Genomic DNA, 576,716 nt, shown 5'->3' on the forward strand with positions numbered 1-576,716 from the left:
GCAGTGAATGACAAATGTGAATGCCATACAAATATCTCGGACCGACAAGAAAATGTTATCCGATAAAATGTTATATGAAAGACACAGCTGTTCTAAAAGAAATTATTTATATCTTTGTAGATGATACTACATATGCACAAAATTTAAATAAATATGATTTGTACACCGCGACTCCAAAGGGAATAAGCAGTTAGGAAATGGATGGATGGATGATTTGTACAATTCTACAATGTGCTTGTTCTATTTCTAAACAAAGAAACCAATCTGAACTTGTCTTTATTTTGAAGTTATCGTGCTGCGATTTTACCATTAAGGCCCACTCGGGAGTAGATTTTTCTCCATGTGGCCCCTGATCTAAAATTGGTTTGACACCCCTGGCATCCTCCCACTGCCAAAAACAGGCACCTGGGGAAAAGTTGATTGGCAACACTAAATTGGCCCTAATATGTGAATGTGAGTGTGAATGTTGTCTGTCTATCTGTGTTGGCCCTGCGATGAGGTGGCGACTTGTCAAGGGTGTACTCCGCCTTCCGCCCGAATGTGACCCCGAATGGGACAAGCGGTTGAAAATGGATGGATGCTCCGTCATGGGTCACGTCTTTTTTTTTTTTTTGGTAATGTTTTGATATCGTTTTAGAATAGAATAGAATAGAATGCCTTTTATTGTCACTATTCACAGGTAAATGAGATTGAAAGCAACTCCAGTATCAGTGCGAGAGTCTACAAATATGCAAAACGTAAGAAGAAAAGAAAGAAAAATAGTGCAACAGGAGGTAAGATGCGCAGCCCAGTCCTGAGAACGAATGTTCAGAATGTGTTGTTTACAGGAATAAAAGTATACTTTATACATATGTAGAGAAGGATTCAGATTGTGGGTGGAAAGTAAAAAATTGCACACAGAGATGTTTGAGATTGTTTTTTTTTTGTCATTTTTGCCAAACACAAAACATTGTATGCAATAAAATGAAACACCGGCCTCGTTTAATTTTATATATATATATATGAATATATTAGGGGTGTGGGAAAAAATCTATTCGAATACGAATCGCGATTCTCACATTGTGCGATTCAGAATCGTTTCTCATTTTTTTTAAAAGCGATTAAAAAAAAAAGGTTTTACATTTTAGTTTTCATCAATCCAACAAAACAATACACTGCAATATCTTAACAATGCAATCCAATTCCAGAACCAAACCAGACCCAGCAACACTCAGAACTGCAATAAACAGGGCAACTGAGAGGAGACACAAACACGACACAGAACAAATCAAAAGTAGTGAAACAAAAATGAATATTATCAACAACAGTAACAATATTAGTTATAATTTCAGCATAGCAGTGATTAAAATTCCTTAATTGACATTATCATTAAACATTTATAAAAATAAAAAAGAAGAACAATAGTGTCACAGTGGCTTACACTTGCATCGCATCTCATAAGCTTGACAACACACTGTGTCCAATGTTTTCACAAAAATAAAATAAGTCATATGTTTGGTTCGTTTAATAGTTAAAACAAATTTACATTATTGCAATCAGTTGATGAAACATTGTCCTTTACTTATAAAAGTTTTTAAAAAAAAATCTACTACTCTGCATGTCAACAGACTGAAGTAGATCCTGCTGAAATCCTATGTATTGAATCATGGGTGTCAAACTCTGGCCCGCGGGCCAAATTTGGCCCGCCGTGTAATTTCTCTTGGCCCTTGAGGCAATATCAAATTAACATTAGAGCTGGCCTGCCGATGTAACACCGTATTCACCGCTAATACTCTTTCTTGCCAACCCTCCCGATTTTCCCGGGAGACTCCTGAAGTTCAGTGTCCCTCCCGAATTTCATTCCGGGCAACAATATTGGGGGTGGGCCTTAAAGGCACTGCCTTTGGCGTTCTCTAATACCTGTCGCCATGTCCGCTTTTCCTCCATACAAACAGCCTGCCGGCCCAGTCACATAATATATGCGGCTTATACACACACACAAGTGAATGCAATGCCTACTTGGTCAACAGCCATACAGGTCACACTGAGGGTGGCCGTATAAACAACTTTAACACTGTTACAAATATGCGCCACACTGTGAACCCACACCAAACAAGAATGACACATTTTGGGAGAACATCCGCACCGTAACACAACATAAACACAACAGAACAAATACCGACACTCCCTTGCAGCACTAACTCTTCCGGGACGCTACAATATACACCCCCCGCTATCACCAAACCCCGTCCACCTCAACCCCGCCGCCAAAAAGAGGCATTCCATTTTTATTTAAATTTTATTTGATATGCCATTGATATTTTTTAAATGATTATTATAATTTGAAACTCGATTTTGCGTGTCACTATAAAGTTTTATACTGTAAGCCTTGCTTGTTCAAGATTCAATGCAAAACCTGTTTTGGTCCCTACTAAAAGGTTAATTTGTTCAACCTCGGCCCGCTGCTTTGTTCGGTTAAAAATTTTGGCCCACTCTGTATTTGAGTTTGACACCCCTGTATTAAATGAATACAGAATCGTTTTGGAATCGGAAAAATATGGTTTTTGAATTGAGAATCGCGTTGAATCGAAAAAAAAATATCGATATATAATCGAATCGCGACCCCAAGAATTGATATTGAATCGATTTGTGGGACACCCAAAGATTCGCAGCCCTATTATATATATATATATATATATATATATATATATATATATATATATATATATATATATATATATATATATATATATATATATATACATATATATATATATATATACATCCATCCATTTTCTACCGCTTATTCCCTTTTTTGGGGTCGCGGGGGGCGCTGGCGCCTATCTCAGCTACAATCGGGCGGAAGGCGGCGTACACCCTGGACAAGTCGCCAATATATATATATAGATATATATATCCATCCATCCATTTCCTACCGCTTATTCCCTTTGGGGTTGCGGGGGGCGCTGGTGCCTATCTCAGCTATAATCGGGCGGAAGGCAGCGTGCATCCTGGACAAGTTGCCACCTCATCGCAGGATAGATAGATAGATGGATAGATATCAGTATTGGTAGCGGCAAAACTGGCACTGTATCGACTTGTTACTAGACCGATACCAAAACCGGCAGTATCGTCCAAGCCTCTCTGGCAGCCAGACAGCCGCAGTGAGCAGCTTTAATACTATGCTGGTTCCGGGGCGGCACTACAGTCGGCTCCGGTACGCTCTCTGTCGCCGCGACGAGAGAGACACTTTGAGCCCGCCTGCCAGCACCACCCCGCACCCTTCTCGAAGGAACCGCTCCTTTCTCCCAGGTAAGACTTTTGAGCTTTTAATTCCACGTTATAACAGTGGAGTCATTCGTCCGTAAAAACGTCGACCGTGGGGGGCGTCAGTGCAGCGTAACCTCCTCATCCCGGGGAGCAATGGATGCTGATCCGCTCACTCAGTCAACGCTAACAATGGAGCGCGAACAGATGTGTGTCTGTTATCATAACACGCTGCCAGAGCTACCATGCCAACCACAATCACCTTCTTTAGGTCCATAGTGGCTCTTAAGATTCATTTTCATATTGATGACTCCTTTATTTATTCTTAATCAATGCATCAGTGCTTGGGCTCCAGAGCTCATTGACTTATCCAGCACGCCCCCACACACACTTGTGAGATGGATGGATGCATAGTTGTCAGTGTCACATAGTGTCAGACTCCACACACTAAGTCAGTCTTGTATCAAAAGGTGCTTATAATGTCCTGCAGCAGACCTGGGTAAATTAAGGCTCGGGGGCCACATGCAGCCCGTTGAGCTTTTCAATCTGGCCAGCCGGACATTCCCAAATCATTATTTTTGTATCTTTAAAGGCCTACTGAAATGAGATTTTCTTATTAAAACGGGGATAGCAGGTCCATTTTATGTGTCATACTTGATCATTTCGCGATATTGCCGTATTTTTGCTGAAAGGATTTAGTAGAGAACATCCACGATAAAGTTCGCAACTTTCGGTGCTAAGAGAAATGCCCTGCCTCTACCGGAAGTCGCAGACGACGACGTCACATGTTCGATGGCTCCTCAAATATTCACATTGTTTTTAATGGAAGCCTCCAACAAAAACACCTATTCAGACCGAGAAAACGACAATTTCCCCGTTAATTTGAGCGAGGATGAAAGATTCGTGTTTTAGGATATTAATAGCGACGGACCAGAAAACAAACAAAAAAAAAAACGCGATTGCATTGGGACGGATTCAGATGTTTTTAGACACATTTACTGGGATAATTATGGGAAATTCCTTATATTTCTATTGTGTTACTAGTTTTTTAGTGAGTTTATCAGTACCTGATAGTCTGAGGTGTGTGTCCACGGGTGTCTTGACGCCAATGTCTCAGGTAAGTCGACGGCAGCTTTATGGACGGGGCAAGCTCAGCTGATTTCCTGTAAGAAGCGACTTTTTATCACGATTTTCTCACCGAAACCTGCTGGTTGACATTCGGTCGGGATCCAGGTTCGCTTGACCGCTGTGATCCATACTAAAGTTTCACCTCCAGGAATTTTAAACAAGGAATCATTGTGTGTTTGTGTGTCTAAAGGCTAAAGCTTCCCAACTCCATCTTTCTACTTTGACTTCTCCAATATTAATTGAACAAATTGCAAAAGATTCAGCAACACAGATCTCCAAAATACTGTATAATTATGCCGTTAAAGCAGACGACTTTTAGCTGTGTGTGTGTGCAGCGCTCATATTTCCTTAAAACCCGTGACGTCACGCGTACACGTCATCATTACGTGACGTTTTCAAGAAAAAACTCACGGGATATTTAAAATTGCAATTTAGTAAACTAAAAAGGCCGTATTGGCATGTGTTGCAATGTTAATATTTCATCATTGATATATAAACTATCAGACTGCGTGGTGGGTAGTAGTGGGTTTCAGTAGGCCTTTAAATGAAAGAACAAATTAATAGTGTTGCTACCTTTTTGTAGTAACACTTGTGCTGCATACTTCGCATATTGCTGTTGTCTGCTGAATATCTTCCCACTTGAAGCCTAACCACCAGATGATGGATCCCCTGCTCTTTATTTGGGGCATTTATTGTTCTTCCTCCATTTGTGATCCGTTTCACAGATTTTCTCTCTTGTATTGTCACAAGCTCCGCTCCGCTTGTACGACCTCTCAGCTAACGTTAGCCATGCTGCTACCTCTCTGGTCGGCGAGAGCGTATGACGCTAGACGCGCAACAGTATGTGACGTATGTAAGAAGTCGGGCTTGTTTTCCGTCTCTGTGAGAAGGAGACACGAGAAGGAGTGAGAAACGCCTGTAGTGTAAAGCCCGCAGCTAAAAGCAACTGCGTGAGAACATATAATCGAATATTATGATATAGTAATTTTCTATATCGCACAGAGACAAACCTGCGATATATCGTTTATATCGATATATCGCCCAGCCCTAGACTATATCTTGATATCCGAGTATACGATCTCACGCAGTTGCTTTTAGCTGCGGGCATTACATTACAGGCTCTTCTCGCGCTTTCCTGTCTCTCCTTCTCACGGACAAGTGCACCTTCTTACACGTGTCACATACTTTCACGTCATACAACACAGTATAGAATGGAATAGAATAGAATAGACATTATTGTCATTATATTTGCATATGACTCCAATTTAAGGTGCGGTTGTGGGAACAAATATGAGGTAAAATAAATAATACAAGAGGTAATAAAGTAAACTAACAATTGAAATAAACAGACTACTATCCAATAAAAAACAACAAGCAATCCTGTACAATATACAAAACACTATAGAAATACAAAATACTGTACAATATACAGAACAAGACAAGAGTACCGAAGTAATAATAATCAGTGTCGGACATATTGCACTCCAAGAGTAGTATTGCACAGTAGGGTATTAGGGCAGGATATTGTATAGGAGTGAATTATTATTATTATTATTATAAGTTAGAGTTCAACATGGTGACAGCTCTGGGAAAAAAGCTGTCTCTGAGCCTGTTTGTTCTTGCTTTGATGCATCTGTAGCGCCTGCCTGATGGTAGCAGGTGGAAGCCAGGGTGTGTATGACGTGACAGAGAGGTAGCGGCATGGGTAACGTTAGCTGTGATGCTAGCAGAGCTGTGCGAGTGGTAATACGAGAGAAAGAAGGTGCGAATGTGGTAACAAATGAAGGAAGAATTAATTCCCCAAAAAAACAGCAGGGGGTCCATCGTCTGGCGGCGGTTTGCTGACCTGTCTCAGCGCAGAGATGTCCCCAATCGATGCACAGGCGAGCGGTCCACCCCGGGTCCCGATTTTGGACAGCCAGCACTTCATCCGTGGCCATCGAACCTGTGCCCCCCCCCCCCCCCCTCCACGAGGGAGAGGGGGGCAGAGCAGAAAAGAAAAGAAACGGCAGATCAACAGGTCTAAAAGGGGGGTCTATTTACAGGCTAGAGTATACAAATGAGTTTTAAGATTGGACTTAAATGCTTTTACTGAGGAAGCATCTCTAATTGTTGCCGGGAGGGGATTCCAGAGTACTGGAGCCCGAATAGAAAACACTCTATAGCCTGCAGACTTTTTTTGGGCTCTGGGAATCACTAATACGCCGCAGTTCTTTGAACGCAGATTTCTTGCCGGGACATATGGGACAATACAATCAGCAAGATAGGATGGAGCTAAACCGTGTTGTATTTTATACGTAAGTAGTAAAACCTTAAAGTCACATCTTAAGTGCACAGGAAGCCAGTGCAGGTGAGCCAGTATAGGCGTAATATGATCAAACTTTCTTGTTCTTATCAAAAGTCTAGCAGCTGCATTTTGTAACAACTGTAATCTTTTAATGCTAGACATAGTGAGACCCGAAAATAATACGTACAGTAATCAAGACAAGATGTAACGAACGCATGAATGATGATCGCAAAATGGAACAAATTTTAGCCATATTACAGAGATGAAAATAATAATAAATACAAATATATCAGTATATAAACTTTATATATAATATGTAAATATGACATTTATGTTATATTTCATATTGCTACTACGGTACATTTTTAGTCTACTTTATACCTGCATTATCCTTTTCATGCTTTTTCTTCCCATCCTTTGAAACTGAGCTACTGTGTGGAACAATTTCCCTTGTGGATCAATAAAGTTTGTCTAAGTCTAAGTAAATTTATGGCCTGATTTACTAAGAGCCAAATACCACCCACTAAACAGCGTGTGTAAACTACAAAATTGTGTGTACTATTAGTGGGAGTGTTGCATGTGCTCTACTAACACTGCAGGTGCAATTGAAAAGTGGAGCAGTCTGCCCTATTTAACTGAGGGTTTTGCTTGTACTATACGGGGGCATCACCACGGAGACACTCATTTACTGCACATTATTGTTGTTCTGATACCAATATTTTAGTACCAGTATCAAAATTATTTTGATACTTTTCGGTACTTTTCTAAATAAAGGGGTCCATTAAAAATTGCATTATTGGCTCTATTTTAACCACAAATCTTATGGTACGTTAAACATGTTTCTTATTGCAAGTTGTTTGTTCCAAAATAAAATAGTGAACATACTAGACAACCTGTCTTTTAATATTAAGTAAGCAAACAAAGGCACCTAATTTAACTGCTGACATATCCAGTAACATATTGTGTCATTTTCCATTCTATTATTTTGTCATAATTATTAAGGACAAGTGGTAGAAAATGGATTTTTAATCTACTTGTTCATTTACTGTTGATATCTGCTTACTTTCTCTTTGAACATGTTCTATCTACACGTCGGTTAAAAAGTAATAATCACTTATTATTCTGTTGTTTGATACTTTACATTAGTTTGGATGATACCACAAATTTGTGTATCAATCCGATACCAAGTCGTTACAGGATCATACATTGGTCATATTCAAAGTCCTCATGAGTCCAGGAACATATTTCCTGAGTTTATACACATAATATGAATTTTTTAAAAATGAAAGAAGATGCTGTGATGCCAAAAAATATGGACATAAACAAAGTAGTATCGACTAGATACGCCACTGTACTTGGTATCAATACAGTGGATGTGAGGTGTGGATCCACCAATGACGTTTGTTTACATTTCAAGTACTTTTTAGAGGTGGTATAGTACCGGACATGATTCATTAGTATCGCAGTACTATACTAATACCGGTGCACCGTACAACCCTACTGCATATTAATATTATCATGCTCCTACCTTTCAAACATGCAGGAGACATCCACCACTTTTATGGGCATTTTAGAAGTAGCCGTTTAGTGCACAATTAAACCACTTTTAATCAATCTCTTTTTACCACAGAGGGTGCGCTCATTGGAAAGAGGCTGCACTTGCTCGACTCACGACGCAAAAAAATCTATTTTTAAAGAAGTTTTTTTTTATTTAAGAAATATTCTAAAAATATATATTCTATGTGAAATAAACGAACGTCATTAAATACTAAGGGAAGCCCAAAACCTATCAATTAAATATGTTTTAATCAGCCCCTTAGGTCCTCTAGCAGCTATGAAATCATAAAATGATTTTGCTGTATGGACCAAGTTTATAATATTTTTTTATTTCTGATTTCCGTCTGTCCACTGTTCCGATCTTGCAGCTGTGTGTGGAACTGTCACTTTGCATGTCCTTCTGACACCTGCAAAACAAAAGGCAAACTAGTGCTCGCAAAACAGTGATGAGTGTTGATAAATCAAACTGTGCATGCTAATTAATTACGTTTGCATCCTCTCCTTCCAGAATTGTGGGCATTTTGATGAACAATATTCTGCAGATTGACTAAAACAGAGACGCAAGATGGATTGCACAATTCTGCTCTCTTAACAGACGCAATCCACTTTGCACACTAGAGTTGGGGGAAATAATTGATTTTTAGACGCATCGCAATTCCGGACATTGACCAGTATAAAATCGATTAATAAACATCAACAATCGATAATCAATATAAATCAATGTAAATAAAGTAATGCAGAGAGTTCTGAAATTTGGCTGACGACAGCAAACCACCTCACCGAGTGATCCGACCAGCTCCTTTATTATAGAGCACTTATGTTCCAGTTTTGCACATATTTACATTATTTTTCAAATGTGATAGAAATTAATTTAATTGTTTCTTATTACAAATGCACTGTTTCTAAGAGTTGCAAAAAAAAACCCCGCTTACTTAGTAAAATGAAAAACAAGGTAAAACTGCATCAATATTCTGTACATTAAAGGCCTACTGAAATGAGATTTTCTTATTTAAACCGGGATAGCAGGTCTATTCTATGTGTCATAGTTGATCATTTCGCGATATTGCCCTATTTTTGCTGAAATGATTTAATAGAGAACATTGACGATAAAGTTTGCAACTTTTGGTCGCTAATAAAAAAGCCTTGCCTGTACCGGAAGTAGCAGACGATGTGCACGTGACGTCACGGGTTGTAGGGCTCCTCACATCCTCACATTGTTTATAATCATAGCCACCAGCAGCAAATGCAATTCGGACCGACAAAGCGACGAGTTCCCCATTAATATGAGCGAGGATGAAAGATTTGTGGATGAGGAAAGTTAGAGTGAAGCACAAAAAAAAAAAAAATGCGACGGCTCCAGGCGACCACAATGTGAGCGATACAGATGTTATTAGATACATTTAACAAGGATAATTCTGGAAAATCCCTTATCTGCTTATTGTGTTAATAGTATTTTAGTGAGATTATAAAGTCATACCTGAAAGTCGGAGGGCTGCAGTGAACGCCAGTGTCTCTGAGAGAAGCCAATGGAGGAGCCAAGATCACAGCTGCCTTTTTTGACAGCTACAGGAGGAGGTCGCATAATCCACTCAAGTCTTCAGTAAGAGCCGACCTAATATCACAATTTTCCCATCCAAAAACTTGCTGGTTGATGTAGAGAAACATGTTCGACTGACCGCTCTGTGTTAAAGCTTCACAACAAACAAAGAAACACTGGCTGTGTTTCGGTTGCTAAAGGCAGCTGCAATCCACCACTTTCCACCAACAGCATTCTTCTTTATAGTCTCCATTATTAATTGAACAAATTGCAAAAGATTCAGCAACACAGATGTCCAAAATACTGTGTAATTATGCGATGAAAAGAGACACCTTTTAGCCATAAGTGGTGCTGGGCTAATATGTCCGCTACAACCCGAGACGTCACAAACACGCGTCATCATACGCGTCATCATTCTGCGACGTTTTCAACAAGAAACTCGGCGGGAAATTTAAAAAGTAATTTGGTAAACTAAACCGGCCGTATTGGCATGTGTTGCAATGTTAATATTTCATCATTGATATATAAACTATCAGACTGCGTGGTCGGTAGTAGTGGGTTTCAGTAGGCCTTTAATTAAATGTGCCTCAATAATCGATTTTTGATCGAATCGTAGCTCTTGAATCGTAATTGTAATCGAGTCATGAGGTGTCCTAAGATTCCCACATCTACAATGCATGTGTTGAGTAGATCAGCTTTGCATGTGCTATTAGATGTGCACGTGTTTTAGTATGTGCAAACCTTTAGTAAATCAGGTCATTTAACTTACAGTTGTGTAAATGTCACAATGACTAGCATCACATCTCCCGTCCAAAGGCAAAACCCAGTAACTCAAGCAGCTTACTTACGGAACACATTACAATATCGCATATACTTATGTAAAGCATATCACCTAGTAACTCCAAAATTATTATCAGCTCAGTTTTGACCAAAATTGAGTTACTGGGTTTTGCCTTTGGACAGGAGACATAGCGTTGGGGGGGGAAAAAAAAAAAAAAGAGTCCTCTTCACTTTCTCCCAGCTTGTGAAACACTTTAAATACAGTTTTGTTTTGGCGGTAAGAAATCCAACTTCCTTATCTCACAAAAAAGCATCTTCATTACTAACTTCTGGCCTCTCTTTCAAATGTACGCTGTTAAAGAGATGCATGATTGGATATATTTCTTACTTGTCCCCCTTATCTATAAGACACAATTAAATATGATTGGATTACTCATTTTTATTTCAAAATGTCAGCTAATTTTGTTGTCTTAGTCAATGTGCATTTGTTTCGATTCGCTATCGTCTTATTTTCATGAGGGGAAAATTGATAACCACGATGAAAATTATTAGTCAACAAAATTGACGCTGGTGTCGGCAAACAATCAGTTTTTAGATGCTTTAGTTTTGGCCCCTTTACAAAAAACAGTAAAATACAAATATCAAAAATGTACACTGCCCATGAAAAAAAAATGTGGTTAAAAAAAAGTTATTCATTGATGGCAGAAAAATTGCCTGATGCTTTTAATCAAAGTTTTAGTAGTTTAATGTGGATGAAAAATTTTACTTCGAAACAACATACTGTCTTTAGTAAGATGATGAAATGGCTAAATATTTCGAGTAAAGTTTGTGATTTTATGAATCATTCTTGTATGTTGTCTTTAGTCATTAGGGATGTAACGATATGAATATTTCATATCATGTTTATTGTCACCAAAATTATCCCTGTTATCATAATTATCATGGTATTGTTAAATCAAGCTCAAAAAGTAATTATACACACACACATTTTGATAGATTTTATTAAATAACAAAAATAAATAGTACCACTGTTAGAAAGCCCACAATTTTGCATGTATTGTGTTTTTATGCCTCACTGATAAAAGTGTTCTGGCGAGCTCTGTCGTATCCTATTCTGCTCAGCAGTCCTTCAACGCACCGTTAAACCACCTTTGTCTCTTTCCCGTAGTAGTAGTAGAATAGTAACGGTAAACGGTATAATAATAAACCGCGATAAATTTACAGACGGTTAGTAATACCGTTTAAATGTTTAATTACCGAAAAAACGTCATTTATTAATGCATTTTAGGCAACACTGTTTACTTCCTGAAAACTGAAGCGCAGCAGCGCTTGCGCATGCAGACTTGCGTCGTTAGGCCCTAGAAAACATGGCGGCGGAGATTACACAGACTTTGCATTGAAAATGTTCCCGAGTTAACGGAGCCGATCGCTTTGTTTCACTTCATTTCAAGCGCTTCTACTTCCTTGGAGTCTCAGTGTGCGTTTAAGAGTGCACTGCTGTTAGAGGAGACACATTTGGTGTTGCGGTTTCATTTTTAAAGTGTTACGTTAAAGCGAGCGCCAGTCTGTCTGTGAGTTTGTCAAAATGCTGTTATTAATCATGGTTTTTTGATACATTTAATTGAAAACGATAATACTAACAGTCAGGAATTTTACAGCTGTTATCATTTATATTGTTTATCGTTACAACCCTATTTGGCATTAAGGTTGCACCTATCGTTTATTTTAGTAAATGAGTAATCAATTAGTTTGTTTGATTAACCGGATAAAAACTAACTTTATAGCCTTAATTTTATTTTAAGGAAAATAGTTTTTGTTCTTTTTTTAAATTATTATTATTATTATTAGTAGTAGTAGTAGTAGTAGTAGTATTATTATTTCCTATTATATTAATTGATGTAATTGAATAATTGTTGAAGACGTAGTTGTGTTTTAAAATAGAAAACATACCGGTAGCTTTAATTTTGCTTTTTGAGTTGAATGACTAATGTATTTATGCAAATAGTGGGCAGATATCAAAAGCTTATACTTTTAGTTGATCATTTACAATCATGATTTATTAAAATGTTTTATTTTTTTACAGGGAACTTAGACAGCCATATTACAATATGTTTGTGAGTAAAGCCTTTTTAGTGGATGTATTAATATAAACAATGATTGCTTGTAGTGCATTTCAAGACGATATTTAGTATAACAGTGAAGAGCGGGGGGGTAAAGTGAGGAAGAAATTGATAGCCAAGACCAATAGAAAGTGAGGGGCCCACACTTATATATGTCAAAACCAACAAGGCTGCAGGGAACGTACACAACATGCTGTCATGCTGAGAGTGGGTTGCCAGGTTGTATTCTCCACATTGTTCCCATTGGGACCCCTATACATCGTCACACCTTTTCACTGCCATCTCTTCCTCTTCATCATCTTTTTGTGAATGTCTCGCTCTCCTACTAACTGGATGGTATACGGCACCTGCACTCAAGGACAAACACCTTCTCTTTATCCTACAGCCGCAGCATGAATACAATTCATTCATGCTGCGGCTGTAGGATACGAAATTGGACTCCAGGCCAGAAGGCAAAATAGTCTAACAACCTCCAAACTCTGCCGTGCAATTTAGACATTGTGGACTATTTGTAAACACAATCAATAACCTTAACAGAAGCTGCTTAAACTGTACTCATTACCGGTGTGATAATGCAAATGTCTGCCACAGCCACAGGGAACCTATTTAGTCATTATGTAATAGGATGCGTGATGCATTCTTATAAGCTTAAGTGCTGAATTTTATATGGCTCTGAGTTTTTCACTCTGCTTATAATGTTTTGTGGGTGTTGTATACTTACCTTCACTTTTTGCTGAATAGTCAGAAAACATTCCAGTGTGGAAATCATTGTACCGTAAATTCTGGACGAGAAGGCGATACTTTTTTTCCTATGCCTTGCACCCTGTGGCTTATGAACCGGTCCGGCTATTTTATGGATTTTGTTTCGCTTATTGCCATAAAGTTTTGAGTTCAAAAGTTTATTTTAAATCCAAGCAGAGGACTGAAATGGTTTGTTATTGTTGGTGCTTTGGCGCTATCTTTTGCCTCAAACCGAATGTAAAATGGTCCATAGCGCTTCTGCTCGAAATGATTCATCATTCATTTAATCCAAGCATAGTTTGTAAGTCTAAAACAATCCTACCTACTAATTTGTTCAATGTGTGATATCCGTAGGAGTGTTTTCATGTATATTTGTCCGTGCTATTTTAATGTAATGTAGCTAGCGTCGTTGGCATTAGCTAATTTGCCAACACATCTATGAGTGTCTGTGTTATAGTATTATTAATTTACAACGCCATTCTTTTTGTATTGTTTCAGTTTCGCAAATTCGTCAGTTAATTCACCAAAATGTCACCGTGGAGTTATTGAGTCTGTTTAGCTGATTAAAAAGCTAGCTTACGCAGCTGGTGGGTCCATGATGATGACTTCTATTTTGTTTGATCAGCCGTTTCACTGCTGTGTTGGAAAACACATAGTTTGGAAACAATTAAGGCATGCAAATAAACATTTACGAAATATTTCTGCATAAATAACATATTTCACAGCGTATATGTCTGCGGCTTGTATCTGCAACTCGATGAGGCTAATTTATATACAATTCTTTTTTCTTCTAAAATGTATATTGTAATTCCTCTCGATGCATTCTATAATCCGTAAAATACAGTATATTGAAATACTGCCATATATAAAAAATCCTTCTTTTGTATTGATTATTTGGGTTTGTCTATAGAGCAGACAAAATATAGAGCACAGGTGTCAACGCATCATTTTACACATTCCTGCCTAAATATTTTACATTGCTCGCCGCATCCTTTAACCTCTTAAAGCCCAAACTGTTTGTTTTCATGTTTCGTTTTTTTTATTTCTCTTTGCTATTTGGGCTTATTGGACCCTAATGAGAATAAAAACAAAAAGTTATCTTTTGATATGATGTACTTAGTCCATAAGTACACAAACGTGTACTTCATGTGGAGTGACATGCTAATTTTTATTTTTACACTTTTTTTCCCCAAATTCCATTGTATGTTATACTCTTCTGACACCACCAGACAGCAGTATATGTGTCCATATGTCGACATAAGACCCCAATTCAGTAGTGTACACAATTTTGGGAATGAAGTGAGTGAAGTGAATTATATTTATATAGCGTTTTTCTCTTGTGACTCAAAGCGCTTTACATAGTGAAACCAAATATCTAAGTTACATTTAAACCAGTGTGGGTGGCACTGGGAGCAGGTGGGTAAAGTGTCTTGCCCAAGAACACAACGGCAGTGACTAGGATGGTGGAAGCGGGAATCAAACTTGCAACCCTCAAGTTGCTGGAAAGGCCACCAAATAAGAGCTAAAAAGGTGCTGTCCACGCATGTGGCCACTAAGGCCTTTTTAAGGTTGCCACATCATTTTATGTGGCCAGCTGATAGGTCACCTTTATTTATGTGGCCCCCGCCACATCATTTTATGCAATATGCCACATTATTTTGTGTCCCGTCATGTCATTTGTGACCTGCAAAAAAAGGTGGGACATAATAAAGTACTTTCTGACAAAATGTTCAATTTTGATGAAAAAATTAACTGCCTCCAATGATATACCTTTATATATTATATAATCTGATCCTGCAACAAGCAAGGCTAGTTATCCATCCATCTGTTATTAAAAATATAAGTAATCAAAAAGTGTTCCAATGCAAATTGTGTAATGAGGCTATTATTCACTTACCGTAATTTCCGGACCATTGGGTGCACCGGATTATAAGGGTTTACTGCTGATGAATGGTCTATTTTACATCTTTTTTCCCATATAAGGCTTATGTTTTACAGATCATCTTCAAGCCGCTCTCTGACAGTCGCTTCCGGATGCGCCGTTTTGTGGGCAGTCTTATTTATGTGGCTCACCTTCGACAGCATCTTCTCCCCGTCATCTTTGTTGTAGCGGTGTAGCGTGCAATGACGGGTGTGGAAGAATGGTCAAAAGATGGAGCTAACTGTGTTAATTTAAAGTTAAAGTTAAATGACATTCAGACTTTACTTAAATTAATAACGAAGCAGCATCTCCCTATCCCGAAACAACAACAACGCCTGAAATGTGTTGCATGAAATACCTCCCTAATGACTAAAGTTCCTTGGGTGAATAATGTAAACTCACCACACCGGTATGTTTTAGCGCTTTCATGTCGAGTTTACTGACAGATATAAGTAAGAACTTTTCTCTACTTTATATTACAAATGGCAACAGCAGAGGATGAATGTCCCATAACAAGAAGATAGAGAAAAATAATTTATGATTTAAGATTTATGAAAATCCCAAATACAGATCAGTAGGTACCAGAAAGTAAGAACATTTGCTAATGTATAAACAAAACGCAAGATGTCTTTCCTTATACACACACCATAATAATACACCTATGTTGAATCACTGTAAAAATCCATCAAGCGGTGCGGCTTCATAGCTTACCAAAGTTGTACTAAATAATTTTGATAGCTTTCTGAGTAATGTCTGCCATGATCTATGTTTACAATGGAACATATAAAATGTTGGTGTTGTTTACTTGAGTCATACTGGCATCATATTGCAGTCTACACATATCTCTTATGTTTAACTGCTATCTACTGGTCACACTTATCATTGCACAATGTACAAATAAATTTGCTCCGGGGTCAGCAAGCAAAACCAGAATTATTCCGTACATTAGGCACACCGGGTTATAAGCTGTCAAGTTTTGAGAAAAATAATTTTAAGGGTTCCTTAAAGTCCAGAAAATATGGTATATATTTCACTGTTGCATGTGGCCCTTTGAGGGCAGCCCTAATTATAATGTAGCCCTCAAAAAAACTAGACACACCTTATCTAGAGTTTCAATCATTATTTCTGCCTTGATTATGTTTCTGTGTGGTCAGGGACGAAATTTGGATTTTACAATCGGGGGGACACAATTGGCTTACGTACAGGGGTTTGGGGTATAGTTTGAAGAAAATTGCAAACACTTCAGCTGTAATTTGCCTTCTTATTCTTTGTGCAAGCCTTAGTCAGCAACATAACTACCAACTCCTCTTGTTTAAAGGCCTACTGAAACCCACTACTACCGACCACGCAGTCTGATAGTTTATATATCAATGATGAAATATTAACTTTGCAACACATGCCAATACAGCCTTTTTAGTTAACTAAATTGCAATTTAAATTTTCCCGAGAGTTTCTTGTTGAAAACGTCGCGGAATGATGACCTGTACGCGTGACGTCACGGACTGTAAGGAAATATTAGCGCTGCGCACACACACAGCTAAAAGTCGTCTGCTTTAACGGCATAATTACACAGTATCTTGGAGATCTGTGTTGCTGAATCTTTTGCAATTTGTTCAATTAATAATGGAGAAGTCAAAGTAGAAAGATGGATTTGGGAAACTTTAGCCTTTAACCACACAAACACACGGTGATAACTTGTTTAAAATTCCCGGAGGTGAGCTTTCCTATGGATCAGAGCGGTCAAGCGAACATGGATCCCGACCAAATGTCAACCGGCAGTTTTCGGTGAGAAAATTGTGGTAAATAGTCGCTTCTTACCGGAGATCAGCTGAGTTTGTGCCGTCTATACAGCTGCCGTCGACTTCCATCAGACACTGGCCTCAAGACACCCGTGGACACACACCTCAGACTATCAGGTACTGATAAAATCACTGAAACACTAGCAACACAATAAAAAGACAAGGGATTTCACATAATTATCCTAGTAAATGTGTCTAAAAACATCTGAATCCGTCCCAACGCAATCGCGTTTAGTTTTTTTTAACTTGATTTTTTTTTTCTAGTCCGTCGCTATCAATATCCTCAAATATGAATCTTTCTTCCTCGCTCAAATTAATGGGGAAATTGTCGTTTTCTCGGTCCGAATAGCTCTTTTTGTTGGAGGCTCCCATTAGAAACAATGTGAGGACGTGAGGAGCCCTGAAGGGATGACGTCACCGTCTGCGACTTCCGGTAAAGGCAGGGCTTTTCTATTAGCGACCAAAAGTTGCAAACTTTATCGTCCATGTTCTCTACTAAATCCTTTCAGCAAAAATATGGCAATATCTTGAATTGATAAAGTATGACACATAGAATGGACCTGCTATCCCCATTTAAATAAGAAAATCTCATTTCAGTAGTTCTTTAAATGTTTTATTTAATCGTATTTGTGATTCATATTGCCGTGTGGAGTTCAACGGGCTTCTATATAGCATCTGACCACTGCGTGCTGTCAAACACTATCGCCTTGGCAAGAAGGCAGCACCCTCAGAAAGCCAATGAATGAGTTCTGAGGCGGTCTAAACGACAAGCTTCAGCCTGAGCAGCTGTTGTCCGTCTGACGCTAATGTTTGATTTTTCCTCACTCGATATATCATTATTTAAAAGTGCAGGGGACATGTCGCCAATGTCTGCCCTATTTCATCCATAAGTGGGGGAACTTGGGTCTCCTTTGTCGTTGGTAACCAACGTAGTCGACAGTGACAATCAAAGGTTGGCGGAGAGTGGAACTATCTGGAATGTTCTGCAACTCACAACAGTCACTTTTATTGCAAAGTTGAGCCACAATCTGACTTTGTGAACAAGTCTATGCTTTGGACACACACCTATTTGAATATTGGTGCCTGTCTTATGTTCTGAGTAGACCACTAATAAAAAATATGCTAAAGATTAATTCCAGACTGTATTAATCAGTCAGGTACAAGGAAGCATTTCTCTACCACTCTGTACCAACTAACCTTTGTGGGCTCCAAACAGCGAAGCTGTTGTTTTTTTTCTTGAAATGTCTGTGATGGATAAGATACTGAAGCTATTGTTGTGCAAGTCAAAAAGACACCAAGCCAAAGTGCACATCCTGCATTATATGCCCAAATGCAATGTATTGGGAACAATAAGATACTTGTCCACATTAAACAAAAGCAAACAGAGTTCTGTAATGTGACTCAGAAAGAGCCCTGGGCTGTTGCTGAAAGTATGCGTTGAAAACGTACAGCTGTGAATTTGCATTTTTCAACTGAACTAAAAAATGCAGTCAATATTTGCACTTCATTAATAATAACATTTTCCAGTGTTGCCCTAGTCGTGCAGAAAATAAATGACAGTCAGAAAAGTCTCTCTAAAATGCTTCTATTGTATGTTAACAATGTTACATTCCTGTTAATTAATAGCAGAGCTTTGCAGAGGTGTGTAGCATGCTGCAGGATAACATCTACCGTATTTTGCCGGACTATAAGGCGCACTTAAAATCCAATTAAAAATCTGTCAATATGTTTTAGTGCTACTTTGGTAAGCTACGAAGCTACACCGCTTGATTGAACTTGAAACATTATGGCTACCATAGTCAGACCTGCTGTGCTTTATCAATCCATCCATTTTTCCTCTGCTTGTCCATCTTGGGTTCGCGGGTGGTACTGAAGCCTATCCCAGCTGCACTCGGTCAAAAGGCGGGGTACACTCTGGAGAAAACATAGTTATTATAGTGTGTGTGTATAAGGACTCCAAAATGGTACCTATTAGGAGACATGTTACCTGCATTTAGTTTCACACTATTATGCTAAACAAACTTTTTTTGTCTGGCGTTTTTATTTGCAATATTGTGAAAAACCAACTTTTATCTATTGATACCTGCTCATGTGTTTTTGGGATCTGCATAAGTCCCGAAAATCTGCGCGTGTGCCCTATTTTGTACAGTAATCCGCGCCAATGCCGTAGTCATTGACATCTTTGTGTTTCTCTACCCTCTTGTTGTGGGGGCATTCATTCTCAATGCAAAATAGCGTACAGTTGTAACTTATATCTGTCAGTAGACTTGCTATGGACGCACAAACAACTACCGGTACAACAAATATGATGGAGAAAAGACGCTGTCGAAGTGGAGGCACGTAACTTGGACTGCCCAGAAAATGGCGCATCATGAAGAGACGGTCAAAAAGCAGCTTGAAGATGGTCTGTAAAACATAATACGTGCAACATTTGTGCAAATAAGCACCATTGCATGTTATGCAGACCACAAGGATTTGTTTTAAATGTGGAAAAAAATCATAATATGAGCCCTGTGGAGGAGGGCGTGGCCTGCGGCCCTGCATCAGAGCGGGGTGTGCCAGGACCGGCTTCGAAGACCGCGACAGGTGTGTAGATGGCCCAAGTAGGCCTTGTTATCTAATCACCTTTCGCCTTTATTAGCAGCAGCCATGATGAGACGATTAGTTGGAGTTGGAAGTGCTGCTGAGCGACACGGACTGAGAGAAAGACACTTTGCTGAAAAGCAGAAGTCTTTGCACCATTTTAGGAATATAAAACAGTGTCATACCCAGAATTCCGGGCTCTCCTTGCAGTGTGTGGTGGTCTGAAGAACCCAATGGAGTGCAACCTCTACAAGCCCGTTAATGCGGTGCACCTTTTGTATAAAAATAGATCTGAATTAACCCTCTCATCGGCAGTGCGTCAAATAATCCTGTGCGCCCTATGGTCAGAAAAATAATTCATTGCTGCCAACCAAACGATGTGAGCTAATCTCGAGTGCCTGTGTAAATTAAGATGCCTGTTTTTGCACTAAAGTAACCCAAGTTTCACTTTGACCAGATGCTTTTTGGCTGTATTTTTGACCACTCTTCTTTGCAATATTGGTTCATTAAATAGTTCGCTTTTCTGGCACGGACATGGTCTACACCTGTTCTGTTGGGTTTGGAGCTTTGGGGAAAAATATTCAAGCATATGAAATTTCTGTGAAATTTCTGTATCTTTAAACACGTAAAAATATCACTTTTTTTTTTCTTCTTTTTTAATGAAATATCCATAAAAATGTGACCTTAGAATAATTTGTTGAATCCTGGCCTCAACCGCAGGTACTCGCTGTTCCTCTTGCCTAAACGCCACACTGAGTTAGAGTACGAGGAGACGATCAGGAGCACTGAAACAAGCTCACTCAATTCTAGCTAACTACATCTATTAGTTTTCAGAACCACAGCGTGGATGGCTGGCCACGTTGCTGCTAATCATGTTTGGATGATTACAATCCAAACACTGTTAGTTCCGAACCAGTTGTAGTTCTAGAGGGTTTATTAGTAGCCAGGTAGAAGATATGTTTTTGACTTGAGTGATTGTATTTTACCTAAGTTGCTACAAGATAGAGTTGCCAAATGGAAAACATTTTCTAAGTTCTTTGCTTGCACGTCATAGAACTTTATATTACATTTTCAATTATAATATTGTTAGTAAATTATCTACTAAAAAAGTATATGGTAAATTACATTGGGCAGGTAACCGTCAAAAACCCAAAATAAGTTGGTAGATGAGAATAAATGTCAGGGTAAAATATAGTGTGGAAATGAACACAATTGCAGGAAATGTAGTATTGATTTTCAACATTTTCTTTTCGGGTTTGCATGGTAGCACTTTGTGCTGATAGAAATGTTCCTTTTTTCCTCTCAATTTTCCCCCTTTTTTTCTCAAAGAATGCTCGCATCCCTGGACATTTCAGAAGCTTAATTATTGCCTGCATTATCTATTCCAAACCCAGTTTTTGATGTGTCTTTAGTAGAGCTGGGCGATATGGCTCAAAATTAGTTTTTAATAGTTAAAATAATATTTTTTTATAATATATCAAAAGTAAGGACCAGAAGAAAAGTATATTAGATTTAAGTATTTTCATTTGAACTGTAACCTTCCTCTGATTATAATCCCCTCAGCGATCATGGCAGATAGCAAAGGAAATGTCAACACAACCATGGAAAACACTTAATCAATGTAAACAAAATTCTAAAATCACATTGAACACTTAATATAAATCTCTTTTAAAAAGATGCAAAAATAAGAAACATGTAAGAAATGCTTAATAAAATGTAAAAAAATAGTGCAAAGTAGGGCTTTTAAGTATCGTGATATTTTTAGGCCATATCGCGATGCACATATATATGTATGTTGCCTGAGCCTTGAATTAACAATTAATACATATAATCACAGCAGTATGATGATTCTATGTGTATACATTAAAACATTCTTCTTCATACTGCATTAATAGATGCTCATTTTAAACTTTCATGCAGAGAAGAAAATCACAACTTTAAAAAATCACTATTTCATACGGTGTTGATCTGGAAATGTTTGCCTCGGCATTTTGATGGTGTGGAGAAGTTGACATGCGGTGTAAGCACTCTTCATTCTCTAGCGGGTGACTTTTCAAATGATGCTACATATTAGCAGTTATGCTACTTTTTATAGCAACGCTTTTGCCCCACACTTGACAAAATACGGTTATCTGTTCGACATATTACACTTGAAACCAAACCACCGCCCGACGATGGACCCACTGCTGTTTTTCTTGGGAATTAATTCTTCCTTTATTTGTTACCAGATTCGCACCTTCTCTCTCTCTCGTATTACCACTCCGCTAGCATCACAGCTAACGTTAACCATGCTGCTACCTCTTTGCTCCGCGAGGGCATATACAGTGGGGCAAAAAAGTATTTAGTCAGCCACCGATTGTGCAAGTTCTCCCACTTAAAATTATGACAGAGGTCTGTATTTTTCATCATTGGTACACCTCAACTGTGAGAGACAGAATGTGAAAAAAAAATCAGGAATTCACATTGTAGGAATTTTTAAGAATTTATTTGTAAATTATGGTGGAAAATAAGTATTTGGTCAACCATTCAAAGCTCTCACTGATGTAACGAGGTTTTGGCTCAGAATCTCACAATACATGGTCCCATTCATTCTTTCCTTAACACGGATCAATCGTCCTGTCCCCTTAGCAGAAAAACAGCCCCAAAGCATGATGTTTCCACCACCATGCTTCACAGTAGGTTTGGTGTTCTTGGGATGCAACTCAGTATTCTTCTTCCTCCAAACAAGACAAGTTGAGTTTATACCGAAAAGTTCTATTTTGGTTTCATCTGACCACATGAGATGCTCCCAATCCTCAGCTGTATCACCCATGTATCCATTTTGGTATGTGACGTATGTAAGTTTGTGTGCTTGCTGTCCGTGAGAAAGAGAGACAAGAAAGAGTGAGAAGAGCCTGTAGTTTAATGCCAGCAGCTAAAAGCAACTGCGTGAGAACGTTTACTCGAATATCACAATAGTCATTTTCTATATCACACAGAGACAAACTTGCGATATATCGAGTATTTCGATATATCGCCCAGCCCCAGTGCAAAGTGTAAAAATGTAAACAAAAAGAAACTTCAGAAGAACCATTTCTGGCATTAATGATCTTGATGGGGACAAGAGCTTTGCATAATTAACAGACCACATTGGTCTGACTACGGTCCACTTTCAAAAAAAATCCCAAAAAACTGACACTTTCAAGGTGGATTTTCCTGTTTGACAATTTTTCACTCTCTGCAGCACTCATTTTTAGTTTCTCTTCTCACTTCTATGCAAAGAATAAACAACGAGGCAACAAGATGGCGCAAGCAAACATGATAGTTGATACTGTTACCTGACTGGCTGTTAGAGTATCAATCCCATCCATCTTCCGTCCGCTTATCCGAAGTCGGGTCGCGGGGGCAACAGCCTAAGCAGGGAAACCCAGACTTCCCTTTCCCCAGCCACTTCGTCTAGCTCTTCCCGGGGGATCCCGAGGCGTTCCCAGGCCAGCCGGGAGACATAGTCTTCCCAACATGTCCTGTGTCTTCCCCGTGGCCTCCTACCGGTTAGACGTGCCCTAAACACTTCCCTAGGGAAGCGTTCGGGTGGCATCCTGACCAGATGCCCGAACCACCTCATCTGGCTCCTCTCGATGTGGAGGAGCAGCGGCTTTACTTTGAGTTCCTCCCGGATGGCAGAGCTTCTCACCCTAAGGGAGAGCCCCGCCACACGGCGGAGGAAACTCATTTCGGCCGCTTGTACCCGTGATCTTATCCTTTCAGTCATGACCCAAAGCTCATGACCATAGGTGAGGATGGGAATGGAGATCGACCGGTAAATTGAGAGCTTTGCCTTCCGGCTCAGCTCCTTCTTCACCACAACGGATCGGTACAACGTCCGCATTACTGAAGACACCGCATCGATCCGCCTGTCGATCTCACGATCCACTCTTCCCCCACTCGTGAACAAGACTCCTAGGTACTTGAACTCCTCCACTTGGGGCAGGGTCTCCTCCCCAACCCGGAGATGGCACTCCACCCTTTTCCGGGTGAGAACCATGGACTCGGACTTGGAGGTGCTGATTCTCATTCCGGTCGCTTCACACTCGGCTGCAAACCGATCCAGTGAGAGCTGAAGATCCCGGTCAGATGAAGCCATCAGGACCACATCATCTGCAAAAAGCAGAGACCTAATCCTGCGGTCACCAAACCGGAACCCCTCAACGCCTTGACTGCGCCTAGAAATTCTGTCCATAAAAGTTATGAATAGAATCGGTGACAAAGGACAGCCTTGGCGGAGTCCAACCCTCACTGGAAATGTGTTCGACTTACTGCCGGCAATGCGGACCAAGCTCTGGCACTGATCGTACAGGGAGCGGACCGCCACAATAACACAGTCCGATACCCCATACTCTCTGAGCACTCCCTACAGGACTTCCCGAGGGACACGGTTGAATGCCTTCTCCAAGTCCACAAAGCACATGTAGACTGGTTGGGCAAACTCCCATGCACCCTCAAGAACCCTGCTGAGAGTATAGAGCTGGTCCACAGTTCCACGACCAGGACAAAAACCACACTGTTCCTCCTGAATCTGAGGTTCGACTATCCGGCGTAGCCTCCTCTCCAGTACACCTGAATAAACCTTACCGGGAAGGCTGAGGAGTGTGATCCCACGATAGTTGGAACACATCCTCCGGTCCCCCTTCTTAAAGAGAGGAACCACCACCCCGGTCTGCCAATCCAGAGGTACCGCCTCCGATGTCCACGTGATGCTGCAGAGTCTTGTCAACCAATACAGCCCCACAGCATCCAGAGCCTTAAGGAACTCCGGGCGGATCTCGTCCACCCCCGGGGCCTTGCCACCGAGGAGCTTTTTAACTACCTCAGCGACCTCATCCCCAGAAATAGGAGAGTCCACCACAGATTCCCCAGGCACTGCTTCCTCATAGGAAGACGTGTTGGTGGGATTGAGGAGGTCTTCGAAGTATTCCTTCCACCTATCCACAACATTCGCAGTTGAGGTCAGCAGAACACCATCCGCACCATACACGGTGTTGATAGTGCACTGCTTCCCCTTCCTGAGGCGGCGGACGGTGGTCCAGAATCGCTTCGAAGCCATCCGAAAGTCGTTTTCCATGGCTTCCCCGAACTCCTCCCATGTCCGAGTTTTTGCCTCAGCGACCGCTGAAGCCGCACACCGCTTGGCCTGTGGGTACCTGTCCACTGCCTCCGGAGTCCTATGAGCCAAAAGGACCCGATAGGACTCCTTCTTCAGCTTGACGGCATCCCTCACCGCTGGTGTCCACCAAGGGGTTTTAAGATTGCCGCCCCGACAGGCACCAACTACCTTGCGGCCACAGCTCCGATCAGCCGCTTCGACAATAGAGGTGCGGAACATGGTCCACTCGGACTCAATGTCCAGAACCTCCCTCGTGACATGTTCGAAGTTCTACCGGAGGTGGGAATTGAAACTTTCTCTGACAGGAGACTCTGCCAGACGTTCCCAGCAGACCCTCACAATGCGTTTGGGCCTGCCAGGTCGGTCCGGCATCCTCCCCCACCATCGCAGCCAACTCACCACCAGGTGGTGATCGGTAGAAAGCTGCGCCCCTCTCTTCACTCGAGTGTCCAAAACATAAGGCCGCAAATCCGATGACACAACTACAAAGTTGATCATAGAACTGCGGCCTAGGGTGTCCTGGTACCAAGTGCACATATGGACACCCTTATGTTTGAACATGGTGTTTGTAATGGACAAATTGTGACGAGCACAAAAGTCCAATAACAAAACACCACTCTGGTTCAGATCCGGGTGGCCATTCTTCCCAATCACGCCTCTCCAGGTTTCACTGTCGTTGCCAACATGAGCGTTGAAGTCCCCCAGTAGGACAAGGGAATCACCCGGGGGAGCACTTTCCAGTACTCCCTCGAGTGTACCCAAAAAGGGTGGGTACTCTGAACTGCCGTTTGGTGCGTAAGCACAAACAACAGTCAGGACCCGTCCCCCCACCTGAAGGCGGAGGGAGGCTACCCTTTCGTCCACTGGGTTGAACTCCAACGTGCAGGCTTTAAGCCGGGGGGCAACCAGAATTGCCACCCCAGCCTGTCGCCTCTCACTGTCGGCAACGCCAGACTGGAAGAGGGTCCAGTCCCTCTCGAGAGAAGTGGTTCCAGAGCCCTTGCTGTGCGTCGAAGTGAGTCCGACTATATCCAGCTGGAACTTCTCCACTTCACGCACTAGCTCAGGCTCTTTCCCCCCCAGTGAGGTGACGTTCCACGTCCCAAGAGCTAGCTTCTGTAGCCGAGGATCGGACCGCCAAGTGCCCTGCTTTTGGCTGCCGCCCAGCTCACATTGCACCCGACCTCTATGGCCCCTGCTATGGGTGGTGAGCCCATTGGAGGGGTGACCCACGTTGCCTCTTTGGGCTGTGCCCGGCCGGGCCCCATGGGAACAGGCCCGGCCACCAGGCGTTCGCCATCGTGCCCCACCTCCAGGATGGCTCCAGAGGGGGGCCCCGGTGACCCGCGTCCGGGCGAGGGAACTCTGGGTCCATGTTTTATCTTCTTCATAGAGGTCTTCGAGCTGCTCTTTGTCTGATCCCTCACCTAGAACCTGTTTGCCTTGGGAGACCCTACCAGGGGGCATAAAGCCCCCGGACAACATAGCTCCTAGGATCATTGGGACACGCAAACTCCTCTACCACGATAAGGTGGCAGCTCAGAGAGGAGGAGTATCACTCCCACCGGTCAGAAATCCCCTTCTGCATTGTTAAGTTACCAGAGAGCGAGTGCTTTTGTTCATGCAACCAACCTTGCTTCACAAACTACGTTTTTTTCCGACAAAGAAAAAAATATATATAAAGCATTATTGAACACATTTTTCATTGATATCAATTATGTGTCTATTGTTATGATTCGAGGTGAAATTGGAGAATTTGGAGGTAATCCTTTGTCTGCCACCATGCTTAATAATTGGTACAATGTTTTTAGATTTTAAATGTTTACCTCAAGAGTTTTTAGATTTTAAATGTTTACCTCAAGAGTACATAGAAGGGGTGTTTTACATTTCACTCCATGACAGGTAAAACTGGCTTCAGTGTTGACAGTAACACGGGTGATCCAGTAGTTTCCAGTTTATGGCAGGCTTATGGTTCCTTGGTTGTTCTAGAACACTCGAACCAATGTCCTTTCATCTAAAGGGTGACAGTATGGGTCTTCTTGGCAGTTGAAGTGGAACACATCCACATAGGTTGGACTTAGTTATTTGAAGTGATGTTCTTAGAAACTGCAGTTGTTAATAGATGGGTCCAATCGGAAACTGTAACATTCACATTGATTTTAAAATCCCCTTGGGTAGTGGTATTCCTTAGTAATGTAATATGTGCACATCCTTTTCGTTGCTTTAATTGCATTTTCATGTAAATGAGTGAGTCTAAATCAGCTTCACGCTGACAAATCACATTGGGAGTAAAGCGAACATAAATGAAAGAAAGACCAAAGAGTTCACTTGTGCAACAGAGCCTCGAGGAACACATTCATACCTGCATTAATTATGGACAACATTCAAGAAGAGAAGCATTGAAAAATAACCCTGTTTCAAATTCATCAATTTGTTTGATAATAATTGCACAATAATCATAACATCGGACAGATAAGTCCAAATAATAATAATTCAAAAAACGCCGCGATGAGGAAAGACAACCTTTTTTGCATGCTATTTGCACCGAATGTTCTGCAAACATTCCGCAAGGAGGGAAAAACATTGAGCTTCAGCATATCAAACCTTCACATAAACTTGAAACATCAGCAGGGATACTACAGGGTTTTTAAAGCCTGGGTATATGCCTGCGCTGCTAAAAAAATCTGCCCCAAAGCCGGCTACAAAAAAAAGTTCCCAATACTGCAGCTGTCAAGAAATAATACAGTGTATCTGATTTTTTAAGCATTGTCAAAAAATCTTTTGCAATATTGAGTATTTATAAACTGCACTTCCATGCATTCCAGTACAGTTAATCTATAGCTATGTGCACATGGACACATTTAATTGGATTGAAAGCCTAACCTTTATAAAAATGCTTCATGTAAACACGCCATTTAGAATGGTCCGACCCGATCAAAATCGGATCAACATTTTTGTCAAGATGGGGGGGTCACAGCTTGCTGCGAGGTCGTTCTCCCAGGAAGGCAGACGGACTACTCGGGTAAAAACATGATTTAATCTTGAATCTCAAAAAGGTGAAAACAAAACGGCGCACAAGGCGAAAGCACAATTTGACGCATAAAACAAAACTAACAGACTGAACTATGGACATGAAACAAAAGTAGCTAACTTTGGCATGAATAAACAAAAACTTACTTGGCATTGCATGAAACAAGCAAGACTTACTGTGGCAAGAACAGAGCATGAAACGATCAATGACGCCAGGACGACTGACAGGCAAAGACGAGCTTAAATACTGCCTCTGATTAGTGCTCTGGAAGCAGGTGAGCAGGCGAGCACAAATCAGAGACAGGTGAACACAAGAGTAACCAAGGTGACAAAACAAACAAGGAAGTGCAAACAGGAACTAATGGAGTCGTCATGAAAACTAAAACAAACGAGGGTGCACAAAAACAGGAACTAATGGAGTCCAAAATTATCAGAAAAATAACAAAACATAATCCAAACCACCCGATCGAGATTGTTGGTTTATGCCGAAAGTCCTTCGGATTGTAGAGCATGAAAACACATCTTCTAAAATTCGGGTTAGAAGTATCCTTAATGCGCATGTCTTTGATGTTAGCTTTGTAGGAGGGGGGACTACATTTGATAGTGTTGGAACTTCCGCCCGATTATAGCCTGGATAGGCACCAGCGCCCCCCGCAACCCAAAGGGAATAAGCGGTAAAAATGGATGGATGGATGGATGGATGGTATAAAGAGGTTGGCTTGCTGCTGTCTCCCACATTCAACATTGACAGACGTAGCGTTATATTCTATTAATTATGTTGCTTTAAAACGAGAGAGGCAAAAACAAAAGGTATGGTATGGAGTGTCATGTGTCGATGTAACAATAAAAGAAGGTAGCCAGTTGTTGTCTTAACGAGATGTTTTATTCGCAACATTACAGGTACTCCAAGTGGTAATTGCTAGCCTCACACAGAATATTGAAACATGAAGACAGGCCTCAACCCGCACATAATCACAACATAAAAAGCACAGAACAGCTACATTTCAAAAAGAGAGGTAAGACAAAAGTAGTGAACAGAAGGAAAATATTAGAAATTAATACTGTGATGTCGAACAAGCTGAATTGCACAAAGCCATGTTTGATAACAGTGCAAGTCACTGCTTCTTCAGCACCTGCAGTGAGCAAACTTGTCCAAAAGATGGCGCTATAGCACAAATAATAGCACACCTTTCTGTTTATCTTAGGTTCTGTGCATGTCAAAATAAAAATTTCCAATCCTAGGCGTGATGCATGAAAATGCACGTCCTAATCAGATAACTTGCAGGGTCCATGCACACACTAACGTTCTAATCTGATAGATGATCAGAGTAAATAAATGTTGTTCACGTAAACGTGGCTTCGGACTGGTATGTGTCTGAAGTTTTCTGACGTTTGTCCAGAGTCATTTGCGGCGCACAGCTAATGTGTTTGACGGCCCCCGCACATTCTAAAAATACTATTAATATGGAGAGAAAAAAAAAACTAACAGCAAAACAGGTGAAATGTAACAAGAAAAAGTTGCAATTTTAACCTTTGTAACTCAAAGCTACCTTGCAGACTGTTTTTTTTAAAGTCGTCATTCGTTAAAAAATAATAATGAATCAAAATCGATGTTTACAATAATTGACTTATTCAAGTGTCCAATTACTTCATGTCTAAAATTTCACTTTGAAATATTTTTTGGAGAACATGTTTCATATTTTGTGTGTTTGCAGAATAAAAAACAATGTTTTCTTTAACAAAAAGGGCATAAAACAAACAAACAAACAAACCAAAAAACATGAAACGTATAATTGACAGGATGGATCTGAAATTGACTTTGACACTTAAGCGTTGAAAGAAAAAAAAAATAAAAAAGAAAAATGTATGTATAAATGTATATATATATATATATATGACTTATTTATGACACTTTTATGAGTAGGCTCCTTTTGTATCCCCAAGAATTTTAGTGGGATGTTTTAAAAAAATTAACATTGTCATTGCTCACAAAAAATAAAAAATCAACGTTATGAATTATTGACCTATTTAATCATGGTTTTGATTACTTCTCATCAAATATTTTACTTTGACATTTTTTGGGTGGAAAATATTGCATATTTTGGGTTTTTACCATACAAAACGGATTTAACAAAAATTGCTTAAAACACGAAATAAAAAAATAATTAAAATGATATGTCTACAGATAGACCTGAAGTTGATCTAGAGATTTAGGCATATATATATATATATATATATGCCTAAATATATATATATATATATATATATATATATATATATATATATATGTCTATCTGTGTTGGCCCTGCGATGAGGTGGGGACTGGTCCAGGGTGTACGCCGCCTTCCACCCGATTGTAGCTGACCCCCGCGACCCCAAAAAGCAGTAGTAAATGGATGGATGGATATATACATATACATGTGTGTATATATACATACACACACACACATATATATATATATATACACACATATATACACATATATATACACACACACACACAAACACACACACACACACAAACAATATATATATATATATATATATATATATATATATATACACATATATATATATATATGCATATATATATACACATATCCCCGGGACCAAACTTGAGGAGAGCCTTAAATGTTTAAAAAAAAAAAAAATCTGTATTGTTTTGGTTTTGAAAGTATCAGAATGGCCCCCATATACTTTGATTTTTTTAGTGTGCGGCCCTCTGTTGAAAAAGTTTGAACATCCCTGGCTTACAGTAGGAATTTATGCCTCTTCCATTTGCATTTGACATTAGTTTGAAACGTCGTTTCGCTGGGAAAAAACAGACAAAATGGACAACAGCTGTGACAATACAATGATACCTCTGTGGTGATTCCTTCCTCTCTTGGTACTGTAAGTCATGCTTGTTGTTGGTATTCAGCAATGCGGTCGATTAGTGTCTGCAGTTGTTTTGAGAGCAGGAAACATTAGCATTTAGATGTGCAGAGAAACTCACCTGCTGCTTTCATTGGTAGGTTGTGCAGGGAAATTGCCATTAAGTAAATGTCCCCTTTGGGGTGACACATTGTACTATACAGTATTGTCAATAGATGCATTAAGTAAATGTTTTTCCATTGATGGTTATTGTTCAAGCATGTCAAATGAGAAGAGGGCGGAATGCACAAGTGCTTTGCAGTACCTGTCTCTCAATCTATTGTATGCACAGCAAAGCATGTTTGTTGACTAACAACATAGATTATGAGTCATTATTTGTGTGATGTCAGGCGAGCATAATACAAGACTTGCTCAGTTACTGTGTAGAATATAAGATCAAGATGCTTTTTTGGCTGTAAAAGTCAGGACAGATTTGGTTTAATTAAAATAAGCAATGATGATGTTATGTTTATTTTGTTATCTCATGTTTTCACATTACATATTGGGGCTGCACGGTGGTTTAGTGGTGAGCATATCAACCTTACTGTTAGGAGATTATGTGTTAAAAACTCATTTGGAGAATCTCTGTGTCACGTTTACATGCTCGGGGTTTTTTCTCCAGATACTCCGGGCTCAACTTTGCCAGTACACTCTAATATTAACACTGAATTTGTAACCTTATACTTTTGTGGTTTATCGTATTCAATAATTATATTTAACTTGATCACGGTTTAACAGGTGTAAACCATGTCAAATGATATAAAACCATGATTATTATTTATTGAACACATAAACCTGTACATACAACAACATTTGTAGACCTGAATAAACGTCTTGTCATGCATCATTCATTCAGTGCTTTTCATATACGTATAAGGCGCATTAAAGGAGTTATATTATTTTTTATTCTCTACTTTTAAAATACTTCCTTGCGATCTACATAACATGTAATGGTGGTTCTTTGGTCAACATTTTGCATAAATTAGGTTTTACAGACCGTTTTCAAGCTACTTTCTAACCGTCTCTTCAGCATGCGCCTTTTGGTGGGCGGTTTTGTTTATATGTCTTCTCCCCGCCAGCCATGTTGCGATTTTTAGCGCTTCCATAGCGAGACTGCTGACAGATTAAGTAAGTTTGAACCATAAACTACTTTGTATTACTGGAGAAATGTCAATAGAGAAGAACGAATGCCCCACAACAAGACGATAGAATAAAAATGAGCTTATTGAATACGTCGTGGACTACACTGGCGGATGGGCGCAAATTCTTTGGACTTATACAAATCCCAAATACACAACAACCGGTTCCAAAAGGTAAGAAAAATTGGTTTTGCATCATAGGGCGAAACTAAACGCCAGATGATGTGTCTCCTAATTTTGGGATAGGCATTTTGGGGTTCTTATACACACCATAATAATACCCATATGTTGAAGCATAGTACGTCTGACTACGGTAGCCGTAATACTTGTGAAGCTGTGCGGCTTCGTACCTTACCAAAGTCATACTAAAACATTTGGACAGATTTTTGTGCGCTGTGTGTAATGTTCTATATTGTCAAGAAAACATCAATGCTTTTCTCTTGCTTGCTAATATAATTTATTGAACAAGCGTCAACATGCAGTCCACAAGTATCTCTTGTGTGACTGCCTTCTACTGGTCACACTTATCATTACACTATGTACAACATAAAATTAATTCGAAGTCAGTAAACACAACCAGATTTAATACAAACATAAGGCGCACCAGCTTTTAAGGCACACTGTTGAATTTTGACAAAATGAAATAATTTTAAGGTTAATACAGTATATGTTTAGTTTCTCCAATTTGGCCATGTTTTGGAAAAAAGAATAGAGTTTTTAACCCCATTGAAAAACTCCATATACTGAAATTTCTAGACTTTAAGCCACTACTATTTTCCCAGGCTTTGAACCCTGCGCTTAAACAATGTTACTCCTAATTTTTGGATTTTTCCTGATCCCAAGCTTCCCATGCAGCCAATACATTAATCTCGTCACGTTCAACCAATGAAATTTCGGAACGGGTCACAGCTGGTGGTGTCTTATTGACTGCATGAAAAGATTAGTTTGACAGCATTTGTTGGATTGACCAACTTTTCAAAGCATTAGAAAAGTCACAAAGAACTCAAGGAATCTCTAAGAAAGAGCACTGTAGACTTGCATAAATTGGTCAATTGTAAAGAACTGTTGATTTCAAGCAAACAATAGCGCCTTAGTATCCATTAATTATTTAAATATGCCAGGGTCATGAAGAAAATTCAAGAGCGACGGTATGGATTCACATATAGCAGAGTCATAGAATGGGTTTAATGCATCTGCTCCTTGCTAGATATATATCCATCCATCCATCCATTTCTACTGCTTATTCCCTTTGGGGTCGCGGGGGGCGCTGGTGCCTATCTCAGCTACAATCGGGCGGAAGGCGGGTACACCCTGGACAAGTCGCCACCTCATCGCAGGGGCTAGATATATATGATTACCTTTATCTTTTATATAAAAAAATTTATCAATTAAGGTTCCAAACGGATTCACTAAGACCAAGCCCCCTTCCAGTATAATGGTAAAGGTTAAGGTGAAAGAAGACCCTGTCCCGAAATTGACTCACTAAAACGTGACAGAAATTTGCTGTTGGACATGCCAGATGCCTTCTGAAAAACCTTTTATGTTCAGACGAAACACAAATTGAGTTGTTTGGCCACAATAACAAGAAGTATCTTCTTAATTTAGTTTTTTTGATTTAGTGATCCAAAAACTCTGAGGTACGCTGAAGCATTTTCTAAAGACCTAAAAGCATGAAAGGATAAATCCTCTAATTTAGGTTTATATTTGATGACCTAAAAAAGGAACATAGGATACAAATGTATTCTTTGTTCTGTAGTGATTGTCTTTTTTTGTTTGATGCTCACCTTAATTCTCTCTGGTTGTCTGTTTTAGGTCATTGTCTGGAGTGAAAAGTACAGCAGTTCCTCCCAGCCAACCTGCAGATATACAGTACGTGAGTTCAGTACTCTCAGCTGACTGACTTTCACAGTGTTATTTTCAAGAATGTGATGTCTACTGCAGCGAGGTTGTCTAAGGTGTGATATCGAGGACCAGCGTCCTCTGCAGTGGACGTTTGTGTTTTTCTGAAATGTGTAACTCCAACAAAACAGAACAAAAAGGGAAAGGATATGATACAGTGGAACCAATTTAGGTCGACCTTGTTAATGTTGACAACACAGTTAAGTCAATACCTGCTGTGCCCTAAAGCAGTGTTTCTTAACCATTGGGCTGCGGCCCATTGTGGACCTTATGGACCACAGCTGTACTCAGTTGTAATAAACATTTTCACCACTTGTGGCAATAATGACAATGTCAAACAAGCAAAAAAAGTCTCCTTAGCGCAAAAATTATGACTAAAGTGGTGAAGATGTATTTATATCCGCTCTTAAATTTTAATGACAGTTTAAGAAACATATATTATTTATTATTCATTTAGTTTGAATTTATTTATTTTAGTTTTTATGAGTCCCTTCTTGTGTAATATATTTGATTAGTAATTATTTTGTAATCAATCTGACCAAAGTCTTGATGATAATCTTGGGGATTAACACGTTTCCATATCATTTGACAAGGTTTATCCTGTTAAACTGTAAGTAGGTTACATATAATTATTGAATATGATTCAAATCAAGAGTAAGATTACAGTTGGCCCCACATCGTGGAAAAGTTGAGTCCCGAGATCAAAAAGGTTAAAAACCGCTGCCCTAAAGTGCCTGCTTAAAGGGGCCCTAGTATGCAAAACCAACTTATTTTACCTATTGGTACCTGCTGTTGTGTATTTGGTTGAAATAGGCGGACATTGTTTCTGTACGGCTACACCAATAGAGTGCATATGAGAGCAGTAAGTTGTGGGTGCTGTGATCTGCGTGGCGGCGAAGACAAGGTTTTTTTTATTAATGCACTTGGGATGTAACAATATGAAAATTTTATATCATGGTTATTGTGATCAAAATGATAGACTTAGACTAGACTTCCTTTTTATTGTCATTCAATTTTGAACTTTACAGTACAAATAAGAACAACATTTTGTCGCATTAGCTCTTGGTAGGGCAGGATAAACAAAGAAATAAGGTGCAGATATATAAATAAATAGATTACTGTACAGATACATATATTGCACTTTTGCATATGCATCCAGGTTTATGGATGTATGTTATATTGTCTTTTTTTCAATGGGTTCCAATGTACTATGTGAGGTAGTCCAGAAATGGTACTGGAATCACAGTCAAAATTCTGTAGTCCCCTCCCACTCTCAATGACTGAGGTTGCCAGATAGATAGATAGATAGATAGATAGATAGATAGTACTTTATTGATTCCTTCAGGAGAGTTCCTTCAGGACAATTAAAATTCCAGCAGCAGTGTACAGAGTTGAGATCAATTTAAATAAAAGTAAAAAGTAAATAATGGGGGTTTAAATGGAAACAAAAAAGAGAAATATTACAATGAGAATAAAAACTAAAAAGCAACAATGGGAATAAAAATATAACAGTAAAATAAGAATATAACACGACAAAGTAGGCAGTAGTGACCATGTTATGAAAACGTATTGCACTGTTTTAATGTTTTGCATCCCCTGTCATCCTAGTACCCCTCGCCTCCCGCCCCAGCGAGGAGTTGTACAGTCTAATGGCGTGTGGGACAAATGAGTTTTTGAGTCTATTAGTCCTGCACTTGGGATGAAGCAGTCTAGAACTGAACAGGCTCCTCTGGCTGCTGATAACGCTATGCAGAGGGTGACTGGCATCATCCAGGATGCTCACTAGTTTGTCAACAGTCCTCTTCTCTGCCACCGTCACCAGTGAGTCCAGTTTCATTCCGATTGTAGAACCGGCCCGCCTGATCAGTTTCTCAAGTCTGGAGCTGTCTTTCTTAGATGTACTGCCCCCCTAGCACACTACCATGTAGAACAGAACACTGGCAACCACAGACTGGTAGTACATCCACAGGAGTTTTTTGCAGATGTTGAAGGAGTGCAGTCTCCTGAGGAAGTACAGCCTGCTCTGTCCTTTCTTGTACTGGTGGTCCGTGTTAACAGTCCAGTCCAGCTTATTGTCCACCCAAACCCCGAGGTACTTGAATGAGTCCACGGTCTGTACCTCAACTCCCTCGATCACAATAGGTTGTGACCGTGGACTCGACCTCCCAAAGTCAATGACCAGCTCCTTGGTCTTTGATGGATTGAGCTGCAAGAGGTTCGTGTGGCACCAGACAACAAAGTCCCTCACCAGATTCCGAAACTCCTCCTCTCTGCTGTCCCTGATGCACCCGACGATGGCTGTGTCATCCGCGTACTTCTGGATGTGACACATCTCTGAGTTGTAGCAGAAGTCAGCGGTGTACAGGGTAAAGAGAAGAGAAGATACGCAGCTGAATCAAAATCCTTCTCAAAGGAACTACAAATGGTAATAGACGAGTCCTACGCTGTAGGTTTCTCTTGTTTGTGCTTCTTGCAAGATAGTTTACTATATTATTATGCTGTTATAGTCCGGACAGATTGTTGGCATTACCCTGCTAAAATGTATAGTTTGACCGCACGGACCACCATCGAAATAATTATATGTATAATAATATATTATATATCGTAAAGGCCTACTTTGATGACAAGCCAAGGCCAACAGTAATACAACCGCCACGTTTTGCTCAGCATATCTCCATTTTGCATCCAACCTGACACTAGGGGTGTAACGGTACACAAAAATTTCGGTTTGGTATGTACCTCGGTTTGGAGGTCACGGTTTGGTTCATTTTCGGTACAGTAAAAAAACAACAAAATATAAATGTTTTATTTATTTACCAAATTTGTAAACAATGGCATAACATACATATACACACAGAGTCCATTGCCAAGGTTAATGTGTTTAACATATATAAAATAGAAAACTAAATAAGATAAAGCTCAGAATGGTTTCTTAACAAAACCTTCCTAAATATAAAGTGCTTTTTTTGATTGATTGATTGAGGCTTTTATAAGTTGATTGCACAGTACAGTACATATTCCGTACAATTTACCACTAAATTGTAACACCGCAATAAGTTTTTTTAACTTGTTTAAGTCGGGGTCCACGTCGGGGTCCCCCCCCAGCCTGGCTAACTTGGCAGTAAGAGGATATATGTGCTTATTGTTTTTCCACGATAGAAGTGGGTCAAAATCTAGTTTTTAATGCAATACAGCAACCCCCCGCGACCCCGAACGGGACAAGCGGTAGAAAATGGATGGATGGATGGCTTTAAATCTGCTGCTATAAAAACATTTGTTATTGCTTCAGCCCTGCTTGACTCGCCGAGGAGAGGCTGCTTGAATGCGGTGGTGACACTTCAAAGGGGTAAGCATGTTTGACATGTTGGCAGAAGCGTACCCCACTGCTGCTGAACAACGTCGGCAAACCTCCGTCCTCCATTATTGTATCGCACCGCGCAGCCAAAGTGTTCCTAAACGGGAGATATTAACAAGGCAGGAGAGTCTTCCAGCTCTGGCTTTTGCATGTTGTGCTAGCCTGCCGTGTGCTGTGCCTCGCTCTGCATTGTTTACACAACCTGCGGTGCGCTACCTAATATGTCCGTGTGGAAACTTGTTCGGTACACCTCCGAACCGAACCGAAACCCCCGTACTGAAACGGTTCAATACAAATACACGTACCGTTACACCCCTACCTGACACACTGCATTCTCGTCCATGTACGCACATCACCATCTTTCAGTGCAGAGTGCAATTCTATGAGCCAACCCACGTTACGCATAAACCACGTTACGCATAAATCATAAAGCTTAGTCCCATGTCAATACACAAATTAGAACATCATTACATGTAATGCAATATATTGTCCCAAGCAAATACCAGCCCATATGTGTCTGATGCACATACAGTACCAGAAACTGCAATTAGCCGTGCTAATGTTGGAATGCATTTCCTCAGCGTATCAGCATATTGAGAACGAAATAGGCACTGACACTAGGTTTTGCCCTTTCAGTTGGGTGACACACCGACATACAGGCTAACGGGCATATTTTTTTTCCCCTGTTAACCTTTATGTTAATGTTTCATTGACCGGGCTAGGATGCTAAGCTACACTAGTGTGATAGTGCTTCGCCCCTAAGCATTCGTTGCACGAACATACTATCTTTGTTAGACAAGGTCAGAGACTGTATCGGACAATATAGTTTACATACGAAATGTCTATTTCCATGCATTACAGGTAATAAGAAAAAGTAAATGCCTTACTTATCTATCAAGGAGGAAATGAGCAAGTTTGGCGTCAGATGATAAAATCTTCTCCGCCTTCAATAGTCTCCATCTTTCAAAGGCATCCCCGATACAAATCCTCGTTTTGTTCCTGGCTCTGTAATGAATAAGTTGAGAATCGTAACGACGCCTCTTAGATATACTAAGGTCTGACATGTTTGGTAACTTTACCAGTGGCAGTAGCTCGACGAAGGTGGCGGTGCGTAACTGGCAACTTGGATGTGACACACTCACAGACATTCTAATTGGTCAAACAGTGGAAGGCAGGGCATTGAAATTAAAACAATAACTATTATTTGGGGCTGTAAATCTAATTTTGAAATGAGCATATCCCGGCTGAACTACTGTTATGTTATAAAGGTAATCGAAACGAACATTATTTATTAATGTATTTTGACATAACAGGGCCATTTAACGATGGCTTGACATGACATTATAACATTTGGCACCTTTAATTATATACAGTATGCCTGAATAAACAAGGGTCATTATTTATTTGCAAATTATGTGAAAGAAAATTGTTAAGACTTTATGCATTATCATAGCCTATTGTGGCTCTTACGTCTGAGAGAAAGCTAGCTGTCAGCCTTTTTGTTGCTCCTTAAATTGAGTCCTGAGATCCTGAGGCAATAGAGGTGAGATAGGCAGTCTTTATTGCAAACCTTTTCAGTCGTACAAAGCTTGTGGTAAACTAAAGTAGCGGTGCAGCAAAAGGACAACAAAGAAAGCACAGAGTAAAAACAGTCCAAACTAAAATGTAAAGGTAAAAGCGGATAAACAGTCAAAATTAGCTCGGCGGAGTTACGGTTTGTGCAGGCAGACAAAAAAGCAGAGAAAATGGCCAGAGTTGGAGAAGCAAACATACAAATGGGATACAGGCTAACAAAGGGCAGCATATCGTGAAGTATTCCAGGAGAATCAATAACCCGATGCAGGCCAGTAGGAACTGGGGAGGCTAAATTGACAAAGACTGATGAGGGGCAGCTGCAACATGCTAAATTACTCCTCCCACCACAGGAAGGCTTGTATCTCGGTAACACAAAATGGATGTAATAAACAAAATCAGAGGGACTAACAAGACCAAAGTAAAATAACCGAAGTTAAAATCGACAGTAACACAGTGAGGCACTAGCATTTGCATCTGTATACAATTTCCCTTATTTACTTAGGTACTAAATATATATGCTATACAAAGTTAATCCTATTGTTATTGGGTAGATTAGAAAACAAGGGTGGGTAGATGAAGTCAGGAAATAAAATTTCAGTATGTAGATTAGAGCGTGTGGAAAGAAACATTTTGGGTCAGACTCTGGATTGACAAGAAGTACATCCAGGGATGAGGCAAAACAACAGTACAGCTATCCAGAAGCACTAGGGAGCGTCTCAACACTTCCTGCGCTCATCTTTTATTAATTCACAGGAACATTCTTCCTTCTTCTGGGGGAGAAATTAATACAGCTCTCTATCATCCTGACAATACATAGCAGCCTTTGTTATTTTTTTTAACCATCTATCATCAACCGGCTTCTTTTGTCCAAGAAAAAGAAAGTGATGTATAATCGTGTTTTATTTGATCATTCATTAGAATACTTCACAATTCTGTCTTGCTTGTCTTGTTTAATTTTTTTTAGACCAGTGGTTCTAAACCTTTTAGCAGAGGGGTTGGCAAACCAAAAGGTTGAAAGAGCCATAAAAATAAAATCCGTCTGGAGCCGCCAAAAATTGAAAGCCTTATATAAGTGTTATAATGAAGTCAACACATGATGTAAGTATCTATATTAGCTTTATTTCCCTACTATCAAAAGAAATGCACTACAATCTGATTGACTATTGGCATTAACCACCCATAGTAAGGAAATTTTGATCTGAATGTATGTGATTGGATCAGAATATTTTGATTGGCGTGTTTGCATGACACATTTATATTCCGGTTGGGCTTTTATTCTAATTGATTGTGTCCATGTGCACAGAGCTACTGACTGCTGCAGTTCACTATTAATTATGCTGCTATGCAGAATCGCAGGCGGGCACAGAATGTATTTGTGACTGAACTACTTTATAGATTTTTATATCTGAATATTTTTTAATTAGATATTTTGTTTGTTTTCTCTGATTCAACTCCTCAGATATAGTATGTACTAAAAAACCCTGCAGACACTTTTTGTTCAAATAATTTTTGTGTTTGTGGATAAAAAACATTTTGCTCCTGAAATAATCATTAAACATTTATTATTTGTTGGTACACATTATTTTACAGTACTTTCATTAAATATAAGATATACAGTGTTAAGAGTTTTTGAAAAAGTCCACAATCTGGGTCGCCACTTGCTGTTTGCCAAACCACTGGTGAAGAGTACTAATGTATACAAGTAATCAAAGAATACAAATATCAATTTATCATTTGAAATGGTTGTTTAGTAAAGTTACTTAACTTGAAAGAAGTCTTAAAGTATTCAGTACACCATCGATACTTTGTTTACTGCAGAATGAAGTTTGTGTTGACAAGCAAAAAAGCAAAAGCATTTTGAGAGGAAAAACAGTTGTTCTCCTTACCCCCAAAACGTTTCAAAAAAAGAAGCCAAACCATCGCCCTAAAACCGAGGTATGGACCACAGCGTGGCTTATTTGTACCTTTGCAACTCGAGTAAACACAACCTTAGATATGAACAAAATGACAATTGTCTACTTTGAGATTGTCAGTCAAACACGGTGGAATTGTATGTTACTACATACTGCAGTCGTAAATAATACTGCACGCGACAATTAATAAAAACATTTAAATTGTGATATTACGTGCAGAAGGCGGCGTACACCCTGGACAAGTCGCCAATGTTTAGTTTTTTTAATTACTGTATTTTTTGGACTATAATTTGCAGTTTTTTTCATAATTTGGCCGGGGGTGCGACTTGTACTCAGGAGCGACTTATGTGTGAAATTATTAACAGGTTACCGTAAAATAACAAATAATAATATTTAGCTCATTCACGTAAGAGACTAGACGTATAAGATTTCACGGGATTTAGCAATTAAGAGTGACAGATTGTTTGGTAAACGTACAGCATGTTCTATAAGTTATAGTTATTTGAATCACTCTTACCATAATATGTTACGTTAACATACCAGGCACCTTCTCAGTTGATTATTTATGCATCATATAACGTACACTTATTCAGCCTGTTGTTCACTATTCTTTATTTATTTTAAATTGCCTTTATAATGTCTATTCTCCTCCCCAAGTGGAGGAGTTCAAGTACCTAGGAGTCTTGTTCACGAGTGGGGGAAGAGTGGATCGTGAGATCGACAGGCGGATCGATGCGGTGTCTTCAGTAATGCGGACGTTGTACCGATCCGTTGTGGTGAAGAAGGAGCTGAGCCGGAAGGCAAAGCTCTCAATTTACCGGTCGATCTCCATTCCCATCCTCACCTATGGTCATGAGCTTTGGGTCATGACTGAAAGGATAAGATCACGGGTACAAGCGGCCGAAATGAGTTTCCTCTGCCGTGTGGCGGGGCTCTCCCTTAGAGATAGGGTGAGAAGCTCTGCCATCCGGGAGGAACTCAAAGTAAAGCTAAAGCTCCTCCACATCGAGAGGAGCCAGATGAGGTGGTTCAGGCATCGGGTCAGGATGCCACCCGAATGCCTCCCGAGGGAGGTGTTTAGGGCACGTCCAACCGGTAGGAGGCCACGGGGAAGACCCAGGACACGTTGGGAAGACTATGTCTCCCGGCTGGCCTGGGAACGCCTCGGGATCTCCCGGGAAGAGCGAGACTGGGGAGAGTGGCTGGGGAGAGGGAAGTCTGGGCTTCCCTGCTAAGGCTCCTGCCCCAGCGACCCGACCTCGGATAGGCGGAAGAAGATGGATGGGTGGATGTCTATTCTTGGTGTTGGGTTTTATCAAATAAATTTCCACCCAAAATGCAACTTATACTCCAGTGCGACTTATGTATGTTTTTTTCCTTCTTTATTATGCATTTTCAGCAGGTGCGATTTATACTCCGGAGCGATTTATACGGTATTCAAAATTGGATGATATGGAAAAATGGATCATGATAATTTTTTGGCCATATCGCCCAGCCCTACTTTCAACCTATTCATCTTATACGTTTGTATGTATCCTCTGTACTTAAAAACACATCTCCATTTACAATTTTTCACACTGGCCTGGCAACACCCAGAAATAGTTTTGCCATGGGGAGGATCCATACCGTCAGAGGCTGTTTTAGACAAACTAATGTGGTTATTAATGTGCTTTACTCCACTTCAATTGTTCATTATTGCCATTATGGATTCTCTCTGGTCTAAGATCCTTAATTTATTTGGGGTTTTATGCAATTTAACAACCAAATAGTGCACACCAAGCTGAGCCGTTACTACAAGAGATGAATTATGCAAAGGTCCATGGCGTGGATTTAGAGCAGAGAGACAGGGATGTGATGTAAGGGGATTCCAATGACAGATGCAATAATCCAGATTTCTGTCATCATGGGATTGGTGCTGTTGTTGGCTCAGTTTGGTGTGACAGACCTCATGAGGCCTTTCATACCCTTATCCTCTGTCCTTTCTATCCGTCACGACCTCTAGCTCCATCCTTGGGGATTTTAAAATCAGTACTCAGCACACCATGATGGCTTCGTATCTGCCAGCTCACATCTTTGTCATTGATTTCATTATTTTCACATCTGACCTTTGACAAAACAAATAAGGCACAACATGTTTCTCGGTGGGCAATTTATTGGTAATTTACTGATGGAAGATGCGACACGTTACTGAAAAATATATGTCTACTTTTGGAACAAAAACTAACTTGATATGTACACTGCAAACAATTTGGGACTGTTTTATGTACATTTAAAGTAGGGATGGAACTAAGGATGAGTACCTTTCACATTTGAACCGATAAGGTACTGAGAATTGGTACCTGGGAATCGATACTAGTACTCAGCTGTACCAATGTTAGGTACAGTACTTTTCTGTGTGTTCATGTGTTATGTGTAAAATCTCCTTCTTTTAATTTAACACTTACCACTGAACTGATAATGATAACTGTAATTTCATGTTGTTATAATGAAGTCCAATTAGAAAGTGTTATGTAGTAGACTTTGCATGCAGTTAGATGGCAATAGTGTAAAGGCAACGTTGTGTTACCCAGTCAGGAAATAGTATTTTCCGTTAAGCCAGTCTAATCTTTTGCTGAGCCTACAAAGTGTTTATACTATAAGTATTGTACACACCTGCTGTGTGTTTTTAAAGTGAACTTTACTTGTAGTTTTCATTTCCAAATTTGAAGGAAATTGCCATGTAACATTTCTAATGCTAGTCAGTAGCTCGTAGCTATTGAACTACATAACGAAGAGGGCTGCCGTTTAAGGGGCCGGACATCAAAATGATGACGATTCATCAAAAAGGGCCTACTGAGGTTATATTTTTTGAGACTGCGTTTACTTACATTGGCTTTCACACTGCACTGTCAAAAAATAATTGCTCTGCCCTCGCTAATCATTTCCAGTGTGTACAACTAGTTAAAAGCATGAGAACACCGAAGCTCCAGTTTTTGTTGAGGATTGCTGTTCCTTCTTTTGAGTAATTTTCCTTCCTTAGTTTTATTTCTTCACACTTCTTCCTTCGTTTAGTTTTGTAAGGCATTGCTGTGTTGGGTTGGAGTGGTTGGGGGACTGTGATTGGTGTCTGCGCGCCTGTGGGGTTGTGGGTGATGGCTGGCGTTCGGTTGCCGGCTGGTTTGAATGCTGACGTGCGGACGGGATGCATTGGCTTCTTCCCCCATTGGGGGGCTCCGTCCCCTGGCCGGGACTCGTATGGGCACGTTGCTGTGTGGATGGCCGGGATGCAGTGTTTGCATTGGGCATGGGGGCTGTGCGGTTTTTCTGCATTCGGTTGCCGGTATGGGCTCTGGAGGGCCGGGTTGGGGTGGGCGGGTGCTGGCTTTGTTTGGCAGGGGGTGGACTCTCATGGCGTCTTCTTAAAGAGGTCTGGTGTAGGTCTCGGGCCGTGGGGGAGGGCGGTGGCCTCCTGGCCGTAGTTCCTGGTTGTCGCCTGCATGGACTGGGGGAGGGGGGGGGGGGGTATGTCCGGGCCCTCTACTCCTCCTACTTATAGCACACACACTCACACATATATAAGATTTGGGGGATTGTCCTGAAGGGAGGCATAGTAGGGGGGATAAGGACGCCTCCTATGCGACTCCAGTCCTCCTGGCTTGTCCCCTGCTCGTCCATCAATCTTAGCTGCATTATAGACACTTAGGATTTGGGGGGCTCGGCTTGGTTGGGACCCACCATGACCTTGATGTCCCCCAATTTTAATCGCATTATTAGTTTCCACAAACATACACATTTCACTCACGCTATTGTACACACACCAACAGGGACTGGAGGTCGGCTGTAACGGCTGGCCTCCTAATTTTAACTACACAGTAGACACTCTTGGGGCCCTGTACACATGCATGAGTGGGTTGGGGTTTAGGAGTACGGCGCACCCCTCATTGCCTCCTCGGCCAGCGCGGGTTGCGGGGACTGCGGTCTGGTGGCCTGCCACTCCCGGGCAAGACCTCGCTGAAGGTGTTATTATTATGTATGTATATGTGTATATATGTTTATGTATGTATGTGCATGTATATGTATGTATGTGTGTGTGTGTGTGTATATATATATATATATATATATATATATATTTGTTTTGTATTTATTTTTATTTGAAAGAAAAAATAATGGTACAATATATTATTTATTTGTGTGGGGCGTCGTGCGGGTCTTGCTTCCTGTTGGGTGGGCTCCGTGCCCATGTGACCCGTCCTTGCGCTGTGGAGTCTGTGTTGGTGACTTGATGCGGTGGCGGCGCGGCCCCTTTGTCTGGTCTGGATGCTGTATCTCGGTTGTTTGGGCGGTGGTGTGTTTGTGCGGGTTTGGGTTGGGGTGGTGGGGTCTATTGGGGGTGGGGGGCGGGGGGGGGGGGGGGGTGATATCTGTTGTTTGCGTGTTGGCGTTTGGGCTGACTGGCGGGCTGGCGTGTGCTGGTCTCCATGATCCTGTTGGCGTGTGGTTGCCGGTCGCAGTTTATTTCTTTCTTTCTTTATTTATTTATTTATTTATTTTTTCCCCCCCGATCACTTTGATTTGATGGGGTGGTGCTGGCTGTCTGGGGCTATTGCAGCTGCTGTTTCTGATGCCGTTTGTTTGTGGTTAGGGCGCCCGTGGCGGCTGGGTCCGGTGCAGGGGGTGGCTGATGTTGTGACTGGTGGTAGCGGGCACTCGTGGTGGTTGTCGGGGCTGACGGACCTGCTGGCTTCATACTTGTTTATTGTCGTGTTGGTTGGATTGTCGGGTGTGGGCCTGGGGTGCCCTTGTGCCCTGTCGCACCGCCCTTGCGCGCCCGGTTTCGCACCGTTGTCTGGGACTTGTAGGGGATTGTCCCTGGGTGGCGTGGGTACACGGACGGACCTGTGGGGCTTGGGGGTTCGGGTAGTTCTCAGTGGACAGTGGATGCCTGGACTTCATTGCTGTCCCTCCGACATGTGTATGGATTTGTTGTCGTATAGATATTTGTGCGTGCGTGCGTGTGCGTGTGTATGTGTGTATGGATGGATGCAAATGTGTGTATGAACGTATATTGGTGTGCATGTGTGGTTACAAGTATGTGTGTGTTCATAGATGTGTATATGTAGGTGCGTATGTGCATGTGTGGGTATGTATGCATATGTATGTATGTGTATGCGTGTATATGTATGTATATATTTATGTATGTTAATATTTATGTGCGTATGTATGTATACATGTGTATGTACAGTATATGTATATGTGTGTATCTGTATGTATATGTATGTATGTATATGAATGTGTATGTGTGTCTGTATGTATGTATGTGTATATGTATGTATATATATGTATATATGTGTATGTATATTTCTGGGGATACGCTCTGGGCATGCTGGTCAATCGGGTCGGCGCTTCAGGCTACTGCATTCGGGTTGCATGTCTGGGGCACCTAGGTCCCGCCGTCCATCCCTTCCGGGTGTCCTTCTTGGTTGGGGCCGGCTGGGTCTAGTCCCCTCATCCATTTTGGTAGCTTGGTGCTGCAGGGTATTCCGAGTTGCTGCGAGTCGGCCAGCTGCTGGGGTAGTGATGTTGTGTGTCAGCCTGTTTGTGATCTTATTAAAAAAAAAAATGTGTGTATATATGTATGCGGAGGTATGTGTGTATATGTATGTATGTATATATGTGTATGTGTGCATGTATGTATATATATCTGTGTTTGTATGTGTGTATGTATATATATCTGTGTATGTATGTGTGTATGTATGTGTACGTGTGTATGTATGTGTATGTATACATATATGTATGTAGGTGTGTATGTGTATTTATGTATATGTATGTATGTGTGTATATACATATATATATATATATATATATAAAATGTATTTATTTGTTTGTTTGTTTTGTTTTATTGTTATTTTTTTTTCCTTTTCTCCCCCTCCCTCAGGGGTGGACTTCGGCAGGGCAGTTGCTGGTTGTTTCCATTTCCATCGTTGGGGTCCCTGCGGGTGGGGTGGGTAGTCCCCGCGGCCCTGCGCTGGGTGGTCCTGTGGCGGCCGGCTCGGGTGGGGTGGCCTGGTGTGGGCCGCGCCGTGCTCCCCGGGGGTGGGGGTGGGGTCGGGGGGGCCCGGGTGCTGGTGGGGCGGGGGCGGGGGAGGTCTCCCCGTCCGGCTGCGGGGAGTCTCTGGGTTACCCCGGGTGGGGCGTCCCGTCTTTCTGCCCGTGTGGGGGGTTCTCTCTCGCTGGCTTGGGGTCTGGCCGTCCGCTGCTTCTCTCGTGCCCTGTCCTCTGCCGGGCGCGTCTGTCTGCAGCCTGCTGCCGGCTCTTTAGGGCGGCGCGGTTGGGCGGGATCTGGGGTTCCCGCTGCTGGCCGGCCTGGCTGCGTGGGGCGGGTGGTCCCTGGTTCCCTGGGCGCCACACCTGCTGTTTGGGTTGGGCTCTCTGGGCGGCTGGGTCCGTACTCTGGCTCCCACGCACACTGGGGGTCAAATATATTGTACATACAAACACACATATACTCACACACACACACACACACACACACACACACACACACACACACACACACACCGTTATTCATACATTGGTATCTACGCTCCCACATACATACACAAATACTTTACATACCTACATACTCCAAGTCCGTCCATCCACGCGCACATTCACGGTACAAACATACATATACTGTACATATACATTCACTGTACAAACAAACATACATATACTGTACATATACATTTACTGTACAAACATTCATATACACATTTTGTACATATACAAGTACATATACATACATACACTCATGCACATAATCATGTTTCATCACACATATCAACGTTGTTGCCCTAGGGTAAACTGGGTAACACAAGGCATATTGACAGAGCTTAAACCATTGTTACTATAACAATCTACAAGATTAATATAGGTTGCCTCTCTCTCTTCACTTTCATCTTTCGGTATTGCTTCTTTTCTTGTTTTTCATTTATTTTTATTTTTTTTATTATCTTCCTAACTATCATTATGTATACGTATTGTTGCATTTGAACAACTTTATTGTTGATAATAGAAGTAAACTATTGGTTTTGTTCATGATCAATAGCGCTTTTTCTATTGGTATTTGTATTGCTCCAGTTTTAGTGTAGAAATGCGAATTTTCATTACAATATTTATTTCACTAACTGCTTCTTTGTTATCACTTTTACGATCATATTTGTACATATTGTATGTGCTGGTGATGTTCTATTGTTGTTGTTGTTGTTATTGTTGTATTTGCTGTTGTCGTTTTTGTCTCTCTGTCTAATCCCCCTCTTATCCCCACAATTTCCCCCTCTGTCTTCCTTTTTTCTCTTTCTATCCCCTCCTGCTCCGGCCCAGCTGCACCAAATGATAATATATATACATTTGATAAAGTCAAATTCAAATAAGGCAACGGAAGAAGTATCCTACACTTCTCTTATGTAAAGTAAATCTAAACAGCCGATATGGGCATCTACATCAACTATATGATTTGCCTGATAAGCTGGACAGGACAAAAAAAAAAAAAAAAAAAAAAGTTTTGTAAGACTGAAAATAGAAACAAAAAATAAACACAACATAAGTATAACATACATTGTGTATCTTAAATAAATTATTTCCATTGTGTATTTTACATGAATAAAATAGAAGGTTTAGTGTTAATACATTTAAATAATAAACTACAAATGTTTACACGACATTCACACATCAAACATTGCACACACTGTATGTGGCTTGTCACAATTAAACCTAAGGTGTAGTGTTGTTGCCCTCTACTGGTCAAATTTTGTGCTACATGTAGTAAATGAGCTCTGATCGCCCAGAGTTATTCTTACACAAAAAAAAACACAGCTATGAATACAAAAAACAACACAAAATCAGGTAATTCAATACTAAACAAAGTAAATATCTTTATGCACGTTATCGACTTACAAATGTTTGACCAAGTTTTATGATGAAGCCTACGCGCTGGAATTTTTACCATTGTTGTTGCCTGTCTGGATAAATGTGTCCGTCGCTTAAAAGATCCGTGAGAAAACAATGACTCTAGCACTTTCTCGAGGCAGAACATTCAATCTTTGGCGTTCAATCTTTAAAAGTGTGATTTTTGCAATTTATTTCGATTTTTTTTCCAGGGTTGAATGAGTAGTCTTCTACTCACTCCACTGCTGCTTCCCCTTGACACATATGCCTTGCTAGCGGGAGTACTGCATACACAAGCAACCCAAGTTTTAATGGTTTCATCAAGCCTATTTGGGCAATGTTCGGCGGGCCAAATGGAAAGCTTTGGCGGGCCGTATGTGGCCCTCGGGGTGCCAATTTATTAGGCCTGCAGTAGCGTGTATATGGGGCAGCCAATATAAATTAGCATTAAAGGCTTACTGAAATGAGATTTTTCTTATTTAAACGGGGATAGCGGGTCCATTACAGTATATGTGTCGTACTTGATCATTTCGCGATATTGCCATATTTTTACTGAAAGGATTTAGTAGAGAACATCGACGATAAAGTTTGCAACTTTTAGTCGCTAATAAAAAAGCCTTGCCTTTACCGGAAGTAGCAGACGATGACGTCACCGGTGTGAAGGCTCCTCGTGTCCTCACATATTTTATAATGTGAGCCTCCAGCAGCAAGATCTATTCGGACCGAGAAAGCGACAATTTCCCCATTAATTTGAGCGAGGATGAAAGATTTGTGGATGAGGAAATTTAGAGTGAAGGACTAGAAAAAAAAATTAAAAATAATGTTTAAAAAAAAAGGCGATTGCATTGGGAGCGATTCAGATGTTTTTAGACACGTTTACTAGGATAAATCTGGGAAATCCCTTATCTTTCTATTGTGTTGCTAGTGTTTTAGTGAGTTAAATAGTACCTGGTAGTCGGAGGGGTGTGTCCACAGGTGTGTTGACGCCAGTCTCTGAGAGAAGTAACAAAGCTGCAGCAGGACAGAAGCTCCGCTGATCTCCGGTAAGAGGCGACTTTTTACAACAATTTTCTCACCAAAACCTGCCGGTTGACAAGTGGTCGGGAATCATGTTTGCTTGACCGCTCTGATCCATAGTAAAGATTCACCTCCGGGAATTTTAAACAAGGAAACATCGTGTGTCTGTGTGGCTAAAGGCTAAAGTTTCCTACCTCCATCTTTCTATTTTGACTTCTCCATTATTAATTGAACAAATTGCAAAAGATTCAGCAACACAGATGTCCAAAATACTGTGTAATTATGCGATGAAAAGAGACGACTTTTAGCCGCAAGTGGTGCTGGGCTAATATGTCCGCTCCAACCAATAACGTCACAAACGCGTCATCATTCCGCAAGGTTTTCAACAGGAAACTCCGCGGGAAATTTAAAATTGTAATTTACTAAACAAAAAAGGCCGTATTGGCATGTGTTGCAATGTTAATATTTCATCATTGATATATAAACTATCAGACTGCGTGGTCGGTAGTAGTGGGTTTCAGTAGGCCTTTAAGCTCGCTCATTTTTAAGAGTGGAGCCTTATTGTGTATTTGAGCATTTTCTGTCAGGGATATTTTCTTTTCTGGCATGGAAAATTGCAATTATACCGAGAGGCAGTCTAATTGTTTGAGCAGAATCTGCACGCGGATGTGACGTCACATACAACAAAGGTATCGAAATATGATACCGTATGATTTTATGTAAATCGATACACAGTACGACCGATGAAATTCAGTACAGATCCCTAGATGAAATGGTTTGTGAAAGAAATCTGAAACGTTTGGTTGACCTGACACAGTTTGTGTTGTTCGGATTATGTTTTTTCTTTTATATTTGTGTTCCTGATAATTTTGGAAGGCCTTTTGACTCCCGCGTTAACGGATTGGCTGATAGAATCACGAAATTGGCCGATGAAAATGGAAAATCTATTAAACGCCAAAATTCGTGGAAATGTATGTAGCGTGACTGAAATGCTGTCATTGAGAGGAAATTGTGTTGACGGCGACGCACGCACACACAACCATACTCAACTTTTCCCTCACTTCACCAGCCTTTTGACTTGCCGCCTTGCCTGCTTTTCAGGCGAGCTCCCTGTCTGCCTCCGGGACTCACTCAGACCTTGGAGCAGCCATCTCGATCACAAATGTGCAAAAAAGTTACCAAACTCTCTCTTACTCCGAGGAGCCGAACAGTTTCCAGTGTAGGGATGTACAAAATAAAACATTTAACATCACCGTTATTGTGACCAAATTTACGACCATTATCATTATTATCACAGTACTGTTTCCCATCCATCAATTTCTAACCGCTTGTCCCCTTTTGGGGTCGCCGGGGCATTGCTGGAGCCTATCTCAGCTGCATTCGGGCGGAAGGCGGCGTACACCCTGGACAAGTCGCCGATGTTTTGTTTTTTTAATTACCGTATTTTTCAGACTATAATTTGCAGTTTTTTTTCATAGTTTGGCCGGGGGTGCGACTTATACCCAGGAGCGACTTATGTGTGAAATTATTAACACGTTACCGTAAAATATCAAAAAGATATTATTTAGCTTGTTTACATAAGAGACGAGACGTATAAGATTTCATGTGATTTAGCGATTAGGAGTGACAGATTGTTTGGTAAACGTATAGCATGTTCTATATGTTATAGTTATTTGAATGACTCTTACCATAATATGTTACGTTAACATACCAGACTCATTCTCAGTTGGTTATTTATGCATCATATAACGTACACTTATTCAGGCTGCTGTTCACTATTCTTTATTTATTTTAAATTGCCTTTCAAATGTCTATTCTTGGTTTTGGGTTTTATCAAATTAATTTCCCCCAAAAATGCGACTTATGCCCTAGTGCAGGGGTCGGCAACCCGCGGCTCTGGAGCCGCAAGCAGCTCTTTGGCAACTCTGATGCGGCTCAGCTGCACAATCGCCGAACCCCCAGATTGTTGCGGGGAGATTCCGGAATTCAATGCCTCTCCCGGACATCACCCAAAGTCAAAGATCTCCAATTTTCACTCGGACTACAATATGAAGGGCGTGCCGCGATGATATTACTCTTAACGTCCTATTGAGCGTCATCGCGCCCGCCATTCACGGAATGCTATTTGCATCCTCTTGAACGTCATCACGCCCGCCATTCACGGAATGATATTTGCGTGCCGACCGGACACATGCATTTCGCTGCTTCTATCGGCACAGGTATGAGATTGCAATGCATACTGGGTGACACAGAGTACACTGACTGTTGTGATATTAACAACTTTAACACTCCTACTAATATGGGCCACATTGTGAACCCACACAAAAGAAGAATGACGAACACATTAACACAACATAAACAGGACATAACAAATACCCAGAATCCTTTGCAGACATGATACCCCTATGTTGTACACCCCGCAAGTTGTGTATAACGTAGTCTGTGTGGTTGAGGTGGGCGGGGTTTGGTGCTCGCGGGGTGTATAACATAGTCAAGGTGTGTCATGGATGCAAAGGATTCTGGGTATTTGTGGTGTTGCGTTTATGTTGTGTTACTGTGAGGATTTTCTCCCGAAATTTGTTTGTCATTCTTCTTTTGTGTGGGTTCACAATGAGGCGCATATTAGTAGGAGTGTTAAAGTTGTTTATATCACAGCCGTCAGTGTACTCTGTGTCACCCAGTATACTTTCCAGTCGTGTGCGTGCATCTGCGGAAGCCTCTCACAACATGTTGCTGGACTGGCAAGCAGTTTGTACATGTTGTAGAAGGTGTTTAAGGCAATGGCTTCATAGCATGCCTTTATTCTTGTCATCTGGGTGACCACCAGCAGATATTGGCGAGAATAGTTGCGGCTCCCATTGTCTTCCTCATTTTGTGAAACGGGTCGAAATGGCTCTTTGAGTGGTAAAGGTTGCCGACCTCTGCTCCAGTGCGACTTGTTTATTTTTTTCCCTTCTTTAATATACATTTTCGGCAGGTGCGACCTATACTCCGGAGCGACTTATACTCTGAAAAAAATGTCAAGCGTTTGCCATGCTATTTGAGCCGGGGCAAATTCATGCAGATAGATTCACTGTGTTGTTGCTGATGTGCAAATGTGTGTTTTTCTAACACAAAAATGGAACCATCATGAAATCAACGCACTTGGCGCCTACATGGTTTCTGCTTTGCACAACTTCCACAGAGCATTGTGGAAGATATCCCCAAAGAACTCTTAAAATAGCTTTGAATCATGCATTATTACATTGCAGACCTGCCTCCTCTGTCAAAATGCACTTGCTGCAATGATTATTGTCTCCTTGTTTTCTCCAAGCGCACATCAGAGAGAAAAAAATCCCCAACCTTCTTAACATAACTTTTGTAGTTGAAATCATGTGGTTACCATCTGGATTTTCTGTCTTTCAAAAGTAAACACATTTGGGGAAATCTTGGCAGATTACAAAACACGACACAAGACTTGAATCGTTGGTATGATGGGACGAGGATTGCACTGTAATAGGCAGAAGTTAAATAGAATAATAGACAGTGTTTCACAGCTCTACAGAGGTACTTCCACATTGGAGTGCCCAAAATTAAGTGTGTTTTGAGATAAGAATTGTCTCTTGCCTAACTATTATGCTTCACATTGCAAGCAGAATTCAAGTTACAAGCATCAATCAATCGATCAAAGATTATTCATATAGTCCTACATCACAAGTGTCTCAAAGGGCTGCACAAGCCACAAAGACAAAAAACTAAACTCAATGGGATTACAAAGAGAAACCTTGGAGGGGACCGCAGACCCCCCCCCCCCCCCCCCCCCTCCACCCCCCGGGCGATTGGTGCAATGGACGTTAAGTGGATCTAGATTAGACCTGGGCAAATTAAGGCCCGAGGGCCACATGCAGCCCGTTAAGCTTTTCAATATGGCCCGCCGGACATTCCCAAAGATTTTTTTTTTTAGAAACTGTAGATCTTTAAGATGGAAAGTGTATCTGCCATTATGATGTGCAGTGATGTTTTCTAATGACCGTAAGTCTTCAACTATACAAAGCATTTCAATGGTTGGAATCTGTGCTTATTGATGATATACCAGTTACTATGGTCATCTAATTAGTTACTATGGTCATCTATGTCACAGCAACTTTGACGGGGCACCGAGCAGTGTGGGCGGGAAGCGTTTCCACAGACGTGGAAGGAGATTTTCACAACAAAGTTCTAAAGCTTAGTGATACTGTACTTCACTGTTTGTTGAATTTTTGTCGCCTTTCACTTGATTGTAAAATATGTCAATCGAAAGGGGGTTTGACATTCACATTTTGTCAATATTCAATGTTTTATCGTTTATAGAAAAAAATAAAATTCCATTACGTTTTTAAGGCGATTTGTCTCAACGTTTTTAGCATTCAATCAGACATTATTGAGATGTTTTGTGATAGTGTCCCTAAAAATAGATATACCGGCCCCCCAGACACATTTTTTTCTCAAATCTAGACTCCAAACATCCCAGAACAAGCTTGTCAGGTTACTTTTAGACTTCCACCCCAGATCCTACCTCACTCCTACCCACTTCTCCAAAGTGGGCTGGCTCAGGGTGGAGGACGGAGTAAATCAACTTGCACTGAGCCTAGTCTCTAAAATCCGCTACACCTCCCTGATACCGAAGTACATGTCAAACTACTTCCAGAACGTAAATGACCGCCATAACCACAACACCAAGGGGAGCTCCACAAACCACGTTAAACCCAGATTCCGATCTAACAAAGCTCTTAACTCATTCTCTTTCTATGCCACATCAATATGGAATGCACTTCCAACGGGTGTAAACCCTAAACTAACACCCTCCCTCCTTCACATCCTACCTCCCCGGATTGTAAATAATCAAATGTAAATAATCAAATGTACAAACCCCGTTTCCATATGAGTTGGGAAATTGTGTTAGATGTAAATATAAACGGAATACAATGATTTGCAAATCATTTTCAACCCATATTCAGTTGAATATGCTACAGAGACAACATTTTTGATGTTCAAACTGATAAATATTTTTTTTTTTGCAAATAATCATTAACTTTAGAGTTTGATACCAGCAACACGTGAAAAAGAAGTCGGGAAAGGTGGCAATAAATACTGATAAAGTTGAGGAATGCTCATCAAACACTTATTTGGAACATCCCACAGGTGTGCGGGCTAATTGGGAACAGGTGGGTGCCATGATTGGGTATAAAAGCAGCTTACATGAAATACTAAGTAATTCACAAACAAGGATGGGGTGAGGGTCACCACTTTTTAAGCAAATTGTTGAACAGTTTTAGAACAACATGCCTCAACGAGCTATTGCAAGGAATTTAGGGATTTTACCATCTACGGTCCGTAAAATCATCAAAAAGTTCAGAGAATCTGGAGAAATCACTGCACGTTAGCGAATAAGCTGTTAAACTTATTCGGGTGTTACCATTTAGTGGTCAATTGTACGGAATATGTACTGTATTGTGCAATCTACTCATAAAAGTTTCAATCAATCAATCAATCAATCACAAAATGTGCAGGTTAGCTATTGTAGCTAATTCGTTTAGCAATCAAATGCTATTTACTACTTAAACACAGCAGTCTTTCTGACTGTAATGATATCAGATTATCAATAAAACACCTCGGATAAGCCATTAGTCCCTCAAATATATCTCTCAAACCGTCGAAAAATGGCGATCTTAAGGTTTTCAAAAAGGAGTCACTGTAAAAAAGTTAATAAATATGGATTATTTTTTAACAGGGTGTGGCAAATATATTTGTGATGGTGCAGATTTATCTGTGGCGTGCATCGTCTGCAATGTGATTTGTGATTGTGCAAGCAGTGGTACGCGGATTTCAATCTACACTTTGTTTCCACAGAGTTCAATAAAGCATGAACGATGCTGGGAGGTGTTGCTTAACCCGCCGCTGCTGCAGGAGGATTGATGTGACACATTCACACATAACCGCTGACACATTCGCTCGCGTTCAATCGGATGCCACAGCTAGTGAGGCTGCTACATATTAGCACACTGTCGAGCTGGTCTGAACCTCAAAGAGACGTGCAGGCATGCACACACAGATAAGGACACGTCCGCAAAACACTGGACAGGACTGATAAACAAAACCAAGCCTTTGTGTCTGTCTGCCTGTCTTTTGTTCTTGTCGAGGGTGGTGCTGCCCTGTGCTGGAGCAATCGTTGCTGTCTGCACAATTAATCCTCCAGCACGTCAGCTGGATGGTGGCGATAGAGACGGTAACAAAAACAACACTTGCGTCTTGTATGCGCAGTTTTGCATGTCTGGTCACATTGTTGTGATTCAAAGAGGACTAAAAGATTTAGCCTAATAAGAGGCAAACGTAAAAAGATGTTTTGAATTCCCAGATAGCCGTTTTTGTTTATTTGTTATCAAGACATTCCTCCAACTCAAGCTGGTGATTGTGGCACTTGTTTAGTAGACAGTTGCTAAAGTTGTTACAGCATGTGTTGAGAGTTAATGTACCATATTTTGCCACGCTCACTAATAAATTCCATAAGAATTTTTTTTTTTCATATATTAGCCGAACCAGGCTATAAGCTGCAGCTATGTATGTTGTGGAATGAAATATTTACACAGAAAGATTTTGTAAGTGTCTATTTACATACCTTATTTTTATTTCATTTTTTTTTTAGAAATGGTGCCTGTAACACGGCAGTAAAATGGCAAATCATACAAAACATTTACCTCATAGTAAGAGTAATTAGTTACTCAGCAATGTAACAGTGACGTTATTTTTAATTGTGTTATTTTATACGATATTACGTTCAATAACATTAAATTTAAAATATGCTTATATTAACTAATTGAAGATTAAAAACACTATATACAGTATTTTAGAAGATTTGATATACATCTGAACTCAATAGATTGCAATGCGCCATATAATATGCATAGAAATAAAATTGTATAGAAAATAAATATTCCATAAATTCCATTCATCCATCCATTTCTACCGCTTATTCTCTTTGGGGTCGCTGGTGCCTATCTCAGCTACAATTGGGCGGAAGGCGGCGTACACCCTGGACAAGTCGCCACCTCATCGCAGGGCCAACACGGATAGACAACATTCACACTCACATTCACACATTAAGGCCAATTTTGTGTTGCCATTCAACCTATCCCCAGGTGCATGTCTTTGGAAGTGGGAGGAAGCCGGAGTACCCGGAGGGAACCCACGCATTCACGGGGAGGTCATGCAAACTCCATTACCAACATTAAATATTGAAAGTACAAAACGCATTATGTTAACAAAAATGTAAACTTAAGTTAAAAGACACAAAGGGATATTTGGCCTCTGCACCTGTATAGTAAAATACAGCCTGAAAGAACTTTAGATAAAACTGTTAGCAAGTTTTGGGCAAATACCTAACATGTGTTCAAGTAAAACGTTTAAAAACGTTCCTGAATGAAATTTGGACAATACAAATTGTATTTGTGTATAAGGCAAAGGGTTCAAAGCATAGGAAAAAAAGTAGTGGCCTATTGTCCAGAAGTTATGGTAGTTATACCCCACAATAGTAATCGTTGTCTTGTGTGTATTTACTTAATTGTTCTGTTTGTGCTATCATGTTTGTGTTTGCTCTACAATCCTAGTTAGTATTATGTTTAATAACCACAACATCTCACCACTAGATTAAAAAAAAGAAAACAATTTTGATATAGAGCGCATTTTCACAATTGTCTCAAAGTGCATTACATTGGGAAACCCATACACCCAAGCTGGGTGGTGGTAAGCTTCATTTATACCAGTGTGCAAATGCTGGAATCAAACAAGGAACCCTCACATTTTTGGAGGGCCGCAGTGCTGGCTGTGGCTTGGCCGAAAAATGAGCAACTTCTATTAAAGAAAGCTGAAGCGCCTCTGAATGTCTCTTAGCAATTAAGGATGAGTATGGCTGCCATTTCCTAAATAAATTAAAAGCCATTCAATAAATAATGAAAATGTCTCAACCAGGGTTGTACAGTATACCGGTACTAATAAAGTACCGCAATACTAATTAATTACCTTTGAAAAGTACCGTTCATTTTCTTTCTTTGTTTTCTTAGTTTATTTCGAACCTGACATACCTACAACATTATACATCAGGCAATTTCATCATTTCACAATACAGAATGCATCATGTCCGATTTCATCTCTTTCATCCGCATGCTGCTGTGCGGCGGTGACTGCAGAGCCGAGGCGCGTGATGTTGAGTGTATTAAAAGGCACACACTAAGTGCATACAAGCAATAACATCTTGGAGAGGAAGAATGGCAAAAAACGGCAATTCTACTGTTTAATAAAGAGGGTGCGTGAAGCGCAATATGGAGGTATTTGGGCTTTAAATCTAACAATAAAGGTGACGCTTTAAACAGGGAGGAACCACGCTGCAAGTGTAGTGTTGTGTCATTCGCGAACGATTCGTTCGAATGAACAAATCTTTTGAGTGAACGTACTGAACCGAATCACTTCATGAACTGATTCGTTCCTTTCTCAGTTCAGTTGAACTCCGCCGCAACCATGCCGGTGTGAGTGGAACTGGCGCATTCTGTGATTCACTGAACCCTCGACGTCAGCGAACAACGCAGCCAGCTACTCATCATAGGGGGGGGAGTGACTGAGCGAACGATTCGTTCACAGCAGATGAACATGAATCACTCAGTGAACGACAATGCTCTCGCTCTCTGCTCGCCCCAATGCTGCGAGTGATTTTAGTAGGCTATTACAATTTTTTTTTCCCCCCACTTTCATTAATTATTTTCGTTTCAGTGCAATGAAACATATTTAACAACCAAGACATTTGTTCTGTTGTTTGCGAACGATTCGTTCAAACAAACAAATCTTCTGTGTGAACGTACTGAACCGAATCACTTCATGAACTGATTCGTTCCTTTCTCAGTTCAGTTGAACTCCACCGCGACCATGCCGGTATGAGTGAAACAGGCGCATTTTGTGACTCACTGAACCCTTGACGTCGGTGAACGACGCAGCCAGCTACTCATCATGGGGGCGGAGGGAGGGACTGAGCGAACAATTCGTTCACCGCAGATAAACGACATGAATCACTCAGTGAACGACAATGCTCTCGCTCTCTGATCTGCTTGCCCCAATGCTGCGAGTGATTTTAGTAGGCTATTACTATTTTTTTTATTTCCCACTTGTATTTATTTATTATTTTAATTTCAGTGCAATAAAACATATTTAACAACCAAGACATTTAGTTACACTTTGTTTATCGGACAGGCCGGAAACGCACACACAGTGTTTTTAAAAGTAACAGAATCTCTACTACAGCTGCAATGTCTGTTTGCGAACGTCAAGGGGAGTCTGTCAGGGCAGAGAGCGATTCACGTCTGTCGCCCTCTGGCCCACAGAACTGTAGCTGAGTGATTCAGGTTCGCTTCACGAACCTACAAGAACTGACTGGTTGTCGCTGAGGACGTGATTCAGATTCGCGCTGCACTCGCTCACTCATTCAGAATCAGGACTCCCGAACCTACTGACACAGAGAACTGACTGTGTCGCGGAGTAGGACGTCACGTTGAGGCTCTCGTTCAGTCACTGTGCGCGTCGTGCATTGGGTGCTGATGGCTTGTGTCGTTCGCGAACTGACACACTGAGATCTGCCGCTAGGGAAGCTGTTACTGACTGACTCATGATTTGCCGACCTGCACACAGAACTGCTGCTGCAGAAGTGATTCAGGTTCACATACTGAACTGTGCTGACTGTGGCGCTGTGTCAGTCACTCACTGCCTGGTATACTGCATGCACAGAGCTGTGTAGGGACTCGCATTCATCCTATTTGCTGCTTCTCCCGCAAATGTCTGCACTGTACTGTACTACGCACGCCCCCCCCCCCCCCCTATTTTTTTTGGGGGGGTGGGGGGGTTTCGGTGAACAAATTTGTTGAACGACTCAATTCAAGGAACTGATTCTAGTGATTCAGTACAGTCAAAAGAACTGCCGATCCCATCACTATGCAAGTGTTGCTTTAAAACACGCCTCGCCAAACTTTGCTTCAAACTTAGGCGAACATTTAAATAATGAGCATTCAAATTGGCACAATGAGTTCTAAAGAGTGACAGGTAATGTAGTTATTACACCTGTCCAGCTGTTCGGCTCCCATGCAGACTGTAGTCGAGGAACACAGGGCTGACGTTCCTTCCAGGACGGAAGTTTTCGTCGGGGGTAACACCCTTCACTTTACCCGACAATGGGTCTCTTAAGCTCCGCTTTCGGGTCCGAATGACGAGGTCGCCAATTTGTGAATATCTGGTTGCTTTATTATTAGTTTTGCATCACACAACCCGACCCATTCATTACTCTACTGCGCAGTGCAGCGCTACCTCTCTCTCTCTCCTTTGACTCGCCCACTCACTCACTGACGTCACTTAGCCAACAAATTGCCATTCTCACAAACACACACACTACGCTCATGAGTTAATCATCTCCTCTACGTAGACACGCACACGGCTGCTTGGCTTGATGCCAAATATTAGCGAAGACAAGACCGCCCGTCTAGCGTCAACTATGACTGAATTTTGTAACAAATTGCTACAATTTGTGTTATGTCTTTAACAAATGTGTGTTTTACCTGCTACATGGCTTATCTGTGTACATGTATCCATATATTTTGTGTTTAGTACTTACAAATAATTGTATTTTTCTTAGACTAGGAGTGGCAACTCATGCAAGTCATGAAGCGTTTAATATAATGTCAATACAGCTTTTTATTATATTGTAACTTAATACTTAATTATGGCAGACTATATGTAATATGGAAAATTGTAAATTGTTCTTTGAGTACAATAAGAAAAGCTTAATGTGTTAAGTGCCCTTTAATTTATATTTTTGAACTTGTAAAATTGTTCTTTGAGTGCAATAACAAACATTTGTTTATTGTATTGTAATATTTTCTGTTGAAACAAAGCCAATGTTGACATTTATCGAAGTTCCCTTTAATCGGAAAAGTATCTTAAAGTATCTATATACATTTTGATACCGGTACCAAATTATTGGTATCTGTTTCTCAATATAATGTTGTACTTTTTAGGTGAAAACTAAACATTTACAGTATTATAAACAAGACAGTCTTAAGTACAAATTCCGTTTTCATATGAGTTGGGAAATTGTGTTAGATGTAAATATAAATAGAATACAATGATTTGCAAGTTCTTTTCAACCAATATTCAATTGAATGCACTACAAAGACAATATATTTGGTGTTCCAACTCATAAATTAATTCTTTTTTGAAAATAAAAATTAACTTAGAATTTCATGGCTGCAACATGTGCCAAAGTAGTTGGGAAAGGGCATGTTCACCACTGTATTACATCACTTTTTCTTCTAAAAACACTCAATAAACGTTTGGGAACTGAGGAAACTAATTGTTGAAGCTTTGAAAGTGGAACTTTTTCCCATTCTTGTTTTATGTAGAGCTTCAGTCGCTCAACAGTCCGGGGTCTCTGCTGTCGTATTTTACGCTTCATAATGCGCCACACAATTTAAATGGGAGACAGGTCTGGACTGCAGGCGGGCCAAGAAAGTACCCGCACTCTTTTTTTTATGAAGCCACGCTGTTGTAACGCGTGCTGAATGTGGCTTGGCATTGTTTTGCTGAAATAAGCAGGGGCATCCATGCAACAGACTGTGCTTGGATGGCAGCATATGCTGTTCCAAAACCTGTATGTACCTTTCAGCATTAATGGTGCCTTCACAGATGTGTAAGTTACCCATGCCTTGGGCACTAATACACCCCCATACCATCACAGATGCTGGCTTTTGAACTTTGCGTCGATAACAGTCTGGATGGTTCGCTTCCCCTTTGTTCCGAATGACACGATGTCGAATATTTCCAAAAACAATTTGAAATGTGGACTCGTCAGACCACAGAAAACTTTTCCACTTTGCATCAGTCCATCTTAGATGATCTCGGGCTCAGAGAAGCCGGCGGCGTTTCTGGATGTTGTTGATAAATTGCTTTCGCTTTGCATAGTAGAGCTTTAACTTGCACTTACATATGTACCGACAAACTGTATTTAGTGACAGTGGCTTTTCTGAAATGTTCCTGAGTGTTGATATCCTTTAGAGATTGATGTCGGTTTTTGATACACTACTGTCTGAGGGATCGAAGGTTACGGTCATTCAATGTTGGTTTCCGGCCATGCCGCTTACAAAATCTGGGGGGATTTCTCCAGATTTTCCTGAACTTTTTGACGATGTTATGGACCGTAGATGTTGAAATCCCTAAATTTCTTGCAATTGCACTTTGAGAAACGTTGTTCTTAAACTGGTTGACTAATTGCTCACGCAGGTGTGGACAAAGGGGTGTACCTCGCCTTATCCTTTCTTGTGAAAAACTGAGAATTTTTTGGGAGCTGTTTTTATACCCAGTCATGTCAACCACCTGTTCCCAATTAACATGCACACCTCTGGGATGTTCCAAATAAGTGTTTGATGAGCATTCCTTAACATTATCTTTATTTATTGCCACCTTCCCCAACTTCTTTGTCACAGGTTGGTGGTATCAAATTCTAAAGTTAATCATTATTTGCAAAATAAAAAAACATGTTTATAAGTTTAAACATCAAATATGTTGTCTTTGCAGCATATTCAACTGAATATGGGTTGAAAAGGATTTGCAAATCATTGTATTCCATTTATATTTACATCTAACACAATTTCCCAACTCATATGGAAGCGGGGTTTTTAGCAAACATGCAATTTTGAATCATAAATGTACGTATACTTGTACTTTAACATTCCATCATTCCAAATTTGATTCAGGTATTGTTTCTTCAAGTACTAAATAATAATAACAGCAAATATGTCAGCTATTTTTTGAAACCCTTTTTTTTGATGATTTTTTTCAGCACACTCAGGCAAGATGTAACACACGGAAATTGTATTATGAAAGCCTCAAAGTGTGTTATTGCTTTTTTGGAACACTCGACAACAGCGCTGTGTGCGGCGGGATTTGCATATAAAAGTAATTTCCGAGTTACGGCTGTCGACCTTTCTTCATAGTGCGCCTGCACCACATCAGTACTCATCTTCCAAGATTAAGTATGATCAATACAACATTTAGTCAGATGTTGACGTTGGATTATCATAACCTTCAAGCACCTTAAGGAGTCGCTGGAAGCCTGCAAGTGCGGGCGTACATTTTTGCCAATCAATGTTTTTTTGCCAATCAATGTTGCGACAGCTTCTACAAACCCCGTTTCCATATGAGTTGGGAAATGCGTTAAATGTAAATACAAATGGAGTACAATGATTTGCAAATCATTTTCAACGCATATTCAGTTGAATATGCTAAAAAGACAAAATATTTGATGTTAAAACTGATAAACATTTATTTTTTTGCAAATAATCATTAACTTTAGAATTTGATGCCAGCAATACGTGACAAAGAAGTTGGGAACGGTGGCAATACATACTGATAAATTTGAGGAATGCTCATCAAACGCTTATTTGTAACATCCCACAGGTGTGCAGGCAAATTGAGAACAGGTGGGTGCCATGATTGGGTATAAAAACACAAGAAAGGATGGGGCGAGGTATATCCCTTTGTACCGATAGTCCAACAGTTAAAGAACAACGTTTCTCAAAGTGTAATTGCAAGAAATTTAGGGATTTCAAAATCTACAGTCCATATTATCATCAAAAGGTTCAGAGAATCTGGAGAAATCACTCCACGTAATGGCCGGAAATCAACATTGAATGACCGTGACCTTCGATCCCTCAGACGGCACTGTATCAAAAACCGACATCAATCTCTAAAGGTTATCACCACATGGGCTCAGGAACACTTCAGAAACCACTCTTACTAAATAAAGTTGGTTGCTACATCTGTAAGTGCAAGTTAAAGCTCTACTATGCAAAGCGAAAGCCATTTATCAACAACATTCAAAAACGCCGTCGGCTTCTCTGGGCCCGAGTTCATCTAAGATGGACTGATGCAAAGTGGAAAAGTTTTCTGTGGTCTGACGAGTCCACATTTCAAATTGTTTTTGGAAATATTCGACATTGTGTCATCCGGATCAAAGGGAAAGCGAACCATCCAGACTGTTATCGACGCAATGTTCAAAAGCCAGCATCTGTGATGGTATGGGGGTGTATTAGTGCCCAAGGCATGGGTAACTTACACATCTGTGAAGGCACCATTGATGCTGAAAGGTAGATACAGGTTTTGGAACAACATATGTTGCCATCTAAGCGCCGTCTTTTTCATGGACGCCCCTGCTTATTTCAGCAAAACAATGCCAAGCCACATTCAGCACGTGTTACAACAGCGTGGCTTCGTTAAAAAAAAAAGATTGCGCGTACTTTCCTGGCCCGCCTGCAGTCCAGACTTGTCTCCCATCAAAAATACGACAGCGGAGACTCCGGACTGTTGAACGAATGAAGCTCTACATAAAACAAGAATGGGAAAGAATTCCACTTTCAAAGCTTTAACAATTAGTTTCCTCAGATCCCAAACGTTTATTGAGTGTTGTTAAAAGAAAAGGTGATATAACACAGTGGTGAACATGCCCTTTCCCAACTACTTTGGCATGTGTTGCAGCCATGAAATTTTAAATTATTTGAAAAAAAAAAAAAAGTTTATGAGTTTGAACATCACATATCTTGTCTTTGTTGTGCATTCAACTGAATATATGTTGAAAAGGATTTGCAAATCATTGTATTCCATTCATATTTGAACTGAACTCTCGCGGCTGTGTTGGAGCCACTATGGATTGAACTTTCACAGTATCATGTTAGACCCGCTCGACATCCATTGCTTTCGGTCCCCTAGAGAGGGGGGGTTGCCCACATCTGAGGTCCTCTCCAAGGTTTCTCATAGTCACCATTGTCACTGGCGTCCCACTGGATGTGAATTCTCTCTGCCCACTGGGTGTGAGTTTTCCTTGCCCTTTTGTGGGTTCTTCCGAGGATGTTGTAGTCGTAATGATTTGTGCAGTCCTTTGAGACATTTGTGATTTGGGGCTATATAAATAAACATTGATTGATTGATTGATATTTACATCCAACACAATTTCCAAACTCATATGGAAACGGGGTTTGTACATGCTGGATTCGCTGTGGTCAGATATTTGAAATGACACTTGGGAGATAAAGATGATACTAAAAATAAATCTTCCAGTCAATAACCAGAGGTCACCTGGCACTGCAGTTTCAAGCTGCTGCTATTATTTTGGTTTGAAAAATCCAGAGAGTGGTGGAATGGAGTGAAGGCAGTGCAGAATCATTTGGGCTGGATGAAAAGATGACACTGGTTGTGGATTACAGTCCAGGAGAGAGATGTTTTTAAAGGGTCAATCAATCAATCAATATCAAATCATTTTTAATCACATTTATTTTATATTGTTTTACATTGGTTTTATATGTATTTATTTTTTGTTTTGTTTTTATTCAGTCATTGGTGGAGCTCAGGATAGTACTTAAATGTTTTTAATATTGGAGTGCAGCACTTTGGAAACATTTTGTTGTTCTATACAAATAAAGTGGATTGGATTGGATCAATCAATATATATTTATATAGCCCTAAATCACAAGTATTTTAAAAGGGCTGCACAAAAGTCCACAAAAGGGCAAGGAAAAACTTCCAATCCAAGGGGACGTCAATGTGAATGACTATGAGAAACCTTGGAGAGGACCGCAGATGTGGGTGACACCCCCCTTTAGAGGAGACCGGATGCGATGGACGTCGAGTGGGTCCAACATACAATTGTGAAAGCCCAGTCCATAGTGGATCTAACATAATAGTGAGAGTCAAGTCCATGGTGGGGGGTGGTGGTGGTGGGTGTGTGTGTGTGTGTGTGTGGGGGGGGGTGGGGGGTGGGGGGGGGGGGTTATCCATGCATAGTGCGAGTCACTTAGGAATTATTTTATGTATATTTTGAGTTTAGAATCAGACATACATCACTGTCCAGGAACGAAACCCAAAGACCACCTGTATTTGCCTGTCCCTCCGACAAAGAGATAATGTACAAGTGAATATGTATATCTCTGTAAATACAGTGCATCCGTATAGTATTCACCATGCTTTACTTTTTCCACATTTTGTTATGTTACAGCCTTTTTCCAAAATGGAATAAATACATCTTTGTTCTCAACATTCTATAGACAATACAATCATAATAAAAATGTGATTTTTTTTAACAATGTATTAAAATAAAATAAAAATTAATCACATGTACATATGTATTCACCTCCTTTGCGCAATACTTTGTCGATGCACCTCTGGCAGCAATTAGAGCTTCAAGTCTTTTTGAAAACGATGCAAAAATCTTAGCATATCTTTGGGACTGTTTCGCCCATTCCTCTTTGCAGGCCCTTTAAAGCTCCATTAGGTTGGATGAGAAGCATTGGTTTTTATCCAGGATGTCTCTATATATTGCTGCATTCATATTTCCCTCAATCTTGACCAGTCTCCCAATTCCTGCTGATTAAAAATATTCCCACAGCATTATACTGCCACCACCATGCTTCACTGTAGGAATGGAGGAAGTGTCTCCAGAAGGAGCAACTTTCCTCCCATGAAGTTACGACATCGACATCTGTGTCTACACTGGAACTAATCATTCACAATCATCAGATTAGTTTTAATTGGCATTCTACTTGTAAACCGGAAGAAAATACCTTGGTGAAAATAGGCTTCTGACCAAGTTGCGGCAGAGGACGCTACTACAATGCTATTTGGCTGTTCGGGACATAGGACTAGAGAGCTAATAAGTTAAAAAAAAATTAAAAATGTTCATAACTATTTTAAGTATACAACATTCTGGTGGTAATGTGCATGGCCCTGCTAAGCGTTCACGTTTTTCGAAATTGTGGAAGTCTATTGCTTCCGGGTTCTCTGGACCACGGACATGACAGCTGCATTCAGGGTTTTGAACAGTGTTTAATTTTTCAATAAAATGTCCTTTTTGTCCATTTCAGCAATATCCATTTCTTCCCTCGCTCACGCTCGCTCTTTCCCCACCTGTGCACAGGAATGGTTTTTCTGATGCTCTTTCCCCACCTGAGCACACGAATGGTTTTTCTGTTGCTTTTTTTCAGCACGTCTTTTGGATCAGTCCGTCAATTTCGCTCTCTCTCTCGGCATGCTTTGCCATCCACCAACGACAACCCCTCTCCTTCCCCACTGCTGCCTTTTAACAGAGCAGCTGGTGAGCAGACAAACACTCACAGCTGTGTCATTTACGCACCTGCCGCTTATCTCGAGGCTGGTTCTGACACGCCCCGCTTCTCCGCAGGCCACGCCCCCCACACAGAAATTTACCGTGCCTGAAGTGCAGGACAATGACTGTTGATGAAGAATGAGAAGTGTCGTGTGTGAGATTAAAATACCTGTATGCATGAGAGAGAAAATGTGTTGGAATTGAAACTGATATTGACAATAAAAGTTAAAAGTGCCGTACTTTGTGAGGCCCACCATGCTTACCAGAGTGAACATCGGGTTCTTGGTCACCTCCCTAAATAGACTAAGATGAATGCAGCAATGACAGAGACATTCCTGAATGAAAACTAACGCTTTACATCCAATCTAATGGAGCTCAAGAGGTGCTGCAAAAAAGAATGGGTGAAACTGCCCCAAAATATGTGTCCCAAGCTTGTAACATTGATTTAAAAAAGACTTGTGGCTGTGATTGATGCCAAAGGGGCATCAACCAATTATTGAGCAACAAGTGATTTATTTTTGTTTTTAATTATAATAATTTAGCACATTTTAAATTATGAGATATTGTCTGTAGAATTTTGAGGACACAAATGAATATACTCCATTTTGGAATGTAATGTGGAAAAAAAGAAAAGCACTGGGAATGCTGTCCGAAGGCACTGTGATTAGTAGTTAATATACAATGCCAAGAAAACATTAATAATAGTTAATCTACAAACCCCATTTCCATATGAGTTGGGAAATTGTGTTCGATATACAGTAAATATAAACGGAATACATGATGCACTACAAAGACAAGATATTTGATGTTCAAACTCATAAACTTTTTTTTTTTTTTGCAAATAATCAACTTAGAATTTCATGGCTGCAACACGTGCCAAAGTAGTTGGGAAAGGGCATGTTCACCACTGTGTCACATCACCTTTTCTTTTAACAACACTCAATAAACGTTTGGGAACTGAGGAAACTAATCTTTGAAGCTCTTAAAGTGGAATTATTTTCCATTCTTGTTTTATGTATAGATTCGGTCATTCAACAGTCCAGGGTCTCCGCTGTCGTATTTTACGCTTCATAATGTGCCACACATTTTCAACGGGAGACAGGTCTGGACTGCAGGCGGGCCAGGAAAGTACCCGCAATCTTTTTTTACGAAGCCACGCTGTAGTAACACGTGCCTAATGTGGTTTGGCATTGTCTTGCTGAAATAAGCAGGAGCGTCCATGAAAGAGACGGGCTTAGATGGCAGCATATGTTGTTCCAAAACCTGTATGTACCTTTCAGCATTAATGGTGCCTTCACAAATGTGTAAGTTATCCATGCCTTGGGCTCTAATGCACCCCCATACCATCACAGATGCTGGCTTTTGAATTTTGTGTCGATAAAAGTCTGGATGGTTCGCTTCCCCTTTGGTCCGGATGACACAATGTCGGATATTTCCAAAAACAATTTGTAATTTGGACTTATCAGACCACAGAACACTTTTCCACTTTGCATCAGTCCATCTTAGATGATCTCGGGCCCAGAGAATCCGGCGGCGTTTCTGGATGTTGTTGATAAATGGCTTTCGCTTTGCATAGTAGAGCTTTAACTTGCACTTACAGATAAAGTGACGAACTGTATTAAGTGACAGTGGTTTTCTGAAGTGTTCCTGAGCCCATGTGGATATATCCTTTAGAGATTGATATCGTTTTTTATACAGTGCCATCTGAGGGATCGAAGGTCACAGTCATTCAATGTTAGTTTCCGGCCATGCCGCTTACGTGGAGGGATTTTTCCAGATTCTCTGAAGCTTTTGATGATATTATGGACCGTAGATGTTTAAATCCCTGAATTTCTTGCAATTGCACTTTGAGAAACGTTGTTCTTAAACTGTTTGACTATTTGCTCACGCAGTTGTGGACAAAGGGGTGTACCTCGCCCCATCCTTTCTTGTGAAGGACTGAGCATTTTTTGGGAAGCTGTTTTTATACCCAATCATGGCACCCACCTGTTCCCAATTAGCCTGCACACGTGTGGGATGTTCCAAATATGTGTTTGATGAGCAATCTTCAACTTTATCAGTATTTATTCCCACCTTTCCCAACTTCTTTGTCACATGTTGCTGGCATCAAATTCTAAAGTTAATGATTATTTGCAAAAAAAAAAAATGTTAATCAGTTTGAACATCAAATATGTTGTCTTTATAGCATATTCTACCCGATTGTAGCTGAGATAGGCGCCAGCGCCCCCCGCAACCCCGAAAGGGAATAAGCGGTAGGAAATGGATGGATGGATGTATTCCGTTTATATTTACATCTAACACAATTTCCCAACTCATATGGAAACGGGGTTTGTAAACACAGTTATTTGACGTCATTGTAAATACCATTTAAATGTAGTTTCTGGGAAAAAAATTCTGTATATTGTCAGCGAAATTGGTCAAACAGCTGTCTTCAAAGTAGTTTGCACACACACAGAGACTTCCCCACAGTTACATTGCCACGGAACACAACAATTACTTCGTCAGATGAGGCTGACGGTAGGCGTAGTGACAGGTTAATAAAACACATAACAGAGCATTTTAGGTGGTCGCTTCTCATTGTGGACATATTTTTGTTTGGACTGCTAACACACAATGAAAACAGTGAAGTCCCGCAAGCGTCACCCGCACAACATTTACCATGTGTGGCGATATCCACCGACGTTAACAGCAACGTAAGTTAGCAAATCTAAAACAATTCATTTGAACAAGAAAAAATGGTTTTATACAAATCTTCTTAATGCATCTGCTCGGATCACATTTTAATTTTGGTTTCTGAGTCCTTTTTGTGTGTTCTGTTTGTCTTGGACTCCTTCGGTTCCTGGTTGCACTTCCTTATTTTGTTCTGTTACCATAGTTTCTGATTTTCTCCACCTGCTACTTGTTTTTGACGCGCACCTGTGTTTATTGATTACTTCCGTATTTAAGCCTGCCTTCTCCCTCTGTTCGACCTTGATCCTTTGTTTGCGGTAAGCAACACTCACATGGATGTTTTATTTGTTTCTGTGCTAAGTATCCCCTTAGCTTCCCATGCGCTCAGCACGTACCTTTGGACTCTCGACTCAGTGCTAAGTTTTAGCTTAGCTTACCGTGCGTTCGGCATGCATTTTCTTTTGTTTATTTCTGTCTATTTTGTACCAGTGTGGCTATATTTTTATATTAAACCAAGCCCTTACCTGCAAGTCTCGTCCGACTGGTACATTGCATCCTGGGGTGGACAAAACGCGCATCATTATGCGTTTCCCTCCTGACACCATCCATGGTTTGAATTAAAATTTTTGGGGCTTACACGGTACACAACAACAGGTAAAAACAGTGGGTTTAGCATGATGTTTTGTAGATGTTATCTCAAATCATTATGATAATCTATTTTGATAAACAGGTAATTATGCTCAAAGCAAATTACAGTGTTTTATTTTTTCAGACAAATACTTAATAAATATTACCAGTTTGTCAAAATATTTAAATTCAGGGGGTTTATTAGATGTCCCCAATTTAGTCCTGTTGCTAAGCAAACATTAGACCAGGGGTCACCAACACGGTTTCCGCGGGCACCAGGTAGCCCGTAAGGACCAGATGAGTAGCCCGCTGGCCTGTTCTAAAAATAGCTCAAATAGCAGCACTTACCAGTGAGCTGCCTCTATTTTTTACATTTTACCTGTTTACTAGCAACCTGGTCTCGCTTTGCTCGACATTTTTAATTTTATGAGAGACAAAACTGAAATAGAATTTGAAAATCCAAGAAAATATTTTAAAGACTTGGTCTTCACTTGTTTAAATAAATGCATTTTTTTACTTTGCTTCTTATAACTTTCAGAAAGACAAATTTAGAGAAAGAAATACCTTAAAAGTGATTTTAGTATTTTTAAACGCCTATACCTTTTTACCTTTTAAATTCCTTCCTTTTCTTTCCTGACAATTTAAATCAATGTTCAAGTATTTTTTTCTTTTATTATTGTAAAGAATAATAAATACATTTTAATATAATTTTTCATTTTAGCTTCTGTTTTTTCGACGAAGAATATTTGTGAAATATTTCTTCAAACTTATGATTAAAATTCAAAAAATGTATTCTGGCAAATCTAGAAAATCTGTAAAATCAAATCTAAAACTTTTTTCAAAGTCTTTTGAATTTCTTTTAAAACTTTTGTTCTGAAAAATATAGAAGAAATAGTGATTTGTCTTTGTTAGAAATATAGCTTGGTTCCAATTTGTTATATATTATAACAAAGTGCAGATTGGATTTTAACCTATTTAAAACGTCATCAAAATTCTAAAATTAATATTAATCAGGAAAAATTACTAATGATGTTCCATAAATTATTATTATTTTTTTTTCAAAAAGATTCGAATTAGCTAGTTTTTATATTCATTTTTTTCATATGAATTTTGAATTTTAAAGAGTTGAAATTGAAGATAAACTATGTTTCAAAATCTTATTTTCATTTTTTTTTTCCTGTTTTCTCCAATCTTAAATCGTCTAAATAAGTGTTTTTTTCATCATTCATTCGCTACAAAAAACCTTCCGTAAAAGAAAAAAAAATGTACGATAGAATGACGGACAGAAATACACATTTTTTTATATATACATGTATAGATTTATTTATTAAAGTTAAATTGGCTATTTCCCGCAATGTATTTAAGTGTGTATCAAACTGGTAGCTCTTCGCATTATTCAGTACCCAATAAGTAGCTCTTGGTTTCAAAAAGGTTGGTGACCCCTGCATTAGACAGTGTTGTTGTTGCTGTTGCTATTAAATGTGCATGCTATGTCAATGTACTACTATTGAGTATACAAGCATTACAGTTTAAGATTAGCTTTGCTTGGATCTGTATGTCAGTGTGCATGTAGGCACCTTTTATTTAAGACAAAAATTAAATGCTTCAATGATGATGGGGTATTTTACCAAAACAAAGGGAGTAGTTTACTCTCTTGAGTAGATAAATCAAATGCCGAAACTTGCTAATGGCGTGTATTTGCAACGTGACGCTATTATTTGAATCCTTTATGTTTGTTCTCCTGAAGGGTCTATTTGATTGGCTTGGATCAGTCAGTCTGGCACGAAAACCTGAAGTTGCTGTGGAAACAGTCAAGGGTTTTAGTTGTGTTTGTGGTGCCAAGCTGGACATTGGCTAGCAGAAGGACTGTGGAGTGAAGGCTAAGCATTGGTTTGTGGTACTCTCCTGTCTCACACAATCCTCCCTTGTTGCCATCTTGAAGTGAGTGGGAGGCTTTAATGAGTACAAATGCTGAATCTCAATGAGAGAGCTGAAGATAAAACCCTTCGGGCCGAATCTAATAAAGGTTTGTGTGTACTAAAACACGTACTAACTTAAATAGCATGCGCAAAGTTGATCTACTAAACTTGTGCAAAGTGGATTGCGTCTATTAAGTGAGCAGAATAAAGAGCGCAATTCATTTAGTGTCTTTGTTTTAATGAATATGCATAATATAAGCTGATCATCAGAACACCCACAATACTCGGAGAAGATGTGAAAATATTTTACAGCACATGCAATGTTATTTAGCAACAGTGATCACTGTTTTTGCAAGCACTATTTTGCAGTTACCCTCCGTAGGGCTGTTCCAATGAGGGATTTATGATGCCGATTTCAGATACCGATCATCCAACCATCAGTAGTGTTGTCCCGATACCAATGTTTTGGTGCCAGTACCAGTACCAAAATTATTTCGATACTTTTCGGTACTTTTCTAAATAAAGGGGATCACAAAAAATGCATTACTGGCTATGTTTTAACAAAAAATCTTAAGGTAAATTAAACATATGTTTCTTATTGCAGGTTTGTCATTAAATAAAATAGTGAACATACCAGTAAATACCTTTTTAATATTTTTCTGAAGGCTGGTTAAACTTTTATTCGACGAATATTGAGTGGTATATTATTCCAAAAATCAATGCCTCTATAGGTTGTGTCAAAGTTATTTGGTGTCGAACCCCAAGATGCAGAGATGGAGGCATGCATTGATTGAGAAAACATGATGTAATATAAAATATTAGAATAAGAACATACAAAGGGTATAAACAAAAAGCACGCACGTGGGTGGAATAACAAACTAAGGGAGCTAGCACTGGGAGCTAGAAAAATGAAAAGGAACTTTAGCATGGAAGCTAGTGGGTAGCAAACAGAAAAACTGAAAACAGCTAATGGCTAACAAAAACAGCTTACCGCTACGACGACCAGGACAAAATGTAGCACGACAGGTAGTAGCTGTAACAATGCCAGACAAGACAGGTAGCAAAGACACAAGAACGACATGTGGCAACGACAAGACAATACAATGATCCAGCCACTGACACAAGACAAAGCAGGTACACATAGGAGCGAGCTGATTGGTGACAGGTGTGGCCAGGTGCCAATCAGCCGCAGCTGAGTGGGAACACAGCACCCAGGAAACAAGACAGGAAGCTGACAAAATAAGAGCACTTGACAGGAACAAAGGACAGGAAATACTAAACACACAGAGGAGAAACTAAAACACAAACAAACTTTCAGTGGCTAGCCTGACAGGTTGTGCTTTTTGTGTCATTCTTGCCAGATCCAGGTGCAAAATTCTGTGCCCTTATATTCACACTTTTGTGAACAATAATACAGTGGTACCTAGGGATTGATGCAGAGTACCTTTTTTTTTTTTAGTACCGGTTCCTACTTGGGTCCAAGACCACCAAAATTCTGGACTATTGTTGTCCATATACCAATATTATGGTACCAGTACCAAAATTATTTTGATACTTTTCAGTACTTTTCTAAATAAAGGGGGCCACAAAAAATTGCATTATTGGCTTTATTTTAACAAAAAATGTTCCAGTATATTAAACATATGTTTCTTATTGCATGTTTGTCCTTAAATAAAATAGTGAACATACAAAACAACTTAGCATTTATTAGTAAGTAAGCAAACAAAGGCTCCAGTTTAGCTACTGATGTATGCAGTAACATATGTCAATTTCCATTCTATTATTTTGCCAAAATTATTAAAGACAAGTGGTAGAAAATGTATTATTAATTTACTTGTTCATTTACTGTTAATATTTGCTTACTTTCTCTTTCAACATGTTCTATCTACACTTATGTTAACAAGTAATAATCACTTATTCTTCGGTTGTTTGATAATTTACATAAGTTTTGGATGATACCACACATTAAGGTATCAATCCGAGACCAAGTCATTACAGCAGGGGTAGGGAACCTGTGGCTCTTTTGATGACTGCATCTGGCTCTCAGATAAATCTTAGCTGACATTGCTTAACACGATAATTAATGAATAATTACGCTAGTAATCAATGTGTTAAAAATAATGTTCAAAACATAAAACATTCTCAAGCATTTTAATCCATCCATCCGTTTCCTACCGCACCTGTTCAACATGTCGCATTAATGGTAAAAAGTATTTTATTTTTTATTGGTTAGTTTCAGACTAACAATGCTATTAAAAAGAATAAGAGACTTATTATACTCTAAAAATGGTGGTCTTAATTTAAAAAATGCAAGAATTTAGTTGTATTCGGTGTTAAAAAATATTATGTGGATCTCACGGAAATACATTTTAAAATATTTGGCTTTCATGGCTCTCTCAGCCAAAAAGGTTCCCGACTCCTGCGTTAGGATCATACTTTGGTCATATTCAAAGTCATGTGTCCAGGGACATATTTCCTGAGTTTATAAACATAATAAACATTTTAAAAACAATGAAAGAAGATGTTGTGATGCCAAAAAATAGACATAATCATGGTAGTATCGACGAGATACGCTACTGTACATGGTATCATTATAGTGGATGTCAGGTGTAGATCCACCAATGACGTTTTGTTTACATTTTGACGCCAGTGAGCTACGGTGTATAGTGAAACATGTTTAGCTATTCATCGTCCCGAGGGGCACACCAGTACTTTTCAGAGGCGGTAAAGTACCGAAAATGATTCATTAGTACTATACCAATACCAGTATACCGTACAACCCTATCCATGAGTGATATTGACCAATACAATAATATGTAATAAAGCTGGGCAATAGGGCCAAAAAAATGATCACTATTAATTTTTTTAAATCATCCGACTTAATATCCCACTGTCCTTTTTTTTAATGAAGGCGGATTGTCCCGTGCAGGATTATACCTAGTACCACTGCATCCCTACTATTTACTACCGCAGTATCTTGGAACAGACATTTTGCGCCATGTTTGATCGAGGTAATATATGCTAACAGCTGACAACTGTCATTTTGTTTCTATTTATGATTGTGTTTATGAGAGATACAACCTTACAGAAAACCAACGCTACAGACAATGCCTCGGTTTTACGGCCACACGTTCGCTTATTTAAACTTTCTACACATTACTGAATTATTTGTTTTACAGTTGAAAACTTCAGGCATCTTCGTTCCTACTCAACAAATATTAAGTGTCACATTGATCCTGATGGTTTAAACTAGCTCAGAAACTTCTGTCCCGCATGAAAAATCTGAGCAGTGGCCGCGGGCTCAGCTGAGTAGATTTTATAGACATTGATTCTTTGATAAAATGCCTGACAAGACTGGCCTTGAACTGTGCATGAAATAACCATTTTCTTCCACTATTTATGTCCGTCGTCTCCAACCTGCAGAGGTAAATTTACGGTCTGGAAGCCAAAGCCCCTATACTAGAAATGGGACATCACACTGGTACATAATACTGAATCCTTACAGACTCTGCACATGAGGATACGACTAGTATTTTGTGGTATTTGTGCTGATGTCTCCTATGCTAAGGGAGGTCTCTTGGTTATTTTGACTGATTCATTGTGATCCCCAGGCTACAGCAAAACTAGTGGACTGGGAAACCCCAGTAAATACACACCCACAAACAAATTGAGTTCCTGTTGACACCACAGTCTTTTATGCTTTACTGATTGAGGTCAGGAGTTTTAAAAGTCTATATGTCGTCCCCCCGCCACATCGTACTTTGAAGTTTGCGGCTTCACTCGAGCACAGATTTTTGGGGGTCAAAAATATACATTTTTAAGCATTTTCTAGAGTAGGGGAGCGATTCCTGAGTGGATCTTGCGTGAGAGAAATTGGGTGGGGGTGGGGGTTTAATAATTTTGCAATGCATATCAAGCATTGTCAATCATAAACAATGGCTAAGTCCTCTGAAAATATCACTCCTATGGTAGTATTGGCCACTCGATGAGGCCAAAGCAATCCAAGTGCGCTGTCCAGTAACGTGGCCACTGATTGGTTCAGCCTCAGTGAGCATTACTTTGAGTGTAAAGGTGACTATGTGTGCATTATTTAATGTCTAAAGGGCTCTCGTAATATAAAAATATTTATACAGTATATATGTATATACATATATATATATATATATATATACATACACTGTGTATATATATACATACATACATACATACATACATACATACATACATATATATATATATATATATATATATATAAAATGGTTCTTAAACATGGCCAGCATGGGGGTACAGGGGTTGGTGCACGTGCCTCACAATATGAAGGTCCTGAGTAGTCCTGGGTTCAATTCCGGGCTCGGGATCTTTCTATGGGAAGTTTGCATGTTCTCCCCTAGTGTCTGCATTTTGTCTGTCTGTGTTGGCCTGTGATGAGGTGGCGACTTGCCCAGAGTAAATTTTCCCTCCATTTTTTCATATATGTGAGCAAACGCCAAAACTCCTTGCGCATTCAGTAGCGCACTTGTGAACTACGGCAGACGTGCACACTGTTATGCGCTTATCTTTTTATTCGATTTTGTGCGCACCCTAAATTTGCCGTGCGCAGAGGACGCTTGAGAAGTGTATAATTGCACAGGCGCGTACCTTAGTGGGAACGTTGTCCACCCGAATGCAGCTGACATAGGCTCAGCATCCCCCGCGAACCCAAAAGAGACAAGCGGTAGAAAAGGATGGATGGATGGATGGGTCTTAAACATTTTTTTTATGCTCTACCTATAAGAATTTTCAATTTATAATGAATAGTTCCTACTTTGAGAAAAAAAAATACCAGTCAGACACAGAACCAATTAAGTGCGATATACGAGGGATTCTGCATCACAATGAGTGCGCCGCAGACGTTTGATGATTATCTTGATTGATATTTAAATCACAATTAATAACACAAATATTTGTCAATTTGAACAAATAAGTATTTAGTGAAGTGAATTTATATTTATATAGCGCTTTTCTCTCGTGACTCAAAGCGTTTTACATAGTGAAAGCCAATATCTAAGTTACATTTAAAACAGTGTGGGTGGCACTGGGAGCAGGTGGGTGAAGTGTCTTGCCCAAAGACACGACGGCAGTGACTAGGATGGCGAAGGCGGGAATGGAACCTGGAACCCTCAAGTTGCTGGCACGGCTGCTCTACCAACCGAGCTATGATCGCCCCAAAAATCTATTTTAAATAGAATTTAAAAGAAAAATGGATATACATTAGTAATGAATAAACGACAAAATGCAAAATATTGATAATAGCAACAATACATTTGAGTATGAATAATAATATAAAAAAAACAATTACATTGTATTTTTCTGTGAAAAATTTTTTTGAATTACAATTTTTTTACTTTTTAGATATTTTGCCACCAAAAAGTCTGTGCTTTTTTTGTAATGGAAAAAATTAAAACTAAAATGTTTGTTGAATAAATGCAATAATTCTCTCATTTATTGGTGCAATACATCTTTAGAAAATGTTGACCAGTATTTTAGGTCAAAGCATAATAATTGTGTAAATGTATCAATAAGTGCATTAAGTATACTACACTTGTGTAAGGTACTTTTTTGAAACTTTTATTTTGTTAACGCAGTCAGACCGGATGTTGTGCACAGCGCTGTTATTTTGAAGTGGGGGAAGTGTGCTGCTGTTCTGAGCTGGACGTGTACAAACGATTTAAGGCTGTTAAAAAAAAAAAAAAAAAAGAGTGAGCCTCTCTAGTTGTGACTGCTGTCCTGTTTGTACATTGATCTTACATCGATGATGTCGTTCACAACAACACAAGCAGATGAGATGTGTTGTGGGTGTATTGCTTGTTCTTGTTAGCTTTAGCTTAGTAGTTTAGTAACTGTTTCAAGTGGCCGTCTTGAAATTGTTTAGTTCAGCGAGGGGAAGTTGAATGTTTCGAGGATGAATGAGCAGTCCAGGACACATTATTTCCCCACCAAATATTCCTTCTCCTCACAAAGACAGCATTTCACTCACATTTAAAGGCCTACTGAAATGAGATTTTCTGATTTTAACGGGGATAGCAGGTCCATTCTATGTGTCATACTTGATCATTTCGCGATATTGCCATATTTTTGCTGAAAGGATTTAGTAGAGAAAGTCCACGATAAAGTTCGCAACTTTTGGTGCTAATAAAAAAGCCTTGCCTGTACCGGAAGTATTAGACGATGTGCCCGTGACGTCACGGGTTGTGTAGCTCCTCACATCGTTTACAATCATGGGCACCAGCAACGAGAGCGTTTCGGACAGAGAAAACAACGATTTCCCCATTAATTTGAGCGAGGATGAAAGATTTGTGGATGAGGAAAGTGAGAGTGAAGGACTAGAAAAAGAGAAAAAAAAAAGACTATACAGTGGGAGCGATTCTGATGTTATTAGACAAATTTACGAGGATAATTCTGGAAAATCCCTTATCTGCGTTTTGTGTTATTAGTGTTTTAGTGAGAATTTATGGTTGTACCTGTACAACCTGAAGGTCGGCCCCGCACCTTTCTTCAGCACCAGTCGACCAATGGTGGCGATACCCATCTCTGCCCTTCGCAAGGGACCCTCTTCAAAACACGATCTTTTGAAATGATCGCTGCATAATACACAGGACTTTGTGTGTGTGGTCTAATACAACCGTGTTCGCATGGCCGCTCTGTTCCATTGTAAAGCTGCACCGTCATCTTTCGGGAATGTAAACAATGAAACACTGGCTGTGTTTATGTTGCTAAAGGCGGCTGCAATACACTACTTCCCACCTACAGCTTTCTTCTTTGACGTCTCTATTATTCATTGAACAAATTGCAAAAGATTCAGCAACAAAGAGTCCAGAATACTGTGGAATTATGTGATGAAAGCAGACGACTTATAGCTGGAATCGGTGTGGTAACTAAATGTCCTCTACAATGCGTGACATCACGCGCACACGTCATCATACCGCGACATTTTATCAGGATAGTTCGGCGCGAAATTTAAAATTGCAATTAGGTAAACTATATTGGCATGTGTTGCAATGTTAAGATTTCATTATTGATATATAAACTATCAGACTGCGTGGTCGGTAGTAGTGGGTTTCAGTAAGCCTTTAAGTACATTTCCCTGATATCCTGCGTTCAACATCGGGTTCTGATTTATTGACCAATTATGTGTTCCCGTTCGCAGTTACATTACCGCGGCAATCCTATACCTTACTTTTATTGTTGAGTTGAGTGATTATTGAATCGGCATATCAGCGCTGCGCCAAATAAAAAGTAGAAACCATGGTGAGGGTCTATTTTTTTTCAATCAATCGTTCCCCATCCTTCTCATCGTTACAAGCTCAGAAATGTGGATGATGTTGCCCATTGATCATTTTTTTAAAATAACATTTTTTTGATTTTAGGAAGCCATATTTGAAATCAGAATTTGATGATCTTGGAAGCCGTTTCCCTGCAATAATGTATGATTGCCAGATGTTGTCTCCTTTTTCTGTGATGGTACTGATGGTACTGCTTCGATTGTGATCTAACAAAGTGGTCCCCAACCTTTTTGTAGCTGCGGACCAGTCAACGCTTGATAATTTGTCCCGTGGCCCGGCTGGGGGAGGGATTCTAACACATTCACGGTGCATGCCTGCTCAGTGGCCTAGTGGTTAGAGTGTCCGCCCTGAGATCGGTTGGTCGTGAGTTCAAACCCCGGTCGAGTCAAACCAAATACTATAAAAATGGGACCCATTGCCTCCCTGCTTGGCACTTAGCACAGAGTTTAATTGGGGGTTAAATCACCAAAATGATTCCCGGGCGTGGCCACCGATGCTGCTCACTGCTCCCCTCACCTCTCAGGGGTTGAGGGTGATGGGTCAAATACAGAAGATAATCTCACCACACTTTGTGTGTGTGTGTCTGTGTGTGTGTGTGACAATCATTGGTACCTCTGACTTTTTTTTCTCTCTGTCTTTAACATGTTAAGCCTCTTCCTCCGGTGATTATATTACATTATTATACTAAAAATGCAGTTTATATGACGTAATGGATGTGATTATTATTAATTTATTGTGACTGGCATTAAAAGACATTAATCGGCAAATGCCATCCGATATCGGTTGGTGGTCCGATTGATTGAAACATCCCTAGGCAGTTAAAAAGTAAAGAAACTAATTTTTTGAGACATTGTTGGCAGATAAAGACTCATACCAATTTACAACAATAGATGACCCCATTCCAAAGACCAAAATTGGTGATTGTTTCCACATCTTACCTCCTCTGTCCTAATACTTTCTTGTTGTTCTCGTCCAAACCAAATGAATGAATGAATGAAATACGTTTATTTCGGTCATATAATCAATCAACCTTTTTGTGTGATCAGTTTTACAGTACATGTTATATGTATAAAATCATACACAAAAGAAAAGAAAAATAATGACCAAAAAAGGAATAGGCTGAAGTCAAAGCTTATATTTGCCTATCCTATACCTTCAATGAAGATAAGATTGCCTGGAACATCGTTTAAAGAGAATAAAAAAATAAATAAAAAAAATCAATGGGATGAAAGTAATTGTTACTATATTTTATAATTTTCAATTATTTCACCATTCAATGTTTTCTTAAACCTTACCAAAGAAGTGCATGTCTTCAGCTCATCACTGAGCTTGTTCCACCATTTAACTCTTAAAACTGTAATACATTTTGTATTTTATATTTGTTCTCGCTTTACCTATTTCAAAAATCAATTTCCCCCGTAAATTATAGTTTTCTCCTCTTAAATTAAATAGCCTGAGAATACAAGCTGGAAGGCTGTTGTTCTTTACCTGAAACATAATTTCCATTGTTTTAAAAAACACAATGTCTGAAAATTTTAATACATTTGAACTCATAAATAATGGATTGGTATGTTCATAGTAACACGCTTTGTGCATTATTCTAATGGCCCTTTTTTGAAGTTTTATTATTGGGTCTATGTTTGTTTTATAAACATTTCCCCAAATTTCAACATAATACGTTAACTATGGAAAAATAAAAGAATAATACAACATATGCAGGCATTTCTTATTCAGCATGTGTCTTACTTTATAAAGAATAGCAATAGATTTGTATATTTTTCCCTTCATATATTCAATATGCAGTTTCCAACACAGTTTATGATCAATTATTATTCCCAAGAATTTAGTTTCATATACTCTATCAATTCCCACTTGATTTAATTTTAATTTTGCTTCACAATTTGTCCTTGCACCACTAATCACCATAAATTTAGTTTTCTTATCATTTAATAACTTATTAATATCAAACCATTTTTTTTAGCTGAATTAACCACCTCACTCACTGGCTTGAACAGAGGTCATGCCTTCAATTTCAAGGCCAATACATGAGCATTCTCATGGTCCACAATCCAACTAAGCCATCTGCCGCTCTTGCACGGTTTCTCAGCATCTCCTACTTCTTCAGCCTTGCACACACGTATCTGCAAAACAAGGGGAGTGTCTGAGGATAATTTAAACCTTCATCTCACTCTAGCTGAAGCATTTTGTGGCAGACACAAATAGGTTTGTCCGAGATGATAGCTTGGCTCAAGTGTTCCCCAGCTGCTGCTCAAAGAAGACAATTGGGATTCTGCTGGCAGGCAGGCTGGTGTCGGGCTATTAGTAATGACCAAGTATGTAAGTGACATCCATTTATTTATTTTTTTTACTGATTAAAAAAAGCATTGTGTTTCACTGTCGATATTTTAGGACTCTTCTGTTGGTAAGAAGTAGAAACAAATGTTTATCTTTCTCACTTACAGCTTGACATATACTTAAAAAATAAGGATTAAAAAATGATTATTATTAAACTACCTTGAACACTGCCCGTATTTCCTAAAATGTTACTTTACCATGAAATAGGATCATTGAAATCTTTCAGAAATGTTATATTTTTTACATATTTGTGGAACTCCTTATGCTAACAATACTTTTAGTTTAAAGGCCTACTGACACCCACTCATACCCACCACGCAATCTGATAGTTTATATATCAATGATGAAGTATTAACACTGCAACACATGCCAATACGGCCTTTTTAGTTTACTAAATTGCAATTTTAAATTTCCCAGGACTTTTTTTCTTGAAAACGTCGCGTAATGATGACATGTACGCTTGACGTCACGGGCTGTTCGGAAATATGAGCGGTGCACACACACACAGCTAAAAGTCGTCTGCTTTAACCGCATAAATACACAGTATTTTGGAGATCTGTGTTACTGAATCCTTTGCAATTTGTTCAATTAATGTTGGAGAAGTCAAAGTAGAAAGATGGAGTTGGGAAGCTTTAGCCTTTAGCCACACAAACACACGGTGATTCCTTGTTTAAAATTCACAGAGGTGAAACTTTACTATGGATCAAAGCGGTCAAGCGAACATGTATCCCAACCGAATGTCAACCAGCAGGTTTCGGTGAGATAATTGTGGTAAAAAGTCGCTTCTTACCGGATATCAGCTGAGCTTGTGCGGCCCATACAGTTGCCGTCGACTTACCTGAGACACTGCGCGTCAACACACCCGTGGACGTACACTTCCGACTATCAGGTACTTTTAAACTCACTAAAACACTAGCAACACAATAGAAAGATAAAGGGATTTCCCAAAATTATCCTAGTAAATGTCTCTAAAAACATCTGAATCCGTCCCAATGCAATCGTTTTTTGTTTTTTTTTCTAGTCAGTCGCTATCAATATCCTCAAACACAAATCTTTCATCCTCGCTCAAATTAATGGGGAAATTGTCCTTTTCTCGGTCCGAATAGTACTTTTTGTTGGAGGCTCCCCTTAAAAACAATGTGAATATGTGAGGAGCCATCAACATGTGACGTCATCTCCTGCGACTTCCGGTAGAGGCAGGGCTTTTCTCTTAGCACCGAAAGTTGCGAACTTTATCGTGGATGTTCTCTACTAAATGCTTTCAGCAAAAATATGGCAATATTGCGAAATGATCAAGTACGACACATAGAATGGACCTGCTACCCCCGTTTAAATAAGAAAATCTCATTTCAGTATGCTTTTAAATTTCCTGAAAAAACAATAGTTACTTACATGAAATTCACACTTAAGTTGTGTCCGTATTAGTGTTGTGGTACCGGCACCAATATTTTGGTACTAGTACCAAAATAATTCGATACTTTTCGGTACTTTTCTAAATAAAGGAGACCACAAAAAACCGCAGTATTGGCTTTATTTTAAGAAAATATCTTACAGTACATTAAACATATGTTTCCTTTTGCAATTTTTGTCATTAACTAAATTATGAACGTACAAGACGACTTGTCTATTAGTAGTAAGTAAGCAAACAAAGACTCCTAATTTAGCTGCTGACATATGCAGTAGCATATTGTCATTTATCATTCTATTATTTAGTTTTGGATGAAACCACAAATGTAGGTATCAATCCGATACCAATTGGTTAAAGTATCATACATTGGTCTTATTCAAAGTCCTCATGTGTCCAGGGACATATATCCTGAGTTTATAAACATCCATCCATCCATTTTCTACCGCTTGTTCCCTTTTGGGGTGGCGGGGGGCGCTGGCGTCTATCTCAGCTACAATCGGGCGGAAGGCGGGGTACACCCTGGACAAGTCGCCACCTCATCACAGGGCCAACACTGATAGACAGACAATATTCACACTCACACACTAGGGCCAATTTAGTGTTGCCAATCAACCTATCCCCAAAAACGAAAGATGTGATGCCAAAAAATATTGACGTTATCATAGTAGTATCTACTATATACGCTACTGTACTTGGTATCATTACAGTGAATGGCGGGGTCTGCAGTGTTTTTCCTGAAGTCAAAGATGACTTCCTTGGTTTTAGTGGTGTTCAGGGTCAGGTTATTCACTGAACACCACGCTGAAAGTTTCAGGACCTCATCTCTGTATGCAGACTCATCCCCCCCCTGCAATGGGTCCAACCACCGTTGTGTCATTGGCGAATTTCATGATGGTGTTTTCCGGGTGGGCTGGACTATAGTCATGGGTTTAGAGCAGACCTGGGCAAATTAAGGCCCGTCGAGCTTTTCAGCCCTGAGGCCACATGCGGCCAATTGAGCTTTTCAATCTGACCCCTCGGACATTCCCAAATAATTTTTTTTTTAGATCTTTAAGATGGAAAGTGTAGCTGCCATTATGATGTGTATTAATCTGCGCTTATGGATGATATACCAGTTACTATGGTAATCTAATTAGTTACTATGGTCATTTAATTAGTTACTATGGTAATGTAAGTCACAGCAGCTCAGACGAGGCACCAAGCAGTGTGGACGGGAAGCGTTTCTACAGACACGGAAGGAGATTTTCACAACAGTTCTAAAGCTTAGTGATGTATAGAATATAATAGAAAGTACTTTATTGATCCCTGGGGGAAATTCAGCAAATATCTGATATATCAGATTGTAGGTGGGTTTATTGTGTATTATTCGTGTTCATATTTCACTGTTTGTTGCATTTTTGTTGCGTTTCACTTGATTGTAAAATATGTCAATCGAAAGGAGGTGTGACATTTATATGTTGTCAATATTCAGTGTTTTATCGTTCATATAAAAATATAAAAGTTACATTTTCGTTCTGTGGTGAGGTGGCGACTTGTCCAGGGTGTACCGTGCCTTCCGCCCGATTGTAGCTGAGATAGGCACCAGCGCCCCCTGCGACCCCAAAGGGAATAAGCAATAGAAAATGGATGGATAGATACATTTTTGTATTTTAAGGCGGTCTGTCATAACGTTTTTGGCATTCAATCAGACATTGTGAGGTTTTGTAATAGTGTTCCTAAAAATAGATATACCAGCCCCCAGACACATTTTTTATTCTCCAAATGTGGCCCCGAGTCAAAATAATTGCCTAGGCCTGGTTTAGAGGGAATACAGCAAAGGGGCTCAGCACACAGCCCTGTGGAGAGCCGATGCTGAGCGTGCGGGAGGAGGAGAGATGGCGACTGAGTTCCATTGTCTGGGGTCGGTTTGGTGTGTCCGGTGGCACTGGCAAAAGTTAAGTAGGAGAAAATGTGGTCAGTTATAAATTATTTAATGGCCCCGCGCGACCGGGTAGAAAATTTGTCACGAACTGGTACCGGAACCGTGGAACGGTGGTTTGGGAAATTGCAGCAACATATTGTGTCATTTCCCATTCTATTGTTTCGTCAAAACTACGAGGGACTAGCTGTAGAACATGGATCTACTTGTTCATCTACTGTTAATATCTGCTTATGTGTTCTATCTACACTTCTGTGAAAATATAATACGCACCTATTCTTTTTTCTGGATACGTTACATTAGTTTTAGGTGATACTACACATTTTAGTATCAATCCAATACCAAGTAGTTACAGGGTCATACATTGGTCATAATTAAAGTTTTCTTATGTCGAGAGACACTTTTCCAGACTTTATAAACCACAAAATAAATAACTAAAGATTTAAGAGTAAAAATATCGATGTAATCATTCTATAGTATATATACTGTATAACATGCCTCATTATTTGTACATATGTAGATTTGATGTATATTCAAACATGCAGCAGTTCTCTTTGCACCTGATTGAATACAAGTACGTCAAAACACATTGAATTAAAACATCAAATCTTGCATCAGCGACGGAAAACCAAAAGCAATATTGGAGTCCAATAAAGAGGAAGTCTAAGGAGATACTGTACACACCCTGAGATGCAGTTACCCGTAGTTACCGATTATTACGCTCTGCTCAGGGAGGTCCGATGAGGAGGGGTTTCAACAAGCTGGAATATAATATGGAGAAATAGGGCGGGTGGAGTCAGAGAGGTGCATGCTGTGTAGCAGCTGGTGGGGGAAGGGAGGAGCAAAGAGAGACTGGAGGGAGAGAACACTGGGACCTTGTTAAGGATAGTGCCATTGAACGCCACATCAGATTTCAGGACCTCAGGTAAGAGGTTCACTCAATTCTCGTTTGCTTGATTTTAACACGCTGTGGGCATTCAGAATTATTTGATAATTAGAAAAAGATTTCTGGTTTATTCAGGTATTTGGTCATGCTCGGGAATTACAGTTCTTGTTCTTACTCTTAGCACTTTTGACCTATCGGTCTTTTTCTGTATTCGTCTATTACTGGGTAGTGTTTGAGTTGATGTATTTATCCCTAATAACTGTAATCTTCAATAATGATTCATATTATAATGATGTATGTATTGAAAGCTCACGGACAAAACAAAATGACAGGGTTCATAAGGGTGCGCCTGACAGAAAATAAAACTACAAAATGATTGCTGGCAGTGCGAGCGCTTGCTTGTGTGGACCCATGCCGGTTTACACGCATGGATTTCTTTTTAATATGAATAATGTATTGTATCCTCTTGACAACTTCTACGGTCGACTTGTTTTGATTGGATCTATTAGTATGAGATCTGGGTCCTCTTCTGAATGATACAGAGACATGTGACTGTATATTTACGATGATGACATTAACACTGTTATGCAGACTAATCCAACATTATTATCAATCGGATTATTTATTTTTTTTTTAGACTGCAGAATGACCCAAACTATCTGGAACATTCCTGGCGATGAATTTCAGTCAGTTTGTCCAAGTAGTGTTAGCGTCTTGTATCGTCACAATACAAATATTTTAGAACCGGTACCAAAATTATTTCGGTACTTTTTTAAATAAAGGGGACTACAAAAAAATTGCATTATTGGCTTTATTTTAACAAAAAATCTTACGGTGCATTTAACATATGTTTCTTATTCCAAGTTTGTCTTTAAATACAATATTGACCATACAAGACAACTTATCTTTTATTAGTGAGTAAGCAAACAAAGGCTCCTAATGTAGCTGCTGACTTATGCAGTAACATATTGTGTTATTTTCCATTCCATTATTTTGTCAACATTATTAAGGACAAGTGGTAGAAAATGAATTATTAATCTACTTGTTCATTTACTGTTAATATCTGCTTACTTTCTCTTTTTACATGTTCTATCTACATTTCTGTTAAAATGTAATAATCACTTATTCTTCTGTTGTTAAATACTTTACATTAGTTTAGGATGATACCCCAAATTTAGGTATCAATCTGATACCAAGTCGTTACAGGATCATACATTGGTCATATTCAAAGTCCTCGTGTGCAGGGACATATTGCCTGACTTTTATAAACTTCATATAAATAAAAACAAAATCAAAAAACAAAAGAAGTAGTGATGCCAAAAAATATTGATTTAATAAGAGTAGTAGCCACTAGATGCACTACTGTACTTGGTATCATTACATTGGATGTTAGGTGTAAGACCTAACCTCTGTAAGACCTGTTATTCTTTTTCCCTGCACAACTTTTTAAGGTCTTCTGTAGCACTGGTTCCCAAAGTTATTCTGACAACCCACTTTATAAAAGTAGGAAACCACTGAAAAATAATAAAAGTGAGTAGAGTAAATCCCAGAAGACTACATTTTTGGTTCAACCACACAGACATTTTACTAACACGGACACAGTGTTGGTATAACCGGAACTAAAACGAGCATTTGCTTTGGTTAGAGAAATACAAATAGGTGATAATATAGGATTTTTGAACAATTCGATGACCCTGTTTTCCTCCTTTTTTGCATATTTTTTATTTAAATTAAATGTTCTCATATACTATTTTAATTATTATATTGTGTACTCTTATCTACCAAAGCTGCTGTGGTGATTTTGTTGTATGTCTTCGCTAAAATATACATGCACAAATCGTTCTTTCGGTGACTAACAATTTAAAAAGAACTATTAAAAAATAATGGATGCATTTTGTTATTTGCTGTGGTAGAATCCAGGTTAATACATTCAGACATTTGCACTGAACAGGAAGTCAATATGTGCAGTTTTAATGCTGTAGTTACAGTTTGTTGCTTTGCGATAATGATGAAGTTAAGAACACTAGTTGACATTAACAGACCTACGAAATTAACAATAGAGCGCACCATAAGTTGCACCCACTACATTTTAAATTAAAAATACATCGTTACATATTCTGCCACTTAAGTCGCAGATACTGTACATGAGTTGTGAAATGAGATATTTACACTGAAAGATTTTAAATTGTTTCCAGCCGGTGCCTGTTACACGGCAGTAAAACAAAACAGAAAAGTCATTATCGTGGACCCAATAACTACAGAAGCTAGCGCTCCCATCAGCCAAAAAGACTCAAAAACTCCACAGTGACGTTTTGGTAAATTTAGTAAGGAATTAGTAAAACTGAAATAATACGAAAAATGCCATTGTAAGTTCAAAATATTAACACAGACACTTGTAAATATGTTCGTATATTAGCTAATGCTAATGACGCTAGCTTGATTAAAACAATTCTTATTAACTAATCTAACACGTGACAGTTTAGTTAATAAGAATTGTTTTAGTTATATTTAAAAACTTGCAAACGTTGCCTGGAATGATACACTAAAGGGAGAAACCATACAAGTAGAACGCTATGGACGACTAGTACACGGAACGCAACTTATGCGAACAGAAGAAAATACTGTAGACTTTCAAGCTGCAGTGAGCGAACTCGTACAAATAAATGGCGCCATGGCACAAAATAACACATCTTTATTGGTGTTACTACTATGTAAGTTTGTTATATACAAAACATTATGGTCATTAGCGAAGAAAAAGGCATATATTAGACGCACCATTATGTAAGCCGCAGTGTGCAAAGCTTGGGAAAAAAGTAGCAATTTGTAGTCTGGAAAAGACGGTATTTATCATAGAGAATACCTTATTGCAGAGGTAGGGAACCTATGTCTATAGAGCCAGTTGTGGCTCTTTTGATGACTGCATCTGGATCTCAGATAAATCTTAGCTGACACTATTTAACAGGATAAGTAATTAATAATTCTGCTGGTAATCGCAGTGTTAAAAATAACGTTCAAAATATAAAACATTCTCAAGCATTTTAATACATTTGTCCGTTTTTTACCGCACCAGTTCAATAAGTCGCATTAATGGTAAGATGTAGTTTATCTATTATTGGTCAACTTCCGAATCACAATGTTATTAAAAACAATGAGATCATTATTATACTCTAAAAATGTTGGTCTTACTTAAAAATGCATGCTTTTAGTTGTATTCGGTGTTCAAAAATATTAAATGTCTCCCACGGAAATACATTTTAAAATATTTGGCTTTCATGGCTCTGTCAGCCAAAAAGATTCCTGACCCCTGCCCTATTGGAACCATACATACATTGACGTTTATTTATTTCAGTCCTTTTCCAACACAAATCTGTTCCAAGAAATATTCTTGACGTGGACTCTGCTCATTCATTGTGTGTTTCTTTGTTGCTTAGGAACCAACAATAACAATGCATGGCTTGTAAACCACTGAACATGGCTCAAAGGAAGAGGCCAGGGACCAGCGGAGCACACACTATGGCTCCTCCGGTCCCCACTCCCTGCCCCACACCTCATCATACGGAGTCATGTGATGTGAAAGCCCTCTCTGGTCGGCAGCGCCCGACCCGCTACCCGAAGGAATCACATGTTCCAAAGCCCCTTCCCCGCACCTGTAAGGCACAATATTCCTCTCCCAAGTGTGAGGACGTGGTTCCGAGCTGTCCAGTAGAAGACACAATTGCAAATGTTGAACTGAAGCGATACGACAGTCAAACAGATGCAGAATTAGAGAACCAGCGACCACCAACCCCACAGGCGCCTGAACTTGATCCTAAGCACAACCAAGTGGACGTCCATGATGGAGCTGACAGCCTGGATGATGACTCCAGCTCGGACTATATTAACAACACTTCAGAGGATGAAGAAGACTATGATGACGGTGAGTAAATAAACCGAAATAGCGACTCGCGTTATTTTAACCCCACTTAAGAGGTTGTGTTTTTGTTCACATCTCTTGTTGGTCATCAGGATTATTGGTTTAATTTCTCTGAGAGGTTTCGCATAATTTGTAGGGAGGGATGTTTCAGCACGATGAAATAAAAAAAGGTTTTACCCTTCAAGACAGAAAACTCAGAAGATTGGGTGCGGGCAAAACTACAGACCATAAAGCAGACCTCTGGGCAAATTAAGGCCCGTTAAACTTTTCAATCTGGCCCGTCGGACATTCCCCAAAAAACTTTTTTAGATCTTTAAGATGGAATGTGTAACTGCCATTATGATGTGAAGTGATGTTTGCAAATTACCGTAAGTCTTGAACTATACAGCATATTTCAATAGTTGGAATCTGCGCTTTCGCATGATATTTTAGTGACTAGTGTTGTCCTGATACCAATATTATATTGATACTTTTTGGTACTTTTCTATACCTTTCTAAATAAAGGGGACCAGAAAAAATGGCATTATTGGCTTTATTTTAATAAAAAATATTAGGGTTTTTGCAGACCGGTACTTTTCAGAGGCGGCATGGTACGGAATATGATTCATAAGTATCGCGGTACTATACTAATACCCGTATACCGTACAACCCTACTAGTTACTATGGTAATCTACGTCACAGTAGGTCAGACAAGGCACCAAGCAATGTGGGTGGGGAGCGTTTCCACAGAGTGTTTCCAGAGCGGCCAGCCTCAAATGTGGAAGGAAATTAAAAAAAAAAAAAAGTTCTAAAGCTTTTTGATATTTCAGATATATCAGACTGTAGATGTTTTTTGTTTTTTTTACCCTTCGAGTTCATATTTTGCTGTGTTTGTTGCATTTTTGGTGCATTTGGCTTGATTGTAAAATATGTCGATTGAGAAGGGGTGTGACGTTCATATGTTCTCAATATTCAGGGTTTTATCGTTCATAGAAAAAAAAAATCCCATTCTGTTTTTAAGGCGGTCTGCCATAACATTTTTAGCATTCAATCAGACTTTATTGTGAGGTTTGGTATTGTTTTTTCTAAAAATAGATATACCGGCCCAAATTTGGCCCCCGAGTCAAAATAATTGCCCAGGCCTGCCGTAAAGTATGCAGATGTGTTTAATGTGTCCAGGAAGAACTGGAACCTTTTGAACAATCATGAATCCAGACGATGTTCGACTTAGACTTCCTTTTTATTGTCATTCAAATTTGAACTTTACAGTACAGATAAGAACATTTTGTTGCATTTGCTCATGGTAGTGCAGGATAAAATAACAATATGGTGCAGATATAAATGAATAGATAACTGTACAGGTAAATATATTGCATGTTTGCATATGCATCCACATTTATGGATGTATGTTTTATTGTCTTTATATTCCAGCGAGTTAATCCATTTTTGGGGAAATTGAAGGGATTATTATGATGCGTTCAAGAGTCTTATGGCCTGAGGGAAGAAGCAGTTACAGAACCTGGAGGTTCTGCCACAGAGGCTTTGGAACCTCTTTACGGATTACTGATCACCCCCAATATCTAATCACGTGTTACTAACTTTAGGGAAGGGGATTTATATAGCCCCAGTCCTGTGTGGATCTTGCATGAAAAGAAAGTGCAGGTTAATAATTTCGCAATGCAGTCTGCTAAAAAGAAGTAAAACGCCATTTATTGCAACTGACGCTGTGGTCAAACTGGGAATTGCCACAAAACACATTTTAAGATATTCAACACTCTACTGGGGTTTGGCGGCTTAAAGGCCAACTGAAACCCACTACTACCGACCACGCAGTCTGATAGTTTATATATCAATGATGAAATATTAACATTGCAACACATGCCAATACGGCCTTTTTAGTTGACTAAATTGCAATTTTGATTTTCTCGGGACTTTTTTCTTGAAAACGTCGCGTAATGATGACCTGTACGCGTGACGTCACGGGCTGTTATGAATATGAGTGCTGCATACACACACAGCTAAAAGTTTCCACAATTATCCTATTAAATGTCTCTAAAAACATATAAATCCGTCTCAATGCTATGTGATTGCAATCACTTTATTTTTTTTTTACTTTTTTTTTTTTTTTCCTAGTCCGTCGCTATCAATATCCTCAAACACAAATCTTTCATCCTCGCTCAAATTAATGGGGAAATTGTCGTTTTCTCGGTCTGAATAGCTGTTTTTGTTGGAGGCTCACATTAAAATCAATGGGAATATGAGGAGTCATCAACATGTGACGTCATCGTCTGCGACTTCCGGTAGAGGCAGGGCTTTTCTCGAGTTGCGAACTATATCGTGGATGTTCTCTACTAAATACGTTCAGCAAAAATATGGCAATATCGCGAAATGATCAAGTATGACACATAGAATGGACCTGCTATCCCCGTTTAAATAAGATATTCTAATTTCAGTAGGCCTTTAAGTGGATAGTGCACCACCCGATTTGTCACGTTTCATGTGTCAGGTGGACGGCGATGAATGGGGATGTTTGAATCCTCTTCCTACTGTGTCCCATTTCAAAAATGTTCCGAAAGTTTCACAAAAAAATCTGCCTGTAGCTTTTTGATTAATGTTGGGGAACTTAAGTTAAAGTTAAACTACCAATGATTGTCACTAACACACTAGGTGTGGCGAAATTTGTCCTCTGCATTTGACCCATCCCCTCGATCACCCCCTGGGAGGTGAGGGGAGCAGTGGGCAGCAGCGCTGCCGCGCCCGGGAATCATTTGTGGCGATTTAACCCCCAATTCCAACCCTTGATGCTGAGTGCCAAGTATGGAGGTAATGGGTCCCATTTTTATAGTCTTTGGTATGACTAACTAACAAACAAACTCCAAAGATTGCATATATATTGTGCGATCATTTTCTGGGAGTCACTTTGTCCTTTATGTCTATGATGTACAAAGGTGGGTACCACGATAATCAAATGAGGTCCTTGGTCTATGAACAAGTTCCGTTCCTATGGCTGTGATGTAAATAAAGTTTTAGTGTAAGTCGGAACTTAAACCTAAGTTACACATAATGAACACTTTGGTCACCCGCACTGTACACAAAACACATGGAAAACTTGAAAAATATAGTAAAATAGATATAAATGACACAAATTACATGAAAGAGTAATCAAAATGAGAATGAACAAGTCTGTATTTGTCTTCCTGTGGTTGTCAATTGAAGGAATAGACTGGCTTATTGGGAGGATGAAGTCTCAATAATGAGACCACTTCACTGTTTATTTATTTATCACTTTCCCTTTTACAGTAGTAGATCATGGCACATGTTCAAAGATACCATATTTTAACCTTGATAATAGTTCACTGAGAGTCCCACGACGTCCCCTTGACTTTCACATTGGCTTTCTTTATCTTTGACGCAAAATGAAAGTTAAATAGTTAACTACAAAAAATGAAATTGATAATTTTTCTCATGACTTGTTTTTCTTATTCGTTTTGTACAGTACTGATAATTAATGGGGGTGTAACACAAAACGTTGTCACACAGGGACCCCCTAGGTACTGTTTAAGAAGTTCTGCAATGTAACAACCAACTGCAGTATTTGTCCTCTTCTCTGGTTGTCCTGAGAATGCAGGCCACAAAGAATCTCACAGAGGTTTGGTCTGAACAGAACTGAACACAACCGTTGGTCTGATCACATCGTTAAAAACAACATTCTAGTTATAAGGTGTACATATGACTCAAAGGAGTACCTCTGAAACAATAACGATATGGGAGCCTTGATTTTGGCCAATATCAATATTTATCCAAAATAACGTCAGCACAGGTCATACATATTTTATTTTAGTTTAGTGTGGGATGTTAGAAAGGCTTGATCAGGTGAAATTATTTAAACAGAGAACATATAGGTATTAGAGATACTAACCTAGGGCTGGGCGATATATCGATATACGCGGGTTTGTCTCCGTGCGATATAGAAAATGACTATCGTAATATTCGAATATACGTTCTCACGCAGTTGCTTTTAACTTGTGTCTCCTGCTCACAGACAGTAAGCACACCTTCTTACACACGTCACATACTATCACGTCATACGTCACATACGTATACGCTAGGGGTGTGACGATACACAAAAATTTCGGTTTGGTATGTACCTCGGTTTAGAGGTCACGGTTCGGTTCATTTTCGGTACAGTAAGAAATCAACAAAATATAAATGTTTTGGTTATTTACCAAATTTGTAAACAATGGCTTTATCCTTTTAACATTGGGAATACTATAATAATTCTGGCCACGTTAATCCACATTAAACTGCCTCAAGTTGTTGCTTTGATTAAATAAAATGAAAAAACCTTTCTTCTCCATATAAAAAGTTTAACATTAAACAGTCTCCATTGAAACTGTTTAATGTCAACTCATCATGCTTGATTTATTACAGCATTTGGGAAGCCTGTAGTTGAATTTTATTATGTAAATGTTGTATTTTTTTCAACATGTGATAGCAGGGACCCTGTTATTCAAAACTAAGCTGCTACATTACTAATGATTCATGTAACTATAGCTGAAAAATAGTACAATTGCAATAGGAGAGACTATTCATCCCTAAACACAATGGAGTTCAATGAAATAACAGACAGACAGGGCTTTGCTGCCCCTAAAACACGCACACGCACACACACACACAGAAAAATGAGCTAACGTTACGCTAAAAGCTAATTAGCCTTCATCTCAAGCCTATACTGTGAGCGAGCTGAGCTGCAGTTTAAGTTTCTAGAAGGTCAACGGGCTCATAGTGATGTTTGTAATAGTTGTGACTTGGAAGTGTTTAGTATAATTTGGGTAGAGTCCGCTCCTCCCCTGCTAGACGAATATCTGCTCGACGCTAAAGCATTGACTACATCGTTCTGAAGTCTGAATACGCACTGCTGATTGGCTGTTGCATCGCTCTGAATACGCACTGCTGATTGGCTTTGTATGTAACCAATCAGATGGTTGTGTAGGCAGGACAATGAGGCAGAGACAGAGGCAGAAAGCAGAGCAGCTTGTGAAGACTTCTGCTTCTGAACTTGTCCGGTACGCCCGCGTGCCGAACCGAAACCCCCGTACCGAAACGGTTCGATACAAATACACATACCGTTACACCCCTAGTATACGCCGTCGATATGTTTAGTAACCTTACCAGTGGCAGTAGCTAGACGAAGATGGCCGTGCGTAACTGGCAACCTGAATGTAACACTCCTGGACTTTCTAATTGGTCGAAAAGGTGAAGGGCATATTGCAATTCTTACAATGGCTCCTTTAATTCGGTCCAAAAATCTTTCAATGCTTGACCTAGGTGTTCTATATATACAGGTGATTAAAACAGTTTTGCTTTTTTTTTTATTACATAATTCATTAGTTATACATTCTACAATGTTATCAATAGCAAATTACATTTTGTTCACCACTTTGTAATTAAAGTACGTCTTCCCATAAATTGCTACCATTCTTGTTGATTCTGTTTATGTAATGTAGTTCATATCCTTCCAGTTCAAAAGATATGCATTTTTAATTACTGATCCGTGGTTCTCATTCTCACTTTGACAGGTTTGTTGAATTGTTCCAAAAGAGTCCTCATATCATTGTAATTGGCATACATACTTCTGCAATTCAGATGAATGATTGACAGTTTGGTATCGGGTGGTATGTTGATGTTATACTGATAGTCTGTATAATATTTGGCAGTTAGTGTTCATGTGGGAGTATTTCTTTCGTTATCTAATTTCAGACTTATGATCTATGCAGCAAAAGGTTTTTAGTTCTTTGTTTGATTGAATGTTTCTTCTGTGTGTCGTAGTTGGGGGCATTTTTGTTTGTTATTATTGATATTAAATCTGTTTTAATCTTTAATTTTCCCTGCTAAATATCACTTTTGGTGTCACTGGTGTTCCGTTTGATTTAATGAATATCTTCCAGTTTTTTGTCCATGTTTGTTGAATTTTGCCTTGTTTTTTGTTTTTTTTAAGTTGTTTGCCTTCCAGGCTATGTCAGCATTTGTTTTTGTCATATGTTCATTTATACACACGTCCTTTTCAACATGTCCTTTTTATTGGTTAGCAGGCCTTAAAGTCATTAATATAGTAAACACACAGGCAGGCAGTAGTTTGTGTGAATCTATCGAATATCTCCGAAATCCTGTGTATTTTAGTATTCAAAGTTTTACCAGTGGTTAGGAAATGTTTTATTTAACTTGAAAAGTATGACTTATAGACTAACTGGATTTTAGGACTGAAAGTGGAGTAAACTCAAGATCATGCAAGCTGGACTTAGCCTGGGCTCCAGCATTAGCCTGCCACCACCACCTGTTAACATATAGGTTCACCAGTTGATAGCATATGTACTTACAACAACTGAGCCCACAATTCCAGACAGCAGCAAGCAGCTAGCAGCCACCAGGCTAGCCAGGTACAACCAGGCCAAAGAGCAATCAAACCACAATGCCTCATGGCCAGTGCAACATTACACCAACAGGGACATGGTCTCTATACAGCAGGTTGATTGAACAGCAAATAATGCACCACACAGAATTAATGCAACAACACGAAACCAGTTATAAAAACTTCACAAAAATCATCTTCAATAATGTAAACCAGTAAGTGGATGAACTCAAGAAGTACATGAATTAATCCAGTTCCCTAAAAAGGGGGTGGATGAAATTGAATTGTCCTGCAAAAAGCTCTCCTCTGACTTGTGAGTCTACCGAAACAGGCTGAAGTTTTATTGACGACAGAGTCTAAATCCGACTATCTTAAGAGCTTATTCAGACAAAACAACATTGTGATGGATGGCATTCCAGAGTCTCCCAATGAAAAATGGTCAGACTCTGAAGAAAAAGTGAGACAGATGATTCAAGAGAAGCTGTATCTTGACCTGAGTAGCATCTGTCTGGAGCGGGTGTATCCAACTGGGAAACCCAAGGACACTAACACCACAGACCACGCCCAATTGTGGTCAAATTCCTTAGGTTTAAAGGCCTACTGAAACCCACTACTACCAACCACGCAGTCTGATAGTTTATATATCAATGATGAAATATTAGCATTGCAACACATGCCAATACGGCCTTTTTAGTTTACTAAATTACAATTTTAAATTTCCCGCAGAGTTTCCTATTGAAAACGTCGCAGATTGATGACGCGTGTTTTTGACGTTATTGGTTAGAGGGGACATATTAGCCCAGCACCACTTACGGCTAAAAGTCGTCTCTTTTCATCGCCCAATTACACAGTATTTTGGACATCTGTGTTGCTGAATCTTTTGCAATTTGTTCAATTAATAATGGAGAAGTCAAAGTAGAAAGATGTAGGTGGGAAGCTTTTAGCCACACAAACACACAGTGTTTCCTTGTTTAAAGAATTCCCGGAGGTCAAGCTTTACTATGGATCAGAGCGGTCAAGCGAACATGGATCACGACTACATGTCAACCTGCAGTTTTCAGTGAGAAAATTGTGGAAATAAGTCGCCTCTTACCAGAGATCAGCGGAGCCAGCGTCCTCCTGCAGCTGCCGTGACTTCTCTCAGAGACGCGGGCGTCAAAACACCCGTGGCCATACCACTCCGACTTTAAGATACTCTTTAACTCACTAAAACACTAGCAACACAATAGGCAGATAAGGAATTTCCCAGAATTATCCTAGTAAATGTGTCTACAAACATCTGAATTGCTCTCACTTTCCTTCGCCTTTTTTTTCTTCTAGGCCTTCACTATAAATTTCCTCATCCACAAATCTTTCATCCTCGCTCAAATTAATGGGGAAATTGTCGCTTTCTCGGTCCGAACAGCTCTTGCTGCTGGAGGCTCACATTATAAAAAATGTGAGGATGTGAGGAGCCCTACAACCAGTGACATCACGCGCACTTCGTCTGCTACTTCCGGTAAAGGCAAGGCTTTATCAGCGACCTGAAGTTGCAAACTTTATCGTCGATGTTCTCTACTAAATCCTTTCAGCAAAAAATATGGCAATATCGCGAAATGATCAAGTATGACACATAGAATGGACCTGCTATCCCCGTTTAAATAAGAAAATCTCATTTCAGTAGGCCTTTAAGGACAGGGAGGCTGTACTGCAGGTGGCTAAACACCTGAAAGGCACCAACATCTATCTGAATGAGAACTTTCCAGATGCTGTGTGGCAGAAATGGAAGGAACTGCTGCCGGGAGGATATAGCCTTACTTCGCTAGGACAAATTTATCTCTCACCCACTACCTCAGCCACAAAGAAATGGAGGTAACAGTTCAAAAATAGGAAATACTTTCATACATAGTTTTCTTAGTCTATGGTAACTTCAAAACATGCACTGATTCACAAATTATTTGTTAATGACATCGAGCCACTTCAAAGGCCTACTGAAATGAGATTTTATTATTTAAACAGGGGTAGCAGGTCCGTTCTGTGTGTCATACTTGATCATTTCGCGATATTGCCATATTTTTGCTGAAAGGATTTAGTAGAGAAAATCGACGATAAAGTTCGCCACTTTTGGTACTTCTTGAAAAAGCCTTGCCTTTACCGGAAGTCGCAGACGATGACGTCACAAGTGTGGGGGCTCCTCACATATTCACATTGATTTTAACGAGAGTCTCCAACAAAAACAGTTATTCGGACCAAGAAAACGACAATTTCCCCATTAATTTGAGCGAGGATGAAAGATTCGTGTTTGAGGATATTGATAGCGACGGACTAGAAAAAAAAATAAATAAAAAGTTAAAAAAAAAAAAAAAACGTGATTGCATTGGGACGTATTCCGATGTTTTTAAACTTTTTACTAGGATAATTCTGGGAAATCCCTTAACCTTTCTATTGTGTTGCTAGTGTTTTAGTGAGTTCAATATTACCTGATAGTCGGAAGGGTTTGTCCACAGGTGTCTTGACGCCATGTCTCACGGGTGTCGACGGCAGCTGTACGGACGACACAATCTCAGCTGATATCCGGTAAGTGGCGACTTTTTAACCACAATTTTCTCACCGAAACCTGCTGGTTGACATTCGGTTGGGATCTATGTCTGCTTGACCGCGCTCTGATCCATAGTAAAGTTTCAGCTGCGGGAATTTTAAACAAGGAATCATCGTGTGTTTGTGTGGCTAAAGGCTAAAGCTTCCCAACTCCATCTTTCTACTGTGACTTCTTCAATATTCATTGAACAAATTGCAAAAGACTCAGCAACACAGATCTCCAAAATACTGTGTAATTATGCCGTTAAAGCAGACAACGTTTACCTGTGTGTGTGCGTAGCGCTCATACTTCCTAAAAATGCGTGACGTCCTGCGTACACGTCATCATTACACGACGTTTCCAAGACGAAACTCACGGAAAATTTAAAATTGTAATTTAGTAAACTAAAAAAGCCGTATTGGCATGTGTTGCAATGTTAATATTTCATCATTGATATATAAACTATCAGACTGCGTGGTGGGTAGTAGTGGGTTTCAGTAGGCCTTTAATTTTCCATCAAAAGGCCTAGTAATTGCTCATGTGAACATCTGTCGTATAAGGTACAAGTTACATGAACTGAAAAGCATTCATATATTGGCTGTGTCTGAAACACATTTAGACTCATCTGTTCAGAACTCTAAGTTACGGCTTAATAGTTTCTCCAGGAATTTGCATGGTGGGGGTGTTGCCATTTTTGTACAAAGTCACCTTCCTGCTAAATTACGTTCAGATTTCATGTTGAATTATGTAGGTTCAGGTATACTTACCCCACCTGAAACCTACACTGATGCTACAGACCTTGTGATGCTCATGCTGGTTATCTCACTCAACCGTGTGAGATGATGGACGGAGCACCTGACTTGAACATTAAAATCCATCTGCCAGTAACTGTCCTAGTAAAAAAATATCACTCTGGTACAGGGGTCACCAACGCGGTGCCCGCAGGCACCAGATAGCCCGTAAGGACCAGATGAGTAGCCCGCTGGCCTGTTCTAAAAATAGCTCAAATAGCAGCACTTACCAGTGAGCTGCCTCTATTTTTAAAATGTATTTATTTACTAGCAAGCTGGTCTCGCTTTGCTCAATATTTTTTTTCTAAGAGAGACAAAACTCAAATAGAATTTGAAAATCCAACAAAATATTTTAAAGACTTGGTCTTCATTTGTTTAAATAAATTAATTTATTTTTTTACTTTGTTTCCTATAACTTTCAGAAAGACAATTTTAGAGAAAAAGTACAACCTTAAAAATGATTTTAGGATTTTAAAACACATATACCTTTTTACCTTTTAAATTCTTTCCTCTTCTTTCCTGACAATTTAAGTCAATGTTCAAGTAAATTTATTTTTTTTATTCTAAAGAATAATAAATACATTTTCATTTAATTCTTCATATTAGTTTCTGTTTTTTCGACGAATAAAATTTGTGAAATTTATGATTATATGATTAAAATAAAATAAAAATATCCCGGCAAATCTAGAAAATCTATAGAATCAAATTTAAATCTTATTTCAAAGTCTTTTGAATTTATTTTTAAATTTTTGTACTGGAAACTCTAGAAGGAATAATGATTTGTCTTTTTTGGAAATTTAGCTTGGTCCAATTTGTTATATATTCTAACAAAATGCAGATTGGATTTTAACCTATTTAAAGCATGTCATCAAAATTCTAAAATTAATCTCAATCAGGAAAAATTACTAACAATTTTTCGTAAATTCTTTTAATTTTTTCAAAAAGATTCAAATTAAATAGGTTTGCTCTTCTTTTTTTCGGTTGAATTTTGAATTTTAAAGAGTCAAAATTGAAGATAAACTATGTTTCAAAATTTTATTTTCATTTTTTTCCCTGTTTTCTCCTCTTTTAAACCGTTCAATTAAGTGTTTTTTCTCATCGTTTATTCTCTACAAAAAACCTTCCGTAAAAGGAAAAAAAATGTACGACGGAATGACAGACAGAAATACCCATTTTATAAGCGGTAGAAAATGGATGGATGGATGGATACACACACACATACATACATACATACATACATACATACATATATATATATATATATATATATATATATACATACATATATATACATATATATATATATATATATATATATATATATATAGATTTATTTATTAAAAAGGTAAATTGAGCAAAATGGCTATTTCTGACAATTTATTTAAGTGTGTATCAAACTGGTAGCCCTTCGCATTAATCAGTACCCAAGAAGTAGCTCTTGGTTTCAAAAAGGTTAGTGACCCCTGCTCTAGTGCATGTAATGTTTCTCAAATTGTGTTCGTACCCACCAGGGTCTTCACTAATCAAGCTGTTCACACTTCCTCTACATGTATTGACCACAAATATACCAATGTTCCCTGAGCTGTGTTCTAATTCATTATCAGCATCAATAGGTTTCAGTGACCACAATATAGTTGTTTATAGAAGGTTGTATAATAGATTTGATAATTATTATTTTTCGGGGTGGCAGAGGGGTTAGTGCGTCTGCCTCACAATACGAAGTTCCTGCAGTCCTGGGATCTTTCTGTGTGGAGTTTGCATTTTCTCCCCGTGAATGCGTGGGTTCCCTCCGGGTACTACGGCTTCCTCCCACTTCCAAAGACATGCACCTGGGGATAGGTTGATTGGCCCTGTGTTGGCCCTATCTGTGTTGGCCCTGCGATGAGGTGGCGACTTGTCCAGGGTGTACCCTGCCTTCCGCCCGATTGTAGCTGAGATAGGCGCCAGCGCCCCCCGCGATCCCGAAAGGGAATAAGCGGTAGAAAATGGATGGATATTTTTCGGGGGATGTTAAAAATATTCACTGGATTGTGTACAGTAGTGATGATCCAGAGGTCTCGCTCGATACTTTTATGAATATTTTTTATGGAAATTGTTAATAGTCACGCACCTGTGAAAAGGTTCACAGCTAAAACTAAAAGAGCTTTATGGATTGATTTACCTCTAAATAATTTAATGAGACAGAGAGATGATGCCAGATTGGCTGCAGTAAAATCAGGCTTATTGGAAGACAAATTCAAATGCTGTAAGATAAGAAATAAAGTAACCGAATTAAATGCAAGGATGAAGAAACTATGTTATTAGCAGAGAATAAATATTGTTGAACACAATAGTAAAAAAAACTGAAATGCATTGAATGAAATCACGGGAGGAAAGAAAAAATATTTTCTTACAAAGCCCCAGGACATTGCTTACTATTTGAACATTTTTTCTTTTATCAATAAAGTGAACCATTTAATACATCATCTAAGTGGCACAGATTACATTGATTGTGACCTGGTACACATATTAAATATTAATGCGCCTGTACACACAATCTTGATATCATCGCTGCTGATTACATTTCTTCATTATGTCACATAGTTGTCTGCTGCGTGAGGTATTTCCTACATTGAGGAAAGAGGGGAAAATCATTCCACTTCTTTAAGACAAAAGTTAACTTTCTGTGGTCCAAATAGTCAACCTATAAGTATTTTTCCCGTACTCCGCAAAGTTATAGACATATTTGCCAACCCTGCCGGATTTTCCGGTAGACTCCCGAAATTGAGCGCCTCTCCCGAAAACCTCCCGGGACAAATTTTCTCCCGAAAATCTCCCGAAATTCAGGCGGAGCTGGAGGCCACGTCCCCTCCAGCTCCATGCAGACCTCAGTGAGGATAGCCTGTTTTCATGTCCTCTTTCCCACAATATAAACAGCGTGTATGCCCAATGACGTTCTAACTGTAGAATGATCGAGGGCGAGTTCTTGGTTTCTTATGTGGGTTTATTGTTAGGCAGTTTCATTAACATCCTCCCAGTGCGGTAACAAAACACAACAACAGCAGTCAGGTTTTCGTCTACCGTAAAGCAGTTCGTCTGCCGTATACGGCAACGTTGTGACACTCTTAAACAGGACAATACTGTTATTTACTGTACATGCACCACAACACCTCCAGGCAACTTCAACCCTTTACTAATACCCTCCTCCATTCACCTCCCATCTTCCCGGATTGTAAATAACTTCCATCCATCCATCCATTTTCTACCGCTTATTCCCTTTCGGGGTCGTTAATGTAAATAATCAAATGTATTTCTAATGTATATACTTGTTCTTATGCTATCTGAACTGACAATGTTCTCTGCTGGCTGTACTTATCCTACACTAAGTAAGACCTACACTGTTTCATTGTCCATTTCTCTGTTGATGCAATTGTTGATGACTGAAGTACTGATGTCAACCAAAGCTACTCATTCCACCCCCTCGGATTGTAAATAACGTAAATAATTCAATTTATATACTCTGATGATTAACTTGTGTGATGACTGTATTATGCTGATAGTATGTATTTTTTACCATGAGTTGATTAACGTGGAAGCAGACTTAAACAAGTTGAACAACTTATCCGGGTGTTACCATTTAGTGATCAATTGTACGGAATATGTACTGTACTGTGCAATCTACTAATTAAAGTTTCAATCAATCAATCATGCATATGTGACAATAACATCTACGGCTTTTAGAGAGTGCAGTGCACAACTGCACACAACAGCTGTAAATATACTCCTCCCCTCTTAACCACACCCTTCCCCCCAACCACGCCCCACCCCCCGAAATCAGAGGTCTCAAGGTTGGCAAGTAAGGTTATAGAAAGCATTATTCATGTGCAGGCCCAGTATTATTTTAGTCATAATAGTCTGACTAGTGGATAGCACGGTGGAACAGGGGTTAGTGTATGTGCCTCACAATACGAAGGTCCTAAATTGTCTTAGGTTCAATCCCGGGCTCGGAATCTTTGTGTGGGGAGTTTGCATGTTCTCCATGTGACTGCGTGGGTTCCCTCCGGCTTCCTCCCACCGCCAAAGACATGCACCTGGGGATAGGTTGATTGACAACACTAAATTGGCCCTAGTGTGTGAATGTTGTCTGTCTATCTGTGTTGGCCCTGTGATGAGGTGGCGACTTGTCCAGGGTGTACCCAGCCTTCCGCCCGAATGCAGCTGAGATAGGCTCCAGCAACCCCGAACGGGACAAGCGGTAGGAAATGGATGGATGGATGGAGTGAGTTGGGGACGACTGACACCTCCAAAATTGCCGGAGCAGTCATGTTTGATTTCAGCGCCACATTTGACGTAATTGATCACGATATTGTACTTGATAAGCTTAAATGTTATGCATTCAGCCAACCAGCGACTACAGTACTCTGATGAGGACCTATCTTTCTTCTAACAAATAAATGGTCTTCTATATTGGTAGTTTATCTCATCATAGTATGTTCGCGTGTGCGATTTTTCAAGGAAGTTGTAGAAGATCTCTGATATTTTCAATTTTTACTAATGACTTACTTGTTGTGAAGATTATGCGTATTTTTTTTTTACTGTACACCATACTGGGGGTTGAAAATGTTTTACGATTGGATAAAAACAAACAAATGAGTCTCATCCATCCATTTTCTACCGCTTATTCCCTTTTGGGGTTGCGGGGGGTGCTGGCGCCTATCTCAGCTACAATCGGGCGGAAGGCGGAGTACACCCTGGACAAGTCGCCATCTCATCGCAGCAAATGAGTCTCAAATATTTGCAAAACTAAGATATTTGTTTTTGGAACACAATATAAATTGGTTTCTACACCTAAAATTAAAGGGGAACTGCACTCTTTTTGGAATTTTGCCTATTCACAATCAGTATGAAAAACATGACGATAGATGGATTTTTTTAATGCATATTTCACCAATAAAATCGAATATATACCCATTCAAGAAGTGCCAACAATACTCCATTTACATTTCGTTACTTGAATATCAAGCAAGTATTCAGTGTTGGCCCTGCGATGAGGTGGTGAGTTCTTCAGGGTGTACCCTGCCTTCCGTCCGAATGCAGCTAAGATAGGCTCCAGCAGCCCCCGGGACCCCGAAAGGGACGAGCGGGTAAAAGTGATTGGATGGATAGTGATATTTTTATTACGACTGCTATCGGAGACAAACTATTTATAGCGGCGACGTGATCACTTCCGTGTGTGCCTATGTTTACATCATCGAGTGGTCTGCTGCTTCCTCGCTTCCTTGCTCCCTGTAATGTTATTGTAGATCATAAATCATGACTCTCACCTGAAAAGTAGATGGCTAAGAATATAATCTGACAAGTTGGAACACTTTTGACAGCTTTTTAGGACTTTGAACTGGCAAGAATGACACAAAAAGTGCAACCTATAGAGTCACTGATTTTTGGAATTATATACCAATCAATATTCGTCGAATAAAAGTTTAACCAGCCTTTAGAAAAATAATATTCAAAAGGTATTTACTGGAATGGAAAGGACCATAGCTGAGGCAATGACATTAAACTAAATTACAATGTTATTTCATGTGTTATTTTGTACTAGTTTAAATTTTTATGTTTAACGTTGCAATTCAATCTTTTTTTTAAAAACATTTTATACAAACCCCGTTTCCATATGAGTTGGGAAATTGTGTTAGATGTAAATATAAACGGAATACAATGATTTGCAAACCCTTTTCAACCCATATTCTGTTGAATGCACTACAAAGACAAGATATTTGATGTTCAAACTCATAAACTTTATTTTTTTTGCAAATAGTAACTTAGAATTTCATGGCTGCAACACGTGCCAAAGAAGTTGGGAAAGGGCATGTTCACCACTGTGTTACATCACCTTTTCTTTTAACAACACTCAATAAACATTTGCGAACTGATGAAACTAATTGTTGAAGGTTTGAAAGTAGAATTCTTTCCCATTCTTGTTTTATGTACAGCTTCAGACGTTCAACAGTCCGGGGTCTACGCTGTCGTATTTTACGCTTCATAATGCGCCACACATTTTTGATGGGAGACAGGTCTTGACTGCAGGCGGACCAGGAAAGTACCCGCACTTGTTTTTTACGAAACTACGCGGTTGTAACACTTGTCTTGCTGAAATAAGCAGGGGCGTCCATGATAAAGTTGCTTGGATGACAACATATGTTGCTCCAAAACCTGTATGAACCTTTCAGCATTAATGGTGCCTTCACAGATGTGTAAGTTACCCATGCCTTGGGCACTAATACACCACCATACCATCACAGATGCTGGCTTCTGAACTTTGCACTTATAACAATCCGAATGGTTATTTTCCTCTTTGTTCTGGAGGACACCACATCCTCTGTTTCCAAATATAATTTAAAATGTGTACTCGTCAGACCACAGAACACTTTTCCACTTTGCATCAGTCCATCTTAGGTGAGCTCGGGCTCAGGATGTTGTTGATAAATGGGTTTGTCTTTGGATAGTAGAGTTTTAACTTGCACTTACAGATGGAGCGACCAACTGTAGTTACTGCCAGTGGTTTTATGAATTTTTCCTGAGCCCATGTGGTGATATCTTTTCGGTTTTTGATGCAGTACCGCCTGACGGATCAAAAGTCCATAATATCATCGCTTAAGTGCAGTGATTTCTCCAGATTCTCTGAACCATTTGATGATTTTACGGACCGTAGATGGTAAAATCCCTAAATTCCTTGCAATAGCTGTTGAGAAAAATTGTTCTAAAACTGTTTGACAATTTGCTTACAAAGTGGTGACCCTCACCTCATCCTTGATTGTGAATTACTTAGCATTTCATGGAAGCTGCTTTTATACCCAATTGTGGCACCCAACTGTTCCCAATTAGCCTGCACACCTGTATGATGTTCCAAAAAAGTGTTTGATGAGCATTCCTCAACATTATCAGTATTTATTGCCACCTTTCCCAACTTCTTTGTCACGTGTTGCTGGCGTCAAATTCTAAAGTTGATTATTTGCAAAAAAAAAAAAAAAAAAAGCTTATGAGTTGAACATCAAATGTCTTTGTAGTGCATTCAATTGAATATGGGTTGAAAAGGATTTGCAAATCATTGTATTCCGTTTATATTTACATCTAACACAATTTCCCAACTCATATGGAAACGGGGTTTGTACATATATTGATGAAATTATATTGTAAACTAATTTCCGCTCCTTTTGACTGGAACAGTGCAGCTACTTGACGCTCCATGGAACTGACATCTTGTTCCCCGGGCTTAACCCCAATCAGTGATGGCCACCGTTCGAGCGTGCGGTCGGGGTTTGACATTGATCCTGGTCACAATAACTTTTTGGCTTCAGAATATTGTTCCAGTTCAGCTACCCTGTCTGTTAGTGCCCAAATTCTTTTTTGTCATTTTGGAGGCATAGAAGCTTCACCTCCTCCACCAATTGGATGGTTTGTTGTTGTTGTTTTGGTGTCAGAAACTCTTGTGTGCGCTTGTTATGTCCTCGTTCTCCTTGGTTATAAGGCCCATATGTTGGTTCTGGTGACGTTTCTGTTAGTCTGGGTTCGTTCAGTGTCGTCAGTCCAGATGGTGGGTGTTGTCCGATACCGTTCGAGGTCGTCGTCGATCTGGGGTAGATGTCGACTGCTTCCGAGGATGTTGTCAGGTGTCGATTGTTCCTCGCCGTGTCACTCTTCTACTCGCTCGCGGGGGGTGCTGTTGATGATCTGCTAGGTTGTGCTAGCGGGTTTTTTTAATGTTAGCTAGCTGTATAGCTTTGCACAAGTAAACGCTGTGACCGTGACCTCCGATCCCTCAGGCGGAACAGTATCAAAAACAGACAACAATCTCTCAAGGATATCACTACATGGGCTCAGGAACACTTCAGAAAACCACTGTCACTAAATACAGTTTGTTGCTACATCTGTAAGTGCAACTTAAAGCTCTACTATGCAAAGCGAAAGACATTTATCAACAACATCCAGAAACACCACCGGCTTCTCTGGGCCCGAGATCATCTAAGATGGACTGATGCAAAGTGGAAAAGTGTTCTGTGGTCTGACGAGTCCACATTTCAAATGGTTTTTGGAAATATTCGACATCGTGTCATCTGGAACAAAGGGGAAGCAAGCCCCCATCCATGATGGTATGGGGGTGCATTTGTGCCCAAGGCATGGGCAACTTGCACATCTGTGAAAGCACCATTAATGCTGAAAGGTACATACAGTTTTTGGAACAACTTATGCTGCCATCTAAGCACCGTCTTTTTCATGGACGCCCCTGCATATTTCATCAAGACAATGCCAAGCCACATTCAGCAAGTGTTACAACAGCGTGGCTTTGTAAAAAAAGAGTGTGGGTACTTTCCTGCCCTACCTGCAGTCCAGACCTGTCTCCCATCGAAAATGTGTGGCGCATTATGAAGGGAAAAATACAACAGTGGAGACCCCGGACTGTTGAGCGATCGAAGCTCTACATAAAACAAGAATGGGAAAGAATTCCACTTTCAAAGCTTCAACAATTAGTTTCCTCAGTTCCCAAACGTTTATTGAGTGTTGTTTAAGGAAAAGGTGATGTAACACAGTGGTGAACATGCCCTTTCGCAACTACTTCGGCACGTGTTGCAGCCATGAAATTCTAAGTTAATTATTATTTGCAAAAAAAAAAAAAAAAGCTTATGAGTTTGAACATCAAATATCTTGTCTTTGTAGTGCAGTCAACTGAATATGGGTTGAAAATGATTTGCAAATCATTGTATTCCGTTTGTATTTACATCTAACACAATTTCCCAACTCATATGGAAACGGTGTTTGTACATACTTTGATGAAATGTTGCTCTACAGCCACATTTATTATTTTGAGTCGCTCAGCTTTCCCAGATAGTGAATGGAACCCCGCCCCACCCTCTCCAAATCTATCATAATGTATCTGTTGAAAATGTACACTGTTAAATATATTTCGAAACAGTCACCGCTATTTTTTCCCAGACACATTTCAGCATCCTGGTGGCCATGGTCTGATGATATCCTGGTGCAGATGGCTCCTGTGATAGTGTTTACTCACATGTCTCCTCTTTACTCAGCCATGCAATCATGTGATTATATGGTTGCATGTGTGTATTTTGTATGTGTGTGTGTGTTTGTGTTTGGTATCTGTGTCGTTTGTACGTAGTAATGATAATGGGAGATTTGGGTCACCGGTAGAGATGCGCGGTTTGCGGTCTCATCCGCGGAGTCCGCGGATAAACCGCGGGTCGGGCGGGTGACATGACGAAAAAATAGATTTTAATTAGATTCGGGTGAGTGGCGGTTGAACCATCCAGAAATATTTGATATACATGGTTCTGGGATCGGTATCCTTTGCCATTCAAAGAGCCATTTAAGACCCGTGTCATAAAGCGAAGAAGACAATAGGAGACGCTATTATTCTCTAGAATGACTGCCGACAGTCACCCAAATAATAAGTATTAGGGCGTGCTATGAAGCCATTGGCTTTGTCGCCTTCTACAACATGTACGATCTGCTTGTCAGTCCAGCATCATGTGTGTGGCTTCCGCGGCAACACGCACACGACTGCAAGGCATACTGGGTGACACAGAATACACTAATGGTTGTGATATAAACAATTTTAACACTCCCAGTAATATGCGCCACGCTGTGAACCCACACAATACAAGATTGACAAACACATTTCGGGAGAACATCGTCACAGTAACATAACATAAACGCAACACACCAAATACCCAGAATCCTTTGTATCTGTGACACTGCCTGACTATTTTATACTCCACGCTAGCAGCAAACCCAGCCACCCCCCACCCCCACCCCCATGCGTCGGTAAAGTGGGCGGGGCTGGGGGCGCTGGGGTGTAAAATATATTCAGGAAGTGTCACGGATACAAAGGATTCTGGGTATTTGTTGTGTTGCCTTTTATGTTGTGTTACTGTGAGGATGTTCTCCCGAAATGAGTTTGTCAATCTTGTTTGGTGTGGCTTCACAGCGTGGCGCATATTAGTAAGTGTTAAAGTTGTTTATATCACAACCATCAGTGTACTCTGTATCACCCAGTATGCCTTTCAATCTTGTAAGTGTGATTGCGGAAGCTGCACACAACATGTTGCCGGACTAACAACCGGTCCGTACATGTTGTGCAAGGTGTCAAAGGCAATGGCTTCACAGCACGCCCATATTCTTGTCATCAGGATGAACGCTATTGGATAGTTGCGAGAACGTTAGCGGCTCCAATTTTCTTCATTACTCTGTGAAACAGGTTGAAATAGCTCTGGTAGTGGTAAAGGCGGCCGACCTCTGATGTATTTGTATTTTAGGGCGGTTGGCGGGCGGGTACAGTTCTGATAAAACGTAGGTTCGGATTTGCAACTGGTGGAAGACGACTTTGGTTATGCGGATGCGTATGATATAATTGCCTATCCGCGCATTGCTAGTCACCGGGGTATTTTTTTTTAACTTTGCATTTCTTTTATGATTGATTGATTGAAAATAAACTTCTTAAACATATGAGATTCACCTGCTCACAACATTAGGCACATGTGCACACTCACTGATCCATTCAGAGATGCATAAAAAAGCCGCATTTTTTTACTGCATGTTACATGTCGATGTTATTGGGCGCATGCCAAGATTAGATGAAAATATTACTTGATCTTTTTCGTGCTTTTGAAGCAGAGTGGGAGTAGCTCCTCTTTGGCATTGTTCAACATGTGTATCCAACATTGGAACACTATTTATAAGTCAGAAAAGATAGAATTCAACATAGTACCCCTTTAAGGTATAGCAAAAAAATAGTGTGTTCAGGTCACTAAGGTTTTCGTTTAGAGAATAGGGTAACCTCCGCCAAGGACGTTATGCCGTAATCTCATCGTTATTATTGATTCCACTTTCTATTTGGCACAACAGATAACAAAACATCCCTGTTTGTGCTTATTACCACTCCCAGGACTGGCAGAGGAGGATGAAGGTGTTACTTACTACATCCGGTACTGCCCCGAGGATGACAGCTACATGGAAGGGATGGACTGCAGCAGCCAAGGAGATTGTAACCACGGTCATAGCCAAGAAGAACGTGTGGGTGGTGTGCAACAGAATGAAAGCCACGCCGAGTGCCAGGAAGCTGTCGAAGGATGGGCTGAGGATGGTGAGGCAGAGGGACATGTGAGAGAAGAGGAGTGGGTGAAAGATAAGGAAGAAAGTGCAGCCAGGGAAGAATGGAGGGGAGAAGAGGGAGGGGAGAGAGGGGAGTGGAGGGAAGGAGATGAGGATGGTGTAGAGGAGTGGACAGAGGAGGATCCAGGCCGGCAAGAGCAGTGGGCTAGTAGTGATAGGCACAGAGTTGAGGAGTGGGCTGAAGGTGAGGGCGAGGTACGCTGTGAGGTCGTGGAGCAAGACCCTGATGAACACATATACAATGGCCGACCAGAGCCAATATTGGAGTACAACCATCACAATCACCACCATCACCAACCTCCCATGCAAGATGTCACCCAGCAGGGTGACGAAGAGGACGCAGAGAGTGAGGAGTACTGCCCAAACGAAGAGGCGTACGAGGAAGAAGATGACGACAAGAGTCATGGGAGGGCCTACACTGGGGACTATTACGCGCCAGAGGACAACGGCAACTCGGTATGTGCGTCTCCATTCCGAGGACGTAAGGTGTTGGTGGTGGAGGGGGAAACAGGTGAAGAGGCGGAAGAGGACATTGACCAAATCGTCGCTGAGATCAAGATGAGTATGAGCATGGGGAGTCTTAGCAGTGGTACTGACCAAAGCCCGGAGGAGCTGGCACAGGACCCGCCCACAGGTGAATACACTAACGCCAAGCCGGACGCAGCCCCTTACCCGCCAGCTCACCACCGCCATGACAGCAGACCCAAGTCTCTCAACCTACCTTCCGTGCATCATAACAACCCAGACCTCCAGAGGGGCCTCAAGGTCCAACCCCATTCCCATGAAGATCGACAGAGATGGCAACAGGAGCAGGTGAGCTTCCAGCCCTTTTACCTCATAAAAGTTACTTTGCTGTGGGTTTGTCAGGGTTATGCAATGAAACATGCAATAAAAGCTATAGATTGAACTATTACCGGGTCAATTCAACAACATTTCTGCATGTAGAGATATCGAAGTGGAGGGGTATGTACAGTGGGGCTAAAAAAGTATTTAGTCAGCCACCGATTGTGCAAGTTCTCCCACTTAAAATGATGGCAGAAGTCTTTAATTTTCATCATAGGTACACTTCAACTGTGAAAGACAGAATGTGAAAAAAATAATCCAGGAATTCACATTGTAGGAATTTTAAATAATTTATTTGTAAATTATGGTGGAAAATAAGTATTTGGTCAGCGATTCAAAGCTCTCACTGATGGAAGGAAGTTTTGGCTCAAAATCTCACGATACATGGCCCCATTCATTCTTTCCTTAACACGGATCAATCGTCCTGTCCCCTTAGCAGAAAAACAGCCCCGAAGCATGATGTTTCCACCCCCATGCTTCACAGTAGGTGTGGTGTTCTTGGGTTGCAACTCAGTATTCTTCTTCCTCCAAACACGACGAGTTGAGTTTATAACAAAAAGTTCTAGTTTGGTTTCATCTGACCACATGACAAACTGGAATTTTTTGTTATAAACTCAACTCGTCGTGTTTGGAGGAAGAAGAATACTGAGTCGCATCCCAAGAACACCCTACCTAATGTGAAGCATGGGGGTGGAAACATCATGCTTTGGGGCTGTTTTTCTGCTAAGAGGACAGGACGATTGATCCGTGTTAAGGAAAGAATGAATGGGGCCATGTATCGAGAGATTTTGAGCCAAAACCTTCCATCAGTGAGAGCTTTAATGGTTGACCAAATACTTATTTTCCAACATCATTTTCAAATAAATTATTTAAAATTCCTACAGTGTTAATTTTTTTTTCACATTCTGTCTCTCACAGTTGAAGTGTACCTATGATAAAAATTACAGACCTCTGTCATCATTTTAAGTGGGAGAACCTGCACAATCGGTGGCTGACTAAATACTTTTTTGCCCCACTGTATATGGGGCTGTTGTACCGGGGCCCCAAGCACAAGGGGGTCCCCCGGCTTTTGGAAAGTTTACCTGACATATGAAACATGACGAATTGGTGGGTGTACTATCCGGTTTATCCGCAAGATGGCAGTAGAGTGTTGAATACCTTGACAACAAGAGTCATAGAAAGACTTGTGTTGGTCCTTGGAGTCTTGTTCTAAGGACCAACACTGGTCCTTGGAACGACAATCTTGATTGCAACTTTGACCATAGTGTCAGTTGCTATGTAGAGAGGCACTTTCCATCATTTTTAGCAGACTTCATTGTGAAATTATGAACCTCCAGCCTTCCTCTCATGTGAGATAGACCCACGGATGGTGTCAAATGAATCCATTCAGTCATAAATGTTCAGATAAAATAATTATCGCTGTAAAAGTTTGATAATAAGGTTGCTTGAATAAAATTACGAATGTCTAAGACCTACGCCTGGATAGCAGCAAACCTAACTTGGGGCGGCGTTGCTCGAGTGGCCGTGCCAGCAACTTAAAGGTTCCAGGTTTGATCCCCACTTTCGCCATCCTAGTGACTGCCATGGGGGCCTTAAGAAAAATAATTTACCCACCTGCTCCCAATGCCACCCTCACTGGTTTAAAGGCCTACTGAAACCCACTACTACCGACCACGCAGTCTGATAGTTTATAAATCAATGATGAAATATTAACATTGCAACACATGCAAATACAGCCTTTTTAGTTTACTAAGTTGCAATTTTAAATTTACCGCAAAGTGACCTGTTGAAAACGTCGCGGAATGCTGACGTGTACGCGTGACGTCACGGACTGTTAGGAAATATTAGCGCTGCGCACACACACAGCTAAAAGTCGTCTGCTTTAACTGCATAATTATACAGTATTTTGGACATCTGTCTTGCTGAATATTTTGCAATTTGTTCAATTAATAATGGAGAAGTCAAAGTAGAAAGATGGAGTTGGGAAGCTTTAGCCATAGGACACACAATCACACGATATTCCTTGTTTAAAATTCCCAGAGGTGAAACTTTACTATGGATCAGAGCGGTCAACTGAACATGGATCCCGACCAAATGTCAACCAGCAGTTTTCGGTGACAAAATTGTGGTAAAAAGTCGCCACTTACCGGAGCTCAGCTTAGCTTGTGCCGTCCGTACAGCTGCCGTTGACTTCCATCAGACACTGGCGTCAACACACCCGTGGATACACCCTTCCGACTATCAGGTACTGTTAACGCACTAAAACACTAGCAACACAATAGAAAGATAAGGGATTTCCTAGTATTATCCTAGTAAATGTGTCTAAAAACATCTGAATCCGTCACAATGCAATTGCGTTTTTTTTTTTTTTTCTAGTCCATTGCTTTCAATATCTTTAAACACAAATCTTTCATCCTCGCTCAAATTAATGGGGAAATTGTCGTTTTCTCGGTCCGAGTAGCTCTTTTTGTTAGAGGCTCCCATTAAAAACAATGTGAAGATGTGAGGAGCCATCAGCAGGTGATGTCATCGTCTGCGACTTCCGGTAAAGGCAGAGCTTTTCTGTTAGCGACCAAAAGTTGCGAACTTTATCATCGATGTTCTCTACTAAATTATTTCAGCAAAAATATGGCAATATCGCGAAATGATCAAGTATGACACATAGAATGGACCTGCTATCCCCGTTTGAATAAGGAAATCTCATTTCAGTAGGCCTTTAAATGTAGTTTAAAAATAAGATCTAGATGAATAGTTATAGTGCTTTGAGTCCATCCAAAAAGCCCTATATACTGTGAATATAATTGACTTAAATTTGAAAACTTCAATCAACACAGATAATGTTATCTAAGATCACCTTTAAGCATTCACACTGAGTAGCAGCATTTTGGAACAAGAAAGGTAGATAGAAGAATGGTAAAAACATAACATCTTTCTGTGGCAACCTACGAGAAAGTTATGCATATGTTTCAATTTTGCATCTAATTGCACATAACTGTGGTGCGTTCAAGGAACAGAGTCATATGATGTGAAAGCCCTCTCTAGTCGACCCGCTACCTGAATCAATCACATGTTCCAAAGCCCCTTCCCCGCACCTGTATGGCACAAAGTAAGAAACAGAGGCATCACTATGTTTTAAAAACACGGAGGCTTTACACCTATAGGAGATGCACCAATAATGATATATTTATTATTATTGTATTATCCACTGATCATAAGTAATCCTATACTGTACGGGACTCATCTAATATTTTCTTTACACTCTGAAGTAAAGGGAAACTAAAAAAAAAATACAATATATATGTATATATATATATATATATATATGTGTTCTAGATATGCTAATCCTTTCCTTAAAAAACTAAACAACTTAAAAGGGTTTTAGACAGCTGGTTTGAACCAAATTCGTTGGGTTTAGGTTGGGGTGCGGCAGCCTTCGGGAGTCTTGTGTATGGGGGCTCAGGAATTGGTGCTACGCCCTTGACTGGAGGATGAGTATTGAAATAAATCACCTTCTTGCCCATGACAGCAGGGAAATTGATATTCTAGGACAAGGGCTAGTAGTTATACTGACATATTTTCCTGAGAATTAGTCAGGGACATTGGTTCCTTTTGTCAGAGTTACAAATAAATGAATAATAACCCTGGTACACAAAACACTGGTCCTTGGGACGACAATCTTCATTACTTAAAAATGATTACTTAAGTACACATTGAAAACAAGTACTAATGGAGGATCCCGTGTACAAACCCCGTTTCCATATGTGTTGGGAAATGGTGTTAGATGTAAATATAAACAGATTACAATGATTTGCAAATCATTTTCTACCCATATTCAGTTGAATATGCTACAAAGACAACATATTTAATTTTCAAACTGATAAACTTTTTTTTTTTTTTTTGCAAATAAACAACTTTAGAATTTGATGCCAGCAACACGTGACAAAGAAGTTGGGAAAGGTGGCAATAAATACTGATAAAGTTGAGGAATGCTCATTAAAACACTTATTTGGAACATCCCACAGGTGTGCAGGCTAATTGGGAACAGGTGGGTGCCATGATTGGGTATAAAAACAACTTCCCAAAAAATGCTCAGTCTTTCAAAAGAAAAGGATGGGGCAAGGTACACCCCTTTGTCCACAACTGCGTGAGCAAATAGTCAACAGTTTAAGAACAACGCTTCTCAAGGTGCTTTTGCAAGAAATTTAGGGATTTCAACATCTACGGTCCATAATATCATCAGAGAATCTGGAAACCAACATTGAATGACCACGACCTTGGATCCCTCAGTGTCACAAACTGACATCAATCTCTAAGGGATATCACCACATGGGCTCAGGAACACTTCAGAAAACCACTATCACTAAATACAGTTTGTCGCTACATCTGTAAGTGCAAGTTAAAGCTCTACTTAACAAAGCGAAAGTCCTTTATCAACTACATCCAGAAACGCCGCCGGCTTCTCTGGGCCCGAGATCATCTAAGATGGACTGATGCAAAGTGGAAAAGTGTTCTGCCTTCTGAAGAGTCCACATTTCACATTTTTGGGGGAAATCTTCGACATTGTGTCATCCGGTAAAAGGGGAAGCGAACCATCCACGCATTTATCGACGCAAAGTTCAAAAGCCAGCAACTGTGATGGTGAGGGGATGCATTAGTGCCCAAGACATGAGTAACTTACACATCTGTGAAGGCACCATTAATGCTGAAATGTACATACAGGTTCTGGAACAACATTTGCTGCCATCTAAGCGCCGTCTTTTTCATGGACGCCCCTGCTTATTTCAGCAAGACAATGCCAAGCCACATTCAGCATGTGTTACAACAGCGTGGCTTCGTAAAAAAAGTGCGGGTACTTTCCTGGCCCGCCTGCAGTCCAGACCTGTCTCCCATCGAAAATCTGTGGCGCATTATGAAGCTTAAAATACGACAGCGGAGACCCCGGACTGTTGAACGACTGAAGCGCTACATAAAACAAGAATGGGAAAGAATTCCACTTTCAAAGCTTCAACAATTAGTTTTTCTCAGTTCCCAAACATTTATTGAGTGTTGTTAAAAGAAAAGGTGATGTAACACAGTGGTGAACATGCCCTTTCCTAACTACTTTGGCACGTGTTGCAGCCATAAAATGCTAAGTTAATTATTATTTGCACAAAAAAAATTAAGTTTATGAGTTTGAACATCAAATATCTTGTCTTTGTAGTGTATTCAAGTGAATATGGGTTGAAAAGGATTTGCAAATCATTGTATTCCGTTTATATTTATATCTAACACAATTTCCCAACTCATATGGAAACAGGGTTTAAAATTTCCAAGCTTTTACAACCAGTTGAAAAAAAAAATTGGTATGAGTTTACCTTGGCGTACTACATGCTTTTAATACATTGCGTAGTAATACTTCTAAGTGGGTAAATGGTCTGACCCACTTCTGGGATACAAATGAGCTCCACAAAGCTTGGCAATGCCAGCATGCATGAATACACGCAGTACAGCAGGTGTGTATTAGTATGCATTGCTGACTTTATCCATCTGTGACTTACGTCTGTGTGGTATTGTGAGTATGAATATTATCAGAGCATTTATATCCATCTGTGTGTGTACAAGTCAATACACAAGGACAGGGACAGCTCAAGGTAACAAGAGCGCAGGAAAAGGATTACAGCAATTTTCCAGAGAAAGATGGAAAACATTTCCTCAGTAACTCATCCCTCGCTCCTTGTCACAAATGTCTTCCGTTCTACTATGAGACAAACATCTCTACCAGAGAGCCATCAAAAAGATGGATTATGCATATATTTACCACATTTTTCCTTCCAGCATATTTTCATTGTTATATTGCCCTTGTCTGTATATTGTGTTCTTCATTCTGCGGGTCTCGCACAATACAAGTACTGTTCAATAATATAACCGGAATGCGGGACAGTAGGGTTTTTCGATTACTCCATATTCTGTTTCACTGAGCCTACTAAAGCAATCTACTCTCTACTGTCTTTTTTCTGGCTCTCATCGAAGGCGGACGCTTTCCTTCTCTCTCCTTTATCTGTCCTACTTTTGCTTCTTTTGTTTTGTCTTAACTTTCTGGGAGCCTCTTTTTGACCTGCTCTGTAAAATTTAAGCAATGGAAGTGATCAACTTTCCTCTCAACAAAATTACCGTATTTCCTTGAATTGCCGCCGGGCATATAGTATGCGCCTGCCGGGTCAAACTCACTACGCAAAATAATTAGCGCATGCTTAGTGTTACCGCCTGGACAAACTCGTGACGTCACGAGTGACACTTCCCCTGTCATCATTTTCAAAATGGAGGAGGCTGATTTCAATACCGGTAATTTGAAATCGCATAAAGTGAAGAAGATTAAGAGCCATTCAGTAGGATTAAAGATCCAAGCTATTGGATACCGGTATGCTAAAAACAACAGTAAGCAGCTATCTTTTATTAATATACCGGTACCTGTGGAGAGGTGGAGCTGACGGTCCAACAGACAGGCAGGGCAGGCTGGAGCCCGGCTCAAGATGGCAGCGAGCGAGCGGAGAGGAGGAGCGGAAGAGCGGCCTGGAGTGAGGTTTTAATGAAAAATAAACAAAGTCAAACTGCTCAAGCCATGTCCTTATTGGTGGTCCTGGCAACCCGCAAGACGACGGCTTGAGAGCGTCACCATACCGTAGCTGCGTGTGTCAAATAAGAGTCATTAAATGACTCCCGCCTCCTGGTTGTAGAGGGCGCTAGTGATCCTTCTTGCGACTACTCGGCTGCCGAAGAAGTGAAATGAGTGACGTGCTATGTGCTGGGACGGATATGACGGAGCTTTTAGGATGTAACACTCCTATGCTGGGTATGTAAACAACCGGCCTGAAATATTAAATCAATCAATGATTATTTATATAGCCCTAAATCACTAGTGTCTCAAAGGGCTGCACAAACCACAACACAAACCATAACGACATCGTCGGTAGAGCCCACATAAGGGCAAGGAAAACTCACACCCAGTGAGACGTCGGTGACAACGATGACTATGAGAACCTTGGAGGACTGCATATGTAGGCAACCCCCCCCCCCACCCGGGGAACCGAAAGCAATGGATGTCGAGCGGGTCTAACATGATACTGTGAAAGTTTAATCCATAGTGGATCCAACACAACCGTGAGAGTCCAGTCCAAAGTGGATCCAATAAAGCATGTTCCAGTCCTAAATACCCAGTGTATTATTTATAGAATATCACTTCATGGTGGCAGCGGTGGGATAAAGAGATCACCCACGGAGCAGAAGGCGAGGGGGAGTTGTCCGAGGATAATTCTGTTGTCGCCTGTGAGGAGCCGAGCTAACTGACAACAGCGGTCTGCACATCGGGAGCAACCTAAACAAGAGCACGCCATGGCTACACACCGACCGACCATGAACTGGACCAGCAAGAGTGAGCAGCGTGTGTTTATTAAAATAAAACAGTTTTCTAAACTGGAATTTCAATCGAAGCTGGTGGTAATAAAAGGAAGATCTCCATCAAGACAGAAAGACTTTTAAAACTGAAGAAAGATAAGGAAGACTTCTATAAACAAGTTATCAATGTTTTTGAACAGAAAGAGCGGGCATGGACTATATTTATAAGTAAAGGTAAGACCATAATGATGGTATCCTTACATCACACTCACATTTTTACTGCATGCCTTTGGTAAGTGCCGGAGGGAGAAGAGGTTTTAAAATTAGCGCATGATTACTTTTACCGCATGCCTTTGGTAAGCGCAGGAGTGAGAAGAGGTTTTAAATTAATTAGCGCCCCGGCGGCAATTCAAGAAAATACGGTATCTTTCTATAAATGGCGCTTTTCGACGAGAAACTTGGGTTTGAGGGAACTTGCCTGTCCTGATGGAACATTGTTGCTTGACACACGGTGGACTCTTGGAAGCAGTGAAGTAGTGCGAGGACATTGAAGACATCTAGCTATTTGGAATCGTGATAACAGGACAACTGCTAATTGAAATAAGTGTTGCCCTGGTGTATCGACATATTGAAAGATGCCAGCAGTTATTCAAGGTACCCTGAATCCGTCACAAATGATTGAAGATTGGCCAGAGCTGTGGGCGTTCAGACTTTTGTGATTTTGGACTAAATCGCAAACCGGATAACATCAGCAGAAGCTGTCTACTTTGCGCAGTAAGATACATTTGAGGACCAGAACTATACAATTTGAGGGAAATAATTCCATTTGTTGTAGCTCTCTCAAGCACAAACATTCTAATCTGGATTGTTTTTCCTGACTGAAGCCACCTGACAAGTTAATTTCTTCAGGATTCTCCCGATTGACAATGCAGCGAAGATGCTACAAATTAATTCCCTGTCTTTCAAGGACACGCACCTGTTTGTTGACTTTTGATTTGGACTGACGAACAGCAAGGTCGAGAAACAAAGCGACTCGTCAGGCTTAAACAAACACGCAGAATACATCCATGGAAAATACACGTACCCCATATCTAACGCCTTCGTTCGTGTTTGGATGGATAGCAGAGCAGCACTCCTGGTGGCCACATTTTCAGGCCGAATGCTTGGCCCTTTTACCCCTGTTGCCAGTATTAGGTTTGGTGTCGTAATATGTACATGACCTTTGCTTAAGGTTTTTTCCTGGTTTCAAACAGAGCCCCTCACAGGAGTTTAAGTTTGGAACTTGCTTTTTTTGTCCTCCTCACCTCATGTTTTTACCTTTTTCCCCACCTTTACGGGGCTGCGCCCTTGTCACCGATGCATCAATATTCCTGTTTTGTCTACCCTCTATAACAGGGGTCTTTTTTTTTTTTTCCCCCACACAAATACTGCATACATATATATATAGATATATATATTTGGGACGGCGTGGCGCAGATGGGAAGGTGGCTTTGCCAGCAACTCGAGGGTCCCTGGTTCAATCCCCACCTAGTACCAACATCGTCACGTCCATTGTGTCCTTGAGCAAGACACTTCACCCTTGCTCCTGATGCACCTTACATGGCAGCTCCCTCCATCTGTGTGTGAATGTGGAAGTAGTGTCAAAGCGCTTTGAGTACCTTGAAGGTAGAAAAGCGCTATACAAGTACAACTCCTTCATATATACACACACACACATATATATATATATATATATATATATATATATATATATATATATATATATATACATACATATATATATATATATATATATATATATATATATATATATATATACACACACACACACACACACATACATATATATATATATACACACACACACACACACACACATATACACACACATATATATACATATATACACATATATGTACATATATATGTGTGTTTATATGTGTATATATATTAGGGCTGGGCGATATGGCCTTTTTTTAATATCTCGATATTTTTAGGCCATATCACGATATACGATATATATTACGATATTTTGCCTTGGCCTTGAATGAACACTTGATGCATATAATCACAGCAGTATGATGATTCTATGTGTATACATTAAAACATTCTTCTTCATACTGTATTCATATATGCTACTTTTAAACTTTCATGCAGAGAGGGAAATCACAACTAAGTCAATTGACCAAAAGTGTATTTATTAAAGTTATTAAGCAATGGCACAAACATTCATGTCATTTCCAAAACAGAAAGTGCAAGATTGTCAGAGACATTTTAAGTGTCAAATAAAAATGAGCTGCAAAATAGGAAATCAAATAGTATTCGTCCTTCACCATGTGGTAAGTTACTACGGACGTTATGAAATTCTCTTCATTCTCTAGCGAGTGACTTTCCAAATGATGCTAAATATTAACAGTAATGATATTTTTTATAGCAACACTTTTGTCCCACACTTGACAAATTGCGGTTGTCTGTTCAACATATTCCCACTTGAAGCCGAACCAGCGCCAAACGATGGACCCCCTGCTGCTTTTATTGGGAATTAAGTCTTCCTTCATTTGTTACCAGGTCCGCACCTTCTTTCTCTCGATTTACCACCCGTAACACTCCGCTATCATCATAGCTATCGTTAGCCACGCTGCTACCTCTCTGCTCCGTGAGGGCGATACGTATGTGAAGTGTGTAAGTTTGTGCGCCTGCTTGTCAGTGAGAAGGAGAGACAGGAAAGAGTGAGAAGAGCCTGAAGTGTAATGCCCGCAGCTAAAAGCAAGTGCGTGAGAACGTATACTTGAATATTACGATATAGTCATTTTCTATATCGCACAGAGACAAACCCGCGATATATCGTGTATATCTATATATCGCTCAGCCCTAGTTTATATGTATATGTGTGTTTATATGTATATGTGTATATATGTATTTATATACATTTATATACACACAGATCCATACATCTACATACACACACACATATGTATATATATATATATATATATATATATATATATATATATATATATATGTATATATATATATATATATATATATATATATATATATATATATATATATATATATATATATATATATATATACCTCACGCACTAATTGACTTTAAGAGTGCACATGTCACGTTATCAATGGTAAAATGTATTTTTAGACAATATGATTTGCCTGAGTGGCTAGGAGACGGTGAAAATGGACTAGAAAGGACAGATTTGAAAAATAATAATTTTTTTTTTAAAAACTTTTTTTTTTTTTTTTTTTAACTTGGGACTTCCCGCGGGACGGATTTTGAACGCGCGTGGGCCTTATCCGTCCCGCAGGCTGTAGTTTGGGGACCCCTGCTCTATAATGTTTGTCTGATCTGGAATGGATTTTTAATGAAAATGTAATTTTGTTGAACTTTATAAGTGCAATGACAATAAAGTCATTCCATTTAACTCCACATACAACACACTTTCATGTTAGAAAACCAGAGAATGACATCAAAATAACCCCCAAAGTAAACATTTAAAAATAGAGGCATGTTCTTCTGTGGACGTGATTACTTCTCCCCACCCGATACAGACAGCACAGGAGAAAAGGCTAAATGAAACTGAATGGACAAAAAATGGCTCGCTAGTAGAAGTTAACAATTGTCAGTAATCTGTCCCAAAAATTCAGAAAAAGATTGAACAGTACGAAAAGCAAAGTGATTTTTCCCCTAAGAAATCATGTAAACCAATGGATCTATTCCAGACATCCAAGTATTTTAACACAAAACATATTTTATTGTGAATGATCACACTTTCAAATAGAGATAATGTGAAATACATAAAAATTATAAATAAAATGGTTGAATTAACTTTTAAGGAATATTCTTTACTGAAGACGCTTGTTGGCCTAGATGCCAATGAGCGAAGACGGAGACGAGGGGAGAGCCACCAAGATGCCACCTACATACTTTGCTACTAATTCCCTCTTGAATTCAATACATTTTCTCATTTTCTTTATTAAAGTGCTGGTACTTACAACTTTATTTGACCCCGTGTTAGGGTACTTTTTAGTTGTACTCATTAAAAAAAAAAAAAAGTACAGACTGAGTCACCAATGTAATTACCCGAATGATACGTAAGTAAACCGGGTCAAAATTGGAATCGTACGAAAAGAGAGGTACTCTTATATGTAGTTTGTTAAAAGAAAATAGATAAAGAACTATTGTATATCTTCTTAATGACCAGTGTCCTTTGCAGTGGACATATGTTTTTTTTTTGGTGTATTTAAAAAACAGGAATTGCATGAATTCCAGAAGGGGGCGAGTCATGCCGGAACACTGGCTTAAATACGAAAGCAAGCTGCAGCTAATTATCTAGCAAAAGTGCAAAATCGCCTCTAGGATACTAATCTTCACCACCATGGCGGAAAATAAATTTAAAAAAAATACAAGTTTTTTCCCATATCACTGGAGGATAAGAGAAAAAAGAATTAGTTAAGCACGCTAAATACAATGCGATGAGATGGCTACTTGTCCAGGGTGTACGCCGCCTTCCGCCCGATTGTAGCTGACATAGGCTCCAGCGCCCCCAAAGGGAATAAGCGGTAGAAAATGGATGGATGGATGAATACAATAACCTAGCAGGACGACAGGAGAAAATCACTCAAGCTGCAATGTAATTAGGGGCGTTCGATCCAGATCAATACATAGTATAGTATCAGTGTAGAATCAATACTTAAGTGATTAGGTTGATATTTTTCTTTTTCTTGTTCTTTTTAAAATATCATTTGTTTTTGATATTGTTTACAAACTCGTGTAATAAATCTTTGGATAGAGGAAAGCTGAGCGGGCAAAAGTCAAATTATTTCGATTGGAACCAACAGTAGTTTTTGTTTTTCTTTAGTTAATATGCACTAGTCACTTCATTTTGTTAAAACTATTATATGAAGCATTCAATACCACAAATGTAATACATCATCTGATTTACAATCATACTAGCTAATTCTAAATGTATTGAGATAAGATTTGTAAAACTGTTTTGTGTTTACTTTAGTTACTTGTTTTAGAACATATTCCGTTCTTTAGTGCAGTGGCTCTCAACCTTTTTTCAGTGATGTACCCCCTGTGAACATTTTTTTAATTCAAGTACCCCCTAACATTTTTGGTCGAAAAAAAGAGATAAAGAAGTAAAATACAGCACTATGTCATCAGTTTCTGATTTATTAAATTGTATAACAGTGCAAAATATTGCTCATTTGTAGTGGTCTTTCTTGAACTATTTGGAAAAAAAGATATAAAAATACCTAAAAACTTATTGAAAAATAAACAAGTGATTCAATTATAAATAAAGATTTCTACACATAGAAGTAATCATCAACTTAAAGTGCCCTCTTTGGGGATTGTAATAGAGATCCATCTGGATTCATGAACTTAATTCTAAACATTTCTTCACAAAAAAAAAAAAATATTTAACATCAATATTTATGGAACATGACCACAAAAAATCTAGCTGTCAACACTGAATATTGCATTGTTGCATTTCTTTTCACAGTTTATGAACTTACATTAATATTTATAAAGGATTTTTGAATTGTTGCTATTTTTAAAACATTTAAAAAAAATCTCACGTACCCCTTGGCATACCTTCAGATCGGATCTGAAGTGAAAAATGTAGATCTTGACATCACGGAAATGTTTATGTTTTTTATATTGTTTAATTGAGGGTTAGCAAGAATTTGTACACAAAACAAAATAGACACAAAACGTATACAATAGGCCAGTGGTTCTCAAATGGGGGTACGTGTACCCCTGGGGGTACTTGAAGGTATGTCAAGGGGTACGTGAGATTTTTCAAAAATATTCTAAAAATAGCAACAATTCAAACATCCTTTATAAATATATTTATTGAATAATAATACCAACAAAATATGAATGTTAGTTCATAAACTGTGAAAAGAAATGCAACAATGCAATATTCAGTGTTGACAGCTAGATTTTTTGCAGACATGTTCCATAAATATTGATGTTAAAGATGTATTTTTTTGTGAAGAATTAAGTTCATGAATCGAGATGGATCTATATGACAATCCCCAAAGAGGGCACTTTTAGTTGATGAATACTTCTATGTGTAGAAATCTTTAATTATAATTGAATCACTTGTTTATTTTTCAACAAGTTTTTAGTTATTTTTAGATCTTTTTTTTCCCCAAACAGTTCAAGAAAGACCACTACAAATGAGCAATATTTTGCACTTTTATATATTTTAATAAATCAGAAACTGATGACATAGTGCTGTATTTTACATCTTTATCTCTTTTTTTCAAAAGAAAATGCTTTGCTCTGATTAGGGGGTACTTGAATTAAATACATTTTCACAGGGGGTACATCACTGAAAAAAGGTTGAGAACCACTGCAATAGGGCATATATATGAATGTTGTTTTGTAAGCACATTTCTTGCGCCCTGCAAAGACAAAACAACCACTTGGCACTGATGTGGAGCATTAGCAGTTTAAACTAAAAACTAAACTAAAAAAAAGAATGCTATTATCTTTCCTATGGAAATGTTTCTTCGTTATGCAAGATTGTGTAAAAATGACTGATGAAAGTATGTGTTTTGTTTTGGGTATATACGCAGTTTTCTACCACATCCCACAGAACCAAATGACTCTCATTAATGCCACAACTGAGTTACAGAACACAGTGAATACTGATCAGGTCCTTAGCTCTCATTTTGCAAAAGAGGCCAACAATGTCCTATCGGTGGTGATTAATTTCAGCTCTATTTGCTCAACAACGTGGATTGTTCCTCTGAATGTCACATTTCCACTTTTCATTTAAACCACCATTGAAGAGCAGGTTTTTATTGGCAGTTGTGCCGGTAATGGTTGAATGTTAATAAGAGGTGTGCACAGCCAGTAGGGATTATTCCCCTGTGTGATGGTGTGTTGGCTGCCAGTTGCCATGTTCTTGCTGGGAGAGTAATCATCAGTTCTTCTTCTAACCCAGGTATTTGGCATCTGTCCATCTCTATTTGTTTTTCGGTCATGTAAATTAAAAAAGTAAATACCGTACAGTAAATACTTGTGTGTGTATGTCCAAAAATGTTAATTAATGTTAGTTTAAAAAAAACGTAATTACTATTATTTTAACATTTTACACTGAACTTTTCTTACACTTTTAAATCTCATTTGCAAGTACTGCACTGTACTGTATTATATGCAGTTGCAATTCTAAGACATTAGATGGCAGTACTATAGAAATGATGTGGTTTCTTGCCGTAGCCAGGAAGTAGATGTGCCAGTCTTTTCTTTAGTTGAGTCTTACAAAGTTAAAGTTAAAGGCCTACTGAAATCCACTACTACCCACCACGCAGTCTGATAGTTTATATATCAATGATGAAATATTAACATTGCAACACATGCCAATACGACCTTTTTAGTTTACTAAATTGCAATTTTAAATTTCCCGGGAGTTTTTTCTTGAAAACATCGCTTAATGATGACGTGTACGCTTGACGTCACGGGCTGTTAGGAAATATGAGGGCTGCACACACACAGCTAAAAGTCGTCTGATTTAACAGCATAATTAAACAGTATTTTGGAGATCTGTGTTGCTGAATCTTTTGCAATTTGTTCATTTAATATTGGAAAAGTCAAAGTACAAAGATGGAGTTGGGAAGTTTTAGCCTTTAGCCACACAAACACGGTGATTCTTTGTTTAAAATTCACGGAGGTGAAACTTTACTATGGATCACAGCGAACATGGATCCCAACCGAATGTCAATCAGCCGGTTTCGGTGAGAAAATTGTGGTAAAAAGTCGCTTCTTACGGGAGATCAGCTGAGCTTTTGCTGTCCATAGCTGTCGTCGACTTCCCTGAGACACTGCGCATCAACACACCCGTGGACACACCCCTCCGACTATCAGGTACTATTTAACTCACTAAAACACTAGCAACACAATAGAAAGATAGGGGATTTCCCAGAATTATCCTAGTAAATGTGTCTAAAAACATCTGGATCCGTCCCAATGCAATCGCGGTTTTTTTTGTAGTCCGTCGCTATCAATATCCTCAAACACGAATCTTTCATCCATGCTCAAATTAATGGGGAAATTGACGTTTTCTCGGTCCGAATAGCACTTTTTGTTGGAGGCTCCCATTAGAAACAATGTGAAGATGTGAGGAGCCATCAACATGTGACGTCATCGTCTGCGACTTCCGGTAGAGGCAGGGCTTTTCTCCAGTTGCGAACTTTATCGTGGATGTTCTCTACTAAATCCATTCAGCAAAAATATGTCAATATGGCGAAATGATCAAGTATGACACATAGAATAGACCTGCTATCCCCGTTTAAATAAGAAAATCTCATTTTAGTAGGCCTTTAAAGTTAAAGTTAAAGTACCAATGATTGTCACACACACACACTAGGTGTGGTGAAATGTGTCCTCTGCATTTCACCCTTGATCACCCCCTGGGAGGTGAGGGAAGCAGTGGGCAGCAGCTCTGCCGCGCCCGGGAATTATTTATGGTGATTTAACTCCCAATTCCAACCCTTGTTGCTGAGTGCCAAGCAGGGAGGCAATGGGTCCCATTTTTATAGTCTTTGGTATGACTCGGCCGGGGTTTGAACTCAACCTACCGATCTCTGGGCGGACACTTTAACCACTAGGCAACTGAGTAGTGGTAGTAACAATACAATACTTACACAAAGTGTAAGTATTGTCTTATTACATACCAGCTGTTTGATTGTAACGTGCATCTTAATTGTAGTTTTGATTACCAAATGTGGAGGTGTTGAAATCCCCATGTAAAATCGCTAATGCTAATCGGTGCCATATCTATAGGAAAATCGAATGTAAGTCAGCATTGAGCTAGCACATTTTGAAAAGTGCAGCATTACTGCGCTTTTAAGCGCCTTCTTCTTGCTATACTTGCATGGATAGTTGTAACACTACCTAGAGGTGGTCTGGCTGAGTCCGCTCTCAGTGCTTGACTGGTTGTTTCCTGGCCAAGTGCTTAACCCAGAGCTGAATCTGCAACTGGAAGTGACATGTGCAACAAAGGTGTCGAAATATGGCTCTGTTTAATTTTATGTTAATCGGAACCCAGTAGTTATATATATATATATATATATATACCGTATATATAGAGTGTGAATGTTGTCTGTCTATATGTGTTGGCCCTGCGATGAGTTGGCGACTTGTCCAGGGTGTATACCGCCTTCCGCACAATTGTAGCTGAGATAGGCACCAGCGCCCCCCGCGACCCCAAAGGGATTAAGCGGTAGAAAATGGATGGATGGGATAATAAATAACTCACCCCTATACAATATCCTACCCTAATACCTTATACTGTGCAATATTACCCTTCGAGTGCAATCCATCCAACACTGATTGTTATCACTCCGGTACTTTTGTCTTGTTCTGTATATTGTACATGATTTTGTACAGTGTTTTGTATTATGTACAGCATTGCTTATTTTTTTTATTGGATAGTAGTTTATTTCAATTGTTAGTTTTATCTTTATTACCTCGTGTAATTTATTTTTATCCCATATTTGTTCCCACTACCGCACCTTAAGTTGGAGTCCTCAATCTCGTTATATGCAAATATGACAATAAACTCCATTCTAGTTGGGAACGACTTCGGTCTGTACCTATAAAAGTACAGTGGTACCTCAATATAAGAATGTAATCCTTTCTTGAACATGCCTCGTAAATCGAACAATTTGTACAGTGAAGCAGAGTTCCCCATAAGATGTCAAGACTAGGACTATGAGGTGGTTGTTTTACCGAGAAGCAAGTGAACTTGGACCGGAGATGGCGTGAAGGTAGAGACATCTTTTTATTTTGACACTATAACTAAAAACAGGAACCCACAAAAAGCGCGCACAATGGCGGTACAAAAAACTGGGCTATGAAACAAAAGACTAGCACAAAGGCAATTAACTATAAACATGAAACAAAAACTTGTACTGTGGCATAAATAACGGGAAAACTTACTGTGACAAGGGTATGAGAAAAAGCAGCATGGATATCATGGGTGCGAGGTGTGATGTTGCCAGCCTGACTACCTGGTAACTGTGGCTTAAATAATACTATGGTGGTTGAAAACGGGTGCATGACATGGGGACAGGTGAAAGCTAATGGGTTGGCATGAAAACAAAGCAAACAAGAAAGTGCAAGAGCAGGAAACAATGTCCAAAAAACAAAACCGAACATGACTAAAACGAAACATGAACACACAGACATGACATAAGCAACAACATAAACATGAATAATTGTTCCTGGCCTCGACAAACGTTATTTTAGTACAAGTTTTTACACTTTGAACACAAAATAAAGTCTTATAAAAAAACTGTACATCAAACAAACATGACAAGAGGGCGATTGATCAACTCTTTTTTAACAAGCCAAAACAACATCATGTATGCAGCTGCTCTGCTAAAATCCACACACACAGAAATCCCTTTGGTGCCCTCACAAACGATCAGAAATCACAAAAATAATTTTAACAACCATATTGTTACGATAATAAAAATTACAAAAAGTAAACGCCACTTTACTTTATCATCTGCGAATGATCAGCTGACTGGAGCAGGCAGACACGAAGGGCACAAGAGAGGGTGCCGTGTGTGTGCGGAAAGAGACAATGAGGAAGCAATCTTTTATTGGAATTATGCATCTGTGTGCAAACCACACGAAGGCGTCAAGGTTCCACTGAATTCGGTACCCATCCCTTCTTTCAACCTAATAAAAACAGGTCTACCACCCATTTCCATTCAGAAACTACAGTATTGTACTTAGTTACACAACATATCGTCTTGTCTTCTCTTGGGGTGGCGGGGGGTGCTGGAGCCTATCCCAGCTGCACACGGCCGGAAGGCAGAGTACACCCTGGACAAGTCGCCACCTCATCACAGGGCACACACAGATAGCCAGACAAATATTAGGCAAATTGACTTGACAGACAGCGCCCTCTGCTGGCGTTCTTTTACTCCTGCAGATAGTGCCATCAAACCTCTTATTCGTCTAATCGGAAAACTTACTTTCTAAAGAAACAATTTACAGCATAGAAAAAAGATAAAAACATATCTGTCAGCACAAATGATTAGGCAGCAAGGATCTACTGTGATCCATCCATCCATTTTCTACCGCTTGTCCCTTTTGGGTCGCGGGTGGTTGCTGGAGCCTATCTCAGCTGCATTTGGGCGGAAGGCGGGGTACACAGATAGACAACATTCACACACTAGGGCCAATTTAGTGTTGCCAATCAACCTATCCCCAGGTGCATGTCTTTGGAAGTGGGAGGAAGCCATGCAGTCACGGGGAGAACATGCAAACTCCACACAGCAAGATCCTGCCCGCAAGATCGAACCCTTTGTATTGTGAGGCAGACGCACTAACCCATCCTCCACCGTGCTGTCGGATCTACTGTAATACCAGGCTAAAGTGTATCATATCACTTGTTTTATGCAGTGGTTCTCAAATGGGGGTACGCATACCCCTGGGGGTACTTGAAGGTATGCCAAGGGGTACGTGAGATTTTTTAAAAACATTCTAAAAATAGCAACAATTCAAAAATCTGTTATAAATATATTTATTGAATAATACTTCAACAAAATATGAATGTAAGTTCATAAATTGTGAAAAGAAATGCAACAATGCAATATTCAGTGTTGACAGCTAGACTTTTTTGTGGACATGTTCCATAAATATTGATGTTAAAGATTTCTTTTTTTGTGAAGAAATGTTTAGAATTTAGTTCATGAATCCAGATGGATCTCTATTACAATCCCCCATTTTAAGTTGATGATTATTTCTATGTGTAGAAATATTTATTTATAAATGAATCCCTTGTTAATTTTTCAACAAGTTTTTAGTTAATTTTATATCTTTTTTTCCAAATAGTCCAAGAAAGACCACTACAAATGAGCAATATTTTGCACTGTTATACAATTTAATCAATCAGAAACTGATGACATAGTGCTGTATTTTACTTCTTTATGATCTGATTAGGGGGTACTTGAATTAAAAAAAATGTTCACAGGGGGTACATCACTGAAAAAAGGTTGAGAACCACTGCGTTAAAGTACCACTGATAGTCACACCCGCACTAGTTGTGGTGAAATTACCCTCTGCATTTGACCCATCCCCTTGTGTCACCCCCTGGGAAGTGAGGGGAGCAGTGAGCACCAGCCGCGCTCAGGAATTATTTTGGTGATTTAACCCCCAAGCATTGAGGTAATAGGTCCCATTTTTATAGTCTTTGCCATGACTCGGCCCGGGTTCTAACTCACGACCTACCGATCTTATCCCCAAAAGCTCACAGGATGTTTTTCTTGTTGTCTCTGTTACCTGACAGGTGAGCAACAGCGCAGAGCAGCCAAGAAAACAGCAGCGCTCCGATCTGAATATTCCACTGGAGAACAACAACGTACCAGACGTAAGCACATCACTACTGTACAAATATTGCTGTTAAGAAGTACCTAAGAATGTTTGCGTGTGAGACAATATCCTTTTCTTGCGGCCTGACGGCTGCCTTGTGTTGGGTTTTTGTGAAAGTCCTATTTCAGTGAGGCGTGTGATGGTTGTTCTGTGAACACGCACCACCCAGCTGCTGCTGTCCCTGATTGATGTAAATATTTTAAAGAGAGGAGGCAGGAAAAATGAGTTATTCTCCATCAATATGCAGTGATACCTCTGTTTTGTTATTCATCCTTATTCATTGGGTCCGTTGAAAACAGAACTGCATGAAAACCGAAACAAGATTTCCCATTATAATTAATGTAAGACCATGTCACATACATTAGAGTTACCTCAATACACTTTTTATACACAATAGTTCTGTTTTTACACGCATCCATCCATTTTTTACCGCTCGTCCCGTTTGGGGTCGCGGGGGGTTGCTGGAGCTTATCTCAGCTGCAATCAGACGGAAGGCAGCGTACACCCTGGACAAGTCGCCCCCTCATCACAGGGCCAACACAGATAGACAGACAACATTCACACACTAGGGCCAATTTAGTGTTGCCAATCAACCTATCCCCAGGTGCATGTCTTTGGAGGTGGGAGGAAGCCGGAGTACTCGGAGGCAACCCACGCGTCACAGAGAGGAAATGCAAACTCCACACAGAAATATCCCGAGCCCGGGATCGAACCCAGCACAACTCAGGACCTTCATATTGTGAGGCACATGCACTAACCCCTGTTTCACCGTGCTGCCCTGCAATATAAATGCCAAATGAAATGCATAAATTAACATTTCACATCACTTTTACAGTTTTAACTGTGCTAAAAGTATGGATGGCCCTGCGATGAGGTGGCGACTTGTCCAGGGTGTACCCCGCCTTCCGCCCGATTGTAGCTGAGATAGGCGCCAGCGCGCCCCGCGACCCCGAACGGGAATAAGCGGCAGAAAATGGATGGATAAAAGTATGGATAACAAGGGAAGCAGCTGTGTGCACATCTACAGATCAGTATGTGCACAGCAGGGGTGCTAGTTAACTACATTATCTCTTCCTCTTTAAACTGAGCATGTTTTAAAGCAGCTGCTTTTAAAGCGTGACCTTTATCTGTAGTTTTGAAGCCAAAATACCTCCATATTGCACAGCACGCAACCTCTCTATTAACCAGTGGAATTGTTGCCATTTTCCTCTCCATAATGTTTTTGCTTGTATGCACTTTGTGTGTACATTTTGACACACTCAACATCATGCACGGCACTATGCGGATGAAAAAAAACATTTACCCAAATGTTTAAAGGCAGTATAGTATTGTTTTAAATTCATTAGTACTGCTGTATTTGATTATTACCGGCATACCGTACAACCCTAGAATGAATGTGACAGGGCGCACGACTCATAGTTACAAACCTCGTTTCCATATGAGTTGGGAAATTGTGTTAGATGTAATTATAAACGGAATACAATGATTTGCAAATCCTTTTCAACCCATATTCAGTTGAATGCGCTACAAAGACAAGATATTTGATGTTCAAACTCAAACTTTATTTTTTTTTTTGCAAATAATATTCAACTTTGAATTTCATGGCTGCAACACGTGCCAAAGTAGTTGGGAAAGGGCATGTTCACCACTGTGTTACATCACCTTTTCTTTTAACAACACAAACGTTTGGGAACTGAGGAAACTAATTGTTGAAGCTTTGAAAGTGGAATTCTTTCCCATTCTTGTTTTATGTAGAACTCCAGTTGTTCAACAGTCCCGGGTCTCCGTTGTCGTATTTTATGCTTCATATTGCGCCACACATTTTTGATGGGAGACAGGTCTGGACTGCAGGTGGGCCCGGAAAGTACCCGCACTCTTTTTTTACGAAGCAACGCTGTTGTAACACGTGCTGAATGTGGCTTGGCATTGTTTTGCTGAAATAAGCAGGAGCGTCCATGATAACATTGCTTGGATGACAACATATGTTACTCCAAAACCCGTATGGACCATTCAGCATTAATGGTGCCTTCACAGATGTGTAAGTTACCCATGCCTTGGGCACTAATGCACCCCCATACCATCACAGATGCTGGCTTTTGAACATTGCGTCGATAACAGTCTGGATGGTTCGCTTCCCCTTTGGTTCGGATGACACGATGTCGAATATTTCCAAAAACAATTTGAAATGTGGACTCGTCAGACCACAGAATACTTTCCCACTTTGCATCAATTCATCTTAGATGATTTTGGGCCCAGAGAAGCCGGCGGCGTTTCTGAATGTTGTTGATAAATGGCTTTCGCTTTGCATAGTAGAGCTTTAACTACAGCGAAAAGTATCAAAATAGTTTTGGTACTGGTACCATTATATTGGTACAGTATATGGACACTAATAGTCTAAAATTTTGGCGGCCTTGGACCCAAGTAGGAACTGGTACTAAAAAAAAAATGGTACTCGGTATCCATCCTTATGTACAACTGTAATATTGTTCACAAAAATGTGAATACAAGGGCACAGATATTTGCACCTGAATCCGGTAAGAATGACACAAAAAGCGCAACCTACGGAGGCACTGATTTTTTGGAATAATATACAACTCAGTATTCGTCTAATAAAAGTTTAACCAGCCTTTAGAAAATAAAATTAAAAAGGTATTTACTGGAATAGACAGGACCATAGCTGAGGCAATAACATTAAACTAAATCACAATTTGCTGTTTCATGTGTTATTTTGTACTAGTGTTAATTTTTATGTTTAACGTTGTAATTGAACCATCGCATACCGGTGTAGTTCTTACTATACCGGTATGCGCTAAAACATACCGGTGTTGTAGGTTAAGTAGGTAACTCTTCTTACCTTCTTAACATTCTCTTTACATCAGTCAATCGCAGGACGGACAACCACTCACTTTGTATAAAGGTTTACTTTTTACTGACATAAGTGAATATCTACAGTTTGCGTATATCTATCAGTCTTGTACAAATTAAATACTAATGTTCTGTTTTGTTTTCTAGACTACCAAAAAGGTGACATCCTTCCCCAGCTTTGTTGATGGTAAGTTCTTCTGTTTGTACACCTATTGAGTATTGGTCATGGTACCGTGTTTGGGCCCACTTAGCAAACGTGTATGCATTTTTAGTACTTGGCACGTATTTTGAACCTTGTGTGTTACAGCATGCGGCTTTCCAGGTACAAAGATACAATGGAAATAACAGAAATCTTCCCGATTTATAAGACTGGAGACAAACACCAGTTTACAAACTACAGACATGTTTCTTTACTTTCACGACTTTCTAAAATCATTGAAAACCTGTTTAACAACAGATTACACAAATTCCTGAATAAAAACGAAACACTCACAGAAAACCAATGCGATACAGAGCCAACATCTCAACATCAATGGCATTAATCGAAATAACAAGGAAATTGGATAAAATATCTATGGTATGAAAAGGAGTAGGATTAAATAAGATCTTCTTCCTACTCCTTTTCGGACGTGCTGTAATGAAACAACTAGAAATGTGTGATGCATTACATTGTGAAGTGAAGTGAAATATATTTATATAGCGCTTTTTCTCAAGTGACTAAAAGCGCTTTACATAGTGAAACTCGATATCTGAGTTACATTTAAACCACTGTGGGTGGCACTGGGAGCAGGTGCGTAAAGTGTCTTGCCCAAGGACACAACGGCAGTGACTAGGATGGCGGAAGCAGGGATCGAACCTGGAACCCTCAAGATGCTGGCACGGTCGCTCTACCAACCAAACTATACTGCCCCCAGATTGTATCGTATGCATGTTCGAAATAAACTGAAACTGAACTGAACAGTTTATTGAATTATGAGTTCAGTCTTTACAACAGACCTGGGCAATTATTTTGACTAGGTGGGCCAAATTTTGGGAAAACAAATGTGTCTGGGGGCCGGTATATCTATTTTTAGGAAAACTAATACAAAACCTCACAATAAAGTCTGATTGAATGCTAAAATTGTTATTAAAAAACCGCCTTAAAAAGGGAATGTTTTTTTTTTCTTTCTATGAACGATAAATCCCTGAATATTGAGAGCATATGAACATCACACCCGCTCTCAATCGACATTTTACAATCAAGCCAAATTTAAAACAAACGGCGAAATATGAACACGAAGGGTAAAAAATACAAAAAACATCTACAATCGGATATATCATGAACTTTGTTAAAAATTATTTTGCGTCTATCCCTGACACACATATTTCAGGCTGGCCGCTGTGAAAAAACTCTGTGGAAACGCTCCCCACCCACACTGCTTGGTGCCTTGTCTGACCTGCTGTGACGTAGATTACCATAGTAACGAGTAGGGTTGTACGGTATACTGGTATTAGTATAGTACCGCTGTACTAATAAATCATATTCGGTACCATACCGGTCCACCACACCCTAGATTTTTTGTTAAAATAAAGCCAATAATGCCATTTTTCTGGTCCCCTTTATTTATAAAGGTATAGAAAAGTACCAAAACGTATCAAATAATATTGGTATCAGGACAACACTAGTCACTAAATACCATTCGAAAGCGCAGATTCCAACCATTGAAATATGTTGTATAGTTGAAGACTTACAGTAATTTGAAAACATCACTTCACATCATAATGACAGCTACACTTTCCATCTTAAAGATCTAAAAAAAGTTATTTGGGAATGTCCGGCGGGAGAGATTGAAAAGCTTAACGGGCCGCATGTGGCCCCAGGGCCTTACCGTATTTTTCGGATTATAAATCGTAGTTTTTTTTCATAGTTTGGCCGGGGGTGCGATTTATGCTCCGGAGCGACTTATGTGTGAAATTGTAAACACATTACCGTAAAATATCCATCCATTCATCCATTTTCTACCGTTTTTTCCCTTTGGGGTCGCGTAGGGCGCTGGTGCCTATCTCAGCTACAATCGGGCGGAAGGCGGCGTACACCCTAGACAACCCGTAAAATATTAAATATTTACGTCATTCGCGGAAACGACAAAAAAATTGTCAGCAATCGACACACACACTTCAATCAATAAGAATTCGGTGGGGGAGGGTCATGGCAGAAGTGCATTGTGGGTCATGGGATGCTAACTGCTATATGCTACTGCCGTAGCTATTAAAATGGATCATTTCCTCGTTGGCGGTAACTTATAAAAACTGAGAAGGGCTGAACAAAAATTGGTCGAAAAGGAAATCATGTACTGCAGATTACAAGCTGGACGTAGTGAAATATGCAGCAGAAAACGACAAGAGGAAGCGGCGCATACCTTTGGAGTTGGCAGAGTTGTTTAGAAGAGACATCGAGGTAGAAGATTTTACGGATTTATCGATCAGGAGTGACAGATTGTTTGGTAAACGTATAGCATGTTCTATATGTTATAGTTATTTGAATGACTCTTACCATAATATGTTATGTTAACATACCAGGCACCTTCTCAGTTGGTTATTTATGCGTCATATAACGTACACTTATTCAGCCTGTTCACTATTCTTTATTTATTTTAAATTGCCTTTCAAATGTCTATTCTCGGTGTTGGATTTTATCAAATAAATTTCCCCCCAAAATGCGACTTATACTGCAGTGCGACGTTTATGTTTTTTTCCTTCTTTATTATGCATTTTCGGCCGGTGCGATGTATACTCCGGAGCTATTTATAATCCGAAAAATACGGTAATTTGCCCAAATCTGCTATACAACTTGGATTAATAACATCTGTGGTTTGCTCCTTCCCCTGCAAACCCTCTTGCGTGTTAAAGTGCACCTCCAAAACAAATTTCAGGCTGTGGTGATTACCTGGTGCATGGAGTATTGTTTCCTGTCTGCATAAGACTTGTTCAGAGGGTGCAGCCCACCTCTGCTAACACCTTCTCTGAAGAATCTGGGTCAACATAACAGTAACAGCAGTTTGCCATCCACGGTACAGGGAATCAGGCCAAAGAGAGAGAAGGGGGTTTTAACTGGCCTTTGGTGAGTACAGACTAGGAAAAGTGCATGGAGTAGCACGAAGGCGGGTTTCCAGTCTATCCCACCACCGTCCTGGTTGAGCTACGTTTGTGTAATTATCCCGCCTTGGGGTAGATGGCAGGCCAAACAATGAGATTGAGAAGTGAGGGTTCCAATTTGCATATCACAGACATAATAATCTCAGGTCCTCACACATCACGCCTCCATCAGCTCGCAGCCAGTCATTGCTCACACAGTCTGTTATCTATCTCCATGGCGCTTGGCTGTGTTTCATCACACACCTACACCAGACCCTGTCAGTCGGCTTCCTTGCTCCTCACCGTCCTCTCTCCCTGGCCTAGTCCCAGGACCCTGCGAGCCAGAAGACCTGATTGATGGAATCATCTTTGCCGCTAACTACCTGGGCTCGACTCAGCTGCTGTCTGAGAGGAACCCTTCCAAGAACATACGCATGATGCAGGCCCAGGAGGCAGTCAGCAGGGTTAAGGTACGCACAGATTCACTTTGAAAACAACATAGAAAATAACACTCGTTGCAATTTTGCTCGCTGTTTATATTAGCTTTGTAATTTTTTTTTTGTTCACAGTGACCGTACTTACAGTAGTGCAGTGTTTCTTACCGATTGACAATTTATAGTGGTGGTAGGTGTGTGACTGGGGTGTTTTCAATATGATGTCATCATATGATTTGCATAATTGGCTATTATTTTGTAAGGCCAAAAATGTTTTATACATATAGTATGTTCAAAAACAAAATTTTGGTATTATTTATTAGTATCAACTAGTGCAGTGGTTCTCAACCTTTTTTCAGTGCTGTACCCCCGTGAACATTTTTTTAAATTCAAGTACCCCCTAATCAGAGCAAAGCATTTTTGGTTGAAAAAAGAAATAAAGAAAAAAATACAGCACTATGACATCAGTTTCTGATTTATTAAATTGTATAACAGTGCAAAATATTGCTCATTTGTAAATGTATTTTTTGAACTACTTTGGAAAAAAAAGATATAAAAATAACTTAAAACTTTTTGAAAAATAAACAAGTGATTCAATTCTAAATAAAGATTTCTACACATAGAAGTAATCATCAACTTAAAGAGCCCTCTTTGGGGATTGTAATAGAGATCCATCTAGATTCATTAACTTCATTCTAAACATTTCTTCAAAAAAAAATACATCTTTAACATCAATATTTATGGAACATGTCCACAAAAAAATCTAGCGGTCAACACTGAATATTGCATTGTTGCATTTATTTTCAGTTTATGAACTGACATATTTTGTTGAAGTATTATTCAATAAATATATTTATAAAGGATTTTTTTTTAAATCTCACGTACCCCTTGGCATACCTTCATGTACCCACAGGAGTACCTGTACCCCCATTTGAGAACCACTGAACTAGGGTACTACCGGTACTAGTATAGTATCGCAGTACTAAATCAAAAACGGTACTACACTCTGTTTGAAAAGTACCGGAGCATGTTCGGCAGCGCACAATCACGGAGTACTTACAAGCAGACACGGTGTGTAGACAGAAAAGGGAGAACAGACGCATTTTGGCCAAAAAACTGACAAAAGGTGAAGCTATAACACTAAATCGCCCACACAAAGAGGTGTTTTAAAACATGACTAGCTAGCGAGCAGCTAACGTCCATTCGCAGTCAGCAGTGTTTTAGCTTCTTCTAAATAACTAATCCTCGCCTCAGTGGCGACAAGTAAAGTAAGTTTCTTACGAGTATCATCCCTGCAGGACCAGGAATAGCTGAACATGCTTCACTACACACCATAGGAGGATACAATGGCTAACCGCTAACAGCAAGCTAGCAGCCAAATGTAAACAAAGGCCATAGGTTGATCTACACCTAACATCACCTGTAATGATATCAAGTACAATAGCGTAACTAGTTGATGCTACTATGATTACATCTTTATTTTTTATCGTCACAATATTTTTTTTTTGTTTTAGTAATTTTATGTTTATAAACTCAGGAAATATGTCCCTGGACACATGAGGACTTTGAATATGACCAATGTATGATCCTGTAACTACTTGGTATCTGATCGATACCTAAATTTGTAGTGTAACACAAAACTAATGTAAAGTATCACACAACAGAAGAATAAATGATTATTACATTTCAACAGAAGTGTAGATAGAACATGTTAAAAGAGAAAGTAAGCATAAATTAACAGTAAACAAACAAGTGGATTAATAATGTTGACAAAATAAATGATAAATGACACAATATGTTACTGCATACATCAGCAGACAAATTAGGAGCTTTTCAAATTAGGAGCTTTTGTTTGCTTACTTACTAATAAAAGACAAGTTGTCTTGTATGTTCACTATTTTATCTAAGAACAAAATTGTTCTTTGATTGCAATAAGAAACAAATATTTGATGTACCCTAAGATTTTTTTTTTTTAAATAAAGCCAGTAATGCCATTTGTTGTGGTCCCCTTTTTTAGAAAAGTACAGAAAAATATCAAAATACATTTTTGGTACCTGTACCAGTACCAAAATATTGGTATCGAGACAACCCTAGTATCAACATTACATTACAACTTTACTGTGTTACATTATATCGTTTTGCTCAATTTTTTTACTGTTTTGCTTATTTTATTACTACAATGTAACACAAGCTGCACTTTGTACACCCCTGGTTATATGACATTTTACGCTGCCCTCCTTAAATATTGGAATTTACTTTGGCAGATAGGTAAGCAGTCTTTTAAATTAGGGATTAAAAACTTCCAGCTTGAGTTTGTTAATTGATTGTCTACACAATGAAGTTATTAAGTTATAGGAAGTGCACATACCCGTAAGAAACATGTTAAATCAACAATGTAGTTTGGTTTAAAAATGAAACAAGCAATGCAACCATACATGTTGGCTCTTTTCCCGCGAGCTTATTGCTAACATACAATGGACAAGCCAATTGACAGGCTAATGAAAATAATCATTGCAATCGTTGTAAACTTGTACAAATAGTTGTATGTATGTATGTAAAACAGCAAATGCATTTCTACATGTAGTCACCAAACTCTGCGGAAAACGAATAGTAATTGCTGAAAGTGTATTACTAGGCCAGTGGCCTGCTCTGACACACATGACATACATAATTTGTGTAGGTGCCATATAGGTTACGTAAACGCATGAAAATTTTGTTAACCGTGTACGGGTGTTTTGTGTGTATCGTGTGGGGCAATTTTTGGGTAAATGAAGCGTACAAGTGGAATATTTTCTGCAGGAGAGCTTGCCACTGCTGAAGGAACAGATTGTTGTGTATTTTTGTGGAATTGTTGTAAAGCACTGCAACTCACAACTTAATTGGAACACGCCTCAGCCAAATTAGATTGTTTTTGTTTATTCTAAAAGCAATTGGTGTTTTGGTAAGGGGGTTTGTGCAGAGACAGAAATCATTGGTACATGCTGCTATGGTCTTCCCTGTCTACTGGCTTCATGGAGTTTTTTTTTTTTTTTTTTTATAAGTCCAAGCTTATGTGGCAGGACTGCTACTGCAGAGATTGGAATTCTAAGGACAACTCTGTAGTGCAAATAAATGAAGAATGAACGTTTATATACACTGTTTAACATCAACATCTTGTGTGCAAATAGTCAGTTTACATTTTAATGCATTGTCCTTTATAATGGACAGCATAATCGGCCGATAACTCTTTTATGCATCTTCGTCTTTGATATCATATACTTATAAGAAAACCATAAATTAGTTTAGTCTTTATTTGGAGGGACAATGCACAGAGAAATTAAGCTCAAATACAGATATGGTCTGCACCAAATTATAGCTAAATAGCTCATTTCTATCTGCAGTGCCTGGTTACCTAAATTAAAAATATACAGAAAACATTCAAAAGAACTACCGTATTTTTCGGACTATAAGTCGCAGTTTTTTTTCATAGTTTGGCCGGGGGTGCGACTTATACTCAGGAGCGACTTATGTGTGAAATTATTAACAATACCGTAATATATCAAATAATATTAATTAGCTCATTTGCGTAAGAGACTAGACGTATAAGATTTCATGGGATTTATCGATCAGGAGTGACAGATTGTTTGGTAAACGTATAGCATGTTCTATATGTTATAGTTATTTGAATGACTCTTACCATATTATGTTACGTTAACATACCAGGCACCTTCTCAGTTGGTTATTTATGTGTCATATAACGTACACTTATTCAGCCTGTTGTTCACTATTCTTTATTTTAAATTGCCTTTCAAATGTCTATTCTTGGTGTTGGGTTTTATTAAATACATTTCCCCCAAAAATGCGACTTCTAATCCAGTGCGACATATTTGTTTTTTCCCTTCTTTATTATGCACTTTCGGCAGGTGCGACTTATACTCCGGAGCGACGTATACTCCGAAAAATACGGTATAACAATAAAATTATACTATAGCATTTAATTAATTTAAGAAAAGTCATAAAATGCCCTTTCATTGACACATACTTATACTGTATTTTCCAGTCTATAAGGCGCACTTAAAATCTTTTTTTTTTCTCAAAACTCGACAGTGCACTTTATAACCCGGTGCGCCTAATGTTTGGAATAATTCTGGTTTTGCTTACCGACCTCGAAGCAATTTTGTTTGGTACATAGTGTAATGTTAAGTGTGACCAGTAGATGGCAGTCAAACAGAAGAGATATGTGTAGACTGCACCATGATGGCAATGTGACTCAAGTAAGCAACCTCAACATTTTATATGTTCCATTGAAAATATAGAACATTACACACAGCACTCAAAAATCAATCAAAATGTTTTCATACGACTTTGGTAAGCTATGAAATTGCACTACTTAATGGATTGTACTGTGCTTCAACATAGGAGTATTATTATGTTGTGTGTATAAGGTACGACATATCTGGCTTTTTTTTTTGCAATATTATGCAAAATAACTTTTTTTTAACTTCTGGTACTGGCAGATCTGTATTTAGGATCTGCATGAATCCTGAAAAATGTCACGCTTCCGCCTTTGTAGTCTATGGCTGACACCATAGTCAATAAGCTTCTTTTTCTCTGCGTGTTATGGGACATTCATCCTTTGCTTATGCCATTTGTAATATAAATTAGTGGAAAGTTCTTACTTATATCGGTCAGTAAACTCACAACGAATGCACTAAAACATACCGGTATAGTGAGTTTACATTATTCACCCAAGGAACTTTAGTTATTAGAGAGTTCTGGTCGGACGGTTTTTCACGGGACACATTTCTGGCCTTGTTGTTTCCGGATGAGGAGATGCTGCTCCGTTATTGATTCAGGTAGTCTGAATGTCATTAAAACAGATAGCTCCATCTTTTGCACTTCTTCCACTCTCGTCCTTGCACGCTACACCGTTACAACAAAGATGACAGGGAGAAAACGCTGCCAAAAGTGAGCAACGTAAATAAGACCACCCACAAAACTTTGCATCCGGAAGCAACTGTCAGAAAACGGATTGAAGATGTTCTGTAAAACAATCTCTGCAACATTTTGACCAAAGAACCACCACAAGGACCACAAAAAAGTGTTTCAATTGAGAAAAAAAAAAATAATAATAATAATAATAATGACTCTTAATGCGCCCTATAATCCAGTGCGCCTTATATATGAAAACAGAACAAAAATAGACCATCAATCGGCAGTGTGCTTTTTAATCCCGGTCCGGAAAATACGGTACATTACAGCCACACCTCATTTACATCATCACACAGACAATACATGCTCTTGTTCACATCTGTCATTTGTAAAAACAACCATGATTTTAACAGACACACCTCACAACTTACAACAAAATGCTCTCATGCATAAATATAATACACATAAGTTGACATGTGGGTCAAACATAGTGCACAATTAAAGAAGGAACATTTTTTCTTATTGGTCACACATAATTTTTTGCCTGCCATCCACGGTCTTCATCCTTTTGTATGAATAAGTACTGTGGGTCCTCATGTTTACCACAGAGGATATTGGGAAAAGTTGTATATTACGATGGACCAACCAGCAGATTACCAGAAAACCCAGGATGTTGTCAGGGATTTTTTTTTCTTTTTTTATAGTTTTTGTGTATGAACTATTTGAAGTAAGGCTGTGAACAACCTAACCCATTCATTGCTGGGTCCGCGGAAAGAAACAAGTGTGTTAGCCTAAAACAAAACAAACAAAAATTTAATATTGCAGTTTCAAACTGAGTTAATCTTTTCATAACAAAATGTAGCATGCTCTCTGGACATTGATCAAAGGAGTCTGTTTCCGCAAACATTACTTAGGATTTAGAGAGTATAAAGTGTTTGAAAAACGAACAGTGGGGCAAAAAAGTATTTAGTCAGCCACGGATTGTGCAAGTTCTCCCACTTAAAATGATGACAGAGGTCTGTAATTTTCATCATAGGTACACTTCAACTGTGAGAGACAGAATGTGAAAAAAAAATCCAGGAATTCACATTGTAGGAATTTTAAATAATTTATTTGTAAATTATGGTGGAATATAAGTATTTGGGCAACCATTCAAAGCTCTCACTGATGGAAAGAGGTTTTGGCTCAAAATCTCACGATACATGGCCCCATTCATTCTTTCCTTAACACGGATCAATCGTCCTGTCCCCTAAGCAGAAAAACAGCCCCAAAGCATGACGTTTCCTCCCCCATGCTTCACAGTAGGTATGGTGTTCTTGGGATGCAACTCAGTATTCTTCTTCCTCCAAACACGACGAGTTAATACCAAAAAGTTCAATTTTGGTTTCATCTGACCACATGACATTCTCCCAATCCTGTGCAGTATCATCCATGTATCCATTTTGGTATAAACTCAACTCGTCGTGTTTGGAGGAAGAAGAATACTGAGTTGCATTCCAAGAACACCATACCTACTGTGAAGCATGGGGGAGGAAACATCATGCTTTGGGGCTGTTTTTCTGTTAAGGGGACAGGACGATTGATCCGTGTTAAGGAAAGAATGAATGGGGCCATGTATCGTGAGATTTTGAGCCAAAACCTCTTTCCATCAGTGAGAGCTTTGAATGGTTGCCCAAATACTTATATTCCACCATAATTTACAAATAAATTATTTAAAATTCCTACAATGTGAATTCCTGGATTTTTTTTTCACATTCTGTCTCTCACAGTTGAAGTGTACCTATGATGAAAATTACAGACCTCTGTCATCATTTTAAGTGGGAGAACTTGCACAATCGGTGGCTGACTAAATACTTTTTTGCCCCACTGTATAAAGATGTCAAAGTGTGTGTGAGAAGCTGTATGGAGAGCTTATGAAGACTTTAAATGCATATAATATTCATGAAATAAATAGCGTTCTTACTTAGCGGAAATTCACCGACCACGGCAATCGAGGGATTACAATATTACATGAACATGGATGCAATTTATATGAAAAAGTGTGTGAAAACCAACCCCAACCCGGCAGCATAAAACCCTGATCCCTAACTCGGATCCGATGCTTTTTGTGTCAAATTTATACCAAACTCAGAGTGTGTTCACAGCACGCAGGAAGCTAAAAATAAAGGGTTTTTGGCACCATGGCGCATTCTGCATGCCAGCAGCTTTTTATCTGTCTCTTATAATGAGCCATAACTACTGTGTAGTCTCTACGGAAATATAAAAACAAAGTCATTTGAATTGTGACATTTAGCTCCATGTTAGAGAAGAGCAAATTGTGCAAAACGTAGTGAAACAGACTTTCAAAAGTTTAGAAAATGTCAAAATAAGTCTACATGTCAAGTACAATTTAGCTTCATCCGGAAATTTTTCAAATCTGAATATTCTCAGGTTTTTGTATGTAGTAAATTTCTCATATTACTTCATTGCTATAGATTTTGTAAGGAAACAATTTGGGATAAGAGTAGAGTAATGTGTAGCATAAATAAGTATAAAAAAAGGTATCAAGTAAATAATTATTACAATACAGAACATTTGAATTATATTACTTTATTATTTTGGAGTGTGGAGATTGTCAAGTATGGCATACTGTCTCCAATGTGACCATATTATACATATATCTTCTTTTCTACAATACTTAAAGGCCTACTGAAACCCACTACTACCGACCACACAGTCTGATAGTTTATATATCAATGATGAAATATTAACATTGCAACACATGCCAATACGGCCTTTTTAGTTTACTAAATTACAATTTTAAATTTTGTGCGAAGTATCCTGTTGAAAACGTCGCGGTATGACGCGTGCGTGTGACGTCAATGATTGTAGCGGACATTTTGTTCCAGCATAGTTGCAAGCTACAGTATAAGTCGTCTGTTTTGATCACATAATTACACAGTAATCTGGACTTCTGTGTTGCTGAATCTTTTGCAATTTATTCAATTAATAATGGAGACGTCAAAGAAGAAAGATGTAGGTAGGAAGCGGTGTATTGCGGCTGCCTTTAGCAACACAAACACAGCCGGTGTTTCCTTGTTTACAGTCCCGAAGGTGAAGCTTTACTATGGAACAGAGCGGTCAAGCAAACACGGATCGCTACCACGTGTCAACCGTCAGGTTTCGGTGAGAAAATTGTGGTAATAAGTCGGCTCTTACTAAAGACATGAGTGGAGCTTGCGTCGTTCCTCGTGCACCTGTCAAAGAGGCAGCTGCGACTCTCTTGCCACATCCGACCGGCCGCCCCCGAACGTGGGATGCTTCCACCATCGGAGGGGGAAAAAAAGCTCTGCCCGGCCCCAACAGCTGCCTTCGCTTTGCCTCGTCAAGAAACGTGGCTTCCCTCAGAGACACTGGTGGTCACCACACCTGTGGCCACACCCCTCCGTATTTCAGGTACGACTATATAATCTCACTAAAACACTAGTAACACAATAAGCAGATAAGGATGATTACTAGAATAATTCTAGTAAATATGTCTAATAACATCTGAATTGCTCCCACTGCCCTCACCTTTTTTTTTTCTAGTCCTTCACTCTCACTATCTTCATCCACAAATCTTTCAACCTCGCTCGAATTAATGGGGAAATCGTCGCTTTCTCGGCCCGAATCGCTCTCGCTGCTGGTGGCCATGATTATAAACAATGTGAGGATATGAGGAGCTCCACAACCCATGACGTCACGCCCACATTGTCTGCTACTTCCGGTACAGGCAAGGCTTTTTTATTAGCGACCAACAGTTGCGAATTTTATCGTGGATGTTCTCTACTAAATCCTTTCAGCAAAAATATGGCAATATCGCAAAATGATCAAGTATGACACATAGAATGGACCTGCTATCCCCGTTTAAATAAGAAAATCTCATTTCAGTAGGCCTTTAATGGCCTTCTGTAACGTCTTCCACCTACAGAATGAAAGGGAACGTGTAATAGACATTCCTTTCCATGCGTTTTTTTTTAAACACGGTAATAGTAAACGTCAAACTGAGTAGAAAGTAGGGCAAAGGAGTGTAACCATGGTTACAGGGCATCGCCTTATACAAGTAAATTGTTGCAGGCACAGGAAGTTACTTCTTGTTTAAATAACTTTGATGCGGCATCATATTTTTTTCTCACTCACTTGTCAGTGTCAAAGTCGTTCAGATGTATTAACGACATAGTAGCAACCAGCACGTTATGTTTAACATTGCAACTGACAAAAATGAATGCATCCAAACAACTGGTGTTTTAGACTTAGTCAAAAAAAGAAGACAGGTTTAGATTATAGCAAACCTTTGCAAGTTATTTATGCGGATCATTTTGGCATAGTGCTTTACTCTTTGATGTAATATTTATGCGGCTTCATCTCGACTCAATCTCTCCCGCTGTCTGTCTGCTCCCTGCTCAGCTTTCCCAAAGCAGAGAAATAGTGGAAAAAAAAACAACAGCGGAAGAAACTTGGAGTGAAAGCGAAGTCATGTGCTTTTTTGCTTATTATACTGATGCAATGGATGCAAAGGTCTAATTATCGCATTTTAGTCTACACCATGGGTGTCAAACTCTGGCCCGCAGGCCAAATTTGGTCCGCCGTGTAATTTAATTTGGCCCTTGAGGCAATATCAAATTAACATCAGAGCTGGCCCGTCGCTGTAACACCGCATTCACCGCTTATACCTCACTTGCCAACACTCCCGATTTTCCCGGAAGACTCCCAAAGTACAGTGCCCCTCCCAAATTTCATCCCAGACAACAATATTGGGGGTGGCCCTTAAAGGCATTGCCTTTGGTGTTCTCTACAACCTGTCGCCACGTCCACTTTTCCTCCATACAAACAGCGTGCCGTCCCTGTCACCTAATATATGCGGCTTACACACTCACTCAAGTGAATGCAAGGCATACTTGGTCAACAGCCATACAGGTCACACTGCGGGTGGCCATATAAACAACTTTAACACTGTTACAAATATGCGCCACACTGTGAACCCACACCAAACAAGAATGACAAACATTTCGGGAGAACATCCGCACCGTAACACTACATAAACACAACAGAATAAATATCCAGGATCCCTTGCAGCACTAACTCTTCCGGGACACTACAATATACAACCCCCGCTATCACCAAACCCCGTCCACCTCAACCCCGCCGCCGAAAAGAGACATTCAATTTTTATTTAAATTTTGATATGCCATTGATATTTTTTGATTATTATTATTTGAAACTCGATTGTGCATGTCACTATAAAGTTATATAAGCCTTGCTTGTTCAATATTCAATGCAAAACTTGTTTGGGTCCCTATTAGAAGGTTCATTTGTTCAACTTCAGCCCGTGGCTTTGTTACGTTTTAAATTTTGGCCCAATCTGTATTTGAGTTTGACACCCCTGGTCTACACTAAGGGCCTGATATACTAAAGGTTTGCGTGTGCTAAAACATGTGCAAACCTGATAGCACACGCAAAACCGATCTACTGAGTTTGTGCAATCCATTTTGCGTCCCCTGTCTTTATTGATATGCAAAATAGAGTATATGCTGATCAGCACACCCACAATACACGGAGCAGAAAATGCAATTAGGATTATACAGCACGTGCAATGTGCTCTATCAACACTCATCACCGTTTTGCGAGCATTATTAAACGTTTTATTTAGCACACTTCAGAAGTGCAGACTGGGAAGTGGAGTGGATTAGATTTATATAGCGCTTTTTCTCTAGTGACTCAAAGCGCTTTACATAGTGAAACCCAATATATAATTTTTTTACATTTAAACCAGTGTGGGTGTATCTGGGAGCAGGTGGGTAAAGTGTCTTGCCCAAGGACACAACGGCAGGGGATAGGATGGCGGAAGCGGGGATCGAACCTGCCACCCTCAAGTTGCTGGCACGGCCGCTCTACCAACCGAGCTATACCGCCCAAAAAAACTGACAGTTTCACACACGATCAGACAGACGATAGGCAGACGAGAATTCTCCGTCTTACGTGTGTGTCGACATTTAGAGCTGTCAAAACATAAACAAATATTAGACATATCTTCTATTCAGCAACATCATTGTATAATTTTATAGCTGCCAGATTTATCGACTTAATTAAATTAAATTAATGCATTTAGGTGTCATTTATTATAATTCCAATGACATTTGTTTTATTCACAAAGAATATAGATAAATAAAATATTTTTACATTAAAACAACTTTTTAAGTATGCATGTTTTGTGTAAAAGTGAAGCCTCCCTCCAATAAGGACATCTTTGGTGGGGAAAAAAAAAATAGTGTCAACATAAGTGCTCTGCAGGACAGCTTCTAAAATGCCCATTAAAAGATGAGTGTCTCGTGCATGTTTTCAAACATAGCAAAACGAGCATGATAACATCATTGACGGTGCCTCCATGGTGATGCCCCGTATCGTACACGAAAAATCCTTATTTAAATAGGGCGGTCAGCACCTTTTTTCCATTGCACACGTAAATTTCACCCATAACGCACACTATTAGTACATGCTATTTTATAGATCAGGGGTCACCAACGCGCCCGTAAGGACCAGATGAGTCGCCCGCTGGCCTGTTCTAAAAATAGCTCAAATAGCAGCACTTACCAGTGAGCTACCTCTATTTTTTAAATTTTATTTATTTACTAGCAAGCTGGTCTCGCTTTGCTCAACATTTTTAATTCTAAAAGAGACAAAAATCAGAATTTGAAAATCCAAGAAAATATTTCAAAGACTTGGTCTTCACTTTAAATAAATTCATTTATTTTTTTACTTTGCTTTCAGAAAGACAATTTTAGAGAAAAAATACAAACTTAAAAATGATTTTGGGATTTTCAAACACATTTTCCTTTTTACCTTTTGAATTCCTTCCTCTTCTTTCCTGGCAATTTAAATCAATGTTCAAGTATCTTTTTTTTCTTTTTGTAAAGAATAATAAATAAATTTTAATATAATTCTTCATTTTAGCTTCTTTTTTTTCAACGAAGAACATTTGTGAAATATTTCTTCAAACTTATTATGATTAAAATTCAAAAAAATTATTCTGGCAAATCTAGAAAATCTGTAGAATCAAATTTAAATATTTCAAAGTCTTTTGAATTTCTTTTAAAATTTTTGTTCTGGAAAATCTAGAAGAAATAATGATTGGTCTTTGTGAGAAATATGGCTTGGTCCAATTTGTTATATATTCTAACAAAGTGCAGATTGGATTTTAACCTATTTAAAACATGTCATCAAAATTCAAAAATTAATCTTAATCAGGAAAAAGTACTAATTATCCATCCATCCATCAATCCATTTTCTACCGCTTGTTCCCTTTGGGGTCGCGGGGGGGTGCTGGAGCCTATCTCAGCTACAATCGGGCGGAAGGCGGTGTACACCCCGGACAAGTCGCCACCTCATCACAGGGCCAACATAGACAGACAACTTTCACACTCACATTCACACACGAGGGACCATTTAGTGTTGCCAATCAACCTATCCCTAGGTGCATGTTGTTCCATAAATTCTTGTTTTAATTTTTTCAAAAAGATTCGAATTAGCTAGTTTCTTCATTTTTTTCGGTTGAATTTTGAATTTTAAAAGAGTCGAAATATAAGATAAACTATTTTTCAAAATTTCTTTTTTCGTGTTTTCTCCTCTTTTAAACCGTTCAATTAAGTGTTTTTTCATCATTTATTCTCTACAAAAAAACCTTCCGTAAAAGGAAAAAAAATGTAAGACGGAATGACAGACAGAAATACCCATTTTTTATACATATGGATTTATATATTAAAGGTAAATTGAGCAAATTGGCTGTTTCTGGCAATTTAAGTGTGTATCAAACTGGTAACCCTTCGCATTAATCAGTACCCAGGAAGTAGCTTTTGGTTTCAACAAGGTTGGTGACCCCTGATGTAGATTGTACACGTTGTTTAGCACATGGTTTTAGTTCTTTGTAAATCAGGCCCCTCGTCCAAATGTTCTCTCAGATCATTTTTAAAAACATTAATACTTTTCTCTCTGAGTTATATTTTCTGTAGTTTTTGTCATAAACTGTGAAAAATGGAAGATGATAACTGATGTTGGTAATTGGCAGAACCTTTGTATAAATAATTGGGACAGGTGTGGCACAGAGAACTTGTTTCTTATTGTATCCCATTGGGTTGAGTTTTTTCTTGCCCTGATGTGGGATCTGAGCTAAGGATGTCGTGGCTTGTGCAGCCCTCTGAAACACTTGTGATTAAGATCATATAAACTTTGATTGATTGATTAATTGAACTGTTACACCAGTCTTGTAATTTTAGAACATGAACTCATTCTATACATTATAATACATCTATCAAATCATCAATTGGATTTTGCTTGTTAGGGTTCAAAAGGTCAACTTTGAAGTCCCCACATAAGAAAGTTACTTTTTTAGTGATTTATTTTTTCATTGCAAACGTTACTTACTTAATCCTCTTTGTCCCTGACGGGACATAAGGCTTCGACGATCTGCCTCCATCTGGACCTCCATCTCGCCCCAGGTTAGGTTCATCTCCTACAGTTCAACTCTCACCGTACGCCGCCACGTGTTCTTGGGCCGGCCTTGCTTCCTTTTCCCAGGTGGAGTCCAACGTAGTGCGATCTTGGGGATGTGGTCTCGGTCCATCCTGAAAACATGCCCAAGCCATTGGAATCAGCAGCATTTGATCTCTGGCACCACACTGTTGCACTTGGTCTTCTTGTATACAATAGATGGGCTGTGACAGTTTGACCCCACACTGTCACTGTTTGACCTTTGGCTTCCTCTCAAACATGCACATTTGTTAGGAAGCTCAAGATGGACAAACTACAAACATTCAATCTTGTTAGTGAAACGCATCTGTTTTTAGTCAGTGGAAAGCATGCTCAACAAACAAATTGTAACCTCTCACTCACCATGGCTCTGAATATGTGGCTAAAAGAGTCAGGGAGGGGCTTAGGGCTTCATGTAGGTGAGCACACCTGCCTTGACTCATTAGGCCTAATTTGGGCCGAACCATGATTGTCAGGAGCTGGGTGTTGCAGAAGGACACTGGACATTTGAAATTTGTGTTGTCTAAGCCTGAATACACTGTGTACAAAAAAGACTGTTTTAAAAATACAAAACAAATATGTAAATACTTTTTAGACATCCATCCATCCATCCATTTTCTACCGCTTATTCCCTTTCGGGGTCGCGGGGGGCGCTGGCGCCTATCTCAGCTACAATCGGGCGGAAGGCGGGGTACACCCTGGACAAGTCGCCACCTCATCACAGGGCCAACACAGATAGACAGACAACATTCACACTCACATTCACACACTAAGGCCAATTTAGTGTTGCCAATCAACCTATCCCCAGGTGCATGTCTTTGGAGGTGGGAGGAAGCCGGAGTACCCGGAGGGAACCCACGCATTCACGGGGAGAACATGCAAACTCCACACAGAAAGATCCTCAGCCTGGAATTGAACCCAGGACTGCAGGACCTTCGTATTGTGAGGCAGACGCACTAACCCCTCTTCCACCGTGAAGCCCACTTTTTAGACATGTGATGGTTATTTATGGTGTAATTTACAAAAGAACAGTTTTATTAAAGGCCTACTGAAACCCACTACTACCCACCACGCAGTCTGATAGTTTATATATCAATGATGAAATATTAACATTGCAACACATGCCAATACAGCCGGTTTAGTTTACTAAATTGCAATTTTAAATTTCCCTGGAGTTTTTTCTTGAAAACGTCGCGTAATGATGACGTGTACGCTTGACGTCACGGGCTGTTAGGAAATATGAGCGCTGCGCTCACACACAGCTAAAAAACGTCTGCTTTATCGTAATAATTACACAGTATTTTGGAGATCTGTGTTGCTGAATCTTTTGCAATTTGTTAAATTAATATTGGAGAAATCAAAGTAGAAAGATGGAGTCGGGAAGCTTTATCCTTTAGCCACACAAACACACGGTGATTCCTTGTTTAAAATTCATGGAGGTGAAACTTTACTATGATCACAGCGAACAAACAGCAGTTTTCGCTGAGAAAATTGTGGTAAAAAGTCGCTTCTTACCGGAGATCAGCTGAGCTTGTGCCGCCCATAAAGCTGCCGTTGACTTCCCTGAGACACTGCGTGTAAACACACCCGTGGACACACACCTCTGACTATCAGGTACTGCTAAACTCACTAAAACACTAGCAACACAATAGAAAGATAAGGGATTTCCCAGAATTATCTTAGTAAATGTGCCTAAAAACATATGAATCCGTCCCAATGCAATCGTTTTTTTTTTTTTTTTTAACTTTGTTTTTTTGTTTTTCTAGTCCGTCGCTATCAATATCCTCTAACACGAATCTTTCATCCTCGCTCAAATTAATGGGGAAATTGTCTTTTTCTCGGTCCGAATAGCTGTTTTTGTTGGAGGCTCCCATTAAAAACAATGTGACTATGTGAGGAGCCATCAACATGTGACGTCATCATCTGCGACTTCCGGTTAAGGCAGGGTTTTTCTTTAGCAAGCAAAAGTTGCGAACTTTATGGTGGATGTTCTCTACTAAATCCTTTCAGCAATAAGATGGCAATATCGCGAAATGATCAAGTATGACACATAGAATGGACCTGCTATCCCCGTTTAAATAAGAACATCTCATTTCAGTAGGCCTTTAATTCCCCCTGTCAAACTGGTCCCCGCTAGTAGGCGGGCCTATGGACTATTTAAGTGGGAAAATGCCATTTTTCTGCCTGTCTGATGTCTGTCACTGCCAGAGGAGGTTCTCTGCCCTGCGCAAGAGTTTTGGTCTCCATTAATGATGGGTTGCTGAGGCGTCATGTAGCGTTTCGACACATTGCAAAACTGTATTGATACTGTCAATAGTGTCACTAAATACTGACATCTGCCGGACATTAAAAATCCCTACAGGCAACCTATGGACCGACTCAACTGACACTGATTTTATGACCTACTACAGGGGTCGGGAACCTTTTTGGCTGAGAGAGCCATGGAAGCCAAATATTTTAAAAAGTATTTCTGTGAGAGCCATATAATATTTTTTTTAACACTGAATACAACTAAATGTGTGCATTTTTATGTAAAACCAACATTGGGGTAGAACACGTCTGTTATTCTTTTTAATAACATTTTTATTCTGAAGCTAACTAATAATGAATAAAATACTTCTTACCATTCTTGACTTCTTGAACAGGTGCGGTAGAAAAACGGATGGATGGATAAAAATGCATTAGAATTTTTTATATTTTGAACGTTATTTTTAACACTGATTACCAGGGGAATTATTCATTATTTATTGTGTTAAGCAATGTCATCTAAGATTAATCTGAGAGCCAGATGCAGTCATCAAAAGAGCCACATCTGGCTCTAGAGCCATAGGTTCCCTACCTCTGACCTAGTATATACAATAATATAAACCAAGTCATTGTATTTCATTTAGGACTATTTCATATTTTCATTTAAATAAAAATTTTTTTTAATCTTTTTTAGACACTGTCAATAAATAATGTGAACATGTATCATAACATGGAAATATAAGAGATCGTGTTATGAATGAGGATACTTGTGGACTGGGATTTTTTTTATTTTTTTTTTTGATTGATTGATTGATTTAAATTTTTATTAGTAGATTGCACAGTTCAGTACATATTCCGTAAAATTGACCACTAAATGGTAACACCCGCATAAGTTTTTCAACCTGTTTAAGTCGGGGTCCACGTTAATCAATTCATGGTAAAAACGCAATGAGTGATCCATCAAGCTGGATTTGAACCAGTGCCCTCAGGAACTCAGCATAAGCAACTACAGCCCTCCACTATACCAACTGAGCTACCGAAGAGATTAACTGTGACTGCTTTTTAATATAACCAGATGGTCGTGTGGGTGGGACAATGCTGGGTGATGAGGCAGAATAAGCAAAGCAGCTTGTAAAGACTTTAGCTTAGAAAAATCCCCGTACCGAAACGGTTCAATACAAATACACGTACCGTTACAGCCCTACCAGCAGATCGAGTAGAAACTTTGAGAGAACAGGATGAAACGACAAGGAAATGAACACTAATACCTAAATCTTTTTTTTTTTACCTGAGGGTGCTCCATGATCTTCGACGACGATAAATGACAAATAAACAACGACAGAAGTGCGGGGATTCTGTAGGCAGCAGCATCTCGTTGACAAATGCACTTTTTTATAAACACAGTTTGGCGCGCAGGTGCCAGTAGTTCGCGTATCGGTCACGTGACCAAAACAGCTCATTATCGGTCACGTGACTTTCTAAAAGCGGACAGACACAGGGTTTCGCTCTATGATGCATCGGTGTTGCCGGATCCATCACTAGTCTCCATATATCAAACATCTACTGAGGTGATTATTTTGATGATGAGATTATGTTGTGTTGTAACAGGTTAAATAAGTTGTTGATTGGTAAATAATTTTGCTAAATCCGTGTTGATTATTTAATTCTATACTTTGACATATTTGAATTTTGAGCTTTGATTGTGAATACATGTATTTTGATACAATGGATGACGGTGGAAGAGGGGTTAGTGCGTCTGTCTCACAATACGAAGGTCCTGCAGTCCTGGGTTCAATCCCAGGCTTGGGATCTTTCTGTGTGGAGTTTGCATGTCCTCCCCGTGACTGCGTGGGTTCCCTCTGAGTACTCCGGCTTCCTCCCACTTCCAAAGACATGCACCTGGGGATAGATTGATTGGCAACTCTAAAATTGGCCCTAGTGTGTGAATGTTGTCTGTCTATCTTGTGTTGGCCCTGCGATGAGGTGGCGACTTGTCCAGGGTGTACCCCGCCTTCCGCCCGATTGTAGCTGGGATAGGCGCCAGCGCCGCCCCTAACCCTAAAAGGGAATAAGCGGTAGAAAATGGATGGATGGATCATTTACATTTTGCTTATTTTTAATATGCTTATTTTGATTAATTATGTATAGGCCCATTTAACGCATGTGACTTTGAAATATATTTAGAATATAAATGAACTATATATAATATACGATACTAATATTGCCTTTATTTATGACTGTTGCAGATTGTGGGTGCTTGATGTCTTCCTGTTGTTAACCTCTTGAGACTTTTGGGATTTCAATAAATGTTTGTTAACTGTTACCAACTGCGTGCCTTGCCATCCTTGGTTTGAAAGTCTGCTTTGCAAAGGTTACATTAACTTCACCCAAGGCAGGATGTGACATGTGCATTGGATATTTTCTCGGGCCTGAAGATTCGACAGTTTTCTGAGGCATCCATTAAGGAAGGCTCGACTACTTGTTACATTTTATCGATAGCAAAGGACATGTTTTTCACCAATTTGTAGTTGAGATGATGTTGAATCACATTTAGTTTGCTACTTGTGTCCTTCATTATCCTTGTTGTCAAGACAGGGTCTGTAATATTAATGCAGATCCCTGATGTGGTCCTCCATTCAGCTTAATGTAGTTTTTTTTTTTAAATTTGGCCCTCCAAGTGCATTGGATGGTCATCTTTTTCCTGTAGTCAGGTGCTTCTTTTGGCGACGACAACATTGTGTTTTGTAAGATGTTCGTTCATGTTCACGTGTACCTTTTAGCTCATTTCCTACCAATTTCTTGTTGGTGAACTCAACGATGACGGCTGGTGTGGTATTGTTGTTTCTGCCATTGAGTGGAAGGCATATGTCGATGATGTTAATATCGACATCGACTTCCTTTATTTGCAGAGAGATGGCAGCCTGATGCTCCATTGATGAATTCCCCTCTGTAGATGTCATTTGGAACTCTGTCACAATAAAATTCTTAATTTATGTGTTCTGATTCATCTCATCCATGGTATTTTTCATTTCTTCAAGGTTTTTTATTTCCTTTGCATCATTATCTTCTATAAATGCTGTAAGCAGAGCGGTGTTATCTTCTTGCAGGGCTTTAATATCTTGGTGCAGTGCTGTGTTTTCTTCCCTCAGAGTCTTGATCATCACAAATCTCATTTTTCATGTTGGAATTCTGTTACTATAAACTTTCAACCTTTGTGTTTGTAGGCTTCCAATATCATGCCTTATTTTCCAGCACTATCTTCCTCAGGAGGCCACTTAAATGCAATGCTTCCGGAATCAGTCTCTCCCTACCTCCTGTGTCTCCAGAGGCTTATTCAGTGTCTGGATTTTCTGGCTAGAAGTTTGTTTTTTTGCTAGACGTGTCATTAACGGCCTACTGAAAAGAGATTTTCTTATTTAAACGGCGATAGCAGGTCCATTCTATGTGTCATACTTGATCATTTCACGATATTGCCATACTTTTGCTGAAAGGATTTAGTAGAGAACATCCACGATAAAGTTCGCAACTTTCGGTGTTAAGAGAAAAGCCCTGCCTCTACCGGAAGTCGCAGACGATGACGTCACACGTGTGAGGGCTCCTCACGTCCTCACATTGTTTATAATGGGAGCCTCCAGCAGCAAGAGCTATTCGGACCGAGAAAACGACAATTTCCCCATTAATTTGTGCGAGGATGAAAGATTTGTGTTTGAGGATATTGATAGCTACGGACTAGAAAAAAAAAAAGATTCAAAAATTAAGTTAAAAAAAAACGCGATTGCATTGGGACGGATTCCGATGTTTTTAGAGACATTTACTGGGATAATTCTGGGAAATCCCTTATCTTTCTATTGTGTTGCTAGTGTTTCAGTGAGTTTAGTAGTACCTGATAGTCGGAGGTGTACGTCCACGGGTGTGTTGACGCCAATGTCTCAGGGGAGTCAACGGCAGCCTTATGGACGGTACAAGCTCAGCTTTTCTCTGGTAAGAAGCGACTTTTTACCACAATTTTCTCACCAAAAACAGCTGTTTGTTCGCTGTGATCATAGTAAAGTTTCACCTCCATGAATTTTAAACAAGGAATCACCGTGTGTTTGTGTGGCTAAAGGATAAAGCTTCCCAACTCCATCTTTCTACTTTGACTTCTCCAATATTAATTGAACAAATTGCAAAAGATTCAGCAACACAGATCTCCAAAATACTGTGTAATTATTCCGTTAAAGCAGACGGCTTTTAGCTGTGTGTGTGCGCAGCGCTCATATTTCCTAACAGCCCGTGACGTCAAGCGTACACGTCATCATTACGCAACATTTTCAAGAAAAAACGCCAGGGAAATTCCATCCATCATCTTCCGCTTATCCGAGGTCGGGTCGCGGGGGCAACAGCCTAAGCAGGGAAACCCAGACTTCCCTCTCCCCAGCCACTTCGTCTAGCTCTTCCCGGGGGATCCCGAGGCGTTCCCAGGCCAGCCGGGAGACATAGTCTTCCCAACGTGTCCTAGGTCTTCCCCGTGGCCTCCTACCGGTTGGACGTGCCCTAAACACCTCCCTAGGGAGGCGTTCGGGTGGCATCCTGACCAGATGCTCGAACCACCTCATCTGGCTCCTCTCGATGTGAAGGAGCAGCGGCTTTACTTTGAGTTCCTCCCGGATGGCAGAGCTTCTCACCCTATCTCTAAGGGAGAGCCCCGCCACACGGTGGAGGAAACTCATTTCTGCCGCTTGTACCCGTGATCTTATCCTTTCGGTCATGACCCAAAGCTCATGACCATAGGTGAGGATGGGAACGTAGATCGACCGGTAAATTGAGAGCTTTGCCTTCCGGCTCAGCTCCTTCTTCACCACAACGGGTCGCAGGGGCAACAGCCTAAGCAGGGAAACCCAGACTTCCCTCTCCCCAGCCACTTCGTCTAGCTCTTCCCGGGGGATCCCGAGGCGTTCCCAGGCCAGCCGGGAGACATAGTCTTCCCAACGTGTCCTAGGTCTTCCCCGTGGCCTCCTACCGGTTGGACGTGCCCTAAACACCTCCCTAGGTGTCCGCATTACTGAAGACGCCGCACCGATCCGCCTGTCGATCTCACGATCCACTCTTCCCTCACTCGTGAACAAGACTCCTAGGTACTTGAACTCCTCCACTTGGGGCAGGGTCTCCTCCCCAACCCGGAGATGGCACTCCACCCTTTTCCGGGCGAGAACCATGGACTCGGACTTGGAGGTGCTGATTCTCATTCCGGTCGCTTCACACTCGGCTGCGAACCGGTCCAGCGAGAGCTGAAGATCCCGGTCAGATGAAACCATCAGGACCACATCATCTGCAAAAAGCAGAGACCTAATCCTGCGGTTACCAAACCGGAACCCCTCAACGCCTTGACTGCGCCTAGAAATTCTGTCCATAAAAGTTATGAACAGAATCGGTGACAAAGGACAGCCTTGGCGGAGTCCAACCCTCACTGGAAATGTGTTCAACTTACTGCCAGCAATGCGGACCAAGCTCTGGCACTGATCGTACAGGGAACGGACCGCCACAATAAGACAGTCCGATACCCCATACTCTCTGAGCACTCCCCACAGGACTTCCCGAGGAACACGGTCGAATGCCTTCTCCAAGTCCACAAAGCACATGTAGACTGGTTGGGCAAACTCCCATGCACCCTCAAGGACCCTGCCGAGAGTATAGAGCTGGTCCACAGTTCCACGACCAGGACGAAAACCACACTGTTCCTCCTGAATCCGAGGTTCGACTATCCGACGTAGCCTCCTCTCCAGTACACCTGAATAAACCTTACCGGGAAGGCTGAGGAGTGTGATCCCACGATAGTTGGAACACACCCTCCGGTCCCCCTTCTTAAAGAGAGGAACCACCACCCCGGTCTGCCAATCCAGAGGTACCGCCCCCGATGTCCACGCGATGCTGCAAAGTCTTGTCAACCAAGACAGCCCCACAGCATCCACAGCCTTAAGGAACTCCGGGCGGATCTCGTCCACCCCTGGGGCCTTGCCACCGAGGAGCTGTTTAACTACCTCAGTGACCTCAGCCCCAGAAATAGGAGAGTCCACCACAGATTCCCCAGGCACTGCTTCCTCATAGGAAGACGTGTTGGTGGGATTGAGGAGGTCTTCGAAGTATTCCTTCCACCTATCCACAACATCCGCAGTCGAGGTCAGCAGAACACCATCCGCACCATACACGGTGTTGATAGTGCATTGCTTCCCTTTCCTGAGGCGGCGGACGGTGGTCCAGAATCGCTTCGAAGCCGTCCGGAAGTCGTTTTCCATGGCTTCCCCGAACTCTTCCCATGTCCGAGTTTTTGCCTCCGCGACCGCTGAAGCTACACACCGCTTGGCCTGTCGGTACCTGTCCACTGCCTCCGGAGTCCTATGAGCCAAAAGGACCCGATAGGACTCCTTCTTCAGCTTGACGGCATCCCTCACCGCTGGTGTCCACCAAGGGGTTTTAGGATTGCCGTCCCGACAGGCACCAACTACCTTGCGGCCACAGCTCCGATCTGCCGCCTCGACAATAGAGGTGCGGAACATGGTCCACTCGGACTCAATGTCCTGCACCTCCCTCGTGACATGTTCAAAGTTCTTCCGGAGGTGGGAATTGAAATTGCAATTTAGTAAACTAAACCGGCTGTAGGGCTTCACAGTGGCAGAGGGGTTAGTGCGTCTGCCTCACAATACGAAGGTCCTGCAGTCCTGGGTTCAAATCTAGGCTCGGGATCTTTCTGTGTGGAGTTTGCATGTCCTCCCCGTGAATGCGTGGGTTCCCTCCGGGTACTCCGGCTTCCTCCCACTTCCAAAGACATGCACCTGGGGATAGGTTGATTGGCAACACTAAATTGGCCCTAGTGTGTGAATGTGAGGTACAAGCTCAGCTTTTCTCTGGTAAGAAGCGACTTTTTACCACAATTTTCTCACCGAAAACTGCTGGTTGACATTCCGTCGTGATTCATGTTTGCTTGACCGCGCTCTGATTCATAGTAAAGTTTCACCTCCAGGAATTTTAAACAAGGAATCACCGTGTGTTTGTGTGGCTAAAGGCTAAAGCTTTCCAACTCCATCTTTCTACTGTGACTTCTCCAATATTAATTGAACAAATTGCAAAAGATTCAGCAACACAGATGTCCAAAATACTGTGTAATTATGCCGTTAAAGCAGACGAATTTTAGCTATGTGTGCGTGCAGCGCTCATATTTCCTTAAAACCTGTGACGTCTTGCGTACACGTCATCATTATACGACGTTTTCAAGACGAAACTCCCGGGAAATTTAAAATTGTAATTCAATGTTTACTTATATAGTTTACTTATATAGTAAACTAAAAAGGCCGTATTGGCATGTGTTTCAATGTTAATACTTCATCATTGATATATAAACTATCAGACTGCGTGGTCGGTAATAGTGGATTTCAGTAGGCCTTTAAAGCTAGGCAATCGTTTTAAACTAGTGATTGACGCTGGTTAGCTTTGGTGGCACGTATAAATCGTTTTTTTTCCTAGGGATCCATACCTCACGCCAGACTGAGTTCAAGTTAGAGGTGTCATCAATCTTTCATGATGTTGTTATCCTGATGCGTGTTTGGAAAGTTTCAAGACTACTCAAGTTCGGTGGTAGCAATCAGAATCAGAATCAGAATAGTTTTTATTGCCATTGTTTGAGAACGGGTTCACAAACTAGGAATTTTTCTTGGTGCAATCGTACAACATAGAAGACATATAAGACAGAATAGGTAATAAGATGAGCTGTAAGTGAGCGATCAGATTCTGTTCTTGTTCATGTGTCTGATGGTCGAGGGGAAAAACTGTTCAGGTGGCGGGAGGTGTGGGTCTGGATGGACCATAGTCTCCTGACTGAGGGGAGAATAGTTTGAGTTTTTGCTGTTTGCATCCTTTCCGTTTGACCAGTGACAAATGATGCGTGCTAAGGGTTCTTTGTACTGTAATCTTAACCCCAAAAAGGATGTATAAATGTATATATAAAAAAAAATGATATATTTTTTTTCATGACTATTTACATTGTAGATTGTCACTGAAGGCATCAAAACTATGAATGAAGTTTGAGCACACGTAGACTTATGTACTTAACAAAAAAAGGTGAAATAACTGAACATTTGTTCTTCAAAATAACCACCCTTTGCTCCAATTACTTTTTTGCACACTATTGGCATTCTCAAATTGGGCTTCAAAAGGTAGTCAACTGAAATGGTTTACACTTCGCAGGTGTGCTTGAAGCTCATCGAGAGAATGCCAAGTGTGCAAATCAGTAATCAGAGCAAAGAGTGGCTATTTTGAAGAAACTAGAATATAAAACATGTTTTCAGTTATTTCACCTTTTTTTTGTTAAGACCATAACTCCACGTGTTCAGTCATAGTTGTGATGCCTTCAGTGACAATCTACAATGAAAACAGTCATAAAAATAAAGAAAACGCATTGAATGAGGTTTGTCCAAACGTTTGGCCTGTACAGTATGTGTGTGTGTGTATATATATATATATATATATATATATATATATATATTATTGTTACTTCACATGCAGTTGGCCTTGTTTCAGGCATTATGTGATCCTTGTCTCTCTGCGAGTGTGGTTGATTTTTCTTTGTCGTGTTGTGGATAGTTAGTGTGTTGACATGGGAAGTGAAACTAGCGGCCAAAATGCATTAAGAGCCTGCTGTGGTTATTGCAACTGAATCAAATCCTTGATTCATACAGTAGAACACATGACTGTTGACGCCCCTCGGACGGGCTGGCATACATCAATATGAACGTTTGCATATCGCCAGATATATTCGAGAGCAGACGATAATGAAGGGAGTTTGTTGACAAATTTTCCTTTATTTGTGTATAGTTTAATCATGTGTTGTTTTGATTTGTTTATATGTGTCATCACATACACTCTGGTATATGTAAACATCACATGGACAAAGATAAGACCTTCTGGAGGAAAGTTCTGTGGTTAGAGGAAACAAAAATTGAGCTGTTTGGCCACAATACCCAGCAATATGTTTGGAGGCGAAACTTTCAGGCCTTTATTCCCAAGAACACCATTCCTACCGTCAAGCATGGTGGAAGTAGTATTATGCTCTTGGCCTGTTTTGCTGCTAATGGAACCTACAATCATCAGCCTGGAGGTTGGGTCTAGGACGCAGTTGGGTGTTCCAACAGGACAATGACCACAAACACATGTCAAAAGTGGTAAAGGAATGGCTCAATCAGGCCAGGATAAAGGTTTTAAAATGACCTTACCAAAGTCCTGACTTAAATGTGTGGACAATGCTCAAGAAACAAGTCCATGTCAGAAAACCCACAAATTCAGCTGAAGTACACCAAATTTTGTCAAGAGGAGTGGTCAACAATCCAACCAGAAGCTTGCCAGAAGCTTGTGGATGGCTACCAAAAGCACCTTATTGCAGTAAAACTTGCCAAGGGACAGCAAATATTAACATTGCTGTATGTATACTTTTGACCCAGCAGATTTGGTCACATTTTCAGTAGACCCATTATGAAATTCATAAAAGAACCAAACTTCATGAATGTTTTTTTGTGACCAACAAGTATGTGCACCAATCACTCTATCACAGAAAAATAAGAGTTGTAGAAAATATTGGAAACTCAAGACAGCCATGACATTATGTTCTTTACAAGTGTATGTAAACGTTTGACCACGACTTTATGTCTCGACTACAATTACAATAACATTTATTTCTTTGGCTAACAATCTAAATAAAAAATGGGAACATTTTATTAACTGTTGTCATAGAAACCTTGTTAATATTGCCATGCTTTTATTTTGAAGCTTTGCGTTTGAATGCTTTTAGACAGTAATTATGTTGCTGTTGTTTCAGTCATAATGATGAATGTTGACGTGAAGGGATCTATTTTTAGCAATGAGCCTTTTAGGTCTCAAATTGTGTAATGACAAAAGCGTACGTACTGAATGTCGACGTGGACTTAATTAGTGTTTGCATATTTTAGGAAATTCTGTGTCGAAATGCCCAAGAATCGCTCTTTTAATTTATATCCCATAACCAACATGGCTGTGCTCACACGACACACAAACACACACATACACACACACTTTTACAAAGAATTCTAATAACACAGCTGTGTTTGGTTGCGGGGCTTTGTTGTCTTACTCTTTATTTACCTCCGTTATTTCCTTTTCCTCTTCCTCCTGTTTTTGGTCCCCCATATCTGCTGACCTTGTCTCGTCCAAACATCGCCTGGCCGCCCGCCTGCCAGAGGGTGCAGAAGGCTGCCAAAATCAAGAAAAAGGCGGTGTGTAATAAACACAGCAACAACAAAAAAAACAACCCTTGGCTACTTCCATCCTTCTCACCTTTCCTTTTATCTTGGGTCCGATGCTTCCTTCCATCAAGTTCCGTGCATGTTTTATGTCCTCTTTTTTGGTTGTACCATCATTTCTACAAGTCCAACACAGAATGCATGCATTAGAAACAAATAATATTCACTCAATGTATTTAAAAACAAAAACTACAATTTTGTGGTTGTATTTCTACATTGAACTAGCAAATACATTCAAATGTCTTTATTGTCAGAAGAAATTATGAACATTTAGACACATTAATATTTCAAAGTGGTTAGGGTAGGTGAGTAAAGCCCTGTAAAAAAAGACACTTGTGTCAACAACAGTAACAGGCTTGAATGGTGAATAATTAATGGTATAATTAATGATAGATTTTGTGGTAGTATAAGACCTAAAATATGTTGCATTTAAAGGCCTACTGAAACCCACGACTACCGACCACGCAGTCTGATAGTTTATATATCAATGATGAAATATTAACATTGCAACACATGCCAATACGCCCTTTTCAGTTAACTAAATTGCAATTTTGAATTTCGCAGCAAGTATCCTGTTGAAAACGTCGCCGTATGATGACGCGTGACGTCATGGATTGTAGCGGACATTTTGTTCCAGCCTCGATCCCAGCTATAAATTGTCTGCTTTAATCACATAATTACACAGTATTCTGGACATCTGTGTTGCTAAATCTTTTGCAATGTTTTCAATTAATAATGGAGACGTCAAAGAAGAAAGATGTAGGTGGGAAGCGGTGTATTGCGGCTGCCTTTAGCAACACAAACAGTGCCGGTGTTTCCTTGTTTACATTCCCAAAAGATGAGGGTGAAGCTTTACTATGGAACAGAGCCGTCAAGCGAACATGGTTCCCTACCACATGTCAACCGGCAGGTTTCGGTGAGAAAATTGTGGTAATAAGTCGGCTCTTACCGTAGACATGAGCGGAGAGCTTGCGTCGTTCCTCGTACACCTCTCAAAGAGGCAGCTGCAGACTCTCTTGCCTCCTCCGACCGGCCGCCCCCAAACGTGGGATGCTTCCACCGTGGAGGAAGGGGGAGGAAAAAATTCAGCCCGGCCCCAACGGCTGTCATCATTTCGCGACATTTTCAACAAGAAACTCCCGGGAAATTTAAAATTGCAATTTAGTAACCTAAAAAGGCCGTATCGACATGTGTTGCAATGTTAATATTTCATAATTTATATATATAAACTATCAGACTGCGTGGTGGGTAGTAATGGGTTTCAGTAGGCCTTTAAATGATTGTCACAAACACACCAGGTGTGGCAAAATTATTGCATTTGACCTATCACCCTTGATCACCCCCTGGGAGGTGAGGGGAGCAGTGAAAAGCAGCGGTGGCCGGGCCCGGTAATCATTTTGGTGATTACAAACTACAGAGATGATGTTCAAGTTGACTTAAGTCTTTGCATTTTACTGTTATTTTATTTAATCCACTCTTCCATTGAGTGGATATTTTACAATAAAAGAAGGTGTGTCACCATCTGCTGCCAGCCACAACGGAAGCAGCAGATTGCTTGCACCTGTGCTGATTAGAGTAGCGGCACCCAATCCAGAGGGCACTTAAAGTCAGCTGACACGTCATTTTTAAACGTTGTCATGTGTGACAGTATGAACTATTTGCTTGCCTGTCAGAATTGGTGTTGCGACATCCAGTAGACACATTTGGAAAATAATTTTTTTTCATCAAAAAAATGCGGCTCATTTTTACATGTTGCAAACTGATCTTGTGGGCCGGATTAAACCTGTTCATGGGCCGTACGTTTGACAGCCCTGACCTAGAACCTTCTGCAGACTTTAAAACATATCGCAGTAGTATGTAGTTTTCACAGCTCAAAGTGTTGTTTTTTTTAACCAAACGATGAGTGTTTATGTCTTAAGCTCTTTGTTATTTCTGTAAGGTTACGTATCGCTTGGATATTATCTGAAATCATTAGTTTTGAAATGGTAGCGATGATTAAAAGGTGCCCGAACTGGTACTTAAGAGAAGGAAAACATACACATCTTGTGCCAAAACAATACCTATTTTTTGTTTTGGGAGTTTGTAAAACATGCAAAAGAATTATTGAAATACTTCAATCGTGAAAATCATAATTGTGTCTTAAATACCAGTACGAAAACCAACGGTCATAATTATTACAGGAAACGCCAGCAGCAATGCACAACACAAGTCCATCCATCCATATTTCTACCGCTTATTCCCTTTGGGGTCGCGGGGGGCGCTGGTGCCTAGAAGAACACAGAATGTGCTAAAATATATATTTCACAGTAAATTTATACAGTACAATTGGAGTTGAAATTTATTAAGATACACAATTTAGGCGACGCTAGTAAAATGCAGTTACTTACACAACATTACTTGCACAATATCATCTTCATACACTCGTTGCAGGTGGCTGAGTGTGTGTCTTTTGAGGAGGAATACAAAAAAACTTTAGAGTGTTTCGATTTCAGCATTTTTGGCTCGATGCACCAAATTAACAAATAATGAGGTGATGGAGACCATGCCTTATTTTGGCTCTTTTCATTCATATTTACTAGGGGTGCAGGAAAAAATTGTTTCGAATTTGAATCACGATTCTCACGTAGTGCGATTCAGAATAGATTCTCATTTTTAAAAAATCGATTTAAAAAAAAAAAAAGATGTAATCAATCCAACAAAACAATACACAGCAATATCATAACAATGCAATCCAATTCCAAAACCAAACCAGACCCAGCAACACTCAGAACTGCAATAAACAAAGCAATTGAGAGGAGACACAAACACGACACAGAACAAACCACAAGCAGTGAAACAAAAACGAATATTATCAACAACAGTATCAAAATTAGTTATAATTTCAGCATAGCAGTGATTAAAAATCCCTCATTGACAATATCAGACATTTATAAAAATTAAAAAAAACAACAATAGTGTCACAGTGGCTTACACTTGCATCGCATCTCATAAGCTTGACAACACACTGTGTCAAATATTTTTACAAAGATAAAATAAGTCATATTTTCGGTTCGTTTAATAGTTAAAAAAAAAATTTACATAATTGCAATCAGTTTATAAAACATTTTCCTTTACAATTATAAAAGATTTTTTACAAAAATCTACTACTCTGCTTGCATGTCAGCAGACTGGGGTAGATCCTGCTGAAATCCTATGTATTGAATGAATATAGAATCATTTTAAATTAGTAAAAAAATCATTTTTGAATCACGAATTGTGTTGAATTGAAGAAAAAAATAATCGATTTTGAATCAAATCGTGACCCCAAGAATCGATATTGAATCGAATAGTGGGACACCCAAAGATTCGCAGCCCTCATAGTTACTATTAATCAACAACTTTGAAACGATACTGATATTAACTTCATTTTTTGGCCTGGGTATTACCGTTAATGTTATGGTACCCAGTATTTATACGCGAGCCTACATTATTTTTAAAGTAGTTTATTTATACTAAAAACCTTTTTTTTTTTTTTTTTTTGCATTTCCACCCCACTTTTAACCATTTGACCAGCATTTTCCTCACCGGCTAGACCACATGCATGGGGGTTTTTAATTAGGTTTTCTAAAATGTAAAGCAGGCAGGTTGTCTAAAACCTTTAGTGTACTATAAGATGTTTGCTTGTGTCGTCTACAGAGTCCAGAGGGAGACGCTCAAACTCTGACTGAAGTCGATCTGTTCATCTCCACTCAGAGGATCAAAGTCCTCAATGCAGACTCACAGGTGAGCATATGTGTCCTATTATTTCTATTGGGAGAAGGACTGTGGATGTAGGCGGAGCACAAAGGGTTGTGTCATAGCTTCCGCTGCAAATCTCATGGCGTGACCGAGGATTAGGGCAGACTTGGTAATACCCAAAATGCTTGGCTAACATTTGTACTGCAGGGTGACTCAAACAGATGCTGCAGCAGCTTTAGTTTTAGCCCACGAATACAACCTCAGGCAAAAAATGGAATCAGGATATTCTATCAGTTGTTAAATTTTGTACAAAAGAAAAAAGGTAAGCAGACCCGTAACACCAAACTATCGTAATTTCAAAAGACTTTAAAGGCCTACTGAAACGAGATTTTCTTATTTAAATTGGGATAGCAGGTCCATTCTATGTGTCATACTTGATCATTTGGCGATATTGCCATATTTTTGCTGAAAGGATTTAGTAGAGAACATCCATGACAAAGTTTGCAACTTTTGGTCGTTAATAAAAAAGCCTTGCCTGTACCGGAAGTAGCAGACTGTGTGCGCGTGACGTAATCGGTTGTAGGGCTCCTCACATCCTCACATTGATTACAATCATGGCCACCAGCAGCGAGAGCGATTCAGATTGAGAAAGCAATGATTTCCCCATTAATTTTGAGCGAGGATGAAAGATTCGTGGAAGAGGAAAGTTAGAGTGAAGCACTAAAAAAAAAAAGGCGTGGGCAGTGAGAGCGATTCAGATGTTAGTAGACACATTTACTAGGATAATCCTGGAAAATCCCTTATCTAATTATTGTGTTACTAAATTAGATTAGATAGTACTTTATTTATTCCGTCAGTAGAGTTCCTTCAGGAAAATCTAAATTTTCAGCACAATCCCATTCAAGATCAGACAAACTTTACAGGGAGACAGAACAGGATGGCTGACGGGTCTGCCGGCTTCCAGCGCCCCTTACAAAAAAAGTGAGATACAGGTAAACAAGTGGGGGGGGAATGGGAGAAAAAAAATAGAAGATTAAAATAAAATAAAAAAAACGGTCTAAGCCTGGGCCCTGGAGAGGAGGTCCAGACTGAGGCCAAGGCAAAAAAATAACTCATAGCAATAGTACACATCCCTCTTACATGTGTGTAAGAGGGAAACATCAAAGACCACAAAGAACATTAAAGACGGAGCTGATGCAACCAGCAACTTCTACATACAGCTATGAATAAAAAGTAAAAGAAACATATACACTGTGGTGGCCTCCGCGGTGTTCCACGCCATCGTCCGCTGGGGTGGAGGGAGCATGGCCAGAGACAGGAGCAGACCCAACAAAGCAACCAAGAGAGCCGACTCCACTCTCAGCCAGTGTCCAGTCCGCATGGAAGAGGGATGATACGTCCAAGAAAACTGAGGTGTCCAACACCTTCTCACCCAGCCAAGACACCGCGAAGCCTCTCCGTCCCAGTGTTCAGTGCTAGCTCCGCAGACCTGTCCCCTCATCCGCATCTCCTCCAGTCCCTCCAAACCGACTCCGGTGTGGCAGATCCAGAAGTCCACAAAAAAGCACCGCAGAGGTCACGAAAGTGCCACCCCTTGTCACACAGTCCCAAAGGGTCCCGGACCAAAAGGCAAAAAAATATAATAACACATGAAAACAAGAAGGAAACACAAAAGGATGACAAGAGCACAGAGCTCCTGCCAACAGCAGCCACTACAGCAGCGCCATCTTGGAAAAACTAGTGTTTTAGTGAGATTATAAAGTTATACCTGAAAGTCGGAGGGCTGTGTTGACCGCCAGTGTCTCTAATGGAAGCCATGGAGGAGCCAAGAAAGTTGCAGCTGCCTTTTTTGACGCAAGCTCCACTGATGTCTCCGGTAAGAGCCGACTTATTACCACAATTTTCTCACCGAAACCTGCCGGTTGACATGTGGTCGGGAAAAATGTTCGCTTGACCGCTCTGATCCATATTAAAGCTTCACAACAAACAAAAAACACCGGCTGTGTTTATGTTGCTAAATGCAGCTGCAATCCACCACTTTCCACCAGCATTCTTCTTTATAGTCTCCATTATTAATTGAACAAATTGCAAAAGATTCAGCAACACAGATGTCCAAAATGCTGTGTAATTATGCAATTAAATCGGACGACTTTTAGCCGTGAGTGGTGCTGGGATAAAATATCCACTCCAAACAATAACGTCACAAGCACGCGTCAACATAAGCGTCATCATCCCGCGACGTTTTCAACCGGAAACTTCACCGGAAATTTAAAATTGCAATTTAGTAAACTAAAAAGGCCGTATTGGCATGTGTTGCAATGTTGATATTTCATCATTGATGTATCAACTATCAGACTGCGTGGTCGATAGTAGTGGGTTTCAGTAGGCCTTTAAGAAACACTAAAATGAATTAAGAATTTAAATTGTGGGTGGCCAGTAACAATTTCGGTTTTTGATTAAGTGAAGTGAAAATACAGAATCATTCAATCCTGGGGAAGTATAAAATCGCCCTGTAAATGTTCATTTCCAAAGTGAACACCTGCTTTAAAGCAGGGGTGTCAAAGTCAAGGCCCGCGGGCCAGATATGGACCACAAATGAATTATTGTCAGGACTGTGACATGGCTTTATTTCGCTTCTTCTACGCAAAAGATGATTCGAACGGGCGAGACGTGAACGTAAGTACATGGTCTTTATTTATACACTATAATACAAAAAGGCAAAACAAAAAGCACGCTCGATGGCGGATAATAATTTATGCTAAAACTTAGAACAAAAACAGCACAATGGCAATACTATATACAAAACATACAGAAGATACTATAAAAGGCACATGGCAAACCAAAAACTAGCACTGAGGCATATAAACAAAGAAGTCTTACGTGGCGTGGTCAAACAAACAGCGTGGCAAAGCATGAGGGTCCGGCAAGGAAAGGTAGGTGCGTGGTCATGAAGATTCAACACAGTCCAATAGGTAAAGAAGCCAGGCCGAGGAAAGGAAAAAAAATGACTTAAATACTGCTGTGGTAATTAGAACCAGGTGTGAGAGGCTGAGGATCGGGGCGTGACTAAGGGGACCAGGTGGAAACTAATGGGTTGGCATGGAAACAAACAAAACCAGGCAGTGCAAAATGTGAAGCAAGAGTCCAAAAACAAAACAGAACATGACCAAACATAAACCTGATTTACAGACATGACAATTATCTTTTGATTAGTATTAGAATCAGCCCGCAGGCAACAGCCGCCTACTGCTGTTTTGCATGCACCAATACTCCATCAGTGTTGACGCTAGGAATTTTGTAAAATTGCGGTCCCAGGGACCCCATCAGGTCTTAAAAAAGGGGTTTAACAGTACATTTTTTTAAATTGAAAATAAATGATAAATGCATGCATTATCCTGTTATATCTCACATTCAATATTGTGTTTTGGAAAAAAGTTGTCATTGTATTTTTGTACACAGCTTTTTTATCTTTTGTCACAGTCCTCTTTTTATGCCACGTTGATAGGAAACGATGATGGACAATGCACTACGCACCATATCCTACATCGCTGACATCGGAAACATTGTGGTACTAATGGCGAGGCGTCGCATGCCCCGCACGGCCTCCCAGGACTGCATCGAAACCACACCTGGGGCGCCTGAAGCGAAGAAGCAGTACAAGATGATTTGCCATGTCTTTGAGTCGGAGGACGTAAGTGTAGTGTTTATTTCATTATCTTGTAGCGTTGTACGGTATGCCGGTACTAATAAAGTATCGCGGTACTAATCAATTGAAATCGGTGCTATACCACTTTTGAAAAGTACCAGTTCCGCTCTTTCATCTAATTGCCGCTCTGCGGCGGTGACTAAAGAGCGCATGATGTTGATTGTGTCAAAACGCACACACAAAGTGCAAACAAGTAATAACATCTTGGAGAGGAAAAATCGCAAAAAAAACTACAATTCTACTGGTTAATAAAGAGGGTGCGTGAAGCGCAATATAGAGGTATTTGGGCTTCAAAACTAAAAGGTGACGCTTTAAACAAGTACTGTTTTACACCTTTCCTGCTTGTCGGCTCCTAGACTGTGGTTGAGGAGAACTGGGGAGACCTTTCACTTCACAACGGGTCCATAAAGCTCCGCTCTTTGGTCGGAATGATGAGGTCGTCGATTAGTTACAACTTGGTCACTTTGTTTATAATTCCCCCCACCATGTTATTGACATTCCTGCACGTGCTAGCTCTACCTCTCCTAACTCACCCACTCACTTACTCGCGTCACTCGCCCCACTTTCTGCCATTTTTAAAGGAACACACACACACATGCGCTACTCCCATAACAGCTGCTTTAAAACACGCCTCGCCAAATGTAGCGATTAGTATTAGCACCTTTGCTTCAAACTTAGGTAAACGTTTAAATAATGAGTGGGTTTATTTTGAGCCATGCAAACAAAACAAGAGAATGACATAAAATACAAAAGAAATATATAGATACATTATTTTTACACCTACATTGAAAACATTGCATGTGCCTAATCTTTTGTAGATGTCAAGATTGGCTCAAAAGGGAGTGGGAAGAAGTAAACTTATTAGGTCCCACCCCTATACATATACAATATATATATACAATATATAATACAATAATATATATAATATAATTCAATTCAGTGGTTGCTGCTATATATTGTCTCTATAAAATACATTTAAATTCACACACACTTACATATATACATATGTACACACACATATACACACACACATATATACAATTTATAGATATATATATATATATACATATACATATATATATATATATATACATATATACACATACACACACAATCACATACATACACACATGCATATACCCAAAATACACACATATCCATCACACACACACACACACACACACACACACACACACACACACCTATATAAATACAATATATATAATAGTATATATAATATACACTTTTGTCTAAACATTATTAACAGTTTATGGTGCCTATGGGAACAAGCTTTCATTTTGACTGTGATATTAGTGGTTAATAGTGGATGTTAATGAACATTAAGATCTGCACCAGGAGTTATAAAGAGTGACAGGTAATAATGTAATTGTTACACCTGTCCTGCTGTCCGGTCTGGTGCAGACTGTAGTCAAGGAGCACAGGGAAGACGTTCCCTTCAGTTCCCTTCAATTATTTGACATTTTAAATTATAATTAATGCAGGGTGATATAAATTTAAGTGACAGTTCTTATTACTCTTGCTTCAACTCGATAGTTAAAGTTAATGTACGGACGTGAGAGTAGTTACACACAAGACGACATGTCCTCACTCGGACTCATTTTCTTGTCCGGCTGCAAGTAGGGTTGCATAGATGCGTGGGCAATTTCCGACACATATAGAAAACATAATTACATTAGAAACCGCCCCCAGAAGAATGGCCTGCAACTGCGAATGAGTTCTCATCGTTCCCCTAAAACAGTGGTTCTCAAATGGGGGTACGCGTACCCCTGGGGGTACTTGAAGGTATGCCAAGGGGTACGTGATATTTTTTTTAAATATTCTAAAAATAGCAACAATTCAAAAATCCTTCATAAATATATTTATTGAATAATACTACAACAAAATATGAATGTAAGTTCAGTAACTGTGAAAATAAATGCAACAATGCAATATTCAGTGTTGACAGATAGATTTTTTTGTGGACATGTTCCATAAATATTGATGTTAAAGATTTCTTTTTTTAGAATTAAGTTCATGAATCCAGATGGATCTCTATTACAATCCCCAAAGAGGGCACTTTAAGTTGATGATTACTTCTATGTGTAGAAATCTTTATTTATAATTGAATCACTTGTTTATTTTTCAATAAGTTTTTAGGTATTTATATATATTTTTTTCCAAATAGTTCAAGAAAGACCACTACAAATGAGCAATATTTTGCACTGTTATACAATTTAATAAATCAGAAACTGATTAAATAATACTGTATTTTCCTTCTTTATCTATTTTTTTCAAACAAAAATGCTTTGCTCTGATTAGGGGGTACTTGAATTTTAAAAAATGTTGACGGGGGTACATTACTGAAAAAAGTTTGAGAACCACTGCCCTAAAAGATCCATTCGAAAGACTTGATTTGTTCGTCCATTTTTTACCGCTTGTCCCTTTTTTGGGATGGGTAAAATGCAGAGAGTAATTTCAATACACATTAGTGGTACTTGAACTTGAACTTTAACTTCAGAATAATGAACCAGAAAAGTGAATACAAATAAAAACAAAAAATAACAGAAAAAATGTATAATGTGAAAACTGCATTTGCATTAAAAAAAAAAAAAGGCTCCCAAACTAACAGCTCGAATCAGTTCTCCTTGTTCACTTAAAATAACTAATTAAAAGACTTGATTCGTTTTTCGATTATTACTATGAAGTTTAGTTTGAAGTCTCATTGCAAGTCTTTGATAATTTTGTCAAGTCGAGTCTAAAGTCATTACAATTGCGACTTGAATCTGACTTGGAGTGGATTGGAGTCGCATGCCATGCGCACTACATCTCATTTTTATTATTTAGCATCACTATTTGAGATTCAGTTTATTACTCGCTCTACATCAACACTCAACAAAAATGAATAACGTTTAACGAGTAGGCATGCAATTGAAATTATGCAAATCAGACAGGCAGTGTTTTGTTTTTGAAACCCCAAAGCAAAAACTCTCCTGGCAGTAGCAGATTGAGGAGGATTTGCCAACCTGAGTTCCATAGTACAGCCTGCAGCTCGGCGTCTGTGCCAGTTAGTAGGAAGGCAGGGCCTCTCATTTCGCTGATGGGTTTTAAAAGGTCAGCCAGAAACATTTACATTGATAACAACATTGTGTTATCCAGCAACTCACACATTTCTCTCTGCTGTGTGCAGCTTTGTTTTAATTTTTACTTTTATATGCAAGTGAAAACTTTGAGAGAGAATTGTGAAGGTTGGCTTTATGAGATATAATAGTTTAAATTATGTTGTCTATTGTTGCTTGGTAGTTTCCGGTCTATTTTTAATGCATCACCGCAGGGGCATGTTTGATTTCTTTGTATGTTTAATTTGTGAAATCAGACACAAAATGTTTTAGCAATGACAATGTCAATTTTTACATGCACAAAAGACGTACAGTTGAAACTCAATTCACGAACTTTTGAAACTTTTGTACTTAAACAAGGTGTGTAAATATAAAAGTTTGCATGTTGAAGCTAATTTCTCTATAAGAAATGGTAAATGGGTTATACTTGTATAGCGCTTTTCTACCTTCAATTGACTCAAAACACTTTGACACTATTTCCACATTCACACACAAACTCACACACTGATGGCAAGAGCTGCCATGCAAGGCCCTAACCATGACCCATCAGGAGCAAGGGTGAACTGTCTTAATCAAGGTACACAACGGACGTGACGAGGTTGGTAGAATGTGGGGATCGAACCAGGAACCCTCAGGCTGCTGGCACGGCCACTCTTCCAACTGCGCCACGCCGTCCCCAGACAAAAAAAATGTAAAAATAAAAAATTTGTTGCAGCCTCAACAAAAGTCCACATTTTAGTAACTAAAGTGTTGAAAGTACACTTTGAACACAGTATAAAGTGCTGTACAGTACCATACCATGCCAACTTTATTTATAATGTACTGTATATTAAACAAGCATAACAATGCGTTGAAGGATCAACTTTATATTTGAGAACAAGGCCAAAAAAAAAAACCCGACAACCTGAACTGTTCTTTTTTCAAGCCGCCCTGCTGACACTCACACACACTGTTACTAACCCTGCGATGCGCTCATAGTTGGAAATCACAAAACTTCTTACATTAACAGCCAGGTTGTGACAGTAATTAGGAATAAAATATTAAAACCACTTTAAGTAAAAAAATGTTGGCATGCAGCGGAAGAGAGAGGGATCGGGGAGGTGACAGTGTTGACAACGCTGTGGATACTTCCTGAATGTGTTGCTTGTTGTGATATTTCAGTTCCTTAGTGCAGAGCTTGCAGTTCATTGAAATTGATGCTTACAATTAGGGCTGGGAATCTTTGGGTGTCCCACGATTCGATTCAATATCGATTCTTGGGGTCGCGATTCGATAATCTATCGGGGGGGGTTTTTTCGATTTAACGCGATTCTCAATTCAAAAACGATATTTTTTCGATTCAAAACGATTCTGTATTTATTCAATACATAGGATTTCAGCAGGATCTACCCCAGTCTGCTGACATGCTAGCCGAGTATTAGATTTTAAAAAAAAAAATTATAATTATAAAGGACAATGTTTTATCAACTGATTGCAATAATGTAATTTTTTTAAATATCAAACGAACCAAAAATATGACCTTTTTTTATCTTTGTGAAAATATTGGACACAGTATGTTGTCAAGCTTATGAGATGCGATGCAAGTGTAAGCCACTGTGACACTATTGTTCTTTTTTTTTATTTTTATAAATGTCTAATGATAATGTCAATGAGGGATTTTTAATCACTGCTATGCTGAAATTATAACTAATATTGATACTGTTGTTGATAATATTCATTTTTGTTTCACTACTTTTGGTTTGTTCTGTGTCGTGTTTGTGTCTCCTCTCAATTGCTCTCTTTATTGGAGTTCTGAGTGTTGCCGGGTCAGGTTTGGTTTTGGAATTGGATTGCATGGTTATGGTATTACTGTGTAGTGGTTTGTTGGATTGATAAAAAAAAATGTTTAAATAAAAAATAAATAAATAAATTAAAAAAAATACATTTTTAAAAAAATTAGAATCGATTCGGAATTGAAAGTAGTTACACACAAGACTGTCCTCACTCGGACTCATTTTCTTGTTCGGCTGCAAGTAGGGTTGCATAGATGCGTGGGCAATTTCCGACGCATATAGAAAACATAATTACATTAAAAACAGCTCCCAGAAGACTGGCCTGCAACTGCGAATGAGTTCTCATCGTTCACTTAAAAGATCCATTTGAAAGACTTGATTTGTTCGTCCATTTTTTACCGCTTGTCCCTTTTTTGGGATTGGGTCAAATGCAGAGGGTAATTTCAATACACATCCAGTGGTACTTGAACTTGAACTTTAACTTCAGGATAATGAACCAAAAAAGTGAATACAAATAAAAACAAAAAATAACAGAAAAAAAGTACAATTTGAAAACTGCATTTGCATTAAAAAAAAAAAAAAAAGGCTCCCAAACTGACAGCTTGAATCAGTTCTCCTCGTTGACTAAAAAATAAATAAATAAATTCAAAAAAATAGATTTTTAAAAATGAGAATCGATTCAGGATTGCACAACGTATTCGAATCGATTTTTTCCCACACCCTTACTTACAATGATTAAAATACTTAAATATTACATGTTATAATAAGTGTGCCTGTTACTACATTACATGTATGATTGTATACTTACAGCATGTAGATAAAACCTTAATGGAAGTGTATAAGCAGAATAGAGCGACTCCCATAGGCTCCATTCTACACGGCCCTCTGATCACCTTTATGTACTATTTAGAATGCATAAAAAAAGGAAAATATGTGTTTTTGTCTTACATAAGGATTGTCAATGATAGGTAAAACTCCCAAAAAAGTGCAGTTCCTCTTTAAGTACGGTGTTTTATTTTTACTATATTATAAAACTGTGCTACTGTTCTGTGTGTAATGTTACAAGGGCCAACAATTTTAAATATACTTGCTAAATAAAACCCCTGCCTTGATTTTAATGAATACTTTGGCCTACTAGGCGGTTGTATTTTAATGTTGGTCTTTATGGTAGTACTTGGAGAGCCAAGTCTTTTCTAAGGTGGTTTGAGAAACCACCGTGCTACAATATTGTCATTTATATGTATTTATTTCATTATGTTTTTGTACACAGGCCCAGCTCATCGCTCAGTCCATCGGCCAGGCTTTCAGTGTCGCGTATCAGGAGTTCTTGAGAGCCAACGGCATTAACCCAGAAGATCTGAGCCAAAAGGAGTACAGTGACATCATCAACACCCAGGAGATGTACAATGATGACCTCATTCACTTCTCCAACTCTGAAAACTGCAAAGAGGTTTGTAAGAACTGGAATCCTGAAGGTGTTTCTCACATGGCAAAGCTGGGCCCGTCAACCCCGACTTGATTAATCATTGGAGAATGAGCCTTAAACAATAGTAGACGTTGTCCCATGAGCACATGTTTACAGTGACTCTTGGTTTATTAGACACAGATTATGCAGTAAAATCTGCTAAAACCGTTTTTTCCTCTTTGGCCCTTGATGTTCCTATAAATATTATGAGAGGATTTGGGAGGATTAGAAGCAGAGAACCACTTTCTGCTTTCTGCAGAGAGGCCGCCATGGCGCTTACTTACATACAGGTCCTGTGTACGTACAGTAAGATAGGGGAGGGACCAAACTAGGCCGCAATAGAAAAAAATATATTTATTTTACATTTTACTCTACTTAACAATTTTTTTGTAAATAACCGCATTGGCGGTTCCTCCAGAATTCTATAATGTTGCAATCCGTCAATCAAAAAGGTATCATATCATCCAGTCAACATGAAGCTATACGTCCAGGCCAGCAGAGGTTAGCCCACTGCCCAACGGACCCTGAGAGACTTTGAGTGTCCGATGGGCTTTACAAAACGGAGCGTTTATTAATGTTAAAATAAAATACCATTGATAGTCACACACACACACCAGGTGTGGTGAAATTACTCTCTGCATTTGGCCCATCCCCTTGTTCCACCCCCTGGGAGATGAGGGGAGCAGTGAGCAGCAGCGATTTAACCCCCAATTTCAAGCCTTGATGCTGTGTGCCAAGCAGGGAGGTAATGTGTCCCATTTTAATAGTCTTTGGTAAGACTCGGCTGGGGTTTGAACTCACGACCTACCAATATCCAGAGTTGGGTAGTAACACGCTACATTTACTCCGTTACATCTACTTGAGTAACTTTTGGGATAAATTGTACTTCTAAGAGTAGTTTTATTGCAACATACTTTTACTGGAGTATATTTATAGAGAAGAAACGCTACTTTTACTCCGCTCCATTTATCTACATTCAGCTCGCTACTCGCTACTGATTTTTATCGATCTGTTAATGCACGCTTTGTGTTTTTGGTTTGTCAGACAGACCTTCAAAGTAGGATCTATCACATGCCTGCGTTTCACCAATCAAATGCAGTCACTGGTGACGTTTGACTCTGTTTCACCAATCAAACAGAGACAGACGGTCACATTATTTTTTTTTGTGATTTTTTTTTAATAAACCTTTATTTGTAAATTTCAAAATTTACAAACAGTTGAAAATAATAATCAAAGTACCGGTAAGTACAAAAACAGTACAAAACCGGGCCAGGGGGTTGTAAATTCAAAGTAACTAAAATAGAATGCAAAATATATAAAATAAACAAAGTGCAAAGCCAGGGGCTCACTCAATCTCAGTAAATAACTTAAATTTGGAACACAGCATCTTCGTTTTCACAGCTTTTTGGTTGTTAGAGTTAGAGTGTTTTAATGTAGAGTTATAAATATTTTTAAAAGGCACAAAAAAAGGTAGGGTATTGAGAAACTTACATTTATGAATATAAAACTTAGCCAATAGTATAATGAGGTTGCAAAAGTAAAATTAATTTTCAAGTTTTTTTTCCAATACAGTGTAAAACCAAATATATATAATTTAATAGATATTATTGTTTTAGTTGCTTAAGAGATACTCCTGGCTCTGAATTTGTTCATTGCTATTTTTATGTTTTTGTGCATTACTTGTTGCCGTCATCATTAAATGAACAGGTTACTCATCAGTTACTCAGTACTTGAATATTTTTTTCACAACATACTTTTTACTTCTACTCAAGTAAATATTTGGGTGACTACTCCTTACTTTTACTTGAGTAATAAATCTCTAAAGTAATAGTACTCTTACTTGAGTACAATTTCTGGCTACTCTACCCACGTCTGCCAATCTCAGGGCAGACACTCTAACAACAAGGCCACTGAGGCCGGCTCAGGTACAATGACCATCAATTTTTTCTGCGTTGATGTCAAGCTCTGACACTGTTTAATGCAGTATGACATTAAGGCGTTAAATGAGAATAAAGTTGCGTTGTTGACCCAGTAGCTAGTAGCTAATTGTGAAAAAAAGTTTAATGCATTCGGGCACATATTTAGTCAATGAAATGTAAACCAAACGGTACATATTCAACCACTTATTCTTTTACATTTTAGGGGAAGCCGAGCTTTCCTTGCAGTCTTCACTAAGCCGGATAACCCCTTAAACAAATATTTATTTAGCCTAAGCCGTGTTTCAACCACACTAAAAAATCGTTTAAGATCTCCCTCCACAAACAATTTTTTACACGGGTAAGTGCGGTGTGTATTTCTTGAATATCATGCTCTTATATTTGTATGGACTCATTGATCATTTACAAACTGAGTTCGGAGAGGAAGTGACACTAGAAAGACTGAGCCACACACAGGAAGTGACGTCAGAAAGAACTCGGCGGCAACCACTAGAAAGATGGAGGCGAGTTATCCAGACATATTTCTCCTTATTCTACATGTACAGGTGCTTTATATTCAAGTTTCTTCAAAATAGCCACCCTTTGCTCAGAATACTGCTTTGCACACTCTTGGCATTCTCTCGATAAGCTTTAAGCACACCTGTATAGTGAAAACCATTTCAGGTGACCTCTTGAGGCTCATCGAGAGAATGCCAAGAGTGTGCAAAAAAGTAATCAGAGCAAAGGGTGGATATTTTGAAGAAACTAGATAATAAAACATGTTTTCAGTTATTTCACCTTTTTATGTTAAATACATAACTCCACATGTATTCATTCACAGTTGTGATGCCTTCAGTGACAATCTACAATGTATATATTTATATACCGTATATCAGTGGCGGGCGGTGCATTTCCCACCTAGGCCTTCAGTGATGACCGACTTCAATAAGTAACTCTCAAAATACCATGATTTGTGTCCCCACATGACCATTACTGGAGAAATACAATACAGAAACACATTTACACACTACTGGCCATTGTACGAAACGGGTTATTTTCTAACGCATTTAAAAATTTACAAACCCACATCAGCAATCAAAACATATCTTATATGGTACTGTCAAAACTAAAATTGCAAAAAACATTTTAAACGTGCAAAAATAAAGACAATGAATATCTGAACTCAGATTTTATCGACAGCTGAGCTAGCTTCCGGGGTTGGCTGACATCGTCTCACAAGATGTAGTTTCTCTTTAAATATCCTTCTTGAAAATAGCCTTGCAAATATATGTGTTGTCTTGTCTAATCATAAAAGATGCAGACGAGGCCTGTTGGCTGAGTTCTTAAAGTTTACTCCACAGCGTTCTCATCAAAAACATCCAGCTTCTGGCATGAGTACGTTCAGCTAATCTTCAATACTGTGGCATGCTGGTTAATGGGGTTCTTCTGTAGCTGGCTCATAACATCACTATATTACTATACTGTATATCTGCCTTCGGCCATCTAGAAGGCCTTACTGACGACAACATGTGATCTGATTGGCTATATTATGTATGTGTGTGTGTATATATATATATATATATATATATATATATATATATATATATATATATATATATATATATATATATATATATATATACACACACACATATATATATATATATATACATACAGAACCTCCCTCAACATGTTGTATACATGCTGTAAGTATATATTTAATGTAGTAACATGTAATATTTAGGTATTTTGGTCATTTTAAGAATTGCAATGTATTTTTGGCGCAATAATTTCACTGAGCACAAGACAACATTCACTATTTCCTTCAACAACAACAACTAAAAATAATATTGGAGGACTTTATGAGAGCCAACAACTACATTGGCACAAATTATGATCTAGAACCTTATATTGTTTTGCCTGAATGTAAGGAGAATGAGCTACAAGTTGTAGAAGCTGGGTGACAAGCATATCTAGCTCAGACGAAACACTAAGCATCATAAAATCATCACTTACTGTACATAGTCTGCTCTCAGTGCCGACTACTAGGATGTTCATATCTTCCAGCACAAGACTTGTGTTTTCCATTTAGTTGATAAATTCATCATAATACTCAATGTTGGGAGCAAACTAGCATATTGTAGCGTCTTTCTCGCGATGTCTTACAAAAAATTTTGGGGAAGTTGCAAAGTTTCCAAATTTCTTGGCTTATGGAAGCAAGATTTTTACTATACGAGCGAGGGACATGATTTACAACCAGCACAAACTTTCACCAACTCACAGGTGATGCAGCAGCTCAGTTTGTCAATAGCTGCAATAGATACCTCAGTAACCGAGGTAGCGTGTTACTAAAAGTGTCATGATCCGCGGCTCGGATCATGTCATATTTTTGGTTTTGGTTCTGTTTTGTATCTCGTCTTGTTAGTATTTGACTCCCTTAGTTCCTGGTGGCACTTTCTGTTTGTTCCATTTCCATAGCTACACGTTAGTGTCACCTGGTGTTATGTTTTTGACGCGCACCTGCCTCGTAATTATTCTCCTTATTCAAGCCTGCCTTTTCTGTTGATTCGATTTCGCAGTCTAATTTGCTATTTGATGCAACAGGCGACGTCGCTATCCCCACTTGTGGTAAAGACTTTGTGTACTTTAGCTTCCACGCTATTCTGTTGCTTGTCCCTAGCTCACATGCTAGCGCTTTCTGTTCGTTTTGTCTTTAGTGCCTTTGTGCAAGTGTTTTCTGTTCCTAGTCCGTTTTTGTAGTGATAATAAATCCTCAGTTCTTACTTTCACGCTGTGTCCATTCAGACTGCCTCTATTGAGAGAACAAAACCACACTACGATGCCAGCTAAGCATCACAAAAAGTAGGTAATACTTGGTTAATATACAGGTCACAAAACGTAGCTAATACTTGGTTAATATACAGGTCACACAAAACATGTAAATGGAGATGTTTTTTTTCTAGGCTTTATAAGTTGAATTGATGACTCGCATTAGCTGCATTGTCAGTTCGTTTTTTAAAAGCCTTTTTTTTACTGCCCAGTGTTTATGTTTATGGCGACAACCACTTACTTAAAGCCAATCCAAGAGGCGTTAACATACTGTAAATGCGTTCAACAGTATATTATACACTACTACTAATTATAGTTGCTGATGTCTAGTCTGAATGGGGCTTAGGGCTCATCAGGAGACTAATTAGTCTACCAAAAGACTAATTAGGTGTGTTGTTATAGGCAATAAGACCTGACCTCTCCTCTGCTGTCGTCCACAGCTGCAGCTGGAGAAGAGTAAAGGCGAGATCCTGGGCGTCGTGATCGTGGAGTCAGGTTGGGGTTCCATCCTCCCCACGGTCATCTTAGCCAACATGATGAACGGCGCCCCGGCGGCACGCTCAGGCAAGTTGAGCATCGGCGATCAGATCATGTCCATCAACAACACCAGCCTCGTAGGGCTGCCGCTCGCCACCTGTCAGGGAATCATCAAGGTACAGAGAGACAATACATGAATTAAACCTGGCTTATTGCTGTTTTTGAAATGCATGTCTTGTGTACAGGGTTTAAAGAACCAGGTGCAGGTGAAAATGAACATTGTCAGCTGCCCTCCTGTTACGACCGTCCTCATTAAGAGACCTGACCTCAAGTATCAGCTGGGCTTCAGTGTGCAGAATGGAATAGTAAGTTTGTTTTAACTTACCATTTTACCCACACACTGCAAAAACTGAAATCTAAGTAATATTAAATATCTCAAATAAGGGTGATATTTGCCTATTTTCTGTCTGATGAGATAATTTTTCTCAGTAAACACATTTTATGTTAGAGTGTTTTACTTGTTTTAAGGGTTTTGGTCCTGAATGATCTCAGTAAGATATTACAGCTTGTTGCTGAGATTTTATGACCTATATTGAGTGAAACATGCTTGAAAGTAGAATATCAACTGATGCAAAGCTGTGTCATTAACGCTCACAAGTTTAAAACTACTTTTTTAAAATAATAATTTCTTACTTCAAGCATGAAAAAAAAAATGATGATGCCGAGCGCATATCATCATGTCAAGATAACGGCACTAGCATTTACTTAATTTAAGAATCTTTTTCAACATATTAAGCAAAATGGTCCTTTTTTTTCTACCAAGAAAAGTGCACTTGTTATTAGTGAGAATATACTTATTTTAAGGTATTTTGGGGTTCATTGAAGTTAGCTAATTTGACTTGTTTCGGAAAGTCTTGACAAGCCGAATTTTCTTGTTCTATTGGCAGATAATTTGGCTTTGTTCAAATAAAATACCCTTACATTTTTTTATTGTTTTTGAACACTGACTTTTTGCAGTGCAGGACTGTGACAAGATAACACCTAATAGGCCATGATGCATGTGCATGTCGTTTTTATAGACACTGTGGGAAATAAAAAGAGAAAAATAAACAAGTATGTTTAGAAACTAAAAAAAAAAAACTTCCTTTTTTGTGTTATTTTTTACAATTTTGCCTGTGAGTGTGTAGGCAACAAATGTTGCCAAAACGTAGGCCAGAGTGGAGAATAAATTGGAAACGCTGCTCACTGCTTCTACGTCTTTTTATTCTCTGGCAGACCAGGTGCGTATAAACTGTTAAAGCTATCACAACAAACTACATTTACAGATACTGTAGTTCCTTTATAATGTGTTTATGAGCGAGCTGCAAACAGGTGGCGCTAAATCTATTTGTAGTAGACCTAATGTATTCCTATCGGACTGTCACAAATAATTGACTGAACGGCAGGGCTTCCAATTATAAAATGAAGAGGGCCACAGTTTCAAGAGCCCAAGGGCTCAGGGGCCAGCCATCGAGATGTGGATGTTTCGTCAGAAAGTGCCTCCGCAGATTATATTCCTTAGAGACTGTTTTATTTCTTTACACTTATTCCTTCATTTAAGTTTGTAAGACTGCAAATATAAAGATAACTATAACAAAAGTAAAAAGTCTATTGTGTATTTTAGATAATTAATGTCCATCAAAGACATGCATCTGGGTTGATTGGCAACACTAAACTGTTGATAAATGGTTTTGGCTTTGCATAGTATATTTTTAACTCGCACTTACAGATGGAGCGATAAACTGTAGTTACTGACAGCGGTTTTCTGTAGTGTTCCTGAGCCCATGTGGTGATATCCTTTACACGCTGATGTTTTTTGATGCAGTGCAGCCTGAGGGATGGAAGATTACGGGCATTCACAATGTTGGTTTTTGGCCTTGCTGCTTATGTGCCGTGATTTATCCAGATTCTCTGAACCTTTCGATGATATTCCGGACCGTACATAGTGAAATCCCTAAATTCCTTGCAATAGCTCATTGAGAAATGTTGTTCTTAAACTGTTCAACAATTTGATCACACATTTGTTCACAAAGTGGTGACCCCCGTTCCATCCTTGTTTGTGAATGACTGAGCATTTCATGGAAGCTGCTTTTATACCCAATTATGGCACCCACCTTTTCGCAATTAGCCTGTTCACCTGTGGGATGTTCCAATAAGTTTTTGATGAGTATTCCTCAACTTTCTCAGTCTTTTTTGCCACTTGTGCCAGCTTTTTTTTAAACATGTTGCAGGCATCAAATTCCAAATTAGCTAATATTTGCAAAAAATAACCAAGTTTACCAGTGCGAACGTTAAGTATCTTGTCTTTGCAGTCTATTCAATTAGTTTGAAAAGGATTTGCAAATTGTTATATTCAGTTTTTATTTACGATCTACACAACGTTCCAACTTCTTTGGTTTTGGGTTTTGTATTTGTGTCCAAATATTGGGCTCTTTTTTCAAGTTCATTTAAATTATGCAAGGAATTAATAACCTGTGATTATTCATGAATAATTTAAAAAAAATTGACAGCCTGACTAATAATATACCTTATTAATAATGAAATTATTGTATTTGTACAATACTGTGTTGCTTTGATTAAAGCTGGGGTTACATTTTTATGGTTGGTGAATTTACGTGAAGCATGGACACTATTTTATGATTGATATAAATACTACCGGTATATGCATATATCATCTTCATAACCCCTCCACGCAGCTTCATACACACTTATAAACACTTCCAATGCTCCGAAAACACTCCATACACACTAAAACATACATAATTTTAACATGAAACATTAAAGCGCACTCAAATCTCAATGGTACTTGAAAATCCACGATGTACTGAGACTGTCGTAAGTGAACACTGTGTGCCAAAAAATGCCCCCAAGGGTCGCATTTTGATCCCCTCTGCTTTAAACAACACAGTTTGCCCTTATGCATGCACACATTTAATATGCCAGCTGACCTTTTTTGTGTTCTTTCCAGATATGTAGTCTTATGCGGGGGGGCATCGCTGAGCGAGGAGGGGTCCGGGTTGGCCACCGGATCATCGAGATCAACGGGCAGAGTGTGGTGGCCACAGCACATGAGAAGATTGTCCAGGCTCTCTCAAACTCTGTTGGCGAGGTGACGCACTGAACATAAACACACACACACAAGACAAGACAAAGCTTCTTGCTCAACATGTTTTGCTGCCTTATAAACAACTACAGAACCGTTTTTTTTATTATTTTAAAGCTGAAGTTATACACCATATTTTCTACAACACAGGGCACACTGGATTGTAAGACTCATTAAATGGGTCATATTAGATTTTTTTTTCTGAATTGAAAACACTTCCTTGTAGTCTACATAACATGTAATGGAGGTTCTTCGGACAATCGACAATGTAAATAGTCATGAAAATAAAGAAAACGCATTGAATGAGAAGGTGTGTCCAAACTTTTGGCCTGTACTGTACCCACTGTTAGAATACCCACTAATTTGCATGTTTTGTGTTTCTTATGATTCACTTATAAGTGTCAGAGTTTGTTGGTGACGAACCCCAAGATGCAGAGAAGGAAGCAGGCGTTGAATGAGAAAACATGATTTAATATAAATATTAGAACAAGAACAAACCAAAGGGGTACAACCAAAAGCGCGCACAAGGCGGATAACAAACTAAGGGAGCTAGCATGGGAGTTAGAAAATAAAAGGAGCTAGCATAAACAAAAAGGGTCTTAGCGTGGAAGCTAGGAGGTAGTAAATAGGAAAACAGAAGTCGTTACTTGTAGAGTGAAAACAAAACGGAAGCAGGGAACAAAAAACAGTGAGCTACAAACAGATACCGAAAAATAGCTTACTGCTCCGCTGCGAAGACTCCACACGACAGGGGCGACAATACGGAAGTCATCGACAAGACAATAATCCGGCACTGACTGAAGGACAAAAACTGGTACAAATAGGAGCGGGCTGATTGACACCAGGTGTGGCCAGGTGCCAATCAGCCACAGCCGAGGTGAAACAGCGCTCAGGGAGAAAGATAGGAAACTAACAAAATAAGAGCGCTGACAGGAACTAAAAAGAGGAAATACTAAACACACAGAGGAAAAACTAAAACACAAACAAACTGTCAGTGGCAAGCCTGACAATAAGAGTGTTATGGCGTTTGTCGTGGCATGCTACCCTATTCACTGGTCCATGAACAAACTGTAAAAGCACCTACGGGTCATATTCCTTAGAGGATAGAACGATCACTCTGTTCTAGGAGAGCACAGTTTGTAGGGTCAATGTGCAACATTGAAAATTTTAGTGGCTCAGACAGCAATGTGTTTGTATTATGGTTGCACGGTATATCTGTATTAGTATAGTACCATGATACTAATGAATTATATTCGCTACTATACCACCTCTAAAAATGTTTTTTAGCATTGCAAAATCTTGTTTCCATCCATCCATCCATCCATCCATCCATCATGTTCCGCTTATCCGAGGTCGGGTCGCGGGGGCAACAGCTTAAGCAGGGAAACCCAGACTTCCCTCTCCCCAGCCACTTCGTCTAGCTCTTCCCGGGGGATCCCGAGGCGTTCCCAGGCCAGCCGGGAGACATAGTCTTCCCAACGTGTCCTGGGTCTTCCCCGTGGCCTCCTACCGGATGGACGTGCCCTAAACACCTCCCTAGGGAGGCGTTCGGGTGGCATCCTGACCAGATGCCCGAGCCACCTCATCTGGTTCCTCTCGATGTGGAGGAGCAGCGGTTTTACTTTGAGTTCCTCCCGGATGACAGAGCTTCTCACCCTATCTCTAAGGGAGAGCCCCGCCACACGGCGGAGGAAACTCATTTCGGCCGCTTGTACCCGTGATCTTATCCTTTCGGTCATGACCCAAAGCTCATGACCATAGGTGAGGATGGGAACGTAGATCAGCCGGTAAATTGAGAGCTTTGCCTTCCGGCTCAGCTCCTTCTTTACCACAACGGATCGAAAAAAAACGTCTGCATTACTGAACACGCCGCACCGATCCGCCTGTCGATCTCACGATCCACTCTTCCCTCACTCGTGAACAAGACTCCTAGGTACTTGAACTCCTCCACTTGGGGCAGGGTCTCCTCCCCAACCCGGAGATGGCATTCCACCCTTTTCCGGGCGAGAACCATGTACTCGGACTTGGAGGTGCTGATTCTCATTCCGGAAATCTTGTTTCGTTTTTTTCAAATTTATAAAATCAGGAAATATGTCCCTGGACACATGAGGACTTTGAATATGACCAATGTATGATCCTGTAACTACTTGGTATCGGATCGATACCCAAATTTGTGGTATCATCCAAAACTAATGTAATGTAAAAAAAAAATCATAATTGTGATTAACATCCGATTGTTGTGCGGCACGAATGCAGATACCATAACATTGGGCAAATCAACCAAAGCTGTAAGAAATGGACGCCTTTCATTAACTCCCACTCTTAATGTTGTTTGACTTTCCAGATCCACATGAAGACGATGCCTGCAGCCATGTTCCGACTCCTCACGGGCCAAGAGACACCGATGTACATATAAAAGCCATGAACAGATTGTCGTCTAATTGTAAAAAAAAGAAGCAACCTCTTATTGTACAAACTCAAAAGGTTAATTCATTCCTCGACGTCTCTACACTTTTTTGTTTTTTTCCTTATCTGTTTGTCTCGTTTGTGTTAAATCAATAACATAAAAGGACTCACAGCTATTTTTTTATACCCACGCACGTAATTCAATACACTTCTGCTATGCTTCTTGTATAGTTGCATTATTTATTTCCTGTGTGAATACTTCTATGTGGGACATTTTTACTGAAATCCTTTGCTCAGTGCAAAGCAGACGACTTTGCAAGACGTCCCACATATTGCCGGTGCAATATGGACGGGTTTTATGGTTCGAAATAATGAATTTAAAGATGGTTTGTTGATAAAATGTACGCTATATTGCCAAAAGTATTTGGCCAAAAACCAAGCACACTAGAGAAGTTCTCTGGAGTGATGCATCACACTTTCCAATCTGGCAATCTGATGGACCAGTCTGGGTTTGGACATTGCCAGGAGAACGGTACATTTTGAACTGCATTGTGCCGAGTTTGAAATTTGGTGGAGGAGGAATTATGGTGTGGGGTTGTTTTTCCAATTGTCCGTTTTGGACAATTCCATGCTCAGAACCTTGTGGGAACAGTTTGGAGCGGGGCCCTTTCTCTTCCAACATGACTAGGCACCACTGCAGAAAACAAATACCATAAAGACGTGGATGAACTTGACTGGCCTGCACAGAGTCCTGACCTGAACCCGATAGAACACCTTTGGGATGAATTAGAACAGAGACTGAGAGCCAGGCCTTCTCGACCAACATCAGTGTGTGACCTCACTAATGCGCTTTTGGAAGAATGGTCAAAAATTCCTATAAACACACTCCGCAACCTTGTGGACAGCCTTCCCAGAAGAGTTGAAGCTGTAATAGCTGCAAAAGGTGGACCGACATCATATTGAACTCTGTGGGTTAGGAATGGGATGTCACTTCGGGTTCATATGTGAGTCAAGACAGGTGGCCAAATACTTTTGGCTATATAGTGTAAATAATAATGAAACTGGTGTGTGCAGCAGGGGCTCAAAGGAGAAATGCCATATTATTGTATGTTTGGTTGACTTTATTTACAAACCCCGTTTCCATATGAGTTGGGAAATTGTGTTAGATATAAATATAAACAGAATACAATGATTTGCAAATCATTTTCAACCCATATTCAGTTGAATATGCTACAAAGACAACATATTTGATGTTCAAACTGATAAACATTTTTTTTGCAAATAATCATTAACTTTAAAATTTGATGCCAGCAACACGTGACAAAGAAGTTGGGAATGGTGGCAATAAATACTGATAAAGTTGAGGAATGCTCATCAAACACTTATTTGGAACATCCCACAGGTGTGCAGGCTAATTGGGAACAGGTGGGTGCCATAATTGGGTATAAAAGCAGCTTCAATGAAATGCTAAATAATTCACAAACAAGGATGGGGCGAGGGTCACCAATATGTAAGCAAATTGCCGAACAGTTTTAGAACATTTCTCAACGAGCTATTGCAAAGAATTTAGGGATTTTACCATCTACGGTCTGTAAAATCATCAAAAAGTTTAGAGAATCTGGAGAAATCGCTGCACATAAGCGATGATATTACAGATTTTTGATCCTTCAGGCGGTACTGCATCAAAAACCGACATCAGTGTGTAAAGGATATCACCACATGGGCTTCGAAACACTTCATAAAACCACTGTCAGTGACTACAGTTGGTCGCTACATCTGTAAGTGCAAGTTAAAACTCTACTATGCAAAGCAAATCCCATTTATCAACATTACCTGAAACGCCGCCGGCTTGGCTGGGCCCAAGCTCATCTAAGATGGACTGATGCAAAGTGGAAAAGTGTTCTGTGGTCTAAAGAGGCCACATTTCAAATTATATTTGGAAACAGAGGACGTGGTGTCCTCCAGAACAAAGAGGAAAATAACCACTCAGATTGTTATAGGAGCAAAGTTGAAAAGCCAGCATCTGTGATGGTATGGGGGTGTATTAGTGCCCAAGGCATGGGTAACTTACACATCTGTGAAGGCACCATTAATGCTGAAAGGTCCATACAGGTTTTGGAGCAACATATGTTGTCATCCAAGCAACGTTATCATGGACGCCCCTGCTTATTTCAGCAAGACAGCGTGGCTTTGTAAAAAAAGAGTGCGGGTACTTTCCTGGCCCGCCTGCAGTCCAGACCTGTCTCCCATGGAAAATGTGTGGCGCAATATAAAACGTAAAATACGACAGCGGAGACCCAGACTGTTGAACGACTGAAGCTCTACATAAAACAAGAATGGGAAAGAATTCCACTTTCAAAGCTTCAACAATTAGTTTCCTCAGTTCCCAAACGTTTATTGAGTGTTGTTAAAAGAAAAGGTGATGTAACACAGTGGTGAACATGCCCTTTCCCAACTACTTTGGCACGTGTTGCAGCCATGGAGTTCTAAGTTAATTATTATTTCCCCAAAAAAAATAAAGTTTGTGTTTGAACATCAAATATGTTGTCTTTGTAGCATATTCAACGGAATATGGGTTGAAAAGGATTTGCAAATCCTTGTATTCCGTTTATATTTACTCTAACACAATTTCCCCAACTCATATGGAAACGGGGTTTGTACATGGCAATACACACTAAAAGACCGAGGACTTTTATAAACATCTTGTACAAATTTAAATGACAATAACGAGTAAGATGCGTCAATTATGCTTTTTGATATCAGTTACCTGTATGGACAAAAATGTGTGTCCGTCTGCTTTTTGCTGTGTGTGTTGGTCGTTGCTGTTCCGGACTGAAGTGAATGTAACCTTGTAGTGTGAGCCGTCCTATTGCCATGCCAAGTATTTGAATGTCTGTACATAATGAGAAAAAAAAACAAAAAACGTGTCAAGTATTGTGCTAATCATGTCAAGAGAAAAGAGTGACTCACGATGGTTTAGTCACTGCAAACATCCTCCCACTTGTGCGTTTAGTGTTGGAGTCCTGGTAGGGAAGAACGGAACGAAGACTCACACTGTGACCGAGAAAAAGAGACAAAAAAAAGCCTTAGCACACAGAGTAAAGGCTTTTAACGATGCACTGTATTCCATTTAATGACGGTAACATGACCTGTGTGCATGCCTCGTGATGTAGTATCATGTCATCCTGGGAAGGTAATAAAATTGGAGCTGAACCTGGCTGATTGTGTTGGACTGGATCACACTATGACACGTTTCATGCAAGGCAGTGAAAGCCTAACCTTAAAATTGTGGCATAAAAAAGTTTCGAGTTGATGAATACTTCGGTGCATTGGTTATTAATACACTCAGGAGGAAGCCAAACCGAAGCAATTGGTCTCGTAGAAAATAGTGTAAATCCTAGTGATGGGTAAATGAGGCCCCGACGATTGTGTGGCACGCTCAACAGCTGTACTGACACTGTTACTGTAAATCAGGGGTGTGAAACTAATTTTAGATTGGGTACCAAATGGAGCAAAATCAACTCCCGAATGTGCCGGACTGGTAAAATCATAGGATAGGATAGATCTGTGGGCTTCACGGTGGCAGAGGGGTTAGTGCGTCTGCCTCACAATACGAAGGTCCTGCAGTCCTGGGTTCAAATCCAGGCTCGGGATCTTTCTGTGTGGAGTTTGCATGTTCTCCCCGTGACTGCGTGGGTTCCCTCCGGGTACTCCGGCTTCCTCCCACTTCCAAAGACATGCACCTGGGGATCGGTTAATAAGCAACACTAAATTGGCCCTAGTGTGTGAATGTGAGTGTGAATGTTGTCTGTCTATCTGTGTTGGCCCTGCGATGAGGTGGCGACTTGTCCAGGGTGTACCCCGCCTTCCGCCCGATTGTAGCTGAGATAGGCGCCAGCGCCCCCCGCGACCCCAAAAGGGAATAAGCAGTAGAAAATGGATGGATGGAGGATAGATCTTTATTGTCGTTGCACAAGTACAACGAAATTTGCACAGTCCCGCTAAGAGCAGACATACGTTTCAGGGGGTGACAAGACGAGACCGCCAACGGATCAGCCACTTACGGCGCTCCTTAAAAAGGTGAGAAAAAGGGTGACATTGGGAGGGGTCCAAGGAAAAAAACCTCACATAGCATGGCACACATTAAACATGGTACGTATATCACACCAACTTGCAACAGAGGGAGGGGTGGGTTTGAGGAGACACCGCTGCCGATATATAGCACTGCTCAGCCATCCACAGCCCCAGAGGAATTAAGCGGTGGTGAAGGCGTTGATTCGAGGGTGGGGGTCGTGTGTACATATACACCCAATTAACTGGCGTGGCGTAGTGGAAGAGTGGCCGTGCGCAAACCAAGGGTCCCTGGTTCAATCCCCACCTGGTACCAACCCCGTCACGTGCGTTGTGTCCTGAGCAAGACACTTCACCCTTGCTCCTGATGGGTGCTGGTTAGCGCCTTGCATGGCAGCTCCCTCCATCAGTGTGTGAATGTGTGTGTGAATGGGTAAATGTGGAAGTAGTGTCAAAAGTGCTTCAAGTACCTTGAAAGTAGAAAAGTGCAATACAAGTACAACCCATTTATTTTATCATTAACCTTGGGAGAGATGATGCCACGATAACTTAAAAATAAAAACAACTTCATATTGTTTCCTTTGTTTAAAAATAGAAGAAGCTCATACTGAAAATGTACAAATTATAATGTTGGATTTTTTTTTTACACTTACATGTTGCGGTTATAGTATTCTACCTTTATTTGTCGTTATTTATATTTTCTAAATAAATGATGTGATAATGTTCATCATCTGGTCATTTTCAATCTATGAATATTAAAAAAAATATATACATTAAAATTACAGGATGTTATTTATGTAGTTTGATCATTTTTCTTGACTGATGTGCTAACATCATGTGGTGTATTTTGTATACATGTAGCATTATCTGGTGGTACTTTAACTTCAACATTAAAAGAAACATGACAACTATCCATCCATCCATTTCCTACCGCTTATTCCCTTTTTGGGGTCGCGGGGGGCGCTGGCGCCTATCTCAGCTACAATCGGGCGGAAGGCGGGGTACACCCTGGACAAGTCGAACAAAAACCAATAAAATGGCGTTTTATAAAACAACATACTCAGATGGAAGACAGTATTAAGTGAGGCATCTCAAAACCAAGGTGCAAATGTATGTTTCCCTGATCTACATAAACTTAAAACATGGAAGACTTCCCCAAAAACTTTTGTAATTTTATTATGTCTTTGACGCTCCACTTTAGGAACTTTCAGTTTTGGTTGATTTTGGCGAGAGATTAAATAGTACCTGAAAGTCGGAGGGGGTGCGGCCACGGGTGTGTTGACGCCAGAGTCTCTGAGGGAAGTCACGGCAGCTGCAGCAGGAGGGAAGCTCCGCTGATGTCTACGGTAAGAGGCGACTTATTAGCACAATTTTCTCACCGAAACCTGCTGGTTGACATTCGGTCGGGATCCATGTTCGCTTGACCGCTCTGATCCATAGCAAAGCTTCATCTTCGGGAATTTCAAACAAGGAAACACTGGCTGTGTTTGTGTGGCTAAAAGCTAAAGCTTCCCACCTCCATCTTTCTACTTTGACTTCTCCATTATTAATTGAAAAAATTGCAAAAGATTCAGCAACACAGATGGCAGAAATACTGTGTAATAATACGATTAAAGCACACTACTTATAGCTTGGATCAGGCTGGAAAATAATGTCTGCTACAACTGGTGACGTCAAACGAACGCGTCATTTCAACACAACACTTCGCGGGAAATTCAAAATTGTAATTTAGTAAACTAAAAAGGCCGTATTGGCATGTGTTACAATGTTAATATTTCATCATTGATATATAAACTATCAGACTGCGTGGTCGGTAGTAGTGGGTTTCAGTAGGCCTTTAAAGGAGTCGTATTATTAAAAAATGTTTCTACATTGAAAACACTTCCTTGTGGTCTACATAACATGTAATGGTGGTTCTTTGGTCAAAATGTTGCATAGTTTATGTTTTACAGATAATCTTCAAGCCGCTTTCTGACCGTCACTTCTGGAAGCGCCCTTTTGTGGGCGGTCTTATTTACGTGGCAGTGTAGCGTGCAAGGACGGAGTTGAAGAAGTGTCAAAAGATGGAGCTAACTGTTTTAATGACATTCAGACTTGACTTCAATCAATAACTGAGCAGCAGCTCCTCATCAGGAAACAACAAACAGGAAATGCGTCCCGTGAAAAATCGTCCGACCGGAAGTTTCGAATAACTAAAGTTCCTTGGGTGATTAATTTAAACTCACAACACCAGTATGTTTTAGCGCTTTCATGGCGAGTTTACTGACAGATATAAGTTTGAGTTTTAGTTTATTTCAAACATGCAAGCATACAGCATGATACATCACAATTTCCTAAGAACGTCCAATCATTCATTTGTCCCTTTTTGGGGTCGCTGGAGCCTATCTCAGCTGCATTCAGTCGGAAGGGGGCGTACACCCTGGACAAGTCGCCACCTAATCGCAGGGCCAACACAGATAGACAGACAACATTCACACTCACATTCACACACTAGGGCCAATTTAGTGTTGTCAATCAACCTATCCCCAGGTGCATGTCTTTGGAGGTGGGAGGAAGCCGGAGTACCCGGAGGGAAACCGCGCAGTCACGGGGAGAACATGCAAACTCCACACAGAAAGATCCCAGGCCCGGGATTGAACCCTGACTACTCAGGACCTTGGTATTGTGAGGTAGATGCACCTCTTCCATTGTGCTGCCCAAACAAGAACTTTACGCGACTTTATATTAGAAATGGCAACAGTGGAGGATGAATGTCCCACAACAAGTAGAGAAAAAGAAGAATCTTATAGACTATGGCTTCTCCACAGACTACAAAGGCGGATACGCACAATTTATGGAAAAATTGCTTTTGCCTAATATTGCGAAACAAAACACCAGATAATATGTCTTACCTTATACACACACCATGATAATATTCCTATGTTGAAGCACATCAAACGGTGCAGCCTACACTTATCTCTTATGTTTGACTGCCATCTACTGGTCACATTTATCATTGCATCATGTACTAAATAAAATTGCTTCACGATGGGTAAGCTCAACCAAACTTATTCCTTACGTTAGGCGCACCGGGTCATAAGGCGCACTGTCAAGTTTCGAGGAAGAGAAAGGATTTTAAGTGAGTCTTAAGTACTAGTTTAGCAGGAACAGAGTCAAGGCAGGATTGCCCGAAAATCCCTCATCTTTGAGATTATGCCAGCGAGTGAAAGCCAAGCCAATGTTGATCTTGACTGTCCGGGTAACCTCCCTTTATCTTTTTTTGTCTCCTCCACCAAAACTTTTCGTTTCTTTTGGTTGTTTTGAAGTGTCGGCCATGATAGCAGTAATTGCACGAATGCGTCTTTCTTCTTCTTCCCTTAGTTTTTTGATGGCACGAAGGCATTCACATTGACTTCTGTCTTTTTAACGAACGTAGAAAGAGGCAAGGGTGACCTTTGCCATTAATCAAGTCAGCACATGTCTTTTTTTGTGTTCCTGCCACCTGCCTCAAAGTTGTTGAGTGCCAGTGAAAGCGATACAGACCCCTCAGTTGTAAATACATGTATCATCCCACAAGTCATAGAAAATATTTTATGAAGGTTGAAAAGTTACTTAGTGCTGCTTTAAATGGTTGTTGAATTATTTGAACATGTGCAAAACATATTAAATGATACAATAGGGTTTAGAAACTTGACTATGAAGCAGTGAGTGTTTCATCACTGTGATGATGATGATCTGTTTGCTCTGACGTCGAAACCCACAAAAGAGTTGGTGCTCTTTCCCAGCGTCTTGCATCGCCTTTTTGTACAATTTACAGAGTGAGTGGGCCACTTGCTGGCTAAACATTAGCACATTAGCGTTAGGTGTGTGCCAACATGAAAAGGACAAATGTCTTTGAAGAGGTGCTTGATTAAAAACACGGCACAACAGCACACAGCTCATTTGCATGGATTTGCAAAGCAGGGCGGAAACAAACAGCTGATTCTGGTAGAACATAGTAAACATAACACTATTTTTTATTAAAAATTAAATGACAAAATCAATCTAAAATAGTTGTTCTTTGAATTACAAATATTTTGAAATACAAGCTGTCTTTCAGCTTTAAGTTGCGAGCATAATTTGAGCTAGTTGGCGTAGTGATTGTTTGAATGAACCCTGTCAGAGCCACTCCTAAACAACCGCTCTTACTCGCTTGCAACATATGTATGTATGTGTGTTTATATATATATATATATATATATATACATACAAAACCAGTGAAGTTGGCAAGTTATGTAAATGGTAAATAAAATCAGAATACAATGATTTGCAAATCCTTTTCAACTTATATTCAATTGAATATACTGCAAAGACAACATATTTATTGTTCTAACTGAATAATTTAATTTTGATTTTCAAATAATCATTAACTTAGAATTTAATGGCAGCAACACATTGCAAAAAAGTTGGCACAGGAACATTTTTACCACTGTGTTACATGGCCTTTCCTTTTAAAAACACTCAGTAAACGTTTGGGAACTTAGGAGACCAATTTTTGAAGATTTTCAGGAGGAATTCTTTAAGTTGTTCAACAGTCTGGGGGTCTCTGTTGTGGTATTTTATGCATCATAATGTGCCACACATTTTCAATGGGAGACAGGTCTGGACTACAGGCAGGCCAGTCTAGTAACGCACTCTTTTACTATGAAGCCACACTATTGTAAGACGTGCAGAATGTGACTTGGCATTGTCTTGCTGAAATAAGCAGGGGCGTCCATGAAAAAGACATTGCTTGGATGGCAACACGTGTTGCTTTGAAACCTGTATATACCTCAGCATTAATGGTGCCTGTACATATGTGTAAGTTACCCAGGCCTTAGGCACTAATACACCCCCATACCATCACAGATGCTGGCTTTTGAACTTTGCGCCTATTACAGTCCAGATGGTTGTTTTTCTCTGTTGTCCGGAGGACACAACGTCTACAGTTTCCAAAAACAATTTGAAATGTGGATTCGTCGGACCTCAGAACATTTTTCCACTTTGGATCAGTCCATCTTAGATGAGCTCAGGCTCATTGGAGCCGGTAGCGTTTCTGGGTGTTGTGGATAAATGGCTTTCGCTTTGCATAGTAGAGTTTTAACTTGCACTTACAGATGTAGCGACAAATTTCAGCTAATGACAGTGGTTTTCAAAAGTGTTCCTGAGCCCATGTGGTGATATCCTTTACACACTGATGTCGGTTTTTGATGCATTACCGCCTGAGGGATCGAAGGTCACGGGCATTCAATGTTTGTTTTCAGCCTAACCGCTTACGTGCAGTGATTTCTTCAGATTCTCTGAACTTTTTGATAATATTACAGACCGTAGATGGTGAAATCCCTAAATGCCTTGCGATAGCTCGTTAAGAAATGTTGTTCTTAAACTGTTGGGACAATTTGCTCACATATTTGTTCACAAAGTGGTGACCCTCACCCCATCCTTGTCTGTGAATGACTGAGCATTTCATGGAAGGTGCTTTTACACCCAATCATGGCACCCACCTTTTCACAATTAGTCTGTTCACCTGTGGGATGTTCCAAATAAGTGTTTCAAGAGCATTCCTCAACGTTCTCAGTCTTTTTTTGCCACTTATGCAAGCTTTTTTGAAACATGTTGCTGGCATCAAATTCCAAATGAGCTAATATTTGCAAAAAATAAGAATGTTTACCACTTCGAACGTGAAGTATTTTGTCATTGAGTGGCATCCCCGCTCTGCCTGCGTGGGTTGTGGTCTCTCGCTGGCTTTTCCCCCGCTTCTACCGTGCCTTGTCCTCTACAGCCTGCTGCTGGCCAGGCGGGCGAGGATCCTGTTGATGGGCGGCCTGACTGCGTGGGGCCGGTGGTCCCTTGTTCCAGGGGCGCCGCGCCTGCTGTTATGGGTTGGGCTCTCTGGGTGGCTGGGGGCGTACTTCAGCTCCTGCACATACTTGGAAACAAAAATATTGTACATACAAACACACATGCATGCTCACATACACACAATTATTCATACATACATTACATACATATGTACATTCATCCATACATACATACATTGATGCATACACTCCCACACACATACACAAATACAGTACAAGCACATATGCATATAATCATCAAACATATATTAACGTTGTTCCCCGAGGGTAATCTGGGTTAACACACGACACACTGATAAAGCTTAACTTTATGTGACTATGACAATCTACAAGGTTAATATAGTTAGCTTCTCTTTCTTTCTCTCCATTTATCTGCTTTCTTTTGTCATTCAAGTTATCATTACATATATGTATTGTTGCATTTGAAACAATTGTATTGTTGATTGTAGAGGTAATTATTATCGTTATTCATTATTAATAGTGTTATTTGTATTGGTATTTTTATTGCTCCATTTGTAGTGCAATTGTCATTCTAGTGTTATTAATATTTACTTTACAAACTGCTTCAAAGCCATTACTTTTTGTATCATATCGTATTTGCTGAGGTAGTTCTGTTGTTGTTGCTGTCGTAATGTTGTTGTTGTTGTCTCTCAGTCGAATCCCTCTTTGTCCCCCACAAGTCATCCTTTTTTCATTCTTTCTTTCCCCTTCTGCTCTGGTCAGGCTGTGCCAAACATTAATACAAATCCGCTTAATGAAGTCAAATACAAATAAAGCAACAAGAGAAGTATCCCACACAAAACAGAAGGGCATCGCATCTATGTCAACAATATGATTTGCCTGAGTGGCTGGACAGGACAAAAAGATGTAGTAAATATGATGGTGGCATAAAGGTTAATGCAGCAACCTGCTTTTTAAATTATTGTATAGAATATTCTAGAATGTGTTCGTCTGGATCATTTATTCCAATAACCACCACACAGTTATCTGCTCCTGCATTATTGGAATGTGGAAAAATATCTCTTTGAGGTATGCAGAACATAAATATTCACATGATGAAACATGAGCTAACCATGAAAATAATGCAATTAATCGTGATTAAGATCAATGTCAGCCCTCCTATTTGTATACACTTGTATAATGTATCAGTGGAAAACTAAGAATTCAGCAAAACCTGAGATTATCACAAAAAAATAACAACAACTCTAAGGTTACCGCTGATATAGATTCTCCTAAGCTTCACATATATATCAATTTGGAGCAATCAAACTATTCTTAAACCTACCAACAATTATTTCATTGAGATATTATTTTGCTTCTAAAAATTCATAGCTGATGGGATACATGAGTGGGGTTTATGATTTATATAGAAGATAAAGTTTACTTAAATGCTACACACAAAAGAGTTCAAATACATTGTTACCATGTCAAGGTTGCAGGAAAATGTGTGTGTTTGTTGTTAAGGGGCCATTGTGCTCATGGCATCATAAAGGCTCCATTAATGCTTACAGGAATGAAACATTTAAGAAATATGCCACTACAGTAGTCTATTCAGCTCTTTAACATACAAACCTGAATTGCATTGGAATAAAAGTGATTAAGAACATTTCATGTATACATTTTAGGTACATTTCATGCTGTATTCTACTTCACACAGTCAAAATTCAATATGAATAATATTCCAATCAATTACCCCACCCTTGAGTGTGACAGCATTCAAGGCAAAAAATATTGACAGGTGAAAGCAATGTCTAACATAATAATGTTGATGGTATTATTGGGAAGAAGGGGTGTTTATATGGTTTATTGCTGCAGGATGCTTTCATTTTGTCACCTTCACAAAGTCTATGGCAGGGGTGTTCAATCCATCCGTCTTTTGAACACATTGAACTGCTTTAACCTTTTTTACAAAATGATAAAAATGTAAATGGTTCACTGAATTGTTTGTTTTTTTCAGCAAAGTAGTTGGAAAGAGTCTTGACAGTCTGTGGAGATTGTAATTTGATGCTCTGGTTCTCCCTTCTGGTAACAACTAAGCAATGCATGTGGTGTCGAAGTAAAATATTTTAAAAAGTGCAAAATCAGTGTTTCAAGACAAAAATTAAAAAAAAAAGTCAATCTCACTATTTTTTTTTCATGATGTAAAATTACATTCAAGGTGATTATTGGTCACATAAAATCCCCCATTAACTCTTACGAGTATTTCAGTAAACCAAAAGTTGTGTTTCTTCCTCAATTTAGGATTAAAAACAAAATGTGACTCAACTGTCCCCCACAGTTTGGTCACTTTAAGGGTTCTGGTCATTCTGGTCGCACTTCAACATGACCTTTATCCCCAGGCCCTGGCGTGTGGTCTCAAACGCCTGGGCCGCCTGCTCCAGGGGGAAGCGGTGAGTGACCAGAGGCTTCACGTTCACTTTTCCTGACGCCAACATGGCGATTGCCATAGGCCAGCTACAACACAGGAAGCAAGGCATGTGATGGATTATTAGACACAACCTCTTTGCCTATTAGTATTGTGGGATTATTGGAGGTGGTAAAAAAGTTAGAGAATTTACACGAGCTGTTTCATCCGACATAATCAGTTTAGGCATAGAAAAGTAAACGTACGTGTTGCAGTAACGGAAGACGCCTCTGATATCAACTTCTCTGGTGGCCGCGTTGACGAGAGGAACATTAGTCATTTCGGATCCAAGGCCCACCAGCACCACCACGCCTCCTGAGCGTGTCGCCTGGTACAGCACAGAAAAACAGTTTACTTTGAAGCCTGCAGCTTGTTTATTAGCCTTTGGCACATTCTTAAAATAAAACTTAACACAAATCCAAAAAGCGCTAAAGGGCGTTACAAAAAAGGTGAAATGTTGATAATAATAATGATAAACTTTATGCACCTCACTTTGTCACTTACAACCACAGGTGGGTAGTAACGCGCTACATTTACTCCGTTACATCTACTTGAGTAACTTTTAGGATAAATTGTACTTCTAAGAGTAGTTTTTATGCAACATACTTTTACTTGAGTATATTTAGAGAAGAAACGCTACTTTCACTCCGCTCCATTTATCTGCAATCAGGTCGCTACTCGCTACTTTTTTACGGTATAGCTCGGTTGGTAGAGTGGCCGTGCCAGCAACTTGAGGGTTGCAGGTTCGATTCCCGCTTCCGCCATCCTAGTCACTGCCGTTGTGTCCTTGGGCAAGACACTTTACCCACGTGCTCCCAGTGCCACCCACACTGGTTTAAATGTAACTTAAATATTGGGTTTCACTGTGTAAAGCGCTTTGAGTCACTAAGAGAAAAGCGCTGTATAAATATAATTCACTTCACTTCACTTCACTATTTTTTATCGATCTGTTAATGCACGCTTTGTTTGTTTTGTTTTTGTCAGACACGCATTCAAAGTAGGAACTACGCATGCTTGCGTTTCACCAATCACATGCAGTCACTGGTGATGTTGGACCAATCAAACAGAGCCAGGTGGTCACGTGACCGTCACACGTTGAACCCGACATGTTGAAAAACTTATTGGGGTGTTACCATTTAGTGGTCAACTGTACGGAAAATGTACTGTACTGTGCAATTTACTAATAAAAGTTTCAATCAATCAACCAATCAATCAAAAGTGTAAAGGAAAAAAGACACTTTTTATTTCAACCGTACTTCCCGTCAAAAGCCTAAAGACCGATCGCACAGTTCCTGTCTTCACAATAAAAGTGCCGCTCCATCGCGCCTGCGCCAACAAAATAAGGGTCTCCGAAAGCCAGCGCAAACCAGCAAGCTACGGAGTTTGCTGCAAATGTATTTCTTGTAAAGTGTGTAAAAACGAATATGGAAGCTGGACAAATAAGATGCCAAAAACCAACGACTTTCATGATGTATTATACAGGAAGGAGGAACTTTTTTTCTCCTCCATTTGAAAACCGGGACGTTATCAGCACTACTGTCTGATTCCAATCAATGCAAGTCATCAGAATCAGGTAATACACACACTTATATTCTTGTCTTCATTAAAGATATGAATCTAAATGTTAAACATGCATGTATATTCATTAAAACACCTTTAACATGTGAACAAAAACGGCAAAGTAAATAAATATAAATTATATACTGTATATATAAAGGTATATATATATATATATATATCCATCCATCCATCCATTTTCTACCGCTTATTCCCTTTTGGGGTCGCGGGGGGCGCTGGCGCCTATCTCAGCTACAATCGGGCGGAAGGCGGGGTACACCCTGGACAAGTCGCCACCTCATCGCAGGGCCAACACAGATGGACAGACAACATTCACACTCACATTCACACACTAGGGACCATTTAGTGTTGCCAATCAACCTATCCCCAGGTGCATGTCTTTGGAGGTGGGAGGAAGCCGGAGTACCCGGAGGGAACCCACGCATTCACGGGGAGAACATGCAAACTCCACACAGAAAGATCCCGAGCCTGGATTTGAACCCAGGACTGCAGGACCTTCGTATTGTGAGGCAGACGCACTAACCCCTCTGCCACCGTGAAGCCATATATATATATATATATATATATATATATATATATATATATATATATATATATATATATATATATATATATATATATATATATGATATGTGTGTATGTATATGTACATATGAGGTAGATCACCTCGACTTGGTCATTTATTAAGTAATTGATTAACGTTGAAAAACTTATTGGGGTGTTACCATTTAGTGGTCAATTGTACGGAATATGTACTGTACTGTGCAATCTACTAATACAAGTTTCAATCAATCAATCAATCAATCAATGCCTACTGAGCCTATTGTGCTGTTAAGGTATTGTGGCTCAATTTGCCTTATTTTTTATTTTATTTTAATGTATTATTATTTAATATATAATGTTGTTTTAATTGCTTAAGAGATATTCCTGGCTCTGAATTTGCTCATTGCTATTTTTATGTTTTTGTGCATTATTTGTTGCCGTCATCATTAAACGAACAGGTTACTCATCAGTTACTCAGTACTTGAGTAGTTTTTTCACAACATACTTTTTACTTTTACTCAAGTAAATATTTGGGTGACTACTCCTTTCTTTTACTTGAGTAATAAATCTCTGAAGTAAAAGTACTCTTACTTGAGTACAATTTCTGGCTACTCTACCCACCTCTGCTTACAACACAAAGCTGACATACTGGTGGTATTTATTTACAATATATACTGTATAACTTCTTACCCCGGATTTACACTGGATGCACAAATCAATGTGTTTCCCCCCCTGTGTAGCGATGCCATTCCACATCCCTGTGCTAAATATACGCAAAGCTGCTATTTTTGCCGGTAGTCCGCAACATGGCGGATCAATTTAGATAAAATCTGCTTGTGCTGGACAGTAAGTCACGCACAAACACAAAATTATTTTATTTTAAAATACTCCGTTTTCAAAGGGGATCATATTCTACACTTGTCAAATGTACACAGACGTAAATCCACCTCCTTCACACATTGATTCCGAAGGTCTAAAATTTAAGAATCATATTAAAGGCATATCCCTGGCAGCTATATAGGGGCCTATGTAAAATACCAGCTGATATGGAGCCCGGGGAAGCAGGGGAGTGGTTAGCAAGAGTGGAATGAGATGTGTGTGTGTGTGTGTGTGTGTGTGTGTGTGTGTGTGTGTGTGTGTGTGTGTGTGTGTGTGTGTGTGTGTGTGTGTGTGTGTGTGTGTGTGTATACAACGCTCGCCAGGGACGATGTTACTGTTTTTTTTTTTTTGCTACTAAAAAATTAATTTGTCGTCGTGCAAGGCAAAATTGTCGACGTCTTTTCCATGAGTCTAGTCAATTGAGTGCCGTCATAGATGCCCACCTGGGAGTATTGATGGACGGCAAAGCTTGAGACGTTCTGCGGGGTAGCTGTTCAGCAGCAACAGAACAGCCGTGGGGATTGCCAGACGGCGTAAAGGCAGCCACGGAACAGCGCTTTTCCACTGCTGTTACACATCCAGTGGAGATCCTGGGTCAGCCTCCTACTTTGAATTGTTTTAGAATATTACAAATTGTCGAAATGGTGGCTCTCGGCTGGACAAGTTTGGACACCCCTGCCTTACCTCTAATCATGGTGATGGATGCTTTATCACTATAAAATAATTTGAATGTAGTCCTGCATCAAAGGTGTTGAAGTTGGCATGATAATAAGTGTGTCCACTATAGCAATTGTATCAAATAGATGAAGTGTGAAACTGGTAGACTAAATAATAATACAGTGGATTGAGTGGAAGCCGTTTGAGTCAACGCCCCTTGGATTGACTGTCGACATAAGCTGTTTTAGATATGACCAAATACAGATATTGATTGCAGATTTACTTGTAATGTTTTGCCAGAGATATAAAGAGAATGGGCGATAAGAAATTATTTTGTACACGCAGAAATCTCTATTTTGGTCGCTAACAATCTCAGAAATGTTGTTAGAGACTTTGTAGCGGAAAAGGGGATAAAAACAACTGCTGACAAATGACTTCTGGTCCTGTGCTGAAGCTTTAAAAATAAACTTCACTTCTATTTTGACATAACCACTAATCGACTTTTGAAAAAACCCAAGCAATAATGACGACGTTGATAATACTATAATGCACGTCAATGGATCCACAAATTTTATGTCGACCACTTTTATGTCGACAAAAGTGGTCGACCATATGGGTCATTAATGTCTCCTTAAGTAATAGGAACAGAGTAGACCGAAACCTTAAGAGTTGGCCAATTTAGACATGTTGTTGACATAAACTCCGGTAGTAATCTACACAAGAAGCAGTACTTTGTGTACTTACATAGATGGCAGTTTGAATACTGCTCTCAACACCACTACATTCAATGGTAATGTGCGACTGAGCTCCCAGCATGTCCTCAACGCTCTTGGCCAACTGCTGAGGTCCATCCCCTCTCTTCACCACCAACTGGAAGTCAGCACCCAACTCTTTGGCCATGGCCAGACGCTCGGGGAATAGATCTGAGTGTGATAAAGTGGCGGTTGGAGAGAAAAAAATAGCTTTGTGTGTTGTTGTTTTTTGTTACAAGGATGATGGTGTTCACCTGTAATGACAACCTGGGCAGCTCCCATTGCTTTGGCCACAAGCAGACAGACTAAGCCAATTGGTCCTGTTGAATAAGAAAAAAACTAATTAGCACACGAGCACAAGCTTTCTTTCTTTAGTAGTGATGTGCTAATCGATCAGCCACCGATCAGCATCGGTTGAAAAAGTATGTGATCACCATTGCCGATAAATGTCTTTTACTGTTGATCATAAGGACTGTATTCATTTGTATTTTTTAGTCACCCAGCTGCAATCGGCTAGCAGCTAATAGTGCGTCCCCATACACCGTGTGGCGCAACTTCCAAAAAACTGCATCAGAGTATCATTATAATGTAACATTATCACTGGAGCACGAGATTAGACATGTTCAGGGTTCCTTTCGTGAAACTGATCGCCATGGCAAGGTAAAATCCGCCACACCTTTAAAAATGAGGGTATTTTACATGGAAATAAATTCAAGTAATACGTTGTATGAATGGATATGTAGCCCGTTATTTACACACTATTGACTAACGCCGCATCAAAAAAATTGGGCCACCGAAAAACGTTCTACCTTTAGGAAGACCCATGCAATTCTCTGGAGCAGGGTTGTCAAATTCACATTAGCTTCAATGTATTCCTATGTAGGCGGGTAAAATCATTGCATAATAACTTAAAAATAAAACTATGACAACTTAAGATTGTTTTCTTTGTTTTACTTCTGCCCAAAATAGAACAAGCACATTCTGAAAATCCACACATCACAAATAATCCTTTTGACAAAACACTTCAAGTAAGTTGAAAATTCTGAGGAAAAATTGGTGCGGTTTCAAAAACACCATGAAAAACACAATGAATTTAGATTTAATCTCAGTGTATCTACAAAGCATTTAAACTTTAAAGGCCTACTGAAATGAGATTTTCTTATTCAAACGGGGATAACAGGTCCATTTTATGTGTCATACTTGATCATTTCGCGATATTGCCATATTTTTGCTGAAAGGATTTAGTAGATAATATCCACGATAAGGTTTGCAACTTTCGGTGTTAAGAGAAAAGCCCTGCCTCTACCGGAAGTCGCAGACGATGACGTCACACGTGTGGGGGCGCTATATAAATATAATTCACTTCACTTCACTCCTCACATATTCACATTGATTTTAATGGGACCCTCCAACAAAAAGTGCTATTCGGACCGAGAAAACGACAATTTCCCCATTAATTTGAGCGAAGATGAAAGATTAGTGTTTGAGGATATTGATAGCGATGGACTAGAAAAAAAAAAAAAAAAAAAAAATTAAAAAAAAAAAAAAAGTTAGAAAAAAAAAACGCGATTGCATTGGGACGGATTCCAATGTTTTTAGAGACATTTACTAGGATAATTCTGGGAAATCTCTTATCTTTCTATTGTGTTGCTAGTGTTTTAGTGAGTTAAATAGTACCTTAGTCAGGGGTATCACCGTTTCCAAAGTTACGATACTCCCGTATACTAAAGTATTGTCCGATCATTACCTCATAAAATTCGAGGTTTAGACGCATGTTCGTCAAACTAATAATAATAATAACTGCTATAGCAGCCGCAACATTAATATGGCCACAACGACAACTCTTGCTGACCTACTGCCCTCGGTAATGGCACCATTCCCAAAGTATGTGGGCTCTATTGATAACCTCACTAACAACTTTAACGACGCCCTGCGCGAAACCATTGATAACATAGCACCGCTAAAGTTAAAAAAGGCTCCAAAAAAGCGCACCCCTTGGTTTACAGAAGAAACTAGAGCTCAGAAATTATTATGCAGAAAGCTGGAACGCAAATGGCGCACGACTAAACTTGAGGTGCACCATCAAGCATGGAGTGATGGTTTAATAACTTATAAACGCATGCTTACCTTAGCTAAAGCTAAATATTACTCAAATCTCATCCACCGTAATAAAAACGATCCTAAATTTTTATTTAGCACAGTAGCATCGCTAACCCAACATGGAACTCCTTCCAGTAGCTCCACCCACTCAGCTGATGACTTTATGCAATTCTTTAGTAAGAAAATTGAAGTCATTAGAAAGGAGATTAAAGATAATGCGTCCCAGCTACAACTGGGTTCTATTAACACTGACACGATTGTATATACGGCGGATACTGCCCTCCAAAATAGTTTCTCTCGTTTTGAGGAAATAACATTAGAGGAATTGTTACAACGTGTAAATGGAATAAAACAAACAACATGTTTACTTGACCCTCTTCCTGGGAAACTGATCAAGGAGCTCTTTGTATTATTAGGTCCATCAGTGCTAAATATTATAAACTTATCACTTTCCTCGGGCACTGTTCCCCTAGCATTCAAAAAAGCGGTTATTCATCCTCTTCTTAAAAGACCTAACCTCGATCCTGACCTCATGGTAAACTACCGACCGGTGTCTCACCTTCCCTTTATTTCAAAAATCTTCGAAAAAATTGTTGCGGAGCAGTTAAATGAACACTTAGCGTCTAACAATCTATGTGAAACCTTTCAATCCGGTTTCAGGGCAAATCACTCCACGGAGACAGCCCTCGCAAAAATGACTAATGATCTATTGCTAACGATGGATTCTGATGCGTCATCTATGTTGCTGCTCCTCGATCTTAGCGCTGCTTTTGATACTGTCGATCATAATATTTTATTAGAACGTATCAAAACACGAATTGGTATGTCAGACTTAGCCCTGTCTTGGTTTAACTCTTATCTTACTGATAGGATGCAGTGTGTCTCCCATAACAATGTGACCTCGGACTACGTTAAGGTAACGTGTGGAGTTCCCCAGGGTTCGGTCCTTGGCCCTGCACTCTTCAGCATCTACATGCTGCCGCTAGGTGACATCATACGCAAATACGGTGTTAGCTTTCACTGTTATGCTGATGACACCCAACTCTACATGCCCCTAAAGCTGACCAACATGCCGGATTGTAGTCAGCTGAAGGCGTGTCTTAATGAAATTAAACAATGGATGTCCGCTAACTTTTTGCAACTCAACGCCAAAAAAACGGAAATGCTGATTATCGGTCCTGCTAGACACCGAACTCTATTTAATAATACAACTCTAACATTTGACAACCAAACAATTAAACAAGGCGACACGGTAAAGAATCTGGGTATTATCTTCGACCCAACTCTCTCCTTTGAGGCACACATTAAAAGCGTTACTAAAACGGCCTTCTTTCATCGCCGCAATATCGCTAAAATTCGCTCCATTCTGTCCACTAAAGACGCTGAGATCATTATCCATGCGTTTGTTACGTCTCGTCTCGATTACTGTAACGTATTATTTTCGGGTCTCCCCATGTCTAGCATTAAAAGATTACAGCTGGTACAAAATGCGGCTGCTAGACTTTTGACAAGAACAAGAAAGTTTGATCACATTACACCTGTACTGGCTCACCTGCACTGGCTTCCTGTGCACTTAAGATGTGACTTTAAGGTTTTACTACTTACGTATAAAATACTATACGGTCTAGCTCCATCCTATCTTGCCGATTGTATTGTACCATATGTCCCGGCAAGAAATCTGCGTTCAAAGGACTCCGGCTTATTAGTGATTCCCAAAGCCCAAAAAAAGTCTGCGGGCTGTAGAGGTTTTTCAATTCGGGCTCCAGTACTCTGGAATGCCCTCCCGGTAACAGTTTGAGATGCCACCTCAGTAGAAGCATTTAAGTCTCACCTTAAAACTCATTTGTATACTCTAGCCTTTAAATAGACTCCCTTTTTAGACCAGTTGATCTGCCGTTTCTTTTCTTTTTTTTCTATGTCCCACTGTCCTTTGTGGAGGGAGTCCGGTCCGATCCGGTGGCCATGTACTGCTCGCCTGTGTATCGGCTGGGGACATCTCTGCGCTGCTGATCCGCCTCCGCTTGGGATGGTTTCCTGCTGGCTCCGCTGTGAACGGGACTCTCGCTGCTGTGTTGGATCCGCTTTGGACTGGACTCTCGCGACTGTGTTGGATCCATTATGGATTGAACTTTCACAGTATCATGTTAGACCCGCTCGACATCCATTGCTTTCCACCTCTCCAAGGTTCTCATAGTCATCATTGTCACCGACGTCCCACTCGGTCATTATTGTCACCGACGTCCCACTGGGTGTGAGTTTTCCTTGCCCTTATGTGGGCCTACCGAGGATGTCTAGTGGTTTGTGCAGCCCTTTGAGACACTAGTGATTTAGGGCTATATAAGTAAACATTGATTGATTGATTGATTATAGTCAGAGGTGTACGTCCACGAGTGTTTTGACGCCAATGTCTCAGGGGAGTTGATGGCAGCTTTATGGACGGCACAAGCTCAGCTTTTCTCCGGTAAGAAGCTACTTTTTACCACAATTTTCTCACCGAAAACTGCTGGTTGACATTCCGTCGTGATTCATGGTTGCTTGACCGCGCTCTGATCCATAGGAAAGCTTCACCTCCAGGAATTTCAAACAAGGAATCACTGTGTGTTTGTGTGGCTAAAGGCTAAAGTTTCCCGACTCCATCTTTCTACTGGGACTTCTCCAATATTAATTGAAAAAATTGCAAAAGATTCAGAAACACAGATCTCCAAAATACTGTCTAATTATGCCGTTAAAGCAGACGACTTTTAGCTGTGTGTGTGTGCAGCGCTCATACTTCCTAAAAGCCCGTGACGTCACGCGTACACGTCATCATTACACGACGTTTTCGAGACGAAACTCCCGGGAAATTTAAAATTGTAATTTAGTAAACTAAAAAGGCCGTATTGGCATGTGTTGCAATGTTAATATTTCATCATTGATATATAAACTATCAGACTGTGTGGTGGGTAGTAGTGGGTTTCAGTAGGCCTTTAAGTCATAGAGCATCATTATTTATTTTAAATTGCCAAAAACCAAATAAAGCATAAATAAAAACTATTTTATATATCAACTCCCCCATGTGTCATTTCCATACATCAACAAACCATACAAACTGAGTATTTATAGAACAATAAAAACTGTGCACTGGGTGAACAATTAAAAAAAAAAACTTAAAAGACTGACAGTATTGCAGTAAATAACACACTGTTCCCTTTCTTTAAATTTGCACAGAAGACAATCATTTTCACAGAACTCTATCAATGTGCAGTACCTCATGCAGCATTTTAAGTGGGGTTACTAATTGTTTGTTTAACATTGGGTCAAGGTGGAGGAGTTACAGCCCCGCTTTACCCTGTAACTCTTGCTTGGTAAACTTGCTCACCCTGGTAAAAACTTGTTTGCCTATCAGGATTACTATTGCGACATCCAGTGGACTCATTTAGAACAGCAGTTTCTTTAATTTGAAAATGCAGCTGTATTTTACACTTGGCAAACTCATCTTGCGGGCCGGATTGAATCTGTAGCATCAGACCCGCGGGCCGCATGTTTGACATTCCTGGTCTGGAGCCTTAGCAATAAAAGCAAATCACTGCCCGCACGTCTGCTTCACCCAAAACTTTGGCTCTAGCGGCTGGCAGCTTGGGGATAAGGCGGTGGCTTCTCCAACCAAGGCACGCATACAAGCCCTGCTTTGCACTCATGCCTGACTCGCCCTGCTCTTAGAGCCAATCATTGTCCTGAAGTTATGGATCTGACTTGCCGACCTCCCTTACCAGGCTTGTTCTAACACACCAGAGGCTGTTTACCAACGTAACCTGCTGTGAATTGGAGATTGTACTCATGTTTCGACACTAGCTAAATATTACCTTCCTTTACTTGAAAGAACAGCAGCCACCATGGTATACAGCCTGTGTTACAACCTACAATAATAATAGTTTGAAAAATAGAGCAAAACAACATAATATTTTTTTTTAAATGTTAATACGCATTACTAATAACACAGATTTGTTTTTAAATGTAAATACATTAATCTAGCCTTCTTCCACCCATCCATTTTCTACTGCTTATTCCCTTTGGAGTCATGGGAGGCGCTGGTGCCTATCTCAGCTACAATCGGGCGGAAGGCGGGGTATACCCTGGACCTCATCGCAGGGCCAACACAGATAGACAGACAACATTCACACTCACATTCACACACTAGGGCCAATTTAGTGTTGCCAATCAACCTATCCCCAGGTGCATGTCTTTGGAGGTGGGAGGAAGCCGGAGTACCCGGAGGGAACCCACATGCAAAATCCACACAGAAAGATCCCAGGCCCGGGATTGAACCCTGACTACTCAGGACCTTCGTATTGTGAGGCAGACGCACTAATCCCTGTTCCACCGTGCTGCCCCGGTTTAGCCTTCTTAATAAAACTTTTTGCATCATTGAAGGTTATGCAAATTAAATGATGACATCATTCTGACCATGCTGCTAGCCCTGCCCCCAGCGCTACAGGTAATTGGCAAGTTGGGGGAAACCCTGATGTTACACACCGAGGGCAAACTAGGAGCAGACATGTTTATAGCTAAGCTAATAGTTAAACTAGTTTAAAAAAACCCACCAAGAAATAAGTAATTAATAAACTTAAGGAAGCGTAGATGGAACCACGGAGTAGCAGAAAGCAAGCAGATATTAACAGGAACTTTAGAAGTAAATTAACGCGTCTAGGGAGGATAATATAACAAATTTTAGTGTGTCAGCATTGTCACAGTCAGTACACAACACGTAAAGGGGAGAGCGGATCTATCCATAAATTGTATCAGTATATGATTAATACGGGAGTGGTTATTTCAATATTTTTTATTTTCTCAAAATTATCTTTTTTAATGTTTACAAACTCAGTGAATAATTATCTGGAAATAGAAGACTTTGAAAGCAAAAACCAAAGGATTTTAAAATGTAATTGGTAGTATCTTTGGCTTTTGTTTGGTTATCGTGTACTATTGATTATGTTTTGATCCAACAATTGTATGTAACACAAGGAATTGAAGAACTAGTTTAAATATTGTGTTGACATTGCTAACCTGGCAATAGCATATCACACAAGTATTTTAAAAATATACAGTTAAAACATGCGATCGTATCGACCAATCTCAAACATGGATGATTGTTATCGGAATCGGCAGCATAAAACTTGGCACATTCAATATTTAGAGCGGCTTAGCTCATGTGAGAGCACTGATGCGTGCCAAAGCAGGGCCCACTCATCGTCTTTTGGTACAACAGGCAGAGGTGGTCTGGGTCCCAGCATAATTCCATGCACATAAACGCATGCATGTAGCGGAGTCCTAGAATTACCGCTCGAAATAGAAAGACCCAAAATAATAAAAAAATCAAGCAGTAAAACAACAGAACAAAAATAATAGGACATGCAAATGGGAGGGGGCACGAATGCGCAAAAGTAGCAATGGCCAGGAGATGGAAGGGGAATGTCGCAAAAGTTACTCACAGCACAAATAGCCTAGTGTAGGTGTTTCAAAATACAGTTTAAATGTGTGCCCACCTCGTACCCTACATAGTGGCAATCTTGAATCCCATGAGACAGAACACATAAACATGTACCAGGTAGGTAAACACACACAAAGGTCAACTACTACTTCTAATGGAGGATGATTAACAACTAAGTTAACTCTAACCATGCACTTTAAACAGCTACAGTAGACATACCTTGTGCAGCTGCAGTGTTGACATAGCTGACTTTCATTCACGTTTACTTACGAGTTAGACTGCATAAAAAAAGAAAAACATACTCTATGTGTGCTTGCAAGGCCGGCTGTACGCAAGGGCAAGCATGGCCGCCTCAAATCATCATTTTTAGTTGAGAACATACTTTTTAACATACTCACAAAATTAACAGTTGACAAAATTATCAACAGTAGCGCAGAAATGCACTGAAAAAGGGACACGGTACACTAATATCTTCCCTCATCTCTGCCACAGCTGTTTCAGGCTACACGAGTCCGCAGAAACACAAACCCCTCCGTCCTGAGGAATAAAAACGAGACGAAAATGTAGTCAGAAATGAAATCCAACCATATTTAATTTCGTCTTGTAGATGGGTGGGACAAGTTCGAAATGTATCCTGTTACAGTTCTTTAATAATGTACATCTATGAAAGAGGATGTTAGTTAGCTAATCAGATGCTTTTCCTTGTGAGACGAGGAAGTTGAAATTCTCACAGGTGACGCCAAAACAAAAATGTGTGTGTTGAATGTGTTCTACGCCGAAATATATGTACACCTGGGAGCAAGTGAAGAGGACACATTTTATTTTTGACGCTCTCTTACAGCGGAGCCAATGGGAGCTCCAATATTCTGCCCATAAAATCAGATAGATAACCAATCAAAAAGCGCCGACAATACTCAACTTACATTTTGTGACCTGAATATTAACCAAGTATTAGTGGTATTATTATTATAAACGTTAACGCAGACAAACTATTTAAAGCGGCGCCATGATCACTTCCAGGTGTACCTATCCTTACATCATCGAGTGATCTGCTGCTTCTTCACTTCCTTGCTCCCTCAACATTTATTCTAGATCATAAATAAAACATCTCACCTGCACAGAAGAAGTGTGACTATGTATTCCAACAAGTTGGGACGCTTTGACAGCCATATCGGACCTGGGACTGGCTAGAACGAAAACAAAAAGCACTTGTGCAGTTCCCCTTTAAAAGGAATGTTGTTGAATACCGTATTTTTCGGACTGTAGGTCGCAGTTTTTTTCATAGTTTGGCCGGGGGTGCGACTAATACTCCGGAGAGACTTATGTGTGAAATTTTTGACACATTACCGTAAAATATCATATAATATTAATCTCATTCGCGGAAAAGACGAAGAAAATGTCAGCAATCGTCACATACACGTCAACCAATAAGAATTCGGCGGGGGAGGGTCATGGCAGAAGTGCATTGTGGGTCATGAAATGCTAACTGATATATACGATATGCTACTGCCGTAGCTATTAAAATTAATAATTTCATCGTTGGCAGTAACTTATAAAAACTGAAAAGGGCTGAACAAAAATTGGACTGAAAAGGAAATCATGTACTGCAGATTACAAGCTGGACGTAGTGAAATATGCAGCAGAAAAGGACAAGAGGAAGCGGCGCACACCTTTGGAGTTGGCAGAATTGTTTAAGAAGCGACATCGAGGAAGAAGATTTCATCGGATTTATCGAATAGGAGTGACAGATTGTTTGGTAAACGTATAGCATATTCTATATCAGGGGTCACCAACCTTTTTGAAAGCAAGAGCTACTCCTTGGGTACTGATTAATGCGAATGGCAACCAGTTTGATACACCCTTAAATAAATTGCCAGAAATAGCCAATATGCTCAATTTACTTTCGATAAATAAATCTATATATATATAAAAATGGGTATTTCTGTCTTTCATTCCGTCGTACATTTTTTTTCCTTTTACGGAAGGTTTTTTTTAGATAATAAATGATGAAAAAAACACTTAATTGAACGGTTTAAAAGAGGAAAAACACGAAAAAAATTCAAATTAGATTTTGAAACATAGTTTATCTTCAATTTCGACTCTTTAAAATTCAAAATTCAACCGCAAAAAATTAAGCAAAAAACTAGCTAATTCGAATCTTTTTGAAAAATAAAAAAACATAATTAGTAATTTTTCCTGATTAAGATTAATTTGAGATTTTTGATGACATGTTTTAAATAGGTTAAAATCCAATCTGCACTTTGTTGAAACAATTTGACCAAGCTATATTTCTAACAAAGACAAATCATTATTTCTGGACCACTGTTCCATATGTTATAGTTATCTGAATGACTCTTACCATAATATGTTACGTTAACATACCAGGCACGTTCTCAGTTGGTTATTTATGCGTCATATAACGTACACTTATTCAGCCTGATGGTCACTATTCTTTATTTATTTTAAATTGCCTTTCAAATGTCTATTCTTGGTGTAGGATTCTATCAAATAAATTTCCCCCGAAAATGCGACTTATACTCCAGTGCGACGTGTATATATTTTTTTCTTTATTTATTATGCATTTTCGGCCGGTGCGTCATATACTCCGGAGCAATTTATAATTCGAAAAATACGGTACTTTATTTTACTTTTATTTTGTTAGTTTACCCCCTGAATGATTTCCACCTTATTGTCGTCAAGGGGCTGCCTACCTCAGTGACTTCAGGAGCTATACCACCTGTACACCCAAGTTGTACAAGTGTGAAGGTAGGGGCCTGACAAAGTGCAATTCACCTTTTTAAAGTTGGAGTTGGACACATAGCTAACAACCAAATCCAATGAAAAAGGCAATGTTTCTACACTGAATTAGCAAAGACAAAAGTGGTAAAAGCATTAGTAGTAGTGCACTTCATTCACGAACCATTGTAAAAAAAAGATAAGTTAGAATAATACATAATGCTGGATATAGAGAACATAAAAAACCCTTTATTTATTGATTCAAAAATACGGAAGTTCAACGATTTGGTTAATTTGCAAACCGCTAAAATTATGCACAAAGCAAACTAAAACCTGCTACCCAAGAATGTACAACAATTATTCTCAACAAAAAAGGAGAAATATAACCTATGAGGAAAAACTAACTTAAAGTATTTGTATGCACGAACAACACTTAAGACTTTTAGCATATCAGTATGTGGAAGTACATTATGGAATGGATTTAAGCAAAGAAGTTAAGCAATGTAGTGTTATGATCCAGTTTAAGAGGCTGTTCAAAAAAAAAGTGCTTTCAAAGTACAAGGAAGAAAAATTGTGAGAAATAGCTTCAAACTTATTGAAAACTAGTTATTCTTCATCTCAGTATGTTAATCATGACTGACTTAATTATATATTGCAGGAACTGCAGTACTAATCGTTCACTGATGTAATTGTGTTACAAAAAGAAGACCGTGAATGAGCATAAGTATTTGTAAACAATGTGCTGTGGGAAATGGGTAGAATTAATTCAGCCTTGCTTCTTCCTACTCCTTTTCGGACAGGATGTAAAGAAAAATGATATGAGATTACGTTTGATTTATTATTTAATAAGTGTTGCCATGTTTGAAATAAACTAAACTCAATAAAAAAATATAAAAAGTAGCCCTGTGGGTGTGTTAAAATGCTGCGTGATGGTTATAGCGCCATCTATTTTATGATGAGTCAGACTGTTTCTGATAACAAGTTAATTGCGAGTCCCCTTTGGCTAATGCCTGCCCAAAGAAACAGCTACTTCCTTTACACAGCTATTTTTTAATAACCCCCACTAAATGTCAATCTGGATTCCTTACAAGTGCTGACATGATCCAGTCAAACGATTTAATATGATTACCCCATGCTACAGGGGTGGACTATTGCCAGAAAAACTAGTGAGTGACTTGTTTTGATGATAGTTGTACCTGCGCCACAGACGAGTACGGTGCTGCCGAGGGTCACGCCGGCCCTGCGACATGCGTGGATGCCCACAGACAACGGTTCGATCAGAGCACCCTCCTCAAATGTCACATTATCAGGCAACCTGAAGAGGAGAAAAAAAAGGAGGATGTGTGGAAAAGATTAAGTAAGAGCGTTGCATTTAGACCACAAGAGCATTGTTAGGCCATTTTAGCGGTTACTTGTAACAGAAGTTGGCATTGTGTGTGTAGTATCTGCACAGGTTGCCATCATCCGGCGGGGTGGCACAGAAAAAGATGGTGGGAGACAAATTGTAGCGTCCGTTTTTGAAAAACTCATCCGTCTCTCGGGGCACACCTGGTTCGATGGCAACTCGGTCGCCTGAAAAATAATGAGGATGACCAAATGTGTGGCGTTACACAAAATTTGCAGGAATATTTCAGCTCACTCACCCACTTGAAGGTGTTTGACCGCCGAGCCGACTTTTATCACCCGACCCGCTGCTTCGTGTCCCAACACCATTGGCTTTGTGAGCACAAAGTCTCCGATGCTGCCGTGCTGCCAGTAGTGGACATCTGAGCCGCAGATGCCAACAGAGTGCATCTGAAGCAAAACCTCTGAAGGCAAAGCACAAAACCGCCATTGTTAGAATCGCTACAGTATACAGTATGGTCCAAGTGCAACCTCTAAATGTGAACCAATAGATATTCAGCCTAAGCTTTTTGGGAAAAAATATGACTTAAATGTTGTACAATGCGTGATGTCATGTGTGGAAAGGTCCACAATCCGGTTAGCATCACTAGATTAACTATGTTTTTGTGTGGCTCTTTCTTCAAAGAGAAATACAGTCATCCTTCATTTCCATCCATCAATTTTCTACCGCTTGTTCTGTTCGGGGTAGCGGGGTGCTGGAGCCTCTCTCAGCTGCATTCGGGCAGAAGGCGGGGTACACCCAAACTTGCCAACCTTGAAACCTCCAAATTCGGGAGATTGGGGAGGCTAGGGGGTAGAGAGGGTGGGTTCAGCGGTGTTGAGGTGGGCGGAGTTGGAGGGCGGAATTGGTAGTAGCCAGGGTATATATTGTAGCGTTCCGGAAGAGTTAGTGCTGCAAGGGGTTGTGGGTATTTGCTCTGTTGTGTTTATGTTGTGTTACTGTGCGGATGTTCTACCGAAATGTGTAAGTTATTCATTTTTGGTGTGGGTTCACAGTGTGGCGCATATTTGTAACAGTTGTTTATACAGCCACCCTCAGTGTGACCTGTATGGCTGTTGATCAAGAATGTCTTGCATTCACTAATGTGTGTCGCATATATTATGTGTTTGGTCCGGCACGCTGTTTGTACAGAGGAAAAGCGGACGTGACGACAGGTTGTAGAGGACCCTAAAGGTAGTGTTTTTAAGGCACGCCCCCAATATTGTTGTCCTTGTGGAAATCGGGAGAATGTTTACCCCAGGAGATTTTTGGGACGGGCAATGAAATTCGGGAGTCTCCCGGGAAAATCGGGAGGGTTGGCAAGTATGGGTACACCCTGGAAAAGTCGCCACCTTATCGCAGAGCCAACACAGATAGACAACATTCCCAGTCACATTCATCAATTAGGGCCAATTTAGAGCTGCCAATTAACCTATCATTTATTGTTGTTTATTGGATCCAGGCATGACCACGATACATTAATTTCATCAAAGTAAAAAAATTGTCACAGCTTTTTGATTGATTGATTAATACTTGTATTAGTACATTGCACAGTTCAGTACATATTCCGTACAATAGACCACTAAATGGTAACACCCGAATAAGTTTTTCAACTTGTTTAAGTCGGGGTCCACGTTAATCAATTCGTGGTAGCTAAAGAATAAAAAACTGTTTACGGTCTTTTAAATAAGGTTTTCACCATTATGAAACCCCTCTACAAATTAAATTGCATCCTTTATTCACCTTCAGTCTTTTAATTCAATACAGTAATGCTGCTTGAGGCTGAGCCAATCAGTGGTGATGATATAGAACCGCATGCTCTGATTGGTTTGGTCTCCCCTCGTGGCTATAGTACTGTTGTATTTATGTATTATTAGATTATTTAGCCTTTTGTATGTTTGAAATTACTTAATTTAGACTTTAAACACCCCCCCAAAAAATATGTGCTGTAATGAAGCTGCACAATTTGAAGTATGATGTGGCAAGAAACAACCATATACAGAATCAAGAAGCAACAGTTTGGCCCTGGAACATATTATTTAAATTCCCAGTAACTGTCAGTAATAGACTGCGGTGAGATGGCGACTTGTCCAGGGTGTACCCTGCCTACCGCCCGAATGCAGCTGAGATAGGCGCCAGCGACCCCAAAAGGGACAAGTGGTAGAAATGGATGGATGGATGTCAGTAATAGATGGAAAAGTGCATGCAGCTGCTTCTCCCTACTAGTGCACTCCTTTTTGGACAGGTTGACTTGTATAAATGCTACATTAATGACTGACATTATTAAGTACGTCTAAAACAGGGGTGTCCTAACTTTTACCACTGAGGGCCACACATGGAAAAATTAAACCATGCGGGGGCCGTTTTGATATTTTTAATTTTTAAACCATAACAAAATATATGGATTCTTTTTTTTTTACCTTTAGGACTCACAGGGACCATAGAGCATGGGTTCTTAACCTGGGTTCGATCGAACCCTAGGGGTTCAGTGAGTCGGCATCAGGGGTTCGGCGGAGGTCAAAACACACCCGACTCATCGTGTCAATAAAAACTTCTACCTATCGGCGGGTTACGGATGAGGCAACAGCAGAAGTCACACTGATTTGCAGGTGTGTTTATGCACTGTGTCGGTTTTGTTCTCTGAACAAGGTGATGTTCATACACGGTTCATTTTGTGCAACATGGTAACACTTTAGTATGGGAACATATTCACCATTGATTAGTGGCTTATTAACATGCAACTTTGTAACATATTGGCTCTTAAGTAGTCATCATTAAGTACTAATTATTGCTTTATTCGGCACGGCCTCATTATAACCCTAACCTTAACCAAATAACTCCAAATTAAGTCCTTGTTTCTTAGAATATGTTCCCCTAGTGTCAAAAAATCTTTAAATTAAGTCTTTGTTACTAAGAATATGTTCTCCATAATAAAGTGTTACCAAAAACACATACATTTGTCTTTAATTATAAAAACAAAACATTGTATTTTCCACCAAGAAGTGTTCAGTGAATGTGCATCTGAAACTATTGGGGTTCGGTACCTCCAATAATGTTAAGAACCACTGCCATAGAGGGTCTCCGTCATTAACATGTTAAAAATAAATCAAAATTATTATTTCAATGTTTTATGTAACGCTTACAATAAATCTCTATATCAACATCAGGTTGATATAAAGTTAGAGAAAAGGTTGTATGCCTTTTCAGTCAAAGACAACTTTGTTTTTTAGAGCAAAACTGAAATATGCAGTATTTCCCCCATTCAGAAAGCAATGTTTGATCTGAAGTAATTGGAGCCCTAAAAAGATCAATAATGCAGGACACCATTGATTCAAATGTATTATTATTTTTGTGTAATCACAGTAAAAAAATAAATAAAATCCCACTAAATATCTTTGGGATCCAAAAGGTCCCCCACTCATAAAGTGATACATTTTTATTATTATTTGTTTTACTTACAACACTTAAGTTACGAGATCAACTTCAGATATATCTGTCGATTTTACGTTTAAACTATTATTTTGTTGGTTTTATGCTCTTTTGTCAAAGAAAACACTGTTTTTATGTGGCAACCACACAGTATATGCACATATTTTCCACATAAAACATTATAAAGTGACATATTTGAAGTAATTGGAGCCCTAAAGGCCTACTGAAATGAGATTTTCTTATTTAAACGTGGATAGCAGGTCCATTCTATGTGTCATACTTGATCATTTCGCGATATTGCCATATTTTTGCTGAAAGGATTTAGTAGAGAACATCGACGATAAAGTTCGCAACTTTTGGTCGCTAGTAAAAAAAGCCTTGACTTTACCGGAAGTAGCAGACGATGACGCCACCGGTTTGAGGGCTCCTCACATTGTTTATAATGTGAACCTCCAGCAGCAAGAGCTATTCGGACCGAGGAAGCGACAATTTTCCCATTAATTTGAGCGAGGATGAACGATATGTGGATTAGGAATTTAGAGTGACGGACTAGAAAAAAAAAAGAAAAAAAAGGCGATTGCATTGGGAGCGATTCAGATATTTTTATACACATTTACTAGGATAATTCTGGGAAATCCCTTATCTTTCTATTGTGTTGCTAGTGTTTTAGTGAGATTAAATAGTACCTGATAGTCGGAGGGGTGTGTCCACGGGTGTGTTGACGCCAGTTTCTGAGGGAAGTCACGATCAGCTGCAGCACGACAGAAGCTCCGCTGATCTCCGGTAAGAGGCGACTTATTTCCACAATTTTCTCACCGAAAACTGCCGGTCGACATGTAGTCGAGATCCATGTTCGCTTGACCGCTCTGATCCATAGTAAAGCTTCACCTCCGGGAATTTTAAACAAGGAAACACTGTGTGTTTGTGTGGCTAAAGGCTAAAGCTTCCCACCTCCATCTTTCTGCATTGACTTGTCCATTATTAATTGAACAAATTGCAAAAGAAGCAGCAACACAGATGTCCAGAATACTGTGTAATTGCGCGATGAAAAGAGACGACTTTTAGCCGCAAGTGGTGCTGCGCTAATATGTCCGCTCCCACTCGAGATGTCACGCGCACGCGTCATCATACACGTCATCATTCAGCGACGTTTTCAACAAGAAACTTAGCGGGAAATTTCAATTTGTAATTTAGTAAACTAAACCGGCTGTATTGGCATGTGTTGCAATGTTAATATTTCATCATTGATATATAAACTATCAGACTGCGTGGCCGGTAGTAGTGGGTTTCAGTAGGCCTTTAAGTTACGAGATCAACTTCAGATACATTTGTCGATTTTAGGTTTAAACTATTATTTTGTTGGTTTTATGCTCTTTTGTCAAATAACTTAAAGAGGAGGAATATAACATTAGAGGAAAATCTAACTTAAAACATTTGTATGCCCGTACAACACTTAAAACTTTTAGCATATCAGTATGTGGAATTAAATTATGGAATGGATTGAGTAAAGAAGTTAAACGTTGTACGGATATGATCCAGTTTAAGAGGATGTTCAAATTAATAGTGCTTACAAAGTACAAAAAAGAAGTATTATGAGAAACACTTTCAAACTGATTGAAAATAAGATATTCTTCATCTTAGTAAGTTAAAAATGACTGAAATAATTAAGTACATGTTAGAAAACTGCTGTGTTACTCACTCACAGATGTCATTTTGCTATTTTGCTGTAAAGAAGGTCAGTGAATGAATGTATATATTTGTGGGCGCTCTGAAGTGGAAAAGGGGTAGGATTAAATAACATTTGCTTCTTCCTACTCCTTTTCAGACATGATGTATTGTGTATTGCGAAATGATGAAATTACCTGATGTATAATGTTGTATGTATGTCATGTTCGAAATAAACTAAGAAAAGAAAGAAAACACTGTTTTTATATGGCAACCACACAGTACATAAACATATTTTCCACATAAAACATTATAAAGTGACATATTTGAAGTAATTGGAGCCTTAAATCGGTCAATAATTCATTATTGACCGATTAGGGACGGCGTGGCGCAGTGGTAGAGTGGATGTGCGCAACCCGAGGGTCCCTGGTTCAAATCCCACCTGGTCACGCCCGTTGTGTCCTGAGCAAGACACTTCACCCTTGCTCCTGATGGGTGCTGGTTAGCGCCTTGGATGCCAGCTCCCTCCATCAGTGTGTGAATGTGTGTGTGAATGGGTAAATGTGGAAGTAGTGTCAAAGCGCATTGAGTACCCTAAAGGTAGAAAAGCGCTATACAAGTACAACCCAGTATTATAATAAAAATTGATTTAAGTTTTTTTTTTTTATCAGTGGCATTAAGAGCAAAATAAAGAAAGACAAAACAAAAACAGACAGCCTGCACGGCAGTTTTGTTTCAACATTGCAATGTTTCCCCTTTAGATTTCACCTCATTCTACTTTTTTTAGTGTTTCTATTTTTTTTTTTTTTGCAATAGCATTTACAGTAAGTGTGGTGGGCCACTAAACTATTAGCTGCGGGCCGCAAATGGCCCCCGGGCCGCACTTTGGACACCCCTGGTCTAAAACAACTATAACGTTGACCGTGAATATGTATTTCCTAATAAACATGTTGAAAGTCAGAACTTTGGTGACGAGTAAGTGGTAAACTACCGTCTGAAATACGGTTAATGAAAAAAATGGGTAATTCCTACCATTTGGCCCCGGCTTGGGGACAGGTCGCGTCTCCTGGGGACAAAAACAAATATTTATCAATCCCGTGACTGAGTTCACATACACACCTAAATTACAATATTCGTCATTTTTAATGAGGGAGTGTACCAGTCTGAGGTCTCCCTTAGAATGTAGCACCACGGAGAGATTCTTCAACTCCATGACAGTCGTCAAAAGCGTGGAAAGAAGCGAAGTTGCAGAAAGTGGATGAGCTACTGGGTTATAAAGTCATGCTGCTGAGTGTCAAAGTACATCCAGGACTGTTTGGTGGGTTGGTGCCATAACAAATACGCCATTGGCGAAACGTACTCGGCATAGTCCACTCATTAGGGGTGGACGACTTTATGTGTTAAAGAAAATGCGCTTTCAAAATCACATAGACTTGATCAACGTCACTATACACTCATAAGTTAATAACAAATTGAACATGGTCTTATATATCATGAAATCAGTACTAGTTTTATTTCGATGCTGTTCGATATACTAGCTAGTACTCCCCCGTAAAAATGAGGTCGGATTATCACGTCCAGTCGGACCAAACCAAAGATTTTCAACGAGGGAGATAAACAACTATATACATATATATAAAAAAAAAAATATATATATATATATATATATATATATATATATATATATATATTTACACTTTATCAATTAACTAACAAATATTTTGTCAACTGCATGAAATATTATAGAACCCAATAACGCATTACATCAGTGGTTCTCAAATGGGGGTAAGCGTACCCTGGGGGTACATGAAGGTATGCCAAGGGGTACGTGAGCTTTTTTTAAAAATATTCTAAAAAAATAGCTACAATTCAAAAATCCTTAATAAATATATTTATTGAATAATACTTTAACAAAATATGGATGTAAGTTCATAAACTGTGAAAAAAAAATACCACAATGCAATATTCAGTGTTGACAGCTGGATTTTTTGTGGACATGTTCCATAAATATTGATGTTAAAGATTTATTTTTTTGTGAAGAAATGTTTAGAATTAAGTTCATGAATCCAGATGGATCTCTATTACAATCCCCAAAGAGGGCACTTTAAGTTGATGATTACTTCTATGTGTAGAAATCTTTATTTATAATTGAATCACTTGTTTATTTTTCAACAAGTTTTTAGTTTTTTTAATATCTTTTTTTCCAGATAGTTCAAGAAAGACCACTACAAATGAGCAATATTTAATAAATCAGAAACTGATGACATAGTGCTATATTTTACTTCTTTACCTCTTTTTTTCAAACAAAAATGCTTTGCTCTGATTAGGGGGTACTTGAATCAAAAAAAATTTCACAGGGGGTACATCTCTGAAAAAAGGTTGATAGCCACTGCATTACATGAATAGCAGTCCAAATGTTGTCTACGCTTAGGTGTTCTGATTGGCTGAAATTAGTACACGTGACGCAACTACCACTTCCGCATGACCCATGCAATCTCTCTTGAATAAACATCCCTAACTAAAACGACAAATATTCTCATTCATTCGGGTCAATGGAGTCTCATTATGACAGGCGTGTCCAAAGTGCGGCCCGAGGGCCATTTGTGGCCCCCAGCTAATTTGTTAATGGCCCCCGCCCCATTCTAAAAAAATACTATAATAAAAATGTACAACATAAAAGAGTGTAATAAAAGAGTAAACAGTGACATGTAACAAGTAAAAGTTGCAGTATTGACACTAATAACACAAAGCTGCTATGCGGACTATTATTGACCTGCTGAAGGCTCCAATTACTTCACTGGAACAATTTTACTTTCAAAAATTTTGGGGGGATAATATGGTTTATTTTGTGCGAAACAAAGTTTTCTTTCACAAAAAGGGCACCAAACAAACAAAAAACTATGAAAAAAATTATAAAATCTTATAATCAAGAGTTCTACAGACTTAAGCGTTAAAAGTAAAAAAATATATAAATATACATTTGGCTTATTTTAACACATATTCTTTTTTTATTGTTATGAATTATTGACCTATTTAGGGTTCCAATTACTTCACGTGAAATATTCCACTTTGAAATGTTTTGGGGGAAAATGTCGCATAGTTTGTGTGTTTGCCATATAAATAAGGGTTTTGACATAAAGGCCATAAACATAAAAAACAAAATAAATAAAAAATGTTATAATGACAGACAGACCTGAAGTTGATCTCGAGATTCAAGCGTTAAATAAAAAATAATAATTTATGACTTATTTCTAACATTTTTATGACTGAGACCCTTCTGGAGACTGGGGACCAAACTTGAGGAAAGCCATAAAGGTAAAAAAAAAAAAACAAGTATTGTATTGCTTTTAAAAAAGAAAAATATCAAAATGGCCCCAGCATACTTAGATTTTTCAGTCTGCAGCACTCAGTGGAAAAAGTTTGGACACCCTTGCATTATGAGAGAGATCGCAACTGGACTTTAGTTCAGCTTGTCGAAAAAAACTTTTTCCTCTCATCTGTGACAAGTTTTTGCGATTATCTTATGTGTATATATGGTCAACAAACATTTTCTACTGCTTGTCCCTCTTGAGGTTTTATATAAATATTTTTTAAGGTTATTATTTTAAAAAATAGACATACAATACACAAAAAGTATAATTTCATATAGTGAAATGAAATGTGTTTTAACCCTAGGGGACTAAGGTTGAATTGGTTGTCCTTTCAGTACATTTATGGCCATATTATATGTTAAAAATGTATATTACAAAGGGTTTTTTACTTAGGCTATTGAACAATACAGCAAACCCAAACAAGAAAGGCTTATTTTTTTTTAGATTTGAATAGTTGTTATCTTAAATCTCTCAATTAACTTGAGCTCCACATAAAAATAACAAACATGCAATGTTTTTTTTTATTATACTTTTTATTTTGACCCTTTCAAGGCCTTTTGATCAAATTCCGCCCATGCATCCATTCATTTAGTTTACATTTGCAAAACACAAGTAATTTTACTAATCTGTAAAATTACTTGTGTTTAAATTAATTTAAACCTGTGCCATTATCTGATCTAAATAGAATTAAAATGCATTACATGTTTGATATTTTTCTTTAGGACTAAAGTTTTAAAAAGATTTGACAAAAAAAAGTTTAAAAAAAATAATAAATACATTTTTTTAAACATTGTATGCCCTTCAAAAAACTTTTGGACTTGAAAATACTGTTTGGCTTTGAATGTAATTAAAATTGAATGTCCAGAGAACTAAATGTTGGTTTTGTCTGCATGCGCATCCCACACGTAAATGAGTAAAATAAATATGGCCAAGTTACAGTGACAGAAAAAAAATACTATTTGTGTCATACAATGAATCAATAAATGAAAAACACAAAACAAGAAAAGTAGAGTTATCCTTGTCACATTTATGTACATCAAATATGTACCCACTCTGTATAACACAATGCAGTCTGATGACACCTTCATAAACAAAGAAAAAATTTGTTAATGAATCAATTACTTAAAAAATACTTTACTTAACTACTACTAAGTACTTAACTAGTAATAATAAATGATTAAATCAAAGTGGCTAAAGTAATAATATGGATTTACTAGTACATTATGATAAATATAAATAATAGATTACAAATAGTGTCTTGTCAGTGCGTTACACTGAGTGCAACGGAAATCAGTGGGGTGATAGTAACGTAGCTCACGTGAACATTTTTGCTGGTTGTCCATGCTGATGAATTCTTAAGTGAAAATAAAGGACACATTATTAGATAAATATAGACTTTGCCAGTCCAAAAAGAGTGAAAAAAAGTGTGAATGATAAATGTTTTACCTGGGAGAATGTTACTAAGAGGATCCTCACAACACAGTGCTGATGCAATTAATGGTTCAGTCCTGCTGGAAGGAAAGGAACTACGGTATATATATTTGTTTTAATGCAGGGTGTTTTGTTTTAAAGTCATACGCAAACATACCTGTCAATGCCACACTTTGCTTCTGCCCGGTCGGTAAAACTTTCCTGACAACACAGTGAGGCAGACAGCAAGAACAAGTGATTGACTGTTAATACGTTAAAAATAGGAATGTGCTGATCAATCGGCTACCGATCGTTATTGGCCAATTTTTGTGAAAAAGTATGTGATTGGCCACAGCCCATTAATGCCTTTTAATGCCAATCATAGGCGTCGATCCTCTCTGGCTGACAAGTGGCTAGAAGCTAATTAGGGATCTCCACACACAGTGTGAAGCAGCTACCCTTAAAGGCCTACTGAAACCCGCTACTACCCACCACGCAGTATGATAGTTTATATATCAATGATGAAATATTAACATTGCAACACATGCCAATACCGCATTTTTAGTTTACTAAATTTTGAAAACGTTGCGGACTATCAGGAAATATTAGCGTAGCATCAAACACGGCTAAAAGTCGTCTCTGTTCATGGGGTAATTACACAGTATTTTGGACATCTGCGTTGCTGAATCTTTTGCAATTTGTTCATTTAATAATGGAGACTATAAAGAAGAATGCTGTTGGTGGAAAGCGGTGGATTGCAGCTGTCTTTAGCATCGAGACACAGCCGGTGTTTCTTTATTTGTTGTGAAGCTTTAACACAGAGCGGTCAAGCAAACATGTTTTCTCTACGTCAACCAGCATGTCTTTGGATGGGAAAATTTTTATATTAAGACTTACCGGAGAAATCAGTGGATTATGGGACTTCCTCCTATAGCTCAAAAAGGCGGCTGTGATCTTGGCTCCTCCATTGGCTTCTCTGAGAGCCATCCGACTTTGAGGTATGTCTTTAGAATCTCACTAAAACTGTATTAAAACAATAAGCAGGTAAGGGATCTTCCAGAATTATCCTAGTAAATGTGTCTAATTACATCTGAAACGCTCACACTGCCGCAGCCCGGAGCCGTCGCTTTTTTTAAAAATTCACAAATCTTTCGTCCTCGCTCAAATTAATGGGGAAATTGTTGCTTTCTCGGTCCGAATTGCTCTTACTTCTTGGTGGCTCCCATTATAAACAATGTGAATATGTGTGGAGCCCTGCAACTCGTGACGTCAAGCGCACATACTTCCGGTAAAGGCAGGGCTTTTCTATTAGCGACCAAAAGTTGCAAACTTTATCGTCGGTGTTCTCTACTATAAATTATTTCAGCAAAAATATGGCAATATCGCGAAATGATCAAGTATGACACATAGAATGGACCTGCTATTCCCGTTTGAATAAGAAAATCTCATTTCAGTAGGCCTTTAACTAATAATAATCACCTCCATTGTGGAAAATAACTGAATTACTTAGTATCTTAATTATCATCCATCCATCCCATCCATCCATTTTCTACCGCTTATACAATATTATTCTAACTGGAGGTCGAGGCTAAACATGTTTAAAACACTGAAAGAAAGCCAGGAGAGAGGCATGCTCATAGCTAAACTCGCTTTAAGTACTTAATAAACACTGAAAAGTGTAGACGGAACCACATTGCAACATAAACTAAGCATTTATTAACAGGAAAATAATTAGTAGATCAATAAGAGTATATAAGAGAATATTATAACAACAGTTTTTGGTGTGTCAGCATTGTCACAGTTAGTACAAGACATATAATAGGAGGATCTGATCGACCCATACATATGTGGTGTCGATATTAAGGGCAGTGTCAGAGGTATATGATCCATACTGAATCATCAGATCAATATACATAGAAATTAATTCTCTGGACACAGGATGGCCAAACCAAAGGATTTAGCAGATAGTAGTTGTTGCTTTTGTTTAGTTGTTGCGTGCTGTTGAATTGGTTTTGCTCAAGCAATTGTATGTAATGAAAGCAAAAATAAGGAACTTGTTTAAATATTGTGTTGACATTGCTAAATGTGCAATAGCACTCACCATAAATAAATAGAAAAATGTACAGGTATCAGTATCAGAACTGGCTGCATAAAACCTAATCAGAACATACCTAGTTAAAACACACTGTCTTCATTATGTGTCATCAGTCATACCCGTGCGCCTGGCTGGTCCTCTTCACACTCCCAAATAAACCTCCCAATCACGTTTCTCACTGCTGAAGTTAAAATCAAAGAAGACATGATTACTTACAGTATAGGTATTATATTCATGTATTATTTAAATAAGTTATTGTGCTTGTCCATAGGTGTAGATTTGAGTGTGAATGCATTTTTTATCCAAATATCATCAATATCAATGGCTGTATCAATCAGTATCAGCTCAACACCAGCATGATTGGGATGAGATGGATACTTCCTAGTTATCGTCTATGTTTACCGCAAAAATGTGTGCCGCTACTACATAGTATACTCATGTACTCTTAGTAGAATCCCGCGTGCAAAGGTTTAAATTAGGGCTGGGCGATATATCGATACACGCGATATATCGCGGGTTTGTCTCTGTGCGATATAGAAAATGACTAAATCGCGATATTCAATTTTACGTTGTCCCGCAGTTGTTTTTAGCTGCGGGCATTACATTACAGGCTCTTCCAACTCCTTCTTGTGTGTCCTTCTCACAGAGTGTAAGCACACTTTCTTACATACGTCACATACTGTCACGTCATACGTCACATACGTATACGCCCTCGCGGAGTGGAGAGGTAGCAGAATGGGTAACGTTAGCTGTGATGCTAGCGAAGCCGTGCGAGTGGTAATACGAGAGAAAGAAGGTGCGAATCTAGTAACAAATGAAGGAAGAATTAATTCCCAAGAAAAACAGCACGGGGTCCATCATCTGGCGGTGGTTCGGCTTCAAGCGGGAATTTGTCGAATAGACAACTTTAATTTGTCATGTGTGGGGCACAAGCGTTGCTACCAAAAGTAGCATTACTGCTAATATGTAACATCATTTGAAAAGTCACCTGCTAGTAACTATTTATTACAATTTTGGTCAATTGACTTAGTTGTGATTAACTTCTCTGCATGAAAGTTTAAAATTAGTATATATCAATGCAGTATGAACAAGAATGTTTTAAAGGCCTACTGAAATTAGATTTTCATATTTAAACGGGGATAGCATGTCCATTCTATGTGTCATACTTGATCATTTCGTGATATTGCCATATTTTTACGAAAAGGATCTAGTAGATAACACTGACGATAAAGTTTGCAACTTTTGGTCGCTAATAAAAAAGCCTTGACATTACCGGAAGTAGCAGACGATGTGCGCGTGACGTCACGGGTTGTCGGGCTCCTCACATCCTCACATTGTTTATAATCATAGCCACCGTTAGCAAGAGCGATTCGGACCGAGAAAGCGCCGATTTCCCCATTAATCTGAGCGAGGATGAAAGATTCGTGGATGAGGAAAGTTAGAGTGAAGCACTAGGGGGAAAAAAAAAATGCGAGGGCAGTGGGAGCGATTCAGATGTTATTAGACACATTTACTAGGATAATTCTGGAAAATCTCTTATCTGATTATTGTGTTACTAGTGTTTTAGTGAGATAATAAAGTCATACTTCAAAGTCGGAGCGGTGTGGTGACCGCCAGTGTCTCTGAGTGAAGCCATGCAGCAGCCAAGAAAATCGCAGCTGCCTCTTTGACAGCTGTTGCAGGAAGAACGACACAAGCTCCGCTCATGTTTACGGTAAGAGCCAACTTATTACCACAATTTTCTCACCAAAACCTGCCGGTTGACATGTGGTAGAGAACCATGTTCGCTCGACCGCTCTGTTCCATATTAAAGCTTCACAACAAACAAAGAAACACCGGCTATGTTGTGGTTGCTAAAGGAAGCTGCAATCCACCGCTTTCCACCAACAGCATTCTTCTTTATAGTATCCATTATTAATTAAACAAATTGCAAAAGGTTCAGCAACACAGATGTCCAAAATACTGTGTAGTTATGCGATTAAATCGGACAACTTTTAGCCGTGAGTGGTGCTGTGATAAAATGTCCGTTCCAACCAATAACGTCACAAGCACGCGTCAACATAAGCGTCATCATTCCGCGACGTTTTCAACAGGAAACTTCTCGGGAAATTTAAAATTGCAATTTAGTAAACTAAACCGGCCGTATTGACATGTGTTGCAATGTTAAGATTTCATCATTGATATATAAACTATCAGACTGCGTGGTCGGTAGTAGTGGGTTTCAGTAGGCCTTTAATGTAGGCACATAGAATCATCATTCTGCTGTGATTACATGTATTAAGTGCTAATTCAAGGCTAAGGCAAAATATGGAGATATATATTGTGTATCGCGATGTGGCCTAAAAATATCGAGATATTAAAAAAAAGGCCATATCGCCCAGCCCTAGTTTAAATCCACCCGTGACCCTAGTGTCAAGTGGCATAGACAATTGGATGCCTGGATTAGTTACACCATGATATCAAATAGTACAAACTTTCTCACCATCCTGCACTGGGACAGGAGGCAGCACATAGTGACCGATGCTGACTGACTTTACACTCTGTCGCTTCTGACATGCGTTCAGGAAAAAGCTGTGGAAAACAGTAACCTTCTCCCACAGGTAAGCCTCACTCCTAAAAATCCTGATGGAAAATTCAGACAAAATACAGTTAAGAAAGGGCCTCGTTTGTCATTTATTGTGTTTCTCACCTGAGTGTATCAGGGTGTTTAGCATCCTCACTGAAAAGGTAGTCTGCTGTTCTCCACCCTGTAAGTATTCCACACTCCAATACTGCAAGGCAAATTGTGTTACAAGGTATATTTTTACTTAGTTTAAACGTGTTCTGGAATATACAATAGACTATTTTTTAAGAGGTAACGTTCCATAACACAGTTAGCATAATGCTAAATAGCTTAATAGTGCTGGGTGAACACATATTAAAACAGGTAGCTGACATAAACCACAACACTTACGCCAGAATTCGCGAAAAGTTGGTGACACACTGGCCGAAAACCAAGCCTTCTTATTTGCGAACATCTCTACAAAGACCTCCGTCTGTTTTAAAACATTTTTTGTTCTCGTCAACACAACAATATTTTGCCCTCACTCTGCCGCTTCACCATTGGCACCGGACTTGAATGCCTCAGACGCCTTCACGTGCTTCGGAAAATGTCGTAGTTTTGACGACTCAATTAAAATTTGCGTTTAGACACAATACTATCACGTATTTCTGTGTTAAAGATGTTTTCCTTCCAATATGTTGCTGGATTATAAACTTTCTGAACATTATTTATCTTACAAATAAACTAATTGATATAAAATAGATGCTGAAATTGTTTTTGTCCAACAATAACACTTGTATTTGGAAGTAAATTAACGTGTCATAGAATTGTCTATACTGTTTATGTATTTTACTAATTTTTTTTTTATTTTTTTTATTCATTTTAACTTATTATTTATTTTATTTTATTTTATTTATGTATTTTATTGCTGTGATGCTAAAGAAAAAGTGTATGTTGCTGGATTATAAACTTTCTGAACATTATTTATTCTACAAATAAACTAATTGATATAAAATCGATGCTAAAATTGTTTTTGTCCAACAATAACACTTGTATTTGGAAGTAAATTAACGTGTCACAGAATTGTCTGTACTGTTTATGTATTTTATTAATTTATCCATCCATCCATCTACCGCTTATTCCCTTTTGGGGTCGCGGGGGGCGCTGGCGCCTATCTCAGCTACAATCGGGCGGAAGGCGGGGTACACCCTGGACAAGTCGCCACCTCATCGCAGGGCCAACACAGATAGACAGACAACATTCACACTCACATTCACACACTAGGGACCATTTAGTGTTGCCAATCAACCTATCCCCAGGTGCATGTCTTTGCAAGTCGGAGGAAGCCGGAGTACCCGGAGGGAACCCACTTTATTTATTTATTTTAATTTATATTTTCTTATTTTATTTTATTTTTATTTATGTATTTTATTGCCGTGATGCTAAAGAAAAAGTGTATGTTGCTGGATTATAAACTTTCTGAACATTATTTTTTCTACAAATAAACAAATTGATATAAAATAGATGCTAAAATTGTTTTTGTCCAACAATAACACTTGTATTTGGAAGTAAATTAACGTGTCATAGAATTGTCTATACTGTTTATGTATTTTACTAATTTATTTATTTATTTATTTATTTATTTTAATTATTTTTTTTATTTAATTTTTTATTTTTTTTATTTGTGTATTTTACTGCCGTAATGCTAAAGAAAAAGTGTATGTTGCTGGATTATAAACTTTCTGAACATTATTTTTTCTACAAATAAACTAATTGATATAAAATACATGCTGAAATTGTTTTTGTCCAACAATAACACTTGTATTTGGAAGTAAATTAACGTGTCATGGAATTTTCTATACTGTTTATGTGTTTTACTCATTTATTCATTTATTTTTTTTATTTATTTTTTATTTATTTATGTATTTTATTGCCGTGATGCTAAAGAAAACGTGTATTTTCTTGCCAAACACCTTTGAAATACCGTGGCAGAAAAACAAAATCCCAAACTGACACTATTTTACACTACATTAAATAAATGTGAACTACTGAAAACAATTAAACAAAAAAATAGTTTTAACTGATGAAATGTGCACTTGCTAAAACAGTAGTATCTGCAGTACTACATTTTACCGCTAGATGATAGGATTTCACAAGGCAATTCTCAGGTTCAATGAAGCACCATCCTAGTGCACAACAAAGGGTTTGAGGTGTGAAAATGAACTTTGTTACATCAGCATCACTGTCTGCCTTCATCTAAACCTAAGAACCCGCATTAAGCCATAATTGGCTCATATCAAACCGGTGAAAAAGGCATCTTAATTGACGATAGTGCACATTTAGCTGCAGGTTGCAGCTGCCAGAGCGATAAAACATTCAATGCAGGCTGTTTCGCTGCCAAATAGCACTTGTTCACAACAACATCAACAGGGCATTGAAGTTGCCGAGCATCAACACTGGGGTTATGTGAAGGTCAGGTGCATATCTGTAACACCAAAGCTCACATTGCCTCCTCCACATCCACCCCAGTAATATCATGTGTCTCATAACCGTGCCAGCCTAGTAAAGAAGATATTGCAATGTCGGATGCGTTGCCAGGAAGCGTCTGATCTAAGTGATGTGCTTGTGAAGCGCAATGTTCTTATTCCGTAAGCGTTACAGGGTGTTTTCGCAATTGAGTTCCTCCACAGTGCACACGGTGTGTATACAATGAGGGGTCAAGGGGGCGCAAAGCAGCAATAACTCTGTTGCCTTGACAACACGGAAGCCACACCCTGTGTTTTTCCCAACTCCCTCCTACCCATCATGTTATTTTCAGTGTGCTCTTAGAAGAGAGCGTGGTTATCAAACACTCCCTCTATGTGAGATGAGTTGATCGTACAATACGTATAAATCGCAGCTGATTGCTATTTATAAACAAAGCATTATAATCACCCATTCCACACTATTGGTAAATGAAATAGTGATGCTTTGACATGCAGTGTACAAACAACATATTGATTCAATATTTTTATACAGCATTTTTCTTTTACATATTGAAGATGTGAACTGATGGTATTAAACAATGCAAGGAATTTGAATTTCAAAACATACATTATCAGCTAAAATACCTTCATTGTTATTACTCCACCTCTTTTCTATGACAATAACCTTCTCTCTGAGGATATATCCAGCAGTACTTCGTACATCTTACTTGTGTAAAATATGGTTTTCTTCATTGTCCGCTGCTGATTTTATCCACTAAGATTTCCTTCCCACTGGAGTGAGAAAATGTGCTCTTGGTTGAGCTGGTCCATCCATCCTATGTTTGTCATGTAGCCTAGATTGCTGCTGTGTTATTGTCCATGTGATGGTGGTTTTCACCTTCAAACAAATAGGCAGATTCTCAACTGTCCACATTTACCGCATATACATACATACATATATATATATATATATATATATATATATATATATATATATATATATATATATATATATATATATATATATATATATATATATATATATATATATATAGAGTGCTATTTTAATTAGAACTACAGCAGCAAATGTAATTTTGTTTATATTAATATTTATGCAAAGCATGAAATTGCATGTATTATTAGTGGGTGTGTTGCATCTACAAACCCCGTTTCCATATAAGTTGTGAAATTGTGTTAGATGTAAATATAAACAGAATACAATGATTTGCAAATCCTTTTCAACCCATATTCAGTTGAATGCACTACAAAGACAAGATATTTGATGTTCAAAATCATAAACTTTGTTTTTTTTTTTGCAAATAATAATTCACTTAGAATTTCATGGCTGCAACACGTGCCAAAGTAGTATGGAAAGGGCATGTTCACCACTGTGTTCCATCACCTTTTTTTTTTACCAACACTCAATAAACGTTTTGGAACTGAGGAAACTAATTGTTGAAGCTTTGAAAGTGGAATTATTTCCCATTCTCCGTTGTCGTATTTTACGCTTCATAGTGCGCCACACATTTTCGATGGGAGACAGGTCTGGACTGCGGGCGGGCCAGGAAAGTATCCGCACTCTTTTTTTTACGAAACCACGCTGTTGTAACACGTGCTGAATGTGGCTTGGCATTGTCTTGCTGAAATAAGCAGGGGCGTCCATGAAAAAGACGGCGCTGAGATGGCAGCATATGTTGTTCCAAAACCTGTATGTACATTTCAGCATTAATGGTGCCTTCACAGATGTGTAAGTTACCCATGTCTTGGGCACTAATGCACCCCCACACCATTACAGATGCTGTTTTTGTGAACCTTGCGTCGATAACAGTCTGGATGGTTTGCTTCCCCTTTGGGCCGGATAACACAATGTCGAATATTTCAAAAAACAATTTGAAATGTGGACTCGTCAAACACTTCTCCACTTTGCATCAGACCATCTTAGATGATCTCGGGCCCAGAGAAGCCGGCGGCGTTTCTGGATGTTGTTGATAAATGGCTTTTGCTTTGCATGGTAGAGCTTTAACTTGCACTTACAGATGTAGCGACGAACTGAATTTAATGACAGTGGTTTTCTGAAGTGTTCCTGAGCCCATGTGGTGATATTCTTTAGAGATTGATGTCGGTTTTTGATACAGTACCGTCTGAGGGATCAAAGGTCACGGTCATTCAATGTTGGTTTCCGGCCATGCCGCTTACGTGGAGTGATTTTTCCAGAGTCTCTGAACCTTTTGATGGTTGTAGATGTTAGAATCCCTAAATTTCTTGCAATTGCACTTTGAGAAACGTTGTTCTTAAATTGTTTGGCTATTTGCTCATGCAGTTGTGGACAAAGGGGTGAACCTCGCCTCATCCTTTCTTGTGAAAGACTGAGCATATTTTGGGAAGCTGTTTTTATACCCAATCATGGCACCCACCTGTTCCCAATTAGCCTGCACACCTGTGGGATGTTCCAAATAAGTGTTTGATGAGCATTCCTCAACTTTATCAGTATTTATTGCCACCTTTCCCAACTTCTTTTTGACGTGTTGCTGGCATCAAACTCTAAAGTTAATGATTAATTGCAAAAAAAAAAAAATGTTTATCATATGTTGTCTTTGTAGCACATTTAACTGAAAATGGGTTGAAAATGATTTGCAAATCATTGTATTCCGTTTATATTTACATCTAAAACAATTTCCTAACTCATAAGGAAACAGGGTTTGTATTGTTAGTGGGCGTGTTGCATGTTATCTGATAGACTAAATTACAGTACAATTGATAACATAGTGTATAGACAAAGTGTATTGACCTGTAGCCCTGTGGCCTGTGTGTATTTCCTGTTTAGCGCTTCTATTTTTGTTTCAAATTTATTTGTGTCGTCCTGCAGTGACTTCTCCACACCTGCCTTTGTTTAGCGATTAGTGTTCCCAGATGCTGAGAACGCTAACCACAGTTCATTTTTGTTCATGGAAACTTGGATAATTGCTAAGTGTTGCGTTAATGCTAAATGTTTCGATTTCTTTGTTAACTGAAAAAAAAAAAGATAGAAATAGATACATCTCTCATTTCTATCTTTTTTTTTACCATTTATATTACCATATTGTGTACGCACCTTAGGGGATCTTCTCCAATTTTGTGGTTCTTTGAACCTGTTCACTGTAATAATGACAATAAAACTCTATTCTATTCTATTCTATTCTAACTGCATGCTAGCCTGCACAGCTTTTCCTGTGCTTCTTGTGCGCTCCCTGCTGAACAACTCCTTGTGTTTTTGCCTTTATTAAAAATAAAAAAAACATTATGTGTTTGTCGCCTCCGGTCACTGCATCTTGAAGTCAAGAACGCCGCTACCGTGGCAAAACGGGACAACCCTATTTAAATGAGGATTTTACGGGTTCTACACGTGTTGTGCCTATGGAGACATTCATTTCCCTTCACATTAATGACATTATATGCTCCAGCAGTCCAACATTTGCTGTTTTGTTATGTTGTGCAATATGCAGCACACACCATCCTTGTGGTCGAAACAGAATTACGATCCAAACAACAGATCCCACGCCGAAGGTTAGGTGCACTTTGAAAGGCTCCGCTGCAGTGATTATGTGTATGAAATGATCCAAAAATGCATGTAAGTATCATACATGCCAACACTCCCGATTTCCCGGGAGACTCCCGAATTCCAGCGTCCCTCCCGAAAATCTCCCGAATTCCTCCCGATTTCCGCCCAGACAACAATATTGGGGGCGTGTCTCAAAGGCACTGCCTTTAGCGTCCTCTCTCACCTGTGAAACCTTCACCCATTAACAGCCGCATGCTGTCCAGGCGTCCACCTTCCCACCATATAAACAGCGTCCCATAACCACATAATAATGTAGCGTTGGAGGGGTTTAACATTGGTCTTTTTGACATTTTTAACAATTCTGACATGTTGTATGACCATTTAACTGGTTTAATGATAACATTAATTCAAACACACACACACACAAAAGTGCATGCAATTCATACTTGGTCAACAGCCATACAGATCACACTGAGGTTGGCCGTATAAACAACTTTAACACTGTTACAAATATGCGCCACACTGTCAACCCACACCAAACAAGAATGACAAACACATTTTGGGAGAACATCCGCTCCGTTACACAACATAAACACAACAAAACAAATACCCAGAACCCCTTGCCGCACTAACTCTTCCGGGACGCTACAACAACATCTACGGCTTTTGGAGCTCAGTGCACAACTGCACACACAACAAGAAGGAGACAAAGCAGAAGAACAAAGAAGAGACATGGCGACGACGAGTAAGAAGAAGAAATCCACTTGCAGGTTCCAAAATGATAGGAAAAAACGAATTTCAGTTAATCCAGGACAGCTGGAAGGGGATGGGGTATGCTGCCTGCACCTCAACCCCGCCCCCCAACCACGCCCAAACACCCCCCCAAATTCGGAGGTCTTAAGGTTGGCAAGTATGGTAAGTAAATGCATTAAAATGTATGAGGCAATTTTTTTTCATTTGAGAGCTATATTATAGGGGACATGTGATTGTAGCCTACAATTAAAATTCTTCCTTGTGATTTACAGTATATGTATTGGATATGCTTTGATAGAAATGATGCATAAATTTTACTCGAGTCACATTAATACTATGTTTTTTGAGGTTGTCTGCAATATGTCCACGTTCCCACGGCCACCCTCTACAAAAATCTGGATGTATCATTTAAAAATATGTATCTTGAAGTTGCCACCTCTATTTTGGACACTGTCAAAAAGATTCACCCGGTCACAACATCACAACACATCATAGGCTCCAATTGATACAGACCTGCATAAAAAAAAAATCTACTACCAGCAGCATTTATGTAACTGCCTGTCGCACGTCCGAAATATTGTGTGCATATTTTCATCATGATTAGATGAAAATAATACTTAATCTCACCTTTTCCTTGAACCCACTTCAAACCAAATTGTAATGTCACTGCCTTTTTCCGTCAGAGTTCAGTGGTTAATCTAATTTTGTCGCCGCCCCAATGCTGTGGACAAATAGACATGGAAGAATTAATTTAATGTCTTTATTTTATAGATATAGAGCAGGCTGAAGGGGATGAAATGAGAAGGACTTTACAGCTGTGTATGTTCAGCAGAGGATGAGAAGGCTTTTCGACACAACGGAGCCTGATCTACCAAAGGTTTGCATGTACTAAAACACCTGCAACCTTGATAGCACGCGCAAAGCTGGTCTACTAAACCCATGCAAAGGTGTGTAGCGTCTTAAATGTCAAAGAATAGTAACGTTTATATGTTGTCAATATTCAGTGTTTGATCGTTAATATTAGTATTGTAAATCCCACTGTAGACGTTTCCCTCTTTTGGTGGGTTCTCCTGACACCGACGGATCTTCGGGAGCCCGGTAGACCGTTTGAATCAAGTCTTTTATTGACATAAACCCCAGGGGGTGGCTTGCTTTCCAGCAATATATGTTTGACTTGTGTCTCTCTCTGTGTGTGTGCTCACCAGCAATTATAACTTCAACAACGTGTCTCGGTCTGGCTGCTGCTAATAAGGGCGACAGGTGATTAGATAACAAGTCCCAGCTGGGCAATCCACTCACCTGCCACTGGCTTTAAGGCAGGTTCCCCCTCCACACCATCCATCCATCCATCCTTTTTCTACCGCTTGTCCCTCTTGGGGCTGCGGGGGGTCGCTGGAGCCTATCTCAACTCAATTTGGGCAGAAGGGTGGGGTACACCCTGGACAAGTCACCACCTCATCACAGGGCCAACACAGATAGACAGACAACATTCAAACTCACATTCACACACTAGGGCCACTTTAGTGTTGCCAATCAACCTATCCCCAGGTGCATGTCTTTGGCGGTGGGAGGAATCCGGAGTACAGCAAACTCCACACAGAAAGATCCCGTGCCCGGGATTGAACTCAGGACTACTCAGGACCTTTGTATTGTGAGGCAGATGAACTAACCCTTCTTTCACCGTGATGCCCCTTACTGTGTTTTTGTATGAGTGTTTCTGAAAAAAGGGACCCAAGCACACATACAGTATATACATTTATTTACTTAATACATGTATTACATAAATAGACCCTAATTAGACCAGTTGACCTGCCGCCTTTCAGTCCAAAAATGCTCTACTTTCAGGTGTATATGAAGCGGCCACGGATCATTTTTGGCGACGTACCTGTCTGGAAGCAGCGCTAACTGTCCCAAGTCGGGGTGGACCACACCTCTATGTATCAGTGGTGACGTCTCTCCGTTGTCGACTTGTCTACATGGAAGAAGATCCCCATCCAACCCTCTGCTGGCTTCCCGATGGACTGGATTCTCACATCATCATGAATGTAAGAATTTAATAATTCTACCCACTCGACTTACCTTGCAGTTTGTCACCCAGGAAGGTTACAATGGCTAAAAATGTAATTTCATGCCTGTGGAGAGGCGGAGCCGACAGTCCGACGGCGAGGCGGGTCACACTGGAGCCCTGCCCAAGATGATGGCGAGGAGACGGAGATGACAACCGAACGGAGAGGCGGGGCATACCGGGAGCGACGCCGCAATCAGATTCAGGTGCGTGGATTGCAGACCGGGATACTGTATCTGCTTACACTGTATAAAAGGGTAAGAAAGAGGAGGGATCGAAGCAGAAGGAAGTGGAGTGTCCGCAGCAGTGGCTGGAGAGAAGCAGACAGCAAGACACGACAGACAAGGAGTGACCACGGAGCACGAGCAGTGGGAGCGACGAAGGCGAAAAAGACATCTATTATTGAAAAATAAAAGAGTCAAACCTGCTAAAGCGATGTCCTTCCTGGGTGGTCAGTGGAACCCGAGCGGCGACAGGGAAAGTCGTCCACAATGCCTTTTTTTTAAGTTTGTGGGCATACTTTTATTTTGAAGTGTCTCGTTTGGTCTGTCGTCTGATATAAGGAAGCTACTTTGGGTATAAGTAAACATTTTTGATGCAATGAGAAGGGAGAAAGACTGACTGTCACAAAGACTCAAAAGTGTCACAACGACTTTAAGCGCTTGGGCTATAAGAGCCTGAAGATCACAATTTCCTCCTAAAAGAAGCATGCAGGCCAAGGAGGTATTTGTTTGTCAATTCTGTGTGTATTATACTTTGGTAAAATGTTTGATCCACATGCTATGCATGTTGTTACTTTTACCTTTGTAACGTGCTTTATTTTATTTCAGTTTTCACGGTGAATTTGAAGGGAAGGGATGCCTTCAAATAAATCAGTTCAAGAAAGCCATTGTGTTTGTGCTGTTTGGAGAGAGTTACACGGTATACGGGTGTTAGTATAGTAAAGTGATACTAATGAATCATATTTGGTACCATACCGCCTCTGAAAAGTACCGGTCTGCCAAACCCTAAGATTTTTTGTTAGAATAAAGCCAATAATGCATTTTTATTCTGGTCTCCTTTATTAAGAAAAGTATTGAAAAGTACCAAAAAGTATCAAAATAATATTGGAATCAGGACAACACTAATCACGAAAATATGCAAAAGCGCAGATTCAAACCATTGAAATATGTTGTATAGTTCAAGACTTATGGTAATTTGAAAGATCACTGCACATCATATTGGCAGCTACATTTTCCATCTTAAAGATCTAAAAAAAAAAATATTTGGGAATGTCCGGCGGGCATTCAGTTCAGATGTAATCAATCAATTATTCACAATTTGCCTTCACCAAGTAGTTAATCATTGGGATTGTTCTGCAAAGATTAGTGATGATGCAAAACGGTGAATTTTCCTTCACCCACCTGCCATTTGAATTTTCACTCAGCGATAACAAGTGCTTTCTCCCTGCAGCAACAACCGGACACATCAAAGCAGCGGGCTTCAAAAATCGCAGGTGTTGAAGGATTAAGGGCCACCGCAGGACGAGGTGTTATTGTCCATATCATCTTTGATGTGCTGTCTCTTTCACTCACTCATGTTTGGAACCTGGAATTGGGATTGACATCTTCAGAGTGACCATCGTCATGAACGGAAATGTGATGCGTCATTGCTCTCACGCAGATTACAAGAATATGTGAGGGGGGAGGGGGAAATCATAAAGTCTTTTCCAGGTTAGTGACAGTCATGTCATGTGACAGCTGGAGGTGTGGACCAATAGTTGGTCATAAAGTGATAGAAACATGACAGTATTCATTTCTCCTATTTTGTGCCTGATATTATGACGTTCGCTGGGCATGATGATGCCGGTTAGTTCTTCCGTGGATGCAGTCGGGCAATGGACACAGCGTGGAGGTAAGAAATGAAGACTTATTTAACTAATAAAACAGACTATGAACAGAAAAACTGGCACAAGGGCACAAAAAGGCAAAACAAAAACTACTAGCATGAGAGCTAGAGATAGACAAGGCGTAGCGCGAAAGTTAGCGAGTAGAAACATAGAATAGCAGTCGTCACTTGTTGGGTGTAAACAAATTAGGATACGAAAAAGAATGAAGAAGGCAGGCTTAAGTAAGGGAGGTGATTAATAAAACAGGTGTGTGTCAACAGCGAGTAGCAGGTGGAACTAATATGAAACCATGGAAACAGACTAAACAAGGAACTAAGGTAAACATTGTCAGACTATAATACAAAAAAGGAACCAAACCAGAATATGAGATGATCCGGACAGCGGATCATAACATAATCCCCCCCTATAAGGACGAATACCAGATGTCCCAGACAAAACTTGAACCCTGCCCCACAATAAGGAAGTTCACAGGTAAAGGGATGGCGGAGGGAGGACATGGTGGAGGGTCGCCAGGTCGTGTGTCCCCGAATCCACCGACGTCAAGTCAGGTGGCGGCGGATGGAATGCCGCTGCCGCCAAAATCTTGGCGGGCGACCTCGAAGAAGCCACATCCGTGGCCGGCGGGGAGGAGGATGCGCCCGGCGAGGAGGATGACCGGGGCACGGCCATGTCCGTGACTGATGTAGAGGTGGGCGCATCGGCGCCGTCGTCATGGCGGGCTTGGAAGCAGCAGACGAAGACGGTGCGGGTGCTGCAGCCAAAGCAGACTTCGGTGTCATCGTCGTCGTGGAGACAGGTGGTGTCGTCGTGGAGACAGGTGGTGTCGTAGACGTCGTGGAGACAGGCGGCGTCGTCGTGGAAACAGGCGGCGTCGCCGTGGAGACAGGCGGCGTCGCCGTGGAGACAGGCGGCGTCGCCGTGGAGACAGGCGGCGTCGTCACCAGTCAGGTGGCACACACACATCTGCATACGCATACAAAGCGGCTTGCAAACAAACTGCGAACAACAATTCTAGTCGTTCATTGCTCAAAAGACTTGATTGGTTCACAAACGTGACATCCCGAGTTCTACGATCAGTAATCAGGTCAATACATATCTCAGTGCAAAGATGAGTGACGAGACTCAAAATACACCACGACTAGACTTTATATAATATTGTTACCAAGTTTTGACGCCAAAAAATCGATAGGCATTCAAGTTTGTGTTTGACATTCTGACAATAAGATTGCATGTGTCAAAATATTGGAGTGTTTTTGAAAGTTACTTTAAATTGTGCAAGCAGATAATTAACTGGAATTAATCAAAATTGTAAAAAGTGATTCACCTGATTAAAAAAAAAGCAGCACCAGTAAATACTGTTAAACTTGGACTTGGACATGGTTTATTTCTTCAATGCAAAGGATAGTTGGCACGAGCGAGACGTGAACGTGAGAACATTATTTAATAATACAGAAAACAAAACAAAAAAGGCAAACAAAGGGTGCGTACAATGGCGGAGAAAAAACTTGACCAATGACAAAACAAAATACTAGTACAAAGGCTACAAACTATAAACATGAACAAAAACACTTGCACTGTGGCATGAACATCAAAAGTTACTTGGCGTGGAAAAAACGAACAGCATGGAATGGCATGAAGGAGTTGAGGTATACGTGTGTAAAGTGAAGTTGCCAGACTGAACCTTTGGCAACTCTGGCTTAAATAATAGCAGTGATAATTAACAACAGGTGTGAGACAAGAAGACAGGGGCGTGACATGAAGACAAGGTGAAAACTAATGAGTTGGCATGGTAACGAAAACAAACCAGGATGTGCAAAACAGGAACTGAGTGTCCAAAAAAACAAAACCGAACATGACCAAAACAAAACATGATCCATAGGCGTGACAAATACAAGACAAAAAGTGAAGTGAATTATATTTATATAGCGCTTTTCTCTAGTGACTCAAAGCAATTTACATAGTGAAACCCATTATCCAAGTTACATTTTTAAACCAGTGTGGGTGGCAATGAGAGCAGGTGGGTAAAGTGTTTTGCCCAAGGACACAACGGCAGTGACTAGGTTGACAGGAGCTGGGGATCGAACCTGGGACCCTCAAGTTGCTGGCACGGCCACTCTACCAACCGAGCTGTACCGCCCCAGAAAGCGAAAAGTTGTGTGTTCAAGTATGTGTCTCACGGTTTGTGCAGCTGCCAGACGAAATGTGAACGCTATTTTCGCCTCTCAGTTACTTGCATCCACAATGAGTCATCATTTGGAGTCCAGAGGATGGACTCACTGACTGATGGCCGCTCCTCATGCCTCACAACTGGGTTGACATTCAACGACCTGACCTCTACTTCTGTTTGAAATGTTTTTTTTGTTGTTTTTTTTTTTAATTATACTCTCCAAGATTGAAATCTAGCTTTTAAGTTCTGTCACTGACATGCTTCAGTGTATATGCCAGGCAATCATTCTCCATAATTAAAAAATGTCCAGCGAGTTTCTGCACATTCATTATCTTTAATTATTTCAGTTCAAACCAAAGGCTTATGCCATTTAATCAGAGTAATAGCGTGGCGACTGCTGGTCTTTCAAAAAGGAGAAGCTCATTTTCAGCTCTTCTCTAAACACATAATAAATATAATAAAATATTAAGGAACACTGTTTCTCTTAAGTTGCTATATTTTAAACAACGTTTAAACATATATTCACTCAATGGTCGTCTCTCATATTAAATTTTTCTTCACAAACTGGATGTTTGTGTCAGGACTTTGACTTGGATTTATTTTGCTTCTTCGATGCAGAGAATATTTGGGAGGAGTCAGGCGTGAACGTGAGTACATATTTATTGATTAATAAACAAACAGACTAAAAAAAAAGGCAAACAAATGGCGCGCTCGGGTGCGGAAAACTTGGCTACAAAACAAAATACTAGCACAACAGCAGTTTAACTATAAACATGAACAAAAACTTGCACTGTGGCAGAACTATGAACAACTAAAACAAAACACTTACTGCGACCGAAACAAGGAGCATGAATAGCAAGGTGCGTGGCAGGTGATCGAGGGCATGAAGGAGGTGCAGCATAGGTAGATCCGTGGTCATGAGGGTTCAATACAAAGTCCGGTACAGTAGGCAAAGTTCCCGGGCCGAGGAACAGAAAACAAATGGCTTAAATACTAGCGGTGGTAATTGGAAACAGGTGTGAGAGCTGAGGACCGGGGCGTGACTAGGAGACCAGGTGGAAACTAATGGGTTACTATGGAAACAAATAAAACCAGGAAGTGCAAAACGGGAAACAAGAGTCTAAGAAACAAAACATAACATGATCAAACATAAAACCTGATTCACAGTTGTGACAGTTTGCAGGTGAATCAAACCCATTAAACAGTTATATAATAGAGCAATTAATATATTTGTCAGAAAACCTTCTTCTGATCATCATTGTAAAGAAAACTGTGAGTTTTTACACAATGAAAACCTGAAATTATTAAAATTGCTATTTTATGCTGCTCACTGCTCCCCTCACCTACCAGCTGGTTAAATGCTCCCAAGCTGAGCATTTATCCAATGACTGTCTAGTTTCGCTGCAGGGGCCAAACCACTCTATGCTACCCCAATGAAGTCAAAGGACGCTCAGCTTTAACATTGTTTAATGCTCTGTCGCTACCACAATGACATGCAAAACCCAAAACCAGTGAAGTTGGCACATTGTGTAAATCGTAAATAAAAACAGAATACAATGATTTGCAAATCCTTTTCAACCTATATTCAATTGAATAGACTGCCAAGACAAAATAGTTGACGTTTGAACTGGAAAATATTACGGCTCAGACTCCTGCCACTGCCGCTCATCCACCTGTGTGCTCCAGTGAGAGCACCGCGGAGCACGCACACGGGCATTCCTTCTCCGCACGGCTGCAGGAGATCTGCAATCGGCGCACCTGCCTGGGATGAACGAGCTGCCTTCATGCTGTGCCGGAATATAATCTGCTGTTACCTTTGTAAGCACCCCGTGTCTGGCTTCCATCCCCCGAAATCGCTCTCCCCCTGTGACTTCCTTGTTTACATTGTGTCTGATGTTCAGCGCTTTCAATATTTTCCTGTGATCCCCTGTTGTTCTCCCTGCCACCCGGACTGCCCTTTTGGATTCTCGACCTCCTGCTTGGACAAGGACCTCTCGACGCCCCTCTCTAGCCCTGGATCATCTGCCTGCCCAATGGACTGTCTTCCTGCTTTGTCCCTCCTCTCCCCTCAACACATTAGGTAACACACACTACAGCTAATCACACACAGTCTAACACCACTCACTCTTGGGTTTTGTCCCACACACCATTCTATAGTTTATTTAGTATTGTTTATTATTATTATTTATATATATATATATATATATATATATATATATTTTTTTTTTTTTTCTTTTTTTTTTTTTCTTTACTCACTTCCAAAGACATGCACCTGGGGATAGGTTGTTTGGCAGTACTAAATTGGCCCTAGTGTGTGAATGTGAGTGTGAATGTTGTCTGTCTATCTGTGTTGGCCCTGCAATGAGGTTGGGACTTGTCCAGGGTGTACGCCGCCTTCCGCCCGATTGTAGCTAAGATAGGCACCAGCGCCCCTCGCGACCCCAAAGGGGAATAAGCGGTAGGAAATGGATGGATGGATGGATATATTTTAACTATATATATAATAAATCATTGAACATTACAGCACCCTTATGCCATAACAGAAAACTTTGTTATTTTTTTGCAAATATTAACTCATTTGGAATTTGATGCCTGCAACATGTTTGAAAAAAGCTGGCACATGTGGCAAAAAAGACTGGGAATGTTGAAGAATGCTCATTAAACACTTATTTGTAATATCCCACAGGTGAACAGGCTATTTGGGAACAGGTGGTTGCAATAATTGGGTATATAAGCAGCTTCCTTAAAATTCTCAGTCACTCACAAAGAAGGTTGGGGCGAGGGTCACCACTTTGTGAACAAATGCGTGAGCAAATTGTCAAACAGTTTGAGAACAATATTTCTCAACAAGCTATTGCAAGGAATTTAGGGATTTCACCATCTGCGGTTTGTAATATCATCAAAAGGTTCAGAGAATCTGGAGAAATCGATGATATTACGGACCTTTGATTCATCAGGCGCTACTGCATCAAAAAACGACACCAGTGTGTAAATGATATCACTACATGGACTCAGGAACACTTGAGAAAAAACACTATCAGTAACTACAGTTTGTCGCTACATCTGTAAGTGCAAGTTAAAACTTTACTATGCAAAGCGAAAGCCATTTATCAACAACACCCAGAAATGCACCGGCTTTGCTGGGCCCAAAATCATCTAAGATGGACTGATGCAAAGTGGAAAAGTGTTCTGTGGTCTGACGAGTCCATATTTCAAATAGTTTTTTAGAAACGAACCATCCAGACTGTTATAGGCGCAAAGTTCAAAAGCCAGCATCTGTGATTGTATGGGGGTGTATTTGTGCCCAAGGTATGTGTAACGTACACATCTGTGAAGGCCCCATCAATGCCAAAAGGTACATACAGGTCTTAGAGCAACATATGTTGCCATTCAAGCAACGTTATCATGGACGCCCCTGCTTATTTCAGGAAGACAATGCCATGTCACATTCTGTACGTGTTACAACAGTGTGGCTTCATAGTAAAAGAGTGTGGGTACTAGACTTGCCTGCCTGTAGTCCAGACCTGTCTCCCATCGAAAATGTGTGGAGCATTATCAAGCGTAAAATACCACAACGGAGACGCCGGACTGTTGAACAACTTATGTTGTACATCAAGCAAGAATGGAAAAGAATTCCATCTGAAAAGCTTCAAAAATTGGTCTCCTCAGTTCCCAAACATTTACTGAGTGTTGTTAAAAGGAAAGGCCATGTGACACTGTGGTAAAAATGCCACTGTGCCAACTTTTTTGCTATGGGTTGCTGCCATTAAATTCTAAGTTAATGATTATTTGGGAAAAAAAAGGTGTTTCTCAGTTGGAATATTAAATATATTGTCTTGGCAGTCTATTCAATTGAATATACGTTTTTTAAAATAATTTGCAAATCTTTTAACCCTACCTTCTGCCCCAATGCACCTAAGATAGGCTCCAGCACACCCCGCGACCCCGTAAGGGACAAACGGTAAAAAAATGGATGGATTGATGTATTATTTACAATTCACACAAGGTGCCAACTTCACTTGGGGTTTTGTACAAAACACCAGGCAAAAAAGTAGGTCAAGCTCCTGCTCTGATTTGATTGTACTGAAACACAAATTTATTTTCCAAGTCCATAAGCCCCTCAGGACAGGCTGACTGACGTCGACGTAAGTGGTTGTCGACACAACCGTGACAAGACACTGCTTGCATACTTACTTGTGACCTGCCAGACACATACTGTAAGAAGCATAGGTAATAATTAGAGATGTCTGACAACGTTTTTTTTGCCGATATCCAATATTTTGATATCAACCGATATCGGTATATACCGTCATGGAATTAACACATTATTATGCCTAATTTTGTTGTGATGCCCCGCTGGATGCATTAAACAATGTAACAAGGTTTTCCAAAATAAATCATTTGAAGTTATGGGAAAAAAATTCCAACATGGCCCTGCCATATATAAAGTGCATTATTTTTATAACATGCCTCAAAACAGCAGCCTGGAATTTGGGACATGCTCTCTCTGAGAGAGTATGAGGAGGTTGAGGTGGGCGGGGTTGGGGGGGAGGAGGGGATAGCCAGGGTTGTATATTGTAGCATCCCGGAAGAGTTAGTGCTGCAATGGGTTCTGGGTATTTGTTCTGTTGTGTTTACGTTGTGTTAGGGTGCGGATGTTCTCCCGAAATGTGTTTGTCATTCTCGTTTGGTGTGGGTTCACAGTGGTGCATATTTGTAACAGTGTTAAAGTTGTTTCTACGGCCACCCTCAGTGTGACCTGTATGGCTGTTGACCAAGTATGCTTTGCATTCACCTGTGTGTGTGTGTGTGTGTGTGTGTGTGTGTGTGTGTGTGTGTGTGTGTGTGTGTGTGTGTGTGTGTGTGTGTGTGTGTGTGTGTGTGTGTGTGTGAAAAGCCGTAGATATTGTTTGACTGGGCCGGCACGCAAAGGAAGTGATTTTAAGGGTTATTGGCGCTCTGTATCTCTCCCCATGTCCGTCTACAGAGCGGCATTTTTAAAAGTCAAAAATTTTACTTTTTGAAACTGATACAGATAATTTGGAAACCAATACTGATCATTTCCGATAATACATTTAAAAGCATTTATCAGCTGATTATATCGGCAGTCCGATATTATCGGACATCCCTAGTAATATTAAACTAACAAACGCAAATGTTTTTCTTTCATTAGGGCATTTCTTTGACTGTTATGCTTTTATTTTGAAACTTATTTTGCACTTAAAATGAGGACACATTGTGCATGTTTTAATGCTGTGTAACTAGATATTAGTTATGTTGTCGTTTCATGCTGCTTAACAATAATGATGAAGTTATTGATACGACATTAACAGAGCGATTGTTGTCTACAGTATGTTGAGGTAAAATTAAGCAAGAACTTTTTTGTAAAAAAATTAGTATGTGGACATTGGCGGGTGGTCGACATAAGTGGGTTTGTCTGTATTTGTCTTAGCATTTGGTGCCTGGAAGAAGTCTGAATCAGAAATAGCCTCTGCGTCCTGTTTTTCCATCTCCAAAAAAATGATGTAAGCAGAGGAGAGACTTTTAAGAAATATTATTATTATTAGACATCTGGATTCTCTCTCATCCTCATGATGCTGTGTGATGTGGAGACCTGTTTCATCTTGTATAACCCGTACAGGATGATGCTATCTAAACATAAATCCCTTCGTTTACTCATAACGCACACACACTTTTTGGCTTTCTGTACCAAGGTTTAGACTCCCAAGGCGTTACATAATGAAACAGACATACGGTTTTAGAATTGTATAAATGTCGAGGCAAAATTAATGCAGTCATTTACAATGGTGATGACACAGGTTTAGTCATTAATGTCTGATGTTGACACTTACCAAAACCTTGACTACCTCCTCTAAATTGATTATGGTCCATGGTTATTGGTGTATTGTTCTTGTTATTGATACGCATGACCTATGTTTTTTCATGAATTGATCTTAAGCCCAAGAAATGCAGCGGCTCTTTCTACAAAACATGTTTCCTTATGAGTTGGGAAATTGTGTTGGATGTAAATATAAACGAAATACAATGATTTGCAAATCATTTTCAACCCATATTCAGTTGAATATGCTACAAAGACAACGTATTTGATGTTCAAACTGATCTTTTTTTTTTTTTTTTTTTTTTGCAAACAATCATTAACTTTAGAATTTGATGCCAGCAACATGTGACAAAGAAGTTGGGAAAGGTGGCAATAAATACAGATAAAGTTGAGGAATGCTCATCAAACACTTATTTGGAACATCCCACAGGTGTGCAGGCTAATTGAGAACAGTTGGGTGCCATGATTGGGTATAAAAGCAGCTTTCATAAAATGCTAAGTAATTCACAAACAAAGATGGGTGAGGGTCACCAATTTGTAAACAAATTGTCAAACAGTTGACAAGTCCACATTTCAAATTACATGTGGAAACTGTGGACGTGGTGTCCTCCGGAACAAAGAGGAAAATAACCATCCGGATTGTTATAGGCGCAAAGTTCAAAAGCCAGCATCTGTGATGGTATGAGGGTGTATTAGTGTCCAAGGCATGGGTAACTTACACATCTGTGAAGGCACCATTAATGCTCAATAGTCCATACAGGTTTTGGAGCAACATATGTTGTCATCCATGCAACGCTATCATGGACGCCCCTGCTTATTTCAGCAAGACAATGCCAAGCCACGTGTTACAACCGCGGGGTTCTGTAGTAAAAGAGTGTGGGTACTTTCCTGGCCCGCCTGCAGTCCAGACCTGTCTCCCATTGAAAATGTGTGGCGTATTATGAAGCGTAAAATACTACAGCCGAGATCCCGGACTGTTGAACGACTAAAGCTCTACATCAAGCAAGAATGAGAAAGAATTGCACTTTAAAAGCTTTAACAAATAGTTTCCACAGTTCCCAAACGTTTATTGAGTGTTGTGAAAAGAAAAGGTGATGTAACACAGTGGTGAACATGCCCTTTCCCAACTACTTTGGCACATGTTTCAACCATGAAATTCTAAGTTAATGATTATTTGCAACAAAAAAAAAATAACGTTTATGAGTTTGAATATCAAATATCTTCTCTTTGTAGCATATTCAACTGAATATAGTTTGAAAATTATTTGCAAATCATTGTATTCCGTTTATATTTACAGCTAACACAATTTCCCAACTCATATGGAAACGGGGTTTGTAGATTTTGTGATTTGTCCTCCATCTGATGGTGGGTGTGAGCCAGGAGAACTAGATCATCTGCAAAGTCTAGGTCCTCTAGTTGTTCGGTAAGGCTCCACTGTAGGGCTGGGCGATATGGCTCTTTTTAAATATCTCGATATTTTTAGGCCATATCGCGATACACGATATATGTCTCGATATTTTGCCTTAGCCTTGAATGAACACTTGATACATATAATCAGTATGATGATTTTATGTGTCTACATTAAAACATTCTTCTTCATACTGCATTAATATATGCTCATTTTAAACTTTCATGCAGAGAAGGAAATCACAACTAAGTCAATTGACCAAAACTGTATTTATTAAACAGTTATTAAGCAGTGGCACAAACATTCATGTCATTTCCAAAACAGAAAGTGCAAGATTGTGAGAGACATTTTAAAACAAGCTGTTAGTGCACTTTTGTGCATGATGTCACTAAGATGACATATAGAAACAACACTAAATGAAACTGCACTTTTTGTACAGAACGCCACTACAATAGTTTAAAACAATTAAAGTGCACTTTTGTGCATGATGTCACACAAGATATTTCAATAAGTGTCAAATAAAAATGAGCTGCATAATAGGAAATCAAATAGTGTATGTCCTTTGCTATGTGGTAGTTTACTGCGAACATTATCTCCTTTTGTTGTTGACTGTTTTTTTCATACGGTGTTGATGTGGAAATGTTTGCCTCGGCATTTTGTTGGTGTGGCACCGAATGGAGATGTTCACATGTGGAGTAAGCACTCTTCATTCTCTAGCAGGTGACTTTTCAAATGATGCTACGTATAAGCAGTAATGCTACTTTTGGTAGCAACGCTTGTGCCCCACATTTGACAAATTGAAGTTGTCTATTCGACATATTCCCGCTTGAAGCCAAACAACCGGCAGACGATGGACCCCCTGCTGTTTTTCTTGGGAATTAAGTCTTCCTTCAGTTTTTACCAGATTCGCAGCTTCTTTCCCTCATATTACCACTCGTGCGGCCTCGCTAACATCACAGCTAACTTTACCCAGTATGCTACCTCTCTGCTCTGTGAGGGCGTATGCGTATGTGACGTATGACGTGACAGTATGTGACGTGTGTAAGAAAGTGCGCTTAATGTTTGTGAGAAGGAGACACAAGAATGAGTTGGAAGAGCCTGTCGTGTAATGCCCGCAGCTAAAAGCAACTGCGTGAGAACGTATACTCGAATATCACAATATAGTCATTGTATATATATCGCACAAAGACAAACGTATATCGATATATCGCCCAGCCCTACTCCACTGTATGCCGGTTTAGCTGTTTTTGGTTGTTTGGTTCATGGTCCAGTCAATACAAAGGAAGAAAAGGAAGGGCGAGAGCAGACATCCATGCCGCACCCCAGTCAGGACCTGGAAGGCCTCTGATGGGGGTCTGTCATGTAGGACACGACATCGCATCCCTTGGTAGGTGCTCTTGATGATGTTGAGGAGCTTCGGTGGGATGACATAGTGTGCCATCAGCTTCCACAATGTCTCACGCCTTTTTCAAGCTCCCTGTTACTTCTGCTTAATAGAGGGATTGAATGTGCTTCGATGGCTGTGATATCTTTTTGACAACAAACGGGGTATATTCTAGAGTAGGGGTCACCAACACGGTGCCCGCGGGCACCAGGTAGCCCGTAAGGACCAGATGAGTCGTCCGCTGGCCTGTTCTATAAATAGCTCAAATAGCAGCACTTACCAGTGAGCTGTCTCAATTTTTTAAATTGTATTTATTTACTAACAAGCTGGTCTCGTTGTGCTCGACATTTTTAATTCTAAGAGAGACAAAACTCAAATAGAATTTGAAAATCCAAGAAAATATTTTAAAGACCTGGTCTTCACTTGTTTAAATACATTCATTTTTTTTTTTACTTTGCTTCTTATAACTTCCAGAAAGACAATTTTAGAGAAAAAATACAACCTTAAAAATGATTTTAGGATTTTTAAACACATATTACTTTTTACCTTTTAAATTCCTTCCTCTTCTTTCCTGACAATTTAAATCAATGTTCAAGTAAATTTATTTTTTTTGTTGTAAAGAATAATATGTTTTAATATGTAATAATGTTTTAATTTAATTTAATTCCTCATATTAGCTTCTGTTTTTTCGACGAGAATATTTGTGAAATATTTCTTCAAACTTATTATGATTAAAATTCCCAAAAAATATTCTGGCAAATCTAGAAAATCTGTAGAATCAAATTTAAATCTTATTTCAGATTCTTTTGAATTTCTTTTAAAATTTTTGTTCTGGAAAATCTAAAAGAAATAATGATTTGTCTTGTTAGAAATATAGTTTGGTCCAATTTGTTATATGTTGTAATAAAGTGCAGATTGGATTTTAACCTATTTAAAACATGTCATCAAAATGCTAAAATTAATCTTAATCAGGAAAAATTACTAATGATGTTCCATAAATTCTTTTTTTATTTTTTTCAAAAAGATTCGAATTAGCTAGTTTTTCTATTTATTGTTTTCGGTTGAATTTTGAATTTTAAAAAGTCGAAATTGAAGATAAACAATGTTTCAAAATTGAATTTCAATTTTTTTCGTGTTTTCTCCTCTTTTAAACCGTTCAATTAAGTGTTTTTTTTTCATAATTTATTCTCTACAAAAAACCTTCCGTAAAAGGAAAAAAAATGTACGACGGAATGACAGACAGAAATAACCATTTTTATATATATATATAGATTTATTTATTAAAGGTAAATTGAGCAAATTGGCTATTTCTGGCAATTTATTTAAGTGTGTATCAAACTGGTAGCCCTTCGCATTAATCAGTACCCAAGAAGTAGCTCTTGGTTTCAAAAAGTTTGGTGACCCCTGTTCTAGATGGCAAGTTTGTCACTTCAATCACTGATTTGTTGTTCAATATTCCCTTTGGGTTTTTTGTGTTTATGTTGTTGTCTGCTGTATCACAGTGTGATGGTGCCTCTTCCTATTTGATATCAAGTTCATTTTAGTGCAGTGCTGCTTGTTGCTGTCATGGGTAAAAAGATATTTCCTGCATTGAACCTGCTACACTTTGCACGCTGCCTTGTTGTCGACATAAATCCACATCAAAAGTAGTGTGCCGTATTACAAACCCTGTTTCCATATGAGCTGGGAAATTGTGTTAGATGTAAATATAAACGGAATACAATGAATTGCAAATCCTTTAAACCCATATTCAGTTGAATGCACAACAAAGACAAGATATTTGATGTTCAAACTCCTAAACTTTTTTTTTTTTTTTTGCAAATAATAATGAACTTAAAATTTCATTGCTGCAACACGTGCCAAAGTAGTTGGGAAAGGGCATGTTCACCACTGTGTTACATCACCTTTTCTTTTAACAACACTCAATAAACGTTTGGGAACTGAGGAAACTAATTGTTGAAGCTTTGAAAGTGGAATTCTTTCCCATTCTTGTTTTATGTAGAGCTTCAGTCGGTCAACAGTCCGGGGTCTCCGCTGTCGTATTTTACGCTTAATAATGTGCCACACATTTTTGATGGGAGACAGGTCTGGACTGCAGGCGGGCCAGGAAAGTACCCGCACTCTTTTTTTATGAAGCCACGCTTTTGTAACACGTGCTGAATGTGGCTTGGCGTTTTCTTGCTGAAATAAGCAGGGGCGTCCATGAAAAAGACGGCACTTTGATGGCAGCATACGTTGTTCCAATACTTGTATGTACCTTCCAGCAATAATGGTGCCTTCACAGATGTGTAAGTTACCCACGCCTTGGGCACTGATACACCCCCATACCATGACAGATGCTGGCTTTTTAACTTTGCGCTTATAACAGTCCCGATGGTTCTTTTCCTCTTTGGTCTGGAGGACACGACATCTACAGTTTCCAAAAACTATTTGAAATATGGACTTGTCAGACCTCAGAATTTTTTTCCACTTTGCGGCAGTCCATCTTAGATGAGCTTGGGCCCATTTCTGGGTGTTGTTGATAAATGGCTTTCGCTTTGCATAGTGGAGTTTTAACTTGCACTTACAGATGTAGCGACAAACTGTATAGTTACTGACAGTGGTTTTCTGAACTGTTCCTGAGCCCATGTGGTGATACCCTTTACACATTGATGTCGGTTTTTGATGCCGTACAGCCCGAGGGATCGAAGGTAACAGGCATTAAATGTTGGTTTTTCGGCCTTGCTGTATACGTGCAATGATTTATTCAGATTCTCTGAACCTTTTGATGATATTACGGACCGTAGTTGGTGAAATCTCTACATTCCTTGCAATAGCTCGTTAAGAAATGTTGATGTTAAACTGTTCGAGAATTTGTTCAAGCATTTTTTCACAAAGTGGTGACCCTCGAATGACTGAGCATTTCATGGAAGCTGCTTTTATACGCTATCATCGTTATGACGCAAAGTCGAACCCGCGTTACCTCGGCGGCTGGAGCTGCGGCCGCCTCTGCTGACAGCGCGCCAAGACGCACCTCCGTTGACAGCGCACTCAGACACGTCCCCACTCGTGCTGAGCGCTGCACGCCCGCGCAGCAACAAGCCTGTAGTCAATCAATAGTCGACACACCTGAACTTGTTGAAAGGGAGCGGCATAAAGACCAACAGACCCGAGGAACCTTTGCCAGAACGTCGCTAACCTTCTCGTAAGCTTCACGTCTGGCATTCCCTTCCCCGTGATTTCCTCCCCTTTACTTTGCTCTCTCTCTGTGTATCTCTGGTTCATGTCATTTTGTGTATTCACAGTGACTCCCCTGCCTTCCGTGATCAAGCCTTGTCCTTCGACATCCAACCGGATTCCTGACTGCCCTTTTCGATCCACGACCTCCCTGCACGGACCCAGACTACACTGCCTCGCTCCTCCCCACGACCCATTACCTGTCCACGAACTGCCTCTTTGTCTTGCCCCTCGTGATTCGACGAAAGATTAGAACCAACACTCACAGACAACAACCCTTGGTAACATTTACATTATTAATATTACACATAGTCACACTCATTCACTTAGAGTAGCATACACATGCCACGTATTCATCAAAGGTTTAAAATAAACTTTGAAAAACCGCGGTTCTGTCCTGGTTGTCGCCTCCTTCCCTCTGAACACAACAATCATGGCACCTACCTGTTCCCAATTAGCCTGTTCCCCTGTCGGACGTTCCAAATACTGTAAGTGTTTGATGAGCATTCCTCAACTTTCTCAGTCTTTTTTGCCACTTGTGTTAGCTTTTTTTGAAACATCTTGCAGGCATCAAATTCCAAATGAGCTAATATCTGCCAAAAATAACAACGTTTACCAGTTCGAAGGTTGAGTATCTTGTCTTTGCAGTCTATTCAATTGAATATAGGTTGAAAAGGATTTGCAAATCATTGTATTCTGTTTTCTTTTACCATTTACTCAACGTGCCAATTTTACTGGTGTTGGGTTTTGTACCAAATTTGGTATAAGAGTAAATGGTCAGTTTTTAAAGTCACACAAAGCATCACAACGTGTTTACAAGCATCATTTTTGCCCACAATCTCATGAAGATTGGACCTCAAAATACTTTCGAAATCACATTTTGCTGAGATCTCCAATTCAGCCAGAGGTGTAGACCAGGGGTGTCAAACTCAAATACAGAGTGGGCTAAAATTCTAAACTAAACAAAGCCGCGGGCCAAAGTTGAACAACTTAAACTTTTAATAGGGACCCAAACAAGTTTTGCATTGAGAATTGAACAAGCAAGGCTTATATAACTTTATAGTGACATGCAAAATCGAGTTGTCTTGGTAGCGGGGTTGTATATCGTAGCGTCCCGGAAGAGTTAGTGCTGCAAGGGGTTCTGGGTATTTGTTCTGTTGCGTTTATGTTGTGTTACGGTGCGGATGTTCTCCCGAAATGTGTTTGTCATTCTTGTTTGGTGTGGGTTCACAGTGTGGTGTAACAGTGTTAAAGTTGTTTATGCGGCCACCCTAAGTGTGACTTGTATGGCTGTTGACCAAGTATGCTTTGCATTCACTTGTGTGTGTGTAGAAGCCGCATATATTACGTGACTGGGCCGGCACGCTGTTTATATGGAGGAAAAGCGGGCGTGAAGAAAGGTTGTAGAGCAGGGGTGTCAAACTCAAATACAGATTGGGCCAAAATTCTAAACTGAACAAAGCCGCGGGCCAAAGTTGAACAACTTAAACTTTTAATAGGGACCCAAACAAGTTTTGCATTGAGAATTGAACAAGCAAGGCTTATATAACTTTATAGTGACATGCAAAATCGAGTTTTCTTGGTAGTGGGGGTGTATATCGTAGCGTCCCGGAAGAGTTAGTGCTGCAAGGGGTTCTGGGTATTTGTTCTGTTGCGTTTATGTTGTGTTACGGTGCGGATGTTCTCCCGAAATGTGTTTGTCATTCTTGTTTGGTGTGGGTTCACAGTGTGGTGTAACAGTGTTAAAGTTGTTTATGCGGCCACCCTAAGTGTGACTTGTATGGCTGTTGACCAAGTATGCCTTGCATTCACTTGTGTGTGTGTAGAAGCCGCATATATTACGTGACTGGGCCGGCACGCTGTTTATATGGAGGAAAAGCGGGCGTGACGACAGGTTGTAGAGCAGGGGTGTCAAACTCAAATACAGATTGGGCCAAAATTCTAAACTGAACAAAGCCGCGGGCCAAAGTTGAACAACTTAACCTTTTAATAGGGACCCAAACAAGTGTTGCATTGAATATTCAACAAGCAAGGCTTATATAACGTTATAGTGACATGCAAAATCGAGTTGTCTTGGTAGCGGGGTTGTATATTGTAGCGTCCCGGAAGAGTTAGTGCTGCAAGGGTTATGGGTATTTGTTCTGTTGTGTTTATGTTGTGTTACGGTGCGGATGTTCTCCCGAAATGTGTTTGTCATTCTTGTTTGGTGTGGGTTCACAGTGTGGTGTAACAGTGTTAAAGTTGTTTATACGGCCACCCTCAGTGTGACTTGTATGGCTGTTGACCAAGTATGCCTTGCATTCACTTGTGTGTGTGTAGAAGCCGCATACATTACGTGACTGGGCCGGCACGCTGTTTGTGTGGAGGAAAAGAGGACGTGAAGACAGGTTGTAGAGGATGCTAAAAGCAGTACCTTTAAGGCACGCCCCCAATATTGTTGTCCGGTTGGAAGTTTGGGAGAATGGTTGCCCCGGGAGATTTTCCGGGGGGGCACTGAAATTCGGGATTCTCCTGGAAAAATCGTGAGGGTTGGCAAGTATGAGAATTAGCGTTGAATGCGGTGATATAGCGGCACCCCCACTGTATAACACCGGCGGGCCAGCTCTTATGTTAATTTATTATTGCCTCAAGGGCCAAATGAAATTACACGGCGGGCCAAATATGGCCCGCGGGCCAAAGTTTTTACACCAATGGTGTAGACAGAAGATCAGGTCGTGAAACACTCCAGTAGCAAATAAATATGGAAGACGCAAAGCAGCATGTTGGCCCTCTCAATGGAGAATGTAATCCACAGCCACCCTGTGATTAATCTGATGTAAAAAATGTTAAAGTTTGACATCACTGGTAATTAATGTTTGTCTGCCTTAAGAGGCAACTACTTCACGGACTGACTGAAGTTCTTTCCAATTGAGAGACATTTGTTGAGAGTTGTTCTGGCTGTTGCTTGCCACACATCCGTGGGGCGCAACATACATCGTGAGTCACTGCGCTGTCATCCCCCCACCACATTAAATTCTCCTTGGGTTGTTATGATTTCGTCAGCAAGCTGTCACAACATGAGTACACATTTCTACTCATGACTTTTAGATTGATTGTAGAAAGTTGGGGTTAAGGTCAGCTACTTCACCGTCTTCATAGCACGACATTTGTGTTCACTTTCATTCATTCAGACCAGAGGTATCAAACTCAAGGACCGAGGGCCAGATCTGGCCCACAAACACCTGGAAATATGTGTCAATAAAGTCCTCAGTATATTCTCACTAAATATACCGTATTTCCTTGAATTGCCGCCGGGGCGCTAATTAATTTAAAACCACTTCTCACTCCCGCCCTTACCAAAGGCATGCGGTAAAAGTAAGCATGCTCTAATTATTTTAAAACCTCTTCTCACTCCGGCACTTACCAAAGGTATGCAGTAAAAATTTGAGTGTGATGTAAGCTTGGGCCTTAAATCCTACTCAATAGCTCTTAATCTTCTTCCCTTTATGCGATTTCAAATTACCGGTATTGAAATCAGCCTCCTCCATTTTGAAAATGATGATGACGTCACGAGTTTAACCAGGCGGTAATACTAAGCATGCGCTAATTATTTTGAGACGCGAGTTCGACCCGGCAGTAATTCAAGGCAGGCGCATACTAAATAACCTGTGACAATTTAAAGAAATACGGTAATTTAATCTTTTCATTTTGACAGAGAAAAATATGTACTGCATGAAATTGCACACCTTTTAAACTTAGTATATTATCATACTTTCCAAAAAGTTTTTGTCTACATAAAAATAAATACTTAAATATCTGCTTGACTTATGATTTTACAGCAAACTACCCATAAAATGAATAAAAATGACAACAAATTGTACGGTGTTCTTTACAGCATATTACTGTAAATTGAAAAAAACTAAAAGATGTTTGCGTGAAAATTTTGTTGACTGAGCTGCCATATATTTACTGTAAAATCTTGTTTTAACGGTTTATGACTGTAAATGTCATGATCCGCTACTTGGATCAGACCATGTTCTGGTTTGGTTCTGTTTATGTATCATATCTTGTTAGTATTTTATCTTCCGTAGTTCCTGGTGGCACTTCCTGTTTTGTTTCTGTTGTCATGACTACGCATTTGTGTCTCCTGCCTTCTGTCTTGACGCGCACCTGCCTCCTAATTACGTTCCGGTATTTAAGCGAGCATTCTTTGTTTATTCGTCATCGCAGTCTAATTTGCTGTCCAATGCAACAGGTGACGTCGCTATCCCCACTTGTGGTAAAGACTTTGTATTTTTTAGCTTTCACGGTATATTTGTGTTTGTTTACCTAGCTCACATGCTAGCACTTTCAGTTATTTCTAGCTCCCACGCTCGTTCTGTTGGTTTTGTCTCTAGTGCCTTTGTGCAAGTGTTTTCTGTTTCTAGTCCGCTTTGTCCTTGTCCGACTGCGCTTCGAGAGAACAAACACGCACCACGATGCCAGCAAAACATCACAGTAAATGGAAAAATAGTACATTTGTTTTTACGGTAGAAAAACTGACAGCTAAATTGCCAGAATAAAAAAGGAACTTGTACTGATTTTCCATTAATAATACAATGTTGTAAAATTCAATGTCAATTTAATAGTAAAATTCTGGCAACTAACCTGCCATCTTTTTCCGTAAAAAAACAAAAACAAAACAGTGGACTCGGTAAAGAATCTGGGTATTATCTTCCACCCAACTCTGTCCTTTGAGTCACACATTAAGAGTGGTACTAAAACGCCTTCTTTCATCTCCGAAATATATCGCTAAAATTCGCTTCATTTTGTCCACTAGCGACGCTGAGATAGTTATCCATGCGTCTGTTACATCTCGTCTCGATTACTGTAACGTATTATTTTCGGGTTTCCCTTTGTCTAGCATTAAAAGATTAGAGTTGGTACAAAATGTGGCTGCTAGACTTGTGACAAGAACGAAAACGCCTATACTGGCTAACCTGCACTGGCTTCCTGTGCACTTAAGATGTGACTTTAAGGTTTTAACGTATAAAATACTACATGGTCTAGCTCCATCCTATCTCTCCGATTGTATTGTACCATATGTCCCGGCAAGAAATCTGCGTTCAAAGGACTCCGGCTTATTAGTGATTCCCAAAGCCCAAAAAGAGTCTGCGTGCTATAGAGCGTTTTCTATTCAGGCTCCAGTACTCTGGAATACCCTCCCGGTAACAGTTTGAGAATCTACCTCAGTAGAAGCATTTAAGTCTAATCTTAAAACTCATTTGTATATTCTAGCCTTTAAATAGACCCCCTTTTTAGACCAGTTGATTCTTATTGGTTGACGTGTGTGTGACGATTGCTGACGTGTGTGTGACGATTGCTGACATTTTCTTTGTCTCTTCCGCTAATGAGATAAATAATATTATTTTATATTATACGGTAATGTGTTAATAATTTCACACATAACTCGCTCCGGAGTATATGTCGCACCCCCGGCCAAACTATGAAAAAAAACTGCGACTTATAGTTTGAAAAATACTGTATATAGCACTTTTTTTCTTAAGAGTCAAAGCTTTTTACATAGTCAACGTCATTATCTGCATCTTTAAGATTCATTTTAACCAGTGTGGGTGGCACTGGGAGCGAGGGGGTAAAGTGTCTTGCTCACGAACATAACAGCGGGGACTTGTCACGGCGGGGTTGCAGCTTACTGCGGGGTTTGTTTCCCCGGGATGCAAACGGACTACTCCGGACAAGGCGTGCAGGTAAAAACATGATTTAATCATCCAAAATCATCCAACTTACAAAACAAAGGCAAGCATGCCGTTCGCACGCGGAAGCTAAGGCAAAAAACTTCGGGCAGGAAACATGGAACTATAGACATGAAACCTCACGAAACTGTGGCATGAAATTAAACAAGACTTAGGTAGACAAGGCTGCGTGAAGCAAATACTACGCAAAAACTAGGGACATGGAATACTCAGGGAACTGTGGCATGAAACTAACACAGCTTACGTGGCAAGGCATGAGGCAAACAAATGACGCTAGGCCGACTGACTGGCAAAGGCAGGCTTAAATAATGCCTCTGATTCGAGACAGGTGGACGTACCGAACACCAGAGGCAGGTGAAAACAATAAGTAACCATGGTAACAAACACAGGAGGTGCACAAACAGGAACTAAAGGAGGAACTAAAGGAGTCCAACATTAACAAAAACATGATCCGGATCATGACCGGACTAGGATGGTGGAAGCAGGATTCAAACCAGGAACACTCATCAAGTTGCTGGTATAACATCGCACATTCTTGAGAGACTGAATATTGGGCAGGTGTTTGTACAGTAATGGCGAATGCAGTGAATTTACAGCAGAGAACAGTGGATGTCAGTTTTTTTAACCAAGTACTACCTCAGAAATCATTTGGCTCTCTAAGTACTATCATAATGGCCAACATTAAATTACAGTAGTAAAGTAGGTTTAAGTATTCATTAAAACCAAGGCAGAGGTTTTATTTAACAAGAATATATAATATTTTGGCAACTGTAACATTATGGACAGTTTGAATAGGAACACTTTGTTTGAATATGAGAAAATAAAACACTGTACTTTAGTCAAGCGATTCTTCAGCATACCACAGAGCTATTCATCTACATAATGAAGAGAGCCGTAATTTCAAGAGCCCAAGGGCTCAGGGGCCCGACATCAAAATGTGGATGTTTCGTCGTTATATTTCTTTGAGAATGTCCATCCATCCATTTTCTACTGCTTATTCCCTCTGGGGTAGCGGGGGGCGCTGGGGCCTATCTCAGCTACAATCGGGCGGAAGGCGGGGTACGCCCTGGACAAGTCGCCACCTCATCACAGTTCTTTGGGACTGCATTTACTTAGTTGCAAAGTAAACACATCCAACTGAAAAAGTGGCTTAAGGAAAATCAGAAGTGTGAGCACAAGAACTGGATGTAGTATGGACAAATATGATCAATTATTTTCAATGTGTTTTTATTCGTGTACTTTTTTTTAATATTTTTGTATGTGCTTTATACTTTTATCAACTTTTTTTTTTAAAGCCTAACCAGGGACAAGGGTTGCAAATCAGCCTGTGGTTATTTGTCTTATGTACTTTGGTACTGGTTACCTGTTGGTAGCAATGTTTAATTGTACTGTTCCGGTCAAATAAATGAATAGATACAAATCGGCTTTGACACTGCACTATCAATAATTTAATTTTTCTGCCCCCGTTACTCGTTTCCAGCGTGTGCAGATAGTTAACAATATGAATACAAATAAGACCTAATTTTTGTTGAGGATTGATTTTCCTTCTTTTGAATTATTTCCCTTCCGTAGTTTTATTTATCTATACTACTTCCTTCATTTAGGTTTGTAAGACTGAAAATGTAAACACAAAATAAACATAGCAAAAGTGTAACATCAATTGTGTATTTTACAGAAACAATGTCCTTTGTGTATTTTACATAAATAAAATAGAAAGTTTAATGTTAATGTATTCACACAATAAACTACACATGTAGAAATTACACAACATCCATACATCTATTTTCTACCGCTTGTCCCTACCAGCTGCATTCGGGCGGAAGGCGGGGTACACCCTGGACAAGTCGCCACCTCATCGCAAAAATTACACAACATTCACACACCAAACATTGTATGTGACTAATCACTATTAACGTTGTCGTCCTCTACTGGTCAAATTTAGCACTACATGTATTAAACGAGGTTTCATCGTTACTCTCAGACAAAAAAACAACACAACCACGAGTAAAAAAGACAAAACAAAGTCAGCAATTTCAATACAAAACAAACGGAATACATTTTTGCACAAATGATATCTACTTTTTGACCAAGTTTCGTGATGAAGTTTACTGGGATTTTTACCAATGTTGCTGCTTGTCTGGATCAACGTGTCGTTTAAAAGGTCCGCCAGGAAACATTGACTTAAGCACTCGCTTTGGGTCAAATATTCTTACTTTGTTATCCAGTCATTGCTAGAGGTCCCATTTTTGCAATTTATCTAGATTTTTTTTCCCTGGGTGGAATGAATAGTTTTGTTCTTTTCACCAATGTACCGTACAGTTTAAGAATCCCTGGTATGGAACATTGCCACTGTTCTTTTTCATAATTGTATGATTGTATTAGCTCTCTGTGCTCATTAGCAAAATCTATTATGTTGTTTCTCTGCCTCTATTGTGTCACAGCGTAAAAATAGGTAGTGAGCCTTTGGGCTGTACTTGATCAAACAAAATCCTGGCTGACCGTTTTTTGACCTTGCGCCTGGACTAATCACCAAATCAGACCTCAACACGTGCTCTGCGTAATGTTTGACGATTTGCACTGTCTGTTGACATCTCTGCAGGGTTTGTTTGAGAATGCAGCAGCACATCTGCATCTGTGTGACAGGAATGACAGTTCAGCTACAAAAGTTTCTAGAAGAAATGGAAAGGAACCTAAATATAACTTTTGCGGCTTTGTGAAGTCTGTTCACCAGGCTGCGCTTCCCCCCCCAAAAAAACCCAATAAACACAGGCCTGGTTTGACCCTAGATCAGTGGTCCCCAACCTTTTTGTATCCGTGGACCGGTCAACGCTTAATAATTTGTCCCGCGGCCCGGGGGGGTGTCCTTTTTTCTTTTCTTTTTTTTTTTCTTCTTTGTCATAAAAAAGGGACGTTTTTGTCATGAAAAAGGGAGGTTTTTGCACAAATTGTAAGTGTATATTGTGTTTTTTATGTTGATTTAATAAAAAAAAAATGTAAAAACAATTTATTTATTTTTTTTTTTGCCCTAGATAACAATTCTTGGAAAACAAGATTTGGAACATTAGCCTCAATTGTTATTATTAATATGGAACTTAACCTTCTCCTAAGACTGTATTTCTCATGTGTCTCTACTAAGCATACTTGCCAACCTTGAGACCACCGATTTCGGGAGGTGGAGGGTGGGGGGCGTGGTCGAGGGTGGGGCGGAGGCGTGGTTTGGGGGCATGGTTGGCGCGGGGGGCATGGTTAAGAGGAGAGTATATTTACAGCCAATATTTTTTATATTGGCTGTAATAATATATATTAATATATATATATATTAATATATATATATATATATATATATTTTTTTTTTTTTTTTTTATATATTCTGTCTATCTATGGTTAAGAGGAGAGTACATTTACAGCCAATATTTTTATATTGGCTGTAATAATATATATTAATATATATATATATATATATTAATATATATATATCTATATATATATATATATATATATATATTAATATATATATATATATATATATATATATATATATATATATATATATATATATATGTATGAAATACTTAACTTTCAATGAATTCTAGCTATATATATTTATTTTATTATATGTATAAATAAAATAAATAGTTGAATTTCAGACGGCACCTATGAAATACACAGTAATAAAAACACAGTTGTTCTACAAACTGTACTGTGCTTGCTGGGTATAAAAAAAACAACAACACCTACCTTTCACTATTTGAGTAACGTCACTTCCGAGTTTCCAGAAGATGGCGCCGGTATGTGCTTTGCCCTGCCGTCTCTCGCTGTTAGCTCTGTGTCGGGCCCCACCTGGATTAGCTGTGCCCTTGGACTTGCTGGCACCCGTCAGGTTCCATCAAAACGTTTATCTTGAAGGATTTCTTCACTTCTCGTGGTCGGCGGACTTGACTTCCTCTGTGTGACGGAAAAATGGCTGAGAGCCGGTGAGTCCGCCCCTCTTAATGAACTTCTGCCTCCGGAGTGTTCCTACTTTAATTCTCCGCGGTCATCCGGTCGAAAAAGAGGAGGATTAACAGCCGTTTTTAAAAATGACTTTAAATGCCGTCAGATCCGCCTGCAATCCTAATTTTCAAGCTTCGAACTGTTTATGTTTGTGTTGGAGGGGGCGTGGCCTACAGCTCCAGCTGAATTTTGGGAGATTTTCGGGAGAAAATTTCTTCCGGGAGGTTTTCTGGAGAGGCGCTGAATTTCGGGAGTCTCCCGGAAAATCTGGGAGGGTTGGCAAGTATGCTACTGGGAAAATCATCCATAATGCGGTGAAACCAGTTTATGTCGATGCCACTCCGACTGGCTGATTGATGACAATGCTCACAAATTCAAACTAGGGATGACGAACAAATAAAATATTTAATCGTGATTAATTGTATTTTGTTCATCCATCTATCCATTTTCTACCGCTTATTCCCTTTGGGGGCGCTGGTGCCTATCTCAGCTACAATTGGGCGGAAGGTGGCGTACACCCTGGACAAGTCGCCACCTCATCGCAGGCTGACAGGAAACAAAAGACAGGAAATACTACTCACAGACGAGAAACTAAAACACACACAAACTGTCAGGGGCAAGCCTGACAGTAGGAGAAACGGTAATACAAGCGGGAGGTCCGTGGGGCTGGAGAGAGGCGTCAAGAGGTCCGTGTCCAAAGCGGGGGTCGAGGATCGAGCGAGGCAGTCAGGATATAGAGGTGGTCCAAGAAAGTGAAGTGCACAGCTCACTTCCCAGGCGACGGAGGAAATTCTGAGGAAACAAGGAAAACGACAAGGACAAATGAGCACAAGGGCGGAAGGACACTGAGAGCGGGAAAAACAAGGTGAGGAGCCACAGACGTGAAGCTTACTGCAAGCAGACAACTACGTTCCAGCACTGGATTTCTGGAAACACTGGCTTTTATGGGGAGTGGTCTCATCAGCAGCAGGTGTGTTGATCGATGATTGCACCCAGCTGTGCAGGTGCGTGGCAGCAGAAGCAGAGCATGTTTGGGCGTGTCCCGCAGTGCGCTCCCCGGCGCGTGCTGAGGAAAGAAAGACTGACTGTGCAATGAAATTGGTCTCAAGATAATACACACGTGTAAAAAATCATTTGAAATTATATGCCCAGTTTAATGATTAGAACATTGATGGTCCATGTGGTCATTATTTTTTGTTGTGCATCCAGGGCTTCATTAGTCTGTCAAGATAATGTCGACATACGGCGAGCGGGAACAAATTAAATGGGTTTGACATATTTTAAGAGGGAAAAAAACTCAATAGCCTGGAAAAACAGCAGCTTTAAAGGCCTACTGAAACCCACTACTACCCACCACAAAGTCTGATAGTTTATTTATCAATGATGAAATATTAACATTGCAACACATGCCAATACGGCTTTTTTAGTTTACTAAATTACAATTTTAAATTTCCCGGGAGTTTCGTCTTGAAAACGTCGCGTAATGATGACGTGTACGCATGACGTCACAGGGTTTTAGGAAGTGTGAGCGCTACGCACACACACAGCTAAAAGTCGTCTGCTTTAATGGCATAATTACACAGTATTTTGGACATCTGTGTTGCTAAATATTTTGCAATTTGTTCAATTAATATTGGAGAAGTCACAGTAGAAAGATGGAGTTGGGAAGCTTTAGCCCAGGGGTCGGGAACCTTTTTGGCTGAGAGAGCCAAGAATCCAAATATTTTAAAATGTATTTCCGTGAGAGCCATACAATATTTTTTTTAACACTGAACACAACTAAACGTGTGCATTTTTAGGTTAGACCAACATTTCTAGAGTATAATAGCTCTCTTATTATTTGTAATAACATTGTTATTCTGAAGCTAACTGTGGAGGGGGTGTGGCCTGCAGGGTGTGCCAGGACCGGCCTCGAAATCAGCGACAGGTGCGTAAACGGCCCACCTGGGCCTTGTTATCTAATCACCTGTCGCTCTGTTACAAGCAGCAGCCAGGAGGAGAGACGGGGTTTGGGGCTGGAGCCAGAGTGCGAAGGAGAAAAATTGAGAAAAAGACAATTACTGGAAAGCAACGGAGAGACTGACTGAAAAATAAAAAATATTGCAACCCTGAAACAGGCTCTCATGTCGGTGCTTGGTGGTCTGAAGAACCCCCGGGAGGGCAAACCCTAAACGAATCAATAATAAATAAATCACTTCTTACCCTTAAAGCAACTTTTTGAACAAGTGCGGTAGAAAAAAGGATGGATGGATTTAAATGCATGAGCATGTTTTATATTTTGCACGTTATTTTTAACACTTCTATTACAAGTGGAATTATTCATTACTTATTGTGTTAAGCAATGTCAGCTCAGATATATCGAAGAGCCTGATGCAGTCATCAAAAGAGCCACATCTGGCTTGAGAGCCATAGGTTCCCTACCCCTGCTTTAGCCTTTAACCACACAAACACATGGTGATTCCTTGTTTAAACATCCCGGAGGTGAACATTTACTATGGATCACAGCGCGTCAAGACCGAATGTCAACCAGCAGGTTTCGGTGAGAAAATTGTGGTTAAAAAGTCAATTCTTAACGGATAAAAGCTGAGCTTGTGCGGTCCATAGCTGCCGTCGACTCCCCTGAGACACTCTGCGTCAACACTCGGCCGTGGACACACCCCTCCCACTATCAGGTACTATTAAACTCACTAAAACACTAGCAACACAATAGAAAGATCAATCAATCAATCAATGTTCATTTATATAGTCCTAAATCACTAGTGTCTCAAAGGGCTGCACAAACATAAGGGATTCCCCAGATTTATCCTAGTAAATGTGTTTAAAAACATCGGAATACGTCCCAATCCTGTGGCGTTTTTTTTCTTAACTCGTTTGTTTTTTGTTTTTGTTTTTTTCTAGTCCGTCACTATCAATATCCTCAAACACGAATCTTTCATCCTCGCTCAAATTAATGGGGAGATTGTCGTTTTCTCGGTCGGAATAACTGTTTTTTTTTGGAGACTCCCATTAAAATTGATGTGAATATATGAGGAGCCCCCACACTTCTCCTGTCCAAAGGCAAAACCCAGTAACTCAATTTTGGTCAAAACTGAGCTGATAATAATTTTGGAGTTCCTAGGTGATATGCTTTACATTAGTGTATGCGATATTGTAATTTGTTCCGTAAGTAAGCTGTTACGCGCATGGCAGGACCTAGCAACTACCACATAACCGCGTAGATACAACGGAAAAACCTAGTATCTCAAGGGACCAATCGGAGCTTCTTCGTCAGTCGCCTTATTGTCTTCAATGAGACATTTGCACGAATGGGGGCCGACGGTCAAGCTGATTATGTGATATTATGGCACGAGGGGATATTTGGAAGATTGGCCCAGGATGTTGCAAGCACCTTCGTTAAATGTATTGTTCTTGATTCTTCCCCTTGCATACTCTTTTGGGCAGATAACTGTGGAGGTCAAAATAAAAACTGGACGCTGTACACGGCTCTTGCCCAATGTGCAAACGCAGAATGGGGCCCACCCGAGATTGTGATAAAATATCTGGAGAAAGGGCACACGTTCATGAGAGCAGATTCAATCCATGGCTCAATCGGCAAGAAAATGAAAGCTCAAGAAAACATCTATACGTTTGATGACTTTGTAGATCTTTGTAAGACAGCATCAAGATGGATTGGTTTTCCTTTGTTTTCTCAAAATTAGCTCGAAGTGAGTTACTAGGTTTTGCCTTTGGACGGGAGACTTGTGACGTCATCGTCTGCGACTTTCGGCAAGTATTAAAAGTGGCAAACTTTATCGTGGATGTTCTCTACTAAATCCTTTCAGCAAAAATATGGCAATATCGCGAAATGATCAAGTATGACACAAAGAATGGACCTGCTATCCCCGTTTAAATAAGAACATCTCATTTCAGTAGGTCTTTAAGATTTCTGTTTTCAGCAGCAGAAGGGCAAATGTTTGTTCACACCCAGGCTGGCGATGAGAAGGACTCTGCAGCGTGTGCGTTGTTGGTTCATGTTACCTCTGGCGGGAAGGCAGCCTGCTGCGACCTTGACCTTGGCCCTACAATTATGCTCAGTGCAGCAGAGTCTCCGCTTGCTTCCGACACGTCACCCCCTCCATGCACACATTCCCATCAAATGTTTACAACTCTTCAACACCTGTGACAAAAACAAAATACAAAATTAATGGCATTAAACAAAATACACCTAGATTGTGAAAACCGTTTTGTTGTTTGTTTTTTTACTATAAAACCCTGCGATGGAAGCCCCAAAACATAACAGCTACTTTAATCTCCGTCTGCAATCATAGAGCGGCCATAGAGTTGGTAGAGCGGCCGTGCCAGCAACTTGAGGGTTGCAGGTTCGATCCCCGCTCCCGCCATCCTAATCACTGCCGTTGTGTCCTTGGGCAAGACACTTTACCCACCTGTTCCCAGTGCCACCCACACTGGTTTGAATGTAAAAATTACATATTGGGTTTCACTTTGTAAAGCGCTTTGAGCCACTAGAGAAAAAGTGCTATATAAATATGATTCACTTCACTTCAAAGACAGAGAAAAGCAGCAATGCCAGTAATTTACAGGAATTGGGTGCAAGTAGCGGTCATCACACTTTTAATTAAGTTGAAAGTTAAAGTACCAATGATTGTCACACACACACTAGGTGTGACGGAATTTGTCCTCTGCATTTGACCCATTCCCTTGATCACCACCGGGAAGTGAGGGGAGCAGTGGGCAGCAGCGGTGCCACGCCCGGGAATCATTTATGGTGTTTTAACCCCCAATTACAACCATTGATGCTGAGTGCCAAGTAGGCAGGCAATGGGTCCCATCATTTTATAGTCTTTGGTATGACTCGGCCGGGGTTTGAACTCCCAACCCACCGATCTCAGGGCGGACACTTTAACCACCAGGCTACTGAGTAGGTTGTTTTAATGCATTTTTAGGTGGTGACTTGTCCAGGGTGTACCTTGCCTTATGCCCGAATGCAGCTGGGATAGGCTCCAGCATCCCCCGCGAGCCCAAACGGGACAAGCGGTAGAAAATGGATGGGATGGATGGATGGTTATACAAACAAGCACAATAGCTGCTACTGTACCTACTGAATGTTCTGGGCCTGGGCATTAAGGCGGCCATACCTACAGTTTGTGTATGGAAGGTTTCTGACCTCATACATTTCTACGTACCTCTAGAAAAAGTGTGAATCTCTGGGCAGCTAAAGATTTGATCCAATTCTTATTCTTGCAGTGTCAATTTGTTTTCAGAATCGATTCTCGATTCAACACAATTTTCGATTCAAAGGAGAAATATGCTATTAGAGAAAAATGTAATTTAAAACCTTTGTACGCATGCATGTACAACACTTAAGACCTTCAGTTTATCTGTATGTGGAATTAAATCATGGAATGGATTAAGAAAAGCAATCAAACAATGTACTAATATGATCCACATCAAAAAACACTTCAAACTTAAAGGCCTACTGAAACCCACTACTACCGACCACGCAGTTTATATGTCAATGATGAAATATTAACATTACAACACATGCCAATACGGCATTTTTAGTTTACTAAATTGCAATTTTAAATTTCCAGCAAAGTGTCGTGTTGAAAACGTCGCGGTATGATGACGCGTGCGTCTGACGTCTCGGGTTGTAGCGGACATTTTTTTTCCAGCCGAATCCAAGCTATAAGTAGTCTGCTTTAATCGCATAATTACACAGTATTTTTGACATCGGTGTTGCCGAATCTTTTGCAATTTGTTCAGTTAATAATGGAGAAGTCAAAGTAGAAAGATGGAGGTGAGAAGCTTTTAGCCTTTAGCTACAAAAACTTAGCCGGTGTTTCCTTGTTTAAAATTCCTGAAGATGAAGCTTTACTATGGATCAGAGCGGTCAAGCAAACATGGATCCCGACTAAATGTCAACCGGCAGTTTTCGGTGAGAAAATTGTGGTAATAAGTCGCCTCTTACCGGAGACATCAGCAGAGCTTCCATACTGCTGCAGCTGCCGTGACTTCCCTCAGAGACTCTGGCGTCAACACACCCGTGGCCACACCCCTTCGACTTTCAGGTACTATTTAATCTTACTAAAACACTTGCAACACAATAGGCAGATAAGGGATTTTCCAGAATTATCCTAGTAAATGTGTCTAATAACATCCTAATCGCTCCCACTGCAATTGCTTTTTTTTTTTCTTCTGGTACTTCACTTTAAATTTCCTCATCCAAGAATCTTTCATCTTCGCTCAAATTAATAGGGATATTGTCGCTTTCTTGGTCCGAATAACTCTAGCTGCTGCTGGCTATGATTGTAAACAATGTGAGGATGTGAGGAGCCCTACAACCAGTGACGTCACGCGCACATCGTCTGCTACTTCCGGTACAGGCAAGGCTTTCTTATTAGCGACCAAAAGTTGCGAACTTTAACGTCGATGTTTTCTACTAAATCCTTTCAGCAAAAATATGGCTATATCGCGAAATGATCAATTATGACACATAGAATGGACCTGCTATCCCCGTTTGAATAAGAAAATCTCATTTAAGTAGGCCTTTAAATTTTTACAAAGTACAAAGAAGAAGAACCATGATAAACATTCTGAATGTATTTCATCCATCCAATCTTTCATTCTCAAGATAATCTTACTTGTCTCATCATATGAAATGTAATTTACTTTACCAATTATTATTTTTTTTTATTGTGATTACTTATGGAGTACATTGTGAATAAATTGAGGAACAGGAAGTGAACAAAAGTTTTAGCAACTGTTATGTAAAGGAAAAGGGGTATGATTAAATAAGCTCTGCTTCTTCCCAACTCCTTTTCGAACATGTTGAAAAGAGAAACTGGAAATTGTGATGTATCATTTTGTATGCATGCATGTTCGAATTAAACTCATATTCAAATCAACTCAAACCGATTCTTGCAATGTAATATTTGGTGCAATAATTATAATGACATTTTTTCAAAACAGTTCAGGTGATAAAAGCTTCGCCCTGTTGCATGGATCCATGCTGGCATAAAAAAACACTTTTTAAAAATGGATTCGTACGAAAAAAAAGAAGAACAATTTTGATTTTTTTTTTTTATTGATTTTTTTAAATGATGTGTTGTGATCCGTTGCCCGAATCATGTTTTGTTCTGTTAGTTTGACAACAAAAGCGAAGGAAGCAATCTTGCATGTACAGTTCTAAATAATAGTCAATCTTTGAGCCCTGAGGAGCATGTGAGACAAGCATAGATAGAAACATGCTGATTGGCAGCAGGTGTGGACCAGCTGCAAATCAACAGCAGGTAAGGGGGAAAAAACACAGCGCCCAGTGGAACAAGCAGGAAATGGAAACAAAAAAAAACCCTCTGATGGGAAGTATCGTATTTTTCGGATTAAAAATCGCACCAGCCGGAAATGCATAATAAAGAAGGAAAAAACATATATAAGTCGCACTGGAGTATAAGTCGCATTTTTGGGAGAAATGTATTCGATAAAATCCAACACTAAGAATAGACATTTGAAAGGCAATTTAAAATAAATAAAGTATAGTGAACAACAGGAATAAGTGTACGTTATATGACGCATAAATAACCAACTGAGAAGGTGCCTGGTATGTTAACGTAACATATTATGGTAAGAGTCATTCAAATAACTATAACACATAGAAAACAGGTTGAAATCTTCTTCCTCGATGTCGCTTCTAAACAACTCTGCCAATTCCACATATACGCCGTGAATGAGATCAATAATATTATTTGATATTTTACGGTAATGTGTTAAAAATTTCACACATAAGTCGCTCCAGAGTATAAGTCACACCCCCGGCCAAACTATGAAAAAAATTGTGACTTATAATTCGAAAAATATGGTAAATACAAAACAAAGAAGCACAAACAGAAATTAAGTGACAGATCTTCACATAATAAGTCTGTTATTCGTTTTAATAACATGGTTATTCGGAAGGTCCATCCATCCATCCATCATCTTCCGCTTATCCGAGGTCGGGTCACGGGGGCAGCAGCCTAAGCAGGGAAGCCCAGACTTCCCTCTCCCCAGCCACTTCGTCCAGCTCTTCCCGGGGGATCCCGAGGCGTTCCCAGGCCAGCCGGGAGACATAGTCTTCCCAACGTGTCCTGGGTCTTCCCCGTGGCCTCCTACCGGTTGGACGTGCCCTAAACACCTCCCTAGGGAGGCGTTCGGGTGGCATCCTGACCAGATGCCCAACCCACCTCATCTGGCTCCTCTCAATGTGGAGGAGCAGCGGCTTTACTTTGAGTTCCTCCCGGATGGCAGAGCTTCTCACCCTATCTCTAAGGGAGAGCCCCGCCACCCAGCGGAGGAAACTCATTTCGGCCGCTTGTACCCGTGATCTTATCCTTTCGGTCATGACCCATAGCTCATGACCATAGGTGAGGATGGGAACGTAGATCGACCGGTAAATTGAGAGCTTTGCCTTCCGGCTCAGCTCCTTCTTCACCACAACGGATCGATACAACGTCCGCATTACTGAAGACGCCGCACCGATCCGCCTGTCGATCTCACAATCCATTCTTCCCCCACTCGTGAACAAGACTCCTAGGTACTTGAACTCCTCCACTTGGGGCAGGGTCTCCTCCCCAACCCGGAGATGGCACTCCACCCTTTTACGGGCAAAAACCATGGACTTGGAGGTGCTGATTCTCATTACGGTCGCTTCAAACTCGGCTGCGAACCGATGATAAATAAAGTACTTCTTACCATTAATGCGACTTCTTGAACAGGTGCGGTAGAAAACACATGGATGGATTAAAATGTATGAGAATGTTTTATATTTTGAACGTTATATTTAACACTGTGATTACCAGCGGAATTATTCATTACTTATCACGTTAAGCAATGTCAGCTAAGATTGATCTGCATACTTGCCAACCCTCACGGATTATCCGGGAGACTCCCGAAATTCAGCGCCTCTCCCGAAAACCTCCCGGGACAAATTTTCTCCCAAAAATCTCCTGAAATTCAGGCGGAGCTGGAGGCCACGCCCCCTCCAGCTCCATGCGGACCTGAGGTACGTGTCGACAGCCTGTTTTCACGTCCGCTTTCCCACAATATAAACAGAGTGCCTGCCCAATGACGTTATAACTGTAGAATGTAGTTCTTGATTTCTTATGTGGGTTTATTGTTAGGCAGTCTCATTAACGGCAACAACACACAACAACAGCAGTCACGTTTTTGTCTACCGTGAAGCAGTTCGTCTGCCGTAAACACCAATGTTGTGACACTGTTAAACAGGACCATACTGCCATCTACTGTGCATGCATATGTGACAATAACATCTACGGCTTTTAGAGCAGTGGTTCTCAACCTTTTTTCAGAGATGTACCCCCTGTGAACTTTTTTTTAATTCAAGTACCCCTTAATTAGATCAAAGCATCCATCCATCCATCCATCCATTTTTTACCGCTTATTCCCTTTTGGGGTCGCGGGGGGCGCTGGCGCCTATCTCAGCTACAATCGGGCGGAAGGCGGGGTACACCCTGGACAAGTCGCCACCTCATCACAGGGCCAACACAGATAGACAGACAACATTCACACTCACATTCGCACACTAGGGCCAATTTAGTGTTGCCAATCAACCTATCCCCAGGTGCATGTCTTTGGAAGTGGGAAGAAGCCGGAGTACCCGGAGAGAACCCACGCATTCACGGGGAGAACATGCAAACTCCACACAGAAAGATCCCGAGCCTGGATTTGAACCCAGGACTGCAGGTCCTTCGTATTGTGAGGCAGACGCACTAACCCCTCTGCTACCGTGAAGCCTAGATCAAAGAGTTTTGGTGGAAAAAAAAAAGATAAAGAAGTAAAATACAGCACTATGTCCACATTTTCTGATTTATTAAATTGTATAACAGTGCAAAATACTGCTCATTTGTAGTGGTCTTTCTTGAACAATTTGGAAATAAAGGAATAAAAATAACTAAAAACGTGTTGAAAAATTAACAAGTGATTCAGTTATAAATAAAGATTTCTACACATATTGCGATGAAGGGGCGACTTGTCCGCCCGATTGTAGCTGAGATAGGCACCAGCGCCCCCCGCGACCCCAAAGGGAATAAGCGGTAGAAAATGAATGGATAGCTGTAAATATACTCCTCCACTCTTAACCACGCCCCCAACAACGCCCCTCGCCCAACCCCCGACCACGCCCCCCCCACTTCTCTTAATCGGAGGTCTCAAGTTTGGCAAGTATGTTTATCTAAAAGCCAGATGCATTCATCAAAAGAGCCACATCTGGCTGGCGAGCCATAGGTTCCCTACCCCTGCTCTAGAGCCGCGGGTTGCATGGAATTAAAACACATTTTAGTCTGAGCAATAAAACAGCTTGAAACGACATGTTTTTATTTTTAGATCAACAAGACTCCTCATTCATCATTAATCACCTTTTGTGAGCACAATTGGACATTGAAGTGGTGCTGTTGATGCCACGTGACTTCATCCTACCTTGTGGTAACTCTTGACCTGGGAAGACTCTATTCCGCCGAGTGCCGTTTTCGGAGAGAATGTGCTGTAATGTAGAAAAATAAAACGGATACACGGCAACAAACGCACGCCAGCTGAGTGACTCACTGTGCGTGTCCTCGTCATTAAATGCCCGACAAAGAGCGAGCATAACAAGTGTGTAGTAACCCTGACTCATTCAATTATTTTACTTTGCTCATTATTTCAGCGACACGAGGGGGGGAAACAACGCCTCAAATGTGCCATAACGTTCACAGCGAAACACTTTCGGTGGTTTTGGTGAAGCCCAGTGGCGGACTGGCACGCTCTGTGCTTGCATAAATGTGGGTGCACACAGATGGTGCGATGCACTCTTTCGCTCTTCACTGACATCATGCACTGTGACGTCCTATACACTAAATATGTAAATCTCGCAGGCAGCTCCCACAGCTCTTCTGCAACATGTATATTTGCTAGAGGAAGACTTCGGTATTATGGTGAAGACGTAATAGTGTGCAAGCTTATTTATAGACAAGTTGTACCGTATTAAGTCAAGGCATAGAATCTCCAATGAGGTGTGTTATTGTATGCCTGCTAGCAGGCTTTGTAAGGCCATTACGAAATCTGGTTAAAGAGACAGCCCCACTGCTAATATACAAACCCCGTTTCCATATGAGTTGGGAAATTGTGTTGGATGTAAATATAAACAGAATTTGCAAATCCTTTTCTACCCATATTCAGTTGAATGCACTACAAAGACAACATATTTGATGTTCAAACTCATAAAATGTATTTTTTCTGCAAATAATAACTAACTTAGAATTTCATGGCTGCAACACGTGCCAAAGTATTTGGGAAAGGGCATGTTCACTACTGTGTTACATCACCTTTTCTTTTAACAACACTCAATAAACGTTTGGGAACTGAGGAAACAATTTTTTGAAGCTTTGAAAGTGGAATTCTTTACCATTCTTGCTTGAAGTACAGCTCAAGTTGTTCAACAGTCCGGGGTCTCCGCTGTCTTATTTTACGCTTCATATAGCCCCACGCATTTTTGATGGGAAACATGTCTGGACTGCAGGCGGGCCGGGAAAGTACCCTGACTCTTTTACTACGAAGCCACGCTGTTGTAACACGTGGCTTGGCATTGTTTTGCTGAAACAAGCAGGGGCGTCCATGATAACGTTGGTTGGATGACAACATATGTTGCTCCAAAACCTGTATGGACCATTCAGCATTAATGGTGCCTTCACAGATGTGTAAGTTACCCATGCCTTGGGCACTAATGCACCCCCATACCATCACAGATGATGGCTTTTGAACATTGCACTTATAACAATCCTGATGGTTATTTTCCTCTTTGTTCCGGAGGACACCAAGTCCACAGTTTCCAAATATAATTTGAAATGTGGACTCGTCAGACCACAGAACACTTTTCCACTTTGCATCAGTCCATCTTAGATGAGTTCGGGCCCAGCCAAGCCGGCAGCGTTCCTTGGTGTTGTTGATAAATGGCTTTCGCTTTGCATAGTAGAGTTTTAACTTGCACTTACAGATGTAGCGACCAACTGTAGTTACTGACAGTGGTTTTATGAAGGGTTCCTGAGCCCATGTGTTGATATCCTTTACACACTGATGTCGGTTTTTGATGCTGTACCGCCTGAGGGATCAAAGATCCGTAATATCATTGCTTCATGCAGTGATTTCTCCAGGTTCTCTGAAGCTTTTGATGATTTTACGGACCGTAGATGGTAAAATCCCTAAATTCCTTGCAATAGCTCTTTGAGAAATGTTCTAAAACTGTTCTACAATTTGCTTACAAATCGGTGACCCTCGCCCCATCCCCTGTTTGTGAATGACTTAGCATTTCATGGAAGCTATTTATATACCCAATCATGGCACCCACCTGTTCCCAATTAGCCTGCACACCTGTGGGATGTTCCAAATAAGTGTTTGATAAGGATTCCTCAACTTTTTCAGTTTTATTGCCACCTTTCCCAACTTCTTTGTCACGTGTTGCTGGCATCAAATTCTGATGTAAATGATTATTTGCAACAACATAAAATGTTTATCAGTTTGAACATCAAATATGTTGTCTTTGTAGGCATGGAGACTGTTTCGACAAACATTTGTGAAAGAATGGGCCGCTCTCAGCAGTTCAGTGATTTCCAGCGTGGAACTGTCATAGCTGTGCAGCAAATCCAATCGTGAAATGTCCTCATTCCTAAATATTCCAAAGTCAACTGTCGGCTTTATTATAAAAAAATGGAAGAATTTGAGAACAACAGCAACTCAGCCACCAAGTGGTAGAGCACGTAAACTGACAGAGTGGGGTCAGTGGATGCTGAAGTGCATAGTGCAAAGAGGTCGCCGACTTTCTGCACAGTCAGTTGCTACAGAGCTCCAAACTTCATGTGACCTTCCAATTAGCCCACGTACAGCACGCAGATCCGTGGCCCAGATCACATTTTGTTTAGTCATGTTCTGTGGAGCCTATTTTAGCCGCATTCGGGCGGAAGGCGGGGTACACCCTGGACAGGTCGCCACCTCATCACAGGGCCAACACAGATAGACGGACAATATTCACACACTACGGCCAATTTAGTGTTGCCAATCAACCTATCCCCAGGTGCATGTCTTTGGAGGTGGGAGGAAGCCGGAGTACCCGGAGGGAACCCACACAGTCACGGGGAGAACATGCAAACTTCGCACAGAAAGATCTTGAGCCAGGGATTAAACTCAGGACTACACAGGACCTTCGTATGTGAGGCAGATGCACTAACCCCTGTTCCACCGTGCTGCCCAAATAGCAAATCCCATTGTGAAAAACAGAAGCAATTTTTCCAATAGGAAATAATGTAAACGAAATTATTCCATTCCAGACACTCACATATATGAACACAAAACACATTTCATGGAGAATAATTATAGTTTTACATGCTGAAAACAGTGCAACAATCATATAAATGAAGAATGAAATGGATAAATGAACAATTAACATCCATTTTATCTTTATTGAAAACTCTTAATGCCAAAGACCACACTTTGATTTAATTCTTGAATTCAATAGTGTTTCTCACCTTCTTTATCAAAGTGTTGTGACTCAGAAATTTCTTTGGCCTGATGGTGTAATATTTTGTAGTTATACTCGATAGAAAAAAATCACAGACTGAGTTAACCAATTTGTTTGGCAAAGCATTCAGTAGGGTAAAAGGCAAATTTGTCAACAAATGACTTCATTTCGTGTGTGACTTTCTATACAAATAATAAACAATTTTTGAAAAGGTTCACAAGTCATTCATAAACAGAACGCATGCTGGCCCCACTATGGACTGGACTCTCACACTATTAACTAGATCAAGCTTGGGCAATTATTTTGACTCGGGGGCCAAATTTAGAAAAAAAAATGTGTCTGGGGGCTGGTATATTTATTTTTCGGAACACTAATCCAAAACCTCACAATATTCTTATTGGAATGCTAAAAACGTTAAAAAACGGAATGGAATTTTACCTTTTCTACTGAATGACACACTCAGAATGTACATGAAAATAAATAATTTGGGATTTACAATATCAACTATGAAGGATAAAACACTGATTATTGACAACATGTGAACGTCACACCCCCTCTCCATTCACATATTTTACAATCCAGCAAAACTCAACAAAAATGCAACAAACACAGCGAAATATGAACGCGAAAGGTAAAAAACAAAATCTGATATATGATATATCACTAAGCTTTAGAACTCCATCCATCCATCCATTTTCTGCCGCTTATTCCCTTCGGGGTCACGGGGGGCACTGGTGCCTATCTCAGCTACAATCAGGCGGAAGGCGGTGTACACCGTGGACAATTCCCCACATCATCACAGGGCCAACACAGATAGACAGACAACATTCACACTCACATTCACACACTAGGGCCAATTTAGTGTTGCCAATCAACTTATCCCCAGGTGCATGTTTTTGGAGGTGGGAGGAAGCCGGAGTACCCGGAGGGAACCCACACATTCACGGGGAGAACATGCAAACTCCACAGAAACATCCCGAGCCAGGGATTGAACCCAGGACTACTCAGGACCTTCGTATTGTGAGGCAGACGCACTAACCCCTCTGCCACCGTGAAGCCCGCTTTAGAACTTTGTTGTAAAAATCTCCTTCCACGTCTGTCCCTGACACCCACGTTTCAGGCTCTGGAAACACTTTGTGGAAACGCTCCCCACCCACACTGCTTGGTACCTCATCTGAGCTGGTGTGACTTACCTTACCATAGTATCTAATTAAATGACCATACTAACTAATTAAATGACCATAGGTGGGGAGGACCTATGGTTCTCCTATGATCCTCACCTATGGTCATGAGCTTTGGGTCATGACTGAAAGGACAAGATCACGGGTACAAGCGGCCGAAATGAGTTTCCTCCGCCGGATGGCGGGGCTCTCCCTTAGAGATAGGGTGAGAAGCTCTGTCATCCAGGAGGAGCTCAAAGTAAAGCCGCTGCTCCTTCACTTCGAGAGGAGCCAGATGAGGTGGTCCGGGCATCTGGTCAGGATGCCACCCGAACGCCTCCCTAGGGAGGTGTTTAGGGCACGTCCGACTGTTAGGAGGCCACGGGGAAGACCCAGGACACGTTGGGAAGACTATTTCTCCCGACTGGCCTGGGAACACCTCGGGATCCCCCGGGAAGAGCTAGACGAAGTGGCTGGGGAGAGGGAAGTCTGGGCTTCCCTGCTTAGGCTGCTGCCCCCGCGACCCGACCTTGGATAAGCGGAAGAAAATGGATGGATAAATGACCATAGTAACTAATTAGATGACCATAGTAACTTGTATATCATGCAGATTTCAAGCATTGAAGACTTACGGTCATTAGAAAACATGTGTGCACATCATAATGGCAGCTACACTTTACATCTTAAACATCTAGAAAAATGATTTGGGAATGTCCGGCGGGCCAAATTGAAAAGCTGAACGGGCCGCAAATGGCCACCGGGCCATTATTTGCACAGGTCTGAACTAGATCCACTCGACGTCCATTGCACCGGTGCCCACACCTGTGGTCCCCTTCGAAGATGTCGTTGTGGCTTGTGCATCTCTTTGAAACACTCTTGATTTAGGGCTAAATAAATAAGCTTTGATTGATTGTTTGATTGACATGCAGACATAAATGTGATGTACACAAACAAGACTGCTCTATGTTTGCTGTTTCTTGATGTTTTTTTTTTTTTACGTCATCACTGCCTTATTTGACATTTAACTCAGCACCTCTGAGGCCACAGTAAGAAGAGAACATTTCCACCTGGCAGAATGTTAATAAAGGTGACAGTAGGAGGGCAGGAAACTGTCGGTGTCACACCCTGCTGTCTGCAGCACAGCCAACTTTGCTTCAACCATCAAGAGATGCTGCACTTTGAATGTAAGCCTTTATAACAGGGGTAGGGAACCTATGGCTCGCGAGCCAGATGTGGCTGTTTTGATGACTGCATCTGGCTCTCGGATAAATCTGAGCTGACACTGCTCAACACAATATGTATTGAATAATTCCACTTGTAGTCACAGTTGAATTGTGTATTTTTAGTGGTCCACAACCCACATATAGAGACTGACACATTCCTGCCCAGCCACCACGAATCTGGGAAAAAGTGTCAAGGACAAGAATCGGACAACCGAATCAGAGAAACAAACATGTCCTACCAATTAGTAGTCAGTCCTCATCACACCAGCTGCAGCCAACATCCATTGCATGCAAACACAAATGTTCAAACAATGAACGTATTTTGTTATCCACAGTCTGCAGCAGACCTGGGCAAATTAAGGCCCGTGGGCCAATTGCGGCCCATTGAGCTTTTCAATCCGGCCCGCCGGACATTCAATCAATCAATCAATCATTGTTTACTTATATAGCCCAAAATCACTAGTGTCTCAAAGGGCTGCACAAACCACAACACAAACCACTACGACATCCTCGGTAGGCCCACATAAGGGCAAGGAATACTCACACCCAGTGGGACGTCGGTGACAATAATGACCCAGTGGGACGTCGGTGATAATGATGAGTATGAGAACCTTGGAGAGGAGGAAAGCAATGGATGTCGAGCGGGTCTAACATGATACTGTGAAAGTTCAATCCATAATGGATCCACACAGTCGCGAGAGTCCAGTCCAAAGCGGATCCGACACAGCAGCGAGAGTCCCGTTCACAGCGGAGCGAGCAGGAAAACCTCCCAAGAGGAGGCAGATCAGAAGCGCAGAGATGTCCCCAGCCGATACACAGGCAAGCAGTACATGGCCACCGGATCGGACCGGACCCCCTCCACAAGGGAGAGTGGGACATAGGAGAAAAAAGAAAAGAAACGGCTGATCAACTGGTCTAAAAAGGGAGTCTATTTAAAGGCTAGAGTATACAAATGAGTTTTAAGGTGAGACTTAAATGCTTCTACTGAGGTGGCATCTCGAACTGTTACCGGGAGGGCAATGAAAACGCTGTATAGCCCGCAGACTTTTTTTGGGCTTTGGGAATCACTAATAAGCCGGAGTCCTTTGAACGCAGATTTCTTGCCGGGACATATGGTACAATACAATCGGCAAGATAGGATGGAGCTAGACCGTGTAGTATTTTATATGTAAGTAGTAAAACCTTAAAGTCACATCTTAAGTGCACAGGAAGCCAGTGCAGGTGAGCCAGTACAGGCGTAATGTGATCAAACTTTCTTGTTCTTGTCAAAAGTCTAGCAGCCGCATTTTGTACCAACTGTAATCTTTTAATGCTAGACATGGGGAGACCCGAAAATAATATGTTACAGTAGTCGAGGCGAGACGTAACAAACGCATGGATAATGATCTCAGCGTCTTTAGTGGACAGAATGGAGCGAATTTTAGCGATATTACGGAGATGAAAGAAGGCCGTTTTAGTAACGCATTTATTGTGTGCCTCAAAGGAGAGAGTTGGTTCGAAGATAACACCCAGATTCTTTACCGTGTCGCCTTGTTTAATTGTTTGGTTGTCAAATGTTAGAGTTGTATTATTAAATAGAGTTCGGTGTCTAGCAGGACCGATAATCAGCATTTCCGTTTTTTTGGCGTTGAGTTGCAAAAAGTTAAGACACGCCTCCAGCTGACTACAATCCGGCTTGTTGGTCAGCTTTAGGGGCATGTAGAGTTGGGTGTCATCAGCATAACAGTGAAAGCTAACACCGTATTTGCGTATGATGTCACCTAGCGGCAGCATGTAGATGCTGAAGAGTGCAGGGCCAAGGACCGAACCCTGGGGAACTCCACATGTTACCTAAACGGAGTCCGAGGTCATACTGTTATGGGAGACGCACTGCATCCTATCAGTAAGATAAGAGTTAAACCAAGACAGGGCTAAGTCTGACATACCAATTCGTGTTTTGATACGTTCTAATAAAATATTATGATCGACGGTATCGAAAGCAGCGCTAAGATCGAGGAGCAGCAACATAGATGACGCATCAGAATCCATCGTTAGCAATAGATCATTAGTCATTTTTGCGAGGGCTGTCTCCGTCGAGTGATTTGCCCTGAAACCGGATTGAAAGGTTTCACATAGATTGTTAGACGCTAAGTGTTCATTTAACTGCTCCGCAACAATTTTTTCGAGGATTTTTTAAATAAATGGAAGGTGAGACACCGGTCGGTAGTTTATCATTAGGTCAGGATCGAGGTTAGGTCTTTTAAGAAGAGGATGAATAACCGCTTTTTTGAATGCTAGGGGAACAGTGCCCGAGGAAAGTGATAAGTTTATAATATTTAGCACTGATGGACCTAATAATACAAAGAGCTCCTTGATCAGTTTCCCAGGAAGAGGGTCAAGTAAACATGTTGTTTGTTTTATTCCATTTACACGTAACAATTCCTCTAATGTTATTTCCTCAAAACGAGAGAAACTATTTTGGAGGGCAATACCCGCCGTATATACAATCGTGTCAGTGTTAATAGAACCCAGTTGTAGCTGGGACGCATTGTCTTTAATCTCCTTTCAAATGACTTCAATTTTCTTACTAAAGAATTGCATAAAGTCATCAGCTGAGTGGGTGGAGCTACTGGAAGGGGTTCCTTGTTGGGTTAGCGATGCTACCGTACTAACAAAAATTTGGGATCGTTTTTATTACGGTGGATGAGATTTGAGTAATATTTAGCTTTAGCTAAGGTAAGCATGCGTTTATAAGTTATTAAACTATCACTCCATGCTTGATGGTGCACCTCAAGTTTAGTTCCCAATTATTTTTTTTAGATCTTTAAGATGGAAAGTGTATCCGCCATTATGATGTGCAGTGATGTTTTCTAACGACTGTAAGTCTTCAACTATACAAAGTATTTCAATGGTTGGAATCTGCGCTCATGGATGATATACCAGTTACTATGGTCATCTAATTAGTTACTATGGTAATGTAAGTCACAGCAGCTCAGACGAGGCACCAAGCAGTGTGGGTGGGGAGCGTTTCCACAGATGCGGAAGGAGATTTTCACAACAAAGTTCTAAAGCTTAGTGATGTATCTGATATATCAGATTGTAGGTGGGTTTATTTTGTACTATTCGCGTTCATATTTCACTGTTTGTTGCATTTTTGTTGTTCACTTGATTGTAAAAATGTGTCGATCGAAAGGGGGTGTGACGTTCATATTTTGTCAATATTCAGTGTTTTATCTTTCATAGAAAAAATAAAAATTCCATTATGTGTTTAAGGCGGTCTGTCATAAAGTTTTAAGCATTGGATCAGAAATTATTGTGTGGTTTTGTATTAGTGTTCATTAAAATAGATATACCGGCCCCCAGACACCTTTTTTTTCTCTAAATGGGGCCCACGAGTCAAAATAATTGCCCAGGCCTGGTCTAGAGTGAACTTTTTGTTGATAAACCGTGTTATATTTGTTAAGAATTGATCAAGGAGGTGACCCCAGGATCCAGAGACAAGAGGCAAGGTTGATTTACGAAAAGTGAAAACATTTAATAATTCCAAAAAGTGTAACAAAAGGTGATGGGGCAGAAGTGCACACCCATCCATCCATCCATTTCTACCGCTTATTCCCTTTTGGGGTCGCGGGGGGCGCTGGCGCCTATCTCAGCTACAATCGGGCGGAAGGCGGAATGTGAGTGTGAATGTTGTCTGTCTATCTGTGTTGGCCCTGCGATGAGGTGGCGACTTGTCCAGGGTGTACCCCGCCTTCCGCCCGATTGTAGCTGAGAAGTGCACACCATTAATACAAAAACAGGTTCCTCAGTGGTCGGCACTGAGCACAGCATAAAGTCCTACACAGAATCCTGGTTGCCTCAGGGAGACTAGGGAACAAACACAAAGAGGTGAGGGATTACAGGAATAAGGAGAGACAACATACCAGGACTGACAAAGTGAAGCAGGCGCATGCACGTGGGAGGTTCAAAAAACAATGACCGGCAAGACCAAGCTATCAGTGATGAGCTTAAATACTCTGAGGTGAAATTGGTTGCAGGTGTGCCTTAGTGTCCGCTCCTCGCTGGGGACTAATCAGCTGGAGGAAATAGACATCACCAAAAAAAGGAGAAGGCAGGGAAAATGATAAAATACAACAATATTGCTCAGTGTTTCAACTTGTAACATTCTTTGTCCCACTATAAATCCATGTGAAGTATACAAATACAAACTCCATTTCCATATGAGTTGGGAAATTGTGTTAGATGTAAATATAAACGGAATACAATGATTTGCAAATCATTTTCAAACCATATTCTGTTGAATATGCTACAAACACAACATATTTGATGTTAAAATGCTAAGTAATTCCCAAACAAGGATGGGGCAAGGGTCACCAAATTGTAAACAAATTGTCGAAGAGTTTTAGAACAACATTTCTCAACGAGCTATTGCAAGGAATTTAGGGATTTTACCATCTACGGTCCGTACAGTCATCAAAAGTTTCAGAGAATCTGGAGAAATCACTGCACGTAAGCGATGCCAGTATTATGGACCTTTGAACACTCAGGTGGTACTGCATCAAAAACCAACATCAGTGTGTAAAGGATATCACTACTGTACGTGCGCTCAGGAACACTTCACAAAACCACTGTCAGCAACTACAGTTGGTCGCTACATCTGTAAGTGCAAGTTAAAACTCTACTATGCAAAGCGAAAGCCATTTAATAACAACACAAAGGAACGCCCTCGGCTTCGCTGGGCCCGAGCTCATCTAAGATGGACTGATGCAAAGTGGAAAATTGTTCTGTGGTTGATGAGTCCACATTCCATATTATATTTGGAAACTGTGGACGTGGTGTCCTCCGGATCAAGGAGGAAAATAACTATCCGGATTGTTATAGGTGCAAAGTTCAAAAGCCAGCATCTGTGATGGTAAGAGGGTGTATTAGTGGCCAAGACATGGGTAACTTACACATCTGTGAAGGCACTATTAATGCTGACTTTTCCATACAGGTTTTGGGGCAACATAAGTTGTCATCCAAGCAACGTTATCATGGACGCCCCTCCTTATTTCAGCAAAACAATGCCAAGCCAAGTGTTACAGCAGCGTGGCTTCGTGGTAAAAGAGTGCGGTTACTTTCCTGGCCCGCATGCAGTCCAGACATGTCTCCCATCGAAAATTTCTGGCGCATTATGAAGCGTAAAATACAACACGAATAAAGCTCTAAATAAAACAAGAATGGTAAAAAATTCCACTTTCAAAGCTTCAACAATTAGTTTCCTCAGTTCCCAAAAGTTTATTGAGTGTTGTTAAAAGAAAATGTGATGTAACACACTGGTGAACATGCCCTTTCCCAACTACTTTGGCATATTTTGCAGCCATGAAATTCTAAGTTAATTAGTATTTGCAAAATAAAAATCAAGTTTATGAGTTTGAACATCAAACATCTTGACTTCGTAGTGCATTCAATTGAATATGGGTTGAAACGGATTTGCAAATAATTCGATTCCGTTTATATTTAAATCTAACACAATTTCCCAACTCACATGGAAACGGAGTTTGTATATAGTATCCTCTTAAAAGATCTTTATAGTGAAAAATAAAAAAAAGATGTACAATATAATGTTGTCAGTTGTCAGTGTTGACAAGTCTATATTGTAAGTGACTTTGGGCTTGTTTTTTTCTCAAGTTGTCGTCAAATCTTGTGAGTTACGGGTTGCAGGTTTTTGGGCTTGTTTTGAACATGTGGTTGCTTATTTGGGCTTGCTTTTCTGACACCACAATAAAGCAAAAGACGAGTGTACAGTGGCTAGTTTGTCCATTCTACATACAATTCCTGGTCGTACTGCCACCGGTCGACTTGGCACGCCCCCCAAAAACACTCATTCAAATGACAGATGTGCAATTCAGAATAAATGGCAATAAGTTGGGAACACTTCATAACTATATAATTTCAAATATATCTATCTATATTATAGTTAAAGAAAGAGAGAGCACTCAAGGACCGGATCCGACTTCACCTGAAAAATATTTTGAGTGCATCCTGATGATGGAGTGTTAGGTATCTGCTCACAGGTTTAATTCATCATGCTAATAACAAGAAACGCAAAACAAGCAAGACAAGGCAAGACAAATTATCGAGCTAAAAATAGCCACTTGCGTAGCTGGTCTCAGATCAATAAGTGCCGCTGAACAACAAATGATGGCATCAAAATACACCGAAAAAAATCCACTGCATGACATCATCATTATTTGTTTTTATTGACTGTGTATACTATCAATTTGCAATATATAACATAGCCCAAAGGTATGTGATTTATATGTCAATATGAAAAATACAACTCTTATTTTGATTAGTTAAACAATTAAGGTCACAATCATTATTAGTTTCTGGTATTTTGTTTTATTCCCTGTCTAGTGGTTTTATTGTTGTTGAATTTCCGGTCTGCCTCCTTTCTGCCATCATGTCTGTCTGAGCGCTAGCACCCGCGCCTCTCCCTGATTGGCTATCGGGACACACCTGTTCCTGGTTGCCAATCAGGATGCTGTCATGATGAAATCAATGTGCATAGCATTCCATATGCTTCGTGTGCCCCTCCCTTCTGCACAATTTTTTTGTCAATAGATACATTTTTACCTGCACTTCGCCTGCCATCTCTGCATCCTTGGATCCCCACACCGAAACGTAATATAAATGATCTAAATCAGTGGTTCTCAACCTTTTTTCAGTGATGTACCCCCTGTGAACATTTTTTTAATTCAAGTACCCCCTAATCAGAGTGAAGCATTTTTGGTTGAAAAAAAGAGATAAAGAAGTCGAATACAGCACCATGTCATCAGTTTCTGATTTATTAAATTGTTTAACAGTGCAAAACATTGCTCATTTATCGTGGTCATTCTTGAATTATTTGGAAAAAAAAGTTATAAAACATAACTAAAACTTGTTGAAAAATAAACAAGGGATTCAATGATAAAGATTTATAAACATAGAAGTAATCATCCACTTAAAGTGCCGTCCTTTGGAATTGTAATAGAGATCCATCTGGATTCATGAACTTAATTCTAAACATTTCTTCACAAAAAAAGAAATATCTAACATCAATATTTATGGAACATGTCCACAAAAAATCTAGCTGTCAACACTGAATATTGTTGCATTTCTTTTCACAGTTTATGAACTTCCATTCATATTTTGTTGAAGTATTATTCAATAAATATATTTCTAAAGGATTTTTGAATTGTTGCTATTTTTAGAATATTTAAAAAAAATCTCAAGTACCCCATGGCATACCTTCAAGTACCCCCAGGCGTACGCGTACCCCCATTTGAGAACCACTGATCTAAATGATTCGTCATTCAAAATGTTTACATTATGTTTTTTATACTTTTGATGTTTGGTATGCAAAACATATATCTATATATTTACATATACTGTTCCATTTGGCTACCTCTTTTTAAAACAGTGTGGTGGTTGTTGTTGTTTTTTTTTTTAACCGAACTTGTCACGGCGCAATCCCGCATGAGATCGGCGGCAAGGTCTGCCACCACCTCCGCTAGAAGCGCACCGGGACACACTTCTGCTCGCTGTCCATGCATCGCGGCCACCTGCCTACAAGGCTGCAGACAATCTACTATCAGCGTACCTGGTACAAAAAAACAGACAGCATAAAGACCAGCAGACTCGAAGATCCAGTGCCGGAACATAGTTCACTCCCGTAGTAAGCATCCCGTCTCTGGCTTCCCTTCCACGTACTTGATCATTCTCTGTGCCTTTCATGTTCCTGTGTCCTTTTTGTTTACCGCAGTGCTTCCCCTGTCGCCCGTGATCCAGCTGTGTGCCTCAACTTCCCACCGGATTCCTTATTGCCTACCTCGATCCTCGACCTTTGCTTGGACACAGACCACGTTGCTTCTCTCCAGCCCCCGACCGCTTGTCTGCCCGCGGACTGCCTTTTCGTCTTTGCCCCTTTGGTCTAACAAAGTACTCATCCAACACGCACATACAACAAACTCTGGTAACATTTACATGGTAATTCTACACATCGTTTTGCACCTATCACTTAGAGTAGCATACACATCCCACCTAATCATCAAGATCAATAAACCTATTGAACTGATTCCTGCCGTGGTGTCGTCTCCTTCCCCCGCCATACATAACATACCTGGTTGCTTGTTTCAATCTCGAGATTTGACAAAACTGGACATGGTGTAATTTGTTTTAGTTTAAAATGTATTTCAATGAGTGGCCACAAAGGGTTCAAAGCTCCTATTCCCCACTACATGAATGAATACTAGAATTACTGTATATAAATACTGTGTCATTTCCTTGCAGCTAGAATTGTGTGTATGCTACTGGTGAACCTGTATTTTCCTCCCCCATGCACACATGTATGCCCCCCTGCAGCAAAGCCACAAATCATCATCCAAGCACTGACAACAGTCATTTAGCGTCCAGGCCTTATGCAGCTATTCCCGCTCAAAGCCCCAACACACTTCCCATCCCATGCCAGTATCCATCCCTTACAATTACGTGATGCTGAGTAACAGTAGAATGTTCCAAATTGCCTCTGATGACTACACAACTGCAGCTGTCCTGTCTGTGTCATCCTCGCCATACCTTCGACCTGAGCCCCAACCTAACTCCTAGCAATAGAGCGGAGTCAAGGAAAAAACAGCATACGGTGCAGGTTTATTTCCAGTAAGTAATATCGTGTTGTATGCATTTTACGTGCAATTCTGTTAAAACAACATGAAGCAGATTCTCTTTGACAGTTGTTTCATTTACATATTGCATTAGACTCGCTTGGCTTCATGTGCTTCAACATCCCCTATACCAGGGGTAGGCAACCCAAAACATTGAAAGAGCCATATTGGACCAAAAATACAAAAAAATAATCTGTCTGGAGCTGCAAAAAAATGAAAAGTCGTATATACGCGTTATAATGAAGACAAAACATGATGTAAGTGTCTATATTAGCTCTAATAGCCTACTATCAAAACAACTATGTGTGGCAGGCTGACGTAAATCTTCTTTGGGAATGGAAATGGAAATGATTTATTGTCAATTCTTAACATGCACAAGACACATAAGAACTGAAAAGTACGTTTTCGGCACAGTCCCACTAAAAGCAGACATACGTTACAGGGAGACAAGACGGGACCACCAACGGATCGGCGATTTTTATGGCGCGCCTTAAAATAGGTGGGAAAAAAGTGATATTGGGAAAGGGGGAAGAGTAAAAACATATCAGTCAAAAAATGGCCACCAGGGAGAGGGTCCAGGTTGAGTCCAAGGGAAAAAACCTCACTTGCAATGCACATATAAACACATATTTAATCACGACAACTCGCACAGAGGTGGGGGGAGTTGGAGCCCTGGAAAAGTTTGACTCCAGGTATCGTTGAGAAGAAAGGGAGGTCAAAAGTGTCCATTATTGAGGTGTCGTCTGGGTTTTTTGTTTTTTCAGAGCAGCCTGGTCCTCAAGCCCATTTGAGAGAGTGAAATCGTAGATTAGGATGTTTGTTTTTTGTGAACAGACAAAACAATGGCTTGTCTGTTCTTATTCCATGCCAGCTCTCTCAAATTCAATTCAATCTTCCTTTTCAGCAAACTTTTCCATGATGTGATCCATCTTGCGGTTTAGTTCAGAAATCGCCACAGTCTGTGTTCCCACAGCCCTGCCCAAACCTTCCATTGAGACGAACAGCCTTTGGGCTCCTTGAGTGGCTGCCATCGTCTTACGAATTTTACGATACACCAGAGCAATGCCCAGCCCAATCAGCAGGTGCACCGCGAGAGATATGTTGAAATGTAATATTCATTCTACACATTTTTACAACATTAGAAAACATTAGTAAATCAGAGGCTACTCAGGTGAGATAACTCCTGGAAATTACTGGCTTTTAATGTCAAAAAATATAGATGTGCGTGTCAAGTTGAAGCTGTCTTCTTTTAATAGATTTATTACAACCTTTGGCAAGCTAGGTAATGTTTGCTGTGGTCTGGAACAACATGGCACACAAGCAACTATCTGAAATGCAGCCAATATTACATACAGATAATGTGTCATGAAAAACTAAATTATATGCAAAGAGGATACGATTAAAGGATAATAAATGAGCTCAAATATAGCTACAAATGAGGCATAATGATGCAATATGTACATTCAGCTAGCCTAAATAGCATGTTAGCATTGATTAGCTGGCAGTCATGCACTGATCAAATATGCCTGATTAGCACTCCAACAAGTCAATAACATCAACAAAGCGCACCTTTGCGCATTCACGCACAGTGTAAAACTTTTGGTGGACAAAATGAGACAAAGCCTCCTCCAACCTCCAAGGACAAAGCTGCGAACTATGGGAGACCGGGCTTTCTGCTCCCAGTCTGTGGAACGCTCTCCCTGACCACCTGAGAGCACCTCGGTCTATGGATGCTTTTTAAAAAGGCTTAAAAACACTTATTTTAAAAAAAGCCTTTTTATAGCTATGCATGCTGGTTCTAGCTATTGGGTTGTTTCTAGTTTTATATTTCATTTATTTTTTTATTTATTATTTTATTATTATTATTACTATTTTTTTTATACTGTGGCACTTTGAGGTTGTTTGCTCAACATAAATTGCTTTTTTACAAAAAATATATATTATTATTATTATTAGTCCACACTACGGCGACTTTAGGAACCGCCAAAATTAGTAGGACAAAACGATGTTCACCAAATAGTCTGTTCAGTGAAGCACACACACAAACATATTAAACAGTGGTAGTTCTAACAATTGGGAAGGTGTGTGTCATGTTTGTCCTCTAACAAAAAACTAAACATTTTTCATTTTCAATCCTTTTATAAAAATACTCCAAGGAGCCACTAGCCCTATACAATCCACGTGTAACATCTTAACGGTTGTCACGGCTCTCTGCGACAGTAAGTCTCAAAGGTGGATTTTATATGCAAATTCCCATTGGTTACTGCAATATTCTATTGTGATTTGTAGTCTCAGTCAATTATTTTTGGCCCAGCAGAACAGTTAAACCCGACTCTGGATGGCCTGGACATGAATATTATGTGTATGATTCCCTTTGTTCATTAAACACTTTAATGATTTTAATAAATCCCAACACTTCCAATAACCTCTCGCAATATTAGGATGACTAGCAGTGCAATATAGTATTTAATAGACTTGCATTTCAAATTAACACAGATTTAATTATAGATGTCTTTTACAGCCCAATCAAATATACTATAACTAGATTATATGCTAAATGTTTATTTCACTCCAATTACTCCTACAATTGAGTTATTTCCCACCCTCAAACACAGTCGTATGCAAATAAATCCTTTTTCATACCAGAGGAAGTCAAAATTAGCACTTTTACATGCTTCCACACACATTGCTTTTCATTAAGTACAGCATGAATATTTCAGTCTAGTAATTGACCTAATACAGTTTCTAAGTTTCTATGGTTTTCAGAGAAAAGTTCATGTAACACAGACCTCGGCAAATTAAGGCCCGGGGGCCACATGCGGCCTGTTGAGCTTTTTAATCTGGCCCGCCGGACATTCCCAAATAATTTTTTTAGATCTTTAAGATGGAAAGTGTAACTGCCATTGTGATGTGCAGTGATGTTTTCTAACGACTGTAAGTCTTCAACTATACAAAGTACTTCAATGGTTGGAATCTGCGCTTTTGCATGATGTACTAGTTACTATGGTAATCTATTTAGTTACTATGGTCATCTAAATAGTTACTATGGTAATGTACGTCACAGCAGGTCAAACGAGGCACCAAGCAGTGTGGGTGGGGAGCGTTTCCACTAACGCAGATGGAGATTTTCACAACAAAGTTCTAAAGCTTAGTGATGTATCTGATATATCAGATTGTAGGTAGGCTTATTTTGTACCCTTCGCGTTCATATTTCACTGTTTGTTGCATTTTTGTTGCATTTCACTTGATTGTTAAATGTGTCGATCGAAAGGGGTGTGACATTCATATTTTGTCATTATTCAGTGTTTTATCCTTCATAGAACAACGTAAAATTCCATTATGTTTTTTAAGGCGGTCTGTCATAACGTTTTTAGCATTCAATCAGAAATTATTGTGAGGTTTTGTATTAGTGTTCATAAAAATAGATATAACGGGCCCCCAGACACATTGTTTTCTCCAAATGTGGCCCACGAGTCAAAATAATTGCCCAGACCTGGTGTAAAAGTTCCACAGCCAGGGCAACCATACAAGCGTAAAAACAAGTCAAGCACTCTAACTCAAGAAACTCAATAAATGACCAATGATATTCCATGTCTTTGTTCTAGTTCTGTCTCTGTTCTGGTCTACGTTCTATGTCTTGTGTTCTGCACACTTTAAGATTAAATTTGCTTTTTTTTAAGCAATTTTATTAGTTAGGAAGTACAAAACCCCGAACCAGTGAAGTTGACACGTTGTATAAATTGTAAATAAAAACTGAATACAGTGATTTGCTAATCCTTTTCAATCTTTGTTCGATTGAATAGATTGCAAAGACAAGATACTCAACGTTCAAACTGGAAGACGATATTTTTTTGCAAATAATAGCTCATTTCGAATTTGATGCCTGCAACATGTTTCAAAAAGTGGTACAAAAGACTGAGAAAGTTCAGGAATGTTCATCAAACACTTATTTGGAACATCCCACAGGTGAACAGGCTAATTGGGAACAGGTGGGTGCCATGATTGGGTATAAAAGCAGCTTCCATGAAATGCTCAGTTATTCACAAACAAGAATGGGGGTGAAGGTCACCACTTTGTGAACAAATGTGCGAGCGAATTGTCGAACAGTTTAAGAACAACATTTCTCAACGAGCTTTTGTAAGGAATTTCCGGACTTCACCATCTACCGACCGAAATATCATCAAAAGGTTCAGAGAATCTGGAGAAATCACTGCACGAAAGCGGCTAAACCTGTGACCTACGATCCCTCAGGCGGTACTGCATCAACAGGCGACAGCAGTGTGTAAAGGATATCACCACAAGGGCTAAGGAACACTTCAGAAAACCACTGTCAGTAACAACAGTTGGTCGTTTCATCTGTTAAGTGCAAGTAAAAACTCTACAATGCAAAGCCAAAGCCATTTATCAACAACACCCAGAAACACAGCCGGCTTCGCTGAGTCAGAGCTCATCTAAGATGCTAAATAATGTCTGCAAACTAAAAAAGTACATTATTAGTAGTTGTGTTGTTGTTGATCTACTAAGACCATGTGCACAATCATTAACAAGAGTGAAAGCGGTGCAGACCGCCTTATTTGAATGAGGTTTTTGCAACTGTCACCATGGAGACACTCATTGACCGCACAACTTGTGGTGTTTTGCTATTTGATGGAACATGGAGTCCACATATAATCAAACAATCGATCAAAATGTATTTACATCACCATTAATCACAAGTGTCTCAAAGGGCTTCACAAACTCATCCCCTGATCTAAACCTACATCCGGGCAAGGAAACACTCGAAAGACCGCAGCTGGGGACCACAGATGGAAGGATCCCCCTTCCAGGGTAATAGGTTGGCATTGATGTTGAGTGGGTACTGTTATTGAAGCTTGAGTGTTTGTGGTTCGATTCCGGTTTAGAGACGTCCTCAGCTATGCATGGAAGAGTTAACAAGCACCTCATTCAGACCGGTACCTCTCCAGAAATGATCTACTCCAACTTTTTTTGGGGCAATATAGAAGCATGAACTATCTTTTTAGCACACCACAAATGACGCTGGCTGTAACTGCGGTGGTGCGCTGGAATGATCCAGTCACAAGTAAATGCATATTGCTGGAATTTTATTTTTTATATACAGTAGATAATATACTGATTGTTTTTAGTGTCTGCTGGCTCCACTTCAGCCCTTACGTCATTCATTATCTATAAGATGAAATTGCTAAACAAATAATTAAAAGCTATAATAAATGACCATACTGTAGAAATGTATTTTACGAACCCGTAATTGTAGGAACCTTTTTATTTAGGAATCTCCCAAGTTCGGAGGTCTCAAGGTTGGCAAGTATGCTCTGCCCCCTTCCTTCTGCAATAAGATAAACCAAGATAACGATTTAGTTAAGGAGTTTTTGTGATTTCAAACTGTGACTGCACCACCGAGCTAGTGACAGTGTGTACGTGTACGTGTGTGTTGTTCATTCAAAAGACACAATCCAAACGAGTTTGGTTGATTAGCTTTTTGTGTGCGTCATCAAGTGTGCACGTGTTTAAGTAAATGCAAATCTTTAGGACATTGGTTCTCAAATGGGCTACGCGTACCCCTGGGGGTACTTGAAGGTATGCCAAGGGGTGCGTGAGATTTTTTAAACATATTCTAAAAATGGCAATGTGGAGAGACGGAGCCGACGAGCCGACAGCGGGCTAATATAAACAGTGGTCCTGCCCAAGATGGCGGCCAGGAGGCGGAGCATGCAACAGAGCGGAGAGGCGGGGCATGGCTGGAGCGACACTACAGCCATCAGAGTCAGGTGCGTAAACAACACACCCGCTCTCAATCACTGCATCTTCTGCTGCAGCATAAAAAGGGAGAAGGAGGAGCAATCGTGGGAGAAGTAGGAGAGGAACCACCTGACAACGAAGACCACGAACGCGATGAGAGAGACCCAGAGCGAGATGAGCCCCCGCGGAAGACGCAGCCACCGGCCACCGAGCAGGACGAGCCGGCGCGCTAGAAATTGGCGCGACAGACGGTCAAGAAGACATGCTTATTGAAATAATAAATCAGAGTCAACCCTGCTACGATGCGTCTTGTATCGATTGTCACTACAACCCACACAATGACGGCTGGAGACCTGTCACAAGCAATATTTCAAAAATCCTTTATAAAAATATTTATTGAATAATACTTTAAGAAAATATAGATCTGTTTTGGCCCTGTGATGAGGTGGCGACATGTCCAGGGTGTACGCCGCCTTTCGCCCGATTGTAGCTGAGATAGGCTCCAGCGCCCCCCGCGACCCCGAAGGAAATAAGCAGTAGAAAATGAATGGGATCGATGGATTTAGTGGTGCCGGCTAATATATCGGTGCGCTCTAAAATTTAGAAAATATGGTGAGTGCAAGGAATTTCAGCATCTATCAATCAATCAATCAATGTTTACTTATATAGCCCTAAATCACTAGTGTCTCAAAGGGCTGCACAAACCACAACACAAACCACTACGACATCCTCGGTAGGCCCACATAAGGGCAAGGATGACTGTGAAAGTTCAATCCATAGTGGATCCAACAAAGCCGCGAGAGTTCAGTCCAAAGCGGATCCAACACAGCAGCGAGAGTCCCGTCCACAGCGGAGCCAGCAGGAAACCCACCCAAGCGGAGGTGGATCAGCAGCGTAGGGATGTTCCAACCCGATACACAGGCAAGCGGTCGATCCTGGGTCCCGACTCTGGACGAGGGGTCCATCCTGGGTCCCGACTGTGGACAGCCAGTACGTCATCCATGGCCATCGGACCGGACCCCCTCCACAAGGGAGAGTGGGACATAGAAGAAAAAGAAAAGAAACGGCAGATCAACTGGTCTAAAAAGGGAGTCTATTTAAAGGCTAGAGTATACAAATGAGTTTTAAGGTGAGACTTAAATGCTTCTCCTGAGGTGGCATCTCGAACTGTTACCGGGAGGGCATTCCAGAGTACTGGAGCCCGAATGGAAAACACTCTATAGCCCGCAGACTTTTTTTGGGCTTCGGGAATCACTAATAAGCCAGAGTCCTTTGAACGCAGATTTCTTGCCGGGACATATGGTACAATACAATCGGCAAGATAGGCTGGAGCTAGACCTTGTAGTATTTTATACGTCTATAACCGCTTTTAGTCGGCTGACTGGTTGCCTTTCAACTATAGGCCACGTATTGTCATCTTTAAAACTACTGCATGGGAAGATTGGAGTCTACAATTAACAATTGCAATTAAGGTTGCTCAGTGGCCTTCTGGTCAGAGCGTCCGCCCTGAGATCAATGGGTCGTGAGTTCAAACCCCGGCCGAGTCATACCACAGACTATAAAATGGGACCCATTACCTCCCTGCTTGGCATTCAGCATCAAGGGTTGTTGGAATTGGGGTTTAAATCACCAAAAATGTTCACTGCTCCCCTCACCTCCCAGAAGTGATCAAGGGTGATGGGTGAAATGCAGAGAATAATTTCACCACACCTCGTGTGTGTGACAATCATTGGTACTTAACTTTTTTAAATATTAAATTTTTGTGATAACATTCCAGAATAATATGAATTCCCTATATTTATTTACAATGTAGTTTCACTTTGTTGTGGTGAAGAAGGAGCTGAGCCGGAAGGCAAAGCTCTCAATTTACCGGTCGATATACGTTCCCATCCTCACCTATGGTCATGAGCTTTGGGTCATGACCGAAAGGATAAGATCTCGGGTACAAGCGGCCGAAATGAGTTTCCTCCGCCGGGTGGCGGGGCTCTCTCTTAGAGATAGGGTGAGAAGCTCTGCCATCCGGGAGGAGCTCAACGTAAAGCCACTGCTCCTCCACATTGAGAGGAGCCAGATGAGGTGGTTCGGGCATCTGGTCAGGATGCCACCCGAACGCTTCCCTAGGGAGGTGTTTAGGGTACGTCCAGCTGGTAGGAGGCCACGGGGAAGACCCAGGACACGTTGGGAAGACTATGTCTCCCGGCTGGCCTGGGAACGCCTCAGGATCCCCCGGGAAGAGCTAGACGAAGCGGCTGGAGATAGGGAAGTCTGGGCTTCCCTGCTTAGGTTGCTGCCCCCGCGACCCAACATCGGATAAGCGGAAGATGATGGATGGATGGATGAATAGTTTCACTTTTTTGTTCTATGCTACATTTGTGCCTCTTATGACCTCACAGGCTCTGTAAGGTCATGTTACCTACAAACAAAATTGGTGCTTATCCACTCTTTTTTTTTTTTTGGTCATGATTTTGGACTCCTTTCGTTCCAGTTTGTTTTGGTTGCCATGGTGACTTATTGTTTTCACCTGTCTCTGATTAGCCGCCTGCTCACCTGCTTCCCGAGCACTAATCAGAATCAGGATTTAAGCTTGTCTTCGCCAGTCAGTCTGGATTCCTTGTCATGCAGTGAAGTGTGTGAAGTGAATTATATTTACATAGCACTTTTCTCTAGTGACTCAAAGCGCTTTACATAGTGAAACCCAATATCTAAGTTACATTTAAACCAGTGTGGGTGGCACTGGGAGCAGGTGGGTAAAGTGTCTTGCTCAACGGCAGTGACTAGGTTGGCGGAAGCGGGGATCGAACCTGGAACCCTGAAGTTGCTGGCACGGCCGATCTACCTACCGAGCTATACCGCCCCAGGAGAATGTACTGTCTGATTCATTACACGTTATTACTGTACTGCAGGGGTCACCAACCTTCTTGAAACCAAGAGCTACTTCTTGGGTACTGATTAATGCGAAGGGCTACCAGTTTGATACACACTTAAATAAATTGCCAGAAATAACCAATTTGCTCAATTTACCTCTAATAAATAAATCTATACATTTACAGTAAATAAAAAATTGGTATTTCTGTCTGTCATTCCGTCGTACATTTTTTTCCCTTTTACGGAAGGTTTTTGTAGAGAATAAATGATGAAAAAAACACTTAATTGAACGGTTTAAAAGAGGAGCAAACACGAAAAAAATGAAAATTAAATTTCGAAACATAGTTTATCTTCAAGTTCGACTCTTTAGAATTCAAAAGTCAACGGAAAAAAAAGAAGAGAAAAACTAGCTAATTTGAATCTTTTTGAAAAAATTAAAAAATAATTTATGGAACATCATTACTAATTTTTCCTGATTAAGATTAATTTTAGAATTTTGATGACATGTTTTAAAAGGTTAAAATCCAATTTGCATTTTGTTACAATATATAACAAATTGGACCAAGCTATATTTCTAACAAAGACAAATTCTTATTTCTTCTAGATTTTCCAGAATTTTTTTTTTTTTAAAGAAATTCAAGACTTTGAAAAAAGATTTAAATTTGATTCTACAGATTTTCTAGATTTGCCAGAAATGTTTTTTTTTTATTTTAATCATAATAAGTTTGAAGAAATATTTCACAAATATTCTTTGTCGAAAAAACAGAAGCTAAAATGAAGAATTAAATTAAAATGTATTTATTATTCTTTACAAAAAAAAAAAAAAAAACTTCAGCATTGATTTAAATTGTCAGGAAAGAAGAGGAAGGAATTTAAAAGGTAAATAGGTATACGTGTTTAAAAATCCTAAAATCATTTTTAAGGTTGTATTTTTTCTCTAAAATTGTCTTTCGGAAAGTTATAGGAAGCAAAGTAAAAGAATAAATGAATTTATTTAAACAAGTGAAGACCAAATCTTTAAAATATTTTCTTGGATTTTCAAATTCTATTTGAGTTTTGTCTCTCTTAGAATTATAAAAGTCGAGCAAAGTGAGACCAGTTTGCTAGTAAATAAATAAAATTAAAAAAATAGAAGCAGCTCACTGGTAAGCAGAGGTGGGTAGTAACGCGCTACATTTACTCCGTTACATTTACTTGAGTAACTTTTGGGATAAATTGTACTTCTACGAGTAGTTTTTTTGCAACTTACTTTTACTTTTACTTGAGTATATTTATAGAGAAGAAACGTTACTTTTACTCCGTTCCATTTATCTACATTCAGCTCGCTACTCGCTACTTTTTTTTTATCGATCTATTAATGTTTGTTTTGGTTAATGACAGAGCTTCAAAGTAGAATCTACGCATGCCTGCGTTTCACAAATCACATGCAGTCACAGGTGACGTTGGACCAATCAAACAGAGTCAGGTGGTCACATGACCCGACTTAAACAAGTTAAAAAACTTATTCGTGTGTTACCATTTAGTGGTCAATTGTACGGATTATGTACTGTACTGTGCAATCTACTTATAAAAGTTTCAATCAATCAATCAAAAGTGTAAAGGAAAAAAGACACTTTTTATTTCAACCGTACTTCCCGTCAAAAGCCTAAAGACTGATCGCACAGTTCCTGTCTTCACAATAAAAGTGCCGCTCCATCGCGCCTGCGCTAACACAATAAGAGTCTCCGAAAGCCAGCGCAAACAAGCTGGCAAGCTACGGAGTTTGCCGCCAATGTATCTCTTGTAAAGTGTATAAAAACGAATATGGAAGCTGGACAGATAAGATGCCAAAAACCAACGACTTTCATGTGGTATTAGACAGAAAAGAGGAACTTTTATTCTCCTCCATTTGAAAACGTGAACATCTGATTCCAATCATTGCAAGTCATCAGAATCAGGTAATACACCAACTTATATTCTTGTCTTCATGAAAGATAGGAATCTATATGTTAAACATGCATGTATATTCATTAAAACACCTTCAACATGTGAGCAAAAACGGCAAAATAAATAAATATAGACTATATATATATATATATATATATATATATATATATATATATATATATATATATATATATATATATGATATGTGTGTGTATAAATGATTTGTGTGTGTATGTATATGTATATATGAGGTAGATCACCTCGACTTGGTCATTTACTAAGTAATTGATAAACGTTGAAAAACTTATTGGGGTGTTACCATTTAGTGGTCAATTGTACGGAATATGTACTGTACTGTGCAATCTACTAATACATGTTTTAATCAATCAATCAATCAATCAATCAATCAATCAAATCAATGAATGCCTACTGAGGCTATGGTGCTGTTAAGTTATTGTGGCTAAATGTGCCATTTTTTAAATTTTGTTTTAATGTACTATTATTTAATATATATTATTGTTTTAGTTGCTTAAGAGATATTCCTGGCTCTGAATTTGCTAATTGCTATTTTTATGTTTTTGTGCATTATTTTTTGCCGTAATCAGGTTACTAATCGGTTACTCAGTACTTGAGTAGTTTTTTCACAACATACTTTTTACTTTTACTCAAGTAAATATTTGGCAGAGTACTCCTTACTTTTACTTGAGTAATAAATCTCTAAGGTAACTGTACTCTTACTTGAGTACAATTTCTGACTACTCTACCCACCTCTGCTGGTAAGTGCTGCTATTTGAGCTATTTTTAGAACAGGCCAGCGGGCTACTCATCTGGTCCTTACGGGCTATATGGCGCCCGCGGGCACCGCGTTGGTGACCCCTGCTCTACTGGAACAGTTGAGTATGATGCAATGTTGGCCATTCCTGAGCTCGGAGCCAGCGTTACTGTAGCGATGGAGAAATGTCAAAGCTCTGCAAGGGAGTGCGGAGTTACAGGAAGCATTCAGTATTCCATGAGACCAGATAGTAGGGACAGGTAAATATGTGGACAACAACACATACACTATGACTAATGACACTTGTATGTTTATCTTCAGCCAGCGTGCTTCCTGCTCGTGTGCAGCCCACAAGACCGAGGAAACCGAGCGAGAGTGAGACAGGAGAGCGGGTCCAAGGCTGCAGATTTAATCTGGCTGCCGCGGTCATGTGATTAATCGTGGCCAGGGACCAGGGGTGGTGTAATTTATGGCGGGGGGGATCAACACGTTGGGAGGGTTGCTGCTCCTAAGGGAAATCTCCCTCTCCATCCATTCCGGTCTTCTTTTTCTTCTAACCAACGTGATACCAGAGCTGCGTTCTGAGTAAATGGGCCATTTATTGCTGTGACAATGCTGGAGATGAAAGACACTCCCGGTGCAGCCGTTAATGAAGAAGAGTTTAGGCGTTTAAAGATGCATCGAGACAGACCTTCTGAGTGAAGATCACAGGAAATCAGATCCTGCATTATTTACCCATGCTTTGGAAGGCGGTATTATGTTGAAGACTGAATGTGGAACAAATGGAAAACTGCATTAGGGACAGAGCGGTTAGTACCCCCAACACTGGATTTTATATTTCCAGTTGTGATTTGACAAGCGGTAGGAAATGGATGGATTTAATTATAGTTTAGTCTTTATTTGAAGGGACAATGCACCAAATTATTAAACTCAAAGACAGATATGGTCTGTGCCAGATTATAGCTGAATAACTAATTTCCATCTGCAGTCCCTGGCTACCTAAATTAAAGGCCTACTGAAATGAGATGTTCTTATTTAAACGGGGATAGCAGGTCCATTCTATGTGTCATACTTGATCATTTCGCGATATTGCCATATTTTTGCTGAAAGGATTTAGTAAAGAACATCGACGATAAAGTTCGCAACTTTTGGTCGCTAATAAAAAAGCCTTGCCTTTACCGGAAGTAGCAGACGATGACGTCACCGGTGTGAGGGCTCCTCACATCCTCACATTGTTTATAATTTGAGCCTCCAGCAGCAAGAGCTATTCGGACCGAGAAAGCGACAATTTCCCCATTAATTTGAGCGAGGATGAAAGATTTGTGGATGAGGATATTGATAGTGAAGGACTAGAAAAAATAAATAAATAAAGGATTGCATTGGGAGCGATTAAGATGTTTTTAGACACATTTACTAGGATAATTCTGGGAAATCCCTTATCCTCCCATTCTGTTGCTAGTGTTTTAGTGAGATAAATAGTACCTAAAGTCGGAAGGGTGTGCCCACGGGTGTGTTGACGCCAGTCTCTGAGAGAAGTCACGGCTGTAAGGACTGGTTGGCACAGTGCTGCCGGAAATGTTACTTTGTGGATGCGTAGACATGAACACGGCAAGAGGTAAAAAATATTGAATTTATTCTAAGTAACAAAGGGAGCTAAATAACAAAAACACTGGAGCTAATAAAAGGCAAACCAAAAGCGCTAGTGTGAAAACTAGGAAGTACAAATAGACAAACTAAAATGGCACGTAGGCACAAAAGGAACAAACAAATCATCAGTATGTAAACTGGAAAAACACTAAGGCTTAGCGTGAGAAGCTAGCGAGAATATAAATACTTGCGTGAAAGCAAACGATCAAAAATCCAGACGTACAGTTGCGTGAGAGCAAACTATGAACCCAGAAAGAAATGAACAAAGAGGCTGGCTTAAATAGGAGGGTGATTAGACAAAACAGGTGTGTGTGGACCGGGAGTAGCAGGTGGACAGATGAGTTACCATAGTGACAGGCTAAACAGGAAATAAACAGTCACTTGACGGAGAGTGATACGAGAATGGAAAAATAAATAATATGTGTAAATCCGAGCAGCGGATCGCAACAACGGCAGCTGCATGGACGGCGCAAGCTTCGCTGATCTCCGCTGATCTCCGGTAAGAGGCGACTTTTTACCACAATTTTCTCACCGAAACCTGCCGGTTGACATGTGGTCAGGACCCATGTTCGCTTGACCGCTGTGATCCATAGTAAAGCTTCACCTCCGGGAATTTTAAACAAGGAAACGCTGTGTATTTGTGTGGCTAAAGGCTAAAACTTCCCACCTCCATCTTTCTACTTTGGCTTCTCCATTATTAATTGAACAAATTGCAAAAGATTCAGCAACACAGATGTCCGAAATACTGTGTAATTGCGCGATGAAAAGAGACGACTTTTAGCTGTAAGTGGTGCTGGCTAATATGTCCCCTCCAACCAATAACGTCACAATTTAAAATTGTAATTTAGTAAACTAAACCGGCTGTATTGGCATGTGTTGCAATGTTCAGATTTCATCATTGATATATAAACTATCAGACTGTGTGGTGGGTAGTAGTGGGTTTCAGTAGGTCTTTAAAGGGATACAAAAAACATGCAATAAAATTATGACACTAAAATCATATCATATCACGTAATTAAATTAAGAAAAGTCATAAAATGCCCTTTCATGGACAAATACTTAATATACAATAGAACCACATCTCATTTACATCATCACACAAAGACAATACATGCTCTTGTCATCTGTCATCATTTGTAAAAAAACAACCATGATTTTAACAGACACGCCTCACAATTTACAACAAAAATGCTGTCATGGATAAATATAATGCACATTAAGTTGATCTGTCAGACATAGTGCCCACCTTAGTGACCGTGTGAGCAGCTTTGATTGCTCCAAAGCCACTTTTTGCACAAACGGTGATAAACTTGTTTCATTGCTTTGTGTACTTTATTTTCTTAGTGCTCTCAGAAACACTAGTTTGCCATTAAAGCAGCTTAGTGGATATGACTGGTAAATCACCATTTGTTTATTGAGCCTTGATGCACTAATGAGGGCGATTCTGCCTGGCAACAAGCAACCAGGGAAAGAGTAGGACCGTTTTTCATAAAGCAAGGCCACTAATACTGGCACATTCAACTACATGGCAGAGGCTACTTTCTAGCTGGGCAACAACCTGTATTTGATACACTACTGTCATATAATATCTTGGAATTGCAACTGCATGCAGAGTCTGTTATAATGTTTGCGAATGATACTCATAAATGTAACAAAAAAGCAAGATACAACAATTACACAACACAGTTATCATAATCAGATATTTTTTAATGTACCAATAATTTAAACTGTGTATGAGTATCGATCCCCAGGTACCGTATGTTTATGTTTATGTGTGTTTTCTTTTTTCTTCAACCCGTTTCCTATCTCGATAAGTGTAAATACACATCCAACGACTTTGAAGGACGTGGGTTAGGTGTTTTTGGTTAATGTTGTGTTGCCAATGTCAAGCAGTGCTGAGAGCAGCTCTTTCCCTCTGACCTTCCCCACCAGCTGCTCATCCACATGTGCTATCACAGTGCGGCTGCCTTATTTTCTTTAGTAATTTGCTATTTATTCCTAATTTTCTAGATGTAGGGGATAACGAGGTTGGTTGTCAAACATATTATTCCTTGCCACCAGAGGACACATTGTGGAACAAATTATGGAATGAAAGTTCATGTTTGTTATATTAGTACTTATACTTGCAAACCCTCCTGAATTTTCCAGGAGACTCACGAATTTCAGTGCCTCTCCCCGAAAATCTACCGAATTTCTCCCGATTTCCAGCCGGACCTGAGTGAGGATAGCCTCTCGTCATATGTATATATATATATATATATATATATATATATAAGAAATACTTGAATTTCAGTGAATTCTAGCTATAAATATACTCCCCCCCCTTTCTGACTATCTCTTCAGAATGCGCCATTTTGTGGGCGGTCTTAGCCCTCCTCCAGACCAAGACCCCTTCGACTGCGTCTCCACCCCATCAGTCTTGTCGGTTTTAGCGCTTCCATATCAAGTCTACTGGCATACAAAAGTTAGAACTATGTGCTACTTTTTATTACAAATGGAAACAGTGAAAGATGTATGTGCATGTACGAAACAGTGTGCCCCACAACAAGAGGATAGAGAAAAAGAAGGAACTTATTGATAACAACGTTAGACTACGACTGAATACAAATAGTTGACTCGCGCAAAGTCTCCGGGTAAACCGCTACCATATATGGAGATATCCGCTGACGTAACTAAGGCAAAATACGTCTCTTAAGTCTTGAATTCCAAACGGCTCTTCTGGAGCAATTTGGAAGAAGGCAAGATTGTTTTACAAAAATCTCGGCCATGCTTCCATCATTTAATTCAAATGTTTTTGGAGTTATGTGGGTCTCTAATACCCAAAAACAGGTGCCAATAGGTAGGAAAAGTTTTTTTTTTGCATAATATGTCCCCTTTAAGCTTCAATTTGATATTGTAATGAATTTTGAAATATGTTTTGATGATAAACATTTCACACTAGTGTAGAAAGTGTGAGAACCAAGCTTTTACCCCCCCCCCCCACTTTTCTGGGTTGCAAGGGGAAAACTCAACAGGCTTCCGGGTGTATACAGTGCAGCTCTTTCGACCTTCGCCTGTTTATGAGTCTCAATAAATATTTAAATACTGTGACAGTGAGGAGTCATCTCATCTTACAGTTCAGTGTCACAGCAATAAAGACATGGCGTTCTCTTCACTGTCATTGTAAATTAGTTTCTTCCAAAATACTCTTTTTTTTTTTGTCATACCAGAGCAGATGTAAACATGAACAGTAAGTACCCATATAGTTACCATGCCATGGTTATTCTGCAAGGTCCCCTTCACACTGGACCACTTAATTGTTAACTTGGCATCTCAGTTAGACACGGGATCAATTGTTGAATTGATTGGCTTCTGCATGGAAACTTTCTGGGGACCTTGGAAGGTGAATGCATGAAGGCACCATCATATTGTTAGTGATCCCTATGAGATGCATGGTAAACACAGGATACATGCACATGCTGCTGTACAATGTAGATGTCTGTAAACACTATCACATGGACATGTGTGTCTATATAATATGGCACCCTTGCCACGCTTCACTGGACAGTGTTGACTGTTGGTTTGGGGTTTCCTGCTGTCTGCTGTGTTGTCCATAAGTAATCATCCAGGTCATTGAACTCTCAGCTCTTTTTAGGGGAACAACATCAAGTCACTGGTACAGATTTGTGGATTACACGTGTGTTAAAATCTGAAGTCAAAAAGTGAAAACCTTCACATGAACTCAGTGGAAAACAACATCAAGTTCACACAAGAAGATGCGGGAGACAATGAGTTAAATTTGGACTCTGAAGTCCGAATTGGAGACAACATGTCTTGCATATTTGGAGAAATTGATAATAAAGAGACTTTAAAGGCCGACTGAAACCCACTACTACCCACCACGCAGTCTGAAAGTTTATACATCAATGAAGAAATATTAACATTGCAACACATGCCAATACAGCTTTTTTAGTTTACTAAATTACAATTTTAAATTTCCCGGGAGTTTCGTCCTAGAAACGTCGTGTAATGATGACGTGTACGCGTGACGTCACAGGGTTTTAGGAAGTGTGAGCGCTACGCACACACACAGGTAAAAGTCGTCTGCTTTAACGGCATAATTATACAGTATTTTGGACATCTGTGTTGCTGAATCTTTTGCAATTTGTTCAATTAATATTGGAGAAGTCACAGTAGAAAGATGGAGTGGGGAAGCTTTAGCCTTTAGCCACACAAACACACGGTGTTTCCTTGTTTAAAATTCTCAGAGGTGAAAATTTACCATGGATCACAGCGCGATCAAGCAGACATGGATCCAGACCAAATGTCAACCAGCAGGTTTCGGTGAGAAAATTGTGGTTAAAAAGTCAGTTCTTACCGTAGAAAAGCTGAGCTTGTGCCGTCCATAGCTGCCGTCCACTCCCCTGAGACACTGTGCGTCAACACCCGGCCGTGGACACACCCTTCCGGTTATCAGGTACTATTAAACTCACTAAAACACTAGCAACACAATGAAAAGATAAGGGATTTCCCAGAATTATCCTAGTAAATGTCTTTAAAAGTATCGGAATACGGCTCAATGCTATCGCGTTTTTTTTTTTTTTTTTAGTCCGTCGCTATCAATATCCTCAAACACAAATCTTTCATCTTCGCTCAAATTAATTGGGAAATTGTCGTTTTCTCGGTCAGAATAACTGTTTTTGTTGGAGACTCCCATTAAAATCAGTGTGAATATATGACGAGCCATAAACATGTGACGTCTTCGTCTGCGACTTCCGGTAAAGGCGAGGCTTTTTCAGGAAGTACCAAAAGTGGCGAACTTTATCGTCGATTTTCTCTACTAAATCCTTTCAGCAAAAATATGGCAATATTGTGAAATGATCAAGTATGACACATAGAATGGACCTGCTATTCCCGTTTAAATAAGAAAATCTCATTTCAGTAGGCCTTTAAAGTCTTTAACAGGGGCCTTTGTGTTGGGGTTTACAGAAAACCTACACGTAAGGCCTGATCTACCAAAGCAGCATACTTTTTTTGTATGCGAGTTACTTTTCAATTGATCAAGTCAAGGGGATCTACTTAATTCATATATATAATTAATATTTACTTATTTATTTATGAAAGATGTGTTTTTGTTAACAAGTTAAAGGTGTTTAATGATAATACTAGCATGTTTAACACATAGATTCATTTCTTTCATGAAGACAAAAATATTAGTTGGTGTATTTGTCGCATTTAAAACACATTGTGATGCGCTAAGATGTCACCCCCAGATGCGGCAGGACCAGACAGGCAGGATAGCAGGTAAGAGCTGATTTTAATATACAAAAGGGTAAACGAAAACTTGTACAAAACAGAAATGAAACGGCGTGCCTACGCAAGGAAAGCTAATGCTACTAGTTAGCAAGCATCGAATACAAAGTCCAATAGAAACGATGTGCAGAGTGCACGCGAAGCTAGGACGTAACTTAGCAAGGTTAATACAAAGCAGAATAATAAACCTGACTGTTGCTTACCGCAAACCTTGAGCCAAGAACGAACTGAGGTAGAATGCAGGCTTAAATACTAAAGTAAACAATTGCCAACAGGTGTGCGTCAAAAAGCATAGCAGGTGGAACAAATGAGAAACCATGGAAACGAGATAAAACAGGAAGTGCACTACTCAGAACATGAAGAGTACAAAAATAATTAGAAAACACCAAAAAGGACTCAAAAGCCAGACTAAAGATGTGATCCGGGAACCGGATCACAACGGTATTACCTGATTCTGATGACATGCATTGACTGGTATTAAACAGTAGTGCTAAAAATGCTCACATTTTCAAATGGAGGAGAAACAAATGGTTTTATGTGAGCTTTTTTTTATACAGTGGAATCTCGATTCAAGGACGCCTCTAGGTTTACAAACCTTTACATCGCGCCAAATATGCCTGTTTTCAGACCACGTCTTGGCGTCCAAAGACTTTCATTCATTTTATTCATTTTGCAAGTTGCTAAAAGCTATCGGGGGTTGCCACTTTGATGACATAATTTCCTGTACAGGCGGGCATGGCCATTTTGAAGAGGCAGGGGGGTCCTTACGCCCAACCCATCGGCTTGCGGCCCCTTTAGTTCGAGGAATTTAAAAGGAAAGGGGACTTTGTTCCGCAGCAAGTCTTTAATTGTGAGGAGACTGAAAAAGATGCCCCAACGAAACTTTGTTAAAGCAAAGAAGAACGCACTACTGGGACACAAGCCAATGAAGGATCGCCTGTTACTGCTAGTTTGTGATAAGGCTAGCGGTGAAGCCACTTCTTGTTTATCACTAAGAAACTCCAAGTGTGTTTAACCATACCACAAATATTCCCAGACACAAGAAAATGGTTTTCCTTTTTTTGTTTTGGAACACATTAACAGGACGTTGTGTGTGTGTGCGTGTGTTGAGCCATTACCCCCTTGTTATATTGGTTTGATCTATATATATATATACATATATATATATATATATATATATATATATATATATATATATATATATATATACATACATATATATACACATATATATATAAATATATATATATATATATATATATATATATATATATATATATATATATACACACACATTCACACTCACATTCACAAACTAAGGCCAATTTCGGGTTGCCAATCAACCTATCCCTAGGTGCATGTCTTGGAGGTAGAGTAAGCTAGAGTACCTGGAGGGAACCCACGCAGTGGAGATGCGTGGATAGGCAATTATATCATCCGCAACCACATCACCAACGTTGTCATCCACCCACCGTCCACCCGAACCAACATTTTATCAGAACCGCAACCGCCTGCCGCCCGCTCGCTGAAATACATCAGAGGTCGGCCACCTTTACCACTCACAGAGCTATTTAAACCCGTTTTACAGAGTAATGAAGATAATGGGAGCCGCTAACGTTCTCGCGAATATCCAATGGCGTTCATCCTGATGACAAAAATATGGGCGTGCTGTGAAGCCTTTGCCTTTGAAACCTTCAACAACATGTACAAACCGATTGTTAGTCCGGCAACATGTTGTGTGCAGCTTCCGCAATCACATATAAGATTGAAAGGCATACTGGGTGATACAGAGTACACTGATGGTTGTGATATAAACAATTTTAACACTCTTACTAATATGCGCCACGCTGTGAAGCCACACCAAACAAGAATGACAAACACATTTCGGGAGAACATCCTCACAGTAACACAACATAAACGCAACACATCCTCCCAGTAACGCGTTTATGTTGTGTTACTGGGAGGATGTTCTCCCGAATTGTGTTTGTCAATCTTGTTTGGTGTGGCTTCACAGCGTGGAGCATATTACTAAAAGTGTTAAAATTGTTTATATCACAACCATTAGTGTACTCTGTGTCACCCAGTATGCCTTCCAGTCGCGTGCGTGTGTCTGCGGAAGCCACACACAACATGTTGCTGGACTGACAAGCAGATGGTACATGCTGTAGAAGGCGACAAAGCCAATGGCTTCATAGCACGCCCTAATACTTATTATCTGGGTGACTGCCGGCAGTCATTCAAGAGAATATTAGCGTCTCCTATTGTCTTCTTCGCTTTGTGACACGGGTCTTAAATGGCCCTTTGAATGGTAAAGGATACCGATCCCAGAACCATGTATTTCTAATATTTCCAGATGGTTCAACCGCCACCCGCCTGAATCTAATTAAAATCTATTTTTTCGTCATATCACTCGCCCGACCCGCGGTTTATCCGTGGACTCCGCGGATGAGACCGCAAACCGCGCATCTCTACCACACAGTCACGGGGAGTACATGCAAATTCCACACAGAAAGAACCCGAGCCCTTCGTATTGTACTAACCCCTGTACTACCATGCTGCCCCCTTTCCAACTAATGGTTTAATTAATCAAACAACACAGAAAGTTAAAACATACAACAAACAACTTGCCCACTGAACTATGTGGACATTATGAAAAATGTTTAATTGTACCAAACACAATTAAAAAATACACCAATTTGACCCATTTTGTAGGCCTGATGGGTAATATGCAAAACACTCTCCACACTTGGACAGGTTTGATGCATTTCAGTTGCTTGAGGGACATCGATAGAAAATGGATGGATAGCTAGCTATTTCTCATGGATTAAAACAATCTAAGGAGGTCGTCAGGGAAGTAAACAAAGTATAAATGGTTCACATACTCTTAATATTCACCGTTGTATCGTTTATACTTCAAATTGTAGTGGTCGGCAATTTTATCTGGCGCACAGTGCCCGCATATATTGACAAGAATTTTTAATCAGTGCGCACATATCCAGGTGGCAGGTATTCTTTTTTGATTGCTGATGACCGATGATGGGCAGCCAGGTCCCAGGTGTCTGTGGTCTTTCACAAAACATAAGTTATTTTAGTTACGATATTTTTTTTTACACAAGCATGTTTAAAATGGGCCCTGCGATGAGGTTGCGACTTGTCCGGGGTGTACTCCGCCTTCCGCCCGATTGTAGCTGAGATGGGCACCAACGCCCCCCGCGACCCCAAGGGGAATAAGCGGTAGGAAAAGGATGGATGGATGGAGATTTAAAAAAATTCTGTTGGCAGCTATGTAAAGAGTGGATTTGAATGATGACCAAATCCCATCCATCCATCCATTTTCTACCGCTTATTCCCTTTCGGGGTCGCGGGGGGCGCTGGCGCCTATCTCAGCTACAATCGGGCGGAAGGCAGGGTACACCCTGGACAAGTCGCCACCTCATCGCAGGGCCAACACAGATAGACAGACAACATTCACACTCACATTCACACACAAGGGCCAATTTAGTGTTGCCAATCAACTTATCCCCAGGTGCATGTGACCAAATGTGTTTAAATTTAAATAAAGGTTTATTAATGTTACAATTTTACTTAAAGGCCTACTGAAATGAGATTTTCTTATTCAAACGGGGATAGCAGGTCCATTCTATGTGTCATACTTGATAATTTCTCGATATTGCCATATTTTTGCTGAAAGGATTTAGTAGAGAACATAGATGATAAAGTTCGCAACTTGTGGTTGCTAATAAAAAAGCTTTGCCTTTGCTGGAAGTAGCAGACGATGTGCGCGTGACATCACGGGTTGTAGGGCTCTTCACATCCTCACATTGTTTACAATCATAGCCAGCAGAAGCTATAGCTATTCGGATCGAGAAAGCGACAATTTCCCCATTAATTTGAGCGAGGATGAAAGATTTGTGGATGAAGAAATTTAGAGTGAAGGACTAGAAGAAACAAAACAAAAGACGAGGGCAGTGGGAGCGATTCAGATGTCATTAGATACATTTACTAGGATAATTCTGGAAAATCCCTTATCTGCCTATTGTGTTACTAGTCTTTTAGTGAGATTATAAAGTACCTGAAAAGCGGAAGGGTGTGGCAACGGGTGTGTTGACGGCAGAGTCTCTGAGGGAAGTCACGCAGATGCAGCAAGACGGACGCCCCGCTGATGTCTCCGGTAAGAGCTGACTTATTACCACAATTTTCTCACCGAAAACTGCCGGTTGACATGTGGTCGGGATCCATGTTCGCTTGACCGCTCTGATCCATAGTAAAGCTTCATCTTCGGGAATTTTAAACAAGGAAACACTGAATGTGTTTGTGTGGCTAAAGGCTAAAAGCTTCCCACCTCCATCTTTCTACTTTGACTTCTCCATTATTAATTGAACAAATTGCAAAAGATTCAGCAACACAGATGTCCAGAATACTGTGTAGTTATGCGATTAAAGCAGACTACTTATAGCTTGGATCGGGCTGGAAAATAATGCCCGCTACAACCCGAGACGTCAGATGCAGGCGTCATCATACGAGTCATCATACCGCGACATTTTCAACACGACACTTCGCCGTAAAATTTAAAATTGCAATTTAGTAAACTAAAAAGGCCGTTTTGGCATGTGTTGCAATGTTAAAATTTCACCATTGATGTATAAATTATCAGACTGCGTGGTCGGTATTAGTGGGTTTCAGTAGGCCTTTAATAAAAGGGGAAATTGGACATACTGTATTTGTGTTTGGCATCAGCTGTTGCAAGTTGTCCGACAGACTGTAATAACTCAGTGCTTTGTATTATTTTTCAATGTCAGCGATTGTCTTGCAAGAAGATTCACTCCATACTTGGAGGTGCTAACCGTAGAAAACTACTATAGTAGCTACAGCTGCTCCTGGGACTGACCGATTGTTATATGGGTGCCATCCCTGCAGAACTAGGTACCACCCATGTACAAATACTCTGGATAAGCCACTGACTCTGCTTGAGCTGCTGACTTTCATCCATGAGAAAGAGCTGGCAGAAATCTCCCCCAATGGACTGCACTCAGGATTGGTTTGACCCTTCCAGTGACAGTTGCTGAAACAGAGAAGAGTTTTTACCAAGCTGAAGTGACAGGAGCACAGCTCTGGACTTGCCATCAGCATCAATCATACAGTTGCACAACAGATTTCGTATGTCGATGTAATTGATGATTTTGCGTCAAATAAGGCTATCAATGTCAAGTTTTAGATTGCACTTCACACTTGTTGTCAATGTTAATGCCAGTTAGGGTGCAAAACACAAGTTGATAAATTTGCTGCAGTCAAGGGACTAAATAAAACATGTTAATTATCTGCTGTATCTCTTTGTACAAAACTGCTGTGTTATCATAGCTGGAAGTGTTCAGATGTTATAGGGGTGATAAAAAATAAATACTTTAAAGCAGGAAACTTTTTTATGCTCCACAGAGTAGTTTTTTTGTAGCTTTCGTAAGGGATTTTTCATGTAATTATTAGCTCCTGTGATGATGGATTTGTGGAAAGGTGTTAATATACTGTATTTCAAGTATATTTTTTTCTGTTTTTGTAACCTTTTTGTATTTAAGATTATATAATAAAATTGTGTTGGGCATGACGATAAAGTACATCAAACAGTGGAGGCTCCTTTATGGCGTCTCGGGGCACTCGGGAGGTTTACCCCTTTACTACTGTTACAGTTCGAGATGCTACCTCAGTAGAAGCATTTAAGTCTCACTTTAAAACTCATTTGTATACTTTATCCCATGGGTGTCAAATTCTGGCCAGCGGGCCAAATATTGGCCCGCCGTCTAATTTCATTTGGCCCTTGAGTCAATAATGAATTAACATTAGAGCTGGCCCGCCGGTATTATACAGTGGGGGTGCCGCTGTATCACAGCATTCAACGCTAATTCTCATACTTGCCAACCCTCACGATCTTTCCAGGAGAATCACGAATTTCAGTGCCCCCCTGAAAATCTCCCGGGGCAACCATTCTCCCGAATTTCCACCCGGACAACAATATTGGGGGCGTGCCTTAAAGGTACTGCTTTTAGCATCCTCTACAACCTGTCGTCACGTCCGCTTTTCCTCCATATAAACAGCGTGCCAGCCCAGTCACGTAATATATGCGGCTTCTACACACACACAAGTGAATGCAAGGCGTACATGGTCAACAGCCATACAAGTCACACTGTGTCACAGTTCGTTTAGCAGTGGAACAAACGGACCCAAGGATGCAGATGAATTTGAGAGTAAATAGTCTTTTTCTTGGCTTCACGGTGGCAGAGGGGTTAGTGCGTCTGCCTCACAATACGAAGGTCCTGCAGTCCTGGGTTCAATTCCAGGCTGAGGATCTTTCTGTGTGGAGTTTGCATGTTCTCCCCGTGAATGCGTGGGTTCCCTCCGGGTACTCCGGCTTCCTCCCACTTCCAAAGACATGCACCTGGGGATAGGTTGATTGGCAACACTAAATTGGCCCTAGTGTGTGAATGTGAGTGTGAATGTTGTCTGTCTATCTGTGTTGGCCCTGCGATGAGGTGGCGACTTGTCCAGGGTGTACCCCGCCTTCCGCCCGATTGTAGCTGAGATAGGCGCCAGCGCCCCCCGCGACCCCAAAAGGGAATAAGCGGTAGAAAATGGATGGATGGATAGTCTTTTTCTTCACAAATAAGAAAAGTCAACACAAAAATGCTCAAAAACTATAATGCAACAAAAGGCGACAGTGCGGAAAAAGAGGGACACAAAAAGGCACCGTGATAAAAGAACAAAGTCTAAACTACAAACTAAACTAAAACTAGGGTCGAAATTGCAAGACCTGCAAACTACGATATACAAACCAACTGGATGGCACAGGCAATTGACAAGCAGGTCTGAGGCAAAAATACAAAGCGACTAGGAGGACTCATCAAACACCGTCAAGGAGTGGAATAGCCAAGTACCATCCAGTTGGCCAGGTGCTGATGATATAGTGCAGGAAAAATGAGATCCAGCTGTGCACGTCTTGCAGCTCCGCCCACAGGAAACACAGGAACTCTAAGGAAGACCAAACGTCAGAGACAAGTCTGCTGCACCAACAAGGGAAACTGAGTAAACTAACCACAAGATGGCAGCAGGTGGTGACACACTGAGGGTGGCCGTATAAACAACTTTAACACTGTTACACCACACTGTGAACCCACACCAAACAAGAATGACAAACACATTCCGGGAGAACATCCGCACCGTAACACAACATAAACACAACAGAACAAATACCCAGAACCCTTGCAGCACCAACTCTTCCGGGACGCTACAATATACAACCCCGCTACCAAGAAAACTCGATTTTGCATGTCACTATAAAGTTATATAAGCCTTGCTTGTTCAATATTCAATGCAAAACTTGTTTGGGTCCCTATTAAAAGGTTAATTTGTTCAAATTTGGCCCGCGGCTTTGTTCAGTTTAGTATTTTGGCCCAATCTGTATTTGAGTTTGACACCCCTGCTCTACAACCTGTCGTCACGTCCGCTTTTCCTCCATATAAACAGCGTGCCGGCCCAGTCACGTAATATATGCGGCTTCTACACACACACAAGTGAATGCAAGTCATACTTGGTCAACAGCCATACAAGTCACACTGAGGGTGGGCGTTTAAACAACTTTAACACTGTTACACCACACTGTGAACCCACACCAAACAAGAATGACAAACACATTCCGGGAGAACATCCGCACCGTAACACAACATAAACACAACAGAACAAATACCCAGAAACCCTTGCAGCACTAACTCTTCCGGGACGCTACAATATACAACCCCACTACCAAGACAACTCGATTTTGCATGTCACTATAAAGTTATATAAGCCTTGCTTGTTCAATATTCAATGCAAAACTTGTTTGGGTCCCTATTAAAAGGTTAAGTTGTTCAACTTTGGCCCGCGGCTTTGTTCAGTTTAGAATTTTGGCCCAGTCTGTTTTTGAGTTTGACACCCCTGCTCTACAACCTGTCGTCACGCCCGCTTTTCCTCCATATAAACAGCGTGCCGGCCCAGTCACGTAATATATGCGGCTTCTACACACACACAAGTGAATGCAAGGCAAACTTGTTCAACAGTCATACAAGTCACACTGAGGGTGGCCGTATAAACAACTTTAACACTGTTACACCACACTGTGAACCCACACCAAACAAGAATGACAAACACATTCCGGGAGAACATCCGCACCGTAACACAACATAACAAATACCCAGAAACCCTTGCAGCACTAACTCTTCCGGGACGCTACAATATACAACCCGGCTACCAAGACAACTCGATTTTGCATGTCACTATAAAGTTATATAAGCCTTGCTTGTTGAATATTCAATGCAACACTTGTTTGGGTCCCTATTAAAAGGTTGTTATTCAACTTTGGCCCGCGGCTTTGTTCAGTTTAGAATTTTGGCCCAATCTGTATTTGAGTTTGACACCCCTGCTCTACAACCTGTCGTCACGCCCGCTTTTCCTCCATATAAACAGCGTGGCGGCCCAGTCACGTAATATATGCAGCTTCTACACACACACAATTGAATGCAAGGCATACTTGTTCAACAGCCATACAAGTCACACTGAGGGTGGCGTGTATAAACAACTTTAACACTGTTACACCACACTGTGAACCCACACCAAACAAGAATGACAAACACATTCCGGGAGAACATCCGCACCGTAACACAACATAAACACAACAGAACAAATACCCAGAACCCTTGCAGCACCAACTCTTCCGGGACGCTACAATATACAACCCCGCTACCAAGAAAACTGGATTTTGCATGTCACTATAAAGTTATATAAGCCTTGCTTGTTGAATATTCAATGCAACACTTGTTTGGGTCCCTATTAAAAGGTTAAGTTGTTCAACTTTGGCCCGCGGCTTTGTTCAGTTTAGAATTTTGGCCCAATCTGTATTTGAGATTGACACCCCTGCTCTACAACCTGTCGTCACGTCCGCTTTTCCTCCATATAAACAGCGTGCCGGCCCAGTCACGTAATATATGCGGCTTCTACACACACACAAGTGAATGCAAGTCATACTTGGTCAACAGCCATACAAGTCACACTGAGGGTGGCCGTTTAAACAACTTTAACACTGTTACACCACACTGTGAACCCACACCAAACAAAAATGACAAACACATTCCGGGAGAACATCCGCACCGTAACACAACATAAACACAACAGAACAAATACCCAGAAACCCTTGCAGCACTAACTCTTCCGGGACGCTACAATATACAACCCCGCTACCAAGACAACTCGATTTTGCATGTCACTATAAAGTTATATAAGCCCTGCTTGTTGAATATTCAATGCAAAACTTGTTTGGGTCCCTATTAAAAGGTTAAGTTGTTCAACTTTGGCCCGCGGCTTTGTTCAGTTTAGAATTTTGGCCCAGTCTGTTTTTGAGTTTGACACCCCTGCTCTACAACCTGTCGTCACGCCCGCTTTTCCTCCATATAAACAGCGTGCCGGCCCAGTCACGTAATATATGCGGCTTCTACACACACACAAGTGAATGCAAGGCATACTTGTTCAACAGTCATACAAGTCACACTGAGGGTGGCCGTATAAACAACTTTAACACTGTTACACCACACTGTGAACCCACACCAAACAAGAATGACAAACACATTCCGGGAGAACATCCGCACCGTAACACAACATAACAAATACCCAGAAGCCCTTGCAGCACTAACTCTTCCGGGACGCTACAATATACAACCCGGCTACCAAGACAACTCGATTTTGCATGTCACTATAAAGTTATATAAGCCTTGCTTGTTGAATATTCAATGCAACACTTGTTTGGGTCCCTATTAAAAGGTTGTTATTCAACTTTGGCCCGCGGCTTTGTTCAGTTTAGAATTTTGGCCCAATCTGTATTTGAGTTTGACACCCCTGCTCTACAACCTGTCGTCACGCCCGCTTTTCCTCCATATAAACAGCGTGGCGGCCCAGTCACGTAATATATGCAGCTTCTACACACACACAAGTGAATGCAAGGCATACTTGTTCAACAGCCATACAAGTCACACTGAGGGTGGCGTGTATAAACAACTTTAACACTGTTACACCAACACTGTGAACCCACACCAAACAAGAATGACAAACACATTCCGGGAGAACATCCGCACCGTAACACAACATAAACACAACAGAACAAATACCCAGAACCCCTTGCAGCACTAACTCTTCCGGGATGCTACAATATACAACCCCGCTACCAAGACAACTCGATTTTGTATGTCACTATAAAGTTATATAAGCCTTGCTTGTTCAATATTCAATGCAAACGTGTTTGGGTCCCTATTAAAAGGTTAAGTTGTTCAACTTTGGCCCGCGGCTTTGTTCAGTTCAGAATTTTGGCCCAATCTGTATTTGAGTTTGACACCCCTGCTCTACAACCTGTCGTCACGCCCGCTTTTCCTCCATGTAAACAGAGTGCCGGCCCAGTCACGTAATATATGCGGCTTCTACACACACACAAGTGAATGCAATGCATACTTGGTCAACAGCCATACAAGTCACACTGAGGGTGGCGTGTATAAACAACTTTAACAGTGTTGCACCACACTGTGAACCCACACCAAACAAGAATGACAAACACATTCCGGGAGAACATCCGCACCGTAACACAACATAAACACAACAGAACAAATACCCAGAAACCCTTGCAGCACTAATTCTTCCGGGACGCTACAATATACAACCCCGCTACCAAGAAAACTCGATTTTGCATGTCACTATAAAGTTATATAAGCCTTGCTTGTTGAATATTCAATGCAACACTTGTTTGGGTCCCTATTAAAAGGTTGTTATTCAACTTTGGCCCGCGGCTTTGTTCAGTTTAGAATTTTGGCCCAATCTGTATTTGAGTTTGACACCCCTGCTCTACAACCTGTCGTCACGCCCGCTTTTCCTCCATACAAACAGCGTGGCGGCCCAGTCACGTAATATATGCAGCTTCTACACACACACAAGTGAATGCAAGGCATACTTGTTCAACAGCCATACAAGTCACACTGAGGGTGGCGTGTATAAACAACTTTAACACTGTTACACAACACTGTGAACCCACACCAAACAAGAATGACAAACACATTCCGGCAGAACATCCGCACCGTAACACAACATAAACACAACAGAACAAATACCCAGAACCCCTTGCAGCACTAACTCTTCCGGGATGCTACAATATACAACCCCGCTACCAAGACAACTCGATTTTGTATGTCACTATAAAGTTATATAAGCCTTGCTTGTTCAATATTCAATGCAAACGTGTTTGGGTCCCTATTAAAAGGTTAAGTTGTTCAACTTTGGCCCGCGGCTTTGTTCAGTTCAGAATTTTGGCCCAATCTGTATTTGAGTTTGACACCCCTGCTCTACAACCTGTCGTCACGCCCGCTTTTCCTCCATGTAAACAGCGTGCCGGCCCAGTCACGTAATATATGCGGCTTCTACACACACACAAGTGAATGCAATGCATACTTGGTCAACAGCCATACAAGTCACACTGAGGGTGGCGTGTATAAACAACTTTAACAGTGTTGCACCACACTGTGAACCCACACCAAACAAGAATGACAAACACATTCCGGGAGAACATCCGCACCGTAACACAACATAAACACAACAGAACAAATACCCAGAAACCCTTGCAGCACTAATTCTTCCGGGACGCTACAATATACAACCCCGCTACCAAGAAAACTCGATTTTGCATGTCACTATAAAGTTATATAAGCCTTGCTTGTTCAATATTCAATGCAAAACTTGTTTGGGTCCCTATTAAAAGGTTAAGTTGTTCAACTTTGGCCCGCGGCTTTGTTCAGTTTAAAATTTTGGCCCAATCTGTATTTGAGTTTGACACCCCTGCTCTACAACCTGTCGTCACGCCCTCTTTTCCTCCATATAAACAGCGTGCCGGCCCAGTCACGTAATATATGCGGCTTCTACACACACACAAGTGAATGCAAGGCATACTTGGTCAACAGCCATACAAGTCACACTGAGGGTGGCCGTATAAACAACTTTAACACTGTTACACCACACGATGAACCCACACCAAACAAGAATGACAAACACATTCCGGGAGAACATCCGCACCGTAACACAACATAAACACAACAGAACAAATACACAGGATCCCTTGCAGCACTAACTCTTCCGGGAGGCTACAATATACAACCCCGCTACCAAGAAAACTCGATTTTGCATGTCACTATAAAGTTATATAAGCCTTGCTTGTTCAATATTCAATGCAAAACTTGTTTGGGTCCCTATTAAAAGGTTAAGTTGTTCAACTTTGGCCCGCGGCTTTGTTCAGTTCAGAATTTTGGACCAATCTGTATTTGAGTTTGACACCCCCTGTTCTTCAACCTGTCGTCACGTCCGCTTTTCCTCCATATAAACAGCGTGCCGGCCCAGTCACGTAATATATGCGGCTTCTACACACACACAAGTGAATGCAAGGCATACTTGGTCAACAGCCCTACATGTCACACTGAGGGTGGCCGTATAAACAACTTTAACACTGTTACACCACACTGTGAACCCACACCAAACAAGAATGACAAACACATTGCGGGAGAACATCCGCACCGTAACACAACATAAACACAACAGAACAAATACCCAGAAACCCTTGCAGCACTAACTCTTCCGGGACGCTACAATATACAACCCCGCTACCAAGAAAACTCGATTTTGCATGTCACTATAAAGTTATATAAGCCTTGCTTGTTCAATATTCAATGCAAAACTTGTTTGGGTCCCTATTAAAAGGTTAAGTTGTTCAACTTTGGCCCGCGGCTTTGTTCAGTTTAGAATTTTGGCCCAATCTGTATTTGAGTTTGACACCCCTGCTCTACAACCTGTCGTCACGCCCGCTTTTCCTCCATATAAACAGCGTGCCGGCCCAGTCACGTAATATATGCGGCTTTTACACACACACAAGTGAATGCAATGCATACTTGGTCAACAGCCATACAGGTCACACTGAGGGTGGCCGTATAAACAACTTTAACACTGTTACACCACACTGTGAACCCACACCAGACAAGAATGACAAACACATTCCGGGAGAACATCCGCACCGTAACACAACATAAACACAACAGAACAAATACCCAGAACCCTTGCAGCACTAACTCTTCCGGGACGCTACAATATACAACCCCGCTACCAAGACAACTCGATTTTGCATGTCACTATAAAGTTATATAAGCCTTGCTTGTTCAATATTCAATGCAAAACTTGTTTGGGTCCCTATTAAAAGGTTAAGTTGTTCAACTTTGGCCCGCGGCTTTGTTCAGTTCAGAATTTTGGCCCAATCTGTATTTCAGTTTGACACCCCTGCTCTACAACCTGTCGTCACGCCCGCTTTTCCTCCATATAAACAGCGTGCCGGCCCAGTCACGTAATATATGCGGCTTCTACACACACACAAGTGAATGCAATGCATACTTGGTCAACAGCCATACAGGTCACACTGAGGGTGGCCGTATAAACAACTTTAACACTGTTACAACACACTGTGAACCCACACCAGACAAGAATGACAAACACATTCCGGGAGAACATCCGCACCGTAACACAACATAAACACAACAGAACAAATACCCAGAACCCTTGCAGCACTAACTCTTCCGGGACGCTACAATATACAAACCCGCTACCAAGAAAACTCGATTTTGCATGTCACTCTAAAGTTATATAAGCCTTGCTTGTTCAATATTCAATGCAAAACTTGTTTGGGTCCCTATTAAAAGGTTAAGTTGTTCAACTTTGGCCCGCGGCTTTGTTCAGTTCAGAATTTTGGCCCAATTTGTATTTGAGTTTGACACCCACTGCTCTTCAACCTGTCGTCACGTCCGCTTTTCCTCCATGTAAACAGCGTGCCGGCCCAGTCACGTAATATATGCGGCTTCTACACACACACAAGTGAATGCAATGCATACTTGGTCAACAGCCATACAGGTCACACTGAGGGTGGCCGTATAAACAACTTTAACACTATTACACCACACTGTGAACCCACACACATAACAAGAATGACAAGCACATTTCAGGAGAACATCCGCACCGTAACACAACATAAGCACAACAGAACAAATACCCATAACCCTTGCAGCACTAACTCTTCCAAGAAAACTCGATTTTGCATGTCACTATAAAGTTATATAAGCCTTGCTTGTTCAATATTTAATGCAAAACGTGTTTGGGTCCCTATTAAAAGGTTAAGTTGTTCAACTTTGGCCCGCGGCTTTGTTCAGTTCAGAATTTTGGCCCAATCTGTATTTGAGTTTGACACCCCTGGCCTATAGTAAACAGAGGCAACAAGATAGCAATGAATTCCGCCTTTAAAAGTATATTTTTAAGCATCTCGCTCGCTTATGTCCATCCTGTATGTTCTTCAACCTGACATTAAGATGTTTTCAATATTTTCACCCCCCTCTCTTAAACCATGACGTCCCTCCCTCTCCTCCTACTCCTCCTTCTCCTCCTCTCCCAGCGCACTTCTCTCCCTACCTCACACACGCGTGGATTGCCGCCGACGCCGCATCCTCTCCTCACTCTTCCCGGAGACTCCAACTAAACAAACAAAACACAACTCGAGGTTGGAGACGGCGGGAGAAACAGAGCCACAACAATGAGCCTAAAATTGAATGGATTAGCCAATCTATTCTGAGCTCTAATGAGATTAGCGAGGCGGCGGGCTGACATGCAGGGCGGAGGCGGCGGTGGCGACGACGGCGGCGTGGTACCTTTCCTCCGGTTCCCCGGGGACCTCCCCCCCTGGACATGGCGCTGCTGATGCCGCTGGACGCGCGGCGGGTGTCGGGGGAGCTTCAGGAGCGCATTCGCGCGCACACGCTCACGGCTTCCTCGAAGTAGCGGTCCAAAGGAAGATGAAGTACCAGAAATACATTACGGTGATGCAGATGGCCATGGGAGTGACAGCCTCCAACAAAGACTGCCTGCCCACCAAGCGACAGCTGTGGTGAGTAATGCGTGTTTTTTTTTGTTTTTGTTTGTTTTCTCACAACTGCTCCCGGAAAACACGGGACAAGTTGTTGACGGAAGTCCGTTTGTGCCCGCCTTGCTTGAGCTAGCATCCACACCGACGTGTAGCCGGGGGTGGAGTGAGCGTGTGCAGCGGTGCGTGGCTCTCTTTGCATGTTTGTCAGGATCATGCGTGAGTTTTGCACACGCAGAAATGACCAAGGCAGGAGCAGGTGTCCTCATAGTCAAACCCTCTCAAACTCTATTAAAGCCCACCTGCTGTTTTTTGTATACCTATTTATTAATTTTCCCCTTTATTAGTGATTTTAAAGGTCTACTGAAACCCACTTCTACCCACCACGCAGTCTGATAGTTTATACTTCAATGATGACATATTAACATTGCAACACTTTTTAGTTTACTAAATTACAATTTTAAATTTCCCGGGGAGTTTCGTCTTGAAAACATCGTGTAATGATGACGTGTACACAAGACGTCACGGGTTTTAAGGAAATATGAGCGCTGCACACACACACAGCTAAAAGTCGTCTGCTTTAACGGCATAATTTCACAGTATTTTGGCGATCTGTGTTGCTGAATCATTTGCAATTTGTTCAAATAATATTGGAGAAGTCAAAGTAGAACAATGGCGTTGGGAAGCTTTAGCCTTCCATCCATGTTCTACCGCTTATTCCCTTTCAGGGTCGCGGGGGGCGCTGGCGCCTATCTTAGCTACAATCGGGCGGAAGGCGGGGTACACCCTGGACAAGTCGCCACCTCATCGCAGGGCCAACACAGATAGACAGACAACATTCACACTCACATTCAAACACTAGGGCCAATTTAGTGTTGCCAATCAACCTATCCCCAGGTGCATGTTTTTGGAAGTGGGAGGAAGCCGGAGTACCCGGAGGGAACCCACGCATTCACGAGGAGAACATGCAAACTCCACACAAAAAGATCCCGAGCCTGGATTTGAACCCAGGACTGCAGGAACTTCGTATTGTGAGGCAGACGCACTAACCCCTCTTCCACCTTGAAGCAGCTTTAGCCTTTAGCCACACAAACACACGCTGATTCCTTGTTTAAAATTCCTGGAGATGAAACTTTACTATGGATCACAGCGGACATGGATCCCGACCACTTGTCAACCATCAGGTTTCGGTGAGAAAATTGTGGTTAAAAAGTCGCCGCTTACCGGATATCAGCTGAGCTTGCGCCTCCCGTACAGCTGCCGTCGACTTCCCCGAGACACTGCGCGTCAACGCCCGGCCGTGGACGTACACTTCCGACTATCAGGTACTGTTAAACTCACTAAAACACTAGCAACACAATAGAAAGATAAGGGATTTCCCAGCATTATCCTAGTAAATGTCTCTAAAAACATATGAATCCGTCTCAATGCAACGCAATAGTTTTTTTTTGTAATTGTTTTTTTTTTGTAGTCCGTCGCTATCAATATCCTCAAACACGAATCTTTCATCCTCCCTCAAATTAATTGGGAAATTGTCTTTTTCTCAGTCCGAATAGCACTTTTTGTTGGACGCTCCCATTAAAATCAATGTGAATATATGAGGAGCCATCAACATGTGAAGTCATCTTCTGCGACTTCCGGTAGAGGCAGGGCTTTTCTCCAGTTGCGAACTTTATGGTGGATGTTCTCTACTAAATCCTTTCAGCAAAAATATGGCAATATCGCGAAATGATCAAGTATGACACATAGAATGGACCTGCTATCCCCGTTTGAATAAGAAAATCTCATTCAGTAGGCCTTTAACATTGTTAGCAATAGCTGTTATTCTACAAAGTTTACAAGTGTCTGTGTTAATATCATTAACTTAGAACAGCATTCATTTCGTATAGTTTAAATAACAAAATCTCATTTCAGCAGGCCTTTAACTATAAAACCTAACCCCCCTACACTAAAAGGCCTACTGAAATGAGATTTTCTTTTTTAAACGGGGACAGCAGGTCCATTCTATGTGTCATATTTGATCATTTCGCGATATTGCCATATTTTTGCTGAAAGGATTTAGTAGAGAACCTCCATGTTAAAGTTCGCAACTTTTGGTGCTGACAAAAAAGCCCTCCCTTTACCGGAAGTCGCAGACAATGATGTCACAATTGTGGGGGTCCTCACATATTCACATTGATTTTAACGGGAGCCTCCAACAAAAAGTGCTATTAGGACCGAGAAAACGACAATTTCCCCATTAAATTGAGCGAGGATGAAAGATTTGTGTTTGAGGATATTGATAGCAACGGACTAGAAAAAAAAACAACGCGATTGTATTGGGACGGATTCAGATGTTTTTAGACACATTTACTAGGATAATTCTGGGAAATCCCTTATCTTTCTATTGTGTTGCTAGTGTTTTAGTGAGTTTAATAGTACCTGATAGTCGGAGGTGTGTCCACGGGTGTCTTGAGGCGCAGTGTCTCAGGGGAGTCGACGGCAGCTATGGACGGCACAAGCTCAGCTGATTTCCCGTAAGAAGCAACTTTTTACCTCAATTTTCTCACCGAAACCTGCTAGTTGACATTCCGTCGTGATTCATGTTTGCTTGACCGCGCTCTGATCCATAGTAAAGTTTCACCTCCAGGAATTTTAAACAAGGAATCACCGTGTGTTTGTGTGGCTACAGGCTAAAGCTTCCCAACTCCATCTTTCTACTTGACTTCTCCAATATTAATTGAACAAATTGCAAAAGATTCAGCAACACAGATCTTCAAAATACTATGTAATTATGCCGTTAAAGCAGACGACTTTTAGCTGTGTGTGTGTGCAGCGCTCATATTTCCTAAAAACCCGTGACGTCTTGCGTACACGTCATCATTACACAACGTTTTCAAGGCGAAACTCCCGGGAAATTTAAAATTGCAATTTAGTAAAATAAAAAGGCCGTATTGGCATGTGTTGCAATGTTAATATTTCATCATTGATATATAAACTATCAGACTGCGTGGTGGGTTGTAGTGGGTTTCAATAGGCCTTACACTAAAAGCCTACTGAAATGAGATTTCTTTATTTAAAGGCCTACTAAAACCCACTACTACCGACCACACAGTCTGATAGTTTATACATCAATGATGAAATATTAACATTGCAACACATGCCAATACGGCCGGTTTAGTTTACTAAATTGCAATTTTAAATTTCACGCGGCGTTTCTTGTGGAAAACGTTGCGGAATGATGACCCGATGATGACACGTGTTTGTGACGTTATTGGTTGGAGGGGACATATTAGCGCAGCGCCACTTACGGCTAAAAGTCGTCTCTTTTCATCGCATAATTACACAGTAATTTGGACATTTGTGTTGCTGAATATTTTGCAATTTGTTCAATTAGTAATGGAGACTATAAATAAAAATGCTGTTGGTAGAAAGCGGTGGATTGCAGCTGCCTTTAGCACCGAAACACAGCCTGTGTTTCTTTGTTTGTTGTGAAGCTTTAACACAGAGCGGTCAAGCGAACATGTTTCTCTACGTCAACCAGCATGTTTTTGGATGGGAAAATTGTGATATATATCTTACCGGAGACATCAGTGGATTATGCGTCCTCCTGCAGTAGCTGTCAAAAAGGCAGCTGTGAGCTCGGCTTCTCTCTGAGACCCTGGCGTGTTCACCGCAGCACCGACTTTGAGGTATGTCTTTACAATGTCACTAAAACACTATTAAAACGATAAACAGATAAGGGATCTTCCAGAATTATCCTAGTAAATGAGTGTAATTACATCTGAAACGCTCACACTGCCGCCGCCCGGAGCCGTCGCTTTTTATTTTATTTTATTATTATTTATTTTTTTTCCTAGTCCTTCACTATAAATATCCTCATCCACGAATCTTTCATCCTCGCTCAAATTAATGCGGAAATTGTCGCTTTCTCGGTCCGAATTGCTCTTACTGCTGGTGGCACACATTATAAACAATGTGAGGATGTGAGGAGCCCTCACACTGGTGACGTCACGCGCACAAGGCAAATCTTTTTTATTAGCAACCAAAAGTTGCGAACTTTATCGTCGATGTTCTCTACTAAATCCTTTCAGCAAAAAAATGTCAATATCGCGAAATGATCAAGTATGACACATAGAATGGACCTGCTATCCCCGTTTTAGAAAGAAAATCTCATTTCAGTAGGCCTTTAAACGGGGATAGTAGGTCCATTCTATGTGTCATACTTGATCATTTTGTGATATTGCCATATTTTTGCTGAAAGGATTTAGTAAAAAACATCGAAGATAAAGTTTGCAACTTTTGGTCGCTAATAAGAAAGCCTTGCCTGTACCGGAAGTAGAAGCCGATGTGCGCGTGACGTCACAAGTTGTAGGGCTCCTCACATCCTCACATTGTTTATATACATAGCCAACAGCAGCAGGAGCAATTCGGACCAAGAAAGCGACGATTTCCCCATTAATTTGAGCGAGGATGAAAGATTAGTGGATGAGGAAAGTTAGAGTGAAGCACTAAAAAAAAGGAAAAAAGAAAAAAAAAGAAAAGGCGAGGGCTCCAGGCGGCGGCAGTGGGAGCGATTCAGATGTTATTAGACACATTTACTAGGATAATTCTGGAAAATCCCTTATCTGCTTAATGTGTTAATAGTGTTTTAGTGAGATTATAAAGTCATACCTGAAAGTCGGAGGGCTGCCGTGAACGCCAGTGTCTCTGAGAGAAGCCAAAGGAGGAGCCAAGATCACAGCTGCCTTTTTGACAGTTGCAGGAGGAGGTTGCTTAATCCGCTGAAGTCTCCGGTAAGAGCCGACTTAATATCACAATTGGTTGACATGTGGTAGAGAAACATGTTCGCTTGACCGCTCTGTGTTAAAGCTTCACAACAAACAAAGAAACACCGGCTGTGTTTCGGTTGCTAAAGCCAGCTGCAATCCACCGCTTTCCACCAACAGCATTTTTCTTTATAGTCTCCATTATTAATTTAACAAATTGCAAAAGATTCAGCAACACAGATGTCCAAAATACTGTGTAATCAAGCGATGAAAAGAGACGATTTTTAGCCGTGAGTGGTGCTGGGCTGAAATGTCCGCTCCAACCAATAACGTCACAAGCACGATTCAACATAAGCATCATTCCGCGACGTTTTCAACAGGATACCTCGCGGGAAATTTAAAATTGCAATTTAGTAAACTAAAAAGGCCGTATTGGCATGTGTTGCAATGTTAATATTTCATCATTGATATATAAACTATCAGACTGCGTGGTCGGTAGTAGTGGTTTTCAGTAGGCCTTTAAAGCTGACCATATTGTGAAATCCCAAAAAGAGGACACATATATGCGTGCCAAGGTGGGCAGCACGCCAAGGTCGGGACTAGGTGAAAATTTGCCAATGATACTTGAACTCCATCCATCCATCCATCCATCCTCCTCCGCTTATCCGAGGTCGGGTTGCGGGGGCAGCATCCGAAGCAGGGAAGCCCAGACTTCTCTCTCCCCAGCCACTTTGTCCAGCTCTTCCCGGGGAATCCTGAGGCGTTCCTATGCTAGCCGGGAGACAAAGTCTTCCCAACGTGTCCTGGGTCTTTCTCGAGGCCTCCTACCGGTCATACGTGCCCGAAACACCTCCCTCGGGAGGCGTTCGGGTGGCATCCTGACCAGATGCCCGAACCACCTCATCTGGCTCCTCTCCATGTGACGGAGCAGCGGCTTTACTTTGAGCTCATTCCGGATGACAGAGCTTCTCACCCAATCTCTAAGGGAGAGCACCGCCACCCGGCAGAGGAAACTAATTTCGGGCGCTTGTACCCGTGATCTTATCCTTTCGGTCATAACCCAAAGCTCATGACCATAGGCGAGGATGGGAACGTAGATCGACTGGTAAATTGAGAGCTTTGCCTTCCGGCTCAGCTCTTTGTTCACCACAACGGATCGGTACAACGTCCGCATTACTGAAGACGCCGCACCGATTCACCTGTCGATCTCACGATCCACTCTTTCTTCACTCGTGAACAAGACTCCGAATTACTTGAACTCCTCCACTTGGGGCAGGGTCTCCTCCCCAACACGGAAATGGCACTCCACCCTTTTAGGGCGAGAACCATGGACTCGGACTTGGAGGTGCTGATTCTCATCCCAGTCGCTTCACACTCGGCTGTGAACCGATCCAGTGAGATCTGAATATCTTGAACTTGCTTTATAAATAATATATTTATTTAAATAAAGCATTTTTTTCTCCTCTGTTGACAGCAGTGTTGGTCCCATGGACCCCATCAAGTCATAAAAATGGGGTCCCACAGTAAATTTTTGGGTTCCCAATGTCATGTTCTGTGGTCACATTCTGTTTAGTTATGTTCCGTTGGTTTAATACTCTTTTTAGTTCCTGTTTACGCTCCATTGTTTTGTCACCATGACGACCGACTAGTTCAGCTGTACTCATTTGGACTCACACACCTGATTTGTTTAGGAGTCAGGCACCTGTGTTAATCATGTCACTATTATTCAAGCTTATAGTTGCCAGGCAGTTGGGCTGGCGTCATTTTTGTTGCTCCATGCTCTGTTCACTCTGGTTATGTATCGCTCTGCTCATTACCTTCCAAGTAAGTTTTGTTTATTCATGTCACGTTTAGCAAGTCTTTTGTTTCATACTGTATCCATAGTTTTGCCTTTGTGGTAGTTTTCAGTCAGAACGGGGGCTATGGTGTGGTTTATTTTCCCGGAATGCCATTTTCCCGGAATGCAGAGGAAGGTGACGAGACATGGCGTGAAGGTAAAGACATATTTTAAAAAAAAGTGCAAACTACGGCGCGCACAAGGCGGAAAACAAACTTGGCTAAAAAACCCCCAAAAAACATCAATCCACTATTTGCTCTCTCGCTACCTCCCTCATGGCTGTGTTGCGTGCGCAGACCTTCACAATTTGTTTTTTTTCAGCCCATCTTAACCCTGTACATACATTGGAAATACACGCAACCTTCACACAAAAACGCCGAACATTTGAGGCAATTAAGAAACCCCGTCCGGATACCCCGGACAGTCCCGCAAAAGAGGACATGTCCGGGGAAAAGGGGACGTATGGTCAGTCTACCCTACACCCAGGCACTTATTACTTATTCAATAGCTTCCTGTGTATGTGGAAGTCTTGCTGTCATTGAGTGTGTGTTGATTTTCCACTCCATTTATAATAATAATAATACTTAGATTTATTGTCTTGGACATGAAGACACAGCGTTTTACATACATACATCAGGCTTCAAATCTTAACTTTTTAAGGTCAAGGCAAGTGTTGCCTTAAAGGAGGGCTCATATTTTAGGGCACCAAGGCAAGTTAGAAAGGCCCCAATACAAACATTATTTTCTGTCCATGCAGAATATACATATATATTAGGGCTGGGCAACGATTAAACATTTTAATCGAAGTTAATCGCACTTTTTCTCCGATTAATCGCAATTAACTGCATTGTATACCCAAAGCCCAATAATGAATTCAAAAGTAGTGTGTAGTGCACCTTTATTGGAATATTCTCCCACATGAACAAAAGCGCCAAAACATTTGTTGTCCAAACACAATTTAAATCAGTCCTTGTTAAACAGTAGCAGTTAAATAGCATATTTTATGAAAATCAACTCAAAAAATGTAAATACAAACATTTAATCTTATTTCCACTGCCAGGGTATTTAAGTTAACCTGTTTGTTATGGAAAATAAATATAATCTACATACAAATCTCTGAGCCACAATCATAACATCCGAACAGGCAATTTCTGAGGAAACAGCAGGAACATTTTTTTTTTATCAGGGATCTTATGATTAAAAAACCTATATTATAGGTAGTGGGCTGTTTTAGGGAATTTTTGATCAAATTATCCATAGTAGCAATATTAATAATGTTGTGTTTATTATGCGTAGTGCACTTAAAATAATTACGACCATATCTAGGAATTGATATGATGGGAATTTTCCGATTGTTTGATTGGTGCTTTGATAAACTCAACGCATCATATACATGGTACTATATTGTGATGTTAAGAGCCAGGGAAAAAAAGAACTACCCTACCCAGCATGCAACAGGAGTGACGAGCATGCGCGATAGCCCAGTATAGGTTGTGTGTTGCCATGACGGCATCTTGTATGTTGTTATATGCACGCTCTGAAAGTAAACGTTAAGAACTCAGCCAACACGCCTTGTCTGCATTATTCATAAAAAGACAGACAACACATATACTCCGCTGCTTCACAGGCCGCTGGATGTAGCCGGCAAAGTATTCCCATGCTAGCTAGCCGGTCTAGCAAGCACGCGTCATTCAGTCCAAAACGGCCCGATCTATCCACATTCAGAATTGTCTGGCGGTCGTAAGTGATCCCGGAGTGACCACGCTGTAAGCCAGCCATAAAATTTGCAGAATTGTCCGGTATTTTGCCAAATGTTCCATCTTTACCAAGAGCCCCTCCACGCCGAAGCCCATCCGGGCGCCGCCATCTTTATAAGAAAAGGCGTTAACAAAATAAAAGCATGTAAACAACATACGCAAATGCGCGATAAAATAATTGTCGGCGTTAATAGATTGATGAGTTAACTCGTAATTAACGCATTAATTTGCCCACCCCTAATATATATATATCCATCCATTTTCTTTCTTTATTTTTCTTGTCCCTTTCGGGGTCGCTGGAACCTATATCAGCTGCATCCGGGCAGAAGGCGGCGTACACCATAGACAAGTCGCTACCTCATCCCAGGGCCAACACAGATAGACGGACAACACGTATAACGTACAACGTATATTCCGCTTCACCCCGGTATTGAGCACTGTATGGTAAATGGGTTGTACTTGTATAGCGCTCTTCTTTTTAAGGAGCCCAAAGCACTTTGACAGTATTTCCACATTCACCCATTCACGCACACATTCACACTCTGACATCGCGAGCCGCCATGCAAGGCGCTCACCAGGACCCATCAGGAGCAAGGGTGAAGTGTCTTGCCCAAGGACACAACGGAACTTGACTAGGATGGTAGAAGGTGGGGATTGAACCAGTAACCCTCAGATTGCTGGCACAGCCACTCTCCCAACTTCGCCACGCCGTCCCCATGTATAACATATAAACCACAGAAACCTTGACTATGTATATATATACACACATACATATATCCATCCATCCATTTTCTACCGCTTATTCCCTTTTGGGGTCGCGTCGGGCGCTGGCGCCTATCTCAGCTACAATCGGGCGGAAAGCGGTGTACACCCTGGACAAGTCGCCACCTCATCGCAGGGCACATACATATATATCTAATATATATATATATATATACACATATACATACATATAGAATATGTATATATATATTTATATACATATAAATATATATATATATATATATATATATATATATATATATATATATATATATATACAGACTTACAAGTGTCTCCAATATTGTCCACATCTGTCTCCATCTAAACACAGCAGTGCGCTCTTAAACGCACAGCTGGAAGCAAGGGAAAATGATGTTAAAACAAGCGTTTGGTTCTGTTTACTTCAAGGGGAAATCTCCGGAGCAAAGTAGGTGCTGTTGGCCCGCCATGATTATCAAGTCAAACACCACTAGCGCCTGACTTTGTGTTGCCAAAAATGCATTAATAAATTAAGTTTTTTCAGTAATTAAAACATTTTACGGTATTACTAACCGTCAAGAATTATTGCAAATAATCATTATACCGTTACATCCCTCGTTCATTAACAAGTAAAAAGTCAAAGGCGGTCACGGCATGTTCTTCCCGCAAATGTTGGTACATTTTTTGGGCTTTAGGGCAAATGACGAGGGCGATCACGGCATTTGCCGTGGCTGCCGCGGTAAAATTTGAGTGCTGATAAATACATACTGTACATACATACATACATACATACATGAACAGTGCGCGGGTACATTAGTTAGTTATGAGATCACACATCACACTCCCCCCGTATTGCACAACTCCCATCCATCCATCCATCCATCCATCCATCCATCCATTTCTTACCGCTTGTACCTCTCGGGTTTGCGGGGGGTGCTGGAGCGTATCTCAGCAAAATTCGGGAGGAAGGCAGGGTACACCCGGGACAAGTCGCAGGGCCAACACAGATAGACAAACAACAATCACACTAACATTCACACACTAGGGCCAATTTAGTGTTGCCAATCACCTTCCGTATTGCACTATGCCAATATTGCACTCATTATTGCATCTAGTTAGTACAGTAGTTTTCTGTTGTTAAGTACTTTGATTGCCAGTGGGACAAAGGAACATCTATATACCTGTTGTGTTTGAATCTTGCTGTTCTGTACCGTTCACCATTTGGCATCAACACAATTTCAGTATAAAGTATGTGGAGTGGGTTACGGTTGATTTTAAGACCCTGCTTCCTCACAGTCTTGTCGAATATTTCCTGAAGGGAACAAGGGGGCTGCATGCAGATTATTTTACAAGCCCTCTTTAAAGGTTTTCAAGTTGGGTTTTTGAGTTTGACAGACAGATTTGACGGATAACAGATTCAATGTTTGCCCTATAAAACAACATCTTGATATTGCTTGCCACACCGTGGGCCCTGAGCCTCCTTAGAAAGTGCAGGCACTGGTTAATACGGGAGCAAACATGGCCCAAGTTTACTGGGAGTCAAAACAAATACCCAAGTACTTATAGGAGGACACATGCTCCACTCTCTCCCCATGGATAATGATCGGGCTGTGATGCCCCACAGAATTGGGATCAAAAACCATCTCTTTTATTATTTTTCCGTTTTTAATTTGATCAGTTGTGTGCTTTATCCATCCATCCATTACCCACCGCTTATTCCTTTTTGGGGTTGCGGGGGGCGCTGGCGCCTATCTCAGCTACAATCGGGCGGAAGGCGGCGTACACCCTGGACAAGTCGCCACCTCATCGCAGTTGTGTGCTTTAATGAGACAAAAGCAACTGTCATTGGTTCCCCTGTTAACTATACAATACTTGCATCATATATGATGTTGTATTTAAGCAGACCTGGTCCTGGTCCTGTATCCTAAGACCGTGTTTGTTGCAAGCCATGTTCCTGTCTCAACCCCTCCCTTCTTTCCCTTTCATCTCCATACAGCTGATTCTGTGGAAACAAAAATAGAAAGACCCCCCTTGTCCTCAAATTTGGCATATGCGGTGAAACATGGCCGTGCTCTCATTTTGGAAATGCGATCATTTAACAAAATGTCGCATACAAACAAAACATCTCATCTGGAAGATAATTATTCTCACGTTTGCTTGACTTATTTTGTGTACGCTGTGAGGAAAATAAGTAATTTAAATGTTTGCATATTTAAGTGTTTTACTTTTTGCATATGAAACTACATCACGTACATTATCTCTGTTACACATGAATTATTCTCTATCAGTATGGTGTGTTTGTTTCAGGCATTCTTTACTTTAAAGAACCTCCTAATAAAGTTAAAGTACTACTGATAGTCACACACACACTAGATGTGGTGAATCACCCTCTGCCTTTGACCCATCCCCTTGTTCCACCACCTGGGAGGGGAGGGGAGCAGGGAGCAGCAGCAGTGGCTGCTCTCGGAAATCATTTTGGTGCTTTAACCCCCAATTCCAACCTTTGATGTTGAGTGTCAAGCAGAGAGGTATCGGGTCCCATATTAATAGTCTTTGGTATGACTCGGCCGGGCTTTGAACTCACGACCTACCGATCTCAGAGCGGACACCCTAACCACAAGGCCACTGAGCAGGTTAATTTCATGATCCACTGCCAGGATCCTGTTTGCTTGGTTTTGGACTCCCTCAGTTCCTGTTTTGAGCACCCCGGGGTTTGTGTTTGAGTTGCCATGACTGCAAATGATTTCCACCTGCCTCTGATTAGGGTTCGGGACGCTCATCTGCTCCGCTGCACTAATCAGAGAGCTACTTATTTGCTGCTTTTCGTTTTTTGGTGGTTTTATTATTTGCTTCCACGCAACAGTTACGATGGCTACTAATTTGGTTCCTGAGCTAAGCTTTGCCTTTTGTCTACCCTTTTATATGCTTAGCTTTTCTTGTTAGCTATTCCGTTAGCTTCCGTTAGCTGGTGCTCATTTGTTGTATCCCGCATTAAATCATTTTCTTACCTGTACCTTGCCTGTGGAGTTTTCCGTCTGCATCCTGGGAGAACGATCAACGAAGTAAAGTGCGAACTCGACGTTACACATAAGCCATTGATACAACGTTGATTATACACACGTCCTTTAAAAAAATACGTTGCGAAATTGTAAATTGAGACAATACTGATGTCAAAGGTTGGATCCATCTTGTTAGTTGCGAAAAGACCAAAATTCAATGGTCACATCAACGTCAGAACCAAACATTGATTAAACGTCGTCAAAAAGCATGTCGTTTCAACGTTATGTTTGAGTTGCTCAACGTCAAGACCTAATTCAACAAGTTCTCACAATTGTTTTAATGTCAGGGTTGATTATAAAAAAATATTTGACAAATATTTGTTATTGTTGCCTCGTTGCTTTCGGGCTGCAGCAATCAATTATTTTAATACCGTATTTCTTTGACTATAAGGCGCACTAAAAATCCTTTCATTTTGTCAAAACTCGACAGTGCACTTTATAACCCTATTGTACGGAATAATTTTGGTTGTGCTTACCGACCTCGAAGCTATTTTGTTTGGTACATGGTGAAACGATAAGTATGACCAGTAGATGGCACTCACATGTAAGAGATGTGTAGGCTGCAATACGATGGCAGTCACATAAGAGATACGTGAAGACTGCAATATGACCTACGTAACCAACACAGAAATTTTATGTGTTCCATTGAAAATATAGAACATTACACACTGCGCTAAAAAATCTATCAAAATGTTTTACTACGACTTTGGTAAGATATGAAGCCACACCGCTTGATGGATTGTACTGTGCTTCAACATACGAGTATTATCATGGTGTGTGTATAAGGTCCGCCTTTGTAGTCCGTGCCGAAACCTGAGTCGATAAGCTTCTTCTTTTTCTCTATTTTCTTGTTATGGGACATTCATCCTCCGCTGTTGCCATTTCTAATATAAAGTAGTGTAAAGTTCTCACTTGTATCTGTTAGTAACCTCGCCATGAAAGTGTTAAAATATACCGGTATAGTGATTTTACGTTATTCACCCAAGGAACTTTAGTTATTAGAGAGTTCCAGTCGGACGGTTTTTCACGGGAAATATTTCCGGCGTGGTTAGTGCACGAGTGAGCCATGGTTGAGGAGATGCTGCTCTGTTATTGATTTAAAGGCCTACTGAAATGAGATTTTCTTATTTAAACGGAGATAGCAGGTCTATTCTATGTGTCATACTTGATCATTTCGCGATATTGCCATATTTTTGCTGAAACGATTTAGTAGAGAACATCGACAATAAAGTTCGCAACTTTTGGTAGCTAACAGAAAAACCCTGCCTTTACCGGAAGTCGCAGACGATGACGTCACCCGTTGATGGCTTCTCACATCCTCACATTGTTTTTAATAGGAGCCTCCAACAAAAAGAGCTATTCGGACCGAGAAAACGACAATGTCCCCATTAATTTGAGCGAGGATTAAAGATCCGTGTTTGAGGATATTGATAGCGAACGGACTAGAAAAAAAAGAAGAAAAAAAATCAGGTTAAAAAAAAAACGCTAATGCATTGTGACGGATTCAGATGTTTTTAGACACATTTACTAGGATAATTATGGGAAATCCCTTATCTTTCTATTGTGTTGCTAGTGTTTTAGTGAGTTGAATATTACCTGATAGTCGGAAGGGTGTATCCACGGGTGTGTTGATGCCAGGGTCTGATGGAAGTTTACGGCAGCTGTACGGACGGCACAAGGTCCGCTGATCCCCGGTAAGTGGCGACTTTTTACCACAATTTTCTCACCGAAAACTGCTGGTTGACAAGTGGTCAGGATCCATGTTCACTTGATCGCTCTGATCCATAGTAACATTTCACCTCCGGAAATTTTAAACAAGGAATCACCGTGTGTTTGTGTGGCCTATGGCTAAAGCTTCCCAACTCCATATTTCTACTTTGACTTCTCCAATATTAATTGAACAAATTGCAAAAGATTCAGCAAAACAGATGTCCAAAATACTGTGTAATTATAAAGTTAAAGCAGACGACTTTTAGCTGTGTGTGTGCGCAGCGCTAATATTTCCTAACAGTCCGTGACGTCACGCGTACACGTCAGCATTCTGCGACATTTTCAATAGGACACTTCGCGGGAAATTTAAAATTGCAATTTAGTAAACTAAAAAGGCCGTATTGGCATGTGTTGCAATGTTAATATTTCATCATTGATATATAAACTATAAGACTGCGTGGTCGGTAGTAGTGGGTTTCAGTGGGCCTTTAATTAAAGTCTGAATGTCATTAAAACAGTTAGTTCCATCTTTTTTAAATTTCTCCCACTCCCGTCTTTGCACGCTACACCGCTACAACAAAGATGACGGGGAAAAGACGGTGCCGAAGGTGAGCCACGTAAATAAGATCGCCCACAAAATGTCACATCCTGAAGCGAGTGTCAGAAAGCGGCTTGAAGATGATCTGTAAAACATAATCCATGCAACATTTTGACCAAAGAACCACCATTACATGTTATGTATCCATCCATCCATCCATTTTCTACCGCTTATTCCTTTTTGGGGTCGCGGGGGGCGCTGGCGCCTATCTCAGCTACAGTCGGGCGGAAGGTGGGGTACACCCTGGACAAGTCGCCACCTCATCGCAGGGCTACATGTTATGTAGACCACAAAAAATATTAATTATATGACCCCTTTAATGCGCCCTATAATCTGGTGCGCCTTTTGTATGAAAATAGACCTGACTTGACCCGCTCATTGGCAGTGCGCCTTATAATCCGGTTGTGCAACTCTCGGGCATTTCATGTGTTCCTTATGTGACATCATTGTTCAGTTTCAATGTTAGTTTGCCAGGGTACTTTTGACAAGTATATATATATATATATATATATATGTAGGTGTGGGAAAAAATCACAAGACTACTTCATCTCTACAGATCTGTTTCATGAGGGGTTCCCTCAATCATCAGGAGATTTGCTCCTGATGATTGAGGGAACCCCTCATGAAACAGATCTGTAGAGATGAAGTAGTCTTGTGATTTTTTCCCACACCTACATATTGCGCTCTACCACGGTATCGAGCACTATTCTCCGGATAATCCAATCAAGACATATATATATATATATATATATATATATATATATATAAAAAAGCCTTCATTGTGTTTTAAATTGCATCCATCCATTTCCCACTGCCTGTCCCTTTCGGGGTCGCCTATTCCAGCTGGGGTACGTACACCCTGGACAAGTTGCCCCCTCATCGCAGGGCCAACACAGACAGAGAATATTCACACTCACATTCACACACTAGGGCCAACTTAGTGTTGCCAATCGACCTAACCCCATGTGCATGTCTTGGAGGTGGGAAGATGCCGGATATAAGGTAGACCACCTCGTCTTGGTCAGCTGATAAGTAGCTCGCTCGCCTGCTGAAAAAGTGTGGGCACACCTGAAATGGGGTGGAATAAACTGTTTCGGACCCATTAACTTCCAGCATAACTGCCATTTTTTGACAAACTGTAATCCTGGTATATTACTAGGCTTTTTCCGTGAAAACCAAATGAATCTCATTCTTGACGATTGAAAAACAAGACAATATTGATTTGGTGTAGTTGCACCCCTTAACCAACATGGGGCGCCGGAAAAAACATGAGCATAAATATCTTCAATAAGCGTAAAAAAGGTCAAGTGCCATTAAATTGCTGAAATGCAGCGGAAATGAAAATATATATTGTGGGAGGAGGTGTAGCCAGCACTGCCTTTAGGAGTAAAAGTCACCGCCGCTGTCCGTGGTGCTGAAGACCAGCGCCTAAGGGCAGGGGCGGGGCATGTGCTGACGGCGGGACACAGCTGGCAGGTGATTAGATTTCACAGGTGGTATGTGTTAATCTAATCATCTGTTGTCTTTAAGAGTGAGCGGCCGGGTGCAGGAGTAGGAGGAAGTTTGGACAGTGACTGAAAAGTAACGTTCTGAAATAGAAAACTTTGCATAAAAACATGCGATCATTAAAAACCTTGTTAAACCTGCATGCTGGACTTCTGTGCCGTGTCTGACAGTGGGACTGCGTGGAAGCGACTTTCACATACTATATATCCATCCATCTTCTTCCGCTTATCCGAGATCGGGTCGCGGGGGCAGCAGCCTAAGCAGGGAAGCCCAGACTTTCCTCTCCCCAGCCACTTCGTCCAGCTCTTCCCGGGGGATCCCGAGGCGTTCCCAGGCCAGCCGGGAGACATAGTCCTCCCAACGTGTCCTGGGTCTTCCCTGTGGCCTCCTACCAGTCGGCAGCAGCGGCTTTACTTTGAGCTCCCCCCCAGATGGCAGGGCTTCTCACCCTATCTCTAAGGAAGAGCCCCGCCACCCGTCAGAGGAAACTCATTTCGGCCGCTTGTACCTGGGATATTGTCCTTTTGGTCATAACCCAAAGCTCATGACCATAGGTGAGGATGGAAACGTAGGTCGACCGATAAATTGAGAGCTTTGCCTTCCGGCTCAGCTCTTTGTTCACCACAACAGATCGATACACCGTCCGCATTACTGAAGACGCCTCACACGTCTGTCGATCTCATGATCCACTTTTCCCTCACTCGTGAACAAGACTTCTAGGTACTTGAACTCCTCCACTTGGGGCAGGGTCTCCTCCCCAACCCGGAGATGGCACTCCACCCTTTTCCTGGCGAGAACCATGGACTCGGACTTGGAGGTGCTTATTCTCATCCCAGTCGCTTCACACTCGGCTGCAAACCGATCCAGTGAGAGCTGAAGATACTGGCCAGATGAAGCCGTCAGGACCACATCTTCTGCAAAAAGCAGAGACCTTTTCCTGCAGCCACCAAACCAGATCCCTTCAACGCCTTGACTTTGCCTAGAAATTCTGTCCATAAAAGTTATGAACAAAATTGGTGACAAAGGACAGCCTTGGCGGAGTCCAACCCTCAATGGAAACGTGTCCGACTTACTGCCGGCAATGCGGACCAAGCTCTGACACTGATCACACTGACCGAATTAGATGATAAACCCCCAGGAATGATTATGTTGACACTTTTATTCCTTTGTGTAAATAATTGCAGCTAAAAAACACTAACAGTATCGAATAAAAACACTTTTCACACTGAATTCTATGCTTACAGGGCATCTTGCTTTTTAAGTCTGTTGATGTATATTTCACTCCGGTTATATATTTTTGTGTAGTAACATAAAAACATTTTTTTCTCTGTAATTTATGTTTATTACTCATAAATTGAATATACCGCATTTCCTTGAATTGCCACAGGGCATATAGTATGCGCCTGCCTTGAATTACTGCCGAGTCAAACTCGCTTCCCAAAATAATTAGCGCATGCTTAGTATTACCGGCTGGTCAAACTCGTGACGTCACGAGTGACACTTCCCCTGTCATCATTTTCAAAATGGAGGAGGCTGATTTCAATACCAGTAATTTGAAATCGCATAAAGGGAAGACGATTAAGAGCTATTCAGTAGGATTTAAGGTCCAAGCTCACATCACACTCAAATTTTTACTGCATACCTTTGGTAAGTGCCGGAGTAAGAAGAGGTTTTAAAATAATTAGCGCATGCTTACTTTTACCACATGCCTTTGGTAAGCGCAGGAGTGAGAAGAGGTTTTAAATTAATTAGCGCCCCGGCGGCAATTCAAGGAAATACGGTAGTTGGTTTTAAAAATGAGTTAAAATGAATGAATGATAAAAGAATAGAGAATATGTAGCAATGGATTGAGGGAACGGTGTTGGAAAAATAAATTACTAATTTGCTGATATGAGTCAAATATTATTTTATCACTTTTGTCAGGACCCTATTTTCCGGACACATGTACCTCTTATCTGTGACTGCCATCTACTGGACAAGCTTATCATTACATCATGTACTAAATAAAATTATTTTGAGGTCAGTAAGCACAACCAGAATTAATAAGTAAATAAGACGCACCAGGTTATAAGGTGTACTTTCGATTTTTGAGAAAATTAAAGGATTTTAAGTGCGCCTAATAGTTTGTAAAATACAGTAATCAAATACAATCGGTTTCTAAATATTCCCTGCACAAATGGGAGTGGAAATCCACCACCACAAGCCCAAGGAGCGTGCATTACTCCAAACTTTATCCCTAAGAAAACACAGCTTGGAGACAATTTTCCGTTGCTTGGCGACACTTTGAACACTACTGGTTTACTTATGTCACCATGAAGGCAAAGTGTGGCTGCCATTTGCTGAACACAGCTCTTTTTTATGGCACACTGTAGAAATAAAATAAACAGAAAAAAAAAGCAAAAACACTACTGAGAATGCTGAAATGTTGAAACAAGAATAAAAACGCAAAGATTTGTGTTTAAATATATGTTTTAGCCTATTTCATTTCAAATTACATGATGATATCACGCGACAAATATATTTGAAAAATATTGAGAATAAATATTTGTCGTGATCCGTAGTCCGGGATCATGTTTTGTGTTTTCTGTTTTTGGACTCCCTTAGTTCCTGTTGTTGTGCACTTCCTCAGTTTAGTTCCATGGTTACTTATGATTTTCACCTGTCTCTGTTGTTTGGGACACCCACCTGTTTGTAATCAAGAGCAATATTTAAGCCCACCTTTGTTGACCACTCGTCCTGGCTTCTTTGTTTGCGGAATGCAAATGTTGGTTATTCCTGTTCTCGATTCCTGTGATAAGTGGTTGCCTTAGCTTGCGATCGGCACGCTTTTCTTTTGTTTGTTTCTGTCAATGGTACGGTGTATGATTTATGATTATCAAATCACCTTTCTACCTTCATGTTTTTGTCCAGAGTGGTCCGTTTTGCATCTGGAGGAATGACCCCGCATAGAGATGCGACCCACACGTGACAATATTATGTGTTATGTACTTGAAGACGACACACCATTGCTGTTTTTTTAGAAATTAAAACAGTTGACTATTATTGTCATTTATAAGCATAACTACAAGCGCAACATTATAATTGCTACTGGGTTTTTATAATGTCGCGCTACATCTTGGCAGCTGATACAAAAATTTAAATTCTATGCAAAACGATGTTGAAGTCCAGTTATCTAAAAAAAACTTTGAAACGGTTTTAAATAAAGTACTGGGTTTAAAAGTACAAAGGTTTGTTTATTATTATTATTTTTTTTACCGTGGTACGAATACGTGTCAAGAATCATTGAAATTCATTAGTATTAGTATCAACTACTAAATTCTTGTATTGTGACAGCCCTTGTCTACAAGGGCGGAGCTAGAGGGGAGGCCAGGGTAGCAATGGACCCCCCTGAAATCTGACTGGACCCCCCAGGTGCCACCCCAGATGATTGACATATCGCGGCACCGCACATCTTGTCGGAAGGAGCCAGTTGCATTTTTAATCAGTGAAGCCTATTGACTGCTAAGTCCCTCCTTTAAAGTAGTTGGCGCTATGTACCACAAAGCGTTGCGAGCCACGTTCATTAGGGGAGAAGAAGAAGAATCGCCACTGAAGAAGAGGAAGATTTGAACTGAAGTCGGTTATCGTTGCTGGAGACCGGAGAGCCGGAGATCAACGAAGTTACAAAGAAAAAGAAGGATAACCTTCTCGTCGTAAAGTAAGTTTTACGGTGGTGTCCTAAATTAGGACACCACCGTAAAACTTACTTTTGTTAATAAACTGGAAATTATATATACATAAATCTCATCTCCTGTGTGCTTAGTAAGTACATTTCAACATTTGACACTCCGATTGCAATTGATAAGTCAAGAAAAAAATTCATTGTTATAGTCTGTGGACCCCCTGAAATAGCCTTGGCCACCCCCTGGCCACCCCAAGGATAAAAGTCTAGCTCCGCCACTGCTTGTCTATCACAATAGTAACCCATTTAGGACTACAAAAGAAGCTGAAAAATGTCAAAACAATGCTACACTTGCTAAAACAAAATTACTTGTTTTTAGAGGGGTTTGTTTGGCCCAAAACAAAAGTAGTATACAGTATAATATATGAAAGCACTGGGCCATCGCGGTTTGTAGTTGTTTTTAATTTTTTTTATTAGCCACACACTTTAGAAATTTAATTGAAAAAAAAAAGCTGCACTAAATTGACCCTAGTGAATGAATGTGAGTGTGAATGTTGTCTGTCTATCTGTGTTGGCCCTGTGACTTGTCCAGGGTGTACCCTTTCTTCTGCCCGAATGCAGCTGTCATGTCTGTTGATCATGTTTTTGTTTGGCCATGTGCTATTTGACCTTTGGACTCTTTAAGTTCCCGATTTTTACCACTCCCTTGTCTGGTGTCCTTGGTTACTCATTGTGTTCACCTGTCTCTGATTAGTGCTCACCTGCTTCCCGAGCACCAATCAGAGGCAGAATTTAAGCTCGTCTTTGCCAGTCAGTCGCCCTGGCGTCATTGTGTTCGTTTCATGCTCTGTTCTTGCCATAGTAAGTCTTGCTTGTTTTATGCAATGTCAAGTAAGTTATTTTGTTATTCAAACCACAGTTTATTGCGTTGTTTAGTTCATGTTTCATGTCCCAAGTTGTTTTTGCCTCCGCCTTGTGCGCGCCTTTTGTTTGTACCTTTTTTTAGTCAAGATTAAATCATGTTTTACCTACGCGCCATGTCCCGAGTAGTCCGTCTGCCTTCATCGGAGAACGACCCCGCAGCAAGCTGCGACCCACCCATCGTGACAGCAGCTGAGATAGGCTCCAGCAGCCCTAAAAAGGGACAAGGGGTAGGAAATGGATGGGCTGCAAACATGTTTTGCAAAAATAATTGTCTTTTTCCCCCCCCAAAATTATGATTGTTTGTTTTATTTCTAAAGAAGTCCCCATCGTATTATATATTTTTGTACACAGTACAGGGAGGAAGAAGGGCACTGCGGCCATTATAGGCTTTCAGACTGTGTTTGTTTACTGTTTTATGTAGGCTACATATGTATATATTTTACATAATTGTATTTGACAACATCTTTAAATACTGTATATGTGTGTAATCCGCAAGACCTTTTTCAACAAGACAAACAAAGGCTTCATCCTGCCCCTTTTCCGATGTTCAAATAGAATGTTTACAAAACGTTTTCCTTGCAGTGTGCTTTGTATTATTCGAAAACGCCTAAAATTAATGTAATCATTTAGTTATTCATTTATGTATATTGTGATGAAGAGGTTTTATTCCACTATATGTGTTTGTCATGTCTTGGTGATCATGTTTAGTTTGGCTATGTTCTGTTTGGTTTTTGCACTCTGTCAGTTCCTGTTTTTTTCACTCCCTGCTTTGTTTCCATGACAACCCATTAGTTTTCACCTGTCCTCATGTCACGCACCTGATTCATTTAGACTCGCGCACCTGTTGTTAATCACGTCACCTCTATTTAAGCCTACACACCCTTGTTATTCATGCTGATGATTCATGCTGCTCTTTTTCATGATCTTTTCTCGTTCCAAGTAAGTTTTCTTTATTCATGCCATAGTTTGCAAGTTTTGTTTTATGTCCATAGTTTTGCCTTTGTGGTAGTTTTGTTTTCTTAGCCAAGTTTTGAACCTCTGCTGAGAGCGCCTTTTGTTTATACCATTTGTTTTTGTAGTACTTTTGAATTAATATTAAAGGCCTACTGATGAGATTTTCTTATTCAAAAGGGGATAGCAGGTCCATTCTATGTGTCATACTTGATCATTTCGCGATATTGCCATATTTTTGCTGAAAGGATTTAGTAGAGAACATTGATGATAAAGTTCGCAACTTTTGGTCGCTAATAAAAAAGCCTTGCCTTTACCGGAAGTAGCAGACGATGATGTCACCGGTGTGAGGGCTCCTCACATCCTCACATTGTTTCTAATGGGAGCAGCAGCAAGAGCTATTTGGACCGAGAAAACAACAATTTCCCCATTAATTTGAGCGAAGATGAAAGATTTGTGGCTGAGGATATTGATAGCGAAGGACTAGAAAAAAAAAGGCGATTGCATTGGGAGCGATTCAGAGGTTTTTAGACACATTTACTAGGATAATTCTGGTAAATCCCTTATCTTTCTGATGTGTTGCAAGTGTTTTAGTGAGTTAAATAGTACCTGATAGTCGGAGGGGTGTGTCCACGGGTGTGTTGACGCCAGTGTCTGAGGGAAGTCACGGAAGCTGCATGGACGACACAAGCTCCGCAGATCTCCGCTAAGAGGTGACATTTTTCCACAATTTTATTACCGAAACCTGCCGGTTGACAAATGGTCGGGATCCATGTTTGCTTGACCGCGCTGATCCATAGTAAAACTTCACCTCTGGAAATTTTAATCAAGGAAACACTGTTTGTTTGTGTGGCTAAAGGCTAAAGCTTCCCACCTCCATCTTTCTACTTTGACTTCTCCATTATTAACTGAACAAATTGCAAAAGATTCAGCAACACAGATGTCCAGAATACTGTGTAATTGCGCGATGAAAAGAGACGACTTTTAGCCGCAAGTGGTGCTGCGCTAATTTAAATGGGTTATAAATGATAAATGGGTTGTACTTGTATAGCGCTTTTCTACCTTCAAGGTACTCAAAGCGCTTTGACATTACTTCCACATTTACCCATTCACACACACATTCACACACTGATGGAGGGAGCTGCCATGCAAGGCGCCAACCAGCACCTATCAGGAGCAAGGGTGAAGTGTCTTGCTCAGGACACAACGGACGTGACGAGGTTGGTACTAGGTGGGAATTGAACCAGGGCCCCTGGGGTTGCGCACGACCACTCTACCACTGCGCCACGCCGTCCCTAATTTGTCCCCTCCAACCAAAGACGTCCCACCACGTGTCATCATTCCGCGACGTTTTCAACAAGAAACTCAGCGGGAAATTTAAAATTGCAATTTAGTAAGCGAAAAAGGCCGTATTGGCATGTGTTGCAATGTTAATATTTCATCATTGATATATAAACTATCAGACTGCGTGGTCGGTAGTAGTGGGTTTCAGTAGGCCTTTAAAATATGTCATCACCTTCACCCCGTGTCCGGTCCAGTCGCTTTGTAGTCAAAATTAGTATTTACATCAAAGGTGTTTTTAAGCGTGGCCTCCAGCTTATTTTTTTATTGTCACTTTCTAAAAATGCAAAAATAATTATTGTAAGGAGAAAAAAATTAAATGTTGATAGTCATAGCATAAAGACGATATGCAGGCTGTATAAATGTTTATCTATTTAGCATAATACACACACGACAAAAATGCCTCAAAAGTATTTTGCACATATAGCTTTAATGAGTACTTTTATGGCATAGTCACTTTGTTTTATTCCGCTTTTTTTACTAATCCGGGGAATGCGTCTTATATAGTGCTTTGTAACTTAGCATGAAGTTGCCTGGAGTAATACACTCGACTTAGTCACACAAGGAAAAGGGTTTGATTTCACTCCTTAGCTCATGCGACGGCTGTCGAGTGGGATGCAAAAGACACAGCGGTGACTTGGTTTTCGACGCTGCTCCTTTTAAGAGCGGCGCGGCACTATGTCTGTGGCCATCACGTCAGCGTGGGGGGAAGGGGGCACGGCCATTAAAACTGGATTACTATATCGCCTCCGACAGCCACTTTAACCAAGAGAAGCTGATCTATGGTGTGCCTTCGTGCGCTCACTTGCATGCCATGTCCGTCTTTATTCATTGTGAAGCCACGGCTGCAAATAGGGTGGCCTATACCACCTACCGAGTTTCAATATCTCTACCATATAAGCACGGAAACCATTACACTTCTTTCCAAGTCACGTGTATTTCTTTCTGCTTATTTTATAACCTTTGTCGCACGTCAAATCAATACAAACAATCTTGAAATAATATTGATCGTGTGTAAAGTCTAAGTCTCTTCACCTTCCTCTTGTGCATATATAGCCTGTACATTAACCACTGCAAACCATAATCAGAGTTAAATGTTATGTCAATAGGCTAATAACATATAAAAAATATGTATATATGGTCGAGGTTTCTGCGGTTTATCTGTTATACAGTGCTTAATACCAGGGTAGAGCGGAATATACGTCAGATCAGGAAAAAACACAGAGGCCATATCATCCCTACCAGCCTGTTTTGCAGGTTTCCCTTCTTGTCAGAGGATTGTATAATAATAGAATAAAATTTAAAGCACACCTGTGAAGTGAAAACCATTTCAGGTGACTACCTCTTGAAGCTCATCGAAAATGTAATCAGAGCAAAAGGTGGCTATTTTGAAGAAACTAGAATATATAACATGTTCTCAGTTATTTGACCTTTTTTTGTTAAGTACATAACTCCACATGTGTTCATTCATAGTTTTGATGCCTTCAGTGACAATCTACAATGTAAATAAATAGTCATGAAAATAAAGAAAACACATTGAATGAGAAGGTGTGTCTGTCACATTAGCGGCGGTCGTGTCGGGGTTTGTTCTCCCAGAATGCAGAACGGACGGCAGCGTGAGGTAGGACATGATTGTTTAATCAGACACGTACCAAAAGACAAAACAAACAAAAGAAACACGTGCCGATCGCACGGGAAGCTAGGGCAATACCTTAGCAGTGGAGCAGGACACCAGAACATGGGACGTAACAGCTGCGTACAGCAAATAATGAAGCCATTACGAGTGACCGGAAAAGGCAGGCTTAAATATAGCCTCTAATGAACAACAGGTGAATGTTAAAGGCAGGTGAAAATCATAAGTTCCCATAGTGACTAAAGAAACTCACCGGTGCACAAACAAGAACAAAAGGAGTCCAGAACTAACGGAAAATAACTAAACAAAACATGACTCGGATCACGGATCATGACAGTGTCCAAACTTTTGGCCTGTACTGTATTTATATATATATATATATATATATATATATATATATATATATATATATATATATATATATATATATATATATATATATATATATGTATATATATATATATATATTAGGGCTGGGCAACGATTAAATTTTTTAATCGAAGTTAATCGCACTATTTCTCAGATTAATCGCGATTAACTGCATTGTATACGCAATGCCCAATAATGAATTCAAAAGTAGAGTGTAGTGCACCTTTATTGGAATATTCTCCCACATGAACAAAAGCGTCAAAACATTTGTTGTGCAAACACAATTTAAATCAGTCCTTGTTAAACAGTAGCAGTTAAATAGCATATTTTATGAAAATCAACTAAAAAAATTTAAATACAAACATTTAAGCTTATTGCCACTGCCAGGGTATTTAAGTTATCCTGTTTGTTATGGAAAATAAATATAATCTACATACAAATCTCTGAGCCACAATCATAACATCTGAACAGGCAATTTCTGAGGTAACAGCAGGAACATTTTTTTTTATCAGGGATCTTATGTTTAAAAAACCTATATTATAGGTAGTGGGCTGTTTTAGGGAATTTTTTATCAAATTATCCGTAGTAGCAATATTAATAATGTTCTGTTTATTCTGCGTAGTGCACTTAAAATAATTATGACCATATCTAGGAATTGATATGATGGGAATTTTCCGATTGTTTGCTTTGTGCTTTGATAAACTGAACGCATCATATACATGGTACTATATTGTGATGTTATGAGCCAGGGGAAAAAAGAACTACCCTACCCAGCATGCAACAGGAGTGACGAGCATGCGCGGTAGCCCGGTATAGGTTGTGTGTCGCCATGACGGCATCTTGTATGTTGTGATATGCATTTTTATGGTGTATCGATTCGTCACCCGAATCGATACACCAGATACTGTATATAAAAGTTGCAAAAAAAAATAACACATTAAATACTTTCCCTAGTAATTAATTACATTTATTAAATAATAATTCCCTTAGTAATTACTTTTTTGGAAAAGTAACAAGTAACTGTAATTAATTCCTTTTTCAAAGTACCAGTATAATGGAAAAACAAGTTGACTTTACATGCATATTTGTGTTTCAGTTTATCCATTAAACCATATCCAATTGTATTTACCACCCACACAGTATGTGAAAATACTGTAGAAACTGTTATAGTTTACTAAGGAGGTGACGGTAAACGGACACCAGATGGCAGTAATTTCCAAAGATTTATTCTTATACAAAGTAAAAAAATATATATATAGCGGGGGTTGGGGGGTGTATATTGGAGCGTCCCAGAGGAGTTAGTGCTGCAAGGGGTTCTGGGTATTTGTTCTGTTGTGTTTATGTTGTGTTACGGTGCGGATGTTGTCCCGAAATGTGTTTGTCATTCTTGTTTGGTGTGGGTTCACAGTGTGGCGCATATTTGTAACAGTGTTAAAGTTGTTTATACGGCCACCCTCAGTGTGACCTGTATGGCCGTTGATCAAGTATGCCTTGCTTTCACTAATGTGTGTGTAAGAGCCGCATAAATTATGTGATTTGGCCGGCCCGCTATTTGTATGGAGGAAAAGCGGACGTGAATACAGCTTGTAGAGGACGTTCAAGGCAGTGCCTAAAGGGCACGCCCCCATATTGTTGCTCCGGTGGGAATCGTGAGAAATTTGAGAGAATGGTTCCCCCGGGAGATTTTCGAGGGGTTGGGGCACTGAAATTCGGGAGTCTCCCAGGAAAATCGGGAGGGTTGGCATGTATGCTCACCTGGTAGTAGTCAAATGTGGCCATGGACCAAGAGGCTGGTCAACATTGACATCCCTCGAGATGGCAAAGACTTCACAAAATGACGCTAGTTGTGCAACTTTATTTTAACTGTTCGCGAGGATTGCATTTGAAACTTCATCTAATCGAAACAATGTGAGCGTCCCGTCAGGCGGCATCCCAGCGAGAGTGGAAATATTACAGTACCTATTAACGCTTAGACTTAGATTTGGACAAATTTTATTGACCCACAAGGGAAATTGTTCCACACACTAGCTCAGTTACAAAGGATGAAAAGGGTAAGGATGGAAAGGATAATGCACACAAGGGCACAAAACAGGGCGAAACCAAAAGGTGTAAAGTAGACTAAAAATGTACCATAGTGGCAATATAAAATATAACATATGTAATATTTACATATTATGCATACATAATCAGGCCCTACGATGAGGTGGCGACTTGTCCAGGGTGTACCCCGCCTTCCGCCCGATCGTAGCTGAGATAGGCGCCAGCGCCCCCCGCGACCCCGAAAGGGAATAAGCGGTAGAAAATGGATGGATGGATGGGCATACATAATCAACCGTATGCTTTATTGTGGTTAATTTGCATGTTTAGCACCGAGCTGTTGCGCTTGGGTGACATGGTTTTGCAATAGTCGTTTCCCCAAGATGCAGAAAGACGTCAGGAAGCAGGGTGCAGGTAAGATGATTATTTATTCTCCAATCGCGAGGCAACGTAGTGTTGAAGATCGTGCCGCAGGAAAAGCACACGTGAAGCTTTAGGCTAACTTAGCATAGTAAAAACAGAGTAGTCGGAGAATGAAGCCGCCACAGTCATGTTCGCTTGTAGTGAACAAAACTGCCAGGGCGAGTGCAGCACCAGGATAAATAGCTCTCTGATTAGTGATCAGGAGCAGGTGGGCGTCTCGACCACTAATCAGAGACATGTGCAGGGAATTAGTGTCCATGGAAACTAATGAAACTCTAGATAATAGAAAATAAACAAAGGATATTATGACAATAAACAATGGATATTATGATTTAAACATAACATGACATTAGCATTGCTGCTAAAGCTATATTGTCACAATAAAGCTGCATCCGTTTAGGACTAAGCTTATAAAACTTTTTGCTCATCCTCTTTGTGTTCAGGCTCAAAAGTATAAGGTTCTGGATAATCATTTTCCCCAAAAATAATCAGTGTTGGCTCTCATAAAGTCTGCTTGATAGTTTTTGTTGTTGATCTGTGGTTCCTAACGCTACATCATGGATCACGTCAATGGGTTCCTCATTAACTCTCAAAATGGCTCGAGAATCTCTAAAAGATTGATACTGTTTTGCCCATGTTTGTTTATTTGCAAACTGTGGAAGTCTCTTGGTGTCATAAATCAGATAAATATGATTATGGCTTCAATATGGAGGCAACTTGGTTTTCCACTCGACTGGTATTTTAAAGTATTTTTTCAAACACTGCTCATTAAAAATAAATTAATGTTTAGAACATGTCCGGGGACAATTAAAAAAACTAGAAAAATGAGCCCCTAGGTCACACTTTATCTGATTCACAGCTTTGGCTTTTTAATGATATACCAGGATTTTTTAAAACATTGAACCTTTTCACAATACCAATTTAAAACATGCTGAAAATGGGTGTTTTTACAAGCTGAAAGCTGTAACCTTCAAAATGATTAAGAGATTAAGAAGTAAGCAAAAAAAGTGAAATGTAGTGAATTGAAATCATAATTTAATAAAGTGTTCGAGAGCTTGTTAGAGAAACGGCTACTTCTTGGTCTGTTAAGGATGATGAGCAGATGGGCCATTTTATTATACAGAAGGGTGGATTTTTCATTGCACAAGTGTCAAACTCAAAGACCGGGGGCCAGATGTGGCCCGCCACTTCATTTTATTTGGCCCTCGAAAGCTTAGAAATAATATGTATCAATAAAGTAATGTAACTTTTCTTAATAAATGTATTATTTCTTTCTATTTTTAGAAAAAAAAATATATGTACTCCATGTAATTGCAAATTATGTTAACTTAAATATTGTCTAATTATGCAAAATTAATTATCGAACCATATTTTTTTCAAAAATAGAAATAAATACTAATAATCATCAGAACAAATTATCCATAAAATTGTGCAATGCAAAAGTAGCAATAGTAGCAATGGCTGTCAAACATAAGAGATACGTGTAGACAAATGTACTGTGGTTTTTACAACATTTTTCTCTAAATAAAACAAAAAATATATTTTTTAGTGTAATAAACTGTGGTGCAAGTTTGGCATTTACAAAAAACCAAAAAAAAAAAAAAAACCTGGCAACTCAGGTGCCAAAATTGTACTGTAAAATTGCATTTTTTTAACAATGTAAATTTTACAGTAAAATTCGGGCAAATTCTGTTAATGGATATATATATATTATAGTCTCCTTTTCAGGTGAGAGATCACGCTACAGGCAGTGCCTTTAAGGCACGCTTCCAATATTGTTGTCCGGCTTGAAATCGGGAGAAATTCAGGAAAATGGTTCTCCCTGGAGATTTTCGTGAGAGGCAATGAAATTCGAGAGTCTCCCGGGAAATTCGGGAGGGTTGGCAAGTATGCTGACATTATTAGCTTCTTTTGTTTTTTCTTGCGATGCTAAGTTTAGCTTAGGCTTCTCGTGCGCTTCCAGCGGCACAACCTCTTTGTGTCTTTTGCCTTGTTAAGAGATGAAATAATCATTCTTACCTGCACACTGCTTCTGCCACTTCCTGCCTCTCCTTCCCGCATCCTGCAACACAACCACAACGTTACACCTCCAAGTTTGGACTGGAGTAAGGAGGATCAGTATTTCTCTGTATTTATGAGCATACATTATGTTGCAACTCTTCCCAGGGTACTGACTGACTGAGTTAAGTGTACCAGCACCTAAGAAGTACTTCAAATACTATTGTACCTCTTGCACCTGGACGCCTGCCCTTTCATTGTGGAACCGATACGGTTTAATCCAACTAAACACAGCTTGAGCTTTGGCTGCGATTCAAGTAACACTAAAATGCAGAGTCAAACCTAAGATAAGAAAGTAGTGTTAACAATACCAATATTTTGGTACCGGTACTAACATTTTTTGGTTCTTTTCGGTACTTTCCTACATAAAGGGGACCACAAAATGTTTTTATTATATACAAAGAATCTTACGGTGTATTAAACATATGTATGTAAACAAACAAAGACTTAATTAGTCTGCTGACATATGCAGTAACATATTGTGTCATTTATCATTCTATTATGTTGTCAACATTATTAAGGACAAATGGTAAAAAATGTATTTGTATACGTCGCATACTTGTGATCCCGCTGATACATACGCAGATGCCAGTTGTGCAGAGTTGACAAAGGTTTTAACGATTGTTTTCACGCTCTTCAGACAGAATTGGTTTTTTTAGACTTTGCAGTCTCTCCACGACTCCTTCCCCTCCTGCACCCGGCCACTCACTGTTAAAGACAACAGATGATTAAATTAACGCGTACCACCTGTGAAATCTAATCAACCGCCAGCTGTTTCTCGCCGTCAGCACATGCCCCGCCTCTACCCGATGGTGCTCGTCCTCAGCACCATGGACAGTGGCGGCAACCTTTGCGCCTGCTAGCGCGCTGGCCACATCTCCATCTACTTGTTCATTTACTGTTAATATCTGCTTATTTTCTTTTTTAGCGTGTTTTGTCTACCTTTCTGTTAAAATGTAATAACCATTTATTTTTCTGTTATTTGATACTTTATATTAGTTTTGAATGATACCGCACATTTAGGTATCGATCCGATACCAAGTAATTACAGGATCATACATTGGTCATATTCAAAGTCCTCATGTGTCTAGGGACATACTTCCTGAGTTTATTATAATAATAATAATAATAATAATAGAGTTCACTTATAAGGACACCGTACAAAATCAAAAACAATAAAATCAATTGGATAAAAACAACAACAACAACAACAACATCAACAAAGATCGATAAGATTAACAATGAATAAGCAGTCTACCTAATTAGTGGCCTAATGGTTAGAGTGTCCGCCCGGAGATCGGTAGGTTGTGAGTTCAAACCCTGGCTGAGTCATACCAAAGACTATAAAAAAAATGGGACCCATTACCTCCCTGCTTGGCACTCAGCATCAAGGGTTGGAATTGGGGGTTAAAGCACCATAAATGATTCCCGGGCACGGCACCGCTGCTGCTCACTGCTCCCCTTATTTTCCAGGGGGTGATGAAGGGGATGGATCAAATGCAGAGGACACATTTCACCACACCTAGTGTGTGTGTGACAATCATTGGTACTTAACTTTAACTTTAACTTAAGGAATAGGTGTGTTTTGAGTCTTGATTTGAAGAGGATATTGAGTCTATGTTATGAAGGTCTGGGGGTAACTAGTTCCAAAGATGAGGGGCTGAGCGGCTAAAAGCTCGGGCACCCATGGTGGACAGTTTAAATAAGGGGACAGTGAGATGGATGTATGAAGAGAATTTTAGGGAACGTGAGGGTGTAGCGACATAGAGCAGGTCAGAGAGATATGCAGGTCAGAGAGAGATGACGGAGAGAAGTTATGGATAGGTTTGAAAGTGAAGTGAATTTTTTTAAAGTGGATACAGTGTTTGATGGGTAGCAATTAGAGTTGCTGCAGAACAGGGGTGATGTGCTGGATTGAAGGGGTCCTGGTGATTATCCGGTCTGCGGAGTTCTGCAGAAGCTGGAGTTTGTGAAGTGACCTGTGAGGGAGACCAAACAGGAGAGAGTTGCAGTAGTCCAGGCGAGAGGTGACCAGGTTATGGACTAGTATGGCAGCAGTATATGGGTTAAGGGATGGGGGAAATCGTTTAAGGTTTCCTAGATGAAAGTAAGCAGACCGGGTGGTCTTGAAAAGAGTGTGCTGTCAAAACATAATATATGTAAATGTAATATATATATTTTTTTTAAACGAAAGATGTTGTGATGCCCAAAAAATATAGACGTAATCAACAGTAGTATCGACTAGATACGTGCCTGTACTTGGTATCATCACAGTGGATGTTAGGTGTAGATCCACCCATGGCGTTTGTTTACATTGTGACGCAGCTGAGCTATGGTGTGTAGTGAAGCATGTTTAGCTATTCCTCGTCCTGCAGGGATGATACATAAAATAAACTTACTTTATTTGTCACCTTGGAGGCGAGGATTAGTGATTTAGAAGTAGCTAAAACACTGCCGACGGCGGATGGACTTAAGCCGCTAGCTAGCTATGTCATAAAACACCTCTTTCTGAAGGTGTTTCATTGTTATAACTTCACCTGTATCGTTAGTTTTTAAGCCAAAATCCGTCCGTTCTCCCTTTTCTGTCTAGACACTGTCTGCTTGTAAGTACTCCGTGATTGTGTGCCGCCGAACGCTCGTCTTCTCGTAAAATTTGAAATGTCAAGACGTGACGACGATGGGGGCACGCGGGGACGAGAGCGGTTGCGGGACCGGTACATTTCAGAGACGGTATCGTACCAATAATTATTACTTAGTATCGCGGTACTATACTAATACCGGTATACCGTACAACCCTATAAGAAAGCATGGCTTGGTTGTATGTGGACTTTTTTTCCCCATTGTGAGTATGAGTCGGTGTGACATGCATGTATTTAGGACAGACCTGGGCAAATTATGTCCTGTGGACTGACGAGTCCATATTTCAAATTGTTTTTGGAAATATTCGACATCGTGTCATCCGGACCAAAGGGGAAGTGAACCATCCAGACTGTTATCGACGCAAAGTTCAAAAGCCAGCATCTGTGATGGTATGGGGGTGCTTTACTCAGTGGCCTAGTGGTTAGTGTCCACCCTGAGATCGGTAGGTTGTGAGTTCAAACCCCGGCAGAGTCATACCAAAGACTATAAAAATGGGACCCATTGCTTCCCTGCTTGGCACTCAGCATCAAGGGTTGGAATTGGGGGTTAAAAGACCATAAATGATTCTCGGGCGCGGCACCGCTGCTGCCCACTGTTCCCCTTAACTCCCAGGGGGTGATCAAGGGGATGGGTCGAATGCAGAGGACACATTTCACCACACCTAGTGTGTGTGTGTGACAATCATTGGTACTTTAACTTTAACTTTTAATCAGTGCCCAAGGCATGGGTAACTTACACATCTGTGAAGGCACCATTGATGCTGAAAGGTACATACAGGTTTTGGAACAACATATGCTGCCATCTAAGCGCCGTCGTTTTCATGGACGTCCCTGCTTATTTCAGCAAGACAATGCCAAGCCACATTCAGCACGTGTTACAACAGCATGGCTTCGTAAAAAAATTGAGTGCGGGTGCGGGTACTTTCCTGGCCCGCCTGCAGTCCAGACCTGTGTCCCATCGAAAATGTCTGGCGCATTATGAAGCGTAAAATAGGACAGTGGAGACCCCGGACTGTTGAACGACTGAAGCTCAACATAAAACAAAAATGGGAAATAATTCCACTTTCAAAGCTTCAACAATTAGTTTCCTCAGTTCCCAAACGTTTATTGAGTGTTGTTAAAAGAAAAGGTGATGTGGTGATGTAACACAGTGGTGAACATGCCCTATCCCAACTACTTTGGCACGTGTTCGAGCCACTAAATTCTAAGTTTATGAGTTTGAACATCAAATATCTTGTCTTTGTAGCGCATTCAATTGAATATGGGTTGAAAAGGATTTGCAAATCATTGTATTCCATTTATATTTACATCTAACACAATTTCCCAACTCATATGGAAACAGGGTTTGTACATTATGGGTGTCTCAATCAGTAAAAAAATGTTAAATTCCATTCCGTTGGTTAAGGCGGTCTGTCATAACTTTTTTAGCTTTCAATCAGACATTATGACATAGATATACCAGCCCCCTGGCACATTTTTTTCTCTCTAAATTTGGCCCCCCGAGTCAAAATAATTGCCCAGGCCTGATTTAGGATGTTAAGTTTGGAAATGTGATGTGCTTTCCAAAATACAAACATACATTTGCATATATTTAAATATCATGAATGACAGAGCAATTATGGAGGGGGTAAACTCGCTTAACAAAGTGGTTGCCTCTCATAAAAAGCATATTTTGTCTAAACGCTGTGACTGTAATTAGTTGAAGATGATAGAAAATTGTAATTAGCTTGTTGACGTCTCTTTAAACGGTCTGCAGCTCTTCCTAACGTGTGGGTGGATCCTCTTGTATCATGGGCCAGATGTCTCGTCTACTCCCCACTTAGAGTGACAGCTCTGCCTGGTGTTCCTAGTCCAACCTGCTTAATGATGCAGAAATGCAGCGTCCCCTCTTCCCCGCAACGCACACGCACCCCCCCCCCCACACACGTGCACACAAATCTGGCCTATCATTTGTTTTAACCCATCCCAGAGAGTACACTCACACACATACACATACCCCACTGAACAACCGACCCCTCCGCTCTCCCAGTTCCACTCTCGGAGGCCGTGAAGCGTAGTCCGACACAAGCTGACAATGATGCGTATTAGTTACCTCAGCAGGAGTCCGAGTCCGAGTCTGGGGCTGGCCTGTCAAGATTTTGCAAAATACCCCTTACATCTGTTTTGCACATACATTGATAACATGTAATACAGATCATTTAAACTACAGTGGTACTTTGACTTAAAAGGTCTGACAAAAATCAAACAGTACAAACCCTGAAGCAATTATTTCCATAAAGTACAAACCCCTTTTCCATATTTGTTGGGAAATTGTGTTAGATGTAAATATAAACGGGATACAATTTTTGCAAATCATTTTCAACCCATATTCAGTTGAATATGCTACAAAAACAACATATGTGATGTTCAAACTGATAAAAAATGTTTTGTTGCAATCAATCATTAACTTTAGAATTTGATGCCAGAAACACGTGACAAAGAAGTTGGGAAAGGTGGTAATAAATACTGATAACGTTGAGGAATGCTCATCAAACACGTATTTGGTGTGCAGGCTAATTGGGAACAGGTGGGTGCCATGATTGGGTATAAAAACAGCTTCCCAAAAAACGCTCAGTCTTTCACCATAAAGGATGGGGCGAGGTACACCCCTTTGTCCACAACTGCGTGAGCAAATAGTCAAACAGTTTAAGAACAACCTTTCTCAAAGTGCAATTGCAAGAAATTTAGGGATTTCTAAATCTACGGTCCATAATATCATCAAAAGGTTCAGAGAGTCTGGAGAAATCACTCCATGTAAGCGGCATGGCCGGAAACCAACATTGAATGACCGTGACCTTCGATCCCTCAGACGGCACTGTGTCAAAAACCGACATCAATCTCTAAAGGATATCATCACATGGGCTCAGGAACACTTCAGAAAACCACTGTCACTAAATACAGTTCGTCGCTACATCTGTAAGTGCAAATTAAAGCTCTACTTTGCAAAGCGAAAGCCATTTATCGACAACATCCAAAAAACGCTGCCAGCTTCTCTGGGCCCGTGATCATCTAAGATGGACTGATGCAAAGTGGATAAGTGTTCTGTGGTCTGATGAGTCCACATTTCAAATTGTTTTTGGAAATATTCGACATCGTGTCATCTGGACCAAAGGGGAAGCGAACCATCCAGGCTGTTATCGACACAAAGCCAGCATCTGTGATGGTATGGGGGTGCATTAGTGCCCAAGGCATGGGTAACTTACACATCTGTAAAGGCACCATTAATGCTGAAAGGTACATACAGGTTTTGGAACAACATATGCTGCATCCTAAGCGCTGTCTTTTTCATGGACACCCCTGCGTATTTCAGCAAGACAATGCCAAGCCACATTCAGCACGTGTTACAACAGCGTGGCTTTCTAAAAGTAGAGTGCGGGTACTTTCCTGGCCCGCCCGCAGTCCAGACCTGTCTCCCATCAAAAATGTGTGGCGCATTATGAAGCGTAAAATACGTCAGCGGAGACCCCGGACTGTTGAATGACTGAAGCTCTACATAAAACAAGAATGGGAAAGAATTCCAATTTCAAAGCTTCAACAATTAGTTTCCTCAGTTCCCAAACGTTTATTGAGTGTTGTTAAAATAAAAGGTGATGTAACACAGTGGTGAACATGCCCTTTCCCAACTACTTTGGCACGTGTTGCAGCCCTGAAATTCTAAGTTAATTATTATTTACCATAAAAAACAAAGTTTATGAGTTTGAACATCAAAAATGTTGTCTTTGTAGCATATTTAACTGAATATGGGTTGAAAAAGATTTACAAATCATTGTATTTCGTTTATATTTACATCTAACACAATTACCCAATTCATATGGAGACGGGGTTTGTATCCGCATGTTTTTGCTCTGCAGCTGCAAAACACACTTGTTTTGTCAATGTTTTCAACATTCTTGTGAGTATTTCTAAAGGAATGATATTCTACTGTCCTAATGCTGATTACCCAAGGGGTCTATACTTAAAGTAGGAGGCTTTTGAATTAGTTTAACATTCATTGACCTGAAACATAAAAAGTTCTAACATAAGAAGTAGGGAGTCAAACTCTGACAACCATAAAACTTTAAAGACCCATAGTGTCCAGATGACTGAAATTTAACCAACATGTTCTCTTTATGTATTTTTTGCTCCTGAAAATGAATCTTACTGTCATTTCCCATAATATCAATTGGTTTTTGAGTAATCGGTACACAACAAACTGTATTGGCAACGCCACCTTTCCATTTCTATTGTCAGACTTGATATGCTGCCACCTCCTAGTGTTACGTCATCTACAGAACTGGAGGCCATATCCCTGCATAGACAGTGTGGACAAAGGCATTTAAAACTATTATTTTAATCAATTTATTACATGTTTTTGTTACCGTAGTCCAGCATTACTTCAAAACTGATGTTACCATTATCAGCATAGAAAATATGTAAAACAGCGGCCTCATCCATAAACACCATAACCTCATGCTCTTTCAGGATTTCCTCAAGCATCAGTAGAAGAGGACGCAAAATAGACTACTAGTGACTTAAGTTATTTTTCTTTTGTTTGCAGTTCTTTCTGCGTGTTTCTGCACATTCTGACTAAGTCTTTCTCCCTTTATTCCCTCTCCCTCTCCTGATTCTGGAGAAAGCATTTGGCTTGACTCTTTTAAATGGTTTCCACCCAAAATCAGACCAAAACACTTCTCCGTCGAAGTCAGAAGTATTAAAATTACACTCCTCTCGCATGGTCCCTCCGATTTTGCCAAAGTCAGTTTGACTGGAGAGATCCATACTTTCCTTAATTTCCCATAATTTGGAAATGTATGCAAACCATGACAGCGTTTACATTATTAACCCAAGGAACTTAAGTTATTATAGAGTTCCGGTCTAACGTTTTTTTTACTGGACACATGTGTTGTGTTTCCAGATGAGGAAATGCTGCTCTCCTATTGATTTCAGTAAAGTCTGATAGTCATTAAAACACTTAGCTCCATCTTTTGACACTTCTTCCTCTCCCGTCCTTGCACGCTACACCGCTACTATTTTTTTCTCCCATTACCCCCCCTTGTGTCCCTGTATCTCATCTTTTTTGTAAGGGGCGCTGGAAGCCGGCAGACCCGTCAGCGATCCTGTTCTGTCTCCCTGTAATGTTTGTCTGATCTTGAATGGGATTGTGCTGAAAATTTTAATTTTTCTGAAGGAACTCTCCTGACGGAATAAATAAAGTACTATCTAATTTAATCTACAACAAAGATGACGGGGACAAGACGCTGCCGGAGGTGAGCCACATAAATAAGACCGCCCACAAAACGGCGCACCCGGAAGCGACTGTCAGAAAGCTACTTGAAGATGATCTGTAAAACATAATCTATGCAGCATTTTGACCAAAGAACCACCATTACATTTTATATAGACCACAAAGAAGTGTTTTACATTCATAAAAAAATTAAAAGAATAATATTACTCCTTTGATGCGCCTTATAATCCAGTGCGCTTCGTGCACTTTACTCATGGATAGGTTGGCTTTGCTAGAGAGCCGTGTCCGCCAGTTAGAGCAGTGTAATTTCGTAACTTTAGATGTTGCGGACACATCTGCTAGCGTTAGCTGTAGCGAGCTAACTAGCCCAGCTTGTAGCAGCCCTAAGCGGCCTACAAGCTACGGTGTACCGGTTGAGACGCATAATAGATTTAGCCCTTTAGCTAGTCCTACACCCCAGTCTACCGGGCACCACACTTTAGTCATAGGGGACTCCATCACCCGAAACATAAAGCTTAGCAAACCAGCCACAATTAAGTGTATTCCCGGGGGCAGAGCACCTGACATTGAAGCTAATCTTAGGGAGCTAACTCGCAACAGGTCTAGTAAACACGTACGGCAGGCTAACCGCACCACTAGTTATGCGAATATAGTAATACACGTTGGCTCCAATGACGTTAGGATGAGACAATCAGAGATTACAAAGAGAAACATAGCCAGGGCTTGTAATCTCGCCAGAAAGATGTCCAGGCATCGAGTAATTGTCTCTGGCCCCCTGCCTGGGAGAGGCAATGATGAGAGATATAGCAGATTAGTCTCTCTTAACAGGTGGCTGGATAGCTTCTGCAGACAACAGGGATTTACGTTTATTGATAATTGGCCCTCTTTCTGGGGCAAACCTGGCTTGCTGAGGAGAGACGGCCTTCACCCTAACCAGGAAGGCGCTATCCTCTTGTCTCGGAACATAGACTTCGCATTGAGCCACATTTGACTAACTGCACTAGAGCAAGCCCGGTCACAGGCAATTACAGAGCCTGCTAGCCTGGGTATGGAGTCAGTTAAGTTAGAACTAGCCAGCGCCAGGCTGGATGATCCCTGTACACATAGCAATTTTCGTAGAATAATACACAACTCACAAAATGTTTTTTCTACTGTGTCTATGACTACGTCAGAGTTAGACATGCGCTCTACTGAGGTGGCAAATTATGATGCGTTCAGTTTATCGCAGCGCCAAGTAGACAATCTGAAAATTCCCGTCATATCAATTCCTAGATATGGTCGTAATTATTTTAAGTACACTGCGCATAATAAACGTAACATTATTAATATTGCTACGACGGATAATTTCATCAACAACTCCTTAAAACAGCCCACTACCTATAATATGGGCTTTCTAAACATCAGATCTTTGTCTCCCAAAACGTTATTAGTCAATGAGGTCATTAGAGACAACAACCTTAACGTCATCGGTCTTAGCGAAACCTGGCTTAAACCAGACGAGTTTTTTGCGATAAATGAGGCATCCCCTCCTAACTATACGAATGCGCATATTGCCCGTCACCTCAAAAGGGGAGGGGGTGTCGCACTGATATACAACGAAAACTTTAACTTTAGTCCTAACTTAAATAATAAATATAAATCGTTTGAGGTGCTTTCTATGAAGTCTGCCACACCTCTGCCTCTGTGCCTGGCCGTTATCTACCGCCCCCCAGGGCCCTATTCGGACTTTATTAGTGAATTCTCAGAGTTTGTTGCTGATCTAGTGACGCACGCCGATAATATAATTATAATGGGGGACTTTAATATCCATATGAATACCCCATTGGACCCACCGTGCGTGGCGCTCCAGACTATAATTGATAGCTGTGGTCTTACACAAATAATAAATGAACCGACGCATCGCAGCGGCAATACGATAGACCTAGTGCTTGTCAGAGGTATCACCGTCTCCAAAGTTATGATACTCCCGTATACTAAAGTAATGTCCGATCATTACCTTATAAAATTCGAAGTTCAGACTCATGTTCGGCAAGCTAATAAGAATAATAACTGCTATAGCAGCCGCAACATTAATGCTGCCACAACGACGACTCTTGCGGACCTACTGCCCTCGGTAATGGCACCGTTCCCAAAGTATGTGGGCTCTATTGATAACCTCACTAACAACTTTAACAACGCCCTGCGCGAAACCATTGATAGTATAGCACCGCTGAAGTTAAAAAAGGCTCCAAATAGGCGTACGCCATGGTTTACTGAAGAAACTAGAGCTCAGAAATTATTATGTAGAAAGCTGGAACGCAAATGGCGCACGACTAAACTTGAGGTGCACCATCAAGCATGGAGTGATAGTTTAATAACTTATAAACGCATGCTTACCTTAGCTAAAACTAATTATTACTCAAATCTCATCCGCATTAATAAAAACGATCCAAAATTTTTGTTTAGTACTGTAGCATCGCTAACCCAACAAGGGACTCCTTCCAGTAGCTCCACCCATTCGGCAGATGACTTTATGAAGTTCTTTAATAAGAAAATTGAACTTATTAGAAAGGAGATTAAAGACAATGCGTCCCAGCTACAACGGGGTTATAGTAACACAGATACGATTGTATATACGGCGGATACTGCAAATATCCAAAATAGTTTCTCTCGTTTTGATGAAATAACATTAGAAGGATTGTTACAACGTGTAAATGGAATAAAACAAACAACATGTTTACTTGACCCACTTCCTGGGAAACTTATCAAGGAGCTTTTTGTATTATTAGGTCCATCAGTGCTAAATATTATAAACTTATCACTTTCCTCGGGCACTGTTCCCGTTGCATTCAAAAAAGCGGTTATTCATCCTCTCCTTAAAAGACCTAACCTCGATCCTGACCTCATGGTAAACTACCGACCGGTGTCTCACCTTCCCTTTATTTCGAAAATCCTCGAAAAAATTGTTGCGGAGCAGCTAAATGAGCACTTAGCGTTTAACAATCTATGTGAAACCTTTCAATCCGGTTTCAGGGCAAATCACTCGACTGAGACAGCCCTCGCAAAATTGACTAATGATCTATTGCTAACGATGGACTCTGATGCGTCATCTATGTTGCTGCTCCTCGATCTTAGCGCTGCTTTCGATACCGTCGATCATAATATTTTATTAGAGCGTATCAAAATACGAATTGGTATGTCAGACTCAGCCCTGTCATGGTTTAACTCTTATCTTACTGATAGGATGCAGTGCGTCTCCTATAACAGTGTGACCTCGGACTATGTTAAGGTAACGTGTGGAGTTCCCCAGGGTTCGGTCCTTGGCCCTGTACTCTTCAGCATCTACATGCTGCCGCTAGGTGACGTCATACGCAAATACGGTATTAGCTTTCACTGTTATGCTGATGACACCCAACTCTACATGCCCCTAAAGCTGACCAACATGCCGGACTGTAGTCAGTTGGAAGCGTGTCTTAATGAAATTAAACAATGGATGTCCGCTAACTTTTTGCAACTTAATGCCAAAAAAACGGAAATGCTGATTATCGGTCCTGCTAGACACCGACCTCTATTTAATAATACAACTTTAACATTTGACAACCAAATAATAAAACAAGGTGACTCTGTAAAAAATCTGGGTATTATCTTCGACCCAGCTCTCTCCTTTGAGTCACACATTAAAAGCGTTACTAAAACGGCCTTCTTTCATCTCCGTAATATCGCTAAAATTCGCTCCATTTTGTCCACTGGAGACGCCGAGATCATTATCCATGCGTTTGTTACGTCTCGTCTCGATTACTGTAACGTATTATTTTCGGGTCTCCCCATGTCTAGCATTAAAAGATTACAGTTGGTACAAAATGCGGCTGCTAGACTTTTGACAAGAACAAGAAAGTTTGATCATATTACGCCTGTACTGGCTCACCTGCACTGGCTTCCTGTGCACTTAAGATGTGACTTTAAGGTTTTATTACTTACGTATAAAATACTACACGGTCTAGCTCCAGCCTATCTTGCCGATTGTATTGTACCGTATGTCCCGGCAAGAAATCTGCGTTCAAAAGACTCCGGCTTATTAGTGATTCCTAGAGCTCAAAAAAAGTCTGCGGGCTATAGAGCGTTTTCCGTTCGGGCTCCAGTACTCTGGAATGCCCTCCCGGTAACAGTTCGAGATGCTACCTCAGTAGAAGCATTTAAGTCTCATCTTAAAACTCATTTGTATACTCTAGCCTTTAAATAGACCTCCTTTTTAGACCAGTTGATCTGCCGCTTCTTTTCTTTCTCCTATGTCCCCCCCTCCCTTGTGGAGGGGGTCCGGTCCGATGACCATGGATGAAGTACTGACTGTCCAGAGTCGAGACCCAGGATGGACCGCTCGTCGGGACCCAGGATGGACCGCTCGCCTGTATCGGTTGGGGACATCTCTACGCTGCTGATCCGCTTCAGATGGTTTCCTGTGGACGGGACTCTCGCTGCTGTCTTGGAGCCACTATGGATTGAACTTTCACAGTATCATGTTGGACCCGCTCGACATCCATTGCTTTCGGTCCCCTAGAGGGGGGGGGTTGCCCACATCTGAGGTCCTCTCCAAGGTTTCTCATAGTCAGCATTGTCGCTGGCGTCCCACTGAATGTGAATTCTCCCTGCCCATTGGGTGTGAGTTTTCCTTGCCCTTTTGTGGGTTCTTCCGAGGATGTTGTAGTCGTAATGATTTGTGCAGTCCTTTGAGACATTTGTGATTTGGGGCTATATAAATAAACATTGATTGATTGATTGATTGATTGATATGGTCCGGAAAATACGGTTGTCAAGGCGTGGACTATGGTGCGGTTTGTTTTTTCCCGTGGTGCAAAGCGACATGGCGTGAAGGTAATGACATCTTTTATTATTAACTCGAAAAAACGAACAAATGAAAGGCCCTCTCAGCAGAGGTTCAAAACTTGGCTCTGAAAACAAAAACTCGCACAATGGCAGAACTATGGACAACAAAAACGACAACACTTACTGTGACGTGAAAAGCACAAATCTATGGCAAGAAGTGAGCACTCATGTATCAACGGTGTGTAGAGGGTGATGTCGGCAGACTGACTGCCTGGTAACTACAGGCTTAAATGGTGGTGTGATTATTGACAGGTGCGTGACTCCAAACAAATGAGCCAGGTGAAACCAATGGTTGTCATGGAAACTAAAACAAGCCTGGGTGCGCAAAAACAAGAACTAATGGAGTCAAAAACAAAAGAAAACATAACTAAAGAGAACATGAACAAAAAGACATGACAACGGTACTGTATATGTTTGAAGTGCATGCTATTGTTATGTTTTTCAAACAATATTTTTTATCTAAAAGTTTGTAGTTTTTACATGTTAAAGTTGGGGGTATTAAATGTATTTCAGTTTGTTTCAATTATATACAATTACTACTTGTAAAGAGGGCTTCACGGTGGCAGAGGGGTTAGTGCGTCTGCCTCACAATACGAAGGTCCTGCAGTCCTGGTTTCAATTCCAGGCTGAGGATCTTTCTGTGTGGAGTTTGCATGTTCTCCCCGTGAATGCGTGGGTTCCCTCCGGGTACTCCGGCTTCCTCCCACTTCCAAAGACATGCACCTGGGAATAGGTTGATTGGCAACACTAAATTGGCCCTAGTGTGTGAATGTGAGTGTGAATGTTGTCTGTCCATCTGTGTTGGCCCTGTGATGAGGTGGCGACTTGTCCAGGGTGTACCTTGCCTTCCGCCCGATTGTAGCTGAGATAGGCGCCAGCGCCCCCCGCAACCCCGAAAGGGAATAAGCGGTAGAATGGATACTTGTAAAGAATAATATGTCAAACCACTGTTCAAGATTTTTTTTTTAACTTAATGGACCAGGTATATTGCAGAATGAATGTGAAATTTCCCTACAAACGCAAAATGGTTTAAATTTTCAGAGTTGGTGTTTGCTGAAATCAAAATTAAAAGCGCTACTCAGCTCATGGGGTGACAGTTTTGGCTGTCCGTCTGTGTGTCCCGTGTTTGTTCCATGTTCTTACTTTGGCAGAATGGTTGTAATCTCCTCTCAAATGGTTTATGCCACTAAAGGGAACAGATTAACAAGGTTTTAATGACCCGTGGCTCGCCCCTTACCCCGACCAGCTTCCGGAGCATCCCGTGGGAGTGAGGTCGGCGTGCGTGTTAGATTCTGGGCGTCTGGGTTTTTAGCTGCTCTTTAAGTTGGAAATAGTGCGTAACATTCATATTTACTGAGGAGACTGACTTCAAATGAAACTTTTTTTTTGGAGCTTTTTCACATTTGCAAGCTAAAAATAGCTTCAGTTCCAAGCAGCAATTCACACTTCACAGCATATTTACAGCTCATATTTAACGATGCAGTTATGTGGTGTAAAACAGCGCTGTTTTATATTATTCCTTTATTCTATTATTTTCTGATTAACCCACTGAGATGCAAATTCACTAAAGAGTAATAATCAACCAAAACTGAAAGTTCTTAAGTGGGGATTTTCCAGTATGTGCGTTTGTTAACCTATTAACAACACTTTTTGCCACCTATTTTTTGGAATGCATACATACACTCACACCTCTCATGTTTTGAAATGTCATCATTTTATTAAAAAAGCATGGGTTTAAGTAGATACAGTGTTTCCCACAGGTCAGGCATCTATTTGTGGTGGTGTGGTTTGGGGGAAGGGGGGGGGGGGGGCTCCATTCACAGACAAAGTCCCATTGCTTTTATGAGCGGTCAAGCGAGTCAAAAGCCGGAAAAACAAAAAAAACTAAACATTTTAATTTTTAATTTAAAAAAAAAAAAGAAGTGTATTTCTGGCGGCCGTAATTCTTTCGTGGCAGGCCGCAACAAATAAATGAATGTGTGGGAAACCCTGTATATATATATATATATATATATATATATATATATATATATATATATATATATATATATATATATATATATATATACTGTATTTTTCGGACTATAAGTCGCAGTTTTTTCATAGTTTGGCCTGGGGTGCGACATATACTCCGGAGCGACTTGTGTGTAAAATTATTAACACATTAACGTAAAATATCAAATAATATTCTTTATCTCATTCACAGAAGAGACGAAGAAAATGTCAGCAATCGTCACACACACGTCAGCAATCGTCACATACACGTCAACCAATAAGAATTCGGCGGGGGAGGGTCATGGAAGAAGTGCATTGTGGGTCAAGGAATGCTAACTGCTATATGCTATATGCTATAAGCTACTGCCGTAGCTATTAAAATGGATCATTTCATCGTTGACAGTAACTTATAAAAACTGAGAAGGGGTGAACAAAAATCGCACCGAAAAGGAAATCATGTACTGCAGATTACAAGCTGGACGTAGTGAAATATGCAGCAGAAAACGACTACAGGAAGCGGCGCATACCTTTGGAGTTGGCAGAGTTGTTTAGAAGCGACATGGAGGAAGAAGATTTCATCGGATTTATCGATTAGGAGTGACAGATTGTTTGGTAAACGTATAGCATGTTCTATATGTTATAGTTATTTGAATGACTCTTACCATAATATGTTACGTTAACATACCAGGCACCTTCTCAGTTGGTTATTTATGCGTCATATAACGTACACTTATTATTATTTATTTTAAATTGCCTTTCAAATGTCTATTCCTGGATTTTATCAAATGAATTTCCCCCAAAAGTGCGAAGTATATATGTTTTTTCTCCTTCTTAATTATGCATTTTCGTCCCTTCAATCAATCAATCAATGTTTATTTATATAGCCCCAAATCACAAATGTCTCAAAGGACTGCACAAATCATTACGACTACAACATCCTCGGAAGAACCCACAAAAGGGCAAGGAAAACTCACACCCAGTGGGCAGGGAGAATTCACATTCAGTGGGACGCCAGTGACAATGCTGACTATGAGAAACCTTGGAGAGGACCTCAGATGTGGGCAACCCCCCCCCTCTAGGGGACCGAAAGCAATGGATGTCGAGCGGGTCTAACATGATACTGTGAAAGTTCAATCCATAGTGGCTCCAAGACAGCAGTGAGAGTCCCGTCCACAGGAAACCATCTCAAGCGGATCAGCAGCGTAGAGATGTCCCCAACCGATACAGGCGAGCGGTCCATCCTGGGTCCCGACGAGCGGTCCATCCTGGGTCTCGACTCTGGACAGTCAGTACTTCATCCATGGTCATCGGACCGGACCCCCTCCACAAGGGAGGGGGGGACATAGGAGAAAGAAAAGAAGCGGCAGATCAACTGGTCTAAAAAGGAGGTCTATTTAAAGGCTAGAGTATACAGATGAGTTTTAAGATGAGACTTAAATGCTTCTACTGAGGTAGCATCTCGAACTGTTACCGGGAGGGCATTCCAGAGTACTGGAGCCCGAACGGAAAACGCTCTATAGCCCGCACACTTTTTTTGAGCTCTAGGAATCACTAATAAGCCGGAGTCTTTTGAACGCAGATTTCTTGCCGGGACATACGGTACAATACAATCGGCAAGATAGGCTGGAGCTAGACCGTGTAGTATTTTATACGTAAGTAGTAAAACCTTAAAGTCACATCTTAAGTGCACAGGAAGCCAGTGCAGGTGAGCCAGTACAGGCGTAATATGATCAAACTTTCTTGTTCTTGTCAAAAGTCTAGCAGCCGCATTTTGTACCAACTGTAATCTTTTAATGCTAGACATGGGGAGACCCGAAAATAATACGTTACAGTAATCGAGACGAGACGTAACAAACGCATGGATAATGATCTCGGCGTCTTTAGTGGACAAAATGGAGCGAATTTTAGCGATATTACGGAGATGAAAGAAGGCCGTTTTAGTAACGCTTTTAATGTGTGACTCAAAGGAGAGAGTTGGGTCGAAGATAATACCCAGATTTTTTACAGAGTCACCTTGTTTTATTATTTGGTTGTCAAATGTTAAAGTTGTATTATTAAATAGAGGTCGGTGTCTAGCAGGACCGATAATCAGCATTTCCGTTTTTTTGGCATTAAGTTGCAAAAAGTTAGCGGACATCCATTGTTTAATTTCATTAAGACACGCTTCCAACTGACTACAGTCCGGCATGTTGGTCAGCTTTAGGGGCATGTAAAGTTGGGTGTCATCAGCATAACAGTGAAAGCTAATACCGTATTTGCGTATGACGTCACCTAGCGGCAGCATGTAGATGCTGAAGAGTACAGGGCCAAGGACCGAACCCTGGGGAACTCCACACGTTACCTTAACATAGTCCGAGGTCACACTGTTATAGGAGACGCACTGCATCCTATCAGTAAGATAAGAGTTAAACCATGACAGGGCTGAGTCTGACATACCAATTCGTATTTTGATACGCTCTAATAAAATATTATGATCGACGGTATCGAAAGCAGCGCTAAGATCGAGGAGCAGCAACATAGATGACGTATCAGAGTCCATCGTTAGCAATAGATCATTAGTCAATTTTGCGAGGGCTGTCTCAGTCGAGTGATTTGCCCTGAAACCGGATTGAAAGGTTTCACATAGATTGTTAAACGCTAAGTGCTCATTTAGCTGCTCTGCAACAATTTTTTCGAGGATTTTCGAAATAAAGGGAAGGTGAGACACCGGTCGGTAGTTTACCATGAGGTCAGGATCGAGGTTAGGTCTTTTAAGGAGAGGATGAATAACCGCTTTTTTGAATGCAACGGGAACAGTGCCCGAGGAAAGTGATAAGTTTATAATATTTAGCACTGATGGACCTAATAATACAAAAAGCTCCTTGATAAGTTTCCCAGGAAGTGGGTCAAGTAAACATGTTGTTTGTTTTATTCCATTTACACGTTGTAACAATCCTTCTAATGTTATTTCATCAAAACGAGAGAAACTATTTTGGATATTTGCAGTATCCGCCGTATATACAATCGTATCTGTGTTAATAGAACCCCGTTGTAGCTGGGACGCATTGTCTTTAATCTCCTTTCTAATAAGTTCAATTTTCTTATTAAAGAACTTCATAAAGTCATCTGCCGAATGGGTGGAGCTACTGGAAGGAGTCCCTTGTTGGGTTAGCGATGCTACTGTACTAAACAAAAATTTTGGATCGTTTTTATTAATGCGGATGAGATTTGAGTAATAATTAGTTTTAGCTAAGGTAAGCATGCGTTTATAAGTTATTAAACTATCACTCCATGCTTGATGGTGCACCTCAAGTTTAGTCGTGCGCCATTTGCGTTCCAGCTTTCTACATAATAATTTCTGAGCTCTAGTTTCTTCAGTAAACCATGGCGTACGCCTTTTTGGAGCCTTTTTTAACTTCAGCGGTGCTATACTATCAATGGTTTCGCGCAGGGCGTTGTTAAAGTTGTTAGTGAGGTTATCAATAGAGCCCACATACTTTGGGAACGGTGCCATTACCGAGGGCAGTAGGTCCGCAAGAGTCGTCGTTGTGGCAGCATTAATGTTGCGGCTGCTATAGCAGTTATTATTATTATTAGCTTGCCGAACATGAGTCTGAACTTCGAATTTTATAAGGTAATGATCGGACATTACTTTAGTATACGGGAGTATCATAACTTTGGAGACGGTGATACCTCTGACAAGCACTAGGTCTATCGTATTACCGCTGCGATGCGTCGGTTCATTTATTATTTGTGTAAGACCACAGCTATCAATTATAGTCTGGAGCGCCACGCACGGTGGGTCCAATGGGGTATTCATATGGATATTAAAGTCCCCCATTATAATTATATTATCGGCGTGCGTCACTAGATCAGCAACAAACTCTGAGAATTCACTAATAAAGTCCGAATAGGGCCCTGGGGGGCGGTAGATAACGGCCAGGCACAGAGGCAGAGGTGTGGCAGACTTCATAGAAAGCACCTCAAACGATTTATATTTATTATTTAAGTTAGGACTAAAGTTAAAGTTTTCGTTGTATATTAGTGCGACACCCCCTCCCCTTTTGAGGTGACGGGCAATATGCGCATTCGTATAGTTAGGAGGGGATGCCTCATTTATCGCAAAAAAGTTGTCTGGTTTAAGCCAGGTTTCGCTAAGACCGATGACGTTAAGGTTGTTGTCTCTAATGACCTCATTGACTAATAACGTTTTGGGAGACAAAGATCTGATGTTTATAAAGCCCATATTATAGGTAGTGGGCTGTTTTAAGGAGTTGTTGATAAAATTATCCGTAGTAGCAATATTAATAATGTTGCGTTTATTATGCGCAGTGTACTTAAAATAATTACGACCATATCTAGGAATTGATATGACGGGAATTTTCAGATTGTCTACTTGGCGCTGCGATAAACTGAACGCATCATAATTTGCCACCTCAGTAGAACGCATGTCTAACTCTGACGTAGTCATAGACACAGTAGAAAAAACATTTTGTGAGTTGTGTATTATTCTACGAAAATTGCTATGTGTACATTCCCTTGCGACTTACAATCCGAAAAATACGGTATATATATATATATATATATATATATATATATATATATATATATATATATATATATATATATATATATATATATATATATATATATACATGTGTATATATATATATATATATATATATATATATATATATATATACATATATATATATGTATATATATATATATATATATATATATATATATATATATATATATATATATACATTCACTGTATTTTAAACTTTTTTCTTACCCATGCAAAATATTATAGCTGCAAATCCAAACGGTCAAACAGATCACCTGGAGTTAAACAATACATTTTTAAAACATGTTCATCTGTTAAGCAAACTGGAAACTGAAAAACCTATTAAAAGATTTAGAAATTTTTTGTACCCCTCTTTTTTATTCTGTACCATTGCACGTAGGGCCTGATTTACTAAAGTTTTGCATGTACTAAAACAAGCCCAAAGTTGATCTACCAGACATTAGGAAAGTGGATTGCGTCCGTTAAATGAGCAGAGTAAGGCGTGCCATCCATTTTGTGTCTGTCTTCATTAATATGCAGAATGGATGCAGATCATCAACATGTCCACATTACTGGGAGGAGAAGATGAAAATATATTGTACTGCACATGCAGTATGATTAATCAACACTGTTTTGCTGGAACTATTTAGTGTTTTATTTAGCATGTCAGAAAATTACATGCAAACAGAGTTACACACACGGATAGCTGCAGGATCAGTGAAGCTTCAGCACAGACATACAAATGACAGATATTCCTCCATCATATGTGTGTGAACGTATTGGCATGGTCTGTCAGAAACGAAAAATATTACATATCGTCTTTTCAGCATTAACATCCTTTTATAATTTTATAGCTTCATAGTGAGTGACTTAAGGGGCTGATTAAACATCTATGATATATATTATTAACATATCTCCCATATGAAAAAAAATGTTTTGAAGAATGCATTTTTCTGCTTCTTGAGCCCAAGAAAGTAACCTTTGGGCGCTGAAAGGAAAAAGGAAAAAATTGGGTTGCATTGTAAATGCACTTTGGACTGTGTCTAAAATGCCCATAAAAAGTGCAAGACGCCTCCTGCATGTCTGAAAAGATAGCAAAACGCATGATAAAATCAATGTGCAGTAAACGATCGAGTGTCTCCATGGGAATTCCCCGTATAGCACACACAAAATCCGCATTTGAATAAGGTGGTCTTCAGCACTTTTCAATTGTACATACAGTGCACTCACACTTTTATAGATTGCACACACTATCTAGCGTGTGGTATTATGATCTTAATAAATTAGGCCCATGTGTTTGTAGGTGATGGTTGTGTTTTTGTATTTTTTTTGTGTATTTATTCTGTTCCCAAAACTATTAGTTTGTATATTATTACGTACATTCAATAAAGAAAAAAACATATATACTGTAAGAGTAAAAGTAAAAAGAATGACTCAGTGAGTATGACATTTTTTATTATATACTTTTAAAATATGCTTTGTTCGAGGAATATATCCCCACCCCACGTTAGTAGAATACAATATGTTACAAGTCATTCCCTGTACACACTGTTCTGAATAGCCAAACACAATGCATCCACCCTGTGTTTGTACACATACTCTATAGTTTCGATGGTGAGAGGAGGTGTCAGGTACGAGATGAAGTGAAAGTGGGCGTGTTTGTGTCTGTGTCAAACACACACACACACACACACACACTGGTTAACTCTTGGTTTAGTTGGATGTAGTGTTGTCCTGACACCAATGTTTTGGTACCGTTACCAAAATTGTTTTCAATACTTTACGGTACTTTTCTACATAAAGGGGACCAATTTCAATGTCCATTTATCAGGCGATGCAATTGTTGATGACTGAAGTGCTGATATCAACAAAACTTAAACCCCTCCCTCCTGGATTGTAAATATTGTAAATAATTCGATGTATATACTCTGATGATTAACAGGTGTGATGACTGTATTATGCTGATGGTATATATTGTACCATGAACTGATTTACGTAGACCCCGACTTAAACAAGTTGAAAAACTTATTCGGGTGTTACCATTTAGTGGTCAATTGTACGGAATATTTTCTGTACTGTGCAATCTACTAATAAAAGGTTCAATCAATCAATCAAAAACCACCAAAAATGGCATTATTGGCTTTATTTTGACAAAAAAAAATCTCACAAACAAACTAAATCTTACAAACATAAGTTTCTTATTGCAAGTTTGTCCTTAAATATAATAGTAAACATACAAGACAACTTTTATTAGTAAGTAAGCAAACAAAGGCTCATAATTGAGCTGCTGACGTATGCATTTTCCATTCTATTATTTAGTCAAAATTATTAAGGACACATGGTAGGAAATTTTTCATTAGTCTACTTGTTCATTTATTTTTAATATCTGCTTACTTTCTTTTTTAACATGTTCTATCAGCAGTTCTGTTAAAATGTAAAAATCACTTAATATTCTGTTGTTTGATACTTTACATTAGTTTTGGATGATACCACAAATTTGAGGATAAATCCAATACCAAGTAGTTACAGGATCATACATTGGTCATATTCAAAGTCCTCATGTGTCGGAAGGGGGGTGTGACTTTCATATTTTGGCAATATTCAGTGTTTTATCGTTCATAGAAAAAAAAAATCCATTATGTTTTTAGCTTTCAATCAGACATTATTGTGAGGTTTTGTTTCAGTGTTCTTAAAATAGATAAACCGGCCCCTAGACACAATTTTTTCTCTAAATGTAGCCCCCGAGTCAAAATAATTGCCCTGGCCTGGTTTAAGGTGTTTACATGTGTTGTAGAAAGCTCATATCAAGCAGATTTATGTGAGAAATGTAGTGCATGAGTCTTAGTCAAACGGACCAAATTGGGATACATAATACGTGGATTAGCTATTTTATTTGATCATTATTCCTTATTTAAATTGACCTCTTCAACATAGTTAAGATGGCACTTCTGATTCTTAGATCGTTTGGAGCAGTAGTCCCCAACCACCGGGCGGTAACGGGCCGCAGAATAATGTTTTATTAATTTTAATTTTAATTTTATTTTATTTTTTTTAATTATTTTTGTATTTATTAAAACAACATGAAAAACACAAGATACACGTACAGATAGTGTACCAACCCAAAAAAACCTCCCTTTTTCATGACAAAGAAAAAAAAAAAATAACCCCCACCCCCCCTTCCAGGCCCCTGGACAAATTATCAAGCGTTGACCGGTCCGCAGCTACAAAAAGGTTGGGGGACCACTGGTTTGGACTACTACAGTTGGCATAGCTACTTTTTGGTTGACTTTTGTCTTGATTTACTAAGCTCCATGAGCAATTCATATGTTAATGATGCCTCATGGTTTTGGTCTGAGTCCTTACAAACACTGTCAAAAATACAGCTGACTTCACTGAGAAGCAGCAGATGCCACAGTAATCCTAACTAACACTTGCTTAAGGATTCAGCAAATGGCACCAGAAGCCCATCAGAGACCCGCAGTCCATCAGAGGCAGCGCAGCAATGACTTTTAGAATCTGCGAGTCATGCGTTCTTGACCTGTGGTGACTCACGACTGACACGATGGCTCACAGGGAGCTGACAAGAGGAAATACATCATGGCGTCCCTCAAATTGAGAAGGACACAGCACAGGGGCTCCACTTCCGAGTGACAGATATGGGATTTATTATTTTATTTCTTGTCCCCCGGTATGGAAGATCTGTAAAAAGGGGTAGCAGGAGTCCACTTTATAGAGTTTGCTTATAAAGTAAGTATAAGCCTTTATGGGGGGGTTGTACAATTTGCAATCAAACCAACATTTTCAGGATGTTTATCTCTAAAATTGCAAACAATGTGGGGATCTCTCACATTGAAATCGATACCAGTCGTCAACGGAACCAATATTTGTTTGATACCAATTTCCGGTACTCGTGTGTGTTCATGTAGTAATAAATCAGGGGTGTCAAAGTCATTTTAGATAGGGGGCCACATGGTGAAAAATCTACTTCCAAGTGGCACGATAACTTAAAAATAAAGACCACTTAAGATTCTTTTCTTTGTTTAATAATAGAAAAAACACATTCTGAAAATCCACAAATGATAATATTGTTGTTGTTTTTTTTACAATTACATACCAAGGTCCTGGGTTTGATCCTGTGCTCGGGATCTTTCTATGTAGATTTTGCATGTTCCCCCCTTGACTGTGTGGGTTCCCTCCGGGTACTCCGGCTTCCTCCCACCTCCAAAGACATGCACCTGGGGATAGGTTGATTGGCAACACTAAATGGGCCCTAGTGTGTGTGTGTGAGTGTGAATGTTGTCTGTCTATCTGTGTTGGCCCTGTGATGAGGTGGCGACTTGTCCAGGGTGTACCCCCACCCAATTGTGGCTGAGATAGGCACCAGCGCCACCCTCGACCCCAAAGGGAATAAGCGGTAGAAGATGGATGAATGGATGGAAAATCACACATATACAAAACTCAAAACCAGTGAAGTTGGCACGTTGTGTGAATCGTTAAAAAAAAATAAAAACTGAACAAAAATATTTGCTAATCCTTTTCAACAAAAAAGACTAATAAAGTTTAGGAATGCTCATCAAACACTTATTTGGAACATCTCACAGGTGAACAGGCTAATTGGGAACAGGTGGGTGCCATGATTGGGTATAAAAGCAGTTTCCATGAAATGCTCAATCATTCACAAACAAGGATGGGGCGAGGGTCACCACTTGGTCAACAAATTAGTGAGCAAATTGTCAAACAGTTTAAGAACAACATTTCTCAACAAGCTATTGCAAGGAATTTAGGGATTTCACCATCTACGGTCCGTAAAATCATCAGAAGGTTCAGAGACTCTGCAGAAATCACTGCACGTAAGCAATGATGTTACGGACATTCGATCCCTCAGGCGGTACGGCATCAAAAAGCGACATCAGTGTATAAAGGATATCACCACATGAGCTCAGGAACACTTCAGAAAATAACTATCAGTAACTACAGTTGGTCGCTACATCTTTAAGTAAAAGTTAAAATTCTACTATGCAAAGTGAAAGCCATTTATCAACAACACCCAGAAACGCCGCCGCCTATGCTGGGCCCGAGCTCATCTAAGATGGATTGATGCAAAGTGAACATGTGTTCTGTGGTCTGACGAGTCCACATTTCAAATTGTTTTTGGAAACTGTAGACGTCGTGTCCTCCGGACCAAAGAGGAAAATAACCATTCGGACTGTTATAGGCGCAAAGTTCAAAAGCCATCATCTGTGAGGTTATGGGGGTGTATTAGTGCCGAAGGCATGGGTAACTTACACATCTGTGAAGGCACCATTAATGCTGAAAGGTACATACAGGTTTTAGATTAACATAAGTTGCCATCCAAGCAACGTCTTTTTCATGGACGCCCCTCCTTATTTCAGCAAGACAATGTCAAGCCACATTCTGCATGTTGTACAACAGCGTGGCTTCATAGTAAAAGAGTGCGGGTACTAGACTGCCCTGCCTGTAGTCCAGACCTGACTCCCCTTGAAAATGTGTGGCGCATTATAAAGCGTAAAAAATGACATTGGAGACCCCGGACTCCCGAACAACTGTAACTGTACATCAAGCAAGAATGGGAAAGAATTCCACCTGAAAAGCTTAAATAAACTGATCTCCTCAGTGCCCAAACGTTTACAGAGTGTTCTTAAAAGGAGAGACCATGTAACACAGTGGTAAAAATGCCCCTTTGCCAACGTTTTTGCAATGTGTTGCTGCCATTAAATTCTAAGTTAATGATTATTTGCACACAAAAAAAATAAGTTTCTTAGTTCGTACATGAAATATCTTGTCTTTGCAGTCTATTCAATTGAATATAAGTTGAAAAGGATTTGCAAATTATTGTACCCTGTTTTTATTTCCGAATTACACAACGTGCCAACTTCACTGGTTTTGGGTTTCGTGTATTGCGCAGTGGTTTACAGACAATACATTGGAGGCAGACATCACAAGTCAGAATTTTTCCGAATTTGTTTTTCCAAAGCTAATGAGGATTTTGGCTAAATAATAGTAATACGTTTATTATTATTTTTTTTTTGTGTATTTTTGACGCATATTGCGCCCGCTGGAAAGAGTTAGAGAGCCGCTGGTCACTAAACACTGCATGAATGTAGTGGTTGAGGGCATCAAAAACTGCCACAAAATTGCCACAAAATTATTAATATATACTCCATTCATCCATCCTTTTTCGTCCGCTAACCGAATCATGTTTTATAGTCGGTTTATGAGCTGGAGTATATTTACAACTATATTTAGACTTGTTATTTTGGTTTATTTCTCCAGGAAAACTAACGTCAAAACGACTCTATTGCGTACTTATGGGCACAGCCCCAGACGTCCGAGGCGCCAAACATGGTGCCTGTCGTTCAGTTGTTGACAATTGGATTATAGTGGAGTAGGGTTGTAAGGTATATGTACCACGCTACTAATGAATCATATTCCTTACTGTTCCGGTCCCCCGTCCCCCCGTCGTCATCATGTCGTGTCATTGTTGGTTTTACGAGCAGACGAGCATGTTCGGCAGAGCACAGTCACGGAGTACTTACGTACAAGCAGACACAGTGTGTAGACAGAATAGGGAGAATGGACACATTTTGGCTTAAAAACTTACGATAAAAGGGAAGTTAAAACACTGAAACGGCCTCAGGAAGCGGTGCTTTAACACATGGCTAGCTAGCTAGTTGCTAAAGTCCAGTCGCAGTCGGCAGTGTTATAGCTTCTTCTAATTTACTAATCCTGGGTTCAATGGCGACAAAGTAAGTTTCTTACAGGTATCAACCCTGCAGGACGAGGAATAGTTCAATATATTTCACTACACACCGTAGCTCCTAGGTATACACTCAACATCTACTGTAATAATACCAAGTACAATAGCATATCTAGTCGATACTACTACGATTTCATCAATATTTTTTAGCATCACAAATTTTTTTTTTTTTTTTTTTTTTTTAAATTTAAATTATGTTTATAAACGCAGGAAATGCATCCCTGGACACATGAGGACTTTGAATATGACCAATGTATGATCCTGTAACTACTTGGTATCGGATTGCTACCCAAATTTGTGGTATCATCCAAAACTGATGTAAAGTATCAATCAACAGAATAATAAGTGATTATTACATTTTAACAGAAGTGTAGATAGAACATGTTAAAAGAGAAAGTAAGCAGATATTAACAGTAAATGAACGAGTAGATAAATAATTAATTTTCTCCTACTTGTCCTTAACAATTTTGACAAAATTATAGAATGGAAAAAGACACAATATGTTACTGCATATGTCAGCAGACTAAATTAGGAGCCTTTGTTTGCTTACTTACTAATAAAAGACAACTTGTCTTGTATGTTTACTATTTTATTGAAGGACAAACTTGCAATAAGAGACATATGTTTAATGTATTTTTTTTGTTGTTAAAATAAAGCCAATAATGCCTTTTACCCTCTGTTTAGAAAAGTATCAAAGTACCGAGAAGTATCGAAATACATTTCAGTACCGGTACCAAAATATTGGTATCGGGACAACATTATAGTGGAGACTGTTTATATAATGGGTGTCAAACTCTGGCCCGCGGGCCAAATCTGGCCCGCCGTGTAGTTTAATTTGGCCCTTGAGGCAATATCAATTTAGCATTAAAGCTGGCCGGCCGGTGTTATACAGCGTCAGTGCCGCTGTAACACCGCATTCACCGCTAATGCTCATACTTGCCAACCCTCTTAATTTTCCTGGTAGACTCCCGAAATTCAGTGCCCATCCCGAAAATCTCCCGGGGCAACCATTCTCCTGATTTTCTACCGATTTCCACCTGGACAACTATATTGGGGGCGTCCATTTAAGGTACTGCCTTTAGCGTTCTCTACAACCTGTTGTCACGTCCGCTTTTCCTCCATACTAACAGCGTGTCACATAATATTTGTGGCTTTTACACACACACACACACACACACACACACACACACACACACACACACACACACACACACACACACACACACACACACACACACACACACACACACACACACACACACACACTCACAAGTGAATGCAATGCATACTTGGTCAACAGCCATACAGGTCACACTGAGGGTGGCCGTATAAACAACTTTAGCACTGTTACAAATATGCGCCACACTGTGAACCCACACCAAGCAAGAATGATAAACACATTTCGGGTGAACTTCCGCACCGTAACACAACAGAACAAATACCCAGGAACCCTTGCAGCACTAACTCTTCCGGGAAACTTCCAGCAAACTGACCAATAATTAATGTTTTATACATGCATTTCCTCTTGCTACTTCAAGGCTTGAATGTTTGGTTCATTCATTATTGTTATTTTATTTTCAAATTTTTTATTAGCCTGTGGAAAAAAATTGATATTTTCCTCAGAAAATTGCAAATAGAAAAAAAGGCATAACATTTTTATTTCAATTTTATTTGATATGCCATTGATATTTTTTTAATTAGTATTATTATTATTATTTGAAACTGGATTTTGCATGTCACTAAAGTTATATAAGCCTTGCTTGTTCAATATTTAATGCAAAACTTGTCTGGATCCCTATTAAAAGGTTTAATTTGTTCAACCTTGGCCCGGGGCTTTGTTCCGTTTAAAATTTTGGCCCACTCTGTATTTGAGTTTGACACCCCTGGTTTATATGCTTCAGTAAAAGAACGTAACACTTTGAAGTGCATTAATGAGAGAAAAAAAGAAACCAAGATTCATTTAAAAAAATAGCGAATGAAATGTACGATAGAGATGTAAGATAATGAAGCAGGTATAGTACGAGTCAAGGAAGAAGGCATAAACAAACCTTTTCATGCTGCATTTGTGTACTCCAAACCGGTTAGAAGTAACTCTGTATACCACACAACTGGCAAGATTGTGTACAACAAATAGCAAGTTTGAAGTTGGCAAACTCCATCTAAAGCAGGCCTGGGTAATTATTTTGACCCGGGGGCCACATTTAGAGAAAAATATGTGTGAGGGCCGTAATATCACATTTTTAGGAACTAATACAAAACTTCAAAATAATGTAATAAACGTTATGACAGACAACCTTAAAAAACGGAATTACATTTTATTTTTGTTTTACTGAATGAGGCACTGAGAACGTACATGAAAATAAAGAATGTGGGTTTTACAGTATTAACTACAAACAAAAAACACCGAATCGATATATTTTACAATCAAGCGAAACACAACAAAAATGCAACAAACACAGCGAAACAAACATAAACATTACAAAAAACCGACCTACTATCTGATATATCTGGGATATTACTAAGCTTTAAAAGCCTACTGAAATGAGATTTTCTTATTTTAACGGGGATAGCAGGTCCATTCTATGTGTCATATTTGATCATTTTGCAATATTGCCATATTTTTGCTGAAGGGATTTAGTAAAGAACATCGACGATAAAGTTTGCAACTTTTGGTCGCTAATAAAAAAGCCTTGCCTTTACCGGAAGTAGCAGACGATGTGCGCGTGACGTCACGGGTTGTAGGGCTCCTCACATCCTCACATTGTTTATAATGTGAGCCTCCAGCAGCAAGAGCTATTCGGACCGAGAAAGCGACAATTTCCCCATTAATTTGAGCGAGGATGAACAATTTGTGGATAAGGAAAGTTCGAGTGAAGCACAAAAAAAAAAAAAAAAGGACTGCTCCAGTCGGTGGCAGTGGGACGGTTTCAGATGTAATTAGACACATTTACTGGGATAATTCTGGAAGATCCTTTATCTGCTTTTTATGTTAACAGTGTTTTAGTGAGATTGTAAAGTCATACCTGAAAGCCGGATGACTGCGGTGAATGCCATTGTCTCTCAGAGAAGCCGATGGAGAAGCCAAGATCACAGCTGCCTTTTTGAGCTGCAGGAGGAAGTCCCATAGTCCACTGAAGTCTCTGGTAAGAGCCGACTTAATATCACAATTTTCCCATCCAAAAACTTGCTGGTTGACGTAGAAAACATGTTCGCTTGACCGCTCTGTGTTAAAGCTTCACAACAAACAAAGAAACACAGGCTGTGTCTCGGTTGCTAAAGGCAGCTGCAATCCACCGCTTTCCACCAACAGCATTCTTCTTTATAGTCTCCATTATTAATTGAACAAACTGCAAAAGATTCAGCAACACAGATGTCCAAATTACTGTGTAATTATGTGATGAAAAGAGACAACTTTTAGTCGTGTGTGGTGCTGGGCTAATAGGTCCCCTCTAACCCGAGACGTCCCGCGTCATCATACGCGTCATCATTCCGCGACGTTTTCGACAAGAAACTCCGCGGGAAATTTAAAATTGTAATTTAGTAAACTAAAAAGGCCGTATTGGCATGTGTTGCAATGTTAATATTTCATCATTGATATATAAACTATCAGACTGCATGGTCGGTAGTAGCGGGTTTCAGTAGGCCTTTAAAACTTTGTTGTGAAAATCTTCACACTGCTTGGTGCCTCGTCTGAGCTTCTGTGACTTAGATTACCATAGTAACTAATTAGATGACCATAGGAGCTAATTAGATTACCATAGTAACTTGTACATCATGCAAAAGCGCAGATTCCAACCATTGAAAGACTTAGTATAGTTGAAGACTTACAGTCATTAGAAAACATCACTGCACATCATAATGGCAGCTACACATATTTTTAAAATCCCCCAAAAATATTTGAAAATGTCCGACGGGCCAGATTGAAACGCTTAACGGGCCGCATGTGGCCCCTTAGGTCTTAATTTAATTTTTCTAAAGTCTGCACTAACAGTCGTTTCTGTAACGATTGGGGGGCATGGTGATGCTGAGTCGTTCTCCCAATGATGCAGTTGGGTTTTGAACACAGCGTGAAGGTAAGAAACAAATGATTTATTAAAAATTAAATCAGACTTTGACAAAAACGAACAGAACTAGCTGTCACAGTTATTTGATGTCGAAGCTAGTGGAAGCTAGCGAGTTGCAAACAGGAAAAACTGGAAATGGCTAATGCTAACAGAAACAGCTTACCGCTGCGACGACCAGGACAAAATGCAGCACGACAGGTTGTAGCTGTAACAAAACGACACAACAAGAGCGACATTTGGCAACGACAATACAAATGACAATACAGTTATCCAGCAACTGACACAACACAAAGCAGGTACAAATTGGAGCGGGCTGATTGGCAACGGGTGTGGCCATATGCCAATCAGCCGCAGCTGAGGCGGAACACAGCACTCAGGGAACAAGACAGGAAGCTGACAAAATAAGAGCACTAGACAGGAACTAAGGACAGGAAATACTAAACAGAGGAAACAGACAAATGCTGAGGAAAAAACTAAAACATAGACAAACTGTCAGGGGAAAGCCTGACACTAGCATGGGAGCTAGAAAGAACAAAAGGGCTAGCATGGAAGCTGGCATAAGCAGAACACAAACTACGCAACCAGACAGAATGAACCAAGGAGGCAGGCTTAAATCAAGACAGTGATTAATCAATCAATGTTTACTTATATAGCCCTAAATCACTAGTGTCTCAAAGGGCTGCACAAACCACCACGACATCCTCGGTAGGCCCACATAAGGGCAAGGAAAACTCACACCCAGTGGGACATCGGTGACAATAATACCCCAGTGGGACGTCGGTGACAATGATGACTATGAGAACCTCGGAGAGGAGGAAAGCAATGGATGTCGAGCGGGTCTAACATGATATTGTTAAAGTTCAATCCACAATGGATCCAACACAGACGCGAGAGTCCAGTCCAAAGCGGATCCAACACAGCAGCGAGAGTCCCATTCACAGTGGAGCCAGCAGGAAACCATCCCAAGCGGAGGCGGATCAGCAGCGCAGAGATGTCCCCAGCCGATACACAGGCAAGCAGTACATGGCCACCGGATCGGACCGGACCCCCTCCGCAAGGGAGAGTGAGACATAGAAGAAAAAGAAAAGAAACGGCAGATCAACTGGTCTAAAAAGGGAGTCTATTTAAAGGCTAGAGTATACAAATGAGTTTTAAGGTGAGACTTAAATGCTTCTACTGAGGTGGCATCTCGAACTGTTACCGGGAGGGTATTCCAGAGTACTGGAGCCCGAACGGAAAACGCTCTATAGCCCGCAGACTTTTTTTGAGCTCTGGGAATCACTAATAAGCCGGAGTCCTTTGAACGCAGATTTCTTGCCGGGACATATGGTACAATACAATCGGCAAGATAGGCTGGAGCTAGACCGTGTAGTATTTTATACGTAAGTAGTAAAACCTTAAAGTCACATCTTAAGTGCACAGGAAGCCAGTGCAGGTGAGCCAGTACAGGCGTAATGTGATCAAACTTTCTTGTTCTTGTCAAAAGTCTAGCAGCCGCATTTTGTACCAACTGTAATCTTTTAATGCTAGACATGGGGAGACCCGAAAATAATATGTTACAGTAGTCGAGGCGAGACGTAACAAACGCATGGATAATGATCTCAGCGTCTTTAGTGGACAGAATGGAGCGAATTTTTGCGATATTACGGAGATGAAAGAAGGCCGTTTTAGTAACGCTTTTAATGTGTGCCTCAAAGGAGAGAGTTGGGTCGAAGATAATACCCAGATTCTTTACCGTGTCGCCTTGTTTAATTGTTTGGTTGTCAAATGTTAGAGTTGTATTATTAAATAGAGTTCGGTGTCTAGCAGGACCGATAATCAGCATTTCCGTTTTTTTGGCGTTGAGTTGCAAAAAGCTAGCGGACATCCATTGTTTAATTTCATTAAGACACGCCTCCAGCTGACTACAATCCGGCGTGTTGGTCAGCTTTAGGGGCATGTAGAGTTGGGTGTCATCAGCATAACAGTGAAAGCTAATACCGTATTTGCGTATGATGTCACCTAGCGGCAGCATGTAGATGCTGAAGAGTGCAGGGCCAAGGACCGAACCCTGGGGAACTCCACATGTTACCTTAACGTAGTCCGAGGTCACATTGTTATGGGAGACACACTGCATCCTATCAGTAAGATAAGAGTTAAACCAAGACAGGGCTAAGTCTGACATACCAATTCGTGTTTTGATACGTTCTAATAAAATATTATGATCGACGGTATCGAAAGCAGCGCTAAGATCGAGGAGCAGCAACATAGATGACGCATCAGAATCCATCGTTAGCAATAGATCATTAGTCATTTTTGCGAGGGCTGTCTCCGTGGAGTGATTTGCCCTGAAACCGGATTGAAAGGTTTCACATAGATTGTTAGACGCTAAGTGTTCATTTAACTGCTCTGCAACAATTTTTTCGAGGATTTTTAAAATAAAGGGAAGGTGAGACACCGGTCGGTAGTTTACCATGAGGTCAGGATCGAGGTTAGGTCTTTTAAGAAGAGGATGAATAACCGCTTTTTTGAATGCTAGGGGAACAGTGCCCGAGGAGAGTGATAAGTTTATAATATTTAACAAAAACAAGCGTGCGTCTGGAACCCGCAGCAGATGAAAATAATACGTTACTATGGTAACAAACAGAGGAGCACAAACCTGAACCGAATGAGTCCAAAAGAAACAGAAAACACAAAAAGACTCAAAAATCTAAATCAAAAATATGATCCGGGCAGCGGATCACAACAGCTTCTTTTGAACTCAAAACTCTTTCCATCAATCCAGACCTCATTGAGTAAACTTTGAGACATTCCAAAGTTTTATTTCCATTCTCTGTCTAAAAATACTTTCAAAACAACTCTCTGAGTCCCTCCCACCGCGTCTTCCAATGAGCAAGTCCAGGACCTTCTTGGTAGTAATGTCATGTTCATAGCGCAATCTAAGCTCATTTCTTGATGCAGTCTGCTATTTAACATATTTGTCATCATTGCCAACATTACATCAAGCACAACAAGAACTGGGCTTGAGTCGTTAAGATATCTTGTTTCGGTGTGACGTCATAGGTCAACCAGAAAAGCAATACATCAATTGACGTTTGCTTGTCAAAGTTGTCCCATCAGCCGGAGGTCTGACAGCGAACGTATCCAAAACTATCATTGGCGCTGGCGGCAGTATCACAGCTTCTTTCAAAGCCCATTTTGATGTTTTTTTCTATCAATGTAGAGTGAAAAAATAGTAAGTTTAAGTTTTACACATACAATAATCTTCTTAGTGTGTTTAAAAACCAGCAGGGCAGTGTGGTGTACTATATATGAAGCTTTGGAAATGATAGCGCCTAGCCGTGACGTCATTAGATGTCTCACATACGAAGAGTTTTTGAACCCATCGCTTTGCAAAAGTGCATTTTTTTAAGGACAAAAGTATGATTTTGTGTGTGGACAAGAAGCCTAAATGCAGAGATAATCAGCGTTTATGAAATGTTCGCGTGGACATGTCCTAAGAAACAATCACTGATATAAGAATGTAAACCATGTTTTGTCAGTATAATGACTGCAAGTAAATACTGGAGTGGAGGATTATGGAAAATGGAGTCCCAACATGACAAACTAAATTAAATGTTTTATTTAATTAAAAGCCTACTACTACCGACCACGCAGTCTGATAGTTTATATATCAATGATGAAATATTAACATTGGAACACATGCCAATACGGCCTTTTTAGTTTGCAATTTTAAATTTCCCGCGAAGTGTCCTGTTGAAAACGTCGCGGTATGATGACGCGTGCGTTTGACGTCTCGGGTTGTAGCGGACATTATTTTCCATCCCGATCCAAGCTATAAGTAGTCTGCTTTAATCGCATAATTACACAGAATTCTGGACATCTGTGTTGCTGAATCTTTTGCAATTTGTTCAATTAATAATGGAGAAGTCAAAGTAGAAAGATGGAGGTGGGAAGCTTTTAGCCTTTAGCCACAAAAACACAGCCAGTGTTTCCTTGTTTAAAATTCCTTAAGGTGAAGCTTTACTATGGATCAGATCGCTCAAGCGAACATGGATCCCGACCACATGTCAAATGGCAGTTTTCGGTGAGAAAATTGGGGTAATAAGTTGGCTCTTGCCGGAGATATCAGCAGAGCTTCTGTCCTGCTGCAGCTGCGTGACTTCCCTCAGGTCAACACATGTGGGGCCCCACCCCTCCGACTTTAAGGTACTATTTAATCGTTGTAAAACACTAGCAACACAATAGGCAGATAAGGGATTTTCCAGAATTATCCTAGTAAATGTGTCTAATAACATCTGAATCGCTCCCACTGCAATCTCCTTTTTTTTTTTTTTTTAACTTTTTTTAACTTTTTTTTTCTAGTCCTTCAATTTCCTCATCCACAAATCTTTCATCCTCGCTCAAATTAATGGGGAAATTGTCGCTTTCTCGGTCCGAATAGCTCTTGCTGCTAGAGGCTATGATTATAAACAATGTGAGGATGTGAGGAGCCCTACAACCCGTGACGTCACGCGCACATCATCAGCTACTTCTGGTAAAGGCAAGGGTTTAGACGGTATGGCTCGGTTGGTAGAGTGGCCGTGCCAGCAACTTGAGGGTTGCAGGTTCAATTCCCGCTTCCGCCATCCTAGTCACTGCCGTTGTGTCATTGGGCAAGACACTTTACCCACGTGCTACCAGTGCCACCCACACTGGTTTTAAATGTAACTTAGATATTGGGTTTCACTATGTAAAGCGCTTTGAGTCACTAGAGAAAAGCGCTATATAAATATAATTCACAAATAATTCACTTTTTTATTAGCGACCAAAAGTTGCAAACTTTATCGTCGATGTCCTCTACTAAATCCTTTCAGCAAAAATATGGCAATATTGCGAAACGATCAAGTATGGCACATAGAATGGACCCGCTATCCCCGTTTCAATAAGAAAATCTCATTTCAGTAGGCCTTTATATACTTTCACTGGCAAAAATCAAATAACGTATTTTCCGGACGAAAGGGCGTACCAGATAATAAGGCGCACTGCCGATGAATGGTCTGTTTTTGATCTTTTTTCATATATAGGGCACACCGGATTATATGGCGCATTAAAGGTGTCATATTATGTATATTTTTTTATGAATGTAAAACACTTCTTTGTGGTCTATCCAATCCAATCCAATCCAATTTCTACCGCTTATTCCCTTTTGGGGCAGCGGGGGGCGATGGCGCCTATCTCAGCTACAATCGGGCTACATAACATGTAATGGTGGTTCTTTGGTCAAAGTGCTTCAGGTCCCAAACTCTGGAATGATCTCCCTCTCCATGTGAGACAAGCCCCTTCTATGGTTATTTTTAAGACCCTTCTTAAAACCCATTTTTATTCACTGGCTTTTAATCCAGCATGAGACTTTAAACTGTTTTTAACTTTTAACTTTTTTAACTGTTTTTAACTTTTTAACTGCTTTTTATCTAACACATTGTTCTTTAGGTAATTTGTGTTTTCTTTTTAAATGTGTATTTTACTTCTGTTTTAAATGTTATTTTTTAGTCTGTCCTTTGCCTCTATTTCTTTGTGTTGTACAGCCCTATGTTCTTCAACTGTGGTTGTTTTTTAAAGGGCTTTATAAATAAAGTTGGTATGCTATGGTAAAATGTTGCATAGATTATGTTTGACAGCCGCTTTCTGACAGTCGCTTCCGGATGCGCTGTTTTGTGGGCGATCTTATTTACGTGGCTCACCTTCGGCAGCGTCTTCTCCCCGTCATCTTTGTTGTAGCGGTGTAGCGTGCAAGGACGAGAGTGGAAGAAGTGTCAAAAAATGGAGCTATCTGTTTGAATGACATACAGACTTTACTTCAATCAATAACGGAGCAGCATCTCTTCATCCGGAAACAACAACACAGGAAATGTGTCCCGTGATAGGCAAGTTTACTGACAGATATCAGTAAGAACTTTACACTACTTTATATTAGAAAGGGAAACAGCGGAGGATGAATGTCATATAACAAGAATATAGAGGAAAAAGAAGCTTGACGGGCGCAATTTTTCAGGATTTATGCAGACTCCAATTACAGTTCAGCAGGTACCAGAAAGTAAGAAAAGTTGGTTTTGCATAATATTGCGAAACAAAACGCCAGATAATATGTATTACTTCATACACACACACGCAATAATAATACTTGTATGTTTAATGCGCCGACAATCCTTCAAGCGGTGTTGTTTCATAGCTTACCAAAGTCGTACCAAAACATTTTGATTTATTTTTGAGCGCCGTGTGTAATGTTCTATATTTTCAACGGAACATTTAAAGTGTTGGTGTTGTTTAAGTCAGACATATTGCAATCATAGTGCTGTCTGCACTTATCTCTTATGTTCGACTGCCATCTACTGGTCACACTTATCATTATCCCCATGTACCAAATAAAATAGCTTAGAGGTGAGTAAGCATATTCCTTACATTAGGCGCTCAGGGTTATAAGGCGCACTGTCGAATTTTGAGAAAAAAAAGGATTTTAAGTGCGCCTTATAGTTCGGAAAATACGGTACTGTGACCTCACGTTGAAGGATACGTGGCTAAAAACAAAAATTGATGTGCCTAATTATAATCTTTTACTCCACCTTTGCTGAAAATATGCTGTTTTTTATAGCCCTCAGTCTCTTTCAGAATGAAATTCACCTCCTGACTGAAGTCAACAGCCACATTCTGAGAATTGTGTTTGTCCACCTTGCTGATGTTTACTACTTGCTATAACAGATGCAGTTGTCTTAGGCTTGGGTTTCGCAGTTTCACGTCTTACCTTAAGTTTTGTATGGCAGCATACATCTAGACTGCACCTTCTTTAGCGTCTTTAGTGATGCTTGGCAACAAAATGTTTTGTCTTTAAAAAAAATAAAATTAAAAATGCCTTCTTCTATGCAGCGGTCAGAAGGCACCAGAACATGACTGTTGCATCAAAGGCCTTGTTGATGCAACGTTTGTATGCCTAATCTCCTCTCTCCATCTGCCAGGCCTGTCTGGACCAAGCACAGACTTGATCCTGTCACAGATTTCTGTCCCATCAGCCTCTACCCAGGTGGCTTTCAACAGGCTTACACACTCTGAGTAGTAAATAACCAGATTATTTTGTATGCGTTTCTTTGACTTTTTGCCTTTTCTTCCTGCTGCTGGAATCAGTATAAACAAATCATGGAAATCAGGCACAATTTCCTCAATGCTTTGGGTCTCATGGCCAATTTGTTTTTACAGTAGTACCTTAACTTACAAGCTTATCGTGTTTTCAGGACTATTAGGCGCACTTGTGGGGCGGTATAGTTCGGTTGGTAGAGTGGCCGTGTCAGCAACTTGAGGGTTGCAGGTTCGATTCCCGCTTCCGCCATCCTAGTCACTGCCGTTGTGTCCTTGGGCAAGACACTTTACCCACCTGCTCCCAGTGCCACCCACACTGGTTTAAAAATGTAACTTAGATATTGGGTTTCACTATGTAAAGCGCTTTGAGTCGCTAGAGAAAAGCGCTATATAAATATAATTCACTTCACTTCACTTAAAATACCGGAGTGCCTAATGTACGGAATAATTCAGTTTTTTCTTGGCGACCTCGAAGCTATTTTGTTTGGTACATGATGACCAGTAGATGGCAGTCAAGCATAAGAGATACGTGTAGGCTGCAATATGATGGCAGTCACACACAAGATACACGTGTAGACTGCAATATGACTAAAGTAAAAAACACCAACATTTTATATGCACATCCATCCATTTGGGTCCCATGGCCAATTTGCTTTTACAGTAGTACCTTAACTTACAAGCTTATCGTGTTTTCAGGACTATTAGGCGCACTTAAAATACCGGCGTGCCTAATGTACGGAATAATTCTGTTTTTTCTCAGCGACCTCGAAGCTATTTTGTTTGGTACATGGTGACCAGTAGATGGCAGTCAAGCATAAGAGATACGTGTAGGCTGCAATATGATGGCAGTCTCACACAAGATACACGTGTAGACTGCAATATGACTAAAGTAAAAAACACCAACATTTTATATGCACATCCATCCATTTGGGTCCCATGGCCAATTTGCTTTTACAGTAGTACCTTAACTTACAAGCTTATCGCTTTTTCAGGACTATTAGGCGCACTTAAAATACCGGTGTGCCTAATGTACGGAATATTTCAGTTTTTTCTTAGCGACCTCAAAGCTATTTTGTTTGGTACATGGTGACCAGTAGATGGCAGTCAAGCATAAGAGATACGTGTAGACTGCAATATGATGGCAGTCACACACAAAATATATGTGGACACTGCAATATGACTAAAGTAAAAAACACCAACATTTTATATGCACATCCATCCATTTGGGTCCCATGGCCAATTTGCTTTTACAGTAGTACCTTAACTTACAAGCTTATCGTGTTTTCAGGACTATTAGGCGCACTTAAAATACCGGCGTGCCTAATGTACGGAATAATTCTGTTTTTTCTCAGCGACCTCGAAGCTATTTTGTTTGGTACATGGTGACCAGTAGATGGCAGTCAAGCATAAGAGATACGTGTAGGCTGCAATATGATGGCAGTCTCACACAAGATACACGTGTAGACTGCAATATGACTAAAGTAAAAAACACCAACATTTTATATGCACATCCATCCATTTGGGTCCCATGGCCAATTTGCTTTTACAGTAGTACCTTAACTTACAAGCTTATCGCTTTTTCAGGACTATTAGGCGCACTTAAAATACCGGTGTGCCTAATGTACGGAATATTTCAGTTTTTTCTTAGCGACCTCAAAGCTATTTTGTTTGGTACATGGTGACCAGTAAATGGCAGTCAAGCATAAGAGATACGTGTAGACTGCAATATGATGGCAGTCACACACAAAATATATGTGGACACTGCAATATGACTAAAGTAAAAAACACCAACATTTTATATGCACATCCATCCATTTGGGTCCCATGGCCAATTTGCTTTTACAGTAGTACCTTAACTTACAAGCTTATCGCTTTTTCAGGACTATTAGGCGCACTTAAAATACCGGAGTGCCTAATGTACGGAATAATTCAGTTTTTTCTCAGCGACCTCGAAGCTATTTTGTTTGGTACATGGTGACCAGTAGATGGCAGTCAAGCATAAGAGATACGTGTAGACTGCAATATGATGGCAGTCACACACAAGATATACGTGTAGACTGCAATATGACTAAAGTAAAAAACACCAACATTTTATATGCACATCCATCCATCCATTTTCTAACGCTTGTCCCTTTTGGGGTTCGGGGGGTGCTGGAGCCTATCACAGCTGCATTCGGGCGGAAGGTGGAGTACACCCTGGACAAGTCGCCGCCTCATCACAGGGCCAACTCAGATAGACAAACGACATTCACACACTAGGGCCAATTCAGTGTTGCCAATCAACCTATCCCCAGGTGCATGTTTTTGGAGGTGGGAAGAAGCCGGAGTACCCGGAGGGAACCCACGCAGTCACGGGGAGAACATGCAAACTCCACACAGAAAGATCCCGAGCCCGGGATTGAACCCAGGACTACTCAGGACCTTTGTTTGTTATGAAAATTAAGAATCTGCTTTAGATCAACCAAACAAAGTAAGTCCTTGGTCGTGTACTTGTTTTAACCGCTGACTTTTCTGCTGTTTACAAACCGTTTCTACACACACTGGCCGGGGTATATACTAGAATCATACAGTTTTTAATCATCTTAAGTGTTTTTGCTGTAGACAGGGATATTTCCTGATACAATCTTTAAAGGATATATAACTTTTGGAAAGCAGTAAAGGAAAAAACACCAGTCCTCAGGAAAGTAATTACACAAACATGCTATAGAAGAATATAGTTTCCAGCAGGGTTCGCGAGGCGGTCCGGATCAAGCAGGATGTGTCATGCTTCTCTCATCACCACTTGTCCCCCGCAGTGGGATTGGGGGCCCGCTAGCAGAATGATGCATGCTTAACATCCGGCATCACTCGCGGCTGAAGAGTCAGACATTACGGAGCACTCCGAGCCATACGCTGACAGTGTCCCTCTGTCCTTTGTCCCTTCGCATTATGCGCCTTCTCCTTATCTTGCCTTACAGCCGCACGTTTTATTCACCTGTCTAATTTTGTTTCATCCGTTTTTCACCATCAAACTTTTACTTTTGGCCTTGTAATTGTGTAAAGTAAAGTCAAACTTGGTGAACGATTAGTGTCTCTAATTGATATCAACAAACCTGGATGATATCATCCCAAGCTTCAACTTGGCCATTCCATGAAATGTAGAAATGCACTATAAAGTTCAATAAAAAATATTTTCGTGTTACTAAGCGAAATGTCCTGCACATTAAGCATATATAATGAATACAATTTCAATGATTAATTTTACCTACATTGAACTAGTATAACAAACCCCGTTTCCATATGAGTTGGGAAATTGTGTTAGGTGTAAATATAAACGGAATACAATGATTTGCAAATCCTTTTCAACCCATATTCAGTTGAATGCGCTACAAAGACAAGATATTTGATGTTCAAACTCATAAACTTTATTTTTTTTGGCAAATAATAATTAACTTAGAATTTAATGGCTCCAACACGTGCCAAAGTAGTTGGGAAAGGGCATGTTCACCACTGTGTTACATCACCTTTTCAGAGTGTGGGTATTTTCCTGGCCCGCCTGCAGTCCAGACCTGTCTTCCATCGAAAATGTGTGGCGCATTAGGAAGTGTTAAATACGACAGCGAAGACCCGGACTGTTGAACGACTGAAGCTCTACATAAAACAAGAATGGGAAAGAATTCCACTTTCAAAGCTTCAACAATTAGTTTTCTCATTTCCAAAACGTTTATTGAGTGTTTTTAAAAGAAAAGGCGATGTAACACAGTGGTGAACATGCCCTTTCCCAACTTCTTTGTCACGTGTTGCTGGCATCAAATTCTAAAGTTAATGATTATTTGCAAAAAAAAAATAAAGTTTATGAGTTTGAACATCAAATATGTTGTCTTTGTAGCATATTCAACTGAATATGGGTTGAAAATGATTTGCAAATCATTGTATTCCGTTTTATATTTACATCTAACACAATTTCCCAACTCATATGGAAATGGGGTTTGTAGTTGTCCTCCTAAAGTTAGACTTTACCATGAAATATAATCATTTCAATCTTTCAGAAAAGTTCAATTTTTTACCTAACCTTATCCCTTACTTTTTAAATGTTTTTTTTAAAAACACACAATTTTATTTCAATTAAAATGTTGTCACACTTTTTTAATAGTAGTCAAACTGTTTGTTTATTTAAATGTTTTTGTCTATCCACTGTAGTGTCAACATTAGGGATTATAACCAATACTTTTACCAAATTTGGTACTTTAAAATTGTGCCAGTGTTTAAACCGGTAAAAATTAAAACATTTATTTACAGTAAAAAAAAACAAAAAAAACATTGGCCTTGTGGTTAGACTGTCTGCCCTGAAATCGGTAGGTCATGAGTTCAGACCCCAGCCAAGTCATACCAAAGACTATAAAAATGGGACCCATTACCTCCCTGCTTGTTTCTTAGCATCATGGGTTTAAATTGGGGGTTAAATCACCAAAATTATTCCCGAGTGCGCCCACTGCTGCTTCTCACTGCTCCCCTCACCTCCTAGGGGGTGGAACAATGGGATGGGTCAAAATGCAGAGGGTAATTTTACCACACCAAGTGTATGTGTGACTAAAACAGTCGTACTTTACTTTTATGGAATTTTGTTGTGACATTCAAGTTGAACATTCTAGTAATTTAAATATTTTTAATATATAAATTAAATAACTATGTAATACATTTAAAAATTAAAATTACAATCCACAAGAAATGGTCACAACAATACAGAACATTGAACACATGCATAAAAAAACTTACTTAACCTGTAAGGTTTGATTGTTATGATTCCGAGTTTTCCTGAATGCAACATTTGCTTGCTGTAACTGTTAGCCGTGAATAATGAGGACGTGCTCAAAAAAAAATGTTTCTGTGCTTACTGGCTATCTTAGCGCCTCGCTGCTAATGGTGTTAAGAGGGCAGCTGTTGCTGTGTTCGCTACGGCAATACAGTTTTAAAAAGAGCGTCAGACCGTGATATGACACACTGGCCTTGTCCCTGTAGTCAACCAGTTCTGCTAAGTGCTCTCCATGTGAACATCCGTCATAATAAAGTGTGTTAGCTCATACGTCTAAAAGCAATGAACCCAGGTGCTCCCCTTTATTCATCACCTTTACCTCACAGAAAGTGGGCTTTTTAACGAGCTCCAGACACATTAAGTAGCATCAATTGCTCTGCAGGGGATTGGTAAAAAAAAACCCACCTTAAAGCCCATTTAGTCATTTTGCAGCCTTGACCAACACTTTGTTGTCCCACGATCATATCTGGCCATCGGGGATCCCGCAACCATATCTGGCCATTGGAGATCCGGCGACCATATACAGCCATCCGACATACCACAACCATATATGGCCATCCCGCGACCATATATGGCCATTCCGCGACCATATACGGCCAATACGCAACCATATATGGCCATCGGGGATCCCGCGGCCTTATATGGACACGGGGATCCCGTGACCATATCTGGCCATCGGGGATCAGGCGACCATATCTGGCCATTGGGGATCAGGTGACCATATATGGCTATCGGGGATCCTGCGACCTTATCTGGCCATTGGGGATCAGGCGACCATATATGGCTATCGGGGATCCCGCGACCATATCTGGCCATTGGGGATCCCACGACCATATATGGCGATCGGGGATCCTGCGACCATATCTGGCCATTGGGGATCAGGCGACCATGTATGGCCATCCGGGATCCCGCGACCATATATGGCCATCGGGATCCCACGACCATATCTGGCCATCGGGGATCAGGCGACCCTATCTGGCCATCGGGGATCAGGCGACCATATATGGCTATTGGGGATCCCGCGACCATATCTGGGCATCGGGGATCAGGCGACCATATATGGCCATCGGGGTTCTCGCGACCATATATGACCATCGGGGTTCTCGCGACCATATATGGCCATCGGGGTTCTCGCGACCATATATGGCCATCGGGGTTCTCGCGACCATATATGGCCATCGGGGTTCTCGCGATCATATATGGCCATCGGGGTTCTCGCGACCATATATGGCCATCGGGGTTCTCGCGACCATATATGGCCATCGGGGTTCTCGCGACCATATATGGCCATTGGGGATCCTTGATCTTATATGGCCATATATGATCATACGTGTTAGCGACTATTGTTGTTGCATAAACATCAATTACATATTCAGTAAGGATGTTCTGATCAGGGTTTTATGCTGCAATTGCCATTCAGATAATCCATCCAGATCGGCTGATACTGTACCGATACCAATTTGTTGATGACAATCTACTACCCATGACTTGACCTGTGCTGCAGGTCATGTCTTGTCAGGCTTTTGTTGTTATTTTCATAGCTTTTATGGATGTTTGATAAGAAATTTTTGAGTTCGAGCCTATTATCGAATCCTGTTATCGAACTGATTCCTTATCGATTCTCTTATCGAATCCAGATAGGTTGTTGTACATAGAAAAAACAAAACAATATTTGGTTTAATAAAAGCTCACTTTTATTACATAAGAAAAAAATTTAATCTAATAAATATTGTAGCTGAGATAGGCGCCAGCGCCCCCTGCGACCCCGAAAGGGAATAAGCGGTAGAAAATGGATGGATAAATATTGACTGTTACCCCCCTAACGGTATAGCTCGGTTGGTAGAGCGGCTGTGCCAGCAACTTGAGGGTTGCAGGTTCAAGCCCCACTTTCGCCATCCTAGTCACTGCCGTTGTGCCTTTGGGCAAGACACTTTACCCACCTGCTCCCAGTGCCACCCACACTGGTTTAAATGTAAAAATTAGACATTGGGTTTCACTATGTAAAGCGCTTTTAGTCACTAGAGAAAAAGCGCTATATAAATATAATTCACTTCACTTCACTAAAAAAAAATAAAAATAATTATTGACCGTTGTTACCCAAAGTATATTAAGTGTGATTTTTCAGAAAAACAAATATATACAGTAACACAAAAACAACCTGTCTCTGTGATCACTATAGGTGTTTAAATTATAATATAGTGTTCAATAAAATCAGTCCCTTGGGCACAAAACTGAACATAATACAGCTCTCCAAAAATTGCACTTCTGCTACCATTTGACATAACTGTTTGTTATGATGATTTGACAGTTTTGCACTTTATTTCTTTATTGAAAGAAAATTCTATGAAGAGAAACGTTGTTTGCAAATGTGGTTACAATGCTAAAATATGAAAAGTTAAAGGGGAACATTATCACAATTTCAAAAGGGTTGAAAACAATAAAAATGAGTTCCCAGTGGCTTGTTGTAATTTTTTAATTTTTATTTTTTTAATTTTACCGGTCTCGGAATATCTCTAAAAAAAGCTTTAAAGTGCTTGATTTTCACTATTTGCGATGCGACTATCCATTTCCCTCTGACCTCATACAGTGCTGCCAATGTAAACAAACAATTGCGAATACCACAGCAAGATATAGCGACATTAGCTCGGATTCAGACTCAGATTTCAGCGGCTTATGCGATTCAACAGATTACGCATACATTGAAACGGATGGTTGGAGTATGAAAGTATTGAAGAAGAAACTGAAGCTATTGAGCGAATAGCTATTGACGCTATTCATAGCCATAGCATGGCCGAATAGCTGCGTTAGCATCGCTGGTAAAATGTGCGGACCAAACGATCAGGACTTTCGCATCTTGTGACACTGGAGCAACTTAAATCCGTCGATTGGTGTTTTTTTTCGCATTAAATGTGGGTGGAAGGAAACGTAATATAGGTGCAAATGCATCTGCAGGTTATCCATACATCTCTGTGCCATGTCTGCTTTAGCACCGGCGGTAAATAGCATGTTAGCATCGATTAGCGTAGCATGTTAGCATCGATTAGCCGGCAGTCAACATCAACAAAACTCACCTTTGTGATTTCGTTGACTTTATCGTTGCAAATGCATCTGCAGGTTATCCATACATGTCTGTGCCATGTCTGTCTTCACCGGTAAAATGTGGAGACACTCCCGCACATTCAATGGGGGTCTGGCGGCAGACACTTTCGCATTTTCGGGCCAGTGGTACAACTTGAATCCCTCCCTGTTAGTGTTGTTACACCCTCCGACAACACACCGACGAGGCATGATGTCTCCAAGGTTCCAAAAAATAGTCGAAAAAACGGAAAATAACAGAGCTGAGACCCAATGTTTACAATGTGTTGAAAATGAAAATGGCGGCTGTATTACCTCGGCGATGTCACATTCTGACGTCATCGCCTCCAGAGCGATAAACAGAAAGGCGTTTAATTCGCCAAAATTCACCCATTTAGAGTTCGGAAATCTTTAAAAAAAAATATATGGTCTTGGTGGCGACTTGTCCAGGGTGTACCCCGCCTTCCGCCCGATTGTAGCTGAGATAGGCGCCAGCGCCCCCTGCGACCCCGAACGGGAATAAGCGGCAGAAAATGGATGGATGGATGGATATATGGTCTTTTTTCTGCACCATCAAGGTATATATTGACGCTTGCATAAGTGTGGTGATAATGTTCCCCTTTAAAGCTAAAAAAAGATATACACTTTAGTGAGTTAACATTATTTCTTTATTAGCTAGGGAATATAACAACTACACTACCCAGCATGCAACGGGAGTGACGAGCATACGCGTACCCCGAAAAGTGTTGTTGCATGTCGTCACCCGGCAGTAAACGTCAAGAACTTAGCCAACACGCCTCGTCTGCATTATTTATAATTAGACTGACAACACATATACAGTGTGATTTAGCTTTGTTTACAAGGAAAGAAAAACTACATTTGAAAAAGGGAGATATGTTGTATAAATATATGTATGTGCTGCGGTAGCTTTAAGAACGTTGCGACAGCTGCCGTAAAGGAGGTGCGTTGCTAGCCTGGTTGCTATGTTTTCGGTTGGTCGTAATAGTGTTGGTCATGTGTTTGTACCCTGCTCAAATCTCTCAGTAAAGTTATTCATTGGATTATGTCTTTTGTTTTGAACTTTATTACACCTTGGAGCGCTTTTTCCCGTCCGTTGTTTTCCTGCTTTCGCTATCTGCGCCTAATGACTGAGCTACGTGACGTCTTTTCTTGTGATGTCTCCCGGAGCCTTTCTGGTCGGGACGGATTCGAATAAAGAACCAACTGTTTTTCTTTACTATAGTGGTCTCGATAACGGGTACCGGTTATCAAAAAGGGGTTTGAGTCCGAGGACTCGGTTATTTTCTTATCGAACAACCGTATCATCCCTAGTTTTGTGCTCCTTGTGTTATGATCGGCTGCTCGGATCATTCCATATTTGTGTTTTGTTCCATTTTTGTATTATAGTCTGCCAATGTTTGCCTTAGTTCCTTGTTTAGTCTGTTACCATGGTCGCTCATTAGTTTTCACCTGCCCCTTGTTTTCGACGCACACCTGTTCCTCGTGATTACTGCCTTATTTAAGCCTGCCCCTTTTGTTGTTTCGTTCTCGGTTCCTAATTTGCTCTCGTGCAACAAGTGACGGGTGCTTTCCATGCTCTACTCGCTAGTTTTCGCGCTACGCTTTATTTTATTCCTAGTTCTCATGCTAGTTGTTTTGTTTTCCATTTTTGTGCCTTTGTGCCAAGTGTTAGTGTTTCTGTTAGTTTCCCTAGCTTCCATGCTAGCGCCTTTTGTTTGCCTTTTCTGCCTAGCACCAGTATTTTTGTTCTTAGGCTTTTATTAGTGAAATAAATCCTTTATTTCTTACCTTACGCTGTGTTCTCGCCCGACGCATCCACAGAAGAACAAATCCGGCATCGCTATGCCCACCAAACGTCACACCTTGCCCTCCTTTCATTTATGTTCCCATTGCAAGGAGCGTTTGAGTTCACACCCTATACCAGTTCAACCCTAGCAGTCATTGCATGATTCTTGTTTGCAATATGTGACTACTGTATGTCTAAGTCCTAGCTTATGCCTGTTCGATTCCATGTTTATGGTCTGCTCAGTTAAGTTAGCCTCAAGATTCTCGGTGATTCTCAATTTTGCCTTTAGTATTAGATCAATACAGTTTCTTACCTGCGAGCTGTTCGAAGTCCTCTGCATATTAGAAGCACCGCACCCCACCATGCCAAAACGTTAGAACTCATTTAAAACCTTTGTTCAAGGAATTAACGTAAAAGACAAAAAAATATATTAAGAAAATAAAAATATTGCTCTGAGCACATATTGCTTGGCATTGTTTCAAGCTTTTTTAGCGGTTAGCTTAGCCATTAGCATGCCTGCTCATGGATTGCTTTTAGTATGTAGGTTTGTCCTCCAGTGATAATAATACCTGACCATGACACTGAAAATGCACCTGGAAGAAAAGCAGTTTATTTGCCATATTGCAGGTGATTATTATTAGCATTGGGGAGCGGCTCCACACTGGAGGGAGACACATAATTAGCTCTAAAAATAAATACAGTGTCGGCCAGAAGTGATTGTGTTTGTGATGAGCATTAAAAGGCATTAATTTGCAATAGATATGTTACTGAATCTGACACTTTATCGGCACCCACGGAATCCCGCCAGTCCTACCGAGGCAACATTTCACGCCGAATGGTTCTTGGATCGCACGTGACCTCACACCCGGTTGCCGACTCAGCCATCTCTTCTTACTTCGGCACTTGGTGATCACTCCAGCAGCACTGAGAGCGGACTGAGATTATTTCCTGCCGCACTAGCGACCATCAAACGCCCCCATGCCTCCTCCTCATCAGCCAAGAGAGTGATCGTTCCATGGTCGCCTGCCTCGCCAGGTGCAGCGGGGTTCAACGCGTCGCCGCCACCTGGCTCTTCCCCGCTGGCTACGGGGGCACATGGCCTGGACTGTTGGTCGGCCTTTTGAGGCAGGACCGCAGTTTGGCAACCCTCCGCCATTCCTCCCTACACCATCCCGTGACTTTTGAACCTAGTTTTTTGGGGGGCATCTAGAATCCGTCCCTAAAAGGGGGGGTACTGTGATGATCTGTCACATTCACGTTTAGTTGTGTTTCCTTAGTTTGTGTTTATTTCCACTTCCTGCATGTCTCCCTGGGCGCTCGTTCCCCTCACCTGTCCCCGATTGGCAGCCCGGCACACCTGGTTGCAGTTGCCAATCAGGCTGCTGATTATGCCTGCCTCACCCCTCAGTCAGGGCTCAATGAGATTCTTGTTTCCAGTATCCAGTTTCCTGTTGCCTGTTTCCTGGTTCCTCTTCCTTTTACTCGCCATTGTGTGTTATACTCAATGGTTAACTGGACGTCTTTATGTGCTCGAGGCCTTAGTCATTTGTATGTGTTCATCGACAAAACCATTTTGGGTATCACTCCATCGTTTTACCTGGTGAAATAAAGGTTAAATAACAATATATATATATATATATATATATATATATATATATATATATATATATATATATATATATGTTTGTCAAGAATGTGCGCTTACCAGTGGCACTAGTTCCTTTTGACATTAAAGTCATGTTTTGCTGCACTACGCCTGCTGTCTCTGCATCTTGGGGTTCGTCACCAGCAGTTCCTGACAATTTTGGTCCTGAAATAATCATTAAACTTGTTTAATAATGTGTTAGTACACATTATTTTACAGTACCTCAAATTTAAACTGCACTTTATTGTAAGTTCAATCAATATAAGATAAGTAATTTGGGTTTGAAAAACTCCACAATTTGGGTCACTACTCGTTGTTTAGCAAAGCACTTGTGAAAATTACTTATATATACAAGTAATTAAAGAATATAAATAATAATATACCATTTGAAAGTGTTTATTGTTTAGTAAATGTTAACTCGAATTACAAGTCTTAAAGTATTCACTACCCTAATTATACTTAGTTTACTGCAGAATGTTTGTGTTGATAAGCAAAAAAAACAAAACATTGTTGAGAGGCAAAAAAGTTGTTCTGTCTACCCCCATAAAATGTACTGAAAAATGGGCAAAATCTCGGCCCTAAAACCGAGGTATGGACTGTAGCATGGGTTACTTGTACTGTTGCATCTTTAGTTATTTTCTTAAATATACGTATCATAAATATGGCAGTTGTGTGCTGCTAGCGTATATTATCTCAAGGGACATAGTGGAAATGTGTGTTACAAGAAACTGCAGTTGTAAACAGTAGGGATGTGACGGTACTCGGTATGATCCTGCACGGGACAAACCACTTTAAAGGCCTACTGAAACCCACTACTACCCACCACGCAGTCTGATAGTTTATATATCAATGATGAAATATTAACATTGCAACACATGCCAATACGGCCTTTTTAGTTTACTAAATTACAATTTTAAATTTCCCGGGAGTTTCGTCTTGGAAACGTCGTGTAATGATGACGTGTACGCCGGTCGTCACAGGTTTTTAGGAAGTATGAGTGCTACGCACACACACAGGTGAAAGTCGTCTGCTTTAACGGCATAATTACACAGTATTTTGGAGATCTGTGTTGCAGAATCTTTTGCAATTTGTTAAATTAATATTGGAGAAGTCACAGTAGAAAGATGGAGTTGGGAAGCTTTAGCCTTTAGCCACACAAACACACGGTGATTCCTTGTTTAAAATTCCCGGAGCTGAAACTTTACAATGGATCAGAGCGCGGTCAAGCAGACATGAATCACGACGGAACGTCAACCAGCAGGTTTCGGTGAGAAAATTGTGGTTAAAAAGTCGCCACTTACCGGATATCAGCTGAGCTTGTGTCGTCCGTACAGCTGCCGTCGACACCCGTGGACGTACACCTCCGACTATCAGGTAATATTAAACTCACTAAAACACTAGCAACACAATAGAAAGGTAAGGGATTTCCCAGAATTATCCTAGTAAATGTGTTTAAAAACATCTGAATACGTCCCAATGCTATCACGTTTTTTTTTTTTCTAGTCCGTCGCTATCAATATCCTCAAACACGAATATTTCATCCTCGCTCAAATTAATGGGGAAATTGTTGTTTTTTCGGTCCGAATAGCACTTTTTGTTGGAGGCTCCCATTAAAATCAATGTGAATATGTGAGGAGGCCCCACACTTGTGACGTCATCGTCTGCGACTTCCGGTAAAGGCGAGGCTTTTTCAGGAAGTACCAAAAGTGGCGAACTTTAACGTCGATTTTCTCTATTAAATCCTTTCAGCAAAAATATGGCAATATCGCAAAATTATCAAGTATGACACATAGAATGGACCTGCTCTCCCCGTTTAAATAAGAAAATCTCATTTCAGTAGGCCTTTAAAAAAAACAAAACTTGTGATATTAATCGAGATCGGATGACATGAAAAAAAAAATCGGGATAATTTTTTTTTGCCATATCGCCCAGCCCTACACGACTACATTTCTGTGCTCCTGGGTTATTGATGAAGTTTGCTACTGACCTGTTTAATCCAGGGCAGGAGGGACATACTCTATTTTGGGCAAAAGTCTCATAGAAAATTCATGAACTACTTTTCGCTGCAGTCAATGTTTCTTTTGATGTTCTCTATTTCCGTACTGCAAGATGCACGCTTTGTTGTTTTCACTAAAGAGGTCACTTTGGGGACACACTCTGAGAGCACTTCAGACTGTTTGTGGTTTTCTGCTTATCTCTACAAATGCAATGGAAACATTTGACATGTAGCTGCAGACATGACGTCATATTAGGCCTGCGAATCTTTGGGTGTCCCACGATTCGATTGAATATCGATTGTTGGGGTCACGATTCGATTCAAAATAAAAAAAAATTCAATTCAACACGATTCTCGATTCAAAAACGATTTTTTCCCGATTTAAAAGGATTCTCTATTCATTCAATACATAGGATTTCAGCAGGATCTACCCCAGTCTGCTGACATGCTAGCAGAGTAGTAGATTTTTGTAAAAAGCTTTTTATAATTGTAAAGGACAATGTTTTATCAACTGATTGCAATAATTTAAATTTGTTTTAACTATTAAACGAACCAAAAATATGACTTATTTTATCTTTGTGAAAACATTGGACACAGTGTGTTGTCAAGCTTAGGAGATGCGATGCAAGTGTAAGTCACTGTGACACCCATCCATCCATCCATTTTCTACCGCTTATTCCCTTTGAGGTCGCAGGGGGAGCTGGTGCCTATCTCAACTACAATCGGGCGGTTGCTAGTTGAAAACTATACCCACTGTGACACTTGTTCTTTTAAAAAAAAAATTTTATGTCTAATGATAATGTCAATGAGGGATTCTTAATCACTGCTATGCTGAAATTATAACTAATATTGATACTGTTGTTGATAATATTCATTTTTGTTTCACTACTTTTGGTTTTGCAGTTCTGAGTGTTGCTGGGTCAGGTTTGGTTTTGGAATTGGATTGCATTGTTGTGGTATTGCTGTGTATTGTTTTGTTGGATTGATTTTTAAAAAAAAAAGTTTTTTTAAAAATGAGAATCGATTCTGAATTGCACAACGTGAGAATCGTGATTCAAATTCGAATCGATTTTTTCCCACACCCCTAAGTAATATGCTGCTCCAAAAAACTGCATGAAAAAAATAATTCAGTTTCTCTTCAATGTGGTATTCCTTATAGTTTTAATGCAAAACCCAAAACCAGTAAAGTTGGCACGTTGTGTAAACCGTCAGTAAAAACAGAATACAATGATTTGCAAAGTTTTCCCAACTTACAGTATATTCAATTGAATGGACTGCAAAGACAAGATATTTAATGTTCGAACTGAGAAACTTATTGTTTTGGGAATAATCATTAACTTAGACTTTAATGGCAGCAATACATTGCAAAACAGTTGGTACAGGGGCATTTTTACCACGGTGGTACATGGCCTTTCCTTTTAACAACACTCAGGAAACAATTGGGGACTGAGAACACCGATTTTTAAAGTTTTTTCAGGTGGAATTCTTTCCCAGTCCTGTTGAACAGTCCGGGGTCTACGTTGTCATTATTGACACTTCATAATGCGCAACACATCTTCATAGGGAAACAGGTCTGCACTACAGGAAGGCTTTTGAACATTGCGCCTATAGCAGTTCGGATGGTTCTTTTCCTCTTTGGTCCAGAGGACACGACGTCCACAGTTTCCAAAATTTGAAATGTAGACTCGTCAGACCACAGTACACTATTCCACTTTGCGTCAGTCCATCGTAGATGAGCTTGGGCCCAGCGAAGCCGGCTGCGTTTCTGGGTGTTGTTGATTAATGGCTTTCGCTTTGCGTAGTAACCTGCACATACAGATGTAGCAACGAACTGTAGTTACTGGTAGTGGTTTTCTGAAGTGTTCCTGAGCCCATGTGGTGATAATCTTTACACATCGATGACGTTTTTTGATGCAGTATCGCCTGAGGGATCCAAGGTCACGGGCATTCAATGTTGGTTTTCAGCCTTGCTGCTTACGTGCAGGTATTTCTCCTGATTCTCCAAACCTTTTGACGATATTACAGGCCGTAGATGGTGAAATCCCTAAATTCCTTTCAATAGCTAGTTGAGCAATGTTATTCTTAAACTGTTCGACAATTTGCTCACGCATTTGTTTCCAAAGTAGTGACCCTCGCCCCATCCTTGTTTGTGAATGACTGAGAATTTCTCGGAGGCTGCTTTTATATCCAATCATGGCACCCACCTGTTCCCAATTAGCCGGTCCACCAGTGGGATTTTCCAAATAAGTGTTTAATGAGCATTCCTCAACTTTCTCAGTCTTTTTTTCCACATGTGCCAGCTTTTTTTGGCCCTATATTGATGATTAAATGCGTTGTAATTCCATGAGAGTTTTGCAGCAACACATGCGCGTACAAGGTCTCCGGTTTGGATGCGCAGGGCGACTGCTTTAGTGATCGCTCCGTGCATTGTTCTCCCTTCTAATCATACGTGGTACCTTATGTGTAAATAATTCCTGCACAGTAAGATGCTTCTTAAGTGAAATGTGTTGTTGTTGTTGCAGTCTCGTTTGCCTCGTAAAGTGTGGTATTTCCCCCACTCGGCTCAATACTGTTTCAGATGCTGGAATAAGTGTGTTTTGCTGCTGCCTTTTTTAAACAAATTTTGCAGTGTGCAGTCACTTCTTCCAAACCTTTTGGCGCGACTCTAAAGCATTGACAACACTTTTCTTTTCTTTGGAAAAAACGTCTCGCTTTCATTAGTATTAACCATGTTTTGCCAAGCTAGTCGTACTCTGCTAAGGGCACAGGCGAGGTTTACGGAAGCTTATGGGGCAAAATTATGCTGCAGCAAAGGGAGAAATAAATAAAATGAAATTATTTGAATTTATCTATGAAACTGATATAACCATTGACCAGACTTATAACTAGTTATTATGCAGTCAAGATTCTTTGTTTCCACTTAGACCTTACATTCAAACTCTTGTTTTCACGCTTTCTTTTGTATGTTCACCTGGGTTGAGCATTGAAATAGGTCTCTTACCTGCACATTTCTTCCTGCAGTCCCGCCTGTCCCAAATCCCGAGAAAAATTTTGCTCCGTAACTTTACAAATACATTTGGCAAATCAACATCAGTAAAATGCGACATAATTACTTAGTAAACCATCTTGCAATAATCATAAACAGAAGAAACCTACAACGTAGGACTCGTCAATTGCCATTTGAAGTTCCTTGGAGTGGGATTCGGATTTTTCTGTGTATCTGGAAACCTGTTGAGGTTACAGAGAGGGGAGATGACGACACAGACACCAGGGGATTTTATATTATATATATGGGCTTCACGGTGGAAGAGGGGTTAGTGCATCTGCCTCACAATACGAAGGTCCTACAGTCCTGGGTTCAATTCCAGGCTGAGGATCTTTCTGTGTGGAGTTTTCATGTTCTCCCCGTGAATGCGTGGGTTCCCTCCGGGTACTCCGGCTTCCTCCCACTTCCAAAGACATGCACCTGGGGATAGGTTGATTGGCAACACTAAAAATTGGCCCTAGTGTGTGAATGTGAGTGTGAATGTTGTCTGTCTATCTGTGTTGGCCCTGCGATGAGGTGGCGACTTGTCCAGGGTGTACCCCGCCTTCCGCCCGATTGTAGCTGAGATAGGCGCCAGCGCCCCCCGCGACCCCGAAAGGGAATAAGCGGTAGAAAATGGATGGATGGATGGATATATATATATACATATATATATATATATATATATATATATATATATATATATATATATATATATATATTTAATCAAACAATACTAAATATACTAACTAAGGAAATGGAGTGTGACACAATCCAAGAGTGTGTATGGTGAAAGACTATGTGTGTAGATTTGCTGTTGAGTGTTACCGTAAATGTTGAACAAGAGACGAGGAAGTCCAGGGGAGAGAGAAGTTGACAGGTCCGAGTCCAAAGCGGGGGGAAGTCAAGGATCGAGGGAGGCAGTCAGAGTCCAGAGGGAGATCCAGGGAAAAGTGAGACGCACAGCTCACTTTCCAGGCAACAGAGGGTACTGCGGGGAGGACACAAGAAAACACACACTGAAAACACGGAGGGGAAAACACAGAGAGAGCAGTATTGCTTCAAGCAGGACGTGGCTTACTGTAGTATAATAATGTTCATTGTCATTTCTGTTAATAATATTTACTTCACAAACTTCTTCTCTGCTTACACTTTCACTATCACATTTGTACATAATATATTTGTTTATGCTGTTCTGTTGTTATTGTTGTTTGTTCTCTCTCTGTCTTATGCCCCTCTTGTCCCAGCAATTTTGCCCCCCTGTCTCCCTTTTATTCTCTTTATATCCCCTCCTGCTGTGCCAAATAATGATATAAATCCATTTATTAAAATCAAATACAAATAAGGCAACAAGAGAAGTATCCCGCAATTATGTTTTGTAAAGTAAATCTGTACAGCCGAAATGGGCATCTCCATCAACTATATGATTTGCCTGAGTAACTGGACAGGACAAAAAAAGAGCAAAGGATGACGAGAATTTTTTTTTATTCAGCCTAATTCCTCAGTGGTACATTGTAATACTATGCGACATGATCAAGATGTGTACTGTAAGTCTGTACCAGGCATATTTTCTTTTCTTATCAAACACAATCATTTCATATCACAATTATAATATATCATTTTTGAAACCAAAAGCTACTTCTTGGGTACTGATTAATGCGAAGGGCTGTTTGATACACACTTAAATAAATTGCCAGAAATAGCCAATTTGCTCAATTTACCTTTAACTCTATGTTATTATTCATAATTAATGATATTTATCTTTGTGGAAACACTGATCATCTTAATGATTTCTCACAATAAATATATATTTTTGATGACATGTTTTAAATAGGTTAAAATCCAATCTGCACTTTGTTAGAATATATAACAAATTGGACCAAGCTATATTTCTAACCAAGACAAATTATTATTTCTTATAGATTTTCCAGAACAAACATTTTAAAATAAATTCAAAAGACTTTGAAATAAGATTTAAATCTGATTCTACAGAATTTCTAGATTTGCCGGTATAATTTTTTTTAATTGTAATCACAATAAGTTTGAAGAAATATTTCACAAATTTTCTTCGTTGAAGAAACAGAAGCTAAAATGAAGAATTAAATCAAAATTATTTTATTATTCTTCACAATAAAATAAAATAAAAAATATTTGAACATTGATATAAATTGTCAGGAAAGAAGAGGAAGGAATTTAAAAGGTAAAAAGTTATATGTGTTTAAAAATCCTAAAATAATTTTAAGGTTGTATTTTTTCTCTAAAATTGTCTTTCTGAAAGTTATAAGAAGCAAAGTAAAAAAAATAAATACATTTATTGAAACAAGTGAAGACCAAATCTTTAAAATATTTTCTTGGATTTTCAAATTCTATTTGAGTTTTGTCTCTCTTAGAATTAAAAATGTCGATCAAAGCGAGACCAGCTTGCCAGTAAATAAATAAAATTAAAAAAATAGAGGTAGCTCACTGGTAAGTGCTGCTATTAGAGCTATTTTTAGAACATGCCAGCGGGCTACTCATCTGGTCCTTGCGGGCTACCTGGTGCCCGCGTGCACTGCGTTGGTGACTCCTGCTTTAGAGCATCGCTCCTTGTGACCATAGCCGCAACTCGGTGTGCTGACATGCAGTCTAAAAACCAGCAAGCAGCCTCAACCTCAGCGAGCCTCACTTTTATGTGTCAACATGCTCCCATTTGCAACTTGAGCTTAAGACTCCCCCCCATGCATAAATTGTCTGCGTCCCTTGAATTGCATCCTTTTATGGCGCTCCACAGTTCTGTAGCAGACACTCAATATGACTTTTTAATAGCAATACGCAGGCCAAGTGTGATAAGCATCATAAAGGGAGGATTTACTGGAGGACATTTGTATTACACTGCATCAACTTTCATCCAGGCACATCTTGCCAAAACCAATTTAATGTCTTCAGTACTGCTTTTATTTTTGTGCGATGGATTGAACAATGTTTTTAGAGACTTTGACCTCCTTTCACTACATCACAGACCTCTTATTGGATTCCTTGTCTTAGTTGAAGACACAAATGTGGGAGGATTTCAATTTTGACTAATTGGAATTAATAAATTACACACTCGACTTAATGTGAGTCATAAAAGTTTCTAAAAATTAAATATAATCTAAATGACAAAAATCAGTCATTTCTTTCAGGACATAAAATGCACAGTTTCACCCATTTGAGCCAGAAAACTTTTATATTTGTATTAACATATCAATAAACGTGTTCATAAACATCACCAACTAGCCAATCCCAGCATCATGTTGCCTGCAAGTTGTTACTATGGTTACCAATGCTCTGAAAAATAAATTATACACCTTATTGGCCGCCAAATCGATTGTCTTCACTCCTGCAATTGTGTTGGTGGTTTTCCTTTCTTTTATTTTTATTGATGAGAAACAATTTTAACACCATTTGCCTGACACAACGTCCACAGTTTCCAAAAACAATTTGAAAACTCGTCAGACCACAGAACACTTTTACACTTTGCATCAGTCCATCTTAGATGAGCTCGGGCCCAGCGAAGCCAGCGGCGTTTCTGGGTGTTGTTGATAAATGGCTTTGGTTTTGCACAATAGAGTTTTAACCTGGACTTACAGATGTAAGTGGTGATGGTTTTCCTGTCTTTTATTTTTTATTGATGTGAAACAATTTTAACACCATTTGCCTGAAACTGGAATGTATTTAGATGCATGTTTTGGATTATAAAGAATACATGATAAACATATTGTTTACTCATTGATTTTTGATGCAAAACAACAACAACAAAAAAGTGCGGTGAGCTATCCTCTCTTTACAAAATTATTTGTCATGACAGGGATCGAAATCATATTTTCTGTTCCAAAAACATTTGCTTTAAACACTAGAACAGTGGTTCTCAAACTTTTTTCACCAACTACCACCGAAGAAAACACTTGGCTCTCCAAGTACCACTATAATGACCAATATTAAAATGCAGTAGCGCAGTAGGCCTAAGTAATCATTAAAACAAGGCAGAGGTATTATTTAACAATTATATTTAATATTTTTGGCCACTGTAGCATCACACACAGTTTGAACAGTAACACTTTGTTTTAATATAGAACAATATAACACTAATGACTTAATTAAGCGATTATTTGGCGTAACACTAGAATAAGTGCTTACCATAAGTTGGGAATTACTGCACCTGTCACAATGGAATACACATCTGTAACTGCCATTACCAAAATTATGGCAATAGGTCAGTATTGTAAGTTTGCTATTACATTTTACATAAATCTCCCTATCATTAATTAATTGACATTTTACAAACTGTTTTTGGTTCTCAACTGTGTCTTGCTTGTCTCGGACGTATTCTAAATATAGAATACATTAACGTTGCCCTGCTTCATTGCTGCGAGTTGTTTCTTACCATCATTATCGAAGTGACTGGCACGCACTCACAACTTCTTTTGGCCCCAGTGTGCTGTATTTTGCAGTCATACTTACTGTATGTGCTTCTTATATTAAAAAAATTATAAAAAAAACCAGATTGAGTCACCAATGTGTGGGTTTTTGTTTGAACACTCGATTCCACGGAATGATATGCGGACATACGGAGTAGCTTTACGATAATGGAGATGGTTTACAAAAAACGTAGGGTAGGATTCAAACATCTTGATTAGTGAAACTGTAAACAAAATATATGCTTCAATGTAGCATGTAGTACGTAGGGATGGATACATTTCACATGTGAATTGATACAGTACCAATTCCAGGTATTGGGAAATCAATACTGGTACTCACTGGTACCAATTTTCAGTACTTATATGTGTTTCAATTTGTATTAATAAATGTTGATGAAAAAAAACATCAATTCTCTTTTCATGAGCTGTGCAGGTATCTCGTTTTCTTCATACTTGTCAACCCTCCCGAATTTTCCGGGAGACTCCCGAATTTCAGTACCTCTTCCGCAAATCTCCCGGTACAACCATTTTCCCAAATTTCTCCCGATTTCCAGCCGAACGTGACTGAGGACAGCCTGTCGTCACGTCCACTTTTCCTTCATATAAACAGAGTGCCAGTCCAGTCACGTTATAATCAGAAGGAGACTATTATGTATGTGTCCGTTATCCATAGGTTTATCCATAACCCATAAAGTAGGCAGGCACGGAGCGTTTTCTCAGCGTGTGTTTGTTTATTCCAGCGGGCACGCTAATACACTAACACACAACATCCGGAATCCCATCATGCATTGCTTCAAAACTACGGCAAGTAGTAATGTCCATAAAACGATAGCGACAGAGAATAGAATTGCACTTTCAAATACAACAATGAGTAGAGGGGAGTGTAATGTGTGTGTATATGTGTAAATAAATGAACACTGACATTCAAGTTTTTGTTATATATATAATATATGAAATACTTGGATTTCAGTGAATTCTAGCTATAAATAAACTCCTCCCCCCTTAACCCCCCCCAATCTCCCATATTCAGAGGTCTTAAGGTTGGCAAGTATGGTTTTCTTACACAATTGTGTCCCAGTTGTAAGTACTGTACTGTACTACATAGTAGACTTTGCATGCAGTTCCAAGACGTCACATGGTAGTAGTCTACTCTTAGTTCTGCTTGACTGCTGTTTTCCTGACCAATTGCTTAAGCCACTTCTGAGTCTGCAACCAGACGTGACGCCACGTGCAACAAAAGGTATCGTAATATTGCACCATTTTATTCTACTTCAATCAATACCCAATAGTACCGACGGACTTTGGTCAGTGCCAAATTCGGTACCCGTCCCTGCTTGTATGCATGTTCATGTCACGAAGTGGAGGTGATGAACCCAGAGATGACAGGGTTGGTACATGAAAACATGGTTTTAATGTTCAAAAAGCAGACAGGGACAGGAGTCGGGATCCAGGGAATAGCTCACAGCATACAAAAAAAGGCAGTCCACAGCACACAGTAAACAATACTCCAGCACTGACTGGAATGCAAGGCAGGTTTAAATAATGCCTCTGATTAGTGCTCAGGCAGCAGGTGAGCGTGTGAACACTAATCAGAGTCAGGTGGAAATAATAAGTAACCATGGTAACTAAAACAAACAATGGTGCACAAAAAGCAGGAACCGAAGGAGTCTTAGACAGAAAATAAAAAAACATGATCCAGACCACAGATCATGACAGTTCAAAATATACAAAATCAAACTAACATTCATGTTTTTGGGCATGTGGTAGAAGGTGTGACAGGTTGGTCGCATGGTGATGCGGGTTTTATTCTCCCAAGGATGCAGAAGGGCTTTGGACACAGCGTGTAGGTAAGAATTGATTTATTTTAGAATAAAGTAGACTTAGACGAAACCAAAAGAGCTAGCATGGGAGCTAGGAAACACTAAAGGGCCTTAGCATGGAAGCTAGGATAAACAGAACCGAAAACAAACGTTGTCACTTGTTGCGTACGGCAAATTAGGAAGCAAGACAGACTGACGGGAGAAGGCAGGCTAAATAATGACAGTTATCACAAAATCAGGTGTTCGTCCGGACCAAGCGTTAGGTGAAATCAATACATCGCTATGGAAACCAACTGAGAAGTGCACAAACAAACTCAAAAATCTAAACATAATATGATCCGGGCAGCGGATCATAACAGAAGGTACCTAGAGAAAACCCCTGCAGTGCAATCCCAATGAAATATGCACACCTGCTCCGTCTTGCCCAATATTGATTAATTTCCTCAAAAATATCGTATTTTCCTTTCACAAAACACTACTAATGTTCATGGCCTAATAATAGAAGGTAAGTGGTTGCCCTATACCTCGTATCCTTCTGCAGGCTGCCCCACTGACATTCAACCCAATTACTCCCACTTGCTTGACTCCCACCTCACCCAACAGTAGGGCCCGTTCTTTAAAAAGGCATCAAGTTGGCTCACTTTCGTCCTCCAAGCAACTTTAGGTTTCAGTGTCTGTAGAGAATGAGGTGGCGTTTATGTGGAATGTAGGGAATGACCATCTCACATGTTGACACATGATAATAATTCCTTCTTTCTTTCTGTTCTGTGTGCAGGGTAACCCCGTCAGATGGAGAGACGTCACCCTCTGGTGCTCCTGACGCTTCAGATGGGCCTATAGGTGCTACCGGGGGTGCGAGTGCTATGGCCATGCCTGCAACATCCACCCTCTCCCTGCCCATGAGCCAGGGGAAACCTTCCTTGCGTCGGATAAAAGGCCGCATTCACCGCAGCAAGAGCCTAGACAGCATGGATCTGCTTGACGCCAATGTAAGTGCTAGAATGTATGGAGTTGCTGAGACTCACTACATAGATATGAAATGGTTGGGCTTTTATGATGCTTTAGTCTGGGGGTGTCCAAACCCTGGCATGCGGCCCTGGGCCCACAAAACTGCACAAGTCCAATTTCATATTAAATATAAATACACTGGGATGTGGCAATTTGCCGCCATCTTGTGGTTAATCGGAAACACCCAGGTCAGTGACTACGATGTGTACTTTCTTGTCATGATAGCACATCAATTACTTATATGACCCAATCAAAACAACCTCACCTAATCATGGTGCAGAAATAATATTTAACCATCATAAAAAAAATTAACACACATGGTCACACATAACACAACCTGCTCACTGAACTTTGGCACAGCATTCTCTTATAGCAGTGGTTGTCAAATGGGGGCACGCGTACCCCTGGGGGTACTTGAAGGTATGCCAAGGGGTACGTGAGATTTTTTCAAAAATATTCTAAAAATAGCAACAATTCTAAAATCCTTTATAAATATATTTATTGAATAATATTTCAACAAAATATGAATGCAAGTTCATAAACTGTGAAAAGAAACACAACAATGCAATGTTTAGTGTTGACATCTAGATTTTTTGGAGACATGTTCCATAAATATTGATGTTAAAGATTTCTTTTTTTGTGAAGAAATGTTTAGAATTAAGTTGATGAATCTATTACAATCACCGAAGAGGGCACTTTAAGTTGAGGATTACTTCTTTGTGTAGACATCTTTATATATAATTGAAACACTTGTTTATTTTTCAACAACTTTTTAGTTATTTCTATATATTTTTTTCCAAATAGTTCAAGAAAGACCACTACAAATGAGCAATATTTTGCACTGTTATACAATTTAATAAATCAGAAACTGATGACATAGTGCTGTATTTTACTGCTTTATCTCTTTTTTTCAACCAAAATTTTTTTGCTCTTTTCACGCCTATGGATCATGTTTTGTTTTTGTCATGTTTGGTTATTTTTTGGACACTTGTATCCCGCTTTTGCACTTCCTTGTTTCTCTTATCTCCATGCCAACTCATTGATTTTCACTTTGCCCTCTAGTCACGCCCCTGTCCTAAGCTCTCACACCTGTTTGTAATTTTCATAGCTATTATTTAAGCCACAGTTAGCAGGTAGTCGGCCTGGCAACTTCATACATACCTATATTCCTCATCTGCTTCATGTCATGCTATGCTGTTCGTTTTGTCCACGCCACGTAAGTTTTGTTGTTCATGCCACAGCGCAAGTGTTTTTGTTCATGTTTATAGTTTGTAGCCTTTTTACTAGTCTTTTGTTTTTTCATAGCCCAGTGTTTGTACCTCCTTGTGAGCGCCCTTTGTTTGCCTTTTTTTTTTAGTTATAGTGTCAAAAATAAAATATGTACTCACATTGACGTCCCGCTCGTGCCAACTATACTTTGCGTCGGAGAATCAACCCACGTCCAAATCCATGTCAGACAGCTCTGATTTGGAGGTAGTTGAATTAAAAAAATGTTCACAGGGGGTACACCACTGACTTGTAGGACCCAATCAAAACAACCTTTCCGAGTCATGGTGCAGAAAAAAAATATTCAACCAGCATAAACAATTTAACACATATGGCCACACATAACACAACCTGCTCACTGAACTTTGTAGATGTTGTAAAAAAAAAAAAAAAGTTCCATCACCGTAGAAAATTCGAAATTACACTCATTTAAATCAATTGCAAGGCAGAATGGGAAAATGCCAAACATTCTCTCCATACTTTTAGCTGCTTGATATTTCTGATTGATTAAAAAGCTTTAAAGAGGTTGTCATGGAGGTAAACAAGGTAGGAATGGAACTTAAACATTATATTACTATAATATGTAAACACACGCGCACACACACACGGACACGCCTTTTGTTTGTTCATTTATTCAATACCTTTTCAACTACACTCTGCCTCCTCGATCGTCCGCATATTTTAAAATCACAACAACCTTTGTCGTCTCACATGTCGCGTCATCAGAAACAAGTCCTGTTTTTCCCTACAAGTTAGGAAACACTCAACACTGACCACTTTTATACCTTTGCTAAATTATGAAGACTTGCTTTTTTTGAATGCACCCGACACTGAAAAAACTGGATACTGTATATCACTGTGCCTGTCGTTTTATTACTGGTTGTGGCAACCTTGTCCACCATTGCACTTTATATGCAAACTGTCCATATTTCCCAGATTGAATGTTTTTGTATAGAAATCACTTCTTGTCATGTTTTGTGACCATGTTTTGTTTAGTTATGTTCTGTTTGGTTTAAACTCCATAAGTTCCTGTTTTTACGCAACCTTGTTTGTTTTGTCACCTTGACGACCATTAGTTTCAGCTGTCTCACATGTTGGACTCGTGCACCTGTTTTCAATCATCACATGACTATTTAAGCCTGTAGTTGCCAGGTAGTCGGCCTGGCGTCTTCTCTCGTTCTATGCTCATTTCATGCCATAGTTCCATGCTTTTCCAAGGAAGTTTTTGTTTATTCATGTGACGTTTAGCAAGTCTTTTGTTTCTTGCCCATAGGTTCGTTAGGTGTAAGTTTTGCTCCTTAGCCGTTTTCAGTCTCCGCCTTGTCCGCGCCTTTTGTTTACACTTTTTATAGTAATAATTAAATCATGTATTTACCTTCACGCCATGTCTGTTCCAATTCTTTTGCATCTCGGGAAAAAAATCCACGCAGTAAACTGCCTCAAAGTTCACGTCCTGACACTTCTTGGTCTGGTTGCCCCTTGTTTGTGTTCTTTTATATGTAGAGAATTCAGTTGCTACAGTTTAAGGTCACAGGCCATCCTTGGTGTATTCATTCTTAGAGCCAATACAAGTCTTGGTAAAATTTAATAAAAAAATAAATAAAAAGCCTTCAGATTTGCTGCTCCATGGTAATTACAAAACGATCTGAGGCTGCCTGAACTGATCACTTTGGGGGAATTTCTTGGAATTTTAAAGATCGATAAGCAGTTTCTATTGGGCGAAGAACTTGCTTTTAGCTTGTTTTCAAAATTGTTTGTTATTGAAACAATGTATTTTATGCTTATTACGTATTTTTATTTTCATGTTGTAGGTAATTTGTAACTATAGTGTGTGACGTCTCCTGTTTTTTTGTAGTTCGATGTATCTCTGGCAAAAGGGATTTCAATCTCAATGAGATTTTTACCTGGTTAGATTAAGGAAAATGAATGATATGAGCAATATAAAGCCATCCATCCATCCATTTTTTACCGCTTGTCCCTTTTTGGGGTTGTTGGGGGCGCTGGTGCCTATCTCAGGTGCATTCGGGCGGAAGGCAGCGTACACCCTGGACAAGTCGCCACGTCAACGCAGGCAATATAAAGCCAATACTGTCAATACTAGGACTATGAGGTGGTTGTTTTTCCGAGATGCAAGTGGACTTGGACCGGAGATGGTGTGAAGGTAGAGACATCTTTTATTTTAACACTATAAATACTAAAAAAGCAAACAAATGCCGCGCACAAGGGTGGAAATACAAAACTGACTAAGGAAACAAAACTTGCACAAAAGCAGAAACTATGAACAATACATAAAAACTTACTTGGCGTGGAACTGTAAACATGACATGAAGCAGAGTGGAGGTAGCATGGCATGACGTGGGTAAAGGTATCGAGGGTGATAGAAGGTGATGTTGCCAGGACAAAGAACAGAAACAGACTGGCTTAAATAGCATTGATATGATCAGTGAAAACAGGTGTGTGAGTGCAAAACGTGAGACAGGTGCGGGACATGAGGACAGGTGAAAACTAGTGAGTAGTCATGGTAACAAAACAAACAAGGAAGTGCAAAAACAAGAACTGAGTGTCCAAAAAACAAAACATGATCATACAGACATGACAAATAGTGCAAAATAAGTCAATCAATCAATCAATCAATCAATGTTCATTTATATAGCCCTAAATCACTAGTATCTCAAAGGGCTGCACAAACCACAACACAAACCACTACGACATCCTCGGTAGGCCTACATAAGGGCAAGGAAAACTCACACCCATACTTTTGGCTGTCATTCAAATAATTTGGTGTGTCAGCACCAAATCCAGCCTTTACCCGGGAAACTTAAACAAAAATTGATTGTATCACACCTTCAATCCAATGCTGATACCATCCTTGTTATCGATATTTGGATGGACCTGCTCACTTCTAGTTCCTACAGTAAATAAGTTTTACCGTACAGCACAAAGGCTAAGCTGTGATTTGGCAGCTTTAACAGGCCGCGTCCGATAAATTTTAACGTATTTTTGTCTTCACTCTCCTGCTTTTCTATCTGTACACACACGACACAATGACCTTCGGTTATGCAATGTTTTTCCAGCTTCCAGATGAGCACATTTTAACACATTCCATATGCCTCTCTCTCTCTATGACTGGTTTACTCTCATGAAAAGTATTAATCTGATATATGATTGGATAAGCCGCTTGGCGCTAAAATGCCTTACTAAGTCTGGGATTGTCCATTGAGCTCCACTCTCCACCACAGTCAGTTCATGCGTGCATCCTCAGGGCTGTTTTGGGAAAGCCACCAGTGGGTTTATGGCCCCAAAAAAACAAGCCAAACTGCTGCTAATGCAAGCCTGCTGTCTGTGGTGAGCCTGGACCACAACGGACACTATAGGGCAGATACTCTTAAATCCAAGTAGTCCTGCATGTCATTCAGTGTCTCTCCACCACTACGACTCTCTTATCTAGATGTCTCCTTTAATAAACATTCACAATGTGACGTTTCCTCATCCACCCTCATCCTTCCTTTTCATGTAGACGTGTGTGTGTGTGTGTGTGTGTGTGTGTGTGTGTGTGTGTGTGTGTGTTCTGGCAATGCTTACTCAACGGGGACATCGCTCTGTTTACACAGTCACCTTAAAAAGGGAAACCTTTTTAAATGATAGTCAGATCTGTAATGTCTTTCTGATCATGTTTTGTTTAGTTATGTTAGATTACTTCAAAGACTCCATTAGTTCCTGTTTTTTTCACTCCTATATTTTGTTTCCATGCCAACCCATTAGTTTTCACCTGTCCTCTTGTCACGCACCTGATTCACTTGGACTCATGCACTTGTTGCCAATCACCACGTCACACTTTAAGCCTGTAGTTGCCAGGCAGTCAGCCTGGCGACATCACCGTCTATCACCCTCATCACACCCTTGCTATCTATGCCGATGATCCATGCCCATATCTCGTTCAAAGATATCGTTATTCATGCCATAGATTTAAAGTTTTGTTTTCATGTCCATTCCATAGTGTACGTTATAGAAACAGTTTTGTTTTCATAGCCAAGTTTGTTCTCCACCTTGTGCGCGCCTTTTGTGTGTTCCTTTTTATAGTAGAATTAAAAGAAGTCTTTACCTTCACGCCGTGTCCGCTCCAATCGCTTTGCACCACGGGAAAACAATTTACACCACAGTCCACATCAAGATCCATTGTATATCCTTCTACCTATGGAAGTTGGAGTTGCAGACAACTTCATCACTGCTAAACAGCAGTTTTCAGTAATGTCACAGAAGATGCAAGATTTGCTTTAACATTTAAGTGGTGAAACTTCATATAAGAGGACAGCTGTAGTGCTGGATTCTGACGACCATGTCATATTTTATTTCAACCGTTTTTTTTTTTTTTATGGTCCTCAGTAGTCACGTACAAATTTGTGCGAGTTATGCAAAATTATTTTAAATTTGGTCCCCATTAACCACATTAACTATTTTTCCCAAGGGTCCCCAGTAAGTATGATCAGCACATTACTTCATCAATTCAGAGATTTAAAGACGTGTATGAACTCACTGGGCAGTGGCCATTTTACCTCATTTTTTTATGCCTCCACAACCTGTCAAGTCGCCAGTAGATTCACGATTTTAGTTTGTTTTTTTTGCTTTCTGTTTTTAGACATAAATCGATAGCCAAACTGATGTTTGGGGAATTTAGGACGGTCCCCACAAGTCAATCAATCAATCAATGTTTATTTATATAGCCCTAAATCACAAATGTCTCAAAGGACTGTACAAACCACTACGACTACGACATCCTCGGAAGAACCCATATAAGGGCAAGGAAAACTCACACCCAGTGGGCAAGGAGAATTCACACCCAGTGGGACGCCAGTGACAATGATGACTATGAGAAACCTTGGAGAGGACTTCAGATGTGGGCAACCCCCCCTCTAGGGGACCGAAAGCAATGGTTGTTGAGCGGGTCTAACATGATACTGTGAAAGTTCAATCCATAGTGGCTCCAACACAGCCGCAAGAGTTCAGTTCAAAGCGGATCCAAGACATCAGCGAGAGTCCCGTCCACAGGAAACCATCCCAAGCGGGGTCGGATCAGCATCGTAGAGATGTCCCCAACCGGTACACAGGCGAGCGGTCCATACTGGGTCCCGACGAGCGGTCCATCCTGGGTTCCGACTCTGGACAGCCAGTACTTCATCCATGGTCATCGGACCGGACCCCCTCCACAAGGGAGATGGGGACAGAGGAGAAAAAGAAAAGAGAAAAGAGTAGCTATAGTGGAAAGGGGGGCCCTCACAAGTCATGATCAAAAACTTGGTCCCCATTCCAAATGATAACCAGAGTGTGTGTGTGTGTGTGTGTGTGTGTGTGTTTACGTTCAATTCTACCTAGCAACAGCGGTCGGTCCTCACAACTACAGAAGTAAAATAGTGTTTTTACTTTGAGTGTTTTGCATTCTGAAGTGAAGTTGCAACTCTCTACTCTCTACTAGTGCTAGATTTATATTTTTTCATCATTCTAGCTATAGTGGAAAGGGCCCTCACAACCTACTCACCAAACGTGGGTCCACACAAAGTAGGCAAGACGTGTGTGCGTGTGTGCGTGTGTGTGTGTGTGTGTGTGTGTGTGTGTGTGTGTGTGTGTGTGTGTGTGTGTGTGTGTGTGTGTGTGTGTGTGTGTGTGTGTGTGTGTGTGATCGTCAGTGTAAAGAGTCAGCCTTGTTATGACCACGTTTAAGAGGCAGGATTTGCAGTCGGCACAAGTTAATGCATAAGTGATGAGGAGGAAGGTTGAAGATGGACAGAAGAACTTGCACGACGTGTGGGGGAAAGGTGCGGCGTGACAAGCCAGGGACAGGCTCCGAGATGACACAACCCTGCCACCCGAAATAGTGATAAGCACTCACAGGTGTACACACACACACTCACTAGAATTTTACGATATATCTGTACTAGGGTTGTACGGTATACAGGTATTGGTGTAGTACGGCGATACTAATGAATCATATTCGGTACTATACCCGCCCCTCCGTCGTCGTCACGTCATGACATTGCTGAGTTTACGAGCAGACGAGCATGTTTGGCAGTGCACAATCACGGAGTACTTCCAAGCAGACAAGATGTATAGACAGAAAAAGGGAGATCGGATGTATTTTGGCTTAAAAACTAACGATAAATGTGAAGTTATAATACCGAAACGCCCACAAAAAGAGGCTAGCTAGCTAGCGGTTAAAGTCCACCCGCAGTCTGCAGTGTTTTAGCTATTTCTAAATCACTAATCCTCGCCTCCATGGCGACAAAGTACGTTTCTTCCAAGTATCATCCCTGCAGGACGAGGAATAGCTGAACATGCTTCACTACACACGGTAGCTCACCGGAGTCACAATGTAAACAAACGCCACTGGTGGATCTACACCTAACATCCACTGTAATGATACCAAGGACAGGAGTGTATCGCGTCGCCACAACTATGATTACATCCATATTTATTATCATCACAAAATCTTTTTTCGTTTTTAAAAAATGTATATTATGTTTATAAACTCATGAAATATGTCCCTGAACACATGAAGACTTTGAATATGATCCTGTCACGACTTGGTATCGGATTGATACACAAATATGAGGTATCGTCCAAAACTAATGTAAAGCATCCAAACAACAGAAGAATAAGTGTTTATTACATTTCAACAGAAGTGTAGATTGAACATGTTAAAAGAGAAAGTAAGCAGATATTAACAGTAAATGAAGAAGTAGATTAAAAATTTATTTTCTTCCACTTGTCCTTAATAAATGGTCCCTAGTGTGTGAATGTGAGTGTGAATGTTGTCTGTCTATCTGTGTTGGCCCTGCGATAAGGTGGCGACTTGTCCAGGCTGTACCCCGCCTTCCGCCCGATTGTAGCTGAGATAGGCGCCAGCGCCCCCCGCGACCCCAAAAGGGAATAAGCGGTAGAAAATGGATGGATGGATGGATGGATGTCCTTATATAATTTTGACAACTTAATATAATAAGAAAAGACACAATGTTACTGCATACATCAGCAGCTAAATTAGGAGCCTTTGTTTGCTTACTTACTACTAAAAGACAAGTTGTCTTGTATGTTCACGATTTTATTTAAGGACAAAATTACGATAAGAAACATATGTTTAATGTACCGTAAGATTTTTTGTTAAAAATAAAGCCAATATTGCAATTTTGTGTGGTCTCCTTTATTTAGAAAAGTATCGAAATACATTTTGGTACCGGTTCCAAAATATTAGGATCAGGACAACACTAACCCTGCGATGAGGTGGCGACTTGTCCAGGATGTACACCGCCTTCCGCCTGATTATAGCTGAAATAGGCTCCAGCGGCCCCCGCGACCTCGAAGGGAATAAGCGGTAGAAAATGGATGGACGGACAACACTAGCCGGTACTAATAAAATACTGTGCTACTAATGAATTAAAAAAGGTATTATACTGCCTTTGAAAAATGCTTTTTTTTCCCTTTCATGGACACGATGGCTTGTAATATGAGCCAAGGTGCATGTGAGTCAACACACACACAGCACTTACAAGTGGAAAGGAGTCTCTGAAAACAAGAAGACTTTGAGGGCAAAACCCGAATGATCCGATGCAAACAAAAGTGAGTGAGCTGCAACACGGGTATCACAAAGTGACAGGTGGACAACAATAATCATAACTACCTGCTCGAAGGTTCCTCGTAACGGAAATGTACACAAAAGGAACACAGGGAAGAACAATACTCACAACACAAATTTCGGATGTAACGGATCATGACAGTGTTATCATTATCACTAAGCGGCGTGAAACGACGAGAGTGACATAATTACGGTTTAGTTACACAGCATTAAAACATTCACACAGTGACTTCCTGTTCAGTGCAAAGTAAGCTACAAAATAAATGCATGGCGGTATTAACCGGGTTTCTCTCACAACAACTAACAACATTGTAGCTATCCAGAAGAACGATTTGTGCATTGAAATCACTACTGTGTCTATTAAATTTAACTATAGACATCAGTTTTAGGTCTAGAACAGGGGTCGGCAACCTGCGGCTCCGGAGCCGCATGCGGCTCTTTGGTCACTCTGTTGTAGCTCAGCTGCATAATCAACCCCCCCTGATTATTTCGGGGGGTTTCTGGAGTTTGGTGCCTCTCCCAGGAATCACCCGAGTACAACATTCTCCGGCCTTTACCCGGTCTACAATATTGAGTGCGTGCCGTGATGGCAATGCTTTTAACTTCCTCCTTAACATGTCATCGCGCCCGCTTTTACACAATGCTATCATCGCATGTTATACGCAGCTCTTGTCAACTCACACACATACCAGTAAGCCAAACTTGTTCAACAGCCATACAGGTTACACTGAGGGTTGTAATATAAACAACTTTAACACTCTTACTAATATGCGCCACACTGTGAACCCACACCAAACAAGAATGACAAACACATTTCGGGAGAATATCTGCACTGTAAGACAACATAAACCCAACAGTACAAATACCCAGAACCCCTGCGTCCCTGTCTCTTCCTGGCTATTATACACACCCGCTAGCACCAAACCCGCCCACCTCAACCGACGCACAGAGGGAGGGTGCTATCGAGTGTGTATAATGTAGCCAGGAAGAGTCAGGGACGCATGGGGTTCTGGGTATTTGTACGGTTGTGTTTAAGTTGTCTCACAGTGCGGATGTTCTCCCGAAATGTGTTTGTCATACTTGTTTGGTGTGGGTTCACAGTGTGGTGCATATTAGTAAGCGTGTTAAAGTTGTTTGTATTACAACCCTCAGTGTAACATGTATGGCTGTTGAACAACTATGTCTTGCAGCAGTGAGCGTGCGTCTGCAGGAGGCACATGCAACGTGTAACTGGGTTGGTAAGCTGTTTGTGCATGTTGTAGAGGGCGTTAAAGGCAGCGTTTTTATAGCACTCCTTTATTATTGTTGTTGAATGAATATCGTTAGATATTCGCGAAAATAGATACTTTGAGAATTTGGGAACCTCCGGAAAATATGGGAGGGTTGGCAAGTGTAATGCTTTTATTTATAAATACACGTCAGTAGGCTAAATGAACCTCTTCAACATAAGTGTAATGCTGTCAAGCGGCATTCATGTAAACCTCGTGGGCCGCATTAACATTAAATTTTCTCATTAAGGTGCGAGCCGCGTGTGTGAGACCCCTGGTTTATACATAGCACAAAGCAATAAAAAAAACCTCTGTATGCAGTGTTATTTCATGTTAAATTTCAGGAGTTTTGCAGCTCCCATTGTTTTCTTTATTTTGTGAAACGGGTCAAAATGGCTCTTTGAGTGGTGAAGGTTGCCGACGCCTGGTCTAGAACTATGAAATAACTGCCAATGTTGTCAGCATTAGAGATGAACTGAATAAGCAGTAGAATATGTGTCATGTGACAGTGTAGTATTATAGCCCAAGTATATGCCCCTTCATGACTACTCAGCAAAGTGGATAGTCATAGTCCAAAAGTCCCCCATCGTTGCATTATTCCTGTGAGCTTCCTGCATACAAAAGTCCCTTTATTCAGATCCCATAACTGTTATGGTTGAGCATAAACCATCTCACCTCTTCTATGCATCGTTTAGCATTTATAGGGCTGAAATAGAAAAATGTGTTAATTTGCCTCAGAATGTCTGTTGTGGGGCAGACTGGCTCGTACATGCACATGCATTCTTCGCAGTTGCCATTTCTAATACAAATTAGCCTATAGTCCTAACATATGTATGTCAGTAGACTCTGTGTTGAAGTGCTAAAAGCTACAACAAAGATGGGGGGGAGCAGACACAGTCAAAGTGGAGGCATGAAAATAAGACCGCTGTCACGCCAAATTTCTTCCCCCCTACAAAATCCTTCCCCCCGGAAGACATTTGGTGTGACAGACTCTCTAATGCCTGAAGGACCCCAATGAGGGTGGAAGGACCTTAAAGCAGCCCACACAGCTGCCTGTTTTAAAAGCATTATAATTGGCTGATTGTCATTGGTAAAAAATAACGATAAGGAAAAAATATTAGCATTCCAGCATGCTAACCTTTCAAGCTATATTTGCTTCGCTAATTTTGCAGCTGTAACCCTTAAGAGTCATATAACTTGCTTAAAGCAGCCCACACAGCTGCCTGTTTTAAAAGCATTATAATTGGCTGATTGTCCATCCATCCATTTTCTACCGCTTATTCCCTTTCGGGGTCGCGGGGGGCGCTGGCGCCTATCTCAGCTACAATCGGGCGGAAGACAGTGTACACCCTGGACAAGTCGCCACCTCATCAAGGGGCCAACACAGATAGACAGACAACATTCACACTCACATTCACACACTAGGGCCAATTTAGTGTTGCCAATCAACCTATCCCCAGGTGTCATTGGCGAAAAATAACGGTAAGGAAAAAATATTAGCGTTCCAAAATGCTAACCTTTCAAGCTATTTTTGCTTTGCTAATTTTGTATCTGTAACCCTTAAGAGTCATTAACTTGGTATTATCACGCCCTCATTGGGGTCCTTCAGGCATTAAAGGGGCTGTCACGCCAAATGTCTTCCGGGGGGAAGGTTTTTGTAGAGGGGAAGAAATTTGGCGTGACACCGCCCATATAAAAGGCAGTCTGTTAAACTCAATCTATGCAAAAGTTTGACCAAAGAACCACTGTTACCTGTTATGAAAAAAAGAGGAAGTGTTATAAATGTGGGGGGAAAAAAATCATAATATGACCCCTTTAGAGCATGTGATTAATCATTGATCGATGAATAATGATGTATAAACGGCGTGGCGCAGTGGGAGAGTGGCCGTGCGCAACCCGAGGGTCACTGGCTCAAATCCCACTTAGAACCAACTTCGTCACGTCCGTTGTGTCCTGAGCAAGACACTTCACCCTTGCTCCTGATGGGTGCTGGTTGGCGCCTTGCATGGCAGCTCCCTCCATCAGTGTGTGAATGTGTGTGTGAATGGGTAAGTGTGGAAGTAGTGTCAAAGCGCTTTGAGTACCTTGAAGGTAGAAAAGCGCTATACAAGTACAACCCATACAACCATTAATCATGTAATTTTGACACGCTTTGTGTCACGGTTGTGTGCAGGATGCAGAGACGGCGGGTAACGTGCGAGTAAAAAAAAGTAGTTAGTGACTAAACTAAAACATTGCAGCAGGGAATTGCATCGGAAAAGCTATGTGGCATCCATCCATCCATTTTCTAAAATCAGAAATGATCTAGCCCACTCCAGTCAATGTCCAAATGCTACGTGTATGTTTGACTTACACTGACAAAGTCAATGTTATTTATCCAAGAAATCAACAGACTGAACTGAAATGAAGCACAATAAATTCATTCTTAACAGAATAAGCAGTAAAACAGGGGTCTCAGACACGCGGCCCGTGACGTTATTTTGCGACCCCCACCTTAATATGAAAGTTTAATGTTGGTGCGGCCCGCAAGTTTTATATGAATGTCGCTTGACAGCGTTGTGTTATTTGGGTCTAAAATGGCTTTTTCAACGTTCTGGGTTGCCTACCCCTGCGTTGGTGGAAAAGCGGCAATTGAGTGAAAGCGACAGAGACGTTGCCATGGAGATGAGGGTTTTCTTACGTGCCTGGCTGCAGTCACACCACAACATCTGTTTGTCTGTAATAAGAGTCCCCGATAACCTGGACCAATTTAAATTGTTATGTTTTTTTTATTGTTTTATTTGCATTGCCTCACACGATAAACACTACACATATTTCTATATGACGCCGGATAACACTCCGGGAGCCGTCACTTTCTATCGCTGGCTATCCCGTTACTTTCCCGGCTATTATCCGCCGACCGCCGTGTTGCTGTAGGGAGTAAAAGCGGAACGACACACATGGCGGAAATAACATTATGCTCCGTGCATCAGCTAAATACAAATATATTCCACAACCCCAAACATGTCTTTTTCAAAGCCGGTAGTGAAGAGAAAGGTTTGTGACTAGCAAAGACAATTCCAGGAAAAAGTGGGAGATGCAATATTTCCATGTTGAGGACAGGGGCGTGTCTTATTTGCACAGAGAAAGTTGCGGTGCACAAGGGATACAATTTGAAACGTCATTATACAACTAGACACGCTGAGGAGAATGCAACGTTCTTTTTAAGAAATCTTTTCTTGCGGCCCAGCCTCACCCAGTTTCTGCATCCAGTGGCCCCCAGGTAAATTGAGTTTGAGACCCCTGCAGTAGAATATGTGTCATGTGACAGTGTAGTATTATAGCCCGAGTATATGCCCCTTCATGACTGTACGCAGCACAGTGGATGGTCATTGTCCAAAATCGCCCATTGTTGCATTATTCCTGTGAGCTTCCTGCATGCAAAAGTGTCATTATTCAGATCCGATAACTGTTATGGTTGAGCATAAAACATCTCATCTCTTTTATGCATCATTTAGCATTTTTAGGGCTGAAATAGAAAAATTAGTTCATTTGTCTCGCAATGTCTATAGCTGGAATGTGCTCTGACATAGAATATTTTCACTCCTCCGTCCTCCCCTCCGGTGTGCAAAACATTTCACATTTTGATGTGAATTCTGCAGACCGGTATATTTGGCAGGCGCCACTGAAGATGAGCCATTTTGGAGGGAGAGTAATCAGACTTCACAGTTTTTATCTTTCAGGACGCTGCTAGAGCGAGGACTCTTTCAAACACAGGCTGCAGAGAAGCTGCCAGTTTGTGTCTGAAGTCAACCTCCCTTTCTTTTTCATCCATGTTGCCATCACTTATAAGGACATAACATGCCAACGGCACAGCAAATATAACATGTTGTGTTCTACATTTGGTTGTGTTTTCCACTGAGACGACATGAGACGGCATGTAAGTCCTAGTCCATATAGAATATGGAAAATTCAGGCTATAAAAAGCTTCAGTATCTATTTCACCTCACTGCCTGACATGGAACATGTTACTCAGATGCTTTCGCTTCTGTTCTCCGACCTTCCAGTAACGTACCACACGTCTTCCATGGATGGATATGAATAATAGATAGAAAAAATGATCTACTTCATAATGCAGTGATTTGTTTCTTTGACTCGCAGCTATTTTGTTGTAATAAAAAAAAGCAGTGTCGAGGCTGCGGGGAGATGGAGAAGTCTATACTTATACTGAGTGAGACACATTTTTATATTTAATCGACTCGTATTTGTCATCTATCACAGTATTTTTCAACCACTGTGCTGCAGCACACTAGTGTGCCGTGAGGTATGGTCTGGTGTGCCGCGGGAAATTATGCAACTTCACCTAATTGGTCCAAAAAATATATTTTGCAAATCAGTAATTATAATAATGTGCCGTTGTTGAGTGCAGTGTTTTCCAACCACTGTGTACCTAATTGGGTTAAAAATATTTTTTGCAAACCAGTAATTATAATACGCAAATGTGCCGTTGTTGAGTGTCTGTGCTGTCTTGAGCTCAGCAGACTAAGCGTGTAATACTCTTCCATATCAGTAGGTGGCAACAGGTACCTAATTGCTTTGTAGATGTCGGAAACAGTGACGATTGTTTGCAGGTAAAAAGGTGTCTAAAGTTTAAACCAAAAATAAACAAAAGGCAAGTGACGCCAAGAAAAGGCATTGGAGCTTAGGGAAGGCTATGCAGAACGAAACTAAAACTGAACTGGCTGCAAAGTAAACAAAAACAGAATGCTGGACAACAGCAAAGACTTACAGCGGGTGGAGCAGACGGCGTCCACAAAGTGCACCTACTTTGAGACCGAATCTATAGTGATGCATGGTTGGTTGTGGTTTGAATTCATATCCAACAATTGCGAGAACAACTTTTTACTGTCAATATCGGCTGCTGAGTTTCACTTTTTAATGTTTTCTGCTGGTGGTGTGCCTCGGGATTTTTTCAATGAAAAAAGTGTGCCTTGGCTCATAAAAGGTTGAAAAACACTGATCTAATACACAATCTCGTGCAAGGGTGTCAAACTCATTTTAGCTCAGGGGCCACACTGCAAAAAGTCAGTGTCCAAAAACAAAAACTAAAATTACATAAATGAGGGGTATTTTATTTGAACTAGGCAAAATTATCTGCCAATAGAACAAGAAAATTCGGCTTGACAAGACTTTCGAAAACAAGTAAATTTAGCTAATTTAAAATAACCCAAAATACCTTAAAAAAAAACAACCTTAAAATAAGTTTATTTTCACTAATAACAAGTGCACTTTTATTGGTAGAAAAAAAATAGACCTTTTTGCTCAATATGTTGAAAAATGTTATTAAAGTAAGTAAATGCTAGTGCCATTATCTTGACATAATAATATGTGCTCGGCATCATGATTTTTTTTCATGCTTGAAGTAAGAAATTATTACTTTAAAAAAGTAGTTTTATCCAAATACCGTTTCCATATGAGTTGGGAAATTGTGTTAGATGTAAATATAAACAGAATACAATGATTTGCAAATAATTTTCAACCCATATTCAGTTGAATATACTACAAAGACAACATATTTGATATTCAAACTCATAAACTTTATTTATTTATTTTTTTTGAAAATAATCATTAACTTAATTTCATGGCTGCAACACGTGACAAAGTAGTTGGGAAAGGGCATGTTCACTACTGTGTTACATCACCTTTTCTTTTGACAACACTCAATAAACGTTTGGGAACTGAAGAAAATAATTGTTGAAGCTTTGAAAGTGGAATTCTTTCCCTTTCTTGTTTTATGTAAAGCTTCAGTCGTTCAACAGTCCGGGGTCTCTGCTGTCGTATTTTACACGTCATAATGCGCCACACATTTTCGATGGGAGACAGGTCTGGACTGCAGGCGGGCCAGGAAAGTACCCGCACTCTTTTTTTACGAAGCAATGCGGTTGTAACACGCGCTAAATGTGGTTTGGCGTTGTCTTGCTGAAATAAGCAGGGGCGTCCATGAAAAAGACGGCGCTTAGATGGCAGCATTTGTTGTTCCAAAACCTGTATGTACTTTTCAGCATTAATGGTGCCTTCACAGATCTGTAAGTTACCCATGCCTTTTGCACTAATGCACCCCCATACCATCACAGATGCTGGCTTTTGTACTTTGCGTCGATAACAGTAAGGATGGTTCGCTTCCCTTTGGTCCGGATGACACAATGTCGATTATTTCCAAAAACAATTTGAAATGTGGACTCGTCACACCACAGAACACTTTTCCACTTTGCATCAGTCCATCTTAGATGTTCTCGAGCCCAGAGAAGCCGGCGCTTTTTCTGGATGTTGTTGATAAATGGCTTTTGCTTTGCATAGTACAGCTTTAACTTGCACTTACAGATGTTTTCTGAAGTGTTCCTTAGCCCATGTGGTGATATCCTTTAGATATTGATGTCGGTTTTTGATACAGTGCCGTCTGAGGGATCGAAGGTCACGGTTGGTTTCCGGCCAGTCCACTTACGTGGAGTGATTTATCCAGATTCTTTGAACCTTTTGAGGATATTATGGACCGTAGATGTTGAAATCCCTAAATGTCTTGCAATTGCACTTTGAAAAACGTTGTTCTTAAACTGTTTGACTATTTGCTCACGCAGTTGTGGACAAAGGGGTGTACTTTGCCCCATCCTTTCTTGTGAAAGACTGAGCATTTTTTGGGAAGCTGTTTTTATACCCAATCATGGCACCCACCTGTTCCCAATTAGCCTGCACACCTGTGGGATGTTCCAAATGAGTGTTCGATGAGCATTCCTCAACTTTATCAGTATTTCTTGCCACCTTTCCCAACTTTGTCACGTGTTGCTGGCATCAAATTCTAAAGTTTATTATTTGAAAAAAAAAAAAAAAAAAAAAAGTTTATCAGTTTGAACATCAAATATGTTGTCTTTGTGGCATATTCAACTGAATATGGGTTGAAAATGATTTGCAAATCATTGTATTCCGTTTATATTTACTTCTAGCACAATTTCCCAACTCATATGGAAACGGGGTTTGTACTTGTGAGTGTTGATGACACAGCTTTGTATCAGCTAATATTCTAGTTTCAATCATGTTTCACTCAATAGAGGTCATAAAATCTCAGCAACAAGCTGCAATATCTTACTGAGATCATTTAGGACCAAAACCCTTATAACAAGTTAAACAAACACTTTAACATTAAAATCTGCTTAGTGAGAATAATTATCTTATCTGACATAAAAAAAAGCAAATTTCACCCTTATTTGAGATATTTCATCTTACTTAGATTTCAGTTTTTTGCAGTGCACATGGAGGAAAATCTATTGCCAAGTTGGCCAGACTGGTACTATCATGGCATGATTTCTTCAAATTAAAGATAACTTTAGTTTGTTTTTTTTGTTTGAAAATAAAACAAGCACATAATGTTTTTTTTTTTTTACACTTACATGTTGTGGTTTGTAGGATTCTATCTTAATTTGTTGTTATTTATATTTTCTGAATAAATGACCTGATAAATGTTCATCAGTCAAATAGGTGGAACTGATTCTGGGAGAGTTTTAACATTATCCTATTAGTGTTCATTTTCAATTCATCAGGAGATGATATGAATAATAATATTGTAATGATAATGTAATTTACTAATTTTCCTTAACTGAAGTATTAACATAATGTGGTTTATTGTGTACATATTTAGCATCATCTCCAACAAACTTGAGAATTTGAACTAATGTCTGTCATGTTCTGTGGTCATGTTTTGTTTAGTTATGTTCTGTTGGTTTGCGCTCCATTGTTTTGTCACCATGACGACCTATTATTTCACCTGTACTCATTTGGACTCACGCACCTGTGTTAATCATGTCACTATTATTTAAGCTTGTAGTTGCCAGGCAGTCAGCCTGGCGTCATTGTTGTTTTTCCATGCTCTGTTCACTCTTGGTACACTCCTGATACCCCTGACATTGTTCCATGCTCGTTTTTTCACGTCACAGTAAGGGTTTTCGTTTTTATGTCCATAGCTTTGCATTTGTGCTAGTTTTTGTTTTCTTAGCCAAGTTTGTTCTCCGCCTTGTGCACGCCTTTAGTTTTCACTTTTTTTAATAGATAAATCAAAATATATCATTACCTTCACGCTATGTCCCGTCACTTTCCTTTGCATTCCGGGAAAACACACCCCACCACAGTCCCCGTTACGACAATTTCATTAATCACACAAGAAGTTAGAAGGGGATACATATTATTTCATTATATTTACAGTATTGGTGCCCAGAAAATGTGCCCCCAGTCATAAGTTTAAGGTGAATTGTACGGGTTATCCAAATAATTTATTTGGGTAACTAAGTACGTCACGGAAGGCAAAGCTCTCAATTTACCAGTCGATCTACGTTCCCATCTTCACCTATGGTCATGAGCTGTGGGTTCTGACCGAATGGACAAGATCACAGAATGAGCTTCTCCCTTAGAAATAGGGTGAGAAGCTCTGTCATCTGGGAGGAGCGCAAAGTAAAGTCGCTGCTCCTCCACATCAAGAGGAGCTAGATAAGGTGGTTCAGGCATCTGGTCAGGACCGGTAGGAGGCCACGGAGAAGACCCAGGACGCGTTGTGAAGACTATGTCTTCTGACTGGCCTGGGAACGCCTCGGGATCTCCGGTAGGAGCTTGACAAAGTGGCTGGGGAGAGGGAAGTCTGGGCTTCCCTGCTTAGGCTGCTGCCCCCGCGACCCGACCTCAGATAAGCGGAAGAAGATGAATAGATGGATGGACCCCCTTTAGAGCATGTGATGAATCATTTATCAATGAATAATCATTTATTAGTCGCATATAAACATTGATTAATCATGTCATTTTGACACGTTTTGTGTGCAGGATGCAGAGACGGCAGGCAAAGTGCGAGTAAAAAAAATATTTAATGGCAAAACTTAAACAGAGCTGCAGGGAAGTGAAAAAAACTAAAGGTAAATGGTTGTACTTGTATAGCGCTTTTCTACCCCTTATTAAGGAGCCCAAAGCGCTTTGACAGTATTTCCACATTCAGCCATTCACACACACATTCACACACACTGATGGCGGGAGCTGCCATGCAAGGCGCTAACCAGGACCCATCAGGAGCAAGGGTGAAGTGTCTTGCTCAAGGACGTGACTAGGATGATAGAAGGTGGGGATTGAACCAGTAACCCTCAGATTGCTGGCACGGCCACTCTCCCAACTTCACCACGCCGTCACCTGTAAAACACGAAATCTCTGTAGCATGAAGGTACGAATCAAAAATTAAATCTCATGGTCCACATCTTGGACCATGTCACATTCTGGGTTTTGTTCTGTTTTGTGTTGTATTTGACGTATTTGGTTCCCTGTGGCACTTCCTGTTTGGTTTCTGTTGTCATGGTAACTCGTTAGTGTCACCTGTCTCTTGTTTGTCGTCGCGCACCTGATTTGTGATTATCTTATTTAAGACCACCTTTGTTTGACACTCGTCCTTGGACTCTTGTTTGCTTCACGCAACAGTTGACGTCGCTCTTTCCAGCATTGTGGTTAGCTTCTATGCTATTTTGTTTGTTTATCTCTAGCTTACACGCTAGCGGCTTCAGTTCCCTTTGTACTTTCTAGCTCCCATGCTAGTTCTGTTGGTTTTTGGTTCGTGCCTTTGTGCTAGTGTTTTTGTTCTTAGTTTATTTTATTGTATAAATAAATTCTTATCCCTACCTTCCCGCGGTGTCCATCTTCGCTGCACCCACAGGAGAACGCAAACACTGTCACGATGCCAGCTAAGCGTCACATGAAAAATGTCTTAGCCCAGTCCAGTCAAAAATCAAATGCTACGTGTATGTCTGCCTTACACTGACAATGTCGATGTTATTTATCCAAGAATCCTCAGACTGAAGCACGAGAAAAACCACTCTGCAATTTGCATTCTCTACTTTCTTTTTTCTCGTCAGTCGACGTTTTTCAGCTCCTAGTGTTTGATCACTTGCACGGATCGCCAGTTCATGCCTGCCATCCCCGACAGCCGCTGAAAGTCTCTGGTTAATTGCATCTCACATTAACCAGCAGCAAATCTATAAGCTGTGGCTGGTGGGCTCCCTACGGCTTTGAGTTTGATCCCAGTGATTTATTAGCCGTTTTAAAGAGTTCTCTGCATAATGACGCCCTCCCTGGCCTCACGTTACAACGCTGCATCTGTAATGTCGGCCAGAAAGGGGGCACGGCGGAATCAATGTCGGTCCCATACATAGATGAAGCGATGATCTACGACACACCCGGCCGCCTTTAAGTGAGAAGGCCTTATTTAACGCGGGGTCACGTGAAAGAGTGCATGTGAAATTAAATAAATCGATCACGCTTGGTTTCAAAAGGTACGGCTGAGGTGATGGCCGCCTGCGTACATTACAGGAAGTGTGTCTTCATGTGGGCGGCTGTCCTCTGCGTGATATTGATTAGTCACATCGGCAGGTCAGCATTTCTCAAAAGGGGCACGGACGAGGGTGGAGGAAGGCAGGGGGGATGCATGGAGGAAGAGTGCACGTTATCGACATAACACGCTACAGCTGGTTACAGATGTCCTGTTTGAAAGCGCTTTGTTTAAAGGCCTACTGAAACCCACTACTACCCACCACGCAGTCTGATAGTTTATATATCAATGATGAAATATTAACTTTGCAACACATGCCAATACGGCCTTTTTAGTTTACTAAATTACAATTTTAAATTTCCCGGGAGTTTCGTCTTCGAAACGTCGTGTAATGATGACGTGTACGCAAGGCGTCACGGGTTTTTAGCAAGTATGAGCGCTGCGCACACACACAGCTAAAAGTCTTCTGCTTTAACCACATAATTACACAGCATTTTGGACATCTGTGTTGCTGAATCTTTTGCAATTTGTTCAATTAATATTGGAGAAGTCAAAGTAGAAAGATGGAGTTGGGAAGCTTCAGCCTTTAGCCACACAAACACACGGTGATTCCTTGTTTAAAATTCCTGGAGGTGAAGCTTTACTATGGATCAGAGCGCGGTCAAGCGGACATGGATCCCTACCAAATGTCAACCAGCAGGTTTCGGTGAGAAAATTGTGGTTAAAAAGTCAGTTCATAACGGAGAAAAGCTGAGCTTGTGCCGTCCATAGCTGCCGTCCACTCCCCTGAGACACTGCACGTCAACACACCTGTGGACACACCCTTCAAAACTATCAGGTACTATTTAACTGACTAAAACACTAGCAACACAATAGAAAGATAAGGGATTTCCCAGAATTAACCTAGTAAGCATGTCTAAAAACATCAGAATTTCTAGTCCGTCGCTATCAATATCCTCAAACACGAATCTTTCACCCTCGCTCAAATTAATGGGGAAATTGTCGTTTTCTCGGTCCGAATAGCACTTTTTGTTGGAGGCTCCCGTTAAAAACAATGTAAATATGTGAGGAGCCATCAACATGTGACGTCATCGTCTACGACTTCCGGTAGAGGCAGGGCTTTTCTCTTAGGACCGAAAGTTGCGAACTTTATTGTGGATGTTCTCTACTAAATCCTTTCAGAAAAATATGGCAATATTGCGAAATGATCAAGTATGACACATAGAATCGACCTGCTATCCCCGTTTAAATAACAAAATCTCATTTCACGAGGCCTTTAAAGGGCTTTGTGCAACTAATGCTTGACAGTCCTTTGAAACATCCATCCATCCATCCATTTTCTACCGCCTGTCCCGTTCAAGGTCGCGGGAGCCTATCTCAGCTGCATTCGGGCGGAGGGCGGGGTACATCCTGGACAAATCGCCACCTCATCGCAGGGCCAACATATTGTGTCCCAACGTGCTGCCCAACTTTGAAACAACGTCGCAAAACTGAGACAACGTTGGATCCACGTTGTTGGTCGGGAAATTACCAAGTTTCAATGTCAAATCTGTGACGATCCGTCACTTCAATCAATCAATGAATCAATCAATGAATCAATCCATTAATCATCCATCCGTCTTCTTCCGGCTATCCGGGGTCGGGTCGTGGGGGCAGCAGCCTAAGCAGGGAAGCCCAGACTTCCCTCTCCCCAGCCACTTCGTCCAGCTCTTCCCGGGCGATCCCGAGGCGTTCTCATGCCAGCCGGGAGACATAGTCTTCCCAACGTGTCCTGGTCCTGGGTCTTTTCTGTGGCCTTCTACTGGTCGGACGTGCCCGAAACACCTCCCTAGGGAGGCGTTCGGGTGGCATCCTGACCAGATGCCTGAACCACCTCATCTGGCTCCTCTCGATGTGGAGGAGCAGCAGCTTTACTTTGAGTTCCTCCCGGATGACAGAGCTTCTCACTCTATCTCTAAGGGAGAGCCCCGCCCCTCGGCGGAGGAAACTCATTTCGGCCGCTTGTACCCGTGATCTTGTCCTTTCAGTCATAACCCAAAGCTCATGACCATAGGTGAGGATGGGAACGTAGATCGACCGGTAAATTGAGAGCTTTGCCTTCCGGCTCAGCTCCTTCTTCACCACAACGGATCGCTACAGCGTCCGCATTACTGAAGACGCCGCACCGATTCGCCTGTCGATCTCACGATTCACTCTTCCCTCACTCGTGAACAAGAATCTGAGGTACTTGAACTCCTCCACTTGGGGCAGGGTCTCCTCCCCAACCCGGAGATGGGACTCCACCCTTTTCTGGGCGAGAACCATGGACTCGGACTTAGAGGTGCTGATTTTCATCCCAGTTGCCTCAACATCAATGTTTATTTATATAGCTCTAAATCACAAGTGTCTCAAATGGATGCACAAGCCACAACGACATCCGCGGTACAGAGCCCACATAAGGGCAAAGAAAAACTCACCCCAGTGGGATGTCGGTGACAATGACTACGAGAAACCTTGGAGAGGACCGCATATGTGTGTTTTTCCCATAATCTGCTGTCACAAGGTGTTGGTGACGAACCCCAGCATGCAGAGACAGCAGGCTTTGTGCAGGAACATGTAATTTAATGTCCAAAATAAGAAAAAACACGAACCAGAAACCAGGAACATCCAAACTGGAAACAGGAACAACCAAACAGATAAACTGGAAACGGCTAACGGCTAACAGGATATAGCTAACAGGAAGACAAGTAACAAGGAGCTAGGACACATCAAACTGCAAATAGGTATCTGGAACCAGCAAACAGGAACAGCGCCAATGACAACACTCCAGCCCGGACTGGAGGGCGAAGCAGGTTTAAATAGCAGCCGGCTGATCGACTCCAGGTGTGGCCAGGTGCCAATCAGCCTCAGCAGAGGGTAAACAGCGCTCAGGGAGAAAAGCAGGAAACAACCAAAATAAGAGCGCTGACAGGAAATAAAGAAAAGCAGAGGAAATGTAACTAAACTGTCAGTGACAATCCAATCCAGTCCACTTTATTTGTATGGCACATTTAAACAACATAAATGTTTCCAAAGGGTAGGATAGATCTTTTTTGTCATTGCACAAGTACAACGAAATTTCATTTTCGGCACAGTCCTGCTAAGAGCAGACATACGTTAAAAGGGGGGGACAAGACGAGACCGCTAATGGATCAGCCACTTAAAAAAAAAAATCGGTCTAAGGCTAGACCCTCAATAGGGGTCCAGACTGAGTCCAAGGAAAAAACCTCACATAGCAGGACACACATTAAACATGGTACGTATATCACACCAACTTGCAACTGAGGGAGGGGTGGGTTTGAGGAGACACCGCTGCCGATATATAGCGCTGCTCAGCCATCCACAGCCCCAGAGGAATTAAGCGGTGATGAAGCGGTGGGAGTCGTGTGTGCATACAGTATATACCCAAGTGCTGCAAAACCATATTAAAAACAATATTCAAATATTACCCTTAGCATCACCAATGACTGAATAAAAAAATAAAACCAATATAAAAACATTCTAAAAATAAGTATGATTAAAAATGATTTTAAAGTGTAAAACCAATTAGAACAATAAATAGTAATCAAAATTTTAAAAAACACAGAAAACACAGAGGACCACACAACTCATGTAGTGTTAAAAGCCCAAGAATACATGTATCGGGTTGATTGATCGGGCTTTTGCTCGGTAGCGAGCACGCTTGTCTCTCATGCCGGACGACCTGTGGTCAAGTGCCGGGTGAAACAGAAAAAGCAAGGACTGAACCAGGCGGGTTACCCTTTTAGATTTCAATTTACCGACTGTTTGAGAGTCTGTAAATGCGTCGTGACTGGTGAACGAAAACATGTGCAGATATTGTGGGAGAGGAAAGGAAAGGTTGTTGTTTTGGCTCTTCTCAATTAATTGGTTGTTGATCAACCAACTCCTCAACATCCTTTTGACATCCGGAAAAAAGCCAAACATTTCACAAAGGCCACCTGCTGAGTGTCCGCCCTGAGACTGTAAGGTCGTGAGTTCAAACCTCACGAGCCATACCAAAGACTATAAAAATGTAACCCATTGCCTCAGCATCAAGGGTTGAAATTGGGGGTTAAATCAACAAGATCATTCCCGAGCGTGGCCACCGCTGCTGCTCACTGCTCCCCTCACCTCCCAGGGGGTGAACATGGGGATGGGTCAAATGCAGAGGGTAATTTCACGTGTATCGTTGGTACATTACCTTTTTAAAAACATCATAATCCAGAAGTTTGTAACTTCATTATTGACTTATTGTTTTGTTTCTGAATTGATTCATAGTTTTCAAAAATCGATTCCAAAAAAATATATATTCATAAAAAAAATGTTTCTAGGGGAACAGACTTTATCAGTATCATGCAATATCATTCTTCAAACATCGCTTTGAAAAAGCTGTGTGCTGCAAAGTGCGTTCGTTGTAGACATTCTGACTTCTTAATTTTCTTAACAGCACGGCTTGCAGCATTTATTTTTGTTTTGTAGGTTAAAGTGTTTTATGCGTTGTGCTCCTGAAATAAAGTTGCTGATCAATTTGAATTAATTGTTATTTAACTTAATTTATTAGATTCAAATGTTTCAAGTTGGTCAAAAATGTTTAAAGTTGAAACAACGATTTTTTTTATTTTTGTTTGAAATGTTTTTTTTTAGGCAAACTGATGCAATCATTTGTCAGACTAAAACACAATGGTAATAAAGTTGTTATTTAATGCTAGTTGATATATATTTAATTTGTCCTTTTTTGTTTACTTGAATGTTAATAAGAATACAACGTTATGCAGAGGTGTACTTCTTAAAATTTTATAGAAAAACTATACTTTTTAAAGTCGGGGCGGAGAGTATGAGGCCGAGGCTCTAAGTGTTTTTTTATTTTTTCAGGGTGGCATGACAGAAAATAATTGAAAAGCCCTAAGTTAGCCTACCATGCATGTTTTTGGGATGTGGGCAGAAACATGACTTCCCACTGGGTGAATGTGTTCTACTGGAGATTCCAACCTGCAACTGTGAGGCTGGTGTGCTAACTGCCATTCTATCTAGCGCATTTTTCGGATTATAAATCGCTCCGGAGTATAGGTCGCACCGGCCGAAAATGCATAATAAAGAAGAAAAAAAACATATATACGTCACACTGGAGAATAAGTCGCCTTTTTGGGGCAAATTTATTTGATAAAATCCAACACCAAGAATAGACATTTGAAAGGCAATTTAAAATAAATAAAGAATAGTGACCATCAGGCTGAATAAGTGTACGTTATATGACGCATAAATAACCAACTGAGAAGGTGCCTGGTATGTTAACGTAACATATTATGGTAAGAGTCATTCAAATAACTATAACATATAGAACATGCTATACGTTTACCAAACAATCTGTCACTCCTAATCGATAAATCCCATTCAATCTTCTTCCTCGATGTCGCTTCTAAACAACTCTGCCAACTCCAAAGGTATGCGCCGCTTCCTCTTGTCGTTTTCTGCTGCATATTTCCTTACGTCCAGCTTGTAATCTGCAGTACATGATTTCCTTTTCGGTGCCATTTTTGTTCAGCCCTTCTCAGTTTTCATAAGTTACCGCCAACGATGAAATGATCCATTTTAATAGCTACGGCAGTAGCATATAGCAGTTAGCATCCCATGACCCACAATGCACTTCTGCCATGACCCTCCCCCGCTGAATTCCTATTGGTTGACCTGTGTGTGACAACTGCTGACATTTTCTTCGTCTTTTCCGCAAATTAGATAAATAATATTATTTGATATTTTACGGTAATGTGTAAATAATTTCACACATAAGTATATGTCGCACCCCCGGCCGAACTACGAAAAAAACTGCGACTTATAGTACGGAAAATAAGGTCATTGGGCCGTCATTTTTAGCTTCCTATCTATATTATTCCATTGTATGTCTGACCTGCAATGTGCATTATTTTCGGATTTACTTCCCGTTGTCTGCCTAAGCCACTGTTGCGTGGTCTCAGCTGTACGTTTTAACAATGAATAATGTATTCCTATTAAAAGTGACGACAACACCTTGCTGAGTGGAGTTAAATTAAGCCGCATGACACGTGCTAAGTCCCTTTGCTCTGCACGGGCTGTGCATGACAGTGCCCCTCCCCCTTTTATGTATTGTATAAATAAGTTGACAAATCAAAGTATGTGTTGTATTTTAAAAGAGAGGGTTGATTTTTGACTTCAGTGTGGCAGCTGAGGCTGGTATCCTTGATAGGTTCTCGGCTGCTCACAACTTGACCGCACGCTCCTGTTTCAACGACGTCACACCTACTGTGTTTGACACGAGGTGTGGGAGGAAGGAGTTGTATTGCACGGAGGTGTAAGTAATGTCAATGGGCAGTTTCATGCCGGGAGAACACGGAAGGGAAACCGGCGTGAGGGTGCTGCTATTATCGTCACACGGTATATTCCAATGTGTAGTTATTGTGTTTGTATTCTGATTTTACAATCAATCGGTTGGTTTATTTGTTTATTTAGGTTAATTTTAGCTGCCAAAGTCAATTTTCAAATGCTCATACAAACCCCGTTTCCGTATGAGTTGGGAAATTGTGTTAGATGTACACACATCGAAAATGTGTGGTGCATTATGAAGCGTAAAATACGACAACGGAGACCCCGGACTGTTGAACGACTGAAGCTCTACCTCAGGGGTGCCCCCACTTTTTCTGCAGGCCAGCTACTTTTCAATTGATCAAGTCGAGGAGATATTCCTCATTCATATTTATAATTTATATTTTTTTATTTAATAAGTGGTAGAAAATGGCTGGATGGATAGAAGTTAATGGTGTTTCATGATAACACAAGCATGTTTAACACATATAGATTCCTTTCTTTCATGAAGACAAGAAAATAAGTTGGTGTATTACCTGATTCTGATGACTTGCATTGATTGGAATCAGACAGTGGTGCTGATAACATCCGAATTTTCAAATGGAGGAGAAAAAAAGTCCTCCTTTCTGTCTAATACCACATGAAAGTGGTTGAATTTGGCATCTCGTTTGTCCAACTTGAATAATCGTTTTTAAACACTTTGTTATGAGAGTAGCGTATATGTGTGTGTGGCTCTTTAATGTGTTACAGCAGGTGAGTGACGTCAGTGAGCGGTCGCTGAGGGCGGCGGAGTGGCTTGTGTTTTTGTTTGGGATTTTGACTGTGTGCAAGACGTAAATAAAAAGCCGCGATTTGCAACTAATCGCCGGACTCGTCATTTTGCCCCGAAGTCCGGAATACCCACTGCCGTTGTGAAGACCCACTGCCGGGTAAAGTGAAGGGTGTTGCCCCGAGAATCCATCGGCCCTGGAGAAGTGTCTCCCCTGCGCTCCTTGACTACGGTCTAGGAGCAAGGAGCAGGAAAGGTGCAACAACTTTATAAGAAATACATTGGCATCAAACTCCGTAGCTTACTAGCTTCTGCACGCTAGCTTTCTGAGACTCTTATTTTGTTAGCACAGGCAGGATGAAGCAGGTCTTTTATGGTGAAGACAGGAACTGTGCAGTCGGTCCTTAAAGTTTTTGACACCAGGTACGGCCCAAGAGTCTGTTGAAATAAAAAGTGTTTCTCTCCGTCCTGTCAGTGATTTTTTTCTTAATAATGAGCTCGCAGCAGCCAGCGCCATCTCACAAGATTCTCAGGTGCCGAGAATGTCAAACAACTGACGAAAGTGAAGTCTTGGTGAAGATTGATGTATGCTCATTTTTACTTCTATTTTTTTAATGCCTGGCTTGCGATCGACTGACACACCCTCCACGATCGACTGGTAGCTCGCGATCGACGTAATGGGCACCCCTGCTCTACATAAATGAATGGGAAAGAATTCCACTTTCAAAGCTTCAACAATTAGTTTCCTCAGTTCCCAAACGTTTATTGAGTGTCGTTAAAAGAAAAGGTGATGTAACACAGTGGTGAACATGCCCTTTCCCAACTACTTTGGCACGTGTTGCAGCCATGAAATTATAAGTTAATTATTATTTGCAAAAAGAATATAAAGTTTATGAGTTTGAACACCAAATATCTTGTATAAGCAAGGCTTATATAATGTGTGCAAAATCATCGAGTTTAAAATAATAATGAAAAAATATCAATGGCACATCAAATAAAATTTTAATAAACATTGAATGCCTCTTCTCTATTTTGCAGCCTTCTGAGTTAAATATCAACATAAACTTTTTTCCACAGGCTAATAATACATTTGAAAATAAATTAACAATAATGAATGAATCAAACATTCAAGCCTTGAAGTAACAAGAGAAAGTGCATGAATACAATGTTAATTATTGCTCAGTTTGCTACACTGATTTGCTTTAGCACTGAATATGGAACAAGCAGCGCTTATATAACTTAATAGTGAAAAAACCAACGTTCAAATAACAAACACAAGAACATCAATGGTATATGAAATAAAATTTAAACAAAAAGTGTAATGCCTCTTTTCTTTTTGCAGCCTTCTAAAGTAAATATCAATATTAACTTTTTGTACAGGCTAATAAATTTGAAAATTAAATAAAAATGAGGTGGGCGGGGTTGGTGGTAGCAGGAGGTGTATATTGTAGCGTCTAGGAAGACTTATTGCTGCGAAGGGTTCTGTGTATTTGTTCTGTTGTGTTTATGTTGTGTTACGGTGCAGATGTTCTCCCGAAATGTGTTTGTCATTCTTGTTTGGTGTGGGTTCACAGTGTGACGCACATTTGTAACAGTGTTAAAGTTGTTTATACCGCCACCCTCAGTGTGACCTGTATGGCTGTTGACCAAGTATGCTTGCATTCACTTATGTGTGCTTATGAGCCGCTTACATTATGTGACAGGGTCGGCACGCTGTTTGTATGGAGGAAAAGTGGACGTGACGCCCCCAATATTGTTGTCCGAGTGGAAAGCGGGAGGAATTCCGGAGAATGGTTGTCCCGGGAGATTTTCGGGAGGGGCACTGAACTTCGGGAGTCTCCCGGGAAAATCGGGAGGGTTGGCATGTATTAGTATTAGCGGTAAATGCGGTGCTATAGCGTCACCGCCGCTGTATAGTACCGGCGGGCCAACTCTAATGTTGATTTGATATTGCCTCAAGGGCAAAATTTGGCCCGCGGGCCAGAGTTTGACACCCATGACTTATATCAACATCAGAGCTATCTGTTGATTTAACGTTTTTATTTTTTTATGCTTTATGCCTATTTTGCCAAAGAAAACCCAGTTTTCACTCATGGCAAAAATACAATATTTGTGCACACACACACAATATTTTTGCAACCACATTCACGCAACTCTTATTTCACTACTGTCATAATCAGTGGTCTGGATCATGTTTTGGTTAGTTATGTTCTGTTAGTTTTGGACTCCCTTTGTTCCTGTTGTGTGCGCTCCTGGGTGTATTTTGGTCACCATGCGGATTAATTGGGTTCACCTGCTTCTGGTTAGTGATCCCACGCTCAGCTGCAGTCAACCACTAATCAGAGAGCTCTTTTATTCACCTTGTTCGCCACGCTCAGTCTGGCGTCATTGTTTTCTGCAAGTTTGTACCTTAGCTTCACGTGCGAATTTAGGTTTGCTTCCTGTTTTTTGGTATGTGTTATAATTTGCCAAGATTAAATCATATGCTAGGCACCTCAAAAGTCCGCATCTGTAATGGTATTGGGGTGTATTAGTACCCGAAGCACTAATATTCCACCTGAAAAGCTTAAGTGTTGTTAAAAGGAAAGGGAACACATTGGTAAAAATGCCCCAGTGCCAACTTTTTTGCAATGTTTTGCTGCCATTAAATTGTAAGTTAATGATTATTTGCAAGAAAAAAAAATGAAAAAAATGTTTCTCAGTTCAAACAATAAATATCTTGTCTTTGCAGTCTATTCAATTGAGTATAAGTTGAAAATGATTTGCAAATCATTTTATTCTGTTTTTATTTACGAATTACACAACGTGCCGACTTCACTTGTGTTGGGTTTTGTATTTGTTTTGCTTTTCACGTTTTTCAATCACTTTTTGCAAATATGTCATTGCCAATTATGTGAACATCAGATTTGTAATAATGCTTGACTGGGTTAAAATCCCAGTCAGGGTGAAGAGTAACATGTACTAGTACTATTGTTTCGATTGAAGTATATTATTATTTTCATATTTATCCTCCTCTGTGGAGGTCTTGCTCTTCTGGGTACGTTGGACCACCACTCATCGACATCCCCCAGACTCTTCCAGGTTTACAAAATAGTTTCATTTTTTAATAAATGTTAAAAATATTTTACGTGCTTTTCAGCAGTTGTCTTTTTTCCCTCAAATATTTTCTCCAGTGTCGTGTCGTGTCTGGCTCTCACTCGCACTCGGCTTCGATCTCCACCATCCAACCCTCCTCTCCTTCCTGACTGCTGCCTTAAAGGCCTACTGAAATGAGATTTTCTTATTTAAACGGTGATAGCGGGTCCATTCTATGTGTCATACTTGATCATTTCGCGATATTGCCATATTTTTGCTGAAATGATTTAGTAGAGAACATCGACGATAAAGTTTGCAACTTTTGGTCGCTAATAAAAAAGCCTTGCCTGTACCAGAAGTAGCTGACGATGTGCGCGTGACGTCACGGGTTGTAGGGCTCCTCACATCCTCACATTGTTTGCTATCATAGCCACCAGCAGCAAGAGCGATTCGGACCAAGAAAGCGATAATTTCCCCTTTAATTTCATCGAGGATGAAAGATTCGTGGATAAGGAAAGTTAGAGTGAAGCACTAGAAAAAAGAAAGAAAAAATAAGGCGACGGCAGTGGGAGCGATTCAGATGTTAATAGACACATTTACTAAGACAATTCTGGAAAATCCCTTATCTGATTATTGTGTCACTACTGTTTTAGTGAGATTATAAAGTCGGAGGGGTTTGGTGACCGCCAGTGTCTCTGATGGAAGCAATGGAGGAGCCAAGAAAGTCGGAACTGCCTATTTGACAGCTGCTGCAGGAAGAACGACACAAGCTCCGCTCATGTCTCCGGTAAGAGCCGACTTATTACCACAATTTTCTCACCGAAACCTGCCGGTCGACATGTGGTAGAGAAATATGTTCGCTTGACCGCTTTGTTCCATAGTAAAGCTTCACAACAAACAAAGAAACACCGGCTGTGTTTCGGTTGCTAAAGGCAGCTGCAATCCACCGTTTTCCACCAACAGCATTCTTATTTACAGTCTCCATTATTAATTGAAAAAATTGCAAAAGATTCAGCAACACAGATGTCCAAAATACCGTGTAATTATGCGATTAAATCTGACGACTTTTAGCCGTGAGTGGTGCTGGGATAAAATGTCCGCCCCAACCAATAACGTCACGAGCACGCGTCAACATAAGCAATTTAGTAAACTAAAAAGGCCGTATTGGCATGTTTTGCAATGTTAAGATTTCATCATTGATATATAAACTATCAGACTGCGTGGTCGGTATTAGTGGGTTTCAGTAGGCCTTGAAACAGAGCGACAGCTGATCAGACAAACACTCTCAGCAGTGTCATCTACGCACGAAGCCGGTCCTGGCACATCCCACTTTGCTGCAGGTGCGCAGGCCACGCCCCTCACACCATCATTATTTCTATCCTATTTTTAACGATGCTGGCTAGTACATCAGTGCGGCAAAATGGCATATATTATGTCTTGCAAATATACAGTACTATACTTAATTTAGGCAACAAAAAAAAAGTACAACCTTATTGGAGTCATGGTTTCCCACTGCCAAGATCAATAAAGTAGTTCCTAAAAAAAATATTTAAAACGTCTTCCTTGGCCCTTAGCCTTTTTTACGATGATTCAAAAGGCAAAATTAGTACCCACTTTTTGGAGTTACTTGAAGGACATTTAAAGAACATATTCCACTGATCAGTGAAGTTTTTTTTTATTAGTGATTCCATAAAAGTGTCTGGAAGTTTTTCTTCGCCCAAGGTACACCCCTCGGTCGTTTTTATGATAATCAGAGGAGTTGTAAATATTGAGCTAATAAATGCAATTTCATGAGCAACATTTACAGAGCAGATAAAAACTCTCAGTAGACATTTCATCAGTTAACAACCAGCTGTACTGAATAAACAACGTATATTGACCCGGATATAAAACTGTATTTTCTGCAGATCGTCTTCTACTCCAATTCTAAATGTTTATATATGCAAACCAAAAATCTTTCGCCGTGCATCGCGTGTCACACAGAGGGAGATTGCAGCAAAAAGAGAGCACTTCTGACACATTTTCTCCCAGATGGTTGACATTTATGCATGCTTCTGGCCTTGATTTAAATCCCGGTCCATATCTTTAGTCTCTATGTGGATCGCATTCACGATTGTCCAAACAAACCGCTTTTAAAGTATAAACGCTCGAGAATTTGTTTTAACTGAAACTTAGCACTGAGTCAAACAATTGATTTGGCCTATAATTGTAAACATACATTAAAAAATATATAGTTTGAAAAATATTTTAAAGTTTTTAAAAGAGGATTGTCTTATATTTGTGTCAGTGTTAAGACTGGTACAGGGGACGGAGACGGCACAACAGCAGAAGCTCAAACTCAATGTATTTATTGAGTGTTTAATGAATACGTAGAGTGTGTATGCTACTATGTGTTTGATTGTAAAACAATGTGCATGTAAATACCATAGGGAGTGTTGTAATGTGTGTTGAATGGTGGCGTCCAAATCAAGAGGGAAGAGGCAAGGAAAGTCTGAGGTCCAAGAGGGCTCGTGGGGCAGGAGAGAGGCGTCCAAAGTCCAAGCAGGGTGTCGGTGGATCAGGAGGGCAATCTGGGTAAAGGGGAAATGGTATCAGAAGCTGAGACAAGAGACATTGAGAAGACGAGGATCAGGACTAGACACAAGGAAGACAAGCAAACGAGAGAGCGCAGGTGGGAAGTCAAAGACGCGAAGCTTACTGTGAACAGGGCTACGTTCCGACAGGGAGAAGTCAGTGGCGAGGCTCTTTATCCTGTCGTCTGTAAATTGTAAATAAAAGCAGAATACAATAATTTGCAAATCCTTTTCAACTTATATTTAATTGAGTAGGCTGCAAAGACAAGGTACTTAATGTTCGAACTGAGAAACATTAATATTTTTTTCAAATAATCATTAACTTAGAATTTAATGGCAGCAACACATTGCAAAAAAGTTTCAAGTGGAATTCTTTCCCATTCTTGCTTGATGTTCAGCTTACGTTGCTCAACAGTCCAGGGTAACCGTTGTGCTATTTTAGGATTCATATTGCGCCACACATTTTCAATGGGAGACAGGTCTGGACTACAGGCAGGCAGGCCAGTCTTGTACCCGCACTCTTTTACTATGAAGCCACGCTGTTGTAACGCGTGGCTTGGCGTTGTCTTGCTGAAATAAGCAGGAGCGTCCACGATAGCGTTGCTTGGATGGCAAAATATTTTGCTACAAAACCTGTATGTATCTTTCAGCATTAATGGAGCTTTCACAAATATGTAAGTTACCCATACCAACACAAATGCTGACCTTTGTATTTTACGCCTTTAACAATCTGGATGGTTCTTTTCCCCCCAACGTTCAGAGTTTCCAAAAACAATTTGAAATGTGGACTCGTCACACCAAAGAACACTTTTCCACTTTGCGTCAGTCCATCTTAAATGAGCCCGGGCCCAGCGAAGCTGGCGGCGTTTCTGGGTGTTGTTGATAAACGGCTTACGCTTTGCATAGTAGAGTTTTAACTTGCACTTACAGATGTAGCGACAAACTGTAGTTACTGAAAGTGGTTTTCTGAAGTGTTCTTGAGCCCATGTGGTGATATCCTCTACACGCCTGAGGGATCGGAGGTCTGTAATATCACTGCCCATTTTTCTGTAAACAAACAACATTTACATTAAAAATCATGCATGATTTATATGTCCACCAGTGTCGGACGAGCACCATTTTGTTTACTACATATATTCCCACCCATATGAAGGTCAGGTTGAAAAAAAGGTTAATTAAGTAATCAAAAAGCACACAAAATATGATAAATATTTTTGGTGTATTTTGTGTGTTTATATAAATAGCACTTTTTAAAGAGAAGAGTGCTCACATGCCCATCCATCCATTTTCTACCGCTTATTCCCTTTCGGGGTCGCGGGGGGCGCTGGCGCCTATCTCAGCTACAATCGGGCGGAAGGCGGGGTACACCCTGGACAAGTCGCAACCTCATCGCAGGGCCAACACAGATAGACAGACAACATTCACACTCACATTCACACACTAGGGCCAATTTAGTGTTGCCAATCAACCTATCCCCAGGTGCATGTCTTTGGAAGTGGGAGGAAGCCGGAGTACCCGGAGGGAACCCACGCATTCATGGGGAGAACATGCAAACTCCACACAGAAAGATCAAATAGTACTATCAAAACAAGCTAGTGAAACAAAAAAACATTGCAAAACAAATAAAAAAATGTTGATGCTAAACATAAAATATAAAAAACTGTAATATTACAGGAAAGCACACTTTTTGACTTCCTTTTAAAAATGAGGCCATTTAGACTCAAAGGCTCTATCACCTTTACTTTTTTAATTTTGCACAATACAAAAATAAACATGTTGTAGTGGACAACGTAACACATTTTTTGCACAACTCCTGTATTGGACATATAGATATGAATGGCTTTAGAGTGAAGTTTTATTTCATCTGTGATGTGGAAGGAAGCTGAGGTTGCCTTGAGAGCTTTGGTTAATGTATACTGTTTCTAACGCAGCCCAAAGGGCTTCTGGGGCTTTCTTTCTCATCTAAATTGACCACAAGAAATGTGAAACTTTGTAAAGTGAGCCGCCCTTTGGGACAGTTGTCATGCCAACCTGTGTCCGTCCTCATCGGAGTCCTAAGTGAATGATGGAAACGGTGAAAAAAATAACCCCCCCCCGCAAAAAAATGGGGTAAAAAAGCCCGGAAGGAAACGGGTTAATCAGAGCGGATGGAGCTTGTGTGAGGCGTCCTCGTCCTGCAAATGTGTGTGTGTGTGTGTGTGTGTGTGTTCACGTGCTGCAGGACGGCTGCTTTCTCTGGGATGAGAGGGGCTCTCAGGATGGGTTGGTCACAAGCCAGCGGCGATGATGCTGTGCACCATTAGGATCAAGGTTGCTATTTCGGAATGCTACCTGCTGAGGGATGTGCTCTCCTCGCTGTTTTGATGTCCCAACATTAAACAGAGATGGCCTTAGTCCCGCAATAACCACAATGTATCCTATTTCTACATTATGACCACACCTCATATTCTCTTAGCATGCATTAGTATTAGTGCCAATAAAACAGCACAAGTACCCACTAAAACTATTGTATACAGCACATTTTTAGTAGAATCGCACAACTGTAAATGAGGCAACAAAGAATTATAAATACTAAATATCTTACGCTTTTCTGTGATATTTGTCAGGACTTTGACTTGGATTGATTTTGCTTCTTCGATGCAGAGGGAATTTGGAACGAGCCCGGTGTTAATTAAGGTACATATTTAATTTATTTATATACTATAATAAAAAAGCAAACAAAGGGTGCTCACAAGGAGATACAAATACTAGGCTACGAAATACAAACATGAAACAAAAACACTTGCTCGATGGCATGAATAACAATGAACTATAAACTAAAACAGCACGATGGCATGGCTATGATCAACAAAAAAAACAACACACTTACTGTGACCAAACAAAGGGGCATGAAACGAGGTGCGTGGCAGGTGATCGAGGGCATGAAGGTAGCATGCAGCAAGTAGTACAGCAAGTTATCAGCATGCATAAGCAAAGTTCCCAGGCCAAGGAATAGAAAACAAATGATTTAAATAGTGACTATGATGATGAGAAACAGGTGTGGGACTGAGGGCAGGGGCGTGACTTGGAGACCAGATGGAAACTAATGCGTAACTATGGAAACAAACAAAACCAGGAAGTGTAAAACGGGAAACAAGAGTCCAAAAAAAAAACATAAACATGATCAAACATAAAACTGATCTACAGGCGTGAGAATATTATGGAGCATCAGCACCTTCTGCAGGTTTAATGCCGGGAAGTTATGTGGTCTGTGTAACATTCATTAGGTCTGTTATTCTTATTTAAACTTGGAAATGCTAAATGGGTTAGCCTTGTATAGCGCTTTTCTACATTCAAGATATTCAAAACGCAGTAGCGTGCTCAGTTTAAGTTGTCCGGACTGTGAACACTCTGTGATGAAAAGGCTCTGGGCGAGAAGAGACGACGGTCTTCTTTTTGATTGAAGGAAAATGAGTCAGCGAGTTTTGTTGACATGACCTCCACAACGCAGAGATGCAACTGACCTCTGGGGGTCACAGGCCGCTGTGAAGTCGCTGCACGCTTTGCAGGCTTCGTCATGCACATACTCAAGTATGCCAATATACTGTACGCCTGTTTCAGACATTATTGAGAGGTATTACACGCAAATAGACTAGTTTTTAATAATAATAGTAATAATTAACTTTGTTGTCTCCGAGTATACATTTTTCTTGGACATGAAAACAGCTTTTTACATACATACATACATACAAAATCTCCTGACGATTGAGGGAACCCCTCATGAAACAGTTCTGTAGAGATGAAATAGTCTTGGGATTTTTCCCACACATACATACATACATACATACATACATACATACATACATACATACATACATACATACATACATACATACATACATACATACTTACATACATACATACATACATACATACACACATAAATACATACATACAAAATCTCCTGACGATTGAGAGAACCCCTCATGAAACAGTTCTGTAGAGATGAAGTAGTCTTGGGATTTTTCCCACACATACATACATACATACATACATACATACATACATGCAAACATGCATACATACATGCAAACATGCATACATACATACATACATACATACATACATACATACATACATACATACTTACAAAACCTCCTGACGATTGAGGGAACCCCTCATGAAACAGTTCTGTAGAGATGAAGTAATCTTGGGATTTTTCCCACACATTCATACATACATACATACATACATACATACTTACAAAATCTCCTGACGATTGAGTGAACCCCTCATGAAACAGTTCTGTAGAGATGAAGTAATCTTGGGATTTTTCCCACACATTCATACATACATACATACATACATACATACATACATACATACATACATACATACATACATACATACATACATAAATACATACATACATGCAAACATGCATACATACATGCATACATACATGCATACATACATGCATACATACATGCATACATACATACATACATACATACATACATACATACATACATACATACATACATACACACATACATGCATGCATACATACATGCATGCATACATACATGCATGCATACATACATACATACATGCATGCATACATACATACATACATACATACATACATACATACATACATGCATACATACATACATACATACATACATACATGCATACATACATACATACATACAAATACATGCATACATACATACATGCTTGCATACGTACATGCGTACAAACATACATACATGCATACATGCATACATGCATACATACATACATGCAAACATGCATACATACAAATACATGCATATATGTTTGCATACATACATGTTTACATACATGCATACATACATACATGCATCCATACATACTGTACATGCATGCATACATACATGATACATAAATACATACATGCATACATACATACATACATACATACATGCATACATACATACATACATACATACATACATACATTCATGCATACATACATACATACATACATACATACATACATACATACATACATTCATGCATACATACATACATACATACACACTAGGGGTGTGGGAAAAAATCGATTCGAGTACGAATTGAATCAAATACGTTGTGTGATTCAGAATCGATTCTCATTTTTTAAAAAATTGATTTTTTATTTTTATTTTTTATCAACAAACAACTGCACAGCAATACCATAACAATGCAATCCAATTCCAAAACCAAACCTGACCCAGCAACACTCAGAACTGCAATAAACAGAGCAATTGAGAGGAGACACAAACACAACACAGAACAAACCAAAAGTAGTGAAGCAAAAATGAATATTATCAACAACAGTATCAATATTAGTTATAATTTCAGCATAGCAGTGATTAAAAATCCCTCATTGACATTATCATTAGACATTTATAAAAAATAAAAAAAACGAACAATAGTGTCACAGTGGCTTACGCTTGCATCGCATCTCATAAGCTTGACAACACACTGTGTCCAATATTTTCACAAAGATAAAAAAATAAGTCATATTTTTGGTTTGTTTAATAGTTAAAACTAATTTACATTATTTCAATCAGTTGATAACACATTGTCCTTTACAATTATAAAAGCTTTTAAAAAAAATATATACCACTCTGCTAGCATGTCAGCAGACTGGGGTAGATCCTGCTGAAATCCTATGTATTGAATGAATCGACAATCGAATCGAATCGAAAAAAATCGATATATTATCGAATCGTGACCTCAAGAATCGATATAGAATCGAATTGTGGGACACCCAAAGATTTGCAGCCCTAATACATAGTTCATCCGACACTACAGTGACAACAGTGAACAGTGCGCAGGTATATCAGTTAGTTATGAGATCACACATTACACTCCCCCGTATTGCACACCTCCCGTAATGCTTTACCACATGATTGCACTCCTTGGTATTGCAGTAGTTTTCTGTTGTTAAGTGCTTTGATTGCCAGTGGGACAAAGGAACATCTATACCTGTTGAGTTTGAATGTTGCTGTTCTGTACCGTTTACCATTTGGCATCAACACAATTTCAGTATGAAGTATGTGGTGTGGGTCACGGGTATTTTTAAAACCCTGCTTCCTCACAGTCTTGTCGAATATATATTGAAAGGAACAAGGGGGCTGCATGCCAATTATTTTACCAGCCCTCTTGATAAGGTTTTGACAGAGATTTCAAACTCCAAAGTCAACTTCAACTTTCGATAGGAGATGGGTGCTACTACTGTGGGTGATTACCGAATTGGCTTCTTTTATTGGCACCGACCGAATTGCTATGTACTAGCGGGTATTGAATGACGTAAAATCAAACAGTGTGCTACTTATTGATATCTTTGTAGCCCGTGAAATCACATCACAAAGAAACACTCAGAGCGGACTCAGTCGGTCTGCGTCTGGGTAATGTGTCAGGATCCGTCACCCGGATCATGGCATGAGTTGGGTTTGTTAGTTTTTCTGTTTTAGTCTGTTTCCTGGGTGCACCCTCTTTCCCTGTTTTCTGTCGGTTTCCATTGGCACTGATTCTCCTCACCTGTCTTATTTTTGCAATTAGTGTTCCCGCCAGGTGTTTTGGTTAATCACTCCCCTTTATAGTGTCCTGTCAGCCAGCATTAGTTGCTGGGTCAATGTTTGCGATAGGCAACAGTTACGTTCTCCTGGTTTATCTCCTCGCTCTAGTGATTTTTGTACGGACTAGCTTTCCTCATTTTTTACCATTGGTTACATTTTGGGTTTTTTTAGCTCCACGCTGGCTAGCGTCCTCAGTTTTTTATTTTTGTCCTGCTTAATCTTACCTGTACGCCGCTCCTGCTTGTTTCTGCCTTGGAAGGAACACTACCAGTGCAGCCATGCGACCACGACGTAACATAATGATCATTAATGATGTCAACATCGGGTCCTTTAAGCATTTTTACCATTTTCCATGCCAACAAAGCAAACACAACTGATAAAATATACTGTATCGAGTGGAGAGTACAATAATGCTCCACTTTTAAAAATAATCTATTGGATTTGCCTCAGACACGCTACTGATTTGCTTTAAAGTTAAAGTTAAAGTACCAATGATTGTCACACACACACTAGGTGTGGTGAAATTATCCTCTGCATTTGACCCATCACCCTTGATCACCCCCTGGGAGGTGAGGGGAGCAGTGAGCAACAGCCCGGAAATCTTTTTTTGGTGATTTAACCCCCAATTCTAAACCTTGATGCTGAGTACCAAGCAGGGAGGTAATGGGTCCCATTTTTATTGTCTTTGGTATGACTCAGCCGGGGTTTGATACAATTTAACAAGGCGATTTCAACACCTCTTAATTTGGTAATGAAAACTACAACTAATATGCATATGACAATCAAACAGCTGGTGTGTAATAACTACAATACTTACAGTAAAAACACTTTTTAGGGTGCAACACAACAAAAGACTAGACTCAACTTAATGGTAAAGACTACTCCCTGACAAGGTAACACACCGTAGCCCAGGGGTCACCAACCTTTTTGAAACCAAGAGCTACTTCTTGGGTACTGATTAATGCGAAGGGCTACCAGTTTGATACACACTTAAATAAATTGCCATAAATAGCCAATTTGATCAATTTACCTTTAATAAATCCCTCTCTCTCTCTCTCTCTCTCTCTCTTTCTCTCTCTCTCTCTATATATATATATATATATATATATAAATGGGTATTTCTGTTTGTCATTCCGTCGTACATTTTTCTTCCTTTTACGGAAGGTTTTTTGTAGAGAATAAATGATGAAAAAAACACTTCATTGAACAGTTTAAAAGAGGAGAAAACGCGAAAAAATTAATTTAAATTAATTAATTTAATAATCAATTTTGAAACATAGTTTATCTTGAATATCGACTCTTTAAAATTCTAAATTCAAACAAAAAAAAAAGAGAAAAACTAGCTAATTCGAATCTTTATGAAAAAATTTTAAAAATGAATTTATGGAACATTATTAGTAATTTTTCCTGATTAAGATTAATTTTAGAATTTTGATGACATGTTTTAAATAGGTTAAAATCCAATATGCATTTTTTTTTAGAATATATAACAAATTGGACCAAGCTATATTTCTAACAAAGACAAATCATTATTTCTTCTAGATTTTCTAGAACAAAAATTTTAAAAGAAATTCAAAAGACTTTCAAATAAGATTTAAATTTGAATCCAAAGATTCTCTACATTTTCCAGAATATTTATTTTGAATTTTAATCATAATAAGTTTGAACAAATATATCACAAATATTCTTCGTCGAAAAAACAGAAGCTAAAATGAAGAATTAATTTAAAATGTATTTATTATTTTTTTAAATAATAAAAAAAAATACTTGAACATTGATTTCAATTGTCAGGAAAGAAGAGGAAGGAATTTAAAAGGTAAAAAGGTATATGTGTTTAAAAATCCTAAAATCATTTTTAAGGTTGTATTTTTTCTCTAAAATTGTCTTTCTGAAAGTTATAAAAAGCAAAGTAAAAAAATAAATACATTTATTTAAACAAGTGAAGACCAAGTCTTTAAAATATTTTCTTGGATTTACAAATTCTATTTGAGTTTTGGCTCTCTTAGATTTAAACATGTCAAGAAAAGCGAGACCAGCTTGCTAGTAAATGAATACAATTTGAAAATAGAGGCAGCTCACTGGTAAGTGCTGCTATTTGAATTATTTTTAGAACAGGCCAGCGGACGACTCATGTGGTCCTCACGGGCACCGCGTTGGTGACCCCTACCGTAGCCCATACACTACTTCCATCTAACGTCCTGGAATTGCAATCTGCATGCAAAGTCTTCGATATAATTGTGAGGAACTCGCATGGCTGCTGTTGTAGTGACCCCAAGATACAGGAACCAGGAGAGTGAAGATCAGGTAAAAAGATTTTAATATAGTTAAACAGAGAAGCAGTCATGCATGTAAAGTTTCTCAAACAAAACTCAATTCTCGAACACTGAGGAGCGCAAGAGACAGGCATAAAAAGAAGCCTGCTGATTATTTCCACCTGGTGTCGCAAGGCTGCTTAATCAGCAGCAAGTAAGGAGAAAACAGAGCTCAGCGGAGACATGCAGAAAATGGAAATCAAAACAAGACCAAGTGACAGATCGTCACAATAATACTTGCAAATGAGACTCAGAAGTGTAAGAAATCAACTGGACAGCAGTTATAATTATCAGCAAATGTTGAAGAAAAATAATACTAATAAAATTACATTTATTAACACATTTCTTATTTATGTGTTAATAAAGCCATCCATAGATGGATGGATGGATGGATTTATTGACACATAAACACACAAAAGTACTGACAAATGGTATGTTAAGTACCTGTATTTATTCCCAGGTACCACAAATTGTTTCTGCGTCAATTCTAATTTGAACTATACTACACATTTTGATATCTTACTGATACTGATTCCGATACTTTGTTCTTGGACGTTTTTCAAGATCAGTGAAGGATATATATACGGTAGTTCACCATGATCATAATCACAGGAAAAGGTAAGAATAAGACTTTTAGCCGAACAACAAACATTTGATCAACAAATAATGAACAATTCAACAATGCAAATAAATCAAATTGTTGGTAACCTCCATTGTTCGTGATTCAGTTGTTATGATCCGCTGCCCGGATCATAGTTTATTAAGTTGTGTTTTCAACATCTTTTGAGTATGTGTGTCTCAGTTGCCATGACGGCAAATTACATTCACCTGCCTTTGGTTAGTGTTCGGGACGCGCACTTGTTGCCCAGGCACTAATCAGAGGGCTATTTAGTCCTTGCCCTGGCCTCATTCGGTCTGGCTTCCTAATTTGTTTCTTACAACAGATGACGACTTTTGTTTCCTGCTCTGTACCTGCTAGCTTCCACGCTAGGCTCTTCTTACCTTTTAGCTCCCACGCTAGCTCCTTTAGTTTCTGCCTTAAGCGCTATGAGCACGTTTTTCTTTGTTACCGTCTGATTTATTTATAAATAAATCATTTGTTCCTACCTGCACGCTGTGTCTGAAGCCCGATCTGCATTCCTGGGAGAACAAACCCCGCATCACGATGCGACCAGGTCGTCACATCAGTTCAAGAGTTTCTCCAATATTTTGCACTCGTACAGTCAAATATTATGCATGACAAACTACAGATGTCACTCATTTATCACGGTCAAATGATTTCAGGCCTGACGTTGGTAAACATATTTTAGCAAAATAGGATTATTATGAAAGCAAACTCGCGGTCTGCAGGCTAAATGCAGCCCACCAGACCATATTTTGTGGCCCCCACCATATTATGAAAGTTAAATGTAAGTGCAGCCCACAAGTTTTATATTGTTATTATTATCATTGTTATGTGTGGGTCATTTTGTGCACACACAATGTCTAGAATTGTTTTTTATTAGATTTACATTATTTCTTATCAGAAATTCTGCTTCGATTTTTCTATGGTTCGGTTTTGGCTTGACCTTTTTAAATGGATGCCTAACAAAAATAGACGTTTGAATGTATTTAATACAACAATATAGGACAATGTAACAATCACAGCAAGCTAATACAATTATTCCCTTTTTTTCGATTTGGACATCTGTTGGATCAAATCAGATAAGCAAATAATGTCATACAAATATGAATATATATATATATATATATATATATATATATATATATATATATATATATATATATATATATATATATATATATATATATATATATATATATATCCATTACAGACCAAAATTTTGGACACAACTTCTCTTCATTCAATGTGTTTTCTTTATTTTAATGACTATTTACATTGTAGATTGTCCCTGAAGGCATCAAAACTAGAATGAACATGTGTGGAGTTATGTACTTAACAAAAAAAGGTGAAAAACCGAAAACAATGTTTTGTAATGTACAGTACTTTCTTCAAAATAGCCACCCTTTGCACTGATTATTGCTATGCACACTCATGGCATTCTCTCGATGAGCTTCAAGTACACCTGTAAAAGTGAAAATAATTTCCGGTCAGGTGACAACCTTTTGAAGCTCATCGAGAGAATGCCAAGAGCGTGCATGGGAAGGTGTGTCCCAACTTTTGGCCTGTACACACACACACATATATAAATATATATATATATGTATATATATATATATATTTTTTTTTTTTTGTTCCCTCGTCCAATCCGTGTAGTAAAAGTTGATTTTTTTTTTTGTTTTTGTTTTTTAATGTTTTCGTTCATTATATATATATTTTTCGTTTACACTATATGTTTTGTCATTCGCAGGATGTTTTTTATTTTTTTTATTTACCATGCACGTTTTTTTCGTTTGCAGGTTGTTGTTTTTTTTACATGTATTTATTTTTCCTGTACAGCAATGTACAGGATATGTATGCTCGCATTAAACAATTTTATAGCTTAGACAAGCTGAACGCATTCTGTACTGTACAGGACACATGGCATGAAGAAAATTGATTCCCAATAGTCTACAGTCCCCTAAGCGAATCAGGACACAGAACATAATGCACAGTCATACGCTGTAAAAAGTAAAAAAAATTTAAAAAAGCATGCAACACTATTAAAAATTACAAACAAAAAAAATCTGTGTAACAGCGAGGGAACACTTTATATATATATATATATATATATATATATATATATATATATATATATATATATATATATATATATATATATATATATATATATATATATATATATATGTGTGTATGAATGTATGTACATATATATATATATATATATGTGTGTGTGTGTGTATGTATATGTATATATATATATATATATATATATATATACATGTGCATATATAAATATATGTATATGCGTGTGTGTGAATATTGAAGGTTTTTACATAAATGTACATGAATACATTTACAAACATTAAAAATAAATGTAAATCTACTATTGCATGACTGCTTGCTTTCCATCAAGATCCATCAGCAGAACTCCTTAATACTGTACCTACATACATTATGCATACACATTACTTGATACTCACTCAATGGCCGCTTGGGGCGCCATTGCTGCACTTCTGAGTTAAGTAGCTTCTGTGCAAAAACACAAAACAAAAAAACAATGATAGATCTTCTCCTGCAGAGGGCAGAGTTTCCCCACTAACCACCTCACCACTGCCAGGCAACAGACAGCCAATCATCTCCATGTTCATCCCCTCTGATGAAGAAAATGCTGTCTGACATTGAAAACAATGCAATGCATTGCCTTGTGTACTATTTTACTTACAGATTGTTTAAGTTAAAGGAGCAATAGGACATTTTGCATGCATATGAACAATAGTAGTCTACAGTAGCAATGCACAGAGAAACTATATGTTTCACTTCAGGCATGAACCTGTGATGGATGTACGTTGGAGTCTTCCTCTGGGAGTTAGGAAAATGTAATTAACTGAAATTGACATTCCAGAACGGCCCGCCGGGCATCTCGCTATCAAGCAGCGTGGCAGATCCAAGTCCCATCAGCAAGGGTGGGCAAAGAAGTACAGAGAGATGGCAGGAATTCATCTGGACTTGGGTGTTACAACACACCTTATGGACACGGTGGACCTGGCCTTTATATATGGACAGAAAACAGAAATGTTGTCAAAACATCCAGAAGAACATTTGTGAGGTCACTGGGGGGACCTGAGAGATGGCCTGCTGCCTCAACCTTTATGTCCCACTGAGGGGTGGCTAGTTCACAGGGCTTTCTCATTAAAAAGGCATTAAAAGTAATTAAATACCTTAAATGTAATTAAAAAAATAAATTATATAGGACGTTTAGAGGCATTTAAAAATTCATACAAATGTAATTGCCAATTCTATATGGTTTTGATTATATATTATAACAATCTGCAGCACAACATGGGCCTTAGATCTGTTTTAAGTTGCATTAAAAAGGCATTCAAAAACATTAAATTAGATTGTCAATACCTGCAGAAACTTTATTGGACCCTTCTTTCACTCGTATCTGTGTGTGTGTGTGTGCGTGTGTGTAAAGGGTGGGTGTCCAAAGTGTGGCCCAGGGGCCATTAACAGCCCGCAGCTAATGTTTTACCGGCCCGCATTCTAAAAAAAACTAAAATTATATATATATTTTTTAAACAATAACAAGTGGAATAAAAGAGCAAATTGGTGAAATACAATGAGAAAAAGTTGCATTGTTGACTCTAATAACACCAGTTTTTAAATAATTTCTCATAAAATAATAATGAATAAAAATCAATGTTGCTATAAATTATTGATTAATACAACAAACATAAAAACATGAAAAATATGAAAAAAAAAGTCCATACTAATTATATACTAATACTAATTATACTAATTATCCTATTGATTGTTATTATAAATATACTAGACCAATTACAATATATATTACCTGAAGCTGATTTTGAGGTTTAAGTGTTAAATGAAAAATAAAAAATAAATTGAAAAGCATGACCTTTTTATGAGTGGGGCACTTTTGGATCCCTGAGGATTTTAGTGGAATTTAATAACTGTATTTGTTAAAAAAAAAAAAACAACTAATAATAAATTCAAATTAATTTTGCTATGATTTATTGACCTATTTAAGGATCCAAAAACTTCACATTAAATATTTCACTTTGAAAATCTTTTTGGGAAAAATATTGTGTATTTTGCCTCAAAAATAAGGTTTTGTCAAAAAGCTCGAAAAAAGTAAAAAAAATAATGTAGTAGAATTAGCGATTCAAGGATTTTATGAAAAAAATAATATATGACTTATTGTGAACTTTGTTTAAGACTGAAACACTTCTGGGCCCTTAAGAGCTAACTTGAGAAAGCCCCAACAATTAAAAAAAAAAAAAGTGTATATTGTATTGGTTTTGAAAATTAAAAAATATCAACTTTGCCCCCACGTGCTTTGATTTTTCATTGTGCTGCCCTCAGTGGAAAAATTTTGGACACCCCTGGTGTAAAGGGTGTGGGGTTATCTCACCATAAGCAACATTTTCTTTGGAGCGCCCCTTTTTTTAACACTTTTTTTCATGTGGAACAATTTGGATAAGGTTTTTTAAACCTTAATTTAATTTGGGAAATAAATTAATAATAAAATAAATAATAAAATTACTAAATAATACAACTAACCCTAATAAATACTAATAAAATAATACATTTCATTTACTTTTTAAAAACTCAAACAGTTTAGTGCAAGGGTCAGCAACCCAACATGTTGAAAGAGCCATATTGGACCAAAAATACAAAAAACTAATCTGTCTGGAGCCGCAAAAAGTTAAAAGCCTTATGCAAGTGTTATAATGAAGGAAACACATTAAGTAAGTGTCTCAGAGTGTGTGATAACTCCTGGAAATCACTGGCTTTAAACTGCTAAAGGTATAGATGTGTGTGCCCAATTTAAAGGAAAGAAATGGCTGTCTTCTTCTAATGGATTTATTACAATCTTTGCAAGCTGGTTTGCTGTGGTCTGGAACACCATGACACACAATCAGAAATGCAGCCAATATTACATACAAATAATGTGTATGACATGCGAATGTAAATTAAATAGACAGAGAACAATAAAAGATTTAATGATTGAAACTTTTATTAGTAGATTGCACAGTGCAGTACATATTCTGTACAATTGACCACTAAATGGTAACACTCGAATAAGTTTTTCAACTTGTTTAAGTCGGGGTCCACGTTAATCAATTCATGGTCATGAGTATAGGAAATTAAATGAACTCAAATATACTTACAATCGAGGCATAATGATGTAATGTACACACAGCTAGCCTAAATAGCATGTTAGCATGGGTTATTAGCACTCCACCCAAGTCAATAGCATCAAAAAAGCTCAACTTTGTAAATTCACGCACAGCATAAAAAGTTTGGTGGACAAAATGAAACAAAGAGCAAAGGCATAAAACACGTTTTTCTGTGGCAGCGTTGGAGAAAGTTGTACACGTAAAACAACTACAGTGAGTTCAAGGACCAACAAAATTAGTGGGACAAAACGGTGCTGGCCAAATACTGTCATTAGTGAAGTATAAACACAAACATATTAAACAGTGGGCTTTCTAACAATTGGGAAGATTTGTGTTATGTTTGAAACATAACACAAACCTACAGAAACATTATTAAAACAACACACTAGGGCGGTGCTAAAGAGCCGCATGAGGCTGACCCCCGCTTTGGAGTGTAAAAACAAATAGGAGTGTATAAAATAGTAAATATAAAAAATAAAAATAAAAGCAAACAGAACAAATACAGTTTGAATAGACATACAGAACCCAGAATTCAAATATTGTTAGTTTTAAAAGTCATAAGTGGAAAAAAAAAAAAAGATTTATTTTAATACAAATTAACAATTTTAACATCAATAAAACATACATATATGTGAATATTACTGCCTTGACCACAATCTGAATCACAATTTGAACCTTGTACAAACCCCGTTTCCATATGAGTTGGGAAATTGTGTTAGATGTAAATATAAACGGGATACAATGATTTGCACATTTTGTTCAATCCATATTCAATTGAATGCACTACAAAGACAAGATATTTGATGTTCAAACTCATAAACTTAATTTTTTTTTTTTGCAAATAATAATTAACTTAGAGTTTCATGGCTGCAACACGTGCCAAAGTAGTTGGGAAAGGGCATGTTTACCTCTGCGTTACATCACCTTTTATTTTAACAACACTCAATAAACATTTGGGAACTGAAGAAACTAATTTTTTAAGCTTTGAAAGTGGAATTCTTTCTCATTCTTGTTTTATGTAGAGCTTCAGTTGTTCAACAGTCCGGGGTCTCCGGTGTGGTGACATCCTTTAGAGATCGATGTCGGTTTTTGATAGAGTGCCGTCTGAGGGATCGAAGGTCACGGTCATTCAATGTTGATTTCAGGCCATGCCGCTTACGAGGAGTGATTTTTTCCTGATTCTCTGAACCTTTTGATGATATTATGGACCGTAGATGTTGAAATCCCTAAATTTCTTGCAATTGCACTTTGAGAAACGTTGTTCTTAAACTGAGATGTATTGTTTCGACGTGATGTGTTAACAACAAGCACATCTTCTCATATTTTGTTGATGTAGCAAAGAAAGGAAGACTCAAAAAAATCCCTAACATGCTTGCTCTTATTTACAGGATTTGGAGTTTTAGAAGTTTAATGAGGAGTGCGAGATGTGGGAGTGGAATGACTGATCAGTCAGGTGATGGGGATTTTGTCATCCATGGCTCATTGCCTCCTCTTTGGAGCTCGCCAGAGAGTGAAAATCTGCTTTGCTACTTTGACTTTTTTAGTCTGCATCCCTCCTGGAATGTTAGGTTTCTCTTTTGAAAAAGGGGAAAGGTTTAGTTTAATGCAGTATTTCCTCCATTGTTTTCTGTCATGGGCCAGCACATCTATAAAGCATCCCTTGAATGTAAACACCCAACACCTGACATTTATTTATTTATCTGCATGGGTCAAGCTAGAAATTGTCCAGCACTTTTGTTAGATTTCCATGTGTGAATGTATAATGGGCTCTCAGTATAAAACGCTTTGAGTCACAAAACATTGTATATAAATTAAAGTGCTATAAAAATATAATTCATTGTTTATTCTTATTGTTAGATACCAGGGATAGGTTGATTGGCAACACTAAATTGTCCCTTGTGTGTGAATGTGAGTGTGAATGTTGTCTGTCTATCTGTGTTGGCCCTGCGATGAGGTGGCTACTTGTCCAGGGTTTACTAAGCCTTCCACCCGAATTCAGCTGAGATAGGCACCAGCGCCCCCCGCAAATGGATGGCTGGATGGATACTGGAAATCCCCTTGCTGCCCCACTATATGAGAAGCGCTGGTATAATATATACCGTATTTTTTGGACTATAAGTCACAGTTTTTTTCATAGTTTGGCCATGGGTGCGACTTACACTCAGGAGCGACTTATGTGTGAAATTATTAACACATTACCGTAAAATATCAAATAATATTATTTAGCTCATTCACATAAGAGACTAGATCAGTGGTTCTTAACCTGGGTTCGATCGAACCCAGGGGGTTCGGTGAGTCAGCCTCAGGGGTTCGGCGGAGCCTCCGCCACAGAGGTAAAGACACATCCGACTTATCGTGTAAATACAAACTTTTCCCTATCAGCGTATTATAGTTACCCCCCAAACAATGTTCCCTCAAATTTTCCATCTGATTTGCAGGTTGTTGGATTGATCGATTTAAACTTTTACTAGCAGATTGCAAAGGAAGAGAATACAGAGTACAGTTTACACAGTACAGTACTTATTCCGTACAATTGACCACTAAATGGTAACACTCGTTTTTCAACTTGTTTGAGTCGGAGTCCACTTTAATCAATTCGTGGTAATGTGTGTAAGGTGTGTAATTTGTTGTTAGTTCATACACTGTGTTGGTTTTGTTCTCTGAACAAGGTGATGTCCATGCACGGTTCATTTTGTGCACCAGTAAAAAAAACATGATTTTTTTCTTGAATTTGAAAAAAAAACATTTTATATTTCACTAAAGAAGGGTTCGGTGAATGCGCATATGAAACTGGTGGGGTTCGGTACCTCCAACAAGGTTAAGAACCACTGGACTAGATGTATAAGGTGTCATGGGATTTAGCGATTAAGAGTGACGGATTGTTTGGTAAACGTATCGCATGTTCTATATGTTATAGTTGTTTGAATGACTCTTACCATAATATGTTACGTTAACATACCAGGCACCTTCTCAGTTGGTTATTTATGCATCTTTAATCAAATTTATTTATGCGGTTTAAGCTTTTTGGCTGAGAGAGCCAAGAAGCCAAATATTTTAAAATATATTTCCCTAAGAGCCATATAATTATTTTTTTTAACACTGAACACAACTAAATGCGTGCATTTTTATGTAAGACCAACATTTCCAGAGTATAATAAGTCTCTTATTCTTTGTAATAACATTGTTATTCTGAAGCTAACTGTGGAGGGGGTGTGGTCTGCGGGCCTGCAGCAAAGCGGGATGTTGCCAGGACCGGCCTCGAAATCAGCAACAGGTGCGTAGACGGCCCACCTGGGCCTTTTTATCCAATCACCTGTCGCTCTGTTATAAGCAGCAGCCAGGAGGAGAGACAGGTTTGGGGCTGGAGCCAGAGCGCGAGTAGGGACGAAAGAGAAAAAGAAAATTGCTGTAAAGCAACTGAGAGAAAAATAAAATAAAACAATATTGTAACCCTAAAACAGGCTCTTGGTGGTCTGAAGAACCCCCAGGAGGGCCCCAGACTAACCAATAATAAATAAATTACTTCTTACCATTAACGCAACTTCTTTAACATAAAAATGCATGAGAATGTTTTATATTTTATAACGTTGTCTATAACACTGTGATTTCAAGTGGAATTATTCATTACTTATCGTGTTAAGCAATGTCAGCTCAGATTTATCCGAGAGCCAGATGCAGTCATCAAAAGAGCCACATCTGGCTCTAGAGCCATAGGTTCCCTACCCCTGTTCTAAAAGGTCAAGGGGCTCATAGTGATGGTTATAGTAGTTGACTAGGAGGTTTTTATTATCATTTGGGGAGAGTACGCTGCCTTATGCTCACCTGCTAAACACCTATCTGCTCGACGCAGAAGCATTTACTACATGCTCTCTGAATACGCACTGCTGATTGGCTGTTACCGCTATATATGTAACCAATCAGATGGTTGTATGGGTGGGACAATGCTGGGTGCTGACACAGAGGCAGAGGAAGCAAAGCAGCTTGTTAAGACTTTAACTTAAAATCTTGTTTGGTACACCCCCGTACCGAACCGAAACAGTTCAATACAAATACACGTACCGTTACACCCCTAGTGTGAATGGGTGAATGTGGAAATAGCGTCAAAGCGCTTTGAGTTCCTTACAAAAAAGGTATAAGAGGTATACAAGTATAACCCAACAAACCATCAGCAAATGTATTTGTTTTTTCTGGATGTGAGGAGGTTCTGAATGACGTCGTCCGGGTGACACAAGCGAACAAAGAAGCATGTTCCACTTTTTCCTGATAGAAACTGGCTCAGCAATCATCCCCAACGATGGTCCATCCCTAATGGGGACTCATAAATAAAGTGGAGGGAATTGATATCCACAAACACAGGGCCATATTAGAGATTTATGAGGCTGCGCTGCAATATATCCTTCCTTCATATGTCTCGCCCTTCATCTTTTACGACCAATCACGCCGCCTCTTACTAAGGATTGAAACGTTTTCTGAATCTCTTTATTTTTCTCTTTCATCGTCATGTGTACTCTGCTCACCTGGCCTTCAGCAGCCGTGTCTTTGGCTTGGAAATAGGCCAAGCTGAAAACTGGACCAGAGTCTGACTCTCTGGAATGTTCTCATGTTGCCTGGTTTTGTGTCGGAGTTTTTGTGGGCCGCAGATGAGAGAAGTTTCACCGTCAAAATAGAGTTGGACTTACTGGTGCTTTGGAAATAATTGTTTTATTTTATTTTGGTCAGCACAATTCCTTCTGTAATCCACCGTCTTTTGAACATGTTGCCAAGAGACATATTCTCCCCTGCCGGTCACAAGTCTTCCCCACAGTCTCCTACCGGTCGGACGTGCCCTAAACACCTCCTTGGTTTAGGAGTTGAGCTTTAAAGTTAAAAGTTAAAGTACCACTGATAGTCACACACACACGTTAGGTGTGGTGAAATTTCCCTCTGAATTTGACCCATCCCCTTGTTCCACCCCCTGGGAGGTGAGGGGAGCAGTGAGCAGCAGCGTGGGCCGCGCTCGGGAATCATATTGCATTAAAATATTGCATATATTTTGACAATTCATCTTCCAAAATTCTGACGAAAACTGTTTTAACTTCCATTTTTAGGCCAACAAGGCACCTTCGCATCGTCCATGACCCGTTCTCTGAATCGGTGTTTTTCAACCTTTTTGAAGCCAAGGCACATTTTTGTTCATTGAAAAAAAGCGGAGGCACACCACCAGCAGAAAACATTACAAATGTAAACCTGGTAGTTGATATTGACAGTACAAAGTAATTGTTGGAATTGTTGGATATGAATTCAAACCATAACCAAGCATGCATCACTATAGCTCTTGTATCAAAGTCAGTGTCACAACCTGTCACATCACACCGGGACTTATTTGGTGTTTTCTTGTGTGTAGTGTCTGGCGCTCCTATTTTTTTTTTTTCCCCTGTTTTCTCGGTATTTTCCTGTAGCCGTTTCATGTCCTCCTTTGAGCGCTACTCGCCGCACCTGCTTTGTTTTAGTAATCAAGACTATTGCAGTTGTGCGGACGGTGTCTTTGTTTGTGTGGAAATTATTGATTGTCATGTCATGTTTGGATGGACTTTGTGGACGCCGTCTTTGCTCCACAGTAAGTCTTTGCTGTCGTCCAGCATTCTGTATTTGTTTACCTTGTAGCCAGTTCAGTTTTTGCTTCGTTTTCCATAGCCATCCCTAAGCTTCAATGCCTTTTTTAGGGGCACTCGTCTTGTGTGTAGTGTCTTGCGCTCCTATTTTGGTTGCTTTTCCTGTTTTGTCTGTATTTTCCTAAGCATTTGCATGTCTTCCTTTGAGCGCTATTACCCGCACCTGCTTTGTTTTGGCAATCAAAACTATTTCAGTTGTGCGGACGCTATCATTCTTTGTGTGGAAATTGTTGATTGTCATGTCATGTTCGGATGTACTTTGTGGACGCCGTCTTTGCTCCACAGTAAGTCTTTGCTGTCGTCCAGCATTCTGCTTTAGTTTACTTTGTAGCCAGTTCAGTATTTGTTTCGTTTTCCATAGCCATCCCTAAGCTTCAATGCCTTTTTAGGGGCACTCGCCTTGTGTGTAGTGTCTTGCGCTCCTATTTTGGTGGCTTTTTCTGTTTAGTCGGTATTTTCCTGTAGCAGTTCATGTCTTCCTTTGAGCGCTATTCCCTGCACCTGCTTTGTTTTAACAATCAAGACTATTTCAATTGTTGCTATCCTTCTTTGTGTGGACATTGTTGTCATGTCATGTTCGGATGTACTTTGTGGAAGCCGTCTTTGCTCCACAGTAAGTCTTTGCTGTCGTCCAGCATTCTGTTTTAGTTTACCTTGTAGCCAGTTCAGTTTTAGTGTTGTTTTCCATAGCCATTTCTAAGCATCAATGCCTTTTTTAGGGGCACTCGTCTTGTGTGTTGTGTCTTGCGCTCTTATTTTGTAGCTTTTCCTGTTTTGTCTGTATTTTCCTGTAGCCGTTTCATGTCTTCCGTTGAGCACTACTCCCCGCACCTGCTCTGTTTTAACAATCAGGACTATTTCAGTTGTGCGGACGCTGTCCTTCTTTTTGTGGAAATTGCTGATTGTACGGATGTACTTTGTGGAAGCCGTCTTTGCTCCACAGTAAGTCTTTGCTGTCGTCCAGCATTCTGTTTTAGTTTACTTTGTAGCCAGTTCATTTTTATTTCATTTTCCATAGCCATCCCTAAGATTCAATGCCTTTTTTAGGGGCACTCGCCTTTTGTTTATTTTTAGTTTAATATTAGAGTGTCCAGGGTGTACGCCGCCTTCCGCCTGATTGTAGCTGAGATAGGCACCAGCGCCCCCACGATCCCAAAGGGAATAAGCGGTAGAAAATGGATGGATGGATGGAATATTACAGCACTCTCCTTTTGTTTATTTTTGGTTTAAGCATTAGATCATGATGATCCTCCTGGTAGGGGTGTATCCCTTTGTGGAGGATTCCTGTGCGTGACTTTGTTTAATGTGGGGGAGACTGGTGCACAGACAGTCACCACAAGATCTTTGACAGAATTGGGTCAGGGTCCTGTGGCATGCAGTCCGAGACGACTGCGAACCCTTTTCTGCTGCAGCCTTCTTCCGCCATTGCAGTCATGGTGGTAGTTCTTAAATGTACCGTCTTCCGCCGTTGAGGTCTTCACCGTATCCCTGGTTAGGGGGCAGTCAGTTACTAGGCCTTTGCCAACGGCCACCTGGGGTAACAGTAGTAAAGTGGTTAACCTCCTAGTGACCCAAGACCCCGTAGAGGAGCCTCCACTGCCGGATGCACTTTAACGTCATCTAATACTTAAGCATTAGATACGACGTTTACAAAGCTATTTGCTACCTGCGAATTATAATTACTGGGATGCAGAAAAATTATTTAACCCAGACTGTATCTCACGGCACACCTGCGTGCCGCGGCACAGTTGTTGAAAAACACTGCCCTAAATGATGCCTTGCATGAGTTGCGGTGCATTCAGGCGCTCCCCCTCATCGCAAGCTTTTACACAGCTCAGTGTATTAATGTTGTTCATTTCCGCCGCATCCCTCCCGGCCGCTCCGCTCGCCGGCCCAACATTCCACACACTCCTGTGGAATTAAGGGAGAGGCCTATGGCGAGGCAGGGAACCAGCTCAGGAATGTCTCTGTTATCACAGCAAGAGAGGAGGAAGGGAGCAGAAAGGTCACGCCGCGCCGCTGTGGGCTTGACTTCCAGTCTGCAGTGTTCAAGTCCGAGGTGTCCCGACCCAATTCCGGCGCACGGGAATCCAATTTGAGCGCCGCTGCTTTTTAAATCAATATCTTCCCGGCTATCGGCGGCGGTGTCATGTAGATGATCTGGCGGCCCTCACGGATGTCACGCCAGGTTGGTTCTAGCCCTTCAGTCCGAAGTGTGACACTCCAGCCTCGTTTTAGTCGCACGCTCGCGACGCTGCTCATGCATGAGGAGGGACTCGCTCTCAGGTAGGAGCATCCCTGTGTGAGTGTACAGCAGACACGTGCTTGTATTTTTAATGTTTTGTCCATGTTAGGCTTGTATGGTATACCAGTGTCAGTATAGTACCGTCATACTAATGAATCATATTCGATACTATACCGCCTCTGAAAAGGTAAACAAACGCCCTTGGTGGATCTACACCTAACATCCACTGTAATGATACTAAGTACAGGTGCATATGGAGTCAATCCTACTATGATTATGTCGATATACTTTGGCATCAAAACATCTTCTTTACATTAATACCCAATCATGGCACCCACCTGTTCACAATTAGCCTGTTCACCTGTGGGATGTTCCAAATAAGTGTTTGATGTGCATTACTCAACTTTTTCGGTCATTTTTGCCACTTGTGCCAGCTTTTTTGAAACATGTTGCAGGCATCAAATTCCAAATAAGCTAATGTTTGTTTGTTGTTGTTTTTTTTATGTTTATAATGTTTATAAACTTTATAAAGTATAGTACCGTCATACTAATGAATCATATTCGGTACTATACCGCCTCTGTAAAGTACCGGTCCGCCAAAATGTAAACAAACGCCATTGGTGGATCTCCACCTAACGTCCACTGTAATGATACCAAGTACAGGCGCATATGGAGTCAATCCTACTATGATTACGTCGATATATTTTGGCATCACAACATCTTCTTTACACACTGAGGTCGGTTTTTGATGGATCGAAGGTCACGGGCTTAGCTGCTTACGTGCCGTGATTTTTCCAGAATCTCTGAACCTTTGATGATATTTTTCAAAACGGGGGCTATGGTGTGGTTTGTTTTCCCGGGAATGCAGAGGAAGGTGACGGGACATGGCGTGAACGTAAACACATATTTTAATTTATCTATAAAAAAAAAAATCGCAAACTAAAGGCGCGCACAAGGCGGAGAACAAACTTGGCTAAAAAACAAAAATGACCGCAAAGGCAAAAATCTGGATATGGAACAAAAGACTCGCTAAACGTGACATGAATAAACAAAACTTACTTGGAAGAAAATGAGCAGACTGATACACAACCAGAGTGAAAAGAGCATGGAGCAACAACAATGACGCCAGCCCGACTGCCTGGCAACCACAAGCTTAAATAATAGTGACCTGATTAACACAGGTGCGTGAATCCTAAACAAATCCGGTGCGTGAGTCCAAATGAGTACAGGTGAACTAATCGGTCGTCATGGTGACAAAACAATGGAGCGTAAACAGGAACTAAGAAGAGTCTTAAACCAACAGAACAAAACTAAACAAAACGTGACCACAGAACATGACCATATTACAAACAGCAGATGGTGAAATCCTTAAATTCCTTGCAATAGGTCGTTGAGAAATGTTCTTAAACTGTTCAAAAATTTGCTCATGTATTTGTTCACAAAGTGGTGACCCTTGCCCCATCCTTGTTTGTGAATGACTGAGCATTTCATGGAAGCTGCTTTTATACCCAATCATGGCATCCACCTGTTTCCAATTAGCCTGTTCAACTGTGGGATGTTCCAAATAAGTGTTTGATGAGAATTACTCAACTTTCTCAGTCTTTTTTGCCACGTGTGCCAGCTTTTTTAAAACATTTTCCAGGCATAAAATTCCAAATAAGCTAATATTTGCAAAAAATAAAGTTTTTTATTTTGTTTTTGTTTTTAATGTACATTTTGTTTATAAACTCAGGAAATAACTCCCTGGACACATGAGGACTTTGAATATGACCAATGTATGATCATGTAACGACTTGGTATCGGATTGGTACCCAAATTTGTGGTGTAACCCAAAGAAAAGGAAGAACGGACACATTTTGCAGCTAAAATCCAGCCCCAGTCGGCAGTGTTCTAGCTACTTTTAAATCACCAATCCTCGTCTCCATGGCGACAAATAAAGTAAGTTTCTTACTAGTATCATCCCTGCAAGACGAGGAATAGCTAAACATGTTTCACTACACACCATAGCTCACCGGCGTCACAATGTAAACAAACGCCATTGGTGGATCTACACCTGACATCCACTGTAATGATACCAAGTACAGCAGCATATCTAGTCGATACTACTATGATTATGGCATTATTTTTTGGCATCCCAACATCTCCTTTCGTTTTATTAAAATGTATATTTTGTTTATAAACTCAGGAAATATGTCACTGGACACATGAGGACTTTGAATATGACCAATGTATGATCCTGTCACTACTTGGTATCAGATAGATACCCAAATTTGTGGTATTATCCAACAGCAGAATAAATGATTATTACATTTTAACAGAAGTGTAGATAGAACATGTTAAGAGAGAATGTAACCAGATATTAACAGTAAAAACATATAATAATTTAATATATCAGTATGTATCAAATACTGTATATATAATATGTAAATATTACATATATGTTATATTTTATATTTTTACTACGGTACTTTATACCTGCATTATCCTTCCCATTCTTAAACTTTCCATCCTTTGTAACTGAGCTACTGTGTGGAACAATTTCCCTTGTGGATCATTAGAGTCTAAGTTTAAATGAACAAGTAGGTTAATAATTATTTTCCTACCACTTGTTCTTAATAATTGGGATAAAATAATAGAATGGAAAATGACACAATATGTTATTGCATAAGTCAGCAGCTAAATCAGGAGCCTTTGTTTGCTTAATTACTATCAATCAATCAATGTTTATTTATATAGCCCTAAATCACAAGTGTCTCAAAGGGCTGCACAAACCACGACATCCTCGGTAGAGCCCACATAAGGGCAAGGAAAAACTCACGCCAGTGGGACGTCGGTGACAGTGACAATGATGACTATGAGAAACCTTGGAGAGGACCGCATATGTGGGCAACCCCCCCTAGGGGACGGAAAGCAATGGATGTCAAGCGTATTTACCATGATATTGTGAAAGTCCAATCCATAGTGGATCTAACATAACCGTGAGAGTCCAGTCCATAGTGGATCCAATATAGTAGCGAGAGTCCCGTCCAAAGTGGAGCCAGCAGGAAACCATCCCAAGCGGAGGCGGATCAGCAGCGCAGAGATGTCCCCAACTGATACACAGGCGAGCGGTCCATCCAGGGTCCCGACTCTGGACGAGCGGTCCATCCTGGATCCCAACTCTGGACAGCCAGACCGGAACCCCTCCACAAGGGAGGGGGGGACATAGGAGAAACGGCAGATCAACTGGTGTAAAAAGGGGGCCTATTTAAAGGCTAGAGCAGGGGTTGGGAACCTATGGCTCTAGAGCCAGATGTGGCTCTTTTGATGACTGCATCTGGCTCTCTGATAAATCTGACCTGACGTTGCTTAACACGATAAGTAATGAATAATTCCACTTGTAATCACAGTGTTAAAAATCATGTTAAAATTATAAAACATTCTCATGCATTTTTAATCCATCCACCCGTTTTCTACCGCACCTGTTCAAGAAGTTGCGTTAATGGTAAGAAGTTATTTATTTATTATTGGTTAGTGTGGGGCTTGCCCTCCTGGGGGTTCTTCAGACCACCAAGAACCGACATGAGAGCCTGTTTCAGGGTTACAATATTGTTTTATTTTTCAATAAGTCCCTCAGTTTCTTTCCAGCAATAGTATTTCCAGCCCCAACCCAGTCTCTCCTCCTGGCTGCTGCTTATAACAGAGCGACAGGTGATTAGATAACAAGGCCCAGGTGGGCCATATACGCACCTGTCGCTGCAGGCCTGCAGGCCACGCCGCCTCCACAGTTAGCTTCAGAATAACAATGTTATTACAAAGAATAACAGACCTGTTATACTCTAGAAATGTTGGTCTTACTTAAAAATGTACGTGTTTAATTGTGTTCAGTGTTAAAAAAATATATATATGGCTCTTACGGAAATATATTTTAAAATATTTGGCTTTTTGGCTCTCTCAGCCGAAAAGGTTCCCGACCCTTGGACTAGAGTATACAAATGAGTTTTAAGATGGGACTTAAATGCTTCTACTGAGGTAGCATCTCTAACTGAGTACTGGAGCCCGAATAGAAAATGCTCTATAGCCTGCAGACTTTTTTTGGGCTCTGGGAATCACTAATAAGCCGGAGTTCTTTGAACGCAGATTTCTTTGAACGCAGATTTCTTGCCCGGACATATGGTACAATACAATCGGCCAGATAGGCTGGAGATAGACCGTGTAGTATTTTATACGTAAGTAGTAAAACCTTAAAGTCACATCTTAAGTGCACAGGAAGCCAGTGCAGGTGAGCCAGTACAGGCGTAATGTGATCAAACTTTCTTGTTCTTGTCAAAAGTCTAGCAGCCGCATTTTGTACCAACTGTAATCTTTTAATGCTAGACATGGGGAGACCCGAAAATAATATGTTACAGTAATCGAGACGAAACGTAACAAAACGCATGGATAATGTAATGGTCTCAGCGTCGTTAGTGTACAAAATGGAGCGAATTTTAGCGATATTACAGAGATGAAAGACAAGTTGTCTTGTATGTTCACTATTTTATTTAAGGACAAACTTGCAAAAAGAAACATATATATTTGATGTACCCTAAGATTGTTTGTTAAAATAAAGCCAATACCGAAATTTTTTGTGGTCCCCTTTAAATAGCAAAGTTCAGAAAAGCATCAAAATAATTTTGGTATCGGGACAAAACTAGTCTATGTGAAAATATACTATATTTATATTGCTCCTTTTTGAGGTGCTTTTTGCTTCTGTGCAAACTGTGCCAGTGTTTAGTGGACGTTTCATTAGACATGTTAAAAACCGACTAATTACACATTTGTCTGAGAGGGTTTTTTTTTTTTTTTTTTTTTCAAATTGTGCAATGTTTCTCTTGGCAAAAGAGAGAGAGGATGATGTCCTGGGCTGCATGTCTTAAAATGTTTGTGATGTTTTTGGAGTGGCTTTCTACCGTGGTTGCAGATGCATCTAAAAATAGCCTCAGCTAAAGGAGGAGCACACCTCTCTTTATTGCAAAATGTCGCCAGGCGGGCATTGCTACGCCGCAAAAACATTGTTAAAAAGAACCCGTAAAAATGAACGCTTAACACTGCAGTTACATTCTTGTGTATTACCTTGAAGTTTTTTTGTTTTTTTTACTGTTAATACTGTAAAAGTTGTACGGGATTATAAGAAGCACTGTTGATGAACAGGACTATTTTCATACATAAAGACCATCGGATAATAAGGCGCATTAAAGGCCTACTGAAACCCACTACTACCGACCACGCAGTCTGATAGTTTATATATCAATGATGAAATATTAACATTGCAACACATGCCAATACGGCCTTTTTAGTTTAGTAAATTATCATTTTAAATTTCCCGCGGAGTTTCCTGTTGAAAATGTCGCGGAATGATGACGCGTGTTTGTGACGTTGGTCGGAGGGAACATATTAGCCCAGCACCACATCGTAGAAGACATTTTGTTCTAGCACCATTCCCAGCTATAAGTCGTCTCTTTTCATCGCATAATTACACGGTATTCTGGACATCTGTGTTGCTGAATCTTTTGCAATTTGTTCAATTAATAATGGAGACTATAAAGAACAATGCTGTTCCTTTAGCACCGAAACACAGCCGGTGTTTCTTTGTTTGTTGTGAAGCTTTAACACAGAGCGGTTAAGCGAACATGTTTCTCTACGTCAACCAGCAAGTTTGTGGATGGGAAAATTGTGATATTAAGTCAGCTCTTACCGGAGACTTGAGTGGATTACGCGACCTCATCCTGCAGCTCAAAAAGGCAGCTGTGATCTTATCTCCTCGGCTTCTCTCAGAGGGACTGGCGTTCACCGCAGAAATCCGACTTTCAGGTATGACCTTACAATCTCACTAAAATACTATTGACACTATAAGCATACAAGGGATTTTCCAGAATTATCCTAGTAATCGTGTCTAATTACATCTGAAACGCTCCCACTGTCGCCTTTTTTTTTTTTGTGCTTCACTCTAACTTTTCTCATCCACAAATCTTTCATCCTTGCCTAAATCGTCGCTTTCTTCCACGCATTCTTTGTCTCATTTTGTCCACTAAAAGTTTTATGCTTTGCGTGAATGCCTACAGTTGCGCTTTGTTGATGTTATTGACTTGCTGGAGTGCTAATAAGGCATATTTGGTCACTGCATGACTGCAAGTTAATCAATGCTAACATGCTATTTAGCCTAGCTGAATGTACATATTGCATCATTATGACTCATTTGTAGGTATATTTGAAGTCATTTAATATTATTTACGTTTATATTCTTTGTATATAATATAGTTTTGCATGTCTCATGACACATTATCTGTATGTAATATTGGCTGCATTTCAGATAGTTGTTGATTGATTGGTACTTTTATTCGTAGATTGCACAGCACAGTGCATATTCCGTACAATTGACCACTACATGGTAACACCCGAATAAGTTTTTCAACTTGTTTAAGTCGGGGTCCACGTTAATCAATTCATGGAACGCTGCTGGAGGTAAATGGATATATTTAAGAGTCCTTTATAGGCGGAATAGATGAATCTCTTATCTGCGATGTTAGCCACCTGCTGCTAGCAGTTTTTCATTATTTATAACGCACAGGAACAAGAAAGACATGTCCGTTCTTGTCTGGCATACAGTTTGTTAATGATAAACAAAAATAGCTTTTTTTTCCCTTTTAACCGGCGACAGATTCCTACACAATCTGCTTTGCAACAGTGTTGTTTTGCAGAGTCCTTGTGTGTCGTACATTCTGACCTTCCCACATGACTGTTCTTGCACACAGTAACACACTGACTAACTGCATGAATCACAGCCTTGTAGCTATGGTCTGCAAAAAGAGCCCCCCACTATCTCCCCCCCTCATACACATTGAGATAATGCGTTTGTTTGGTAAGTGGAACACACAAGACGAAGAGTGAGCGGTGCCATGTTTCTACTTTTGCACAGAAAAGGCTGCAGTTGAAATTAGTCTCTTATTTGAATCAGACTTGCTGCACGGTGGCCTGATGCAGTGTTTTTCAACCTTTTTTGAGTCAAGGCTCACTTTTTTTTTTTCATTGAAAAAATCCGGAGGCACGCCACCAGCAGAAATCATTAAAAAATGAAACTCAGTCGACAATAAAAAGTCGTGGCAATTGTTGGATATGACTTTAAACCAGGCAGCACGGTGGTGCAGGGGTTAATGCATGTGCCACATAATACAAAGGTCCTGAGGAGTCCTGAATTCAATCCCGGGCTCGGTTTCTCACAGTGTGGAGTTTGCATGTGCAAACTGCATGAGTTCCCTCCGGGTACTCGGGCTTCCATTAACTTCCAAAGACATGCACCTGGGGATAGGTTGATTGGCAACACTAAATTGGCCCTAAGTGTGTGAATGTGATGGTGAATGTTGTCTGTCTATATGTGTTGGCCCAGCGATAAGGTGGCGACTTGTCCAGGGTTTACGCCGCCTTCCGTCCGAATGCAACTGAGATAGCCTCCAGCACCCTCCGCCACCCCAAAAGGGACAAGCGGTAGAAATGGACTTTAAAGGCCCACTGAAAGCCACTACTACCGACCACGCAGTCTGATAGTTTATATATCAATGATGAAATATTAACATTGCAACACATGCCAATACGGCCGGTTTAGTTTATTAAATTGCAATTTTAAATTTCGCGCGGAAGTATCATTCTAAAATGATGACGCGTGCGTGTGACGGCACGCATTGTAGAAGACATTTTGTTCTAGCACCATTCCCAGCTATAAGTCGTCTGTTTTTATCGCATAATTCCACAGTATTATGGACATCTGTGTTGCTGAATCTTTTGCAATTTGTTCAGTGAATAATGGAGACGTCAAAGAAGAAAGCTGTAGGTGGGAAGCGGTGTATTTCGGCCGCATTTAGCAACACAAACACAGCCGGTGTTTCATTGTTTACATTCCCGAAAGATGACAGTCAAGCTTTACTATGGAACAGAGATGTCAAGCGAAAACGGTTGGATTGGACCACACACACAAAGTACAGTGTATTATGCAGTGATCATTTGGAAAGATCGTGTTTCGAAGAGGGTCTCTTACGAAGGGCAGAGATGGGCATTGCCACCACCCGTCGACTGGTGCTGAAGAAAGGTGCGGGGCCGACCTTCAGGTTGTACAGGTACGACTATATAATCCCACTAAAACCCTAATAACACAATAGGCAGATAAGGGATTTTCCAAAATGATCCTAGTAAATGTGTGTAATTACATCTGAATCACTCCCACTGCCCTCGTCTTTTTTCTTCTTTTCTAGTCCTTCACTCTCACTTTCCTCATCCACGAATCTTTCATCCTCGCTCAAATTAATGGGAAAATTGCCGCTTTCTCGCTCCGAATCGCTCTCGCTGCTGGTGGCTATGATTGTAAAAAATGTTCAGATGTGAGGAGCTCCACAACCCGAGACGTCACGCGCACATCGTCTGCTACTTCCGGTACAGGCAAGGCTTTTTTATTAATGTCCAAAAGTTGCGAACTTTATCGTCGATGTTCTCTACTAAATCCTTTCAGCAAAAATATGGCAATATAGCGAAATGATCAAGTATGACACATAGAAAGCACCTGCTATCCCCGTTTAAATAAGAAAATCTTATTTAAGTAGGCCTTTAAGCCATAACCAAGTACGCATCACTATAGCTCTTGTCTCAAAGTAGTTTTACCGATATGACTTGTCACATCTTGCCGTGACTTATTGAATTTTTTTTTGCTGTTTTCCCATGCATAATGTTTTAGTTCTTGTCTTGCGCTCCTATTTTGGTGGCTTTTCCTGTTTTGTTGGTACTTATGAGACTTTAAACTGTTTTTAACTTATTTAACAGTTTTTAACTTTTTCACTGTTTTTTATCCAACAAATTGCTCTTAGGGTAATGTCATAATGGGGGGGTCGCCGCTTGCTGCGGGGTCGTTCAGCAGACGGACTACTCATGACATGGCGTGCAGGTATAAACATGATTTCATCTTCAATCTCAAAAAAAAGGAGAAAACAAAAAGGCCGTTCAAGGCGAAAGCACAACTTGACGCAGAAAACAAAACTAACACTTGGACTGAACTATGGATATGAAACAAAAGTAGCTAACTGTTGCAGGAATAAACAAAAACTTGGCATGACATGAAAAGAACAGAACGCATAGCATGAAACAAACAAGACTTACTGTGGCAAGAACAGAGCATTAGACGAACAACAATGACTCTAGGCCGACTGACTGGCAATGGCGGGCTTAAATAATGCCTCTGATTAGTGCTCGGGTAGCAGGTGAGTGGCCGAACACTAATCAGAGACAGGTGAATATAATTTGCAACCATGGCAACCAAAACAAACTCAGGGAGGTGCACAAACAGGAACTAAATGGGTTTTAAACAAAACAGAACATAACTAAACAAAACATGAACACAAGTCATGACAGGTAGTTTGTATTTGCTTTTTCAATGTGTATTTTACTTCTGTTTTAAAGCTATTTTTTATTCCGTCCTTTGCCTCTATTTCTTTGCGGTGTACAGCCCTTTGGTCCTCAACTGTGTTTGTTTTTAAAGGGTTTATAAATAAAGTTGGTATGATATTTTTCTGTTGCAGTTTCATGTCTTCCTTTGAGCACTATTCCCCACACCTGCTTTGTTTTAGCAATCAAGACTATTTAAGTTGTTGCTATCTTTTTTTTGTGTGGACGTTGTTGATTGTCATGTCATGTACGGGATGTACTTTGTGGACAGCGTCTCTGCTCCAAATGCTGTAAGTCTTTGCTGTCGTCCAGCATTCTGTTTTTGTTAACTTTGTCGCCAGTTCAGTTTTAGTTTCGTTCTGGATAGCCATCCCTAAGCTTTAATGCCTTTTCTTGAGGGCACTCACATTTTATTTTTATTTTTGGTTTAATATTAGATAACTTTTTACCTGCACACTGCCTCCCGTTGTCACCTGCATATTGTGATCACGACAAACTATGTTTCTGACATCTACAAAGCAATTAGCTACTGGCTGCCACCTACTGATATGGAAGAGAATAACATGGTTACTCTGCCGAGCTTTAGACAGCACAGACACTCAACAACGGCACTTTATTTGTAGAATACAAATAGGTGAAACTGCATAATGTACCACGGCACACACATCTGCTGCGGCACAGTGGTTGAAAAACAATGGCCTAGTGATTTTCATTACATATTTTGGGACATAGACTATATTGCCAAAAGTATTTGGCCACCCATCTAAATGATGCTAATCAGGTGTCCTAATCACTTGGCCCAGCCACAGGTGTATTAAATCAAGCACTTAGTCATGGAGACTGTTTCTACAAACATTTGTGAAAGAATGGGCCGCTCTCAGGAGCTCAGTGAGCGTGGAACTGTCATAGGATGCCACCTGTGAAACAAATCCAGCAGTGAAATTCATCGCTTCTAAATATTACAAAGTCAACAGTCGGCTTTATTATAAGAAAATGGAAGAGTTTGGGAACAACAGCAACTCACCCACAAAGAGGTAAGCCACGTAAACTGAGAGAGATTGGTCAGCGGAGGAATTATGGTGGGGGATTGTTTTTCAGGAGTTGGGCTTGGCCACTTAGTTCCAGCGAAAGGAACTTTGAATGCTCCAGGATGCCAAAACATTTTGGACAATTCCATGCTCCGAACTTTGTGGGAACAGTTTAAAGGAGGCCCCCTCCCCTTCCAACATGACTGTGCACCACTGCACAAAGCAAGGCCCATAAAGACATGGATGACAGAGTCTGGTGTGGATGCACTTGACTGGCCTGCACAGAGTCCTGACCTGAACCCGATGAATTAAAATGTAGACTGAGAGCCATGCTTTCTCGGCCAACATAAGTGCATGACCTCACCAATGCGCTTTTGGAAGAATGGTCGAATATACCACTACCTTGTGGACAGCCTTCCCAAAAAAGCTGTAGCTGTAATAGCTGCAAAAGGTGGACCGACATCATAATAAACCCTATGTTTTAGGAATGGGATGGCACTTCAAATTAATATGTGAGTTAAGACAGGTAGCCAATAAACTTTTGGCAATATAGTGCATCTGTGTTTTGGGTACATCCCTAAAAGAAGCAGGGTATGCTAACTGGAGACTAGAATCAGAATCAGAATAGTTTTTATTGCCATTGTTTGAGAACGGGTTCACAAACTAGGAATTTTTCTTGGTGCAATCGTGCAACATAGAAAACATATACAGTGGGGCAAAAAAGTATTTAGTCAGCCACCGATTGTGCAAGTTCTCCCACTTAAAATGATGACAGAGGTCTGTAATTTTCATCATATACCAAAATGGATACATGGATGATACAGCAGAGGATTGGGAGAATGTCATGTGGTAAGATGAAACCAAAATAAAACTTTTTGGTATAAACTCAACTTGTCGTGTTTGGAGGAACAAGAATACTGAGTTGCATCCCAAGAACACCACACCTACTGTGAAGCATGGGGGTGGAAACATCATGCTTTGGGGCTGTTTTTCTGCTAAGGGGAAAGGACGATTGATCCGTGTTAAGGAAAGAATGAATGGGGCCATGTATCGTGAGCTTTTGAGCCAAAGCCTCCTTCCATCAGTGAGAGCGTTGAATGGTTGACCAAATACTTATTTTCCACCGTAATTTACAAATAAATTATTTAAAATTCCTACAATGTGAATTCCTGGATTTTTCTTTCACATTCTGTCTCTCACAGTTGAAGTGTACCTATGATGAAAATTACAGACCTCTGTCATCATTTTAAGTGGGAAAACTTGCACAATCGGTGGCTGACTAAATACTTTTTTGCCCCACTGTAAGACAGAATAGGTAAAAAGATGAGTACGAGTCCATGAATGTGAGTGTGAAGCTTTATTATCCATCATGTTTTCACCACAGTGACTACCTTTGAAGTGCAGCGTGTCCCCCGGTGTTCTCACCCCCGTATTCCGTTTACTGTCCAGGTCACGTGGTCAGGCCAGTGGCACTCACTCACTGCAGGGAGCTCAGGTGAGAGCTGCAGGCAAACAGTACAGTAGATTACATCTGTCCCTTCTTTGTAGTTCGGTATGGTCAAACAAAACCTTTGAACTCTAGATCTGGGTTATGTTGCAAAGCTATCGGTTCTGCTGCTGTTCCCCCGAGAAGTCATTGAGTAGCTTTCCTTGCGGTTAAAGAAGGTCTAAGTAGTAATATTTAACAGGGTATTTACAGTGTGCATAGGGCAGATAAGTAGTCAGTAGCAGTAGAGGTCAAGTTAAATACTAACTAGTTGCAACTGTAGTACACCATTTGGAACAGTAGCAATATTACTAAACAAGACGAGGTATGCGCAGTGGCGGTGGTGCGTGCGTGTGTGTGTGTGGGGGGGGGGGGGGGGGGGGGGGTAAATGATACAATGAAACACAATTAGGCATAATAAAGTCAAACTTGTTTTTTCATTCTACTGGTACTTCAATATGCACTATCATTTAGGTGCATATTGAGATCGGTAGGTTGTTAGTTCAAACCTCGGCCGAGTCATACCAAATACTATACCAGGGGTCGGCAACCTTCAGCATACAAAGAGCCATTTGAGCCCATTTCCCCCCCAAATAAAACCCAAAGAGAGCCGCAAACTATTTTCCATTCCTAAAATGACGATAACACTACTTTCCATATGATTTGGGAAATTGTGTTAGATGTAAATATAAACAGAATACAATGATTTGCAAATCCCTTTCAACCCATATTCAGTTGAATATGCTACAACGACAACATATTTGATGTTCAAACTGATAAACATTTTTTTTTTGCAAATAATCATTAACTTTAGAATTTGATGCCAGCAACATGTGACAAAGAAGTTGGGAAAGGTGGCAATAAATACTTATAAAGTTGAGGAATGCTCATCAAACACTTATCCCACAGGTGTGCAGGCTAATTGGGAACAGGTGGCTGCCATGATTGGGTATAAAAACAGCTTCCCAAAAAATGCTCAGTCTTTCACAAGAAAGGATGGGGCGAGGTACACCCCTTTGCCCACAACTGCCTGAGCAAATAGTCAAACAGTTTAAAAACAACGTTTCTCAAAGAGCAATTGCAAGAAATTTAGGGATTTCAACATCTACAGTCCATAATATCATCAAAAGGTTCAGAGAATCTGGGGAAATCACTCCACGTAAGCGGCATGGCCGGAAACTAACATTGAATGACCATGACCTTCAATCCCTCAGACGGCAGTGTATCAAAAAAGGATATCACCACATGGGCTCAGGAACACTTCAGAAAACCACTGTCACTAAATACAGTTCGTTGCTACATCTGTAAGTGCAAGTTAAAGCTCTTCTATGCAAAGTGAAAGCCATTCATCAACAACATCCAGAAACCCCGCCGCCTTTTCTGGGCCCGAGATCATCTAAGATGATGCAAAGTGGAAAAGTGTTCTGTGGTCTGACGAGTCCACATTTCAAATTGTTTTTGGAAATATTCGACATTGTGTCATCCAGACCAAAGGGGAAGCGAACCATCCGGACTGTTATTGACGCAAAGTTCAAAAGCCAGCATCTGTGATGGTATGGGGGTGCATTAGTACCCAAGGTACGGGTAACTTACACATCTGTGAAGGCACCATTAATGCTGAAAGGTACATACAGGTTTTGGAACAACATATGCTGCCATCTAAGTGCCGTCTTTTTCATAGACACCCCTGCTTATTTCAACAAAGACAATGCCAAGCCACATTCAGCACGTGTTACAACAGCGTGGCTTCGTAAAAAAAGAGTGCGGGTACTTTCCTGGCCCGCCCGCAGTCCAGACCTGTCTCCCATCGAAAATATGTGGCGCATTATGAAGCGTAAAATACGACAGCGGAGACCCCGGACTGTTGAACTACTGAAGCTCTACATAAAACAAGAATGGGAAAGAATTCCACTTTCAAAGCTTCAACAATTAGTTTCCTCAGTTCCCAAACGTTTATTGAGTTTTGTTAAAAGAAAAAGTGACGTAACACAGTGGTGAACATGCCCTTTCCCAACTATGGGTTGAAAAGGATTTGCAAATTATTGTATTCTGTTTATATTTACATCGATCACAATTTCCCAACTCATATGGAAACGGGGTTTGTAGTCTTGTTACACGTATGCTATAGAATTTATGAAATTAAACAATTGACAACAATTCACATTTTATTTCTGGGTACAAGCAAATCACCAAATTATTTTGAACATTCGAAGAAAAATACATTGGTCCTTCCCTTATTAATGAATTTGGAAAAAATCAAGTCGCGCCAATATTCTGGAAGCATACAACTGCGACATATTTAATTTGACTAAAAAGAGAAAGGAACAACCTCGTCGTCAATGAAAGCAAATTAATCCGTCCATGAAGCATTAAATGTTCTATTTTCATCAGAAATATTGATCTTTTTTGATGCGGCCATTGCTATCTTACCGGGGGGTTGACCGCTAAAAACAACACAATTGCTTGCCAGCAAGAGATGACGCACAGGGGTGGTGACATATGCAAATCCCTTAGGGGTGATGGACAGCTAGGCAGCGCCAAGGAAGCTGCAGCCAGCCACCGTAGCCCCCCACTCCCTCCCCTCTGTTGCAAGTCTCGAGATGTATGTTGTGCTTTGGTATGGAGGTTTTTCCACTCCAGACTGGGCCTTCTTAGGAGCTCAGTCTGTATTGTATTTTTTCACTCATCCCCAGCATTTACCTTTTTCCCATCTTTTACGGGGCGCATTGTGGCGACCCATCAGCATTCTGGTTCTGTCACCCTGTACACTGTTTGTCTAATCTTGAACGGGTTTGTGCTGAAAACAAAAACTAATTATACTTGTGCAATGACAATAAATACCTTCCTACCTACCTACCTACCTACCTTTGATCGAAAATATACCAAAATGTTTTATTATCATATGATAAGATACCATAACTTTCCAAAATAACAACTGTTAGATTAAAAACAACTAAATAAATTTAGTTAATTAGGTAACCATTATCTGTTGACATTTTGTTGCAAAGCCAAAGTGAGCCACAGCATTGGCATGAATCAATAAATCAATGTTTATTTATATAGCCCTAAATCACAAGTGTCTCAAAGGGCTGCACAAGCCACAACGACATCCGTGGTACACATACCACATAAGGGCAAGGAAAAACTCACCCCAGTGGGACGTCAGTGACAATGACTATGAGAAAACCTTGGAGAGGATCGCATATGTGGGCAAAACCCTAACCCCCTCTAGGGGACCGAAAGCAATGCATGTCGAGCGGGTCTAACATGACATTGTGAAAGTCCAGTCCATAGTGGATCCAACATAACAGTGAGAGTCCAGTCCATAGTGGATCCAATATAGTAGCGAGAGTCCCGTCCATAGTGGAGCCAGCAGGAGACTATCCCAAGCGGAGACGGGTCCGCAACGCAGAGATGTCCCCAACCGATGCACAGGCGAGCGGTCCATCCCGGGTCCCGACTCTGGACATCCAGCACTTCATCCATGTTTACCGGACCTGTGTCCCCCCCACCCCGGAGAGAAAAGAAAATAATTGGCAGATCAACTGGTATAAAAAGGGGGTCTATTTAAAGGCGTATACAATTGAGAAGGGAGTTAAATGCTTCTACTGAGGTGACATCTCTAACTATTACCGGGAGGGCATTTCAGAGTACTGGAGCCCGAATAGAAAACGCTCTATAGCCTGCAGACTTTTTTTTGGGCTCTGGGAATCACTAATAAGCCAGTGTTCTTTGAACGCAGATTTCTTACCGCATGAAAGAGTCGCGGGTTGCAGACCCCTGCACTACACAAATGGGACCCATTACCTCCCTGCTTGGCACTCAGCATCAAGGGTTGGAATTGGGGGTTATATCACCAAAATGATTCCCGAGCGCGGCCACCGCTGCTGCTCACTGCTCCCCTCACCTCCCAGAGGGTGAACAAGGTGATGGGTGAAATGCAGAGGGTGATTTCACCACACCCAGTGTGTGTGTGACTATCAGTGGTACTTTACATTGAACTTTAAAATGCTTTTGATGTATTATTGTAGCTGGGATGCTACCTGGGCTCCCTGCTTGACATTCTGACTAGCTCCTAACCTAACCTTCACACTGGCACGCCAGATCGATCCGGACGTGCGCATTGTGACAATGTAACAAGGTTTTCCAAAATAAATCAACTCAAGTTATGGAAGAAAAAGCCAACATGGCACTGCCATATTTGTTATTGAAGTCAAAAAGTGCATTTTTTTTATCTTTATTATTGTAGTATCCCGGAAGAGTTAGTGCTGCAAAGGCTTCTGGGTATTTGTTTGTTTTGTTTTATTCAGTCATTGGTGGAGCATAATATTGTTTTTAACATGGCTGTTCAGCACTTTGGAAACGTTATTGTTGTTTAAATGTGCTATATAAATAAAGTGGATTGGATTGGATTGGATTGTGTTTGTGTTGTGTTACGGTGCGGATGTTCTCCCGAAATGTGTTTGTCATTCTTATTTGGTGTGGGTTCACAGTGTGGCTCATAATTTGTAACAGTGTTAAAGTTGTTTATACGGCCACTCTCAGTGTGACCTGTATGGCTGTTGACCAAGTATGCATTGCATTCACTTGTGTGTGTGAAAATCCATTGATAGAATGTGATTGGGATGGCACACAAAGGCAGGTTTATTGGTAAACAAAGGGGATGGGTCAAATGCAGGGGATAATTTCACCACACCTAGTGTGTGTGTGTGTGTGTGTGTGTGTGTGTGTGTGTGTGTGTGTGTGTGTGTGTGTGTGTGTGTGTGACTCTCAGTGGCACTTTTCATTGAACTTTAAAATGCTTTTGATGTATTAGCTGGGATGCTACCTGGTCTCCCTGCTTGACATTCTGACGTGCTCCTAACCTAACCTTCACACTGGCATGCCAGATCCACCTGGACGTGTGCATTGTGCCTCCGTTCACGCATGGGCTCACCCCAGCCCGTACATGAGGGCACTGCAAAATCCATGCCCAGCGCCCGGTCCAGTCCCAACCCAGCCCGGGGGCCCCGGGGTGCCCACCCTGATGGCAGCGGCTTAGACCGGCTTTCAGGCCAGCTCTCTTTCTGCTGAGTTCATCACGCCGGTCCTTTGAGCAGCGGGTCAGGCCGTGGCTGCCTTGTGGCCCGCGCTTTCTTTTCAGGCGACAAATGTGCTAAAACAGCACTGCGTAATCATTTGGCATTAGGGGCCGTTGTGTTGGGCATTAGCGGCTAGAAATGACCAGTGGGACGTTGTAAAAAAATGTGTCTTGACAAGAGAACACCAAAGCTGATGAGTCTGGATCCTGGCAGCGGACGGCTAGAGGATTAGTCAGCTAACAAACAGGCCGGAGCTTCTGCACGATCGGGTCCTATCGCATCTCATCACCACCCGGCTCGGAGCGGGGCCCCCCCGGCTGCTGTGTCCCTGCATGCTTCCCCAACTCGCTCGCTCACACTGCGCGGCCTCCTCAGAGCACATGATGTAATACGCTGAACCCGGCTAAGTGGCTGTCGAGAGCACTGATTGGGCGGAGGTGGTACTGTCTGCAAAATATCAAAACGGAGGTATAGAGCAGGGGTAGGGAACCTATGGCTCTCGAGCCAGATGTGGCTCTTATGATGACTGCATCTGGCTCGCAGATAAATCTTAGCTGACACTGCTTAACACAATAATTAGAGATGTCCGATGATGGTTTTGTGAAGAGTCGGACCTGGCGAACAAGCAGCGGGGCCGGGCACGCTGAGCCCGGCCCAAGATGGCGGCAAGGAGGCGGAGACGACAACCGAGCGGAGAGGCGGTGCGTGCCAGGAGCGACACCACAATCAAATTCAGGTGCGTGGATCTTACACCGGTACACAATCAACTTATCTCCTCTCCTCCATCGCTTCCTACACCGAGGCGAGCTCGTCCTCCCTCTCTTTAGCAGACAGCTCGCCTCGATGGAGGAAGTGATGGAGGAGAGGAGATAAGTTCATTTGATTGTGGCGTCGCTTCCGGCACTCCCCGCCTCTCCGCTCGGTCGTCGTCTCCGCCTCCTTGCCGCCATCTTGGGCTGGGCTCCGGCGTGACCTGCCCCGATGCTCGTTCGCCGGCTCCGTCTCTCCACAGGCTTTTTTGCCGATATTCTGATATTGTCCAACTCTTTAATTACCGATATCAACCGATAACGATATATACAGTCGTGGAATTAACACATTATTGTGCCTAATTTTGTTGTGATGCCACGCTGGATGCATTAAACAATGTAACAAGGTTCTCCAAAGTAAATCAGCTGAAGTTATGGAAGAAAATGTCAACATGGCACTGCCATATTTGTTATTGAAGTCTCAAAATGCATTACTTTTTTAATCTTTATTATTGTTGCGTCCCGGTTAGTGCTACAAGGGATTCTGGGTATTTGTTAGGGGTGTGGGAAAAAATCAATTCGAATTTGAATCGCGATTCTAACGTTGTGCGATTCAGAATCGATTCTATTTTTTTTTAATCGATTCTTTTATTTTATTATTATTATTTTTTTTTTTATCAATCCAACAAAACAATACACAGCAATACCATAACAATGCAATCCAATTCCAAAACCAAACCTGACCCAGCAACCCTCAGAACTGCAATAAACAGAGCAATTGAGAGGAGACACAAACACGACACAGAACAAACCAAAAGTAGTGAAACAGAAATGAATATTATCAACGACAGTATCAATATTAGTTATAATTTAAACATAGCACTGATTAAAAATCCCTCATTTACATTATCATTAGACATTTATAAAAATAAAAAAAGAACAATAGTGTCACAGTGGCTTACACTTGCATCGCATCTCATAAGCTTGACAACACACTGTGTCCAATATTTAAAAAAAATATTAAATAAGTCAATATTTTTGGTTCGATTAATAGTTAAAACAAATGTACATTATTGCAATCAGTTGATAAAACACTGTCCTTTACAATTATAAAAGCTTTTTACAAAAATCTACTACTCTGCTTGCATGTCAGCGGACTGGGGTAAATCCTGCTGAAATCCTATGTATTGAATGAATAGAGAATCCTTTTAAATCGGGAAAAAATCGTTTTTGAATCGAGAATCGTGTTGAATTGGAAAAAAAAAAATCGATTTTGAATCGAATCGTGGGACACCCAAAGATTTGCAGCCCTAGTATGTGTTCTGTTGTGTTTATGTTGTGTTACGGTGTAGATGTTCTCCCGAAATGTGTTTGTCATTCTTGTTTGGTGTGGGTTCACAGTGTGGCGCATTATTTGTAACAGTGTTAAAGTTGTTTATACGGCCACCCTCAGTGTGACCTGTATGGCTGTTGACCAAGTATGCGTTGCATTCACTTGTGTGTGTGAAAAGCCGTAGATAGAATGTGATTGGGCTGGCACGTAGAGGCAGGTTTATTGACGCGCTGTACTTCTCCCTACGTCCGTGTACACAGCGCCGTTTTAAAAAATCATACATTTGACTGTTTGAAACCGCTACCGATAATTTCCAAAATTACTTTTCAAAGCATTTATTTGCCGATAATATCGGCAGTCCTTTATTATCGAACATCTCTTACGATAAGTAATGAATAATTCAGCTGGTAATCAGTGTTAAAAATAACATTCAAAATATAAAACATTCTCAGGCATTTTAATCCATCCATCCGTTTCTACCGCACCTGTTCAAAAAGTGGCATTAATAGTAAGAATTATTTTATTTATTATTGGTTAGCTTCAGAATAAGAATGGTACTAAAAAGTATATGAGACTTATTATACTCTAAAAATGTTGGTCTTACTTAAAAATGCACCCATTTAGTCGTATTCAATGTTAAAAAAATATTTTATGGCTCTCACGGAAATACATTTTAAAATATTTGGCTTTCATGGCTCTCTCAGGCAAAAAGGTTCCCGACCCTTGGTATAGAGCGGGGGTCGGCAACCCGTGGCTCTGGAGCCGCATGCGGCTCTTTAGCGCCGCCCTAGTGGCTCTCTGGAGCTTTTTCAAAAATATATGAAAGTGCAAAAAGGTGAGGGGGAAAAAAACATTTTTTTTTGTTTAAATATAGTTTCTGGAGGAGGAAAAACATGACACAGACCTCCCCTAATTGTTATAAAGCACACTGTTTACAATAAACATGCTTCACTGATTTAAGTATTTGGCGAGCGCCGTTTTGTCCTACTAATTTTGGCGGTTCTTGAATTCATCAAAGTTTGTTTACATGTATAATTTTCTCCGACTTTCGAGGACGTGTTTTATGCCACTTCTTTTTCTGTCTCATTTTGTCCACCAAACTTTTAACGTTGTGCATAAATGCACAAAGGTGAGTTTTGTTGATGTTATTTACATGTGTGGAGTGTTAATCAGACAGTGCTAATTGATGCTAACATGCTATTCAGGCTACATTTATGTACATATTGCATCATTATGCCTCATTTGTAGCTATATTTCAGCTCATTTAGTTTCCTTTAAGTCCTCTTAATTCAATTTATATCTCATGGCACACTGTCTGTACGTAATATGACTTTTAATTTTTTGCGGCTCCAGACGGATTTGTTTTTGTATTTTTGGTCCAATATGGCTCTTTCAACATTTTGGGTTGCCGACCCCTGATATAGAGAGACAACTATCTAAAAATAGACTACTGTTTTAACAAATGCCTCATTATCGCTGACTCGTGAAATCAAGTTAGCTCTCGCGCAAGTGACTGCTGCTTTTGCTCTCGCTGCATCGATTTTTTTGCCGAATTCTTTTAACGTGACAGCCGCTTCTGCTCGTGCAATATTAAAGCCCTCCTCGGGCGTCAAGTGCGAGTTGCCGGCTGCTGGACCCTGAAAGGAGCTGCTCTCACTGGTGAGGCAGCTTCAAGGCGTTGGAATGCAGCCGTAACAGGCAGTACCAAGCGGGCAGATGGGAGGTCTGCGGTGACTCAAGCCAACGCTGACCTCACTGGACTTGAAAGTGTCATTCATTGAGACTCTGTGGTGCATTATAGTGGACTTTAGCCCACCTGTCTTCTCCTTGTCTGCAGCCCTTTTCAGTCAACATTTCAACCTTGGAAGTTCACTGCACTCCCTGACTTTCCTCTCTCCGTGTCTTTAAATCGGGCTAATTTGCCTTTTTCTTTTTCTCTCTGCATTCTTAATCCCTCCCCCCCCCCCCCCATGTATGTTTTTCTGCTTTCCTCCCCAAAGCCAGGTCGTCACCCTACCTCCTAATCTCCTTTATGTAATTGTAATTTTAATCACATTTGTGTTATTATCCTCTCATCTTGTCTTCGCTATTGTTTTTGTTTTTTTTGTGATTGCTGATGACAATGTTAAAATTGAGCAGGAAGGTTACCACGTAGCACTAATTACCGTATTTTCCGGACCATAGGGCAGACCGGGTTATAAGGCGCATAGATATGTCATGTCTTTGTGATCATGTTTTGTTTAGTTGTGTTGTGTTCTTTCAAGACTCCATTAGTTCCTGTTTTTTCACTCCATTGTTTTGTTTCCATGACAACCCATTAGTTTTCACCTGCCCTCATGTCACGCACCTGATTCAATTGGACTCATGCACCTGTTGTCAATCACCACGTGACTTTTTCAAAGACACACTGCGGGCTTACACACACACACACATCCACAAAAAAATATACGCCACACAACATTAAACTTTCATATTAAGGTGGGGGCCGCAAAATAACGTCTTGCGGGCCGCTATTGGCCCACAAGCCGCTTGTCTGAGACCCCTGCTCTACACACTCCTGACGCTTCTGATTGCTCACTTCTTGCCAAAGTTTCGTGCTTTTCACGTCACAGTAAGTGTAGTTTTGTTTCATGTACTTAGTCTGTTTATGTGTTAGTTTTGTTCCTGCGTTAAGTTTGTTCCCCGCCTTGTGCGCGCCCTTTGTTTTTGTAGTACTTTTGAGTGTTGAAATTGAACACGTTCGGCCAACGTGTTCAATGGAGAAGTCTGATCTACATAATTTGCAGGCAGCATACCCCTTCCCCTTCGAACTGTCCTGGAAGAACTGAAATTATTTTTTTCCAATCATTTTGGAACTTGCAAGAAGTTCCAATCATTTTGGAACTTCTTCTTCTTACTCGTCGTCGGTATGTCTCTTCTTCGTTCTTCTGCTTCGTCTTTGTTATGTTTTTGGACATTACTATTTGCCGTAGTTTTGAAGCAATACCTGATGGGAATCCGGATGTTGTGTGTCAATGTATTAACGTGCCGGCTGGAATAAACACACGCTGAGAAATAGCTCCATGCCTGCCTACTTTATAGGCAATAGATAAACCTATGGATAACGGAGACATATATAATAGTCTCCTTTTCAGGTGAGAGAGGACGCTAAAGGCAGTGCCTTTGAGGCACGCCCCCAATATTGTTGTCCGGGTGGGAATCGGGAAAAATTCTGGAGATTGGTTGCCCCGGCAGATTTTGGGGAGGGGCACTGAAATTCAGGAGTCTCCCGGGAAAATCGTGAGGGTTGGCAAGTATGCGGTACTTCAAACAAGTGTGGCAGTGACCACTACAGGTAAAGTTTTTGTGCAGTCGGCCGACAGTATGACACATTGTTAATCAGACATCATGAGTCATGTACTGACAAAGATTGACCATGCGCACTAGACACAATGAACTCCTTAGTTTTGAACATGTTTTTAGCTGAACCGAAATACAATTTAACTAGTGCCAAATGATTATTTTTACGATTTGTGTCATCAAAAAGGTTATTTAGATTCACTTTCCATCGATCCATTTTTTTACTGCTTGTCCCCTTTCGAGTTTGCGGGAGGGCCTTTGGTGGAAGGCGGGGTACACCAGGGGTCTCAGACACGTTGCCCGCGAGATGTTATTTTGTGGCCCCCACCTTAATATGAAAGTTTAATGTTAGTGCGGCCCGCAAGTTTTATATGAATGGCGCTTGAAAGCGTTGTGTTGTTTGGGTCCAAAATGGCTCTTTCAACGTTCTGGGTTGCCTACTCCTGCATTACTGGAAAAGCGGCAAATGAGTGAAAGCGACAGAGACGTTGCCATGGAGACGAGGGTTTTCTTACGAGCCTGGCTGCAGTCACACCGCGATAACCTGGACCAATTCAAACCGTTATCTGTTTTTTTATTGTTTAATTTGCATTGCCTCACACGATGAACACTATATAACACTCCGGAAGCCGTAACTTTTTTGTGCTCGCTATCCCGGTACTTTCCCGGCTATCATCCGCCGACCGCCGTGTTGCTGTAGGGAGTAAAAGCAGAACGACACACATTGCGGAAATAACATTATTCTCCATGCGTCGGCTAAATGCAAATATATTCCACAACCCCAAACATGTCTTTTTCAAAGCCTGCAGTGAAGAGGAAAGGTTAGTGATGAGCAAAGACAATTCCAGGAAAAAGTGGGAGATGCAATATATTCATGTTATTTGCACAGAGAAAGTTGCGGTGCACAAGGGATACAATTTGAAACGTCATTATACAACTAGACATGCTGAGGAGTATGCAACATTTTTTTAAAGAAATCTTTTCTTTGGCGTCCAGCCTCACCCAGACTCTGCATCCAGTGGCCCCCAGGTAAATTGAGTTTGAGACCCCTGGGGTAGACCCTGGACAAGTCACCACCTCATCACAGGGCCAACACAGATAGACAGACAACATTCACACTCACCAATTCAGTGTTGCCAATCAAGCTATCCCCAGGCGCATGTCTTTGTTACAAAATGTTACACAAGTAACGTTTACACTTTTCATTCAAGGCCGTTTTCAGCGCAATGTTTCCAATGCCAATGTAACTTTACGGTGGTTTACTTTATGGTCTGACCTTGCTGATACCGTGGCATTGTCAGAATATACAACCTCCTTTTTTAACCGTCTCCATGCGGTTTCTGCACAATATTAACTCATATCTGTGGTTGTAAATTTACTCAGGCGCTCCGCACACTCGAGCACAAGGTGTAACGGTGAGTCTCGGGTTGCCAGATCAATCTTCTCTCGGACAGATTTGTGTTCCTGTGTGCGTGGCAGCTCCAAATTTGCAGTTGCTCCCCGCATTAGACTTTTAAATTGCTGCTTTTCCATGAAATTCAATTACATGCCTCTTATAGTACGTGTCAAATGGCACCTCAGTGGCTTCTGCTTTCCGTCGACGCTGACTTAAGCTGCAGCTGTAGACCGGCCTCTTGATTTACGTAAGACTGATTAGTCGCAGGCTAGGTTTTATTTACCCTCAAACTTTTTAAACACACTACTTGAATCAGGACAAACGTTGGCAATTAACCTGTAAATCTTTACTTTGTCTACAATTGTTTCTTAAAGAGTTTCTATTCTACTTTAAGACCTTTTCAGACAACCATATGTTAAACCAGGGGTGCCCAAACTACGGCCTGCGGGCCGGACACGACCCACCAGCTTCAAAAATTCGGCCCGCGGGAAGTCCCAAGTTTAAAAAAATAAAAGTTATTTAATTTTATTTGTTATTTTTATTGTTTTTAATCCGTCCTTTCTAATCCATTTTACTCTTGTTACTCTCGGTGTCTCCTAACCGGTCAGGCAAATCATATTGTCGAAAAATGCATCTTCTCATCAATAATGCGGCAAGTGCACGCTCTTTCAGTCAATTAGTGCGCAAGACAGATATATATATATATATATATATATATATATATATATATATATATATCCATCCTATATATCCATCCATCCATTTTCTACCGCTTATTCCCTTTTTGGGGGGGTCGCGGGGGGCGCTGGCGCCTATCTCAGCTACAATCGGGCAGAAGGTGAGGTACACCCTGGACAAGTCGCCACCTCATCGCAGGGCCAACACAGATAGACAGACAACACTCACATTCACACAATAGGGCCAATTTAGTGTTGCCAATCAACCTATCCCCAGGTGCATGTCTTTGGAAGTGGGAGGAAGCCGGAGTACCCGGAGGGAACCCATGCATTCACTGGGAGGACATGCAAACTCCACACAGAAATATCCCGAGCCCGGTATTGAACCCCAGACTACTCAGGACCTTTGTATTGTGAGGCAGACATACTAACCCCTTGTCCACCGTGATTCCTATGATGGTTTTTTGTTGTAGCCACATGGTGGTTAACGTTTTGGAGACTTGTGTATGCGTGTGTGTTAATATACATATATATATATATATATATATATATATATATATATGTGTATGTGTGTGTGTGTGTGTGTGTACAGCCCGGCCCCCGGCCAACTTGTTTTAACCCAATGCAGGCTCCGAGTCAAAAAGTTTGGGGACCGCGGTTTTAAACTCTTGTTCTACATGATGTGGAAGTAGCGTATCATGAAGTTGTTGTGTTTTAATGGCTTTCATTTTTTATGTTATTCGTAAATCTCATGAATGGTTGACTACTTGGCATTTTTCAACATTTATTTAATTACATCCAATGATTATAGGATGATAACCAAGAGCATGTAAGGCAAATTTGGCTTGTATCATTTAACATCTCTGCGCTTGTGACTCCGCACGGGATGGTCTCCTGCTGGCCCCACCATGGACTGGACTCTCACTATTATGTTAGGTCCACTATGGACTATGGTGGGAAGTAACTTTGATTAAACAAAGCCAAAAGCTTCTTTTCACTTCCATACTGTAGAAACTCGCCTTAGTGCAGACACACGCATTTGTCCAACACTAAAAGTATACAGCAGCGGAGAAAAATATTTGAAGTTTGAAGTCGGTGGAGCCTATCTCAGCTGCATTCGGCTGGAAGGCGGTGCACACCCTGGACAAGTCGCCACCTCATCGCAGAGCCAACACAGATAGACAGACAACATTCACACTCACATTCACACACTAGGGCCAATTTAGTGTTGCCAATCAACCTATCCCCAGGTGCATGTCTTTGGAAGTGGGAGGAAGCCGGAGTACCCGGAGGGAATCCACGCAGTCACGGGAAGAACATGCAAACTCCACACAGAAAGATCCCGAACCCGGGATTGAACCCAGGAATCCTCAGGACCTTCGTATTGTGAGGCACATCCACTAACCCCTGTCACACCGTGCTGCCGACCGTTTTTCAATTTACTGTAATTTGGTGCAAAAACACACTGAAAATTTTACGTAAAAATTCTGGTGACTGAACGGCCAGTTTTTTAGAAAAAAAGCTTTAGATCTATGTACATATGGCGGTATGAGGCTAAATTCCTAACTGGATGTGCTGTTTCGTGGTAAAAATCGCTGTTTTATCCGCAGGCCATTGGCATATTTTCACTTTGGACCTTGGAGACGAAAAGTTTGGGCACCCTTGACTAGGATTGTACCGTAAACCGGTACTAATTAAGGAATGAATTAAAAGAAAAGTACTATACCGCCTTTGAAAAATACAGGCACTTTTTTGTTCATAGTTATGATGTGACAATGCTGGCATACAACCTGCGGCGTATGGAAGTATAATTATAGCATCATTATTTGCAAAGGTGTATCTCAATCTGTGCGTGTGTAATCCAATTCACCTGTGTGTGTGTATTCATGTGCCTGGCTTTAATTCAATCTGTGTGTGTGTAAGCAGATCTGTGTGTGTGTGTTGCAAGTTGTCTATCCGAATTATGACTTGTCTGGTTGTAAAAAAATATAGGTCCGTCCATATTTCGATTTTATTTCGGAAATTATTTGTCTGTTTCTTCACTTTGCTTTACCTTAAACTCCCCATGAGTCGGCGCTTTGCAGCCACTCACATTTTTGTTGGCTTTGAAGCCAAAAACAATGGACTTTTCATCACTTGCCGTGACTTAAAGTTCCTGTTTTAGAATTTCTTCAGTGCAGTGGTTCTCAAACGGTAGTACGCGTACCTCTGGGGGTACTTGAGGGTATGCCAAGGGGTACGTGAGATTTTTTTTAAATATTCTGAAAATAGCAACAATTCAAAAATCCTTTATAAATATATTTATTGAATAATACTTCAAGAAAATATGAATGTAAGTTCATAAACAGTGAAAAGAAATGCAACAATGCAATAGACAGTGTTGACAGCTAGATTTTTTTTGGACATGTTCCATAAATATTGATGATAAAGATTTCTTTTTTTGTGAAGAAATGTTCAGAATGAAGTTCATGAATCCAGATGGATCTCTATTACAATCCCCAAAGAGGGCACTTTAAGTTGATGATTACTTCTATGTGTAGAAATCTTTATTTATAACTGCTCCGGTTTTGATTTTACGCGCCTTCAAATAACCCCTGTTTCCTAAAAAATGTCATTTTTGCCTCTTCCAGCTGTAATTTAACCCTCTTAAAATGCTTCAAAGTGCAAGTTAAAGCTCTTCTATGCAAAGCGAAAGCCATTTATCAACAACACCCAGAAACGCCGAGCTGTAATTTGACCCCCTTAACATGCTTCAAAACTCATACAGTTTTACACACACATCAGGACTGGCAAAAATTGCCATCTAATGAAAAAACCAAACCCCAAAAATCCAAATTGTGCTGTAGCGCACCCTAGGAAAAAACACGGACAAAACTGCTTTTAACTTCTGTTAGCAATGTCGTAGAGACATGAAACAAAAACCTCTATGTAGGTCTGACTTAGACCAGGGCTCGAGTCGCGGGGGCAGCACCCAAAGCGGGCCTGACCAACGCTGCTTGCAGCTTTAATTTATAATTGAATCACTTGTTTATTTTTCAACAAGTTTTTAGTTATTTTTATATCTTTTTTTTCCCAAATATTTCAAGAAAGGCCACTACAAATGACCAATATTTTGCATTGGTATACAATTTAATGAATCAGAAACTGATGACATAGTGCTGTATTTTACTTTTTCATCTCTTTTTTTCAACCAAAAACGCTTTGCTCTGATTAGGGGGTACTTGAATTTAAAAAAAATTCACAGGAGGTACATCACTGAAAAAAAGTTGAGAACCACTGCCTTAATGGTCAGAAGTATTTTTATATTCAAATAAGTTATCAGTAATTACATTAATGCAGTTTGCCTTTCCTCCGTCGGTCGGCGGGGCTTCCTTAGAGATGACTGTGAGAAACTCTGTCATTCAAGAGGAATTACAGTTTTTTACAGTCGCTAGGACACGTTCCCCAATACTTAGGTCACTTTTTCAAAACTCTTCACACAGGTCTCCAATGTGTATATATATGTATATATATATATATATATATATATATATATATGTACACAAATATAACATAAAAGGCCTACTGAAACCCACTACTACCGACCACGCAGTCTGATAGTTTATATATCAATGATGAAATATTAACATTGCAACACATGCCAATACGGCCGGTTTAATTTACTAAATTGCAATTTTAAATGTCTCGCAAAGTTTCCTGTTGAAAACGTCGCGAAATGATGACGCTTATGTTGACGCGTGCTTGTGACGTTATTGGTTGGAGCGGACATTTTATCACAGCACCACTCACGGCTAAAAGTTGTCCAATTTAATCGCATAATTACACAGTATTTTGGACATCTGTGTTGCTATATCTATTGCAATTTGTTTAATTAATAATGGAGACTATAAAGAAGAATGCTGTTGGTAGAAAGCTGTGGATTGCAGCTGCCTTTAGCAACCGAAACACAGCCGGTGTTTTTTTGTTTGTTGTGGAGCTTTAACGAACATGTTTCTCTACCACATGTCAACCAGCAAGTTTTTGGATGAGAAAATTGGGTTATTAAGTCAGCTCTTACCGGAGACTTGTGCGGAGTTGGCGTCCTCTTGCATCAGCTCTCATCTTGGCTCCTCCATTAGCTTCTCTCAGAGACACTGGCGGTCACCGCAGCCCTCCGACTTTCAGGTACGACTTTATAATCTCACTAAAACACTATTAACACAATAAGCAGATAAGTGATTTTCCAGAAGTATGCTAGTAAATGTGTCTTATGACATCTGAATCGCTCCCACTGCACCCGTCTTTTTTTTTTATTTTTTCTAGTGCTTCACTCTAACTTTCCCCGTCCACGAATCTTTCATCCTTGCTCAAATAAATGGGGAAATTGTAGCTCTTTCGGTACGAATCGCTCTTGCTGCTGGTGGCTATGATTATAAACAATGTAAGGATGTGAGGAGCCCTACAACCTGTGACGTCACGCGCACATCGTCTGCTACTTCCAGTACAGGCAAGGCTTTTTTTATTAGCGACCAAAAGTTGCAAACTTTATCGTGGATGTTCTCTACTAAATCCTTTCAGCAAAAATATGGCAAGATCGCGAAATGATCAAGTATGACACATAGAATGGACCTGCTATCCCCGTTTGAATAAGAACATCTCATTTCAGTAGGCCTTTAATGCATATCATAGTCCTAAAAAAAAATAAAAAGACATGACACATGAGGACATGATGGACACATTTTGCTCACTCAGTGCCTGTTTAATGCTGCTATGGCTCTTGGGTAAAAACTGTTTTTTTTAGTCTAGTTGTGCCCGCTTTTAGCACCCTATAGCGTCTGCTTGATGGTAGCAGTTCTAAGTGGCTGTGCCCGGGGTGGAATAAAGTTGATTCTAATAAAGTTGATTTGATTTGATGGCTCAAATCAAGTCATTCTTCCAGAACACTAACAAAGTCTGATAGACACTTTTTCACTCACAAAACAATGAGATAAAAAACACTAACAACAGTTAGCATTTTACAATGTTTTCTTGTGTAGAACAAGGACATCTCTGTTTATAATTTACAGCAAAATATATGTTACTGGAATGAATCTGACATGTTGCAGAATGCTACAATATATTGTACGTCTTGTTTTTTTAATTTTTTTGCACTGAGTAATTTCAAAATACAAGAATTTGTATACACGCCATCCACTGATAAAGATGCAATAGTAATGCTAATCTACTCAGTCTACAATCTACAGTAGTTGGTGGAATTGTTTTTATAGCATCTGATTTTACGATTTAAAATATATTTCATTAAAATATTACTGTAGAATTGTAGCAAATTGCTGTCTTATTCAAGTTTGTATTATCTTATTGTTTTGAACTTAAGTTTCTCTGTTTTAAAAGAGTATGTCATCATGTGCAAATTGGCCTTTAAGTCCACAGAGTTTTGGCGGTTGTCGTGTTAAAGTGAGAAAAGAGCTAATGTAATTTGAAAGATGTAGTCATTGAATGCATTTTGTGCCAAAGTAATGGACAAGCAGTAAAAAATGGATGGATGGATGAATGGGCAATGATAATTGATCCTCAGTTTAGCCAATTTATACTTCTGTTGCGCTCACTGTGTGAAGAGTTTTGAAAAAGTGACCTAAGTGACCTAAGTCCTAGCGACTGTAAAAAACTGAAAGTGTAAATGACGTTTTCACATCCTGTGAATGATCACAAGATCATTGAGGACAATTATTCAAAGTTGCACCGATATGACCTCACATTGACCCCGACTACTTCAAACATCTTGCCTCCAAAAACCCTGAATGACATTATTGCTCAGACAAAGAGAAATAATCTCCATACTGTGTGCTGGAAATGAACTCATGAGATACCGCTTGCTTTGCAGGGAGATAAGTAAATTCTAACTATAGGATGGAAATAGCCGAATAGTGACAAATCATTAAATATGCAGTATGTGTCAGTATTTAATTTGCAATGTTCAAGGCTATGTTTGCACACTTAACCCGAATCCTCAATGCAGCTGGGCGTGTTTCATTGCTCTGTAAACAACGAGTTGCAGAGAGATTCTAAATCAACCAAGAAGATACGGTGATATCATCAGTACAAAGCTTGGTGTGGACTTCACAGGATAGTAATTGTCTGAGGATTGCCTGATGTTTGCCTTCTCCAGCAAGTCATTGCACAGGATTAGCGAGGTAGTACTTGAAAACTCCTTTGAGGAACCAAAGTTAGTCAGTCAATTAATTCGAGGGAGTCCCAACTTATTCCACTGAGAACCACATACAGAAAAATGTAAGGATTTAAAGAATTTTGTACATTAAATTTTAGGGGTGTAAAAAAATATATATATATTTTTTTAATCAATTTTAAGAAATATATTTTTGGGAAAAAAAGTAAATCATTTATTTATTTTATTTTTTGTTCCGAAAATCTGTCCTGTCCATCCACTTTAATACATTTTTGGGTATAACTTTATCACACAAAACCAGTTTTCTTTAAAAGTAACATCATAATTTATCAGTACTGTTTATCTATTTTATGGAGGACTTTGATAATCATAGCACTGGCATCCAATGTTATTAAAAAAGTATTGATTTGGAATCAAAGATAGTTTTGAATCGAAAATTGATTCTGAATCGAATCCTTAACCGAAAGAATAGAATGGAATCGAATTGCCGAAAAATGTACAGCCTTTTTAAAAAATGTTTAAACTAATCGACAGTTTTATTCAGACAGGTTACGATTAGTTTTGTATTTGTATTTTGCTGCAATAAACAAAACAAAATTCTGAAGTATTTTTTTATATATATTACAAATATGAACACTAAAATACATTTGTCTGCTTGAGTTAAGAATAAATATTTGATAATAATAATCTATTGTTATCTCAACTGAAACTACCGTAATTTTCCGACTGTAAGTCACATTTTCGAGGCTGTGACTTATTGTTTATGTTTACATTCTTTCTTATGAATAAATTGGCTTGAATATACAATCGCTTCCACTTACGAACCCTGTTTAGGAACCACTTGAGTTTGTAAATTGAGCCTCCATTGTACAATATTCATAAACTGGAAAATAAATACCTCAAATAAGTGAATGTATCTGTTCACGCAGCTAATTCATTTAGCTTAATAGGACATCTTAAATTAAGATTTCTATACATCTAGAAATTAGCAGGACTTTTAAGATAGAAATATTTACGTACAACAAGCATTATTTAACTTACAACTCCTAAATTAAGCATTTCCAAGATATCGCAGAATCTTTAAAAATTATTTTCTATGCGGGGAAATCCAACATATCTTATTTGAATCGTTATTCTCTAAATTTAAATTTTTTTTAAACTAGAATAGACAAAATAATTGATATAATAATGAATATAATTAGTCATGCTAAAATTAAGATTATGATGTCAATGACTAAGAATAAGTAAATAGCTAACTAGGGATATTTTTATCAATACAATTTAAAATCTTGGCAAGTGGAAAATAGCGTATTTTCCGGACCTTAAGGCGCACTGCATATGAATGGTCTATTTTCGATCTTTTTATATATATAAGGCGCACTGGATTATAGGGTGCATTAAAGGAGTCTTTTTTTTTTTTTTCTAAATTGAAAAAACTTCCTTGTGGTCTAAATTAACATGTAATGGTGGTTCTTCGGTCAAAATGTTGCATGGATTATGTTTTACAGATCATCTTCAAACCACTTTGTGGGCCGTCCTATTTACATGGCTCACCTTCGGCAGCGTATTCTCCCAGTCGGTGTAGCGTGCAAGGACGGGAGTGGATGAAGTGTCAAAAGATGGAGCTAACTGTTTTAATGACGTACAGACTTTACTTAAATCAATAACAGAGCAGCATCTCCTCATCCGCCGGAAAAAAATGTCCGACCGGAATTCTCTAATAACTAAAGTTCCTTGAGTGAATAATGTAAACTCACTACACCGGTATGTTTTAGCGCTTTCATGGCAGATACAAGTACGAACTTTACATTACTATATATTACAAATGACAAGATCGAAGATGAATGTCCAATAACAAAAACATAAAGGAAAAATAAGAATCCCATCTTCTTTACGGACTACAGTGCGCAATTTTTTGGGACTTACGCAGATCCCAAATACAGATCAGCAGGTACCAGAAGGTAAAAATGTTGCTTTTGCATAATATTGCCGAACAAAACGCCATCAGATAATGTTTTACCTTATACACACACCATAATAATAATCGGATGTTGAAGCACATTACAATCGGCTTCATAAGTTGCACAAAAAAATGTTGATAGATTTTTGAGTGTTGTGTGTAATGTTCTATATTTTCAATGGAGCATATAACATGTTGGTGTTGTTTACTTGAGTCATATTGCAGTCTACAGGTATCTCTTATGTTTGACTGCCATTTACTTGTCACACTTATCATTACACCATATACCAAATAAAATAACTTCAAGGTCGGTAAGCAAAACCAGAATTACACCTTACATTAGGCGCACCGGATTATAAGGCGCGCTGTCGAGTTTTGAGAGAAAAAAAGATTTTAAGTGCAATTTATAGTCTGGAAAATAAGGTAATTTGCAGTGTAAACAACAACAAATCTTAATTTTCTGACTAATTACAGTCAGTTAGTGCTGTGGCACAGTGGTAGGGAATCCCTGCAGTAGGACAAACCCCAGACTTGTGTTAACTATCTGATTTTTCTACAAAAGCCTTAACAATATTGACCTGGAAGGAAAGATGTGAAATGGAGAGGAGCTTCCTAATCCTGCAATGTGATACTAATCTACAGTCACCAACCTAAGCAGAAACGTGACGTTTTGCAAAGCAGTCCTTACTCATGAAATACTGCAAAAACCACAATTCTGAAGGTTAGAATCCTTATGATGTGCTGATAGTATATAGACAGTGTTTATTTGCCCAGTGGTACTGTGGAAGACTGATAGAAACCTCATGTAGTCCGCCAGAAGGTTTCCATTAGGGTGGAGAAATCAAAAACCTCTGCTGGACCTGCAGGACGGCTTGAGTCAACAGGGTACACGGAGGGATCACACACTCCCTCTCAGACCCCAAACTCAAGACAGATGGAGATAATGAAACATCTGCCTAAGAACTTTAGCTCCAAACAAGGGTTTTTTTGGGGTTTTTTTGCATTGCACATACATACATCAGCTTGTATGTGCAGATGTTGACTACTGGTTGAGTGAACCCTGTGATGTGTTCAGGCCTACACGCTCGCCTGATTTCCACGCGCCTGTTCTTCCGTGAGCGCACCTGAGCTTTGAAGTCAACAAAATGAGTTGGCGTCGCTGTGCTTTTGTGCGTCTGTGAGGTGCAAACAGATAAGAGAGAGAGAGAGGACGCTATAATAGCAAGGATGCGAGGATATGAGACAAAGATCACTTTGATCCCTGTGGAATGTCATTGATGTCCTGCTCGGAGCATCTGAGGCGCAAGCGCAGGTGTGGTGGACGAGAGGGCAGAGGAAGGCTGCTGTCATTTTCAAGGATTTATTTCTTTTCAATTTCGTATTAGTCGTCATGTTAAACATCCTGCTCTCCGCACTGCTCGATCCTGACAGGCGCTTGAGGAGCTTCAGGAGGAGCGAACGACTTGCATCAATACTCGTATGTATCGTCTTTTTATTTCGCTGAGCGTGTGTTTTAAGGAGAGGTATAGCTTTTCTTAGTGTAGGTTAGGGTGCACGTTACTTTTTTAAAGGGGAACCACGTTTTTTTTTACAAACCCCGTTTCCATATGAGTTGGGAAATTGTGTTAGATGTAAATATAAACGGAATACAATGATTTGCAAATCATTTTCAACCCATATTCAGTTGAATATGCTACGAAGACAACATATTTGATGTTCAAACTGATAAACATTTTCTTTTTGCAAATAATCATTAACTTTAGAATTTGATGCCAATAACATGTGACAAAGAAGTTGGGAAAGGTGGCGATAAATACTGATTAAATGAGGAATGGTCATCAAACACTTATTTGGAACATCCCACAGGTGTGCAGGCTAATTGGGAACAGGTGGGTGCCATGATTGGGTATAAAAACAGCTTCCCAAAAAAATGCTCAGTCTTTCACAAGAAAGGATGGGGCGAGGTACACCCCTTTCTCCACAACTGCGTGAGCAAATTGTCAAACAGTTTAAAAACAACGTTTTACTCACATATGAACTTGAAGTTACATCCCTTGGAATTGACCAAAATGTTTTGGTATCCTGGAGCGTTCAAAGTTCCTTTCACTGGAACTAAGGGGCCAAGCCCAACTTCTGAAAAACAACCCCACACCATAACTCCTCCTCAACCAAATTTCACACAATGCAGTCGGAAATGTAGCGTTCTCCTGGCAACGTCCAAACCCAGACTCGCCCATCAGATTGCCAGATGGAAAAGCTTGAATCATCAATCCAGAGAAGGCGTCTCCACTGCTCTAGAGTCCAGTGGCGACGTGCTTTACACCACTGCATCCCACGTTTTGCCTTGTACTTGATGATGTATGGCTTAGATTCAGCTGATCGGCCATGGAAACCCATTCCATGAAACTCTGCGTACTGTATGTGGGCTAATTGGAAGGTCACATGAAGTTTGGAGCTCTGTAGCAACTGACTGTGCAGAAAGTCTTTGCACTATGCGCTTTAGAATCCATGTGAACCCTCTCTGTCAGTTTATGTGGCCTACCACTTGCTGGCTGACTTGCTGTTGTTCCCAAACCCTTCACTTTTCTTATAATAAAGTTGACTTTGGAAACATTTCGGAGTGAGGATATTTAAAGACTGGATTTGTTGCACAGGTAGCACCCTATTTAGTTCCACACTGGAAATCACAGAGAGCGGCCCATTTTTTCACAAATGTTTGAAGAAACAGTCTCCATGCCTAAGTGCTTGATTTTATACACCGGGCCAAGGGATTAGGGCACCTGATTCTCATCATTTGGCAATATAATGTGTAACACGGCAGTAAAATTTTGGTAACCATCCACAAGCTTCCTGCAAGCTTCTGGTTGAATTTTTGACCACTCCTCTTGACAGAATTGGTGCAGTTGTTGAGATCCGCTTTTCAGATCGCTACATATTATTGTTTATTGTTCCAGTTTTTGTATCACTCCGTCGTTCCACCTGCTTAGTTCCTGTTTGGTCCGTTTTCATGGTTTCTCATTGATTTCACCTGCTACTCACGGTCCCACACACCTGTTACTTATAATCATCTTCCCTATATAAGCTTGCCTCTTTGTATTGTTCATTCTGGTATCCTAATTTGCTGTCACGCAACGGTACGTCTGCTATGCTCATTTGCTTACACGCAATTATTTATTATTCTCGCGAGCTCTCACGCTACGCATTTGTTTCATTCTTAGCTCTCCTGCTAAATGTTTTGTTTTTCCCTTTTGTGTGCCTACGTGCCAGTTTAGTTTTGCTATTTGTATTCCTAGCTTTTATGCTAGCTTCCTTTGTTTGTGTTATCTATTAGCTCCAGTATTTTTGTTACATAGCACCTTTTTGTAACATTAATAAATCTGAACTTCTTACCTTACTCTGTGTTCTCGTTCGATGCATCCACGAAGGGACAAACTTGGCATTACTATGCCGAACAGACACAACAGCAGTTCAGCTAAATGTGTTGGTTTTCTGACATGGACTTGTTTCTTCAGCATTGTCCAGACGTTTAAGTCAGGACTTTGGGAAGGCCATTCTAAAACCTTAATTTTAGGAGTGGTCAAAAACTCCACCAGAAGCTTGCCAGAAGCTTGTGGATGGCTACCAAACGCGCCATATTGCAGTGAAACTTGACAAGGGACATGTAACAAAATATTAACATTGCTGTATGTATACTTTTGACCCAGCCGATTTGGTCACATTTTCAGTAGACCCATAATAAATTAATTAAAGAAGCAAACCTAATTAATTTTTTTTGTGACCAACAAGTGTGTGCTCCAATCACTCCATCACAAAAAATAAGAGTTGCAGAAAGTATTGGAAACTCAAGACAGCCATGACATTATGTTGCTTACAAGTGTATGTAAACTTTTGACCACGACAGGTTCTAGGTGAGGGATCAGACAAAGAGCAGCTCGAAGACCTTTATGAAGAAGAAACATCATGGATCCAGATTTCCCTCGCCCGGACGCGGGTCACCGGGGCCCCCCTCTGGAGCCAGGCCCGGAGGTGGGGCACGATGGCGAGCGCCTGGTGGCCGGGCCTGTTCCCATGGGGCCCGGCCGGGCACAGCCCGAAGAGGCAACGTGGGTCACCCCTCCAATGGGCTCACCACCCATAGCAGGGGCCATAGAGGTCGGGTGCATTGTGAGTTGGGCGACAGCCGAAGGCAGGGCACTTGGCGGTCCGATCCTCGGCTACAGAAGCTAGCTCTTGGGACGTGGAACGTCACGTCACTGGGGGGGAAAGAGCCTGAGCTAGTGCGCGAAGTCGAGAAATTCCGGCTGGATATAGTCGGACTCACTTCGACGCACAGCAAGGGCTCTGGAACCACTTCTCTCGAGAGGGATTGGACCCTCTTCCACTCTGGCGTTGCCGGCAGTGAGAGGCGACGGGCTGGGGTGGCAATTCTTGTTTCCCCCCAGCTCAAAGCCTGTACGTTGGAGTTCAACCCGGTGGACGAAAGGGTAGCCTCCCTCCGCCTTCGGGTGGGGGGACGGGTCCTGACTGTTGTTTGTGCTTATGCACCAAACAGCAGTTCAGAGTACCCACCCTTTTTGGGAACGCTCGAGGGAGTACTGGAAAGTGCTCCCCCGGGTGATTCCCTTGTCCTACTGGGAGACTTCAACGCTCACGTTGGCAACGACAGTGAAACCTGGAGAGGCGTGATTGGGAAGAATGGCCGCCCGGATCTGAACCCGAGTGGTGTTTTGTTATTGGACTTTTGTGCTCGTCACAGTTTGTCCATAACAAACACCATGTTCAAACATAAGGGTGTCCATATGTGCACTTGGCACCAGGACACCCTAGGCCGCAGTTCCATGATCGACTTTGTAGTTGTGTCATCGGATTTGCGGCCTCATGTTATGGACACTCGGGTGAAGAGAGGGGCGGAGCTTTCTACCGATCACCACCTGGTGGTGAGTTGGCTGCGATGGTGGGGGAGGATGCCGGACAGACCTGGGAGGCCCAAACGCATTGTGAGGGTCTGCTGGGAACGTCTGGCAGAGTCTCCTGTCAGACAAAGTTTCAATTCCCACCTCCGGAAGAACTTTGAACATGTCACGAGGGAGGTGCTGGACATTGAGTCCGAGTGGACCATGTTCCGCACCTCTATTGTCGAGGCGGCAGATCGGAGCTGTGGCCGCAAGGTAGTTGGTGCCTGTCGGGGTGGCAATCCTAAAACCCCTTGGTGGACACCAGCGGTGAGGGATGCCGTCAAGCTGAAGAAGGAGTCCTATCGGGTCCTTTTGGCTCATAGGACTCCGGAGGCAGTGGACAGGTACCGACAGGCCAAGCGGTGTGCAGCTTCAGCGGTCGCGGAGGCAAAAACTCGGACATGGGAAGAGTTCGGGGAAGCTATGGAAAACGACTTCCGGACGGCTTCGAAGCGATTCTGGACCACCGTCCGCCGCCTCAGGAAGGGGAAGCAGTGCACTATCAACACCGTGTATGGTGCGGATGGTGTTCTGCTGACCTCGACTGCGGATGTTGTGGACAGGTGGAAGGAATACTTCGAAGACCTCCTCAATCCCACCAACACGTCTTCCTATGAGGAAGCAGTGCCTGGGGAATCCGTGGCGGACTCTCCTATTTCTGGGGCTGAGGTCGCTGAGGTAGTTAAAAAAGCTCCTCGGTGGCAAGGCCCCAGGGGTGGACGAGATCCGCCCGGAGTTCCTTAAGGCTCTAAATGCTGTGGGGCTGTCTTGGTTGACAAGACTTTGCAGCATCGCGTGGACATCGGGGGCGGTACCTCTGGATTGGCAGACCGGGGTGGTGGTTCCTCTCTTTAAGAAGGGGGACCGGAGGGTGTGTTCCAACTATCGTGGGATCACACTCCTCAGCCTTCCCGGTAAGGTTTATTCAGGTGTACTGGAGAGGAGGCTACGTCGGATAGTCGAACCTCGGATTCAGGAGGAACAGTGTGGTTTTCGTCCTGGTCGTGGAACTGTGGACCAGCTCTATACTCTCGGCAGGGTTCTTGAGGGTGCATGGGAGTTTGCCCAACCAGTCTACATGTGCTTTGTGGACTTGGAGAAGGCATTCGACCGTGTCCCTCGGGAAGTCCTGTGGGGAGTGCTCAGAGAGTATGGGGTATCGGACTGTCTTATTGTGGCGGTCCGTTCCCTGTACGATCAGTGCCAGAGCTTGGTCCGCATTGCCGGCAGTAAGTCGAACACATTTCCAGTGAGGGTTGGACTCCGCCAAGGCTGTCCTTTGTCACCGATTCTGTTCATAACTTTTATGGACAGAATTTCTAGGCGCAGTCAAGGCGTTGAGGGGTTCCGGTTTGGTAACCGCAGGATTAGGTCTCTGCTTTTTGCAGATGATGTGGTCCTGATGGCTTCATCTGACCGGGATCTTCAGCTCTCGCTGGATCGGTTCGCAGCCGAGTGTGAAGCGACCGGAATGAGAATCAGCACCTCCAAGTCCGAGTCCATGGTTCTCGCCCGGAAAAGGGTGGAGTGCCATCTCCGGGTTGGGGAGGAGACCCTGCCCCAAGTGGAGGAGTTCAAGTACCTAGGAGTCTTGTTCACGAGTGAGGGAAGAGTGGATCGTGAGATCAACAGGCGGATCGGTGCAGCGTCTTCAGTAATGCGGACGTTGTACCGGTCCGTTGTGGTGAAGAAGGAGCTGAGCCGGAAGGCAAAGCTCTCAATTTACCGGTCGATCTACGTTCCCATCCTCACCTATGGTCATGAGCTTTGGGTCATGACCGAAAGGATAAGATCACGGGTACAAGCGGCCGAAATGAGTTTCCTCCGCCGTGTGGCGGGGCTCTCCCTTAGAGATAGGGTGAGAAGCTCTGCCATCCGGGAGGAACTCAAAGTAAAGCCGCTGCTCCTTCACATCGAGAGGAGCCAGATGAGGTGGTTCGGGCATCTGGTCAGGATGCCACCCGAACGCCTCCCTAGGGAGGTGTTTAGGGCACGTCCAACCGGTAGGAGGCCACGGGGAAGACCCAGGACACGTTGGGAAGACTATGTCTCCCGGCTGGCCTGGGAACGCCTCGGGATCCCCCGGGAAGAGCTGGACGAAGTGGCTGGGGAGAGGGAAGTCTGGGTTTCCCTGCTTAGGCTGTTGCCCCCGCGACCCGACCTCGGATAAGCGGAAGATGATGGATGGATGGATGGATGTATGTGCTCTTGTCCCTCATAAAGATTATAAATAATAGGCAACATTACAAAAGAGTGACCTGGCCTTTCTTTAGGAATCCTGAGGACATGTCTGTGACGGTATTTTATTTAGCCTTGTAGGATTATGTCTGGTGAGAATTAACCTCCAGACCACCTACACCGCTGCTGAGCACTCCCCTCAGCATGAGAGAGAAGGGAAATAATCGTTAGAAATAGCAAGATTTATATGAGTTTATTTGGCAAAAGTCAGACAGTGACTGTTTGATAACGCTGGCAATTACAAGTAATCACCATGTGTCATTCCTAATTCATCAGTTGTTGTTTTTTTCAAATGGCAAATTATTTGCAAAAGCATGAGTAAATTGTGAAACAATGCAAGCTGGGATTGTCGTATCCTGTGGGTGGGGTCAGGTTTAGGAAGTCACAGGAACAGAACTGAATGGCTTTTGTGGTCTCCTGTGAGGGTGACTTATCAGCTCGCAAACACCCCCCTGCCAATGTTGCCTTTTTATGTGAGGAATTAGTTTGTTGTTCCTGCTGTAAGTAAACTGCTCAAGCTCACAATTAATAACAAAGATGCAAATGATGACCTAACACTAGGAATACAGAATTTTAGGTCTAATTAGCTTTTGTACTTTCCTTTTTTTAAATGCAAGATACTTGTGTAACAACATCTCCTAAGATTGCTGCACACAAAAATTAAGAATCCATGATGTGGATAGTTTTCATTTATCCTTTTTATGATCACATTGCCGTGTTTTGTTGTTGATGTGTTGTGGATATTGTCATATTGACAGGACTGAATCTGAAAGTTTGTGGGCACAAAGAGGCTAGAGTAGCGTTGTATTGTTTTAAACTTATGTTGCACAATTGACCTAATTTTGCTGAAAAATGTATGTAATAAAAAAGTAAATAAGGGAGATACTTATATATTATTTACTTATTTAAAATAAGTTATTTATTTATTGTTAGTATTTTTAGTACCGTATGTATATTAGGGGTGTGGGGAAAAATCTATTCGAATTTGAATCGCGATTCTCACGTTATGCGATTCAGAATCGATTCTCACTTTTAAAAAGTCCATTTATTATTTTTTTTATCAATGTAACGAAAAAATACACAGCAATACCATAACAATGCAATCCAATTCCAAAACCAAACCTGACCCAGCAACACTCAGAACTGCAATAAACAGAGCAATTGAGAGGAGACACAAACACGACACAGAACAAACCAAAAGTAGTGAAACAAAAATAAATATTATCAACAACAGTATCAATATTAGTTATAATTTCAGCATAGCAGTGATTAAAAATCCCTCATTGACTTTATCATTCGACATTTATAAAAATAAAAATAAAATAACAATAGTGTCACAGTGGCTTACACTTGCATTGCATCTCATAAGCTTGACAACACACTGTGTCCAATGTTTTCACAAAGATAAAATAAGTCATATTTTTGGTTAAAACAAAAACACATTATTTTTGGTTCGGTTAATAGTTAAAACAAATTTACATTATTCCAATCAGTTGATAAAACATTGTCCTTTACAATTATAAAAGCTTTTTACAAAAATCTACTACCCTGCTTGCATGTCAGCAGACTGGGGTAGATCCTCCTGAAATCTGATGTATTGAATGAATCCTTTTGAATCGGGAAAAAATCGTTTTTGAATCGAGAATCGTGTTGAATTGAAAAAAAAAAAATCAATTTTGAATCGAATCATGACCCCAAGAATCGATACTGAATCAAATCGTGGGACACCCAAAGATTCGCAGCCCCAATGTATATTATGTTTTTATTGTACAAAACCCAAAATCAGTAAAGTTGACACGTTGTGTAAATCGTAAATAAAAACAGAATACAATGATTTGCAAATCCTTTTCATCTTATATGCAATTGAATAGACTGCAAAGACAAGATATGTAATGTTGGAATTGAGAAACTTAATTTATTTTGCAAATAATCATTAACTTAGAATTTAATGGCAACAACACATTGCAAAAAAGTTGGCAGAGGGGCATTTTTACCACTGTGTTACATGGCCTTTCCTTTTAACAACATTCAGTAAACGTTTGGGATCTGAGGAGACCAATTTTTGAAGCTTTTCTGGTGGAATTCTTTCCCATTGTTGCTTGTTGTATAGCTTAAGTTGTTCAACAGTCAGGGGTTTCCGTTGCTGTACGCTTCATAATGCGCCACACATTTTCAATGGGAGACAGGCCTGGACTACAGGCACGCCAGTCTAGTACCCGCACTCTTTTACAACGAAGCCACGCCGTTGTAACATGTGCAGAATGTGGCTTGGCATTGTCTTGCTGAAATAAGCAGGGGCGTCCATGATATTGTTGCTTGGATGGCAACATATCATGGATTCCTCAACTTTCTCTGTCTATTCAATTGAATATAGGTCAAAAACGTTATGCTTTGCTATTGCTGCGAGTCGGCCAGCTGCTGGGGTAGTGATCTTGTGTGTCAGCATGTCTGTGATCTTCTTTTTTTTTTTTTTTTTTTTGTGTGTGTATATATTTATGTGGAGGTATGTGTGTACACAACCTGCCGACTTCACTGGTTTTGGGGTTTTTATTTGTGTCCAAATATCGGGGCCTTTTTTGCGTTGATTTAAAATATGCAAGCGAGTACTATAACCTGTGATGAATCCTGATTAATCCAAATTCAAAAGTGTGTTGAATCTAGTCATTTGAAAGCGCTATTTTTTAAATAATTTGAAGGCGTTTTGATCAAATGATGTCACCGTTTTTGATTAGTATATTAGCAGCACTGTGCTACAGGGGTTAGTGTGTGTGCCTCACAATACAAAGGTCCTGGGTTTGATCCTGGGCTCAGGATCTGTCTGTGTGGAGTTTGCATGTTCTCCTCGTAACTGTGTGGGTTCCCTTTCAGGTACTCCGGCTTCATCCCACTTTCATAGACATGCACCTGGGGATAGGCTGATAGTGTGTGAGTGTGAATCTTATCTGTGTTGGCCCTGCGACGAGGTGGTGACTTGTCCATGATATACCCCGCCTTCCGCCCGAATGCAGCTCAGATAGGCTCCAGCACCCCCCGCGACCCCGAAAGTGACAAGTGTTAGAAAATGGATGGGATGGATGGATGGATATTAATATTATTAGTATTTGCATAACATTAGTTTTTCTCAACTAATTAAAACCCTTGTCATCATCTGATCAAATGTCCTTCAAAAAACAATAAATAAAAACATCAAATGTTTGATATTTTTATTCAGGACTGAAGTTTATTGAGAAATTTGAGCAAAAGAGTAAAAGAAACTAGAAAAATCCTGCGGAAATTTTGATGGACCTCTTATCTGTGCCCTGGACCTCTGGCCGGGGGTCGCTGGAAACAGTAGCATGTTTACATAAAAATGCTAACACTTAGCAGGTGTGCTAACGATAGCATGATAACAGTCAGCATGTTTCATACACCAAGTTATAGGACTCAAAGGTGTATGGCTGCAGGAATAGAAAAAAAAAGTGTAAAATTTGATTAAAAAGTTAGTATGCTTAAGTCAACTTGCTAACATGCTATCATTTGCATGCTAACAGGTAACAAGTGTTATATAATAAGTTATTTGACTCTGGGTTAAACGGTAGCAAAAGTAGCTCAAAAAGTTTAAATTTACGCCATTATAAAGGCCCATTTTTTTTCGTTTATTGGTGAATAGCGTTGCCATGGTAACACAAAATGGTCCAAATTTAAAGTACCGCCATCGGCGCGAACAGGCCCTTTCCGACGGTTTTACATATGTGGGGGTTCGTTGGCCGGTTCGTCTCGTATTAAGTGTAAGAGAACCCTGTGGAACAAGAATAATAAAGATTGAAGTATGAGCAATAGTAATATGGGCTGCTTGCAATAACGCCCATTCTCTTAGTAGCATGTGAATGAGCGCTGGCATTGCAGTAAATCCATAATAAAAATCCAAAATGTTTCAAAAAGTTAAGAACTTTTATATTCCGTTTGGCTTTAAAAGCCTACTGAAACCCACTACTACCGACCACGCAGTCTGATAGTTTATATATCAATGATGAAATATTAACATTGCAACACATGCCAATACGGCCTTTTTAGTTTACTAAATTGCAATTTTAAATTTCCCGCGGGTTTCTTGTTGAAAACGTCACGGAATGATGACGTATACGCGTGACGTCACGGACTGTAAGGAAATATTAGCGCTGCACGACACAGCTAAAAGTCGTCTCTGTTTATGGCGTAATTACACAATATTTTGGACATCTGTGTTGCTGAATCTTTTGCAATTTGTTCAATTGATAATGGAGACTATAAAGAAGAATGCTCTTGGTGGAAAGCGGTGGATTGCAGCTGCCTTTAGCACCGAAACACAGCCGGTGTTTCTTTGTTTGTTGTGAAACTTTAACACAGAGCGGTCAAGCGAACATGTTTTCTACGTCAACCAGCAAGTTTTTGGATGGGAAAATGGTGATATTAAGTCGGCTCTTACCGGAGACTTGAGTGGATTATGCGACCTCACCCTACAGCTCAAAAAGGTAGCCGTGATCTTGGCTCCTCGGCTTCTCTCAGAGACACTGGCGTTCACCACAGCCATCCACCTTTCAGGTATGACTTTATAATCTCACTAAAATACTATTAACACAATAAGCAGATAAGGGATTTTCCAGAATTATCCTGGGGGACGGCGTGGCAAAGTTGGTAGAGTGGCTGTGCCAGTAATCTGAGGGTTATTGGTTCAATCCCCATCTTCTACCATCCTAGTCACGTCCGTTGTGTCCTTGGGCAAGACACTTAACCCTTGCTCCTGATGGGTCCTGGTGAGCGCCTTGCATGACAGCTCCCACCGTCAGTGCGTGAATGTGTGTGTGAATGGGCGAATGTGGAAATACCGTCAAAGCGCTTTGGGCTCCTTAAAAATGGGTAGAAAAGTGCGTTACAAGTACAACCCATTTACCATTAGAAAATGTGTCTAATTACATCTGAAACGCTCCCACTGCCGCCACCTGGATCGCCTTTTTTTTTTTTTTTAGTGCTTCACTCTAGCTTTCCTCATCCACAAATCTTTCATCCCCTCTCAAATTAATGGGGAAATCGTTGCTTTCTCGGTCCGAATAGCTCTTTCTGCTGGAGGCTATGATTATAAACAATGCGAAGATGCGAGGAGCCCTACAACCCGTGACGTCACGCGCACATTGTCTGCTACTTCCGGTACAGGCAAGGCTTTTTTATTAGCGACCAAAAGTTGCGAACTTTATCGTCGATGTTCCCTACTAAATCCTTTCAGCAAAAATATGGCAATATCGCGAAATGATCAAGTACGACACATAGAATGGACCTGCTATCCCCGTTTAAATAAGAACATCTCATTTCAGTAGGCCTTTTAAGAACTTTTATGTTCCGTTTGGCTTTAAAGATAATGTTGTTAAAGTATCGGTAGCAGTAACCTGGCCCTATAGGTTCAGTTGGTATCGGATCGATATCACCATTTTGCAGTGCCGCCCATCCTAACATCCAGCATCAGCAGGGACAGCGGCGTCGCTTCTCCTCATTGTATCGCCGGACCATGCGTCCCGCGTAATGAAGGGGTGTGTATACATCATTTACATGCTTTAAACGTACCAAATAAAAGAAAATACCCGCCACAAAATACGATAAAATATCGTAAATAGCTGTTGAAGTTTATATTAAATAAGCTTTTGTTGATTTCGCCTCGTTAATGTGCAATGTCCTGGTTGTTTTTGATTCGTCCCACCCCTCTGTGTGTGCAGTGGTGCGGTCCACGAAGGCTCCACAGAGAGCGGCGAGTAGGGAGAGTTTCACCCCGCCTGCCATTGCTCGGCGCCGTCGTCATGATGCTTTCTCTCCGCAACTTTTCATCCCGGAGTGGACGTTAGCTGCCAAATCATTTACACAAAGCGAGTTTGGTCGTGTGTGTGGTTTTTTTTGTTTGTTTTGGTACAGGAGCTCGTCATTTTCTATGTCTGGATACCGGATAGGGCTGCCCATATCAACACTCCAGGCACCGACGATAAGATAATGAACTTTGGACTTTTCCGTGCCATGTTTCCTGGATAAAGTCAAATAACACAGCCGGGCCGGCGTGGCGGCAGCTGGGCGACAATTCAGCTGGAAGGGAACATACACTCGGCCGTCAAAACAAAGGCAGCGGGAACGTTTAAGCTGTCACTTTGGAAGTCCAACAGGACAGGGAAATGTCCTCCAAAGCGTCAAATAAGGTGTGTGCTTTGAAAAGGAAAGGACGCTAAAAGTGTTAAGTGTCTTTTCTATTCGGTTATACCGTAATTCCTTATTAGAGTAGCAATAAAAGTTGGCTAATGCAAGTGAGGCGTACAGCGGGTGATGGTGTTTGGATCTGAAGGTTGTTCCGAAATATGCACTTTGTAGTATATCTTGTCCCCGAGCAAGAACTTCTTGTTGGCTTTTCTAAATGTGACTTTTACTATCTGGTCCATTTGATAACATGCCTGTGTTGACTGATAACAACGCCCAGCTGTGTGCATGAGGAATCCCTGAAGACAACCTGTTGATTGCAAGTGCCCCTGACAATATTGTTGCAAATAATCCGTGTTGATACAAAGTTACAAAGATATTGCATTTTACATATAACATTTATAAAAAAAAATGTTGGTATTTTGATTTTTTTCCCAACCAATCCATCCATTTTTCTACCGCTTATTCCCTTTGGGTTGCGGGGGGCGCTGGTGGCTATCTCAGCTAAAATCGGGCAGAAGGCGGGGTACACCCAGGACAAGTCGCCGTATCATCACAGATTTTTAAAATGTTTTCCCCCACCTCAACTCCAATCCGTACTTATGTACTGTACTTACTGTACATCAGAGGTGTCCAAAATGATTCCACTTGGGCTGGACAATCGCGGAAAATAAATAATCATGATTGTTTTTGATTGATTTTGAAAAAATGATCAAATGCACGATTATAATTAATTTGAAAACATATGTATTTATTAAAATTCAATTAAACTCCATCCATCCATTTTCTACCACTTATTTCCTTTGGGGTAGCAGGGGGCGCTGGTGCCTATCTCAGCTACAATCGGGCAGAAGGCGGGGTACACCCTGGGCAAGTCGCCACCTCTTCACAGATTTTTTTTTTTTTATTCCCACCTCAACTCCAATCCGTACATATGTACTTTACTTACTGTACATCAGAGGTGTCCAAAATGTTTCCACTCGGGCTGGACATTTGCGGAAAATAAATAATCACGATTGTTTTTGATTGATTTTGAAAAAACGATCAATTGCACGATTATCATTAATTTGAAAACATAAGTATTTATTAAAATTCAATTAGACTCTATCCATCCATTTTCTACTGCTTATTCTCTTTGGGGTCGCGGGGGACGCTGGTGCCTATCTCAGCTTCAATCGGGCGGAAGGCGGTGTACACCCTGGACAAGTCGCCATCTCATCTGAGATTTTTTTTGTTTTTTTCCTCACCTCAACTCCAATCCGTACTTATGTACTGTACTTACTGTACATCAGAGGTGTCCAAAATGTTCCCACTCGGGCTGGACAATTGCGGAAAATAAATAACCACGATTGTTTTTGAAAAAAACGATCAATTGCACGATTATCATTAATTTGAATACATAAGTATTTACTAAAATTTAATTAAACTTTAAATATAATTTAAAAGATCACTGTAAAGAAAAAACGACAAGTTTCCGTTTACATTTTTTTTTAAATCTTTTTTTTTTACGTTTACCCTTATTTGACCACAATAAGGTGTGTGTGTGCTCTTCATGTTCATCCATCCATCCATCCATTTACTACCGCTTATTCTCTTTGGGGTCGCGGGGGGCGCTGGTGTCTTTCTCAGCTACAATCGGGCGGAAGGCGGGGTACACCCTGGACAAGTCGCAATCTCATCGCAGGGCCAACACAGATAGACAGACAACATTCACACTCACATTCACACACTAGGGCCAATTTAGTGTTGCCAATCAACCTATCCCCAGGTGCATGTTTTTGGAAGTGGGAGGAAGCTGGAGTACCCGGAGGGAACCCATGGGGAGGACATGCAAACTCCACACAGAAAGATCCCGAGCCTGGGATTGAACCCTGACTTCTCAGGACCTTCGTATTGTGAGGCAGACGCACTAACCCCTCTTCCACCGTGAAGCCCTTACATATAAAATTTATTAAAAAAAATAGGGATTTTGATTTTTTCCCCACCTCAACTCAAATCCGTACTTATGTACTGTACTTAATGTACAGCAGAGGTGTCCAAAATGTTTCCACTCGGGCTGTAGAATTGTGGAAAATAAATAATCACGGTTGTTTTTGATTGATTTTGAAATAACGATCAATTGCACAATTGTCATTAATTTGGAAACATATAAGTATTTACTAAAAATAGATTAAACTTTAAATATAATTTAAATGATCACTGTAAATTAGTAAGTAAAGAAAAAAGGACGAGTTTCAATTTGGAAAAAAATTAAATACGTTTTTTTTTACGTTTACTCTAATTTTACCACCATAAAGTGTGTGTATGTGTGTGTGTGTGTGTGTGTGTGTGTGTGTCTGTGTGTGTGTGCTCTTCATGTAATACATAAAATGTAATAGAATGTTGTTAATAAAATGCAAAACTCCTCACATATTTGGTGCAATACATCTTTGGACAGTTTTGACCAGTATTTTAAGTCAAAGCAGGGCAGCATGGCGGTACAGAGGTTAGTGCGTGTGCTTCACAATGAGAAAGATTCTGGGTTCGATCCCCGGGCTCGGGGTCTTTCTGTGTGTAGTTTGCACCTTCTCCCCATGGGGTCCCAACGGGTACTCCGACGTCCTCCCTTTCTCCAAAGACATGCACCTGGTGATAGGTTGATTGGCACGCTAAATTGGCCCTAGTGTGTGAATGTGAGTGTGAATGTTGTCTGTCTATCTGTGTTAGCCCTGTGATGAAGTGGCGACCTGTCCAGGGTGTACACTGCCTTCCGCCCGAATGCAGCTGAGATAGGCTCCAGCACCCCAGCGACCCCTAAAAGGGACAATCGGTATAAAATGAATGGATGGATGGATGAACTACATGGTTATCATTAATTTGAAAACATAACAGGTAATATCCATCCATCCATCTATCCATCCATCGGGGGCAGCAGCCTAAGCAGGGAAGCCCAGACTTCCCTCTCCCCAGCCACGTCGTCCATCTCTTCCCGGGGGATCCCGAGGCGTTCCCAGGCCAGCCGGGAGACATACTCTTCCCAACGTGTCCTGGGTCTTCCCCGTGGCCTCCTACCGGTTGAACGTACCCTAAACACCTCCCTAGGGAGGCATTCGAGTGGCATCCTGAACAGATGCCCGAACCACTTTAACTGGCTGCTCTCGATGTGGAAGAGCAGGGGCTTTACTTTGAGTTCCTCCCGGATGGCAGAGCTTCTCACCCTATCTCAAAGGGTGTGGCGGAGGAAACTCATTTCGGCCGCTTGTACCCGTGATCTAATCCTTTGGGTCATGACCCAAAACTCATGACCATAGGTGAAGATGGAAGTGTAGATCGACCGGTAAATTGAGAGCTTTGCCTTCCGGCTCAGCTCCTTCTTCACCACAACGGATCGGTACAACGTCCGCATTACTGAAGACGCCAATCCACTCTTCCCTCACTCGTGAACATGACTCCTAGGTACTTGAACTCCTCCACTTAGGGCAGGGTCTCCTCCCCAACCCGGAGATGACACTCCACCCTTTTCCGGGCGAGAACCATGGACTCGTACTTGGGGGTGCTAATTAACATTCCGGTCGCTTCACACTCTGCTGCGAACCGATCCAGTGAGAGCTGAAGATCCCAGTCAGATGAAGCCATCAGGACCACATCATCTGCAAAAAGCAGAGACCTAATCCCATGGCCACCAAACCGGAACACCTCATAGCCTTGACTGCGCCTAGAAATTCTGTCCATAAAAGTTATGAACAGAATCGGTGACAAAGGACAGCCTTGGCGGAGTCCAACGCTCACTGGAAACTGGTCTGACTTACTGCTCCGACTTACTGCTGGCAATGCGGACCAAGCTTTAACACTGATCGTACAGGAAGCAGACCGCCACAATCAGACAGTCCGATACCCCATACTCTCTGAGCACTCCCCACAGGACTTCTCTAGGTACACGGTCGAATGCCTTCTCCAAGTCCGCAAAGCACATGTAGACTGGTTGGGCAAACTCCCATGCACCCTCAAGAACCCTGCCGAGAGTATAGAGCTGGTCCACAGTTCCAGTGTACACCCTGGACAAGTCGCCACTTCATCGCAGGGCCAACACAGATAGACAGACAACATTCACACACTAGGGGCAATTTAGTATTGCCAATCAACCTATCCCCAGGTGCATGTCTTTGGAAGTGGAAGGAAGCCGGAGTACCCGGAGGGAACCCACGCATTCACGGGGAGAACATGCAAACTCCACACAGAAAGATCCCGAGCCTAGGATTGAACCCAGGACTGCAGACGCACTAACCCCTCTCCCACCGTGTGCTCTCTATGTCATACATAAAATGTAATAACAATTGTTCTTAATTAAATGCAAACCTCCTCACATATATTGGTGCAATACATCTTTGGACAGTTTTGACCTGTATTTTAAGTCAAAGCAGGGCAGTGTGGTAGAAGAGAGGTTAGTGTGTGTGCCTCACAATGAGAAAGATCCTGTGTTCGATCTTCGGGCTCGGGGTCTTTCTGTGTGGAGTTTGCATGTTCTCCCCGTGACTGCGTGGGTTCCCTCCGGGTAGTTCGACGTCCTCTCAGCCTCTAAAGACATGCACTTGGGCATAGGTTGTGTGTGAATGTGAGTATGAATGTTGTCTATCTGTGTTGGCCCTGCGATGAGGTGGCGACTTTTCCAGGATGTACCCTGCCTTCCGCCCAAATTCAGCTGGTACAGGCTCCAGTCACCCCCTCGACTCCGAAAGGGACAAGTGGTTGAAAATGGATGGATTTTAAGTCAAAGCATAACAGTTCTGTAAATGTATAAATAAGTGCTTTAAGTACATTATGCTTGTGTAAGGTACTATTTTGAAAACTTTACTTTGCTAGCACGGTCAGATCGGATGTTGCGCACAACGCTGGTATTGTGTGGGGGGGGGACGTGTGCTGTTTTTCTGAGCTGGATGTGTACAGACGACTTCAGGCTGAGTAAAAAAATAAATAAAAAGAGCGAGCCTCTGAAATTGCTGTCCTGTTTGTACATTGATATTACATCGATGATGTAAGATGAGCAGATAAGATGCTTTGTGGGTGTATGGATTGTTCTCGTTAGCTTTAGCTTCGTAGTTTAGTAACTGTTTCAAGTGGCCGTCTTGACATTGTTTAGTTCAGCACGGAGGTTCAATGTTTCGAGAATGAAAGAGCGGTCCAGGACACATTATTTTCCCAAACATATGTTCCTTCTTCTGACAAAGGCAACATTTCAATCACTTTTTTGTCGGATTCCGTTTTTTGGGCCAGTTCTGTATTTCCGTCCGCGGTTACGTAAACGCGGGAATCATATACCTTACTTTTTTGTTGAGTTTAGTGATTATTCATTTACTAACGCTGTGTCAAATAAAAAGTAGCAACCACGGTAAGATCCCAAACTTCTAGTAGTCGTGATCTTTTTTCATTCATTTGCTCCCTCATCCGTTTCACCCTTACAACTTCAAATTTGCATGCACTTTGTGCGGCCCATTAACCGTTGTTTTTGATTATTATATTTTCATGATTGTGAGAAGACAAAATCGAAATAGTGATTGAAATTCAATAAATTGACCAGGCCTATTCATCACCATAATGAAAATGGAGCTTTTTGATGTATTTCTTTTACTTTGTTTGAAACCAAGCCAACATGCTGAGAAGTTAGATCAGGTGTCTCTAATGCTACCACTTGTGCCTTGGGGCCAAATATTTGCTTAGTATTTTTGGAACTGTTCAATTACTAGATTTTATGCCTCTTTTTTTTTACTTTTTTGCTCAAATCTCTCAATCAACTTCAACCCAAAACAAAAATATCAAATCTAACGTTTTTAATTTATTTTAACTGGGGCTGTCAAAATAAAAGAGGTATTGTTTGATCCATGAAAAAAAAATATCATATTTTTTTACGCAGATTAATCATGCAATATATTTTGTCTCTTCATGCTCCTACCCTAAACAGTGAGTGCAAGATGAGTGAGGAAAATCAGACTACACTTCAGATAAAACTGTTAGAAAAAAAAATTCTGGATGACATCTTGACAACAAAATTGTACGAAACCCAAAACCAGTGAAGTTGGCATGTTGTGTAATTCGTAAAAAAAAAACATAATACAATGATTTGCAAATCTTTTTCAACTTATATTCAATTGAATACACTGCAAAGACTATATATTTAATGTTCGAACTGGCTTGGCATTGTCTTGCTGAAATAAGCATTGATAAAGTTGCTTGGATGGCAACATATCATAGATCCCTCAACTTTTTCAGTCTTTTTTGCCACTTGTGCCAGCTTGCATGCATCAAATTTCAAATGAGCTAATATTTGCAAAAAAATAAAGTTTTCCAGTTCGAAAGTTTTAGTATCTTGTCTTTGGAGTCTATTTAATTGAGTAAATGGTTGAAAATAATTAGCAAAACACTGTATTCTAAATTTTTACGATTTACACAAACTGCCTACTTTACTGGTTGTGGGGTTGGTATTTACGAGACTTTATACCTCTATTTATCGACAAATTAACATAGCACACTGATAATAATCACACTTGTTTGTGGGAAGATTTGCTGTGTAAATATATTTTTGTCAAAGCAGCGCTCATAGTGATGATAGTTAGAGTACTCTGAACTAGATACATTTAGTTTACCACGGTGGCCACATTTGCAAAATAGTACAAATTAGAACTAAATAAGAATACATAAATGCTAAGTGAAAAAAGAAAATGCAAATAAAAATGCAATAAAAAAAGACCGCCTCGTTTGTGCATTATGCATTATCCATATTTACATTCTATGTATTCAAAGTAAACAACCTGTAAGTAAGCTTTGTCTTGTTTTGTCCTGACATTGTGTCTTTGTTGCTTTTTTTTCCACCATTATTTTTTTAAGAATGTAGCATGCAGGCGAATTGATAATGAGCTGCATGCCACATGTGCATGGTATTATCAGCCCCTCTGAGGTACAACAATGATGTCCAACTATTGTATTAATCTCAAATAGGAACTAAATGAGCCATTTGCTGAGTGTATCATTCCTTGAAGAAAAATGAATGGTCTGACATGTAGGTGTACACCTGAGACAGTAAAGCTGTCCGGAGTCTAGTCCAACCAAAATAATCTAGTGGAAGAGCATTTAATTGTTCTTCCTGTCAATAAATGTTGTTTGCATTGATCAATGAACTAAGATACAATGTTTGTGGTAAATTTCTGATATTTTATTTGACAATGGAATTTTCTGCGGAACACCTGATGATCTCTTACGATGCTCTATAGTGGTTGGGAATCTCTGATACTCATCTTTTAAAACAAGGTATTTTCTATATGTATTTAGTATGTCCTGCATTAAGCCTAAGCATCATTTTTGGATTGGTGATAATTAGCTCAGGTGATGACAACGGAACAATTTTTTGAATATGCTGCTGTTCTTTTCACCAGTTTGTCACACCTGCATTGTGTGGCTGAAGTGTTTTAGATTACATTAGTTCAGTATGAGGAAGTGTTCCGTAAACATTGATCATTGAGTGTATTTTTTTAAGTGGGTCAATCCTCTTAATATGACTGCATATTTAGACGGGTGTGTGTTCAATAGTTCCCTTGCAGTGTGTGGAGTCTGCCGACTTATGTTTTCGCTCCACGTTGACAAGTGAGGAATGTGCTGTGTTTGTCTAACAGAGGTGGTGATATTCAGGTTCAGTCGGTCGTTCCAGTTTGACGAAACCAGCCCTGTCAACTGTACTGTGGTGACGTTGTGCTGTAACGTTTGGCTCGACTTCCGATTGTAAACTGCTTGCTGATGGTAATAGGTCAAATATGTATTATACTAGAAGTTATCTCTTGCTATTGCATTTACTGTCAGCACTTTCTACAATGTCTAGTAAGTGCTTTGATGATGCAGTGGGAGACAAAAAGTGAGTAAACTTCATGTCAAAGGGAGGAGACAAAAAGTGAGTAAACTTCATGTCAAAGGGAGGAGACAAAAAGTGAGTAAACTTCATGTCACAGGCGGGAGACAAAAAGTGAGTAAACTTTATGTCACAGGCAGAGGGGGGGGGGGGGGGGGGAGGCACAACAGCACCTGCTGCTCGTTGAGAAGAGCTGCAGTATATGTGATTTCATGCTATTCTCCAAAAGTGTCTACTAACACCGGAAAAACTTGCTAGATTTGTTGCTAGTTGCTTTTTTTGGAAGTTGCTCTTCTGAATAGGGGTCCAAATACTCAAATAAATATTAATATATTGAAAGTAGTGTTGCAATGTCGATACTAAAAATTAATTTACAAAGATTTGTTATTGTCGACAGGTGGCTTTGTCCAATTTAAATTGATGGACGACAATACAGGAATGGTATTGTTTTCACTTTTATTCCTTGTAGTAAATTGCAGTTAAAAAACAATTAACAGTATTGGATAAAAATAAGGGGCAACACGGTGGAAGAGGGGTTAGTGCTTCTGCCTCACAATAAGACGATCCTAAATAGTCCTGGGTCCAATCCCGGGCTCGGGATATTTCTGTGTGGGGTTTGCATGTCCTCCCCGAGAATGCGTGGGTTCCCTCCGGGTACTCCGGCTTCCTCCCACTTCCAAAGACATGCACCTGGGGATAGGTTGATTGGCAACACTAAAATGGCCCCAGTGTGTGAATGTGAGTGTGAATGTTGTCTGTCTATCTGTGTTGGGCTTGCGATGAGGTCACGACTTGTCCAGGGTGTACACCGCCTTCCGCCCAAATGCAACTGAGATAGGCTCCAGCGACCCCAAAAGGGACAAGCGGTAGAAAATGGATGGATGGATGAAAATAAGTTTTACACTGAATGCCAGGACATCTTGGACTTTGAGCCTGTTGATTAATTTTTCACTGTGGTTATATACTTTTTGGAATTAAGTAAAACTCTTCATTTCTCAGTAATTTGTGTTCCTTTTGTTACTGTTGAGTGTATTAAAATAAGTTTTAAAACTGAGTTAAAATCAAACTCAAGCATTTAATAATGAATATTAATATTCATTATTAAATGTTATAATACAATAATAATTTTGTATTTCACTAGAATATAAGGCACGCCTGATTATAAGTCATATTTAAAGGGTCATATAATTTGTTTCCCTACATTTATAACACCTTGTGGTGTACATCACATGTAATGGTTCATCAGTCAAAATGTTGCATAGATTATGTTTTACAAACCGTTTTCAATCTGCTTTCTCTTAAGGATGCACCGTTTTGTGAGTGGTCTTATTTACTTGGCTCCACTTAGACAGCGTTTTCTCCCTGTCATCTTTGTTGTCGTTTTTAGCGCTTCTATATAGAGTCTACTGACATATATATGTTAGAAATGCACGCTACATTGTAGGGCTGTAATCATATTGTAGATAGAACGGTATTGCGGTTTCAATGTTTTCACAATAATGTGGCTGGCTTCACGGTGGAGGAAGGGTTAGTGCTTCTGCCTCACAATACGAAGGTCCTGAGTAGTCACAGTTCAATCCCGGGCTCGGGATCTTTCTGTGTGGAGTTTGCATGTCCTCCCCGTGAATGCGTGGGTTCCGGCTTCCTCCCACCTCCAAAGACATGCATCTGGGGATAGGTTGATTGGTAACACTAAATTGGCCCTAGTGTGTGAATGAGAGTGTGAATGTTGTCTGTCTATCTGTGTTGGCCCTGCAATTAGGTGGCGACTTGTCCAAGGTGTACCCCGCCTTCCGCCCAATTGTAGCTGAGATAGGTACCAGTGCCCCCCGCGACCCCAAAGGGAATAAGCGGTAGAAAATGGATGGATGGATGGATATTGCTTTGGCCGGGTGGGAAAATAAACTACATATCCCAGAATCCTCTGCACAGCTCGAGGCTGGCAAGGTGGAGGTGTTCATGGTTCTGCATGGAACGTCGTAAGCAGGAAATAGATTTGGACATTTCCTTAAAAAATTATCAATATCCAATTCATGCATTACTATTAAAATTATGTTGCTAACAAACAAACAAACAAAATCTTGTGAAAACATAACCTCTTTGGAAAAAACAAGATAGTCTGCGTTCTGCAAAGCAGAGCGTACCCCTTTCGTCTCAAGCGGTCACCGCGCACGGCTTGGTGGGAAAACACTCCCCCAAAAAACTGTACACTGCGGGAAATATGAGTAAACTGAAAAACTACTTGCTAAATCCACAATCCAACCATGCATTTTGTACTGCTTGTCTCTCTCGATGTCACGGGGGCTGGAGACTAGCGAGTTGCACAAGAGTGGAAGGCAATGTACACTTTGGATAAGTCGTCACCTCATAAAACATCTCCCAGAAAAAATATTGGAAACCAGCAGAGCTAAACATCACTTTGTGAGGTATTTACATTATCAAAAGGTAACTTGTTAGTTAAAATTTCTGAGAAACAGCATATTCCAGACTGATATAAAAACTGTCCACTGTAGACTACACTGCTTCTCATGAAGTAAAAGTTGAAAGACACTAGAGTGAACATTATTGTTTCAAACTGGATCTTTACATTGTCACTTTAAAGATGCCAAATTGTATATTTGCTTGAAACAGTGGATGATTTTGCACGTTTATTTGCACCCAAAAATACATGTTTGTAGTAACAAATATGATTAATGCATTTCAGCAATATGTTTGTGTTCAATTACAGTATGTGTCCATCTTAAATATTCCTGCCATTTCATTTTAAACACTAGGGCATTTTTTTTTGTACATATACCACAATGATATCGTACAGTGACCTGATTACCTGGTCATATCAAACTGGGAAATTTGATACCATAACATCCTCTCTACTTTTGTATTACAAATGGCAACAACGGAGGATGAATGTGCCACAACAAGAGGATGGAGAAAAAGAAAGAGCTTATTGACTACAACGTGGACTATAATGACGAACGTGCGCACATTTTGGTACTTATGCAGATCCCAAAAACACAGTAGCAGGTACCAATAGGTAAGAAAAGTTGGTTTTGCATAATATTACGAATCAAAACGGCAGATAATGCCAATAGGTGTCATTTTCGGGTGCTTATACACACACAATAATACCCGTATGTTATAGCACAGAACGTACTAAAACATTTTAATAGATTTTTGAGCGCTGTGTGTAATGTTCTATATTCTCAATGATACATTAACTTTTTGTTGTTGCTTGCTTATCTGTATTTGCTAGCGTCATTTAATGAACAGGCATCTGCCTGCAGTCCACACGTATCTCTTATGTGTAACTGCTATCTACTGGTTACACTTATTATTACACCTTGTTCCAAATAAAATTGCTTGGAGAACGGTAAACATTCCCAAAATGAATGCATACATTAGGGCCACCGGGTTATAAGGCGCACTGTCGATTTTTGAGAAAATGAAAGCAGTGCGCTTTTTAGTCATAAAAATACGTTAATCATTTTGACTTGTCAATTCATGGACAAATTGAAAAAAATAGTTGATAACTAGCTGACTATTAAAATAATCGTTATTTGCAGCCCTAATTGATGGTAACGCGTTCTTTTCCAGACCTGCTGCATATGAGGTGGGTTGGTTACTGTATTAGGAAAAGGAAGCAACGTGTGAACAAAAAAATTAAAGAGACAAATAGAAATCAAATTTGTTATTGTAAGAAGACTATTTTTCTTTTATTATTTCATCCTACAGCCTCAAAGTGTTGTCTTCGCATACATCGACCCAGTTGTCACTGCATGGTTAGCAGACAGCACCAAGGCAGTAGAGATATATAAAGCTGACGTCCAAGGCTGCATCCAGTCAGACAGGCGTGCCTTCACTCCATTCGTGGCAACTCCTTCATGCATTGTCACTTCCAGAAATCATCTCTGAATCAAATATGTCTGTCCCGTGCTTCAATGTCCAACCATTTTCGCCTGCCTGATCACGTGTGATAGATAGGTGGGACAGTACTACTACTGAGTTTTCTGCTGCTTCAGGTTAATTAGTGTTCAAGTGTAATTGTAGCGATTTTATTTTGCAACCTCTGTGGCTGTTGACCACTTTGTAAGCTCATGTATTAAATAGTCTTAATGCACTTTTTAACAGTGCAGTTTGAAGACAGAAAGTATGGCGGGTTCCAGACCTTTGAGTTTGTTATACCGTTTTATGAATGTTTTGGAGTAGTAATGCTTTATTTATTTTCCTAATGAACAACGCTCAAGCAAGTTACCAGTTTGAAAATGTACTTTTAAGTTGCTAATTAAAAGTAAGCCTTACTGCAACATTGATTAGCAATGCTTTTGAGCATTCACTGATCAATCTGTTTATGCTTGATGCCATGACAGTGTCCTGTCTACAGATGAATACTGAGTACAGCTTTTTTTGCTACCGGTTCCGAAGTAGGTCAGTTTGTGATTCTGCGATTCTGGATGAACGATACTGCTATCGTTATTTTTTGTTCCAGCTGTCTGGCGTAATTTTTACATGCTGTCACATTCGGCTCAGCTGCCCCTGCTACACAATGAAATCAGCTTGGAATAATGACAAATAAGGAAGCAACACCATACACAAGTTAGTAATAAACAATTCTTCTTCCTCTAAAGTCCCTCAAAGTCACGCACTTTGTGTCAGTTTGAAGTGAACACGTTTTACTCATGACGAGTAGCGACCGTTTTTTATCAGCTGTCCTCCTAGCGATCCATTAATCCACAGGCCAATATCAATCCACTCAAAAAAGTGAAAAATTGAGGGGATAAAATAATCTGTAAAGTTCCATTGGAGCAATATAGCATCCACTGCCGGCTGGTTGTTGTCTAACATCACTCCATTGCGCCGCATTTGTGTGGAATAAAACACATTTTTCTTAAATATGTTTCAGTTCGTTCTGTCTCTTGACTACAAACTGGCCGATTGAGCATTACATTTGCTTATTGAGTCTTTTTATTTATATAGTACAGACTACACACACATACAATGATAGCTGTCAAAACTCAATATGGCTTCCGTCACTCAAATAAGTCTGTGTGCAACATAAACACATATTGTTACAAAATGCACACCCACGTTATATACTATTTGATTGTATTGATCTATATGCTATGTTTGATGTATCATATAAAAGGTATGTTCTCTGCACATGCATACCATACATAAATATTATTTTCAGCTGAGTGATTGTAATGAATACTGCTTGAAGTGTTACAGTACACCATGTTGGACTTGTTTAATCTGTTATGCTAATATAAATGCCAATTACAATTTATTTTTTTAACATCTTTATTTCCACAAATTACATATAGTACCGATAAGAGTACCGATAAATACCAGTATCGATAAGGAATATCGATAATGGTGTAGTATTGATATAGTCTTAACGATTCACATCCCTATAGTCCTGTCAAATGACTGCTTGTCAGCATAAGACTTACTGTGCTGTCGCGGGATTTTATTATGATATATTTGTTAGCTGAGAAGACGACAGTTCAATTCTAAAATTGATTGCTTAGGTCAAATTCATTCATTGTTTATTCATCTCCTTCAATGATGTGCATTTTTGATCAAATCAATAGACAAATAAACTTTAGCAACTAAACACATATTGACATACTTATGCTTGAGAAGGAACAGGATGAAGAAAATCCTATATTACCTGCCCCATTCAAAACAATAAGTAGTCTTACTTAATGGATAGCCCAGATTCACAAGCATACAAACCAAACAAATACATCCAAATATAATGACAACAAACAACAACAAAACAAGTGCAAAACTTAATGAAGTACAAACCGAACAAAAAAAAGTAATATACACCTCATGGGATGATACAAAACAAATACAAAACCAGACAAAAATAAGTAAAATAATAAAAATAAATCAAAATGTAGACACTTACAGCTATGCATATGATCTTATTGTTCTGTCTTTATATATTTTTTTCAATTGGAATATATTTCTACAATCTTTTATCTCATTGCAAAGAGAATTCCATACTTTAACCTGGAAACCTTAATCTAAATTGGAAACCTTAATCTTCCAATGGCTTGACGTGAACTATTTTTTGAAGGCACTTTTTTTTGGCCTCGCTGCAGCAAAAAAAGGTGAATGTTATTTGGAGCATTACTAAACCGTCTAGTCTTTCGGCGTCTGTTTTGAAAAGACGGATATAAATTAGTGGGAAATGCATTTGAATCCAGAAGGTGGCATTAATTAGGGTTACACAGTGGGCAAGAACAGCTTCTGCTTTGCTTTGATGATTACACTCCTCCATTTACATCAGTGAAGAAGGGAAGTGTAATTAGACCACCAAGTGCATCGAGGAAGAGAGCATCATGTTGTTTTAGTTCACGGTCAACCTGAGAGCATATTTGGCCAGTAATAAACAGAACATAGAACCAGCAAATTTCGAGTTTGTTATTGCACTGTTTACTTGTTGTATGTTTTGCTATCTATGGTCCTAACACTTTTGGATATTCATCACTTTGTTGCAATTATAAATTGAATTTGGATTTATTTGGAACATGCATTTACGGTGACACTGGATCACAACCTGTGCTCACAATTGCACAACTCAACATGTTTGTTTAACTTAACTATACTGTGTCCTGCTGGTATGATGTCATACTATTTGCATAGTAGACGCCACGAGAAGTAAACACTATTAGCCTTTACCTTTCAAATCGCTTGTGGGAATTATTGAGTTACTTTACAAACACACACAAGTTTCTGTCCAGCAAAAGCACCTTACAATATTAACCTGCATAAACATAAACAAAACCCTCTTTTAAGCAGCAGACCTTTGATTGGATGTTCTCTTGGGCCTCAGGGTAGGCAGTTGTAAGCTGTCGCTATGGATGAGGTGGTTGCCTCTTCCCTATATTGAAAACAACTGCCAAAGGGCAACCAGGGCTCCAGTTTGTTTGCATGTTGATCACTGCTTTTACTTGTTTTGGTATTACTTTGAACTGGGTGTCGAGCATTTTAAATATCTTAAACTGACTTGACACTATAGGGTAAATGAGCTATTGAGAGAAACCAACTGAAGCATTTTAATAGACCTGAGATAAAAAAGAAGAACAACGGAATGCCTTTTGTAAGAACAGGGTGTTCAAGCCTGAAATTTAGAAAGTTTGGGGATTAGTCTAGTTTATGAGATGTTATTTTTCGCATCTTTACATGCACTATAGAAAGCCAAATGATTGTATTAAATCGTTTTAATCCAGACTTTTAAAATGCATGTCAACACCCTAATGCTACAATAATTGACACATTTAAAAAGTTGCATGAGCAGAGGTAGACTAGGACTGCACCGTTATGGCCAAAATAAGAATCACAATTATTTTTGTCATTTTCGGTAAACATAGTGTTTTCCGACCGGCCTGGGAAAAGTTTGTTAAAACTGATCAATGAGGTGGTGGGCTTCATGGTTATGGAACTCTGTGCCTATACATCATGTCCATTGGTGTGTGCGGGAGCCACTTTAAGGTGCTTCAAGATGAGTCGCTGTTGCTCATCTGCCGCGCGTGTGTGAAAGTGCTTGATTTGATATGCCGTAGAGCCTACTCTCTAAATGTTAATATCGCAGATGGTCAACCACTTTTAACCATCGCAGCTAAAATCGTGACAAAAATTCAATTCATTATACAACTCTAACATAGACTGCAACTGTATGTTGTTTTTTGTTTGTAATCCGTTCCAAAAAAACAAATTGTCCAAAAACTGAAGCATAATAAATAATTAAAATACAACTAATTAGTACTACACATCCAAGAATATTGACTTATTTTATAGAGAATAATTATAGTGCAGAAATGTATACAAAATACATATAAATGAGTGCGGAGCAGGTATTATCTTCGTATGATACACTTTGCAACGAGTTCTGTCTTAAATTAAATTGTGTTTTTCACCTTCTTTATCAAAGTGACATAAATAAAATAAAAAAAACACATTGACCGGGTTACCAATGCCTGGGGTTCTTTTTTGGGGTATGTGGAATGATACTATTAGGGCATACAAATTTAGTTTCCAAAAGAAAATATTGGAAACTAAAAGTATCTTCCATTTAAAAGACCATTTTTTTAATTCATCCCTGAGGCAAGACATGAACATGACTTTAAATATATGATGGTTACGAACTTTATGGACAATGAATAATCATGGGTTGGATATGGTTGTGTAATTTTCACATATTTTGGCTTGGGTAGGAATCTTTGGCTACCTCACTATTTGATTATGATTGTATTATAAAACAATTGATTGTATATCAATGCACTTTTTCAAAACAAAAGTTACATGGCTTATTATGTTCATGATCTCGTCTTCTGTTGCTGTGTTGCCGGTGTTTCATTTTCGGCTAATATTGAGGCCATGGGTGCAGGGGGTGCCAGGTTTATAGGGTTCTGTTGATCTTATATAACGTGGCGCCTGTCAAGTTTGCTTAAAAAAAGCCTCTTAAGATGTTGTTTCATTGTTATTTTAGAATTGCTATAGGTAAAAATCAGAAAATCTTACTGTGTTTTTTCCCCCAGAAATGTGACTCATCAATTTTCACTCTCCTTTACGCATTTAGGAAATACTATGTAACCTGCCTTGGGAGAGAGACACCTTGTTTCACATGAAGCACCCAACAGAGCTAGAACACTCCAAGCTGCCTGTGCCTTAATTTGTGGCAGGAGAGAGCAGGGTTGTTCTCTGTAGAGATTTATCATTCACATTACACATACATAAGGAATTTGACACAGGGTGTTTGTCCATCTGAGACAGAGATAGTAAAAAAGAGACTGTCGGGTGGTGGATGATGATTTGGTTTTGCCATGGCTCAGTTGGCTAGCAAGGAGAGAAAGAGGAATGAACAGATTCATCCCAAGGCTTGTTGCCCTACTGCCTTTTACATAGCACATAAGCACACACACCGCTATGGGTTTATTTGCCTACACATCTGTTTAGGGATTGGGCAGTTTGTCGACCTCATTGAAGATGTAAATATCCATCCATCCATTTACTACCGCTTATTCCCTATTTGGGGGCGCTGGTGCCTATCTCAGCTACAATCGGGCGGAAGGCGTGTACACCCTGGATAAGTCAACACAGATAGATAGACAGACAACATTCACACTCACATTCACACACTAGGGCCAATTTTAGTGTTGCCAATCAACCTATCCCCAGGTGCATGTCTTTGGAAGTGGGAGGAAGCCGGAGTACCCGGAGGGAACCCACACAGTCACGGAGAGAACATGCAAACCCCACACAGAAAGATCCCGACCCCGGGATTGAACCCAGGACAACTCAGGACATCCGTATTGGGAGGCACATGCACTAACCCCTGTGACACCGTGATACACGATATATATATCTCGATATTTTGCCTTAGCCTTGAATTAACAATTGATGCATATGGTCACACCGGTATGATGATTTTATGTCCATCCATCCATCCATTTTCTACCGCTTATTCCCTTTTGGGGTCGCGGGGGGCGCTGTCGCCTATCTCAGCTACAATCGGGCGGAAGGCGGTGTACACCCTGGACAAGTCGTCACCTCATCGTAGGTCTACACAGATCGACAACATTCACACTCACATTCACACACTAGGGCCAATTTAGTGTTGCCAATCAACCTATCCCCAGGTGCATGTCTTCTATGTGTCTACATTAAAACATTCTTCATACTGCAATAATATATGCTCATTTTAAACTTTCAAGCAGAGAGGGAAATCACAACTAAGTCGATTGACCAAAACTAGTTTTATTAAAGTTATTAAGCAGTGGCACAAACATTCATGTCATTTCCAAAACAGAAAGTGCAAGATTGTCAAAGACATTGTAAAACAAGCTATAAATGCATTTTTGTGAATGATGTCACCAAGATGACATATCAAAACAACACTGAATTAAAGTGTACTTTTTGTACAGAACGCCACTACAATACTTAAAAACAAATAAAGTGAACTTTTGTGCATGATTGCAACACAAGATATTTCAATATGTGTTAAATAAAAATGAGCTGCGTAATGTCTACTATTTTTTTCATACGGTGTTGATGTGGAAATAGTTGCTTCGGCATTTTGTTGGTGTGGCACCGGCCGGGGATTTTGATGCAGAGTTTCAAGCACTCCTCATTCTCTAGCGGGGTTGACTTTTCAAATGATGCTACATTAGCAGTGCTGCTACTTTTTGTAGCAATGCTTTTGCCGCATAAATGTTGAACATATTCCCGCTTGAAGCCAAACTATCACCGGACGATGGATCCCGTGCTGTTTTTCTTGGTAATTAATTCTTCCTCCATTTGTTACCAGATTCGCACCTTCTTTCTCTCGTATTACCACTCGCACCTCACCGTTAGCATCACAGCTAATGTCACCATGTCGCTAGGTCTCTGCTCCGCGGGAGCTTGTGACGTTGCACACGTGACCGTGTGTGACGTATGTATGAAGGTGCACTTGGTTTACGTCTCTGTGAAAAGGAGAGACAAGAAAGAGTGGGTTACGGATGCAGTGTAATGCCCACAGCTAAAAGCAACTGCGTGAGAATGTATAACCGAATATCACGATAAAAACGTTTTCTATATAGCACAGAGACTAACCCTCAATATATTTTGTATATCGATATATCGCCCAGCCTTGCTCCACACTATCGTTCTTAGCCATTTTTTGTGTAAAAGTATGTGAATAAGGGATGCAAAAATCAATGTCTTTCAATATTGATCACAAAAGAATGATCATTTTCATGCACACCTAATATTTATTCACAGAGAGTGACTTCACATTCATAGTAAGTAAGAACCATCTATAGGGACGGCGTGGTGCGGTTGGGAGAGTGGCTGTGCCAGCAACCTGAGGGTTCCTGGTTCAATCACCACCTTCTACCAACCTCTTCGCGTCTGTTTTGTCCTTGAGCAAGACACTTCACCCTTGCTCCGGATGGGTCCTTGTTAGGGCCTTGAATGGCAGCTTCCACCATCAGTGTGTGAATGTGTGTTTGAATGTGGAAATAGTGTCAAAGAGCTTTGAGTACTTTGAAGGTAGAAAAACGCTTTATAAGTGTAACCCATTTACCATAGTTGAACCTTCTTAATTGCAAATTGTATCTGTTTTTCTTTTGTACAATTTTAATTGTACAGGAACACGTTTTTGACGTGAGCTATTTCTTTAACGTGATTTTAGACCTGTATTTACCCTCCAAATGTTGAGGTATTGTTCAACAGAATTTAACCGTAGAGTTTCCACTTAGACTAATCCAAACACATTGTTATTGGTACCACTGAATAACAAAAGGCTTTATTGTAGATTCCTAAAATGTCTCTCATTACAATTAGTTTGTTTCATGCCTTTCTGTGGCTGCCTGAGGAATGCAAGAACCCCTTCCTATCGCAATCAAGCTCTTGGGGAAATAGTAATTATGTTGCTAGTCAAGTGCTTGAGAAAATGGCCAGTCCAACAGTAACTCATTAATTCACTATAGATTCTGCCATACAGAATGTCTATTGTAGCAGTGTCCTGAGAGAGCTTGGGAATGATGTCGAGAGGGCTCGTGCCCTTGCTATAAGCCAATATGTACAGTCGCTATTGGTTAAAAGCTGGGCAGCTTGAAATATGATGTTTAATTTGAAAATGTTATGGAATTGTGTTCATTTCAAATATTAGAACTGCTCACCAGTCTGGCCATAGTATTGTATTGATAAAATATTTCCCTTAGAGGACCCTCTTATAATATCAAGATAATTGTATTTATTTGTATATTCTACATAGTGCCAGATTACAAAGAAGTCATAAGGATAGTTTTCACATAGGACAGGTGTACCATGTCATTTTATTAAACAAATAAAATAGTTTGCATCCTTATAGTCAGCAAAAGGTTACTTTGAGTGAGTATGGTATTGTTAAAATCTAGGATAGGGTTTCGTGCTCATTCTAAAAGTGAATCAATTTTGAATTTCTTAATTTTTGATTTCTGGATTGATTCTATAAATCTAGTTCTAATATATCCATTCTATTAGATGAAGAGAATGGCATTGAACAGAAAGAAACTGAGAGAGAAGCGAGGAAAAGGTGAGGGAAACCTTTTGGAATGAGAAACTGGCAGAGTGTTGGCTCAAGTCTCCTTATCTACACATTCCAGAGTGTGTGTGTGTGCGTGTGTGTGTGTGTGTGCATGCGTGCGTGTGTGTGTGTGCGCGAGACTTGGGAAGATTGTGTGGGGTGGAAATATTGAATGTAGGGTGTGTGTGTTAGTAGGCTAAAATAAATCCAAAGGTTTCAGTTTGGGGCATGGTTATAGCTCTCAGTGCCTCAGCCTTCACTTAGTTTCCACAAACATAAAGTTCACTAACAGAAAATTATTAAAAACAATAATCAGAATCAGAAATACTTTAATAAGTTTGGGATGTAAATCTCTTTATACATGTAATAGACAATTTGATTTGCATCGCAATACATGGTTTACGATGCGATTCAGAAAATATTTATTTATAAAAAAGAACGATTCGACGCGATTCGATTTAATGTATGAACAATTCAATACGATTCGATTTAGTGTATGAACGACTCATTAAATTTCAATATAGTGTATAAGTGATTAAATTCTCTGGTTAACATTTGTTGATAGATGTGTATATACCAGCAGCCCCACAGAGATAAAGATAGTCAAGACAGACTAGAGCAGGGGTCACCAACCTTTTTGAAACCAAGAGGTACTTCTTGGGTACTGATTAATGCAAAGGGCTACCAGTTTGATACACACTTAAAAAAATTGCCAGAAATAGCCAATTTGCTCAATTTACCTTTAATAAATAAATGTATATATATATATATATATATATATATATATATATATATATATATATATACATATTAGGGATGCACCGATTAATCGGTAACCGAATATATTCGGCCGAATATGGCAAAAAAAGCCACCTTTGGCCTTCGGTGGAATGAGTTAAGAACAAGGCCGAATAGTGGCGTGTGACGCAATTTTTTGACGCGGTGACGCAATCAACCAACGTGCAGTGACGCGGTGACGTTGGGATATGTTGTGTACCTGTATAAGTGTATGAGGTTACAAGCACACACTTATTGAGATTTAGTGGGTCCTCTGTTTACATTATTAGCCTGTTGTGTAGGCTACCTGTATAAGCGTAAGAGGTTATAAGCACACACTTATTTGAGATTTACTTGAGCCTTCTGTTTACATTATTAGCATACCTACTGTGGCTAAGCAGACTTTTGCCAAAAGGACAATAATTCAGTTGTTGTTGGTTTATCCACTTTAATGAACTTTATTTTTTTTGGAATGCATGTTTTGTTTGAAGGCCTAATATAAATGAAAAACTTTGTGCTTTTTTTGAAAAGCAAAGGCTACTGGAATATTTAAAAAATGTCAATATTGTATAAAAAATTACTTTATTTGAAAAACATGTCTAAATATTTATTCTAGGTTATTTATGCACCTGGGGATAGGTTGATTGGCAACACTAAATTGGCCCTAGTGTGTGAATGTGAGTGTGAATGTTGTCTGTCTATCTGTGTTGGCCCTGCGATGAGGTGGCGACTTGTCCAGGGTGTACCCCGCCTTCCGCCCGATTGTAGCTGAGATAGGCGCCAGCGCCCCCCGCGAACCCGAAAGGGAATAAGCGGTAGAAAATGAAAATGGATTTATGCAATATAAAAAAAATTGTGAAAAACTGCATTCATTATTCGGTATTCGGCCTTCGGCCAAGCGTTTAAGTTTTATTCGGCTTTGGCCACAAATTTTCATTTCGGTGCATCCCTAATATATATATGTATATATATATATATTTTTTTTTTTTTGTTGTTGTTTTTTTTTTTAAATGGGTATTTCTGTCCGTCATTCCGTCGTACATTTTTTTTCCTTTTACAAAAGTTTTTTTGTAGAGAATAAATTATGAGAAAAAACACTTAATTGAACTGTTTAAAAGAGGAGAAAACAAGAAAAAAAAATGGAAATTAAATTTTGAAACATAGTTTATCTTCAATTTCGACTCTTTAATATTCAAAATTCAACCAAAAAAGAAGAAGAGAAACCCTAGCTCATTCGAATCTTTTTGAAAAATGTTTTAAAAAAGAATTTATGGAACATCATTAGTAATTTTTCCTGCTTAAGATTCATTTAGAATTTTGATGACATGTTTTGAATAAGTTAAAATCCAATCTGCACTTTGTTAGATTATATAACAAATTGGGCCAAGCTATATTTCTAACAAAGACAAATCATTATTGCTTCTAGATTTTCCATGACAAAAATGTTAAAAGAAATTCAAAAGACTTTGAAATAAGATTTAAATTTGATTCTAAAGATTTTCTAGATTTGCCAGACTAATTTTTTAAAATTTTAATAAGTTTGAAGAAATATTTCACAAATATTCTTCGTCGAAAAAACAGAAGCTAAAATGAAGAATTAAATTAAAATGTATTTATTATTCTTTACAATAGAAAAAATTAATTTACTTGAACATTGATTTAAATTGTCAGGAAAGAAGAGGAAGGAATTTAAAAAGTCAAAAGGTATACCGTATTTCCTTAAATTGCCGCCGGGGCGCTAATTAATTTAAAACCCCTTCTCACTCCTGCCCTTACCAAAGGCATGCGGTAAAAGTAAGCATGCGCTAATTAATTTAAAACCTCTTCTCACGCCGGCACTTACCAAAGTTATGCAGTAAAAATTTGAGTGTGATGTAAGCTTGGACCTTAAATCCTACTGAATAGCTCTTAATCTTCTTCCCTTTATGCGATTTCAAATTACCTGTATTGAAATCAGCCTCCTCCATTTTGAAAATTATGACAGGGGAAGTGTCACTCGTGACGTCACGAGTTTGACCAGGCGGTAATACTAAGCATGCGCTAATTATTTTGGGAAGCGTGTTTGACCCTGCAGTAATTCAAGGCAGGCGCATATTATATGCCTTGCGGCAATTCAAGGAAATACGGTATGTGTTTAAAAATCCTAAAATCATTTTTAAGGTTGTATTTTTTCTCTAAAATTGTCTTTCTCAAAGTTATAAGAAGCGAAGTAAAAAAATAAATGAATTTATTTAGACAAGTGAAGACCAACTCTTTAAAACATTTTCTTGGATTTTCAAATTCTATTTGAGTTTTGTCTCTCTTAGAATTAAAAATGTCGAGGAAAGCGGGACCAGCTTGCTAGTAAATAAATAAAATTTAAAAAATAGAGGGAGCTCATTGGTATTTGTTGCTATTTTTAGAACAGGCCAGTGGGCTACTAATCTGGTCCTCACGGGCGACCAGGTGCCCGCAGGCACCGGGTTGGTGACCCCTGGACTAGAGTGTTCACTTAGTTTCTTTCAATCTGTTATAGATAGCTAAATAAGTTATTGGCTGATTTTATCCAAATTTCAAAATTTTTTTTAAATGGAATGGGGAGCAAGACATTTTGGGGCTAATCCGGAACATTTATACTACGTTAACGTATGTTTACGCTGCAACCTTCAACTTCTGTGTTTGCGTGCTAGTGTCCCAACCTCCACTGACAGAGACAAAGATACTGGATGACTGACAAGAGGCTTCAGTCCGTTTTTTTCAATCCACTATATATAACTCAAAAGATAATTGCCGGATTTGCGTCGAACTTTCAGGAAACGTCAGAAGTAGGAAAAGGAACAAGTGATTACATTTTAGAGCAGATCCACAATATTTTCACAATTGGGAAATATGGCCTGGCCGAAATAAATGATGTGTTTTAGAAACTTGCACATATGTATTTAGAAGAGATTTAGTTGACTGGCTTTGGCAAAAATGATAGTTTAAGTTATTTTTCACACTACTCCATCTCTCCGTTGCTAACTAGCTAGGTAATAGGCTAATTATCTTATCGAGGACAGTCAGACACCACAACCTCCAGATTTACAGTCTGACTTTCCGCTGCTGTAAATGCTCCCACATACGGTACAGACGTACTACCATGAAATGCAAGGTTTGCTTTGTTGCACATCTCCTCTGTGCATCAGTTGATGTCTCTGCACTGCTGACTTGTCTACATGCGAGAGAATCCCCTGCTGGCCTCACTATGTTCTGGACTCTCACATTTTATCCACTCTGCATCCATTTCGCAGGTCCCTTCCAAGGTTTTACATTGTTCCCAATGGGTTGAGTTCTTTTTTGCCCTGATGTAGGATCAGATCCGAGGATGTCATTGAGGTTTGTGTAGCCCTTTGAGACATTGATTGATTGAAATTGAGCAAATTATTTGTGTCTTTGACGTGTTTGGGGTGAATTGTTGTCATGCTTTTGATGTTTTCGCTCTTGGTGTTGTTGCAGTGGCCACAGCCCTTGTTCTCTTTTTGCTACTTGCCGGTCACCATTCGCGCTGACTCGTGCAGCTTATTTTCCGACTGGAAAAACACGCGCTATGACTTCACCCTTATCAATAGGGCTGTGAATCTTTGGGTGTCCCACGATTCGATTCAATATCGATTCTTGGGGGTCACGATTCGATTCAAAATCGATTTTTTTTTTTCCAATTCAACACGATTCTCGATTCAAAAACGATTTTTTTTTCTCGTTTCAAAAGGATTTTCTATTCATTCAATACATAGGATTTCAGCAGGATCTATCCCAGTCTGCTGACATGCAAGCAGATAAGTGGATTTTTGTAAAAAGCTTTTATAATTGTAATAATGTGTTTTTGTTTTAACCAAAAATATGACTTATTTTATCTTTGTGAAAATATTGGACCCAGTGTGTTGTCAAGCTTATGAGATGCGATGCAAGTGTAAACCACTGTGACACTATTGTTCTTTTTTTTTTTTACTTTTATAAATGTCTAATGATAATGTGAATGAGGGATTTTTAATCACTGCTATGTTGAAATTATAACTAGTACTGATACTGTTGTTGATAATATTCATTTTTGTTTCACTACTTTTGGTTTGTTCTGTGTCGTGTTTGCGTCCTCTCAATTGCTCTGTTTATTGCAGTTCTGAGTGTAGCTGGGTCAGGTTTGGTTTTGGAATTGGATTGCATTGTTATGGTTGTGCTCTGTATTGTTTTGTTGGATTGATTAATTAAAAAAATAAATAAATCGATTCTGAATCGCACAACGTGAGAATCGCGATTCAAATTCAAATACATTTTTTCCCCACACCCCTACTTATCAATTAATGAATTTGTGACAATTTTTTTGCGATTTTTACCACAGCATCAACAAATAGTTGTACCCCTAATCTAAAAAAAAACACAGTGTAAGGGTGTCTTGGAATAGTTGACTATTTAGCAACTCGATACAAAGGAGTCTAATCTAACTATCAGTCATGCAGTCATATTGTCGGACATTGAATCCCCCTCCAAGGGAGAAGAGTTAAGGCACAGCTAGTGTGTTGAGAGTCGGAATTGTTCGATACAAGATTTTGACTGGATGATAACCTTAGGTCAGAATATCATGGTTTTAGGACATGGTATTATAATTACAACACTAAAATGTGTTATTGTGAAATGCATTTATTTAAAATAGAAAACATAACTTTCAATCACTAAGAGGCTCACGAAGATCACAACATAATCCATTGATAAGACACTTCTCAGAAAGATATAAAGAATGAATAGATAAATTAGGCAGGAGCTTAAAGCTTAATCTCAACATGGTCTAGAGTCTTGTTCCCAACTAGTCAATGTGTGTTTAGAGTTGTTGGAGTGTGCATGTGGTGAGTTTTGTTTAATACGTTGCCTCAATTGTTGTTTAATTTTTTACGTTAAAATTAAAGAATAACAGCTTTAGCCTGTTCCATTATTATTTGCGTCATGTTCGTTAGCTGGGGTTAGGCACCGTAGAATGCTATACCTTCCTCAGTAACAAGTTTAGTATTTGAGTCACAAATGCCAGGTGCAAATGGTAGTTAGTTAATGTCAAGACAGCCTTAACTTCACCTTGGATATACTGTATAGTGATGGGTGGTGCAATGTGTTGCCTTCTCTTGCTGCCATGTCTGCAAGCAGTATGTTCAGCACTTTGGCCTCCACCATGACCTTGTGCAATTTTATGGTAAATGGAGTGTTCCCAAACAGCCGATTTAATTGATTTCGTCAATATAATGCCTCTTTCTTATCATCTGTGATGCTTCAGGTACATGGTTTCACCGCAATAAGTTACTTTTTAGCAGCAGTAGGTTGGTTAGTTGTATCAGTCTTGTTCCCATCATAAAGAGTGCCATTTCTCCTATTTGACTGGGTGCTTCTCCCTTTTGTTGCAATGGGCTTTAGACAAACTTCTTGCTCTCATTAGCGGTAGCCCTGTTCTTTCTGTATGTGCATCTATGTTAAGAAAATGAGGGGGAGTGTGGAAGCAGTGGAAGCTCTTTGGGACAAAAGGTCCGCCATAGGAATAGATAAAACGCTAAATGTTTTGTATCATCCACAAAAAAAATACTTAATCAATAAAATCAATATACAGTGATCCCCAAAGCCCAAAGGAAATGGTGATAGCATGTGCAAAATCAGGATCCAAGCCTGTATATTATTTTGTATCTCTAGCACTATGTTTGCAGAGAACAGTTAGTGTGGTTGAGTTGGGATGACTTTGCTGCTGGATAAGCTGCATGAGATTCTTGCTACTGTATTTGTCCGAGTCAGTAGAGAAATGCTCACAGTCATCTCTCTGCACGAAACACAACTGTGGTTCATTAAAATTGTGTTATATATTTTCCAGGGTCTGCACCTGAACAAAATGTCATAGACCAGAATATGAATTGGCCTGTGCCTATGCAAGCAGAATACATATTCTTACCTAGCTTTTTGCAGTATAGTTGATGTCACGGATTGAGGCTCTGTGCTTCGAGCTACCTTTTAGGAAGGATGGACAACATTCGTCCAATACATAAAGCAGGGTTGCAGAGTTGTGTAGCGTCTTCAGCCATGTATTTTATTTACTGTTATCTATAAACCTATAGAGCTGGGCAATAAACTGTGTCACGATATATGTGTTTTATTTTGGTCGATAGGGATGGTTACGTTCACATTTGAAGTGATACTGGACTTAACCATACCATTTTCTGTACTTTTCTGTGTGTTAATACTGTAAATAAATATACATTTTTGATAATAAAATACATTTTTATTGCTACTTTTAAAAATGATTTGATTATGATAAATAATGTTAGATCTTGTTTTTTTTACACATTTCTGAGTCTTGTTGCAAGTATGACTTTAATGTACTACCTAATATAAGTTAAACTTACTCAGTGGCCTAGTGCAGGGGTAGGGAACCTATGGCTCGCGAGCCAGATGTGGCTCTTTTGATGACTGCATCTGGCTCTCAGATAAATCTGAGCTGACATTGCTTGACACGATAAGTAATGAATAATTCCACTTGTTAAAAATAACGTTTTAAATATAAAACATTCTCATGCTTTTTTTATGTTCAAGAAGTTGCGTTAATGGTAAGAAGTAATTTATTTATTATTGGTTAGTGTGGGGCTTGCCCTCCTGGGGGTTCTTCAGACCACCAAGCACCGACATGAGAGGCTGTTTCAGGGTTACAATATTGTTTTATTTTTCAATAAGTCTCTCATTTGCTTTCCAGCAATTGTCTTTTTCTCTTTCGTTCTCGCTCGCGCTCTGGCTCCAGTTTCAACCCCATCTCTCCTTCTGGCTGCTGCTTACAACAGAGCGACAGGTGATTAGATAACAAGGCCCAGATGGACTATCTGCGCACTTGTCGCTGATTTCGAGGCCGGTCCTGGCACACCCTGCTTCGCTGCAGGCCCGCAGGCCACGTCCCCTCCACAGTTGGCATCAGAATAACAATGTTATTCCAAAGAATAAGAGACTTATTATACTCTAGAAATGTTGGTCTTACTTAAAAATGCACGCGTTTAGTTATGTTCAGTGTTAAAAAAAAAATTATATGGCTCTTACAGAAATACATTTTAAAATATTTGGCTTTCTTGGCTCTCTCAGCCAAAAAGGTACCCGACCCCTGGCCTAGTGGTTAGAGTGTCCGCCCTGAGATAGGTAAATTGTGAGTTCAAATCCTGGCCGAGTTATACCAAAGACTATAAAAATAGGACTTATTACTTCCCTGCTTGGCACTCAGCATTATGGGTCGGAATTGGGGGTTAAATCACCAAAAATGTTTCCCGGGCGCGGCCATCACTGCTGCCCACAGCTCCCCTCACCTCCCAGGGGTGATCAAGGGTCAAATGCAGTGAATAATTTTGCCACATCTAGTGTGTGTGTGACAATCATTGGTACTTTAACTTTAACTTTTTAACTTAAGTTGCAATTGCAAGTACTGTACTAATTACGCATCAGCTGTTTGATTTTAACATGCTTCTTAGTTGTAGTTAACAAATTAAAGTGTTCCTATTGCTGTTCATTTTCTAATCTCTCAGAGATTAAGTGAACAATAATGAAATAATAACAGATTAATAATAAAATGTGTCCCTATGCAGTCATTAATTCAACAGAAAATATACATATTATCCAAAATATTTTTTGGGGGGGTAAAACTGTCACAGGTTACATTTATACCAACAACATATTTGACAATTAAGGCATGAATCTAACAATCCAAATTTTGTACAATTATTATTACTATAAGGCATCATATGTATTTAGTGTCTAGACATGGAAGTCTTACTTCTCATATATTAACACAGCACATAGCCCGGCCCCCTCTGAAGTCATGCACACTTTGGGGCAGGGGATAGGAAGAATTGCTATTGCAACATCCAGTGGACACCTTTAAAAAAAAAAAAAAGAAGTTTCTCTCTTTAAAAATGTTCAACTGATTTTTATGCTTAGCAAACTCATGACCCAGGCCGGATAGAACATGTTCCTGGACCTAATCCTGCCTTCGGGCCGCATGTTCGACACAACTGACCTAGAGGTAGTTTGGATGAGTTTGCTCTCATTTCTGCTGGGGTGATAGCTAAAACCCAAAGTGGCCAATCGAGGTGGTGTCATGCGCAACCCAGTTACTGAATCATGGCAACGTTGGATTTTACGTGATCGTGCCTGGTAGGACCGGTGGAATTTGGTCACTGCCAAAAAATTACCCGTTTGTTCGATATCGATAATTATTGATATTTTTTATGACCTTTAAAAGATAACGACAAGGAGAAAAATGTATTAAATGTACACATTTTATTATAAAAAATGGAGCCTTCTTCTGATTATAATTCCCTCAGCTATATATATATAATATATATATATATATATATATATATATATATATATATATATATATATATATATATATATATATATATATATATATATATATATATAAGAAATAGCAACACAGACACAACCATGGAAAATACGGAAAATCACATTGCTAGGAAGTTGTGACTGTGTTCAAGAGGGAGCGGTGCTCAGGTACTGTGGTCTTACCGGCCTTGTTTGGTATGTGCACTTTGCATAATTTACTAACCATGTGGGTCTGACTACGGTCCGTTTTTTTTTTTTTTTTAATCAAAAAATTGCCACACTGTCTAGGTGACTGTTCCTGTTTTATTGTCAATTTCTCCACTCTCTGCAGCACTCATCTTTAGTTTCTCTCCTCACTCCTTGCAATGAAGCAACCATGAGAAAAGATGGCACAACCAAAGTTGATAGTTGTTACTGTATCCTGATTGGCTTAGCATGTCACTCCCACTGATTATTGATCACTTCCTGCGTTGCTCTCTTACCAGAGGCTAGTTTCTTTGTACATGTGACCAACCTTGCCTTGTAACTTCTGGGTTCTTCAGACGAAGAAAAAAACATATTATCGAACGCTTTAACAAACACATTTTTATTGTTATTAATTATGTGTCTATCATGATATATGTTGATATCGTTCACCCAGCCCTGTGAACATATCATAATTACATCAAATTGAGAGTGAGATAAAACTAACCCCACTTCATACGGATGGCATGCATGCTTTACAGTTGCGATGGAGAGGCATGCCTTAAAGAATATGGCAGTGCATTGTAAGAATTGCATTGAATAACATGACATTTTTGTATTTTGCTTCTAGCAACCCTTCAATCCACCCTTCCATGTATTTCCCTTTGCCTACTTTCATGAGACAGCAGCAGTGATAGACTTCAGAGGGGAAGCATGGCTCAGATTAACGTTTTTAATCCAAAAGCCTGGATTATAGGTTTTGTATTTTATTGCTAGCCTCAACATTCCAGCAATAGCTCTTTGTCAGATAGTTGTCAGTCTGAGGTGTGTAAGTGTAATTATCTGTTTGCTCTGCTCAAGGGGGTCCTTGTGGAGCGTTTTGGAGAGATGTTTGACAGAGTGGAGCTGCTGTTTGAGACTAATTAACTCAAGTGTATGAAAGCTTGCCAACATAACACTGCATCAGAACTAAGGCTCAGCAGCATCATCAGCATCATTGTCATCTGCCTATGGGCAATTTGCCCTTATCTACACAGCCATTTGTATACACAGTTGTCACTGTCCTCTCACCATCTCGGTCACACAACCTCTAAAAACAGCCACGGTATTTGCTGTGCTTCCTGCAAAATGTCGTCAGTGTTGGTTATAAAATGTGCATCATAAAGTAGTAATCAAAGAAGAACGTAACTGCTTCTGTCATTGTTGTGAGTGCGGTCCCACCAGAAGACTTCCTCCCTAATTATGTATTGTTTGAGTGGTGTGTTGTACTACTAATGTTTCCCTTAAATTCAGGTAGACACCAACAATTAAGTTCAGGATACAGTGCCGTTAGTTTTTGTTGGAGTGAAAAATATTGTGGACCGTAATCTAGGGCTGGGCGATATATCGCGGGTTTGTCTCTGTGCGATATAGGAAATGCCTATATAGTGATATTCAAGTATAAGTTCTCACGCAGTTGCTTTTAGCTGCGGGCATTACACTACAGGCTCTTCCCACTCCTTGTGTCTCCTTCTCACAGACAGTAAGCGCAACTTCTTACACACGTCACATACTGTCACGTCATACGTCACATACGTATACGCCCTTGCGGAGCAGAGAGGTAGCAGACTGGATAACGTTAGCTGTGATGCTAGCAAAGCTGTGCGAGTGGTAATATGAGAGAAAGAAGGTGCGACTCTGGTAATAAATGAAGGATTAATTCCCAAGAAAAACAGCAGGGGGTCCATCGTCTGGCGGTGGTTCTGCTTCAAGCGGAAGTATGTCGAATAGAAAACTTTAATTTGTCAAGTGTGTGGCACAAGCATTGCTACCAAAAGTAGTAGCACTGCTAATATGTAGCATCATTTGAAAAGTCACCTGCTAGAGAATGAAGAGTGCTTACTCCGCATATCAACATCCCCATTCGGTGCCACACACCCACACCATCAAAATGCCGAGGCAAACATTTCCAGATCAATACCGTATGAAAAAAACAGTCAACAACAAAAGGAGATAATGTTCGCAGTAAACTACCACATAGCAAAGGACATACACTATTTGATTTCCTATTATGCAGCTCATTTTTATTTGACAGTTATTGAAACATCTTGTGTGACATCATGCACAAAAGTGCACTTTAATTGTTGTAAACTATTGTAGAGGCGTTCTGTACAAAAAGTGCACTTTAATTTAGTGTTGTTTTGATATGTCATCTTAGTGACATCATGCACAAAAGTGCACTAAAAGCTTGTTTTAAAATGTCTCTGACAATCTTGTACTTTCAGTTTTGGAAATGACATGAATGTTTGTGCCACTGCTTAATAACTGTTTAATAAATACAGTGTTGGTCAATTGACTTAGTGATTTCCCTCTCTGCATGAAAGTTTAAATGAGCAGATGACATAGTGCTGTATTTTACTTCTTTGTCTCTTTTTTTCAACCAAAAATGCTTTGCTCTGATTAGGGGGTACTTGAATTAAAAACATGTTCACAGGGGGTATATCACTGAAAAAAGGTTGAGAACCACTGGAATAGAAAGTACTTTATTGGTCCCTGGGGGGAAATCAGCAAATATCAGATATCAGATTGTATGTGGGTTTATTTTGTACCCTTCGCGTTCACATTTCACTGTTTGTTGCATTTTTGTTGCGTTTCACTTGATTGTAAAATATGTCAATCGAAAGCGGGTGTGACATTCATATTTTGTCAATATTCGTGTTTTATCGTTCATAGAAAAATGTAAAATTCCATTCCGTTTTTTAAGGCGGTCTGTCATAACGTTTTTAGCATTCAACCAGACATTATTGTGAGGTTTTGTATTAGTGTTCTTAAAAATAGATATACCGGCACCCAGACACTTTTTTTTCTCTAAATGTGGCCCCCCGAGTCAAAATAATTGCCCAGGCCTGGCTTAAGAGTGTTAGGGATGTTATGATAAAAACATTTCATATCACTGTTATTGAGAACAAACCTATCACAGTTATCATCATTATCGTGGTATTGTGAATGTGCTCAAAAGTACTTATACACACGGAAATCATTTGACCTTTGGATATAACTAAAATGAATAGACCCACTGTTAGAAAGCCCATTATTTTACGGGTTTTTTGTTTCTTATGTTTCACTGATAAAATCATCTACAACGGGATGTTTGAAAGGTAACCCCCACGATAATTGAGGGAACACTAATTATTTCCCCTGTCCATGTTTTTAACCCTCCCTGCCCCCCTCCACACACACAAACACACACACAAACACGCACAATTCAATGTTGTATGCATACTTGTAAAAAAAAATCACAGCTGCTTGTGAATCACATAACGAATGTCAACAAACAGCCAATTATCATTACAGCATTTTGTAATATTTTAGGCTTATCATGCTAATGACCTCCCAAAACAGCTAAGGCCACGAGATTAGGTGAGCTATGTGAGGAGGGATTTTCAACTTTTTGTTGGAAGCTGAAGTGATTTCCGGCAAACAGGAAACTGAGTGTTTTCCTGTGGGTGCTGTGGCTGCTCTTGCTTACATCCTGCCTTAGGCTGTCAAGGAGTGCAGGAACACTAACCTGAAGACTTGTAAGGGCTTACCTCACACTTGCCCCCCTTTTTGCTGCTAGCCTACATTTTTTTTATCCAATATGCAAATAATACATTGGCCGTAATGCCCCTTTAATGTGAATGGTAGAGAGCTCAGTGTTGCTTTTTTATTAATATGACTTTTTTTCCCCCTTAAATATTTGTATTTGATATAAATCCACTGTAAGCATGTATTCCTGTGGTTCTACTAAGAAGACGGTGCTTAGATGGTAGATTCTATAAAACATGTCATAGTGGATTATTGGAAGAATTGCATTGTGTTTGGACATGTCTCATTAGGGCTGCAACGATTAGTTGACATTATCGACAAATATTGAGAATAAAATTTGTCGTCGATAATAGTCGTGACGTCATCACTCACGTTTTTCTTGGCAGAAAAACACAAAGACAATGCCTGTGATAACATGTACATTTTGAGGATATTTCCTCTTATTCTTGTTAAAACATACATGCCTTGCTCATTTTGCAACACAGTCATTGTGTTTAAGGCAGCTCATCTGTGATATGTGCAAATTTAAAGCGGGGACATGATGTAGGACATTTAGAAGGAGGATGCGTTGTCAACCTCGGTAAGAGTGTCGGCTTTTACCTTGCTAGCTAGCTAGTTAACAAAAGTGAGACAAAGTGGTGTGAAAAATAACTAATTTCAGCCAAAGTCAGCCTGCTAAATGTTTTCTACATTAATTCAACTACGTTTTAAAGCTGCGTCAATTTGCAATGTAATAAAAAAGGCACCTTAATGTGAACCACGCATGCATGCACGCACACACACACACACACACACACACACACACACGCACGCACACAGAGAGAGAGAGACACTGACAGGCATCATAGTATTAAACATACAATCTATTAAATAACCAACATTTTAAGAATTCTACACATTGAGTGTATTTGCAATGCCGTAAAAAAAGGCACTTTATCAAACGCAAACTGTGTGTGAACACACACGCTCACAGAGACTGACAGGCACCGATGCGGAGATATCATAACATTAAACATACAATCTATTAAATATCCAACATTTTAAGAAGATATACTGTACAGTACATTTACACATTAGGTCTATTAGAATGCTAAACTGCCAAGAGTTAATCAATATTCTAGGGGTGTAACGGTACACAAAAATGTCGGTTCGGCACGTACCTCGGTTTAGAGGTCACGGTTCGGTTCATTTTCGGTACAGTAAGAAAACAACAAAATATAAATTTTTTTGGTTATTTATTTACCAAATTTGTAAACAATGGCTTTATCCTTTTAACATTGTGAACACTAGAATTATTTTGCCCACGTTAATTCACTTTAAACTGCCTCAACTTGTTGTTCAGATTAAATAAAATGACAAAGGTTTTCTTCACTATATAAAAAGTGCAACATTAAACAGTTTCAAGTCAACTTATCATGCTTAATTTATTACAGCATTTGGGAACCCTGTAGTTAGTTGATTTTTATTATGTAAATGTGATATTTTTGTCAAAATGTGATAGCAGGGACGCTACCATTCAAAACTAGGCTGCTACATTACTAATGATTGATGTAACTATAGCTTAAAACATAGTACAATAGCAATTGGAGAGACTATTCATCCCTGTACACCATGGAGTTCAAGTGAAATAACAGACAGACAGGGCTTTGCTGACCCTAACACGCACACACACAGAGCAAAATGAGCTAACGTTACGCTAAAAACTAATTAGCCTTCACCTCAAGCCAGGACTGCGAGCGAGCTGAGCTGCAGTTTAAGTTTCTAGAACGTCAACGGGCTCATAGTGATGTTACTAGTAGTTGGGAGGTGTTTATTATAATTTGGGGGAGAGTACGCTGCCCTATGCTCACCTGCTAAAGACCTATCTGCTCGACGCTAAAGCATTGACTACATGCGCTCTGAATACGCACTGCTGATTGGCTATGATTGTAACCAATCAGATGGTTGTGTGGGTGGGACAATGTTGGTTGCTGAGAGAGGCAGAAGAAGCAAAGCAGCTTGTTAAGACTTTAGCTTAGAAACTCGTTCGGTACACCCCTGTACCGAACCGAAACCCCCGTACCGAAACGGTCCAATACAAATACACGTACCGTTAGACCCCTACAATATTCAATATACAAGTGTGCAGATTTTTGTACATCACAAAATGCTTTTCTATTTAAGGAAGTTAGATTTTGTGTTTTGTTGTTTGTTTTCATTGCTGCTATTTTAATCGTTTTTAAATACACAATGTACACTGCCCAACGCCTGACTGCAACTGAAATAGGCTACATTTTGCGACCCCCAAAAAGGGACATGCGGTAGAAAATGAATGGGCAACATAGTTACAGTATGAATAATTATTCATGAATGAAATAGTCATCCTTGTAGTACGTAAGCACATTTGTAAAATAACTTGAGCAGCATTTGGAAGACAATTGGAAAAATGAGAGCCGTTAAATATATGTACGCTTTATTTTCCGATTAGTCGACAAATCTTTAAGATGATCGTTGACTAATCGACTTTCAAAATATTCGTTAGTTGCAGCCCTATGTCATTTATCTGTATATATAGCACTAGCACTCGCAACTGATTTGTTTATTAAAAGAAAGCTTCTTTGATGTGAGAACAAAGTCTGTTGCACAGGATTGTGATGATTATCAAAGTTGTGTATTCGGTGTTCTGAAGTTAAGCGTGGGACTCATATCTGTGTGGCTCTTTTTGTGACGCACTTTATTTGACCTTTTACTTGGGTGCCGAATGGATATGATGTTCTTGACACTTTCCACCTGTTTTGTGCGAGTTCCCTTAAGAACCCAAATAAATATGCCATCACTGATTTGTTGTCTTAATGGTTTTCTGCAATGGGTTGTTGTCCATCGTGCCAGCCATCCATCGGTTTTCTACCGCTTGTCTCGGGCAACATTTTTTTATTCACTTCATCAGTATGCTCAAAGTAAGTGGATCATCTTTAGACAAGCCCGAGGTATATTTTATCACCTTTACTAGATTCTCTGTTAAATGACAGGCAAGGCTAAGCCAAGGCAGGCTTGAACAAAGAGGCCCTGTGCATCATGACTGTTTTGTGTGTGTGTGTGTGTGAGTACGCATGTGTGGTTTGATAGCTGCTCTTTGTTTCCCAGCTCCTGGCCCTGCTGGCCGGAGTTCAGGCCAGACTAATATTGAAGTATAAATACTCTACTGTCGACTGCCATTAGTTTGGGCAACATCAAGCACACCATTGTTTTACACTACTCTGCCACTTTCAGGGTAAACCCTGTCCTAAAGAATTGTTGTATTTTTTGTGTTGTTTATAAAGTTAGGTACAGTCATGTTTGTTTTGGCAACACAGGATCTGTGGTCTTTGCTACAGTGTAGCCTGTAATGTTCCAATAACAGGATACATGGTTTCAAAAACAGGCACATTTTGACACACTCAGAATATTGATCCTTTTCCAAAATTTTAAATACATTTTATTTTAACTTGTACATTTAAAAAAAAACAATTGCACAAACCTGCCACCCTTAAAAGAAGATTGGTTAAAATAAATAAAAAATGAAATCATTCATTCATTACCATGATGAGGAGCTTATTTAGACTGTCTCTGCTGGGCTTGTGGTCAAGTGCACTCCATTTTGCCTCAATTGCTATATAGTGTAATAAAGTGGTTCTCAAATGGGGGTACGCGTACCCCTGGGGGTACTTGAAGGTATGCCAAGGGGTACGTGAGATTTTTTTTTAAATATTCTAAAAATGGCAACAATTCAAAAATCCTTTATAAATATATTTATTTAATAATACTTCAAGAAAATATGAATGTAAGTTCATAAACTGTGAAAAGAAATGCAACAATGTAATATTCAGTGTTGACAGCTGGATTTTTTGTGGACATGTTCCATAAATATTGATGTTAAAGATTTTTTTTTTGTAAAGAAATGTTTAGAATTAGGTTTATGAATCCAGATGGATCTCTATTACAATCCCCAAAGGGCGAACTTTAAGTTAATGATTACTTCTATGTGTAGAAATCTTTATTTATAATTGAATCACTTGTTTATTTTTCTACAAGTTTTTAGTTATTTTCACATCTTTTTTTCCAAATAGTTCAAGAAAGACCACTACAAATGAGCAATATTTTGCACTGTTATACAATTTAATAAATCAGAAACTGATGACATAGTGCTGTATTTTACTTTGTATCTCTTTTTTTCAACCAAAAATGCTTTGCTCTGATTAGGGGGTACTTGAATTAAAAAAAATGTTCACAGGGGGTGCATTGCTGAAAAAAGGTTGAGAACCACTGGTGTAATGAATTAACGCAATACTACACAATCTACAAATCTTCAAACTCTGTTTATTGAATGTTATGCCAGTGCTTACTTCTGAGTCCAATTTTAATGACAGGAGCATTGTAGTGTACATTTGACGAAGTGCAACTGAATTTCAATAGTATTGATTCTCCCGAGTCACTTGCGCTATGACTAGCTTTCTGTAAGACCCTACCAGCTAGGTTAATGTACTGTGCATGCTCATATACTATGTATTGCTTGGTTGCACATTACTTCACGTCTGGTTGCTGTTGCCTTGGACTCATGCTATTGGGGGGCAATTAAGCTTATTTGTAGCAGGAAGCCTTGTAAAAGTACAGCTACAATATAGTTAATGTGTGAAAATCGGAGTGCCTAAAAACAACCCAAAAACGCACAGAAAGGTGGCTCCTGTGTTGAGCTTGTAAGTCTCGTAAAATGTATCGGGTAGTTGAGAGTCTGAACATGTACATGTTTGTATTGATCGCTTAGTCAAAGTCTGCATGCATCTGAAAATAAACTGTAAACGGCTGTTGTTTTAATTTATTTGCTTTTCTTATTCTCCAAAACTTACAGTAACTATGCACAGTTCCAATGAAAATAATTGACATAGAATGTATGTGTGTTGTTAAGTGCATATACGATGTTTAACATGAAGAAATCCTTGCTAAGTAGTATTAATAAACTGCATTAATAAATATATTTTAGGGTGCATATCCCATATTAACAACAAACTCAAAATTTATATCACTAAATCTTGTTGTAACTAGGGCTGGGTATTACTTCCTAAATTGATTAGTTTTTGATTCATAAGGTTCTGACTCAATTCATTATGATTTGAGAACTCTTATGCAAAACCATTTTTTTTTTTTTACCAATAGGTCCCTGTTTTTGTGTATTTGGGATCATAGGTTCTAAAAATTCGAAATCAATCCATTGAGGCTTGGCGGAGGTATTTATAAAACAATCTTGCTTTCCTTCATACTTCCTCTAGAACAGGGGTCGGCAACCCAAAATGTTGAAAGAGCCATATTGGACCAAAAATACAAAAACAAATCGGTCTGGAGCCGCAAACCATTAAAAGCCATATTATATACAGATAGTGTGTCATAAGATATAAATTGAATTAAGAGGACTTAAAGGAAACTAAATAGGCCTTAAATATAGCTACAAATGAGGCATAATGATGCAATATGTATATACAGTTGGCCTAAACAGCATGTTAGCATCGATTAGCTTGCAGTCATGCAGTGACCAAATATGTCTGATTAGCACTCCACACATGTCAATAACATCAACAAAACTCACCTTTTTAATGTTGTGCATTCACGCACAACGTTAAAAGTTTGGTGGACAAAATGAGACGGAAAAAGAATAGGAATAAAACACGTCATAGAAAGTCGGAGAAAGTTATACAAGTAAACCAGGGGTCACCATCCTTTTTGAAACCAAGAGCTACTTCTTGGGTACTGATTAATGCGATGGGCAACCGTTTTGATACACACTTAAATAAATTGCCAGAAATATCCAATTTGCTCAATTTACCTTTAATAAATAAATCTGTAAATATATTTAAAAAAAGGTATTTCTCTCTGTCATTCTGTCGTACATTTTTTTTTTTGTAGAGAATAAATGATGAAAAAAACACTTTATTGAACGGTTTAAAAGAAGAAAAAACACGAAAAAAATGAAAATTCAATTTTGAAACATAGTTTATCTTCAATTTGGACTCTTTCAAATTCAAAATTCAACCGAAAAAAATTAAGAGAAAAACTAGCTAATTCGAATCTTTTTGAAAAAATAAAAAAAAGAATTTATGGAACATAAATTACGTAATTTTTCCTAATTAAGATTAATTTTAGAATTTTGATGACATGTTTTAAATATATTAAAATCCAATCTACACGTTGTTATAATATATAACAATTTGGACCAAGCTATATTTCTAACAAAGACAAATCATTATTTCTTCTAGATTTTCCAGAACCAAAATTTTGAAAGAAATTCAAAAGACTTTGAAATAAGATTTAAATTTGATTCTACAAATTTTTTCCATTTGCCATAATACATTTTTAAAATTTTAATCAGAAAAAGTTTTAAGATATATTTCACAAATATTCTTCGTCGAAAAACAGAAGCTAAAATTAAGAATTAAATTAAAATGTATTTATTATTCTTAACAATAAAAAGAATCTACTTGAATATTGATTTAAATTGTCAGAAAAGAAGAGGAAGAAATTTAAAAGGTAAAAAGGTATATGTGTTAAAAAATAATTTTTAAGGTTGTATTTTTTCTCTAAAATTGTCTTTCTGAAAGTTATAAGAAGCAAAGTAAAAAAAAAAGAGTTTATTTAAACAAGTGCAGACCAAGTCTTTAAAATATTTTCTTGGATTTTCAAATTCTATTTGAGTTTTGTCTCTCTTAGAATTAAAAATGTCGAGCAATGCGAGACCAGCTTGCGAGTAAATAAATAACATTTAAAAAATAGAGGCAGCTCACTGGTAAGTGCTGCTATTTGAGCTATTTTTAGAACAGGCCAGCGGGCGGCTCATCTGGTCCTTACGGGCTACCTGGTGCCCGCGGGCACCGTGTTGGTGACCCCTGTTGTAAACAAACTACGGTGAGTTCAAGGACCGCCAAAATTATTAGGACAAAATGGCGCTCGCCAAATACTCGAATCGGTGAAGCATGTTTAATGTAAACAGTGTGCTTTATAACAATTAGGGAGGTTTGTGTCATGTTTGTCCATCCATCCATCCATCATCTTCCGCTTATCCGAGGTTGGGTCGCGGGGGCAACAGCCTAAGCAGGGAAACCCAGACTTCCCTCTCCCCAGCCACTTCGTCTAGCTCTTCCCGGGGGATCCCGAGGCGTTCCCAGGCCAGCCGGGAGACATAGTCTTCCCAACGTGTCCTGGGTCTTCCCCGTGGCCTCCTACCGGTTGGACGTGCCCTAAACACCTCCCTAGGGAGGCGTTCGGGTGGCATCCTGACCAGATGCCCGAACCACCTCATCTGGCTCCTCTCGATGTGAAGGAGCAGCGGCTTTACTTTGAGTTCCTCCCGGATGGCAGAGCTTCTCACCCTATCTCTAAGGGAGAGCCCCGCCACACGGCGGAGGAAACTCATTTCGGCCGCTTGTACCCGTGATCTTATCCTTTCGGTCATGACCCAAAGCTCATGACCATAGGTGAGGATGGGAACGTAGATCGACCGGTAAATTGAGAGCTTTGCCTTCCGGCTCAGCTCCTTCTTCACCACAACGAACCGGTACAACGTCCGCATTACTGAAGACGCCGCACCGATCCGCCTGTCGATCTCACGATCCACTCTTCCCTCACTCGTGAACAAGACTCCTAGGTACTTGAACTCCTCCACTTGGGGCAGGGTCTCCTCCCCAACCCGGAGATGGCACTCCACCCTTTTCCGGGCGAGAACCATGGACTCGGACTTGGAGGTGCTGATTCTCATTCCGGTCGCTTCACACTCGGCTGCGAACCGATCCAGCGAGAGCTGAAGATCCCGGTCAGATGAAGCCATCAGGACCACATCATCTGCAAAAAGCAGAGACCTAATCCTGCGGTTACCAAACCGGAACCCCTCAACGCCTTGACTGCGCCTAGAAATTCTGTCCATAAAAGTTATGAACAGAATGGGTGACAAAGGACAGCCTTGGCGGAGTCCAACCCTCACTGGAAATGTGTTCGACTTACTGCCGGCAATGCGGACCAAGCTCTGGCACTGATCGTACAGTGAACGGACCGCCACAATAAGACAGTCCGATACCCCATACTCTCTGAGCACTCCCCACAGGACTTCCCGAGGGACACGGTCGAATGCCTTCTCCATGTCCACAAAGCACATGTAGACTGGTTGGGCAAACTCCCATGCACCCTCAAGGACCCTGCCGAGAGTATAGAGCTGGTCCACAGTTCCACGACCAGGACGAAAACCACACTGTTCCTCCTGAATCCGAGGTTCGACTATCCGACGTAGCCTCCTCTCCAGTACACCTGAATAAACCTTACCGGGAAGGCTGAGGAGTGTGATCCCACGATAGTTGGAACACACCCTCCGGTCCCCCTTCTTAAAGAGAGGAACCACCACCCCGGTCTGCCAATCCAGAGGTACCGCCCCCGATGTCCACGCGATGCTGCAAAGTCTTGTCAACCAAGACAGCCCCACAGCATCCAGAGCCTTAAGGAACTCCGGGCGGATCTCGTCCACCCCTGGGGCCTTGCCACCGAGGAGCTTTTTAACTACCTCAGCGACCTCAGCCCCAGAAATAGGAGAGTCCACCACAGATTCCCCAGGCCCTGCTTCCTCATAGGAAGACGTGTTGGTGGGATTGAGGAGGTCTTCGAAGTATTCCTTCCACCTACCCACAACATCCGCAGTCGAGGTCAGCAGAACACCATCCGCACCATACACGGTGTTGATAGTGCACTGCTTCCCCTTCCTGAGGCGGCGGACGGTGGTCCAGAATCGCTTCGAAGCCGTCCGGAAGTCGTTTTCCATGGCTTCCCCGAACTCTTCCCATGTCCGAGTTTTTGCCTCCGCGACCGCTGAAGCTGCACACCGCTTGGCCTCTCGGTACCTGTCCACTGCCTCCGGAGTCCTATGAGCCAAAAGGACCCGATAGGACTCCTTCTTCAGCTTGACGGCATCCCTCACCGCTGGTGTCCACCAAGGGGTTTTAGGATTTCCGCCCCGACAGGCACCAACTACCTTGCGGCCACAGCTCCGATCTGCCGCCTCAACAATAGAGGTGCGGAACATGGTCCACTCGGACTCAATGTCCAGCACCTCCCTCGTGACATGTTCAAAGTTCTTCCGGAGGTGGGAATTGAAACTTTGTCTGACAGGAGACTCTGCCAGACATTCCCAGCAGACCCTCACAATGCGTTTGGGCCTCCCAGGTCTGTCCGGCATCCTCCCCCACCATCGCAGCCAACTCACCACCAGGTGGTGATCGGTGGAAAGCTCCGCCCCTCTCTTCACCCGAGTGTCCATAACATGAGGCCGCAAATCCGATGACACAACTACAAAGTCGATCATGGAACTGCGGCCTAGGGTGTCCTGGTGCCAAGTGCACATATGGACACCCTTATGTTTGAACATGGTGTTTGTTATGGACAAACTGTGACGAGCACAAAAGTCCAATAACAAAACACCACTCGGGTTCAGATCCGGGCGGCCATTCTTCCCAATCACGCCTCTCCAGGTTTCACTGTCGTTGCCAACGTGAGCGTTGAAGTCTCCCAGTAGGACAAGGGAATCACCCGGGGGAGCACTTTCCAGTACTCCCTCGAGCGTTCCCAAAAAGGGTGGGTACTCTGAACTGCTGTTTGGTGCATAAGCACAAACAACAGTCAGGACCCGTCCCCCCACCCGAAGGCGGAGGGAGGCTACCCTTTCGTCCACCGGGTTGAACTCCAACGTACAGGCTTTGAGCCGGGGGGAAACAAGAATTGCCACCCCAGCCCGTCGCCTCTCACTGCCGGCAACGCCAGAGTGGAAGAGGGTCCAATCCCTCTCGAAAGAAGTGGTTCCAGAGCCCTTGCTGTGCGTCGAAGTGAGTCCGACTATATCCAGCCGGAATTTCTCGACTTCGCGCACTAGCTCAGGCTCTTTCCCCCCCATTGACGTGACGTTCCACGTCCCAAGAGCTAGCTTCTGTAGCCGAGGATCGGACCGCCAAGTGCCCTGCCTTCGGCTGTCGCCCAGCTCACAATGCACCCGACCTCTATGGCCCCTGCTATGGGTGGTGAGCCCATTGGAGGGGTGACCCACGTTGCCTCTTCGGGCTGTGCCCGGCCGGGCCCCATGGGAACAGGCCCGGCCACCAGGCGCTCGCCATCGTGCCCCACCTCCGGGCCTGGCTCCAGAGGGGGGCCCCGGTGACCCGCGTCCGGGCGAGGGAAATCTGGTTCCATGATGTTTCTTCTTCATAAAGGTCTTCGAGGTCTTCGAGCTGCTCTTTGTCTGATCCCTCACCTAGAACCTGTTTGCCTTGGGAGACCCTACCAGGGGGCTTTATGCCCCCGGACAACATAGCTCCTAGGATCATTGGGACACGCAAACTCCTCTACCACGATAAGGTTGCAGCTCAGAGAGGAGTTGCTTGTCATGTTTGTCCTCCTACATAAATCATATTAACACAAAAAAATATATTTTTTTCCCCCTCATCTTTTTCCATTTTTCATACATTTTTGTTAAAGCTCCAGAGAGCCACTAGGGTGGCGCTAAAGAGCCGCGGGTTGCCAACCCCCGCTCTAGACGAATCATTTGGAATTTGCCCTATTTGTGCCGTTTTTCTCATCTGTGACATCAGCAGATTTACCCGAAGAGCTTTGCGCTAGTCCCCCATTGTAGTCTGAAGTTGTACTCAAAAAGGTTAATTCTTTTTTTCTATCCTCTTGTTGTGGGGCTAATTGGCTTGAACATGCACTTGCATCCTCCGCTGTTTCAATTTGTAATACAGAGTAGTGTATAGTTCTAAGTTGACTCGATATAACAAAACGGTATAAACTACACTATGGCTGACGGGGAGAAGACGCAGTCGAGGTGGAGACGTAAATAAGACAGCTCACAAAATGGGGCATCCTGAAAAGACGGTATGCAAGCGGCTTGAAGACGGTCCGTAAAACATAATATTTGCTAAATTTCGACTAAAGAACCCCCATTAAATGTTATGTAGACCAGTGTTTTTCTACCACTGTGCCGCGGCACACTAGTATAATGTGAGTCTGGTGTGCCGTGGGAGATTATCTAATTTCCCCTACTTGGGTTAAAAATATTTTTTGCAAACCAGTAATTATAATCCGCAAATAATGTGTTGTTGAGTGTCAGTGCTGTCTAGAGCTCGGCAGAGTAACCGTGTAATACTCTTCCATATCAGTAGGTGGCAGCCGGTAGCTTTGTAGATGTCGGAAACAGCGGTAGGCAGTGCGCAGGTAAAAAGGTATCTATTACTTAAACCAAAAATAAACAAAAGGTAAGTGCTCCTAAGAAAAGGCATTGAAGCTTAGGGAAGGACATGCAGAACTAAAACTGAACTGGCTACAAAATAAAGAAAAACAGAATGCTGGACGACAGCAAAGACTTACTGTGGAGCAAAGACGGCGTCCACAGTGTACATCCAAACATGACAATCAACAATGAACCCACAAAGAAGGATGAAAAAAACTGAAATATTTTTGTTTGCTATAACAAAGTTTAGCAATCAAGCGGAAATAGAAATATTGCTCAAAGGAAGACATGAAACTGCTACAGGAAAATACCAAAAAAAGAGAAAAAGCTGCCAAAAAAGGAGCGCAAGACAAGAAATAAAACATTACACAGAGGAAAACAGCAAAAAACTTTAAGTAAGACACGACGTGAGATCCCAGGTCATTCCCGGGCGCGGCACCGCTGCTGCCCGCTGCTCCCCTCACCTCTCAGGGGGTGATCAAGGGTGATGGGTCAAATGCAGAGAATAATTTTGCCACATCTAGTATGTGTGTGACAATCATTGGTACTTTAACTTCATGACAGTACACCTATTTTGAGACACGAGCTATAGTGATGCATGGTTGATTGTTTTAAAGCCGTATCCAACAATTGCAACAATGACTTTTTACTGTCAACTGAGTTTCGTTATTTAATGTTTCCTACTGGTGGTGTGCCTCCGGATTTTTTCTACGCAAAAAATGTGCCTTGGCTCAAAAAAGGTTGAAAAACACTGATGTAGACCACAAGGATTTTTTTTAAATGTTAATTTTTTCTCATCACCATAGACGACTTCGGACAATTTCAACTTCAACTGTAAACAAGACTGTGTCAAAGTAATACAAATAAATATAGGTAACCAATATCAATCAGAAATGTGTTTTATTTTCAATAATGTGAGTGCATCGGTACACGGCTCCCGGGATCGACCCAAATGTAAAATAAACGAGCTAATGGCCCAAGAAAAAATTTATGAATTGGTTTAATTTATGTGCTATGACTGCTGAAATCCTTTTCTGCCCTGCATAGCACTCTTGTTACATCTCTCCCACTGTGTGTTTATATTTCCGTGAAACTCTCATGAGACCTGTCACAGTAACATAAATGTTCGACATCAACACAATTAAGTATACCATTTGGAAGCTATTAGGATTGTTTAAGAAAAACTGTAAACTTGATAAAACTGTTCCAATATGGAAAGACTGTAATACAGCACTGAAGTACCGCGGTGGCCTGACTAAACTCAATACGCACCCGGTGGAAAGACATAGGGAAGAAACCAGTGATAAGAATGTTAGTACTGCTAGCTTAAATACTCACAAGGACAAAGACACAGATATACAAGGTTTCCCTTCAACCAAAAAATGGTCAACAAAGCTAAAGGTAAAGTTTTTTTCAGCTCGAGACAAGGTATTAACCTCTTCTATAGTCCGTTTAATTGTTACAGACTTGAGACTATAGTGTGTTTTGTAGAATGGGGACATGATACATACATACAAGCCTTTGTACAAAATACTAAGACAACAGTTTGTTACCAACAAATGCGTACCAGACCTGTATAATGAAGTAAAGGATAAATTCATATTGTGCCTGTAATGGGAATTTAATTTTAAAGTATATTTTCATTGTGAGAGGGGCTTTCCAAAGTGCTTTGAGTGTAATGTGTTTATAAACACAATGACAAATAGTATGTCGTATCAAAAGCAACATATAATTGTTTGCTGGTCTTCTGTAAAGTATATTTGTCCAAATATAAACAGTGCCACATTTATAGAATTGACCTGGAATCAATTGTAACCTAAAATTAAAGTCTACTTTAAACCACATAGTTGATTGAAACTTGATTGCATCAAATTGAAGAAGTTTGAATTGGATCAAATTTAGCCACCTGCATTCAAATGAATCTTGAAATATGTTTAGTCATGTGCTAACTAACAATAAAGATGAACTATCAAAATATTTATTCATACTTTCACCATCCCATCCATTTTCTACCGCTTATTCCCTTTTGGGGTCACGGGGGGCGCTGGCGCCTATCTCAGCTACAATCGGGCGGAAGGCGGGGTACACCCTGGACAAGTCGCCACCTCATCGCAGGGCCAACACAGATAGACAGACAACATTCACGCTCACATTCACACACTAGGGCCAATTTAGTGTTGCCAATCAACCTATCCCCAGGTGCATATCTTTGGAAGTGGGAGGAAGCCGGAGTACCCGGAGGGAACCCACGCATTCACGGGGAGAACATGCAAACTCCACACAGAAAGATCCCGAGCCTGGATTTGAACCCAGGACTGCAGGACCTTCGTATTGTGAGGCAGACGCACTAACCCCTCTGCCACCGTGAAGCCCCCCTCACCATGCTGCTCAAAATAAAGCATACAGTGTTAGGGTTTTGTTGTTAGTTTTTATTGCTGCTATTTTGACTATCAAGCTTCCTCAAAAAGAAAAGTGTATTTTGTGATTATTTGTTTAGAACACACAAGTATTTAGATAAAGTTCTCTCTTTTGTTGGCTAATTCGGTAGCAAGCAAGTTATCTTCGAGAAGAGTCGGCGACTGCATCCTCCAGATATCCAACATACCTACGCTTTAAATGCTCCCGCATCACAGACCTACTGCCATGGCAGGTGTACTTTGCAAATTGAACAAGTTATTCACGCATAGGGTGAAATGTTCCTATACTTTCGATGTTTTCACCTGCTATGTTGTTTCCGGTAACCGCACTCATTTTGTTGCTGCTAGTCACCAGTCGCGCTGACTTGTGTATGTTCGTTTGCGTCAGGGTGAACACGAGCGACGACGTCAACGACTATTGTGTACAAATTGATTTGTCGGCGACAAATTTTATCATTGACTTTTCGTTATAAGCGAATCGCTTGACAACACCGATAAACAAAGTTCGCAAGGCCTTTAACAACGTCCAACATATACAGTATGTACTTACCAATGCGCGAATCAGTTTAACAACTTAATTCCCAATTAATGGACCCCACTCCAGCTATTTATTTTTATTTTTACAAAATCTTCTATATTCATATCTGTGCAGAGAAATAACGTATTGGAATTTTTTTCCCCGATTCTGAAACTGGAAATGCCACTCGGTCTTGGAGTAGCAACCTAGCAATAAGGTGTGGGCGTGACTGTTTAGTACAGTTTACAGAAAATGTTCATTTGTGTTCTGTACAGTCGTGGTCAAAAGTCTACATACACTTGTACAGAACATAATGGCATTTCTGTTTAGAGTTTCCAATAATTTCTACAACTTATTTTTTTGTGATAGAGTGATCGGAGCACCTACTTGTTGGTCACAAAAAAAATTCATGAAGTCTGGTTCTTTTATGAATTTATTACGGGTCTACTGGACATGTGACCAAATCTGCTGGGTCAAAAGTATACATACAGCAATGTTAATATTTGGTTACATGTCCCTTGGCAAGTTTCACTGCAATTTGATGCTTTTGGTAGCCATCCACAAGCTTCTGGTGGGCTTCTGGTTGAATTTTTGACCCCTCCTCTTGACAAAATTGGTGCAGTTCAGCTAAATTGGTTGGTTTTCTGACATGGACTTGTTTCTTCAGCATTGTCCACACTTTTAAATCAGGTCTTTGGGAAGGCCATTCTACAACCTTCATTCTAGCCTGATTTAGCCATTCCTTTACCACTTTTGACATGTGTTTGGGGTCATTGTCCTGTTGGAACACCCAACTGCGCCCAAGACCCAACATCCGAGCCGATGATTTTAGGTTGTTCTGAAGAATTTGGAGGTAATCCTCCTTTTTCATTGTCCCATTTACTCTCTGCAAAGCACCAGTTCAATTGGCAGCAAAACAGGCCCAGAGCATAATAATACCACCACCTTGCTTGACGGTTGGCTTGGTGTTCCTGGGTTTAAAGCCCTCACCTTTTCTCCTTCAAAAATATTGCTGGGTATTATGGCTAAACGGCTCATTTTTTGTTTCATCCGACCATTGAACTTTCCTCCAGAAAGTCTTATCTTTGTCCATGTGATGTCAGATGAAAAAAAAAATTAGTTGTTTGGCCACAGCTATGACATTACGTTCTATACAAGTGTAGGTAAACTTTTGACCACAAATGTATGTGTGTGTCCCTAATGGGTTTCAGGCCGCATTTTTTTGTAATTAGTAAAACAAGTCATTGACTGTTCATTTTGTCTTCATTCTGCACCCTGCCTAAACCGCAGTTCAAGGACAAGGCTACCTTTTCTGTCTGACCTCCTGCTCACATGACCATTGTTGTTTCTCATGGTGTCGTTCCCCTCGGTGGGCCTGAACTGTTAGATGAATTAACGTGTGAACGGATGGCTGCGTATATCTCAAAACACTTCAGAGAAATGGATGTGTTGGGGAATGTCAGAGGGAGCTGTGGCTAAATGGGTCATGTCCCGTCACACAATGGCAGCATTACTGTGAGAGTTGTAGTGGCAGACATGGGAGGGGAGAAGCCAGGGGCATGGATAGTTTTTGAGGATACCCAAGCTCTTTGCGCCAATTATGGACACAAATAACATCCACACAGAGCTGCTATGGAAATTAGGGTCAAAGGGTTAACTGTGTATTCAATAGGGGGAGGCCAACTGATTGATTGTTGCAAATGAGGGAAATGACAAGCACAAAAACAGTAGGTGCAGCATCAGTTCATACTTACACTTTTGCTGTATAATTTCTTACACTGAAAAAGCATTGGTTGCATGAGTCAAATGTTTTGTATTCTTACAGCTTGGAGATATGTTCTCATAGGGCGTCTTCCCAATTGAGGAGAAATAGCTGCTATTTTCAAAATTGCCTAATCTTCCAACAGTTTTTCTGAGCTGATCTGTTATCAAAAAGCTGCCAACTGATTTCTACCAAAAAAAGTGTCGTCTTTCTCCTCTTTTTCTTTACTTGTAGGCCCCTTGGGTAACGTTGTCTTTTTTTGGCTGGGAATACTTTGTCCACATGATGGGTGGCTTCTTGCATATCTTGATGTAGTCTTTGTAAACAAGCAAGGTTGGCACAATACTGCACAATCTCCTTGTAAGAAAGACTTTCTTGCTCAAGTAGACCAGTATGTAACCACATAAAGATGCTGCATCCATGTTCTGTTAAAATATTTAGCGGGTACTGTCTATCTGTGTTTTCCCTGCGATGAGGTTGCGACTTGTCCAGGGTGCACCCCGCCTTCCGCTCAAATGCAGCTGGGATAGGCTTCAGCACCCCCGCGACCCCAAACGGGATTAACGGTAGAAAATGGATGGAACTTGCAGTTCAAAGACATGTATCCATTGCTTTCGTCCTCTCCAAGGTTCTCATAGTCATCATTGTCACCGACGTCCCACTGGGTGTGAGTTTTCCTTGCCCTTATGTGGGCCTACCGAGGATGTCGTAGTGGTTTGTGTTGTGGTTTGTGCAGCCCTTTGAGACACTAGTGATTTAGGGCTATATAAGTAAACATTGATTGATGAAATGATATATATGACCAAACCATGCGGATATTATAGGTGGGGGAAAATTATCGATTCTCCGATGCATCACGATTAGAACATGGGTGGTTCACGAATCGATGAATAGGTGTCCAAACATCAAATATTTATGTATGTTAAATAAAGTAATAGACGGTTCTAAAATGAATGAATTGATTAACGTGGACCCCGACCTAAACAAGTTAAAAAACTTATTCCGATGTTACTATTCAGTGGTCAATTGTAAGGAATATGTACTGTATTGTGCAATCTACTAATAAAAGTTTCAATCAAAAATGCGGCATTAGTGCTAATGTTTTTTAAATGTTAGTTCTAAGTTTGGTTACAACTAACCAAGGGAGAACTGTTTGCTAATATTCTTTTAACGTAATGTGTTAGCTGGGTCAGTGTGGCGGACACACGGAGGAGGGAGGAGAGGACAAGCTATGTTAGCCGCGTGCTAAACTAGTTTGAATGTGAATTTGTAAAACAACAAAATAATAAATTAATTGTACACTTCAACAGAAGGGTAATAGGAAGAGAAAATTAGCGTGTTGATTGATAAGTCATGAGACAATAATATCCACACAGTACGGCAACAGTCGGTTAGCCATTGATATGAGTGAGCAAATTGACGACTTGTCTTTGAGCCGCAAGTTTTATGGCGACTGGGGCCAAAGTGTGCAACTGTGCATTCATTCATCCATACATCCTTTTTTTACTGCTTGTCCCATTCGGGGTCGCGGGGGTGCAGGACCCTATCCTAGCTGCATTCGGGTAGAAGGCGGAGTACACCCTGACAAGTCGCCACCTCATTTTGAACATTCTGTGGTTTTAGAAGGCACAACATTTTAATCATAGATGCCTGCTAAACAAGTAGTTCAAAAATAGTTTATTTATTTTTTTCACTTAGCAATCTACTACAGTTCTTACGTATATAGTCTACCACATATACATTACAAGCCAGAAGTTTGGACACACCTTCTCATTGAATTAGTTTTCTTTACTCTCATGACTATTTACATTGTAGACTGTCACTGAAGGCATCACAACTATGAATGTGGAGTTATGTACTTAACAAAAAAAGGTGAAATAACTGAAAACATGTTATGTATTCCAGTTTCTTCAAAATAGCCACCCTTTGCTCTGATTACTGCTTTGCACACTCTTGGCATTCTCTCGATGAGCTTCAAGAAGTAGTCAGCTGAAATGGTTTTCACTTAACAGGTGTCATAGTTTGGATGCCTTCATTGACAATCTACATTGTTAATAGTCATGAAAATAAAGAAAAGACATTTAAATCAGAAGGTGTGTCCAAACTTTTGGCCGGTACTGTAAATCTAAACTTTGTCCACTAAATACCTGAAATGACACAATACTGCACACATCGGTAGCCAAAGAAGGAGCCTATTATTGATATTATTAATCATGAAATGTAATACATTTAGAATACATAAAAATAATAATATACAATATACTAACAATATCATAATTACATACAATATAATTTATTATAGATGTATAAATAACCAATTTATAATTGAATCGTAGCTGCCCAAATGTAATCGCAATTGAATTTTGAGGTGCTCAAAGATTCTCACCTTTACTGTCAGCATAAGCGCTACAGCTGGTCGCGAACCTGATCGGCCCTGGATCGAAGTGGGTACTTGGCAAAAGTAAGGAGAGAAAGCTATTTCAAGTTTGTTAATGCATTTGTTGTTCAAGCCTATGAAAACTTTCCCAATTTTGCCATTCGTAGCGACAGTAATAACTTAACGTCTTGTGTGTCTTCAAATTTCTGTTAGGGCATGTGTGTTTTGCATGTTTTCGCCGTGTTTTTATGAGTTTTCTCCGGGTACTCAGGCCTCGTCCCACATTTCACAAAAATGCAGTTAGGCTCATTGGAGACTCTAAATTGTCCATAGCTATGAATGTGAGTGTGAAGGATTGTGTGTCTATCTATACAGTATGTGCCCTGCAATTGGCCCGGTTAATTTTCGTTAGCCTGTCAATGAGCCTGTCCATTATACGTTAGAAGTAAGCTAGCGACATTAGATCCAACTTTTATCCTGTATAATTGTTATATACCGTAATTGTCCAAACTGTGTTATTTAACGTGATTCCAACATGTATGTGCACTTCATGTGTATATGGAATGTACTTTTTTTTGTGAAGTAAAGTGAATTATATTTATATAACGCTTTTCTCTAGTGACTCAAAGCGCTTTACATAGTGAAACCCAATATCTAAGTTACTTTTAAACCAGTGTGGGTGGCACTGGCAACAGGTGGGTATAGTATCTTGCCCAAGGACACAACCGCAGTTACTAGGATGGCGGAAGCGGGGATCGAACCTGGAAGTGAAATGAATTTGAAGTGAATTATATTTATACAGCACTTTACTCTAGTGACTCAAAGCGCTTTTACATATATAAGTTACATTTTTAAACCACAGTGGGTGCCACAGGGAGCAGGTGGGTAAAGTGTCTTGCCCAAAGACACAACGGCAGTAACCAGGTTGGCAGAAGCGGGGCTCAAACTTGGAACCCTCAAGTTTCTAGCACGGCCACCCTACCAACCGAGCTATATCGCCCCACATTTGTGTGCTTATTTTACATGTAGTGTTTTCATTGTGTAAAAAAACAATAAACTACATCAAGTTTTTTTTTTCCATCTCCGTGTTAAAAGACCGTTTACATATTTGGCAAACTAAATTCAAATATTCAGGGAGAGCAGAATATAGTCCGGCCTGCGTTACATTTTACAATAAGCAGCAATAATTGAAAAATAGAGCAAAACGATATAGGATAAGAAAACATATATGTTAATTTCTTGTAACTAATAACACATATTTGTTTTTATATACATATATAAGATTTGCTTAGCTTTTTTAAAGAAAATATGTGCATCATTGCTGATTAAATTTATCAGACATCATATACTGTATATGATGACAGCACATTGGTCACACCCCTAGCCACACCGTCACCACCACAAGTATATTGACAATCAGGGAAAACCCCTGAATTATACCACCGTCTGTTGCATTTTCTTTCCGACATTGGAATGGGGTTAAATGTATTAATGATGAGAGCCGCAGTATCAGTAATGACTATAGGGCTGTGTTGTGGTGGTGTTATCACAACACTCATGTGGCTAAATATTGCAATGTTATTTTGAAGGCCTGATTATTAAGGTGGTAATTAATGTGCAGTCTGCCATGCGCAGTGGTGTTGGTATCTTCTCTTCTTCCTTAGTCACATTGGACAGTAATCCGCATTTCGCCGCAGACAGCTGCAGCCTCACTCCCTTCAGGCAGACACAACCGGCAGAAGTGGTGCTTCATCAGCTGGAAGGGAGCAATGTAGAAATTACATGTAAAGGAAATGCATGTCACAAGGAAATGCATGTCACTCAGTTAAAATGTTAGTTTCAGCCCTAATTATCACATTGTTGCAAAGAGCCTCATAAGTAGGAGAGAGTACATTAAAGCAAAAATAATGTTTATTTTTGCTTTAATGTACTCTCTCCTACTTATGAGGCTCTTTGCAACAATGTGATAATCATGCTGATAGAGACCATGTGATGTTTGAAATTTTGAAAATGAGTGAAAGCAATACATAGATGCTCGTTTCATGTAAGATTACTCCTTGACAGACAGGTCGCCACATTAATTCATCTTTGCTGCAGCTCTCTCTGATGACCCAGCCAGGAATAATATGAGCATGTTAACTCTGTTTTTGAAATCACTCTCAAATCTCCCGAGACTACTTACTCACGCTGCTGTCATTCAAAATATTTTAACGTATGGACTTGAGGGTCTCCAGTCATGCAAATTAACAATGGAGATTGCCTACTTTTATACTATTCATTTTTTGAGAGGGTTTTGATGTCTAGTGTAGAGCAAACCAATGTCCATCCGCTCACACTTAATACTCAGTGACCTTCTGCGTGTAATCACATTTCTTGTTTCGTATGATGACTGTTTTTTATGCAAGCCTGCACAGTAACTTAAGTATGAATGATATCAAGTGGATGTGATGTAATTCTAATGTAATGTATTTATACTTGTTATTTTTTGTGTGTTTGTGTTTTTTAGAGGCTGCATTCTTTTTAATTGTAGTGTAATGGCTGTTATTTTCTGATTTATAGCACAAAACTTTAACTACAAAGGTCAATGAAGATGTACCAAAGAAATGCAAATGACATTAGTTAATAGCTTTCCAGTTATTTTGATACTCGACAATATTATCTATCTGCGAATCATATCATAATGAACACTTGCATCTTGTTTATTCTGTTGCAGAGTGCAGCGATGGAGGAAACAGTCATCTGGGAACAGCACACAGTGACCCTTCACAGGGTAGGTGTTTACAGCACCATAATTCACTAAGCAATTAATGTTTTCTATTGTCTTTTTTAGTCTTTCCACCAGTCTATAGTGTCTTAACTGCAAGGTAGTTGCTCTCATCTCCCTCGATACTACACTATGTCCTCTCCCTAATCATGTGTCTTCCCTCTGCTTACTGAGAGGACCAGCTGTAGGAGCAGGATGTATGGTGCTGGAACAATAGTTAGGGAGCCCAGATGGCAGGAAACCAGGCTAAGGAAGACCGGCATCAGCATCCACTTCCTTACAACTTATTTTCTCTTCCTTCCTGCTCAGGGCAAAGCGGGAACTGTATGACACTCTTATTTTTTGTTCAATGTCGTCAAATTTCATTGCCATGGACTACACCCATCAAAGCCCAGTTGACGAGATTGTTCACTATGTTAGGTATCAAAATCTGTATTGGCCTACATACACTATAAGCAAAAAAAAGTTTTGGGAGATTTGGTTTTTACAACAAAGGAAGAGAGGATGGAAAAACATGGAGTAGGTCCAGACTTACCAGCTTTCTTTTAGTTGTTATCTAAATTGTAGTGTGGTGTTAAGGTCAGGGTTTATTCGGTCAGGGTTCTGTGCAGACCAACAGATCTTTCACACCAAACTCTTTTAAGGGTGCATTCATGACCCTAGCTTTGTCCACTGGGGCACAATCATGTTGGAGGAGAAAATGCCCTCCCTTAACTGCTCTCATAAGAGCTATATACTACACTATGTCCTCTACCTAAATAAAACTGAAACTTTACTTTTATCAAGATACTGCATCTGCCCTCAAGTCTTAGGGCGCTGCACACTTTGAAAACCCCTAGTGTGGAGTACCTGTCTAGACTGGCCCGGTTGTTGTAATCTAATTAGTTAGCCGCTTTAGTGAGGCTGAAGGAGAAGCGCGTTGTTGGCTGCAATTCCTAGATTTCTGGCTCACCTCTGATGCTGCGGGGGAAAGTTTACATCACATGGCCAGTTCCCTTCGAGCTGCAATACATTTCCAGTTAACTGAAAATAACTAATAGCTATATTGACAATCTTCTTTGATAAGGCATGTTTTAAATGTATCAGTGTTGAACGTCGTTCTCTGTGTGTCCAGGCTCCTGGATTTGGGTTTGGTATTGCCATCTCGGGTGGGCGAGACAACCCACACTTCCAAAGCGGTGAGACCTCCATTGTAATATCTGATGTTCTAAAAGGAGGTCCGGCTGAGGGATTGTTGCAGTAAGTATTTTTCTCTGATCAAGTTGTTTAACCACATCAGTATTCCATATTTATGCCTTTTTTTGTGGCGGCCACATATTTGTACCTCCACAATTATATTTAATTTGTTACACCCTCTCTCATAGACTCATTAAAAATGGGTTGTCTAAATACAATTTGAAGTTACAACTTTATTGCAGTAAACGACAGAACTTTGTTTTTTAACACACCTTTTATTAGGCTGCCGTTATTGATCTTTTTAGTTATCAAGTAATCTATCAATTAATTTGTGCGATTAATCAAGTAATTAAATAAAGTACACTCTATAGCAACTCTATAACAAATGTTCTGTTTCTCACAGCCTTCATTCTTTTTTCTAATAGATGCACATTATCATCATTAAATTTGTACTTTTAAAATGTGTGTTTTAATAAAAAGAAATAAATAAGCCCTCCACCGTTCGGCGCCACCCAGATCACTGCTCTAACACACCATTTTTCTCATGTGTGCTCCATTGCAGCGGCTGTGCAGTATCAATTCCGAGCACTTCATGCGGCCAGAATTGTATCACTTTGTTTTAGTTGCATTCATTACACAATTAATCTAAGCAACACAAAATAAATCAAAGCTTTTCTTCGAATCAAATTAATAACTCTAAGCCCTAACTTCATGCACACCTGGTCTACCAGAATATGAAGACGTGGTATCAGTTTTCCCAACCTAGCAACTTAGTAACTACTGTATTTTCCACCCCCCGCGATCTCCAAAAAAGGGAATAAGCGGTAGGAAATGGATGGATGGATAGTTCGCGACAGTATACATTTTAGAAGATAAAAAACATTTTTTTATATAATACCTGCACCGGACTATAAGCCGCATATATATACGTTGTGAAATGAATTATTTACACAGAAAACTTTTAAAATCATTATTTACATACCTTAATCGTTTCCAAACGAAGCCTGTAATAGGACAGTAAAATGGCTGATCAAACAAAACAGAAGTCATCGTCATGGACCCACTAGCTGTGGAAGCTAGCTCTCCAATCAGCTAAACAGACACGATAACTCCTTGGTGGCGTTTTAGTGAATTTACTGAGGAATTTGTGAAACTGAAACAATACAAGAAGAATGCCATTGTAAGTTAACAATACTAAGACAGACCCATGTAAACATATTAGTATATTAGCTAATGCTAACAATGCTAGCTTGAATACATTACGACAGTGCGTACACATATGCTTTAAATCAGTGGTCCCCAACCACCAGGCCTCAGTCCGGTACCGGTCCGCGGACCGATTGGTACCGGGCCGCACAAGAAATGTAAAAATTAAAAAAAATTAATAATTATTAAATCAACATAAAAACACAATATATACATTATATATCAATATAGATCAATACAGTCTGCAGGGATACAGTCCGTAAGCAAACATGATTGTATGTCTATGGAAAAATAAAAAAATAACCCCCGGTCCTTGGGACAAATTTTCAAGTGTTGACCGGTCCGCAGCTACAAAAAGGTTGGGGACCACTGCTTTAAATCACTCCTACAGACATCACACATGGGATGGTATAGTAAGTATGAATTGTTTTAGTGATATTGCAAAACATAAAAACTTTGCTTGGGGTAATGAGTGAAGAATCCATATGAGTAGAAACGCTATAAAGACTCAAAAGCGGAAAGCCACTTGTACTTCCAAAACAAATTACTAAACCAAAGGAAATACTGTAGACAGTCACCCCGAAGCACCTGCATTGAGCAAAATCGTCTAAAAGATGGCACCATAGGACAAACAGTAACACATCTTTTCAGTGTCTTTGAATGTGTTTTTATGAAAATTATTTGCATTACGGCCGTCAGCAAAGAAAAATACATAAATGAGCCAGACCGTTTTATAAGCCACTGGGTTCTAAGTAGGAAATAAGTGTACTGTATATTTAGTATTTAGACTCAGCCAGATCGTCTTTTTCAAAATGTTATGGTCTTATTGGACACTTTGGAGATTAACATGAAAGCACTTATTGCTCTTAATGAGCAGTGAGTCCTTCTGTAAATATTAAAAGCATTCAAATATTTGTGACATAAAGAAACACAAAATTATTTGACAGAAGGAAGGTGACGCATCATTGCCAATTATTCAAATGATAAGATGATGTTTTTGCCAATGCAACCTAGTGCCACTGATAGATAACAATACTTTGAAAAAATCTAAAAAAAATGCACATACAGTGGAACCCTTTTAAGTTGGCAATCTGTCTCAGTCAACCAACTCATCAAGCCCTGGTCCATTGTGTTCTTATTAATGCTAATAAGTGCCCACTTAAGCCGATGTAGACAACTATTGTTGACAGAAAATTAGAGACCAAAGTAGTCACTTTGTCACTTCTTTAATAATATCAATCTGTTTTTTCCAATGTGTTGTAATAATTTTAAGTGTTATTATATTTTCTGTTTTACTTACTTTTTTTTTGCATAAGAAGATTTGTGGTTATGTCAAACACAAATAAAAACAAATATATTGTTGGAGGGGCCACAGGAAAGGCACTTCCTCCTACTTTCAAAGCCTTGGCATAGGACTATTTCTTGGCGGTTGAATCCCCTGCTATTCTTGTATTCCTATTCTACAACTAACAGTATTCACCCATGAATTAGTGAAGTCAATTATATTGATATAGCGCTTTTTCTCCAGAAACTCACAAGGGCTTTACATAGTAGACCTTTTATCGACATCTAAGTTATATTTAAACCAGTGTGGGTGACACTCTGACCTGGGTAAAGTGTCTTGCCCAAGGACACATTGGCAGTGACAAGGATGGGGGAAGCGGGAGTCGAACGTGGAACCCTCAAGTTGCTGTCACAGCCGCTCTACCATCCGAGCCACGCCGCCCCAAATGTCGCACAAATGGAGTAAAGTTGTGCTGTTGGTTGAAAAACAGTTTTGTATCACCCTTTCACTTCCTATCTCTGGCAATAGTCAGGAGTAAATCTGCAATGAACTAAAATTCTTGTTTTTGTTGCCAACTGCTCATGTTAACGGGAGTCAGCCAATTCAAGGGACGTCGACTTTAACAGGTTGCACTGTAATTGCTTCATATAAGATTCTACAAGCCTTGGCAAAATGATGACATCACCAGACTTGGAGGATGTCCACTCAGTTGTCTAATTCTGAATAAAAAAACAACCATAGTTATTTTGAATGGTAGCGCTTTGGCTTTAAGGAGCACTAAAAGAAATCCAGATCAAGTAGTATGAAAAAAACTATGGCATCACTAAATTCTAAGAAAACATATGGAATTTTCTTTAGGTATCTGTTTTTTTATACAAAATTAAACAACTGAATGAACATCCTCCAAATCTGGTGATTCCCTATTTTTTTTACCAGGGGTTGTATGAGGTTCTCATTTTCTATTGCATTATTATAACAGTATGTTTACATTCCAGTAAACTACAGCTATCATTAGTGAACTTACTGTTTGATTTTTCCAGTGAAAATGACCGCGTGGTCATGGTCAATGCCGTTTCCATGGACAATGTGGAGCATGCATATGCTGTGCAACAACTACGCAAGAGTGGCAAAAATGCAAAGATAGTAAGTTTGACATTTGGACTATTCTCAAGGATTTCCCTAGGATTCATGTTCCGAAGAAATTTGTTATTTTGGTAAAATACTGTTTACTGTCGAATTTCATTTTCAGACTATTCGTAGGAAAAGGAAAGTACAGATCCCTGTTTCTCGGCCTGGAGACCGGGAGACCATGTCAGAGCATGAGGAAGAGGACAGTGATGAGGAGGAAGGCTATGACCATCACAGTGGTCGTGTTGCCCAAAGTGCCCCAAGTGGTGGAGCAAGTGGAGGCACGAGCAGTGGAAGACGACGTAACCGTGAACGTAGCAGCAGCGGTAGACGAGATCACAGTGCCTCCCGGGAGCGAAGTGTCTCACCGCGCTCTGATCGGCGTTCACAAGCTTCTTCTGCTCCTACCAGGCCTTCTAAGGTCACTCTTGTCAAGTCGCGGAAACATGAAGGTGGGCAACACAATGTCCAAGAACTGTATGTTTGGGCCACAAGATTGTTATAAAATTCACACATCCACATTTGATGTTATAATAGCAAGACTAATTTTTTAATCTGTTAACAGCCATCACTTGATTGTCTGCTAAAATTCCATGTTTTGCATTTTAACTTTGAAAGCAGAATATGGACTGCGGTTAGCGAGCCATATCTTTGTGAAGGACATCTCTCCCGAGAGCCTTGCTGCCAGGGATGGGAATATCCAAGAAGGAGATGTTGTTTTGAAGGTGAGATAATAGCAAGTACCGGTACTAATAATAATGAATAGGCTCTGGATCTTTCTGTGTGGAGTTTGTATGTTCTCCTCGTAAATGCATGGGTTCCCTCCGGGTACTCCGGCTTCCTCCCACCTCCAAAAACATGCACCTGGGGATAGGTAAATTGGCAACACTAAATTGGCCCTAGTGTGTTAATGTTGTCTGTATCTGTGTTGGCCCTGTGATGAGGTGGCGACCTGTCCAGGGTCTACCCCGCCTTCCGCCCGAATGCAGCTGAGATAGGCTCCAGCACCCCCCAAGGCCTCAAGAGGGACAAGCGGTAGAAAATGGATGGATGTTGGTTAAAAAAAAACCCAACATGCACTTCTTCTGTTTTAACTTGTGCTGTTTTTGTCTGACAAATACACCACATGGTGTGGTTCTTATCAAACCCCAAGGTTTAACCCCAGAGGTCGGATGAACATTAAAGCTGCTTTATGTCACTGGCCTAAATGGACCGTTTTCAAACTTTATGCGGATGCCTTACTTTCTAAAGTGTTTAAAACACCATATCCTGTTTGGCAACACTAAATTGGCCCGAGTGTGTAAATGTTGTCTGTCTATCTGTGTTGGCCCTGCAATGAGGTAGTGACTTGTCCAGGGTGTACCCCGCCTTTCGCTGGAGTGCAGCTGGGATAGGCTCCGGCACCCCCCGCTCCCCCAAAAAGGGACAAGCGGTAGAAAAATGGATGGATGGATCCTGCGCTCTTACAGCTTTTAAGAAGCAATGACATAACTTCACCTGCACTTAACAGGGGCATGCGCATTAATTGTGTGTGTTCGCTAGTGATAGCGACTTGGATAGCTAACGTCAGCCTTAGTATATTCTGTCATAACAACAACATGACTGCAAATTGTTTATTGCTTCTCTTTTGTAGTTGTGTGCGCGCCCTTATGTTGACAATACAGGGTGAGTGCAAAGCCTAAATGTCAAACAAATTCCAAGGGCCGACAAGAAATTTTTATTCAATATAATTAGTAATTGTGTAAAAATATAGTTACCATTGTCCATTTCATTTGAGCAGATCCATTTACATATTTTTAAGATACCATCTTCATTCTTCAAAATGGTTGCAACAATCACAACAGTTTTGTCCAAGCATGCGGACAATGTTGGATTTCTCCAATTCGTAGCATTTTACTGGTTTTTAATTTTTAGAGCTGTCTTCGACTAAGGATTTCCATCAGTCGACAATAGTAAAAACGGACCAATATTTACACTTTCTCAACCTCAAATAAAAAGGTTATCACACCCCAGATTAACAAATAAAAACAGTACAGATTGGATAGTTTAGCCAAATGTTGTTCCCGAAAAGAAAGTGTTTCCACCTGCCTTTTACTATTTTGTCCTGTGTGTTGTATTACTGTATATTTTCCCAAGTTAATAATTGTATCAGTTCTGGCATAGTTCCATGAAGACGACCAAACTGGACTATCTAGAAGAAGTAAAACAGTCGTATTTGTTTATGTTTACAAAGTCCGACAATTCGACTGCAAGTTTGAAAGTTAAATCAGACACCTCCAAATCGAGTTGTCTATTAGTTGACTATTATAAGACTTAAATTTTCATTTTCACATTGCTTTTCATTGACACACTTCCCCCAGAAGAGTCTGCCTCAAGCTCGGGAGAC

General features: G+C 40.2%; 4 protein-coding genes and 2 long non-coding RNA genes across 30 annotated transcripts in view; 3 read left to right on the forward strand and 3 right to left on the reverse strand.

The window, feature by feature from the left end:
• The first annotated feature begins 3,134 nt into the window (after positions 1-3,134).
• Positions 3,135-191,512, forward strand: apba2b (amyloid beta (A4) precursor protein-binding, family A, member 2b). 3 transcript variants are annotated; one of them, XM_061887063.1, is made up of 15 exons: positions 3,135-3,291; positions 33,737-33,793; positions 89,322-89,806; positions 110,476-111,515; positions 131,258-131,338; positions 134,353-134,392; positions 137,644-137,789; positions 163,691-163,726; positions 167,429-167,515; positions 170,976-171,161; positions 177,335-177,514; positions 182,715-182,927; positions 182,997-183,116; positions 185,759-185,899; positions 188,238-191,512. In XM_061887063.1, exons 3-15 carry the CDS (start codon positions 89,341-89,343, stop codon positions 188,307-188,309), a joined length of 2,808 nt encoding a protein of 935 aa, XP_061743047.1. In that variant the 5' UTR covers positions 3,135-3,291; positions 33,737-33,793; positions 89,322-89,340; the 3' UTR covers positions 188,310-191,512. The 3 variants fall into 3 exon arrangements, with proteins under 3 accessions (XP_061743047.1, XP_061743049.1, XP_061743048.1); XM_061887065.1 differs by lacking the exon at positions 163,691-163,726 and having other exon boundaries at positions 3,137-3,291; XM_061887064.1 differs by lacking the exons at positions 3,135-3,291; positions 33,737-33,793 and adding an exon at positions 85,804-85,929.
• A 2,026-nt stretch (positions 191,513-193,538) lies between these two features.
• On the forward strand, positions 193,539-240,946 carry LOC133542854 (uncharacterized). Of its 2 annotated transcripts, XR_009804229.1 has the most exons (4): positions 193,670-193,716; positions 238,768-238,943; positions 239,842-240,041; positions 240,139-240,946. It is a non-coding gene; the product is annotated as an uncharacterized LOC133542854 (long non-coding RNA). The 2 variants fall into 2 exon arrangements; XR_009804228.1 differs by lacking the exon at positions 238,768-238,943 and having other exon boundaries at positions 193,539-193,716.
• On the reverse strand, positions 200,003-223,193 carry sord (sorbitol dehydrogenase). The gene is made up of 9 exons (XM_061887731.1): positions 222,982-223,193; positions 222,855-222,888; positions 216,988-217,152; positions 216,757-216,916; positions 216,541-216,659; positions 205,296-205,361; positions 205,034-205,212; positions 200,839-200,960; positions 200,003-200,682 (listed from the first exon to the last, which is right to left on the reverse strand). Exons 1-9 carry the CDS (start codon positions 223,033-223,035, stop codon positions 200,517-200,519), a joined length of 1,065 nt encoding a protein of 354 aa, XP_061743715.1. The 5' UTR covers positions 223,036-223,193; the 3' UTR covers positions 200,003-200,516.
• Positions 223,556-231,830, reverse strand: terb2 (telomere repeat binding bouquet formation protein 2). Of its 5 annotated transcripts, none has more exons than XM_061887358.1 (8): positions 231,652-231,830; positions 231,388-231,445; positions 231,181-231,320; positions 228,818-228,879; positions 226,782-226,825; positions 226,640-226,704; positions 226,512-226,547; positions 223,556-226,275 (listed from the first exon to the last, which is right to left on the reverse strand). In XM_061887358.1, exons 1-8 carry the CDS (start codon positions 231,713-231,715, stop codon positions 226,127-226,129), a joined length of 618 nt encoding a protein of 205 aa, XP_061743342.1. In that variant the 5' UTR covers positions 231,716-231,830; the 3' UTR covers positions 223,556-226,126. The 5 variants fall into 5 exon arrangements, with proteins under 5 accessions (XP_061743342.1, XP_061743341.1, XP_061743340.1 ...); XM_061887357.1 differs by having other exon boundaries at positions 226,640-226,701; positions 231,388-231,469; XM_061887356.1 differs by having other exon boundaries at positions 231,388-231,469.
• Positions 240,947-265,996: 25,050 nt separating the features above from the next.
• LOC133542878 (uncharacterized) lies at positions 265,997-323,675 on the reverse strand. The gene is made up of 6 exons (XR_009804238.1): positions 323,311-323,675; positions 323,075-323,137; positions 313,493-313,592; positions 269,706-269,844; positions 266,581-266,754; positions 265,997-266,480 (listed from the first exon to the last, which is right to left on the reverse strand). It is a non-coding gene; the product is annotated as an uncharacterized LOC133542878 (long non-coding RNA).
• Positions 323,081-576,716, forward strand: part of tjp1a (tight junction protein 1a) — a 310,964-nt gene continuing 57,328 nt past the window's right edge. For 8 of the 18 annotated variants that reach the window (XM_061887096.1, XM_061887099.1, XM_061887109.1 and 5 more), the window contains exons 1-7: positions 323,082-323,546; positions 413,484-413,697; positions 569,485-569,541; positions 570,650-570,774; positions 574,243-574,345; positions 574,452-574,782; positions 574,952-575,055. In XM_061887096.1, the coding sequence (XP_061743080.1) occupies positions 323,455-323,546; positions 413,484-413,697; positions 569,485-569,541; positions 570,650-570,774; positions 574,243-574,345; positions 574,452-574,782; positions 574,952-575,055 (1,026 nt within the window). In that variant the 5' untranslated portion in view covers positions 323,082-323,454. Of the gene's footprint in view, positions 323,547-413,483; positions 413,698-469,607; positions 469,629-515,191; positions 515,625-569,484; positions 569,542-570,649; positions 570,775-574,242; positions 574,346-574,451; positions 574,783-574,948; positions 575,056-576,716 lie in introns of those variants that run through there. The other 10 variants (XM_061887093.1, XM_061887101.1, XM_061887102.1 and 7 more) reach the window with 5 other exon arrangements.

This window comes from Nerophis ophidion, linkage group LG25 (genome assembly GCF_033978795.1).
Source record: "Nerophis ophidion isolate RoL-2023_Sa linkage group LG25, RoL_Noph_v1.0, whole genome shotgun sequence".
NCBI lineage: Eukaryota > Metazoa > Chordata > Actinopteri > Syngnathiformes > Syngnathidae > Nerophis > Nerophis ophidion.

Bases quoted from the DNA above. Each gene is read 5' to 3' on its own strand.
- apba2b (XM_061887063.1), top strand. From the start codon at position 89,341: ATGGCTTGTAAACCACTGAACATGGCTCAAAGGAAGAGGCCAGGGACC. The intron at 89,807-110,475 runs GTGAGTAAATAA...TACCACTCCCAG, and splicing joins TGAAGAAGACTATGATGACG to GACTGGCAGAGGAGGATGAA. The intron at 134,393-137,643 runs GTAAGTTCTTCT...TCCCTGGCCTAG, and splicing joins CTTCCCCAGCTTTGTTGATG to TCCCAGGACCCTGCGAGCCA.
- sord (XM_061887731.1), bottom strand. From the start codon at position 223,035: ATGGAGTTGAAGAATCTCTCCGTGGTGCTACATTCTAAGGGAGACCTC. The intron at 216,660-216,756 runs GTAACCGCTAAA...TCTCCTCTTCAG, and splicing joins AATGCCAACTTCTGTTACAA to GTTGCCTGATAATGTGACAT. The intron at 200,683-200,838 runs GTACGTTTACTT...CCTGTGTTGTAG, and splicing joins GTCTTCCGTTACTGCAACAC to CTGGCCTATGGCAATCGCCA.
- terb2 (XM_061887356.1), bottom strand. From the start codon at position 231,715: ATGTTCGCAAATAAGAAGGCTTGGTTTTCGGCCAGTGTGTCACCAACT. The intron at 231,470-231,651 runs GTAAGTGTTGTG...TTTGCCTTGCAG, and splicing joins AACTTTTCGCGAATTCTGGC to TATTGGAGTGTGGAATACTT. The intron at 226,548-226,639 runs GTAAAACATTTA...TTTTCACTTAAG, and splicing joins TCTTAGTAACATTCTCCCAG to AATTCATCAGCATGGACAAC.